Raw genomic sequence first — 576,716 nt, forward strand, 5'->3', positions numbered from 1 at the left:
CGTGATTTCGGAACATTTTACGCTCCTTAACACCATATGCATGGGGAAAAAAAACAAGACACTTAAACAAACTTGTACCGACAGAATGTCCTTAACCTCGTCTGATTCGATTGACCAAATCGATGATCTTGCGTCAGCCTCCAAAATTGTCGTACCAAAATCTCAGAAGGATATGGATCGCCCCCTCACTGGCACTATCCCGCCCCCTCAGATCACCATTAACCCTCAGAAACCTAATCAATCGTCGACGATTGAAAACGGCACCTCTGATTCATATTTGAATAACTTAATAACCGTAAAACGTAGCTTCTTACCGTTTTTTTCTGCTAATAGCTGAGGAGTTAGCCATCACGGGGATATATTTGGTGTCTTTCTAGCTTTTACAGAAAGTTTTTTATCCAGCCTGAAACTTGTCCCTCTTTTCGGAGTTGTTCAGCAATGCATCCAAACTCTTACATCCTAGATGTATCCACTTGATGTCCATAATTTATCGATTTTTCTATCGGGTTTACCGCTAGCTAAATGCTACAATGTCCACTGATGCTTTTTGTTTGTGTACGTCATCACGCATGTGTGCGTCATGACGCATGTGTGCGTCATCACGCATGTGGCTTGAGGCTTTGCATCAATAAATGTAATGAAAGCACCTGGACTTTTTTTGTAAAAATTTAAATAATTTTTGATCTGTATAATTTATAATGTTCATTTCTGTGCTCAAGGACTCCAAAGACATGAGACAACTGTTTTACAGAGGAAAAATGCTTAGCTTTTATTATTTTGTGTGTGATTACAATAAATATATAATTGATTCAATTTCTGTTTTATTTTTTTATTTGTCTTTATGGTCCCATAACTTATTTTACATTCATGTGACATCAATACAACACACATATTCTGACAGTCCAACTTGTCCTGAAAAAAAAGATGTTTGTAGATTGTCTGTGCACTACAGGGTTGATGTTTTACAAGCTTTTTAAGAAAATAAAACCAGACGGACAATACATTGTAAAAATGACCTTAGGGCTCTTAGGGTTAATGTTGAATGGGATTTTAATGATAAAATGCGCTATTTAAAAATCACGTTTGCCTTGTGTATTGTCTTCCTAAAGTGAATTTTAAAGTCTAATTATTTAACAAAACAAAAAAACAAGTGTGCATGTATTCTACCGTGACACACGCCCACTCATGTGTAGCCTATAGGCTTGTTCGAATTCATCAGGCGAAGACGTCAAAATGCCGCGAGAGTGAGACGAAACGACACTTAGTATGATTTCTCGAATCGTTCTCGCGGTACTTTGACGTCATGTGGTTGTTGGTTCTTGCAGCCACGCCTGAAGTTGAACAAGTTTGTGTTGACGGCTTGAGGCACGCCGACAATGAGCCCGCGTTCTGAGTCTCAGAGGGAAATCAAGATGTCGAAGTGGGAAATTATATAAAAATTTACAGACAGGAGTGTGAGAGTGACCTCGGCCTGCCCTGTAGCAATGGATATACGGAAAATAGCATTGGAAGTTCTACAAACCGGACTCACACATCAATTAATGCCGTGGCGTGGATGAATTATCGGAGCATTTCAGGTGCAAAGATCCAAATGTTCGGCTGTCATTAAGTCAATTCGGGCACCATGAACTTCAGCCAGACTGTACATAGTTTTGAAAAGTTCAGATGTTCATGTTCTTCAGCATCCTTGCCAACGTACAACCAACAGCCTATTATTGTTCTGCATTTAACGTTAAAGGTAAGCCTGTACGATCTATCTCTCTCACACACCTGTTTATCAGGAGTAAATAGATAAAAAAACAGACATTGTTAAATTTATAATTAACGAATTTGAATTAGCCTACCCTACAGCATAGCTGTATATGTAAACGAGTTATTGTCATTTTGCTATTGTGGTTCTCTAGCTGCCTAATCGCTAGTTTATGGTGCATTACTTGTGGCAGTTAAAATAACTACGTTATATGATCAAATTGAACCAAAATGTTGATAAAATGTTGCGTTTGGACCGTTTTTGGGCTGAAAACCATCAACTCTATTTGCCAACACTGCCCCCCACCATTACGTAAAATGTATTTCTACCTCTGGGTCTGAACTTCTAATGAGTAGTGTTGTGCTATGTGACGTTAGGTATGCGTTTTTTTGTTGTATTGTTCAGAGCTCTGTATGTTCCTCACTATAGCTGTAGTTTTTGTGGTTGTATTACAGAGATGTTTGTTTATAACACTTTAAAACTTAATGTACCAAACCTATGTATTTTCTAGCTGGGGGAATTATATGCATTCATGTGATCGCCCCCTCTGGTATTTTAGACGCCCCCTCATCAGCGCTCGGCTGGCGCCGGCACTGTGGATCCTCTATGGTACGACACATGCCCTGACTTTGATAATGAGATCAGCATCCCTATCCTTTCGGACACACCACAGAAGCCAGCCTCCAAAAAGTCTAAACGCGTGGAATCCAGCGGGCATGGAAATGAAGATATCCTGGCTGCTATACGTGAGCTTGCCTCCAAACACGACAAGACTTTTCAAAAAGTATCTGCAATTGAAATCACCACGGAAACAACTTCAGTTCAAATTAAAAACTTGACTGAGACTGTGCAACAACTTGTCGTGGATGTTGGTGCCCACAAAGAGGCGATTGGTCATCTGGAATCGGAGCTCCATACACTGAAAGAAGAGAACAAGTCTCTGAAAGCAAGTATTCAGGAGCAGAAGCGTTACACTTGGAAATGGTTCCTGAAACTGCATGGTGTGGCCGAAAAAGATGCCGAAGATATTCGACGTGTGGTTCTTGACATTTTAGAGAAAATTGTGCCCGGAATCGTAGAAAGACTCCAAGTCAGCATGGACGTGATTCACCGTCTGGGACCGAAGCGGACGGATGGTAGAGCCAGATCGATCATAATTCTCTTCTCACTGCGCCGCATCCGTGACATCATCTGGAGTGCTGCCAAAGGTTGCAACTTTCTAAGAGACAACAAACTGCGCCTTTCGGAACCGTTGTCTCCAGATGATAGAGCAGCACGTGACAAGCTGTGGCCTTTAGTTAAAAAGGCAAGAGATGAAGGCAAAAAAGCAACCTTCCGTTATGCTTTTGCTCTGATTGATGGTAAACAAATTTTCTATTCAGATGTTAAGTAATCTGTCTTGCTACATACATTTAAAGATCTTCCCATGTTTTGGTTGGGACTATATAAATGACTATAAACACTTTTAGAATGTCCTCAACAAGGATGTCACTATTTGTGTTCTGTTCCGGTTATAGCTCTCTTTATTGCTAGTATTTTTACTAGTTTACACTTTTTTTATTTGCTTATCACCCCACCAACAATGCACAGTTTGGGTTATTATCCACCTCTCCCTTATATTAGGGCGTATCTAAAGTTAATCTTTTGTACTTTGTTCAAAAATCCTTCCTGTTATGGAGTATCTGTTTAGATCCTTATCGATTACAACTTTGAATGTCAGAGGTTTGCGAGACAATTTAAAAAGAAAAGCAATTTTTTTTGTTTTGTAAGAAAAGTGCAGCTGATTTTATTTTTCTTCAAGAAACTCATTCAACGAATGCTGATGTTAAACTATGAAAATCACAATGGGGAAACTCTATTTTTTTTAGCCATGGAAGCAATCACTCAGCCGGTTCAGCTATTTTGGTACACCAATTTAAGGGGAATATATTAGAAACTTTCTGTTCAAATGAAGGCAGATGGATCATAGCTGTAATCAAACAAGATAATGCCACCTTTATAATTTGTTGTGTATATGGGTATAACTCTCGTGCTTCTAATAAGACTATGTTCCTTCACTTAACAGAGAAAATTAGAAGACTACAAAAAAAATATAATGAGGCCTATATTATCATAGGAGGTGACTTCAACGACTGCATTGATGATAATTTAGATAGGTATCCCCCTAGACCTGACATCAGATTAAATAATGATTTAATTTTCTCTATTTGTACTGATCTCTCCCTAACTGATGCATGGCGATTCTTTAATCCCACCACCATAAACTTCACCTGGTCCAACAGAAACTTATCCTTTAGATCAAGAATTGACCTCTTTTTAATTTCATCATCTATTCTAAATTACCTAAAAGACATTTCTCATAATAATGCCCCCCTGTCAGATCATAAATTAGTTTATATGAAATTGAGTGACATTAATGATAACCCAAAGATAAGAGGCTATTGGAAATTTAACAATGCTCTATTAAAAGATGAAAAATTCAACTACAGTATCACTAATCTTGTTAAAGAGTTATTTTCTGACCCATGTACAAACTACAGAAACACTTGGAAGTTCTTCAAATATAAAACAAGATATATTGCAATAAAAAGGAGTAAAGAAATAAAAAAAATAAACACAAAACTGAATCAGAATTTATTAACAGACTAAAAAAATTACTAGCCAAGGATAAAACTACGGAGGAGGAGGATTTAGAAATAAAAGAATTAAATTTAGAATTTGATAAAGTTTACCTAGAATTAGCAAAAGGAGCATATATAAGGTCTCGGGCAAAGTGGCTTGAAGAGGGAGAAAAAAACTCTAGCTACTTTTTTGCTCTAGAAAAAAGAAATGGTCAAAGGAAGGCTCTCTCAGCTCTTAATATGGTGTAATTTCTAAAGACCCCCAAAAAATTTCAGAATTTGTCACAGCATTTTATAGTAATCTTTATACCTCTAAATTTAACTACGAGAATTGTGAAAACTTCATTGATAGTATTAAACATAATATTAAAGTAATTAACAATGAATTCAGTGAAATCTGTGATGCTGACTTATCAATAAACGAAATTAAAATAGCCCTTCAATCTTTTAAAAAAGGCAAATCCCCTGGTATTGACGGGCTTTCTACAGAATTTTATGTCCACTTTTGGGAGATTATCAAGTTACCCTTATTTCATATGTACAAGGAATGTATTAGTCAGAAAGACATGAGTACTACCATGAAACAAGGAATTATTACACTTATCCCCAAACCAGACAAGGACCAATTATTAATCGACAACTGGCGCCCCATTACGTTATTAACTTTAGACTATAAAATTTTAGCCTCTGTATATGCTAAAAGACTAAGCACTGGTCTAAATAGCATTATTTCAGAACCTCAATCTGGATGCATGAAAGGGCGTCATATATCTAACAATATTCGATTAGTTCTAGATTTGCTAGATTATTCTAACCTTATTCACTCTGATGATATTGTTTCTTGACTTTCATAAAGCATTTGATTCCATAGAACACAAATTTCTTTTCCGTACCCTAGAGTTATTTGGTTTTGGTAAACCATTCATTGACACTATAAATATGTTTTACAGAGGCATCAACAGCTCAGTAATTGTTAACTTTAACACTTCCAAAAGATTCGAACTTTTTTGTGGAGTCAGGCAGGGCTGTCCAATCTCCCCCTTTTTATTTCTTTTAACTACAGAATTACTTTGTCTAAGGATTAATCATACCATAGATTTGAAAGGAATTACGATATTTGATAGGGAGATAAAGATTGCACAGCTAGCTGATGATACAACGCTATTTTTGGAAGATAAAAAACAATATCCTTGTGCACTTGAATTAGTTAAACAATTCTCCTGTGCCTCAGGCCTAAAGCTTAATATTTCTAAATGTGAAATTGTTACAGTTCATGAAACAAATTTTTCATCTTTAGAAAACATTCCAGTTAAAAACAGTGTCAAATACCTAGGTATATATATTTCTAGAAACCCAGAGATAACAGACACCAACTAAATTTTTTGGATAGAATGAAAAAAACCAAAAATATCTTTAACATTTGGCTACAAAGAGACCTTTCATTATATGATGGAGTTCTTTTGTCTAAACTGGAAGGACTTTCTCGTTTTGTATACCCTACTCTTTCTTTATTCATTAATGATAAAACAATTAAAGAAATCAATAGAATATTTTTGGATTTTATTTGGAGATATAGGCCTCACAAATTAAAAAAAGATTTACTTTCTAATCCCAGAAGTGAAGGTGGTCTTGATTTTTTAGATTTTGCAGATACAGTAAATACATTTAAAGTAAACTGGTTAAAAAGATGTCTTAATAATCCTTTATCTCAATGGTTCTTTATCCCAAATAGTATTTTCAATAAACTTGGTGGCTTGTCCTTCTTATTAAAATGTAATTATTTGCCTAGTAAATTACCTATCCCCCTATCTAACTTTCATCAACATTGTCTTCTTTCATGGAAACTGTGCTATGTACATAATTTTTCACCACACAAAGTTCTCATATGGAACAATGCTGATATAACTATAAAGAACAAATCTCTCTTTTTTTCTAGATGGTTTGCTAATAACTTCAATTGCATTTTATCTCTATTTGATGATACTGGTAATATTCTAACATATGAGCAAATTTTCATAACTTTCCAGTCCCATTAAAGGAGTATAATTCTTTGATTAAAGCTATCCCAGTTGGATTAGTACACTTAGTTAGTAATCATTTAAAATATAACACAGGTAATTGTGTTTACCCCTCCCTATATCTAGATGGAATTGACTTTTTGGACAGAAAATGCAACAATGGACACATTCGTAAAGTTTTTCAATCAAAAAGGAAAATTACTCCTAGAGGTAAATTCTACTGGGGCTCAATTATTTCACATGTAAATTGGAGGAAAGCCTGGCTCTTGCCTAGTAAATTTTGTATATCCAATAAAGTCAAAGAAACCCATTTTAAAATTCTACATAAAATTTACCCTGTTAATTCTCTCATCTCTAAGTACTCTGACATTGAAGAAACCTGTTCCTTTTGTGGTTCTGAGAATGAAACTGTTCCCCATCTATTTTTTGAATGTAATTTAACCAGTCAATTTTGGATTGATTTAAGTGTCTATCTTTTCAACCCTGTAAATATGACCCATAGCTTCACTATCAAAGATATTATCTTCTATTATGAATATCCCAAGATGTTTTTCCTTGATAACACTGTTAACTTTTTTATTTTATATGGTAAATTCTTCATTCACAAACAAAAATGGCTTAAATCCCCTTTGTATTTTCCACTTTTTCTTACTGAAATAAGATCCATTGTTACATCTCTTAGACTTATAAAAAACCAAAAATGTACACTTTTTTTGAAATTTTATGATGATTTATTCAAAGATTTAATTTAAATTATGCACTTTTCTTACTTCAATGTTGATTTTATAACTGTAATACAGTTTAACCTTATGCAAACCAATTACTGATTTGTTTGTTTGTTTGTTTGTTTTGTTTGTTTGTTTGTGTTCCTTTTTCCTTGTATTATTATTCAATTGTCTGCAAGTTAAACTCTGTCTGTAACTTGTTTTCTATTTCCCTGAATTTATGTATATTCTTTATTTTTTCAATAAAAAAAAAAAAAAGGTGTATAGAACAGGGGTTCTCAAAGTCCGGACTCCGGTCCGGATCGGGACCCGACGGGAACTTGATCCGGACCCGCGTCCACTTCATATTACAGGTGCATTAATTTATATGTGATTGATTAAATGTGTGCATTTGCTACTTTACAAATGCATATTAAACTTGTAAACCATTCGTTTAGTTTTTTTTCTTTTTAGATTTAAGAGTATTCCTGGTCCGAAAATAAAATGAGTTATTTAAAAATTTCCTTTGTGACGCTGTACCCATCACACCCAGATATTATGCACAGGTACTTCATGTACTAAGGCTTTTGATCAGTAAATCCTTATCGATCTGAAATCACTGTTGGTTTGAGTCGTTTAAAACATGCATTTGGAAAAGCAACACTCGTCAAACATAATCTTTATACATATTCTTTATTATCATGAAAATACCTGAAAAGGTTTGAAGAACAGCAATATAAATATATCCTGCGTGTGTCTGGTTCTTCGTCTGCAGCGCATATTGAGTTTCTGCAGGAGAGCGCCCCCTGGTTTATGGATGTAGCGTAATTTCACCGTAATTCATTGAGAAGCATAGCAAGCATCCTCAGCCAATTTATAGGTGCACCCCTAATTTTGGTCAGTGTCTCTGCCTACCAACCACACTTTTTTTGCCATGGTTTATGCATCTGATGGAGAACAAACTATGCCATTTCTCTAATTAGGTTGCTCTGTATTTTGCACCTGGTTACTTTTGGCATATTTCTTGTGTTTATGTTTAAAAAAATTTTTTTTACTTTAAATGCAAAATACACTTATGTTTTTCCCAAACTGTTGTGTTGATTTGTTTTATAAACAAATGATTTACATAAAGTTTTTCCGGACCTATGAAAATGATGAGAATTCAGATTTGGACCTTTGAATGTAAACTTTGAGAACCCCTGCTATAGAAGTACGATAAGACTACTATAGGAATACTATAGCAGCTTTAAAATATTATAGAGGTATTAGAACATCACAGAAGTATGTAATGTTCTGTAATACCTCTATAATTTCCAGAGCCGCTATAGTATTTCTATAGTAGTCTTATCGTACTTTTAAAGTAATATTTTGTCCCAAAATACTATTTTCCTAAGGATAATTAGGCCATGCATAACTACCTTGTTTTCGTATTTAGATATGACGACCAGAAAAAAAAATAAGTTATGCCAAGTTTTTGTTATGTTAAGTTGGTTCAGTGCCATTGACTCTCATTATTTTTCGGCGTTTTCCTTCAGTTTTCAGGCCATAATGGCGGCCGCGCCGTCACGTCATGGGGGCAACTGTTGCTATGGAGCGTTCTATTGAGTTTCTCGAAAGAGTATAGAAGCCCAAGAGGCGAAACTCAATAGAACGAGAGTTACGTATGTAACTACGGTTCTATGAGTTCTGGATGACCGCCAGAGGCAGTGCTTCTCACTGAATTTTATCTCTTTTGCTCATGCGCAGGTCGAGTCTAATAACAACAAAGTCATCACATGACCAGGTACGTCATGGGGATTCCCTCTATTTAACCCCCGTGACATCCTGCAAACTGTCTCTACAGAATCTTCACGCAAGACTCAATTTTTTCAATTCAATTCAATTTTATTTATATAGCGCTTTTCACAATTGTTAATTGTTGCAAAGCAGCTTTACATGAGTAGATGTAGAGGAGAACATTGAAAATCAATACATAGTATAAGAAGTGGAATATAGCGGCTAAGGATAAAAAACCGTGTAAGCGAGCATATTAATAATGTAACGTATACAGTAAAGTGCTAAGTTAAGCCAAAGTTGGCTGACTCTCCCTGGGACAAAAAAAACCCCCTAGGAGAAAACCCAATGGGAAAAAATCCTAGAAGGACAAAAAAACCCTAGGTAGAAATTAATATTTATATTTATAATATATAGACACGGTAGGGATAGGAAGCGTGTAAGCGGATTAAACTGGTTCAGCCGGTGGCCGTTGGTCGCGCATCGGTTGGGCGTCACGTTGAAGGACAGCCAGTTGATTAGTGGTGCGATGACCTTCACAGCAACAGGAACTGGGTCTGTTTGTCTCATTGTCCTCAGAGTCGAGGACGAGACAGGGAGACAAAAACAGAATTCTATTAGCGTAGGGGCCGTTCGCATGTAATGCAAGTGTCATACATTATAGTGGTTTAATTCAGCTCGGTTCCAGACAGGCTAACTATTGCGGCAAGAGTAAATTACCCGTATGAGGTATGTGAGTGCTTTGTTCTAGACAAAATAACTACTGCGGGAAAAGTACATTTACTGGACATTCTATGTGAATGCTTTGTTAAAGAAGAATGCCTTAAGTTTAGATTTAAATTGTTCGACTGTGTCTGATACTCGAACATTATTTGGTAAATCATTCCAGAGCTTAGGGGCTAAGTAGGAAAAGGATCTACCACCTTTAGACACTTTTGATATTCTAGGGATAATTAAGTAACCCGAATTTTGTGATCGCAGTTTACGTGGTGGATTGTATTCTGATAGTAGTTCTTTTATATACGAGGGCGCTAGGCCATTTAAGGCTTTGTAGGTGATTAGTAATATTTTAAATTGTATGCGATATTTAACTGGTAGCCAGTGTAAAGATGCCAGAATTGGACTAATGTGGTCATACTTTTTAGATCGAGTAAGCACTCTTGCGGCGGCGTTTTGAACCAGCTGTAGCTTGTTTACCTGATTTGCATGGCATCCCCCGAGTAACGAGTTACAATAGTCTATTCTAGAGGTCATAAAAGCATGGATAAGCTTTTCTGCATCTGATGCAGACAGCATATGGCGTATTTTTGAGATATTTCTAAGATGGAAAAATGCTGTGCGGCAGACGTTGGAGATATGACTATCGAAAGATAGATTGCTGTCAAACATTACGCCTAAATTCTTAACCGTGGAAGATGGCACCACCGTGCAGCCATCTATGGGCAACTTGTAATCTGACATATTATGTTTGGAGCGATTTGGTTCAATAATAAGTATCTCTGTCTTATTGGAGTTTAGCATAAGAAAGTTATGTGCCATCCAGTCCCTAATATCACTAATGCAGTCTGTTAGCTTAGCAAACTGGTGGGTTTCGCTAGGATGTGACGAGATGTAAAGCTGGGTATCATCCGCATAGCAGTGAAAACTTATGTTATGTTTCCTGATAATGTCTCCTAGAGGTAACATATATAACGAGAATAGGATAGGGCCTAGAACTGATCCCTGAGGTACGCCGTATTTAACGGGGGAGTGATGTGACTCTTCCTCATTTACATAAACAAAGTGATATCGATTGGTTAGATACGATCTAAACCAGGCTAACGCCTGACCACTGATGCCAACATAGTTTTCTAGTCTATTGAGTAGGATTCTGTGATCTATTGTGTCAAAGGCTGCACTAAGGTCTAGTAATATAAGGATTGAGATTTCACCACGATCGGATGTTAATAGGAGGTCATTTGTAACTCTAAGCAGCGCTGTCTCTGTGCTATGGTGGGGCCTGAATCCTGATTGGAACTTTTCATATGTATTATTATTCGCTATGAATGTGCGTAGCTGGCTTGCCACTACTTTTTCTAATATTTTAGAAAGAAAAGGTAGATTTGAGATTGGTCTAAAGTTATTAAGATCTCCCTGGTCAAGGTTTGGTTTTTTAATGAGCGGTCTAATAACTGCTAGTTTGAAAGCTGTTGGAACGTATCCTAATTCTAGCGATGAGTTAAAGATATTTAGTACCGTGTCGGACACTACATGAAATACCTCTTTTAGTAATTTTGTGGGAATGGGGTCTAATATACAGGACGATGATTTAGATGACGTTACTAATTTAGAGAGCTCTTCTATTGTAGTAGGTTTAAATGACTCAAGATGTTCGTATGATAATCTAGTGGTCAATGTACTATTGGGTAGAGTGGTGGCTGCTTGCGTAGTTTCTATGTTTTCCCTAATAGAAATAATTTTGTTAGTAAAGAAGTTCATGAAGTCGTTACTATTGTGTTGGAATTTACTATTGGTTTCTGTTTGTTCTTTGTTTCTAGTCAGTTTCGCAACTGTGCTAAAGAGGAAACGAGGGTTGTTATGATTTTCTTTAATAAGCGTACTGAGATAGGTAGATCTGGCGGTTTTAATAGCCTGTCTGTAGTGTTGAACACTCTCTTTCCATGCTGAACGCCATACCTCTAACTTTGTGTTTCGGTAGTTTCTTTCCATTTTTCTAGCTACTTTTTTAAGGGCTGCAGTATGATGGTCATACCATGGAGCTGGCGTTTTTTCTTTGATTCTCTTTTTTCGTATGGGAGCAACGGCATCCATCGTGCTAGAGCAAACGTTGTTCAGGTTTTCTATTATAATATCCAGATCTTCACGGTTATCTGCTACATGTTTCATTTGAGACAGGTCTGGAAGAGTGCTAATAAAGCTATCTTTAGTGGTGGAAATTATTGTTCTGGCTAATCTGTAGCATGTTGTAGACTGAACGGTCCTATCTAGAAGTATTGTGTATGACACAAGGCAATGGTCTGAAACGGCATCGCTCTGGGGTGATATTTCGATGTCATTAATATTGAGTCCGAGTGACAGAATTAAGTCTAATGTGTGCTTATGAGTATGCGTGGGTCCAGACACGTTTTGTTTAATACCGAGAGAATTTAGAACATCCATAAACGCACGTCCTAATGCATCTTTTGAGTTATCCACATGGATGTTAAAATCACCAACGATAAGAGCTTTGTCTACAGTGACTGTAAGCTCAGATAGGAAGTCTGCTATTTCTTTAAGAAAATCTGTGTGGTGGCCCGGAGGCCTATATATGGTAGCTAAAATGAACGAAAGCTGTTTGTTGTTACGATCAGTTATTTCCATGTTTAACAGTATTATTTCAAACGAATTAAATTTTAGTTCTGATTTATGGTTTACTTTGAACATTTTGTTGTATATTGTAGCTACACCACCCCCTCTCCCTTTTAGACGAGGAACGTGTTTATAATAATAGTCTTGTGGGGTGGATTCGTTTAAACTGATGTAATCGTCTGCTTTAAGCCAGGTCTCTGTTAAACAGAGTGCATCTAAGTTTTGGTCAGTAATTATTTCATTGATAATAGGTTCTTTATTGGTAAGCGATCTAATGTTAAGAAGGCCGAATTTTAACATTTGAGTTTCATCTTTTAATGTATTGTGTTCTAATTTTATGTTAATAAGATTTGTACGAGACGAGGTAGACGGTGCTCTGTATTTATTTGTTCGAGGAACAGACACAGTCGAGATGTGTTGGTACTCTGGTAAAAAAGGCTCTATGTGCTGGGATATATGTGATCTTGACATGTCAAGGCAGCTAACAGACTGATGGGTAAGCCTATCTGTCTGTTTCCTGACCTGGGCCCTGGACAGTCAGACTATATCAAAAGTAAGACTATTGGTCAGATTTCTAGAGAGTATAGCACTACCTTCCGGAGACGGATGGAGGCCATCTCTCTTTAGCAGGTCAGGTCTTCCCCGGAAATGCTTCCAATTGTCTATAAACCCTACGTTATGCTGAGGGCACCACTTTGACATCCAGCCATGAAGAGACACTAATCTACTGTAAGTTTCATCCCCCCGGTAGGCGGGGAGGGGACCAGAGCAAATTACATTGTCTGACATTGTTTTTGCAATTTCACACACCTCTTTAATAGTATCTTTGGTGATCTCCGACTGGCGGAGTCTGGTGTCATTCGTGCCGGCGTGAATAACAATCTTAGAAAACTTACGTTTAGCGTTAGCCAGCACTTTTAATTTGGATCTAATGTCAGACGCTCTGGCTCCCGGTATACAATCGACTATGGTGGCTGGTGCCTCAATGTCAACGTTCCTGAGTATAGAATCTCCAATAACCAGGGCACTTTTAACAGACGTCTCAGCCGGTGTATTGCTGAGTGGAGAAAATCTGTTTGATATTAAAACAGGAGCGTGATTTGGGTGCCGAATGTGACTATGCCGCCTGACAGTCACCCAGTTAGTCAGCCGCCTTGACTCTGAAGTTGGAACCGAGCCATGTGTATTACGCTTAACACTAGGCGCACCCGAAACAGTGTTTGTAACATTAACATTAGCGGTCTTACTATCCTCAACTAACGTTCGGATGCGCGCTTCAAGTTCAGCAACCTTCTCCGTCAGCCTTACTACTTCAATACACTTAGCACATGAAAACCCCTCTATGCTGACGGAAGAAGCTAAACTGTACATGTGGCAAGTAGTGCAGGTTACAATGACAAGCGGAGTCTTACCGTTTTCATGCTGGGCGATGGCGTCTCCGTTCGCCTGAACGCGGTCCGTGAAGCTGCATCGCGACGGGTGCTGGCTCGCAGTACGCCTCGGCCACCTACGAGTGTCTGTGGTCAGGGTGATGTGAGGCACGCTGACTCTGCGAAGGCCGGGCAGCACCTCCTTCACAGCTTCCCGATCTGGTGTGGACAGATCAGAAAAGCATACCTCGGATGAATCCGCCATTAGATCGCCAAAGAAGGCAGGTTTAAGTAAACAGACGGTAAGAAATGCTAGAGGGCTATATGCTAAAACTGGGTGTTACTAGTGATAAAATCGTTTCGCTTAGTAATACAATTCAGTAATCGTCAAGGTAAAGTATTCCTAAGATAAACTAATAAGTTATATTATATAGATAGGAATAAGATAGTGAAAAAATAGGATTTAGCTGATAAGCTCAACGGAGCTTCGGGCTTGCGACTCCTCTCTTCGTCTTTCTCTCAGCGTCTCTCTCTGATGACGTCAGGTCCCCACAGATCACCAGTACTTGGGTCTATAAACCCTACGTTATGCTGAGGGCACCACTTTGACATCCATCCATTGAGAGACACTAATCTACTATGTGTTTCATCTCCCCGGTAGGCGGGGAGGGGACCAGAGCATATTACATTGTCTGACATTGTTTTTGCAATTTCACACATCTCCTTAATATTATCTTTGGTGATTTCCGACTGGCGGAGCCTAGTGTCATTCGTGCCGGCGTGAATAACAATCTTAGAAAACTTCCGCTTAGCATTAGCCAGCACTTTAAGTTTGGATCTAATGTCAGACGTTCTGGCTCCCGGTATACAGTCGACTATGGTGTTTGGTGCCTCAATGTTAGTGTTCCTGAGTATAGAATCTCCAATGACCAGGGCACTTTTAAAAGGTGTTTCAGCTGGTATACTCCTTAGGGGATCGAATCTGTTAGAAATTGTCGTTACGTTATGGGTCTTAGAAGGACGCCTTATATGACTATGCTGCCTAACAGTCACCCAGTTTGACCGCCGACTTGACTCTGATGACGGAAACGAGCCATGTGTATTTTGATAAACACTATGCGCGCTCGATACAGTATTTGTAATATTTATATTAGCATCTGATGTCGGAACCGAGCCATTAGTCTTTTCGCTCGATAGATTATTTGCGACAGTAACATTAGCGGTTTTGCTATCCTCAACTAGCGTTCGGATGCGCGATTCTAGTTCAGCAACCTTCTCAGTTAACCTTAATACTTCAATACACTTAGTGCATGTAAACCCCTCTATGCTAACAGCAGAAGCTAAACTATACATGTGGCAAGTAGTACATGTTACAATAACAAGCGGAGTCTTACCGCTTTCATGCTGGGCGATGGCGTCTTCGTTTACCCGAACGCGGTCCCCGGAGCTGCATCGCGTGGGGTGTTCGGTTGTGACAAGCCTTGGTCGCCTGCGAACGTCTGGGGCCAGGGTGATGTTTGGCTTGCCGAATCTGCGAAGGCCGGGCAGCGGTTCCTCCACAGCTTCCCGATCGCTTTCATGTCGTTCACGGTCCGTGAAGCTGCATCGCGTGGAATGCATGTTTGTTGCTCGCTTGTGGACGTCGGAAGGCAGGGTGAAGTGGGCGCTGTACATCGCCTTGGATCTGCTAAAACCGGGAAACAACTCCTCCACAGCTTCCCGCTCAGGTGAGGATAGGTCAGAAAAGCATATATCAGATGAATCCGCCATTAGATCGGAAAATGCTAGCTTCAGCCTCCACCGTGTGGATGCTAGCGGGCTATATGCTAACTGTTTATTAGTGATAAATAGTTTCACGTGGTAGTATTGCTCAATAATCGTCACGGTAAAGTATTCCTATGTAAAACTAATAAGTTATATTATATAAATAGGAATAAGATGGTAAAAAAAAAGCTTTTAGATGATGAACTCGGCGGAGCTACGATGCACGATCTGTTCAGCGTGACGTCACATGTGTTATATATAAAAAATAAAAATAATAAATAAATAAATTTTAAACTTAAATTCGATCAAATAGATTTGTTTCTTTAAGGTATCTCATGATAGCTGGCCATGCTGATGGTTTTGATGTAGAAAAGGAAAGTAAATCCTCTACTGATAAATGTGTGTAACCTAATTCTTTTACTTGTTCTAACAGTATGTTTCGTTCTATTCAAGCGATACAGCTACAGCTAAAATCTCGTGAAATCTCTTCTTCTTCCATTTTAATGGTGGTTGGCAACTAACTGTAATAGTGCATTACCGCCACCATCTGGACTGGAGTGTGGTACTAGAGTCTAATCTTCCTCAAAAATATGAAACAAACAAATATGCAAAAATAAAGAAAAAAAAATAATAATAATTAAATAAATATATATATATATGTATATATATATATAATATATATACACACACAACAACCAAACAAAACAAAACCAAACCTAATTCTTTTAATTAGTCCTGTATTCCTCAGAAAGCCAATTACATACTTAAAACAAATTCCACCTGAGCTTATTTGTAAAATGTCCTGTAAATTTAACCTCATCTGTTCTCCTTGCAATTGTGCTATTAATCTTTGTCTTTCTTCCTGATATTTAGTACAGTGTAAAATAACATGCTCTATTGTTTCTGAACTCCCGCAGAATTGACATTTGCCATCAGCATGCTTCTTCATTATTAACAGTGTATTATTTAATCGTGTGTGTCCATATCTCATTCTTGAAAATGCATCCTCCTCCTCCTTACTTCTGTTTGTATTTCTGCCCTTTCCCACTTCGTTCTGTATACTATAGAACTGTCTTCCAGTCAGCCCACTGTCCCATAATGTTTGCCATTTTCCCTTAATTTTGTTTTTAACCATACTTTTAATTTCAGCTTTACTGTAATTTACCTCAATATCTATGTTAGGATTTCCAGCTGCTTGCTTAGCATTTTTATCTGCTGACTCATTTCCTACAACTCCTATATGAGCGCTCAAATCCTACGCCAGCTCAGGAGGTGGTGTACGCACATTTTAAGTTAGTGCAGAAATGCGCAAACAATTCCGAACACCACACAACGCACTTAAAAACTAAAATATATGATATATTTTGACCCACTGTAAAAAAACAAAAACATAGTAATTATAAACTTCAGTGTTTATTTTTATGCAACATGTACTTCAATGTTTAATTTGTGAGACTTTACCAAAGCATTTTATTTGTAGGCATATGTATTCCTTCAGTTGAGAGCCTGGGCGCTAACCTGAGGTTTCAGGGCAAAGCATGTGAGTGGAGCCTTGAGAGGTGCGGTAATATTACCATCAAAGCACCTCTCTAAAAACTCCGCTCGCTCAGCACCGCTCGTTGAACCCAGAACGCCCTTTGATAATTTGCTAGTTCGAGAATCTGTAAAAATGTCTAGCAATAAGTTATGGAATCCAATTATACATAAATGTAAAGTGTTGTGATACTTAATACGTGTGTACGTAAGCAGGAAGTGATGTTGTGTATGATGCTTGGATGCTGAGACACGCAGTAAAGTTGTTACTAGTTCATCTACCTTGCGGTCGAGTATTCCTTCATGGTGGCAGCAGTGAAAACCTCTAATATGAATAGCGTGCACATCCTTGTCAACGCAAGTACAGAAACGTGCAACAAGATTAAACTATATTGACGACCACGCATCTCATGCAATACAGACATAGAACAGATGAGAGTATGATGATTTTGTGACCAGAGCCAGAACACTAGCGTTGAAATGCCAATTTACAGATGAAGAGCTTAATGAAAGATTAGTTGAGCTTATCATTGCCAGTACTCCCTTTGCTGCTTTAAGAAATGATCTTTATAGCAAGCCTAAAGGGCATCCAATTGCTGAAGTACTAGCAGAGGGGCGAAAACACGAAGCCTTAGCAGCTGGAAATGAACACATTCAACAGCTCAGCGTGCCACACAAGGATAAAGTCCATGCAATAACAAGAGCACGTACATGTCAAAACTGTGACAGGAACCACAAACCAAGGCAATGCCCTGCATATAATGATACATGCTCTATGTGTGGAAATAAAGGCCATTGGGCAAAATGCTGTAAGAAGACGAGACGACAAAGAAAGTTCTCCGCACAGCGCAGAAGCAAGTCACGACAACGCACCGGATACCAAAGACATAACTACCCAAGAAGAGACTACAAGCACAAGGATGAGCCCAGCATCAATGGCTGCGTTTACACTTGGCATTAACATGCGACCTGTATCCGGATGTTGTCCACATACACATTGAAAAGACAAGTGTAAACGCGTCTGTGATCGGAATGTTATCCAATCTGTGTGTCCTGATGCAGAGGTAGTCGAGGACGCTTTGTGATCGGATCTCATTGTAATGTAAACGCAATCCAGCCATCGTATCTGCATTTACAGGTCAACGTCACACAAAACCCCGCCCACTATCATCTCCTCTCACTGACAGCTGTCAAAAATAAAGGACGTTAGGTCATGGAGCGCAGGTGAGAGACGCATAAATTCATATTTGTGGAGCAATGCTAGCTACGCTTAAAAGTATCTTAATAAATCGAAATACAAAAGCATTTTAACACTGCTACTTGTATTTAAGTTATTCAGGCATATGTTATATGTTACAACTATTCATAGTGAGATTTAATATAGCCCTTTTACTGTTTGTACACAATGATGATGTGGCAGCGTATGCGCGCGCATTTAGGCAACGGAAGTATCGTAAGAATCAACAGTGAAGCAACACAAACAGTAAGTTATTTTTAAAAAATTGACTTTATCAACATTTTCAACACAGCTACCAGATCCGTGTACTATAGTGGAGTGGATAAAAGACGTTAGCAGATGGCCAAAAATAAAGTTGCCAGATACATATATACGTATATTAGTATATTATATTAGTGCAACCAAACGCAACAACGGGACATTTTGATGTTGAGAAACCGTTTTGATAAACTTTCTGAGTTGCTACCATGTTAGAACAAATGGGGAATAACACCACTTCTGTTGCCCAAATGCGCGCGCAGGCTATTTGATCACGTGAGCTGTAAAAGGGTCTATTTAATGGCAGAATTCAGGATCGTCGTTATAATGTTTGAGTTTCCATGGCGACAAATCAACGTCAATGTTGCGCTTCTTTCTGGTCAATCGGCTGTTTCTGTCTCATTTAACACATTTTAAGTTACTTTAAAACACGTACAAACCATAATAACATTAACCAAATACATTTAGTCAGTGTTGGTTTTATGCCAGGTTACTTATATGTGTTTGTAAATAACATTACTTCTTACGCATTATGAACAGGAAATTGTAAGCTCTTTTAATTAAATCATATTATTACCAGGAAACATAACTAACAACAGTTTATGGTTAAAATAGAAATATACATATAAGTTGATCAGGCAGAGCCAAAAGCCCGTTATTAAGGCAGAATAAAACAGTGGAGTCGGTTTCACATGTTTCACACGGATTTTGTTGTTGATTTAAAGCATGCGGGTGAAAGTCAAGTTCAGGTAAAGTTAAACAGAACATTCATCCGTGGTGCGGACGCTAAAGATAAGGCTTTTAAAGCTAAAAAATATAACGCTTAAAATGTGAACATCACGGTTGTTGGGGTTGCTAGTTATTCGCTGTTGTTGGCTTCTCAGTAGCACTGTACAATACGGGATTGGGGTTAGTGCGAAAACCCTAAATCATGTGGCTAAAGACAGCTGTACCCATTTTGATTGGCAGCTATTCATCCAGCGTGCCTCCCCGCACGGTATCCGATCACACATCCGGATACAGAAGCCACTTTGATGGTGACAAATGTCAACGCGCCGTGTCCTGATATACAGATGATCGGATCTGCGTGAACGGATCACAGAGATCGCATGTTAATGCAAAATGTAAACGCAGCCAATGTAGTAGACCAGGGGTCGGCAAGTAACTTTGGCCGTGGGCCAATATTTTTTTAGCCAGTAGATGGCGGGCCAACTGCTGTTGGCACACTTACATGTCTTATTTTAAATTAGCCTAGTATAAGCTATCTGATCTTTTGTCAAGAAACATTGTCTTTATTTTCTATTTAAAAGACGAAAGACGGCATTAAAAATAGCTAAAAACATGGTTATGGGTCTGTGTATCATTCGTTCAATCGTTTTTTTTTTTTCAAATTAAAAACAAAAATGAAAAAATTAACCACCACGGGTTTTCTGATTGTGTGCTCAGATCAAAAAATTAATTACTGGATTAAACAAATTTATTTTTAATTTTTTAACACCTTTATAGGCATAATATATCAATGAAATCATTTTAAACAGATCAAGTACTATAGTGGTAACATATTACAGGCATTTATGCTCTCATGAAAGACTTACAGTCCGACTTTTGAACTGTATTCATTTTTAATTAATATTTATCCGGGACACACACATACACAACTTAGGTTTAAGGAGGTCTCGGCTGGACTGTTTTTTTTTGTCCAGCTCCGACAAGGTTCTATTCAGTAAACCGCTTAAAATACACTCTATGTTCACACGATTTATTTCCCGACCTGACGGGTCCGCAAAACTTAACGTTAGATCTCGTTTCTAGAATCTCACATTCAAATGTCTCTAACCAAAAGAGAGAGATGAAGTAGCCTATAACAATTATAAATGCTATACAAAAATTGTGTTCGTGCCAATATAAATATTATTTTAACATTGTATTGTCAGCAGAGAAAAAATGTCACAGAAAAAATAATGAAATATAAATAATAAATTAAATAGGACAAAGCCTCTCACTCAAATTTCTAACCAACATAAACCGAAACCATAGTTGGTTGCGGAGTTGCTGTTCAAACAAATTGCTGAAAATCCTCCTTTGCCAAATTTATAACGTTTTAAATGGAGGCAAAGATCAAAGAACTATGCGTTAGGAAAATTAATAATGGCTTTATTTTAATAGACTTGTAAAACCGTATTTTGGCGGATTGCTTTCATTTTTTAACGAATTTACCTGCCCATTTAGTCTTAATAATTAACGGTAAACGAACTTGACTTGCTGTTCTCGAAGGCAGGTCGAACCTTAGGTCGGGCTCGAGCCCCAAGTTCAAGTAACAGAACAGAAGAAAAAATGAGTAGAAGATGAAAAGGAGGAGTTGCAGCTATGCGCGGAGGCACGCATTGACATGATTTACGAGGTAAATTTGCAAAGATTCATGAAGTCATATCTCTGCAATTGTTTGATCGATTGTGTTTTAGAAGTATGCTTAAACTCTAATGACAGTTATGTTCGCGGATGCGCTGGTAGAGAAAAAAGAAAGAACGGCCCGTTAAGATTAAACTAGCTATTATACGCATTTTTTTTCCAGGACATTCTTGCGAGCCAGTGGCAACTTGTCCACGACATCTGGGCTAGAGGAAGAGTTTTGTGCAGCATTAAGTGCAAATATTTTTTATCAGGTAATACATATTATTTATCAGTGTGGTATACGCGAATAAATAATAATGAAAAAAGTTCAAAAGTCGGACTGTAAGCGAATGAGACTTACAGGAAAGCATGGTTGCTATTCAAACCCTTATTAAAACCCTTATTAAAATGTAATCTGTTCTGTTTAAATTTATTTCATTGGTATATGTCTGCTAAGGTGTTCAATTAAAATTTTTCCGAACCCGTTTTCTTAAATTTTTTTATTTTTGATCTGAGCGCACATTCGGAAAACGAGTCGTTTGATTTAAGTTCAGGAAATAAATAATAGAAAAACAAGTCGTTTTTCTTTATTTTCTTTTTGGTTTTGATTTGAAAAAACGAATGAAGGAATGATACACGTGTCATGACTGCTGGGTGATCGATGGCTGTGTGATCTGTGTGTGTGTGTTGTTTACCTGTGGTGCCGGTTCCTCGTGTGTTCACTAACTCCGCCCCCTTGTTTCGGTAATTGTTCACCGGTGGTGTCTCGTTTACCTTTTCCTTTATATTGCACGTAGTTCTGTCCTTCGTTGCGCGCTCATTGTTTTATCACAGTCCTGCTGCCCTGCCTTGTCTTGTCAGTCGCTCTCTGTCTCTTCCTCTTGTTACCCCAGGTTTGGTTTTCGGCGTTCGGGGACTCGTCTTCGCCCGGACCGCTCGCTTGTGGAGTACTGGATCTCATTGACTTTTGTTTGTCTCTCGGTACAGCTGGTTCGCTTCGTTTCTAGGCGGTATACCAGCTGTCTCTGTTTCTCTCCGGTTTGCATCATCACCAGTGACCAGTGGTTTCCGGGTGGCTCTTCTACTTCAGGATTTCAAAGTGGATTACCCGTCTGAGAACTTGGATTTACCATCTTCCATCTCCGCCTGTCATCCACCTTCAGGGCGGCGTGTTTCATCCCTCTGTTGCGTGTGGTGACTGTGCTGGTGTTCTCGACGGAGTGCGTGGGTGGCTCTCTCTCTCCCTTCGGATCTGTACTAGATTATCGTGTAGCGCCGACTCACTCTCTCCTACTGTGGGAGTGCTTCATTCCCACAGTAGTGTTATCATCCAGAGTGAGTCAACGGGTGTGTGCCGTGTGTGGATCTACCAGTGACTTTGCTCTCCAGATCTCTTTCTACTTTTCTAAATAAATATTGTTAACTTGCACTTGACTCCGAAGTTCTTTCCTGACAACACGGGGCCATTTTTGTAAACTGTTATTGTAAAATAAAAAAGTCTGATAAAAAAAACGGACTTCAAATTAATCCGGTGGGCCAGAAAATATTGCTGGCGGGCCACTTTTGGCCCGCGGGCCGCCTGTTGCCGACCCCTGACCTACAGCATTGTACTTTAATACCTCCCATTCACGCTTATCTGCTAATGACATTGTAGCTAATGAGAGATCTATTGCTGATTCTGTTCCCCTAACAACATCAATTCTAGTTCCTGATCCATCATTCAGACAAATTAACTCTTCCTCATCCATAAACTCTAACATTACATCCCCATTGACACTCGTGAAATCTCAACTGATGAGCGCTGTTTTTTTAAACCTAACACCCAGCATCTCGCGAGATTTGACCGTAACTGTATCCTCTCTAGCAAAAACCCTAGGAACGCGACAAAACGGCTGCAGCTGACTTGTTGCCTCGCTGCCTCACCATGAGGCAAAGGCTGAATTCAAAATCGCATACTTACTGAGTAGGTACTGAATTTCACTGAGTACCTACTTATCGAGGGCTAAGACGTTTGCGTTAATATGGACAGCATCCGCCATGTTGACGTTATAATGTGACCTATAACGTAGTAGACTTGTTTTTCTCCTTTTCCTGTTTTTATTGAACAAAATTTAATCATTACAACCAACACATCAACAATTAGGAATAACATCATAAGGAAAGGAAAAGAACAAAAATAACAAAAAAAGTTTTATAAATTAAAAACATTGAAAAGATTATAAGTCGTGCAAATTGTGCATGTTTTGATTGCTTTCTTGTTGAAAGAAAATAAAATTGTTTTTAAATACTGTTTTAACTCTTGTAAGAATACAAAATAAATTGGTCTACAGTTAGAACATTTGCATTTATGTATATAAAACCTACACAAATACAAAATCTGATTTATTATAAAACAAGCTTTTGAGTCTCATTCAAAGAATACAAAAATAAAAATTTTAGGATTCATTAAAAAACCTTTAACAATCTTATAAGAAATAAACAAACCAACATATTTCCAACATATAGTATAATTGCACAACCAAAACATTTGAAGAAGCATTTCAGTGTCATTCTGACAAAAAATACAATTGGTGTCGAAATTAGAATTGATTCTTTTTCTTAGAAAATCTTTGGTAGGGTATAGTATGAAGTAATTTATAAGAGACTTCTTTGACTTTGTTTGTAAGTAAAAATCTTTGTTGCAAGGACCACATATTATTCCAATTTAAATTATCAAAAAGTATGTTCCAATATGAAACTGCAGAGGGAGCACAAGCAACATTCTCAATGAGTAAAGCTCTTTTATGGTTTCTTCCTTATTTTTCAACGAAACATATGAAGAGTTTGGTTCCAAAACGCACTAAATCCATTTTGACAAATTTCGGTAAAAACTTGTTTTCTATACCAAGAAAGTGACAAGATGAAAACCACTATTTTCTGTTACAAACTTTCACATAGCATCTTTAGGTTATAAAAACATAAAAAATTCAAATCCATAACTTGATTTTCAAAGATTTATTATAAAAACGGATTATTTTTTCCACAAAATGCAATAAATCCATGACAAGTTTCTATTCAAAATGCTATAAATCTATTGAATCAATCGCCTATATAAATGTGCATTCATCTTTGCCATGTTATATTCATTTAGTTGAACAGTTGTACACACTAATTAAAAATATAAACATTAATGTCATTAATCAAAACACTTACTTTGTCATATTAAGAACACTGTCATTGCTGCGGTTATACTTGACGTCGTCGCTTAACGTTTTTCACAGCGATCAGCTATAAAATGTTTTGGTCCTGCTCGATTTTCGTTGATTTTGAGTAAAATTATGGAAAGTTTTTCATAAAATCCCCTGGGGGACAGAAATCATGACAGAAACTTGATGCTGTCGGCCCGGGCAAACAAGCACCCATCTCCCGAGTGCCTTTTGAGTAAATTATTAGATATTGATGGCTTACGTTTCTTTCCGGTCACAGAAAACCACCACAGGTTTATCAATGCTATTAAAGTATTATTTTGTTTTTGTTTGTTTGTTGATCACGAAGTACAAAGGAGATGAGGAAAACTAGGACTCCGTGCCCTCAGAGCCCCGACATTGTTTATTTACATTGCGTGAATGGTCCGCTGTAATATCAGGAATGGATTTATTGCGTTCTGTAAAAAAGGAGGAGTGGCGTTTATTTCATTTTGGGAACAAGGGGAGAAAAGATGACGGAATATCACGGCGGGTATTGGATTTTACGTAAAATTAATTATTTACTTTTAACTACTGACCTGATATAATACTGATTTTGGCAGTAACTCATTTTTTTCAAAAATGGCGTTTATTGCGTTTTGGAACCAAACTCTTCAAATTATTATTTAATTAGCAGATAAGCTATCAGGTTAAATACACTCTATACACAATATCCTTACTGCTGCGGCAGGCCATCCTTTGTCCTGTATTTCAGAGTGAGAAAGTTGGCAACCCTAATTACAACTATAAGATTTCAAATTGTTGTTTCTATTATAACCCTATGGATCATGCTAAATCTTCAGGATTCACCTCTGTTGCCAAGATTTAGGGAAATCACACAAACAAGCATGTAAGAGCAAATAGAAGCATAATAAAAAATTATTGATTAAAAAATAAGGATTTTTACATATTTTTATTTATCAATGATTTATTGTTTTTTTCTTGTGAACAGGAGTACCAGCGTTTACAATAACAGTTTTGTAAATTTTGTCCAGAGGAAATACTGGAACTTATAATGATACAAAATGTATAGAAGACGGTAAGAACTACAGTAAAGTAGAAATGAAAGAAAAAAAGATAAAAAAGTGGAAAACAAATATTTTGAGGCTAAAATGCACATACATAACATACATGCATAAACATACATAAAGTAAGAACTATATACAAGTTGTCAGAGATGAGTGACATACAAGACAGTGTCTATGCAGTGAGACATACAGTATGAAAAAAACAAAGCAACAACAAAAAAACCCAACAAGAAGGCAATTTAAGTCTTTGTGAGATGCTTCTGTCCAATACCTTAGCATCAGTCAGGTTCTTATAATAGAAGTGAGGCTATCATGGGTTTGGCTCCAGTGCACAATAGTTGAGATTTTTGATTATAGCTGTGGATCGCTCCAGACGAACAATATCTGTGAAATAAGAAAACCATTTTTGTTTTGACAGAGATTTATGAGGAAACCAGGAACTAATGATGGTATTCTTTGCAGCTGTTAGTCCTGAGAAAAGAGTGAATTTTTAGTCAATGTTACTGAGGAGTCCTCACCAAGAAGAAGAAGAGAAGGTTCAGGGTCCACAGTTATTATTTCCAAAAGTTGTGATAAAACAGTTGAGACATTTACCCAGAAATTATAAACCGGGGGGCATTCCCAGAAGATATGTAAAAAACTGCCCACAGCATCAAGATTACAGTTGTTACACACAGGGGAAGAAATAAGTTTAACCCTAAAGCGTTTTAGGGGTGTATAATAGGTTCTTTCAACTACATTGCCGTTTATCAGCTGGTGGGCAGGATTTTTAGAAGAAGCTGATATGTTTTGCCATATTATTTCCCAGTTAAGGTTGTGATCTTGAATTACAATCTCTCTGTCCCAAACTCGAGTAATACCCAGATTACCACACTTCTCCATAGCGAGGTTGCCATAGATAGAGGAGACATTGCTGGTTGCAAACCAATGAGTCATGGGGTGAGATGTTAAGGGTCTGTCCCAAGGAACCCCATAAGCCTTAAGTGAGGACCTTAGTTGTAAATACAAAAACCATGAAAACCCTGGCAAAATATATTTGGCCGTAGATCCTGGAATGCCCTTAACCCAGTCTCATTGTAAATATTCTCTAAAGTGTTGATACCTCTGTCGGACCAGAGTGGGTAAGTGTAAGGCTTCTTATCTCGTAAAAGGTAGTAATTGTTCCAGATAGGGGATTGTTTATGAAATTTTGATGAGTAATTAATTTAGTTTTCCACTAGATGCCATGTGGATATTGAGTTAGCTATTATTGGACCAAATTCTTTAAAGGCTTTGTCAGGTTTAAAATACTTATGAACCTTAACAAAAATAAGACACACTCAGACCACGAATGGGGTAGTATAATTCTCTGCAGGGAGAACCCAGATTGAGATGTCTCATCAGGAAACATTCAACTGTCTCTCGACTAAAGCCTCCCTGCGGACTGTATTTATTTAGGTTTTAATCACTGGTTCACTCCGTTCATTTCGAAGGTCGAACCTCACAGACTTTCACAATTGTAACATCATCACACATTTAAAAGGATTAAATAGGATTGATTACATTTTACCAAAACAAGATATTAACTTGATGATGCAGTTACCAAAGGTCATATGATAACAAAAGAACATTGGCCCTCATTTATCATTCTTGCGTAGAAACGGGCGTATATGTTGGCGTAAGATTATGCTTACACTCCTCTCACCGCCTGATTTATGAAACTGTGCGTACCGTTGATATTCAGGTGTAAGCTGTATCTGCCCTTCATAAATGCTGCGGCCGAAAACGAGCGTCATTAGAATAACAAGCCCATATAAATTCAAGTCTCCGCCTCCCCCACGCCCTCATTTTACGCCATTGACACACGAAAGACGGCAAAGAAGAGAATCCGGGGAAGTGAAAAGAAACAAAATTGTTTTATTTGGCATTTTAAAGAGTGGGATTAAAGACACATTAATGATTGGATGACAATTTGTAATATTCTTATTATTATTTTTATTATTAATTGATATTTAGAAGAATAATTATTTATTATTATTATTATTATTATTTAATGTTGCCTACATCTAAATTATATGTCTGCTTAATGGTTCGGTTAAGTTTTTTTAAAATAATATTTTAAAATGATGTAGTAACTATTGTAGTGTGTTTTTCTGTATTTACATACAGTTGTTTGTTAGCTAAGATCCAGTTTGATACGGAGCTCCGGATATAATTCAAATTAACAATTTGTTTCCACGACATCCACATGTTTTACTAGACTAATTAATAATTTGAAGTAATAATAATTGTAATAGTAATTACGAAATATTATAATAATTAATTCCAAGGAACAAACTGTTGAATATTTATATTTATGGCCATACTTTAAACTAAATAAGAAAAAGAAGTGTCCATATGTAGCATAAAAGATAATTCTTGGCCATGATTTTGTCCGCATGTCATCATGATCGGATTTATGGCTCCATTCAACACAAACATTTTACTTTACCTATTCATGTGTAGCTATTTATTTATCATCGAATGGTATGTAACTAGCTTACATTTTGATGCATTATTACCATGTTTTCGTAGCACATCCTTGTGCTTTCTTGCAATGTGCCGCTTCAGATTCCAGGATGAATATTTGCTAACTTTTACAGTCTCTCCGCACTTCCTTTTAATGTTTTCTTCCTGTCCAACCTTAACTTTGATTTTTACTTTACATTTATGTATAAGGCTTGAATTCCACAACTTATTGCTAGACGTTTTTACAGATTCTCGAACTAGCAAATTATCAAAGGGCGTTCTGGGTTCAACGAGCGGTGCTGAGCGAGCGAACTTTTTAGAAAGGCGCTTTGATGGTAATATTACCGCACCGCTCAAGGCTCCGCTCCGCTCACATGCTTTGCCCTGAAACGTCAGGTAAAGCGCCCAGGCTCTCAACTGAAGGAATACATATGCATACAAATCAAATGCTTTGGTAAAGTCTCTCAAATTAAACATTGAAGTCCATGTTGCATAAAAATAAACACTGAAGTTTGTAAGCATTATGTTTTTTTTTTTTTACAGTGGGTCATAATATATCATATATTTTAGTTTGTCAGTGCGTTTTGTGGTGTTAGGAAGTGTTTGCGCATTCTGCACTAACTCAAAATGTGCGTACACCACCTCCTGAGCAGGCGTAGGATTTGAGCGTGCCGTACGCCAACGTCCATATTGATAAATCTCAAAGTCACCGTGGTTTTGGGTGTACACCAGGTGTACGCTGGAAATTTGGTGTACGTACTTTTGATAAATGAGGGCCATTGTACGCACTATTTTACCTTGGCAGTTTTTCTAAGTAGCTAGTCAGACTTAATATGATTCTAAGCAAATGATTATATATTCATAAATCTAAACCATTGATTATACATTCATTAATGGTAACATAAAACATTCAAATATGTAATAAGAAATACATTTATTCCAACAGCTTTTTTAAGTTTTAGGTTACACTTTATTATGATAGTCCACTTTAGACATTCTATTAACTATAAATAACTTTGCAACTACATGTCAACTAACATTCAATAATTTGCAACTATACTTCAACTAACTGACATTAGTGTATTAGTAGACTGTAAAGGTTGGGGTTAGGGAAGAGGTTTGGGTTAGTGGAATAAGTTGAAATGCACCTGCAAAGATACTTATAGTCAGTTGAATGTCTGTTGAGATATCATCACAATAAAGTGTTAGTAGATATTCAGCAGACAGTCTACCAATTCTCTAAAGATTGGTAGTTGATAAGTAGTTACAAAGTTACTTATTGTTAGTAAAATGTCTGAAGTGGACTATCAAAATAAAGTGTTACCAAGTTTTATTCCTGAAAAGAGCATATCTTGTAGTCTATGAGGGGCGACCAATGAGTCTTCACGCTGAGAGAGAGACGAGGAGAGGAGTCGCAGGCCCGAAGTTCCGTTGGCGATCTAATGGCGGATTCATCCGATGTATGCTTTTCTGACCTGTCCACACCAGATCGGGAAGCTGTGAAGGAGGTGCTGCCCGGCCTTCGCAGAGTCAGCGTACAGAGGTGTAAAGAGTAGCTGAAAGCCGTACTTGAGTAAAAGTACAGATACCTTACTGTAAAAATTACTCCACTACAAGTTACAAGTCACCAATTTAAATACGACTTGAGTAAAAGTATTAAAGTAACCCAATTTAAAAGTACTCAAGTATTTTTACTCGTACTGAATGTTGGCTCAAAGATGCACTAGTCCTCAACACAAAGAGACATTGTAGGTCAGTGAAAACTAAGAAAGTTTATTTATGAGGTTTTATTTCCTAAGAAATGAAAAGAAATCAAACACCTCCAAATTTTGACCTGGCAGAACAAACACAGATTAAACATAGTCATAGTCTTTTGACTAAAATTTTATTTAGTTTTGTCATATTTTTGTCATCTAAATTGATTTAGTTTTAGTCTAATTTTATTCAACTAAATTCCATGATATTTTAGTCTAGAAATCTACATTAAATTTAATTTAAACCCATTTAATTTTAGTCTAGTGTTATTGTGTACTTGAATGTGCCATGCTGAAAAATATATAGCCTAACTTTGTGATATAAATATATGGTAACACTTTACAATAAGGTTCATTAGTTAACATTAGTTAGCTACATTAGTTAACATTAACTAAAAATTAACTGCACTTAGCATTTATTAATCTTTGTTAATGTTAATTTCAACAATTACTACTTCATTAAAATCTTGTTAACATTAGTTAATGCACTCTGAACTAACATGAACAAACAATTAAAGCTTACATTTTTATTAACTAACATTAACAAAGATGAATTAATAATGTAACAAATGTATTGCTCATGGTTTGTTCGAGTTAGTTAATACATTAACTACTGTTAACTAATGAACCTTATTGTAAAGTGTTACCAAATATTCTTATAGGCCTAAAGATATAAAAAGAAATAATTTTAATATTTAAAAAATTCCAGTAAACTAAAATTACACTAACAGAAAAATGATAATGCATATTAAAAACAGGAAGTTGTTCATTTGAAAGATTAATTGAAAACACATGTAGTACGTAACACCACTATCTCACATTAAGTGCACTACATTTCTTCCGTCATGCATCCCTCTTTACAGTAAATACATTACAGCATACTTGATTAAATGTGAGGACAGTGAAATTGTACACTTGTTATCAATCTTATAATGTACTTAAGTTACTCAAGCAATCTGTACAGGACATCGCTGGATTATTTTGGCTTATATAGAAAGTTATATCAAGTTATGTAACTTACCAGCTCAGGTTAGCTGATAAAGTAGCATCAGAGTATATAAAACATTTGTGCTTGCCTTTGAGTTGCGGGATGACCCAATCGCGCTTCACTTTTGTTTTGATTGTAGCATCACAAGTTTAACAAAGGGTCCCTTGACAGAAGCAAATGTGATATGCATCCATATGTTTGCTCTTTATCTCGTCTCTCGGATAAGATGCTAACTTTTATCTACAGTTTATGACATACGCAGCACGCAGATGTCCCGCTATGGCAGACCTGCCAACCTGTACGCATTTTGCGTAGCAGGTACTCATTTTGACCTCAAAGTACGGTGGTACAATTTGTCACTCTAAACTACGCAAAAACCTGATGACGCCCTTTGCCGCGCGAAGTACTCAAAAGAAGCAACAGAAAAAAGAAAAATATGTCCAATCATAGCACTGGGCTCATCCACCACATAGAAAGTGGGGATGATTGACAAGTGGTATGGCCAATCAGTAACAAGAGTCTGCTATTGATGGAATCACAAAATCCAGCGTGATCTCCTTCCTCCACCCGCAGTTTCTGACCATCTTTTTCAACGGAGAGTCAAGACGTCTGACCCGCTAAGGCAGGGGTTCTCAAAGTTTACATTCAAAGGTCCAAATCTGAATTCTCATCATTTTCATAGGTCCGGAAAAACTTTATGTAAATCATTTGTTTATATAATAAATCAACACAAATAGTTTGGCAAAAACATAAGTGTGTTTGCATTTAAAGTAAAAAAAAAAATTTAAAACATAAACACAAGAAATATGCCAAAAGTAACCAGGTGCAAAATACAGAGCAACCTAATTAGAGAAATGGACAGTTTGTTCTCCATCAGATGCATAAACCATGGCAAAAAAGTGTGGTTGGTATGCAGAGACACTGACCTAAATTAGGGGTGCGCCTATAAATTGGCTTATGATTCTTGCTATGCTTCTCAATGAATTACGGTGAAATGCCACTACATCCAAAAGCCAGGGGGCGCTCTTGTGCAGAAACTTAATATGCGCTGCAGACGAAGAACCAGACACACGCGCAGCTCCAGGAAATGTCTTAAAGCAACACTATGTAGTTTCCATGTAAAAATGACTTACAGCTCCCCCATGTGGTTGAAAAGCGCAACAGTGCCTGGTATCAGACACTCTTCTGCAGGCAGGGGGAGGGGCGGGGCTGTGTTTCCTACCCTCCACCGCCACTTTCAGAGTGTGCTTGTAGCAGCTAGGAGGCTGCTCAGCTTGCAGCAACAGTACAATTTGTCAAGTTAAAAGTTGTTCTATCACTGAAATAATTTTAGAGACATTATTTAAAGGTAAAAAAACTACATAGTGTTGCTTTAAGGATATATTTATATTGCTGTTCTTCAAACCTTTTCAGGTATTTTCATGATAATAAAGAATATGTATAAAGATTAGTTTTGACGCTTTTTTAAATGCATTTTATAAACGACTCAAACCAACATGATTTCAGATCGATAAGGACTTACTGATCAAAAGCCGTAGTACATGAAGTAACTGTGCATATGGGTGTGATGGCTACAGCGTCACACAGAAAATTCGACGGTCGCGCGGGCTCCGTTTCATAACGTGCACTTGACCGCAAGATGCGCTAACATTACTTCTGATTTGTAAATGAGCATCATTTATAGTTGAGCGCTTACGAAAAAGTACAATGATTTTACCATGGGGAGAGCATCCAGTTTTAGTCAAATAAAAACAGAAAGTTCACTCTCAGTGAAGGGAATCCACCTGACATCCGAGTGAAGCGGATTAAATGCGTTCTGAAATAACGCTCTCTTGATAATTGTCAATAAAATAAAACGTCATATACAAACCACATCAAATAAAGTTTTATAAATGGAAAATATCTCGTGTCTCGAGCGCCCACGTGATAGGTGCCTATGCCGTACTGTACTGCACTGTAAACAAAGCTACAATAAATTACAGACAGACAGACATACAGTTAACAGCACTACTGTCACAGTTATGGTTGAATTTAAAGCAGTGTTAACTCTAAAATACTGTCTTAAAGGTATAGTTAATTTAAAACATGTAATTCAGTCATAGTTTACATAACAGAACAGACCATCCAAACATTTATGAGTTTCTTTATTGTGTGATACCCAAATTATTTTAAAGAGTGTTGATAACCACAGTGTCTGGTCCCCACTTCATTGTATTTTTTAATAGTCAGGGAAAAAAAAAAAAAAAATTCTAAATTTTTTTTGTGTGTGTTTCACTCAAGAAAGAAATCATGAAGGTTAGACACAATATGAGGTTGAGTAAATGATAACAATGTCATTTGTGGGTTAACCATCCCCCACTATTTAACAGTAATATCACTTTTAACAGTGTTTGTGCAGACATGCTAAACTTTGGAGAATACAGTATTTAACATTAATAATGTTATTAATCACCATGTAAGGCAAATTTAGTTAAACATGATTTTATTCACATTTATAATTATTTTTAAAGCAGATTATGGCAGGATGGGGAAAAAAAGTGCAATGTTACCTTGAAATTTACCTTGAAAGTTACCAAGAGGTGTGTGTGCGTGCATGTGCGCGTGCATGTGTTAAATTATATGTTAAAAACCCATGTTCTGTCCTTTCGGCCGATGCTTCTGTACTCAAAAAAATTTTCCAAGGTTGGCAGGTCTGCTACGGTGGCTCAACGCAAGCCATTCAGTGTTTGACATCAAAATACCGCGAGACCAGACTTCTCCATATGCATTTGATTCGCTCTCGCAGTACTTTGATTTCATACGATTGCCCTGCGTAGCGCCAATGAAGTCCCTCAGTTGTGCGTGTGAGTCTAACCTTGCGACCACAGATTCTATCCATCATCACTCTCTGACACTTTCGTCTCGTTTTTATTTGACGAATAAACAATGTAGCAAGTAACGTTAAGTGTCATTTCAAATGTAGTGGAGTAAAGAGTACAAATACCCAATCAAAAATGTAATTGAGTAGAGAGTAAAAGTTGCTAATATTTTTGATACTCAGTACAAGTACAAAGTAGCCCAAAAAATACTTAAGTAAAATAAAGAAGTACATTTACTCGAGTACTTTACACCTCTGTCAGCGTGCCTCACATCACCCGGATCACAGACGCTCGTAGGCGGCCGAGGCGTGCTGCGAGCCAGCACCCGTCTCGATGCAGCTTCACGGACCGCGTTCGGGCGAACGGAGACACCATCGCCCAGCATGAAAACGGTAAGACTCCGCTTGTCATTGTAACCTGCACTACTTGCCACATGTACAGTTTAGCTTCTTCCATCAGCATAGAGGGGTTTACATGTGCTAAGTGTATTGAAGTAGTAAGGCTGACGGAGAAGGTTGAAGAACAGAAGCGCGCATCCGAACGCTAGTTGAGGACAGTAAGACCGCTAATGTTAATGTTACAAACATTTTGTTTGTTAAGTGTTAAGCGTAATACACATGGCTCGGTTCCGACTTCAGAGTCAAGGCGGCTGACTAACTGGGTGACTGTCAGGCGGCATAGTCACATTCGGCACCCAAATCACGCTCCTGTTTTAATATCAAACAGATTTTCTCCACTCAGCAATACACCGGCTGAGACGTCTGTTAAAAGTGCCCTGGTTATTGGAGATTCTATACTCCAGAACGTTGACATTGAGGCACCAGCCACCATAGTCGATTGTATACCGGGAGCCAGAGCGTCTGACATTAGATCAAAACTTAAACTGGTGGCTAATGCTAAACCTAAGTTTTCTAAGTTATTCACGCCGGCACGAATGACACCAGACTCCGCCAGTCGGAGATCACCAAAGATACTATTAAAGAGGTGTGTGAAATTGCAAAAACAATGTCAGACAATGTAATTTGCTCTGGTCCCCTCCCTGCCTACCGGGGGGATGAAACTTACAGTAGATTAGTGTCTCTTCATGGCTGGATGTCAAAGTGGTGCCCTCAGCATAACGTAGGGTTTATAGACAATTGGAAGCATTTCCGGGAAAGACCTGACCTGCTAAAAAGAGATGGCCTCCATCCGTCTCCGGAAAGAAGTGCTATACTCTCTAGAAATCTGACCAATAGTCTTACTTTTGATATTGCCTGACTATCCAGAGCCCAGGTCAGGAAACAGACAGTTCGGCTTACCCATCAGTCTGTTAGCTGCCTTGACATGTCAAGATCACATATATCCCAGCACACAGAGCCTTTTTTACCAGAGTACCAACACATCTCAACTGTGTCTGTTCCTCGAACAAATAAATACAGAGCACCGTTTACCTCATCTCGTACAAATCTTATTAACATAAAATTAGAACACATTACATTAACAGATGAAACTCTATTGTTAAGAAGGCTGAATTTTAACATTTGAGTTTCATCTGTTAATGTAATGTGTTCTAATTTTATGTTAATAAGATTTGTACGAGACGAGGTAAACGGTGCTCTGTATTTATTTGTATTTGTATTTATCGCTTACCAATAAAGAACCTATTACCAATGAAATAATTACTGACCAAAACTTAGATGCACTCTGTTTAACAGAGACCTTGCTTAAAGCAGACGATTACATCAGTTTAAACGAATCCACCACTGAAGACTATTATTATAAACATGTTCCTCGTCTAAAAGGGAGAGGGGGTGGTGTAGCTACAATATACAACAAAATGTTCAAAGTAAACCATAAATCAGAACAAAAATTTAATTTGTTTGAAATAATACTGTTAAACATGGAAATAACTGATCGTAACAACAAACAGCTTTTGTTCATTTTAGCTACCATATATAGGCCTCCGGGCCACCACACAGATTTTCTTAAAGAAATAGCAGACTTCCTATCTGAGCTTACAGTCACTGTAGATAAAGCTCTTATCGTTGGTGATTTTAATATCCATGTGGATAACTCAAAAGATGCATTAGGACGTGCGTTTATGGATGTTCTAAATTCTCTCGGTATTAAACAAAACGTGTCAGGGCCCACGCATACTCGTAAGCACACATTAGACTTAATTCTGTCACTCGGACTCAATATTAATGACATCGAAATATCACCCCAGAGCGATGCCGTTTCAGACCATTGCCTTTTGTCTAGTGCTGCAACGACGCGTCGACGTCATCGATTACGTCGACTATGAAAATACGTCGACATGCGTAAAATGCGTCGACGCGTCGGTGTTTACATTCATTTCGCGTAATGGCGGCTTCTGCTCCTGGCAGTGTTATCCATACATTGATTTGTTTGTGTGCGCCACAAAATCAACAATGGCCGCAACATTTAACGTTACATTTTTATTTTCATTTAAAACGGCTTCATTTATTGTTGTGCGCGCTCGGTGGTGCCTCTCTTGTGCACGCGCGCTCTCTCTCTTTCTCTGAGTGAAGCCCCTAGACAGCGCCTCTCATACATGACACTGAATGAAAGAATTAAAAGTTGGCTGTGTTTTGTACTTGCATTTTCACGTAAACGTCAGATGTTACTGGCAGAGAAGACGACTGATTCGAGTTTATCATGAAAGATTAGCAGTGTTTTCCCACACAAACAGGTTATGTGCTTGTGCGCGAGCTCTCTCTCCTATGCCCGCGCATGCCTTCTGTAGTAACTCTGTGTAATGGCAATTTTTTTAATTTGCGCCGAATTGTGAGTTGTCATGCCACAGGGTTGAAGGTTGCTGCTGCCAGCACTTATTCAGCCCCACTCGCGTAATTTGCCGGCTTTAAAAATGTTAGCGCAAGACGCACGGGTTGCTTTTCAAAGCGCTCGCCTGTGAACACGAGTTTAGATTCAGATGCGTCTGTATTTGAGGGCGTTTGCCGCGCGTCTAGATGCGCGACCTGATACGAACGGCCACTTAAATGAAAATGAGACAAATAATGAATGATCTATGAATACATTTACATTTACATTTAGTCATTTAGCAGACGCTTTTGTCCAAAGCGACTTACAAGTGAGGTAAACAATAGAAGCAATTATGGCAACATAAGACAGCAATACATAAGTGCACTGGAAATAGTCTCATCAAGTCCAACACAATATACATAGCCAAGGGTATGTTAGTAGTTTTTTTTTTTTTTTTTTTTTAGATAAAGAGGAAGGTAGATAGAGAAAGAGATAAAGAGAAGGGTAACTAAATAAAGATAGTAAATCTGTAATTAGGAAGTTAGGTAATGGTGGAAGAGATGGGTTTTTAGCCGAGTCTTAAAGACAGCTACAGTGTCAGCTGATCGTGTCACGACCGGCAGATCATTCCACAGTTGTGGGACAGTTCCTGAGAAGGTACGCGTTAGTGTTTTCTTCCCTTTTTGAGATGGTACCACAAGTCGTCGCTCGGTGGCAGAGCGCAGTGATCGAGAGGGTACATAAGGCTCTATAAGCAAGCGAAGGTAAGGGGGTGCTGACCCAGTGGTGGTTTTAAAGGCCAGGAGCAGAGCCTTAAATTTGATGCGGGCTGCTATAGGAAGCCAGTGTAACTTGACAAAGAGAGGAGTGACGTGCGCCCTCTTTGGCTCATTGAAGACCACTCTTGCCGCTGCGTTCTGAATCATCTGTAAGGGTTTGGTCGTGCAGGCTGGAAGTCCTGCCAGTAGCGCATTGCAGTAGTCCAGCCTGGACAGGACAAGAGCTTGGACCAGGACCTGCGTAGCATGCTCATCTAGGAAAGGTCTAATTTTCCTAATATTGTAGAGGATGAATCTACAAGAGCGAGCGGTGCTGGCAACATGCTCCGTGAAGCTAAGCCGATCATCAATGACCACTCCCAGGTTTTTGGCCGTCTTGGAAGGCGTGATGGTCGAGGAACCTAGCTGAATGGAAAAGTTGTGCTGAATCTTTGGTTCGGATGATATGACAAGCAGTTCTGTCTTCGCAAGGTTAAGCTGGAGATGGTGATCCTTCATCCAGAGTGAGATGTCCCTCAGGCATGCCGAGATGCGGGCAGAAACCGTAGGATCATCAGGGTGGAACGACAAGTGGAGTTGAGTGTCGTCTGCATAGCAGTGGTAGGAAAGGCCATGTTTCCGAATGACAGAGCCCAGGGATGTCATGTATATCGAAAAGAGCAGCGGTCCAAGCACAGAGCCTTGAGGGACCCCGGTATCTAGACGTTGGGGTTCGGAGACGTCACCTCTCCAGGATACCCGAAATGACCTATCTGAGAGGTACGACTTGAACCATAAAAGCGCTGTGTCAGTGACACCCATAGACATGAGAGTCGAGAGGAGGATGCGGTGATTGACGGTGTCAAAAGCTGCAGATAGATCCAGTAAGATCAGCACAGATGATTTGGAGGCTGCCCTTGCCTGCCTTAGGGCCTCAATGACTGATAGCAGCGCAGTCTCAGTGGAGTGACCACTTTTGAATCCAGACTGATTGCTATCCAGGAGGTTATTTTGTGTGAAGAAAGTGGAGAGCTGGTTGAACACAATGCGTTCAAGAGTCTTGGAAATGAAGGGAAGAAGAGAAACGGGTCTGTAGTTCTCTAGCATAGCAGGATTGAGAGTGGGTTTCTTCAGCAACGGGGTTATCCGGGCCTCTTTAAATGCTACAGGGAAGGTGCCAGTGGAAAGGGATGAATTGATAATGTGAGTGAGAGCAGGGATAACAGACGGAGAGATGGCCTGGAGGAGATGGGTAGGTATGGGATCTAGCGGGCAGGTAGTCGGATGATTAGAAGCCAAGACCTTGGAAACATCTGCTTCGGATAGGAGAGAGAAGGAGGGAAGGGAGCATGTCTCAGGGATTTGAGAATGCGCAAGAAGCGGCGGCTCGGAGAACTGACTGCTAATAGTTTTCGTTTTCTTCACAAAGAAGGAAGCAAAATCATCAGCCGTTAGGTCGGATGAAGGTGGAGGGGCAGGGGGACAAAGAAGGGTAGAGAAGGTCTTAAAGAGAGTGTGAGAGTCAGGTGAGTTGTTAATCTTTGAATGGTAGTATAGGGTCTTTGCAGAGGAGACATCCTTGGAGAAGGAGGCAAGAAGAGACTGATAGAGGCAGAGATCAGAAGGATCATTCGATCTGCGCCACTTCCTCTCTGTAGCCCTGAGTGTGGAGCGATGCTCACGGAGAACCTCAGTTAGCCAAGGAGCAGAAGGTGTGACCCGGGCCGGTCCAGATGTCAGAGGGCATAATGTGTCTAAGCAGGATGTAAGAGTGGAACAAAGTGTGTCAGTGGCATTGTCAGTATCTAACAGAGAGAGTTGGCTGGGAGCGGGCAGCGTGGAAACAATCGCAGAGGATAAGCGGGAGGGAGAGAGCGTGCGCAGGTTGCGCCTGAACGTGACCAATGGGGGATCGTATGTAGCGACAGGGGGAGTCAGGTCGAGGTCGAGAGTAATTAGGAAGTGATCAGATGTGTGAAGTGGGGTGACCTGGGTGTGGTAGGTGGAACAACAGCGTGTGTAGATAAGATCTAAAAGATTACCAGACCTGTGTGTTGGTACTGTAGGGACTTGCTTGAGGTCAAACGACGCAGTCAGGGTGTTGAAGTCAGCTGCCTGTGGTTTCTCCAGGTGGATATTGAAGTCACCAAGTACTACTAAAGGAGTACCATCCTCAGGGAATGAAGACAGAAGTACATCTAACTCCTCCAAGAAGTGTCCAAGTTGACCTGGGGGGCGATAGATAACTAAAAAATGCATTTTAGTAGGGTGGATGATAGTAACAATATGCGATTCGAAAGAGTTGCTGTCACATGAGGGGGTTTGCTGTTGGAATTTCCAGTCCTTTGGGATGAGCAGACCAGTTCCTCCACCCCTTCCTGTTGTGCGAGGACTGTGTGAGAAAGTGTAGTTGTTGGAGAGGGCAGCCAGAGTGGCCGTGTCCTCTGGTTTAATCCATGTCTCAGTAAGTGCTAAAACAGAAAGGCCAGAATGTGAGGCAATGGCAGTAATGAAATCTGCTTTGTTGACAGCAGATTGGCAGTTCCATAAGCCAATGGGAAGAGAGAGTGAGGCAATAGTGGAAGGTGGGAGAGTGCGGAGGTTATTAATATTTCTCCCACGGCGACGTGATACAACAGATTTACGAGTTGTAATGACAGTAGAGATTTGAAAGCACATAGTAAAATTATAAGAATAGGAAATGTACAAGAGAGGAAAAAGAGTGCTATATAGATAAATAGAAAAAGTTAGTACAAAAAGTGCAATACTTAAGTGCCCAGTCGGTGTCCCTGCTCGGTGGAGTCGCGCAGGTAGAGTCGATGGTCTTTACACTCTTCGGTCTTCACGCGACGAGGGCTGCACGCGACCGCTGCCGCGGTGGACTGACTGTTTTATAAGTGCTTCAAATGTGGGCTGAAACTCAGCAGGCCACACCCGAAAACAATCAACAACACGTTAATGGCCGAAACTACTACTGTATTTACTGTAATACACTAAAGCACGCGAGGACACGCGAGAACAAACGCGGATTGCAGCACGTGAGACAAAGGTAAACAAGAGAGCGTTTCTTAGCAACGACACTGCGCTAAAACTTCACAAGTCTCAAATCAAATACACTTACACGTTTCTGTGGACTCCTGTTGATAACTGCTTCACCTGAAGACTGAACTGTTTACTGCTGTTTAAATACTCTCCTGGCGTTGGCCACGCCCGAAAACAATCAACAACACGTTAATGGCCGAAACTACTACTGTATTTACTGTAATACACTAAAGCACGCGAGGACACGCGAGAACAAACGCGGATTGCAGCACGTGAGACAAAGGTAAACAAGAGAGCGTTTCTTAGCAACGACACTGCGCTAAAACTTCACAAGTCTCAAATCAAATACACTTACATGTTTCTGTGGACTCCTGTTGATAACTGCTTCACCTTAATAGTTAAATTTTGATGAATAGTTAAATTATTCATCGTCTTTTGATAACAAAAACATATTTGATGCAAAACTCATCAGTTTATTTAAAACGTTTCATATGAATATAATGTTTTCTTAAGTAAAACAAGTCCATTCAATATTTGAAGAGTTTGGTTCCAAAACGCAATAAATGCCATTTTTGAAAAAAATGAGTTACTGCCAAAATCAGTATTATATCAGGTCAGTAGTTAAAAGTAAATAATTAATTTTACGCAAAATCCAATACCCGCCGTGATATTCTGTCATCTTTTCTCCCTTTGTTCCCAAAATGCGACAAACGCCACTCCTCCTTTTTTACAGAACGCAATAAATCCATTCCTGATATTACAGCGGACCATTCACGCAATGTAAACAAACATGGCGGCGCGCTGAGTACACGGAATCCTAATTTTCCTCATCTACTTTGTACTTCGTGATCAACAAACAAAACAAAATAATACTTTAATAGCATTGCTAAACCTGTGATGGTTTTCTGTGACGGGTAAGAAACGTAAGCCATCAACATCTAATAATTTCCGCGAGAGGCACTCGGCTGCTTGTTCTCCACACAGCATCAAGCTTCTCATGCTAAAACATTGACCCCAGAGGATCTTATGAAAACTTTACATTATTTTACTCAAAGTCAACGAAAATCAAGCGGGACCAAAACATTTTACAGCTGATCGCTGTGAAAATGTAAAGAGACGACGTCAAATATAACCGCAGCAATGTGTTCTTAATATAACAAAGTAAGTGTTTTGGTTAATGCCATTAATGTTTATTTTTTAATCATTGTATACCACTAGTCAACTAAATAAATATAAAATGGTAAAGATGAATGCACATTTATACATTGATTTAATAGATTTATAGCATTTTGAAATAAAAAACTGTCATGGATTTATTGCATTTTGTGGAAAAAATAATCCGTTTTTATAATAAATCTTTGAAAATCAAGTTATGGATTTGAATTTCTTATGTTTTTATAACCTAAAGATGCTATGTGAAAGTTTGTAACAGAAAATAGTGGTTTTCATCTTGACACTTTCTTGGTATAGAAAACGGAGGGTTACGTAGGTAACCTAGGTTCTATGAATGAAGTCAACACGCCACAGTATGGGGTCAGCCTTGCTAAGGATGAGCTTTCAGGAGATGGTATTCCAAATTAACCACGCCCCGCTCGTTACATCATCTATATATACAGGTGCTAACTAGCTGCCTCTTTCTCTTTTCCGACTGGCGGCAAGAATTCCCCGAGTGACTACACTGTGTGGCGTGTTGACTTCATTCATAGAACCTAGGTTACCTACGTAACCCTCCGTTCTATTTCACTTCAGTCAACACGCCACAGTATGGGTCAACAGTATACCAAATAAGGTCATGAGGGGAAAAATAGAAGTAGCGGGGCAATAAATGAGAAAACCAATTCTGTTAGTACAACCTTTTATTGGTTTTCACATAATACAAAAATAAACCACCAGGCAATGTAATACCTTGAATATTCCCAACATAAGTTATTTTTGTTCTGCCGTCTGCAGAACCAAAGGTGTAACTGTAGAAGCAACATCCAGACGATAGAACTTGGCAAAGGTCAAAGAGGACTTCCAACCTGCTGCTGCACACACCTCCTCTAGAGAGGCACCCTTGAACAGTGCCCAGGAGGCAGCCACCCCTCTGGTAGAGTGTGCCACAACTCTTTTGGGAGGAGGTATTCCCATGCTTTGGTAGGCTAACTCTATCAGCCTTACCACCCATTTTGCCAGTCGCTGCTTGGACACCGGCTGGCCCTTAACAGAGTCCCCAAAGCAGACAAAAAGCTGATCCGTCTGTCTTATGTGCTGAGTGCTATTAATGTACCCCCTCAGTGCTCTAACTGGGCAGACCAGATGCATTCTGGCTCCTTCTTCAGAGGTGTGTGGAGGGGCACAAAAGGGTTCCAAGATCAAGGGTTTTGAGACAAAGGAACGGGGCAAAACTTTAGGCAGAAAGGAGGGATTTGGAAGAAGTGAAATAGATGAGCCTTCTTCCCCTAACCTCAGGCATGCTGGGTGTACAGACAAGGCATGTAGCTCACTGACTCTCTTTACTGAGGAAATGGCCAAGAGAAACGCTGTCTTTAATGTGAGAAGTTCCAATCCCAATTTATCCAGTGGTTCAAAGGGGGAATTTGTCAGGGCCTTTAACACAACACTTAGATCCCATGAGGGGATCAATCGTGCTTGAGATGGGCACAATCTACGAGCCCCTTTCAGAAAACGTTTGACCAGAGGATGAGAACCCACAGAGCAACCCCCATGGTCTGAATGGTAGTCAGAAATAGCTGCTACATACCCCCTCAAGGTTGACTCTGTTAGACCAGATTCCAACAAGGACTGGAGAAATAACAAAATTGAGTCAATCTCACAAGAAACTGGGTCAGTGTTCTTCAACTGACACCATTTAGAGAACCTTTCCCAGCGTAAAGCATACAGTCGCCTTGTAGATGGGGCTTTAGCTGCCTGCAAGGTTGTTAAAACTGCCTTTCCAAAAGCTCTGGAAGACTCCCATCTAGGGGCCAGATGTGGAGCTTGTACCTCCCTGGATCCGGATGCCAGAGCTGGCCCTGTGCCTGAGACAACATGTCCTGCCTCACTGGGAGACACCACGGTGATCCTTCCAGCAGTGTCACCAGGTTCGGCATCCATGACTGCTGGGGCCAATCTGGAGCAATCAGCAGGACTTTGGCCTTCAAGATCTTCACTCTGGCCAGGACTGCTGGCAGCAGTGGAAAGGGTGGAAATGCATACAGGAGCTTTGAGGGCCATACATTTGCCATGGCATCCACCCCTAGAGGTCCCTTGGGCCCCGTCATTGAAAACCACAGGGGACAATGTGTGGTTTCTTGTGAGGCAAAGAGGTCCACCTGGGCCTCTCCGAAACGATTCCAGATGGATTGGACTATTGTAGGGTGGAGACGCCATTCTCCTGGCCTGGGCCCCCCCCTGGACAGGAGGTCTGCTGCAGTGTTTTCCTGGCCCGGTAGATGCACAGCCCTTAGGGACACCCCCTGAGCATGTGCCCATAGCAGGAGATCCCGAGCTTTGCTGTGTAGGGATTGTGAGCGTGTCCCTCCTTGATGGTTTATGTAAGAAACCACTGTGGTACTGTCTGACCGGATCATTACATGCTTCTCTTGAAACTGAGGTAGAAAATGTAGCAGAGCCCGGAAAACTGCTTCCAGCTCCAGGAGATTTATATGGGTTCCTCTCAATGAGGCCTCCCATTGTCCCTGTACTGGATTTCCTCTCCAGACAGCCCCCCAGCCTGTCTGTGAGGCATCTGTTGTTAATGTCTCTCTTGAACACTGAGGGCCCAGGACAACTCCCTCCTTCAGGCCTGGAGTTGACAGCCACCACTGGATTGCAGGAAGACAATCGATATTTCTTTGAATCATTCGTTGTCCATTTTCGTATGGGCTTACTCTGTGTGCTCTCAACCATCGCTGTAGTGGGCGCATGTAAAGTAGCCCCAGTGGCACCACCTGAGTGGCTGCTGCCAGTAGGCCAAGCAGCCTCCGGCCAAACTTCACTGTAACCTGTTCCCTCTTGAGAAGCTGGTACAGACATTGTTTCAACACTGCCTGTCTCTGTGTAGTCAGAGATGCTCTCATTGTCATAGAGTTCAAATTCAGTCCCAGGTACGTTACTACCCTGGTAGGGGTAAGACAACTCTTTTTGCGGTTCAAAGACAGCCCTAAGTTTTGTAAGTGGGCCAGAACCAGCTCTGTGTTCTGCCTGGCCTGCTGCTCTGTAGGGGAGCAAATTAGCCAGTCGTCTAGGTAATTGGCTATTCGTATGCCCTGGCACCGAAGAGGAATAAGGGCAGCATCCATACACTTGGTGAAGGTCCGGGGAGCTAATGACAGGCCGAAAGGGAGAACGTTGTATTCGAATGTGTTGCCCTGAAACTGGAACCTGAGGTACTTCCTGTGGCTCTTGTGAATTGGGATGTGGAAATAAGCATCCTGAAGGTCCACTGTGGTGAACCAATCCCCTTGTCTGACAAAGGTCAACAGGGTTGAAAGGGAAAGCATGTGAAAAGGCAGCCTCTTCAGGTGACAATTGAACTTTTTTAGATTGAGAATGGGGCGAAGGCCCCCATCCTTCTTTGGGATTAGGAAATAAGTGGAATAAAACCCCTGCCCTATCAATTTTCCCAAGGGCAGGCGTGTTATTGCTCCCTTTCCTAAAAGAACTGAAACCTCTGCTGCAAGAGACTTGCGCTGTATTGCGTCTCCTAATACAGTTGGGACAATACCTTGAAAACTGGGTGGTCTGGACCTGAATTGGAGCCTGTATCCGAACTCTAAGGTGCTCAGCACCCACGGACACTGGGTGCATTTGCGCCAGTGGAGAAGATGGTGACTGGTGAACCGTGGGGCCAGAGGTTGGTAACTGTCACTGACGACTTCTTTTGAACCCTGATCGTGAGGGATCTGCCTGACGTTTCCCCCGAAAGGACTGTCGAAGTCCTTGGCCTGGTCCAAATGGTGCCCTTTGGGGAATAGCCTGGCGCTGACTTGTATAGGCCTGGTTGGATGAATATGACTGGGCCCAACCACTGCTGCCAGCTGAAGTGCGGGGTGCCCTAATAGCTGGTGTTTGACGCAGAGAGCGTGTCAGCTCCCTAGTTTTACGGGACTGCTCCAGGGCCGCCTCTGAAGGGGCTCCAAAGACCTCCCCAGGTATTATTGGAGCTGCAGATACAGCCATGCAGTCTTGGTCCAAAAGATTAGCCTGGGACATCCACACCTGGCGGCGAGCCTGAACCATACTAGCCATGGACTGACCTAGAGCCTGGGCATGTGCACTTGTCCCTCGTATTAGCATGTCCACCACCCGCAAAGCCTCTGGGGTCTCTTCACCTGCCAAGGTGGAAGAGATCTCTTGCAACAAATTTTCTAGATAGACTAAGAGGAGAGAATTGGTGCATGCAAGCCTCGCTGATAAGGCAGAGGCATGATAGGCCTTTCGGAGCTGACTATCGATTAGCCTGCCATGCTTGCTAGGGTGTGTGGCATCCCTGCCAGCCCTTGCAGTGGCACCTGCCAGTATAGAAAATGTGGGTCCAATTTTAGGAGCTGTAGCAAGCCCGTAGGCTGCTGCTCCTGCTAGGTTACCTAGCTGTGTCCTCGGGAGAGCAGTAGAACTGGGAGCCTCCCATGAAGAATGCAACTCTGACACAAAGTCTGGAAGTATTGGCAATCCCTCTGTTTTCCTGCGTTGAGAACCTCTGTCAAACACAGAAGTTGATGTAGAGGCAACCGGGAGGCCAGGTTCGCCCGTTTTGCAGCTCTAAAAATAACTGCCCTGTCTGAAATGTCTAAAGGGGCAAGATCTGAGCCTTGAGAGGCCCCATCCCCTGATTCTGATTCTGAGATGTCCTCAGGTTCTGATGGCATAAAATCCTCATCCAACCCAAACTCTCCAGAAGCTGCAACAGACAGCTCATCTGGGTGGCGGAATGGATGTTTAAACATCGGTTCTCCAGGCAATGCATCCTCTTCTGAAAATTGCTGAGCCTGCATCAAATCATTCAGAGTTTTTTGCATGCCTTGCATTTGCCTCTGAAGTTGATTGATGTCCTCCTCTGCATGCTTGCGTTTGCTTGCATGTTTACGTTTCACTCCTTCCTCTCTGGGATTCTGAGCAGGCCCAAGTATCACCTGGCCTGCAGGAATCTCTGAAGGTGATTCAGCAACATCTTTTTCCACTTGCATTTTCCAAAAGGAATTAACAAACAAAAGAAATCAATCCAAATGGCATTCGTCTTCACAGACAAAGTGGCCTTTTGTTGGATGATTGTATAATAATCACAAGTGTAAGTGCTCCAAAGTGATAGCTTTCACCTTAACAGGTGAAGAGGCTTATGTGGTTTACTGCAAACAAAACAAAAGACACCTTTAATATATTGAATTACACTAAGTAAATATAAAATTTTAAATGACACTAGTAATCAATTCTCTCTTACTTACCTTCAAAAAGCTAATCAATGCATGCCAAGTGGTAGCATACACCCTCATGGGTGAAGAGGCTCATTAAACTAATCAACAGAAATGTGGCACAGCCAACACAGTAACATCCACCTTCACAGGTGAAGAGGCTTGTGTTGGACAGAAAAAAACAAAAAGGTAGCAAAATCTTACCATCAAACAGCTCAAACAATAGCCAGGAGGCAAAAAAAGAGGCAGCTAGTTAGCACCTGTATATATAGATGATGTAACGAGCGGGGCGTGGTTAATTTGGAATACCATCTCCTGAAAGCTCATCCTTAGCAAGGCTGACCCCATACTGTGGCGTGTTGACTGAAGTGAAATAGAACACGTTTTTACCGAAATTTGTCAAAATGGATTTATTGCGTTTTGGAACCAAACTCTTCATTTGTTCTTTTATGACACAAGGTATTTGGCAATGTACATGATCCAAGTACTAAAAATTAAGATAAGGATTTTTTATTTTTCCTCCTGTTCCTCTGCATACTTGATAAATCTTGCTTGTGTGTTGTATATCAGGAGTTTCTAAAGTTTTTCAACCCAACAGGTAATCTCAAGACCCACCATTTTTTTAAAATAGAAATATAGGGGAAAACACAAACACATTTGTTCCCTTTTAGTAGCTTTTGAATATGTTTAATTGAATAATATAAAAATACCTTATCTTAGGGCTGCAAGATTAGAGCAAAAATCATAATTGTTTACTGTATTTGCATTGATTTGGAAATTATCTATTTAAAAAAATACAATGAATTGCAAGGATGCAGAAAACAGTTCACTATTGCACACTTATGTATAGGCTACTGAGGATTTAACTGTATTATTTTAATATAGGCAGTCATGAACTAAAGTGGGCCAGTCTAAGTCATGAAACTCCAGGGCTGAAAATGAGTCCCACTCTGGCCCTGGGTGGTTTCCATTAGCTTAAGCCAGGACTAGACCTTAGTTTAATTAGGAAATATAATTAGTTTAAACAAACATGCCTTACTAAAAACATTACTTGTGTGCATTTTGAGGCCAAACTAAGGGCACTGGTGTATTTTAAGATATGTCAGTGCAAGATGTTTTCAGTCAGAGGTGTAAAAAGTACTCAAAAATGTTACTCAAGTGAAAGTACAAGTACTTAGTGTAAATTTTACTCAATTAAAAGTAAAAGTATCTGTTCAGAATCATACTTGAGTAAAAGTAAAAAGTACCACATTAAAATTGTACTTGAGTATTAAAAAAGTAAAAGTAACAGGAATAATTTAAACTAAAGATTCTTGTTTAAGCTTTTAATCTCTAAAAACATGAAGTGAATGCACCACATACAGGGTTTTATCCTGCTTTACAACTGTTTGTATTTAATTGTATTTCATTATCAAACTATAAAACAACCTAATTTCAGTATGCAACATGCTACTCAAAGTTTTGAAACCTCGAATTTAACTAAAGCAGAAGCTGATTTTCAAAATTGAGTATCAAGCATCTCACAGACAGCCAGTGCAGAAAGGGTTGTATTAGTTCTTGTTCACACTGTCAGTCCAAATCTGATTTCTGTTTCAAGCTATATCCAGAGGTGGTTTGAAATACTTTTCAAATCACATTTCCAGAAATACATTTAAGTCTGACCGCTCTGATCGTATTTTTGTAGCTTTTCAGTTACGTCATGCTGTCGCGTCATGTACAATGTAAACACGATTGTTGTGCCAGTGTGACGTCATTGCCATAGAAACAGTGCAGATAATCCAGAAAATGGTAAACCCTACAGGATGCACAAATCGGATCTAAACAGTTGTGATACACAATGTGGACAGTGAGTCTGTCCAGTCAAACATGCAAAAAATCAGATTTGGACTGACAGCGTGAACAAGGTCTTAGTCTTGATAGAAAGGCTGCAAATAGCAGGGAATGTGAGCAGAGACTTCCTGGTGTCTGAAACTCAGGCCAGATATCCATCCAACTCTTTGCTGGCTTAATGTGTTGTCGGTTTCAAAGAAGCAAAAAATCTTCATCCGACGAGCCCACTCGCGAGTCTCTAGCCCTTTCTCGGGCCGAGATATGGTCAACCCTTCCCGGATTTTTCCTTGGCCTTAGCTCAGGCACCTTAAGTCCAGGGCGTTCCCCCTTCCGGTCCCTTATCCTACCCAAGAGGGCCTTTCCAACAAGCCACCCACGAGTCTCTAGCCCTTTCCCCGACCGAGATACGGTGGTCCTTTCCCCGATTTTTTCCACGACTGTAGCTCGGGCACCTTAAGTCCCCTCGGGTATAAGCGACCCAAATGCATCCGAGCTACGGTCGTGGGAAAATCAGGGGAATGACCGCTGTATCTCAGCCGGGGAAAGGGTTAGAGCGTCAGGGTTGGCTCGTTGGAAAGGCCCTCTCAGGTAGGATAAGGGACGCCAAGGGCGAATGCCTAGGACTTAAAGCGCCCAAGCCACGGATGTTTGAAATTCAGGAGACCGTCGGACACAGAAAAGGGTTAGAGAGTCGGGGGTTGGCTCGTTGAAAAGGCCCTCTCGGGTAGGATAAGGGACTCGAAGGGCGAACACCCCGGACTTAAGGTGCCTGAGCTACGACCGTATGAATTTCAGGGAGTGGCACGCTGTATCTCGGCTAAGGAAAATAAATAAGATTTAAATTAAACTGGCGGTCAGCACAATTCAATTGGTTTGGTAAGAGTAAGGGAAAATAGAATAAAGTGATCTCTAAAAAATAAGTACTTTTTCACTGTAAATAAAATTGTAAGGAGTAAAAAGTACATTTTTTTTCTTAAAAAATGTAATTAAGTAAAAGTAAAAGTACTGATTTTAAATTGTACTCAAGTAAAGTAAAAATCCCCAAAAATAATAATTAACTACAGTAATCAAGTAAAATTATTACTCAAGTACTTTACACCTCTGTTTTCAGTTTGGACAGCTCTTATATTTATTTTAGTCTAGGACTAGTCTAATCCCTGTCTGGGAAACGGCCCCTATATATCTGACAACAGAACAGATAATATGTGAAAATAGCATTCAGTTGTGTTAAAATACAATAAAACAAACAATAACTGTCAGATCAGACAGAGAGTTGAAAACAGATTATCCAAAAGATTAAATAGCTAATCAAAAAAAGAACACTGTATTAATAATAAAAAATAGTCGTTAGACTATTCGACTAATCGCAAAAATAATCGCTAGATTAGTCGACAGAAGAAATAGTCGTTAGTTGCAGCTCTACTTTTGTCATACACAATACTTCTAGATAGGACCGCTCAGTCTACAACATGCTACAGATTAGCCAGAACAATAATTTCCACCACTAAAGATAGCTTTATTAGCACTCTTCCAGACCTGTCTCAAATGAAACATGTAGCAGATAATCGTGAAGATCTGGATATTATAATAGAAAACCTGAACAACATTTGCTCTAGCACGATGGATGCCGTTGCTCCCATTCGAAAAAAGAGAATCAAAGAAAAAACGCCAGCTCCATGGTATGACCATCATACTGCAGCCCTTAAAAAAGTAGCTAGAAAAATGGGAAGAAACTACCGAAACACAAAGTTAGAGGTATGGCGTTCAGCATGGAAAGAGAGGGTTCAACACTACAGACAGGCTATTAAAACCGCCAGATCTACCTATCTCAGTACGCTTATTAAAGAAAATCATAACAACCCTCATTTCCTCTTTAGCACTCTACCCAATAGTACATTTACCACTAGATTATCATACAAACATCTTGAGTCATTTAAACCTACTACAATAGAAGAGCTCTCTAAATTAGTAACGTCATCTAAATCATCGTCCTGTATATTAGACCCCGTTCCCACAAAATTACTAAAAGAGGTATTTCATGTAGTGTCCGACACTGTACTAAATATCTTTAACTCCTCGCTAGAATTAGGATACATTCCAACAGCTTTCAAACTAGCAGTTATTAGACCGCTCATTAAAAAACCAAACCTTGACCAGGGAGATCTTAATAACTTTAGACCAATATCAAATCTACCTTTTCTTTCTAAAATATTAGAAAAAGTAGTGGCAAGCCAGCTATGCACATTCATAGCGAATAATAATACATATGAAAAGTTCCAATCGGGATTCAGGCCCCACCATAGCACAGAAACAGCGCTGCTTAAAGTTACAAATGACCTCCTATTAACATCCGATCGTGGTGAAATCTCAATCCTTTTATTACTAGACCTTAGTGCAGCCTTTGACACAATAGATCACAGAATCCTACTCAACAGACTAGAAAACTATGTTGGCATCAGTGGTCAGGCGTTAGCCTGGTTTAGATCGTATCTAACCAATCGATATCACTTTGTTTATGTAAATGAGGAAGAGTCCTATCACTCCCCTGTTAAATATGGCGTACCTCAGGGATCAGTTCTAGGCCCTATCCTATTCTCGTTATATATGTTACCTCTAGGAGACATTATCAGAAAACATAACATAAGTTTTCACTGCTATGCGGATGATACCCAGCTTTACATCTCGTCACATCCTAGCGAAACCCACCAGTTTGCTAAGCTAACAGACTGCATTAGTGATATTAGGGACTGGATGGCACATAACTTTCTTATGCTAAACTCCAATAAGACTGAGATACTTATTATTGAACCAAATCGCTCCAAACATAATATGTCAGATTACAAGTTGCCCATAGATGGCTGCACGGTGGTGCCATCTTCCACGGTTAAGAATTTAGGCGTAATGTTTGACAGCAATCTATCTTTCGATAGTCATATCTCCAACGTCTGCCGCACAGCATTCTTCCATCTTAGAAATATGTGACCAGTCACGGAAAGTAGGGACACAAGTCGGATCTGGGGCATTTTGAGTTATTCATAGATTCTGAAAGTGCAGTTTCTAAGCTTTCTAACGATGTGTAACACATGGAAATCTGATAAGATTTGGAGAAGTTGTGGCCATTTGAATGTAACACATTCAAGAAGGAGAATGCTGAGAAATTTGAGAAAGAAAAAAGTTAACACTTTCCCCTTTCCCTGGATGGAGAGACAATAGGGCTCATTTACATCTCATTTAGCTAAGACATACCCCCTGTAAAGCCGTTTTGAGATAGGCTACAGATGTTCTAGCATCATATGTAGTATTTTATTACAGAAGTCCGAATGAACAACATGCAAAAATAAACAGGACTTTTACCTTTGTGGGGATCACAAGTCGAATCCAGTCTGTTTCAGATGTGTGAATCACCCAATGATTTTTGTCCACAAATGCGTATAATCTGTGAAATATATAGTCTATTAGTACATCAGATTTCGCATGAACTTCTGGTAATACAATATAATATACAATTTGAGGACTATTTACATCGTAACATGTAAGGGTATATCAGATTACAGTCCGGTATTTGCGTTCCGTTAAACACATGAACCCGCCTTCAAATTTTGTATTTAAAATAGGGTCTCTGTGTAACTTATGAGTTTGACTTCATGCTGCGCTGCAAGACGTCAAAGTAGCGCGAGAGCGAGTCGAAAATAAACTACTCCGTAAGATTTCTTGAAGAGCTCTCGCGGTACTTTGACGTCATCCGACTGCGGCGCCCCATAAAGTCAGTGACGCGGCTGACGTACGATGCGGCTGACTGTTATTTGTTCCGCCCCAGCTTCTTTTATCTTTCTTTTGTTTTGAGCGCCCGAGCTTCATTTACAGTCTGGGGAGACGCACACTATAAGTTTGAAAAAAATAAATAAAACTAAGCAAACATGTCTGAGGAACAAGGCAGCCGCGTCACTACAAGTCACGTGACTTCACGCTCGAGCCGGAAGAGAAGACAATGCTGAATAAAGTCGTAATTCTTGCTATTTTTGGACCAAACTGTATTGTCGATGCTTCACCACAATCTCACTGACCCACTGATGTCACATGGACTACTTTGATGATGTTTTTATTACCTTTCTGGACATGGAAACCGTACATAGATTTTCAATGGAGGAAACAGAAAGCTCTCGGACTAAATCTAAAGTTAAAACATCTTAAACTGTGTTCCGAACACTGCATGAAAAGTGGGATTTTCGTCCCCGTAAGCGCCTGTAAGCTCCCGAAAATCTGCCTAATTTTCGGCAGCTTTCCTCAATCTACAGGCAGCGAGCGTCGCGTTTGTCTGTGTCACAAATTGTCATAAACGAACCATGACGTAGGTGGAGAGCCCCGCGCGGGTGCGATGCCTCTAATTAGCATATGAATAGCAACGAAACCTCTGCCGGCCAGTTAGAGCGTCTCTGGCCTAATTAGCATGTGAATAGCAGCAAAACTAGAGTAATGGCCCACTTGAATGTAATCACTCAGTATTGGCTGAAGCCACAACTTTTAAACAAGTAAAATCCCCCGTGAATGGTTGGCAGATCACTTCAAGCCAATCACAAGGGATTGTTCTTGTTTAAAAGTAGTGGCTTCAGCCAATACCGAGTGAGTAAATTCAAGTCGGGCCGTTACTCTAAAGAGGGGGGTTATTGGGCACCCTGGCTCATTATAAATGTAAACCCCAATAATAATAATAATAATAAATAAATAAATAATTTATGTTATAATCATTTTTTATATATTAATGTCATTGTGCTATGTGCTACATTATTCACAACATCAAGGAATATAAGAGAAAACAAAGAGGTTTATTTATAAAAACACAGCTGTTTATTCAAAGAAAGAGCTTTAATTAGAAACACACAACTATGTACAAAGCAGCATAATGTATCTTATATTGTGCTCCAAACACGTCAAAAAGTGCCTAAGACGTTCGGGAAAGATCCCTAAAAATATATTTCAAAGTGATCAAAGTGTTGAAAAAAAAAAGTGATAAAATTGTTGAAAAAAAAAAAATCAAAAACGTTGTAAAAGTGTCAAAAAGGCGTATATGGCGAGTTGCTCTGTACTTTGGTATCGCCTCTAATCTGGATTGCAGCGTGGCACAGAGCTCGGAGAGTTCCAGGCTGCGAGAGGGCGGTGGCCGCACAATCCATCCAGACACCCCGCCAACAATGCCGTCTTCCTCATCAGATATGAGATGTATGGTGGCGCACTTCCAAATGTCCATCTCATCCTCAGCCAGCACACTTCGTCTCGCTTCCAGCAACTGTAATACAATCAATAAAGACAATAAGTGACCTTAAAAATACTCACATTGACAAAAAACTGATCTAATATAATAAATCTTACCCTTTTTCTTCTGGATCGACTCGGAGCTAAACTTTTTGCATTTTCCGCCTGCGATGCGAGTTCAGGTTGTTTGTATCTGAAACTCCGGCGTACCGACTCATAATACGTCTTACGGGCAGCTGGAAAACAATTAAATGAGACTGGTATTAATAAAAAGAGTCACCGTACAATTAAACAAGAAATGAGGAAAAACATTAGAAGTTATACTTACAAACAATGTCGTCATTCTCAGCAGTAAATCTGGACTTGCTGAAATAGCCCCAAGCAAATCGGAGGTCACAGCTTTGTTATGAGGCGACGTTAGTCTGTGAAAACAAAATGTGCTGGTTTAAGCTCGGATCTATTAACGTATCTATTTCCTTATACAAGAATAAAAACATATTCTTTAAATCGTAACGTTACCTTTGCTCTGGTTCATAGCGCCTGCAGTGTGCCTCAGAGACGCTGTACAGCCTCCTAAAAATTACAAGACAAAAACGCCTCTTAGTTATAAAACACACAGCTTGGGCTACTTAAAAAAATATGCTTATACATAAAATTATTCTTACCGCAATCTTGAGATTGTGCACCCGTCTTCTCTTCTTGGAGAGTTACAAACACCAAACCAAACGTCTGTTACGCTCTTCGACACTGCTGTGTGAGCCTTGGCCATGACCTCGCACATGATTGGACGAAGGCGAGAAGCCTGTCGGGCTCCTCCAATCACATGCGAGGTTATTGATATAAGGAAAATCTTGTGAGACGTGCGCGCATGCGTATGATATAAACAACAAACGCGACGTGCCGGAAGCTCTGTGTGATATCAACACAGTGTGCTGTCAGTTGAAAGATGGAAGTCCCAAGACTGAAGAAATGACCTCGGCGCTTCTGTAAACATTGCAACACTGAACTGTGTCATACACAGTATTTTGACCACAGAAAGCGCTATTTCAAAAATGGAGTTTGGGAGAAAAAAATCCAGAAGGGCTACGTCAGATAACGTACAGAGCCTGCTGCTGCTGCTATCCAGTCACGCTGTGAGTGATGTCCCATCATGTGTAAAGACCCGGAGGATAACTTTACTGGAGTTAGAGAGATTGGTAAAAGTGAAATGCACTCCGAGGACCCAGAAAAAGAAGTGATTGAAGAATTTGAAGAAACGCACCCAGCGAATTGCAGTTCAGACAACGGTGAGCATAATAACATTTTTTATATAAGCTTGGCTTGCTTTACGTATGTTAACATTTTAAACGATACTAAAACATATCAACAAGTAAAGTAAAATAAAATCAACAAGTTAAACAAAAACGTTTTGAGTATACTATATCAAAAAGTAGCCCTCCAGCATTTTTTATCCATTGTGGCAGCCCTTGCTTACAAAAAGGTTGGAGTTAAATGTGGTTGATTATCACTGTTGTTGTTATTTTAATAGTAAATTATAACTGAATAGGAATATCGCGTTATAATGCATAACGGTATCTTCTGTTTGTTGTTTTTCGGACGAAACAGCAGATGACCAAAGAATTCATCTTTTCCTGGACATCTCCTGTTGTGTGGTAAGCATGAAATTACATTTGGATATACTAGTATAAAGTTCAATACATGCTAATCCAGAGCTGAAATGGGAAAACCTAACAATTTTCACCCACATGATTGTTTTCCACTCTTAAATTTCTGTTAGTAAACTAATGAAAGCAACTAAAGTATAAACACACTTTATAAAGTATTAAAAAATCCTAAAATGAAGTTGAAGTGGATGAAGTTCCCACAAAGTACTTAACTGGTTCATTGCACTAAAGCTAGCTGTTTGAGATGCACATGATCTTTTTCAGCTACAGTTTTCAAATCTTTTCATACTCAAATGGCCATATTGATGAGAAATGAACATATTAATTATGTTCTTTTTCAATCTCAAATGGCCACATTAACAATGGGCTTTTCAATCTCTAATGGTTTAATGGTGGTGCTGAGTATGTGCATTGCATGTGTTTTAAAATTGTCCTTTAAATTTTCATAGGATGACTATGTGGATGAAGAAGGGGAAATCCTTGCTGAGGAGCAGAGTGAAGGCTATCCTCACATACAAGATGGGGAGAAGCATGGAAGTGATCAGGCCAGAAGTGAAAAACCAGAACACTTGTTGATGATGAACCTTTTGGCCATGATGAAATTGACTGGTATCCTCCGTGACGACTTCTTACAGTATGTGGTTTGTCCAAAATGTATGACAGTGTACATGCTTACTGAAACCTATGAGCGCAGACGGGATGGTACAAAATTTTGCAGGACTTGTGGTCACATCCCATTCTACAATCACCCACAGCAGAGGTCTGCATTAAGGAAGAAATGTGGCTCTGCCTTGCTAAGCAAGGCTACATATTTGAGCAGTGAAGAGTATGTCCATCCAATACGTTCTTACTGATACAAGAGTGTTGTGCAGTCTCTGGGAGGACTTGTTAAAAGACTTGGATTTGAAGAGAAATTAGATGAAAGGCGAAAGCGGGAAATGCCAAAGGGTGTGTTAGGAGATGTATATGATGGACAAGTATGGCAGGATTACCAGTATGTGAATTCAATAACTGGAGTCATGCCACTATGCACAGTATTTGAGCTGTGATGTAATTGCACAAGTTTCCTTGCTTTATTCCCTTCCAGACAGACATTTTGTTGTTTGACATGTTGTTTGATGTTGTTTGCATAGAATGCACAAATTGAGCCTGATTAAAACTCTGTTAAAACAATTAAAATTGTTGAAATAAATGGTTTTGTGTATCTTTTTTACCTTACATTGGTTATTGCTAATGACATACAGAGATATTAATATATACTGTTAGCCTGGAGAAACTGAATCTACTTAAAGGGATAGTTTAACAAAATTAGGGAAAAATATTTTGAAAGTATTGTGATAAATGATGAAGAAACTATTTTGATAAATGAATGTCATTAAACTTAAAGATGATTTTGAATTACTCTGTCCAACATCTCCGCTTAGTTAACTGAATTGAAAGATTTTCTATTTTTAATTCATTTATAATTATAATTCTCTTAGTGTTATAAATGGTATTATAACACTAAACTCATGACTAAGTCAGTCATTGAATAAACTTGATTCTCCACTGAAACACACACAAAACTGCGAAAAATACAATACAATGTGCTGTTTATGTCAATAAACACTGATCACCTGAACGGTGACTTTCATTAACAAAAATTGTAATTTATCATTTAAAACTAAACAACATGAATAATATTAGAACATAAACCTCTATGACATTTTAACAAATATTTAAGTAGTTAAAGTTCTTATTAGTTCTTAATTCTGTAAAAAAGCTTAAATAATCATAATATTCAGGGACAAAGGATTATGGGTATAATATATTTTTAAGTATATGTCCAAAACTCAAAATATTAAGTAATGTTTACATCATTAAGACAATATCTGGGTTAACAGTGTAGCATACTTTGAAAATAAATCAATTCAAGCTACAATTTAAAAGTTTGTAAACTGATACTAGAGATTTTATTAAAATCAAAGTTTAAAACCTCCCAGAATGTCACCTGAGTAAAACTCCCCCAGCTGCTACCCTCATTTGCATTTGTATAGCTCACAGCATGTTCATTTACATGTTAAAGCCTCCCCTAGAATTAGGGGAAGGGGGGACAACTTCAGAGCAAGACCCACGTCAACTTCTGACAACTTACGGCAGTTTTCGGTGTTGGCTGCAAATTGTCATGCGCAATCGTATACTTGGAGTTTCACAACAATCTACAGTGCCACATTCTGACGAAAATTCCACTTTTCATGCAGTGGAAGATGAACGGAGGTCTTCCGAGTTTAGAACGACATACGGGTAAGTCATTAATGACATTATTTTCAGTTTTGGGCGAACTATCCTTATTCAGTAGTCACGCTGTTCCCTGTGGGGGCGGAGGCGAAAACACAAGCTTATCCAGTATGTAAATATACACACAGACAATGACGCTCCCCGCTGCACGCTAGAATCTCTGGAAAAACAAGCCTATTTCAACCGCAAAATGTACGCTTTTAAATATACATAAACTGCTATCTCAAACATGGAGAGGCTTCTTCGTGATCTCAACTAACAGATTCTGCAATAAAACGAAAATCACAAATTTTGAAAAAAAAAACTTTGATTCTCATTTTCTCGAAACTTGTGCTGCCGACTTGTGCCCCTGGATTCCGTAATGGGTCACATATCTCAAAAATACGCCATCTGCACCAGATGCAGAAAAGCTTATCCATGCTTTAATGACCTCTAGAATAGACTATTGTAACTCGTTACTCGGGGGATGCAATGCAAATCAGGTAAACAAGCTACAGCTGGTTCAAAACGCCGCCGCAAGAGTGCTTACTCGATCTAAAAAGTATGACCACATTAGTCCAATTCTGGCATCTTTACACTGGCTACCAGTTAAATATCGCATACAATTTAAAATACTAATCACCTACAAAGCCTTAAATGGCCTAGCGCCCTCGTATTTTAAAGAACTACTATCAGAATACAATCCACCACGTAAACTGCGATCACAAAATTCTGGTTACTTAATTATCCCTAGAATATCAAAAGTGTCTAAAGGTGGTAGATCCTTTTCCTACTTGGCCCCTAAGCTCTGGAATGATTAACCAAAAAATGTTTGAGCATCAGACACAGTCGAGCAATTTAAATCTCAACTTAAGACATTCTTCTCTAACAAAGCATTCACATAGAATGTCCAGTAAATGTACTTTTCCCGCAGTAGTTATTTTGTCTAGAACAAAGCACTCACATACCTCATATGGGTAATTTACTCTTGCCGCAATAGTTAGCCTGTCTGGAACGGAGCTGAATTAAACCACTATAATGTATGACACTTGCATTACATGCGAACGGCCCCTACGCTAATAGAATTCTGTTTTTGTGTCCCTGTCTCGTCCTCGACCCCGAGGACAATGAGACAAACAGACCCAGTTCCTGTTGCTGTGAAGGTCATCGCACCACTGATCTACTAGCTGTCCTTCAACGTGATGCCCAGCCGATGCGCGACCAATGACAACTGGCTGAACCAGTTTAATCTGCTTACCCACTTCCTATCCCTACCGTGTCAACATATATATAAATATTAATTTCTCCCTAGGGTTTTTTGTCCTTCTAGGATTTTTTCCCATTGGGTTTTCTCCTAGGGGGTTTTTTAGTCCCAGGGAGAGTCAGCCAACTTTGGCTTAACTTACACTTTACTGTATATGTTACATTATTAATACGCTCGCTTACACGGTTTATCCTTAGCCGCTATATTCTACTTCTTATACTATGTATTGATTTTCAGTGTTCTCCTCTACATCTACTCATGTAAAGCTGCTTTGCAACAATTAACAATTGTGAAAAGCGCTATATAAATAAAATTGAATTCAATTCAATTAACTTCCATTGGGGAAACAGGGGAGATTGCGAATCCAACCAAGAGTCCAGAGATTTTAGTCGAAACGACCAGTAATACAATTTGAAATCAGGTAATGATAAACCACACACAGATTTAGGAGGCTTCAAGATTTGCAATTTGATATGGGATTTTTTATTGTTCCAAATAAACTTAGAGGTCATCCTTACAAGGTCTGTAAAGTAACATTTAGGGGGAGGAAATGGTAACATAGAAAATGTAAACGTCCAAGTACATTCATTTTTATTAATGCAATTCTCCCTTGCAACGTCAAATGTAAAGATGAACATCGCTGCAGATCTGACTGTATTTTATTCTTATTCTTAATAATTTTCATAGCTAACATTTGAAAAACAGTGAGGGATACATAGACCAAGGTATGTAAATTTTGATGTATGCCACTGAAGAGGTAAACTACTAGGAAGTGGAGTCTTTTTCGCTATGCCATTTAAGGGAACTAAAATGGACTTTCCCCAGTTTATTTTATATCCCGAAAAAGAACTAAATCTGGAATAAAGGTTCATAATCCAAGAGAGTGAATTAGTGATGTCGAAAAAATGAAGGATTATGTCATCAGCATAAAGTTATATATATTAACATCCGATCGTGGTGAAATCTCAATTCTTATATTACTAGACCTTAGTGCAGCCTTTGACACAATAGATCACAGAATCTTACTCAATAGACTAGAAAACTATGTTGGTATCAGTGGTCAGGCGCTAGCCTGGTTTAGGTCATATCTAACCAATCGATATCACTTTGTTTATGTAAATGAGGAAGAGTCATATCACTCCCTGGTTAAATACAGTGTACCGCAGGGATCAGTTTTAGGTCCTATCCTGTTCTCGTTATACATGTTACCCCTAGGAGACATTATCAGGAAACATAACATAAGTTTTCACTGCTATGCGGATGATACCCTGCTTTACATCTCCTCGCATCCCAGCGAAACACACACGTTTTCTAAGCTAAAAGACTGCATTAGCGATGTTAGTGACTGGATGGCACATAACTTTCTTAAGCTCAACTCCAATAAGACAGAGGTACTTATAATTGAACCAAATCGCTACAAACATAATATGTCAGATTACAAATTGCACATAGATGGGTGTACTGTGGTGCCATCTTCCACTGTTAGGAACTTAGGTGTGATGTTCGACAGCAACTTATCCTTTGATAGTCATATCGCCAACATCTGCCGCACAGCATTCTTCCATCTTAGAAATATCTCAAAAATACGCCACATACTGCCATATACATCTGACGCAGAGAAGCTTATTCATGCTTTTATGACCTCTAGAATAGACTATTGTAACTCGCTACTCGGGGGATGCCATTCAAATCAGGTCAACAAGCTTCAGCTAGTTCAAAACGCTTCTGCAAGGGTACTTACTCGATCTAAGAAGTATGACCACATAAGCCCAATTCTGGCATCTTTACACTGGCTACCAGTTAAATATCGCATCCAATTTAAAATATCACTAATCACCTACAAAGCTTTAAATGGCTTAGCACCCTCATATCTTAGAGAATTACTATCAGAATACAATCCATCACGCACACTACGGTCGCAAAATTCTGGCCTATTGATTATCCCTAGACTATCAAAAGTGTCTAAAAGTGGAAGATCCTTTTCCTACTTAGCCCCTAAGCTCTGGAATGATTTACCAACCGATGTCCGAGAATCAGACACAGTCGATCATTTTAAATCTAGACTTAAAACTTTTCTCTTCAACAAAGCATTCGCATAATTTGTCTAGTAAAGGTTCTTAACTCGCAATAGTTATTTTCACGGAACAAAGCACTCACGGTCATAACACAGACCAACCAAATAAATAAATAAAAACCTTTTCTGCATGCACACTTAAAATGAATTGCATTAAATAGTTTGCCACCGTTTGCCACTGAACCTGCATTAACGACGACAGTGGGGCTTCTGGCCTTAGTCAAACGGTTTGGCACGTATGGTTGGGTTGCGATTTTGGTGCTTTCGTGTGTCTTGTGAATAGTATGCCATACAGACCCGTTTGCCACTGAACCTGCATTAACGACGACAGTGGGGCCTCCAGCCTTAGTCAAACGGGTTGGTATGTATGGTCGGGTTGCGTTTTTCGCGCTTTCGTGTGTCTTGTGAATAGTATGCCATACATACCCGTTTGCCACTGAACCTGCATTAACGACGACAGTGGGGCCTCCAGCCTTAGTCAAACGGGTTGGCACGTATGGTCGGGTTGCGATTTTGGCTCTATCGTAAGTCTTATGAATAGTATGCCATACAGACCCGTTTGCCACTGAACCTGCATTAACGACGACAGTGGGGCCTCCAGCCTTAGTCAAACGGGTTGGTATGTATGGTCGGGTTGCGTTTTTCGCGCTTTCGTGTGTCTTGTGAATAGTATGCCATACAGACCCGTTTGCCACTGAACCTGCATTAACGACGACAGTGGGGCTTCCGGCCTTAGTCAAACGGGTTAGCACGTATGGTCGGGTTGCGATGTTTTTGGCGTTTTCTCCTGGTCCTGTTAATGGTATACAATATAGACCCGTTTGCCACTGAACCTGCATTAACGACGACAGTCGGGATTTAGGCCTTAGTCAAACGGGTCGTCAGGTTTCATTTTCTCTTAAAGATCGGAAGGTGACGCTTATTTACCATATATACCCTCGCATTGGGCCCCCAATATGCTAAATCCTCAACTGTGGATAATATAATTATGCTGCAATAGTTAGTCTGTCTGGAACTAAGCTGAGTTAAACCACATCTCTGTGTGACACTTCAATACATATGAATGGCCGCTACGCTAATACGATTTTGTTTTTCTCTCCCTGTCTCGTCCTCGACCCGAGGACAACGAGACAAACAGACCCAGTCCCGGTAGATGTGAAAGTCGGCACACCTCTGATCTACTGGCCGTCCTTCAACGTGATGCCCAGCTGATGCCTGACCAACAATCACCAGCATAACCGCTTAATCTCCGCTAAATCTCCTTATCCGTTCTCCCAAGGGTTTTTCCCTCCTAGGACTTATTTTTCCTCGGATAAAAGCACTGGGTTTTTTTTCTCCTAGGGGGTTTTTCACCCCGGGGAGGCAGCCTTTTTGGGCTTTACCTAGCTTCCTCTTCTATACATTGCTTTAGTAATACGTGCACTTATAATATTGAGTCATAGCCGCAGCAAATTTAACTGCTCATGCTATCATGTATTTTGTTGTGCTATCTGTCGTTTTTCTGTGCTTTTCACTGCTTCTATTTATGTAAAGCTGCTTTTAAACAATTGACTTTTGTGAAAAGCGCTATATAAATAAAATTGAATTGAATTGAATTAAAGTGAGATTTGTCTCTTTGATCTTCAGAGGGGCAATCATAGGGTCTTCTCTTATGGCCTAAGCTTGCGGTTTAAAGAGGAAATAAGATGGGTGATAAAGGACAGCCTTGACGTGAACCTCTATTAAGAGAGAAAGGATTAGAAATAACCTGCCCTGTTTGAACCACTGCCCGGGAGCAGTTGTATAATGTTTTTATCATCTGTATTAGGTTAGAATCAAAGCCAAACACGTCTAAAACATCCCATAAATACCCCCATTGAAGCCTGTCAAAGGCTTTTTCAGCATCCAGGCTGAAAAGTGCTGCCGGTTCATTAGATATTTCATGGATGCTGAGAGTATGAAAAAGGCCTCTAACATTATCCAAGGCCTGTCTGCCTTTGATAAAGCCTGTTTGGTCCACATGTATCAATTTACCAATCAGTGGTTCCATTCGGTGTACGAGCACCTTTGCAAAAAGTTTCAGCTCTGAAGATATCAAAGATATAGGCCTGCAGCTTTTGGGGCAATATGGGGGTTTCTCTTTTTTTAAGAGTAATGAAATTAAAGATGTATTTTGGTCCCTATGAAATCTCCCGTGATCAATGGCATAATTTATGGAAGCTAGAATCAGTGGCCCCACCTATTTTTACATATATTTAAAACATTTGTTTTCAGTCTTATTGAAGGAACAGAACATAGAACATGCATTATCTCCTTCTATAATAAAATGGTGGCTAACCTTGCTCCATTAAGTCAGAATTAAAAATTTCTCAAACTGAGGTGGAAAAATCCAAAGTTGCCTTGATTCTTAGAGCATTTCCAATTTATCCCAATAAATAGACAGGAGTACAAGTAATCAAAATAAAATTAAAACATTGCTTACTCTTTTCCTTGATCTTCTCTGCTCTGTGTTTTCGAACAGGTCAATGTCAGTGTTATCTGAATCCTCTGACACTGGAGTAGAGGTTATCGGTGGTACTTTCTTTGGTAAGTTCTAGATGTCTCTTTTGAGTTTGTCTCCCATTGCAACATCAGCTGCACTTTGTGATGTACATACAATCTAAAAACAAAACATTCATATTTAACAGTTCACCAAAAAGAAAGAAAAAGGAGAAAAATAAAAAAGCAGGCAGTTATCATTGTTAAACTGTACAATCATTCTGAATAATAAGAGAAACAAAAACCTTTACAGATGTTTGCTGTGTGGTGGTCTTCCAGATATCTACTCCTTTATTAAAAGCATCTCTCTTCCCAATTAAGTCTTTGTAAACATCTGTAATTACAATAAAAATGTACCAAAAAATTACATACTTAATGGGTGTCAGGGATCAGGAACAGAACCCAGGCGCAGGCTAGAGTGAACACTTAACAAGGCTTTATTTAACAAACAAGAAAACAAAAGACCCACATGAGGGCAAAACAACAATACTAAAGACAAAAGACTTAAAACAAGAAACTAGACTTTGGCTTAACAATACTGCTGGACATAACTTTGACAATGAATACAAAGACAAGGGCTGCGTCCGAAACCACATACTGTATAGTAGGTACTGAATAAGGTAAAGTACCCACTTACTTGCCATTAAAACAGTAGGTACTGTATGAATCCTGGTAGTATGAATGAGATTCGGACGTACTACATCCGCCATGTTGCTACATCACGTGACATACGTCGTCATCACATCATGTCATTCCAGCGCGAAAACAGCCGCATGCCTCTTCTTCTTTGTTGGATAACTCCTCTGCCAGGGCATCATGGGATAGTGAAGTGTCCATCGTATGCACACTGCAAAATCTAACCGAAGGAGTAGGTCATCCGGGTACTTTTCGCATACTGTTTTTCGAATACTATGTATTCGGACATACTACTCGCCTCGCCTACTGCATTTCGCGTACTATATAGTATGAAGTAGGCGGTTTCGGACGCATCAAAGGTGATTTTCCAATACTAACGAGCACAGAACAGCAAACACAAGGGCATTAAAGATGCAATTTGTATTATCTGCGCCGCTAGATGGCGCCATATCAAATCAATAACAGCAACGCTCTGAGCAGCGTGGAATTATGGGATTTGTAGTCTTTAACTCAACCGCTGATGGCCATCAATCAGAAGCGAACGAGAAATCACGTTGACTGATAAGGTAATCAAGTCTTATAAATTTTGCGTTTAATTACATCATTTATTACAGAATGTAAGTTTATATGTGATGTTCAAAACAAAATTGTTAGTCATAGATATTACAGTATTAGTCCAAATTCGATGGTTAACACAGCACAGAATTAAGTTTTCAACTTACAATCTACAATGATTTTTCACATAATGTATTGACAGTACAAATCTTATTTTGAGGTGTCTTAAAATGACCATTTATATTGCTGTACAAATCTTGATGTGCATATCGTCCGCGGGAAGACGCGCTGATTACAATCTACACACTAATGTTGTGATCAATATAATAGCAACTCACCCATCGCGTAAAACACAAGCAGGATCAGAATCTCTGTCTAGTTAAATGTTGTCGCGAAGCTCTCTCTATCCAGATAATGCAACACCAAATTGATCCTCTCTCGTTTTGTTCCAAACTCTTCTTGGGTCGTTTGGTTGGCCCGTACGTACCAGTGGCAGACGGTAAAGATAAGTCCATAATCCATAAGTCCATAAGCAAGCGCGTAGCCCGATAATGCTATGCTAACGCATAGTTCCGCATTTGCCACGACACTGGCTGCGTCCGAAAACTCAAGGCAGTGACTCGTTGCCTCGCTGCCTCATGAGGAAATGACTTAGGAGGCATGAAGGCAGCTCAGAGAAAGGCTTTCAGATGCTCTTCAAAGGCAGCGTGTTTGAAATATAAACAGAGAGCGCCTTTGTGATAACTAATCACATATTTGAAAACTACAATACTAATTTCTCGCTAGAAATGCAATTAAAATGTGTAAAAAGTGAAAATATACGTTTATTTACACTAAATTTGTGCTCCAGTCGCTTCCTTGGCGCCATTTTATTTTTTCGAACTCGACCACTGTTGTCATGTCGTTTTTACGTCAGTAAAGGCGGTGACAAAGAGTCACATGAATATTAACGTCATTGACAGGAGACTGCACTGCCCCGTGTCAATGTTTTGAATGGAAATTTTCTCACGATTTACAAGTAGTTGAAAACATTACAGATATTGATAGTAATCAGCTGGACAAAATATATAACACTGGGCTAGTGGTTTTTGGACATTTTACTGCAAATATCTTACAAATCGCACTTTTAAATAGGGGAGCAAATCAAGAGGGGAACAGGTGAAATGAGTCAAACAATAATGAGGTGATAAACAAGGAGAACAAGGGGCGGGGTCAGGAGACGAGACACGCAAGCACACAGCCCAAACAAAAGGCCATGTGCTCGCAAACAAAACATGGGCCTGTCATGATCCTGCCTCAAGACTAGAATAAAACAATGACAAGAGGGCAGAATCATGACAATAGGGTTAAAAACATAATGAAGTTAAAAATGCTCTGGTGCTATTACTATAAAGACAAAACAAATTACTTAAATTTCGTTGAATCATGGGGAAATATTGAGTTAGTGGGTGTACATTGCATGTACATTCAAAATCACAATGCAGTATGGGTTCTTCACTCAGGTTTCATCCAGACACTACTACAAAATGGCGGATGCCCGATATAGTTAACTATTTAGGTTTTAAACACAGCCGTGGTGCTATAAGAACAAGCTGTCTGCAGCAGTACGCTCCCCCTGCTTCCATCACATGCATTAAAACACACCAGAGACTCATTTATGAATTAAGGATTAAATTATTATTAGAGTAATAAGCTCTTTTACACGCATGCTCAGTATGTGTGTAAATGGTCATGTTCTACGTATTTACAGTCATTCATGTGGAAGAAGATCTTTTCTGAAATACCAGTGAGACGAAAATCGAGATCATTTTAAAATGCCATTTTAAATCAGCATGGCTGTAATGTACTGTACACAGCACCTAAGGATCTAAGTTACTAGACCGTGTAAGTTAGCAGTTATAATGTAGTAATCCACGTAACGTTAAGTTAGCTAACATTGAGTAACAGCTCCCAAATGCGCACTACAGGTGTGTGAAAATAGTTTGGACATCCAAAGTGTTCTTAAAGGTAGTTATACTAATCAATAACAATAATAAACTTCCCACCAAGAAGAAGAAGTTTTGCTGGCAGTTTTTTTGTCTGTCCATTGTGGCTGCAACTTGGCAGGCGCACTTCGATGTAGCCCTCTACACTGCGAAGTTGTTCGCGGGACTGGACTACATATTCTGGTCATCTGTGCTGTTTTAAAATTATATCGGTGCTGTCCACCTTCACCAAGTCAGAGTCTGGAAAATAAAACAGACCATAGCTGGGAAGCGACATGATGTCTGTGTCGTGCCGTGTCGGCAGAGGTGTAAAGAGTAGCTGAAAGCCATACTTGAGTAAAAGTACAGATACCTTACTGTAAAAATTAGTCCACTACAAGTTACAAGTCACCAATTTAAATACGACTTGAGTAAAAGTATTAAAGTAACCCAATTTAAAAGTACTCAAGTATTTTTACTCGTACTGAATGTTGGCTCAAAGATGCACTAGTCCTCAACACAAAGAGACATTGTAGGTCAGTGAAAACTAAGAAAGTTTATTTATGAGGTTTTATTTCCTAAGAAATGAAAAGAAATCAAACACCTCCAAATTTTGACCTGGCAGAACAAACACAGATTTAACATAGTCATAGTCTTTTGACTAAAATTTTATTTAGTTTTAGTCATATTTTTGTCATCTGAATTGATTTAGTTTAAGTCTAATTTTATTCAACTAAATTCCATGATATTTTAGTCTAGAAATCTACATTAAATTTAATTTAAACCCATTTAATTTTAGTCTAGTGTTATTGTGTACTTGAATGTGCCATGCTGAAAAATATATAGCCTAACTTTGTGATATAAATGTATGGTAACACTTTACAATAAGGTTCATTAGTTAACATTAGTTAGCTACATTAGTTAAAGCAACACTATGTAGTTTTTTTACCTTTAAATAATGTCTCTAAAATTATTTCAGTGATAGAACAACTTTTAACTTGACAAATTGTACTGTTGCTGCAAGCTGAGCAGCCTCCTAGCTGCTACAAGCACACTCTGAAAGTGGCGGTGGAGGGTAGGAAACACAGCCCCGCCCCTCCCCCTGCCTGCAGAAGAGTGTCTGATACCAGGCACTGTTGCGCTTTTCAACCACATGGGGGAGCTGTAAGTCATTTTTACATGGAAACTACATAGTGTTGCTTTAACATTAACTATTAACTGCACTTAGCATTTATTAATCTTTGTTAATGTTCATTTCAACAATTACTACTTCATAAAAATCTTGTTAACATTAGTTAATGCACTCTGAACTAACATGAACAAACAATTAAAGCTTACATTTTTATTAAAGAGTAACTAAACCCCTGGTCAGAGCCTGACTCCACCCACTGCAATATTTGAAAAATGCAAGAAAAGTGGGCAGATCCCAACGGAGATCGAGGGGACGAACTAAGTGTGTGGTGAGATCGTAACGAGGGCGTGGTGAGCTTGAACCTGCTTACGTCACGAGTCATTTCTTGGACCCAACATCCAATAGGAAAATTCAACTGCAGTAGCCACCGTTCAACCTGAAGAGGGCAGCACTCAGACGTTTTTACACCATATATTGTAGTATTGAAACACTTTACATCCAAATGTCAAAAAACTTACTAAAATCAATGAACAGCACTAATAAAGCATCATTCTTACAGATCATTAACTAAAAAAAGTTGGTTTAGGGTTTAGTTACTCTTTAACTAACATTAACAAAGATGAATAAATAATGTAACAAATGTATTGCTCATAGTTTGTTCAAGTTAGTTAATACATTAACTACTGTTAACTAATGAACCTTATTGTAAAGTGTTACCAAATATTCTTATAGGCCTAAAGATATAAAAAGAAATAATTTTAATATTTAAAAAATTCCAGTAAACTAAAATTACACTAACAGAAATATGATTATGCATATTAAAAACAGGAAGTTGTTCATTTGAAAGATTAATTGAAAACACATGTAGTACGTAACACCACTATCTCACATTAAGTGCACTACATTTCTTCCGTCATGCATCCCTCTTTACAGTTAATACATTACAGCATACTTGATTAAATGTGAGGACAGTGAAATTGTACACTTGTTATCAATCTTATAATGTACTTAAGTTACTCGAGCAATCTGTACAGGACATCGCTGGTTTATTTTGGCTTATATAGAAAGTTATATCAAGTTATGTAACTTACCAGCTCAGGTTAGCTGATAAAGTAGCATCAGAGTATATAACATTTGTGCTTGCCTTTGAGTTGCGGGATGACCCAATCGCGCTTCACTTTTGTTTTGATTGTAGCATCACAAGTTTAACAAAGGGTCTCTTGACAGAAGCAAATGTGATATGCATCCATATGTTTGCTCTTTATCTCGTCTCTCGGATAAGACGCTAACTTTTATCTACAGTTTATGACATACGCAGCACGCAGATGTCCCGCTACGGTGGCTCAACGCAAGCCATTCAGTGTTTGACATCAAAATACCGCGAGACCAGACTTCACCAAATGCATTTGATTCGCTCTCGCAGTACTTTGATTTCATACGATTGCCCTGCGTAGCGCCCATGAAGTCCCTCAGTTGTGCGTGTGTGTCTAACCTCGCGACCACAGATTCTATCCATCATCACTATCTGACACTTTCGTCTCGTTTTTATTTGACGAATAAATAATGTAGCAAGTAACGTTAAGTGTCATTTCAAATGTAGTGGAGTAAAGAGTACAAATACCCAATCAAAAATGTAATTGAGTAGAGAGTAAAAGTTGCTTATATTTTTGATACTCAGTACAAGTACAAAGTAGCCCAAAAAATACTTAAGTACAGGAAAGAAGTACATTTACTCGAGTACTTTACACCTCTTGATGAAACACACCAAGACAAAACAGTAATGTGTGTTAAAAACCCTGTAAATTAAGATGCAAACATCTACAACCTAGTAATGTTTGAAATAGTATGGACACATAGCATTTAAAATCGGTACCAGCTAGAACAACTTTTGTCATTCACAAATGTTTAAAGCTTAAAATAAACAGCTTTGTGTCTAAAATACACCAACAAACCCCTGAAAACGACATGTCTTTTATACAAACTATGAAATCACTATTGTGTGCGGTCTTCAAAAAGTTTTTATGTTTCTAAACATTCAGGCTTGTGATATGATTAGAACTGTGTGTTAGTAACACTGGGTACACCTTGCTGTTTTTAAAATCAGGACCCATATAAAATTTATGTTAAAGTTCAAAACTTTTGCATAGTTTCTCTGCATTCATATCGTTTCCAAACAATCAAAAGTACTTGTCACACCAACACTTACTCTTGGGGGACACTTAAAAGTAAAATGTTTCATCATTCTTGTAAATGTTAACACACCGAAGTTTTCTATAAAAATCTAGACCGAAATCAAACAACATGTTTAAACCGAAATAAAACAGTTTGCACACTCTAAGGGTGTTTTCACATATATGTCACAGGTCGGAGCGGACCCAAGATAGCTAAAAGGGTCACGCCCCTTCCTAGTTTCCACCTCGAGGAGGTTCCCAAGACCACCCCAATGACCAGACAGACAAGTATACTACAATTAAAATACAACTTTATTAAATATTTAAAAGATAAGGGGAAAGGGGAAGGGTAATTTAAAACAGTCTCTTCTTCTTGGCTCCAGGACAACTCCAAGTTAGAGCGGGGGCTAGGACTCCTTTCCAGAGGGGTTTCTACAATCCGTGGCGCCCTCCGCTTCTCCTGGAGGCAGAACAGGAAAAACGATTTAGTGCTTTGGTTGATACTTTGTCCACTACCTGCCACTGGTGATTGTCTGAGGTATTTGTCCCTTCTCTCGCCCCTTAGGGTCACTGGCGAACTCCTCTGGCCACCTCCCGGCCGTTGAAAAGGAAGTGATGGGAAGGAGAGGAACAGGTCCACAATGGCCCCCAGGAGTGATACACTCGCCGGCCGGGACTGAAAGCAGAGATGGATTATGCAACACGGGTAAGGAATTCACACGGAGGTAAGTACTTTACCAGCTGAGACTTGGCGTTCCTCTTCGGGGCGCGTCAGAAGCAAAGGTAAGTTACACCGTAAGGTGAAGTATCACACAACAGCAGGCAAGTTCAGACTGGGACTTTATGCTCCTCTTCGGGTCGTACTGGAGGCAGAGGTAGGTTATACCACACAGGTAAAGTATTCGCACCACAGTACGTGAATTCAGACTGGGACTTTATGTTCCTCTTCGGGTCGTGTTAGAAGCAGAGGTAAGTTACACCACACAGGTAAAATATTCACACGGTAAGCAAGTTCAGACTGGGGCTTTATGTTCCTCTTCGGATCTGGCTAGAAGCAAAGGTAAGTTATACCACACAGGTAAAGTATTCCCACGGTAAGCAAGTTCAGACTGGGGCTTTATGTTCCTCTTCGGGTCGGGCTAGAAGTAAAGGTAAGTTACACCACACAGGTAAGGTATTCACACAGAGGTAAGTGGTTTCATAAACTGTGGCTTTGCGTTCCTCTTCAGGGCGTGCTAGAAACAGAGGTAAGTTACACCACACAGGCAAGGTATTCACACAGAGGTAAGTGGTTTCATAAACTGGGGCTTTGCGTTCCTCTTCAGGGCGTGCTAGAAACAGAGGTAAGTTACACCATACAGGTAAGGTATTCAATGGTTGTCTCACCCAACACTTCTCCCGGGGGGCAGTGGACTTTCGGGGCGCCTGGTGCACACAGGGGACATCTGGTAGGTGCGTACGGGGCCTGAACGCTTCCCTAGTTCCCCCCCTCCTCTCTGGTACTGGGGGTGTTGAACTGGGGCGGACTCTTGGAGAGGCTCCGTACGAAGATGGAGGATGTGCATGCAACTGCCCTCGAAAATACCGTAGGGCCACACAATAGATGCCAATTGTTTTTACTCACACAGTTAGGCAGGTATGATTTCCCACTCCCCTCACTCGGGATCGGCACGGGCTGGCGCTGACACACCAGAGATCCTACTTTTCTGGTTGTCTTCTCTTGCGCTGGTCTGGCCACAACGCGCTGGTAACTTCCCACGGTTCCACTGGACTGAGGGCGACTCCTGTTTCTAAAAGCACAGCACCACACTACAAGCTTTAGTGCACACACCCACAAAGTAAAGTTCAAGACTCACCCACAGCAGTTCTCACACATTTCACTTGACACAAGGAGTTTAACCAACTCAGCCCAGGTCTCTCGGGTGACTCGTTGGGCACTATTTCCAGCACAAGGGGAAAAGGATCGTAGAATTTGTCGCTGGATCTCCCAACTGTTCCAAATACACCTCACTCGGCTCACCCACGCTTCTCTCATGCAGTGGGGCCAAACCCTCGACCGATAAACTCACAACATAAGTTTAGAAAAACACAGACCGGCTTCAATAATGCTCTGTATGACAATGTTTGGAATATGTTTGCAATACACCGTTGTTCTTCCACTGTTACTCGATCCCGTCACGTAGATTTAGTAAGTTTTCTTTCACCCAGTCGCCGCCAATCTCTATTCCGTCTAGCTTTACTGTCAACAAGCTCCCGTTCTCTTCCCCAAGGGATCGGTTTCCAGCACGTACACAAATCTGCACAGCAGCGATCAAACACACCAAAAAGCACCCCGTTTGAGTTTTCAAAGGCCTTGTTATACTCTGCTTCTCCCCTTCAACGACCTATCAGCGATCGCTTCACTTATTGCCCACTGTTACGTGCTCCGAGGATTCTGTTTTCTTGTTGTTGTTTTTGTTTTTATTCTTTCTGCTAGTATCTCTTAGGGCGGTGCTGCTGGTTGCCTATCATCGTAATGATGTACACCTGGAGGAGCGTCATTACTTAAAGGTCGGACGTAGACCGGAAACGGAGGGGGAAGCGGAGAGAGAGAGAGACCTTTGTTTGTTTTCTTTTGTATTGGTTCGCTATTTCTTTGGGTTATGTAGAACTAAAATTATACGTTTTTCATATTGTTTTATTGCCGGCCCGGGAGTAAGGAACAGGAAAGCATGTCACGTGACTTCCATTTATGCAAACACCTAGGAAGCACGTTGTTAGTACATCAGGTAAGAAGCCGGTGCTGTTGTTGTATGTTTTGTTTTTATGTCAGTGTAGTTTAGATGGGGCGTGTTGAGCGCCGTTGTTTTTGTGTTTATTTCTTTTATTTTATTGTTGTAGTAGTTTAGTGGGTGTGGGATTGTAGTTAGAGTACGGGTTTTGTTTTTGTTTATTTCTTTGATTTAGCCCCGCTCTGATTCCTACTCCCTGGGACTGGTTTTTGTGTCTCTCTCCTTTATGCACGCTGGTGTAATGAATAAATATATTCATTTACCTATCAGTCCCAGTTTGTCCTCATGTCCTTTTGCACCAGCAACTTAAACATGCTAATAGGATCAAGTGATCCGGGAGTTAAATAACAGCATTTTATGTTGTGTTCCCTCATGCCCTTAGCCATTTTTTTTAGGGACGTAACATAAATTTGCTGTTATTTAACTCCCGGATCACTTGATCCTATTAGCATGTTTAAGTTGCTGGTGCAAAAGGACATGAGGACAAACTAGGACTGATAGGTAAATGAATATATTTATTCATTACACCAGCGTGCATAAAGGAGAGAGACACAAAAACCAGTCCCAGGGAGTAGGAATCAGAGCGGGGCTAAATCAAAGAAATAAACAAAAACAAAACCCGTACTCTAACTACACGTATGGAGGATTGGATTGTAGTTAGAGTACGGGTTAAAAAGTCACTGATCTTGCCACGGCAGCAGTGCGCGCTGATGAGTTTGCGCTCACACATAAGAATGTGTTTTGTAATGCGCGTACAGAGAGAAACACGGCCGTTATTGCTCAGCCTCCGGTGTTTCAGGGGAAATCTACTAATGAACAGGCGAAAATGGCTAGTGAACAATCAAAGGAAAGACGCGAATGCTATTATTGCCACAAAATCGGTCACGTAATTGCAGATTGTTTAGTGCTGAAACGCAAGCAGCAGGGTTCGCCACAGCAAAAGCCTGTTGCTTTTGTGAATACGGTTTCCGAAAATTCGACTGAACTAATACCTGATGCAATATACAAACCTTTCTTATTGAGAGGATTTGTATCATTTACTGGCGAGTTGGAGGAGCAGGTGGAAATACAGATTTTGCGTGATACCGGAGCTGCTTACTCATTTATATGCGCTGATGCGTTGCCCTTTTCTGACCAGTCACATTTGGGATCTAGTATATTAGTTCAAGGGATTAGTATGGAGGTTGTGAAGGTACCTTTACATCGTATACATGTGAAGTCTGATTTAGTTACTGGATTTGTCAATGTGGGGGTGCGTTCTGCACTTCCAGTTGCAGGGGTGTCATTTATTTTAGGAAATGACCTGGCTGGAGGTAAAGTCTTACCTGCACTAGTTGATAATCCGATACTGACTCCGGAATCAGACGAGTTAGCCCGGACATACCCTGAACTTTTCTCTACCTGCGTTCTCACTCGTGCGCAGGTTAAAAAGGAAAGTGAGGAGGTTGTGTTAAAGGATACTTTTTTGTGTGTAACTGATGACACTGGAGCTACTACGCAGAGTGATCTGGTTGGTAAAGATTCGGGGGTTAGTAAGGTTAGTACTCTTTTGCCCATATCAGTTACCCGTGAGAAAATTGTGGAAGCTCAAAGAACGGATGCAACTTTGTCTAAGTGTTTCATTGCAGCAAGGGAGGGTAAAAACAGGGGTGCTTCGTATGCTATAGATAATGAGCTGCTGGTGCGTAAATGGCACCCGACCCCCACTGCGAGTGAAGAGGGTGCGTCTGTATATCAGGTGGTGATTCCCGCTGCCTACCGCCCTCACGTACTCTCCCTGGCTCATGATCACGTTTTATCTGGACATTTAGGAGTTACTAAAACGTATGACCGTATTTTACGACACTTTTTCTGGCCCGGACTTAAGAAGGATGTGGCAAATTTTTGTCGCACCTGTCACACCTGTCAATATATGGGAAAGCCAAATCAGGTTATTCCCCCGGCTCCGCTCGTGCCGATCCCAGCATTGGGTGAGCCGTTTGAGAGTGTTATTGTTGATTGTGTAGGACCCCTCCCTAAAACAAAATCAGGTAATCAATTTGTTCTCACCATTATGTGTTCTGCTACTCGTTATCCAGAGGCCATACCTCTACGTACGATTACTGCTAAAGCTGTAATTAAGTCACTTATTAAATTCTTTTCAACTTTTGGATTGCCGAAATTCGTACAAACGGACCAGGGAACGAATTTCCTTTCTAAATTATTTAGACAGGTATTGAGTTTGCTCAATATAAAACATCGTGTGTCAAGTCCATATCATCCTGAGAGCCAGGGAGCCCTCGAAAGATTTCATCAAACTCTGAAATCGATGCTGAAGAAGTATTGTGTGGAGACGGGTAATGAGTGGGACGAGGGGATTCCTTTCGTTTTATTCGCTATTCGGGAGACTGTACAAGAGTCATTACACTTTAGTCCAGCTGATCTGGTTTTCGGACATTCTGTTAGAGGACCATTAAAGGTGCTTAAGGAACAAATGCTAGGCATTAGTTGTGATTTGAGTCCGAAGGTTAATGTGCTGGATTATGTTTGTAGACTTCGTGAACGGGTGCAGAACGCCTGTGACTTGGCTAAAGATTTTTTATCTCAGGCTCAGAGTGATATGAAGAAACGATTTGATAAAAAAACAGTTCTTCGTTCATTTTCTGTTGGAGATAAGGTATTAGTGCTGTTACCTATATCAGGGTCTGCGTTGTCAGCACGCTCATCTGGACCATATGAAATCGTGGGTAAAAAGAGTGTGTCACAGGTGACGTTTTGAACGAACGACGGGCGGAACCCGTCTTCCACATTTCATTTCCGGGGTTTCCCCGAAGTCAAAATTAAGCCTGATTGCGCGCAGGTGGGGATAATTTGCACAGCGGTCGCTGACAGGCTGACGAGGAGAAGAGTCAGTGCATAAAAAGACCTTTGTAGACAGCAAACGGTGTGCTTGTGGTGTACTTTGTCTACGCTGTGTTGCTGCTTTGCAGACGGACCAGGCTGGTTGGATCGTGCTATTGGGGAAGAGAGAAGAAAGGGACAGTCAGTGACGAAGGAATATTGAGGAGTTTCATCAGAGTAGGAGTGAACAGAGAGCCATCAAGAGTGTAGCGAATAACAGTTGTTGACAACTAAGCGTGAGTGACAGATGCGGTACTTATCTGAGCAATACTTGTACGAAGAATTGTTTTGGTGTGTTCCTTTGTGTTTTAGAGGTCCCTGGCCCCACTGGAGAGGACAGCGTGGGTGAGCCGCGGGTTGACCGGAAGTACGGACGGAGCACTTGGTAGGAAGCACCGTTCGCCAATAGAACAGTGGCCCTGTGGGGAAACGGAAGTACAGGTGAGCCAGGGGAGAGAAATCAACACGCCGGGCCTGTGAATACCCACCTCTTACTCTCATTGGCGGTCCAGTTACTGCCCAACCATCCTCTCGAGGTCGTCGTGGCCAGGCGGCAAGGGCGATTTAAAAACCACGTGAAGTTTATAAGAGTGCTGTGGGTGAGTTTCACTGATTGATGGTGTTTACGCTTTACTTGCTGTGTGTATGCTGTGCTTATAGCGTTCAAACTGCCTAGCCTCCGACGAGTCGCGAGACGACGACATCCGTTGTGGCCTGGGTCCTAAGGAGAGCGAGAATATTTAGCCCTGTGCCCGGGGTGTGTCCACGAGAGCTTCGTTCATCCATAGAGCAGACAGTGGTGAAGCCCAGTGAGTATTACCAAGAGTGTACTGTGCGGACTGTGGGTTGTAGCAGTGGATGTATTGACCTTTCCACCAGAAGCTCGTGGTGAGCGGAGCCCCGACGAAAGTTCGCCCCGACTCGTGACCCCGGTTGGGGAAGAAGGAGGGGGAGTTCGGGAAGCGTTCGGCTCCGTGTCATCAGCCCCACTAGTCCCTACGACGCCCGGACAGTCTGAGTGGATGGGCGAAGGAATACGGTGTACCAGCACTGTAGCGAAAGCCCACTGTTTGCAAGAAAAGCTCTGTGTACGAAGATTCCCAGTACTGTGAGTAACGTGACCTGTAAAGTAAACCTGTTCTGTGCTTATAGCAAATACCTACCTGTGCCAGTGAAGCTCTGTGTGTGTACGAAGATCCCCAGTGCTGTGAGTAACGTGACCTGTAAAGTAAACCTGTTCTGTGCTTATAGCCAATACCTACTTGTACAAGTGAAGCTCTGTGTGTGTACGAAGATCCCCAGTGCTGTGAGTAACGTGACCTGTAAAGTAAACCTGTTCTGTGCTTATAGCAAATACCTACCTGTACCAGTGAAGCTCTGTGTGTGTACGAAGATCCCCAGTGCTGTGAATAACGTGATCTGTGACGTAAACCTGTTCTGTGCTTATAGCCAATACCTACCTGTACAAGTGAAGCTCTGTGTGTGTACGAAGATCCCCAGTGCTGTGAGTAACGTGACCTGTAAAGTAAACCTGTTCTGTGCTTATAGCAAATACCTACCTGTACAAGTGAAGCTCTGTGTGTGTACGAAGATCCCCAGTGCTGTGAGTAACGTGACTTGTAAAGTAAACCTGTTCTGTGCTTATAGTAAATACCTACCTGTACAAGTGAAGCTCTGTGTGTGTGTACGAAGATCCCCAGTGCTGTGAGTAACGTGACCTGTAAAGTAAACCTGTTCTGTGCTTATAGCAAATACCTACCGGTACAAGTGAAGCTCTGTGTGTGTACGAAGACCCCCAGTGCTCAAATACCTACCTGCACAAGTGAAGCTCTGTGTGTGCGAAGATCCCCCGTGCTGTGAGTGACGAGACCCGTGAAGTTAACCTGTTCGGTGCTTAGAGCAATTACCTACCTGTACCTGTGATGTCCTGTGTACACGAAGATCCCCCAGCGCTGTGAGTAACATAACCTGCGAAGTAAAACTGTTCTGTGCTCCCAGCAGATACCTACCTGTACCAGTGAACCCCTGCGGGGAGGAAGGGTCTTCAGCACCGGGGATAACGTAACCTGTGGAGTAAACTTGACTTGTGTATAAACCTTTACTTACCTGTTCTGCCGAAGGTCCCGGGTGGACGAACAGCGTTTGACATCGAAGTACTTTACCTTGTCTGACTTTTGTTTGATTCTGCCTCCAGGAGAAGCGGAGCGCGCCACGGATTGTTGGGCCAGAGCCCCTACGGAGCCCCTGTCCCCAGTCTTTCCCTCAAGTGGCCCTGGAGGCGAAGAAGAGACACATTAGTTTTAAATTGCCCTTCCCCCTTTCCCCCCCTTTCCTTTTAAATATTTAATAAAGTTTATTTTAATTATAGTATACTCGTCTGTCTGGTCATTGGGGTGGTCTTGGGAAGCTCCTCGAGGTGGAAGAGTTGAGAGGGGTGTGACCCTTAGCATAGTTGGGTCCGCCCTCGGGGTGTGACAGATTTGGCGTAGTCGGCAGGGCTCCACCTCGAGTTGAGCGACCAAGGCCCTCCAATGGCCGACGACGAGTTGCCCGAAGCCCCGCCCCGTGTTGTGCCTGAAAGGCCGGAAACCCCACCCCGTGTTGTGCCTGAAAGGCCGGAAACCCCACCCCGTACTATGCCCGTGTTCCTGGGAAACCCCTGGGTGCAGAAGTATAATGGGGTCGAGTCCGAGGTTCGTTTAACTGAGTGGAGGGCCCAGCTCGAGTACCTGGCCGGCCTTCAGGGGCTGAGTGCCCGGCAACAACAGCAGTTCGTATTAAACTCACTAGGAGGGGAAGCCCGGCGAGAAGTACAAGCCGCCCCCGAAGCCGTTCGAGCCACCGCTCAGACCATATTCCACTTCCTCACCGAGCAGTATGGTGACACCACCCCTGTGGCCGTCCTGAGGGCGCAGTTCTTCAATTGCAAGCAGGGTCCCCACCAGACTATTCGAGCCTTCGCCCTGAAGCTGCGTGAACAGTATACACGTCTACAGCGACGACGAGACCATGGGTTAGGAGACGAGGAGACCCTGTTAAGGGACCAGTTCCTGCTAGGGCTACGGGAGGGGCCCCTACGTCAAAACCTCCGAGTGCAGTTTAGACGAGATCCGGAGCTCACGTTCGATGACCTGAAAAAGGAGGCCATGGCCTTAGAAGGTGACCAGGCGGAAGTGAAGGAGGCCCCCGTGTGCGCAGCGGTGAGTGGTCCGGCGGCAGCCTCGGAGGTAACCGACTGGAAACAAGCATTGAAGATGGAACTCCTAAAGGATGTGCGAGACCAGATGGCCGAACTAACGAAGACCCTGGTAGGGGAGCTACGCCTAGGGCCGGGTAGGAAAGAAGAAGGGCCCGCCCCCCGGGAACGGATGTATTCCGATCGAGGCCGAGGTAGGATGGGACGACCCTGGCAGACTAGTCGACCTAGGTTCGAGTGGGGCGAGCAAGGGAGACCCATTTGCAATCAGTGTGGGACCGCAGGGCATGTGAGTAGGCAGTGCGGACCACGAAGAGCCTCCGAGGGGGGTTTTTAAGACGACCGGCCACAGTGGGTCATGTGGTCGGCGCCCCCCAAAGTGACCCCCATAGAAGAATGGAGCCCCGGGACGAGATGATCGGGCTTAGCCCAACAGTGGAGGCCCAGGTATGTGGCACCATGGTACGCTGTCTCGTCGACACTGGTTCCCAGGTCACCTTATTCTCAGAAAGCCTGTCCCAGGAATTATTTGGAGCCTACCCCGCGCACAAGGCTGAAGCGCCCTGGCTGACCTTGAAGGGGGCAAATGGTTTGGAGATCCCCTATATCGGCTATCGACTTACAGATTTCGAATTGTATGGGGTACGTGTCCCGCAGAAGGGGGTCATCATTGTCCAGGACCACTGCCTTGGCCGTCACCGAGCCCTCTTAGGTATGAACCTTCTCTCGGAGTGCTGGGAGGAGCTATTTCGGGCTAGGCCCATTCAGACAATACCGAGGGCCGAACGGCCAGGCTGGGAGCGAGTAGTGGCCGACTGCAGGCGAGTACAGCTGGCTAAGAGCCGAGATGGCCGAGAAGAAGTGGGTCGAGTAGCCTGTCGATTTGCATTGTCAGTGCCAGCAGAGAGTGAAGCCATAGTGTGGGCCAGGGTGCCACAACCGCGTCAAGGCCCCGAGAGCTGGGTGTTGGTTGAACCCCATGAAGACTGCACACAGGTTAGAGTGGCCCGAGGACTGACGGTGGTGCGACGAGGCCGAGTGCCGGTAAAGGTCTGTAATGAAAATCCCTACCCAGTACACTTACACAAGCACCAGCGGCTGGTGACAGTGACATCGGTCGAGGGCCATCAGGTGCGGGATAAGGAAGATGTGAGTTTCCGGCGGGTGCACCCTGCAGTAGTTGAGGTAGCGCTTACACAAGCAGGAGGAGCGTCTAGGACGAGGGAGAGAAAGGTACCGGCCCATTTGACAGGGGACTCCTTACGAGGAGAGGACCTAGAGCAGGAACAAGTAGAGGAGCTGCAGAAGCTGCTGGAGAGATGGCAACACGTGTTTTCCACCCATGATGAAGACTACGGTTGTACGACGGTAATACGACATAGTATCCCTACGGGAGAAGCTGCACCGAGTCGGGAGCGGTATCGACCAATACCCCCCACTTTATACACCGAAGTGAGGACCCTATTACAAGGGATGCTGGAGCAGGGGATTGTGCGGGAGAGCAGCAGTCCATGGGCGGCACCTATTGTGCTTGTCCAGAAGAAGACGGGGGCTTGGAGGTTCTGTGTGGACTATAGGAAGCTGAACAACCTGACTAAGAAGGATGCGTTTCCCCTGCCTCGTATCGAGGACTCGCTGACAAGTCTGACCAAGTCTGCATGGTATTCCACCTTAGATTTGGCCAGCGGGTACTGGCAGGTACCGGTGGAGGAACGAGATCGGGAAAAGACCGCTTTTACCACGCCCTTTGGTCTTTTTGAATGGGACCGGATGCCCTTCGGTCTCTGCAATGCTCCCGCCACCTTCCAGAGACTGATGCAACGATGTTTAGGAGGTCAGTTAATGGAATCCGTACTAGTATACCTTGACGATGTGATTGTGTATTCTCCAGACTTCGAGACTCACCTGCAACACCTGGAAAAGGTGTTCCAAGAGATGGAAAGGTACGGGCTGAAGTTACAGCCAGAGAAGTGCCACCTGCTGCGCCGTAAGGTGCAGTTCCTGGGACACGTGGTTAGTGCAGCTGGCGTGGCCGTTGATCCCGGGAAAGTGTCGGCAGTTCGGGACTGGGAGGCCCCCAGGACTGTAAGGCAAGTGAGGTCCTTTCTAGGCTTTGTGGGTTACTACCGACGATTCATCAAAGGTTTCTCTAAGATCGCCAGACCCTTGAACCAGCTGCTGGTCGGGACTGGGCGACCACGGGGACGGGGATCCCCCATGGTGGAGTGGACCCCAGAGTGTGAGACAGCCTTTAGGGTCTTGAAACAGGAACTTTTACAAGCCCCGATTCTAGCGTATGCTGATTTTTCCCAACCTATCTTACTCTATACCGATGCCAGCAACCTGGGCCTAGGAGCGGTGCTCGCACAGAAACAAGATGGAGTGGAACGGGTGATCGCCTATGCCAGCCGGAGCCTCCACCCCGCTGAAAGAAACGACGCGAACTACAGTTCTTTTAAGCTCGAACTACTGGCGTTGAAGTGGGCCCTGAGCGAGAAATTTAAGGATTATCTCTGGGGAGCCAAGGTAACTGTGATCACTGATAATAACCCTCTGGTACACTTGCAGACGGCCCGGTTGGGAGCAGAGGAGCAGCGATGGGTGGCCCAGCTTGCCAATTACGACTATCAGCTGCAGTACCGTCCGGGGCGGGAGCACACCAACGCAGATGCCCTTTCTCGGCTGCCAGCAAGGGCAGACTCGAAGAGCCCGGCCCCACTCAAAGAAGGACACGAAGAGGAAGGACTGATGATAGGAATAGTGGAGGCGCCTGGGAGCCGACAGGAGGCAGTGCCCGCGAGCTGGGGATGGGACCCTCAGCGTTGGAAGGCTAGGCAGCAGGAGGACCAGGAGCTGCGGAATCTGGGCAAGTGGCTTCAGCAGGCCCGGCGACCGACCCCCGCCGAGAGACAAGCACAGACAGAGGTGGGTCGTAAAATACTGGGACAGTGGGAGAGATTGACATTGCGAGAAGGTGTGTTGTGCAGGACTATCCGGGACTCGGGGACTGATGAAGAGGTCAGACAGATTGTGGTGCCGACCGGTCTAGTCCGGACACTCCTGGAGGCCAACCATGACCAGATGGGGCATCAGGGGCAGGAGCGTACCACTTTTATTGGCCAGGGATGTAGGATTCGGTGAGTACGTTCATTAAAGCATGTCCCCGATGTACTCTGTTTAAATCTCGGCAGGAACCACGAGCACCGATGGTACCCATCCACGCAAAGGCCCCCCTCCATATTGTAGCGATGGATTATCTGACCCTGAGTCGTCCGAAGGACCGATATCAGAACATCCTGGTCGTGACGGACTTGTTCACCAAGTACGCCTGGGCCATCCCTACCCTCGACCAGACCGCAAGTACCACGGCCACCGCACTGTGGAGGGCGGTTTTTCAGCCGTTTGGGTGCCCTGAGTTCCTGCACTCAGACCAGGGCCCAAACATCGAGTCCCGTATAATACGAGAACTGTGCCAGTTATATGGGTGTGTGAAGACCCACACGACCTCGTACCATCCCCAAGGGAATGGGGGATGTGAGCGGTTTAACCAGACGTTGTTGAACCTGTTGGGAACGTTGGATCAGAGACGCCAGGACGATTGGGTGAGTGCCTTACCGAACTTATTACAAGCTTACAACAATAGCATCCACAGCACGACGGGGTATGCCCCCACGTATTTAATGTTCGGTAGACACATTCGCCTGCCCACAGATCTCCTATTGGGTACACCGGGAGAAGAGCAAGAGGGGAACGTGACCGAGTGGGTAGGACGACACCACCACCGTCTCCACTTCGCATATGAACAGGTCAATAAGAAGATCCAGGCGGCGGGGGACAAGAACAAGAGGTTATACGACAGGACGGCACGGGACGCCCCCTTGCTTCCTGGGGAAAGGGTACTGGTCCGAGATAATCGGCGGCTAGGCGGAGGCAAGCTGAGTGATCGGTGGGAGGCGAGACCATATATTGTGCAACAGCAGCAGAGACCGGGGCAGCCGGTATATACGATCCGGCCAGAAGGGAAGCCCGGACCAGATCGGGTGGTCCATCGGAACATGATTCGCCCCTGTCCAAACTATCCCCCGCTAGTCACAGAGGTGGCTCCTAAGGAGCCCGAGACTGCTGCCCCCTGGTACGGAGGGTGGGTCATCTTTCCAAGAGGCCCGGCGGAGGGGCCGGACTGAGTGGCCCCAAGGGAGCCTGAGAACTTACCTGTCGTAGTGGATCCAGTGAACGGTGTAGCCCCCGAGGCTCCAGGAGAGCCGGACAACTTACCTGCCGAGGGAGCCCTAGAGGCTCCAGGAGAGCCGGACAACTTACCTGCCGAAGAGGCTCCAGGAGAGCCGGATGACTTACCTGCTGAAGAAGCCCCAGAGCCCCTACCACAGCGCCCCCAGCGGGAAACCCGGGGGCGGCCGCCCATCCGGTATGGAGAGTGGGTCACAGGAAGCGGTTCTAGGGACTAGAACCATTTCGGCGGGGGAGGATGTCACAGGTGACGTTTTGAACGAACGACGGGCGGAACCCGTCTTCCACATTTCATTTCCGGGGTTTCCCCGAAGTCAAAATTAAGCCTGATTGCGCGCAGGTGGGGATAATTTGCACAGCGGTCGCTGACAGGCTGACGAGGAGAAGAGTCAGTGCATAAAAAGACCTTTGTAGACAGCAAACGGTGTGCTTGTGGTGTACTTTGTCTACGCTGTGTTGCTGCTTTGCAGACGGACCAGGCTGGTTGGATCGTGCTATTGGGGAAGAGAGAAGAAAGGGACAGTCAGTGACGAAGGAATATTGAGGAGTTTCATCAGAGAAGGAGTGAACACAGAGCCATCAAGAGTGTAGCGAATAACAGTTGTTGACAACTAAGCGTGAGTGACAGATGCGGTACTTATCTGAGCAATACTTGTACGAAGAATTGTTTTGGTGTGTTCCTTTGTGTTTTAGAGGTCCCTGGCCCCACTGGAGAGGACAGCGTGGGTGAGCCGCGGGTTGACCGGAAGTACGGACGGAGCACTTGGTAGGAAGCACCGTTCGCCAATAGAACAGTGGCCCTGTGGGGAAACGGAAGTACAGGTGAGCCAGGGGAGAGAAATCAACACGCCGGGCCTGTGAATACCCACCTCTTACTCTCATTGGCGGTCCAGTTACTGCCCAACCATCCTCTCGAGGTCGTCGTGGCCAGGCGGCAAGGGCGATTTAAAAACCACATGAAGTTTATAAGAGTGCTGTGGGTGAGTTTCACTGATTGATGGTGTTTACGCTTTACTTGGTGTGTATGCTGTGCTTATAGCGTTCAAACTGCCTAGCCTCCGACGAGTCGCGAGACGACGACATCCGTTGTGGCCTGGGTCCTAAGGAGAGCGAGAATATTTAGCCCTGTGCCCGGGGTGTGTCCACGAGAGCTTCGTTCATCCATAGAGCAGACAGTGGTGAAGCCCAGTGAGTATTACCAAGAGTGTACTGTGCGGACTGTGGGTTGTAGCAGTGGATGTATTGACCTTTCCACCAGAAGCTCGTGGTGAGCGGAGCCCCGACGAAAGTTCGCCCCGACTCGTGACCCCGGTTGGGGAAGAAGGAGGGGGAGTTCGGGAAGCGTTTGGCTCCGTGTCATCAGCCCCACTAGTCCCTACGACGCCCGGACAGTCTGAGTGGATGGGCGAAGGAATACGGTGTACCAGCACTGTAGCGAAAGCCCACTGTTTGCAAGAAAAGCTCTGTGTACGAAGATTCCCAGTACTGTGAGTAACGTGACCTGTAAAGTAAACCTGTTCTGTGCTTATAGCAAATACCTACCTGTACCAGTGAAGCTCTGTGTGTGTACGAAGATCCCCAGTGCTGTGAGTAACGTGACCTGTGACGTAAACCTGTTCTGTGCTTATAGCCAATACCTACCTGTACAAGTGAAGCTCTGTGTGTGTACGAAGATCCCCAGTGCTGTGAGTAACGTGACCTGTAAAGTAAACCTGTTCTGTGCTTATAGCAAATACCTACCTGTACAAGTGAAGCTCTGTGTGTGTACGAAGATCCCCAGTGCTGTGAGTAACGTGACCTGTAAAGTAAACCTGTTCTGTGCTTATAGCAAATACCTACCTGTACAAGTGAAGCTCTGTGTGTGTACGAAGATCCCCAGTGCTGTGAGTAACGTGACCTGTGACGTAAACCTGTTCTGTGCTTATAGCAAATACCTACCTGTACAAGTGAAGCTCTGTGTGTGTACGAAGATCCCCAGTGCTGTGAGTAACGTGACCTGTAACGTAAACCTGTTCTGTGCTTATAGCAAATACCTACCTGTACAAGTGAAGCTCTGTGTGTGTACGAAGATCCCCAGTGCTGTGAGTAACGTGACCTGTAAAGTAAACCTGTTCTGTGCTTATAGCAAATACCTACCTGTACCAGTGAAGCTCTGTGTGTGTACGAAGATCCCCAGTGCTGTGAGTAACGTGACCTGTGACGTAAACCTGTTCTGTGCTTATAGCCAATACTTACCTGTACAAGTGAAGCTCTGTGTGTGTACGAAGATCCCCAGTGCTGTGAGTAACGTGACCTGTAAACTAAACCTGTTCTGTGCTTATAGCAAATACCTACCTGTACAAGTGAAGCTCTGTGTGTGTACGAAGATCCCCAGTGCTGTGAGTAACGTGACTTGTAAAGTAAACCTGTTCTGTGCTGATAGTAAATACCTACCTGTACAAGTGAAGCTCTGTGTGTGTGTACGAAGATCCCCAGTGCTGTGAGTAACGTGACCTGTAAAGTAAACCTGTTCTGTGCTTATAGCAAATACCTACCGGTACAAGTGAAGCTCTGTGTGTGTACGAAGACCCCCAGTGCTCAAATACCTACCTGCACAAGTGAAGCTCTGTGTGTGCGAAGATCCCCCGTGCTGTGAGTGACGAGACCCGTGAAGTTAACCTGTTCGGTGCTTAGAGCAATTACCTACCTGTACCTGTGATGTCCTGTGTACACGAAGATCCCCCAGCGCTGTGAGTAACATAACCTGCGAAGTAAAACTGTTCTGTGCTCCCAGCAGATACCTACCTGTACCAGTGAACCCCTGCGGGGAGGAAGGGTCTTCAGCACCGGGGATAACGTAACCTGTGGAGTAAACTTGACCTGTGTATAAACCTTTACTTACCTGTTCTGCCGAAGGTCCCGGGTGGACGAACAGCGTTTGACATCGAAGTACTTTACCTTGTCTGACTTTTGTTTGATTCTGCCTCCAGGAGAAGCGGAGCGCGCCACGGATTGTTGGGCCAGAGCCCCTACGGAGCCCCTGTCCCCAGTCTTTCCCTCAAGTGGCCCTGGAGGCGAAGAAGAGACACATTAGTTTTAAATTGCCCTTCCCCCTTTCCCCCCTTTCCTTTTAAATATTTAATAAAGTTTATTTTAATTATAGTATACTCGTCTGTCTGGTCATTGGGGTGGTCTTGGGAAGCTCCTCGAGGTGGAAGAGTTGAGAGGGGTGTGACCCTTAGCATAGTTGGGTCCGCCCTCGGGGTGTGACAAGTGAAACTGATTATGTGATAAAAACACCAGACAGGAAGCGACAGCGGAGAGTCTGTCATATTAACATGCTGAAAACGTATCATTCTAGAGATGACGTGCTGGTAAAAACTAGGGAGGAGATTGCAGGGCCCGCGATCTCTTCGGTGGCTGTGAATTGTCACGTAGGAGTGTCATCTACTCGTAAGAGCTGTCAGAAACCAATGACAGCGTTGACCGTTGTCACATGGTGTACGGTGCGGCATTTCGAGTAAAGTAAAAATATATATATGTGAACACGGACCGCACTAACTGAAAAATGATACAATGTATTTTGGTGCGCTCCGAGGCCGCACCACGGTGCGCACCAACATATGTGAAAACAACCTAAAACATTTTGGTGTTGATGCTGTAAACTAAATAATTGATGACATTAAGACAAAGAAGCCATAGTTTTTGAATGTAAATGGTTTTTTTGAAATTCAGAGCAAGCACACAAACAAAATTTGGAGCTATTATTGATAAATCAGTGAACTAGTTGAGACTGTAATCGCAATGTGCTGTGCACATGAAACCTGAAAACGTAAAATCTGACAATTTCTGTATGCATAAAATAGTGTGTTGAGTTAAACTAAAATAAAACTAAAAAACTTTCGGAAGCTTAAAAGGGAGTAGTGTTTGATGATTACCCTATCATCTTTTGTGATCATGTCAGAAAAATTTAAGATCTTAGCAGAAAATTATATTTAGGTTTACCATGGTTTACATTTGATGTGTTGTGTATATGAAACCAAAACTCTGTCAGGATTCGTAGAGACATGAAGTAGATGATCCTTGACTATGTGACAGACGTCAGGTAACAAAATTACAGAATTAGGATCAGATCGTGCCTGTGCTGTTTTATCTTTTCATACTAACACTGATGACTTTATATTTACACCGCTAGAAGACATGAGAAGTAGGCACATGTAATTTCTATTAATGTTTCACATTTCACTATGCAGAGTCGAAAAACATATGAAAAATGACTAACTAAAACTTACTAAATGCACCCAGCACAATTGACTTTGTCAGTGACACATGTATCATTCGTATTTTGCACCGGCGCACAGCGGGTTTTTCCCTCCACAGACGCACGTCGGCAAACTAGGGAATGAACTTACGCTCCCTGGGCGGTTCAGCGCAAAAAAGAGGCGTGTTCCGGCGCAAACCATCCCTGATGCTATTTTGCAGTTTCAAAAAACAATTGCGCCACTGACCAGAAAAAAAAAGTTTGAAGTCAGTGGCGCATTTCGCGTTGTTCATTATGCTATTTTAAGGGCGCATGCTTGACCATAATGTATAGTGTGCACAACGCGCATACACTTTGCATCTAATCTACACAGATGCAACAGTTATTTTTGCAAATCATAAATTGTTACACAAAAAAATATTAATACACGAGATAAGGGGAATCATAGTGGTGAGCATTGTGGTGATAGTTTTTATTTATTGTGTGGCTGCGTTAAAAAATTCTCATGCAAATAACGATTAAAATATTTTCATAAGTTTGTTGTGTGGCTGTATTACGTTTATTTTATGTAAATAATAATTAAAATGTTTTCATAAGAAACTTTAATGTATATGAACTTGATTTGTAAGAGTACTTTGGGGTTGGACCTTGCTTGCTTCTTGGGTCCGATTTCAAAGCCCCCAAACCCTTTCAGCGGCGAGGGTGGACGCAGCAATGTCCTCTGCTGGCTTCTGTGTAGAGGCAGATCCACCTCCCGTTACACGGCGTGCCCGATTTATGCTGGTAAGCTTGGGATTTCCCCGTCTCCTGACATCATTGTAGCGCTTGGCGCAACGATGGGGATGCCAGCTGATGAGACTGTGGCTATTTCCTCTCACGCCTGTTTAACCTACGCTGATTTGGGCGGGTTTCTCCTATCCCCATACAAAACAACTTCTCTGTCTTTGACTGCTCTTACAAGAACGTGGGTCTCCTCGGCTGTAAACCGCTCCTGGCGTACGCCTGGTAAATCCGTCATAATAATAGCAACCCGAACTTGCGCCCTTGCGTTTAAAGGGAATGTTGGATAGCATTCTGATTGGTTTATTTGACGTCACGCCCAAACCACACCTATGAATAATGAACCTACTTCAGACCAACCCCTTATTGATTTGCGCCCGGCGCAAGAGTTATTTCTCACGGCGGGAAAATAGCAACAGCGCCCAAGTTCCGCCCACAAACTCACTTGCGCGTTGCGCTTCGCACTTGCGTTTCAGATCGTTAAAATAGGGCCCATTGTCTGAACAAGATGTCTTAATGTTCTAATGACTGCATCTGATGGTAACATCATGGACATTAAGACACAGAAATCATGTATTGTTTTTTTATGAAATCGTAGCAGCAAAACATACAAGAAAACATGAGCAGTAAACATTTTCAAACCAGAAAACCACAGTGACAAAAGATTAAAACTACTAAAACGTAGTTTTTGTTAAAGTATAAATTGTTGATGGACATGGCTTGACAATCATTGTAGCGAGTAAAAATAAAATAGATTAAAACTTTTGGAAAACTAAAAAACAGCTGTAAAAACTTGCGTAAGATATGCCACTGGGTCACACGATTGGTTTTTAATCATCATTAAACGTTATAATGTTGTCTAGATACCATAGAAAGTGCATGCATGAACCAAGACCCTTTTCAAACATGAAATCTACGGCGTTTTCTGTGATTTCACATACATTAATTTCTCGTTTCTTTACAAGCATATCAACGCATACATCAATTACAAAAGCCGACATGAGTATGATGTTGACAATGTAAAACTCGACCTTGTCACATTCATAAAATATCTCTAGGGCCTTTCTAAGAATCACACAGGGTTCCTCTTTGGCCTGAACCGCCATCTGAACCATGTTATTGAGAGAGTCATCTATACTTTTCACACCATCTGTTTTTTCCCTGAGTCTGGTTACACGCTCGGCATTAGCTTCGCAATAATTTGGAGGCAGACACACATTGGCATCTTTGTATATCACAGTACATAGTAGATTGGTCATCTCCCGCTTGTAGCTCTTTTTAAGCATATCTTTAAAAAGGTCGGTACCATAAACATACCCCATCTGGGCATTGCGAAGTCGTTTGAATGATCTTTGTGTCATCTTTTTCAAGAATCCGTAGCGTCGTAGACAACTTTTGCACAGTGCTTGCTTGTTTGTTTGCGAGTTCAATCACCTTCGCAGCACCAAAAGGATCGTGCAAAATTGTTCTGTGTTGTGTTAATCCGTAATGAGTTTTTGGTGAAAGGTCCTGTGATCAGTCGACGAGCTTCTCATCTGTGTAGGCCCCCGGTCAGCTTCACAAACCCGCCACACCGATGAATATTTGGGCATCTATCAGGTGATAACTACCAATCCACACACACCCCCATATCCTCTGGGGGTTTTGTGCTGTAAATCGTAAAGCTATAGACGCTGATTCATCTTAAACCTAATCTAACCTAATATCAGGTTAAGATGCTCGAATAGTATATTTTTATTTTTTAATAAAAGTTAAGGTTTACCTATTTAATGTGTGTACATGATTTAACTGTTATGTAGAGGTACATCGTATCTGATGTTGCTGATATAGATAGTTTAATGGAAGCACACAATCATGTTTAACAAAACCACACAAAAAAAGACTAGTGTGTCTCTGTGAGCCATGTCAAATTTGTTAAATGTTTTGTCTTTAAAGAAATGTTTGTTGTCACGTTAGGGACAACCTGGATTATAACATTGTCAACTTTGATAAATAATATTTGCAAACATTTTATTGTTCCCTAAATGGATAACAGATGGGTTTAAGGCTACATTAATTAAAAAACAAAAACAAAATGTGAGATAAAATGTCTTAAACCTTTTAAGTGTCTTTAAATCGCAAATAAGGGATAACATGATTTAATCAGTATCTGTGTAATGAAGCCTAAAATCTAAAAAAAAACCTTTACTTTTTGTCAATGAGGGGACAGGCTTAACATCAAGGCTTTAGTAACAACCAGAGACACCATCGCCCCCATGCAAACACACACACACACACACACAAACGCACACACACACTCTCAGCCTCTCACACTCACACCTCCCAAAGACACGGGCGCATAAACACGTACACACATAAACAGACAGGAGCGCACACACAGACACAAGCGCGACGCAGTGCGACTCATGTGACATTAGATATAAACTTACTCATACACACCTAAATGTTTAATTCTGGATTGTGTATAAGAACCTTTGGATGTTAAAAACAAAAATTAAGATCGAATAGCATTTGTCATAAAACACACATGGGCGCTTCATTTTAAAAACCTGACATGTTTAAATCAGAGGCGTTCTAAAACTAAAATGCGAACAGAATTGCGTTTGTTGTATAATACACACTTGGAGGTTAGGATCCACAGTGGATACAAAAACAGAAAATGGGGTCAAAATGTCTTAAACTTTAAAAAGTTTGTTTTTTTAAACCATAGATATGTGAGTGCATTAGTGCACATAAACGTTCATTTTGAACAAATCATTAATATGACTCGGGACTACCGAGTTGTCTCAGAGAGTGATTCGTTCATTTTGTGTTGACCGCGCATTGCGCAACATATGGGCTCTGAATCTGAAACAGAAATGATTAGTTCATCGTTCTCTTGAGTCTCGAGTTCGGGACAGGTTTGAGTCTTTTGTTCTTCCTGTCAGTCCCATAGAGGCTATACTACCTGTACCGGAAAGAGAAATGATTAGTTCACCTTTCGAGTTCGGGTTCGGTCGGGTCCGAGTCTTTCGTTCTTCAATAAGATGGAACTTTTATTTTTCAAATAATGTTTTTGCACATATTTTGTATTTAATTTACTAAATATAAAACAATATAGGATACATTCAGACACAATCAATAATATGAATCTAATGTTGTTTTTAATGTGATATACCAGTGGTCACATGACATAAGGACTCGGACCCGGCCGAACCCGATCTCAAGACTTGAATGAACTAATCATTTATCTTTCCGGTACTGACAGCATAGCCTCTATGAGGCTGACAGGAAGAACGAAAGACTCGAACTCGTCCCGAACTCGAGAGAATGATGAACTAATCATTTCTCTTTCCGGTCCTGTGCTGTATATCATACGACACAGCCTGGCCGAACACAGAGAGTCAGTAAGACAGTGACAAGTTGACACATCTGTAGACACGAGAGGAGGCGTACAAATGTGATAAATATGGAGTTCCGTTTCTTATATTTTGGCTTTGGCTGCATTACCATGACTTGTACATGAGGACTGAATTAGGAGTAAGCTAATCATTTCTATCTCTTGTGTATGTTTCAGAGCTTGTGTCAAGAAATAATGAAATAAAGATTTTTATTTCTCATAACTTGTTAGAAATGTCATATTTGAAGTGGTTATTTTGGGGTAATTTGTGAAATTATAGGTAATCATATTTTAAATGAATGAAAAGAACGAAATGACTCAAAAAAGATTCGTTCATTTTGATGAACGAGATTCAAAGATCCGAATCAGAAAAATTATTTGAACTTCCCATCACTAGAGTGCATGTGCTTATTGCGCTATGCAATAACGTGTTTTATTCATTACCTTGTGAGGGTGGCATAATGATACACCTAAAATAAACCTTTATATAGTCAGAGCTCATAGAATTACATTTAATGTGTAATAATATTGACAGTTGGGTTTAAGGTGACATTAATTAAAAAACCAGAAATGAGATAAAATATTTCTCTTAAAACGACAGTTATGTGCACGCCTCCGCGTATGTTCTCTTTTGTAATCGCCGGTGCGCCATCTTTAATGGCTTGAACAGAATGCTGTGCATGAAAAGATTCACGGATCTCATGAAGCAATTCATCTTTTATTTAGTTTAAAATATATAGACTTTAGTCTAAAGAATGTGGCATTGGCGGTCCCTCCAGAGGTTTTGGCACAGTTCATTGCTATACACGTACTGAATATTTTATTAAATAAATTGTGATGTTACAATCAAAAGTTTTATTTTGTCAGAGTGGACCATATTACATTTTACCAACACGGTTTTAAAAGACACTAATTTACAATCCGCCCCTGCTGTGAATTCTCTCACACATACATACGCACACAGAGCAGCTTCTGAACGTTGACTGATCAGAAAAATAGCTTTTATTTAAATAGATAAATCAGATTTAAGTTTAACCAGATACAACTAAAATATTTGATTCTTGCGTGACTTTAAAGAAACTCTTGACAAAACAAACGTTTATATCAAGCTGTATTTGTCATAAAATACACACTGCCACTTCACCTAAAATCTAAAATAATACTTTATTTTTGTTAGAGCAGACAATATAAGATTCGTTGTATAATATACACATATTCACACATGGTTTTAAGAAGCCTTTAATTAAAAACAAACCCTGAAGATGGGATGAAAATGTCTTAAAACATTTAAAAGTTTATTAACCTCAGATATAAGTGTGCATCAGCGTATTCTGTCACCATCGGTAAGCGCATACACATGTTTTAATCAGAGACTTGGTTAAAGAATTCCCTAAATCTAAAATAAACCCTTATTTTGCCATAGCAGAATTACATTTAGAATTACATTACAGAATTACATTTATTAAGTTTATTTTAAAATGGCAGATATGAACACCCACCTGGCTCGTTCGCTGTCACCACCGGTGAGCGAGCTTTAATGCGCGTGAACCTAGAGAGCAGGTCGTGAAAAGATTCACGGAACTCGTGAACCGGTTAAAATTTTTTTTAGTTTAAAATATACAGTCTAAAGAAACAGACAGGACCGTTGAACAGCGGCCCCCGCTGGGGGTCGTGCTGGGGGCTGTGGGTTTGTGAACGGCTGGGAGATAGAGAGAGCACACACCGGCCGGTTGTATAAACTGACAGCCCAGAGAAAACTGGACAGCCTAAAACATTAAACTTTTTTGACAGCAATAAACATGACAACATAAACTTAAACATGACAAAAAACACACACACAGGAAAAAACACTGACCTGATTGACACATCGTAAAACACGCACAGTCCGGACAGCCGCTGTCTAAAAGCCATAAACAGATAGGAAACAGATAGATCGGCCTACCCGTCCATCTGTTAGCTGCTCTGACATGTCAAGATCACATATATCGCAGAACTTAGAGTCTATCTTACGAGAGTATCAACACATTTCAACTGTGTGCGTTCCTCGAACAAGCGAATACAGAGCACCGTTTACCTCGTCTCGTACAAATCTTACTAACATAAAATTAGAAAACAATACGTTTACAGATGAACCTCGAATGTTAAAATTCGGCCTTCTTAACATTAGATCGCTTACCAATAAGGAACCCATTGTCAATGAAATAATTACTGACCAAAACTTAGATGCACTCTCTTTAACAGAAACCTGGCTTAAAGCAGACGATTACATTAGTTTAAACGAATCCACCCCACAAGACTACTATTACAAACATGAACCGCGATTAAAGGGGAGAGGGGGTGGTGTAGCTACAATATACAACAAAATTTTTAAAGTTAACCAAAAATCTGAACAAAAATTTAATTCATTTGAAATAATGCTATTAAATATGGAAATAACTGATCGTAACCATAAACAGCTCTCTTTTGTCCTTGCTACTATCTATAGACCTCCGGGCCATCATGCAGATTTTCTTAAAGAAATATCAAATTTCCTGTCTGACCTCGTAGTCACTGTAGATAAAGCTCTTATCGTTGGTGACTTTAATATACACGTTGATAACCCAACAGATACATTAGGATTAAGGTTTATGGATATTCTAAATTCTCTCGATATTAGACAAAACGTGACAGGGCCCACGCATACTCGTAGGCACACATTAAACTTAATTCTGTCACTCGGGCTCAATATTAATGAAATCGAGATATCACCTCAAAGCGATGCAGTTTCAGACCATTGCCTTGTCTCATACACGGTACTTCCCGATAGGATCACTCGATCCACAATATGCTACCGACTAGCCAGAACAATAATTTCAACCACTAAAGAAAACTTTATTAGCACTCTTCCAGACCTGTCCCAAATGAAACATGTAGCAGATAATCCTGAAGATCTAGATATTGTAATAGAAAACCTGAACAGTATTTGTTCTAACACATTGGATGCCGTAGCTCCAATTCGAACAAAGAGAATCAAAGAAAAAACGCCAGCTCCATGGTACGACCATCATACCGCATCCCTTAAAAAGGCTGCTAGAAAAATGGAAAGAAACTATAGAAGCACAAAGTTAGAGGTATGGCGTGCAGCATGGAAAGAGAGTGTTAAACACTATAGACAGGCTATAAAAATTGCCAGATCTACGTATCTCAGCAATCTTATTAAAGAAAATCATAATAACCCTCGCTTCCTCTTTAGCACAGTTGCAAAACTGACTAGAAATAAAGAACAAACAGAACCCACTAATAAACTTCCACACAATAGTAACGACTTCATGAACTTCTTTACTAAGAAAATTATGATTATTAGGGAAAACATTGTAGGTACCCAAGCAGCCACCACTCTACCCAGTAATATATTTAACGCTAGCTTACCATACGAACATCTTGAGTCATTTAAACCTACTACAATAGAAGAGCTATCTAAATTAGTAGCGTCATCCAAATCATCATCCTGTATATTGGACCCTGTTCCCACAAAATTACTCAAAGAGGTATTCCCTGTAGTGTCTAACCTAGTACTAAATGTATTTAACTCATCACTAGAATTAGGCTATGTTCCAACAGCCTTCAAACTAGCAGTTATTAGACCGCTCATTAAAAAACCAAACCTTGACCAGGGAGATCTAAATAACTTTAGACCAATCTCAAATCTCCCTTTTCTTTCCAAAATATTAGAAAAAGTAGTGGCAAGCCAGCTACGTACATTCTTAGCAAATAATAGTACATATGAAAAGTTCCAATCAGGATTCAGGCCCCACCATAGCACAGAGACAGCGCTGCTTAGAGTTACAAATGACCTTCTCCTAACATCCGATCGTGGGAAATATCACTCCTTATATTATTAGACCTTAGTGCAGCCTTTGACACAATAGATCACACAATCTTACTTAATAGGCTAGAAAACTATGTTGGCATCAGTGGTCAAGCGCTTGCCTGGTTCAGATCGTATCTAACCAATCGCTATCACTTTGTTTATGTAAATGAGGAGGAGTCACATCACTCCCTGGTTAAATACGGCGTACCGCAGGGATCAGTTTTAGGTCCTATCCTGTTCTCGTTATATATGTTACCTCTGGGAGATATTATTAGGAATCATAACATACAGTTTCACTGCTACGCAGATGACACACAGCTTTACATCTCCTCACATCCTAGCGAAACACACAATTTTTCTAAGCTATCAGACTGCATCAGTGATATAAGTGACTGGATGGCACATAACTTTCTTATGCTAAACTCCAATAAGACAGAGATACTTGTTATCGAACCGAATCGCTACAAATATAATATGACAGACTACAAGTTGCCCATAGATGGCTGCACTGTGGTGCCAACCTCCACGGTTAAGAATTTAGGTGTGATGTTCGACAGAAATTTATCCTTCGACAGCCATATCTCCAATGTCTGCCGCACAGCATTCTTCCACCTTAGAAATATCTCAAAAATACGCCATATGTTGTCTGCATCAGATGCAGAGAAGCTTATCCACGCTTTTATGACCTCTAGAATAGACTATTGTAACTCGTTACTCGGAGGATGCCATGCAAATCAGGTAAACAAGCTACAGCTGGTTCAAAACGCTTCTGCGAGAGTTCTCTAAGAAGTATGACCGCATAAGCCCAATTCTGGCATCTTTACACTGGCTACTGTTGGACTTTAAGGCGTCCATTGCATGTTCATAATTTAGAGGAAAGGCACAAGATACGAATATCTAAGTTCAAATATTTATTGATCAGATTGAAAAAGTTTAACAGCGCGCTGGATCTTCTCATGACCACATCTGGTAAGCGAAGACACCCAGTCTCTTTTTTGACAATTATTTATATATTATGTGACGTCGATCTTTCTTCAGAAAATCTCCACCCACAAAGGCTGCTTTTCCTCGTGAATCTGACTCCCTTACCACACCCAATTTCAGCCTGTAGGCAAAGATGGACACACATAGACAAAGAAAAACAAACTGTTCTCCTCTCATCCCTGGGAGCCCTGCAGTTCCTCTCTAGTACTCCTCCACTCCACATAGCATGTTATAATGCTTTCTTAAAAACAAATCATTAATAAAACATTCATTTATAAAAAACATAAGCTGTAAGATGAAAGTGATTATTATGTAAAACATATTTCAATATCATGACATCATTTCATTATTCGTAAAATTGGTTATATGAATAAGGCACACATTAACTTCTTTAGATAGATAAACACATATTAAATCTTTTACTGCAATACTACTTCTAAGCAAACACTTTAATCATTATTAAAAACCATCTGTTAGGAAAGAAACACACACACACACACACACACACACACACACACACACACACACACACACACACACACACACACACACACACACACACACACAGGAAATTCTGTTTCTTCAAGGTTGAGCTGCCCTGCCCCCATTAAGTTATTCTGTATGCAACCTTCATTTCATTGGTTAATACAAATTTATCAAAGACAACATCTTATATTTATTACATCAATTATTCAATGATTAATACTGATTAAGTAAGAAATACATGGCATATTTTATCCTGTGAATATTAAACATGGTTCCCTGTTTGCCTTTCTCCCTTAGGCCTCTCTCTTATCTTGATCAATGCCAGTCGTAAATTCCTCAGCATATGCTGTTTCTCCTCCAACCGAAACCACAGCCAACTTTCTTGTACTCAGCACAGAAAGCATAATAGTACATATGAATTATAACATGACATACTGATTAATAAAACAACATAAAAATCCCACACTACCAGTTAAATATCGTATACAGTTTAAAATATTACTAATCACCTACAAAGCCTTAAATGGCCTAGCACCCTCATATCTTAGAGAATTATTATCAGAATACAATCCATCACGTGCATTGCGGTCACAAAATTCTGGCCTCTTAATAATCCCTAAAATATCAAAAGTGTCTAAAGGTGGCAGATCCTTTTCCTACTTAGCCCCTAAGCTATGGAATGATTTACCAACCAACGTCCGAAAATCAGAGACAGTAGATAACTTTAAATCTAGACTTAAAACTTTTCTCTTTAACAAGGCATAGTACTTATCTCCCAATAGCTAGCTTGTACAACCTAATAAATAAATAAATTAATGAATAAATTGAAACCTTTTTTCGTCAACACTCCAAAGCATGGTAAATGACATTAAAACTCTTTAGTAATATGCTGAAACTTTGAATTGGTTATCGATTGAGTCTTAATTGCCAAATATGGTCGGTTTTGCAATTTTGGCCTTTTTCCCATGGCCTTAAAATAGTATGTCATACAGAACCGTTTGCCACTGTACGTTAGTATTAACGACGGCAGTGGGGCCTCTGGCCTTAGTCAAACGAGTTCTGTTTCTGTTTCTAAAATCATCAACTATATGTAATACACTTATTTCCCAATAGCTAGCTTGTACAACCTAATAAATAAATAAATTAATGAATAAACTAAAACCTTTTTTTTGTCAACATTCCAAAACATGGTAAATGTCATTAATACTCTTTAGTTAAATGTTGAAACTTTGCATTGGTTGTCGATTGAGTCTTAATTGCCAAATATGGTCGGTTTGCAATTTTTGGCCTTTTCCCTGGCCTTAAATAGTATGTCATACAGAACCGCTTGCCACTGTACGTTAGTATTAACGACGGCAGTGGGGCCTCTGGCCTTAGTCAAACGAGTTCTGTTTCTGTTTCTAAAATCATCAACTATATGTAATACACTTAACCAGCAATAGTTAGCCTGCCCGGAACCGAGCTGACTAAAATCCACATTACTGTGTGACACTTGCTTTTTATGTGAACGGCCCCTACACTAATAAGATTTTGTTTCTCTCTCCCTGTCTCGTCCTCGATCACGAGGACAATAAGACAAACAGATCCAGTTCCGGTAAATGTGAAAGTCGGCACACCTCTGATCTACTGGCTGTTCTTCAACGTGATGTCCAGCTGATGCCTGACCAAAGACCACCGGCAGAACCCGCTTAATCTCCTTCCGTTTCAATGTGTATATATATATATATCTCCCAAGGGTTTTTTCCTCCTAGGACTTTTTTTTACTTCCCCGGCTAAAATTCCGGGGTTTTTTTCTCCTAGGGGGTTTTTCAACCCGGGGAGGCAGCCTTTTTGGGCTTAACTTCTATACGTTACATTAGTAATACGTTTGCTTATAATGTTGATTTATAGCTGCAGCAAATTTAGCTGCTTGTGCTATCGTGTATTATGTTATGCTATCTGTCGATTTTCTGTGCTTTTCACTACATCTATTATGTAAAGCTGCTTTGATACAATTACCAAATTGTGAAAAGCGCTATATAAATAATATTGAATTGAATTGAATTAAAATACGACACTCAAAACTAGACAGCATGTACACCGTTTGATTGATAGTCCCGCCCACCTGTCAAAGGGGGTCAAAAATCAATAATATTTTGACATATGCGGGGTAGCTAATACTACTAACATTACCTTTTTATTTTTTGTACCCAGCTTTTTAATGCGATAATCTGTACTTCTTGGAATGTCATTAACTTGTGAATCCAGGTATGATTTGTATTTCTGTATCAACATAAGTTTTATACTTGTTTTTTGGCGTCACTGTGTTTTTCTTTTTCACCAATCAGAGCCAAGTATTTCAAATGGAGAAAAAAGGCAGTAAACTGCGCTTCTGTGATCCAAGACAATCCGGTGCGACCAGAGAAGGACGGAACAATATACAAAAAAGAGAGATTATTTTTTTCTACTAGCTACACTCCAGCAGCAGGAAGAATAAAAAATATTATCCGTAAACATTGGCATGTTCTCAATAGTAACCCGACTCTCAAAGATATTTGCGCTGAACCGCCCAGATTTATTTTTAGACGCGCTCGCAATATTCGTGATCGTTTGGTTCACTCTGATATGACTATTCCAAATATGACAACCTGGCTCCCTACACCACCTCTGGGTTTCTACAAATGTGGTAACTGTGCGCAATGTTCTAATTCGACCAATGCGAAAGACTTTCTACATCCCCGCACGGGTAAGAAGTATTCAATTTCTTCATTTATTAATTGCAATAGCACACATGTAGTATACCTGCTTAAATGCCCCTGTGGACTGGTTTATATAGGTCAAACAAAACGTCAACTTACAGTAAACTTAGGATAGCTGAACATAAAACAGCAATTCGTACTAAGAACTTAACATATGCCATGGCGAGACATTATATGCAGGCAAATCATGGTTCACCTGCATCAATGAAGTTTTGGGGAATAGAAAAAATTACACCCCCATCCAGAGGTGGAGATATTCTTAAAAAACTCCTTTGTAGGGAAGCATTTTGGATACACACATTGAACACTTTGGAACCTTTTGGTTTAAATGAAGAGTTGAGTCTTACATGCTTTCTTTAACTATTGAAATAGAGCATGTAAGATATATTTAGATATATATTTTTTGTGGTGTGAATATATTGTTTATATGTTTATTTGTCCGGACATTTGCTCGCTAATGATTTATTTGTAAATGTGACACCTGGGTTTAGATAAGTAATTGTGGAGGGTTCACGCCCCCTTTATGCACCTGTTAATGATTAGTCTTTTCCCAGGACTCTGATGAAGATGTAATTGTACATCGAAACGTTAGTCACTGTTGTGCATCTTTATTAAAATAATTTTATACAGACATCTGTGCTGCATAGGCGATCTCTTTTTTGTATATTTCAAATGGACTTTGCAGCTAATTGTCCAATCACAGACTGTCATTTGAAAGTCCATGTTGCAGACAGCGAACACGGTTTTCCGACACGGCACGACACAGACATCATGTTGCTTCCCAGCTATGGTCTGTTTTATTTTCCAGACTCTGACTTGGTGAAGGTGGACAGCACCGATATAATTTTAAAACAGCACAGATGACCAGAATATGTAGTCCAGTCCCGCGAACAACTTCGCAGTGAAGAGGGCTACATCGAAGTGTGCCTGCCAAGTTGCAGCCACAATGGACAGACAAAAAAGCTGCCAGCAAAACTTCTTCTTCTTGGTGGGAAGTTTATTATTGTTATTGATTAGTATAACTACCTTTAAGAACACTTTGGATGTCCAAACTATTTTCACACACCTGTAGTGCGCATTTGGGAGCTGTTACTCAATGTTAGCTAACTTAACGTTACGTGGATTACTACATTATAACTGCTAACTTACACGGTCTAGTAACTTAGATCCTTAGGTGCTGTGTACAGTACATTACAGCCATGCTGATTTAAAATGGCATTTTAAAATGATCTCGATTTTCGTCTCACTGGTATTTCAGAAAAGATCTTCTTCCACATGAATGACTGTAAATACGTAGAACATGACCATTTACACACATACTGAGCATGCGTGTAAAAGAGCTTATTACTCTAATAATAATTTAATCCTTAATTCATAAATGAGTCTCTGGTGTGTTTTAATGCATGTGATGGAAACAGGGGGGAGCGTACTGCTGCAGACAGCTTGTTCTTATAGCACCACGGCTGTGTTTAAAACCTAAATAGTTAACTATATCGGGCATCCGCCATTTTGTAGTAGTGTCTGGATGAAACCTGAGTGAAGAACCCATATTGCATTGTGATTTTGAATGTACATGCAATGTACACCCACTAACTCAATATTTCCCCATGATTCAACGAAATTTAAGTAATTTGTTTTGTCTTTATAGTAATAGCACCAGAACATTTTTAACTTCATTATGTTTTTAACCCTATTGTCATGATTCTGCCCTCTTGTCATTGTTTTATTCTAGTCTTGAGGCAGGATCATGACAGGCCCATGTTTTGTTTGCGAGCACATGGCCTTTTGTTTGGGCTGTGTGCTTGCGTGTCTCGTCTCCTGACCCCGCCCCTTGTTCTCCTTGTTTATCACCTCATTATTGTTTGACTCATTTCACCTGTTCCCCTCTTGATTTGCTCCCCTATTTAAAAGTGCGATTTGTAAGATATTCGCAGTAAAATGTCCAAAAACCACTAGCCCAGTGTTATATATTTTGTCCAGCTGATTACTATCAATATCTGTAATGTTTTCAACTACTTGTAAATCGTGAGAAAATTTCCATTCAAAACATTGACACGGGGCAGTGCAGTCTCCTGTCAATGACGTTAATATTCATGTGACTCTTTGTCACCGCCTTTACTGACGTAAAAACGACATGACAACAGTGGTCGAGTTCGAAAAAATAAAATGGCGCCAAGGAAGCGACTGGAGCACAAATTTAGTGTAAATAAACGTATATTTTCACTTTTTACACATTTTAATTGCATTTCTAGCGAGAAATTAGTATTGTAGTTTTCAAATATGTGATTAGTTATCACAAAGGCGCTCTCTGTTTATATTTCAAACACGCTGCCTTTGAAGAGCATCTGAAAGCCTTTCTCTGAGCTGCCTTCATGCCTCCTAAGTCATTTCCTCATGAGGCAGCGAGGCAACGAGTCACTGCCTTGAGTTTTCGGACGCAGCCAGTGTCGTGGCAAATGCGGAACTATGCGTTAGCATAGCATTATCGGACTTATCTTTACCGTCTGCCACTGGTACGTACGGGCCAACCAAACGACCCAAGAAGAGTTTGGAACAAAACGAGAGAGGATCAATTTGGTGTTGCATTATCTGGATAGAGAGAGCTTCGCGACAACATTTAACTAGACAGAGATTCTGATCCTGCTTGTGTTTTACGCGATGGGTGAGTTGCTATTATATTGATCACAACATTAGTGTGTAGATTGTAATCAGCGCGTCTTCCCGCGGACGATATGCACATCAAGATTTGTACAGCAATATAAATGGTCATTTTAAGACACCTCAAAATAAGATTTGTACTGTCAATACATTATGTGAAAAATCATTGTAGATTGTAAGTTGAAAACTTAATTCTGTGCTGTGTTAACCATCGAATTTGGACTAATACTGTAATATCTATGACTAACAATTTTGTTTTGAACATCACATATAAACTTACATTCTGTAATAAATGATGTAATTAAACGCAAAATTTATAAGACTTGATTACCTTATCAGTCAACGTGATTTCTCGTTCGCTTCTGATTGATGGCCATCAGCGGTTGAGTTAAAGACTACAAATCCCATAATTCCACGCTGCTCAGAGCGTTGCTGTTATTGATTTGATATGGCGCCATCTAGCGGCGCAGATAATACAAATTGCATCTTTAATGCCCTTGTGTTTGCTGTTCTGTGCTCGTTAGTATTGGAAAATCACCTTTGATGCGTCCGAAACCGCCTACTTCATACTATATAGTACGCGAAATGCAGTAGGCGAGGCGAGTAGTATGTCCGAATACATAGTATTCGAAAAACAGTATGCGAAAAGTACCCGGATGACCTACTCCTTCGGTTAGATTTTGCAGTGTGCATACGATGGACACTTCACTATCCCATGATGCCCTGGCAGAGGAGTTATCCAACAAAGAAGAAGAGGCATGCGGCTGTTTTCGCGCTGGAATGACATGATGTGATGACGACGTATGTCACGTGATGTAGCAACATGGCGGATGTAGTACGTCCGAATCTCATTCATACAGTACCTACTGTTTTAATGGCAAGTATGTGGGTACTTTACCTTATTCAGTACCTACTATACAGTATGTGGTTTCGGACGCAGCCCTTGTCTTTGTATTCATTGTCAAAGTTATGTCCAGCAGTATTGTTAAGCCAAAGTCTAGTTTCTTGTTTTAAGTCTTTTGTCTTTAGTATTGTTGTTTTGCCCTCATGTGGGTCTTTTGTTTTCTTGTTTGTTAAATAAAGCCTTGTTAAGTGTTCACTCTAGCCTGCGCCTGGGTTCTGTTCCTGATCCCTGACACCCATTAAGTATGTAAATATTTGGTACATTTTTATTGTAATTACAGATGTTTACAAAGACTTAATTGGGAAGAGAGATGCTTTTAATAAAGGAGTAGATATCTGGAAGACCACCACACAGCAAACATCTGTAAAGGTTTTTGTTTCTCTTATTATTCAGAATGATTGTACAGTTTAACAATGATAACTGCCTGCTTTTTTATTTTTCTCCTTTTTCTTTCTTTTTGGTGAACTGTTAAATATGAATGTTTTGTTTTTAGATTGTATGTACATCACAAAGTGCAGCTGATGTTGCAATGGGAGACAAACTCAAATTCAGATAACACTGACATTGACCTGTTTGAAAACACAGAGCAGAGAAGATCAAGGAAAAGAGTAAGCAATGTTTTAATTTTATTTTGATTACTTGTACTCCTGTCTATTTATTGGGATAAATTGGAAATGCTCTAAGAATCAAGGCAACTTTGGATTTTTCCACCTCAGTTTGAGAAATTTTTAATTCTGACTTAATGGAGCAAGGTTAGCCACCATTTTATTATAGAAGGAGATAATGCATGTTCTATGTTCTGTTCCTTCAATAAGACTGAAAACAAATGTTTTAAATATATGTAAAAATAGGTGGGGCCACTGATTCTAGCTTCCATAAATTATGCCATTGATCACGGGAGATTTCATAGGGACCAAAATACATCTTTAATTTCATTACTCTTAAAAAAGAGAAACCCCCATATTGCCCCAAAAGCTACACGCCTATATCTTTGATATCTTCAGAGCTGAAACTTTTTGCAAAGGTGCTCGTACACCGAATGGAACCACTGATTGGTAAATTGATACATGTGGACCAAACAGGCTTTATCAAAGGCAGACAGGCCTTGGATAATGTTAGAGGCCTTTTTCATATTCTCAGCATCCATGAAATATCTAATGAACCGGCAGCACTTTTCAGCCTGGATGCTGAAAAAGCCTTTGACAGGCTTCAATGGGGGTATTTATGGGATGTTTTAGACGTGTTTGGCTTTGATTCTAACCTAATACAGATGATAAAAACATTATACAACTGCTCCCAGGCAGTGGTTCAAACAGGGCAGGTTATTTCTAATCCTTTCTCTCTTAATAGAGGTTCACGTCAAGGCTGTCCTTTATCACCCATCTTATTTCCTCTTTAAACCGCAAGCTTAGGCCATAAGAGAAGACCCTATGATTGCCCCTCTGAAGATCAAAGATACAAATCTCACTTTAATTCAATTCAATTCAATTCAATTTTATTTATATAGCGCTTTTCACAAAAGTCAATTGTTTCAAAGCAGCTTTACATAAATAGAAGCAGTGAAAAGCACAGAAAAACGACAGATAGCACAACAAAATACATGATAGCATGAGCAGTTAAATTTGCTGCGGCTATGACTCAATATTATAAGTGCACGTATTACTAAAGCAATGTATAGAAGAGGAAGCTAGGTAAAGCCCAAAAAGGCTGCCTCCCCGGGGTGAAAAACCCCCTAGGAGAAAAAAAACCCAGTGCTTTTATCCGAGGAAAAATAAGTCCTAGGAGGGAAAAACCCTTGGGAGAACGGATAAGGAGATTTAGCGGAGATTAAGCGGTTATGCTGGTGATTGTTGGTCAGGCATCAGCTGGGCATCACGTTGAAGGACGTCCAGTAGATCAGAGGTGTGCCGACTTTCACATCTACCGGGACTGGGTCTGTTTGTCTCGTTGTCCTCGGGTCGAGGACGAGACAGGGAGAGAAAAACAAAATCGTATTAGCGTAGCGGCCATTCATATGTATTGAAGTGTCACACAGAGATGTGGTTTAACTCAGCTTAGTTCCAGACAGACTAACTATTGCGGCATAATTATATTATCCACAGTTGAGGATTTAGCAAATTGGGGGCCCAATGCGAGGGTATATATGGTAAATAAGCGTCACCTTCCGATCTTTAAGAGAAAATGAAACCTGACGACCCGTTTGACTAAGGCCTAAATCCCGACTGTCGTCGTTAATGCAGGTTCAGTGGCAAACGGGTCTATATTGTATACCATTTACAGGACCAGGAGAAAACGGCAAAAACATCGCAACCCGACCATACGTGCTAACCCGTTTGACTAAGGCCGGAAGCCCCACTGTCGTCGTTAATGCAGGTTCAGTGGCAAACGGGTCTGTATGGCATATTATTCACAAGACACACTAAAGCACGAAAAACGCAACCCGACCATACATACCAACCCGTTTGACTAAGGCTGGAGGCCCCACTGTCGTCGTTAATGCAGGTTCAGTGGCAAACGGGTCTGTATGGCATACTATTCATAAGACTTACGATAGAGCCAAAATCGCAACCCGACCATACGTGCCAACCCGTTTGACTAAGGCTGGAGGCCCCACTGTCGTCGTTAATGCAGGTTCAGTGGCAAACGGGTATGTATGGCATACTATTCACAAGACACACGAAAGCGCGAAAACGCAACCCGACCATACATACCAAACCGCTTGACTAAGGCTGGAGGCCCCACTGTCGTCGTTAATGCAGGTTCAGTGGCAAACGGGTCTGTATGGCATACTATTCACAAGACACACGAAAGCACCAAAATCGCAACCCAACCATACGTGCCAAACCGTTTGACTAAGGCCAGAAGCCCCACTGTCGTCGTTAATGCAGGTTCAGTGGCAAACGGTGGCAAACTATTTAATGCAATTCATTTTAAGTGTTCATGCAGAAAAGGTTTTTATTTATTTATTTGGTTGGTCTGTGTTATGACCGTGAGTGCTTTGTTCCGTGAAAATAACTATTGCGAGTTAAGAACCTTTACTAGACAAATTATGCGAATGCTTTGTTGAAGAGAAAAGTTTTAAGTCTAGATTTAAAATGATCGACTGTGTCTGATTCTCGGACATCGGTTGGTAAATCATTCCAGAGCTTAGGGGCTAAGTAGGAAAAGGATCTTCCACTTTTAGACACTTTTGATAGTCTAGGGATAATCAATAGGCCAGAATTTTGCGACCGTAGTGTGCGTGATGGATTGTATTCTGATAGTAATCAGTGTTTCCCACAGGATTTTGAGAGATTTGTGGCGGTGATGACGTCACACTCTAATTAGCATATATGTGACGTCATCACGTGTTTGCGTTTGATCCGGTTTGATCGAGTGTTGGCACCTGAAATATGTTTCACTTCTACTCTTTGATCTGTCACGTTATATTGCATTTTAAAGCAACTGATTGCTATTATTTACATATTAGCAGTTCTGTTGTCAGACAATCTCAGTTAAACATTCAGAAGTGGGAGGGGTAACTCGATTGCGCAGCAGGTCACCTCTCTCGTCGTCATGTGCACGTTGGTTCTTGATATCAACATGACACAGACGAGAAAAACTCGAAACACTGTGTTTAATTTCAGTTTGGGGAGAATGTCAGTTTCAGGAACAGTTCTGTGCCTCTGAGAAGTGAATTTGACTTTTTAAAGTTTGTGTCGTGTTATTCAGGAACTGACTTGCCACTGACTTGTTTAAAAGTAAATGCTTAAGCGCTTTTATATTTGAAAGAAACCCGCAAAATAACAGGAAATTACGAAACGTACGTGTATGTTTACAGCTGGTATATAAATCACCATACATTTACATTGAAGTCTTACTGCTGTTGCTCTTCTCATCAATGTCTTGTTATGAGACCCTTTTTATTTAAATGCGAGTTTTATTGTCGCGTATAGCGCAGACAATTGGGTGAAAATTTAGAAATATGAGAGAATACACAGTAACTGTTACACAAAGTTACTACAAAACACGTGCGCAGGCATATCGCATTATAGAGAGGGAGAGAACGGGTGTGTGTGGGAAACACTAATGCTAACCTTTTGTCAAGTAATCGCCGTCTTCTCTGTCATTAAAATCTGTGACTGTTGACGTTTACGCGAAAAAGAAAGTATACGCAGGAACGGACATTGAAACACCGCCACCTTTTCACGCTCTTGAGAGAGAGAGAGAGAGAGAGAGAGAGAGAGAGAGGCGCGAAATGCATGCAACATAGAAAGTTTATTTTGATGCATTGTTATTTTTTGAACAGGGTCAATTTTTGTAAAAAACTCACACTTGTGATCCTAAGGACAGAAAATGTCACCTTCCCAAAAACCTCTCTAAAATATCATACATCAATATTTTTTCCCACTTTAAACGATTCAGTCTTGTAAAACTACTTCTGCTTGAAACATACATATCAAATATTAATTAGATTTGTGAAAATTTTAACCCTTTATATGCCATTTTGTTTATATTAACCCCTGTTTTTTTTAACAGGAAAAAACAAAAAAACAAAATATTTTCCAAAAAAAAACTTTTGAACTACCATTTGATTTTTTAATTATTACACCCTGGGATGGGTCAAAGATTGGTAGCAACATTGATTTTAATGCATTGTTATTTTTTGAACAGAGTCAGATTTTATAAAAAACTCACACTTGTGATCCTAAGGCCACAAAATGTCACCTTCCCAAAACTGCTCTAAAAATATCATACATCAATATTTTTTTCCACTTTAAACGATTCAGTCTTTTAAAACTACTTCTGCCTGAAACATACATATCAAATATTAATATAATTTGTGAAAATTTTAATCCTTTAAATAAGGGCTGCACGATAAATCGCATGTGTTTGTCATGCGCATCTCGTCAGTAATGCCGGTTCCTTGATTAGTAGTAAATAGGCATCAGCTGTTTTCAGATGGAGCAGCTTTAACTACACAGAGCCGTAGTTCACTGACAATCGGGGCAATTACGCATTAATTATCGCGGACGTATCGCCTGCGATATGTATGCGATATGGCCCAGCTTGTCAGGGAACTACGGCTCTGTGCAGTAATGTCACGCCATCTGAAAACAGCTGATGGCGATTTAATACTAATCAAGAAACCGGCATTATTGACGTGATGCGCGTGGTATCGCATGCGATTTATCGTGCAGCCCTACTTTATATGCCTGTTTGTTTACATTAGCCCATGTTTTTTTTAACAGAAAAAACAAAAAAACTAAATATTTTCCAAAAAACACATTTGAACCACCATGTGATTATTATTATTATTATACCCTGAGATGGGTCAAAGATTGGTAGCAACATTAATTTTCATGCATTGTTATTTTTTGAACAAGGTCAGATTTTATAAAAAAACTTCCTTAAGTGTTCCTAAGGCCACAAAATGACACCTTCCTAAAAATTGCTCTAAAAATATCATATGTCAATATTTTTTTACACTTTAAATGATTCAGTCTTTTAGAACTACTTCTGCCTGAAACATACATATGAAATATTAATTAAATTTGTGGAAATTTTAACCCTTTACATGCCAGTTTGTTTACATTAACCCATGTTTTTTTAACAGAAAAAAACAAAAATCTAAATATTTTCCCCCAAAAAACATTTGAACTACCATTTGATTATAATTATTATAAGACCCTAGGATGGGTAAAAGATTGGTAGTAACATTGATTTTGATGCATTGTTATTTTTTGAACAGGGTCAGATTTTATACAAAACTCACACTTCCTAGGGCCAAAATGATCCTAAGGCCAAAATGACACCTTCCCAAAAACTGCTCTAAAAATATCATACATCAATTATTTTTTCCACTTTAAACTATTAAATCTTTTAACACTACTTCTTCCTGAAACATACATGTCAAATATTAATTACATTTGTGGAAATTTTAACCCTTTAAATGCCAATATGTTAACATTAATCGAACCACAGTGTTCGGCTGATGTCGTGAAAACTTTTGTGGGACATCGTAGCCCAGATAGTGACCTGTCCTGATTTCTCACTCCAGAGACTGAGGGCTGATTCATTTTTTATCTGTAAACACCGGTCAGAATGAGCAGGCCCACATAAGCCTGCAGTTTCTCTGTCTCAAGATCTCTCCAGTCTGTGACTGTCTCCCATGTAGGTTTGTCATGGCCCCAATATGCTGCAGGATTTCATGCATCAGCATCAATGAAAAGCTTGAAGTCAGGGCACTGATTTGGGCAGTGGCATAGTGTGTGAGCCCTGGGATCAAATCTCTGGCTGCTGGGAAGTAGCGGAGCGTCTCCATGTTTGTGGGAGACCAAAAGATTTTTTAATTTTTGATGTCCATCCTGCCGCCACTTCATCCATCTCCTCTCTGCTCTCACCTTCTGACAAGTCTTCTGAAGATCCTTCTTATGAATTAGACTCCAGCTGGTCTACTTCTACCTCTGAGGCCTCCGTGTCGACCTCAGAATCCTCGGAGGAAGATGAGGAGCCATCCTCGCTCTTGAAATGCATGATTATTTCAGGAGCCTTGTGTGTGCTGTAATGCCTTGCCATTTTTACTACTTCTGCTATACTGTTCATACTTATAGCAGTGTACTTGCATAAACAACATGAGCGAGAAACCAAAATGAACATTGATTTTGTTTCGGTTCTGACCTCTCATCGTTTTTATTACTGAATTAGTTTATAATGCAGAATGTGCCCTTCAAAGAGAGAAGAATTTGGATATGTTGAATATGCCCCCCTGCCCCACTCAACATCGACTCCACCCCGACATCACCACCACCCCCTTACCACTCAGACACACTTTTTTTACACACACACCAATTTTCAACATTAAAGGTTTATCTTTTCAGCAGCTATGCGGTCCGCAGAAAACAGCAAAATTGTGACATTTTGATGAATGCATGAAATGGTAAAAAGTAGCGCCACCTGGTGGACAAGTATAAAAATTGAAACTTCAAGGCCAGTAAGTCAAAATGATATATTGACATAAAGGTATGTATTAGTTTATGTTAAGATAAATGGGGGGGTCAAAAATGGTAGTTATAATGGTTTTCAATGGGGCATTTTTTGTCCTTAGGAACACATTAGTCGGTTTTTGCGTAGCTTAGCCATTTTAAGCTAATTTAAAAAAATGAAACCAAAATTCTAAAATGTATCAAAAATGATTAACCTTTGGCAAGTTTGGGCTATATTCAATCATCACAGTCAAGATGGTTTAAAAATCAAAATGGCACAAAATGTCCCTAGGAACTATTAAGGGTTAGCTGGTAGCCAGTGTAAAGATGCCAGAATTGGGCTTATGTGGTCATACTTCTTAGATCGAGTAAGTACCCTTGCAGAAGCGTTTTGAACTAGCTGAAGCTTGTTGACCTGATTTGAATGGCATCCCCCGAGTAGCGAGTTACAATAGTCTATTCTAGAGGTCATAAAAGCATGAATAAGCTTCTCTGCGTCAGATGTATATGGCAGTATGTGGCGTATTTTTGAGATATTTCTAAGATGGAAGAATGCTGTGCGGCAGATGTTGGCGATATGACTATCAAAGGATAAGTTGCTGTCGAACATCACACCTAAGTTCCTAACCGTGGAAAATGGCACCACAGTACACCCATCTATGTGCAATTTGTAATCTGACATATTATGTTTGTAGCGATTTGGTTCAATAATAAGTACCTCTGTCTTATTGGAGTTGAGCTTAAGAAAGTTATGTGCCATCCAGTCACTAACATCGCTAATGCAGTCTTTTAGCTTAGAAAACGTGTGTGTTTCACTGGGATGCGAGGAGATGTAAAGCTGGGTATCATCCGCATAGCAGTGAAAACTTATGTTATGTTTGACCACAGATACCAACATAGTTTTCTAGTCTATTGAGTAAGATTCTGTGATCTATTGTGTCAAAGGCTGCACTAAGGTCTAGTAATATAAGAATTGAGATTTCACCACGATCGGATGTTAATATATATAACTTTATGCTGATGACATAATCCTTCATTTTTTCGACATCACTAATTCACTCTCTTGGATTATGAACCTTTATTCCAGATTTAGTTCTTTTTCGGGATATAAAATAAACTGGGGAAAGTCCATTTTAGTTCCCTTAAATGGCATAGCGAAAAAGACTCAACTTCCTAGTAGTTTACCTCTTCAGTGGCATACATCAAAATTTACATACCTTGGTCTATGTATCCCTCACTGTTTTTCAAATGTTAGCTATGAAAATTATTAAGAATAAGAATAAAATACAGTCAGATCTGCAGCGATGTTCATCTTTACATTTGACGTTGCAAGGGAGAATTGCATTAATAAAAATGAATGTACTTGGACGTTTACATTTTCTATGTTACCATTTCCTCCCCCTAAATGTTACTTTACAGACCTTGAAAGGATGACCTCTAAGTTTATTTGGAACAATAAAAAATCCCATATCAAATTGCAAACCTTGAAGCCTCCTAAATCTGTGTGTGGTTTATCATTACCTGATTTCAAATTGTATTACTGGTCGTTTCGACTAAAATCTCTGGACTCTTGGTTGGATTCGCAATCTCCCCTGTTTCCCCAATGGAAGTTAATTGAATTGAATTGAATTCAATTTTATTTATATAGCGCTTTTCACAATTGTTAATTGTTGCAAAGCAGCTTTACATGAGTAGATGTAGAGGAGAACACAGAAAATCAATACATAGTATAAGAAGTAGAATATAGCGGCTAAGGATAAACCGTGTAAGCGAGCGTATTAATAATGTAACATATACAGTAAAGTGTAAGTTAAGCCAAAGTTGGCTGACTCTCCCTGGGACTAAAAAACCCCCTAGGAGAAAACCCAATGGGAAAAATCCTAGAAGGACAAAAAACCCTAGGAAGAAATTAATATTTATATATATGTTGACAAGGTAGGGATAGGAAGTGGGTAAGCGGATTAAACTGGTTCAGCCAGTGGTCATTGGTCGCGCATCGGCTGGGCATCACGTTGAAGGACAGCTAGTAGATCAGTGGTGCGATGACCTTCACAGCAACAGGAACTGGGTCTGTTTGTCTCATTGTCCTCGGGGTCGAGGACGAGACAGGGACACAAAAACAGAATTCTATTAGCGTAGGGGCCGTTCGCATGTAATGCAAGTGTCATACATTATAGTGGTTTAATTCAGCTCCGTTCCAGACAGGCTAACTATTGCGGCAAGAGTAAATTACCCATATGAGGTATGTGAGTGCTTTGTTCTAGACAAAATAACTACTGCGGGAAAAGTACATTTACTGGACATTCTATGTGAATGCTTTGTTAAAGAAGAATGTCTTAAGTTGAGATTTAAATTGCTCGACTGTGTCTGATGCTCGAACATTTTTTGGTAAATCATTCCAGAGCTTAGGGGCCAAGTAGGAAAAGGATCTGACACCTTTAGACACTTTTGATATTCTAGGGATAATTAAGTAACCAGAATTTTGTGATCGCAGTTTACGTGGTGGATTGTATTCTGATAGTAGTTCTTTAAAATATGAGGGCGCTAGGCCATTTAAGGCTTTGTAGGTGATTAGTATTTTAAATTGTATGCGATATTTAACTGGTAGCCAGTTTAAAGATGCCAGAATTGGACTAATGTGGTCATACTTTTTAGATCGAGTAAGCACTCTTGCGGCGGCGTTTTGAACCAGCTGTAGCTTGTTTACCTGATTTGCATTGCATCCCCCGAGTAACGAGTTACAATAGTCTATTCTAGAGGTCATTAAAGCATGGATAAGCTTTTCTGCATCTGGTGCAGATGGCGTATTTTTGAGATATGTGACCCGTTACGGAATCCAGGGGCACAAGTTTCGAGAAAATGAGAATCAAAGTTTTTTTTTCAAAATTTGTGATTTTCGTTTTATTGCAGAATCTGTTAGTTGAGATCACGAAGAAGCCTCTCCATGTTTGAGATAGCAGTTTATGTATATTTAAAAGCGTACATTTTGCGGTTGAAATAGGCTTGTTTTTCCAGAGATTCTAGCGTGCAGCGGGGAGCGTCATTGTCTGTGTGTATATTTACATACTGGATAAGCTTGTGTTTTCGCCTCCGCCCCCACAGGGAACAGCGTGACTACTGAATAAGGATAGTTCGCCCAAAACTGAAAATAATGTCATTAATGACTTACCCGTATGTCGTTCTAAACTCGGAAGACCTCCGTTCATCTTCCACTGCATGAAAAGTGGAATTTTCGTCAGAATGTGGCACTGTAGATTGTTGTGAAACTCCAAGTATACGATTGCGCATGACAATTTGCAGCCAACACCGAAAACTGCCGTAAGTTGTCAGAAGTTGACGTGGGTCTTGCTCTGAAGTTGTCCCCCCTTCCCCTAATTCTAGGGGAGGCTTTAACATGTAAATGAACATGCTGTGAGCTATACAAATGCAAATGAGGGTAGCAGCTGGGGGAGTTTTACTCAGGTGACATTCTGAGAGGTTTTAAACTTTGATTTTAATAAAATCTCTGGTATCAGTTTACAAACTCTTAAATTGTAGCTTGAATTGATTTATTTTCAAAGTATGCTACACTGTTAACCCAGATATTGTCTTAATGATGTAAACATTACTTAATATTTTGAGTTTTGGACATATACTTAAAAATATATTATACCCATAATCCTTTGTCCCTGAATATTATGATTATTTAAGCTTTTTTACAGAATTAAGAACTAATAAGAACTTTAACTACTTAAATATTTGTTAAAATGTCATAGAGGTTTATGTTCTAATATTATTTATGTTGTTTAGTTTTAAATGATAAATTACAATTTTTGTTAATGAAAGTCACCGTTCAGGTGATCAGTGTTTATTGACATAAACAGCACATTGTATTGTATTTTTCGCAGTTTTGTGTGTGTTTCAGTGGAGAATCAAGTTTATTCAATGACTGACTTAGTCATGAGTTTAGTGTTATAATTAGGGCCGGGACTTTAACGCGTTAATTAAGATTAATTAATTACACAAAAAATAACGCGTTAAACATTTTAACGCATTTTAATCGCACTTATTAATAGAGTCATTCGTAAATGCTGCAGACCCTGTTTTAGTTCGAGAACTCCGGGGTTGTGATGCAGTGTAAATAAAAGTAGACGGAACCTAAACGAACAGCTGATTTTAACGTGACAACGCATCAATTTCAAAGTAAAAATGATTTATTCTGGTAAATGGAGGTTTGCAACGGAGGTTTTGCCCAATAAACATCTACCAACAAACTACAGATTATTTTAACATGTATCCTAATGTCTGTTATATGTTAATGTTTGAGTATTGTTGGGTTTAAATATTGTTGTAATGTTGTTTTGTTTCAATTTAATTAGTTTATTACGAGTTTAATTTAAGTTTTGTTTGCTACTTTAAAACGAATTTCGTTTCAAATAATTTGTCTCGTAATTATAAACAATGTTTTGTTGTTAGGTTTTGTGAATATAAATTAAAAAGAACATTAAAAGCAACACCGTGTATCTCATTGATGCATATGCTACCGAATGCCAAAACATGCAGTGAGTAGCCTATATCACTTACTTTTCAAAAAATCAGCCTGGCAGTGCCCAGAAGTTAAATTTACACGCGCATTTAGAGCATACTGTAGCAGCACGTTTGATTTGCGGTGTGCTTAAGACTTTTAAAAATCAACTTCATATTAATTTTAATAGGCTACTTTGACGGAGGACACGCACAGAGAACAGCGACGGCAGGTAAAGGAAAAAAGTTAAACGAATAGAGTCAGTTTGTAAGAACATTTTTAAATTGACTATAAGATCATCAATATGAACTCTGAACAATGAACTATTATAAACATAACAGCAAGAAAAGCTGAAGAGGAACTCGCAACATTAAAGCAATAAGCATTTATGTAGGCTAAAGCTATATATCACCTCTTATTTTTTTTTATTTAGTTAAGTTTCAATGGTAACACTAAAGGCGCGTACATTATGCAGCGCTTTTCACATCCGAATCCCACTTAAGAAACCTATAAACGATGTGCAACTTAAAAAATATATTATGCACATTTTTATATATTTTATATATAGTATATTATGTTTTGTTGTTTTTATACGCGAGGTGGGGCATCCGCGCACATAGGTACCAGAACACAGACAGTCAAAACCTGAGAAGTCCCGAACCCTGCAATATTAAACAAACTACTTTAAGAAATGCGGGCCAGGAAGCGGGTCGGGTATAATATATATATATTTTTCGTTGCGGTCCGAGTTGCGGGCGGGTTGTTTATACATTGACCCGCGCATCACTGGTAAGCGTCGATAAGAGCATGGTTGTGTGTAAGATATGGAACAAGGAATTCACATATATCACCGCAGCACATCGAGCCTCAAGTATAATCTCAATGCAAAACATACAGCAGCTAGGGTGGACATTAGCCCGACTCCGGGTACAACGACATGGTTGAACAAAAATAAACAATATTTTGTTAAGCTTATGTATTCAGTCATTATTCATAAAAATCCATGTAAAAATTACTTCTTAATGTTCTCAGGTCAAATATTTATATGAGATTAAAATGCGATTAATTTAGATTAATTAATTACAAAGCCTCTAATTAATTAGATTAATTTTTTTAATCGAGTCCCGGCCCTAGTTATAATACCATTTATAACACTAAGAGAATTATAATTATAAATGAATTAAAAATAGAAAATCTTTCAATTCAGTTAACTAAGCGGAGATGTTGGACAGAGTAATTCAAAATCATCTTTAAGTTTAATGACATTCATTTATCAAAATAGTTTCTTCATCATTTATCACAATACTTTCAAAATATTTTTCCCTAATTTTGTTAAACTATCCCTTTAAGTAGATTCAGTTTCTCCAGGCTAACAGTATATATTAATATCTCTGTATGTCATTAGCAATAACCAATGTTAGGTAAAAAAGATACACAAAACCATTTATTTCAACAATTTTAATTGTTTTAACAGAGTTTTAATCAGGCTCAATTTGTGCATTCTATGCAAACAACATCAAACAACATGTCAAACAACAAAATGTCTGTCTGGAAGGGAATGAAGCAAGGAAACTTGTGCAATTACATCACAGCTCAAATACTGTGCATAGTGGCATGACTCCAGTTATTGAATTCACATACTGGTAATCCTGCCATACTTGTCCATCATATACATCTCCTAACACACCCTTTGGCATTTCCCGCTTTCGCCTTTCATCTAATTTCTCTTCAAATCCAAGTCTTTTAACAAGTCCTCCCAGAGACTGCACAACACTCTTGTATCAGTAAGAACGTATTGGATGGACATACTCTTCACTGCTCAAATATGTAGCCTTGCTTAGCAAGGCAGAGCCACATTTCTTCCTTAATGCAGACCTCTGCTGTGGGTGATTGTAGAATGGGATGTGACCACAAGTCCTGCAAAATTTTGTACCATCCCGTCTGCGCTCATAGGTTTCAGTAAGCATGTACACTGTCATACATTTTGGACAAACCACATACTGTAAGAAGTCGTCACGGAGGATACCAGTCAATTTCATCATGGCCAAAAGGTTCATCATCAACAAGTGTTCTGGTTTTTCACTTCTGGCCTGATCACTTCCATGCTTCTCCCCATCTTGTATGTGAGGATAGCCTTCACTCTGCTCCTCAGCAAGGATTTCCCCTTCTTCATCCACATAGTCATCCTATGAAAATTTAAAGGACAATTTTAAAACACATGCAATGCACATACTCAGCACCACCATTAAACCATTAGAGATTGAAAAGCCCATTGTTAATGTGGCCATTTGAGATTGAAAAAGAACATAATTAATATGTTCATTTCTCATCAATATGGCCATTTGAGTATGAAAAGATTTGAAAACTGTAGCTGAAAAAGATCATGTGCATCTCAAACAGCTAGCTTTAGTGCAATGAACCAGTTAAGTACTTTGTGGGAACTTCATCCACTTCAACTTCATTTTAGGATTTTTTAATACTTTATAAAGTGTGTTTATACTTTAGTTGCTTTCATTAGTTTACTAACAGAAATTTAAGAGTGGAAAACAATCATGTGGGTGAAAATTGTTAGGTTTTCCCATTTCAGCTCTGGATTAGCATGTATTGAACTTTACTAGTATATCCAAATGTAATTTCATGCTTACCACACAACAGGAGATGTCCAGGAAAAGATGAATGCTTTGGTCATCTGCTGTTTCGTCTGAAAAACAACAAACAGAAGATACCGTTATGCATTATAACGCGATATTCCTATTCAATTATAATTTACTATTAAAATAACAACAACAGTGATAATCAACCACATTTAACTCCAACCTTTTTGTAAGCAAGGGCTGCCACAATGGATAAAAAATGCTGGAGGGCTACTTTTTGATATAGTATACTCAAAACGTTTTTGTTTAACTTGTTGATTTTATTTGACTTTACTTGTTGATATGTTTTAGTATCGTTTAAAATGTTAACATACGTAAAGCAAGCCAAGCTTATATAAAAAATGTTATTATGCTCACCGTTGTCTGAACTGCAATTCGCTGGGTGCGTTTCTTCAAATTCTTCAATCACTTCTTTTTCTGGGTCCTCGGAGTGCATTTCACTTTCACCAATTTCTCTAACTCCAGTAAAGTTATCCTCCGGGTCTTTACACATGATGGGACATCACTCACAGCGGGACTGGATAGCAGCAGCAGCAGGCTCTGTACGTTATCTGACGTAGCCCTTCTGGATTTTTTTCTCCCAAACTCCATTTTTGAAATAGCGCTTTCTGTGGTCAAAATACTGTGTATGACACAGTTCAGTGTTGCAATGTTTACAGAAGCGCCGAGGTCGTTTCTTCAGTCTTGGGACTTCCATCTTTCAACTGACAGCACACTGTGTTGATATCACACAGAGCTTCCGGCACGTCGCGTTTGTTGTTTATATCATACGCATGCGCGCACGTCTCACAAGATTTTCCTTATATCAATAACCTCGCATGTGATTGGAGGAGCCCGACAGGCTTCTCGCCTTCGTCCAATCATGTGCGAGGTCATGGCCAAGGCTCACACAGCAGTGTCGAAGAGCGTAACAGACGTTTGGTTTGGTGTTTGTAACTCTCCAAGAAGAGAAGACGGGTGCACAATCTCAAGATTGCGGTAAGAATAATTTTATGTATAAGCATATTTTTTTAAGTAGCCCAAGCTGTGTGTTTTATAACTAAGAGGCGTTTTTGTCTTGTAATTTTTAGGAGGCTGTACAGCGTCTCTGAGGCACACTGCAGGCGCTATGAACCAGAGCAAAGGTAACGTTACGATTTAAAGAATATGTTTTTATTCTTGTATAAGGAAATAGATACGTTAATAGATCCGAGCTTAAACCAGCACATTTTGTTTTCACAGACTAACGTCGCCTCATAACAAAGCTGTGACCTCCGATTTGCTTGGGGCTATTTCAGCAAGTCCAGATTTACTGCTGAGAATGACGACATTGTTTGTAAGTATAACTTCTAATGTTTTTCCTCATTTCTTGTTTAATTGTACGGTGACTCTTTTTATTAATACCAGTCTCATTTAATTGTTTTCCAGCTGCCCGTAAGACGTATTATGAGTCGGTACGCAGGAGTTTCAGATACAAACAACCTGAACTCGCATCGCAGGCGGAAAATGCGAAAAGTTTAGCTCCGAGTCGATCCAGAAGAAAAAGGGTAAGATTTATTATATTAGATCAGTTTTTTGTCAATGTGAGTATTTTTCAGGTCACTTATTGTCTTTGATTGTATTACAGTTGCTGGAAGCGAGACGAAGTGTGCTGGTTGAGGATGAGATGGACATTTGGAAGTGCGCCACCATACATCTCATATCTGATGAGGAAGACGGCATTGTTGGCGGGGTGTCTGGATGGATTGTGCGGCCACCGCCCTCTCGCAGCCTGGAACTCTCCGAGCTCTGTGCCACGCTGCAATCCAGATTAGAGGCGATACCAAAGTACAGAGCAACTCGCCATATACGCCTTTTTGACACTTTTACAACGTTTTTGATTTTTTTTTTTTCAACAATTTTATCACTTTTTTTTTCAACACTTTGATCACTTTGAAATATATTTTTAGGGATCTTTCCCGAACGTCTTAGGCACTTTTTGATGTGTTTGGAGCACAATATAAGATACATTATGCTGCTTTGTACATAGTTGTGTGTTTCTAATTAAAGCTCTTTCTTTGAATAAACAGCTGTGTTTTTATAAATAAACCTCTTTGTTTTCTCTTATATTCCTTGATGTTGTGAATAATGTAGCACATAGCACAATGACATTAATATATAAAAAATTATTATAACATAAATTATTTATTTATTATTATTATTATTATTGGGGTTTACATTTATAATGAGCCAGGGTGCCCAATAACCCCCCTCTTTAGAGTAACGGCCCGACTTGAATTTACTCACTCGGTATTGGCTGAAGCCACTACTTTTAAACAAGAACAATCCCTTGTGTCACGGCCAGGGGCGGACCCAAAAATATACTTAAGGTCACACCCCTCTCAACTCTTCCACCTCGAGGAGTTTCCCAAGACCACCCCAATGACCAGACAGACGAGTATACTACGTTTAAAATAAACTTTATTTAAATATTTAAAAAGGGAAAAGGGAAAGGGCAAGGTTAAAAACTAAAATGACTTCTTCTGCCCTCCAGGGCCACTCGTGCCAAGGACCGGGGACAGGGGCTCCTTATGACACTGGTCCTAGAACCCGTGGCGCGCTCCGCTTCTTCCTGGAGGCAGATCAAGAACAGAAAGGTTATCACAATGTGTTTCGATGTGAATTTTACTGCTGCTCCAATCCCCCGTCTTCTCTCTCTCTCCTCGGCCTTAGGTTCGATGGGCTGTGGACGCTACTGAAGCAGAGATCGTTAGTGGATCGTGCAGGAAAACAACTCACAACACTAGGGCTTCTATTTCACAAGGGCCTTCGTCGAGACACAGGTACGTGGTTGCTGTAGACACAGGTCAATAGCGCTTCACAAAGGTAGGTTACTCACAACACGGGAGGTCTTCGTTCCCATAAAACATTCCTCGTGACACAGGTGAGTGATTGCTGCCAGCACAGGTCAATAGTACTTCACAAAGGTAAGTTACTCACACCACCAGGGAGCTTCGTTCACACAGAGCTTTCCTTGAGACACAGGTAAGTGGTTGCTGTAAGCACAGGTCAATAATACTTCACAGAGGTAAGTTACTCACAACACAGGGGATCTTCGTTCACACAGAGCTTTCCCTTGAGATACAGGTAAGTGGTTGCTGCAAGCACAGGTCAACAATACTTCACAGAGGTAAGTTACTCACAACACTGGGGATCTTCGCTCACACAGAGCTTTCCTTGAGACACAGGTAAGTGGTTGCTGTAAGCACAGGTCAATAATACTTCACAGAGGTAAGTTACTCACAACACTGGGGCTCTTTGTTCACACAGAGCTTTCCTTGAGACACAGGTAAATGGTTGCTGTAAGCACAGGTCAATAATACTTCACAGAGGTACGTTACTCACAACACTGGGGATCTTCGTTCACACAGAGCTTTCCTTGAGGCACAGGTAAATGGTTACCGTAAGCACAGGTCAATAATACTTCACAGAGGTAAGTTACTCACAACACTGGGGATCTTCGTTCACACAGAGCTTTCCTTGAGACACAGGTAAATAGTTGCTGTAAGCACAGGTCAATAATGCATCACAGAGGTAAGTTACTCACAACACTGGGGATCTTCGTTCACACAGAGCTTTCCTTGAGACACAGGTAAATGGTTGAAACAGTGGGCTTTCGCTACAACGTCGGTGCACCGTGTTCCTTCACCCGTCCACTCCACTTCTCGGGCGTCGTAGGGACTGATGGGTCCAGTGGCACGGAGCCGAACGCTTCCCGAACTCTCCCTCTTGGTTCCACGACCGGGGTCCCGAGATGGGGCGAACTTTCGTTGAGGCTCCGCCACCACGAACTTCTGTTGGATAGGTCGAACACACACACAACTATGACCCTCAGTCCACACAGTGTACTTCCAAAAATACTCACTCCTATCCACCACTGGGCTTCACCACTGCCGCTCTGTCGAAGAGTGAAGCTCTCTCAAACACACCCGGGACCAAGGCTGAATTTCACTCTCTCCGTAGGACTCGGGCCACAACAGATGTAAAACCTCTCACGATTCGTCCGAGGCCGGGTGGTTTGGTCGCTACAAGCACAGCATACACACAGCAAGCACGGCACAGCACCAATATAATAAGTGTAACTCACCCACGACACTCTTGTACACACTTCACGTGAAATTAAATATGGACTTAGCCACCAGGTTTCGATTCCCTCGAGAGGATAGCTGAGCGTTGTTTTGGTCACCGGTTGAGAGTAGGCTTATAATACTCACAGCCCCGATGTGTTGTTGGTCATTTCTCTGGCTCACCCACGCTTCCTTGTCTCGCAGGGCCACTGATCGATTCGTAGACGGCGCTTCCTATTCAAATGTTTCGTCCGTGTTTCCGGTCAACCCACGGCTCGCCCACTCTTCCCTCTCCCGTGGGGCCAGGGACCTCAAAACACAAGAAAGACACACACCAAGCAACTCTTCTTCGAAGTAGTACACGGTAAACACAATGGCCGTTACTCACTCTTTGTTGCCAATAGCCTCCTAGATCTATATTCCCGTTGGCTCTGTGTCTTGTTCACTCACGAGTGTAAAACTCTCCCAATCTTCCTTCGCTAGCTGTCTCTCCTTCCTTTACTTCCCCGAAGGCACGATTAAGTCAGCATAAGCGTCTGCAAAGCAGCAACACAGCGCACACACAGTACATACCAAGCACACCGTTTGATGTCTTCAAAGGTCTTTATATTCTCTACCTCTTCTCCTCATCAGCCTATCAGCAACCGCTGTGTAAATTATCCCCACCTGGGCGAAATCAGGCTTGATTTTGTCTTCGGGGAAACCCCGGAATTCCGGTGTTCAGAATAAAGCGTCCGGGCGGAACCATCGTCTTCCACGCTTTTGGTTCCGCCCTTACAAACCGTCACCTGTGACACTTGTGATTGGCTTGAAGTGATCTGCCAACCATTCACGGGGGATTTTACTTGTTTAAAAGTTGTGGCTTCAGCCAATACTGAGTGATTACATTCAAGTGGGCCATTACTCTAGTTTTGCTGCTATTCACATGCTAATTAGGCCAGAGACGCTCTAACTGGCCGGCAGAGGTTTCGTTGCTATTCATATGCTAATTAGAGGCATCGCACCCGCGCGGGGCTCTCCACCTACGTCATGGTTCGTTTATGACAATTTGTGACACAGACAAACGCGACGCTCGCTGCCTGTAGATTGAGGAAAGCTGCCGAAAATTAGGCCGATTTTCGGGAGCCTACAGGCGCTTACGGGGACGAAAATCCCACTTTTCATGCAGTGTTCGGAACACAGTTTAAGATGTTTTAACTTTAGATTTAGTCCGAGAGCTTTCTGTTTCCTCCATTGAAAATCTATGTACGGTTTCCATGTCCAGAAAGGTAATAAAAACATCATCAAAGTAGTCCATGTGACATCAGTGGGTCAGTGAGATTGTGGTGAAGCATCGACAATACAGTTTGGTCCAAAAATAGCAAGAATTACAACTTTATACAGCATTGTCTTCTTTTCCGGCTCGAGCGTGAAGTCACGTGACTTGTAGTGACGCGGCTGCCTTGTTCCTCAGACATGTTTGCTTAGTTTTATTTATTTTTTTCAAACTTATAGTGTGCGTCTCCCCAGACTGTAAATGAAGCTCGGGCGCACAAAACAAAAGAAAGATAAAAGAAGCTGGGGTGGAACAAATAACAGTCAGCCGCATCGTACGTCAGCCGCGTCACTGACTTTATGGGGCGCCGCAGTCGGATGACGTCAAAGTACCGCAAGAGCTCTTCAAGAAATCTTACGGAGTAGTTTAATTTCGACTCGCTCTCACGGTACTTTGACGTCTTGCAGCGCAGCATGAAGTCAAACTCATAAGTTACACAGAGACCCTATTTTAAATACAAAATTTGAAGGCGGGTTCATGTGTTTAACGGAACGCAAATACTGGACTGTAATCTGATATACCCTTACATGTTACGATGTAAATAGTCCTCAAATTGTATATTCTGAAATCTGATGTACTAATAGACTATATATTTCACGGATTATACGCATTTGTGGACAAAAATCATTGGGTGATTCACACATCTGAAACAGACTGGATTCGACTTGTGATCCCCACAAAGGTAAAAGTCCTGTTTATTTTTGCATGTTGTTCATTCGGACTTCTGTAATAAAATACTACATATGATGCTAGAACATCTGTAGCCTATCTCAAAACGGCTTTACAGGGGGTATGTCTTAGCTAAATGAGATGTAAATGAGCCCTATTGTCTCTCCATCCAGGGAAAGGGGAAAGTGTTAACTTTTTTCTTTCTCAAATTTCTCAGCATTCTCCTTCTTGAATGTGTTACATTCAAATGGCCACAACTTCTCCAAATCTTATCAGATTTCCATGTGTTACACATCGTTAGAAAGCTTAGAAACTGCACTTTCAGAATCTATGAATAACTCAAAATGCCCCAGATCCGACTTGTGTCCCTACTTTCCGTGACTGGTCACATATTTCTAAGATGGAAGAATGCTGTGCGGCAGACGTTGGAGATATGACTATCGAAAGATAGATTGCTGTCAAACATTACGCCTAAATTCTTAACCGTGGAAGATGGCACCACCGTGCAGCCATCTATGGGCAACTTGTAATCTGACATATTATGTTTGGAGCGATTTGGTTCAATAATAAGTATCTCAGTCTTATTGGAGTTTAGCATAAGAAAGTTATGTGCCATCCAGTCCCTAATATCACTAATGCAGTCTGTTAGCTTAGCAAACTGGTGGGTTTCGCTAGGATGTGACGAGATGTAAAGCTGGGTATCATCCGCATAGCAGTGAAAACTTATGTTATGTTTTCTGATAATGTCTCCTAGAGGTAACATATATAACGAGAATAGGATAGGGCCTAGAACTGATCCCTGAGGTACGCCATATTTAACAGGGGAGTGATAGGACTCTTCCTCATTTACATAAACAAAGTGATATCGATTGGTTAGATACGATCTAAACCAGGCTAACGCCTGACCACTGATGCCAACATAGTTTTCTAGTCTGTTGAGTAGGATTCTGTGATCTATTGTGTCAAAGGCTGCACTAAGGTCTAGTAATAAAAGGATTGAGATTTCACCACGATCGGATGTTAATAGGAGGTCATTTGTAACTGTAAGCAGCGCTGTTTCTGTGCTATGGTGGGGCCTGAATCCCGATTGGAACTTTTCATATGTATTATTATTCGCTATGAATGTGCATAGCTGGCTTGCCACTACTTTTTCTAATATTTTAGAAAGAAAAGGTAGATTTGATATTGGTCTAAAGTTATTAAGATCTCCCTGGTCAAGGTTTGGTTTTTTAATGAGCGGTCTAATAACTGCTAGTTTGAAAGCTGTTGGAATGTATCCTAATTCTAGCGATGAGTTAAAGATATTTAGTACAGTGTCGGACACTACATGAAATACCTCTTTTAGTAATTTTGTGGGAACGGGGTCTAATATACAGGACGATGATTTAGATGACGTTACTAATTTAGAGAGCTCTTCTATTGTAGTAGGTTTAAATGACTCAAGATGTTTGTATGATAATCTAGTGGTAAATGTACTATTGGGTAGAGTGGTGGCTGCTTGCGTAGTTTCTATGTTTTCCCTAATAAACATAATTTTGTTAGTAAAGAAGTTCATGAAGTCGTTACTATTGTGTTGTAGTTTACTATTGGTTTCTGTTTGTTCTTTGTTTCTAGTCAGTTTCGCAACAGTGCTAAAGAGGAAATGAGGGTTGTTATGATTTTCTTTAATAAGCGTACTGAGATAGGTAGATCTGGCGGTTTTAATAGCCTGTCTGTAGTGTTGAACCCTCTCTTTCCATGCTGAACGCCATACCTCTAACTTTGCGTTTCGGTAGTTTCTTTCCATTTTTCTAGCTACTTTTTTAAGGGCTGCAGTATGATGGTCATACCATGGAGCTGGCGTTTTTTCTTTGATTCTCTTTTTTCGAATGGGAGCAACGGCATCCATCGTGCTAGAGCAAATGTTGTTCAGGTTTTCTATTATAATATCCAGATCTTCACGATTATCTGCTACATGTTTCATTTGAGACAGGTCTGGAAGAGTGCTAATAAAGCTATCTTTAGTGGTGGAAATTATTGTTCTGGCTAATCTGTAGCATGTTGTAGACTGAGCGGTCCTATCTAGAAGTATTGTGTATGACAAAAGTAGAGCTGCAACTAACGACTATTTCTTCTGTCGACTAATCTAGCGATTATTTTTGCGATTAGTCGACTAGTCCAGTGGTTCCCAACCTTTTTTGCCCCAAGTACCCCCACAGCCCTATCAGTAAGGCTCAAGTACCCCTTCATCGAAACTAAACCTAAGTTGTGTTTTAAAGATAAATAATTAGTAATATTTATTAATTTTAAACATTAAAGTAAAAAGCACTGACTGATGTAGCATGTTTATTTCAACAAACCACTATCATTGCGATCAGTGTTTGCATTTGATCAGCTCATTTGCATTTTAAAAGACACACCCAAAAACGGCACATTTTACTCAGCCCTACAAAATGGCAATTTTGACATGCTATAATTAATTATCTGTTGGGTGTTTTGAGATAAAACTTCACATATGGACTCTGGGAACGCCAAAGACTTATTTTACAAATTAAAAAAATGTAATCATATGACCCCTTTAAGGGACAGATTTACTAACAGCTTGCGCAAACCATCATTTTGGCGTTAAATAACGACTGAACTTACTAAAGACACGCAGTAGATATTTAGCTCTGAAAATGTGTTATTTTTGCGACCTTATTGCATTTGCATTTGTGGAAGTTTTCCTTTTAGAAGCAACATTAATGCGAGGAGAGTATTAAATTTTGCCAGAGGAACATACTTTAAAAAATATATATATAGTTTGCCAAGCCATATGTTTAATTTGCTGAAGAAAAGAGGAGGAGAAGTCACGAGGAGAACTCAAATCAGGTATTTCAAACTTCTTTTACCGTTCATCTTTCGTCCTCCGGTTCTTACTTTCACTTAGCTGGAATTTCACACTCCGCAATCCGCATTTTCATTGCGATGTCCTGCCGAGGTCTCTTATTTGCGACCCTGTACTAATTTGCGCTGCTCTAATAGATTGCAATGGTCATTATAGAAATGTGCTTATGTCATTATTGTGCCTGTGTATTTTATTTGCGCCTTTGTAGTAAATCACACGCAAATTATCCACTCCGGCGCTTATTTGGAATTGAGCTCTAACGTCCTTTTTAGTAAATGCCCTAAATTTACTACAATCTCAATTTAAGTTACTGATAATTAAAGTGTGCAAATAAGTTAAATTATTCAGTTCAAATATTAAGAGAAACAAAATTTGTTAAGACATTCTCTATAAATACAAAAGACATCAAACGGGACAATATGTTAGCCAAAAACAATGCAAAAGTTTTTTTTGCATAATTTGAAAATGTAATGGCAGCGGGAATGAATACTATTATAGCATTATTTGAACATTATTTATAGTTAATAAACTTTGTGTCTTTAGAAACTATTCAGGTTCATTGAAAATAGTCAGATCTTTCTTGAGTTGGACATCGCTATTGCGTTTTGGATCATGCAGCGCATTTACTCTTGACGCCTAATTATATTAATGATAAGATTAAAATTACAAAGTTGTCCTTTTTACAATGCTTTCCTCACAAATATCAATCTTAGGTAAATGACTGGACAAACGAAAGACATTTTTATTAAAAGTAAATGAGATCAAAGTAAAATGTAAATCTTTTCGCGTACCCCCTGGAAACTCTTCACGTACCCCCTGGGGTACGCGTACCCCCGGTTGGGAATCACTGGACTAGTCTAACGACTATTTTTTATTATTAATACAGTGTTCTTTTTTTGATTAGCTATTTAATCTTTTGGATAATCTGTTTTCAACTCTCTGTCTGATCTGACAGTTATTGTTTGTTTTATTGTATTTTAACACAACTGAATGCTATTTTCACATATTATCTGTTCTGTTGTCAGATATATAGGGGCCGTTTCCCAGACAGGGATTAGACTAGTCCTAGACTAAAATAAATATAAGAGCTGTCCAAACTGAAAACAGAGGTGTAAAGTACTTGAGTAATTTTACTTGATTACTGTACAACCCCTGACTCTCTAACCCTTTTCTGTATCCGACGGTCTCCTGAATTTCAAACGTCCGTGGCTCGGGCGCTTTAAGTCTTAGGCATTCGCCCTTGGCGTCCCTTATCCTACCTGAGAGGGCCTTTCCAACGAGCCAACCCTGACGCTCTAACACTTTCCCCGGCTGAGATACAGCGGTCATTCCCCTGATTTTCCCACGACCGTAGCTCGGATGCATTTGGGTCGCTTATACCCGAGGGGACTTAAGGTGCCCGAGCTACAGTCGTGGAAAAAATCGGGGAAAGGACCACCGTATCTCGGTCGGGGAAAGGGCTAGAGACTCGTGGGTGGCTTGTTGGAAAGGCCCTCTTGGGTAGGATAAGGGACCGGAAGGGGGAACGCCCTGGACTTAAGGTGCCTGAGCTAAGGCCAAGGAAAAATCCGGGAAGGGTTGACCATATCTCGGCCCGAGAAAGGGCTAGAGACTCGCGAGTGGGCTCGTCGGATGAAGATTTTTTGCTTCTTTGAAACCGACAACACATTAAGCCAGCAAAGAGTTGGATGGATATCTGGCCTGAGTTTCAGACACCAGGAAGTCTCTGCTCACATTCCCTGCTATTTGCAGCCTTTCTATCAAGACTAAGATCTTGTTCACGCTGTCAGTCCAAATCTGATTTTGTTGCATGTCTGACTGGACAGACTCACTGTCCACATTGTGTATCACAACTGTTTAGATCCGATTTGTGCATCCTGTAGGGTTTACCATTTTCTGGATTATCTGCACTGTTTCTATGGCAATGACGTCACACTGGCACAACAATCGTGTTTACATTGTACATGACGCGACAGCATGACGTAACTGAAAAGCTACAAAAATACGATCAGAGCGCTCAGACTTAAATGTATTTCTGGAAATGTGATTTGAAAAGTATTTCAAACCACCTCTGGATATAGCTTGAAACAGAAATCAGATTTGGACTGACAGTGTGAACAAGAACTAATACAACCCTTTCTGCACTGGCTGTCTGTGAGATGCTTGATACTCAATTTTGAAAATCAGCTTCTGCTTTAGTTAAATTCGAGGTTTCAAAACTTTGAGTAGCATGTTGCATACTGAAAATAGGTTGTTTTATAGTTTGATAATGAAATACAATTAAATACAAACAGTTGTAAAGCAGGATAAAACCCTGTATGTGGTGCATTCACTTCATGTTTTTAGAGATTAAAAGCTTAAACAAGAATCTTTAGTTTAAATTATTCCTGTTACTTTTACTTTTTTAATACTCAAGTACAATTTTAATGTGGTACTTTTTACTTTTACTCAAGTATGATTCTGGACAGATACTTTTACTTTTAATTGAGTAAAATTTACACTAAGTACTTGTACTTTCACTTGAGTAACATTTTTGAGTACTTTTTACACCTCTGACTGAAAACATCTTGCACTGACATATCTTAAAATACACCAGTGCCCTTAGTTTGGCCTCAAAATGCACACAAGTAATGTTTTTAGTAAGGTATGTTTGTTTAAACTAATTATATTTCCTAATTAAACTAAGGTCTAGTCCTGGCTTAAGCTAATGGAAACCACCCAGGGCCAGAGTGGGACTCATTTTCAGCCCTGGAGTTTCATGACTTAGACTGGCCCACTTTAGTTCATGACTGCCTATATTAAAATAATACAGTTAAATCCTCAGTAGCCTATACATAAGTGTGCAATAGTGAACTGTTTTCTGCATCCTTGCAATTCATTGTATTTTTTTAAATAGATAATTTCCAAATCAATGCAAATACAGTAAACAATTATGATTTTTGCTCTAATCTTGCAGCCCTAAGATAAGGTATTTTTATATTATTCAATTAAACATATTCAAAAGCTACTAAAAGGGAACAAATGTGTTTGTGTTTTCCCATATATTTCTATTTTTAAAAAATGGTGGGTCTTGAGATTACCTGTTGGGTTGAAAAACTTTTGAAACTCCTGATATACAACACACAAGCAAGATTTATCAAGTATGCAGAGGAACAGGAGGAAAAATAAAAAATCCTTATCTTAATTTTTAGTACTTGGATCATGTACATTGCCAAATACCTTGTGTCATAAAAGAACAAATGAAGAGTTTGGTTCCAAAACGCAATAAATCCATTTTGACAAATTTCGGTAAAAACGTGTTTTCTATACCAAGAAAGTGTCAAGATGAAAACCACTATTTTCTGTTACAAACTTTCACATAGCATCTTTAGGTTATAAAAACATAAGAAATTCAAATCCATAACTTGATTTTCAAAGATTTATTATAAAAACTAATTATTTTTTCCACAAAATGCAATAAATCCATGACAGTTTTTTATTTCAAAATGCTATAAATCTATTAAATCAATGTATAAATGTGCATTCATCTTTACCATTTTATATTTATTTAGTTGACTAGTGGTATACAATGATTAAAAAATAAACATTAATGGCATTAACCAAAACACTTACTTTGTTATATTAAGAACACATTGCTGCGGTTATATTTGACGTCGTCTCTTTACATTTTCACAGCGATCAGCTGTAAAATGTTTTGGTCCCGCTTGATTTTCGTTGACTTTGAGTAAAATAATGTAAAGTTTTCATAAGATCCTCTGGGGTCAATGTTTTAGCATGAGAAGCTTGATGCTGTGTGGAGAACAAGCAGCCGAGTGCCTCTCGCGGAAATTATTAGATGTTGATGGCTTACGTTTCTTTCCCGTCACAGAAAACCATCACAGGTTTAGCAATGCTATTAAAGTATTATTTTGTTTTGTTTGTTGATCACGAAGTACAAAGTAGATGAGGACAATTAGGATTCCGTGTACTCAGCGCGCCGCCATGTTTGTTTACATTGCGTGAATGGTCCGCTGTAATATCAGGAATGGATTTATTGCGTTCTGTAAAAAAGGAGGAGTGGCGTTTGTCGCATTTTGGGAACAAAGGGAGAAAAGATGACAGAATATCACGGCGGGTATTGGATTTTGCGTAAAATTAATTATTTACTTTTAACTACTGACCTGATATAATACTGATTTTGGCAGTAACTAATTTTTTTCAAAAATGGCGTTTATTGCGTTTTGGAACCAAACTCTTCAAATATTGAATGGACTTGTTTTACTTAAGAAAACATTATATTCATATGAAACGTTTTAAATAAACTGATGAGTTTTGCATCAAATATGTTTTTGTTATCAAAAGACGATGAATAATTTAACTATTCATAGATCATTCATTATTTGTCTCATTTTCATTTAAGTGGCCGTTCGTATCAGGTCGCGCATCTAGACGCGCGGCAAACGCCCTCAAATACAGACGCATCTGAATCTAAACTCGTGTTCACAGGCGAGCGCTTTGAAAAGCAACCCGTGCGTCTTGCGCTAACATTTTTAAAGCCGGCAAATTACGCGAGTGGGGCTGAATAAGTGCTGGCAGCAGCAACCTTCAACCCGATGGCATGACAATTCACAATTCGGCGCAAATTAAAAAATTGCCATTACACAGAGTTACTACAGAAGGCATGCGCGGGCATAGGAGAGAGAGCTCGCGCACAAGCACATAACCTGTTTGTGTGGGAAAACACTGCTAATCTTTCATGATAAACTCGAATCAGTCGTCTTTTCTGCCAGTAACATCTGACGTTTACGTGAAAATGCAAGTACAAAACACAGCCAACTTTTAATTCTTTCATTCAGTGTCATGTATGAGAGGCGCTGTCTAGGGGCTTCACGCAGAGAAAGAGAGAGAGAGCGCGTGCACAAGAGAGGCACCACTGAGCGCGCACAACAATTAATGAAGCCGTTTTAAATGAAAATAAAAATGTAACGTTAAATGTTGCGGCCATTGTTGATTTTGTGGCGCACACAAACAAATCAATGTATGGATAACACTGCCAGGAGCAGAAGCCGCCATTACGCGAAATGAATGTAAACACCGACGCGTCGACGCATTTTACGCATGTCGACGTATTTTCATAGTCGACGTAATCGATGACGTCGACGCGTCGTTGCAGCACTAGACAAAAGGCAATGGTCTGAAACGGCATCGCTCTGGGGTGATATTTCGATGTCATTAATATTGAGTCCGAGTGACAGAATTAAGTCTAATGTGTGCTTACGAGTATGCGTGGGCCCTGACACGTTTTGTTTAATACCGAGAGAATTTAGAACATCCATAAACGCACGTCCTAATGCATCTTTTGAGTTATCCACATGGATATTAAAATCACCAACGATAAGAGCTTTATCTACAGTGACTGTAAGCTCAGATAGGAAGTCTGCTATTTCTTTAAGAAAATCTGTGTGGTGGCCCGGAGGCCTATATATGGTAGCTAAAATGAACGAAAGCTGTTTGTTGTTACGATCAGTTATTTCCATGTTTAACAGTATTATTTCAAACAAATTAAATTTTTGTTCTGATTTATGGTTTACTTTGAACATTTTGTTGTATATTGTAGCTACACCACCCCCTCTCCCTTTTAGACGAGGAACATGTTTATAATAATAGTCTTCAGTGGTGGATTCGTTTAAACTGATGTAATCGTCTGCTTTAAGCCAGGTCTCTGTTAAACAGAGTGCATCTAAGTTTTGGTCAGTAATTATTTCATTGGTAATAGGTTCTTTATTGGTAAGCGATAAATACAAATACAAATAAATACAGAGCACCGTTTACCTCGTCTCGTACAAATCTTATTAACATAAAATTAGAACACATTACATTAACAGATGAAACTCAAATGTTAAAATTCAGCCTTCTTAACAATAGAGTTTCATCTGTTAATGTAATGTGTTCTAATTTAATGTTAATAAGATTTGTACGAGATGAGGTAAACGGTGCTCTGTATTTATTTGTTCGAGGAACAGACACAGTTGAGATGTGTTGGTACTCTGGTAAAAAAGGCTCTGTGTGCTGGGATATATGTGATCTTGACATGTCAAGGCAGCTAACAGACTGATGGGTAAGCCGAACTGTCTGTTTCCTGACCTGGGCTCTGGATAGTCAGGCAATATCAAAAGTAAGACTATTGGTCAGATTTCTAGAGAGTATAGCACTTCTTTCCGGAGACGGATGGAGGCCATCTCTTTTTAGCAGGTCAGGTCTTTCCCGGAAATGCTTCCAATTGTCTATAAACCCTACGTTATGCTGAGGGCACCACTTTGACATCCAGCCATGAAGAGACACTAATCTACTGTAAGTTTCATCCCCCCGGTAGGCAGGGAAGGGGACCAGAGCAAATTACATTGTCTGACATTGTTTTTGCAATTTCACACACCTCTTTAATAGTATCTTTGGTGATCTCCGACTGGCGGAGTCTGGTGTCATTCGTGCCGGCGTGAATAACTTAGAAAACTTAGGTTTAGCATTAGCCACCAGTTTAAGTTTTGATCTAATGTCAGACGCTCTGGCTCCCGGTATACAATCGACTATGGTGGCTGGTGCCTCAATGTCAACGTTCTGGAGTATAGAATCTCCAATAACCAGGGCACTTTTAACAGACGTCTCAGCCGGTGTATTGCTGAGTGGAGAAAATCTGTTTGATATTAAAACAGGAGCGTGATTTGGGTGCCGAATGTGACTATGCCGCCTGACAGTCACCCAGTTAGTCAGCCGCCTTGACTCTGAAGTCGGAACCGAGCCATGTGTATTACGCTTAACACTTAACAAACAAAATGTTTGTAACATTAACATTAGCGGTCTTACTATCCTCAACTAGCGTTCGGATGCGCGCTTCTGTTCTTCAACCTTCTCCGTCAGCCTTACTACTTCAATACACTTAGCACATGTAAACCCCTCTATGCTGACGGAAGAAGCTAAACTGTACATGTGGTAAGTAGTGCAGGTTACAATGACAAGCGGAGTCTTACCGTTTTCATGCTGGGCGATGGTGTCTCCGTTCGCCCGAACGCGGTCCGTGAAGCTGCATCGAGACGGGTGCTGGCTCGCAGCACGCCTCGGCCGCCTACGAGCGTCTGTGATCCGGGTGATGTGAGGCACGCTGTCATTGTGTCGATGATGTTTCATACAACAGTCTCTCAACTTTATGTTAAAAGGATTACTAGATAAAAACCTAATCAATATGTATTATGTTGCTACTGATGATTTACGGTTTCAAACATTTTGCTATCTTCGCTGTTTCGATGTGAAAGATTTAGTAAGTAAATCTAATATATAATTCACAGTGTTGCTGCGTTCCCTTAATCTTCTATTAATAATTTTTCATGAGATTACCAACATGTATGATGCACTGTCAGGGGATCTGAGATATTATTTTCTGAAGTAATTAAAAAGTTAACTATCTAGTGCTTACTGCACAATAACTTAACCGATAAAGAGGTTATATATGTGCCAAAAAACAAACGTCTATCTGGTAGACTGAACATTTATTGAAATTTGTTTGGTATAGTGTTAATGGAGAGAATGATGATGAAAGAATGCTGTTTTTGAGGCAAACTTGTGCCAGTTTCATGAGAGGCATCATGAAGAAGCAAACATACATCAGGTATAATATTATTATGAATATATTAACTAAACCTAAAAAGATTTATAAAATGCCATAAAATCAGACATCCATCATTTAGACTGAACATTTATTAAAATTTGTTTGGTATAGAGTGTTAATGAAGAGAATGATGATGAAAGAAGGCTGTCTTTTGAGGAAAACCTGTGCCAGTCTCCTGAGAGGGATCATGAGGAAGCAAACATACATCAGGTAAATATATTATTTGTTGCTATCATCATTGACAATTCACATACAGTATGTGGCTAGATTGATTCTGTCAAACTAATGTCGCAACAAATACACAAATTACGTTTTGGAATTGTTAAAGTGTTATAGGTTATTTTTCTATGTATTATAACAACTCTATTCAACAGACAATTCAGGACAGCACAGGTATGGTTTGTGGGGGACACCATGACCATATAACTGATTTGCAACCATCTTAAATACCTCACCTGAAACAAGCTCAAACTCCAAATTCATCAAAGGTATTGTCATAAAATATTAATGGTGTGGTTTTATGAGTTGCAGCCATGATATAAATGACATTGAAATTAAAACCCTGCTTAAAATGAAAGGAATCTCATTATAATGCTGACAATCCTTTTGTGTTCAAGAGTCTTGGGAACACAGACAAGACCGTTGCTGAACTTTCCGTATTGTGTACAAGCTTCTGTCTATTGTAAAGGTTTTGTTCTGTGTTTGCTTGTTTTCTGTGTAGGTTTGTATTTTGGACTTTTATTTTGATTCTCTGCTCTGTTTGGACTTTTATTTTGAAACTCATCATGCCATGTCACGCTTCACACTTCCTGTTTGTTTCTGTATATAAGTCACTTCCTGTACACCTGTTCCCCGCTGTATATTACATCCGTATGCCCAGCCCGTTACCTGTATTTGTGATCTGTTACCTGTTTATCTGTTTCTGCTACTCTGTATCTGCCTGTTTTTGACCCACGCCTGTTTTATTGGATTTATTGCCTGTTTGCCGCCTGCCTTGATCTTTCGCCTGTTTGTTTGGATTTATGATTGTGACTCTGCCTGCCTTGACCTCTCGCTTGTCTTTGGATTACGATTACTGGATTTACCCTGTTTTGGATTTGGTTGCTGGCCCTTTATTGGGATTTTACAATAAACACCTTTTGCACATGGATTCACTTCTCACTCACTTCATTTAGAGCATACGTTACAGAATATACAGCCCACACCGGAATCCAGCAAAGGTCAGTAATCTCCCACCAGCAATATGAAACCTGTCTACACCCTGCTTGCACTTCGTCAGAACCACCGCCGCATTGAGGATTATGTTCAGGACTTTTTGGATTTAAGTTACCAAGTACACTTTGACGATACCGCACTCAAAAATCTGTTTTACAATGCCCTTGATGAACACTTACGTTTGTGGATGCCACGGGACATGGATTTATGGTCACTTGAGGAGTACATTGACTTTGCACTGTTGTTATGTGGTTCACCGTTCACTGTGGGTGTTGGGGATACACCTCCGGTGAGCGCACATAACACACCACGCCATGATCTGCCCGTTCTGCCCAAAACTGAAAATACCATGCCTGTTCATACAATGGCCGCCACCCTGCCTGTTCCCAAAATGGCCGCCATCCTGTCTGTGTCTGCACCAGCACCTGTTTATATGGAAACCACCGTCATCCCAGCACCTGTTATTCAGAGGGCCATCATCACCACCACACCTGCACTTAGGAGAGCTAATATTCACCCTGCACCTGCCGTTATGATGGCCGCCATGCCTGTAACTACCACTGAGGTATGTCTCATGGACTATTTACTTTATGAATTTGCTGTTGCATTGTGGTGCGTTTGGTCTGCCTGCTGCTCGTTTGTCCCCTGTGTATCTCAAGGCCCTGTACCCGAACCCTTGGACTCATCTGACCTGCCTGATTCATCCGATTCATTTGATTCATCCGGCTCATTCGATTCATCCGACTCATCTGAGCTGCCCGACTCATCTGAGCTGCCCGACTCATCTGAGCTGCCCGACTCATCTGAGCTGCCCGACTCATCTGATTCGTCTGTTCTGCCTGATTCACCTGATCCATCCGTCCTGCCTGATTCACCTGTCCCATCTGATTCACATGATTCATCTGACCCACCTGATTCATCAGATTCATCTGACCCACCTGATTCACCTGTTCCGTCTGACTCACCTGGTTCATCTGATTTACCTGGCTCAAAGGACTCCTCTGATTCACCATCTGGGACATCACCACCTTGGACCTTGGAAGCTTTCCCAAGTTTTTTTTGGGGGGGGGTAGTACCCAGACACAGGAAGGAGGCAGAAGGCACCAAGGCGGAGGCCAAAGTGTGCTCGGACCCTTCCTTTCCTTGTGTTCAAAGTCTATTCCTACCCTATGATATAGCCCCATGTCTGCCCCATGACCCAGGTCCAAGCCTTCCCCATGACCCAGGTCCAAGCCTGCCCCATGACCCAGGTCCAAGCCTGCCCCATGACCCAGGTCCAAGCCTGCCCCATGACCCAGGTCCAAGCCTGCCCCATGACCCAGGTCCAAGCCTGCCCCATGACCCAGGTCCAAGCCTGCCCCATGACCCAGGTCCAAGCCTGCCCCATGACCCAGGTCCAAGCCTGCCCCATGACCCAGGTCCAAGCCTGCCCCATGACCCGGGCCCGCATCTGCCTTATGTTCCGGGACCATGCTGGCCCCACGACCCTGGACCATCCTGGCCTCATGACCCAGGACCTCTCATGAACTGCCCTGCCATTGCCAAGAGGTCCTGGCCCGCCCGCCCACCCTCTATTGGACTTGATTATTTGTATGTTGGGCTCCGGGAGTCGCCCTTTAGAGGGGGGGTTCTGTAATGGTTTTGTTCTGTGTTTGCTTGTTTTCTGTGTAGGTTTGTATTTTGGACTTTTATTTTGATTCTCTGCTCTGTTTGGACTTTTATTTTGAAACTCATCATGCCATGTCACGCTTCACACTTCCTGTTTGTTTCTGTATATAAGTCACTTCCTGTACACCTGTTCCCCGCTGTATATTACATCCGTATGCCCAGCCCGTTACCTGTATTTGTGATCTGTTACCTGTTTATCTGTTTCTGCTACTCTGTATCTGCCTGTTTTTGACCCACGCCTGTTTTATTGGATTTATTGCCTGTTTGCCGCCTGCCTTGATCTTTCGCCTGTTTGTTTGGATTTATGATTGTGACTCTGCCTGCCTTGACCTCTCGCTTGTCTTTGGATTACGATTACTGGATTTACCCTGTTTTGGATTTGGTTGCTGGCCCTTTATTGGGATTTTACAATAAACACCTTTTGCACATGGATTCACTTCTCACTCACTTCATTTAGAGCATACGTTACATCTATATTCAAAGGTCTCTTCTGAAATATAGTCTCCTGATCATTAGTGTGGGTCATTCATTTATACTTCTATACCACCTCCTGTTTCCACTGTAGTACTACACGGCATAGGGCAAAGCTTAGTCTTCTTAGTTAATTTGTTTTTATATGTTCAAAAGCCCTTTAGTTATCTAAGGTGTTTATATATGTTTTCTTATAGTAAATTTTTTTGATGGTACAATGTTTATTATAGAGTGTAATAAAAATGTCAAGAAATGAATGCTGCATTTACATCGGACAATTGATAAATAGGTTCCCAGTTTTGGTTTGCTTACTTGTTTTTCAGTGCTATAATTGATTGATCAGTTATGACTCTACGGTAATATTCACTTTATACAGTTTTTAGAAATTTACAGTTAAGATCGTATACCATGAACACTGGTAAGTGATCACTGACATCATTCACTAACAAACCACCTGTTATATTATTGTCAAAAATATTACTGAATATGTTACATATTACAGTATCTATGGGTGTGGTACATTGTGATGTTATTCTAGTGGGTCTGGTGATAAGTGGGTACAAACCCAACGAAAACATGGTATCAAGAAACTCCTCTGCACTTTTGTGTTTATGGGGATTTAACAAATTAATATTAAAATCCCCACATAATATATTTTTGGTTGTTATTAGTAAATATTTTTTCTATCCATTCCCTGAATGTTGTCAAGTCGGATCCCGGAATCCTATAAATGCAGCCTAACAATAATATTTTCGATTTTTTGGAAGTACCAATTCAACAGTCACACATTCAAATAGATCATCCACCACCAAACACATATTGTCAACAATACTATAATGAATATCTTTATCCATAAAGAGAGAGCCACACACCTCCTCTCTTATTTATCCGGTTTGTGTAAAACATTTTGTAACCATTTATATCAAACTCATTTATTTTATCATCATCAACCATGTTGTTTCTGAAATAGCTATGATATTAAAATGAGACTTAAACTGGTTCAGGTAGTCTTGAATAGCTTCAAAATTGTAAACTCCTACTTTTAAAATGAATCAGAGAAATATTTTTATCTAAAATAAATGTTTTATCATATGTACTATCAGTATAATATAAACAGTCATTTTTGTATTTAAAAGGATATTACTGTCTGGCTTATTTGAATCCATATATACTGGTAATTTATAATCATAAGTTATTCATTGTTTCTAAGTTTGGTGTATTTGTATAGAAATCATCCTCAACTTCAAAGGACCTACCATCACTATCAGGATTATACATCTGGTATTATTTTAGAAACATGTTTAAAGGTAGAGGGTGTATGATCACCACAGAATGAGGGCCCCAGACACACAACAAAAACAGGCACACAGCAACATGAACATTTAAGGAAACACATACACAAACTCTCACTCTCACAGACACTCACACAAAATACATACACTCTTTCACAACACAGGCAATAAAGTGGAAATAAGAAAAATAAGAAAATAAAAATAAGAAGGATGCCTAAGGCACTGACTATTGATAAATATTTTATTATTTTATTTAATGTTTTTTGCTGCATTCTTAGAATTAAAACTAAAACATTGGGAGGAAAAAACATTGAAAATATAAAAAGAAAAAAGAAATGTAAGTAACTAAACTAATGTGACGCAGGTAACTCCCAATGTCATCCAAAACTGCAACAGTTCGCTGCAGCACAAGTGTATTACATTTGTTACTTTACAGCAAACAAAAAAATGCTGAACTCACCGAGCTACAGCTAACAATATTACATCGTCCTTGACAAAAAGGAAAACAGAAAAAGTCCAGCTTAACTTAAGACTTTATGGGGCGGTTTCCCGGACCAGGATTAGCTTAATACCGGACTAGGCCTTAGTTTAATTAGGAAATATAACTAGTTTTAACAAACATACCTTACTAAAAACATTACCTGTGTGCATTTTGAGGTAAAACAAAGGGCACTGATGTATTTTAAGATATGTCAGTGCAAGTTATTTTCCATTTGGAGAGCTCTTAAAAGTGTTTAAGTCTAGGACTAGTCTAATCCCTGTCCGGGAAACCGGCCCTATAATTAACAACAGTCCTCGGCTAGTACGTGCTCACCGTTTATTTAACGGTACTTACATCCCCTCTGGGAGGTCACGATAAAACTTCTCAGCATCCTTGCGACAGTGAAAAAGTTTTGGTTTCCTTCCACGATTACCCTTAGCACAGAGCATGTGAGCGGTGCAGAGTGGGAGCGGAGCGTTGAGCGGTGTGGTAATATTTTTGTTCTGTAATTTTTTCTCGCATAGGCTATATTTCTACATATTTTTGACCAAGTAACACTCGGGATAAAATGTAAGTAGTTGTAGATAGCATTTAAGCTTTTCTGAATTCTGAAATTATGTCAAATCAGTATGACTAAAATTATCTATCCAGATTAATTTAGCCAAAATAATGATTTATTCATTTTCATATTGTATAGATACATGTTAATTTATCTACTAATATACTAATGAAAATGCCATAAATAAATACTCATGGCCTTCTGTATTGCAATCGTTTTGTACATTTACAGGTTCATAAATACTGTCTAATTTTAATTTCTTTAAGACACAGCTGTGTTCTGTATTTACCGATGCACTGTAAATTTGCACTTAAAAAACCTTCTTGTTAAGAAATTGTTCTTCAATTTATTTTAGTTTTTTCAAATAATATATTTATATAAAAGTAAAGTTTGTTAATTGTTTTCTCATAAGGTGGACTTATTATAATATTTTGTAATGACTTATTACATTTATTATTACTTAAAATTGTGAATTAGTAAAACATGTGGATGTCATAGAAACAAACTGTTAATTTGAATTATATCCGGAGCTCCATATCAGTTAAACTAGGTTCTCTTTTAGACGCCTGGTGTGACGACAGGCTTGGGTAAATAAACGCCTGTCTCAAATAAAGGCCTGGTCTGTTTTTTAGTTTCGGGTTATTTAATCTTCTAAAAACCGTCAGATCGTCTATTTAAGCCAGTTCTATGGTGCACATTGCACACGCTAAAGTTTTGATTACCAGTAGATGTCACGTGACAGACGCAATCGTTCCGTTACTCATCACTATGACAACACAACAAGGTTTGTCGTCAGGATTGCAGTGATGATGACAGTAGCGGAGTGGCAATCGGGAGAGTTGGGACGGTAGTGTTTTGCGGTCTGATAATAGCCAGGCTTTTAGTCTTTTGTCATGCATGCACTTCCGCCACACATTGTATTTCTCAGGCAGAAACACTTTTCATCATATTTAATATGCTGCAGCGCCCAAAATGTATCTGGCCGCACTGCTCTCTGGAGTTCTAGTCGAGCTTATCCTCGTTTGCTTTATTTATGCTGCCAATAATTTAAGACTGCTATTCTTACACAAAAACAAATTGGTTAAACACATTCAAATTATAAATAAAACGTAATATGTGGTAACCTCCTTGTCACGGTTTCAACCGTGTTTCTGTTGTCTCTGTTCTGATTGTTGTCATCTGGACTTTTCACTGATTACCAATCATCACACCCGTTATCAATTAGTCTTTGTGTATATATCCCGGTCACCTGTATGTTCAGTTGCTGGATCGTTGCCTCAGTTTGTGTCCTTACCACAGTGTATGTCTTGGTCCCTGTTCCTGCCTGTTTACTTATTTATCATGCCTTGTTTTGTTTCCTGTTTTTTTAATAAATGTTATTAATTTCAAACTTTGCGTTTGCATCCTCCCACTTGTTCCGGGGACATGACAGAACGATCCAGCCATTTGAGGATGCAGCAAGTTTGTCTGAAGCGGAACTCCCCCTAAGATTTTTTTTTGGGGGGGGGGTAGTGAGCATCGGGTTCCGGGAAGAAGCCGGACCATGCTCGATTCAGTTCTCAGGAGGGCCGCTGCCATGCTCGATTCATTCCCCGGGATGGCTACCGCCATACACGAGTCTGTTCCCCCAAGATGGTCCGAGTCGGTTCCCGTGAGGGTGGAATCTTCGGAGTCGGTTCCCGTGACGGTCGAATCTTCCGTGTTGGTTCCCGTAATGGTTGAATCTTCAGAGTCGATTCACGTGCTGGTCGAATCTTCTGGGTCAGTTCCCGGGATGACTGCCGCCACGCTCGATGCAGTTCTCAAGAAGGCCGCCGCCATGCTCGATTATTCCCCGGGATGGTCGCCGCCGAACACGAGTCTGCTCCTCCGGGGTGGTCGGAGTCGGTTCCCGAGTTGGCCTACCTCGAGCTCTCCGAACATTTTGCCTGGGCCAAGATGGCCGGTCCAGCTAAGCCGGATTTGCCCTGGCCCCCCGCTCTACCAGCTCCGCCCTGTTTTCCCAGCCCTCCGTCCCTCCCCCAGATCCACCCACCGAGACTTTTTGTTTAGGCTTAGGTGGAGTGTCTGGTAGCCACTCCTTGAGGGGGGGGGGGGTTATGTCACGGTTTCAACCGTGTTTCTGTTGTCTCTGTTCTGACTGTTGTCATCTGGACTTTTCACTGATTACCAATCATCACACCTGTTATCAATTAGTCTTTGTGTATATATCCCGGTCACCTGTATGCTCAGTTGCTGGATCGTTGCCTCAGTTTGTGTCCTTACCACAGTGTATGTCTTGGTCCCTGTTCCTGCCTGTTTACTTATTTATCGTGCCTTGTTTTGTTTCCTGTTTATTTAATAAATGTTATTAATTTCAAACTTTGCGTTTGCATCCTCCCACTTGTTCCGGGGATGTGACACTCCTGCTGTCATGCTGGAACAATTAAATTAAAAGCCTGTCTCCTGGTGTGATGATAGGTTTGCAAAAATAAAAGCCCAGGCTATTATTTGAAGTTTTATGGTACTTTAATTAAATGCAATTATCCAAAAATGTCAGTACAGAAAACAATTAGGCTTACTAAATATTTTTTTTATGTCGGAGCGGGATCTGAGCGGGAATTGGTTTATTTGCGAGCGTGAGCGGAAAGTAAGTGGAGCGCTTGCTTGGGCGGTGAGCGACTGAGTGGAGCGCTTGAACAGTAGAGCGGAATATTTAGCAGAGCGTCACACCGCTCTGCTTCACTCACATGCTCTGCCTCAGCGTACTGGGATACTGCAGGGAGTATTTGATATCGGCGGCACAGAGCTTTTTCTTCACCGGGTCAAACTCCCTGCGTTTTTTCACAAGACCAGGACTGAAATCCGGATAGATGCAGATCGTAGATTCTCCTATCTTCAGATTCCTCTTCTCCCAGGCCAGTCTCAGGATCTTCAGCTTGTCCTGGAAATTCAAGAATTTTACCAGGATAGGTCTTGGAGGTTTGCCAGACCTAGGCGAGCGGACGAATCTTGATAAGCGATGTGCCCTTTCCACAACAGGCACCGTGGGGAAATGTTCCTTCCTGAAGAGCCTGACAACCAGCTCTCCAATGAAAGCAACCATGCCCCCCCCCTCTTTTCTCTCCGGTATATTAATATCGTTGCTGCAACTCATTAATTTGTCCAGTAAGAAAGCCCATTGACTGTTGAATGTCCATTAGGTCTGCCTGAACAGACCCAATTTGAAAGTCCAAATGTGCTTTTACTTCAGTTGTTACTTGCTCTTTCACTTGTTGCAACGTACCCAAATAGATTGAAGCGAGATCTCCGCCATGACGCACAACAAAAAACAAACTTGAAAAAGCGTCCTTAATACTTGTAAGGGTTTTGTCTTGTGTTTGGTTGTGTTTTGTGTTTCGTACTTTTCTTTTGACACTTTGTTCTGTTCTGACTTTTATTTTGATACCATGCCATGTCACACTTCACTTCCCACTTCCTGTTTGTTTTGTATAAAGCCACTTCAGTCCTGTTACTCACTGCTGATTATTAACGTTGTATGTCCAGCCTGTTTAACCTGTCTATATCATCCTGTGTTCTGTTATCCTGTGTTCTGTTCTGTGTTCGCCTGTCTTGACCCTAGCCTGATATTTGGAAATTGTTTGTTTTGCTGCCTGCCCTGACCTTTTGCCCGTATTTGGATTACGATTTTGGATTGCCCCTATTTGGATGTGTTTGCTGGCCCTTTTGGGATTTATTTAATAAACCTCTTTTTGCACATGGATTCTACTCTCCTTTACTTTCTTTAAAGCGCCCACGTTACAGAATAATCAGCCTAACCAGAATCCAGTGGAGGTTTGTAAATTTCCAACCGGCAACATGAATCCACTCTTTGCTTTGCTAGGACTACGCCAGAACATCCAACCCATTGAGGATTACACCAAGGACTTCCTGGATTTAAGCTATCAGGTACATTATGATGATGACACACTGGAGAACATTTTTATAATGCACTTGATGAACATTTACGCCTGTGTATGCCACGTGATGCTTCAACCTGGTTATTGGAGAAAAACATAGACTATGCTCTTTTGTTGAGTGGTTCTTCCTTTACCGTGGGAGCTGTAGATGAGGAACACTGCAGCTTAACCACAGCCACCTCACATAAACCAGCTAAAGTCATGCCTGTGTTACCCAAGCCGTCCAAGCCATGTCTGTCTCTAAGATGGCCGCCACTATGCCTGTCCCTAAAATGGCTGCCCCCATGCCTGTTTCTAAAATGGCCGCCACCATGTCCATCTCTGCACCCAAGATGGCTATCATGTCACCTGCACCAGTTTTTAAGATGGCTACCACCATTCCTGCACCTATGATCCAAAGAGCCATCATCACCACCACACCTGCATTGAAGAGGGCTGTTGTTAACCCTGCACCTGCCATCAAGATGGCCTTCATACCTGCACCTGAGCCACTGCACAAGATGGCTGTCACACCTGAACCACTGCACAAAATGGCTGCCTCACCCATCTCTCCAGTTAACCCCTTAACCCGACAAGTGAGATTGAGTCTACTAGACACCCAGATGGTGTCAGTACGGACGTCCCGGATCTTACGTCAAGATGTATCCAGTTCTATGATTTCTACTGCTACTGAGGTATGTCTCATGAACATTGTGCTTCCTGCATTTGCCATGGCCATGTGGTGTGTGTGGTCTGCTTTCATCTCTTTTGTTTCCTGTGTTCCTCAAGACCCTGAGTCTGAATCATCTGATGCACCTCCTGTCACGGCTAGAGGGTTCGAACCTGTGTCTTCTTCACCTGATACAACGACTAGAAGGTCCGAACCTGATTCACCTGAGTTGTCTGGTTCACCTGATTCACCTGAGTTACTGTCAAGTCATGTTCCAGTTGGAGGGTCTAAAGCACCTCCATTGCCACCCTGGTCAGCGGAAGCTTCCCGAAGTTTTTTTTTTGGGGTGGGGGTAGTACCCGGACACAGGAGGAAGGCAGAGGACACCGAGGAGGAGGCAGAGGTGTACCCAGATCCTAGCCTGCCTCATGACCCTGGTCCATTCCTGCCCCATGACCAAGTTCCACGTCTGCCTCATGACCCAGTTCCCCGTTTACCCCATGATCCAGTTCCACGTCTGCCCCATGATCCAGTTCCACGTGCTCCTTGACCCTGGACCACCCTGGCCACACAACCCAGGACCTCCTCTGTCCTCTGGACTGCCCCGCCTCGGCCAAGAGGTCCTGAACCGCCCACCCACCCACCTTTGGACTTTATGTTATATGTGTGTTGGGCTCCAGAAGTCGCCCTTAAGAGGGGGGGTTCTGTAAGAGTTTTATATTGTGTTAGGTTGTGATTTGTACTTTTATTTTGACACCTTGTTCTGTTCTGACTTGTATTTTGATACCATGCCATGTCACACTTCACTTCCCACTTCCTGTTTGTTTTGTATAAAGCCACTTCAGTCCTGTTACTCACTGCTGATTATTAACATTGTATGTCCAGCCTGTTTAACCTGTCTATGTAATCTGTTATCCTGTATTCTGTTCTGTGTTTGCCTGTCTTGACCCCAGCCTGATATTTTGATATTGTTTGTTTTGCTGCCTGCCCTGACCTTTTGCCTGTATTTGGATTACAATTTGGATTGCCCCTATTTGGATGTGTTTGCTGGCCCTTTTGTGATTTATTTAATTAACCCTTTTTTGCACATGGATTCTACTCTCCTTTGCTTTCTTTAAAGCGCCCACGTTACAATACTGCTATAATTGCAACTAAATCTTCAAAAATTGGGGATAAAAGTTTGCTCAATCACTTAGGCAAGTGGCTGGCGATATCTCGATAATTTAGCATCAGTTATTAATAAACTAGTCAGACGCCTACATCAGGCATTTACGCGGCAGCGACCATCATGTTGGCTAACATCATTTTAAATGCTAACATAAAACTGTTTATGGTTATATTATTTTCACAGATACATTGATGCGTGTCAGTGATGCAGTGGACAACTGTGAGGATGATACAATCAACATGTTTCTAAACTGTGATGCAGAAACACAATGGAAGGATCCATCCATCTCTGACCACAACTACACTTTAAAATGACAACTCAAATCAAATCTGATATGGGAAAACAATGGTGCGGTTTCCCGGACAGGGCTTATCCTGGTCCCAGTCTAAAATGCATATTTGAGCTACAATCATTTAAAAACACTTTATACTGACATACCTTAACATGAGTGCCAGTGTTTTGTCCCAAGATGTGCACCAGTCTTGTTTTTTTGTAGGGTTTGTTTGTAAAAAGTGATCAGCTCCGGATGACTCCCCTTACGAAAAAGAAGTATACTTCAAGTTCATTTTATTAAGTATACTTAAGTAATGTTGGAGTATAGTTTTAAGAATACTTTATGTAGTAAGTGTACTAACATTTATGTTCTCCCTTGTGAAAAATTAGCGTACTTAAGTGTATTGAAAGCGTACTTTTTGTGTGCTTAAAATAATAAGAGTATACTTTTTGAGAAGTGCACTTGCTGATAATATAATATCATATAAATTAAAGACCATTTAAGCGTACTTAAGTGGAATACACTTTAATGACACTATTTATTAACACACTTAAGTGCACTTTTTACAACTGCACTTTGTAATAATATGTATTTAATTTTAACTTATAGTAAGTACACTTTCATCATAATATTTATAAACACACTTAAGTGCACTTTTAAAAATTCACTTTGTAATAATATCTAATTAAGCTTAACTTAAAGAAAGTACACTTTCATCATAATATTTATAAACACACTTAAGTGCACTTTTAAAAATGTACTTTGTAATAATATCTAATTAATTTGAACTTATAGTAAGTACACTTTCATCATAATATTTCACTAACACACTTAAGGACACTTTTTAAAAATGCACTTTGTAATAATATCTAATTAATTTTAACTTATAGTAAGTACACTTTCATCATAATATTTATAAACACACTTAAGGACACTTTTTAAAAATGCACTTTGTAATAATATCTAATTAATTTGAACTTATAGTAAGTACACCTTCATCATAATATTTATAAACACACTTAAGTGCACTTCTAAAAATGCACTTTGTAATAATATCTAATTAATTTGAACTTATAGTAAGTATACTTTCATCATAATATTTATAAACACACTTAAAGTGCACTTTTAAAAATGCACTTTTTAATAATGTCTAATTAAGCTTAACTTACAGTAAGTACACTTTCATCACAATATTTCTTAACATACTTAAGTACACTTTTTAAAAATGCACTTTGTCTAATTTAGTTTTACTTAAAAATAATAATAATTAAATATTATTATTTTAAAAGTGTGCTTAAATATAATAGAGACTATTCATACATCTACATTTATTTTATAAATGAGGATATGTGAATAATTCAATCTGAATTATAAATCTGAAATGAGTAAACCAATTGGAGTGTTTAATTGTAAGCTCCGCCCCTTTTTTGCTTTCGGATCGCGTCTCAGTTCAGAGCAGTGTTGCCAACTTGGCGACTTTGTCGCTAGATTTAGCGACTTTTCAGACCCCTTTAGCGACTTATTTTTAAAAAAGCGACTTTGAGACTTTTTACTTGACATTCACTCTTCTCAATGAGCAGCTACCGCTGCTTCTGTGGGCTCCACCCCCGTCCCAAAGCATTCACAGGCGGTCTAGTCCTTGCGCAGCAGAGCAGAGTCTCTCCCAGCTGCAATCAGGGCAGGAGAAGTGGTTATATATCCGCGTCCAGACGGCATAATCGTGCATGCGGGAAGACGGAGCAGGCGCGATGGCTTACATTAATGGCGAGATGTACATGTAAAATGGTCTTTGAATAAAATGAATCACTGTACATAAAATAAATTGTGAGGAACTGGAGACATGGAACGAGAGAACCCAAGCGCAGGCGATATCGGGGAGTGAACATAGAACATTTATTAAATATAAACATGAAAACCAAAAACCCGCGAGGGGGCAACACAACATAAAACATGAATTAACAACACTGACTTTACATAAACACTCTGATAAAACATTTAACTGAATGAACACGAAAGACTGCATAACATAACATGACATGATTTCAACACAATGATCCAGCACAAGACAAGAGGAGATTAAATAGGGGAAACTAAACAAGATAACAAGGGCAACACAGGTGAGAGGGATGAACTGATAATGAATAATTAACAGGGAGAACAAGGGGGCGGGACTAGAGACGAGACACCAGAGGCACATGCCACAATATACAAGGCATGGCCTCCACCAGGGGCGGACTTACCATTAGGCAAAGGTCGGCAGTTGCCTTGGGCCCCGCCTTACCAAGGGGCCCCAAAATGCAGGGGTGTACTTGGTGAGCTGCCACTTTTTGCCCCTGCTTATCATCAAGATTCCCAGAAAACTATCATAATTTTGTTTAATTACGAATTCTATTTAAACATCTTTTGTGTTTTTCAGTATATTCCCATAAAAGGTTTGAACGTTATTATTACATCTGCATGAATGCGCCCCCCATTATAGTTTAGAGTGGATCATTCCATGCACTACCGGATATATCGGCGCGTAGCTCAAATCAACAAAGCGAGCAGAGCTGCAGGCAGCAGCGAGTGAGTTTGATACATTAAAGAGCGAAGCTGCAAGGAAATAAACTAAGAGTGAAACGTAGCTACACCAATGGAGCAGAAAAGATGATTCACACAAAAATGTTGCAAAAGTCTCCGCTTTTCTCCACACAAACACTGCCACGGTCTGTGCTGCTTTCAGCAACCTCTTTTCCGTCAGACACAGCTCTCTCTCGGCCACGGACACTGATAGTCTGCCGGTAAGTATGCTCCGCAAATAACACAGGATCTACAGTTTATATAATATTAGCGTGTAATCTCAGGTACAGTAAGCTTTAGTCCGCCGAAATGTCTCCCAAGCACCACTAAAGATTGTAATTCATCCCCAATCTGCACACGAATTCGTGATCGCTTTAGTCTCATTTAAATCTCATATGAAAACGGGAGCATGCTTCGGCTTTGCCCTGCATATCACTAGCGAACATCAAAGTACAAGATGTGTACATAGATGACATCTGTATAGTTCAATAATATAAAAACTGTTTACCTAATGTAATGCAGAAGCAATACATGACACTTTACCATCCATATAGAAAGTCAAATTTCACCCCTTGTTTATCTTATTTCGAGTTCTTAACACCTATGATTGCATTATTTTAAAACCATATTATGTTTCTTCTCATCATATTATGTTCATTTGAATACAAAGTATTTTAATTTAAAATATATTTTGTATGTAATGTGGCATTAAATGAAAATGTATTAAAGAAATTAAGTACACAAAGTAAAATAAAAAGTACATAATTGTTATACACGTCTTTTTTACTATGTAGTACTGCGGTTAGTATAAAATCCAATCATATTATCAAACAGTATTAATCTCAACCTCATTGGGGGCTGAAACTTATGTAACTCAGAGGAAAAAAGAGATAGCGATGAAAAAGAGAAAAATACAGTAAAGGGTGCATAGTTAGGGCCCCGACACATGGTTCGCCTTGAGCCCCCAAATCACTAAATCCGCCCCTGGCCTCCACATGAAACAAGAGACTGTCAGAACTCTGCCACCACTATAAAACAAATATAAAACAGACTCTCGTTGCAGAGTCCTGACAGTAGCCTCCCCCTAAGGAGCGACTACCAGACGCTCCTTAGGGGAACACACAAGACAAAAACACTAAACAGACATGAGTCCATGGTAAAAACACAAAACAAAGTCCATGAAACAATGTCTGAAGCCACAGCTCCGCGGGACAAGTCGACCGCGTGAGCTGTGTGGGACGGGACAACTGCGCAGACTCGGGCGGCTCCGGCCGCGCTGAACGCGCAGGCTTCGGCGGCTACGCCCGTGCAGGACGCGCTGGCTAGGGCGGCTCCAGACGCGCTGAACTGCGCTGGCTTGTGCGGCTCCGACTGCGCTACACACGCTGACTTGGGCGGCTCCGACTGCGCTGAACCTGCCGGCTTGGGGAACTCCGGCCACGCTGGACGCCCTGGCCTCAGCGGCTCCGGCCGTGCTGAACACGCAGACTTCGGCGGCCCTGGTCGCGCTAAACGCGTTGGCATCGGCAACTTCAGCGGCGCTGACACACTGACATCGATGGCTCCGGCGGCGCTGAACGCGCTGACACCGACAACTCCGGCGCCGTTGAACACGCTGGCTTCGGTAGCTTCGGTCGCGCTGGCTTCGGGGACTCTGACCGCGCTGGCTTCGGCAGCTCCAGATGCGCTGAACGCGCAGACTTCCCCGACATCGCTGCTGGGTTCAGTGTTGGCTGGATCATTCTGTGAGGAACTGGAGACATGGAACGAGAGAACCCAAGCGCAGGCGATATCGGGGAGTGAACATAGAACATTTATTAAATATAAACATGAAAACCAAAAACCCGCGAGGGGGCAACACAACATAAAACATGAATTAACAACACTGACTTTACATAAACACTCTGATAAAACATTTAACTGAATGAACACGAAAGACTGCATAGCATAGCATAGCATGACATTACATGATTTCAACACAATGATCCAGCACAAGACAAGAGACAAGAGGAGATTAAATAGGGGAAACTAAACAAGATAACAAGGGCAACACAGGTGAGAGGGATGATCTGATAATGAATAATTAACAGGGAGAACAAGGGGGCGGGACTAGAGACGAGACACCAGAGGCACATGCCACAATATACAAGGCATGGCCTCCACATAAAACAAGAGACTGTCAGAACTCTGCCACCACTATAAAACATAAATATAAAACAAACTCTCGTGGCAGAGTCCTGACATAAATGTACTTGAGGGAGCTGAGCAGCAGCACATTTAGAACAGACAAACTGTATGGAGCTGACGCGTTAATGGGCTATTTACCTACAAAACAATGTTTCCCATCATTTATCAGTGTATGTTTTGAAACTGGACTGTTTGGCCATATAAACATGAACATACACATATTTCGTTTTATGAGAACATAAGCAGATAAACAAACGAGAAAACATTTTCAAGCATTCATGTGTATTAAAATAAAATTTTTGACAGTTCAGAGAGAAAAGAAACGTGAAATAATGTAGTAAGCCAATGTAGTAAGAATGCAAATGGGACGTGATCACGTCAATGTTATGCAAATGACGCAATGACGTAATCTAGCGACATTTAGCGACTTTCCAAGCAAGCTTTAGCTACTTTCCATTGAAAATAGTTGGCAACACTGGTTCAGAGGAGAGATGCAGAGCGACAGAGACACCTGATCTAACGCGAGAGTGTTTAATTTGATTAAATATGACTCCTAAGTTCATATAAACTGAAGAAATCAGAATTTAACTTGCCTATATTCAATGATACAGCGTGACAGTGTGGATTGAACACTTTTTGAGCTTTCATTTTGATCTGGTGAGTTTGTTATAATTACCAATGTTATAATTAGCCATAAAAACGAATGTCAACACTTTAAATGTCATATCATTTTATTTGTTTAATGCATACAAGACAAAATGGTGTTATATTGTGATGTTATATGGGTTGGATTGTTCATTGCAGTGTGATTATGTAAAACCACATGGTGCGTTGTGTTTACTGCTGTTCGCTGACGCCATTTTGGTTGCACGTGCCTGTGAAAGACAAAAAGAGAGAGAAACACGTGAATGGACAGGTATTTTTCTAAATTGTCATTTATTATGATGATGGCACTTATGTATGTATTTTATTTGTTTCCTGTATTATGTACAATTATTAATCATTATTGATACACAATATTAAATGCATATTCTGGTCTGTGATTAGGCCAGGTTTTTTCCTTTCGTATGAACATTCCTTGACCTGGATTTTCCTAATTGATGGCGAGCCTCCCATTTCGACTTGATTGGATCACAAATCTAGAGGAAAGGACAATTTTCTATTTTAAATATTTTTCTTCAGACAAGTAAGAGGATACATTTCAGAAACTATTTCCTTATTTTGTTTGTTTACTTTATTGAACTGAAACATTTCAGAAGCACAATTCTGATAATTTAAGACTGATCAATACTCCAATTGATAAGAACTTTGAACTTGAATACTGATTTCAGTTTGTTACATATATAATTTGTACCATCTTTGTACATTGATTGTGACTGTGATTTCTGTAAATGAGAAGTAATTTAGAGGGTGCACCCATAGTTTATATAGTTAATTGTATTTTCATTGTTGTTTACTATTTTTTGTGATTGAGGAAATAAAAAGAAAGGTTTCTCAATACTCAAAGTAAAATAATTAATCAACTTACCTTCTGTCTCTGCTTGTTGCTCACTATCACTGCTACCTCCTCCTTCGTACCGTGCACCCTTCTGATCTTATTATTATGCCTGGTCCATAAGTAAGTGAGTTAATACCCGCTACATAAAGAAAGTACACTTTCATGGCAATATTTCTAAACACATTTAATAAATGATCATTAGACTGATGTGACCTACCAAAGGATTTGTTTAATTTAAAGTTCATGCAGTTCTTTTTTAGTTGTCTGTTAAAATGTAAAAAAAATAATAACTTTGAGTTTATTTTTTTCTAAGGGATGTAATTATTCAATATTGATACTTGTTTGATTCCAATTTAACAATAATAATTTTTTTTTTGTTTGGACATATACAACTCATAATTAATTTATAAAATGTACTTTTGCAAAATAAAAAATCTGATTCATAATTATTTGACTACTAAACTGTTTTATTGTCAGTGTAAGCATTGTGGTTTTTGTTTGTTTGCAATGCATTAAACTGAAATGAATAAATATTTAATTAACTAGATTTCTTTTTCAGTATTTTGAGAAGTACATAACCATATTTCACATACAATAGAAGTAGTTAAAGTACATACTGTAGAAAGATGCATTGAAATCACTTCACTGCACTGAAATCACAGTTCAACTGATTTAATTTAATTTAATATATTTGAATTTATTTGGCAAAGTTGTATTTGAAAAATTACATTTAATTAATAATTTAATTAATAATTAAATGTACTGTTAATAAACATTAACTTATTTTTAATTTCACATGAATTGCTTGACAGTAGATTGAACAGTGCACTTTAAGTATATTGTTAAAACACTAGAAGCAAGTATGAAAGTAGATATAAAGTTGTTATAAAGTACCAATTAAGTTGTTCCAAAAAATCACTCTTAATGGCAACTTATTACATTTTATTTCAACTTAATATATAATATATTTGAAATTAATTACACTTAATGTGCATTCAGTGCGCCGAAAAGATTGCATTTAATTCACACTTAAGTGTATATACTTAGTGTATTATTTATGTAATAAGTACACTTTATAAAAGTACACTTAAGCACACTTATTTTTCACAAGGGCTAGTAGTATAGTTGTAAGTGTACTGCTTGAATACCGCTTGTGACTAAATTGGCCCATATAGTAGTTTTTGTTGGGTATATTATTGATCATATACTATATTAATATTATATTAGGCCTAAGGCTTGTTGCTTCTACATTATGCCATGAGAAAAGTTCAACATAACCGATAAACAAGAAGACGTCATTCTAGATTAGTTAACTTTCGTTTTCTCAGTTTCCTAATTAAAACACTATACCCTGATTGTTCTCATGAGAAAAGGTCGACATAACCGATAAACAAGAGGACGTCATTCTAGATTAGTTAACTTTCGTTTTCTCAGTTTCCTAATTAAAAGAGACCAGGTGCGATCCTACGACTATACCCTGATTATTCTCGCCACAATTATTTTGAGAAACAAGGTCAAAACAACCGACAAACAGAGTACGTCATTTTAAGATTAGAGAATTCGTCCAGCTGTACTTCGCTACATTAACAATAAGGTATCTGTGCAAGCTAGGCCAAGGCCATGGGAACCAATAAGCAGAATACATCATTTTAGATATGAAGAAGGATTCAGCTGCACATCAAACAAATAAAATTAATTGTGGCAGACCGAGACCAATGAAAAGAATGTACGTCATCTCAGATAAGAAGTGTTTGATCTTAGTGTATAAAAATGGAGTCAGATGTTGGGAGGGCAGATGATCTTTGAGCACCTCTTTGAGGGGTATTGATTGTCTCACTTTGTTGGCTCGAGCGAATAAAGTAATTTTTGTTTGGCACCTGGAACCTTTGTCTCCTGAGTATTTTTCTTATGAAGATTCAAGCTAAGACTTTTTGCCACAACATAACTTGGTGACCCCGCGACGTGATTGGACAGAGGCTACGGAGTGGAGGGCTGCAGACGGGCAGAGGTCGGCCAGGTCACACAAGGGCGCGCTACTATAGGGGTGAGCATAAATTTACTTGCTTATTCTGTATAGTGCTTGTGTGGTCTGCCGAAGGTAAGCCCTGAGCGGTGTTGATACTCCAGGTCTCTCCAAATTGAACACAGCAATTTGATACTTATAATATAAATTATTTGCTTTCATTAAGATAATGATAAAATATTGAATTGAAAAAGCAAAAAGGGTTCCAGATTCCAAACAGGTGTGCGTGTGAGTGCGGGTGTCGAGCTTGGTGCTCGAAAAAACCCTGCTTGGGCAGGTCACGCGAGAGGCGTGTCGGGCCTTGGGGTCCGGAGCTTGGTGCTCGAAAAAACCCTGCGTGGGCAGGTCACGAGACAGGCGTGTCGGACCTTGGGGTCCGGAGCTTGGTGCTCGAAAAAACCCTGCTTGAGCAGGTCGGGCCTTGGGGTCCGGAGCTTGGTGCTCGAAAAAACCCTGCTTGGGCAGGTCGGGCCTTGGGGTCCGGAGCTAGGTGCTCGAAAAAACCCTGCTTGGGCAGGTCGGGCCTTGGGGTCCAGAGCTAGGTACTCGAAAAAACCCTGTATAAAATCCTGTAGGTCAGGTGGTCGCTGGTACGATCTATGTGTAATTTGTCTTGTTGCTTTGTGTTGCTTTTATCAAGGCAAATTGTTTATTTGGTGAACTGTGTTAAAACTGCAATCAGTTTGTGTATTCTATATGAATGTTGGATGGATGAGAGAGTGTTTTTCTATGTCTGTGTCTTATTCAGCGTGGGAAAATGTTTGCCTGCTAGAACTGTGTGTGTGAAAAGATAAGAACTAAGAGAGCAGAGAAAGGATGGGCTCAATGTGTATGAAAAAAAAGAGTGAGAGAGATTTTTGTGAATGAAAAACTGTTTTGAGTAAGAGCATATGAGAGATCAGTGTGTGTTAGTAAAGAGAAAGTGAGGCCTCTGTAAATATAAACTGTAAATATGAGTGATTTTATCTTTAAAAACTTAGCTTTTGATCTTATTTTTCATTTTCTCATTTTCTTTTTTCTTTAATAGACCTAATGAAGTAGTTATGGATGATAATAACTTAAACTATAGAGACGTGTATTCATAGCAGCTAGGGATGTTCATATTGTATATAATAATAATTGTTAACGCATGCTGACACAAAGGTGGCCCCTAAATGACACAAATTAGCAAAAGCAAAACTTTTTGAAATGCGTCCTGCTTTAGAAATGACCTATGTGGTAGATAAAAAAGAGACAATCTGCCCTTTTTGGATAATAATCATCTGAGCTGATTGCGTGTTCTTTGATGAGGTAATCTTGCCTGAATATCTAATAATGTATGAATCCTGATTCTGTTGTTGATCTGTCGCTGCTGTTTGCACGTTTAAATGAGATAAAATGTTTTGTTTTTTATCAGGTCACAGACAACCGTCAACTATTTTTACTCAATGACAATTTAATATTAAAATCTTATAAGTTAATGGTTAATGTTCAGTTAATAAGCTGCGGTTGTCGGTTGAGAAAATTTACTGATATGAACATCCCTATTAGCAGCAGAAAGAGTGTGAAATGCTTAAATTCAAACTGAAATAAGAGATATTAACAATAACTTCTGGAAAAGCATTTAGCAAATATTTAGCAGTAATATAAATTAATAGACTGCTATCTGAGATAATTAGTGGAAGTACAAAAGTTACCAGAAATAGAGAAAAAGTGGCAATAGATAACCTGGCAAGTATTAATTAGAATCCTTTATGGAATGTCATGTTGATAGAATATTTAGATGAGGTTTGCTCATACAACCTTCAGAGATCAAGTAGGCCATGTACGCCTGAAAATGGAAACAATAATATTTTGGAAATATTATTTGTGAGTGAGGTTGCCTATTTATTCATTGGTCACTCCTTATTTTGTATTAGGGAATATACAATAATTATTACATAATAGTAAACAATAATAAACAATATTATGAATAAATAAATAAATAAATAAATAAATAAATAAAATAATGTGTGATAAGAGTATATGCATAAATAAGACCGGTGCATTGTGAACGTAGGCCTTTGATTGCCTGTGACAGAGATTTGTAATAAGAGTATTTGTGGGAGAATTTGAGGGAGGAACCTTGAAGAAATACATTTTTCAAATTTACCTATGTAATTAATTCTAATTATGGTGAAGTGTGTTTACAGACATGGCATCCATATCATTGGAAAGGCTGAAGTCCAGGCATCCTATCAGAAGGGATTTGATTACAAGAACTTCCAAACAAATGGACCAAGCGTACCAAACACTTGAGGACAAAATGCCTAGAGGATGGGACATTTGAGGTAACAGTGTGTGAGGACATGGAAAATTTGTAGGAATTACAAACCCTCAGAGTAAAATATGAGAAGAGATGAGAAAAGAATAATAATAATGATAATAATAAAATAATTGTTTTTAATTTATAAAAAAAAGGAGGGACTTAAAGAGATTCTAAAAAGAAGATGATAAAAAGTTGCAGACAAAGAAAAAAGGCCTCCTCTAGGGATGAGGGATCTGAAAGCCAATTACCAATAATTACAGGTGACATACAATTTGAGGACAGAATAGAAGTAGAGCCAGACCAATCACAGGCTAGAGCACAACCCCTTTAACAAAACCCTAAACTTGCCACAAACACAGATGAGCCCACAAGCCCAAATAAATAAATAAAAAACAAAACAAAAAAACAAAAAAAAACAAATACCAAACCAAGGCCACAACCCAGTTCTTAGCGCATAGGCTGATGCAGCCAAAACATTAGGAAAGGTTTTAACACCCCCTGAGATACATAAGGCATATGATAGTGTAGCCACAGCCCTACATCAGAGGCTTAAGTTAAGGATGGACAAATTTAGGAATGACATATAAAAAAAAAGTAAATGATACAACACCGGTAGGAAGTGTAGCGTAGGGACCGGGCAGGCTGGAGAAACCAGACCAGTAAAAGCTACAAGCAAGAGGAAAATTCAAGCAAGCAGACGGTATCTCAAAGATGGAGAGAGAGGGTGCAAGGATTTAAAGTTTGAGACTGGACGCTGGGTAAACTTTGGACAAGAACAGCAAGCTGCATGGATTTATGCCAAGAGACAATGTTTATGTTGAAGAACCCAGAAATACATCAATGTGCCTGATTTTGATAAACGGACAACAAGGACAATATAAACCCTGGGCCACGCAGGATTTTGATGGACTAGCTGCAGGCCTTCCAGAAATACATGAAGGAGCCGGAAAATGGATACAATTTTTGAGCAAAAGACAGCAGGGTGCGTCTCAGCCATAGGAGATATCAAGGACCTGTTGGCAAAGTGTGTCGGTGGAACAATGTTGAATGAACTTTTGAATGATGCTGGACTGAGAATTGCAATTGACAACATCAGAAGAGATAAAATGACCTTTGCCCCCTTCAGGAAGAGCACGTGGACAACAATACACAGAGAATACCCCGTGCAGATTGACCCGAAGATGCTGAGAGGGGATCCGATTGGTGAAACAGAAAATCCAACAGCATATATACAAGAACAGCTGAAACGGTGTGGAGAACTGGAAAAAGACCCGGAAGAAGACTTTGTTTTAGCTGCACTGTTCAGAAAGGCAATATTGGAAGCTATGCCACCACCGGTTGAAACCAAACTCGAAGATGTAGTGGAACTGAACTCCAAATCACACAAGGAGTTCTGTGATCATGTTTCACATGCAGTCAAGCAGCACCGAAAGAATGAGCTGAAGGCAACCACAGCAGAGAGAGAGATATGCAGAGGGGGCTGGCACAGTTACAGCGGGACGACTTTGTGAGCAAACTAAGAAAAAAAGCACAAGCTGTTCTGAAGGAGAAACAACCAGCTTTAATGGCGCTCATCAACACACCTGCCCCCACCATCCAGCAAACACAGATAGCAACATCAGCCCAACCCACTCCGGGAAATGCTCAACAGCAAGCCACTCTCATTATTATCTGTGCAAAGCCAAAACAGCAAAACAGCAGGAATGGACAAAAACAGCGTGGAGGCAAAGGACAAGGTGGAACAAAAAAAGATCACGTGATAGATGCTGGGGCTGTGAAGATGCTGGGGCAGCCTGGACACATCAGAAGTGAATATCCGAATAACCAATGGTCTGATTAAGATCAACAAAACTGACAGCAGAATCAACAAGGCGGACAGTTGAACCAACAATGCTGGCAGCCAAACCAGAGACAGTAAGGCCCACCCTAGCAGCAGCAGCAATCACAACGACAACAACAATCACAGTGTGGTCCGGTGGATCTGGTGCATGGGGCAGACCAAAGCTACTAAGGTTGCCCAGAGCATCCTAAGGGGAGAGGTCAACATCTAATGATAACTGAAAATGCTGACGAGAGATTATTGACTCAACATTGCGTGTTGAAGTTGAAGGCAAGTCTGAACCTATGATGACTGACACTGGAGCAACTTACACATGCGTAAGTCCAAATTATATCACACACCTCCACCTGTTCAAAAAATTTTGCAAACAAGCAGGATTTTAAGAAAAACTCCCAGCTGACACCTCTGACTGCTCCAGTCTGTCTGTAATAAAAAGCCAAACAAGTGATTTTAGAAATATTAGTTTCTAAGCACACCCATTAATTATTAGAAAGAGGTACCCTGTGTAGATTAAAATTGCAGATATCTTGTTCCCCTGATGGAATTAATATTAACAGTGAGGTAGTTAGAAAAATTACAAGAAAGACACAAGTAAAAACATATTGGATAGGCAAATTTAGGATAGAATGTTTATATGATTTAAAAAAAAAAAAAAAAAAATTGGATTTTTGACTCTATAGCACATGTGACTATTTTGCAGGCAAATAGTTTTAGTATAAAGATCTTAGCCATATGATGAAAAATAGAATAGGGAACGCAGTACAATTCTATACTGCTCATTTTGGAAGAGAGGAGAAACAAGAAAGTTGTGTGCACCATGGTTCTGGCAGGAGAAGTTGCAACAGATAAGATAGATATGCTTTGGCAGTCATCCCAGAAATACAGGCAGGCCTAACATCAGAAATGGAGCAGCTGATTTCGAACTAATTTCTGGAACAGCTAAAACATATGTAAGTTTAACAAAAATTAGCAACATCCGTAAGAATTAAAATAGAAAACAAGAGTAACCTTTGTGACAGGAAACAATAAAATGTTAGAAGCACTATTGAGGCATTAGGAGTTTTTAATAGAAACAACAAGCTATTGTAAAACACCAGTATTTTCTGTAGCTAAAGTTTTATTTTTGTAGCCTACATGATTGGAGAAATATAAATGATGTATTTGAAGATTGGCCAGCACACAGTAAGTTCCAGATCCACACACACTGTTAACTAGTATCCCTCCTGAAGTAAAATGTTTCAATGAAATTGATTTATGCTCTGCTTTCTTTAGTATTTAACTGGACGAGAAATGCAGAAACTTTTACCTACAAAGGTAAACAACTAAATTTCTTCATTTACTTTATATTTTCAATTAATTAATTATTGAAACAGATTTGTAAAGATCTAGTGCTGGACAATGCACTGTTCCAATATGTGGATGACCTATTAATTTACTATCCCACACTTGACCCATGCTGTAGAGATTATAAAAGTATTAAATAAATTATCTGAGGGGGGAGGCACAAAGCCTCTAGAGCTAAATTACAACATTGTTAAACATAGGTTAAATATTTGATAAGATTGCATATAAGACTGAGAAATTATAACCTAACACATTAGAAGGCATAAGCAAAGCACTTATGCCACAAAGGAAAAAACATGTCAGAGTTTAGCTTTGATTGGATAGAGGATCAAAAAAGTAAGGGCCTTACTTTCACTTTAAAGCATTCATATTATTAAAATGAGACATATTTGTAGCCCCAACTGTGATGTATGATTACTCACTAGAGGATAATGTCTCAACAGAACTAATGGAACTAGGGGAATAAATGTGGGAAAAATTCCATATTAACTGCATCACAATTTGACATTTGGAAAAATATGTTTTGGCAAAATGGTATGTTAGAACTTGGTTTAATCTGTGAGCTACAACGGTATTCATAGACAATTTCACAATAGTACAGTTAGGAAGACCTATAAAAATCAGACTATAACTTTTTCCTGTTACAAACAAAAAAACCTTGTTGTAGCTGAATGTTTTTAGATATGTGGGAAAAATGCCTTAAGATGTACCCTCCCCAGATATTGAAAATGCTTGTGTGCTAGTTAACTTAGCCCACGCCAATAGTATTTAAATTTAGAATTTTATATATCTTGTTACGAACCCCTGCTCTTTATTTTTGTGCAGTTTGTGTTTTTCTCTGTCCTAGTAGTGGTTGTCCAGTTGGAATGGGGCGGATACCAATTATCTATGACGCCTGAGGTATAACTATTTAAGAGCTGTTGTGTCCCCTTACAGAGGATACACTCTAAAAAAAAAAGGTTCCTTGAGGTTCTATATAAAACCATGGGGTTCTATACTTGGCCAATAGAACCTTTTACCAAAAAAAGGGTTCCATTTAGAGCCCTTGGAGGGCAAAGAACCATTTTTATGAAAATGGTTCTATAATTCACGTTTGTGACTGAAGTGTAAACTAAAGATTACACAATAATTACAGACCTCCACAACTCATTCACAAACCTTTTTGTTTCAATAGGCTGTGGTCAAATAAAGAGAGAGTCAACAAATAGGCTATTCATATTTATTGTATGATTTATTTCCTGTGAGCTTTTTTATGCAAGTTTGTACATTAGCATAAAACTAACAGTGCAGTTTGCGTTTTTGGTGAATAACCAGGTGTTTTCTTTATATTTGTACATTCTATATTGTCAATGTTTAATTTAACCTGAAGGGGCATTTAAAACAAATAATGGCAAAAGTGCCCTCTGGTGGCGTATATATGCGTTGCACCATAAGCGAAGATGAGCCTCCAGACGTGACAGTTTTTTTTCTTTTCAAACTGAGGAGTTCGGACTCCGGACCGGCATTTCTGCTTGTTGGTACCCTGAGGTAAGTAAACTTTCTACATTTTTGAAACGATATTACTGAAATATTTAGTATAATTAGTTAATATTTATTTTGTAAGAGGTCTTCTAGTGATAGAAGCTACATTTATAATATTTACCTCAGTTAAAAAATACTGTTGGTAACGTTAAAGCACTGACGGGCTTCGTCAACCGTCAGTTATAAAAGCTCTGTTAAATACATTTTGTTCCGGGTTTTAATGAATTACGTTACAGTCCTGCTTTATTTCTTTGTCATTTTAGATTAAATTGCCAATCACAATAAGACAGCTGTGTGTTGTAAGGAGACGAATGAAGCGCGTGGTCAAGGGAACCGGGTGGAAGGGAAATTATATGTAAATGTTTGTCGCAGTTTTACACATATTCCGTGAGTATTTTTCGTTTGTTCACGAGTGCTTTATCAGGGTTGGAGCTAAACTCTGAAGAAAAAAGTAAACTGGTGGCCACAGTTGGGAAATTTCCGCCGGTCTTTATTATAAATGCACGATTGCAGTGCAGCGTTCGCAACAAGTCTAGATTTGCATGTTTTCTGTGATGCACACAATGAATTAATGTGATGGTAGCTGTTAAGACACTTACATTTAACATTCAAATGTTTTAAAAACCAAACGTGTTCAGGTTTTTATGCGTATTTGGTTTGTGAAGTGTAATTTATGCTTTTTTCCTTCCCCTCACAGATAATTAATAAATGGTCCGTTATGACACGTCACTGGCTTTAAAATATAAACCCCATTGATGCAAAAAGGTAAGGTGCATAAAGGGACCTCGTAAACCTGACTTCTGTCACTAATGTTCATCAAAGAGCAAAATAAAAGAAATCTGTGTTTTGTAGCTTTAATGATAATTCTTATGTATTTCATTTAGAATTTAGCATTAAAGACTGTAAAGTGTTTGAGGACTTAATTTTAATTTTGTATATTTCACACTATATTTTATTGAACATTGTGTTTTGAAAAATACATCACTAGTCAATTGGTTCTAGCACCTATAAATTGTATAAGTGAAAATAATGTTAGTATAAACTTTTTCCTTGCCATTGAAGAGTTAACTTGTTAATAAAGAGACGCTGGCTGAGAAAGATTTAAAGTTTACCCACAAATGAAAATTGTCGTCACTTTCTTCAGCAGAACACAACAGAAGATATTTAAAAAAAGTATGGTAATCGAACAACAATGGTGCCCATTGACCTGCATTGGTTTTGTGTCCATTAAATTGCTACCAGCGTTGTTCGGTTACAGACATTCTTCAAAATCTTTTTTGTGTTTGTGTTCTGCTGAAGAAAGAAAGCTGTGAACGTTTGAAATAACGAGTGAGTGAATGAGTTTTCTTTTTTGAGTAAAATGTCCCTGTAATTTATTTCTGTACCTAATGTACAATAATTTTTATCTTTGTAGGTCTGGTGAGGAATGCTGCACTTATGTTATTGCAAGCATTATTTTAAGAAAATTCCAGCTTCCTTTGCTGTGTAAATAGTGTAAGTATAGTCTTCTGTAGCATTTGAGGCACTTCATTTAAAGTAACATTCAATGCAAATATAAAAATATTACTCTGTTTACCCTTAAATAGCATACAGCTCCACATCAATTATTATGAGTCTTGTTGGTTCTTGAGTGTCACTTGCCTAGTTGTCATACTTTATTTGTGTAATTATGGGGTAATTTTAAGTCTATTTGATGGCTTCTGTTAATTGGTAAAAAGCACTTAAAAGGTGAAATGTTTGTTTTACAGGAACCCAAAGGTCCCACACCAAACATAGTGTTCAACGGCTCTCCTGATCCTCTCAAATCTCAAAGTATCAACTTTATAATGGACAATGTGAACATAATATGTGGAAGACATTGACATCACAGGCTGTGGAATGACTGTTTGCGGGTTTTTTTCTCTTCAATGTTCAATACCCTTTTGCCATTAAGCACACAGTGACTTTAATTTATAAAATATATGCTTAAATTTAAATACCTGTACAAAACAAATGTACAATCAACTTGTGTAAATTGTCATTCTATTTAATAGATTGTTCATTAATTGTCTTTAAATGCATTGTGATTTCTTTTCATCATTTCAGACACATGTAAAAGTTACTAAAAATTAGTACTGCATATACTGTACAGTATCTTTGTTTATAAAAACAGAAAATGCGTAAGGGAAATAACTTGAACAAATTTTTTGAATGTATAGTGTAATTAAGAGTTTAGCTGTTTAATACAGAGATGCAATTTTAATATATATATATTAGGGGTGTAACGGTACGTGTATTCGAACCGGACCGTTTCGGTTCAGGGCTTTCGGCACGGTGCGCACGTGCACCGAAAGGCCGAATGCATTTTGTGTGCGCCTGTGCGGAACATAATACGTGCGTTTCCGCACAAACATATTAAGTGGCGGAAGTCTCCGCGTTCAGCGCAAGTCTTCTGTCAAACATATAACATAATTCGGCCCGCAGAAAGATTTTTATTTACTTAGTTGTATATCCGTTTGATTATTGATGTAAACGTTTACGTGTCGTATCTAAAAGCGCATGTTAAACGCGTGTCAACGCGCTGCTTTGATCTTTCAAAAGTGCGTGAGAGGATGCACGTCTTTCGTTGCTACGCATTCATGAGACGCACTTTCTGTGACAACAAGAATAAGGAATGCGTGATCAGATTTTTCATCTGCATATCACGTCAATCATATCATTGTCACAATGCGATCAGCTGGTCGGGACAGAGAAGAGCTGTAACCCGGGCTTACTCAGCTGTTACTCAGCTGCGGAGGGGTTCGTAAGTAAAGTCACAGCTTACATTGACAACACAAGCAAAGATTAGGAGAAACGTGCAAAAGATCAAAGATGGCTATGTATGCAGCTCACTAATCTCAAAATGAGTGTATCATCATGTTGCTTGCTATGCAGTTACACATAGAGCAGTAATATTATTTTTATACAGAGATGGTACATAGCCAATTCAATTCTGTGAGTTAAACAATCCAAAATAAATCAAAACAGAAAATTTTTAGTGGCAAAAATGTAGGCTAATAGTTCATAAATGTATTCAGGAATTGAATTTGTTAGTTCAAGGTTTTAGTAGAAAAAGTTTAAGAGAAGGTTACCTTCTGTTATAAAATAATGTAAAAAATAACTTTGCAGTAGTATTTTATTTATAATTTTTTCATTTTATATATATTTTATCTGTTATATTTTAATAAAGTGTTTAAAAAAGTGTAAACAAATTGTAAAAAAAAGTTTAAAGTAATAAACAACCTGCAGTTTAATGTTTGCATTTCTCCCTTACTGTACCGAAAATTAACCGAACCGTGGCTTCAAAACCGGGGTTCGCACCGAACCGTGATTTTTGCGTACCGTTACACCCCTAATATATATATAAACGCATGTATGTTTATAAAAAAGTGAAAATGCTTAGTGGAAATAATTAAATAACTAAATGGTTGAATGAAATGAGACATTTTAAATGTAAACTAAATGTTTTGCTGTCTAATACAGAATAAAGAGATGTGATTTTAAGTAATTTTTATAGATTTATATTTCTGTATAATACAATTAATAAATAGTAAACTTTTATACTTTTCTGGATCGGTTATAATTTCTTATCAATAATAAATTCCTCATAATTATAAAGAACCTTTAATGGTTCTAAATAGAACCATCTAACTTTGTTTCAAAGAACCATTTGGGGTTCTTTTTAATGAACCCATTAAAGTGGTTCTATATTGAACCATTTGGGGGTTCCATATATGAAGCGGGTGATAGAACCATTTCTGGTTTGATATAGAACCATTTTTTTTAAGAGTGTAGCTACCTGTTTGAAAACCTTTTGTATGTTGGCATTTCTTTTGGTATCAAACAGTGAGTTTGTATTTGTCTAGTTAAACGAGCTCAGAGAAAGTGTGGGTAAGTGAGCTGAACCGGAAGACTTTTTCTTATGTTTGTTATTTTCTTTCTCGGAAGTTAGGAAAGTTTTAACTCAGGAGATCTTGTAGTTCAGACTAGCTAGCTCACTGTCCTGGCCTTATCTAAGTATTTAGTTTTGACTTTAGTAAAAAAAAAAAAAAAAAGATTGATTATCTTTTGCTTCGCCATAGTGATTTGTTTTCTGTTTTTGACTAGCTTAATATGTTGGTACCTCAATTGGGTGGTAACAAGCCTGATGAGTATGTTTAGCCCTGACCCCTTTATCATAGAGTAAAAAGAGCATATCAAATTGCCAATTATTTATTGATTGGATAGATTATATTGAACAGCCAAGAGGAATACCAAATTGTATCTGAATTCCAAATCTGGATTTGAATTCAGACTGGTTTTGATAACAAAAAATCTGAATGAATTAATAATCTCTATTACAATTAGAATCAATTTATTAACTATAGTAATGATAAAATGAAGCTGATAGAACAAGTAAGACTTAATGATGGTACTGATTTGAAAATTGATAACTGGTTTGCTTTTGTTCCTGGGGAGCTTGGCTAACCAAAACCGCTATTTCATGTTGTCTTGCACTTTTGCTCTTCTGTTGTGTTCTACCTATCCTCAGGTCTGTGGTGGACAACGCTGCTGCAAAGATGAAGGTGCAAACAGAACTAAGTCTGTGCCAAAGTACTGATGGCCTAATGCTAAAACATACAAATTGCACCATTAGCTGACACTACACCACCGCCCGACTATGCTTATGAAACTATGAATTAAAATGTCACAACACTTTGTTTTTACTTTACACCCTTTTTGTGATGTTTTTGGTAAGTGAGGGAGCTAGATTGTAATTGTATTTCTTTTATTGTTTGTCAGTGTTAGTTACAAAGCATTAGTTCTGAGTAGGCAGGAAGTTAGAGAAATTTTGTTTTTATCTTTGTTTTCATCTTTAATTTCCCCTCTTGTGTGGTGACTGCAGGTCCATGGTGTCTTTTTTAGATATAAAATCCAGGGGACAAATTGTCTAGCTCGGCCGCACAACTGGGGACAATGTAAAGATGTGAAATATACTATATAATACGCATAGACACATATTACAAAACACAGATATGACAGCACAACTTCACCTTAACAACTACGCTAAAGAGTGTCTCAGATAGCGCCCCTGGTGACCGGAAAAGCTAGGGGTTCCTCTGAGAACGAAGATCCATTATTGCGCAGCCACTGGAATTATAATCTTTGCACTTAAGTTACACACATTACCATTATATTATTAAACGTAGACTGTCTAGATATTTTGACTATTGATATATTACACTACTGAATTGTTACTGCTGTATTTCAACACTGTTGTATCTCTCTACCTGTACTGAGAACATCTTTAATTGATCAATATATATATACTACTGATCAAGGTGATGGAGTTATTTTGATTGATATATTTTCTTTCTTTTCTTTAGAAATGATAAGTTTTACACCTTTTAAAGTTACTGAATTTGATTTCACATGTGTCTTTCTTTTTCTTAATTACAAATAATGAGATGTTAATTGTTTTTGTACATTTTCATATTTGCGTTCCTTTAGTATGTACAGGGTCTAAGAATCTTTTTTCCTTCCTTTAAGCTAATATACTCACTAAAACAAACAAGAATGGTGCCATTTTGGGAAGGTTTTTGATTCTTGTTCCCTTAAGGGAGTGAGTGCTGCATCTTAACTGCGTCTGTGTTAGGATCTGCATGGAACATTTGATCCATGAAAGCTCTTAGCTAGTGTAACATCATGTGCAACAACGTTCTGCTGCAGCACTCTCATTATGTGATGGTTCTCTTAAAAGTACCCAGTAATGTTTGATGGACTTAGAAGTCCATGAGGGGGGAATATATAGTAGTTTTTGTTGGGTATATTATTGATCATATACTATATTATTATTATATTAGGCCTAAGGCTTGTTGCTTCTACATTATGCCATGAGAAAAGTTCAACATAACCGATAAACAAGAAGACGTCATTCTAGATTAGTTAACTTTCGTTTTCTCAGTTTCTTAATTAAAACACTATACCCTGATTGTTCTCATGAGAAAAGGTCGACATAACCGATAAACAAGAGGACGTCATTCTAGATTAGTTAACTTTCGTTTTCTCAGTTTCCTAATTAAAAGAGACCAGGTGCGATCCTACGACTATACCCTGATTATTCTCGCCACAATTATTTTGAGAAACAAGGTCAAAACAACCGACAAACAGAGTACGTCATTTTATGATTAGAGAATTCATCCAGCTTTACTTCGCTACATTAACAATAAGGTATCTGTGCAAGCTAGGCCAAGGCCATGGGAACCAATAAGCAGAATACATCATTTTAGATATGAAGAAGGATTCAGCTGCACATCAAACAAATAAAATTAATTGTGGCAGACCGAGACCAATGAAAAGAATGTACGTCATCTCAGATAAGAAGTGTTTGATCTTAGTGTATAAAAATGGAGTCGGATGTTGGGAGGGCAGATGATCTTTGAGCACCTCTTTGAGGGGTATTGATTGTCTCACTTTGTTGGCTCGAGCGAATAAAGTAATTTTTGTTTGGCACCTGGAACCTTTGTCTCCTGAGTATTTTTCTTATGAAGATTCAAGCTAAGACTTTTTGCCACAACACCCACTTTTAGTATATAGAAGTATACTTCTAAGTGTACTATAAGTGTAAGAGTAGTCAACTTTAAGTGTACAACTAGTGCACAATTAGTTCTTCATTTGTACTGCAAGTGAAGTCATGAGTATACTAGTAGTTTACTAGTCATATACTGAAAGTGTACATGCAAGTGTTCTGTTAGTGTACTCTTAGTAAACTAGTAGGTTACTTATTGTGTGCTGCAGGTATACTTAAAGTGTTATTTTAATATACTTTCAGTTAACTTGTAGTTTACTAGTCATATACTGAAAGTGTACATGCAAGTGTTCTGTTAGTGTACTCTTAGTAAACTAGTAGGTTACTTATTGTATACTGCTTGTGTAACAAAGCACTTTGACACTGAGGATCCATCTGCAGGTTTTTATTAAACACACTCATATTCCAACAGGCAAGGTCAAACAACAGCAAACAGCAATGTAGGGCAGGCAAATCTCGTAGTCATGAAACGGGCAAAAGGGTCAGGGCAGGCAACAAACATACTCATAAACCAGGTAAAACAGATCAAGATCAATAAATACAGATAGATAAGCAGGCAGGCAAACCACTCAGCAATGACAGCCGGTACAAATCAAGACTTTGCACTGACTGAATGTTTCCAGAGAGTTTATATAGGCTGTCCAATGAGTTTCAGGTGGCAGACTTATCAGTCCAGGCATGCGGGATTATGGGAAATGGAGTCCAGAATCGCTATATACATATATATATATATATATATATATATATATATACACACATATACACATACACATATTATATATATGTGGCGATACACACGCCAAAGGGGCGAGTAAAAAAAACTAAATAACCTGCATACGTAATTATCCTTATGGTTACCAAAGCAACGACTACGCCACCTGGGATTTATCCCCCCCAGGAAGGACCCGAAAAGGCCCACAGGTTCAGTCTCCCTAAAAGAGGACTCAGAGACGTGGATAATTGGTATTAAAAAGATTCATAAAGCTTTATTCAGGAAGAAATGTTCAAAAGATCTTGCCTAAAAGGGCACTCATCAAAATCACGGCACACCACTCACAGGAAATAAGGAATAATCAAACAGAAAATGAACAAGCCTGAAACTGGGGTATAACAACCAGGAGGCAGACTAGAAACAGAGCTTTAGTAGTAAGTAATAATAATAATAATACACAGGTGCACCAAATCACTGCAACACCTAAACAGATTCACTGCAAATTCACACCACATTAGGGGAGGCTATTTCTGCTCAGTCTTAGTCTGCCTTCCTCAGGGCCCCAAGTTAGACAAAATAATCAAACACTTCAAAAGAAAACCACTCAACATTTACCCAAATCAAAAGAATTAAGCACAAGATGACAAATAATAAATTGCAATGAATAAGCAAAAGACAAATAATAAATTGTAATGAATAAACAAAAGAAAACAATTAATAAATTGCAATAAGCAAACGAAAATAATAAATTACAATGAATAAGTAAACGAAAATAATAACTTGCAATGAATAAGCAAAAGACAAATAATAAATTGTAATAAATAAACAAAAGAACACAAATAATAAATTGCAATAAGCAAACGAAAATAATAAATTGCAATGAATAAACAAACGAAAACAAATAATAACTTGCAATGAATAAGCAAAACAAATAATAAGTTGTAATGAGCAAGCGAAAAGAAACCAAGAGAATATTAAATATCACACACAAAAAAGGACAAAGATAAGCTAATACACAAATTACTAACCTAAACGAAATAAACAACGCAAAAGAATCCAAAAAAAACAAAAAGCAAAACAGCAGTGTTAGGACCTTAAGCCATGATGCCGGGTAACTCAAACACCTGAAACACAAACAACATTAGCAAGTGTCACATGGTCCGTGTAACGCTTTTCAGTTCTTTTTTCAATTTGCACCATCAAAATGAATCAAATGAAAAATTGGTTTCAAACTTTAATTTTTCAATTTTCATGAGTACTTTACAAACGGAAAATTGTCTCTCGGTTTAATTTTCAATTCTACGTGTTTAGGTCGTTGCTTTCGAATTCCAGGTTTTGGAACAAACAGAAAAATTACGACTTATTCTAATTTTCCATTTCTGTGTTGGCGTTTGCGGCGGGAACGTACCATTATCGCCGGGGGTGGTGTAGTCTACAGCCGGTCACGGACCCACAGCGCTATCGCGTTAAATCTCACCATATTTATCACCTCTATGTATATTACACATTTATTAAATATATTTTGAATAACAATAATGCCTGTAAACATTTATCTATCGGACCTCGTTGCCGTTTTGGTTTTTATCAGTAGATGGCGATGTAACGGCCTGGCAGTAAGAGCACTCGAGACGTGATGGATAAACTTGTATCTGCCGCAGTTCAGCCTGTTTGTCACCTGAAAGTTGTCGTTTCGAGTCTCACGGCCGGCCGCTTGTGCAAGGCACCTTCCATTGCTCCCCGGGCGCTGGGTGCCCACGGCTCCGGGTGTGTGTTCATGACTTGCAGTGCGTGTGTTGCTTACTTACTGGATACATTCCATACTTGAAAACCATGTCACTTTTGTTTTCCTTTTTAAAAAACTTTATTAGGGTATGAGCCGCGAATGCCCACCCCGTGACGCCTGCCCTGTTATATTGGCTCATTTACTAGCCATATTAATATTTGAGATATCCACAGTGTATCCATTCCCAGCTCTTCTACCAGCCAACGGATCACACCTACAGTGGTGTTAAAACATGGTGTATAAGTATAAAGGTGAATAAATTGCAAAAATTTTATAAATTGAGTTTATTTCTTTGTTTTAAATGTATTGACAATATTACACATTCAATTCCAAAACAAAGCATTAACAACTTAGAGGTGGTTTCCCGGACAGGGCTTATCTTGTCCCAGACTAAAATGCATGTTTGAGCTGCCTTAATTTAAAACAGTATCCACAGTTCCTGTCAATTTTTAGGTTTGTGTCAGAAACTGCATTTTTAATGTCACCCTACAAGTTTTTGGTCCAGAGAGATCAGAGGATTGAGTTGGCCACTTTATAATCTTAATCCTTTTTGTCTGAAACCAGATTTTGCCTTCTTGCTTTTGTGTTTGGGGTTGTTGTCTTGTTGACACTCATTTTAGGGGCATTTCCTCTTCGGCATAGGGCAACATAATCTCTTCAAGTATTCTACTGTAGTCAAACTGATCCATTCCCTTGTATTTGATAATCCCAACACGGCAGTATGAAAAACATCCCAATCCCAAGACTTTTACACCGCCATGCTTAACTGTCTTTACACTGTACTGTGGCTTGAATTCAGTACCCGGGGGTTGACTGAGTTTCTGTAAAGACCCCAAAAAGAAAGATTTTAATCTTATCAGGCCACAAAATGTTACACTATTTTTCTTTGGGCCAGCTGATGTATTGATGTAATTCTATAGATGTCTTTTTTCAACAGTGGTGCTTTACTGGGGCTTCTTGCATCAGTGACTGTCACAAGATCATCATCTTTTATCTATCTAAAGGTTTTCAACTTTTTAATCAAATTGCTCTGTTCCTCTGAGCAATGTTTGAAACAACCCATTTTATTTAGAAATTCAGCAGCATATTATATATTTTATAACAATGGGCAAAACATTTGCCTTCTCTCTTTCTTAATAAAGGACAGAAATAAGCTGTTTTCACAGAATGAACTCATTTTAAACTTAATACTGCTATGCTATATTTTGATTACGCCACTTTCAATAAATGAATCTATAACTCAGAGCAAGTAATGTGGATATCATTACCAATGGCTCTATTTTTGTCAATGGCTCTTAAATAATTTCCAGAAATATTACTACTACTACTAATAACAATAGTGGTTTATCAGGTTACTGATGTTGCACTGCTATTTTTTTAACACCACTGTTTATGATCATGCAGCATAAAATTATAAAATGTTTGCAATTTATTCACCTTTATTAGTACACTACCATGTTTTTAACACCACTGTAGGTGTGATCCGTTAGCTGGTAGAAGAGCTGGGAATGGATACACCGTCTGTGGATATCTCAAATATTAATATGGCTAAATGAGCCAATATAACAGGGCAGGCGTCACGGGGTGTGCATTCGCGGCTCATACCTTAATAAAGTTTTTTGAAAAAGGAAAAACAAAGTGACATGGTTTTCAAGTAAGGAATGCATCCAGTAAGAAGTCAACACGCACTGCCAGTCATGACCCCCGGAGCAGTGGGCACCCAGCGCCCGGGAAGCAAGGGGTAACGTGCCTTGCTCAAGGGCAAGTCAGTCACAAGCGGCCGGCCGTGAGACTCGAAACGGCAACTTTCAGGTGACAAACTTGACTACCTCGTAATATATCGGGTTAACATGATTAAACTTTTTGAGCCATTATGCAGGCTTAACTGCGGCAGATACAAGTTTATCCATCACGTCTCGAGTGCATGCACTTACTGCCAGGTCGTTACATCGCCATCTACTGATAAAAACCAAAACGGCAACCGAGGTCCGATAGATAAATGTTTACAGGCATTATTGTTATTCAAAATATATTTAATAAATGTGTCATATACATAGAGGAGATAAATATGGTTAGATTTAACGCGATAGCGCTGTGGGTCCGTGACCGGCTGTAGACCACCAGACTACACCACCCCCGGCGATAATGGTACGTTCCAGCCGCAAGCGCAAACACAGAAATGAAAAATTAGAATAAGTCGTAATTTTTCTGTTTGTTCCAAAACCTGAAATTCTAAAGCAACAACCTAAACACGTAGAATTGAAAATTAAACCGAGAGACAATTTTCCGTTTGTAAAGTACTCATGAAAATTGAAAAATTAAACTTTGAAACCAATTTTTCATTTGATTCATTTTGATGGTGCAAATTGAAAAAAGAACTGAAAAGCGTTACACGGACCGTCACATGTCTTAAGGAAGGCTGAATGGACAGGAGTGGGTTAAACATACCAGCCTGCATGGGTCACAGCATATACTCCGCGGCCGAATCCGTCACCCCCATCAACCACTTGTGACAGAAGCCGCAGATCAAAAGCACACGCCTCGATTACACAGTAGCCGTGTTTGCACTATTGGGCTTCAAGCGGGCGTGCCATAGGGCTGTCAAAATGGTTGAACAAGTATATTCGAAATTCGTCCTTGAAAAATAATAAAATTCGAATTATATTCGAATTATAAAGAGCTACTTTATCTTGGAGAAAATACTCCTAAAAGCCCACAAGAGGGCGCAGCACAAATCCCCAATAATATTAACAAATCATGCACAGCATATTTTTGATTAAAACGAATGTTATAAACATTAATAAATTAAACATAATTTCTTAAATTCATATGCAAAGGAACAAAAATGCACATAGATATCTGGAAGTGCAAAATGCCTCAACAGCCAGCGTGTGTAGGCTATTAACACAAGAAACTATCCATGTATACATTTACAAATTATTTTATGTACCGTACATTAATTAAATTTAAAAAAAATTACAGAGCCTCAGTCAATACAGAACACAACGGTGTCTTAATGAAATCAAAATTAACCAGTATATTTGTGCACCTGTAAATGTACAAAACTAATGCCATACATAGACAATGCATATTAATATAGGGCATTTTATATAATATATAAGTAGATAAATGTACGTGTTTCTAATAAAGTATGAAAACGAATGAATCTTTATTTAAGCCAAAATAAGTGGGAAAGATCATTAGTTATTTAAATTTTGTCAAGCTTAAACGCTATTCACAACAACTTATTATATTTTGTGTGTTCCTTGGTTGAAAATATGTAGAAATATAAGCGAGTAATAAAGTACAGAACAGAAATGTTTAACTTACGCGCAGAGCGAAGCCGTTAATAAAGCAGACTCTCCGTAATTAATACATGTAGAGGACGTGCTGAAACAGTCGAGTTGGCAGATGATCATCATGTTTATATTTCACGCAGATAATGTTGATGAAAAACTTGCATATCAAATGTCCAGGTGAAAGTCAAGTTTCCAGTCAGTTATAAAAATAAAGGCACCGCGGAGTTACATTGCAACTCTCTCATATGCGTTGTGGACTCTGTAGATGCACATATGGTTTTATTGTTGCTAAACAAGCAGCTGTATAATGGCACTTTCGGGTTGATCAGTTAAAGTTATTTTAAACTTTAAAACTGCATTTAGAAGCAGACGACACTAATTGTCATCTCAGCTAGTTTTACTTTGCGGTTGAATTCCAGTTGATGCTCCAAAAACCAAAGCAGCATCACACAGACCTTTTAATATGTATTCTGTCCAACTCGTAATCCCCACTGTCTTTTCTTGCTATTTTTCAAATGAATAACGCTGGCTTGCTCCGCATAGTTGGCTGAGCCGCTACGCTCTGTATAACAATCCGCGTCAGTTACATCATCATAACGTTGCGTGAGCTTCCTGACACAGGTAAAATTCGAATGCAAAGTTTTACGTTCGAATATGCATATTTTTTTTACATTCGACGAATATTCGAAATTCGAATTAAAATTTGACAGCCCTAGCGTGCCAGTGCCTGCCGAGGCCTGTGGCGTTTGTATTGTCACTTCCGGGGCATGATTGTGCTTCACTGGTGCTTCGTTGGGGCTTAAGGCCCGGCTTTTCTGGCCCGCCGAATTCCTTGGGCCAGAGCGGGCTTCTCGGGGCTAGGGGAGTGGTAAAGGTCAAAGGCGGAGTTTATCTGAGTCTCTGGCAAGATGCGCAACCATCTGTCTGCAGATTTAAAACTTTAAAAATAATCGGGATCACCAGTAATTTACTGTTTAACGGAAGATGCCTGCTATGTTTGTACTTCGGACTGAAGAAATGATCTGCATATGTAAAAAAACAAAGACGCGTTACAACGCCGAATTCGCCACGTTAAGGATCCGGCGCACACCGCTACCGGTTCGGGAGAAGTTTATAAAGTTTCGGGCACAGAACAAAGTGTTTAAAGTGCAACAGTGCTGAGAAATTAAGGATGTGTGTTGGATCATCATTTCATCGTCCATGTATTAAAGAAGCGATCACTCGAGTCACGATATCTACAGTCGGTGAGTTAATGCTACATAACGTTTGCATACAAAACACTTAAAATACGATACAAATAACGATTGCATAAGTGTCTTACATGGGTGTTTATTGTGTTTTTTGTGTTATATTGTCATCTCTGTTGAATTTTTTAGTCAGCCCTTAGAAAAAGTAACCATGGTTTTATTATATTAGTCATAGCGATGCTTTCTGGCATTTTGGAGATTAATTTGACTCTTATATGAATGTAGCAAACTTTATATGTGGGTATACTGTATGTGTATTTACAAACCCTTTATACAAAACATCACATGATGTGCTGCTTTCTTTTGTGTCCGTTTTACAGAAAAATGCCAACGTAAAGCTTTCAGTTTGTCATCCAGGAGTTTTAATTTATTATATGAGAGATGACACAGCAACAAATGCAAGAGCAGGAGATGAAACTAAGATGATGATGATGAGATGACAGGAGCCATGGATCTTAAAATCCGTCCGGAGGAGATGTCTTTAAATACACCTGTTTGTGCACTGATATAAACTTAATGTAAATAAAGTACCGCGTTATTATTACTACGGCTGCTTGTCAGTTTATTGAAAATGATTGCTTAATAAGCATCACATCTGAAACACAGAAATGGTATGCAACAAAATGGTAAATATAACCATCATTCATTTAACCACTGTAACATAGCTTTTTAAATACTTGTGTATATTCAGAGTTGATTCTTACATTTTCTAATGATTTCTCAAACGTTTTGAGATGCAAGTAAAGTGATCTTCAGTCTTATTCAGCTATTCGAGGCAGTTCTTTATAGACAAGTATTTATTGATTGACACATTATTGAAATAGCTATTAGACAGTTACCTTGTGTTTCATGTGATGCTCAACTATTAACGTTTTCATGATTAAAGATATCACACCTCTTATAATGTGTAAGTATGTTTACATCGCCATAGAACTATAATTACAAACTTAACGTTACATATTTAGACACACGTGCATATTTTAAAATAAGATTATTTAACTATGACTCGTTATATTCTTTAAAATATTGTGTATATAGTATAATGGCACATTAGGTAGATGAACGCTTTATCCTACTTCATAAAGTTTACTATTGCTTATTGATCTGATATTGTCTCGTCGTGAGATCGCTCGTGTGCAGCCAACATAAACTTCAAGAGTAACACCGCGGATGGAGCAAACATCTCTATCTTCTCATCTTGGCTTTCACCGTGCAAACAGCCGCCTCAGTTATGTTCTTTACTGTATGTTTGTTGTATGATGATGCGATCTCACTCCCGTCTCAGATTGAAGTGACTTCCTCACGATAAAACAGGCGGAGTTGTGTGACGTTACATCCAGGTAGGTGTATTAAGGGCGGGGTTTTCTGAAGCGCTGCGGCGCTATTGGCTTGACAATGCAAACGCGTCGTGATTTTGGCTACACAGCTGGAGGTCTGAGGCTATTGGCTCCGTGAGGCCCGTTTGAAGCCCTGGCTCGCACAGGCCCGATAGTGCAACTGAGGCTAGTGATTCCCTAATATAGAATGAAACAATCGTTCGTAATGCTCAGATGCCGAGGACGCCACGGCAACAAATGCCAGCCTCAGAGAGCTACAATGAGCAAAAAGCATAACTATTAAAAGAGCAAAACCAAACAACCGAACGGATGAAAAAAACGCCAGTACATACCTTTTGTGTGGAAACAAGCTATCGGAACTGCAGCACAGCTGAGCCTGCAATCTCCCGATTCAAGGAATGCCACGTAAATCACCAAAGACTAAAAGTTCGCGATCCTCTAATAGAGAATGCTGCGGTACAGATACCAACTTCACAAGAGGTTATACTAAACGGAAAACAACTATTAGAATCATTAAAACCAAATAATAGGACCGAGCATAATGACCGCCAGTACATACCTCTCGTGTGACAGCAATGCAATACTGAAAAAAATGCAAACAGCTGAGTGTGACATCCGGTCGCCTTACCTTCAGCCTTTATATATACTCATCCTAACCAGAACGCAAGTGAAAGCGATTACCTAGGGGGGCGTGGTCAGGCCGGCACCCATAACTGCCTTCCACCACATATATATATATGTATATGTATATATATATATATATATATATATATATATATATATATATGTATATATATATATATATATATATATATACAACCTCAAATCAGAAAAGTTGGGACACTGTAGATATTGTGAGTAAAAAAGGAATGGAATCATTTACAAATCTCATAAACTTATATTTTATTTACAATAGAATATAGATAACATATCAAATGTTGAAAGTGAGACATTTTGAAATGTCATGCCAAATATTGGCTCAATTTGGATTTTATGAGAGCTGCACATTCCCAAAAAGTTGAGACAGGTAGCAATAAGAGTATAAAAGTTAAATGTACATATAAGGAACAACTAAAGGACCAATTTGCAACTTAATTGGCAACATGATTGGGTTTAAAAAGTGTGGCAGTGTCTCTCAGAAGTCAAGATGGGCAGAGATAGTATATTCTATTGTGAATAAAATATAAGTTTATGAGATTTGTAAATTATTCCATTCCTTTTTTAGTGTCCCATTATATATATTGGCCATATATATATATATATATATATATATATATATATATATATATATATATATATATATATATAATTTTTTTATTTATTATTTTTGTTTGATTAGCTCACTGATAGCATGCGAAAGATTTAGCTTCAAATTGAAAGTACAATTAAAAGGTACAAGTATAAAAATTAATACACAGGTTTATTGTACTTTAAGTGCAATATATTTATATTTATAGTATGATGTTAAGTTCACTTAAAGTTGAGCAGTAAACTACTAGTTAACTAAAAGTATAGTAAAAGAAAACTTGCAAGTATACCTGCAGCACACAATTAGTAACTTACTAGTTTACTAAGAGTTCACTAACAGAACACTTGCATGTACACTTTCAGTATGATTACACTAGTTAACTAAAAGTATAGTATAGAATATAGTTTACTAAAAGAATACTTGCAAGTATACCTGCAGCACAAAATTAATAACTTACTAGTTTACTAACACTAAAGATTCTCCATAAAGATAATATACATTTGTACACTACATATACTTTAAAATAAGTTCAAATTAGTATACTTTAAAAATTGCACAGAACTTTAACTCCAAGTATATTTTTTAAAGTATACTTTTAGAAAATATACTAAATTATAATTATTTTGAAATATGTTAAAAGTTTAATTGTAAGCAAATATGTTGTAAGCATACTTTCAATATATTCAAAGATGGTACATTTCTTTCTAAGTATATTTGTAATGTACTATTGCAAAGTTAAATATACTTGAAATACAATTGTGACGAAGCAGACAGGTTAGGTTCCATTTGCAACTCTTTATTGACGTTAACACACAATAAACAGAAAGTAAACAGAGGGCAGATCCAGGTAAACATAAACGTGTACACAATCCAAGATTGGGGCAGGCAGATATTAATCATAAACTTAATACAGTCCAAGATCGGGGCAGGCAGAAAGCAATCATAATCCAGTAAACAGTCTGAGATCAGGGCAGGCGGCAGTCAATCAATAATCCAAGAAACAGTCCAAAATCACAACAGAAAGCAAACACGGGTAAACACAGGGAAACGCTCAGAAATGCTGCTAGGGCCAAACAAGACTTCGCGAAGATAGAGAGGCTGAGTCCCAGGTTAAATAGTCTGTGTTAATAAGCTGCAGCTGGTGTGAAATCAGCGGGTCACAGTGCATGATGGGAAATGAAGTTCAGTATGCGGGGAAATGGGAAGTACCGGGAGCAATGGCGCTGACATCCGTTACAGAGCCCCCCCCCCTGCGAGCGGCTCCAGACGCGGGAAGTGTTCTTTCGAGGGCGACCTCGGGGCCGTTTTATCCGGGTGTCGTCTGTGGAATTTATGGATGAGGTTGGGATCCAAGATGTTGTTAGCGATTTCCCACGACCTCTCATCGGGACCATACCCCTCCCAGTTGACGAGGTATTGGAGGTTGGAGCCCTGTCATCTGGAGTCCAGCAGCTCGCTGACCAGATAGGCCTCTTCACCGTCCACTATGATGGGAGGGGGCCCTGATCCTCCTCAGCGGGTTTGAGCAGGAACACATGGAAAGTAGGAGATATGCGGTAATTAGGAGGGATATCTAAACGGTAGGATACAGGATTGATTTGTTTGATGATTTTGAAAGGGCCAACATACCTGGGACTCAGTTTCTTGCAGGGAAGACGAAGTTTTATGTCTCTGGTTGAGAGCCATACCAGCTGACCGGGTTCATAGTTGTGTTCTTGGGTTCTGTGGCGATCTGCTTTCTCTTTGACTCTCTTGATGGCTCGGGACAGATGAACGTGGGCTTGTTGCCAGGTCTCTTGGCTGCGAGTAAACCATGCATCTATGGCCGGAATGTCTGCGAGTTCGTCATCCCAGGGGAACATGGGTGGTTGATACCCAAGGACTCATTGAAAGGGAGAGAGACCCGTGGAGGTTTTCTTCAAAGAATTCTGTGCATATTCGGCCCAAGGTAGGAAGCGACACCAGTCATGCTGATTCTTATGGCAGTAAAGTCTGAGAAAATTGGTTAGTTCCTGATTGAGACGTTCTACTTGACCATTAGATTGAGGGTGGTACCCGGAAGTGAGACTGATGTTGATGTTAAGAGCTTTGAAGAATGCTTTCCATACCTTGGACATGAATTGTGGCCCCCGGTCGGATACGATGTCTTCAGGAAGTCCGTAGTACCGGAACACAATGAAGCAGCTGTTCCGTGGTTTCCATGGCAGATGGCAGCTTGGGTAGGGGAATAAAACGACAGGCTTTAGAGAAACGGTCGATAACAGAGAGCACCACTGTGTTACCTTCAGACTTGGGTAGATCAGTCACAAAATCCACAGCAATGTGGGACCATGGCCTTTGTGGAATCACAAGGGGTTGGAGGAGGCCAGCTGGATTCTGGTGCGGGGTTTTGCTGGCTGCGCAGGTGGTACATGCATTAACCACAGAGCGGATGTCAGGCAACATAGACTGCCACCAAAATTGATTCTTTACCATCACAAGAGTAGAGCTAATGCCAGGGTGTCCGGAGGAGAGAGATGTGTGTACCCATTGAATAATTTGTTTCCTGTGGGATGGAGGGACGTAAGTAAGGCCTGCAGGACATTCAACTGGTGGTGGGTTGTGATTATTGAGCTGATTGATCTCTTGCATGACGTTCCACTGAACAGGCGCTACAATGAGAGAGGGTGGGATGATGGGCTCGGAACTGATAATTTGGGGTGAAGAATCATACATCCGAGACAGAGCATCTGCTTTGGTGTTCTTGGATCCAGGACGGTATGTAATGGTGAACTGAAATCTTGTAAAAAACAATGCCCATCTAGCTTGACGAGTGTTGAGACGCTTGGCAGATCTTAAGTATTTCAGATTGCGATGGTCTGTAAGGATCAGAAATGGGTGTTTGGTGCCCTCTAGCCAGTGCCGCCATTCTTCCAGAGCTGCCTTCATCGCCAGAAGTTCTCGGTTGCCTACATCATAGTTTTGCTCGGCTGGGTTCAGTTTTCGAGAGTAAAAGGCACAGGGAAACACTTTGCTTGGGTTACCGTGTCTCTGTGAAAGTATTGCACCCACACCTGAGTTGGAGGCATCCACTTCAACCATGAAAGGCTTAACGGGGTCTGGGTGATGCAGGATGGGAGCTGAGGTAAAGCGAATCTTTAGATCCTTAAAAGCAGATTCGGCGTCAGGGTTCCAGGAGAGCTTGTGGTTAGACTTGTGCACTAGGGAGGTTAAGGGGGCTGCAATGATCCTAAAGTTCTTTATAAAGCATCGGTAGAAATACAAAACGTTGAAGTTCCTTCACAGTAGTGGGTCTGGGCCATTGCAGTACCGAATCCACCTTCTTAGCATCCATGGCAACTCCGTCTGGACTGATGACATACCCCAAAAAAGATGTCGAAGTCTGGTGAAACTCACATTTTTCAGCTTTAGCGTAGAGCTGGTGTTCTATGAGGCGTTGAAGGACTGTCTTGAGATGTATGATGTGTTGTTCCAGGGACTCCGAATAAATCAGTATGTCATCGATGTAGACAATTACGAAGCGGTTGAGCATATCACGTAGCACATCATTAATGAATGATTGGAATACAGATGGACTGACAGAGAGACCGAAGGGCATCACCAAATGTTCGTAGTGACCGTCACTGGTGGAGAAAGCCGTCTTCCACTCATCGCCCTCACGGATACGAATCAGGTTATAGGCGTTGCGTAAGTCCAACTTAATGTAGATCTTGGCGTTTCGTAACTGTTCCAAGGCAGCTGATACTAGTGGTAGAGGGTAGCGGAATTTCACAGAGATATCAATACAAGGCCGCAGAGCACCGTCCTTCTTTCCCACGAAGAAAAACCCTGCAGACGCTGGAGAGGTAGAATGACGTATGAAACCCTTCTCTAGCTCTTCTTCGATGTATTTCTTCATGGCTTGTCGTTCGGGTTCAGGGAAGGGAAAGATGCGCCCCCTAGGTGGTACTGCATTTGGTTGCAGTTCGATGGCACAGTCATTGGGTCGGTGAGGTGGTAGTTGCGTAGCCTTGGTCTTGCTGAATGCGATGGCCAGATCTGCATACTCGTGGGGAACATTGTGAGGTAAACTGGTTACTGAATTAATCTGAGAGGCACGTATAGAGAGCTCGGGAGACTTACTCAGACAGGACTTCAGACACTCATCGCTCCAATTCAGAATGCGTCTTTCTTTCCAGGAGATGAGTGGGTTGTGATGATGGAGCCAGGGAAACCCCAAGATGATTGGGTTGTGTGGTGATGACATGACATAGAAAGTAATTTCCTCAGTATGCTTAATGGCGGAGGCAAGCGTAACACTTTGCGTGATATGAGTTATTCGACCGGAACCCAGTGGTCGTCCGTCTAGCGCTGCGACAGAGAGGGGGGGTACACAAGGGATTACAGCAATTCCATGAGATTCCACTAGTCCGGCATCAATAAAATTTCCCGCAGCCCCTGAGTCGAGTAGTGCATTAGAAGGTATGTTCGAGTGTTGCCATCTCGACGTAACCGTTATATCCATACAATCAAATGTAGTAAGAGGAATTGATGCACTCACCTGCCCAAGACGTGTTTGTGATGGTCGTGAAGGACAGACAGCGAGGATGTGACCTGCTTCTCCGCAATACAGACACAGTCGTTCACGGAAACGGCGTTCTCTCTCCTCCAGTGTGAGGCGAGCTCGTCCCACTTGCATGGGTTCGCACACATCAGCTGAAGATGTCGTAGGGGTTTCATATCCTCGAACTGGTCTTCGGCTGCGTACTAAGTTATCAACTCGGATGGACATGGCGACGAATTCCTCGAAGCTCCTCCCCTCATCACGACAGGCCAGTTCAGACTGTAGATCTTGACTTAATCCTTGGCGAAAATGTAACTTCAAAGTGTCCTCCACCCAGTTGGTCTGAGCTGCGAGCGTACGGAAAGTGAGTGCATATTCAGCGGCTGTGCGGCGTCCCTGGCAAAGATTTAACAGTTGTTCTCCGGGGTCTCGGCCTCCCGCTGGATGCTCAAACACAGCTCGCATGGTGCTCTTAAACTCATCAAAGGTACAATGATTGAAATTGCCTGCTGCCCATAATGCCGTAGCCCACTCTAAAGCCCTTCCGGTAGGCAGGGAACAAATCAGAGAAATCTTGCCCACCGCCGTGTTGTATATGTTGGGCGATGAAAAGCTCACATTGCATCAGGAAACCCTTACACTTGTCCGGGGTGCCATCGAACTTTTCAGGAAACGCCAAACGGGGTGTCGCTGAGGCCTGGGGCGTACATAAAGTACATAAAAAGTAAACTGAAAGTATACTTTCTTATTTTAAGTTTAAAAGAAGTATACTTTTAGCACACTTCAATAAACTTATTTTTCGTAAGGGTCTGATAAAGCTACCAAAAAACTTCAAATAATAGGCGAGTCCCAAATAGACGCCTGTCTCTTTTAGACGCCTGGTGTGACGACAGGTTTGGGTAAATAAACGCCTGTCTCAAATAAAGGCCTGGTCTGTTTTTTAGTTTCGGGTTGTATTTAATCTTCTAAAACCCGTCAGATAGGACGCAGTCGTTCCGTTACTCATCACTATGACAACACAACAAGCTTCGTCGCCAGGATTAAGCTGATGATGACAGTAGCGAAGTGGCAATCGGGAGAGTCGGGACTTTTCCCGGTGGGCCAGTAGTGTTTTGAGGCCGCTGATAATAGCCGGGCTTTCAGTCTTTTGTCATGCATGCACTCCCGCCACACATTGTATTTCTCACGCGGAAACACTATTTATCATATTTAATATGCTGCAGCGCCCAAAATGTATCTGGCCGCACTGCTCTCTCTCTCTCTATCAAGCCCGTCTTCCCTAGAGTTCTAGTCGAGCGAGCCAATACAAGAAAAGAGAAAGAGGCTACACAATAGCCAATCAGAAAATAGCACTGTTGTATCCGGGTAAGATTTCACGCAACAACCAATAAAAAAACATATCCTTGTTTTCTTTATTTATACTGCCAATAATTTAAGACTGTTGTTATTACACAAACTAATTTGTTAAACACATTCAAATTAAAAATAAAACGTAATATGTGGTAACCTCCTGCTGTCATGCTGGAACAATTTAATTAAAAGCCTGTCTCTTATAGACGCCTGTCTCTTTTAGACGCCTGGTGTGATGATAGGTTTGGGAAAATAAAAGCCCGGGCTATTATTTGAAGTTTTACGGTATGTCTTAATTTATTGCAGGGTGGTCTTGCTGAAAAGTTAGCTGTTGTGCAGTTATATTACACATTTACAGTGTGATCAGATGCTACCTGTCATGCAGTTATATTAAACCTTTACAATTTGATCAGATGTTACCTGTCATGCAGTTATATTAAACCTTTACAGTGTGATCAGATGTCATGCAGTAATATTAAACCTTTACTATGTGATCAGATGTTTCCTGTCATGCAGTTATATTTAACCTTTACAATGTGTTCAGATGTTACCTGTCATGCAGTTATATTAAAGGTGCAGTGTGTAATTTTTTAAAGGATCTTTTGACAGAAATGCAAAATAATATACAAAACTATATTATCAGGGGTGGATAAAGACCTTTCATAATGAACCGTTATGTGTTTGTTAACTTGGAATGAGACGTTTTTATCTACATACACCGAGGGTCCCCTTACATGGAAGCCGCCATTTTGGGCCGCCATGTTTCTACAGAAGCCCTTAACAGACAACCTTTTTTTACTAAGTTGTCTCCGACAATGACATGTTTGTCTGGTGGTGGCTACAGTAGCTTCTCTATGTGTTTCAAAAGCGAGGTTTGAGTTGTGGACTGAGCCATTGGTTGCAATTCAACACTTCACCACTAGATGCCGCTAAAATTTACACACTGCACCTTTAAACCTTTACAATGTGATCAGATGTTACCTGTCATGGAGTTATATAAAACCTTGACAGGGTGATCAGATGTCATGCAGTAATATTAAACCTTTACAGTGTTATCAGATGTTGGGCAGTTATATTAAACTTTTACAATGTGATCAGATGTTACCTGTCATGCAGTTATATTAAACATTTACAATGTGATCAGATGTTGGGCAGTTATATTCAGTGCCGCTGCTAGCCATTTTGGTGCCCTAAGCATAATTCCTTTATAATGCCCCCCACCCCGACCCTGAGAAAAAAAAACTTTGTTTTTGCCAGTTTATTTTTTATTGCCAAACATATAACTAAATAGCAGAAAGTAAAATCTTCACAGCTTTAGCCAACACACACTACACATTTGAAAGTGCAAACTTTTATAGAATAGCAAAATAGAAAAAAAACTTCCAAACTTAAATTATCAAAATAATCCAGACATGTTTTTTCCCAAGTACAATGTCACTTTAAATAAATTACATTAAATAAACATCAATAAGTAAACAAGAATACTCAATATTCTTAAATAAAACAAAGATTCAGATAACTAAGTGTCACAGTAATGTTTGCTTCATATCATGACGTTTTATATTTATATATATTTAAGAGTCATGAATTGTTAGCCTAACTAACCACTGACTGCTAATGTGAACTTTTACTGAGAAAGTATTAACCACCGTCAGGTAAAAAAAAACACAAAATAAAACACTGCTCAATATCTAAAAAAACATACTAAAGAAAGTAACAGCTGCGTCAGTTATTTGTAAAATGCATATGCATAGGTAATGTTTTACATTAATGTTTCTCAATTTAGCTTGCACTGAAGTTATAAATTATAACAACATAGTTTGCTAAACATTAATATCAGCACAGCAAGTTCGAGGCGCATTACAATTAGCAGCAGCTGCAGCCCATGCGCATTTTCCTTATTTAGGAATGATTAAACATGACGGATTTACCTGGAAGTGATGCACGGGAATCATCCCGCAGTTTCTTCTTTTTTTCGATCCTGACTCCTTCTGTCTTTTCGGGGACATTTCCAAAAGTTGCCTTTTGACTGGCCGTTTCTCAATCCGAAAGCTGCAGCCTGCGCGAGGCCGCATATGCAGGCTGCATCGTCATCAAGCCTGGTTTATTTCAGTAAACTGAACATTACATTAGCAAGTCATAAGCATATTACAACAATTTACGATTAACTAAGAATAATAGGTAACTTTATAAGTTTTAATATTACGAAATAAGAAAGTTTTGATGACGTATGCAGCCTATAAATGCGACCTCTGGAGGCTGCAGCCTTCGGATTGAGAAACGGCCTCTGTCAAACTTCGTCAGGCGCCCGCGCGATCAACCGGCACGGACCATCAAAGGCTGGGGGGCATACTTTCTAGACTAGAGCAATTAAATTATCTCGTTCCCCCTTTTTTGTAACACATGGATAAAAAGTGCCTAATAATATTTCTATAGGCTAATGAAATAATTTCAGCATTATCATTTTTTTTCATTAGGCTATTGTTTTTGGTGCCCCCTCAGCACGTGGTGCCCTACGCACAGCGCGTGATGCGCGTTATGGGAGCGGCGGGGCTGGTTATATTAAACTTTAACAATGTGATCAGATGTTACCTGTCATGCAGTTATATTAAACCTTTACAGTGTGATCAGATGTCATGCAGTTATATTAAACCTTTACTATGTGATCAGATGTTACCTGTCATGCAGTTATATTAAACATTTACAATGTGATCAGATGTTGGGCAGTTATATTAAACCTTTACAGTGTGATCAGATGTCATACAGTAACAGGGCTCTCAAGTTTTGAAGACAGGCAAGAGTGACACCCCCCCCAACCCACACAACCCTTGTGCCTGATGGCTTTTCCCTTCATCGTAATTACTAATGAGCAAGTCATGTTGTGTGCAAAATATTTCTTACCTTGTTCTTTGTTGTGGACATTCTTCCCCAAAACTCCGCAACATCAAAGACTGTTGAGTCCTGGGGCAAGGCAATGTCCATGAGTTGGTACTCCATAAACTCCTCACTTACTTGGTCTTGTTCCTTTGGGTCTTGAAAAGAAAGGAGTTCCTTAAATCTTAAAAAGGGCACATGTGTACAAGACTGATTAGAATACAGTGAGAGACAGATTTATTTTGTGATCATGACCATTAAACTTAAAAATATATAATCAGTATGTAAAAACCCTTGCCTGTCTACAAAGTATAGGGCAGGGGTTCTCAAAGTCCGGACTCCGGTCCGGGTCCGGATCCGGACCCGACGGGAACTTGATCTGGACCCGATGGGAACTTGATCTGGACCCGCGTCCACTTCATATTACAAGTGCATTAATTTCTATGTGATTGATTAAATGTGTGCATTTGCTACTTTACAAAAGGCATATTAAACTTGTTAACCATTCGTTTAGTTTTTTTTCTTTTTAGATTTAAGAGTATTTCTGGTCCGAAAATAAAACGAGTTATTCAAAAATGTCCTAACGCTGTAGCCATTACACCCAGATATTATGCACAGCTACTTCATGTACTAGGGCTTTTGATCAGTAAGTCCTTATCAATCTGAAATCACTGTTGGTTTGAGTTGTTTAAAACATGCATTTGAAAAAGCAACACTTGGCATACATAATCTTTATACATATTCTTTATTATCATGAAATACCTGAAAAGGTTTGAAGAACAGCAATATAAATATATCCTTAATACATTTCCTGGTGCTGCGTGTTTCTGGTTCTTCGTCTGCAGCGCATATTAAGTTTCTGCCCAAGAGCGCCCCCTGGCTTTTGGATGTAGCGGCAGTTCACCGTAATTCATTGAGAAGCAAAGCAAGCATCATCAGCCAATTTATAGGTGCACCCCTAATTTTGGTCAATGTCTCTGCCTACCAACCACACTTTTTTTGCCATGGTTTATGCATCTGATGGAGAACAAACCGTGCCATTTCTCTAATTAGGTTGCTCTGTATTTTGCACCTGGTTACTTTTGACATATTTCTTGTGTTTGTTTAAAAAAAAAAAATTTACTTTAAATGCAAAATACACTTATTTAAATACACAGTTTTTTTGACCTATGAAAATGATGAGAATTCAGATTTGGACCTTTGAATGTAAACTTTGAGAACCCCTGGTATAGGGCATCTTCAACCCCACACTCAGCTCTTAGCTGCACATCAATAAATCTGGCATGCTTCAGGAGAGCATCTTTCAACGGGAGTTTATCCATGGCATACTCCACAGCTCCGACCAAAAAGGCCAGTGCTGCCTGCTGGAATTGTTGAGCCTTCTGTGATGTGACCTCTCCAGCCTCAAGGAGCCTGTTTAGCATAGCTCTGGTGGTGAAACCCACATTGAGTTTTTCTCCTATCAGTGAGACAGAAGACATGGTACTTTTTATAGGGGCACAATTGAAAGTATCCTAACAGGGGCCATTACTTCTTGGTATGGCAATTGCACGGCAAACAGCCTCAGAGCACTACAAAAAGTGGTTAAAACTTCTCAGAAAATATGCGGTTGTGAGCTTGTATCTATAGCAGACCTGTATCAAGAGAGGTGTGAGAAAAAGGCCCAAAGGATTGTCAAGGACCCTAGCCACCCTAATAGTAACCTCTTCGAGCAAGTACTTGCAGACTCAGAGACTCATTTTTTAATCAAGCTATTAGGTTTCTTAATGACAGATAGATTGTACTTTTTATTATTTATATGGTAATGTAATGTATCATGTTTTTTTACTGTGTTGTTATTGTGTTTATCATAATTTATTATTGTGTTTATTGTTGTTGTTGTTGTTGTTGTTGTTGTTGGTGTGTGTGTGTGTGTGCGTGCGTGCGTGTGTGTGTGTTTTTAGGGTTGTCTTTTAATGTTTGGAACTGTTGTTGGTCAAAAGGTGTGGTAGACCTAAGATTTTTGCTCTTGAATTGTATGTAAATATGATATGAGATGCAACTTTAATAAAATGAAAAAAAATAGAAGAGGTAAAATAAAAAAGGATTAATTTAGGTTGAAGGATTAATTCTAAAAAGTGACATGTGTGCCATTTAGGAGAGTGAAGATGGTTGAGTAAAATTCAGCATTCTGATGGCTTGAGAATAGAAGCTGTCTCTGAATCTACTAGAGCTGTTTCTGATGCTCTTATATCTTCTACCAAATGACAGAGGGGTGAATATATTGTTATTGGGATACCATACTTTTTAAAATTTTGTATCCATATTCCATCATCAGAAAGATCACTCAATCCATAGAAAAGGTGTATTTGTTGTGAATAAACATACAGGTTTATCTCCCTATGTGACTTCAAAGCATTACCTGGCAGTTGGAGCAGTGAGTCCTTGAAGGGGATGTCATGGACTTCTCCTCCTCGTAATGCTGCTGGTGTCGAACGTCGAACAGAGTTTCTTGAAGAATTTTGTCATCTCCAAAATGTAATGTCAAAAAATATTAAAATGCATTATTAATGCAATTGCTACTCAGTTCAATGACTTTGAGTAGATTTAAGTTTAGATAATACAGTTATTTTTTCACTTTGTACAATAATTTATCAAGGGACACATGTAGTGCACAGAATCAAAAAATGTCAGCTGTTTTGAAATTAGATAGCTTAATTGTCTTTCTTGACAAAGTAACACAACCTATATTTCACAGGGGTGTTGCACTTAAGAAAGGAGACATCAAAATAGCCAAAAATAGCCCAACTCTCCCATTTACCTCTTCATACAGCTGGAATATGGATGCCTTTTCTCTCTGGAGAAGGAGGTTCAGTTAGGGTGACCACCTGCTAATAAGCCCAAGGGGGGACAAGGGGTGTGTTTCCGAGGGACAATGTGGGACACTCCATGGCCCGGCGGTGCACCCATCCCACAGGCAGACTTATTGATAGTGGTTTACCCATGTTTAGCACATAACACCTTACACTGCACAAAAATTATTTTCTAGAAAAAGTTTCTTAGTATTTTTGTCTTGTTTTCAGTAAAAATATCTAAACATTATTAAATTAAGATGTTTTTTCTTGATGAGCAAAACGACCCAAGAAAATAAGTCCAAAAATGTGGACCAAAAATATCAAATTTTAGTGATTTTGTGCCCAAAACAAGCAAAAATTCCTGCCAATGGGGTAAGCAAAAAATCTTGAACATTTTTCTTAAACACTAAATTCAAGAAAAATTTGCCTACCCCACATTTAGATAAAACTGAAAACAAGACAAAAATACTAAGATTTTTTTTCTTGAAAATAATTTTTTGCAGTGTACATGGCATATTAATAATGCCCTATTCCCCTAAACATGTGTAATTGCTGATGTATGCTCATGAATATAGGGCAACCAATGTGTATTTTTTTAAATAAAGATTCATAATATTTTGAACATTCAATGAACTGACAGATGCACTTTCACTTACGATTTACTTTAGCTATTTAATTTATTTTTCATTACAATTTATTCACTTTAAATAAATTATAATATAAAATTATAGAATTAACAGGAATTGAAGTTGCTCAATAACACAGAAACAGTTAAAAAAAGTCTTAACTCACAACTCCAGAGGTTCACGGAACGAGAAGGGGGAGGAAGGATGGTGAACTTGCATGTTAGTAAAGGCAGGCGCAGGAAAAAACTGTTCAGTGTTCTGGAGACACCTTTAGCCACAAAAATATTTATTTTCCCAGTCTTTCTTGTACCCACACCTTCTCTTTTTAATCGATGATGGCGGTGCAGAGTCAGACTCAGTCTCTTTCTCCATTTTTCGAATTGGAAAGCGCGCACCTAAAAGTTATGCACGTGCGTGGCTGCGTGCGGACTTTGCTGTCATGACAACAACGAAAAGTTGACAACAGCCTAGTCAGCAGTTCAGCTGAGGGGCAACAGTAGCGTGCGAGTGGCAAGTGAGCCTGAACTGTCAAGTAATGTTCGTTTGGCTGCATGGGGCTCAAGGATATAGAGCGACCATCTTTTTTTTGAGCAAGCATTGATTATGCGTGACACGGTCTCAATTTGCGGGACACATGAATTGGGCTTCAAACGCTGTACGCGCACGCGCTACGCGGGACAAGTGGTCACACTAGGTTCAGTGTAGAGAACACTGGGAATGTGGCCTGAAGGAACAGGAGGTAGACTTCCGTCAGGGGATTGGAAAACGCCTCCACCAGCCTCCTGAACCTTGGTTGTTTCTCATCTGCAAATAGACAGGTTGTTAGTATTTGGTGTCTCACATAACCATCTTGAACTAGTGCCAAAATATAATGTGTGACTTACTTAAAGATTTGAAGTAGCTGGTGAGTGGGCTATACCGCTGCAGAATGCGGGTGATGCACATCTCCAAACTCAGCCACCTCACAGAAATGTACAGCAGCATTTCCATATAACCACTGCCATGGAGTTCACAGAATTCTGGTAAAATATATGATAAAATGGTAAAATATATAATAAAATAATAAGAAAAACAAACCAAATTAACCCAATTTTTCCTCTGTTTGGGTGTATGACACTGGAGCTAATTGAATTACAAACCTTTCAAGTAACCTTTACGGTTTGTGCTGCCCTTAAACCAGTATCCAACGTCAACCACAAGGTCCTCAGTGTCAAATCCAGATATCTGCAGAACATGATATGAGCGCAAACATATATTATTTCCAGTGGTGGACAGTAACGAAGTAAATGTAATTCGTTACTGTACTTAAGTAGTTTTTTCGCGTATCTGTACTTTACTCAAGTACTTTTATTTTGGGAGACTTTTACTTTTACTTTACTACATTTTAAAGTCAAATATCTTACTTTTTACTCCACTACATTTTAAAAAATCGGTCGTTCCTTTTATTTATCAGTGGATTAAAAAACGTAACTGGGCAAACTAAAGCTGCACAAAAAAAACCTAAGATGCACACGTGATGCGTCAAACCACCAATCAGGATACAGCATGCGCTGCGTTTTGAACTTGTTTTGGTTGCCGCGCTGTTTCACGTAAGCTACGCGAGTCACGCGAGTGCAGCAGCCAGCCAATGCATCGTTTGGAGAATGAAACTGCATTCAAAAACAACGGAGGAGATAACTGACCCGCCACAACAACAATGGCCTTAATTACGCGAGTTTTTTAAAGTCCTTGAATTAAAGAACGAGTCCTTCGTGTCTTCTCTGCCTGCCTTGAAACTGTGCTATTTCGTTTTAAAAGAATACTCTTTCAAATCTAAGGAAACGCGTAGAGGTAAACCATTTTTATTCTGGTTATATTTTTAAATGAGCAATCTTAACAGTAACTTGCAGAAAACTGTTAATTGTGTTGCTAAAATATATACAACGTTATCATGAATGAACTTTAAGCTATGCAGGCTGAAGCTATTTTTAGCCGTATTGCTAGCTGTTTCACTTAAGTTCATTGTATTTGAAGCTCAGTGCGCTGTTATTTTGAAATGACAATTAATCACTATCAACACTGTTGTAAAATATAAATGACATTTTGACTAGCCATGCAGTGTATGATGCTTAAACAGGCAGGTGGATTGGAGTGCTCCCTATTAACTGAGATTGTTATTTTCAAAAGTATTGCTTCCAAAATATATAAATACATTTAATTATGTATTACAATATACATATGACATGCTAAAGCACATAAAACGTTTCTGAAATTATATTCTGTAAGGCTTGTTTAATTTGTCAAAGAAAGGGAGACTGATTTCTAGAGAACGTTATGTATTTAATGTCTGAATCTTTTCTTTTGCAGAGAAAGCATGGTAGCCAACATTAAAAGGTATGTTACTGTAACATCATCAAGGAAAGAAAACCTTGAGAGTGAGGAGGCTCCATCAACCTCCAGATAGTAAAAGAAAACTCATGTGAACCTGTGCTTAATTCAAGTTTTTATTACACTTAAACTGTTAAATTATTTAACAAATAAATCTTGAAATGAGACTTACTGCTCTCAAATCCTGTTATTTCATTTGGTGCTAAAGGAAATTTTTTTGTTTTTAAGGTTTTAGGCTTATGATCATTTTAATAGACATCAGTGTCTGATTTATTAATGTCCTTCTATTAATAGATTGGTTAGCCAAGAGAGTTATTTCACATAATTTGAGTTTTGTGACAAAAATGATACGGCCATAATAAATCACAGTACTTTTGTACTTAAGTACATTTTGAGGCAGATACTTTTGTACTTTTACTCAAGTAAAAATTTTAAGCAAGTACTTCTACTTTTACTTGAGTAATATTTTACCCTGGGTATCTTTACTTTTACTCAAGTACATGATTTGTGTAATTCGTCCACCACTGATTATTTCATTGTACAGCAATACACCTAACTCCACCTTAGCTTAACAGATATTTAATGGAAAGCAAACATGTTGAAACTTACATCCAAAAACCTCTTCCCAGCGTGTTTAGCAGTGTTATGGATTATATGGCAGGGGCATTCATGAATGTAAATGCTGGGATTTTCCTTAAGCATTTTTGCCACAATTGAATTTTTGGCTCCAGTGTTAACTGGGGCATTGTCAACTGACAGGCCGACACAATTTTTCCATGGTATGTTATGCTCTATCAGGACATCGTTGACTTTTTTTATATATGACGTCAGCTGTGCCACAGTTTCTTCCACTTGTGGTGCACATGTCGAGGAATCTGTGCACAACTTTGGTGGTATCAAATACCCTTACACTTAGGGGGTTTATTTTCTCTAGTCCTGTAACAATATGGTACATAACTAACTGCATGCGTGTATTATTTCAGTGTGTGTGACATGAACAGGCAATTTAGCTGTCAAAGGTATACCTGTGTCATTTGAGCCATCCGTGACCAGTGTAAAGGGATTTTCCCTCATCTTCAACACCAGCTCATTTCTATAATGTGGTGCAACTGCTTGATTAATAATGCACATAGTTTTTGTGCTGGCACTCTTGAAATTTTAAGCTGTGGGAGAGTCTTTGAAGCATTCCCTGTACAAGGGGCTGAAATGGTCTGCCACAGCAAATGAAACATTGTGTTGAACCATTGCTACAGCAACTTTCACCTCAGCTCTCCTTGTCTGCAACAGAAACAAATTAAAAAAATATATAGCTATGCTGAATACAAATTTGAATGTTAACTCTGATTTAACCCATATCTGCATGTCCATTAAAATTATGAATTTCAGTAACAATAAAAATACATTATAGAGCAGTATTCTGTCCATGTCATGCAGGGTCGGACTGGGAACAAAATTCGGCCCTGGCAATTTTCTCGTGGAACGGCCCACCACTGGACCGACGACACCCCCCACTCCACACACAAGCCCACTGATACCAAAATCACCCCCCTGATTCCCCCCATAAATAACAAACACATAGTATTATGCTGAATAAGAGTCATGTTGTAGCAACACTTCATAAACTGAACTCAAACATTTAGCTACAATGTAAAGACTAAATGAGGTATTTCCCACAGATCTGAAATATAATTGTAGTGGTAGCAGGTGAAAAAGGCAATCATTATTACTCACCGACAAAAAATGGTCTACTATACGTGTGAAAAACAACTAGTAGGCTATTGTGTGACCTAACCCAATGCTTTGATTTATTGAACATTTATATTAATTTCACAGTATATTTAAAATTCAGAGCTGAAACTTTTTGTCAAAGCACCACAAAAAGACTTTACTATTTTTCACTGATATATGAAGCAATACTTGTGTAGATGACCCCTTTTATCAAACTCTACTGAATACAATAATATGTAAAGTATATTAATGATAGACAGTGCAGCTCTATAGATTATAAATGTGACCGGTGTTAAAATGGTTTATGTAGCTTTCTTCACTTTCTATTAGATAGAGCAGAAGTAGTAGTGCCTCTCTTTCTATCCCTCTCTTGCAGATTAAAAGAGCTTAATCCACTCGTTATGTCAGATTCAAAATTCTACTTGCTGTCACTGTGACGGGTGACTTTACTTTACAGCTTTGCGTTTTTATATCTTGAGTCAGCTTATAAGGACTGTTTGCCCATTTGAGCTATAATTGCTCGTTCAGTGCAATGGGCTTGACATTACCTTTGCTTATTTGCCACCATCTCCATCTCTTATATCTAAAATGTTTGCTCAGAAAGCAAAGATGGTTCATTAATAATATTTATAAAAATATGAGAAAGAAAGTGCATCGTGACTTTTAAAACAAGAGCCAGTTGCTTTGGCCATAGAAACCAGAGGCAGGCTTGAACTGCGCTTTAACGCATTAGCGCCTACTGACTCTGATCACGGCTGGTTGATCAGACCCAAGACCCGAAGTAATTAAACTGGGACCGACCCAGACCCAACTCTGCTCAAGTTCAGAAACATGGACACAATGTGACACTGAGCTTGCCTCTGCTCACACTTCATCGAGAGAGAGCATGCGAACGCATACCAAACTTGTTGGAAGAGAGACGTGCTCACATGCAAATGTTATTATCAAATAGTGTCATTATCACGGAAGAACAAAAAAAAGTTATGCCAGATATACTTGGGCGGGTGTTAATATAGCCTACCTGAGCGGATCTTCTCCGCTCCCCCTTTCTTCTTTTTGGAGCCTCTATTGTCCATACTGATTATTCTTAAGTGCAAGGTTAAATGATGCGCTATCTATCACTGTAAATTTCCCCATAAACCTCGCGGCTGCTTGGACAAATCCACTTGAGGGGTGGGGCAGGGGGCGCGATCGTAACACACACTGAACCTGTCATGAAGAGGCCGAAAATATTTACCTGTCACCCGCCCCCCAAGCCAAATGCAACTGCATGTATACTTGACGGGCTGAAAATAAATAACTTAAACATTTTTGCATTAAAAAAAAAAAAATCTCGGAGGCCACCGGCCCACATGTCGACCGGCCCACCGGGCATTTGCCCGGTTGTACAGATTGCCAGTCCGAGCCTGATGTCATGGATGAATGTCTCATATATATGCCATAAACATACGTAGAAATGGTTGTATTATTTAGGAAGAATGGTATTCATGAACAATGTAATCAACCTTTTGGATTTAATGTGCTATGTACCTTGACCTCTTGCACACTCATTTCTGCAGTCACTGGCAAGTAAAAGTTTTTGACTGTGCTGGTTGACTTTAGTGCCTGCTGTTTGGCCTGATGCCCCTTACTTTCTATGTGCCTTGTCACATCCCGCACACCTTGATGGGCACAGGAGTTCTCTTGGCGGCAGACAGAACACCAGTAATAGGAGCTGGTGCTTCCTACAGTAATAAATGGCCATTTAGAGGTCCATTCATTATTAAAAGAGCTCTTGTAGGTGGCTGCTCCTGGTACTTTTCTCCCTTTTGTTTTGATGGCCTCTTCTGACACCTTAGCCATCTCCTCCACTGTCTCTTCCTCTTCCACCTGCACCGTCTCCTCCACCTGCACTGTCTCTTCCACCTGCACCGTCTCTTCCACCTGCACCATCTCTTCCACCTGCACTGTCTCTTCATCTTCCACCTGCACTGTCTCATCATCTTCCACCTGCACCGTCTCTTCCACCTGCACTGTCTCATCATCTTCCACCTGCACTGTCTCTTCCACCTGCACTGTCTCATCATCTTCCACCTACACCATCTCCTCCTCTGTCTCCTCCTCTAATGTGCCTACCATTTTCGCCACCTTCTCTGGGCCAGCATCCTGCTCTTTTTGGGGGGCTTTCCTCTCAGGGTGAATGAAAGGATGCTTAGTTGCCTTTTACCTGACATCTTTGAAAGACAGATGCAATGATTAATGCATCCATGGCCAGGATTATATAATTATAAAATATTACATGATTTTAAAAGTGACCTATAACATCAACTATGCAATACAGTTTAGTTAATTTAGTGCTAATAAAATTATTAAGCCTATTGGAGAGAGATATATTTATAATGTGACAATATGTCAGTCATCGTGTGATGATAAGACTAGGCCTAGACTAACGTTACTTGTTCTTGTCAGAATCCTGCCGGATCCTGTTGGTATTTTAGTCTAGTTTAGCATGGCAGGGTTCTGACAGTACATATGTTCTATGTGGGAAGTGTGTGGTTGTAGTATTGGTTTATTTCGACCACGCATTTCCCGGGTCTCGTCACTTTTTCCCCGATCCCTTACTCGTGATTATTTTCAGCTGTATGTAATTTACTTTCTCCCTATTTAAGAGTCCTTGTGTTTGTTGTCCAGTGCACGTTCGTCTTGTTTTCATGCCTTGTCCCATGCTTGTTTTTTGCCCTGTCGGTTCCAGTAAGTTTGTGTATATTTAAGTCTTGATCTGTTTTGTGTTTGAAAAGTTTAATGTTAGTATTGTTAGTTTAGTGTCAGTTTCGTGTAGTGCTGTTGCCCTTGTCTTGTTTTGCCCCCTCGTGGGTTTTGTTTTCCTGTTTTTCCCCTGTTTTTGTATAAATTCCTTTTTTGTTACGTCCGCATCTGGGTTCGTGTTTTGTGTTCCCCGATTCCTGACAGAACGAACGTGCCAGAAAAGAACCCAGCGGACATGTACACCGGTACTCGCCTGGCGAGACGGGGAAAGGGTTGCCGCCCCGCATACGAGTCGGGTTACGAGTCTTATGACCCGCTCGTATGCGGACCCGTAGCCAATGTCAGGTGGAACCCGACCCGAACCGCCGAACCCCATCGACTCCCGCCCATCCGGGAGGGAAGGACCGTCGGGATGTGGGGGTTCGGCGACCCTGAACTCTCTCCTCTGGCTCCAGAGAGCCGCTCCCCGCCTCCGTCCCTTCGAGGGAAGCGTGAGAGGAGGATCTCCTGGGAGTCTTCGTCTGGGGGGTCCTCCTCCGACTTAAGAGCACCACCACATCCTCTATCTGCTCCGCGACCTCGAAGGAAGAACAGGAGGAAGGGGGATCTTACGCAGCCGCCAGAGCGTCCAGAGCCGTCGACGCAGCCGCCAGAGCGTCCAGAGCCGTCGACGCAGCCGCCAGAGCGTCCAGAGCCGTCGACGCAGCCGCCAGAGCGTCCAGAGCGTCCAGAGCCGTCGACGCAGCCGCCTGAGCGTCCAGAGCGCCCAGAGCCGTCGACGCAGCCGCCAGAGCGTCCAGAGCGTCCAGAGCCGTCGACGCAGCCGCTAGAGTGTCCAGAACGCCCAGAGGCTTCGACGCAGACGCCAGCGCAGCCCCAGCCGTGTGCGCCGCCAGCGCAACCCCAGCCTTGTGCGCAGCCAGCGCAACCCCAGTCTTGTGCGCAGCCAGCGCAACCCCAGCCGTGTGCGCCGCCCGCGCAACCCCAGCCGTGGGCGCAGTCAGCACCACCCCAGCCAGACTTTGCCATTTTTGGCCATGGTCATCCCTGGACTCTCCCGAAGTCCACCCAGACTCTTTCCCCACCCTCCCACCCTGGACCACACCCTATGAACTTTTGTGTTCCCCACCCCCCCTCCCTTGTTTATTATTTTTATTGTCCCATCCCAATCCAGTCATTGTTATGTCTTGTTTGCCCCTAATGTTATTTGTTATGTTTTCATGGTTCATGTCATGTATGCAGTCCGTCTTGTCCCGTGTTTAGTGTTCCCCCTTCGAAGGCGTCTAGTAGCCGCCTTTTGGAGGGGGGCGTACTGTCAGAATCCTGCCGGATCCTGTTGGTATTTTAGTCTAGTTTAGCATGGCAGGGTTCTGACAGTACATATGTTCTATGTGGGAAGTGTGTGGTTGTAGTATTGGTTTATTTCGACCACGCATTTCCCGGGTCTCGTCACTTTTTCCCCGATCCCTTACTCGTGATTATTTTCAGCTGTATGTAATTTACTTTCTCCCTATTTAAAAGTCCTTGTGTTTGTTGTCCAGTGCACGTTCGTCTTGTTTTCATGCCTTGTCCCATGCTTGTTTTTTGCCCTGTCGGTTCCAGTAAGTTTGTGTATATTTAAGTCTTGATCTGTTTTGTGTTTGAAAAGTTTAATGTTAGTATTGTTAGTTTAGTGTCAGTTTCGTGTAGTGCTGTTGCCCTTGTCTTGTTTTGCCCCCTCGTGGGTTTTGTTTTCCTGTTTTTCCCCTGTTTTTGTATAAATTCCTTTTTTGTTACGTCCGCATCTGGGTTCGTGTTTTGTGTTCCCCGATTCCTGACAGTTCTGAGCAGATGTTGTCATTGAACAGGCTGTAAAACTGTTGGCTAGTAACAGACACTCATGAAAAACTGATGCTAATTATCTGGGAAACATTCTCTAACAGCAGTCAAGTTGTCATTGTTTGTGTCAAACAAGTTGTGAATTTGTTGTAACAGGAGATCATTACTTACTTTGTGCTCAAAGTGATGCTCGGAGCTCCAGTGGTTTCCTCTGTGGGGGAACGATGATGATGGTGAACAATTCCAGGATGCTTTTTTTTCATTGGTTGTTCATTAAATCTTACCCAGATACAATAGTGCTATTTTCTGATTGGCTATTTTGTAGCCTATTTCTTTTTTTTTTTGATTGGCTGATAAGTGGCAGGCTCGATTAAGAACTCCAGGGGAGACGCGCTTGATTCCTGCCGGTTTCCATAGTGAGAGCGGCGCGACCAGATAACTTTTGGGCGCTGCGGCATATTAAATATATTATAATAGTTTTTCTGCGTGAGAAATACAATGTGTGGCGGGAGTGTGTGACAAAAGACCGAAATGAGTGACTGTCACACTCAATGCGTGACACTTGAGAGCCCTGCAGTAATATTAAACCTTTACTATGTGATCAGATGTTTCCTGTCATGCAGTTATATTAAACCTTCACAATGTGACCAGATGTTACCTGTCAGAAATTTCTTAAACCATATGTGAGCTCTGTAGATTCCACTTACAAGGAAAGTTTGCAAATTAATTATATCGTGGTACATTACAAATTAATTGGTGAGTTATTGGACTGGCTGGGGTGCACATTTGCTTCAAAAAAAGACGAAATCACTGTGTAACAGTACACGACACACTGTGTAAATATTGGTAGGCATAAGTACTTTAATAATTTTAAATTCTGCTCCAACAACTCCTTCTGACAGGACAAGGTAGTTAAATATGTCCTAAAGGTTACCTGCTGCGGCCACAGCCACTTCATATCGTCTACCCACGTCAAAGATGTCAAAGTTCAATGTTTATTGCCATATAGTGTAAAACACAATTGGAATTTTTTACAGCCAGTCATGCATGGATGTAATGTGGCAAATGAAACATTAAGACAGAACAAAGATAAGACACATAATACACAATCATATGGAAGGTACTAAATGTAATATTGATACTTATACTAATACTGAATAATAAAAGTAGGAGTATTAGAAACATTAAAGTGCAAACAGTGCATTCAGTCTTGAAGAGAAATTGAACGGTCATTAAGCAGCCTGGCGGCAGTGGGAAAGAAGCTCAAGCGATGCCGGGATTTAGCAGTTCTCGGGAGCTGAAGCCTTCTAACTGAAGGGAGCAGCTGAAACATGGGACAGCCTGGATGAGATGGGTCAGCCATAATTTTTCTTGCCCTTCTCAAAGCCCTGATGTTCTGAAGGGACTCCAGAGAAGGTAGAGAGGTGTTGATCACGCAGGTCGCTCGCGTTCTTAACTGGACCACACTCTGAACTGACTCACTACAGGTTTAGAGCGTTTTAATTTCTGCCTGTAACTGGGTATAAGATGGATGAGGTCATGATCACTGTTGCCCAGCGCCGCACGTTGGACCGAATAATAAGCCTGCCTGATTGTGCAATAGCAGAGGTCGAGAGTATTTACTCCCCTAGTGGTGCATGTGACTTGTTGCCTGTACCTAGGAAGCGCCCAGCTAAGATTTGCCCCATTGAAGTCGCCCACAACAATAACAAAGCTTTCTGGGTGCTGGCCTTCCATACTCATTATTTGTTCAGCCAGAGCGTCTACCGCTGCGGTGACATCAGCAGATGGTGGAATGTAAACACACACGAGTATAAATGAGCTAAACTCACAGGGGGAATAGAATGGACGACAAAGGATACAGAGGGATTCCAATTCAATGGAACAGTGTTGGCTAATCACTGTTACATCGGAACACCAGCGATCGTTTACAAAAAACAATAGTCCTCCACCACGCGACTTATTTACTGCCGCGAATCTCTGTCCGCCCGGAACGAAGAGAAGCCTTCCAGCTCCACAACCTCGTCAGGTGTAGCTGTCAACAGATGAGTCTCCACGAACGCGAAAACAGCAGTTGAGTGGAATTTTTCTGATTCCGATCTGTTAAACTCGTTCATCAAAATGAACAAATCTTTTTTTGAGTTGTTTCCTTCTTATATATGTGGGTCCCATGTGGGTTTCCCTATGTTTACCCATGTGGGATAATAATGTGGGGCCCTCATGGCACCTATGTAGACAAAACATTTTTATGCTTGAAATACATCTTTATACATTTACAATCTTAAAATAATAACTTTTGGTTGATTTTCACTTTTATACAAAGAGCAAATAATATAACAGATATGATTTGATCAGTATAAAACATTTTAAATAAAAATGCATTCTTTTTTACATTTAATTAACATTGATATGTGGGCCCCACGTGGGTGCCATATGGGCAACATGGGTTTCATGTGGCCATGGGCTTAACATGGGCAATTTATATGGGTCCCATGTGGGTTGACTATGTGGGTCCCATATAGGTTTGCCCATGTGGGATAATAATGTGGGGCCCTCATGGCACCTATATGGGCAAAAAAAATGTATGCTTACATTTTATATACATTTAAACTCTTAAAATTATTACTTTTGGTTGATAGTCACTTTTATACAAAGAGCAAATAATATAACACATATGATTTGATCAGTATAAAACATTTTAAATAAAAATGCATTCTTTTTTACATTTAATTAACATTGATATGTGGGCCCCACGTGGGTGCCATATGGGCAACATGGGTTTCATGTGGCCATGGGCTTAACATGGGCAATTTATATGGGTCCCATGTGGGTTGACTATGTGGGTCCCATATAGGTTTGCCCATGTGGGATAATAATGTGGGGCCCTCATGGCACCTATGTGGGCAAAAAAATGTTATGCTTGAAATACATCTTTATACATTTTCAATCTTAAAATAATAACTTTTGGTTGATTGTCACATTTATACAAAGAGCAAATAAGATAACAGATATGATTTGATCAGTATAAAACATTTTAAATAAAAACGCATTATTTTTTAGATTTAATTAACATTGATATGTGGGCCCCACGTGGGTCCCATATGGGCAACATGGGTTTCATGTGCAATATATATGGGTCCCATGTGAGTTGACTATGTGGGTCCCATGTGGGTTTTCTTATGTGGGCCCCATATAGGTTTGCCCATGTGGGATAATAATGTGGGGCCCTCATGGCACCTATGTGGGCAAAACATTTTTATGCTTGAAATATATCTTTATACATTTACACTCTTAACATAATAACTTTTGGTTGATTGTCACTTTTATACAAAGAGAAAATAATATAACAGATATGATTTGATCAGTATAAAACATTTAAAAAAAAAAATGCATTCTTTTTTACATTTAATTAACATTGATATGTGGGCCTCACAAGGGTCCCATATGGGCAACATGGGTTTCGTGTGGCCATGGGCTTAACATGGGCAATATATATGGGTCCCATGTGGGTTGACTATATGGGTCCCATATAGGTATGCCCATGTTGGATAATAATATGGGACCCATATGGGACCTATGTGGGCAAAATAATTTCATGCTTACATTTTATATACATTTCAACTCTTAAAATTATTACTTTTGGTTGATAGTCACTTTTATACAAAGAGCAAATAATATCACAGATAGGATCTGATCAGTATAAAATTTTTTAAATAAAAGTGCATTATTGTTTACATTTATATGCGATATTTATAATGTTTACCTGCCAATTATTATCTTTAATTTGCACAGTTGAGCATGAGTGAAAATAAGAAATGTCAGAAGGTTCATCAGTTTGTTAGTGTGTTTAATAAAGAAATGTTTCAAACATTCTGGAAGGAGCAGGGGCCGGATTCACGAAAACATTCTTAAGACAAAAAATAAGAAAGTTCTTAAGAAAAATTATAAGAAGTGCGTAAGAATGTTCCTAAGTGCAATTCTCAAACATTTCTTAAGAAGTTCTCAATTTTTTTCTTAAGAATATCTTAAATTTGTGTCTTACGAATAAAATGACAAGCTTTAAATGAATTATACCCTGCTAATGAGGTAACAATAAATTTATCCATTAATCTTTTGACTACCTTGCGATCATTAACGCGATACAAACGAGTGATGCATTAAGACTACCACAGGATGTTATTCGCTGTTGTAACAGAGGTCAGCTAGTATTAAGGCGGTGCGGTGCGTAAATATAAATCCATAATGTCCCAATCGGTCCGTCATGCGGGCCGAGCGCTCTGAGTGTGCGTGCTTCACTCTCCGTGCCCAAGGCTTTCGTCTCCCGCGACCCGCGCTCACGCGTCAAGAGACAGACGCGGAGGGTCAAGCGTGCCCGCAGTTTCGGAGCCCTCGACTCACATGACGGAGCGATTACCGGTCCGCCTCCCGCTTAGAGCGACTTTAAGCTGTTAAGTAATTTCATAATAGGCTATTACGGAGGAAGTTACATGTTTGCTAATATTATCACTAATACTTATTTGCAGTGGTGGACAGTAACGAAGTAAATGTAATTCGTTACTGTACTTAAGTAGTTTTTTCGCGTATCTGTACTTTACTCAAGTACTTTTATTTTGGGAGACTTTTACTTTTACTTTACTACATTTTAAAGTCAAATATCTTACTTTTTACTCCACTACATTTTAAAAAATCGGTCGTTCCTTTTATTTATCAGTGGATTAAAAAACGTAACTGGGCAAACTAAAGCTGCACAAAAAAAACCTAAGATGCACACGTGATGCGTCAAACCACCAATCAGGATACAGCATGCGCTGCGTTTTGAACTTGTTTTGGTTGCCGCGCTGTTTCACGTAAGCTACGCGAGTCACGCGAGTGCAGCAGCCAGCCAATGCATCGTTTGGAGAATGAAACTGCATTCAAAAACAACGGAGGAGATAACTGACCCGCCACAACAACAATGGCCTTAATTACGCGAGTTTTTTAAAGTCCTTGAATTAAAGAACGAGTCCTTCGTGTCTTCTCTGCCTGCCTTGAAACTGTGCTATTTCGTTTTAAAAGAATACTCTTTCAAATCTAAGGAAACGCGTAGAGGTAAACCATTTTTATTCTGGTTATATTTTTAAATGAGCAATCTTAACAGTAACTTGCAGAAAACTGTTAATTGTGTTGCTAAAATATATACAACGTTATCATGAATGAACTTTAAGCTATGCAGGCTGAAGCTATTTTTAGCCGTATTGCTAGCTGTTTCACTTAAGTTCATTGTATTTGAAGCTCAGTGCGCTGTTATTTTGAAATGACAATTAATCACTATCAACACTGTTGTAAAATATAAATGACATTTTGACTAGCCATGCAGTGTATGATGCTTAAACAGGCAGGTGGATTGGAGTGCTCCCTATTAACTGAGATTGTTATTTTCAAAAGTATTGCTTCCAAAATATATAAATACATTTAATTATGTATTACAATATACATATGACATGCTAAAGCACATAAAACGTTTCTGAAATTATATTCTGTAAGGCTTGTTTAATTTGTCAAAGAAAGGGAGACTGATTTCTAGAGAACGTTATGTATTTAATGTCTGAATCTTTTCTTTTGCAGAGAAAGCATGGTAGCCAACATTAAAAGGTATGTTACTGTAACATCATCAAGGAAAGAAAACCTTGAGAGTGAGGAGGCTCCATCAACCTCCAGATAGTAAAAGAAAACTCATGTGAACCTGTGCTTAATTCAAGTTTTTATTACACTTAAACTGTTAAATTATTTAACAAATAAATCTTGAAATGAGACTTACTGCTCTCAAATCCTGTTATTTCATTTGGTGCTAAAGGAAATTTTTTGTTTTTAAGGTTTTAGGCTTATGATCATTTTAATAGACATCAGTGTCTGATTTATTAATGTCCTTCTATTAATAGATTGGTTAGCCAAGAGAGTTATTTCACATAAGGGGAGTTTTGTGACAAAAATGATACGGCCATAATAAATCACAGTACTTTTGTACTTAAGTACATTTTGAGGCAGATACTTTTGTACTTTTACTCAAGTAAAAATTTTAAGCAAGTACTTCTACTTTTACTTGAGTAATATTTTACCCTGGGTATCTTTAGACAGTTTATTTTTCGAGAATTGGAATTCTTCTTAAGTTTTTTCTTAAGAACATACTTAAGGAAAAAATAAGAACTTTCTTAAGAAGCTTTTTTGAGAATACAAAATATTCTTAACTTTTTTCTTAAAGGTAGGGTAACCGGTAGCCGCCTAGCAATGAAATCCCGATCCCACCCTCAAGTCAAATCGCTCTCCAAAGTCACGCCTCTTTCCAAACACATGAACACGCACAGATCAGACGGTCACGTCTCATGTCTCATTCACCAGTGAGAAAACTTTGCAGTACAAAGTGAATAACACTTCCAAAAAAACCAAAATAAACAACTGGTTTACATCAGAATTAGTTTAAGCACACGTTCGATTGTGTAGACGTAGTAACTATATCGTTATGCTAATCCGTAAACGAACACAAATTTCATAAGCAACACAACGTTTCATCAAAGTAGAATATCTGAATCCATCTCAATACAAACATATCGCGTACCTACCTTACCAAAATAAACAGTGCAACGACCCTTTCAGACCCTTTGCCTCCTGTAGCTGTTTGCATCTCGCGGTAAAGCAGTAAAGTTACAGATGTTAATTTGGGTTTTTGCTCTTGCTGATCCAGGCAGTTTTTGCTGTTGTTGTTATAAAAGATGCATTTAGTTTTGTTGCTCCTGTGTAGGTTGTCAATTCAGCAGAAAAGTTTGGTGTTCTCGCTGTTTACAGACAGAGCGCATGTGAACGCGCCGATGACGTATGGTATCTGCGTGGACTCGCTGCGCAGTGGGAATTCAAATTACGCTTACGTATGAGGGACATAAAAGGAAACGTCCGTTCGGACCGAAATCTATGATTTGTTGAACATTTTTTGGTCCTACGCCTTTCACAGATGACATAAATTTTTACAAATACATTTAAACAACTTAACACAGTGATTGCTATCAGGATGTGAGGAGACTTTTAACCAGCATAACTAAAAATGTTTCAGGATCAAATCTGTTACCCTACCTTTAAGCTTGAATTTAAGATAAAAATGGCAGTTAAGAAGATTTTTCTTCTTAAGAATGTTTTGTGAATCCGGCCCCAGGAGCTTGATTAGTGGAGTCAGATGTTTCATATAAGGAGACCTCATCTGCTCACTGCTACGACACATTACGCATGACAAAGTAGTCCTGCTTCAAATGTTTTTAATTGTGATTTTTTTCCACACAATATATATCATATTTTATATAATCTTTGCTTAAATAGGCAGACTTTAAAAATTACAACTATAAAGATGATAAATATTTAAACTACAAGAATTTCCGCTCAGGCGCAAAGATACAGTTTACTGAAGCAGCAGGAGTCTCTCACAACCGCTACACTTTATTATGAGTAATTTATTATGAGTTGTGTTTTTAGAAAATGTAATACTACGGTGCAAGTTAACAGACTGCACAGCGATGAATCAAAGCAAACGTGCAAGGACATTTAATGAGTTTGGCTGTGGATGCTTTGGAAGTTCTTCATAAAATGTTTGAGCAAAGATTAATTGATGATCAGAATTAAGACCATCTCCAGAACAGTGAGCAATATTTGTGTTGTTTTTCAGTCTCAAGTATTTTAAGAGTTTGACTTCTTTCATTGCTTGTTTTAAGTGTTATGTTAAATTGTTAGTCATTTCCTGCATTAGCAGTTTTGAAATGTTGATGATTATTTTAGCATTGAAAGTGTTATGAATTGACAATAAAGTATTTTGATATATTGAACCTTTACAGTTTTTTATTTCATTTTTCATATTGCACCTCCTTCAAGTTTTGTGATGTTACAGATGAATGAACTGCTTTTAAAAGCTTTTATTGGTTTTCAATTTAAAAAAATATATTATTTAAGTAAATTACAATTAAGCCTTAAAAGTATAATTATTACATAATAAGGGACCAGTCTATTACCCATTAAAAACCCATACTGAGCTCTGGTAAATAATGTGGGCTTCATTAGGTGGGGTTGCCTACCTGGGCCCCACATAAGCCCCACTCAGTTTCTATATTAAATTCATGTGGGCAACCCAGGTGGGGCCATAGTGGAACCCATGGACAAACCCATATAGGGCCCACATAGGAAGCCCATATGGGGCCAACATGGGCCCCACCTTGCAATGTTGGCTGGGATAACATGCAATGATGTACACATAAACACTGTACACATAATTGTTGTTTATTGGTTATACTGTATATCATGCCAGCAAAGAAAATATTTAAAAGAATTAAAACACACATGTGTGCAACACAGATCCTGAAGAAACATTTAACAATAATTGAGAGAGACTGACAGAAACAATAGCAGAACACAACTTTTATTTTTCAGAAAAAGTTTATTGTACTTTTTCTTTCGCACTGTGTCTTTTGATAATTTCAAGATAATAAATGGTCTGTAAAATATACTGAACCGGGAAGGGGGTCATGTGACAAATGAATGAACGATGAGATGAACTAATCATTTATCTTTCCGGTACAGATACCATAGCCCATTGGGTTGTCACGTGTGAAAAGAACGAACGACTCGGAGGACCTGAAGACTCGATAGGTGAACTAATCAATTCTCTTTCTGGCACAGCACCAATAGATTTTGCACATGCGCGGGTCAACACAAAATGAACGAATCACTCACTGAGACGACTCGTTACTCCCGAGTCCTACTAAAGATTTGTTCAAAATGAACGACCCATCACTAGAATGTACTTTAATAGAAGAAAACATTTTTCCAAACTACTTGTGTTGATTTGTTATATAAACAAATGATTTACATAAAGTTATTACCATGCTTGACAATTTTTGTTTTTCCAGACCTATGAAAATGATGAGAATTCAGATTTGCACCTTTGAATGTAAACTTTGTGAACCGTTGGTCTAGATAAAATAGTATTCTGCACATTTGACTTCTTCCAAATACCATAATTTTGAGGTTCGGGTACGATACTTGGACATTTGGAAATACGTCATATAGACGACTAAAAGAGGGGTGAATGTGGAAGTGCAATGTTTTTTGATGTTTCAAGTGCAATGGAAATTTAATTTTGTTCAAGGTTTTCCACACTGTTTTAAGCCATTGGCCTGTGTGTTAAGGCAGTTATTAATTAAAGGAGACATATCATGCTAAATCCACTTTCTTAGCTCTTAAATGCATTTTGTTGTATATTTGTAGTGTTTAGAAGTACAAAAAAGTTGAAATTAGTCTCTTCAGGTGCTTTGTTGATATCTTTATATTCTGTTTTGGTCATATTTTCCAACCTGTTCTGATTTTTCCAGAGGTGTAAAGAGTAGCTGAAAGCCGTACTTGAGTAAAAGTACAGATACCTTACTGTAAAAATTACTCCACTACAAGTTACAAGTCACCAATTTAAATACGACTTGAGTAAAAGTATTAAAGTAACCCAATTTAAAAGTACTCAAGTATTTTTACTCGTACTGAATGTTGGCTCAAAGATGCACTAGTCCTCAACACAAAGAGACATTGTAGGTCAGTGAAAACTAAGAAAGTTTATTTATGAGGTTTTATTTCCTAAGAAATGAAAAGAAATCAAACACCTCCAAATTTTGACCTGGCAGAACAAACACAGATTAAACATAGTCATAGTCTTTTGACTAAAATTTTATTTAGTTTTAGTCAGATTTTTGTCATCTGAATTGATTTAGTTTTAGTCTAATTTTATTCAACTAAATTCCATGATATTTTAGTCTAGAAATCTACATTAAATTTTAGTCTAGTGTCATTGTGTACTTGAATGTGCCATGCTGAAAAATATATAGCCTAACTTTGTGATATAAATATATGGTAACACTTTACAATAAGGTTCATTAGTTAACATTAGTTAGCTACATTAGTTAACATTAACTAAAAATTAACTGCACTTAGCATTTATTAATCTTTGTTAATGTTAATTTCAACAATTACTACTCCATTAAAATCTTGTTAACATTAGTTAATGCACTCTGAACTAACATGAACAAACAATTAAAGCTTACATTTTTATTAACTAACATTAACAAAGATGAATAAATAATGTAACAAAAGGATTGCTCATGGTTTGTTCAAGTTAGTTAATACATTAACTACTGTTAACTAATGAACCTTATTGTAAAGTGTTACCAAATATTCTTATAGGCCTAAAGATATAAAAATAAATCATTTTAATATTACAAAAATTCCAGTAAAATTACACTAACAGAAATATGATAATGCATATTAAAAACAGGAAGTAGTTCATTTGAAAGATTAATTGAAAAAACATTTAGTACGTAACACCACTATCTCACATTAAGTGCACTACATTTCTTCCGTCATGCATCCCTCTTTATAGTAAATACATTACAGCATACTTGATTAAATGTGAGGACAGTGAAATTGTACACTTGTTATCAATCTTATAATGTACTTAAGTTACTCGAGCAATCTGTACAGGACATCGCTGGTTTATTTTGGCTTATATAGAAAGTTATATCAAGTTATGTAACTTACCAGCTCAGGTTAGCTGATAAAGTAGCATCAGAGTATATAAAACATTTGTGCTTGCCTTTGAGTTGCATGATGACCCAATCGCGCTTCACTTTTGTTTTGATTGTAGCATTACAAGTTTAACAAAGGGTCCCTTGACAGAAGCAAATGTGATATGCATCCATATGTTTGCTCTTTATCTCGTCTCTCGGATAAGACGCTAACTTTTATCTACAGTTTATGACATGTGCAGCACGCAGATGTCCCGCTACGGTGGCTCAACGCAAGCCATTCAGTGTTTGACATCAAAATACCGCGAGACCAGACTTCTCCATATGCATTTGATTCGCTCTCGCAGTACTTTGATTTCATACGATTGCCCTGCGTAGCGCCAATGAAGTCCCTCAGTTGTGCGTGTGAGTCTAACCTTGTGACCACAGATTCTATCCATCATCACTCTCTGACACTTTCGTCTCGTTTTTATTTGACGAATAAACAATGTAGCGAGTAACGTTAAGTGTCATTTCAAATGTAGTGGAGTAAAGAGTACAAATACCCAATCAAAAATGTAATTGAGTAGAGAGTAAAAGTTGCTTATATTTTTGATACTCAGTACAAGTACAAAGTAGCCCAAAAAAAACTTAAGTACAGTAAAGAAGTACATTTACTCGAGTACTTTACACCTCTGGATTTTTCTATTATCTATTACGTTTTATGAACAATTACGTCACAGTATTTGCAGCGGAACTGCCAAATAAGGACATCGACTCCCAGCCCAACACTAGGAGCAATCCGCCATTTTCAATTTCTCGCTGCGATATTGTAGTCCAAGCTCAAGGATGCAGAAGTTACGAGAGAGTAAATCAAAATGTTCGGTTGTTGAACCTGTGCCTGGTTGAGTTTTATTTTTCACAGAAATGTCATTTTTTTAGTGCGCGAAGCACTAAACTAAGAATGATAGTCAACTATATAATTGTTAATATTCGGAAATAAGACAGCCGGCATTAACACACCATTGCGATACCTCCATATGAAGACGTTGTTCTGCAGGTTCGTCATCTTTATTTTCATCTCGCTCCATTTCCGACTCTGGTGTGAACATATAAGGCTGGATGGACAAGTCTTCCGTTGTTAACATTTTGTGAATAACGAGTAAATAAAACGTTTCTGTGCCGCTAGATAATCGTATCTCTGCTATAAAACTACAAAAATGGCCGAACGGGGTGGAGTTTAACTGAGTGTCACCTCTGCAACCTGGAGAGGGGGTAGGGTATGACGTGCATTTAAAAAGACAGTACCAAAACGAGTTGCTCTCAGATGCACATCAGAAAAGGGGTAGAAAGGGTGCATGTGGGGCTATAATAATGAGGAATTCAGACCCAAGCATTGCAGTTTCGCTTTATATAGAGCACAAATAGATGATTTATATGTAAAAAGGACAGATTTAAAAGCATGATATGTCTGCTTTAAGCTTTTACGGACAGAATTGTCAGAATGAATAAATTATAGCAAGCTAATCTATTTTGCAGCACTTTTTTATTCCATGCCTTGTTGGAAGCACATATGCAGGGTTAGGTTTCTCTATAACCCTGCTGAATGCCTCATCATTTCCCTTTCAAAACAGCTGTGCATTTTTGATGATCATACCCACTAAAGCCACAAGCTACTTTTGTCTTCTATTTAAAATAAAATATTTTTTCATGTATTTTTTGTACATTAATTTAATGATAGTAGCATATGTAGGGTGTAAAACAGGTGCCATTAGATGCCCAGATGATTTGGTGTGAAATATACATACCTTGGCAACAAATATATCGTTTTATCTTCATATAGGCTATGCCCATCCAATAACTGAAAGAGTTTAAAGCACGGGTGTTTCAAGATTGATATGCCTCACAAGCTTGCTCTCAAAGTGGTCAAAATGTACCTTGGTCTTTTTAATCCATGCATTTGTAAACATAATGCGTGTCAAAAGCAAAATTGTCCTATTTTTTATCTTGCATTACAGAGCTAGTAGGTCCAAAATGTAAATAATTATAAAATGCTTTACAGCAATTCTGAAATGTGTGTATGATTTAATTTTTGATTTTGCCTGTTTCTATTGTTCATTGGGCTGTCGTAACGCAGACTTGGCAACCTTGCTACGCCACGTTGCTAACTTTAGCCCGTCCCGTCGTTCAGCATCAGCACGCAGATACGATATTAAATGGATTGTCGCAAGTCTTTATTTAACTTCTCTTTAAACTAATGAGCGCTCGAGAAGAGGTTAAATTCTATATAAAGCGGATGGCATTATTCGTGCTTTCTGCACTTTACATACTTTGTCTACAAACCTCCGCGTTACGGCTACGGACGAGACCGAACCCTGTGGACGTCGAGCGCTTTCCGGTTGAAAGAGCTCCTTTAAAACATAAACAGCCTCCGCATATTATCTTCATCCTTACGGATGACCAGGGCTTCAATGACATCGGTTATCACAGCAGGGACATCCACAGTCCGACGCTGGACAAACTGGCGGCAGAAGGAGTCATACTAGAAAATTACTATGTTCAGCCGCTGTGCACCCCGTCCCGCAGCCAGCTCATCACGGGCAGGTCATTCTCTGAACCTTATCTTATTCATTTTAAACAGTGTGAAGATGACATTGTTTTGGTGAAAGAGAGCTGTGTGTACAAGAAAGGTTACAAATGCAATAAAATGTTCAGGAGTTAAACATTTTCTCATAAAGTTAAACATATCTTGTGTTTTTTACATTGACAAATGTATTATATTATGGACCAAAATAACATTGTCATATAGTTGTTTACAAGACAACATAATAGATGTAAAATACACTGATGTTCCTACGGTACTACATACAATAAACATAATGTAGCCAAATGCAGCATACAAAGCCAGATCAGTTGGTTGGTTAGTCTCACTACCTGGTTTTAGCTGGCGCAGCAGGCTGGTTTTAAAGGAGTTTTAGCCACATTTTAGGCTGATAGACCAACTGACCCACTGGCTTTAGCCATCAGCCATCAGTTATCTTTTGTGTCCTGCAAAGGAAACTTTGTGGTTTCTCAGACTTCTGAAAGATGTTGTCCTCACAATAATCTCTCCTGCCATCTGATCCTTACTTGAAATGGAGAAAATACACATTATGTCATACCATTAATCGTTTAAAAATCACATTGTTTGTAGGCCTATCAAGGGAAGATAAGCAAAATATTTTTAGATGTATTAATAAAAACATTGAAAATATAAATAGGATATAAACATGATATGGAGGGCCAAATCTGACAAAATAATAAATAAATATAAATAAATAAATATATGAGGAAATGTAAACAAACATAAATACATGCAGAATATATCAGGGCCGCCAGAAGTCATTTTGAACAGGGGGTGCTGTGAATTATTATTATAGTTTTTTTTTTTTTTTACAAAAAAACCTATGAGCCTATAGGCCTGTTTAAAACACATTTTTAAAAATAAATACATTAAAGCAACACTATGTAGTTTCCATGTAAAAATGACTTACAGCTCCCCCATGTGGTTGAAAAGCGCAACAGTGCCTGGTATCAGACACTCTTCTGCAGGCAGGGGGAGGGGTGGGGCTGTGTGCTCTACCCTCCACCGCCACTTTCAGAGTGTGCTTGTAGCAGCTAGGAGGCTGCTCAGGTTGCAGCAACAGTACAATTTGTCCAGTTAAAAGTTGTTCTATCACTGAAATAATTTTAGAGACATTATTTAAAGGTAAAAAAACTACATAGTGTTGCTTTAAGTTTCACTAATTTATTGTCATATACACTTCAGTGCACACATCCAGGGTCTGAAACACACAGACATCAGCAGTTCTCAAATGAATATATGCCCTATTAATCAGAAGCAGAAATACTTTTAACTCTTTCACCGCCAGCGTTTTAAAAAAAAGTTGCCAGCCAGCGCCAGTGTTTTTATGATTTTCACCAAAGTTTAATGCCTTCCAGAAAATGTTCTTCTTTAAATATATAAACATACAATATACCAAATGAAAGAACAGACCCTCTGCTTTCAAACAAAAAAACATTTAATCCTACCTTCAGTGGTTCTTTTGTAATCAGCTTTTGAATATGGGTAGGTTTCTGCATAAACGCATTTTGAGCAAAAAGCAGAGATAATTCCATTTTTGTGACGGACTTTTCATAGAGATCCCATTCAGAGCGATATTTAAAACAGACACGGACATGCAGCCGCTTGCCATAGGGCAATACTTCTAGGTTTAAAAAGTTGCGGAAGGGCGCCACCTGGTGGATCATAGCGGTATTGTGGAAAGACGGAAAATCTCGTAATTGGCAGGGAAGCGTTTTCTCTTGATTGACGAGATATCTCGTCAATGGCGGCGAAAGAGTTAATAATCCCAGGGGGAATTACTTTCGTTATAACTTCAGATATACATACATACAACATATTTACATACAACATATAATATTATAACAACATTTAATATTAATTAAACTTCACAATTTTCAATGTCCGTGAGGACGAACATATTTTATTTTTGTTTTTAAGTTAGGATCACACATCGATTAACAGTGGTAAAATAATCTCACAGTAACATACCTAGTATATTTTTATATAGATCTTTTTGACTAAAATCTGTACTATTACTGTCTGTTTTTAAACTTAAAAATAATTCATAAATTGAACAAAAATAATAAAATGGGTTAAGTTCTGATATTGTATACTTTTATAAAGAAATACATGGTGTATAATTACATTTGTAGAAGGCTTTTGGTGTTTCCTTTTTGTACATTACATTAATCCCTCACTACCGGACTATAGTCCAAGAGACTCAATAATATTACCTTACATTTTAAATGCTGCTGTGCATCCATGTATGTAATAAGCAAACCCGCGTTGTCATCCCGTTTATACTGTATGCCAGGGGTCTCAAACTCAAACTGGCTTGGGGCCATTTCTAAGACAGACATTTCATTGGGGGGCTGCAGAGCTATTTTAACATTTAAAAAAGTAAAAATTTCTGTAAATGTCATTTTTACTTTCTATTATTATTTAATGTATGATAATACTTGAAAACATATAAGCAGTGGTTTTATCTTTTTAATATACACTATTTTATAAAAGTAGCCTAAGTAAATCTTTTCTTAACCTTATCTTAAATAACCTTATTTTAACCTTGCACTAAACTAACAAATTTAATTCCTGTATACATTTATAAACTATTACAAAAAATTACCACCAGTAAGTGTTGCTGTTTTGATTTATTTTAGATTGTTTTCAGTCATATAGTATTGACTTCATTATGTTCTTTGTTATTTCAGTTTTAATGGATTTTCTATTATATGTGGGAAAATATTAATAAGTGAAAGTGATCCCATAACTTTTGAATGGGTAGTCCATGTTATACAAGCTAGTTGGACAGAAAAAAATAATACTGCTCTATGTGTTATTGAATAGTAAGCTAATAATATATTATACTTCATATATATCAGTATACATACTTTTATCTTCTGTACATTTCTTCTCATCTTTTCTCTTTTCTTAACCTGAGCACTTTGATGGCTCTTTTCTTATCTGTAGTTTAAAATGTGTTGCATTACATCTACCGCTCTGCCTCCCTCCCTATGCAGTGTCTCCATTAGAAGCTGTAACTTGTTGATGTGAACCCCACCGCAGCTCGATCTTCCCTGAGTAACAGCTGATATCCACCCGGAAGTAACAAATCTTCTTTGGACAAACACTACAAAGTCCCGATCAGTTTAACTGATAGCATGGTGACAATTATATGATTGACGCGAGGTTCAGATGAGGAATTAAAATCCGATCATGCATTCCGTTATCCTCGACATCACTGAGCGCGCGGTTCATGGCTGCGTAGCAACGGGTGACGTGACCCACGCCACGGAGCGCAACTTCCGCTTCCGAGCACTTTGGAAAGTAATGCTTTGACTCGTTTTAACGCATTGTTAGACGCGACATGTGAATGAACACTTGAACGTTTAAATAAAAAATCAAACGAATATAAAACAAAGTTAATAAAAATCTTTATGCGGGCCAGATTATGTTATATTTTTGAAAGGTGACGCGGGCCGCACAGAGGGGAAGGGCGGGCCGCAAATGGCCCGCGGGCCGGGAGTTTGAGACCACTGCTGTATGCGGATATTACTAACGCACTCTTTACTCTAGCAAAAGACGCTCGCGTCACGCATTGCGCTGCATTGCGCCGGTTGTATAATAGAGTCCAAAGTCTCTCATGAGGGGATGAATGTCCAGGGACTTCAGAATTTCTGTGTGGGCATGCATCAGCAAAAGGTGTGTGAGTCTTTTCTGGGTCAAGGTGCTGCGTACCCATGTCTTCAAAAGGCGGAAAAAGTGCGCTCGGATGAGGCCAGGGAAATGGGTAGGCACAGACAGTAATGAAATTAAAATCCAAAATACACGTAATAACCTACGTGTGTCAAAAATAATTTCCTAAAATATTCATAAGTAATATATAAATTGTGCAAAATATTTTTACTTAAAAAAATAAAAAATCTCCCTCTCCCTCACTTCCCGCGGCCATGGAATATACAGTACAAGAAAATGTAAAAATAGGAGAATACATTTTCTCATTTTATCCACATTTATTTCTACATTTATTTATTTCAACATTAATTTCTTTGTTTGTATGCTAATGGGGGGATGTGTGTTTCACCTCAGACATTGCATTCCCTTACGAGGGAACTCAAGCTGCATTGCCGAAGCTACTCTATGGGAACGCCCTTCTTTCAATTCAATTCAAATCAATTTTATCTATATAGCGCTTTTCACAATTGTTAATTGTTGCAAAGTAGCTTTACATGAGCACATGTAGAGGAGAACATTGAAAATCAATACATAGTACAAGAAGTGGAATATAGCGGCTAAGGATAAAAAACCGTGTAAGCGAGCATATTAAAGCAACACTATGTAGTTTCCATGTAAAAATGACTTACAGCTCCCCCATGTGGTTGAAAAGCGCAACAGTGGCTGGTATCAGACACTCTTCTGCAGGCAGGGGGAGGGGCGGAGCTTTGTTTCCTACCCTCCACCGCCACTTTCAGAGTGTGCTTGTAGCAGCTAGGAGGCTGCTCAGGTTGCAGCAACTGTACAATTTGTCCAGTTAAAAGTTGTTCTATCACTGAAATAATTTTAGAGACATTATTTAAAGGTAAAAAAAACTACATAGTGTTGCTTTAATAATGTAACGTATACAGTAAAGTGCTAAGTTAAGCCAAAGTTGGCTGACTCTCCCTGGGACTAAAAAACCCCCTAGGAGAAAACCCAATGGGAAAAAATCCTAGAAGGACAAAAAACCCTAGGGAGAAATTAATATTTATATTTATAATATATAGACATGGTAGGGATAGGAATCGGGTAAGCGGATTAAACTGGTTCAGCCGGTGGCCGTTGGTCGCGCATCGGTTGGGCATCACGTTGAAGGACAACCAGTAGATCAGTGGTGCGATGACCTTCACAGCAACAGGAACTGGGTCTGTTTGTCTCATTGTCCTCGGGGTCGAGGACGAGACAGGGAGACAAAAACAGAATTCTATTAGCGTAGGGGCAGAGATGTTCACAAGTCTCTGAGCTCGAGTCCGAGTCAAGTCTGAAGTCTTTGACCTCGAGTCCAAGTCAAGTCTGAAGTCTTTGAGCTTGAGTCCAAGTCAAGTCTGAAGTCTCTGGGCTCGAGTCCAAGTCAAGTCTCAAGTCTCGTTGTAACAAATAAAACTCTAATAACAAAAAGAAATTATAAACATTTATAAAAAAAAACAAAGTTGCACATTAAGTAAGGTCAGTGGTGTAGTCTAGATTTTTGTAGTGAGTATACTGTGATTTTTCCGTCTCACCCTTATGACACTCGTCCCAGCGCAACGCACCACTCACACTCACAGATGCATACAGTATGGATCTTCATGTAACAGAGCATTCTGAAAGTGTACTCATAAACACATAAACTGAATGTGTTATCAACATGTCAGTTTATTATAAGAAAAAAAAAGAGTTTAACAGCCAATGGGTTTACAGCTGGGGAAACTGGACTGATTTTTAGACTGGTTTAGTGTTAATTAACATCTAACTTGGGGCCAAAACTTACTCAACTGTTAATTAAAATTAAATAAACTGTTTACAATCTTCAATCCGTGGCTAACACACGCATTGAAGAAGAAAAATATCCACTCTTTCAATAGCTATTATCTGACAACTATTGATAACATTACCATGTGTAATTTAATGGTGTAAATGTTTTTAATTAATACACATTTAAGATGACCATGAATTAACTCTAATTTGCATAGTCATTGATATAAAAAGCTTATTTTTTGCATATAATACAAGCATTGTCTAAAAATGAGGCTTTTACTTTTATTATTACAAGACCATCATGTAGCCTAATATTAGACACCAAAACCAAAGTGAAGAAAATTATCTTTAATTTGCAAGTCTGAACTGAACATCAACGCAGACATGAATTTCCTCACAGAAGTTTAAGATCATATACATCTTGAACGTAGATATATAAATGAACACAGAGAAGGGAAGTTTAACACTGTGAAGCACAAGCAAACATGCTGAAGGCAGCTAAAAACCATCAGGATATAATCACGGGCTTATTTTATTGCACTTGAAACCTTATCTATTAAACTGGACTGATGATTTAAATGTTTACTCACATGTGCGTTGTTAACTCTCGGATTTCATGTTGAAGCACTGCTCCACTCGTTCACTGCTCCATATGGACAATTCCTGTTTGTTTACAGTGTCGCGTGAGCAGCTACACTGCAGGTTCGAGTTCATTTGGCGCTAAGCAGACCTCTAGGTGATGTCAAAGTACCGTGAGAGCGATTCAAAGCAGATTTCTCCATGTGATAACTGATATCGCTCTCGCGGTACTTTGTTGTCACTCCTCGCACGTGGGTTCTTGTGGCGCCACAGCAGTCTGCTCCCCAGTCACTCTAGATCCGCTATAGTATTAATTTGATTTCATACGCCGATCGGATTGCGCAGTTCGGCAGGTACAGTATGACCCAAAGTAGCGCAACTCTGGACCTGACTGGAGCCGGACCAGATACACTGAACCGCATGTGCGTACAAAAATCTGCTCACTTGAGCCCCTTTTTGCGGTTAAATTGTTTAACCATTTAAACAATTGCAAGCCTTAGAAACACGTTAATGATAAACTTACCCTATTTAAATTGCATATTAATCCGCAAATCGCATGCGAGCTGAACCGCGGATCCGTCACAGCACTACCCATAGCTTCAGATGAATGCCACAGCAGCAGCTGGCTGCAGGTACAGTCAACATGTATGTTCGCGGCCGCGCGCGCGGAGCAAATACGTCACGTGTTACGTCGTGGGCAGGTTGTAGGTAACGGAGGGAGCTATGACAGCGAGCTCATCAGACGTTTCCTAAAAATAAACATTGTTCTCGAGTCCGAGTCGAGTCTGAAGTCTTTGAGGGTCGAGTCTCAAGTCGAGTCTGAAGTCACTGTGTGTGTGACTTAAGTCGCACTCGAGTCCGAGTCTCAAACTCGAGTCCCCATCTCTGCGTAGGGGCCGTTCGCATGTAATGCAAGTCTCATACATTATAGTGGTTTAATTCAGCTCGGTTCCAGACAGGCTAACTATTGCGGCAAGAGTAAATTACCCATATGAGGTATGTGAGTGCTTTGTTCTAGACAAAATAACTACTGCGGGAAAAGTACATTTACTGGACATTCTATGTGAATGCTTTGTTAAAGAAGAATGTCTTAAGTTTAGATTTAAATTGCTCGACTGTGTCTGATACTCGAACATTATTTGGTAAATCATTCCAGAGCTTGGGGGCTAAGTAGAAAAAGGATCTACCACCTTTAGACACTTTTGATATTCTAGGGATAATTAAGTAACCAGAATTTTGTGATCGCAGTTTACGTGGTGGATTGTATTCTGATAGTAGTTCTTTAATATACGAGGGCGCTAGGCCATTTAAGGCTTTGTAGGTGATTAGTAATTTTTTAAATTGTATGCGATATTTAACTGGTAGCCAGTGTAGAGATGCCAGAATTGGACTAATGTGGTCATACTTTTTAGATCGAGTAAGTACTCTAGCGGCGGCGTTTTGAACCAGCTGTAGCTTGTTTACCTGATTTGCATGGCATCCCCCGAGTAACGAGTTACAATAGTCTATTCTAGAGGTCATAAAAGCATGGATAAGCTTTTCTGCATCTGATGCAGACAGCATATGGCGTATTTTTGAGATATTTCTAAGATGGAAGAATGCTGTGCGGCAGACGTTGGAGATATGACTATCGAAAGATAGATTGCTGTCAAACGTTACGCCTAAATTCTTAACCGTGGAAGATGGCACCACCCTGCAGCCATCTATGGGCAACTTGTAATCTGACACATTATGTTTGGAGCGATTTGGTTCAATAATAAGTATCTCAGTCTTATTGGAGTTTAGCATAAGAAAGTTATGTGCCATCCAGTCCCTAATATCACTAATTCAGTCTGTTAGCTTAGCAAACTGGTGGGTTTCGCTAGGATGTGACGAGATGTAAAGCTGGGTATCATCCGCATAGCAGTGAAAACTTATGTTATGTTTCCTGATAATGTCTCCTAGTGGTAACATATATAACGAGAATAGGATAGGGCCTAGAACTGATCCCTGAGGTACGCCGTATTTAACGGGGGAGTGATAGGACTCTTCCTCATTAACATAAACAAAGTGATTTCGATTGGTTAGATACGATCTAAACCAGGCTAACGCCTGACCAGTGATGCCAACATAGTTTTCTAGTCTATTGAGTAGGATTCTGTGATCTATTGTGTCAAAGGCTGCACTAAGGTCTAGTAATATAAGGATTGAGATTTCACCACGGTCGGATGTTAATAGAAGGTCATTTGTAACTCTAAGCAGCGCTGTTTCTGTGCTATGGTGGGGCCTGAATCCTGATTGGAACTTTTCATATGTATTATTATTCGCTATGAATGTGCGTAGCTGGCTTGCCACTACTTTTTCTAAGATTTTAGAAAGAAAAGGTAGATTTGAGATTGGTCTAAAGTTATTAAGATCTCCCTGGTCAAGGTTTGGTTTTTTAATGAGCGGTCTAATAACTGCTAGTTTGAAAGCTGTTGGAACATATCCTAATTCTAGCGATGAGTTAAAGATATTTAGTACCGTGTCGGACACTACATGAAATACCTCTTTTAGTAATTTTGTGGGAACGGGGTCTAATATACAGGACGATGATTTAGATGACGTTACTAATTTAGAGAGCTCTTCTCTTGCAGTAGGTTTAAATGACTCAAGATGTTCGTATGATAATCTAGTGGTAAATGTACTATTGGGTAGAGTGGTGGCTGCTTGCGTAGTTTCTATGTTTTCCCTAATAAACATAATTTTGTTAGTAAAGAAGTTCATGAAGTTGTTACTATTGTGTTGGAGTTTACTATTGGTTTCTGTTTGTTCTTTGTTTCTAGTCAGTTTCGCAACTGTGCTAAAGAGGAAACGAGGGTTGTTATGATTTTCCTTAATAAGCGTACTGAGATATGTAGATCTGGCGGTTTTAATAGCCTGTCTGTAGTGTTGAACACTATCTTTTCATGCTGAATGCCATACATCTAACTTTGTGTTTCGGTAGTTTCTTTCCATTTTTCTAGCTATTTTTTTAAGGGCTGCAGTATGATGGTCATACCATGGAGCTGGCGTTTTTTCTTTGATTCTCTTTTTTCGAATGGGAGCAACGGCATCCATCGTGTCCTTCTTGTGATTGCGTCTCAAGTAGGGATGTCAATTTATGCAATTTCCCATATTCGATGATCATTTAAATTAACGATCAATCAATCGAATAATCGTTAACAGTAATAGTGCAATAAGCCTTCACTGCAGTGGCATATAGCCAATGACATAAAAGTGTGCATAAAAACGACAGCTTCCTCACGCGAATTAAATTTTTTTATTTTGTCTAAATAACATGCTAGTGGGATTGTAAAATGAGTCAATGTAGTTGTTGTTTTGATAAAATCATCAATGTGAACTTCTCTCGTAATGAAATATAATTACTAATAGACAGAGTGTATAACTCCGCCTCACATGGGCACTCTGCAACAGACGCATGAAAATCCATGTCAAAATAACAGTTTTATTATCATCAAGTGTTATTTATCAAGTTGTTTACCTCGCTTTCCGAGTCGTTGATACACTGTTTGTAATTATATCCAAGAAGCACACGAAGGGCACTTTTCTCGTCGTCACCTCAGCTTAGACGTACTTTCAGCAAAGGTCCTTAATTTACGGAGATGGCAACCTTGCATTAGCAAACACGCAGCGCCCCAGGCAGTCAATAATGATGATCAGTGATATATGTTGCGGGCATTTAGGGTGTAACGACAGTCAGTTACAGTTAACATTTGACAGTTTCTTGCCATAATTTAAGATTACATTTTAATCTGTTCATTAAAAACGGCTTCTGGTCTCCTTCTCTGTATATAGCAGCGTTGCTATGCTATTCTTGCAGGCTTCCCTGAAGAGGGTCTTTGCTTTCAGTATCCTAAACGTATTTGCATTTTCTGCGTCGGACCCTCTCAGATCCACTGCGGATGTAATTTCGTTTCGTTGGCAGCCAGCCAGCCTCTTCTCGCATGACGTTAAAAAGCACATGCGTGTGCTTGGCATCGAGCATCGTTGTGATCATAGCTAGTAGTTTAACTTTTGCGCGCTCGCTTATTTTGTTTTCTCCGACTGTGTGTTTTGCGCAGGCGCCGCACACACGTGCATGATCTTGTTTTGCAACAATCGTTAAGTTTTATCGAGTAAATTCTTATCGACAATTAATTGAAGATCGATTAATTGTTAACATCCCTAGTCTAAAGCACATATGTCAAATCAATCCAATGGTCAAGTGACACGTCATGAGCGGGTGACATGGGAACCAGGCAGCTATAAAAAGAGCATTCAGCAATGCTGGCTTCAGCTTTTTGTGCCTCAGCAAGCATGTGTGTCTTTCATGTCCAAGCAAAGTTTCAGAGTGTGACTTCCACATGTACTCGGTTCATAACGACCAAGGACTTGCATCATCTCTGAATTATGTGCCTCAGGGCACAACACGCTCGGTCAGCCCTTCAGAGGACTGACAGCCCTTGTGTACATTGTGAAGCGATGCCGCTCCGCTCTTTAAGGAGGGTTCCTCACGGTACGCCTACGCTTCCCACTAAAACGTTCAGGGTAACATCTTCACTAGTGGGCAAAGCATATAAATTGGCAGGGCAGGCTGAAGCTTCTCTGCACACTTTAGCTATCCTGCAAGCGTATCAAGCTGAGATGCTGAAAGACTTAGATGAAGAGGCGGCGGGTAGGGGTGGGCGGAATGACCACAAATCTATTCCACGGAATGAGTCATTTTATTTCACGGAACGGTATATTTCAAGGTATAAATGTTTTTCAGTTCATATTGTTTTTTGATTATAAAAATGTACAGAAATTTGCCACTCACTCTAGCTTTTAACTAAATGCCCACCGCAGTTTTAATTTATGAGCAATTTAAAGTTTATAATGTTAAAGTGAAAATGCCCAAAAGATAACAACAGACAGACAGAATCTTGTTTATAATTGAGTTATTCATTTTATAAACTATTGAAGCTATAGTATGCATTCATTGTATTTTGTATTTATGCATACAATATATTAAAAATAGGCAATATGTAAAATGAACAGATATATGCAAAAACCTACAGACAGGATGAATACCTATAGCCTATATGAGAGACGAAGCTCTAGATATTATAAATATGACAGGTGCTATGATGTAATGATCATGAAGTCTGTTTTACGGTCTTAACACCCTTTACTTTCTATTAGACCTTAACATTTGCATCTCTATTTCGTCTTTCCGATCAAATATGTTTGTACTATAAGCAAATGGCGCATCAAACTACATCGCTCCAGCAGGGCACGTGTCACTGATATAAATGCGAGTTTTGTCTTAGCTTGTTTTAAAGTTGTGAAAATTTTTACAACTATTAGCATTATGTGTGAGAAAAACCCTTTATTTGGTGTCGCAGCTCCTTGCATGTCTAGAGAGACCTCTGCACACGAGAGACCGGCCGGCCCGGTGGCTGCAGCATGAGCACAGGTAGTGAGAGAGAGAGAGAGAGAGAGAGAAAGAGCGAGCGAGCGTCTCGCTGCAAAACCGCAGTGGATTCACTGGCAGTTATTATAAAAATTACAGAAATAACTTGTTAATTTTTTGTAGTGAATATTTTTACATGTTTCTCCATCACACTAAGTCTTACATGCGGGAGGGCAGAGTTAGCCATGCCCACTTATTTGCAGTCCGCGGAATAGACGGAATAGAAAAATCTCTTACGTCTGACATTTTATTCCGCGGTAACGGAATATACCTTCATAGGGCTTATTCGCAAACACCGAAAGTCGCTAACCGCGGCCATATTGTTGACATGACATCTGTCCTGCCCCTAGCCGCACGTTAGGCCTGGCAAACTCGACTCCTTTAAGGATCCGGGTTATTGTGAGTCACTCACTAAAGTGATCCGGGTTGTGTGAGTCACTTGAATCACTTGAGTCAGTATTGCTAAATCGCCAAGGAAACTCAGTACAGACCCACTTGTTACCGGCTGATCCACGCGACTCGAGATTCTCAGAGCCGGAAACATTGCAGACTCGCAGACTATAGGACTCGCTCTACAGATCCACTAACCGGCTGATTCGCGTGGATCAGCGGGAGCCGGTTAGTGGATCTATAGATCGACTGAAGTCTCCTCAAAAGCAAATCCACAACAAAAGCCTTTCACTTCTGAGATAACATGCTTATAGGTTTTAGGTTTGGTGTGTATGGTCGACCATTAAAAAAATAGGCCTAATAATAATAGCATAATAATATAGAAAAAACTGTGTCCTGCTTATGCAGCCCCCAGAGGCGGAGAGACAGTTCGCGCTGATCAGCCGGTTACGAGTTGAAAGATTCTCTAGTCAGAGAAGATCTCTCGAGTTTGCAATGTTTCCGGCTCTGAGTGAGAATCTCGGGTCAGTTCGCGGCTCGCGCGGATCCGCAGGTCTCTCGAGTTTGCAATGTTTCCGGCTCTGATTGAGAATCTCGGGTCAATTCGCGGATCCGCGGGTATCTCGAGTTTCGGGTCAGTTCTCGCGCAGATCAGCCGGTTACGAGTGGATCTGTAGTGGGAGCGAAGTCTCATCAATAATGTTGAAAGAGGTTTGTGTGTGTGGTGGCTAGTGCTGTGTTCAAAATATCGATACGACGATACATCGTCATGGACGCCTGACGATGCGCGCATCGATACAGCACCTTCCGTATCGATTTGGATGTACTTTTGAAAGTAACGTGACGAATTGGTGTTGATCCGTGATCCATATGGAAAGGACGCATGTGTCCCGCAGAGTACGTAGAGTTAAAGGTGGCGGGGTATACTTTCAGTTTGCGTGTCTGTCTCGCTGGTGCACGTGTCTGCATAGAGAGCCGCGTACTCGCGCTCTCTCTCTCGCGCGCGCATTTAAGTCAATGAGTTCAGTATGAAAGCGCAGATATCTTAGCCTATACTACTGCAAAGGGCTTTATTAGCCATGCTCTTATAAAACAGTACTAACGCATTTGAGAAGAAACACGACAAAGATTTGCTTGTGAAAAGTGGACGTCTAGAGAAGAGATACAGAGCTACTTCAAACTATAACTGTCACATTAATAATCTGATTTCTATTCAATAGTATTAAGTCTGACTGCATGTTTATAGATATATTCATAGATGTAGAATAATGAGAGACAAGAGTAAGGCACCATCTTTGTAAAACTGCTTTTAAAAAAAACATAAGTTAAGTACTAACTCTGGGATTTGAAATATTTCTAATAGCTAATAAATGAATGGCAAAAACACAACTGTTTACAACACTGCTTATTCAATGTACAATAAACAAATAATAATAAAAATAATAACAATAATGATACTAAATTCTGAACAAAAATGTAATTCAAAATAGTCTTGTATCGTGATGCGCATCGTATCGGGACCCTTGTATCGGGATACGTATCGTATCGGGGAATTGTTGGCGAAAAACAGCCCTAGTGGTGCCGCTGTTTATGGTTTTACATTGAATTGTAGTAGGACTCAACTGATCCGGGTAAATGACACTAGAGACTCGCGACTCATGAGTTATTTTAAAGATCCGGGTTAAAGATCCGAGTGAGTCGCGACTCAAACAGGTCTACCGCACGTAGATTTGAGTTGAGGGGAGCAGTAGCATAAAGGAATAGTCTACTAATTTTCAATATTAAAATATGTTATTACCTTAATTAAGAAGAGTTGATACATCCCTCTATCATCTTAGTGCGTGCACGTAAGCGCTGGGGCGCGCTGCGACACTTCGATAGCATTTAGCTTAGCCCCATTCATTCAATGGTACCACTCAGAGATAAAGTTAGAAGTGACCAAACACATCAATGTTTTTCCCGTTTAAGACGAGTAGTTATACGAGCAAGTTTGGTGGTACAAAATAAAACGTAGCGCTTTTCTAAGCGGATTTAAAAGAGGAACTATATTGTATGGCGGAACAGCACTTTTGGGAGTACTTCGACTCGGCGCAGTAACACCCTCCCTCTGGGTGAGAGGGAGAAGGGGAGCGGATTTTTCAGGCGAGTTGAAGTACTCCCAAAAGTGCTGTTCCGCCATACAATATAGTTCCTCTTTTAAATCCGCTTAGTCCACATTACCAAACAATACGTTTATGCTAATTCACACTCGCGCAAATCACTTGCCTTTAATATTGCTTGTAATAAAAGCTTCTGCAGATGTCCTCAACACGCTGCGTTTCGTGTAACTCTAAACAGTGTAATCTCTTACCTTTTGGCATAACAGTTAGTTAATGTAATAGATTAAAAAGCATTACGTAGTCAATTTTCACAACAACTGCAGGTAATCTAATGTTATAGACCTCAGCAATGAGCTTCACTGTCATTTTAAGTGCTCGTGCACTTGAAGTTCAAATAGATTTTAATGCTATCAATGGTTTATCCTTCATCAGGTGGGAAAAATCACTCAGAAAGTGATCCCAATGATGTCGTTCATTATATCTGTATCGTTATAGTTTTGGTATTAGCTACGCTATTCTGTTAAATATAAAACGATTTTCGAAACTATATTTTTTATAGTTATCGTTATAATGTGAACGGCCCTTAATTCCCTACCCAGTATCAATTGCAGACCTATTATTATGTTCATATAGTTATTAATACTAATTTAATAACTGTCTCAATTTATGGCAGCTTATTTGAAAGAGCAGTTTCAGCCACTGCTTACAGCTAACGTTAACCATATGTGATCAAATTATGGGGACAGACTTTGCTGTGAGGCATCCCTAACGTTACCTGTGGTAAAATGATGGGGACAGACTTTGCTGTTGGGAGTCTCTCCTTCGCTGGTTCAACTCCTCTGTCTCCTTCCTTTCATGTTTTCTGACAGTCGGTATCGCATAAAAACTAATTCCGGGGTTCTTTTTGCTGTTGTTAGAACAGCCGTGTATTACACCACACATCATCGCGCAGTTTTAAAAAATTTCATTGATAGTACCATGCATAATACCCACGCTGCCTCGCTTGTCAATTGACAGACTGACAGTTCTATGTCAACAACATGGCGGCCGCGAACATTGATGACGTAGATCGAATAACTCCTATACCGCCCAGCCCTAGCGGCGGCAGGGCTTGCAAAATTTCAAAATCCCTGGTAGCCCTTCGGGCAGGCACTCTTCAGTTTTTGGTAGCCCGAATAAAAAATACAGTACTTTTAATGTAGAATATTAAGACAAAACATCTATCAAAACACAAATAACATATATCAATTTTCAGTACATATCAATCATTAGTTCAAATTTTTCTTCTAACCGAAGTGTAATCTCTATGAACTTCAGATTCTGAATCTGAAATATTAACTGAAGTCACAGATAAGAAAATTTGACTTGACTTTGTGGGCATAGTAGAGATGCGCGGATGGGCTATTATTTCATCCGCAACCGCATCACAAAACTCATTATCCGTCCGCCATCCATCCGCACCAAGGTTTCTGACCAGTTTTCAAAACCGCACCCGCCCGCCATCCGCTGACTGGGCGATGCAAGACGCTGCTGATGACAGCCGCGAGACTAGAAAGCTCTAGAATATCAGCAGTGAACTCAGTCTCCGATCGGCGCACACGGGACAAAAATAAATAAATAAATAAGTAATGCCTAAATTAAACGCACAAATTACATAGTCTGCACTGGTGTCATCCTGATTTACCACTTTGTAAAACTTATTCCAGGCAAACCTTTTCTGACCTTCTATTTCCTTTGTTTTTAATTCTCATTTTTTGAGGCGTTGATAAGAGCTATGTCAAAATGCGTCCTCATTTCTCTGCGCTGTTAATGATAGAACGAATGGATTCTTAACATGCCGAGGCTATCCCAAACAATTAAAACCTTTATTAAATAAAAGTGTATTAGAAAACTTTTTCTTGTCACTGTTTTAGTATTATAAGTTATGTTTTGTGTTAATATTATTCTGTTTATGTTGCGTATATTTGCAACATAAGGTTGATTATTTGATATACTGTTGAATAGTTTAATCTACATCAATGTGTCATATTTTCTAAAATAAATTAATATTTGTGATTACATATTTATTTTAATAAGTCAGAAATGTCTCCGCTGTTTTCTGCTGATAGGCGCGGTGGGGGCTACTGGGGGCGCGTGTAACAGGTGACGCAAATTATGGGTCCTCAGAAGGCTAGACCGTCTCATTTCAGTTCTCTTTGAGAACTTCTGAGGCTGCCACCCTGAAAGACAGAGTGCTCACCTTTTAAGGTTGCATGCTTAGAAGGACACAGCTAACAAGCAGTCGATCCGCCACCCGCCGAATCTAATTAAAATATAATTTTTCGTCACGTCATCCGCCCGATCCGCGGTTTATCCGCGGAGTCCGCGGCTGTAACCGCCAACCGCGCATCTCTAGGGCATAGCACAGGGTTCCTCAATTAGTTTTACCACGGACCAATACAAAGCCAATAGGTCCTCTAACCACAATGTTTAATCTGCTATTCTTGTTGTTGTTTTGTTGCTGTTGTTTTTTTAACAAACAAAAAACTGGATTTCCATGTAAACCAACTGTTCCCGCTCATCCCCACACCAGATATACTCACAATTTAAAAGTGGTTCAGTGGTTCACAAAACTCACAGTTTGGATCATCCAGTCACAGATTGGATAATTTTTTCGATTAGAAAAACAGGGGCTACTGTCGCTTTAAGAGCGATTCTGCACTGAGTCACTCTCTTCACTGCTTGTACAATCTATATCACTTTAAAGCTTGCTGAGAGAGATTTAATTTTCTTAAGTGAGAATAGTAATGACTGACAGGACGAAGTTGGAGGATTTGCCCAACAAATCCATGACAAATCAGTACGGATTGCTTCCTATACTGCGGCTTCGCGCGATCACAAAAGTGAAAGTAAAACTCGAGCGCGCGCTTAAACGCAATTTAAATACCCAATGCCTGAATTTCATACACCATTATTACCCATCTAAATCTGTGAGAGAATGCATAAGCATTTAAATATATTTTTCCTCCCTATAAGTCAAGATAGCCCGACGGGCAGGGCGGGGATGCATTTTGATAGCCCGACTGCAAAGCACAATAGCCACGGGACGTCAGGCTAGCGATTTTGCGAGCCCTGGGTGAGGTACCTCTTATATTTTGTCGAGTCACGGATGTGTTGCTCAACGCTATTGAAGCAACTGCTGGAGCCATGGGTAGATCGATGGGAGCTCTTGTGTCCACAGAAAGACATTTATCATAAATATGTGTGTGAAACCTAGAAATGCAATGATCCCAAAGCCACAAGTCTAAAGAAGTTATGTTTCACGTTTGAGGTCAATAGGCCCAAAAATGAGGTTCTTGCAAGGGTTTTTGTAAGACTAGTGCATTTTCTAAGTGCCAGTCAGCCCCAAAATAAAAGTTTTTTGTTTACATGCATACATTATTATTTATCCTTATGTTAGCATATAAAATGCAGATCCACACCAGGAAATAAAACGTCACACAAAGATCCTTGGATTCATTATCTAATTGGCTACACGTTCTGTCTATCATTATTTTCAATGAAGTCATTGGAGGAACGAGCGAGTCAGATGACGTCATGAACTTTGACAGCGCTGTTTGGATATTATGTATACTCACCAGAGGTGGGTAGAGTACCCAAAATCTGTACTCAAGTAAAAGTACAAGTACTTATACAAAAATGTACTCAAGTAAAAGTAAAAGTATCAAATATTGAGTAAGAGTAAAAAAGTATTAGATGAAAAAACTACTCAAGTAGTTAGTTACTCGTTACTAGGGGTGGCACGGTTCACAAAACCCTCGGTTCGGTTCGTATCACGGTTCTATGGTCACGGTTCACGGTTCAGTACGGTTCTTGTTGTTATCTTTTCTTTAAATTTTTAACACTCCAGAAATGTATTATCTTATTAATGTATTAATTATCCATAATGTAGGATACAGTATTAAAAAAAGTTATATCATGTAATCATGCACAAACTGAATTTGACTTTAAGCACATTATTGGGACCATCTCTGAGGAAAGCCAGATGAGATTTTGATAGAGCAAGAGGGAAGACATTGATGATTTCAACATGCTTTTCATTTATTTGGCAAAAAAGAATGTGTATTGCCATCTACATAAACTTTATGTGCATTTTTAGCACACAAAGATAACTTGCATTTATTAAAATGGCAACTTCAGTGTAGCTCTTAGATTTATCACTGAGAGGCTGCTTTAATACTGAGAGTATATGTGGACGAGAGAGAAACATAACCTTTACACCTGTAATATTTAAATCCGTCTCTTTTGTCCACTTTTGACCACTTCTGTCCTGATTACTTTGAGGGGCAATTTCTGAAATAAGATCGCGCATCTTTCACACGCTAGCAAAATGAAACTATGCGGAAATCAGCCGCTTTAATTTTATCAATGAAAGGCTAAAAATAGCGCTGAATACGAAAAGACGTAAAACATTGTTGTCAGTACCTCAGATTAGATAAATGGTCGGAGAGAAGGCGGTCTCCTGTGGCGGTTCGAGCACATTCAACCCATACACTGCAGTTATATCTATTGTTTTATTTCCGCTGTCATCATAATTAACATGAAATAAAAATATGTTTCCACACACCAAACTTATACGACGCTGGCGCATCCTCCAACTGCGGGCAGACTTCCTTTTCTCTCCCACTTGCCATTTCTACACGTAATATAACCTGCAGTACTTATACTCCAAACCAGTCACCTCTTCTTTCGCGCGAAAGGGAAACACGCTATCTGAGGTCACATACAGGGCATGAGACTACATTGCGCATGCCATGAACCGTTGAACCGTGCGGTACACACGCGCTCCGAACCGAGACAAGCGAACCGAACGGTTCGGATTTTTTTCATGGACCGTGCCACCCCTACTCGTTACTTCCGATCTGATAGAGAAGTAGCGCAAAGCACTGAATTTCAGACTACTTGGAGGGTTTTCACAAACCTCTCCTTAAAAGTCTCATTGTTCTGCTTATATACAAGTAAAGCAGCCTATCTCAGTCCTGCAATGGGTACATTAACATCACATAACGTGTCATTTGAGGAAAAATCGCAAACACACACACACAGATGTTTTTCTGACGGTTAACTCTGTATTTATTTTCATGTTCACAACACAAACTTGTCAGCATCTGCCTTTAAACATGCAAACAGTAAACAAAAAAGAACGTGTGTGTCTCTTTGTTATCATGTTTTTATATGAATAGGTTATTTTCATTGCCATTACAGTGAAATTACTGAACATAAACAGGAGCTTAATAAAAATGATCATTTTAGAATTTCATATGGAACTTATCTGTTTGTGCAAATCAACTCTACATTTATTATAATATATAATACATGTTTCTTTAAAATCAAACTTTATTCTTTTATTTTTATTCATTAATTTTTAGGAAGGATTTAAATAAAATACAATCCCGTTTTTATTTGAATGTATTTTCTACACATTAGTGAGCAGAGGTGGAAAGAGTAATAAAATATTGTACTCAAGTAAAAGTAAAGTTACTTTAATAATATTTTACTTAGGTAAAAGTAAAGTTACTGGTCTAAAAATCTACTCAAGTAAAAGTAAGTCATTTTAACTTTACCCAGAGTAAAAGTTACTTTTTTTACAGCGGGGAGTGATTCTAGTATAGATGGATGATTCTAGTATAGTTCAAAAAGGACAAGGAAATATAAATCTCAAACTAGTTGTTTTTAATTGTAGGAACATCTTTACAATTAAAGTGCAATAACAAAAAGTTAATAAAATAAAAAGCTTTTTTTAAACTAAGAAACATTTATGGAATTGTTTAATGATTTTTACATGTGAGTTATGCACTTTTAAAGCAAACATAATATGAGGTCAGCTGCTAGTAAATACAATCACTATAGTAAGGTTGTAATTGATGTATTGCTGGTAACATACAATATTTTATTAAACTAAATGACCATATAATGAGATGAGTGCCATGGCTATATATACTTTTCACACGTTTATTGTCTTCTAGCATCCCTGACCTGGGTACCTGATGTCTAAGACCTTTATTCTTTCACTCTCTCTCTCTCCTCTCTCTCTCTCTCTCTCTCTCTCTCTCTCTCTCTCTCTCTCTCTCTCTGCAATGTCTAAGGACCTGGTCATTCTTGAGGACTTTCTGAAGTTGTGTTTGTCTTGACGCGAAGCTGCTAGACCTCGGAAGATAAAGCACATGGTATTAAAAACGCGTTGTGCAAATGAACGTTAAAAATCCTGCGGGAATTCCGTATTCGAGCATGAATCCTACCTTTCATAGGAATTAAACAATCGCTTCTCGTCAGTGGAAAGTGGTCGCTTAAATATGGCCAGGGGTTTCTTTCATAAGATTTGAACTGAGGCGGGTCTGCATTAGCGCGCGCCTGTCTCTTCCTTCTCCATGGTTCTTTTTGGGCGTTCCCCTGCCCATCAATCATCCGTTGCGCGTCTTTATCACCTAACTTTTTTAAATATTTTTTTACTCATTAACGGATATGATTTAAAATGTAGTGAAGTACAATACTTTAAACAAAACATACTTAAGTAAAAGTAAAAGTACAGATTTTAAAAACTACTCAAAAAAGTAAAAGTACACAAAAAAACGACTCAATTACAGTAACGTGAGTAAATGTAATTCGTTACTTTCCACCTCTGTTAGTGAGGTGTCCGGATTTGTGTAAAAATGCAAGACGTTGTTACGCTGACGTCAGTTTGTTTAGTTTTGTGGGGAAATGATATGGAAATGTGCAGATGTGAACGTGCTGTTTGTATGGTTTAACTTACACTAGGTTTTGTCATCGCTTGCACAAGAGTGCATATGGCAAAAAAACTCGTACAGTGTGTGAAATGACCAGTGTTTAAATAGACATTACTGTGACTTACCACTTCAGGTTGGATCTTGAATTCCTGCAGGCTGAAATGTCAGCTCCTTTATTGAACAAAGCATGCATCGCATTATGAAACCATTCTTTTTGACCTCTTGGAGTGAAAACATAGATCGAACTTGAAGCCACGCATGATCTGCCTCTGATAACCCGCACAACGCACACGTGCCCTCATCTGCTTCTCCTATCATCTACACACGGTCGCGCACGCTAAAGAGTGACCGCGCAGTCACGCGCTAAAGGGTGACGCAGCCTGTCTCGCGAAACTGTCGAACACGCCCTATAAACTTTTAGAAAATATATTCATTAATTATTGCCATTTGACAGTAGCGCAGTAACGCCGCCAAATGTAGCGAATTAAAAGTACAGTTTTTTCAGTAGAAATGTACTTGAGTAAGAGTAAAAAGTACCCATCCTTAAATTTACTCTAAAAGTACTAGTTACCCAAAAAATTTACTCAAGTAAATGTAACGAAGTAAATGTAATTCGTTACTACCCACCTCTGATACTCAAGCCTACTTTTGAAAAAAAAGTTTGAACACGGGTGTAATCTCATATACAGTGTTACGACATAAATAGTCCTCAGATTGTATATTATATTTTATTACGTTCATGCGAAATCGGATGTAAACAATGGACAATATATTTATATTTCATGGATTATACTAGAGCCCGACCGATATGCATTTTTTGGGCCGATGCCAATACAGATATTAGGGGGTAAAAAGGCAGATATTCTTTATCTGTATATTATAGTACAGTACGCATATACTACAGTATATTATACTACCGTACTGTACATAGAACATAGAATACAATAAATACATAAACAGAATATACTATATATAAATAAATAAATCATTTTTTTGCAATGATCACTCACAAATGTGATGATCAAAAACTTAAAATGACGTGACATGTAATATAGGCAGGTGTGTTTAACAAGTTAACAATAAACTTTATTATCCAAAATGATTTTTATATAAGTGCACAAAACCATAAACTTGACTTATTATAAATAACTTTAAAACGCAAACAGAACTAAATATATATAACTTAAATCATTGGCAGTTTTGATGAGAATAACATTATATTGGACTTGTATTAAAAAGGAAACTTATGGAGTAATTTATTAATAACTTTACAGTAAGTTTTTTACTTTACAAATAAGTTAGCAACTAATCGTTAAAAAGACAATGCTTGACTAACAACATTCTGATGTAGGCTAATGTGTAATGTAATGCACAACGTTTTTATGATGAAAGACTTTTATGTTCTCCCTCTTTTATTTAGCGAGGGTGTAAAGTTGTGCAAGCTTATTTAATCAATTGCTTTTAAATAAGCATGTTCAGTAACAACACAAGCAGCTGTAATCTCACAGACCTGCGCGCCAGTTTAAACACGTCTGTTCTCCGACTCGAGTCATTTCTCCTGCTTGCGTTTTTAACAACTCGCAAGTGGACAAAATAGACAACGTGGCAACAGGAATGTGTCTTTCTAGTCCACTTATAATACAATTGAACAAAGCGCGTCTTAATACCAGGTGTAAAATGTTGTGAAGACACAGCGTAACTGCCGCTGCCTGAACTGAGAGGCTGACTGAAGTGAAGGGGGGTTGGCTGGTGTCACTACAGTGAGTGACCTGGGTCACCATTAGCAACCAATAGAGCGCGCTCTGCTAGACAAACAAGTACTTACATCTTTCGAAAACATTTAATGTGTTCTGTAAGAAACATTCATATCGGCTGCATATCTGCGGTTTAAACGTCAATACAGATATATCTGCAGCAGGCTCATATCGGCCGATAAAATCAGCAAAACGATAAATCGGTCAGGCTCTAGATTATATGCATTAGTGGTCAAAAATGGTTTCATGAGTTATTCACACATCTGAACATGAGTTATTCACACATCTGAACAGACTGGATTCGATTTGCGATCGTTAAATCAACACAAAGGTAAGAAGTCCCGTTTATATTTCTGTTTGTATCTCAAAACAGAGACCATAGACCACAGACGATTGGTTAACTTTGGTTAATAGAGTCGCTGTGCTGACTCACATGAGATAGCTGGGGTTAAGGCTAAATGCCAAGAAAAGTGTGCTTTCTCCAGCACAAAGGACAGCTTTTCTTGGCATTATATGGGATTCAACAACAATGCAGGCACATCTATCCCCTGCTCGTGTGAAATCCAGTCTTTTAGCTGTAGGCAGAGAGAAGTTAGGCCAGTCACACTTTGGAAGTTAGGCCAGCCCCACTTTGGCCGAATCGGCTATGATTCTCGGACCTATTGTCCCTTCTTGATGGTCCACCTTGGGAAATACCTGTCAGGAGGGACCTCCTCTCTGGCGGGTGGCTCGATTCTTTACCCCCACCCAGAGCTATGAAAACTATGGGTCTGGCCTCTGAGGGGACCAGACTCATAGACTCTGGTCTCTCAGGTAAGGCTGTGGAGACTATTCCTGACTCCAGAGCTTCCTCCATGAGGAAGATGTATGCTCTTAAGTGGAGAGTGTTTGCTTCCTGGTGCAGCAAAGGCAGAGGCCTGTGGTTCATCCCAGGGTCCCAGCCTGGAACCTGGCTGTTGTGCTGGAGGGTCTGTCCATGGCTTTGTTTGAGCCCATTGAAACAGTTCCAGTTAAGTTTGTGGCACTAAAGACAATGCTTCTGTTGGCAATCACCTCTCTGAGGAGGGTGGGTGATCTTCTGTTGGTTTCCCCACGTGCATCGAATTTGCGCCGGGGATGGTTAAGGCTTTTTTTGTAGATTAATAGCGCTTTTCCATTGCATAGTACCCCACGGTTTGGTTTAGTTTGGGTCGGGTCAGCTTACTTTTGGGAGCTTTTTCCATTGGGTGCAGTACGTAGTTCCCAATACTTTTTTAGTATTACCTCAGACAGGGTTCCAAGCAACCCGAGCTGATACCAAAACATGACGCGAAAATACTCTTGATCACTGATTGGTCCGAGCGAATCGTCACTACCAGCGTCATTGCTATAATGTAAAAGATTAGCTTTACCTTAGTGCTAGCTTGCGATGTCTCAAGCAAACGTTGTCATCTGTGTTCTGCTATAAGTTCCCAAACTCCCTTTTAGCGATTAAAAACATCCACAGGTTGAGAATCAGGGACACCATTCCAGTTTTTTCCAGACTTGCAGTTTTTTGCGGAACATTTGCGACGAGCACGTCAGCATTATATGCTTAAATACAACTTCAGTGAGGCTCAGTGGAGCGCTTTGACTGACACCGGTGTTTATACAGAAACTGTCATTTGAGACAGAGGTAAACACGATGTGCAAACATCTATTTGTGGTGGCCAATTGTGATTTTGTGGCGGACTGAGAAATAAATTTATGTAATGGGGATGTAAATTACTACAACGCTCTCACTTGTATGATGTCACAGCAGTAGGCAGCGCAAATATAACGGCACGCCTATAATCCCTCCCTCTGCAAAGTGTTACTAAACTCGATGGAAAAGCTAACAACACCAGAGTGAGGTGAGCTGACCCGACCTGACCCAAACCGTGGGGTACTATGCAATGGAAAAGCGCCATAAGTGCCACAGCCGAACGTGCTATAGGCTCTCTGTCCTCCCCCTTTTTAGGTATAGGAATCAGGAAAAGCTTAACTTGGTGTGTCCAGTGCAAGCACCCATTGGCGTCAGAGCTCATTCTACTGTGACTTAAACTAACTCACGTATGTCCAAAACGGTTACTTTTCAGGAAGTGAAAAAAACACTGTATTTCGAAAGCAGTTGAATGTAGCGTTGTCATACTTGGAATGGCATCTTTACATGTAACCATATTCTTGCCAGTGTAATGATATAATCCACATTTGACCAAAATTGAGTTTAAATGGACATATGTGCATTAGGGGTGTAACGGTATGCAAAAATCACTGTTCGGTGCGTACCTCGGTTTTGCAGCCACGGTTCGGCTCATTTTCGGTACAGTAAGGGGAAAAATGCAAACATTAAACTGCAGGTTGTTTATTACTACAAACTTTTCTTTACAATTTGTTCACACTTTTTTAAATACTTTTTATTGAAATATAATATATAAAATATATATAAAATAAAAAAAGAATAAATAAAATACTACTGCAAAGTTTTCCACTAAATAACATACTTTTTAACATTATTTAACAGTAGGTAACTCTTCTTAAGCTTATCTTAAACTTTTTCTACTAAAACCTTGCACTAAACTAACAAATTAAATTCCTGAATACATTTATGAACTATTAGCCTATATTTTGCCACCAAAAAATGCATCTCTTTTGATTTATTTTGGATTGTTTAAAGTGTAACTAAACCCCTGGTCAGAGCCTGACTCCACCCACTGGCAATATTTGAAAAATGCAAGAAAAGTGGGCAGATCCCAAGGAGATAGAGGGGACGAACTAAGTGTGTGGTGAGATCGTAATAAGGGCGTGGTGATCTTGAACCTGCTTACGTCACGAGTCATTTTTTGGACCCACCATCCAATAGGAAAATTCAACTGCAGTAGCCACCGTTCAACCTCAAGAGGACAGCACTCAGACGTTTTTACACCATATATTGTAGTATTGAAACACTTTACATCCAAATGTCAAAAAACTTACTAAAATCAACGAACAGCACTAATAAAGCCCCATTCTTACAGATCATTAACTAAAAAAAGTTGGTTTAGGGTTTAGTTACTCTTTAACTCGCAGTATTGAATTGGTTATGTACCATCTCTGCATAAAATTAATATTACTGCTCTATGTGTAACTGCATAGCAAACAACATGATGATGATATACTTATTATACACTCATATTGAGATGAGTGAGTTGCATACATAGCCATCTTTTATCTTTTGCACATTTCTCCTAATCTTTGCTCGTGTCGTCAATGTAAGCTGTGACTTAAACTAACGAACCCCTCCGCAGCTGAGTAACAGCTGAGTAAGCTTGGGTTACAGCTCTTCTCTGTCCCGACCAGCTGATATCATTGTGACAATGATATGATTGACGTGAGGTGCAGATGAAAAATTTGATCACGCATTTCTTATTCTCGCTGTCACAGAAAGCGCAGAACCTCTCATGCATGTTTGAAAGAACAAAACAGCGCGTTCATGTGCTTTTAGGCGCGACACGTAAGCAGCCCCGTAAACGTTTACATCAATAATCAAACCAAATATACAACTAAGTAAATAAAAATCTTTCTGTGGGCCGAATTATGTTATATGTTAGACAGAAGACTTGCGCTGAACTCGGAGACTTCCGCCACAATATGTTCGTGTGGAAACGCACGTGCCGAAAGCCCTGTATCGAAACGGTCCGGTACGAATACACGTACCGTTACACCCCTAACGTGCATATTTTACAGTAACGGTGGTCGATACGCATTCTTAAACTAGCCTACGTCTTAGTTTATTAAATATTCTTAGTTTATTTAATATTAATTATTATTTTCTTAAATGTCTCTTGCAAACTATGAAGGGACAATGAATCAATACTCTGACATGATAATGCTCCAGATGTGTCCAGACTTTTTTGTGTGGTGATCTACTTTTAAAATGATAAAGCCAACAAGATCAACCTGCTAAAAAACACAATTAATTATTTTTAAAACACTTAAAATGCTTTTAGGACTATACTGCATATATCTCTACATTGAATTTATGTCACCATTACTCTATTCTTTTTGAGGAGTTTTAAAAAAATCCTTGAGTACATCGCGAGTACTCCTTTAAATCGATGAGATGCGGTTTAGTGAAGCAAACTAGAAAATGACAACAGTATCAGAAGCATACAAATCAGCGCTTTTTTAATTAAGTTTAATTAAGATTTAAAGTGATCGACTGTTTTTGATTTACGCACATCAGTTGTGGTGGATTGTATTCTGCTATTAATTATCTAAGATACAAAGGTGCTAGGCCATTTAAGGCTTTGTAGGTGATTAAAACTCTGGGGTCGACTGCGGCGCAGGTGCCGCAAACACTTTATTTTTCAATAACTCTGCAAAGAGTGCTGATTACTCTGCTGATTTTTGACATACAGATTTATACATCATTTAAAATGTTAAAGTGTCTATTTTTTGTATCCACTCAAAATAAAAACAGAATGTTGTGCTTTTTCGCAAAATTAAGTAAACATGATGGACGTTTTGTTCTCTCTCCCTCAGTGAAGTCCTTTCAGAAATGCGTCAGAAAAATTAACTGTAACTTAACGAATACTTGTAATAGAAACAAAAGATAAATATCTACATGATGCTTGGAATGTCAGCTTTTAAATGATCGAAAACATATTGTCATTCGGTGTAAACTGTATGAGAAGGAGGAGAGGTACCGTCTTTCTCCTGTTACCTGTTTATCTGTAATGAGATGAGATCGCCACACCTCCGCGCCATTGAAGTGAACAAGCAGAAACATCCATATGAATGACTCGTGCCTCCTGCAGTCAATGGATACGCAATCCACAATCCAGTCTCTCCACAATCCAGTCTCTCCACTCCTTGTTGTTTTATCCGAGTGCACCAAACATGACATCTAAATCCTTATTTACTTGCGTATGTGTGTCAGTATCTCCAGACGGCTTCCGGCATGCTAGAACAAACATTGTTCAGGTTTTGTATTACAATATCCAGATCTTCATGGTTATCTGATACATGTTTCATCTGGGACAGGTCCGGAAGAGTGCTAATAAAGCCATCTTTAGTGGTGGAAATGATGGTTCTAGCTAATCGGTAGCATGTTGTGGACCATGCGATCCTATTTAACACTCTGGGGTCGACGGTGGCACGGGCGCCGCAAACTCTTTATTTTTCAATCACTCCGCAAAGAGACTTAAATTACTCAGCTGATTTTTGACATACAGATATGATTTATACATCATTTAAAACGTTAAAGTGTCTAGTTTTTTTCTGTCCACTCCCAATAAAAACAGAATGTTGTTTTTTCGCAAAATTAAGAAAATAAACATGATGCGCATTTTGTTCTCTCTCCCTCAGTGAAGTCCTTTCAGAAACGCGTCAAAAAAATTAACTGTAACTTAACGAATACTTGTCGTAGAAACACAAGATAAATGTCTACATAATGCTTGGAATGTCTACTTTTAAATGATGTAAGTGAAATCGAAAACAGATATTGTCATTCGGTGTAAACTGCATGAGAAGGAGGATAGGTAGCGTCTTTCTTCTGTTACCTCATTATCTCTAATGAGATGAGATCGCCACACCCCCCGCGCCATTGAAGTGAAAGAGCAAAAACATCCATATGCATGACTCGTGCCTCCTGCAGTCGGATATGCAATCCACAATCCAGTCTCTCCATTCCTTGTATTTACATCCGATTGCACCAAACATGACATCCTTATTTACTTGCGTATGTGTGTAAGTATCTCCAGACGCAAGTGTTTTCTTTGTTCTTCCGTCAAACAGTTCCCGCGATTGGAACGCACATACACAAACACGCGAGTCAGGAAACTCGACACGCTTTTTGGTATTCTTATAAAATAGGCGATTGCAAACAGTACAATTGAATGTAGCAGTTGCGTCTAAGCGCATATCTCCGCACAGCAAGTTTATTAAACACAGTATCACTCGCATGTGCACACATTCACTGCTTTCATGATCAACACGTGAGGTAATGGCGGCGGCTGTAAACAAACATTGATAAGTTTACCACGCGTGTCCCTTGTTGTGTTTCTACTATAATGATTACAAAAACACAAATAAAAGTCCAGACAACGATAGGCAGTTGTTCTTTTGAGCTTTTTACTGCACAAAAGTAAACCTCTCGCTGGCCAACCAAACACTAACCCTGTGTTGAAGTGTGTTCATTTTTACGATGGCCAAACAGTATCTTTACCATGAATAGGCTACTATGGTTTTTAAAAGGTAACTTATACTTGTGAAATTAATAGAAAATAATAGAAATATATATACATAATGTGTGTGTGTATTTACATTATATCAGAGATGTTCACAAGTCTCTGAGCTCGAGTCCGAGTCAAGTCTGAAGTCTTCGACCTCGAGTCCAAGTCAAGTCTGAAGTCTTTGAGCTTGAGTCCAAGTCAAGTCTGAAGTCTCTGGGCTCGAGTCCAAGTCAAGTCTCAAGTCTCGTTGTGACAAATAAAACTCTAATAACAAAAAGAAATTATAAACATTTATAAAAAAACAAAGTTGCACATTAAGTAAGGTCAGTGGTGTAGTCTAGATTTTTGTAGTGAGTATACTGTGATTTTTCCCTCTCACCCTTATGACACTCGTCCCAGCGCAACGCACCACTCACACTCACAGATGCATACAGTATGAATCTTCATGTAACAGAGCATTCTGAAAGTGTGCTCATAAACACATAAACTGAATGTGTTATCAACATGTCAATTTATTATAAGAAAAAAAAAGAGTTTAACAGCCAATGGGTTTACAGCTGGGGAAACTGGACTGATTTTTAGACTGGTTTAGTGTTAATTAACATCTAACTTGGGGCCAAAACTTACTCAACTGTTAATTAAAATTAAATAAACTGTTTACAATCTTAAATCCGTGGCTAACACACGCATTGAAGAAGAAAAATATCCACTCTTTCAATAGCTATTATCTGACAACTATTGATAACATTACCATGTGTAATTTAATGGTGTAAATGTTTTTAATTAATACACATTTAAGATGACCATGAATTAACTCTAATTTGCATAGTCATTGATATAAAAAGCTTATTTTTTGCATATAATTCAAGCATTGTCTAAAAATGAGGCTTTTACTTTTATTATTACAAGACCATCATGTAGCCTAATATTAGACACCAAAACCAAAGTGAAGAAAATTATCTTTAATTTGCAAGTCTGAACTGAACATCAACGCAGACATGAATTTCCTCACAGAAGTTTAAGATCATATACATCTTGAACGTAGATATATAAATGAACACAGAGAAGGGAAGTTTAACACTGTGAAGCACAAGCAAACATGCTGAAGGCAGCTAAAAACCATCAGGATATAATCACGGGCTTATTTTATTGCACTTGAAACCTTATCTATTAAACTGGACTGATGATTTAAATGTTGTTTACTCACATGTGCGTTGTTAACTCTCGGATTTCATGTTGAAGCACTGCTCCACTCGTTCACTTCTCCATATGGACAATTCCTGTTTGTTTACAGTGTCGCGTGAGCAGCTACACTGCAGGTTCGAGTTCATTTGGCACTAAGCAGACCTCTTGGTGACTCCATGTGATAACTGAAATCGCTCTCGCGGTACTTTGTTGTCACTCGCCTGTGGGTTCCTGTGGCGCCACAGCAGTCTGCTCCCCAGTCACTGTAGATCCGCTATAGTATTAATTTGATTTCATACGCTGATCGGATCGCGCAGTTCGGCAGGTACAGTATGACACAAAGTAGCGCAACTCTGGACCTGACTGGAGCCGGACCGGATACACTGAACCGCATGTGCGTACAGAAATCTGCTCACTTGAGCCCCTTTTTGCGGTTAAATTGTTTAACCATTTAAACAATTGCAAGCCTTAGAAACACGTTAATGATAAACGTACCCTATTTAAATTGCATATTAATCCGCAAATCGCATGCGAGCTGAACCGCGGATCCGTCACAGCACTACCCATAGCTTCAGATGAATGCCACAGCTGCAGCTGCCTGCAGGGACAGTCGACATGTATGTTCGCGGCCGCGCGCGCGGAGCAAATACGTCACGTGTTACGTCGTGGGCAGGTTGTAGGTAACGGAGGGAGCTATGACAGCGAGCTCATCAGACGTTTCCTAAAAATAAACATTGTTCACGAGTCGCGCGGCTCGAGTCCGAGTCGAGTCTGAAGTCTTTGAAGGTCGAGTCTCAAGTCGAGTCTCAAGTCACTGTGTGTGCGACTTAAGTCGCACTCGAGTCCGAGTCTCAAACTCGAGTCCCCATCTCTGCATTATATTGAAAAGTAAACCTTATCATTGTTTTACTACAGAGAAAGTTACATTCCTGTTGAACATCCCCACAAGGTTCATTATGTGGCTCATTATTCAACTCTTTTGTCTCTCAGCTGTCAATCACTGATTATTCAGGAGCTTTCCCGCCTCCACGCATACAGCCTTTCCCAAGCAAAAGTGTCTTAGAAATTGTAAATCAATATCTTGCTTTATGTGATTGAGTAGGCCATATGATTTTCACATCATTTTGAAGAAAAAACTCTAGACTACTAGATCCTGTTTTGAAAAGTCTTGGTAAAACATGTTTAGAATGAGTTTTGTGGACTTATTTCAGTGACTTAAAAATTTAGCTTTTTCAAAAACCACGCATAAACATTTTTCTCTCAAAAATACAAACATGTATATACATGTTGATTATATGATATTGTAGCCCAGTTTGTGATGAACACAGTGTTATGAGACTTTTGCCATTAATATGTTTTAAGCAACTGAAAAAAGCACAAATGTCAGTGCATGTCAAAACTTCCCCAGGGCCCTAAAAACCCTTTAGACCCCAGAGGGTTAAGAGTATGGTGTACGAGACAAGGCTGTGGTCTGAAACGGCATCGCTCTGAGGTAATATTTTGATGTCATCAATATTGAGCCCAAGTTACTAAGTCTAATGTGTGTTTACGGGTATGCGTGGGCCCTGACACATTTTGTTTAATACCGAGAGAATTTAAAACTGAAGTGTTTCTTTAAACCACAAGACATTGGTGGGGAAATAGATAAAATTGTCTTCAGAGCCGCATTGTCACAAAGGTTTATCGCTGTTTACTTGAACAATAGTTAAAATAGTATTTTTGTTATTATAATCTTATTTATAAAGGTTGCAGGCCAAAAACAACAACTATACATTAGTTCTATTTTATTTATTATTTTTGCTTTTTTGTGATGCTGTTGCAAGATCCAAGTTAAAAACTGAACCAAAATATTTCCTCCAGATCTGCTCCACCCAAAAAAAAAAAAAATAATAAATAAAATTGCAGATAAAACTAACACGTTATACTTCAATAGCCATCACAAAACCCATGGCATTATTTATTGGATTTTGTCAGTTTAATGAAACAAAGAACAAAAATAATTGCTAACTACATACAGATAGCTCAGTGTGCACTATACTGTACATATTACTGTAAACAAGTCCAGAAATACACTGTTTAAATTTGCAAATCATATGTTTAATATAGGATTGTCATGTATTGGGAGAAAAAACTGTCCCTGAATCAACATCTGACACATATTTTCACATATTTTGTGCATAAAACTGTTGGCATGAAAATGTTTTCTTCCTTACCACCGGTACCCTGCATAATCATGACATGATCATGCACATCGCGTCTTGTTGATAGAGCTTTGGCACTTCATACTTCCAAATGCAGCCTACGTCAGACAGCGAGTAAAGACAAATCCAATCATAAAGCGACATGGGTTAAAGAGGTGGGACTCAAAAAAGGCTAAGCCAATCCTATTAGCGAATTGAGTTACAGAGGCGGGACTTGTTGCAGAAAACCACATTTGTTTAACCATTTGTGTACCACCTATTGCGCTATTTTTACATAACAAAGATTTGTATCTTATTTAAATGATTAATGGGTAAATAAATGTTACATAAGTCAAAAAACACAAGTCACAGACGGACATCAGTGGTTATATGTACATTTAGATTCATTTTTTGGTTGAAATTATTGCTAGCGACAATTCAGTGTTCCCTGGATATTAGAAGGGACATGTCCCCAGCATCCCTACCCAAATCAACGGGTTGCATGCAGTGATCAAACGCTGAGTGCTGCGTAATTTTGCATCTTGTCTTGTTTTTGCTTATCTCTTGTTGTGCTTTCCACACCCCTCCCCCTCAAAAAACTTGATCACGAACGTATATAAACGGTAGGTATGTTTATTATGAAAAATGAAAAAAAATTGACATTACAATCATCACATCATACTGCCATAATGTGAATAATATATAATCATGTATTCCATAAAAAGTAACAGTAGTCTGATTACGAGTATTTTAAAATGTAGTTTAATTTAATTACAAGTACTTGATCTTTGGAATCTGATTACGTAATCCAGATTACATGTAATCCGTTACTAACCAGCTCTGGATAGATAGATAGATAGATAGATAGATAGATAGATAGATAGATAGATAGATAGATAGATAGATAGATAGATAGATAGATAGATAGTTTCATGCTTTCATGTACAAGTGTCAGATCTGTCGATGCACACATTCTAGAAAATGTGCGTCAAAGACATTTTAACCCTCATGTTATGTTGAAATTTTTGCAACATATATAGATCTGGTCACAATTTTTAACCCTCTTATTATGTTTGGGGTCAAACCTACTTTGACATCTCTGAGAAATATGCTAATTGTATTTTTAAACTTTTTTTATCCTACTTTTTGACTTAATACTATAAAGTTACTTTTAGTCACTTTGGATTAAAGTGTCTGGCAAGTATATAAATGGACATACAGTACACACAGTGTTTTTTACTATTACAGTTTTTCTCAATCGCTAAAACACTAAAACCCATTGGCTGAACGAAGTTCTCAGTTGCCTGAACTCATTTATCTATTTGTGCAGTCTGTTGTCAATACCTTAAACCATTTCACATGATAAAACACAATTTGCAGATCTCACTTAGACTTTTTAGCAAAACTCCAAACACATACTCATTTTCAAAACACATTCTTCACTCTAATGCACATGTCACGCATGCCACTAAACACAAGTGGCAACAATCAATTACAAATAGAGCACACGTGTCATAGATTAAACACAACCACTCAAAATTGATTTAACCTGTTTCAAATGATGTGAGACACCCAATATAAGCCAATTCACTGTTGGATTCAGTAGTACAGTGCATTTTAGGCTGTATACTGTATAATGAACAAATTGTATGTCCCTGAAAATTGTGCTTTCCTTTTGTTAACAGTACTGACTGCTTTACAGTTTTACAGTATCACAGAAACAAAGGACAAGTTTGTGAGATGCAGGGTACAGTACTGTAAAAATAGGGGTAAAATCATTGAATCATCTCTCAAAAGTAAATTTTTACATCAGTGAACATGTCAGTCCCATCAAAAAATTTCAACATAACATCAGGGTTAAAATTTCTTTGCACACATTCTAGAAAATGTGCGTCATAAACAGATCTGACACTTGTACATGCATGAAATTATATACTATTAATCACACTTACAGGGGCGGTGAATTTGTCGATTTTATTGTTTTATACTGTTTTCTAATGTCTGCTTATGATGTTCGCGTGGTTTTACATTCAAAAACATCAAAAGCAATAAGTAATACACTATTTTGTAACATGGATTAGTGGCTCTCTGGAGAAAAGCTTCGTTTGAAGGGGCGGGCCGCATTGAAGACCTGGACGTAAACGCCCACTGCTATGATTGGACAGCTTCATTCCCCGTCATTACATGTGGGGAATTGTTTTAAAAACATTAATGTGTAAAAATAGCAGCCGAACACATATATGGTTGACCCACAAAAGATTCTGGGTACTAAAGATGATACACATAAATGACAATACGTATAGTAAAGTATAAACAAAACTTTAAACTCGACGTGACTAAATTACCGTAAACAACACAGTAAGCGCGCATCAGAATCTTAACTGCGGCTGATAAATCCTTATCAATAACTTTGTATATTTCTATTGTGCTTGTGAGGTTGCTCTTAGGGTGTTTTCACACATACACTGTTTAGGTCGCCCCAAATGACGTGTCACTCCGAGTACGGTTAGTTTGGGTCAGTGTGAACACAACAGCCGCACTCTGGTGCGCACTAAACAGCCGCTCCGAGATCGCTCTAAACAGGTGGTCTCGGAGTGGCTCTCGCCGAACTCTGGAGCGACCCATCTGTGGGGTGAACGCTGCTCGACCTCGGGCCGAACCAAATACAGGAAGTTCATCACATGTCACTGGACTTCCGTCGTGACGTGAGCCGGATGTTGTATTGAGGGAAACAACAACAAACATGGCAGGGAGTAGCAATCGTGGGCAATCTTGGTCCGCTGCTGAGATTCGCTGTCTACTGGATATTTTGGCCGATTATTTTATTAATGAACAGCTGTCTTCCACCCACAAAAACAGTGATGTTTACGGGGTGTTTAGCAAACGGCTCTGCGAGAAAGGGTTTAATAGGACGGTTGCGCAATGCCGCACTAAAGCCAAAAAACTTTGCGCCGAGTAGGGTTACGCGATGCAGTCAATAAAACTGGAAGTGATGGGACAGAAAAATAAAAATTTCCCTGGTTCAACAAGCTGCACCAAATACTTGGTACGAAACCCATCGTTGACCCAGTGCTTTGCGAGCACAGAGACTTAACGCTTCGGCATCTCGCCCGTTTGGGTCTTCAGGTCAACTGGGAAAAGAGCAAACTCTGCCCCACGCAGAGAATCTCTTTTCTCGGCATGGAACTGGACTCTATCGATTTATCGTCACGTTTAACAGAAGCACGTGTCCAGTCAAGACTTGCCTCAATTCATTTCGAGGGAAGAACGCGGCCCCACTGAAACAATTTCAAAAGCTCCTGGGGCATATGTTCAAGTTCAAGTTCAAGTTCGTTTATTTCTACAGATGTGGCCTTTAAAAACGCGCGTTTTCTCCCGCGGCATTCGCCAAATCGTCTCGCGGAGTCACGCAGAATTCTGCAAGTGTTTTCGGGGGGGCTACTTTCCCTTTTCCCTTAATGTGTTTCGCTTCACAGAAAATCCACCAGGTGGCGCATAAAAAACTACATTTTTATATGCGTTGTCATTGCGGTTGTTTCCAGAAGTTAATAAGGGCATTGCTGAATATTTAACATTTCTATTAAAACAGCAAAGTGACGTCAACCAATTCTTGCCAGCATAACAGCGCATACATATATAAAGATGACTGTACGTGCAATGGGCATTTATACTAAGTGCAACAAAGAATTTAGTGTGAGCCTAATACACTTAACTCTATTTACAATGTATATCTTAATTATTTGTGTTGTCGAATTTTGACACCGTTTCATTGTTTGTTCATAATATTAATAATTATGTCCGTTTTTCTAAAAGTATTAATATTTTAAAGAGATTCATGTGGTATAAAAATACATGTTTTAAAGTTAAAAATGTTGTAAAAATATAGTAGTATTATTGTTCTTAATATATTAAGAACAATAATATGACACATGTATATTGCGCTAAATTGCTTTACATATGGAAAGAGGAATTCTTCTCAACCACCACCAATAAAGTTTAAAAAATATTCTTTAAAAACGGCGTTTAAACCCACGCAGAGCGAACAAGAAAACATGGGCCTACATACTGTACAGTGGGCATATGATATCTTTATTTAGTTTTACATATTTAAAACTTTAATAATACCTTTCTTGCGCATATAGGCAGTCAGTGTTATGATTTTTTTTTTTATCCTTTCAGCCGTTATTCATAACAGTAAAAATATTCAGTGGCTTTGTAAATATATTACTAAAATAATGGATTAAAGTAACTTTATAAAATCTCTTAATGTCACTTATGTATTTTTTAGTTGGTCAAAACAAAATAAATTGCTAGAAATAGAACAGACATTTTAATTTAAAATGTACATATATTATAGGCGTATATTATAGGTCCTTCCAGATATCTTATCTCAGACGTTCGCAGTCAACACTTTTAAAACTTATTTATATAAAATCTAATTTATAAATTAAAAAACAAAGTTTTAAGTTAAGACAATAATAAATATGTTTATTTTTATTGAAAGAAAAACGTAGAAAATGTTATTATGTAGAAAAGTAGAGGTATGCAAAAGAGCACAGTTTAGTTATTGTTAATTAAAGCGGTTTTATACACCTTTGTTTGAATTGACAAGCATTTTATTCGCCACTTTCAACACATTTTGTGATTGATTTACTGATTTATTACAGAAAATTGTTGTCAGAAGCAAAGCTATTGTACAAAGCATCTTTATATGTATGTTTAAAGTTAAAAATGTTGTAAAAAATATATTAGTATTCTTTTATATTAAGAATAACAATATGATACATTTATATTGCGCTAAAATGCAATATACATTATTCTGCAATATAAATTATTCTCAACCACCACCAATAAAGTTTAAACATTATTCTTTAGAAAAAAAACGGCGTTTAAACCCGTGTTGCGTGGAGCGAACAAGAAAACATATGCTTACATGCTCAATCGGCACCGGGCGGGTATCCTTTTCCTCCAGACCTGACGCACGGAAAAGCGAGAAATATATTTTTTTTAAGTAAAAATATTTTGCACAATTGATATATTACTTATGAATATTTTAGGAAATTATTTTTTACACACGTAGGTTATTACGTGTATTTTGGATTTTAATTTCATTACTGTGCCTATCCGTGGCCTCATCCGAGCGCACTTTCTTTGTCTTGCGTCTTTTAAAGACATTGGTACAGCACCATGACCCAGAAAAGACTCACACACCTTTCCCTGATGCATGCCCACACAGAAATACTGAACTCCCTGGACATTCGTCCCCTAGCTCATGAGAGACTTTGGAATTTCTATTATACAACCGGCGCAATGCGCGACGCGAGTTTTTTCTGCGCGAGTAAAGAGCGCATTGATAATATGCGTATTAACGGAATGACAACGCGGGTTTGTTTATTACATACATGGATGCGCAGCAGCACAAAAACGCTTTTTAATATGAAAAATTAAAGGATTAAAATGTAACAGATTATTATTGAGTCTCTTGGACACAAATGATGATCAATTATGAGACGTTAGAAGGCTTAAATAGCTGCTTCATCTGTAGCTAAGTAAATAAATGCTTTGCTTTAAACAAATGCATCTACTTTTAAATGTTTTTTTTAAATGCTACCCAACGGATTTATTGTATATAATGACTCTGCACCTGTAGATATGGTGAGATATGGCGCGGTACTTTGATGTCTTCGTTGCCGAACTGTCTGCGCAGCGCCACATAGAAACGCCCTTTGACTCTTTAAGGCAAAGTACCAGCAACATGAGAAGTGGTGGCACGCAAAAGAAGTGAAGGTACGCAGTACGCTAAAATATAAAGCGTCTGTACTGCGAGCACTGGTATAATTATTTACATCGTGTGTTGCTCTTTCACCATTGTGCACCCGCGCACTCGCTCTGTAGTTTGTAGCTCGCGCTCCGGCTTCGATAAACACCGTTTCTCAATACCAAGTAGGGGAGAGTGGGGCAAAGTGAGCCAGTGGGTAAGTTGACCCACCCCCTTTATCTAGGCAACCATACAGATTTGTAGCCGTGTGACCACAAATACAGGTAGCAACCATAATTTATATGTTAAAGAGAAGGACAAATTAAAGAGTTATGATTAAAGTATGATTTTTTTAACAAAAAAAAAACAGTTTTTATCCTATCAAAGTAAAATTTATACATACCAGGTATAAAGGCTGTTATGTTAAAGTAGATTTATCCAGGTCTAAATATTCATACCATAAATATTTGTGATAGGCTAATGCATAAAACCATGTGAATGATTTAGCTAAAGATTAGCCTGAATTACTAAGCTAGGCAGTTTCCCAGAACGGTGGCTGTGGGGCAAAGTGAAACAGATGGGGTAAACTGAACCAGGGGTTAAACCCCACCATGAGGCACTGTAACCATTGAATATGTTTCATTAAAAAAAAATTCTGTGTAGTTTCGCACAACTGATTTGTTCATTTTTAAACATTTTAGAAAACATATCATGTTAAGACATTACCATATTAATTAATTTTTATGCATTTGGTGTTTTGCAGGTCTACACTGAAAAAACAAACATACCACTCAGAAACGTCCATTGACAATCTCCAAACAATAAGTTGTTCCTCAAAATCTGTATTTTCATCTGATACAGACTCAAACATGAGTGGATGACATCAGAGTACCGCGAGAGCGATTTAAAACCATCCTCCTCCGCTTTATTTCTCGCGGTACTCTGATGTCATCTGCTTGTCGGTTCTTGTGGCGCTGCGTAAAGTTGACCACACCTAAAAAATGTACTGCTAAACTCGACAGAAATGCTCTGTATACCAGCACCTCCTTTATTAATTTGTATAGCAGGAAAAGTTCAATTTTACTTCTCAGCGTGATAAATAGCTTACAAGGTTTGGTGTGTGAGCGTGTGAACTGACAGAAATGCGTGTGTCTCATGGCGATTGCGTGGGACTTAAGAGCCTAGGTTATATCAACATATGTCAAATTAAGTTACCTGATATCCACTTAATTTTATAAGTTATAAACATTCATTTAAAATAACATACAGCTTATGTATTAGGCCTATTTGCTTAAATTACATTTTAACAAAGAAACTGCAAAGGTTGATATTAAAACCCAACACGCTGGTGAAAACTGGATAAACCGGTTTTCTTTGATGAGGTGATCGATTAGCATTGGGGGTTGGCAAAGAATTGGCAGACCTAGGGGTGGGTGGTTTTTAATTTCTTGACTCTCTGTCACTGGTAGCTGCTAAAACAAGCAGCTAAACCATGTACAATTAATTACATTTTGGAATTAACTTCCTTCATGTCTTTTTATTTATACACTGTAAAAAATATTTTCTGAATTTTTAAGTAAAGTTAGCATTAAATATGTTTTACAAACAATTGATTTACAAACTCTGGGATGTTTGTGATTATCATCATTCAGAAAAGTGGTGCTTGTGTTTAGACTTGTGTTTTACGTGATTAAATCAGGTTACATTAGATTCTTTTCAGTGTAGAACAGTTTGTAATCAAAATGCAAAAATATAGTACATTTATAAACATCGCTGAAACAAAGAGTGAATTAAAATTAAAAAAGTAATAAAGTTAAAGCTGCTGATAATTTTGTTTATATTTACTAGCATTTTCTGAGTGAAAAATGTTTAGATTTTGTTAAGTAGCCTAAATCCTACTCCAATTTATTTCAGTGTAGGTTTCTCATTTTTATCAGCTTTCTTTTGCTTTTCAAAGGGCCGTCTACCTTTGCTACCGCCAGTGCTTTAATGTGGGCCAGTACCGCCACTTCCAAATATAGCTCTTGAGCGTACCACCGCCTCTCCCTGCGCCCAGAACCTACTTCTAACGTACCAGAACGCTCATTTGCACATCTGTTTAAATCAGAGGCTTAATTTAATTATTTGGCTGCGCTGCCGCTTTTCAAAGCGCCCTTCACAATGCAAGCTACCTAATTCGTCCCACCGAGAGCAGAGACTACATTACCCATTCACCTTTGAGTTTTACAAGTTAAAAGCGCATGCGTAGCTTTTGCTGCTGTCAATAGGCTTGTTCGACTTCATGCGGCGCCCCGAGAATCGACAGCCAGAAGACGTCACAGTATCGCGAGAGCGAGGCGAAATATGATTTCTTGAATCATTCTCGAACAAGCATAGTGTTAACAACGTGGTTTGGAGAGGTGTGTGAAACGCGCAACCATAGCTGCTCTGTTAAAATGAAAATACAATGAATACTTAATATGCCCTCCTGGTTTTAGACTCTAAGGAGTAAAAGAACAAGGTCAGAATCAGAGGACTCTCGCTGGCTGACATCCCAACAAGCCAGAATGATATCGCTGCAGGTCAGATGCAAGCTTTTTCCAATACCCTTCTGTAGGTACGTGACAATCTCTGCTGTCGCGGCTGTCAGCTTGGTTCCCCTCGACGCAACTTCGGATTTCCTCAGACGATGTGCAGACTGATTGTATTATACATACTTGCTAAACTACAAGTGTACGAAATTTCAATGAATTTGAACGACGCGCACAGGAGTTTTACCACACGCAAAATGGAAAACAATGGGACAAAATAAAGTGATGACTTTCGAGTTTCAAATGGCCAATATTCTGTTATTCTTGAACCCATAGACATGGTCTTGGTGTCCAGAGAGTATCTTTGCCCGACAGCGACAATATGTTATTAAAAAATAAATTACATCATTATGGATAAATGAGTGCTTACAGAATATATATGTTTGAGAATGCTTATCAGTACTTTTTTGTTTCTTAAACTTTAAAGATGAATATTCTCCTTTAGAGATGGGCAATTTTCAGCAATAGCACATTATATTCAAATTTTTGAGCTCATAAAAAATATTTTTCGCTTATTTAAATGACTTTTTTATGTTTTTATGCACGTTTAGTTTTGGTGCAATTTCATCAAAAGCTTGTAATTAGGAAATACACACAATATGCTTAACGTGTATTTTCTATATGTTAAAAAGTTTGTAAAAATTGCGTATTCTTATATAATAAGAATAACAATATGATATATTTATATTGCGCTCAAAATGATTTAGAAATGGAAAAAGGAATTCTTCTCAACTACCACCAATAAAGTTTTAAAATTCTTCTTTAGAAAAACGGCATTTAAACCCACGTGCACCGAACAAGAAAACGTATGCTTACATACAGTCCGTGTATGATATCTTTTTTATTTAGTTTTACATATTTTTATTTATATGCATTTAATAATAAGGTCATAATGTACACACTGTTAAAAATGATTCAGTGGCTTTGTAAATATCTCTAAAATAAATGATTAAAGTAACTTAATAAAATCTCTTAATGCAGTTATGCGATTTTTTTAGTTGGAAAATAAATTACTAAAAATAGAACAGATATTTTGTGTAAAATGTACATATATTATTTGATGTATACGCCTTAATAATATAAGTATTACATTTACAGATTATTTTAGTCAATATATTTAAAAAGGTCAGAGTAATATATTTAAGTTTTTAAAACTGTAATAATTGCATATTTCAAATTATTATTATTTCTATTTGACATCAAAAATGTGTAAGTTTTACGCCTAACTTGAAGTATGATTTACTTATATTTTCACATTGATATTATTTGAGTAAATGTAGGCAAAAAATAAATTAATAATAAGTAGAAAAAATGTCAATTTTAAACAATCACATAGCCAACGGTTTTTAATCAGCAACAAAGAAACTGCGCATTTTGCCGATGACAAACACATCAGAAACTCCTCGAATTTATGAATATTTACACTCACAATATGATTTTATTTCCTTAGTACAAAAGTATAACATATTATACAAATTCTCAGTGAAATGTATTAAACACCAATGCATACTTTTTATCGTGTTTCATACCATGTAAAGGGAAACATAATAATATAAAAAGTAGCCTACTGTTCAGTAATGCAGAAAAGCGCACCACAACCATGTTAAAGCTATTAAAACGTTCAGATGCAAAAATGAACTAAATGTAAAATTAGATAAACTAGTTAATGATATTGCGTAAATGCGCTCGGTCTCTTCAAAGGTCTTCGCGAATTATTTTGTTATAAGACTCGATTATCATACATCACGTCTCTTCTACTGTAAGTACACGGAAAAAATAAGACAAATGATCCGCGTTTGAGTCGGATTTTTATGAAGAATATGTGACTGTTTATGTAACTGGCAAAAGAAAACTTCGCCAACAAAATGTTTGCCAAAAAGCATGCATTTGTATGACATCAAAGTCCGTGTCATGTTACTTCAATATCATACAGTATACGCTCAGCATGAAGTCGAGCACACACATTGTCATCAGTATGGCCTACAAGAAACACGCCTGCCCTCTACAGGTTTTTATATTTCCTGCGTCCCCCACCGAACCCCCCTTTTGCGGGATCTCGCAGAATTTCGGAAGTCTCCGCGGCATTCTGGTCTCAGAGACGCGCATTTTTAAAGGCCACATCTGTATAGCACTTTTTCACAGTTCAAGACTGCCCAAAGTGCTTTCCATAGTGGCAACAGATCAAGACATCAACAATAAAACCACATTTATAAATAACAGGGAAATAGAAAACATAGACACAGTGCTAATTTAAATCATGGTATAATAAAACACCTCATCAGTATGAGGTCCACCATTGCCTCCTTAATTCATGTCAGTTGACAGAACTCAGAGCATCACCCGTCAGTTGACTGAGTGCGACAATTACAAAAATGCAAAAACGTATCACCGCAGACAATTAAAAACTCAAATCAATAAGATCTAATACAGCAGACAGATTGAAGGTCATATCAATATGGAGATCACTTGTATCAGTGCAAAGAATAACTCATGGCGATTAAAAATGAAAAATGTTCAGCTAAATTCCATAGGCCAAGAAAAATAGATACGTTTTCAGTAAAGATTTAAAAGTGCTCAGGGAAGGTGCAGCTCTTATATAGCTTGGAAGACTATTCCATAAACTAGGGCCTATAATTGAAAACGCTCTATCTCCTCTGCGTTTTAATCTGGCAGCAGGGGCAATAAGCAAGCATTGCAAGCTGGAGCGTAGTTCTCTGGGTGGTGTATATGGACTAATCAAATCTGATAGGTAGGGAGGAGCCTGGTTATGAAGGCATTTGTATACAAACAGAATGATTTTAAAGTTAATCCTGTATTGCACTGGTAGCCAATGGAGGTCACGTAGAAGAGGAGTAATATGATCATATTTGCGGCCATTTCTGAGAAATCTAGCTGCAGCATTTTGAACTAATTGAAGCCGGGATAGTTGGGATTTAGAAATGCCGCTATATAAGGAGTTACAATAATCTAATCGTGACACAATAAAAGCATTGACCGCCATCTCAAGTGCTTGCACAGGCAAAGCAGCTTTAATTTTAGAGAGTAAACGGAGTTGGAAAAAACTAGAGGCGACTACTGAAGACACTTGTTTTTCTAAAGAAAGCTTGGAGTCTAATAAAAAACCAAGATTTCTAACACACTGTGTTTGGTAGACAGCCAGATCATCCAGACACGAGGTGTCTATATTAGAGGTAACTGAAGGGTCAAATACAATGACCTCTGTTTTAGAGTTATTAAGAAATAGAAAGTTGGTTGACAACCAGGTCTTAACTTCATCCAGGCATCTAAAAAGTGTGGCCATATTAGAGGGATCATTTCTTTTCAATGGTAGGTAGATCTGGGTATCGTCTGCATAAAAATGGCATCAGCTGCGGCTGTGACACCACTCGGGCTGCTCCATATGAGACCGCTTCAGCGTTGGCTTCACGATCCAGTCTCGAGGAGAGCGTGGCGTGCCGGCATTCACCGTGTAACCATTACACCTGGCCCCGTGTTTCTCAGTGCCAATGAGACAGGTCTCTCGGCATGCTGTTGTCCACACAGGTGATATCGTTAAAGTTGCTATCGCCACTATATCTGCTCATCACTTGCTAATAAACGGCAGATCGGTCGGCCAGCACGATTTAGTAATTAGTAGGGGTGGGACAACGCTTTGATGTAATCCAGCCTTAGTTATTAGGTTTTTAAGAGGTGCTCGAAGGCTGAACCCTTCGCGCCCTTCCTCTATTCCTCCTTGGGACCTGTCCATGCTGCTGAAAGCCCTGCAGGGACCCCCATTCGAGCCTCTGCAGTCTGTGAGTCTTAAGTTTTTATCAATGAAAACTCTGACCCTGCTAGCATTGGCCTCCGTGAAGAGAGTAGGGGACCTACACGCATTCTCCGTTGACGATTCATGCCTTCAGTTTGGTCCTGCTGTCTCGAGTGTAACACTTAGACCCAGGCCAGGCTACGTGCCCAAAGTTCCCACCACTCCTTTCAGAGATCAGGTGGTGAGCTTGCAAGCGCTGCCCCCGGAGGAGGCAGACCCAACCATGGCTTTGTTGTGCCCCGTACGCGCACTGCGACTCTACGTGGATTGCACGCAAAGCCTCAGGACCTTAGACCAGCTCTTTGTCTGTAATGGTGGTCAGCAGAGAGGGAAAGCTGTCACTAAGCAGAGGATGTCTTATTGGATAGTTGATACTATCGCCCTGGCTTATAATCTGCAGGGCATTCCTTGTCCATCATCTCGGGCTCTCGCTCGTGGTTCCTCGCTAACAGACATCTGCAGAGCTGCTGGTTGGGCGACACCTTATATGTTTCATTAGATTTTACAGTGTTCGCATTGAGTTCTCCTCTCGTGGTCTTTCCTCATCAGGGGGAGCACGGAGAACAGACTCGCAAGTCGGCTTGCAGCGTTCGACTGGTGCTTCACAATAAGTTTCAGTATGGAAGGCCATCAGGACAAAAATGCGTAATGGTTTGATTTGTTCTTCCTCCGCTGCCTTGGCAGCTGATGTTGCGGAGCATTGGCTGTCAGCCTTTCACTAGCTGTATCCTCGCGAACCTACGTGTTTGGCTCGGGCTCCACATTGTGTCCCCTAAACGGGGGTTCCTTTGTGAGTATTTTTCTGTGGGGTTAATCCTACTAGCCCACGTTTCCCTCAGCAGAGCACTGCTTTGCTTACACAGCCACGGCTGTCCTTCTCAACTAAGGTTGTCTTTCGCCCACCACTAGCCCTTAACGGGGCGGTGGCTTCCGCAGCGTTCCTATCCCGCTCAGATAGAGCGCTTCCCAGTCGTGGCACTACTGTGGGGTTAAAGGGACATCTAGTGCCCGGCCTTCTGCCTTAATCCTGTTCTCCATCTCCTTAAAATGGAATCGGAAGGCTTTTTTGCAGACACTGGAAGAGGTCAGCTCCAAGTGGCGTTTTGGTAGGGATTCCCAATTCGTCGGTCACGATGTGACGTCGTAGTGACCGACTGAAAGGGAACGTCTCGGTTACGGATGTAACCCTCATTCCCTGAAGGAGGGAACAGAGACGTCACGTCCCGTCACCACAGGTGCTGCTCCCTGCTGTTACGGCCGGTCACATTCTTCCGGCTTTCTCAGCGAAAAAAAACCAATTTCGTATTCTGAAGCTGCGGCTTATATACGCACCTGGTGGGGCGGCGCCAGTATTATGCAAATACCTCAATGCCAAGTTCATTGGTGTTTTAGTAGTATATCGAAGCAGATTGGTCTCTCTAAGCAAGTTCCCAATTCGTCAGTCACGACGTGACGTCTCCGTTCCCTCCTTTAGGGAACAAGGGTTACATCCGTAACCGAGACGATTTGTGTAATTAAAATACATTAATTTATTAAACTATACAATGAGTTATATCCAATGTTATCCACATACATACTTTAGTCTTTAACACGTTTCTAGTCTTCTATTAAGTTTTCTCGACGTGGGCACCATTCTTACCTCCCTCTCTCTCTCTCTCTCTCTCTCTCTTTCTCTCTCTCTCTCTCGCTCTCTCTCTCTCTCTCTCTCTCTCTCTCTCTCACTCTCTCACTCACACACACACACACACACATTCTGGTTTCCATGTTTTGTGGGGACATTCCATAGACGTAATCCATTTTATACTGTACAAACTGTATATTATATTCCCCTTACCTACCCCATTCCCTAACCCCAACCATCACAGAAACCCTTCTCCTACTTCTCTCCACATTTTCAAGAAACATCATTTCGTTTGATTTATAAGCTTGTTTTCTCATGGGGACATCAAAAAAATCATTTGCGAGGACGTGTCTGATTGCGTCTTTTCATTGACTTTGTATGTAATTTACTCGCGCAAATCGTTGAACTTGCGTTTGGTGAGTATGCCCCATAATGAATGGAAACACATAATTCCCTTCGCGTCAGTGTGTTTGTGTGTGTGAGAGAGGGAGAGAGAGAGAGAGTGAGCGAGCGAAAGAGAGAGAGAGCAGGAAAAGTAAATGCAGCTGAACGAATACACTGCGTGTTTTAAAGTAAAAAAAATTAAAATAACAAAACGCAATATGTGGAGGCCGGTGTTGAATCTGTCTAAATAGAATTAGTCTAACTTATGTGTGGGAAACACATGATATGAAAAATATCTTACGTGAGCCTGTGGCTAAAGTATAAAAGTGGAACTCTTTAACAAATGTCATAATACCATAAAATCAAATATTATAATTAATTTACTGTCAGCAAAAATTAGCCTTGGTTTGTGCTCTCTGGAAGAGAAAAGCCCACTTGCATGTCGTTGTTCAGCTCGTCTTTTTTGGTCTGTAAAACTTTTGGCGGGGGCAAAAGATTACGTTTCTGTGCACGAAACAGCATCTCGAATGCACACCAAAAGTTACCAGTGGTTTTGTAAGTGACGACAACAATGTGTTAACTATTGTGTAGCTGTCATGTTTGTTAGCATTGCTGGAGGACGTTGCATTGCGTGCTTTACAAAAATGGTGCTGTACTAAAAAGTAAATAGTTTGCCTCAAAGTTTTTTATTTGTGTATTTATTTAATGTGTATTATTTCTTCCCCAAGCTCATAAAATAAATTTGGGTCGCACATAAATTGACAGGGTCGGTCGGAAACTAGTACCAAACAAATGATTTTTTATGCCCAATGCTGATCTTAGGTCAGCAGCTAGTAAATACAATCACTGCCGTATTTTCCGAACTATAAGTTGCATCAGTCAAAAATGCGTTTTGAAGAGGAAAAACATGGGTCGCACTGGACTAGGCCTGGCAAACTCGATTCCTTTTAAGGATCCGGGTTATTGTGAGTCACTCACTAAAGTGATCCGGGTTGTGCGAGTCACTTGAGTCACTTGAGTCAGTATTGCTAAATTGCCAAGGAAACTCAGTACAGACCCACTTGTAACCGGCTGATCCACGCGACTCGAGATTCTCAGAGCCGAAAAACATTGCAGACTCGCAGACCATGGGCATGAGACTCGCTCTACAGATCGACTAACCGGCTGATTCGCGTGGATCAGCCGGAGCCTGTTAGTTAGTGGATCTATAGAGCGACTGAAGTCTCCTCAAAAGCAAATCCATAACAAAAGCCTTTCAATTCTGAAATAACATGCTTATAGGTTTTAGGTTTGGTGTGTATGGTCGACCATTTAAAAAAGAAGACTAACAATAGCATAATAATATAGAGAAAATATAGAAAAAAACTGTCCTGCTTATGTAGCCCCCAGAGCCGGAGAGACAGTTCGCGCAGATCAGCCGGTTACGGATCAGCCGGCGAATCAGCTGGTTACGGATCAGTCGGTTACGGGTCCGCCGGTTACGAGTTGAGAGACTCTCGAGTCAGAGCAGATTCGCATGTCTCTCGAGTCCGCATTGTTTCCGGCTCTGAGTGAGAATCTCGGGTCAGTTCACGGCTCGCGCGAATCCACAGGTCTCTCGAGTTTGCAATGTTTCCGGCTCCGAGTGAGAATCTCGGGTCAGTTCTCGCGCAAATCAGCCGGTTACGAGTGGATCTGTAGTGCGAGCGAAGTCTCATCAATAATGTTGAAAGAGGTTTGTGTGTGTGGTGGCGCTGTTTATGGTTTTACATTGAATTGTAGTAGGACTCAACTGATCCGGGTAAATGACACTAGAGACTCGCGACTCATGAGTTAATTTAAAGATCCGGGTTAAAGATCCGAGTGAGTCACGACTCGAACAGGTCTACACTGGACTATTGTTTAGAAAATGATTTCACAAAATCCAAGTCAAAGAAGAGACATCTAATCTGGAATTGCAAGTTATTCAACTAAACAATAGCACAGAACATCAGGCTGAATAGGTGTCCGTACATGTTAAAGTAACATAAACAGTTTTTTACACGATAAACAATAGCATACAGAACTTACGTTGGCTGAATAGGCTAAATTAGCACGACAGGCCAAATCAAGATCAAAAAGGTCCCAAAGTCATTCCGCATCACTGGATCCATTGAATTACATAAATACAGGAGCAGCATACACAGCAAAACCACCAGTGTTAATTTAACTCTATGAGAGTTGATTTCAACACTATATTGGTGTTTATATAATTCTCACTGCCCAGAGTTAAAATAACACTCCAGCTAGTGTTAAAGATTTTACTCCACCTTGGTGTTGATCATTTTACTCTGATAGTGTTAAAGAAATAACTCCAAACACTGCCTTTAAAAAACCAATTAGAGTTAATTACACTTAAGTAGAGTCAATATTAAAACACTGATAGAGAGTTACTTGAACACTGAAAATAGTACTTCATCATTCATCTTTGATTATTAATTAATAATGTTATTGACTACAAATTTATTTAACCAGTTTATTTGACATTATTAAATATTTATATAAAAAAAAAGATTCACTTGTGAACTTTTTCAACATTTTCAGAAAGTGGTTATGTATACGGTCCTTTCAATTTTGCCAAGGAGTTTAAATAAAACTGGATAAGTGTTTTAAAATCCATGTCTGACACACATCTAGGGCAAATCACAGCAAATCTTTCACTAAACATTCTGTAAAACAATACATCACAAAAGTAATCACAATTTTCTTCAGCACATATTAATTAGAAATTTGGGCAAGGATAAAATGCATGCTGAAACCTTAAATGAGATACTAGTTACCAGCTAGTTAAAAAAAAGTTTGCTTTCAGCTCTCGATCTCTAGTTTTCCCAACATGTAAACTGTTGTTTGATTAAATTAGTTAAAGTGAAGGAGTCCATCATCATATATTACATTTAAAAACAAAGTCAAATGCTTAAAGGGAGCCTTCCGACTGACAGGGTGAGATTCTTATCAAAAGCCACGGCAAAGTTCTCAAATCTTTGGTAGGGTACGGTTGTCATCCTACTTGTTGCTGAAGATGTTCTTCAAGGCGTATGAGTACAAGTACTTGCATTTCAGTACTTGCCAATACCGATACAGAGTACTAAAAAAACATGATTTAAATTTACAGGTAACAGCTTTAGTCATATAATTTAACAAAAAAAAAAACAAAGGACTAGTTTTCCAGTTTGTTGTAAACTCTGCCTCTTTGGACAACACGAGGCATTAACCCCTTACACGCCGCTCAAACATAGACATTTCTCAAACCGTGGTATTGATTCCAGGTATCGGGGGACTTTTAAAGAGTACTTTAGAAAATGTGGTATCGAGGCCGATACCCGATACCAGTATCGGTGCATCCCTATACATAATAGAGGTCGACCGATTTATCGTCCAGGCCGATTAATTGGCCGAGTTTTGGCATGTTTTACAAATCCGGCTTTGGCCGATTTTGCTGCAAAATTAGGCCGATTAATAGGCAGGCGCATCTGCGGGCACCTAAGCGTTGTTGTAGAACTTGTGACGCTGCCTCTTGCTGCAAGCAGATCGCTCCCGTCCCGTGTGTGCCATGTGCAGCCATGCCTTGTTCACAAACAGCTTTAGTAAACGATGGCGGGATCGCGCAAATGAAGCATCCAGTACAACAGTGCGACGGGCTTATGTCTCGCGGTGCACTGTCCGTGCAAAGATTAGGTGATCATAAGTGATGATGGTCTTTGTTTGATTGACAGAGAGAGCAGAGCCGTGCACGCACGCTTTCTGTCTTTAAACTGTCTCCCTGCTTTTATTACTCAAAACAAAACTGACTCGATGGCAAAAGGTCGGAAGACCAAATCATATCCCCCGAGGAAATGTTTTTCGTGTTGTTACAGTAACACTTTGTTTACAGTTTTGCGCTGCTCAGCCTGGATTAGAACACAACGCGTCCGATTCGCGAACTGACTCCTTTGAACGGATTCGTTTGAATGAACGGTTGAAACAACAGATCTGTCCCAACACTAAACTCACAAGACGTCACTGTCAGCACAATCAGTCACTTATAGAGAATGTAAATGTGTTTAGAAAGATTTGCCCTAAATAACAGTCTCAACTAAAAAACATAGACATTTACTATGTTAACTTTATGATGATTAAATAATTTATCAGGTCTACCAAATAAGGATTTTATCCTACAAAGCAATAAAAGGCATGGTAAAAACTGATCAAAGATGATGACCGCAGAGTGTCAGGTAATATCTGTGTCTGATAAATGCATGGTGCAGAGGAGGTTGTAAAACTCTTCAGAAAGACCAGTCATAATTTTTTTAATACTTTGACTTAAATAGTGTCATTTTTACATTTCAAATATCTGCTAATGATGAGAACATTTTGATTATTATGTACATATAGAAAATCAGCCAAACATATCGGCAATCGGCTGCCCTGATTTCTAAATATTGGCTTTGGGCAGAGAAAAAGCCATATCGGTCGACCTCTAATACATAAGATGACAGACACATTTCAATTTGACATATGAATAAAGATTTTGAAAGTAATCATTTATGAAAGCATGTGTTTTGACAAATTAAATTAAAATAATGAAGTGCATTTACCAATACATTTTTTAACATATGTGCAACAAAAATGTTGACTAGGACTTCCACTATTCTGCTTAACGGCACAAATGACCATCTTCCAAAACACAACGAATGTTTGCATGTTACTTCTTCACACACATTTAATTATGCATAGTGAAAATACTATTGAAATGTGTACTCTTTTACCTCTTTTGCCTCGGTCATGGAGTCATCTGTTGTCTTAGATTTCTTGGAACGACTTTGGTCAAGTTCAGATGGTAAATGACAGTGGCAGAAGCTGCTTGTTGCATCTGGTGACAAAAATTCATGAACACACAAAAACTGAAAAATAAACCTAAATTAGTTTTATAAAACAAAAATAATCATCACACTGTACCTTCATTTTGTTCTCTAGCTGTAAGCAGCACATCTTGCAAAATGTCTTCCTCGATTTCAGTGTTACCACCTATGACAAAACACAAATTGCATTTTATATATGTAAGGAAGCAACAAATGAATGAACAGTGAAAAAAAATCACCTTCACTAATGAGCAAAAATAAATCAATCCTGCAGTTTGATACATTTCCTGGAGCCCTGATAACCAACTTCAGCAGCATGCTCCAAACCTGAAATAGTGATTGAATAAAAAACTTTGTATTATAAAACAAAATTTACTATAACATTAAATATGAAAATGTTTTTCATAATGTTATTCCATCTTATTATAAAGTAATTTAACAAAAATATATGCAATAAAAAAAATGTGGCTTAGGTGAGTGACTTGGTTAACAAAAACTATTCAGGACAGGTTTTAGTAGATTGATGATGAGTGTTCTTTTAATGTATTCCCATGAATCCACCTTTAAAGACCTTAACGCGCTCACGTGCGATTCCTTAATTTTCTACTTTCTGTAAAGTTGTGCATTCAAATCGCGCGTGGTCATGCGTCGTCATACGTAGGTCAGACGCGCGTGAACCGCTTTGAACGCAGTTCAACCGATCAAATCCAATTCCAGCTATCCGTCACTATTAGGGCGAATTTCAATCGTTAGTCACCACCCCTATGCCCTACTCCCTTCAAAGTACAGAAATACTCGTGTGTGGACTCTGAAAGAAGCACCACAGATTTAAAATGCTACATTTTAAGACAAGTTATATTAGGCGAAAAAACGAGCAAATCATTTTCTCTCACGAAGTGAATGGCGCAGCCATTTACCAGACCGCATGTAACAAGCAGAAATAACTGACATTCACGATTTAATTACATTTAAACAGCGAAAATAACCCCCAAAGTCTAATTTATTAACAGTCTAAAATGAAGATATTGTGACAAATGTACAATTAAGGAGTTAGTGATAAAGGTTGAATAACACAAACACCGCATTGCATCATGTTTCTTTGCCCACAGTGCTTGACACACACCCTAATCTGAAACCGCCACCCTGAACGTAAAAGAACTGACCTAACTTAACTGTTAAAATGTACCTCAAATAGAAAATTAGCTATTTTTGCGTTGTTTTGCAAATATGTCGAACACATACAGAATTATAGATTTTATTAATTATGTAATGTTAGACAAATTGTAGTGTAAGTTACCTCAATACAAAATTAAGAAAGCAAATTTAATATAACGTTAGTCTTTTAATAATAATTGGTTAACATTACATATTGGTCCAAAATCACGCAAAAATTAAACTCATTGCATTATTTAAACAAAACTGCACCGTCATGAGGTAACGTTAAACTGATTAAACAACCTCAGCCAATTACAAATTGAAATTCAGTTCAATTTTAAAGATTTCCTTGTGGTCACCCACCAAAATATTAACGATTTAACAAACCTACACGGATTATTTGCAGTTTATTATACATTTATCACCATCATATTTAACTTATTTGACTTACCTCAGTAACGTGAGTCCAGGTCGGTCGATGCTGAGTAACTGACTTTCCCGCTTCAGAAAGAAGGGGTGTGGCGTGAATCTTAACTCCCCGCAAACGTTATTATTGGAACACTGGAAAGCAACACCCCCTTGTGGAAGTTTCTGACACTGTGAGTGATGATAAATTATAAATTAACACTACAACTTACACCTGACCACTCTAGAGTAGGGAACTCTGTAAAATCAACCCTGGTGGTTTTGCTGTGTAGAGCAGACTCTTCTCTTGGTTCATATGAAATAATTTTGATGTAAAAGTCGCACATGACTTCAAGTTCCAGGACCCGCCAAAATATGAAAAAAGTGTGACTTATAGTCCAGAAAATATTGTAGCTAGATTTTAACTGATTGATTTATGTGTAATTGACTCATCTCTGCACTATCTAATGACCCTGTGTGTTCTTGCAGTTCTGAGTGTGATGTGTTAAGGTGTGTTTGATTTCACTTAGGGCAGAATAGACCCATCAGAATATTATCTGAGTGCATGGCAACATAAAACGATAACAGTTTTTCTTGGTTGCTTAAACACATCCCTTACGAAAAAGAAGTGTACTTCAAGCTCATTTTATTAAGTATACTTAAGTAATGTTGGAGTATAGTTTTAAGTATACTTTATGTAGTAAGTGTACTAACATTTATGTTCTAGTAGTATACTTGTAAGTGTACTGCTTGAATACCACTTGGGACTAAATTGGCCCACTTTTAGTATATAGAAGTATACTTCTAAGTGTACTATAAGTGTAAGAGTAGTCAACTTTAAGGGGCGGTTTCCCGGACAGGGATTAGACTAGTCCTAGACTTAAACACTTTTAAGAGCTCTCCAAACTGAAAATAACTTGCAATGACATATCTTAAAATACATCAGTGCCCTTTGTTTTACCTCAAAATGCACACAGGTAATGTTTTTAGTAAGGCATGTTTGTTAAAACTAGTTATATTTCCTAATTAAACTAAGGACTAGTCCTGGATTAAGCTAATCCTGGTCCGGGAAACCGCCCCTAAGTGTACAACTAGTGCACAATTAGTTCTTCATTTGTACTGCAAGTGAACTCATGAGTATACTAGGAGTTTTCTAGACTTATACTTCAAGTGTGCATGCAAATGTTCTGTTAGTGTACTCTTAGTAAACTAGTAGGTTACTTATTGTGTGCTGCAGGTATACTTCCAAGTGTTCTTTTAATATACTTTCAGTTAACTAGTAGTTTACTAGTCATATACTGAAAGTGTACATGCAAGTCTTCTGTTAGTGTACTCTTAGTAAACTAGTAGGTTACTTTTTGTATACTGCTTGTGTAACAAAGCACTTTGACACTGAGGATCCATCTGCAGGTTTTTATTAAACACACTCATATTCCAACAGGCAAGGTCAAACAACAGCAAACACAGCAATGTAAGGCAGGCAAATCTCGTAGTCATGAAACAGGCAAAAGGGTCAGGGCAGGCAACAAACATACAGTACTCATAAACCAGGTAAAACAGATCAAGATTAATAAATACAGATAGATAAGCAGGCAGGCAAACCGCTCAGCAATGACAGCCGGTACAAATCAAGACTTTGCACTAACTGAATGTTTCCAGAGAGTTTATATAGTCCGTCCAATGAGTTTCAGGTGGCAGACTAATCAGTCCAGGCATGCGGGATTATGGGAAATGGAGTCCAGAACGAAAGTTAATATTCAGGGGGTTCAGCCATATATAGATATATATATATACAACCTCAAATCAGAAAAAGTTGGGACACTGTAGAAATTGTGAGTAAAAAAGGAATGGAATAATTTACAAATCTCATTAACTTAAATTTTATTCACAATAGAATATAGATAACATATCAAATGTTGAAAGTGAGACCATTTGAAATGTCATGCCAAATATTGGCTCAATTTGGATTTTATGAGAGCTACACATTAACAAAAACAACTAAAGGACCAATTTGCAACTTCATTGGCAACATGATTGGGTATAAAAAGTGTGGCAGTGTCTCTCAGAAGTCAAGATGGGCAGAGATAGTCTATATTCTATTGTGAATAAAATATAAGTTTGTGAGATTTGTAAATTATTCCATTCCTTTTTTACTCACAATTTCTACAGTGTCCCACTGTAGTGTCCCATTATATATTTATATAATTTTTGTATTTATTATTTTTGTTTGATTAGCTCACTGATAGCATACGAAAGATTTAGCTTCAAATTGAAAGTACAATTAAAAGGTACAAGTAAAAAAATTAATACACAGGAACATTGTATTGTACTTTAAGTGCAATATATTTATAGTATGATGTTAAGTTCACTTAAAGTAAAGTTGAGTAGTAAACTACTAGTTAACTAAAAGTATAGTAAAAGAAAACTTGCATGTATACCTGCAGCACACAATTAGTAACTTACTAGTTTACTAAGAGTACACTAACAGAACACTTGCATGTACACTTTCAGTATGAGTACACTAGTTAAAAAAGTATAGTAAAAGAATACTTTCAAGTATACCTGCAGCACAAAATTAATAACTTACTAGTTTACTAACATTAACCCTCAATCGGTCCTTGGGGTCAATATGACCCCAAACGACATTTCATTGGTTAACAAAAAAGGTTCCCTTCATCTCAGAGATGTAAAACTTTGTGACTTTTCCTAAATAATCTATCTTTACATGCACAAAAAAACTGGGCTTGATTCGGTTGTTCTAAAGGTATGTAAAAAAATTTTTTATCAATCTGTCCCTTGGGGTCAATATGACCCCAATTGAAAGTGAATGGGAAATGCAAAAAAATGTACTTTTTTTCCATTTGTCAAAAAATAAATATCAATAAATCCAGCATAAATCTGAAAATTTTGACACAGAAATGAAGGCCTGGTACTTGTGCACAAATGCAATGCAAAAAACACATGCTCACACAAACACACACAAATACACACACACACAAACACACACAGGTATTTTTTAGATTAGATTAGATTTTTTTATTCCAGGCAGTAGACAATATGGTAAATCATATAGTGCAAAAAAAAAACGACGAGAAAAGAAAAAATAACAATCAAACAAGTATACAATATTCAAATATACAGATATAATAATCATATTCTGCCTGAAAGGGAGTGGGAAGAAGACAACTTATTTAATCCCACCCCTACGTCACCATTTGTAATTAATATTTAGGCTTCCTATTTACTGTGCTCTCAAATTGAAAAAAAAATATATATATCACGGTGGCGTTACCACAATAACAAATTAGTTTATATAACAGCAATTGTTTCCAACAAAATAATAAACATACAATCCAAACCATGATTAAGGGATAATATCCAACGATAATAATAGACAATATACCAACAATGATAAAAGACAATATACTAATGATGGTAAATGGTACTGAGCACATATTAACACTATAAGACACATGACACAATATAATTATGTATGACTGCCACAGAGAGCATTTGTGTGGAATTTGGCAAATAAAATCAGTCACAAATGCAGAAAATAACACATAAAGGGGTGTGACATAATGCACACACATGTACACTAACAAACACGCTCACACACGCATGCACGCACACACACACACACACACACACACACACATGCTCTTTCTCGCTCCTTCTCATGCACACTCTCTCACACACTCTCTCTCTCTCACACACACACACACACACACACACACACACACACATGCGCGCACACACACAAACCCACACACACACACACAAACCCACACACACACATACAAACCCACACAGGCACACACAAACACATACAAACACACGCAGACAAACGCACACACGCATGACTACCACAGAGAGCATTTTTATAAAATTTGGCAAATACAATCAGTCACAAATGTAGAAAAAGGATACAAAGGGGTGTAACCTAATGCACACACATACACTCTCTCTCTCACACACACAAACACACACACAAACACAGACACAGACACACTCACATGCTCTCTCCCTCTGCCTCTAATACACATTCTCTCAAGCACACATGCTTGGCTCTCTCTCTCCCTCTCCCTCTCTCTCTCTCACACACACACACACACACACACACACACACACACACACACACGTGCGCGCACACACATGCGTGCACACACACACAGACACACACACTTACACTCAGTCAAATTTCTATGGCATTTTGTAAAAACAGACATTTCAAAATGCATCAAAAACTATAAAAAAATTACTATTTGACATAATATTTATTTTTAATATCCTTTCTAATGTTTATATAAACATAAATTTACAAAATGTATCACAAAAGTAATGATTTGAGCAGTTGTCCATATCCAGGAAAATGAATGGGTCTCTATGGGAATCTGCCAGTCTAAATAATTTAATTCCTACACTGTAATTTTCTTATTTTTTTCTAAAAACCGATGCCTGAATTCAACACCCCACACCTATATTAATATCTAAAAACAATTTAAATCAAATTTAGATAATAATTTATGTGAATTTTCATAAAAAATTGATATTTTTCAGGAAAGCAAATTGTGTAGTTGAGGATTTTAGTGGTAAACAGGTACAAAACTACTTCAAATCTCTCAAAACACAGCTTTATTGTATAGATGAGAAGTAAAAAAATGATATATTATTTGTATTATTGAAAACGTATATTTTTCTTACAATTATGCTTTCAATTTTGGGGTCATATAGACCCCAAGGGCCAGAAGTGTAAACAGAAAACGAGGAGCGTTTGAGGGTTAAAGATTCTCCATAAAGATAATATATTATATATATATATATTTGTACACTACATATACTTTTATACATATACACTACATATACATTTACTAAGATTATACTGTTTCTAAAGGATGCTAAATAATGTATCTTATAAATATGCTGTCAGTGCATTATTATAATGATAACTTTTACAGATAAAGTATACCTAAAATAAACTTTAAAATAAGTTCAAATTAGTAAACTTTAAAAATGGCACAGAACTTTAACTCCAAGTATATTTTTTAAAGTATACTTTTAGAAAATATACTAAATTATAATTATTTTGAAATATGTTAAAAGTTTAATTGTAAGCAAATATGTTGTAAGCATACTTTCAATATATTCAAATATGGTACATTTCTTTCTAAGTATATTTGTAATGTACTATTGCAAAGTTAAATATACTTGAAATACAATAAAGTATATTTATTTTTCACCAGGGCTATTCATATGGCTTTTTGCAGCTTTCTTGATGTAGCTTTCGTTGTTGCATTTTTACTTTATACTTTTAAGTATATGTCAGTAAACAAGTATAGGCCAAATATACTTAGACATTTCGGTCAGTATAGGTCAAGTATACTTTAGTACAATTTAAGTATATTTATGAGAAGTACCTAAAGTACATTTTAGAGAAGTACATAAAAAGTAAATTGAAAGTATACTTTCTTATTTTAAGTTTAAAAGAAGAATACTTACAGGTATAGCACACTTCAATAAACTTCTTTTTCGTAAGGGATATCTTAAAACTATGCATCATATTCTCAAAACAGTTAACACAATTCCATAACGTCTCACATAATTCTCCAAACATCTTATTTTCAGGTCAAAATGAAGCTCAAAACCATTCACTCTTACTGAAAAACCAAACTTTTCCCTCAGACATCACACACAAGCTTTCAAAAACACACACACTACAACATAGTATTACACACTGGTGCAATAAATTCAAAACAATATATCCAAAACTGGTAAGTTGCTTGTGGTTCTCCCCTTTAAAAACCTTTTCACATGACTACAAAAGACACAATGTATGCATTAGCACATTTTTATTCATTCATGTGCTTCACAGCACAACTGTGAAACATTTTTTTTTTTAATTATTCCACCTCAACATCCCGTCTTTGTTCTGGGTCAGGCCAGAGAATCTTATCCACATCACAGGCTATATTGGTACTAGCCAAACAGCGAGGGTAAAATCCTCTTGCATGATCCACCCCTGGCATTCATTCACTGATATGTCTATCTGTATGCAAGGCAATTTTATGCATTTCTTTATTCCAGTAACACAGTCCAACAGTGTATGCAGTGTTGGGAAAGTTCACTTTCTACATTAACTAGTTCAAAGTTCAGTTCACAATTTTTAAAATGAACTAGTTCACTTCATAGTCCATACTTCAAAATTTTTGAGCTAAGTTCACAGTTACAAAAATGAACTAGTTCAGTTCTTTTTCCATATGTTGCAGCGAGCTACTATTGCCACAGCCCATATAGAACCACAGCCGGCAATTATTTTATCAGTTTTAACTGACAACATTTTTTTATGACAACCGCTACTTATATGCAGTTAATGATATTTGGGTTGAGGATCTGCCTTGAGTTTGACTGTATTTTTATTTGCTTGCACATACCTTGAAAGGCTAGCTTTCAGTTTAGTGTGCCGTTTCAGATTTGCTGTGGATGTGACTGAAGTGCGGATTTTCTTTTTGAAAGTCGGCGGACAAAGTTTGCACAAAAATGCGAGCACAATCCGTGGAGGCTTGCTTGCAGACCAATGCGCGAGAAACAGAGTCTTCAACCATAGCTTTCAGATTGAGAAATTAGGTCGCATCAGGCTGCATATGTCATCAAGCCTGGTTTATTTAAGTTAACTGAGCATTACATTCGCAAGTCATACGCATATTACAAGAATTTACGATTAACAAAGAATAATTATTATATTTTAAAAGTTTATATTCTGAAATAAGACAGTATTGATGACGTATGCAGCCTACGAATGCGACCTCCGAAAGGAGCAGCCTGGCGATTGAGAAACGGCCAATGACTGCTGGTGGCTGGTGTTGCCAGATTGTGTGCATTTTCCTCTACATCTTAAGGCCTGTTTACAGTTTGTTTTAGCCAGGTTTTTGCATAGAAGGCTCTACAGAAATCTGGCACCCCATTGAACAAAGTTAAACTCAAAGAGCGTGCACAAAATATGAATGCGTTCATGCACAACACTGAGTGTATGCACACTAAAGTTACTGTACAGGACAGTCTTACTGTAAGTACACATCTGTTTCCCTGTTTGGCTCGAATTTTATCTGAGACTGCTTGTCACCTTGACCTTCATCTCCCTCCTCGTCTTTCACCACGTCCTCCTCCTTCACCACGTCCTCCTTCTTTCCCTCCTCCTCTGCCTCTTCCACTCTCTCCTACTCTTCCTCACCTCGACCTATTCCTTCATTTCTCTGTGGATCAATTGTTCCAAAGCTCAGTGAACTGATTCGGGTCCTTTTATCTATCTATTGAAGGATCTGATTGATGTGTGTTCAATTTTGAACAAAATAGTTTAGCAAAATGATTGTGCTTCTTGAAAAATGGCGTAATGGTTTTGAAATTTTCAAAAGAAAAACTGTATCCGTAAAAACCATGGTTGCCCCATGCCACAAAAGGCGACCATTTTGTCACAGTCTTGAGCCCTTAATGGTTATAAGAACAACAAACATGGTGATACTGTACGGAGAAGTACTGTATTTGAATTATTTAAGATAAAAACATCTAAGGTATTAGAAACCTGAAGGTTTTTTAAATTTGGGTAAAACTTGTGTCATCATTTTTACTTTTCTTGTGCAGAAGGTCAGAATATAGCTTGTTTACACAAACCAAATAGTGACACATTGGCAGTCTGCTTTCAGTTTTTTTTTAAAGGGGACATATAATGAAAATCTGACTTTCCATGTTTAAGAGCGTTAATTGGGTCCCAAGTGCTTGTATCAACCTAAAAACAACCCAGTAACTTAGTTTTGGTAAACCATTCTCTCCAAGCATGTGAAAAAAAATTGGTCACTGAAATCTGACTCCCCTTGTGATGTGTGCCCCTTAATCTGCACTAACCTACCATGGCACTGCCATTTAGTGGAGAGATTAGCTCATTTGCATTTTAAAGGACACACCCAAAATGGCACATTTTTGCTCACACCTACAAAGTGGCAATTTTAACATGTTATAATCAATTATCTATATGCATTTGAGCTAGAACTACACAAACATACTCTGGGGATACCAAAGATTTATTTGACAAAAAAGTCTTGTGAAATGTCCGCTTTAAAGGAATGGTTGTATACAGTTAAACTCCAAAACAGACAATTAAAAAGACTATATAATTTCTTATGGATCCATTAAATATTTATGGTTACAGTGGTAAAAAAGTTTTTGTTTGTGAGTCTCACAGCCAACTTCGCTTCGCCGCTCAAAGTTGGACCGGACAGTTTCACTCAATTCTGCTTCCTGCTCACCAGAGATGTTATGAAGTAGAACTATTCACTACTGTACTTAAGTACTAAAAGGCCATATGTGTACTCTACTGAAGTATTATTTTTTCCTCCTACTTCCACTTTTACTTCAGTACATATTTTCGATGAGTTTAATACTTTTACTCCGATAATTTTTTTATGTGCTTCATCATTACTCGTTACACTCATTATAAAAATTTAACGAATCATTCCAAACCCGCACTATTACTGCCAGAGTGATGATACACATTAGAAACACACACACATCGTGGTCTAAACCAATCTGAGATAGTGGAGGGTGGACCGCTCCCTCCCTCCCTCTCACTCACAAGTATGAGATGCGGTTGTGGACAAATGTGAAGCGAAGAGAGAGACAAAGGGCTCTATTTTAACGATCTGAAACGCAAGTGCGAAGCGCAACGCGCAAGTGAGTTTGTGGGCGGATCTTGGGCGCTGTTGCTATTTTCCCGGCGTGAGAAATAACTCTTGCGCCGGGCGCAAATCAATAAGGGGTTGGTCTGAAGTAGGTTCATTATTCATAGGTGTGGTTTGGGCGTAACGTCAAATAAACCAATCAGAACGCTAGCCAACATTCCCTTTAAACGCAAGGGCGCAAGTTCCATGGCGGGTTGCTATTATTATGACGGATTTACCAGGCGCACGCCAGGAGCGGTTCACAGCCGAGGAGACCGACGTCCTTGTACGGGGGAATCCCACGCTTGCCAGCATAAATCGGGCACGCCGTGTAACGGGAGGTGGATCTGCCTCAGGACTTGACGCCAGCAGAGGACATCGCTGCGTCCACCCTCACCGCTGAAAGGGTTTGGGGGCTTTGAAATCGGACCCAAGAAACGCAAGCAAGGTCCAACCCCAAAGTACTCTTACAAATCAAGTTCATATACATTAAGGTTTCTTATGAAAACATTTTAACTATTATTTACATAAAATAAACGTAATACAGCCACACAACAAAGTGATGAAAATATTTTAATCGTTATTTGCATGAGAATAAATAAAAACTATCACCACAATGCTCACCACTATGATTCCCCTTATCTCGTGTATTAATATTTTTAAGTGTAACAATTTATGATTTGCAAAAATAACTGTTGCATCTGTGTAGATTAGATAAGCAAAGTGTATGCGCGTTGTGCACGCTATACATTATGGTCAAGCATGCGCCCTTAAAATAGCATAATGAACCACGCGCAACGCGCCACTGACTTTAGACTAGTTTTTTTTGGTTAGTAGCGCAATTGTTTTTTGAAACTGCAAAATAGCATAAGAGATGGTTTGCGCCGCAACACGCCTCCTTTTTGCGCTGAACCGCCCAGGAAGCGCAAGTTCATTCCCTAGTTTGCTGACGTGCATCTGTGGAGGGAAAAACCCCGCTGTGCGCCGGCGCAAAATACGAATGATACATGCGTCACTGACAAAGTCAATTGCGCTGGGTGCAAGATAGGGCCCAAAGTGCGCGAGAGAGGCCGAGTCTGTGCGCGCTAGAGAGAAGGAGAGCCAAAATGCGCGAAAGAGACAGAGCCTATGCGCGAAAGAGACCGAGGCGAGTGAGCGTGAAAGAAGGAAACCTAAATACATTGAAACACCTTGTACCTTTACCTATTAACATTATATCCACTAATATTTCCATTAATTCTGAATTCTCTATCGCCATATCAGTTAAATTAATCTGAATTAATTGGAAAATTCCTGCCCTTGTACTGCTGCTACAGCCAAAAGAATTGTGAGTGTCCTTTTGCTTAAACATTTGAAATAATATAAACAATATTATATTCAAACTTTTGACTGTTTTCTTTAATAACTACATTACACAATACTTGTTCTTTTACTTTCAGTACTTAATTAGTACATTTTAAAATAAACTACTTGCAATACTTAAGTACAAAACATGTTTAACCCTCAAGAGTTCCTTTAAAACACTTCCTTAAGTGTTCCTAAGGCCACAAAATAGCCTCAGTTGCACTATCGGGCCTGTGCGAGCCAGGGCTTCAAACGGGCCTCGCGGAGCCAATAGCCTCAGACCTCCAGCTGTGTAGCCAAAATCACGACACGTTTGCATTGTCAAGCCAATAGCGCCGCAGCGCTTCAGAAAACCCCACCCTTAATACGCCTACCTGGATGTAACGTCACACAACTCCGCCTGTTTTACCGTGAGGAAGTCACTTCAATCTGACAGGAGAGGGGAGTGAGATCGCATCATCATACAACAAACATACAGTAAAGAACATAACTGAGGCGGCTGTTTGCACGGTGAAAGCCAAGATGAGAAGATAGAGATGTTTGCTCCATCCGCGGTGTTACTCTTGAAGTTTATGTTGGCTGCACACGAGCGATCTCACGACGAGACAATATCAGATCAATAAGCAATAGTAAACTTTATAAAGTAGGATAAAGCGTTCATCTACCTAATGTGCCATTATACTATATACACAATATTTTAAAGAATATAACGAGTCATAGTTTTACATTTATATAAAATAATCTTATTTTAAAATATGCACGTGTGTCTAAATATGTAACGTTAAGTTTGTAATTATAGTTCTATGGCGATGTAAACATACTTACACATTATAAGAGGTGTGATATCTTTAATCATGAAAACGTTAATAGTTGAGCATCACATGAAACACAAGGTAACTGTCTAATAGCTATTTCAATAATGTGTCAATCAATAAATACTTGTCTATAAAGAACTGCCTCGAATAGCTGAATAAGACTGAAAATCACTTTACTTGCATCTCAAAACGTTTGAGAAATCATTAGAAAATGTACTCGTTAAGAATCAACTCTGAATATAAACAAGTATTTAAAAAGCTATGTTACAGTGGTTAAGTTAATGATGGTTATATTTACCATTTTGTTGCATACCATTTCTGTGTTTCAGATGTGATCCTTATTAAGCAATCATTTTCAATAAACTGACAAGCAGCCGTAGTAATAATAGCGCGGTACTTTATTTACATATGAAGTTTATATCAGTGCACAAACAGGTGTATTTAAAGACATCTCCTCCGGACGGATTTCAACATCCATGGCTCCTGTCGTCTCATCATCTTCGTTTCTTCTCCTGCTCTTTCATCTGTTGCTGTGTCATCTCTCATATACAAAATAAAAACTCCTGGATGACAAATTGAAAGCTTTACGTTGGCATTTTTCTGTAAAACGGACACAAAAGAAAGCAGCACATGTGATGTTTTGTATAAAGGGTTTGTAAATACACATACAGTATACCCACATAAGTTTGCTACATTCATATAAGAGTCAAATTAATCTCCAAAATACCAGAAAGCATGCTATGACTAATATAATAAAACCATGGTTACTTTTTCTAAGGGCTGACTAATAAATTCAACAGAGATGACAATATAACACAAAAAACACAACAAACACCCATGTAAGACACTTATGCAATCGTTAATTGTATTGTATTTTAAGTGTTTTGTATGCAAACGTTATGTAGCATGTTAACTCACCGATTGTAGATGCCATCGTGACTCGAGTGATCGCTTCTTTAATACATGGACGATGAAATGATGATCCAACACAAATCTTTAATTTCTCAGCACTGTTGCACTTTAAACACTTTGTTCTGTGCCGGAAACTTTATAAACTTCTCCCGAACCAGTAGCGGTGTGCGCCGGATCCTTAGCGTGGCGAATTCGGCGTTGTAACGCGTCTTTGTTTTTTTTACATATGCAGATAATTTTCTTCAGTCCGAAGTACAAACATAGCAGGCATCTTCCATTAAACAGTAAATTACTGGTGACCCCGATTATTTTTAAAGTTTTAAATCTGCAGACAGATGGTTGCGCATCTTGCCAGAGACTCAGATAAACTCCGCCTTTGACCTTTACCACTCCCCTAGCCCCGAGAAGCCCGCTCTGGCCCAAGGAATTCGGCGGGCCAGAAAAGGCCTTAAGCCCCAACAAAGCACCAGTGAAGCACATTCATGCCCCGGAAGTGACAATGCAAACGCCACAGGCCTCGGCAGGCACTGGCACGCCCGCTTGAAGCCCGATAGTGCAAACACGGCTAATGACACCTTCCCAAAAACTGCTCTAAAAATTTCATACGTCAATATTTTTTTTCCATTTTAAACAATGCAGTCTTTTAGAACTACCTCTGCCTTAAACATACATATCAAAAATTAATTAAATTTGTGGAAATCTTAACCCTTTATATGCCTGTTTGTTTACATTAACCCATGTTTTTTTAACAGAAAAAACGAAGAAACTAAATATTTTTCAAAAAACACATTTGAACCACCATGTGATTATTATTATTATTATACCCTGAGATGGGTCAAAGATTGATAGCAACATTGATTTTCATGCATTGTTATTTTTTGAACAAGGTCAGATTTTATAAAAAAAACTTCCTTAAGTGTTCCTAAGGCCACAAAATGACACCTTCCCAAAAACTGCTCTAAAAATATCATACGTCAATATTTTTTTTCATTTTAAGCGATGCAGTCTTTTAGAACTACTTCTGCTTGAAACATACATATCAAATATTAATTAAATTTGTGGAAATGTTAACCCTTTATAAGCCTGTTTGTTTACATTAGCCCATGTTTTTTAACAAAAAAAAAAAAAAACTACATATTTTCCAAAAAACACATTTGAACCACCATGTGATTATTATTATTATTATACCCTAGGATGGGTCAAAGATTGGTAGCAACATTGATTTTCATGCATTGTTATTTTTTGAACAAGGTCAGATTTTATTAAAAACTTCCTTAAGTGTTCACTGTAAAAAAAACGGTTGTTTTTACAGGAAAATGCTGGCAGCTGTGGTTACCAGATAATTCCTGTAAAAAATACAACAGCACAGTAGATAACTTTACCGACAAAATATGTAAATTGATTTACAGTAAATTAAATCACGGCTGATTCAAAAAACTGTTAAGTCTACCCCAAAGATTTGTTAATCTTGCATACCTGTGTTGTATATAAATAGACCATTTCCTGTATTTTTTACATGTAATAATTGCTTATTGTGCATCAATAAATAATAAAATTAACAGGGAAATATCAAACAAAACTAATTTAAACTGGTAAAATAACAGTAAAACGTTGCATTTTAAATGGAGATGTTCTGTATATTATACATACAATCTATTCAAAATATGCCGTGCTAAATCAAAAAAATACAGCTTGAGAAAAGACAAGGAAGCAAAATATCACTTGAGAAATTTATTTAACAGCCATTGTTTACAACTCTTGACAATTGAATGAATTTTTATTCAAAGTTTGGAACAAAGTTTATGTGCCAGGCACAGAACTCACATTCTCCCTGTCTGGAATGTTCCACAATATAGCATTAAACAATTGAAGACATTTTTCATTTTTTCTTCAACGTACCTGTATACAACATGCAAAGAAGCTACTTGTAAAAGTTATTTAAACTATGACAGAATAAAAGTTTAAATTTTCAAGTAGATTAGCCTCTTAAAATTTGTGACAGATAAATGTCTAGATTTAATGTGCCAGGCGCACAACAACAACCCAATTTACATTAACCTTGTCTGGAATGTTCCACGGTATGGCATAAAACCTATCTATCTCCATGGATACAATAAAGTGATGCCAAAAGGCCAAGTTACAGGTCAGATCTGTGGAGAGGCAAGCCCCCTCACAGTAAGAATCCACGTTCGTTAAGGTATTATTTTGCAATAAAAACTGTTCTAATTCAATAAATGCAAGATAAATAAGTTTCATACTATACTGTGGAACATTCCCGCAAAGCAAGAACATTTTCACGAAAAAAGCAGGTGGCGGACCTTCAAGACTTTAAAACAAAAAAATATATAGTGCTTTAAACGAACAGTAACTCTTCTCAGACAAACAGAGAAGTTAGTGCACCTTTAAGACTTTAAACAAAAATGATATAGTACCTTAATAAGCATAATACACATTGTGTATTTAACAAAGAAATATAACAGTATCTCTTCTCAAACAAACAGAGAAGTTAGTGCACATTAAAGACTTTGAAACAAAAAATATAGTACCTTAATAAACAATACACATTGTGTATTTAACAAAGAAAAATAACAGTACCTCTTCTCAAACAACAGTCAGAGTCCACAGGAAGTGTCTATATTTAGGCTTAACGCCACTCGTGATCGGAGAGCTCCTGTATCAGGGTGAGGGCCAAGGGCGTGTCAAAGGGGCGGGGCGTATGCGTCATGATGAAAATTTAAATATTTTAATAAAATAAATAAATAAAATATTTATTTTTTAAAACACTCAAATAAAACTTAATTTTGAAGAAACTATGACAAAAAAATGAACACATACTAGATTATTAATGAATTTTAATGTTTTTAACATATACCTCTAATGGGAATAGCTGCGTTATGAAGTGAAACTAAAGGGTTAATAAACACAAACTAAAGCAGAACGTCTGGCGAACGTTGATAGATGGCGCAAAAATGGTAAAAACTGATTATTTTCCACTATTAATTACATTATCTTACAGGAGTGTAGCTGTAGCATGTAATTAATTACATTATCTTACAGGAGTGTAACTGTAGCATGTAAATAATGCACGTGAGCAAGAGCGCTCAACAATTATATCTAATCAACAGGCACGTGAAACCTTAAAAGGTTGCTCAAACAACAAAATCACCAGCTAACTTACTTTAAAATTAGAAGAACTATAGACTAATACAGGGGCGTCAGTTTGTGTTGAAAAGTGGTGGGGACAAAAGATCAGATGAAAAAACATTACAGCAGGACGGGAAAAATATTGAATAATGTTGTAATGTGTAATATTGTATATAAATAGACCATTTCCTGTATTTTTTACATGTAATAATTGCTTATTGTGCATCAATAAATAATAAAATTAACAGGGAAATATCAAACAAAACTAATTTAAACTGGTAAAATAACAGTAAAACGTTGCATTTTAAATGGAGATGTTCTGTATATTATACATACAATCTATTCAAAATATGCCGTGCTAAATCAAAAAAATACAGCTTGAGAAAAGACAAGGAAGCAAAATATCACTTGAGAAATTTATTTAACAGCCATTGTTTACAACTCTTGACAATTGAATGAATTTTTATTCAAAGTTTGGAACAAAGTTTATGTGCCAGGCACAGAACTCACATTCTCCCTGTCTGGAATGTTCCACAATATAGCATTAAACAATTGAAGACATTTTTCATTTTTTCTTCAACGTACCTGTATACAACATGCAAAGAAGCTACTTGTAAAAGTTATTTAAACTATGACAGAATAAAAGTTTAAATTTTCAAGTAGATTAGCCTCTTAAAATTTGTGACAGATAAATGTCTAGATTTAATGTGCCAGGCGCACAACAACAACCCAATTTACATTAACCTTGTCTGGAATGTTCCACGGTATGGCATAAAACCTATCTATCTCCATGGATACAATAAAGTGATGCCAAAAGGCCAAGTTACAGGTCAGATCTATGGAGAGGCAAGCCCCCTCACAGTAAGAATCCACGTTCGTTAAGGTATTATTTTGCAATAAAAACTGTTCTAATTCAATAAATGCAAGATAAATAAGTTTCATACTATACTGTGGAACATTCCCGCAAAGCAAGAACATTTTCACGAAAAGAGCGCTCAACAATTATATCTAATCAACAGGCACGTGAAACCTTAAAAGGTTGCTCAAACAACAAAATCACCAGCTAACTTACTTTAAAATTAGAAGAACTATAGACTAATACAGGGGCGTCAGTTTGTGTTGAAAAGTGGTGGGGACAAAAGATCAGATGAAAAAACATTACAGCAGGACGGGAAAAATATTGAATAATGACGCATAAAAATGGGCAAAAACACACCATAAGCACACAACACAACTTATGTGACCCTGGACCACAAAACCAGACATACACTGCAGAAAATGATTTTCAAGAAAAAAAAAATAGTATTTTTGTCTAGTTTTCAGTAAAAATATCTAAAATTTTTTAAATCAAGATGTAGTTTTTTAATGAGCAAAACGACCCAAGAAAATAAGTCTAGTTTTTAGACCAAAAATATCAAATTTAAGTGATTTTGTGCATTAAACAAGCAAAACAATCTGCCAATGGAGTAAGCAAAATAATCTTGAAATTTTTATTAAACACTAAATTCAGGAAAAATTTGCTTACCCCATTGGCAGATTTTTTTGCTTGTTTTATGCTCAAAATCACTTAAATTTGATATTTTTGGTCTAAAAACTAGACTTAATTTATCTTAATTTAATAATTTTTTTGATATTTTTACTGAAAGCAAGACAAAAATACTAACAATTTTTTTTCTTGAAAATCTTTTTTTGCAGTGTGCACTGCAAAAATGACTTTCCTACTTTTTCAGTAGAAATATCAAAAAATTCTTAAATTAAGATGCTTTCTCTTGATGTGCAAAATGACCTAAGAAAATAAGTCTAGTTTTTAGACCAAACATACAATTTAAGTGAATTTGAAATTTAAGTGATTTTGTGCATAAAACAAGCCAAAATAAAATGGCAGATTTTTTTTTGGCTTGTTTTATGCACAAAATCACTTAAATTTCATATTTTTGGTCTAAAACTAGACTTATTTTCTTGGGTCGTTTTGCTCATCAAGAAAAAGCATCTTAATTTAAGATACTAAGAATACTAAGAATTTTTTTTCTTAAAAATCCTTTTTTTGAAGTGTAAAACAAGCCAAATTATCTGCCAATGGGGTGAGAAAATTTTGCTTAAATTAAGTTTTTAAGAAAAAACTAATCTTATTTTAAGATTTTTTTCTCACCCCATTGTTTTAATCACAAATTCACTTAAATTGTATGTTTGGTCTAAAAACTAGACTTATTTTCTTAGGTCATTTTGCACATCAAAGCATCTTAATTTAAGATTTTTTAGATATTTCTACTGAAAACAAGACAAAAGTAGAAAAAGTAGGAAAGTCATTTTTGCAGTGTATGTCGCACAGGTATTGCTTGATTTTTCAGAACATTTTAACCAAATGCTTTAAAAAAGTGGTGGGGACAAAATCAGCCATTTCAAAAAGTGGTGGGGACATGTCCCCAGCGTCCCCAGTGTAAATGACACCTATGGACTAATACAATAACAGGCTTGAATAACCCCAAAACATAAGTCCACTTACAGTTCTCACGGACACGCGTTTTATCAACTGGCTGTCCTCCAGACATAACGGTGCAAGTCTTATCTCATGTCGGCCGTGTGGTGCGCGTGCACGCTCGCAGTGTGAAGCACGTCCGCGCTATTCTCCGTGATGTTTTATCAACTGGCTAGTTATCCTCCAGACAGTGACGGTCCGGACCATTGCTGCGTCCGAAACCGCCTACTACATACTATATAGGACGCGAAAAGCAGTAGGCGAGGCGAGTAGTATGTCCGAATACATAGTCTTCCAAAAACAGTATGTGAAAAGTACCCGGATGACCTACTACTTCCGGTTAGATTTTGCAGTGTGCATACAATGGACGCTTTACTATCCCATGATGCCCCGGAAGAGGAGTTATTCAACGAAGAAGAGGCACGCGGCTGTTTTCGCGCTGAAATGACATGACGTGATGACGACGTATGTCACGTGATGTAGCAACATGGCAGATGTAGTACGTCCGAATCTCATTCATACTACCCGGATTCATACTATACAGTACCTACTGTTTTAACGCCAAGTAAGTAGGTACTTCATCTAATTCAGTACCTACTATACAGTATGCGGTTTCGGACGCAGCCCATGTCTTTCTCATTTCGGCCGTGTGGCGCGCGTCCCGCATACGGTGTGATGCGCGTACGCGCTATTCTCCGAGATTAACTTGACGGCCTTTTGTGCAGCGAAATTTTTTTTTTTTTGACAAGTTAGTTAAGGCGGTAGGGTTTCCAACAGGGGCGTTGCTAGACATAAAGCTCTACTGGGGCACAGGCCCTCCATTTTTTGCTGACTTATTTTTTAAAGCCTGCTGTGTGCAAGAAGTGTGCAACACTTCTATACAATGTCCTTTGCTTAATCCACTATTATACAGTGCAACAGTTACTGCGAAAGATAAAATATACAAGTGTAATCTTTATCATACCTAACATTATTAACATGTTTGGAGGCATAAATGGTATAACATGATTGGAAATAATGACAGCAGAGAAATATTTTCTACATTATACAATGATAGCAATGATTAATAACTTATATTTACAAGAATATTTTTACAAGAATATTTTAAGAAACAAGTCATTTTATGACTCCTATGCTAAATAATCTCAGTCATACAGTAGTTACTGCTAACTGTTATGTAAGTTAGTGTCTAATATTTTAGTAAACTAATATTAATTTCATATCTGAAAATACAGAATACAGTATATCACATACATCTGTATATCACAATGCAATTCTATAGACTTGACAAGAGGTTTTCCTGAGATTAATGTTTGAGACCTGACAGGGTGAGGAGTTTGTCTTACCTCCCTTAAACTCATCATCTCTCCTTTCTGCTTCCCTTTCCCTGCTTTGCACAAAACATTTCTTATGTCCATCTACAGAAGCCAATAATGATCGAGTAAAAATAAGAGCATTATTATTTAGAAACTTACTTTAGTTTCGTTATGTTTTCATAAGCACTCGCGTGGCGTCACCTTTTGAATGCGGTTGTGCGCGGTGAACGCAAACGCACGCAGACATGGATACGTGCGTGCACGCATCAAGGCTACTGTTTCATCGCTTTACAATCCCAAGTTGGGTAACTACTTTGCATATAGATCCGTTTTTGCCGCAATTGTCTTTGTAAAGGATTGCACTAGTTAACTGCTAAAATTTAAACTTGAGATTTACACAGGGGCACAAAAGATTTACACTGGGGCACATGCCCCAGTAAAAGGGGTCTAGCGACACGGGCCGCCTTAACTGGGAAACCCTGATGCTCAAAATTCAGCTTTGCATCACAGAAATAAATTACATTTTAAAATGGAAAACAATTATTTTACATTTTAATATTTCACAATATAAAAGCTTTTTGTATTTTTAATAACATAAATGCAGCCATGGTGAGTAGAAGAGACTTCTTTCAAAAACAATAAAAATAGTACAGTTTCCAAACTTTTGACATGCGCAATGCAATATATATAAGTCAGAGCCTGGACCAAGACCGAGACTCAGGCCACACGCAGAGGCAAGGCCGAGAGTCAGACCAGGCTTACAGGGATACTTTATCGTTTTGTCATATTAAACTATGTTATTACCTTAACTAAGAAGATTTGACACATACTTCTATCATCTTAGTGCATGCACTTAATCGCTGTGGCATGCGGCGACACTTTGATAGCACTTAGCTTAGCCCAGTTCATTCAATGGTACCAAACAGAGATGAAGTTAGAAATGACCAAACACATCAACGTTTTCCCCATATAAAACGATTAGTTATACGACAAAGCATGGTGGCAAAAAATAAAACCTGACGCTTATTAATGCGGGTTAAAAAGGGTAACTATAATGTATGGCGGAATAGCACTTTTGGGAGTACTTCGACTCGGGGCAGTAAAAAGTCACGCCTGAAAAATCCGCTCAGAGGGGGGGTTTACTGTGCCGAGTCGAAACTCTCCCCAAAGTTCTATTCCGCCATTATAGTTATCCTTTTCAACCTGCTTAGAAAAGCACCACGTTTTATTTTGTGCCACCATACTTGGTCGTATAACTACTCGTTTTAAATAGTGAAAACGTTGATGTGTTTGGTCATTTCTAGCTTCATCTCTGTTTGGTACCATTGAATGAACTGGGCTAAGCTAAACCTGTTTCTTCAAGGGGCAGAAATTTGACATTCCATTTAATGCATCCATACGTGTCCTGCATCGCTGCTCTCTCTTCTAATGGGATTTCGTCTGTGTGGTTTGAGTCATCTTTTTCTTATTTTGGGTGTTGAAGTGCGCCTGACATTTTCTATTCTGTTTTGCAACTGTTTGACCAGGGAATGGTAGCCTTTTCCAACAATATCGCCCTCTATTACATCTTGGAGAACTGGGATATTTTGCAACCATTTTTGTTGCAACGTCAGTTGAATGTTTTTTACCTACATGAGGGCATTTTTCCATCATCTCAGTCACAACAATTCGGACCATTTGCCTCCTTAGTTTTGGGCCCGGCCTTTTTCCCCTCTCTAAAGCCTGCATCACTTCCTGAGGAAATTTTCTCCATGGAATTTCAAAGTTGTCGTCCCACTGTGTGTCAAGTCCTGGGCTGCTGGAGGACCTTGACGATGAACTTTGGGGTGAAACAGAGAGCGATGGGGTAGGTGAGGCTTCTGCAGATGACAGTGAGCTGTTCTCGGGAGTGTGGTCTTTAAATGACATAAAAAAATAAGATTATTATTTACACTGTACAATATTGCACAATGTCAATGTCTGCTTTTGATTTTGAATAGTTGTGTGGTGTGTGCAGTGTTTTTACTTACATTTCCGTTTTCAAACAGAAAGCAGCTTTCTGGCTTCTACAGGTCTTAATGCTGTCATCAAATCTGCCTCCGTTACGAAGCGTAAATCATCATACGTCTCAACTCTAATGGACTGCAAGTGCTCTTCCAGGATGTTTTTGTTTACTGCTTGAAGTTGTGGTTGGGCTTCCATGATGGCGACATCTAGGAAGGTTCGCTCTGAGTCAGTCATATTTGCCCTGAAGAAAAAAAAATGGCACCTTCAGACAGAACAGAAAAAATATACAGTACATACACCTAACAGAGCAGAGACATGCATCAGGTAACACATATTAATGTTAAAACTATTTACAGTAAGACGTGAGCTTTAATTGGACTTTATTTTGCCACAAAACTATGTTTTAGTGGAATGACTTGGTATCCATCAAGAATGTATGATACCAAAGGATAGAAATCGAGCAGGTCATTAATGTTGATACACTGTAACCCAAGACTGTCCTTTGTTACAGAATACAGATGGTATTCTGAGAGGAAGGTGCCTTTGTGGATATCCATCAAAAAATACACAGATGTGTCATTATGAATCAAGATGAGAAGTAGTTCAACAAACTCCATATACTCATCATTTCTGAACACAAGAAACTGTCCTTTTTTATATGCAGTGCCCTTGTATTGAATATCTGTGGTAACTGTGGTATTGCTTTCTGAAAAGGCTAACTCTCTGACTGCAAGTTTAATAGTGTTACTGTAAAGGTTGGGATAAAATGCACAGCTGTCCTTCACTTGCAGTAGTTTACTGCATTCTTTCCCAGCTAAAAGATATGCTTGATACATCTGATGACGCTCTGACAAAGTTTGACATATGTTTTTGAAGTTTTTCAAGTGTCTGGCACATCTTTTAAAATAACCGTGTTTACTTTCAAACCTAAGCGTCCATAACCTAATCAATGGACCAAATTTCAAGATCAGTGCTGAATAATGGTGCAAATAGTGGTGCTTGGGTTTTAGTTGAATTTCAGGAAACAACATCTTTCTCAACTCCAAATAGTCTTGGATCAAAATGTCAAGATATGGTATCTGGGACAAGGAAATGTTCTGAGGACAAATAAGATCCACAATGTCTTTTAGCTGGAGAGCTAAATACTTCATCCTCATGCTTTTGCACTTTGTCACCAATCAAAACTGGTAGCAATCTCAAAAGGTTCCAGTTTTGAATGGCTTTCCCTGATAACTTTGCTCCGTCTGGGTTGACAGCACATGGCTTTGTGAGTGCTTCAGATCCTTTGTACTTTAACTGTTTGATGCGCCTGTTTAAGAGCGAGTACATGAACCATTTTTTTCTTTTTTATAATTTTCTTCGGGAACAGTGCTAGATCATATGACAAGACTCCTTCAAAGATGTCATGACCTAAACAGGGCGGGAGACCAGGTTGGGATACATGAAAAGACTCAAGGGTATTAAAGATAGAGTTTACCTTTATCCCTCTGACGTCTTGGATGTTTTCTGCCTGGAGATCAGCAACAGCTGCGTCATACGTCTCTGGGGTGCTTGGAGGACCACAGACATTCGGATCAGCCACAAACTCACTTCTTGTAATTTCACAGTACCTGCAAAAATATTGAGAGCGGCTGAAGTTCTCTGTAAACCCCCTATAAAATGAGAGCCCAAGTTATCCCCACCAATGCAGTAAAGCCCCCCTTTTACTGTTTCTTCATCTACATTTATTCCTTCGGTTTCCAAGGATTTCAGATCTGCCGACAACTGTGAGAAAACTTTGGCTACTCCAAAACGCTTAAGGTCATCCTCAACACACAACAAGACTAAAAACATATTATCAGTATTTGAACGCAAATGAATGGGTAAATTTGCCAAACAAAGATAGACTGCAAGCATTGTGCTTCTTTTTAGCAGAACCCAGGGGATTCACAATTTCAAATGAATCTTGGTAAAAAATCAGTTTGAGGCTTTTAGGGTTTTCATTGAAGAACTTGTGACATTTAAAATTTTTTCCATCATATAAATCCGTAAAAACCTCTACATCAGGATCTCCAAACTGTTGTGACTGTGTATTTCTCCCTAAATGTGACTGTAAAAAGCTCTTCAGAGTTTCTGCCACTGGTATGTAGTAAGCAAATTTTTGTGTCATGTTGTCATCCGTTCCCAACGGGTTTTTGGGGTTCTGTGTATTTAAACATTTTTGAAAATGTCTGATTTCTAGAGTACGTTATTCTTAATTGTTCCTGATGACAAGCAGAGAACAAATCTGACTCTTTAATGCAGTCACAGATCTTAGAGACTGCATCATCTGACAGGCTCATATAATTTTTTTAAAAAGAACTTACTTTAGTTATTGTATAGGCTTGACCTAACTCGTGCACATTTTGCATTTCCTCAACAAATAGTCTGTATAGTAGAAGCAGGAATTAGTAGCTGTCCTTGCAGTTTAAGGTAAAAGAGAGACATGTTTCTGAGATAAGACTGACTATCATTCTCTGGCATATCACTGGCCGCACTAGCTGTTGGCATGTCTTCATGTGTGTTTTCTGAATCATCTGTACTGGCAATGACATCTGGGGGCTGAGGGCGAGTTTCCCTGTACATGTTATCGATACCATCTGGGGAGCATGATTTATGCTTTCTACACATGTGAGAAGTGAATGATGATTTTTTTGTAAACACGTACTCACAACCACTTTCTGGACACGACACAGACCTTCCCTCTCCAATATGATCATTTAAGTGAGACACTAGCTCTTTCACCGTGTGAAAATTGCGGACACATAATGAAACTGCACATTTTAAATCCGCAACAACAGCTATAGGAGCAGCTTGGGGAGCATTGTGCACCCGATAAAAATGGCCCTTGAAAGCTGAGTAAGTGGTAAATGTTTGACTACAGTTAGCGCCAACACACTTCTCCTATGCACTCTGCAATGTAGTACATAGCCTCTTAATGTATCCAATTTCTTTTTACAAAAGACACAGGTGATCATTTTTAGGATTTCAAGGGTTTGCCTGTGCTTTTCAGCTGAACTAAGTTATCACGCATTGACCTAGTTAGCTAGTTTAAACCACGTGCTTTCAGCACACATTTTCGTTTGGTCTCGAAAAAATTAGGTTAAACACTGAGAACCTTACCGTGCAAACTTAAAAATTTCCGAAGAACAGCAGCAGGCCCTCTAAAAACTTGTTAAAATTGTAGAAAACTTTTAAAAGACAAAATTGGTGTGAAGACTTCTGCTGTGCCTCGTTCTCTTCTAGCGCTGCTCTGGCTCGCTCGTTATTGACGTCAGCCGCAGGTGTAGGATGAGCTCGTGCGTCTCCCGCCTTCATGTCCAATCAGAGACGAGCCATTTTGCGAACTATGAAATTTAAAATTTGCAGACTCAGACAGTACACAATGAGAGAGGACAAGTACAAGTCTGCTCAAAACAATGCTGAAATAATTTATAAATAGAAAACTAGTAGGCTAAATATTACATTACAATTCAAAGACCAAAAGACACATAAAGTATACAAGGATTATGGTTAGGATTGAACAGAAATTTGACTTTGCACAGGCTTCATACATTTTAATTCCATATACACATACTCTATAAATACAGTAGGCTACAAATAAATTATAAAGTGAAGGCACTGTGATAATGACACAATGCTCAAATTATTAATATTGTTTTGTCAATGGCCCTATGTAGAAAACTAGTAGGCTAAGTATTACATTACAATTAAAAGACTAAAAGAAACATATAAGGATTGGGACTGAACAGTATAGCCTATTACCAGTGCTGGGCAAGCTACTTGGAAAATATAGTGAGCTAAGCTACCAGTTACTTCACATTAAATGAAGCTTCACTACACTGAAGCTACCCCCCTGGGAAATGTAGCAAGCTAAGCTACATCAATAGTAGCTTGCTACATCCAAGCTGCTTTTTTATTTTTAACCAGTTTTATTATGTAATTATTTATTCAGTTTCAATTTATCATTTTGGTAATTATAGGCAATACAAGAATAATGTAGGCCTAGGTACTTCACATTTTGGGGCTGTTTGCTGGACTTATCCTACTCCAAGAATAAAATGCATGTTTGAGCTGCCTTTATTCAAAAACACCTGACCCTGACATATCTTAATACAGGGGTCTCCAACGTGGGCCCGCAGGCAGTAGGTAGCCTGCACAGAGTATGTGAGGTGCCCGCCAAAGCACATGCTATTAATAGTTTCAACTGTAATATTTATTACATGTTTTTATATTAGCTTGGCTTGGTGACATAACCCAGTCAGAGGTAGAGCACGAGTCTTCACAGAATGGGAGTGGTAATGTTTTGTATGAATGAAGGCTGCACAACTCGAAAATACGGAACAAACGACGTCCTGTGTCGATTCAAATGACGTGCTTATTCTCAAATTCAGGACGACTTCAGAAATGTTTAGAAAATTGTAGCTTGTGTGGAAGGTACCTCACTACTTGGTCAAAAAAGAGCTTAGCTACTGAAAAGCTATTTGATTGAGAAAGCAGCTAAGCTACCGCCAAGCTACTGAAAAATGTAGTTAAACGTCTCGGTTACGTATGTAACCCTCGTTCCCTGAAGGAAGGGAACGGAGACGTCACGTCATGACCGACGAATTGGGAACTCGCTTAGAGAGACCAATCTGCTTCGTACTCTACTAAAATGCCAATGAACTTGGCATTGAGATATTTGCATAATGCTGGCGCCGCCCCGCCAGGTGCGTATATAAGCCACAGGTGCAAATATGGAAATTAGCTTCATTTCGCTGAGAAAGCCGGAAAGTGTGACCGGCCGATAAACAGCAGGGAGCAGCCCTGTGGCGACGGGACGTGACGTCTCCGTTCCCTTCCTTCAGGGAACGAGGGTTACATACATAACCGAGACGTTCCCTTTCAGTCGGTCACTACGACGTCACGTCGTGACCGACGAATTGGGAATCCCTACCAAAACGCCACTGAGGGCTGACCTCTTCCAGTGTCTGCGTAAAGCCCTCCGGTCCCACTTAAGGATAAGGAGAATTAGGTTTTAAGGCAGAAGGCCGGGCACTAGATGTTCCTTTAACCCCACAGTAGTGCCAGCGAGTGGGAAGTGCCCTATCTGAGCGGTATAAGGGCTATTGGTGGGCGAAAGTCAACCGTAGTTGAGGTATAAATGACAGCCGTGGCTGTGTAAGCACAGTGCTTTGTTGAGGGAAATGTGGGCTAGTAGGATTAACCCCACGGAAAAATACTCACAAAGTAACCCGGTGGGACGCAATGTAGATGCCCGAGCCAAACACAGGGTCGCGAGGATGCAGCTAGTGAGAGGCTGGCAGCGGATGCTCCGCAACATCAGGCTGCCAAGGCAGCGGAGGAATGCAAAACAAATTATTACGCGTTTTTGCCTTGATGGCCTTCCATACTGAGCTCAGTTTGGAGCAGCAGTCGGAGGCTGCAAGCCGACCTGCGAGCCTGTTCTCTGTGCTTCCCCTAACGAGGAAAGGGCACGAGAGGAGACAGGCTCGACACGAACACTAAAATCTAATGAACGTATTAGGTGTCGCCCAACCAGCAGCTCTGCAGATGTCTGTTAGCGAGGAACCACGAGCGAGTGCCCAAAATGAGGCAACACTTCTAGTAGAGTGAGCTCTCAAATTTAATAGACACGGAATGCCCTGCAGATTATAAGCAAGGGCGATACCGATAATAACAACTATTCTCCGGGGCGCGCAGCTCGGGAAAGCGCGTCTGCCGCTGTATTGAGCGAACCCGGAATGTGAATGGCACGAAGGGACCTCAGATGCTTCTGACTCCAAAGGAGGAGATGACGAGCGAGATGCGACAGGTGACGAGAGTGCAAAAACCGCCTTAACGGTAAATAACGCAACAGTCGCAATGTTGTCGGTGTCGGCTAATACATCCTTCCCTCGCATCTCCATAGCGGAGCGTACAAGTTCCAGATATACAGCGCACCGCTCGCGGCAGTTGGGGTGCTATGCACACCCCTGAGACTGCAAGCCCGTCATACGTGGCTGCTCATCCCGTGCTGGGGGCATCGCATGTGCTACAGAATGCCAGGAGACCCGACTCAGGGGACCACGGGGTAAAATAGAAATGACACGCAGGTGTAATGGTTACACGGTGTATGCCGTTGCGCCACGCTCTCCTCGAGACTCGATCGTAAAACCAATGCTGAAGCGATCTCATATGAAGCAGCTCGAGCAGTGTCACGCCGCAGCTGCTGCCATATGTCCAGGAGCTTCTGAAATGGTTTCAGAGGGACCGCGTACCTCCCTCGAATTAAACCGAGGCAAGTCAGAACTGACTGGTTGCGCGCTCTTGTAAAACACGCCAATTAGTCGATCGAGTCTATTTCCATACTGAGAAAAGGATCCTCTGCACGGGGCAAAGTTGCTCTTTTCCCAGTTGACCTGATGACTTAACGAGCGAGATGCTGAAGCATTAAATCTCTGTGTTCGCGCATGTCTGCCAAGAACAAGCTATTATAAGTTGACGTAAATATAAGCAGAATGCGAACAACGCTCTCTCTCTCTGAGATTTTAATGCCGTGACTAGCACTTTCATGGAGACACGGGGAGAGAGAGACAGCTCGAATGGTGTACTTAGTAATAATATGTCCACTCCATGAACGCAGAGCGAAAAACGGTCTAAGGCGAGGGGAGATGGACACATGAAGTACACATCTACAGGTCTATGCTGCAAACTGATCTGAATATTGAATTACGAGCCTCGGCGTATCATCCTAAAGGATCACATTTGTAGAGCCGGTGCGTAAATAAATCGGTCGTAACCCACCGCATATTTTTGGGTACTATGAGATAAGGCTGGAAAACCCTATCATCATTCTCGGTCAGAGGGACCGGCTCGAAACGTTCTTCGCCAGCAGGACATCGACTTTTGCACGCAGTACATGTACATCGGACGCTTTCACTATAGTGAAACGAATGCCCGAGAATTTGGGGGAGTGCCGGTAATTGTATTTCGTAACCGAGGCGGATAGTGCGTTAAACCCAACGAGACGGGCTGGGAACTGAAGCGAAGCATCCAGGGACCGTACGAGGAGAATTAACGACACTACCGAAGTACCCGCGGTGGGGCAGCGAAGCGAGACAGGTAGGACTGCCGGTGCGTCTGCTGTGACAGCATAAACATCTACAGTATGTGTGTGTGTGACACTGACCTGAGCCCGCTGAGGGTGACGGTCGTCTGGTCTCCTCAGTGGAGAGCTCGGACTCCTCAGGACACCCGCTGGCGATAGAGGAGAGGTAGGGTGAGCAGGTGTACGCTCACGGCTCTCTCGATCCTCCGGAGACCTGGAGAGGAAAGAGGAATGCACTCTTATGTGTGGTTAAGTGGGTACCGGCTGGACAGCCAGTGGAACATATGCAAACCAAGGATTTTCCACCCGACCCTCTACCGGGGGAAGGAGCGAATCACTGTCTCCTGAAGAGTGATCCTCTGCCACTCCGGGTAGCCCGTCTCTGGCCACTTAAACTCCCGATTTTCACTGGAAGCGGCTAAGCGGGCGGGGCGAGCTGCTGACGACCGGTTCCCCTGCGCTGCCGAGATGGGGTCCGAGGAGGGGAACGGAGGTGGCCGCCGCAGGACGCCGACGGCGAGAGGCAGACTGAGGAGCCGGCGTTGGTGGACCAGGGCAGCTCTCTTCCGCCGGGGCACGACCTAGGAGATCGCCTCAGTCTGCGCAGCGGAGCTGTACGACTCTCCGGGCTTGCCGAAGAGGCCGGTCTGTGAGACAGGAGCATTCAGGAAGTTGTTCTCGTCTGAGTCCGTCATGTAAGCCAGACACAGCCAAAAGTGGCGATCTTGAACCACTGTGATGGACATCGCACGACTGAAGGTCGCGGCCTCCCTTGTAAATCTCTAATGTCACTGCAGCAACGTTATTGCGTGCAGGGCTGAAGCCACGTCTCCGCATGCCTGATGGGCAGCGCCCGTAACCGGACGACTGTCTATACAAACACGAGAGGGAAGGGTTGGGTGGTCCCTCCAGGAACGCAGCTGCAATGCAATCCTCCCCCGCTCTACTGAAGGGATCCCTGTCCTTATAGCGGCTCTGTTGGTGAGAGAGGTAAGGGGTGAAAGCTGAACGGCCGAGACGGCCGCAAATCACGTCAGCTCTTCGTGCCGTCGGGAAAGGCAGGCACAGGAGGTGAGGACCGTAGAGGCCCGGGCAGCTCCGAAGTACCAATCATGTGGGCGGGATGGTTCGGGCGGAGAGGGGTTAACCCCTCCAACTCTACCGTCTCCGCCGCTTGAGCGGGCACGGCCGCCATCTCCGGGACGACTCCCCCTCGGAGGGAAAAAATGGGCACCCCTCTGATGCTGCAGAAGTGACGGGATCAGAAGGAGGTCCAATGGATTCGGCAAAAATCGCAGAACACGACTCTGCAGTCTCCACCGGAGCCTCAACCGGCTGAGGATGCGAAGGCCGGTAGGTGAAGGACCCATCCTCCGTCCTACTCAGCATAGTGATGCGAAGAGCGTCCTGCGAGCGCTTGACAGCCGCACCATGGCGACGTTCAGCACTGCAAAGGCACAGACGTCGTTCCCGTAGAAACGTCAGTCGTCTCCGCAATCCAAGAGGGTTATGCTCTCACAGAGAGAACAAAAACTCTCCATGAACGCAGCCTCGGAGTGCTCGATGCCCAAGCACGAAGACAGTGCTCGTGACCATCACTGGAATCCCTGTACTTCTCGCATCCAAGATCGCACGGAGGAAAAGCTATCCTGAAAAGGACGCTGATCTCCGAATATACGAGAGAGTGGCTGTCTTTAAAAAGACACAGAGCTCTCACGTATCACTCTTTAGGGAAATCACTCTTAGGTGCTCAGCTGATGATGCGCACAGGGAGAGGCAATGCACACACTAAACTCCAAACAAAAAAGATGCAGAGCAGTGGAATACTGCGAGCGTCCGCTGTGTCAGTACTGCTTGTCAATCAACTTCAGCAACCGTTCCCAGAAGAGCAGAGAGTAGCTTCTCAGTAGCAGATAATGCCGGTTTTCGAAGCGAAAAAGCTAATTTCCATATTTGCACCTGTGGCTTATATACGCACCTGGCGGGGCGGCGCCAGCATTATGCAAATATCTCAATGCCAAGTTCATTGGCGTTTTAGTAGAGTACGAAGCAGATTGGTCTCTCTAAGCGAGTTCCCAATTCGTCGGTCACGACGTGACGTCGTAGTGACCGACTGAAAGGGAACTACTAGCTTAGCTACTTGTAAAGTGACTAGTTGTATTTTTAAGAACAAATGACTAAAACTTTAGTTTTTACAATATTTGCAGGTCAAATGAACAAAATAGTTTTGTTACGAGTATTACTTTCTCTGTTTTTGATACCAATATTTGTAGTTTTAACAAATACATTCGATTATAATCACATATTGTTGATGTAAATATAAAAATGATGAAAAAATATGTGTTTTGTGGTTTACAATACTTTTCTGTAGGGATTTTACATAGTTTTTCTGTAAAAATCACAGTCATTTTTTACAGTGTTCCTAAGGCCACAAAATGACACCTTCCTAAAAATTGCTCTAAAAATATCATATGTCAATATTTTTTTCCACTTTAAATGATTCATTCTTTTAGAACTACTTCTGCCTGAAACATACACATGAAATATTAATTAAATTTGTGAAAATTTTAACCCTTTACATGCCAGTTTGTTCACATTAACCCATGTTTTATAACAAAAAAAAAAAAAACTAAATATTTCCCCCAAAAAAACATTTGAACTACCATTTGATTCTAATTATTATTAGACCCTGGGATGGGTCAAATATTAGTAGCAACATTGATTTTGATGCATTGTTATTTTTTGAACAGGGTCAGATTTTATACAAAACTCACACTTGTGATCCTAAGGCCAAAATGACACCTTCCCAAAAACTGCTCTAAAAATATCATACATCAATAATTTTTTTTAATTTGTGGAAATTTTAACCCTTTACAGGGCTCAAAATTAACTTTTTTATTTGGTAGCACTGGTGCTCCCAACTTTAAAGAGTTAGGAGCACCAGCAAAAATTTAGGCGCACTCATCCAAAAATGTATAAGTTAATAGATTTATTTTATTAAAAATTAAACACCACAACTGGGCACACATCCTATGGCCAGGATTTGAAATTTGGTCTTTTTTGCTGCATAGATTCCTAAAATAATACCCAAATGCTGTTTAAATAATATAGCAGCAATAATAATTTAACAATACAGGTAACATAATTATGATTACAATAGAAAATCTAGCAAACACGTAAACCACTGATTAATTGTGACATTACAAAAGTGACCCCAATATAGAAGGCTAATATATATTGGTATTGATAACTGCATTACCAGGATGCTATTACTACTAAATAGGCAATGTTTTTAAAAACATACCATAAGCATTGTTGTGTTTCACCTCAACATGGTGTCCTCTACAAGGATGTTTGTCAGAAGTCCCTCTAACAGGATGCGCACCTACATCATCAAACACTATTTGATAGACAGGTCGGTGTCTCCATCAATAATGAACACATTCGTCACGACACTGTGTTTTTGGCACTTTTGCCATGTTTAAGCAAGGTCTCGCGCTTAAAATGTGTGGATTCCGCCACCAATGCCGTTTTACCTGCAACCTCCTTTTCACAGGATTTACAGTAAACACAGTAACATCGAGCCATTTTCATAGTGAAGCCACTCGTAATCTTTAAGCCACTCTCTCCGAAAGGTTTACGTTAAGCCTTATTTTCCGGTGGTTAAGTTGCATTTAAATCTGGACCGTCGTTATGAATTAATACAGTAGTAGCATTGGCTGTAGTCGGCTCGTTCTCTTCATGCTCCCGGTTCGTTTTTGGTGCTTTGCGCACCAACATAGCACGGCAACAAGGAATGATTGACATTCATATTAGCCAATCTGCGCTCTTCATTAAACGCAAGAACTTAATAATGAAATTTGATTGTTGTTGGAGAGAACGCTAAACCTGGAACAGCACACAGCATACACAATCTAAATCAAGTCACACCACAACAAAATAGGCAGTCACAAAAATGCTCCCAAATATATCTTGAGGTCGCACAGATTAAATTTCGGTCGGATATGCGACCAAAACAGTCGCAATTTCGAGCCCTGCTTTAAATGCCAACATGTTAACATTAATTGAACCACAGTGTTCGGCTGATGTCGTGAAACCTTTTGTGGGACATCGTAGCCCAGATAGTGACCTGTCCTGATTTCTCACTCCAGAGACTGAGGGCTGATTCATTTTTTATCTGTAAACACCGGTCAGAATGAGCAGCCCCACATAAGCCTGCAGTTTCTCTGTCTCAAGACCTCTCCAGTCTGTGACTGTCTCCCATGTAAGTTTGTAATGGCCCCAATATGCTGCAGGATTTCATGCATCAGCATCAATGAAAAGCTTGAAGTCAGGGCACTGATTCGGGCAGTGGCATAGTGTGTGAGCCCTGAGATCAAATCTCTGGCTGCTGGAAAGTAGCGGAGCGTCTCCATGTTTGTGGGAGACCAGAAGATTTTCAAATATTTGACGTCCATCTTGCCGCCACTTCATCCGTCTCCTCTCCGCTCTCACCTTCTGACAAGTCTTCTGAAGATCCCTCTAATGAATTAGACTCCAGCTGGTCTACTTCTACCTCTGAGGCCTCCATGTCGACCTCAGAATCCTCGGAGGAAGATGAGGAGCCATCCTCGCTCTTGAAGTGCATGATTATTTCAGGAGCCTTATGTGTGCTGTAATGCCTTGCCATTTTCACTACTTCTGCTATACTGTTCATACTTCTAGTTATATACTAGCATAAACAACATGAGCGAGAAACAAAATGAACATTGATTTTGTTTCGGTTTTGGCCTCTCATCGTTTTTATTACTGAATTAGTTTATAACGCAGAATGTGCCCTTCAAAGAGAGAAGAATTTGGATATGTTGAATATGTCCCCCTGCCCCACTCAACACCGACTCCACCCCGACATCGCCCCCACCCCCTTACCACTCAGACACACACATTTTTTACACACACACACCAATTTTCAAGATTAAAGGTTTATCTTTTCAGCAGCTATGCGGTCTGCAGAAAACAGCAAAAATTGTGACATTTTGATGAATGCATGAAATGGTAAATAGTAGCGCCACCTGGTGGACAAGTATAAAAATTTAAACTTCAAGGCCAGTAGTTCAAAATGATATTTTGACATAAAGGTATGTATTAGTTTATGTTAAGATAAATGGGGGGTCAAAAATTGTAGTTATAATGGTTTTCAATGGGGCATTTTTTGTCCTTAGGAACACATTAGTCGGTTTTTGCTTGGCTTAGCCATTTTAAGCTAATTTAAAAAACTGAAACCAAAATTCTAAAATGTATCAAAAATTATTAACCTTTGGCAATTTTGAGCAATATTCAATCATCACAGTCAAGATGGTTTAAAAATCAAAATGGCACAAAATGTCCCTAGGAACTCTTAAGGGTTAATACTTTAGTACTTCCACTTAAGTGCGGTGCTTAAAGAGCACTTCAACTTCTACTCAAGTCACTTTTTTGATAGAGCACTTGTACTTTTACTCAAGTCTGGGGCCCTAGTACTTTATACATGTCTGCCGCTCACCTAGAATTTCATCACGCTCCGGTGAATTTGTCCACACTCCCTCAAATTTCTCTGCAGGCCTAACACCTGACGTTTTCAATCGATCCGGCCTTTGGATAAAAACCCGCTCTGCGTTCTAACTATATTTCGCACACTCTGCTCCTCGCTCACTCCCCATTACGCTCCTCTCACATGCTCTGTTGGCTACCATACTTGACAATCACATCACTTTCACTTTTTTGTAGTATGTACATATGCATTATTTCTATTTTACAGTATTTCAAACTGAATGCAGTGTGTTCTGACCATATAGATATCATGTACTTTACATGAGTAAATTACACTAGTCTCCACAGTAATTAACCATGAAAAATAAGCCTAAACATGTGTTTTCATAATTCCTTATGACGGAGACAAAACTTTTTTTATAGAAACTTGTGTTGTGTTAAAATTTTTTTCAACCTACTACATTTTTTATTGTGCCTTAGCATTGCTAATTTATTTTTGTTTTCCTTTAGATATCAAATTCACACGGGCCTGCAGCATTCCATTATCAGACCACGCCAGCCAAATTGTCTCCCTTTAGACGTGGTCACACTCCCTCAACACCTACAGAAGGTTGGGTACTCTACTCACATGGTGGGGAAGTGGCATTTGGGCTTTTACCGAAAAGATTGTTTGCCCACACGTCGTGGATTCCACACATACTTTGGTTCATTGACTGGCAGTGTGGACTATTATACGTATGGCTCATGTGACGGCAAGGCCTTGTGTGGCTTTGACCTCCATGAAGGTGAGACAGTGGCATGGGGCAGAGGGGGCAAGTACTCAACTCACCTCTACACCCAGAGAGTGCGTAAAATCTTAGCAACACATGACTCAACCAGTCAGCCTCTTTTTATCTTCCTTTCCCTTCAGGCAGTGCACACGCCTCTAAAGCCACCCAAAGAGTATATATATCCATATCGCCACATGAGCAATGTTCCCCGCCGGAAATATGCTGCAATGGTTTCTATTGTTGATGAAGCGGTCCAGAATATTACTTATGCACTGCGCAAATATGGCTTCTACCGTAATAGTGTTGTCATCTTCTCCACTGATAATGGAGCTCAGCCACTCACTGGAGGCAGTAATTGGCCCCTGCGGGGGTGCAAGGGAACATATTGGGAAGGAGGTGTTAGAGGAGTGGGTTTTGTGCACAGTCCCTTGATACGCCAACGAAGACGGGTCACCAAAGCCCTTATACACATTACTGACTGGTACCCAACCCTAGTTGGACTTGCCGGGGGCAATATATCTCAGTTTCAAGGGTTAGATGGGTTTGATGTTTGGCCAACCATTAGTGAAGGGAAAGAATCCCCACGGACGGAAATTCTTCACAACATTGACCCACTCCATCGACGTAGCCAGGGCTCAGTCAGGGAAGGCTATGAATTATGGGACACGACTGTTCAAGCAGCCATTAGAGTGGGTGACTGGAAACTCTTGACTGGTGATCCAGGTCATGGAGATTGGGTGCCACCACAGGTCCTTACAAACTTCCCTAGTAGCTGGTGGAACTTGGAACAACAGAGTGGAAAAAACAGGAAATCAATTTGGCTGTACAATATTACAAATGACCCTTGTGAACGGCATAATCTTGCAGTACAAAGGCCTGATATTGTTAAGAAACTCCTAGCACGACTTACATTCTACAATCACACAGCATTGCCTGTTCGCTACCCCCCAGATGATGCCCGTGCGGATCCTAGTTTAAATGGAGGTGCATGGAAACCTTGGGTAGCTGATGATGAAGAGGAGGAAAACTGGGATGGAATTTATTACAAAAGAGGAAAGAATCGTAAAAGGAAGAAATGTAGGCTCTGCAAAATACAATCTTTCTTTAAGAAGTTTAATTCAAAGATCATGTCAAACCAAATGTAATTATTTAATGTGTAACTCTTATTTAAAGTAACTATGAATTAACTTCATATCAACAGTCACATACCATTAAATAAGGTCTGATTCTGTAAACTTTTTCAGCGTGCCCTCCCCCTTTGTGTAAGGTGCCCCCCACAAAAAAAATCTAAAACCTATTAATTTGTATGGCACAAAACATATTGGCCCTCATTTATCATTCTTGCGTAGAAACGGGCGTATATGTTGGCGTAAGATTATGCTTACACTCCTCTCACCGCCTGATTTATGAAGCTGTGCGTACCTCTAAAATTCAGGTGTAAGCAATACCTGGCCTTCATAAATGCCTCGGCTGAAAATGATCGTCATTAGAATAACACGCCCATATAAATTCAAGTCTCCACCTACCCCACGCCTTCATTTTACGACATTGACACATGGAAGACGGCAAAGAAGAAAAATATTGTTTTATTTGGGAGTTTAAAGAGCGGGATTAAAGACACATTAATAATTCCATGACGTTTTGTAATATTTGTTTTATTATTTTTATTATTAATGACGCTTAATTGATATTTAGAAGAATAATTATTTATTAATATTATTATTATTTAATGTTGCCTACATATAAATTATATGTCTGCTTAATGGTTCGGTTAAGTTTTTTTTAAATAATATTTTAAAATGATGTAGTAACTTTTGTAGTGTGTTGTTCTGTATTTACATACAGTTGTTTGTTAGCTAAGATCCAGTTTGATACGGAGCTCCGGATATAATAAAAATTAACAATTTGTTTCCACAACATCCACATGTTTTACTAGGCTAATTCATAATTTGATGTAATAATAATTGTAATAGTAATTACGAAATATTATAATAATTAATTCCAAGGAACAAACTGTTGAATATTGGGAACGAATTTTATATTTATGGCCATACTTTAGACTAAATCAGAAAAAGAAGTGTCCATAATGTAGCATAAAAGATAATTTGTGGCCATGATTTTGTCCGCATGTCATCATGATCGGATTTATGGCTGCATTCAACACAAGCATTTTACCTTACCTATTCATGTGTAGCTATTTATTTATAATCGAATGGTATGTAACTTGCTTACCTTTTGATGCATTATTACCATGTTTTCGTAGCACATCCTTGTGCTTTCTTGCAATGTGCCACTTCAGATTCTAGGAATATTTGCTAACTTTTACAGTCTCTCCGCACTTCCTTTCAATGTTTTCTTCCTGTCCAATCTTAACTTTGATTTTTACTTTACATTTATGTATAAGGCTTGAATTCCAAAACTTATTGCTAGACGTTTTTACAGATTCTCGAACTAGCAAATTATCAAAGGGCGTTCTGGGTTCAACGAGCGGTGGTGAGCGTGCAGAGTTTTTAGAGCGGCGCTTTGATGGTAATATTACCGCACCGCTCAAGGCTCCGCTCCGCTCACATGCTATGTCTGAAACGTCAGGTAAAGCGCCCAGGCTCTCAACTGAAGGAATACATATGCCTACAAATCAAATGCTTCGGTAAAGTCTCACAAATTAAACATTGAAGTACATGTTGCATAAAAATAAACACTGAAGTTTATAATTACTATGTTTTAGTTTTTTTACAGTGGGTCATAATATATCATATATTTTAGTTTGTCAGTGCGTTTTGTGGTGTTAGGAATTGTTTGCGCATTTCTTCACTAACTGAAAATGTGCGTACACCACCTCCTGAGCTGGCGTAGGATTTGAGCGTGCCGTAAGCCAACGTCCATATTGATAAATCTCAAAGTCACCGTGGTTTTGGGTGTACGCCAGGTGTACGCTGGAAATTTGGTGTACGTACATTTGATAAATGAGGGCCATTAAGTTCTACAATGTGGTGCTGTTGGTTAGTAGCATTATTTTTCTGAGGTTTAATCAAACAGAGTTTATGATAACGTACTTTACAAAATTTTATAAAATTTGGGGGCCCCAGTTTGAGAACCACTGTTGTAACTATAAATAATACATTCTAAAAAAAATGATGTTAATTACTTAATTACTTTGAATTACTCATGTTACCCATCATCACTGAAAGGGTCAAATATGGTAACTCTTTAGGATTCAATTCTTGTGTTGCATTTCATTTTTATTCTGTTTTCTATCTTATTGATTAAACCATAAACAACCTAAGAATACACCTCTTAATCTCTAACTAACTTACCTCACAAAAAACAGATTCCATGTTTTCAACCTCTGTTAGATATATCCCTCCTTATTGATGTTTATAAGTGTGGAAGACTGACTTAAAGGGGCAATAAGTAGGATTTTAAGTGTTAATTAATCAAAATAAATGTCATAAATATGTCCTCGTTGGTGTCAAATGACCTCTGCCAGTGATCTGACTTTTCTTTGTAAGCTTAGAATTTCTTCTCTTTACTTACATTGAACGGGTAAGTCCAAGGAGGTATCAATATCGTTCTGCCGTATTGATAAACTATAATAGCAGAGAGGGACAAAAAGCACTTGCCTACCAACGGGTTTCCATAACGCGTTTTCATTCAGAACACGTGAACCAGCTGCAACGGACAAGGAGATCAGCAATTACATAACGGCTACCGTAGTTGCAACACGCATTTGGAAAGGAGAGGAGCTAGTAAGCACTGTTCGTTTGAATGCAAAATACAATTCCACCACTAGATGGGGGTAGATCCTACTGATTGCCCCTTTAATAGAAAAATCATGGTAACCCATTAGTAATTATTCAAGGATTACCACACTGTTCTTAATGAATTACTTAAAATCTTGAACATTATTTTAAAGTGAAAAACATGGTAACTTATTAGTAATTACTAAGGACTTAAGACATAAATCTTAAGAAATTACTTAAAATTTTGACCATTATTTTAAAGTGAAAAACATGGTAATGTACTAGTAATTAGCACAATGAATTATAAGAAACTGTATTCTAAGGTACAAATCATGGTAAAGTAAAGACACAATCCTGTACTTTTATAATAATAACACTATTACCAATAAAAGAAATGGTACTGTAAAGGCATAAAGTAACGTTATGCAACTTGAAGTGAGTAACAACACAAACAGTAGAGCTGACCTTTGTCTGCACCAATATAGAAACATACGACTCATAATAATGTTTATATTTTTAATCAATTCTTTAAAAATACTTAGTTACACAGATTACTAAATGTTAAATATTTAATTTATGAGTAGTCAGTGCCATATTTTACATAACATTTTACTTAAATAGGCTAACATTACTTATCATATCCAACACAAAATTATCAACTGGGTCAATATATAATTGAGGGAGTTTTCATGTCCATGAGATTTATCTCACAAGCATGCTTATTAAAATAAAATTTCAAAAGTCTTCAGTGTTCTTCATGATCTTGTCTTTACAAATTCCATAGTTAATTATTATGGAAATAATCATTTATATATAAAATTTTACTAGATATCCCTAAAATGTCAACTAAATAACCGTCCGAAATGAATTACAACCACAATCTCATTACCTAAAAAAACTTTTTTAAAAACAGTTTTAATTATATTATTTACATTAAGTTGAAGTTATTGTGAACAATGTGTCTTTTTGGGCAATATGTCACATTTTCAATAGAAATTGACAAATTGAATATATGTCCGAGAAGTCGCTGTCATCTAAGTTACCCATAGCAAATACACCCCTTAAGGAGGAGTGTGTTTTCCAAATCACATGACCTGCTCCACATGATGTCATTTCCTCCTGAAGAAAAAACTAGCAAGACTCCCATGTATGTTCTCCCTCCACATTTTCAGTTATTTCACCTAAAGTAGTGCTTAGGGCAAATGTGTACTTATCATATGTCAACAATGTTACTACAATGAATTCATAAATATCTTTGAATTTCAATTGCACTCAGTTGCACATATAATATTTAGAAGAACCTCTTTATAAAATGCCATACGGCGTCTGGTGCTAGGCCACCATTTTGATTTTGTCCCTAAAAACAGCAAAAATGTCAACTAGGTTACCAGTCACCTATGTTACTCTGCAAAGGTAACTTAGTTGACCAAGAGTAAAATGGTTGACATTCATGGCATGTTCTTATAGTTTTCAGAAGTTCATTTAATATTCTAACTGTACAGTAACTATAAAATACTTTGCAATAAATATTATTAGTGATGCACCGATGTATCGGCCGCCGATATTTATCGGCCGATTTTTGATGAATTTGAAACCATCGGCATATCGGCAATAGCACGAGAAAGGCCGATACCAATTGTTTATTAATTAAATGCATAAAGAAATCCATTATATGTAAAAAATGAGTTAATGTTGTTAATAAAATAAATGCTGAATAGCAAAAACCACCTTTGAAGGTTGTCATGCTGTCTTATTATATATTTTTTTTAGCTTAATTTGTTAATGTTGGTAAGTTGAATGTTAATTAGATCCAATCCATGTTCAGTAAAAATAATTTGATGCAGAAATAAACTAGCTAATAGACCAACTGAATAGTATTGTATACAAGTGTTTAATATTGGTATCGGCATCGGTATCGGCCAGAAGTTGTCTGTTTAAATCGGTATCGGTATCGGCCTAAAAAAATCCTATCGGTGCATCCCTAAATATTATAAAAGTAAACTTGTTTTCAGGCAAATGCCACGATTATCTGCTGCAGATATGACGATGAGGTTTACCCTGGAACCATTGTTGAAGTGAGTGAGACACATGTTCATGTTAAGTGCATGCACAGAGTGGGACACAATCGTTTCTTTTGGCCAATGCGAGAGGATGCGCTCTGGTATCCATTTGAGGATGTGCTCAGGTTGATTCCTGCCCCACAGCACGTGACAGCACGACATGTTGAAATAAAAAGAGATGTGTGGGAAGATATTGCCAAATCATATCTTAATGGCTAAGGACACACACACACACACACGCTAACAAACGTGGCACAAGCACACAGACATATAGACAGTCACACACACACGCGCGTGCACACACACACACACACACACACACACACACACACACACGCACACACACACACACACACACACACACAAACACGCATTCTGGTTTCCATGTTTTGTGGGGACATTCCATAGATGTAATGCATTTTATACCATATAAACTGTATATTCTATTCCCCTTACCTACCCCAGTCCCTAACCCCAACCCCAACCATTACAGAAAACTTTATTGTAGCTTAGATTTTCAATAAACATCACTCTGTTGGATTTATAAGCTTGTTTCCTCATGGGGACATCAAAATGTTCCCACAAGGTCACAAAAATACTGGTATTCCTATCTTTGTGGGGACAATTGGTCCCCACAACGTGATAATTACCAGGTGCGCACGCACGCACGCACGCACGCACACACACACACACACACAGATTACTTGATTGAACTTGACAAAGTCATTGAAGAATGGGGGGGGGTTAGAAAATGGGGAGTGTGTTCTGTCTCTGCCGGTTTCATGGGTGCCTGTACGTTGGAGGTTATGCCAATGATTTACTTGGGTTCTGACATATGAATGTTTTTGAGATACAACTGTTTGCACTATCAAAATTTTTATCCAATACAGCACACTTATTTTGTTAACCTAATATTATTTTTTGTTCAATACAATGCACTACTGTATTTCATTCCACAACCAAGATTTTCTAAATGTTTACATGGTGGAATTTTTGTGTAAGTGCTGTTTTTGATACTTTTGTTGTTGTTGTTGTTTCCTATGTTAGGATCTTGCTTATGATATATGTGCTTTTTAATAAAGTTGTTATTGATCCTTGTAAACTGATGTGCGTCTATATTTCTCCTATATGTCATGAAATATTCAACAGGTCTTGATTAAATGCAATAAAAGATTAGCTAACATATAATAATTGATATAGTTTAGGATTGTGTTTGTTAAATACATCATCCTACTTTGTCATGTCCAGTCAACTATGTTACTTTTGTCAACTATGATACTGGGCTGTCAATTAAGTTACCATAATGTTTTTTTAAAAATATATGTATTTCAATGGTTCCCTAATCTCCAAGTAAATATTTAAAAACTGAGTAGCTGTCAAATATATACCTCAGCATAATTTTATCAAGAAAATTATCATGAATCAAGCAGTTTGGAAACAAAATATACAGACTCGTTACTTCAGTACTTGAAATTTGGGGTTTAAATTGAACAAAATGTGTATTTTCTTAATTAATTGGGTATTTTAATTGAAAAGGTAGGTAAATAGACACATATTCTTCCAAGAGCAATGATTTTTTTTAAATGTCTGCCATTTACATAAAGTTAAAACTTATAGGTTTTGTTCCGTAACATAGTTGACCAAATAATGAGTAAACTTCTTGTTTTTAAAACTAAATATCTGAAATCAATTATGCCTGAGCTTGGCAATTACTAAAAACAAAACATTTCAGGGTTGATTTATCAGGGAAGATAATAATATTTTGTAAATAAATATATTTTTTCCCAGAATTATTCAAACTCAAAATCTCCCAAAATTATATATTGACCCAACTGTAAATCCATGTGCTTGGCTTTAGTCGTTTCTTGCATCGCAGCAAAATCTCTTCTCTGTTTCACTTTTCTTCTCTGTAGCTTTACCAGTTTGTGAAAAGATAATTCCAATTTCTTGTTTGAATCTGTGTGTTCAGTTAATCACACAAAAGCTCTTTCTAATATTATTATAATGAAAAGTTTTTTGTCAGATTGATTATGATTTGTATTCCATGGTTATGGTTATTGTGGTGAGACAATAGTAAATTTACTGTTGTTTTACAAATAAAAAACTAAAAGACTATGTTAGTATAATTAAACAATGGTAAAATTAATAGCATTCTTTATGTATGCATGTATATAAACACGGTAGAATATTTAACAAGATGTTATACATATCATTTTTCAAGTCGTGGTAATTGTTTTGCTTTAACTGCTTCATACTGGGACTAAACAAATAAGATTACAGAAAAAACTACTTTAAATCAGCGCATGCAGCTGCCGAAACTATCGCAGCACTGCTGCACCGCACCGCATCTGCCACGGACCGGACGAACCGCAAACGTATGCTGTGTGAAAGCTCTAATCTGTTAACTTGGCCACGTAAAAAATTACGCACTGCAAACGCACTGCATTAGCCTGACTACGTCAGACTTTGTACTTCCGCTAAATTTCATTACGCTTCTGTACTCAGTCTGAGATACCTCCCATTCAAACCGTTTTCCTCAGGTTTCAAAACAACCGGCGAATCAATGAACAGAGGGCGGGCTGAGAGCCGTGACGTAGACGCTAAGCGCCGAATGTACGGTTGTAGTTTGTAGTGGACATGGAGGCACAGAAAGCTATTTGCTCTGTTGTGGAGAACCGGCACTTGCCAACTTAATCCCGAACAAGAAAAGTGTTTGTTAAACATTTTGAATGGAGATTATGTTGTTGCCCTACTCCCGACAGGTTTTGGGAAAAGTTTAATTTATCAACTATTATCGATCGTCAGCGAGAAACTGTGTGCAGCACAGCTTGACGTGCACAACAATCGATATCATGGAAGGAAATTTCATTGTTTACAGTTGATGGTGGAGGACGCGTGGGCAAACATTCTTTGGTGACGTTCCTGATTAACCAGAAAAAAAGGTAGGAAGATTTAATTTACATATGGTTATGGCCGTCTGGTGGAAGAGTTTGAGAGGAGAGAGGGGCGTTCCTCCATTTAGACGTGAGTGGAAAGACACCGTAAGGATAGTGTTCAAATAGCTCTGGCCCGATTTACTTTACATAATCTGCATAAGTCGTTCATAGCCATGTTAACTTCGGTATTTCGCTCGATGGGTTTGTTTTCACATCATGCGTGTGTTTTACAGCAGAAATTTGATGCGGCTGAGCTGGCGCATAACGCACATCATATCCAAACGTTATGTGATTGGCTTACGTTTAGACCAATGATTTTAAACTTCAGACAAGCCCCTCCCATGAGAAGGAAAACGATTGTCAATTATGCCCAGCCAGACTCTGTCTATGAAGCGAAGCAAAATAGCAGAGGATGGTTCTACCAGGCTAGCACTGCATACGGAGTATGTGTAAAAAAAAAGGGCGTGAGTGACTTCCGCATACTTTTGACGTCATGCACCTTCCCTCTCCTTAAAGTGACAGCGTATGGGTTCAGTTCATAATCAAATCGAACATGGATTAATTAACTATTTACCACAAAAGCAAGTGATAATAATTAAATAATTAAGATGGGGTTAATTCTTGCGTTTCTATTCTTACGTTAATTAACTACTGATTAGTTAATCGCTCTTCTTTATTAGTTACCAGTAGTGATAAAAGTGTTAATGCAGCACTAACTATTTGTTCTGCATTACTTCCTGTATAACTACCTGTTAAGTATGGACCATTACTTTAAAGGGGACATTCCACAAGACGTTTTTAAGATATTAAATAAATCTTTGATGTCCCCAGGGTATATATGTGAAGTTTTAGCTCAAAATACCATATAGGTAATTTATTGTGGCATGTTAAAATAGGCACTTTATGGGTCTGAGCAAAAATGCACCGTTTTTGTGTGTATCCCTTTAAAAGGGTAACCTAACCCCTGGTCAGAGCCTGACTCCACCCACTGGCAATATTTGAAAAATGCAAGAAAAGTGGGCAGATCCCAACGGAGATAGAGGGGACGAACTAAAGCTCGTACTAAGTGTGTGGTGAGATCGTAACAAGGGCGTGGTGAGCTTGAATCTGCTTACGTCACGAGTAATTTTTTGGACCCAACATCCAATAGTTAAATTCAACTGCAGTAGCCACCGTTCAACCTGAAGAGGGCAGCACTCAGACGTTTTTACACCATATATTGTAGTATTGAAACACTTTATACCCAAATGTCAAAAAACTTACTAAAATCAATAAACAGCACTAATAAAGCATCATTCTTACAGATCATTAACTAAAAAAAGTTGGTTTAGTGTTTAGTTAGGGGTTGTGTACACCAAAACTTTTACGCCCGCGGCCGGCACATGTTTTCAATTGTTTCCATTGGAAGCTCTGCGTTTTTCAAATAAGCCAGCTGCTAGCAGTTTTTTTCCGCGCTGAAAACCGGTGCTCGGCGGTTTTTCCGCGCTCTGCGCTGAGCGTCGAGAGTTGAAAGAGATTCAACTTTGGGAGAAAAGCTCCGCTCGTCAATGTCAGTTCTCACACGGCCACCCAATCACAGTGGAGGAGGGGCGGGACATTACCACAGCAACCAACCGGCTCGCAGCTGAAGTATCACAGCTACCAAAGCGCTCAGCTGAAGAAAGCTGGCACTCAGCTGAAAAACAGCTGGCATTCGGCGTCCTCAAGGCGTTTTCAGCCGCGTTTAAAAGTTTTGGTGTGTCCAGCCCCTTACTCTTTAAATCCAAACGAGCTGCCCAGGTGGGCGGAGTCTCAAGCGCTCGCGCTGTAGACATGACAGAGCATCGAGGAAGATTCTCTCACGAAAGAAGTTAGTGAGCGATGTTCAGCATTATATATCTGAACAAGTTTAAAAAGTCAATCATCTGTTTTATGCATACTAAATACATGTTAATCAGCAGATGGGCAACATTGTGGAATAAAAATAAAGACTTTTAGGTCTCATGCTGCTTTTAAACAGGCACAATGATTTTCAGCATGTTACAAATAAAATACACGTCCACAAACACTCAGTTTACTTTTTGACCAAACCACACGAGCACATTTAAATGATCTGTAATAAAACAACACGTTTAATGCTTAAACTTTAGAGAAACAGATCAAATGACATGTTTAAGTTTATTGTGTACAGTATGATAGCGAATACGCGTTGTTCACTCACTCTGTCTCGTGCAGTGCATTAATCTTCGTGTTCATTCATATAAACTTCAGAGAAACATATTAAACAACATAACTTACTTGAAAGCGAACCGTCACGTTGCTCTCTCTCTCTCTCTCTCTCTCTCTCTCTCTCTCTCTCTCTCTCTCTCTCATGCACTCACTCGCTCTCTCTGTGTTGCACTAAGGTAAGTTTAATCCTTTAGAACGTTAATTCAATCTTTAGAAATATTATTAAAACTACAAGTTATAAGATTGTAGGCTCCTGTTTGTGTTTGAGGGAATACAAACGCGTTAGTCATACTTTTTCTCAGTCACTCGCACTCGAAGTAGCGTCATGGTTGGATAGCGCAGTTGAAGGGGCGGTATCATTATAATAAGATCCCTTACCTACGTCATGGGGGGAGCGAAATCCGCATGACCTATTTATTCACATGCTTGCAGAGAGAGCCTTACCAAAACAAAGTTACAGGGTTGCTAATTTTCATGTTTTCTGGGTTGGTAGAAGCACTGGGGACCCGATTATAGCACTTAAACATGGAAAAAGTCTGATTTTCATGGAATGCCCCCTTTAAAGTGTTACCCCTTTCTCTTATTATCTTGCTTCACGTTTTTTCCTTTATTTTGCTCCAGACGGATAGTTTCGTTTTAAAGCAATGGTGGACATAATTATATGCGCATCGTTAGCACATCACTCTCCTGCGTCATGCACGCGCCCGTTTCTAAATGCGAAGGCTGCAACCTCCGAAGGTCATATGCGCGTCATCAAGCTTTATGTATTTAAGTTAAGTAAGCATTTCATTTGCAAGTTATAAGCATAATATAACAATTAACCATTAACTAAGAATAATAGTCAACTTTATAATTGTTAATATTCTGAAATACGTCTTTATGACGCATGCAGCCTTACAAATGTGACCTCTGAAGGCTGCAGCCTTCAGATTAAGAAATGGCCTGCATGTTGTCCGAGTACATAAGTGAATAAAGAAATCATTAAGTATTTTTAAAAACCCGCATAAATCTGCATGTTTGCAAATTATTTAAATTATAGCGTTTTGTTTTCATTAAACATAATAATAATTTTGATTTGGTATAATGGTTTTAATTATCTTGAGATCAAGGGGGCCCCCTAGTGGTGCGGGGCCCTATGCAAATTGCGTAATTTGCTTATAGGAAAGACAGGCACTGATTTGAATGCATTTGTAAATTAGTTAATATACATTAATAAACACATTTTTACATGCTTTATAAAGTGAACCTTAATGTAAAGTGTTACCAGTTGACATGTAGTTGCAAATGAATGACAATAAGTTGACAAGAAATTGCAAAGTTAAGAGTAGCCTACTGTAGGTTTAGAATTGGTGACTCAGTGCTGTTAAACATATTCTTAGGTGAATGCACTTTTCATATTTGAGACTAAAATATTTGTACAGTTAACAGCTTACTGGTGCTATTTGATCACTTACCATCTAACAATACCCTTTTTCACATTAAAACAAAGCTGGCCAGTATGCATTGTATGCCTATGGTTATTCTTGTAAATAGTATTAAGAAACATGTAGTCTCCAACCTGTATGTGGCAGATAACTTTGAGAACTATTGAAAATGTGAGTGTTTTGACATGCCATCTTGAGTACAGGTTTAAAACATGCTCCTAGACATGAGTATGCTTTGTTTTAAAAAAAATGAGAGCTCCAATATAAATGCAATGATACCCAAAAATAATTGCAAATGCTCTTTTATTTTTTAAACCCAGTGTTGGGTCAAAACAGGATGAACCCAACCCTTTAGGTTGTATGTTTTAACCAATGAAAAGCTTCAAAATAAAGGCAATGTTACACTCAAAAAAATGTTCAACCCATTGTTGGCTCTTATATAAACATTTCCTGGTTTAATTTAACCAAGTGGTTGGGTTTGGCGTTTTTTTTATCCTACGATGGATAACACAAAATTCTTTAGGTGTAATGGTTTAAAAAAGATTTTACTCAAATATTTTAAACTAACTTAATTGTTTGCTGGTTTTATGGAACATAGTGTGCTTGATAGACAGGCTCTTAGGAGTATACCTTTCCACCCACCTCATGCTTCAGGCATCTGAATGTGCTCTAAAAATGAATCATACCTTACTGTTACCATGGTGATGTGGCTACATGTCTTGGGAGATGGTTTGAGAGAGCACAGGCACGCATTAACACTGATTGCACAAGCATGCAGCAAACAACAAAACTAATGGCTCCATCTTATTTGGGCATTTATATTACGTATTGCAAAACAGTGACACACAAATATATGAAGGTGCAAATACTTTACTCAGTTCTCAAATTGTGGGTGATGCTAATTACTACACTCGATAGTACGGTTTAATCTTAGCCGCTGTACTCGGCCAGGGGTATCATGCACCAATTTTTTAAGGGGGCACAGTGTGCACATCTCACAGAAATTTGTGCATACTGTACACAGACATCAAACGAAATATAGTATAGAGCTTTCAGTCTTTTTCATGGCACCTACATTTCTAACAATCTGAGCACGTTCATGCAAAAACCTCCTAAATTCAATTCAATTCAATTTTATTTATATAGCGCTTTTCACAATTGTTAATTGTTGCAAAGCAGCTTTACATGAGTAGATGTAGAGGAGAACACTGAAAATCAATATATAGTATAAGAAGTAGAATATAGCGGCTAAGGATAAACCGTACAAGCGTGCGTATTAATAATGTAAAGTATACAGTAAAGTGCTAAGTTAAGCGAAAGTTGGCTGACTCTCCCTGGGACTAAAAAAACCCCTTAGAAGAAAACCCGGTGGGAAAAACTCCTAGAAGGACAAAAAACCCTAGGGAGAAATTAAAATATATTTATATATATATAGACACGGTAGGGATAGGAAGCCGGTAAGCGGATTAAACTGGTTCAGCCGGTGGTCGTTGGTCGCGCATCGGCTGGGCATCACATTGAAGGACAGCCAGTAGATCAGTGGTGCGATGACCTTCACAGCTACAGGAACTGGGTCTGTTTGTCTCATTGTCCTCGGGGTCGAGGACGAGACTGGGAGAAAAAAACAGAGTTCTATTAGCGTAGGGGCCGTTCGCATGTAATGCAAGTGTCATACATTATAGTGGTTTAATTCAGCTCGGTTCCAGACAGACTAACTATTGCGGCAAGAGTAAATTACCCATATGAGGTACTGTATGTGAGTGCTTTGTTCTAGACAAAATAACTACTACGAGAAAAGTACATTTACTGGACATTTTATGTGAATGCTTTGTTAAAGAAGAAAGTCTTAAGTTTAGATTTTAATTGCTTGACTGTGTCTGATACTCGAAAATTTTTTCATTTCATTATCATTCCAGAGCTTAGGGGCCACGTAGGAAAAGGATCTACCACCTTTAGACACTTTTGATATTCTAGGGATAATTAAGTAACCAGAATTTTGTGATCGCAGTTTACGTGGTGGATTGTATTCTGCAGTGGTGGACAACAGTAACGAAGTAAATGTAATTCGTTACTGTACTTAAGTAGTTTTTTTGCGTATCTGTACTTTACTCAAGTACTTTTATTTTGGGAGACTTTTACTTTTACTTTACTACATTTTAAAGTCAAATATCTTACTTTTTACTCCACTACATTTTTAAAAAATCAGTCGTTCCTTTTTATTTATCAGTGGATAAAAGACGTAACTGGGCAAACTAAAGTCCGAAAAAAAAAGATGCACACGTGATGCGACAAATGGACACCAATCATGGTACAGCATGTGCTTCGTTTTGAACTTGTTTTGGTTGCCGCGCTGTTTCACGTAAGCGATGCGAGTACAGCAGCCAGCTAATGCAGGGACGTGCACAGGGGGGTTGCTCAGGTTGCCCGGGCAACTGCCCATATGCCCTTCTCGACTCAAGTTGCCCTTCCGAGGTGGACAAAAAATTAATTGTACTTTTACTTCGTTTACACTATGCAACGTTCCTTCAAGTTCAAGAAACTTTATTATCCCTGAGGGGCAATTTGTTGTGCAGCAGGCTACAATACACATTACACAAAACAACAACCATACAATCAACAGAAATAAATTAAATACATACAACACAGAAGTCCGCAACTCACATTAACTTAAGACCACCTATAGCGCCGGGGACAAAAGAATGTTTGTGTTTGTTGGTCCTGCATTTAGGCACTTTGAATCTACGACCTGACGGCAACAAAATAAAACAGCCGTACAATGGGTGGCATGGATCAGCTAAGATTGAATGTGCCTTCTTGACAGTCCTAGTCTCATATAGAGTGTTTAAATCAGGCAAGGGATTGTGGGAAATTTTGCCACACACCTTCACTATGTTTTGAAGCCTGTTCTTGTTTTTAAGTGAAAGGGACCCGAACCAACTCACAAGAGCAAATGAAATAGTGGATTCAATAAAACAACAGTAAAACATTCTCATAAAAGTGTTATCAACATTAAAATTCCGAAGTTTACGGTAAAAAAACATATGTTGATGTGATTTCTTACAGACAGCGTCTACCTGTGGCTCAAAGGTGAGTTTGTCATCAATAATAATTCCAAGGTATTTGTATTGCTTCACCACTTCTATATCCTGATCATTTATAGAAGAGTGGGTGGGGGGTGGAGGATTCTTTCTAAACATTTCTATCAACATTTCTTTAGTTTTTTCCGTATTGATATTGATAAAGGACGACTTACACCACTCTGTTAAATCATTTAAAATAGCGCCATGCACGGGGTCATTGTGTGTCAACAGTGACACGATCACTGAATCGTCAGCATACTTAATAATATGACGCATAGTATGTTGGCTTTGATATGCATTTGTATATAATATAAATAAGACCTCGGAGAGGACGCATCCCTGTGGGGAACCAGTGGAGGTAAAAAGAACATCAGATAAAATGCCATTCACTCTTACACGTTGAGATCTATTAGTTAAAAAATTCAACAACCAACAGATAAGACTAGGGTCAATGTTAAAAGTATTCTTTAAAATCCCTGCTAAAACATGTGGTTGAATGCAATTAAAAGCTGAAGAAAAATCTATAAAAAGCAGCCGCACAAAGCTCTTTGCACCCTCAAGATGTGTATAAATCAACTTTAAAAGAGTACATACTGCGTCTTCCACTCCTCTATTCGATCTGTAGGCAAATTGAAACGGATCAAGAAGATCCTGGACCGCAGTCATAAGTTCATCCTTCACAATCCTTTCTAATGTCTTCATAGTGAGGGACGTGAGGGCCACAGGTCTAAAATCATTAAGAATCTTTGGAGCTTTATTTTTCGGCACTGGAACAATAATTGAGTCTTTCCAAATGCGAGGGACAGTGTGCAGATGTAAGGACATTTTAAAAATATAACAAAATATGTCTGCCAGCTGTTCAGCACAGTTCTTTAATATACGGCCCCCAATGCCATCGGGGCCAGGACTTTTCCTTTCTTTTATACCACTGAAGAGTGTCACAAACTTGTTCCTGTCAACCTGTACTTTGCCATGCCCAGGGGCAACGTTATTAAAAACTGACAGCTCCTCGCTAAAATCATTAATGCTGAACCGATTATAAAAACTATTTAAGTCATTTGAAAGATCAAGGTCAGACATGCCATTTAGGGAAATCGGACACTTCTTAGGCTGCATCCCCATCATGGCTTTCACCCCCTCCCATGCAGGTCTTGAATTGCCTGTGCTCAGCATGCTTTCTACTTTATCTTTATAATTAAGTTTAGCGAGCTTGAGGTCCTTTTTAACTTGTTTTTGAAGTATCCTGTATTGATTTATATTACCCTGATTAAAACTTATATTTCGTTGATTAATTACGTTTTTGACTGATTTAGAAACCTAAGGCTTGTTGTTTGGAAATATGGAAATGGATTTACGAGGAATGACTAGGTCTTCACAGAAAGTAATGTACGCAGAGACGGTCTCTGTGAGCTCATCAATGTCCGTACATTCGTTTTTAAATAAATCCCAGTCCGTGCAGTCATAACACTCCTGTAGACATTGGATTGAGTCCTCTGACCAAACCGGAACCAGTTTCCGTTCCTGCTTGTTTCTCTTCAGTACCGGTTTTTAAGACGGAACTAAATAAACAGAGTTGTGGTCAGACATGCCAAGGGGAGCCCTGCTATATGATTTATAAGCACCTTTGACGGATCCATAACAAAGATCCAGACTTTTGTTCCGTCGCGTTACACAGGTGACATATTGATAGAAATTACACAGGGACTTCCCTGGTTTACAGTTATTAAAATCGCCCATGATAAAATTCGGTGCTTCAGGTGAAATCCCCTGAAGCCACTGCACACACTTCACCATAGCCCGTGTTGCTAAATCTGCATTAGCCTTCGGGTGAATGTAACTTTACTTTTGCTTGAAGCTCGTCCACTTTATTACGAAGGGACTGGACGTTAGTGAGGATAATTGAAGGAAGAGGTATCCGACGATGACCTTGTCGCTTCAATCTTTGCCATACACCCCGCGTCTCCCTCTTTTCCTCACTCCTGTCCTGGGTTCCCAACTCTGGTTCACTGCGGTAGAAGTGGCTGCCGACCGGATGATCTCTGGTGGAAGAGCCGCCGTGGGATCCACGATGCCCGCGCCAGAGTTACGCAGGAACAGGAGAAATTCACGGGAGTATTGATGGGACTCCCGATGTTCACAGAATACGCCCAAAAGTTTGCATAACAGCGTAAAAAAATAAAACAACCGGTCAAACTGAGGTGAGTCATTATTATCACCGTCACGCACAGATCGCTTAAAAGCAAGTTAGTTATGTGGGACAGGTTTAACTTTAAAACAACACTCTCAACTCAGTACTCTACACACACACTGCTGCCTGTCGCCATTACAGCGCCATGTTAAGTTTGCGCTTGTACTTTTACTTGAGTAAAGTTTTTGGCTACTCTTTCCACTTCTGTTAAAATCTTCATGAATCTAGGCTGAGTTTGCCACGTTTAAGCCTAAATAATCGTTACTGTATTTTAATTAATTACGAAATTTGTATTTATTTTTAAATTGCTATCTTGTGTTTCTGGCGCATTCGCGAATTAATGACTTATTTGAGTCGATTCCTTACAAAGTGTTGCAAATAAATGAGTCTTTTGGGTCGATTCTTTACAAAGCGAATGGGCCAAACGTTTTAAATTGGTTCGCGAATCAGTTTGAATGAATTGTTCAGATCGCTGCAAAAACAGAATCCGAAGCTGTTTTACTCGTAACCTATGTAGAAACACGCAGAATATAACCAGTGTTGGGTGACGTGGAAATGAATTTACCAATATTTTAACTAAAAGCAAAACTTCACACATGTACCGCCATTACATACGCGCGACCTGTTCGTCGTCAAACACAGTTAAACGTGTGCAACCTCCAGAAGCATTGTAGCACAGATTGAAGAAAATCTATCGATGATTGACGTCTGATTCGCTGTATACTGTACTGTATGATGTAAGTGATTCTCACAAAACACACGTGACATGACAATGTAAGAAAACATGAGTTTTGTCTAAAATCATTTTTATGTAAGTGTAAACTGTCAATGTCCTCAGACCATCTTAGGAGATTCCAACTTTATACATATGCAAAACTGTTGTCAGTTTACTGATATTTCAGCTATAAGCTACATCAACATTGAGACTAAAGTTAATTTGTTAATTTGAAATGCTTGTCTATTCTGTGTTTGAATTCTTTTTTTCTTTGCAGTTTTACACATACTGTAGAAGTGCCCTTCATAAGTATTCTTCTGTTTGTTGTGGAGTCAAGAAATGTCTAAACATTAAAATATGAACATGAGACAAAAGTACAGAATCTGTCACATTATTTTTTTATGGTCACTGAGCTGTGTCCTGATTGTTTACACATGAAAAGCATAAAATGTGTAGGATCAGTTTGATTCACTTATGTACATTTGTGTACAACACACATAAGTCAGCATTTAATGCTGTTGTTCTTTGTTGTTAAAGCATGTATGTGTTAAAACATAAACAAATGTTAATAAAATGTGACATTCTAAACTTCTGACATACTGATATGTATCTTACCAATTTCTGGTCTCCACAGCAAACAGAAAAATATTGTCTTTACAGTTCTGATACTTATGGAGGGCACTGTATTGTGTGGTGTGTGTGTGTGTGTGTGTGTGTGCGTGCGTGCGTGTGTGTGTGTATCTAGATTTATTTTTTCATGAGTAACTAGTAACTCGGTACTTGAGTATTATTTTCATTGCATACTTTTTACTTCTACTTGAGTAATTATTTCTTTACTCACTTGTACTTTTACTTGAGTAAAGTTTTTGGCTACTCTTTCCACCTCTGTTAAAATCTTAATGAATCTAGGCTGAGTTTGCCACGTTTAAGCCTAAATAATCAGACAGACAAGCAGCCTAGGCTACAATATTTTTGGTAGGCATTAGGCAAACATGTTTTTCTGATTTTAATAAAGACCCTGTTATTCTCAGTCCTTCATATAGGCCGTGAGTTTAAAAAAAAATTTTTTAGGGGGGTGCCCTTTTTTTAGGTCAGAGCAACTGCCCCTAAAAATTCCTGTGCATGTCCCTGAGCTAATGTATCGTTTGGAGAATGAAACTGCATTCAAAAACAACGGAGTAGATAACTGACCCACCACAACAACAATGGCCTTATTTACGCTAGTTTTTTTAAGTCCTTGAATAAAAGAACGATTCCTTAGTGTCTTCTCTGCCTGCCTTAAAACTGTGCTATTTCGTTTTACAAGAATACTCCTTCAAATCTGAGGAAACGCGTAGAGGTAAGGCTAGAGGTAAGGATACTATTAAGGAGATGTGTGAAATTGCAAAAACAATGTCAGACAATGTAATATGCTCTGGTCCCCTCCCCGCCTACCGGGGAGATGAAACACATAGTAGATTAGTGTCTCTCAATGGCTGGATGTCAAAGTGGTGCCCTCAGCATAATGTAGGGTTTATAGACAATTGGAAGCATTTCTGGGGGAGACCATTCCTCCTAACCCGAGATGGCCTTCATCCGACATCAGAAGGAGGTGCTATACTCACCAGAAATCTGATTAATAGTCTTAATTCTGATATAGTCTGACTATCCAGGGCCCAGGTCAGGAAACAGACGGATCGGCTTAACCGTCCGTCTGCTAGCTGGCATGATATGTCAAGATCACATATATCCCAGCACTTCGAGTCGATCTTACCAGAATATCAACACATTTCAACTGTATCTGTTCCCCGAACAAACAAATATAGAGCACCGCCTGCCACATCACGTACAAATCTGATTAACATAAAATTAGAAAACAATACATTAACAGATGTACCTCGAATGTTAAAATTCGGCCTTCTTAACATTAGATCGCTTACCAATAAAGAACCTATTGTTAATGAAATAATTAATGACCAAAACTTAGATGCACTCTGTTTAATAGAAACCTGGCTTAAAGCAGATGACTACATTAGTTTAAACGAATCCACCCCACAAGACTATTATTATAAACACGAACCTCGATTAAAGGGGAGGGGGGGTGTAGCTACAATATACAACAACATTTTTAAAGTTAACCAAAAATCTGAACTAAAATTTAAATCATTTGAACTTATGTTATTAAATATGGAAATAACTGATCGTAACAACAAACAGCTTTCTTTTGTCTTAGCCACAATCTATAGACCTCCTGGCCACCATGCAGATTTCCTTAAAGAAATGGAAAGAGAGTGTTAAACACTACAGACAGGCTATAAAAACGGCCAGATTTACCTATCTCAGTACGCTTATTAAAGAAAATCATAACAACCCTCGTTTTCTCTTTAGCACAGCTGCTAAACTGACAAGAAACAAAGAACAAACAGAAACCAATAGTAAACTTCAACACAATAGTAACGATTTCATGAACTTCTTTTCTAACAAAATTACGGCAATTAGGGAAAACATCGTAGCTACCCAAGCAGCCATCACTCTACCCATTAGTTCACTAAACACTAGATTACCATATGAATATCTTGATTTATTTAAACCTACTACAATAGATGAGCTCTCTAAACTAGTCACATCATCCAAATCATTGTCCTGTATATTAGACCCCGTTCCCACAAAACTACTTAAAGAGGTATTCCCTGTAGTGTCAACTCCGGTACTACATATCTTTAACTCATCGCTAGAAATAGGATACATTCCAACAGCTTTCAAACTAGCAGTTATTAAACAGCTGATTAAAAAACCACAGCTTGATCAGGGAGAGCTTAATAACTTTAGACCAATCTCAAATCTCCCTTTTCTGTCGAAAATATTAGAAAAGGTACTGGCAAGCCAGTTACGCACATTCTTGACAAATAATAGTACGTATGAAAAGTTCCAATCAGGATTCAGGCCCCACCAAAGCACAGAGACAGCGCTGCTTAGAGTTACAAATGACCTCCTATTAACATCCGATCATGGTGAAATCTGAATCCTTATATTACTAGACCTTAGCGCAGCCTTTGACACAATAGATCACACAATCTTACTCAATAGACTAGAAAACTATGTTGGTATCAGTGGTCAGGCACTAGCCTGGTTTAGGTCGTATCTAACCAATCGCTATCACTTTGTTTATGTAAATGAGGAAGAGTCATATCACTCCCTGGTTAAATATGGTGTACCGCAGGAATTAGTTTTAGGTCCTATCCTGTTCTCGTTATATATGTTACCCCTAGGAGACATTATCAGGAAACATAACATAAGTTTTCACTGCTATGTGGATGATACCCAGCTTTACATTTCCTCACATCCCAGCGAAACCCACACGTTTTCTAAGCTAACTGACTGCATTAGCGATGTTAGTGACTGGATGGCACATAACTTTCTTAAGCTCAACTCCAATAAAACAGAGATACTTATTATTTAACCGAATCGCTACAAACATAATATGTCAGATTACAAGTTGCACATAGATGGCTGCACTGTGGTGCCATCTTCCTCAGTTAGGAACGTAGGTGTGATGTTCGACAGCAACTTATCCTTCGATAGTCATATCGGCAATGTCTGTCGCACAGCATTCTTCCATCTTAGAAATATCCCCAAAATACGCCATATACTGTCTACATCTGACTTAGAGAAGCTTATCCATGCTTTTATGACCTCTAGAATAGACTATTTTAACTTGCTACTCGGGGGATGCCATGCAAATCAGGTAAAAAGCTTCAGCTAGTTTAAAACACTTCTGCAAGAGTGCTTACTCGATCTAAGAAGTATGACCACATAAGTCCAATTCTAGCATCTTTACACTGGCTACCAGTTAATTATCGCATACAATTTAAAATATCACTTATCACCTACAAAGCCTTAAATGGCCTAGCACCCTCATATCTTAGAGAATTACTATCAGAATACAATCCATCACGTGCACTGCGGTCGCAAAATTCTGGTCTCATAATTATCCCTAAAACATCAAAAGTGTCTAAAGGTGGAAGATCCTTTTCCTACTTAGCCCCTAAGCTCTGGAATGATTTACCAACCGTTGTCCGAGAATCAGACACAGTAGATACCTTTAAATCTAGACTTAAAACTTTTCTCTTTAACAAGGCATTCACATAATTTGTTTTAGTAATGGTACTCATCTCACAATAGATAGCTTGTACAACCTAATAAATAAATAAACTAAATCCTCATTTTCATCAACACTTCAAAGCATGGTAAATGCTATTAATATTCTTAAGAAATATGTTTAAACTCTCCTTACTCGTTTACATACGTGCAGCAAACCATGAGTTTCAAAAACAAATGTCACGTATAAAATAGAAAAGGCTACTTATAAAGAAAAGAAACGCTACTCTGTGCACATACAAACCACAATACAAGGCCAAAACTTCAAAACTAGACCAATAAAACCCGAATCGGGCCATTAATTGCCAAGCGCAGAGGAGTGATTGAAAGTTATGTATGGCATTATGTTATCACTTGCTCGGCCCTCCTCCTGAGGTTTCTGAGTCGAGTAGGGGAGTACTGTGAAGCCTAGACAGGCATCAGGGAGATGGCTGGCGCAGTCTCGTCCCCGTCTCCCCTTTACTCCCTTGCTCGTCCGGATTTCAATGAAGCTCGGTGGGTATAGATTTGTGGTGTTAAGCCCACTAGTCGGGGGCGGGACTTCAGTCCTTAAAAGGGTGTCACTGCATCCATCTCCAAAAACATTCGCCGTCCCGTGCATTTTTCTCGTTCTCCCTAAACCAAACTGTGCAGAGTCTGTCACTGGGGTGACGTTGTATCTTCAATACCTATATGTACATGTGTGTGTGTATGTGTGTGTATATATATATATATATATATATATATATGTTTGTGTATATGTACATGTGTATACATATGAATGGCCCCTACGCTAATAGGGTTTTATTTTTCTTTCTTCATGTCTCGTCCCCGACCCCGAGGACTGTAGACTTGGAATTAAGCCTTTTCCCCTTTATTATTTGATTCACGGGTCCGGACACCAATTGTCTTGCCAAGAAAAATCTTTAATATATATATGTCAGGAGAGAAACTAGTAAAGATGTTCTATTTATGACAGCCTATACATTTCTTTCATTCTCCTTCCTTTCACCCCGTCATCCCGTAGTTTCTCTGGGGTGGTACAGTAAAGTTTGAGCTTTTATACATCACAGAAAGACTTCATTGTAAGGTAGAAAAACATGTTGCTTAAGCATCTCAAATATAGAACATATATGTCATGCTAACACATGGCACAGTCCACTCCTATGTTAAGATACTATTCTTAGTGTATACATTTGTGGTGCTTTGCAAACTGTACACATCTGACATGTCATGATCAGAACGTATTACCCTCTTTCAATCCCCTGACATGTGATCCATACTATCTATAGTCTCGTTCATTCAAACACATGCATTTAACACTCCATAAGATAACACAACTGATTATGAATATAAAGAATAATAATACATAATATATAATATGTAATAATGAAATCATATTAAAATAATACATTTTAATAAAAGAATACATTTAATAATAAAAGACTAAATTTTAAGTCTTCATCTCCCTCCACTGGAACTACGGCCGTCAGTTCCACACCATTACTCCCAGGTGGCCAACCTATTGAAGTGATAGTGAGGAGAAGAAATTGCAGACCAAGAGATAGTCAGACAGGACAGAAGAATGGGAAAAGAAAGGAAAGGAAAACAAAACAAAGAACCCCAACCCATGGTATGTCCCCGTATACTATGTGTCAATTAACGACTATGTGTAAGCATTTAAAATGAACCCCAATCATCTAAGAAAAGAAAAAACTAATAAATCTTCACCGGTGCCTTCGCTCATTAAATACTTAATTCTTTAATAAGTATCTACCCAAGTTCCTGGCCAATACAACAAACAAAATAAATATAGTTAAAGGATCCTATCCCTTAGGGTTGAAAATCCGTAAGCGAGTGTGCATTGTTATGTAGTTGTGTAGTATGTGTAAAATCTCCTATTTCACTCTATCCATTTGATTAGTTATAATCAATTTGACAGGTTTGGTACTTTTCCTTCTAGTAAAACATATTATGAGTTGTATTACTAACATTAACACAAAAACTCCCACCAAAATCAAAACGATACAATCTGACCAAGATAAATTCCCTAGAATTCGTGTTAATTTCCTTTCAGACAGTAATTTAGCTACCCCATTTGCTACGACTACATGACCCATTGCTTGAATTCCCTCCTCTTGAGCTGCTTTAACACTTTTTTTTAACTCTTCTAACCATCTCAAAGAGTTCATAATTCCTTTCCTCTACTAAATCATTATTCCACCATTGCGGCTCTAACTGCAACAATTGTACATGTGGAACATGAATTCCACCCAAGTGAAGAGGATAGAGAATCTCAAGGCAAAATGGATCAGGAGGAATTGGACACAACTTCCCTCCATATATCATATTTTCACTTATTCCATTATGTAATATACACCATTGTGCTTCTGACACGTGCCATGCACCTGTGGCTTGATCTAAAGGAACTACTTCCCAGACTGCAGAACCATTAAGAGATAGACTAAACATCGTAGAGCATGAGCAAATTACCCACTCATGTTCCTCAACACAACAGTCTGTGGTAGAAATCATTGGTGTTTTACCTTCAGCCCAATACCCATTTCTTCCTAATCTAATTACTGAATTTCCTTGTTTGACACCCATTGATTGGATTCGCCTAACTGTCATAATATTGCGTTTCCCATATTGAGGCCATACCATAATCAAAGGTAATATTCCAGAACCTGACAACAAATCTTCATTAATGGCGATTTTAACTAATGGAATATGTTTAGCAGAAGTCAAATTAAGTTGATTACCAAAAACCACAAATAAAGACTCTGCTATTCGCTCAGGAACTTGACCCATTCGAATAACCTGAATATCTTTTACCATTTGATCTTTTAAATTCTGAGCTAAAAATATACACGCCGCACGATGCATCTCAAAATTAGATGATTTTGTTAATGCATCTGCCAATTCCTTTGCAGCATTATTAAGATGCTGACCCGCTGCTATAATATGCAAAGAACCCTGAATAGCCTCAGTGAGTCCTTTCCCAGCCATTGTTCCCACCCACTGAGTATATTCGCTTAGTTGATTCGTTTGAACACTGTTACTAATTGAATTGACAGAACCAAATACCCCCGCTATGTCTCCCCATATACTTCGAGATTTACGATTTTTACTACTCAGAGGACTTTTAGAGGTATAATATGTAACTTCTTTTTCCAACCAACTTCTTATCTGTGTAAAATTACCACAATAAGACTGATCAAAAACAGTAATAAGGGATTTCAAGTTATAATTAAGACGTTGTCGAACCATGTGGGCTTCATTTATCAAAGTTTTGGTTTCTTTTGCTAACAAAATACCATGAGCTGGTGCCATAGTTGTATTTGGGCATGTTTTAGCTTTGTTTGTCTTTTCTGCAGAGAGATAAAGACACTGTCCAATTTCCCCAATTTCAAGTTCAGTCTCACAATATTCATTCTCATCTTCTGAATGCCATACTCGTACATAATTTCCCTTGAATCTTTTTGTCCCTGAGGAAGTATCCCGCAGAAACCCATCACATGGCAACACTATAGGATATATACATCCTTGGGCCAAGGAGTCCCATATTGTAAGCATGTGAGTACGATTCAAAACTAAATTAATTTCTACATTAGTAGACGTTATAAGGTCTAACCCAACAACCTCACATTGTTCTTTTGAACAAATATCACGTCTTTGATCACTACTAGTATACCCCCCGTCTTTCACAGGCCAAATAACTCTGCTTTTGTAACATGGATGGTAAAAGTTACATCCTCCAAAGATGTCCTTACGATATTTAGCAAGGTCTTTATCATTACGTGGCACCCAATCCCAAAATCCCCATTTGGAAATAAATGGTAGAGTAAAATGTTGGCCAGATTTCAGAGTTGCATTCCGAGTGATTCCTTGAACTCTAGGGGTCCATAAAGCGTGGCTTTCTTGATAAATGCCAAGTAAAATTAAAAATAAGCATACCATCGTTGTTGGATATCGAGAATAACTTGCAACCATCTCTAATCAATGTCAATGGAATTGATTCCTGAAACGGAAACAGAGAAATAATTAAACATCACTTCTTTGTTCCCATTCTTTAAAGCTAATGGACGAACATTGCTCAATCTCAGGCCATAAGACATTATCATCATTTTGTTCATTCACTAAGCAAGGTTTAACTTGTGACCAATGATACCATCTATCTGTCCCTACACCCTTCCCTTTGAGGCAAACACTTGTATCAGTTGTTAAGAGTATCTCATATGGTCCCTCCCATCTAGGCTCTAAACCTTTCCTAGCAATGCGTTTGACCATAACAAAACTGCCTAACTCGGGAATATGTGGAATATCAGTAGTGGTGTGTTTTGCGTCCCATTGCTGTTGAGCTTCTCGCACTTTCTTATTATTGTCTTTAATAGCTTTGTCCAGCATTGCGAGATAGCGTCGTAACTTTTCTTGGAACAAAGTAGAATCTCCTCCTGTTCCCGCAGGTGGTGGAGCATCAGGAGGTAGAACCATTGCTCGTCCAGTCATTAATTCAAAAGGTGTTAGTCCTGTAACTCTGTTTGGAGTTGCTCTCAAATTCCACAAAATAGCAGGTAATAATTTATGCCAACCTTGGCCAGTTTGCAGAATAGCCTTGGTTAGAGATGTTTTCAGTGATCGGTTCATTCGTTCTACCATTCCTGAACTTTGTGGATGATATGGAATGTGGAATTTCTGTTTAATCCCCATCAACTTCATTGCTTCCTTCATCAGTTTTCCAGTGAAGTGAGTTCCATTGTCAGAATCAAGTTCATATGGAAGACCCCAGCGGGGAAAGACTTCCTCCACCATTACTCGTGCTGCTGCTTCTTCAGCCGTGCAAGTTTTCGTAGGGAATGCTTCTACCCACCTAGTTAACCTGTCCAAAATGACTAGAATATATTGGTACCCTCCACTGGGTGATAAAGGTCCTGTGAAATCGATTTGCAGATGTGTCCATGGACCTGTTGGTCTAGGTGCATGTGACATTCGCACCTTTACAGATTTTCCCACATTTGCTTTTATGCAGATCAAGCATCTTCTACAGAAATCATCAATGTCTCTCATCATTCGTGGCCACCACCAAGTCTCATTGATTTGAGCTTTCATTGCTTTTGCTCCAGCGTGCACTTTTCCATGATACAGCTGCATTAGTTCTCTTCTTGTTCCGATAGGCATTACCACTTGTCCTGTTGGAATTCTCCAGATACCTTGATCATCTTCTTTTGCTCCTGCTTTTATCCAATGTTCTTTCTCTTCATTTGCCAAGATATGATTTGATATGATATGACAGAAGATGGAGCTCAAGGTTATCTTTGCTGTTTTCTTTTACCAAGGTAACAGGAGTAAGAGGAAGTAGAGCTGCTTCTCTAGCTGCTGCATCTGCTGCCGTGTTACCCTGACTTTCTTTGGACTTGTCAGATTGATGTGATTTTACTTTGATCACGGCTGCTTCTCTAGGTAAGTGACAAGCTGCAATCAAGCGACGAATTATGGAAGCATGTTGTATTTCGCTTCCACTGCTAGTGATAAGTCCACGTCTTTTCCACAGGGCTAGATAGTCATGTACCACGCCTAAGGCATAGCGGCTATCCGTATAGATATTGACTCGATCTCCTTCTGATAGTTCAAAGGCTTCCGTAAGTGCTACAAGCTCAGCTACTGGTGCTGAAAACTGTCCAGAAAGAGATCCTTTCTTTACAACAGTTCCATCAGCTTCCACTACAGCCCATCCAGTATGTCATTTTCCATCGACATAGTAACTAGATCCATCGACCCATAACTCTTTGTCTGGGTTTTCAAGAGGGATTGGATTAACTGGACCAAGACTATCTTCTTCTACTTGTTTTTCACACTCATGTGGTATTCCCTCATGTGGTTCCAGCATCATTGTTGCAGGGTTAAGAGAAGAGTCCCTGATGATTTCCACTCGCAAATCCTTGTTTAACAAAGTTGCTTCCCATTTTGCTCTTCTTGCGTCAGTTATGGTTTTGATGTTTGTGTTGTTCAACAGTGTCACTATGCTGTGTGGGGTGTGCAATATGATAGTTTGTGCCCCTATCAGATTTTCAACTGCATCCATTGCCCATGTGGCACCATCGAGGGCTTGTATACATCGTGGTTGACCAATCATAGTGACAGGTATTTTTGTGGAAAAGTACCCAACTGGTTTGTATCGATCACCTGGTTTTTGACACAGTACTGCTGAATACGTCTCATCTCCCACCCTGGTCCACAAATGAAATGGCAACCGTCCATCAGGAAGTCCCAAGGCTGGGGCTGAAGTCAGTTTTTCTTTCATAGAAGTAAACGCTTCCTCAGCTTCTGGTGTCCAGTTTATCTGTTCCACTCCAGGCTTTCCTCCCTTGTACAGGTCGATAAGGGGGCTAGTGATGCTGGCAAAATCAGGTATATACTGACGACAGTAGTTGAAAAGTCCCATCACCTTCCGCATTCCTGTAACTGTTAGAGGTTTTGGAAGTTTTCGTAATGCTTCTACACGCTCTGTTGTCATTCTCCTTCCCTTGACAGATATTTCTTGGCCCAAGTAGATCACCTTGGTTTTGGCCAGCTGTGCTTTGTCGGGGTTGACCTTGAATCCTCCTTTCCTATGCGGATGACACGACAGTGGTGGGTCTCATTAGTGACAATAACGAACTGGCCTACAGAGAGGAGGTAAAACATCTGGTGGGATGGTGTGATACCAACAATTTAATCCTGAATGTCGACAAAACAAGAGAGATTATCGTCGACTTCAGGAAAAAACAGCCAAGCCATAGCCCCCTTCTCATCAAAAACGCCATAGTGGAGCAGGTGAGCAGCATCAAATTTCTGGGGGTGCAGATCACAGATACGTTGACATGGTCTCTTAACATCTCTGCTCTTGTAAAGAGAGCACAGCAGCGTCTGTACTTTTTGCGTCAAATGAGAAGGGTAAATATCCCCCCTCACATCCTCACCACTTTTTATAGAGGCACAATAGAGAGCATATTGACCAGCTGCATCTCTGTCTGGTTTGGGTCCTGTAACGCCTCAGACTGGAAATGTGTGCAGAGAGTGGTGAGGACTGCGGAAAAAATCATAGGGACAGCACTCCCCCTCATCGACAATACTGCTGGCAGGCGCTGCCTGACCAGGGCTCAGTCAATTATAAAGGACCCTTTCCATCCCAATCATGCTCTGTTCTCTCTGTTGCCCTCTGGGAAGAGGTTCAGCAGTTTTAAATGCAGAACAACAAGATTCTATAGTAGTTTCATCCCTCATGCAATAAGACTGTTGAACTCCCAGTGAAATGAATCCTTTAATGCATGTGATACTGGTCACTTATACTTATGTGAACCATGTAATTTTTGCTGAATTAGAGCCCGTGGCCATTTTTTTGTACATTAGGTTTAGTTAGGTTTTTAACTAATTTGTATTTGTATATTGTATTACATGTTGATTTTATTTTTATTTTTTTATGCTCAGAGCCTTGCAACGAAATTTCGTTCAACTGTACATTGCAAAATGTGTAGCTGGATGACAATAAAGTATGTCTAACTCTAAGTCCTAAGGGCTTGTAGGACAATATTCAGAGCAAATAGATGGCTGTTTTCATCTGGGCTTGCAATCAACAAGTCGTCAACATACTGGAGGCAAACACTTCCTGAACTCTCAATTTCAGCTTTTTGCTCTGTTAAGAACAGGTCCAAAGCTCTATGAAATACAACAGGAGACAAATTAAGACCTTGTGGGAGTTTGTTCCAGACATACTGTTTTGTGCCCACTGTGAAGGCCAATTTCTCTTGAGATCTTTCATCAATAGGTATAGACCAGAAAGCTGACAGTACATCTAGTACCGTAAAAATTCTTGCATTTCCTGGAATATCATTCAGAATGGTGGCAGGATTGGCTACAATAGGATGAGGTTTTGGTGTTACACTGTTAAGTCTTGTGTAATCGATGGTTAATCGCCATGAGTTATCTGATTTCTTGACAGGCCATACAGGACTGTTAGTGGTTGATGAAGCCTGTCTGATAATTCCTTCAGCTTCCAAGTCTGCCACTATCTCTTCCACGGCTTGTCTTGCTTCAGGTCGGATGGGGTACTGTTTATGAGGGGGATGTATTGGTCCTTTAATAACAATGGGGTCAATGTTGGCTTTGCCACAATCCAATTTGTGTTTAGCCCAAACATCTGGATATAAACTGCACAGAAGACCCCACACACCGTCTTTTCCCCAGTCTCTAATAATTGGTTTTGCTGTACCAACAGACCATAGATTACAAGTGCGATCTTCATGTGGTATTATCCCAGCTGTTGTAGTGATTTGACGGCTGTCAGTGAATATGATTATGTTTAACAATGGAAGGATGTCCATGCCAATAAGACTTCCTTGTGAATTCGGTCCCACCCAGAAAGATGTCCATAAAACTTCATCTTCATGTATTTGCAGAGGAACCTGTATACTTTTGCGAAATTTTGTGATACCCCCTCCAACTCCTTCAACTTCCATAGTTTCATCTGTTGTAGGTAGGTTCAGATCTGTTATTGAAATTGCTGCTCCTGTGTCAACTAAAATGTCACATGGGTGGCCCCCTATTAATGCGTTGATGAAAAGGCGATTGTCTCTTTTCTTATTAATACAGGGGGCCGCTGATTCCTATTGCGGACGCATAATTCCCTCAATGAGCTGACGAACTTGTGCTTCAGTCCATGTCTTCCCTTGAGAGTTTTCATCATAATTTTTCGCACTGACCTGTTTAAATGATGGACCTTGACCTTCTGATCCACCTCCTTTAGCCCAGCAATCTTTTCTCACATGGCCAGCCTTTTCACAATTGAGACAAACAATCAGCTTCTTCTTTGTGTCCATGTTGGATTGAGCTGTCTCCACTCCTCTTTGATATGACTTGTTTCCTTCTTCCTTGTTTGATCTCATAGCCATCTCTAGGCGGCCAGCCCATTGCATAATTTGGTCAAATGTCTCGCCTGGGTTGACTCCAAGTGACAAGGCTTGTTGGTATTTTGCGCTCAGTCCATCCACAAGTGTGTCTGTAAACTGTAAACTGTACATCTCTGTCAGGTTGCTTCTTAGCACAGAGTGCCCATCTCTCATAAGCATTCCACTTACGCAGAGCATATTCATCTGGGGATTCATCATCCTTTTGCTTTATCAATGTCACTGACGTGAAAGGAATTTTACCGCTTCCTAAGATTTCTTGGATTTCTTTTCGGAACCCATCTAATGCTTGCCAAAGACCCAGGGGTCATCCCTGGCCATCAACCCACAAATCCATCCATTGGGCTGTTGTTATCGAAGCTGGCAAGCGTTCCCATCTGTCTCTTGGAATTTTAGCTCTAACAATAGTGTGTATATCTCTTAATGTCATTTGATGTGCTTCAACCAGAGAGTCTAATTCTCTCCAAAACTCTGTGTTTGGATCTTGTCTCTTTAAAGGAGGCAGGGCTGTGAGAATGGCTTGACATTCTCCTGGTGTGAATGGTCTCTCTTCTGTCATCATTTCAGATTCTTCTCTTTTAATTGCAGGTGAAGAACTTTCAGGACCGATTTTATCAATTGTGATCATGTCATCATCTCTTGTCTCATCACCCCAGTCAGATCCATTATCACGAGCTGGTGTACATCGCAGCATGTCTCTATTTGGCTGGCCTGATTTAGATCTCATTATTATTGGAGCTGCTTGTGCAGATGCAATATACATTTTGTCAACTGGACCTTCATTTGATCTTGAAGCCTGAGGCTGTATCAGAGGTTTAGAAGAACTTGTATATTGTTCAGGCAAAGTTGGATAAGTTGGGTTGTAAGGAGGAGGTGTTACAGTTATTGTGGATTTTTCTGGTGTTTGTGAATATTTCCTTTCAGCTTCAGTTATTATATTTGTCCAATCTGGATCAAATGAATCATCATTGGTTATATCTTCTTTAACTGAACATTTAATAGACATGATTTTATTCAACTTGTTATATGCTTCAACTTGAGGCTTCATTGCTTCAACAAGTGAAACTGGACACCCATTAATGCCACAACAAATTCCTCCTTGTTTCACAATCCAATTAGCAGCCAGTATTGGGAATACTTTTGGCTTGATAGAGTCTTTTTGGGACTCGAACCAGCTTAGCTGCACATCCATAGATGCATTGATATCCAGTCATTTTTTTTTAAACTTAGTTTGCTTCTTCTTCTTTTTATCCAAATACCAAACAGATATCATTTTGCTGTTACAGGCACTTGCCATCTTGCAAATTATTTGTCCCTCAGTCTCTTGTATGTTCAAAACAGCAGGACTATTTGTGTGTGTGTGTGTGTGTGTGTGTGTGTGTGTGTGTGTGTGTGTGTGTGTATTCCAAGGGAGGCCCCAACAGCAGCAAGGCTATTTATATGTGTGTGTGCGTGTGTGTGTGAATTCCAGGGGAGCCCCTCAGCTTCTCTCTGCTTCTCTTCTCTCTAACCTGCTCTAGTTTACTCGAGGAACAAAGAAGGGGGGGAATAAAAAAAACAAAATCAACTAATTATTTATAAGTAACTTAATCAATTTATATTTCCTTTTTCTTCAATTTTTTCTTATTTTATTTTATTTTTTCAAGTTGGTCTCAGATCAGTCTCCTCCTTAACCTCTTAGACGTCGAGCCAGCCTCCCCCCCCCACTCTGGCAAATGGCATACCCAAAATAAAAAGGCTGTTGCTCATACAACATACTGTCTACAAACATAACCAAGGTGTCTTTTGAAAGCTAACACTTCAAATTTCACTATTAGAAATGCAGAACTGTTCTAGCAATAACTATTTCATAGATATGGCATCAGAAATACAGCGTTCAAGATTTTTTCTCTTTTGAAAAATTTCAATTTTTACATTTCTATGGCAAAATAATTAACAAGCCAGTGGTAAATGAGCCTGAAAATATAATTGATCTACAACCACAGGTCTTGACAGTCTATTTTGAAAATTTTAAGTTGATACAAGCAAAAATGGGTTTTTTACAAGCTTTTTTGTTAGTGTATGTCTGGGTGTCTTTCCAAAAAAAGCCACTTGGAGACTCCAAAGGGACACTTGGTTACCACCTTCTACATTGAGGTCTAACATGCTTATCTGACCATTTCCACACATTTTATTCTTGATTTAGTGTGTGACAGAACAATATACACTGTTTTTCTGAAAAAATACTAACTTTATAGATGTATTTTAAATGGCATTTATGGGCATTTTCTCTGTGTGCTACTTGAAGCCTCTAAAAGGACACCAGATTACTTACTCATATAAAATGAAACAATGTCTTTATTCACTTACATACTTTTCCATGGTTTAGGAAAATGTACAACATTATAGAACAAATTAAATTGTATGTATAGATTTTTTTATATGTTTACAATATAGTAGTCATCAACAACCTGTGATAAAAAAGTATTGCACGTAGCTTGGCAGTGCTGTGACATGATTCAAAAATACAAAACTATTTACAAAGTATTGCACGTAGCTTAGCAGTACTGTGACATGAGTCAAAAATATAAACAATTTACAAAACAAACTATTTACAACATGTTGCACGTGGCTAGGCAGTGTTGATACTTAGGTCCAACGGGACAAGCTGATTATGAAACTCAAAAAAGCAGTTTCTGTTTCTGTTCTGGATTATGGCTATCACAGTAATGTACCATCAGGCCTGCTCTATTCATACACCAAATTCACACTTTAGGATTATGGCTATCACAGTAATGTGCCATCAGGCCAGCTCTATTCATACACAAAATTCACACTTTAGGATAATGGCTATCACAGTAATGTACCATCAGGCCAGCTCTATTCATACACAAAATTCACACTTTAGGATTATGGCTATCACTGTAATGTACCATCAGGCCAGCTCTATTCATACACAAAATTCACACTTTAGGATTATGGCTATCAAGTAGTGTACCATCAGGCCTGTTCTAGTGATGCCATTTGCACACATTCACAATACTCTGTCAACAGTCTGCCTCAAAGTACAGTTTTTTTCTAAATAAACATGCACAAAACAGCATTATATTTCACCTACCATAAAGTACTGGGTGAGTCAGATGGAGTAGATTCTATCTGTGTCCTCTTCTCTCCTCTTACCTTGGCAGCGGTGAAGGCAGGTGAAGATGTTTTAGACAGCCAGGAAAGCTTTGTCTGTGGTCCAGAGGCCTCTGGTAACCACTCTTCATCAGAAGTGTCAGCATCCCTATTCACATTTACAAATAGGTTTAGAAATGCGTCTTCTAATGCAACTGATAATATCATACAGTAGAACTATCACATATTCACTGCATTTCCCTCCCATTTACGCAATAAGAACTTTTTACTTTTACATACAGTAAAACATGTGTCATATGCTTTACATAATAGTGTTTCTAAGTGATGACGCAATAAGATCGTTTTACTTTTACATACAGTAAAACATGTGTCGTCATGCTTTACATAGTGTTTCTAAGTGATGCTAATGGCAACAACAAACTGTATTAGAAACTCACCTTCTACTGTAATAACAACTTGAAAGAGCTTGTTACATATTGCGCATTTGCGCATGTAAGTTACAAGTCTTCCTTCAAATACGTCATAACATTATATCGCTATATCAGCAATTGAATAACACCGTGATTACACAATGCATCAATGCACTCATAATGTATAATAGTCAAAGTAATAAAACGTCTTTCACTAAACAAATGTAATACGAAGTAAGAATAATACAGTACAGATCGCTGAAATAGTTATAAACTTACCTTTAGATCAAGACCGTCTAAAAACTTTTCCTCTTGTTCCGCGTCGACACTGGAAACACTTTCTTCTTCGGAATCCTCAACATTTTCTTCATCACTGCTTCATATAAGTTCTTCCAAGGCAGCAGTAGGAGAAAAAATACTTCTGTCCACGACGCTGGTCCATTGTAAGTAGTGCTAACAAGCAGGTGAATCTCAAGGCCGTATGTGTCACAAGCACGAGCGTGTAACTTTCTGGAGAGCTAATGTTTACGCACATATAACAACACTGTAATATGAAAGCCATTATGCAAATCTGCACATGGGCGTATCCGTCATATCATTAGCTACACGTCACAAGACACTACATGATTTCAATTGGTCATTTGTCCATTTTTTTTATAAAAAACTGTTGCATACGCACAAGCAAACGCTACCTGGAGCACACGCCCCCTTTCACTACTTTACAAGTTTGCGAGGGTAGTTTTTATCAGAAATTACTTCAACTACTCTAATTTTGTTTAGAACACTCTACTAGATGCGCTGACGAGTTTGGATTTATCGGAAAATGTGTTAGAAAGACATAATCGTCGAGTGAACGGGAGTATGACGTCATGTTTACTGGATATCAGGGACGTAAACAATGGACATATAAACCCTTTTTTTTACCGGTCAGTGTGTTTTGTGCAAATATTTACTATGGATATCGGATACTGGACTACTTTTCTTAGAAGAGCAATACATGTTACCATTATTTTACCAGACATCTCGATGCTATTACACAAAAGGTAAGGATTCGTCCGCTTTGTTATAGCTTTGCATTGTTTGACAATTCATACAGAATAACCAAAAACTCCTTCTAAGTTATTTATATTGTTGAATGCATAAACGCATATGAATCGGTGTACTTTTATCTTTCAAAAGGTGTATTGGTTGACCACATTAGTTGACTAAGTATTGTTTAAATGAGCAAGGAATGTAAACAGTTAACGTTCGGCTTTAATGGCGAGGCCGCCCATGATCTTTGTCTATTAACTTGTTAAACACTGAACAGCTTCATTGTCAAAATTGAAATGCACGCGATTGTAGCTCCTTTTTATTGATACCCTTCTTCTAAGGGTTCAATTCCCAGCGTATTTAAACGTTTTAGGGTTTCTTCGTATCTTCTATACTGCACTGCACTAACTCGGAGCACAGACCCGCCACTTTAAATCGCAATAAATCACCACTGTCACACTATCCTCGTTTCCTTCTGAAACGATTCTTCGGTGTGTTGGAAATATTTTAGAGATTACTCTGCCATCGTTTTTACAGTCTCGCCATATTCCAACCACCTCCCAGTCATGACAGCTGATTGCTAAATCGCCTTACAGCTATCCCAATATATTGACTAAATGGTCTTCTTTCTAAAAAAGATTCACTTTTTAAAAGTCTTTTCAAACATAGAAAAGACTACCCCAGCTTCATTCAATATCTTTTAGAGGTTTACTGATCAGAGCAACTCAAATAAGCCACATCAAATTTATATTATTTAAATTATTTTCCTATTACTGACATATATATTCATTGGCAACACAACTGATGTTTAAATGACACAGTTCTTTTAAGCAGTTTCAGTCAAAGTCCAATCATCAGGCAGACTTATAATTATTTTGAAATAAAATAAAGTCTTACCTGAAATAACTGAGACAAATGCCTGAAAATGCGATCCTTGTTCGTGACGCCAAATTGTAGACTTGGAATTAAGCCTTTTCCCCTTTATTATTTGATTCACGGGTCCGGACACCAATTGTCTTGCCAAGAAAAAATCTTTAATATATATATGTCAGGAGAGAAACCAGTAAAGATGTTCTATTTATGACAGCCTATACATTTCTTTCATTCTCCTTCCTTTCACCCGTCATCCCGTAGTTTCTCTGGGGTGGTACAGTAAAGTTTGAGCTTTTATACATCACAGAAAGACTTCCTTGTAAGGTAGAAAAACATGTTGCTTAAGCATCTCAAATATAGAACATATATGTCATGCTAACACATGGCACAGTCCACTCCTATGTTAAGATACTATTCTTAGTGTATACATTTGTGGTGCTTTGCAAACTGTACACATCTGACATGTCATGATCAGAACGTATTACCCTCTTTCAATCCCCTGACATGTGATCCATACTACCTATAGTCTCGTTCATTCAAACACATGCATTTAACACTCCATAAGATAACACAACTGATTATGAATATAAAGAATAATAATACATAATATATAATATGTAATAATGAAATCATATTAAAATAATAAATTTTAATAAAAGAATACATTTAATAATAAAAGACTAAATTTTAAGTCTTCAGGACAATGAGACAAACAGACCCAGTTCCGGTAAATGTGATAGTCGGCACACCTCTGATCCACCGGCTGACCTTCAACGTGATGCCCAGCTGATGCCTGACCAACAACCACCGGCAGAACCCGCTTAACCTCCGCCTAATCTCCTTAATCGTTCAATGTATATATAAATATATCTCCCAAGGGTTTTTCCCTCCTAAGACTTTTTTTACTTCCCCGGCTAAGCCTGGGGGTTTTTTTCTCCTAGGGGGTTTTTCAACCCGGGGAGGCAGCCTTCTTGGGCTTAACTTAGCACCCTCTTCTTTACGTTACATTTGTAATACGCACGCTTATAATGTTGATTCATAGCCGCAGCACATTTAGCTGCTTGTGCTATCGTGTATTATGTTGTGCTATCTGTCATTTTCCTGTGCTTTCCACTGCTTCTATTAATGTAAAGCTGCTTTGAAACAATCACCAATTGTGAAAAGCGGTATATAAATAAAATTGAATTGAATTTTTATTCTGGTTATATTTTAAAAATGAGCAATCTTAACAGTAGCTTGCAGAAAACATTGTGTAGTTAAAATATATACGACGTTATCATGAATGAATTTTAAGCAAGTTAGCTATGCAGGCTGAAGCTATTTTTAGCCGTATAGTTAGCTGTATAGTTAGCTGTTTCACTTAAGTTCATTGTATTTGAAGCTCAGTGCTTTGTTATTGTGAAAGGACAATTAATCGCTATCAACACTGTTGTAAAATATAAATGACATTTGGACTAGCCATGCAGTGTATGATGCTTGAACATGCAGGTGGATTGGAGTGCTCCCTATTAACTGAGATTGATATTTTCAAAAATTTTGCTTCCAAAATATAATAATACATTTATTTTTGTATTACAATATACATATGACATGCTAAAGGACATGAAACGTTTCTGAAATTATATTCTGTAAGGATTGTTTTATAAGGGAGACTGGTTTCTAAACATGTATTTAATGTTTTGAATATTTTCTTTTGCAGAGAAAGCATGGTAGCCAACTTTAAAAGGTATGTTACTGTAACATCATCAAGAAACCTGGAAAGTGAGGAGGCTCCATCAACTTCAAGATAGTAAAAGAAAACTCACGTGAACCTGTGCTTAATTCAAGTTTTTACTGCATCTAAACTGTTAAATTATGTAACAAATAAATCTTGAAATGAGACTTCCTGCTCTCAAATCCTGTTATTGTCACGGTAGGAAATCCACTGTTTCCTCCGTGTCATGTGTGTGTGTGTGTTTGTTTGTTCTCTCACCCTCTGCCATGTGCTCGTTAGAGCGATCCCCTTCACCTGTGTGTTGATTGTCTCGCTCCAGCTGCTCATTATTACATCACCTCCATATATACTCACCTGACTTTCTGTTCCCTGCCAGATTCTTTCATTGTGTTCGGTCTCGTGTCGCTTCAGATTACTGTTAAGGTTGGATGTGTATTGTCGTCGTCTGCGTGTGGATGTTCCCGTGTTCAGCCTGGATTTCACCACTGCTCACCACTCCACCAACGTCGCACTCAATACTCTCTACACCAACTTCCACCGTAGTCTTCGCCACCATTGTCAGCAACACCAACATCGGACTGTGTCTTCCGCATTTGACTCTTAATACTCTCTCTCTGTTTATATTTAATAAACATTGTTGAATTTTCCCCTGCAGTTGTTTCCACTCCTTACGTGTCATTACAGAAGAATCTGGCCAAACATGGAAGCAGCGGGGGAACAACCCGTTTCCACGTTGGAGGAATTTCTCCAGCGATCATTGGCCAGGATGGATCATCAGGACAAAGCAATCGATGATATGCGGAAGGCCGTCCATGCAATGGTGGCGAAAGTTTCCGAGCTTTCCCAGCGATCTCCACACACCACCCTACCCACTGCGCCACCCACGCCGCCCGCATCATCTTCACCTCCAGGGGGTAGTTCTTTTCCAGAACCCCGACTACCGATCCCGGAGAAATATTCTGGTGAGCCTAATTATTGTCGTGCATTCCTGTCACATTGCTCTCTTCATGTCGCCCAACAGCCCCGGTCATTTTTTTTGGAGGAGACTAAGGTCGCATTCACCCTATCTCTGCTTACCGGCAACGCTGCCCTCTGGGGGACGGCGGTGTGGGAAATAAGGACATCTGCTGCTCCTCGTTCGCCCTGCTTTCACAGGAAATGAAGAGGGTGTTCGATCGCTCCGTCGCCGGGAAGGAGGCCGCCCGTCTCCTCACGGAGCTTCCGGTCTCGGACTATGCCATCGAGTTCCAGACCCTGGTGGCGGAGTTCCGGACCCTGGTGGCGGAGTGCAGGTGGAACGAGGAGGCGCAGTGGTATATTTCCTGCATGGGTTGGCCGATCGGATCCAACGAGAGATCGTTACGGCGGAGTTACCGACGACGCTTAATGGACTGGTGGATTTGGCAATCCGGGTCGATGCCTGACTATCCATGGCCGCCCGTAGGAAGTCATCTGCCAAATCCCAGTCGCATTCCGAGGTTTCCCATCTGCCCAGCGAAGTCTCCGTCGGCGGTCTCTCAGATCCGGAGCCCATGCAGGTGGGTCGAGCTCGGTTACCCCGGGAGGAGAGGAATCGGCGGAGATCCCTCGGACTATGTATGTACTGCGGTGAGCCGGGTCATCAGTGTCAATGATGCCCGGTAAAAGACCAAGCCCGGTAGTAAGACAGAGGCTACTATCGGGCGGGATCTCTGCCAGCAAGACCTCGACATCATCCATTCTCCTTCCGGTGAGGCTACGGTGGTCCACCAAGTCTCACTCAGGTCACGCACTTCTGGATTCGGGGGCGGAGGGTAACTTCATCGACAGCTCACTTGCACGTAAGCTCCAGTTACCAGTCATTCCACTCACCCACCAGATTGCGCCCTTCGCCCTCAACGGACATCAGCTTCCCACTATCAAGCACACTACTGCACCCATCACGCTCATCACCTCTGGCAACCACACTGAGACCATTTCATTTTTCATTACTGACACTGCTCTCTCCCCCATTGTTCTTGGACATCTTTGGCTCCATTCCCATAACCCCACTGTTGACTGGAAACTGGGTTCTGTTACCAGCTGGAGCGAGGAGTGTCATAAGTCCTGTCTTGTGTCTGCCTGTTTAACTGTTTCTGAGTCTGTGTTTCAGGGGGAAGCAGTGGATTTGTCTAAGTAGCAGTGCGAGTACCCCGACCTGAAGGCGGTGTTCAGTAAGTCTCGTGCTGATTCTCTTCCTCTGCATCGTCCCTATGACTGTGCGATAGAGTTATTGCCAGGTACGTTTCCGCCTAAGGGCAAGTTATACTCTCTGTCAGTTCCTGAGATGGAGGCCATGGAGAAATATATTTCTGATTCTCTGGCAACGGGGTTCATTCGCCCTTCCTCTTCTCCAGCGGGGGCGGGGTTCTTTTTTGTGGGTAAGAAGGACGGATCCTTGCGACCTTGTATTGACTACCGAGGGTTGAACAACATTACAGTAAAGAATACCTATCCTTTGCCGTTAATGTCTTTTGCCTTCGAGAGGTTGCAGGGAGCGTCCGTCTTCACTAAATTGGACTTAAGTAATGCATATCATTTGGTCCGTATTAGGAGGGGGGATGAATGGAAGACTGCTTTTAACACCCCTCGTGGCCATTTCGAGTACTGCGTGATGCCTTTCGGGCTCACGAACTCGCCAGCGGTCTTCCAAGCACTCGTTAATGACGTGTTGCGAGACATGATCGATCTGTTTATATATGTTTACCTGGATGACATACTGATCTTTTCCTCGTCTCTCCAGGAACATTTGCAACACGTACGACGAGTGCTTCTGCGGTTGCTAGAGAATGGGCTTTTTGTCAAGGCGGAAAAATGCGTTTTTCATGCACAGTCTGTTTCTTTTCTAGGACACATCATTTCGACTGAGGGTGTGCGCATGGATCCTGAGAAGGTTAAGGCTGTGGTGGATTGGCCATCCCCAGAGTCTCGCAAGGCCCTGCAGAGATTTCTGGGGTTTGCCAATTTTTACCGGCGCTTCATTCGCAATTTCAGCCAACTAGCCGCACCTCTGACCGCCTTGACTTTCCATAGTTTGACGTTCAGGTGGTCAGACGCAGCCGAGGCTGCGTTTGCCAAACTGAAAAGCTGCTTTGTTTCAGCTCCCATTCTCGTCACCCCTGATCGCTCACGTCAATTCATAGTGGAGGTCGATGCGTCAGAGGTTGGGGTAGGAGCAGTGCTTTCCCAGCGCGCATCCTCAGACGAAAAGGTTCATCCTTGCGCGTATTTTTCTCACCGTTTATCTCCTGCGGAAGTTAATTATGACATTGGCAATCGAGAGTTGTTGGCTGTCAAGCTAGCACTGGAGGAATGGCGTCACTGGCTTGAGGGGTCGAGTGTACCCTTCATTGTTTGGACGGACCAAAAGAATCTCTAGTACATTGGAACCGCCAAAAGACTTAACTCCAGGCAGGCTCGGTGGGCACTTTTTTTCGGACGTTTCGATTTTACATTATCTTACCGGCCGGGTTCCAAAAACATCAAACCCGATGCTTTATCCCGTCTTTTTGAGCGTTCCGATCGCACTGCTACTCCCGAGCCCATTTTACCTGAGACCATCTTTATCTCCGCGCTCAGATGGGAGGTCGAATCGAAGGTTTTGACAGCCTTAGAAGGGGTAACACCCCCGGCTCTGTGCCCACCGAATCAATTATTTGTGCCGGAGAAATTACGGTCTGACGTCCTCCAGTGGGGTCATTCTTCCAGTGTTGCTTGTCACCCAGGGGTTAGTAGAACTAGGTTCCTAGTCAAGCAACGATTTGGTGGCCTGGTATGGCTCGTGACGTCCACGACTTCGTCTTGGCTTGTTCGGTTTGTGCCACTGGTAAGACTTCCAATCGACCTCCTGATGGGTTACTCTTACCGTTGTCTGTCCCTTCGAGACCCTGGTCCCATATATCGCTAGATTTCATTACCGCCCTCCCACCCTCTAAGGGTAATACAGTGATTTTAACTGTAGTGGACCGGTTCTCGAAGGCAACTCATTTCATTCCCTTGCCCAAATTACCATCAGCCAAGGAAACAGCGGTAGCTGTCATTGACCACGTCTTCCGGATACATGGCCTCCCGACAGACGTGGTCTCTTACAGGGGTCCCCAACTGCTAGGAGCGACTGTTAAGTCTTTCATCCGGGTTCCATCCCCAGAGCAATGGTCAAACCGAACGAGCCAACCAGGATGTCGAAAGGGTGTTACAATGTTTGGTTTCCAAGAATCCTTCGTCCTGGTGTCAGCAACTCTCAATTGTGGAGTACGCACACAATTCTCTGCCAGTGTCATATACGGGCATGTCTCCATTTAAGTGTAGTTTAGGGTACCAACCACCTAATTTTGTCAGTACGGAATCCGAGGTGTCGGTCCCCTCCGCACACGCACTAGTCCAGAGGTGTCACCGTACCTGGACCAGAGCTCGTAGAGCTTTGCTCCAGGCAAGGTCGCGCGCCAAGGCCGATCGCCACCGGTCAAAGCCTCCCCGTTACGTCGTCGGTCTAAGAGTGTGGCTTTCAACCCAGAATATTCGATGCGTTCCATTTCGAATAAACTTGCTCCCAAATTTATTGGCCCGTTTTCTGTTACCAAAATCATTAATCCGGTAACAGTGCGTCTGAGCCTTCCACCGGCGTACAGGAGGGTTCATCCCGTCTTTCATGTTTCCAAAATTAAACCGGTGATTTCATCCCGTCTTAATCCGCCTGCACCGGTTCCCCCCTGCCTCGTATCGTTAATGGGGAGACCACTTATTCGTTTAACCGTATTCTGGACTCCAGACGGAGGGGACGCGGATTTCAGTATTTGGTGGATTGGGAAGGTTACGGTCCGGAGGAGAGAAGGTGGGTTCCTGCTCGAGACATCCTGGATCACCGCCTTATTGATGAATTCAATCTACAGGTAAAGCAGGCTGGGAACGTCAAGGGGCGTTCCTAGGGGAGGGGGTACTGTCACGGTAGGAAATCCACTGTTTCCTCCGTGTCATGTGTGTTTGTGTGTTTGTTTGTTCTCTCACCCTCTGCCATGTGCTCGTTAGAGCGATCCCCTTCACCTGTGTGTTGATTGTCTCGCTCCAGCTGCTCATCATTACGGCGAGGGCTGAAACGATTCATCGAGTTACTCGATTTACTCGATTCAAAAAATTCCTCGAGGCAAAAATTCTGCCTCGAAGCCTCGTTAAATTCCTATGACGCGCACTACACGCGCCGAGATCTGATTCACACGGACCGTTGTTCAATGTTCAGGAAGCACATCCTAGCGCGTGGTACATTTTGAATTTAGTTGGCACGATGGCGGAGCGAATATGTCCATAAACGGCAGAGAGAGACTGTCTAAAGTTTGGGATCATTACATTATCAATACATTCAGCATCTGAACCGAAAACAGCCACTGCTGTTTCACCAAGCGTCGATGAAACAAGGTAACGTAGCTTCCGTTTATTTTAATCCCATACTGTATTTGTAGCGATGTCGTTATGCGGTTTGACTAGATATGATGTTTAGCTTTGATGTTTTTAAGTAGTAAACGTATTCACGTTCAATTGCAGGACAGTATAGATTAAAAAAGAACCCCTTAACACACACGCATGCACTACAGGTGTGTGTACCAAAAAACGGCACCACAGTGCAATCATATATGGGCAACTTGTAATCTGACATATTCTGTTCAATAATAATAATCTCTGTTTTATTGGAGTTAAGCATAAGGAAGTTATTCTCTCTCACGCGAGTCAGACCGATCGCGCAATGCATCACATATGCTTAAACTTTTATGTAGCCACGCAACAATAATTTCAGCATGCATTCACTGTATACAGCGGGACGTGATGTTGTGATTGTTCGAACGGATTCTTAACCTAAAATGCACCGCAATGCAAGTGATGCAAACCAAATGCAGCGTTCTATTGAAAAGGAATGTATGTATTTCTGCAGTACCAAAATGCAATGAAGCAACTGAACGTCTGACTGGGGTGTCACTCTTCCTCACGCACAGAACGCGTGCACACACACAAACACAAGTGCACGTGCGCGCATACACACAGGTTGTTACCATAGCAAATAGGCTCATCCCAGAAATGATATATTATATGTTAAAAGCCTAATGGTAAATGCTGCAGGTGTAGAAATGTACATAAACCAGATATTTACTTTGATGTCAGGGCTAGATTACAGCATGAAACCAGTTGTGCATATTAATAAATTAAAGTGTTTAATTGTTGGCACTGGCACTTATAAACACTAAATGGGTAAAAAATTGAAATAAATAGGCTTATTTCTTGGAGCCAAATACCTCTGTTTTTTTAGAAATAAAAGCCAAATGCTTGAACATTTTACAGCCAAGTCATTTTCGTTATGCATTATTTGTTTTGGTTGTTTAAAAACACAAAAAAATTATCCGATTACTCGATTAATCGATCGATTCAGTGCTAGATTAATCGATTACAAAAAGAATTGATAGCTGCAGCCCTAATTACATCACCTCCATATATACTCACCTGACTTTCTGTTCCCTGCCAAATTCTTTCATTGTGTTCGGTCCCGTGTTGTTTGGTTGTCTCGTGTCGCTTCGGATTACTGTTACAGTTGGATGTGTATTGTAGTCGTCTTCGTGTGGATGTTCCCGTGTTCAGCCTGGATTTCACCACTGCTCACCACTCCACCAACGTCGCATTCAATACTCTCTACACCAACTTCCACCGTAGTCTTCGCCACCATTGTCAGCAACACCAACACCGGACTGTGTCTTCCGCATTTGACTCTTAATACTCTCTCTCTGTTTATATTTAATAAACATTGTTGAATTTTCCCCTGCAGTTGTTTCCACTCCTTACGTGTCATTACAGTTATTTCATTTGGTGCTAAAGGAAATTTTTTGGTTTAGGCTTATGATAAATTTAAAAGACATCAGTGTCTGATTTATTAGTGTCCTTCTATTAATTGATTGGTTAGCCAAGAGAGTTTTTTCACTTAACTTGAGTTTTGTGACAAAAAATTATACGGCCATAATAAATCACAGTACTTTTGTACTTAAGTACATTTTGGAGCAGATACTTTTATACTTTTACTCAAGTAAAAATTTTAAGCAAGTACTTCTACTTTTACTAGAGTAAAATTTTACCCTGGGTATCTTTACTTTTACTCAAGTACATGATTTGTGTAATTCGTCCACCACTGGTATTCTGATAGTAGTTCTTTAATATACGAGGGCGCTAGGCCATTTAAGGCTTTGTAGGTGATTAGTAATATTTTAAATTGTATGCGATATTTAACTGGTAGTCAGTGTAAAGATGCCAGAATTGGACTAATGTGTCCATGAGATTTCACACCCAAAAGGATGTTAGTAGGAGGTCATTTGTAACTAAGCAGCGCTGTTTTTGTGCTATGGTGGGGCCTGAATCCTGATTGGAACTTTTCATATGTATTATTATTCGCTATGAATGTGCGTAGCTGGCTTGCCACTACTTTTTCTAAGATTTTAGAAAGAAAAGGTAGATTTGAGATTGGTCTAAAGTTATTAAGATCTCCCTGGTCAAGGTTTGGTTTTTTAATGAGCGGTCTAATAACTGCTAGTTTGAAAGCTGTTGGAACGTATCCTAATTCTAGCGATGAGTTAAAGATATTTAGTACCATGTCTGACACTACATGAAATACCTCTTTTAGTAATTTTGTGGGAACGGGTTCCAATATACAGGACGATGATTTAGATGACGTTACTAATTTAGAGAGCTCTTCTATTGTAGTATGTTTAAATGACTCAAGATGTTCGTATGATAATCTAGTGGTAAATGTACTATTGGGTAGAGTGGTGGCTGCTTGCGTAGTTTCTATGTTTTCCCTAATAAACATAGTTTTGTTACTAAAGAAGTTCATGAAGTCATTACTATTGTGTTGGAGTTTACTATTGGTTTGTGTTTGTTCTTTGTTTCTAGTCAGTTTCGCAACTGTGCTAAAGAGGAAAAGAGGGTTGTTATGATTTTCATTAATAAGCGTACTGAGAGAGGTAGATCTGGTGGTTTTAATAGCCTGTCTGTAGTGTTGAACACTCTCTTTCCAAGCTGAACTTGGTGTTTCGGTAGTTTCTTTCCATTTTTCTAGCTACTTTTTTAAGGGCTGCAGTATGATGGTCATACCATGGAGCTGGCGTTTTTTCTTTGATTCTCTTTTTTCGAATGGGAGCAACGGCATCCATTGTGCTAGAGCAAACGTTGTTCAGGTTTTCTATTATAGTATCCAGATCTTCACGGTTATCTGCTACATGTTTCATTTGAGACAGGTCTGGAAGAGTGCTAATAAAGCTATCTTTAGTGGTGGAAATTATTGTTCTGGCTAATCTGTAGCATGTTGTAGACTGAGCGGTCCTATCTAGAAGTATTGTGTATGACACAAGGCAATGGTCTGAAATGGCATCACTCTGGGGTGATATTTCGATGTCATTAATATTGAGTCCGAGTGACAGAATTAAGTCTAATGTGTGCTTACGAGTATGCGTGGGCCCTGACACGTTTTGTTTAATACCGAGAGAATTTAGAACATCAATAAACGCACGTCCTAATGCATCTTTTAAGTTATCCACATGGATATTAAAATCACCAATGATAAGAGCTTTATCTACAGTGACTGTAAGCTCAGATAGGAAGTCTGCTATTTCTTTAAGAAAATCTGTATGGTGGCCCGGAGGCCTATATATGGTAGCTAAAATGAACAAAAGCTGTTTGTTGTTACGATCAGTTATTTCCATATTTAACAGTATTATTTCAAACGAATTAAATTTTAGTTCGGATTTATGGTTTCTTTGAACATTTTGTTGTATATTGTAGCTACACCACCCCCTCTCCCCTTTAGACGAGGAACGTGTTTATAAAAATAGTCTTGTGGGGTGGATCTAAGTTTTGGTCAGTAATTATTTCATTGATAATAGGTTCTTTATTGGTAAGCGATCTAATGTTAAGAAGGCCGAATTTTAACATTTGAGTTTCATCTGTTAACTCTTTCACCAGCCGGGCGTTTATTTAAAAAGTTGCCAGCCAGCGCCAGCGTTTTTCATGATTTTCACCAAAGTTTAATGCCTTCCAGAAAATGTTCTTCTTTAAATATATAAACATACAATATACCAAATGAAAGAACAGACCCTCTGCTTTCAAACAAAAAAAAAACAGTAGTGGTTCTTTTGCAATCAGCTTTTGAATATGGGTAGGTTTCTGCAAAAACACCACATTTTGAGCAAAAAGCTGAGATAATTCCATTTTTGTGATGGACTTTTCATAGAGATCCCATTCAAAGCGATCTTTAAAACAGACATGGACATGCAGCCACTTGCCATAGGGCAATACTTCCGGGTTTAAAAAGTTGCGGAAGGGCGCCACCTGGTGGATAATAGCGGTATTGCGGAAAGACGGAAAATCTTGTCATTGGCGGGGAAGCGTTTTCTCTTAATTGACGAGATATCTCGTCAATGGCGGGGAAAGAGTTAATGTACTGTGTTTTAATTTTATGTTAATAAGATTTGTACGAGACGAGGTAAACGGTGCTCTGTATTTATTTGTTCGTGGAACAGACACAGTCGAGATGTGTTTGTACTCTGGTAAAAAGGGCTCTATGTGCTGGGATATATGTGATCTTGACATGTCAAGGCAGCTAACAGACTGATGGGTAAGCCGATCTGTCTGTTTCCTGACCTGGGCCCTGGATAGTCAGACAATATCAAAAGTAAGACTATTGGTCAGATTTAGCACTTCCTTCCGGAGACGGATAGAGGCCATCTCTCTTTAGCAGGTCAGGTCTTCCCCGGAAATGCTTCCAATTGTCTATAAACCCTACGTTATGCTGAGGGCACCACTTTGATATCCAGCCATGAAGAGACACTAATCTACTGTAAGTTTCATCCCCCTGGGTAGGCGGGGAGGGGACCAGAGCAAATTATATTGTCTGACATTGTTTTTGCAATTTCACACACCTCTTTAATAGTATCTTTGGTGATCTCCGACTGGCGGAGTCTGGTGTCATTCGTGCCGGCGTGAATAACAATTTTAGAAAACTTACGTTTAGCATTAGCCAGCACTTTAAGTTTTGATCTAGTGTCAGACGCTCTGGCTCCCTATATACAATCGACTATGGTGGCTGGTGCCTCAATGTCAACGTTCCTGAGTATAGACTCCCCAATAACCAGGGCACTTTCAACAGACGTCTCAGCCGGTGTATTGCTGAGTGGAGAAAATCTGTTTGATATAAAAACAGGAGCGTGATTTGGGTGCCGAATGTGACTATGCTGCCTGACAGTCACCCAGTTAGTCAGCCGCCTTGACTCTGAAGTCGGAACCGAGCCATGTGTATTATGCTTAACACTAGGCGCACCCGAAACAGTGTTTGTAACATTAACATTAGCGGTCTTACTGTCCTCAACTAGCGTTCGGATGCGCGCTTCTAGTTCAGCAACCTTCTCCGTCAGCCTTACTACTTCAATACACTTAGCACATGTAAACCCCTCTATGCTGACGGAAGAAGCTAAACTGTACATGTGGCAAGTAGTGCAGGTTACAATGACAAGCAGAGTCTTACCGTTTTCATGCTGGGCGATGGCGTCTCCGTTCGCCTGAACGCGGTCCGTGAAGCTGCATCGAGACGGGTGCAGTACGCCTCGGCCGCCTACGAGCGTCTGAGGTCAGGGTGATGTGAGGCATGCTGACTCTGCGAAGGCCGGGCAGCACCTCCTTCACAGCTTCCCGATCTGGTGTGGACAGATCAGAAAAGCATACCTCGGATGAATCCGCCATTAGATCGCCAACGAAGGCAGGTTTAAGTAAACAGACGGTAAGAAATGCTAGCGGGCTATATGCTAACACTGGGTGTTACTAGTGATAAAATCGTTTCGCTTAGTAATACAATTCAGTAATCGTCAAGGTAAAGTATTCCTAAGATAAACTAATAAGTTATATTATATAGATAGGAATAAGATTGTGAAAAAATAGGATTTAGCTGATAAGCTCAACGGAGCTTCGGGCTTGCGACTCCTCTCTTCGTCTCTCTCTCAGCGTCTCTCTCTGTTCTGGAAAAGGTGTTAGTAACACAGAGGTTGTAATAGCAACAAAGCTCTAAAAGTCTCTGACCATTTTTAGGGCCCTATAAAATCCGTTTTATTTTTTCCCAAATTCAGTTTTATTTTTTCCCAAATTCCGTTTTCTCCGTTTTAATTTTTGCAAATTCCGTTTTATCCGTTTTAATTTTTGGCAATTATAATTTTTACCCTTTACTGTTATTTTAGTCATAAAAAGAGTGTGCCTTTAATGTTAATGATTTAAATGTAAATAATTTGGGGAAAAACTGGATAACAGGATTACTTAATGACTATAAAAGATGCATTTACACACGCACATACACACGCACACACGCCCGCGCGCACACACAACTCAATTCAATGCATTGTTTAGTGTTGTTGCAGGAGGCTACAACAAGGTGTCAAAGCAGCGGTGCCTTCAGAAGTGCCTTAAACACATCAATCCAGCGGAACGCGATCCATATTTTATACACAATCGCTTGAAATGTATATAACTTTACAAACATACACAGGATAGTGATCTGACTTATGACAGCATGAGCACGCAGCTCTTTGCACGTGCGAGCGAAAGAGAGACAGAGAGCGGCGCCATGATGCAGATGATTATATTTTAAATTCGAGGGATAGTAAGTTTGCCTCAGCTCGCTTGAAATGCATAAAACTGAACAAATACATGAGGATTTGTGTTCGCACTTCGGACAGATGCGTGAGCGCGTGCACGTGTGAGAGGTGCAGTGAGACAGACGTGGATGAGAGAGTGCATGTATCTTTGCGCTCACCGTGAACAGAGTGTAGACAAAACTTACAAAATAACTGTTCTCCGGTCACAAAAAAGTCATGTGAGACCTGCTCGGAACTAAGCGCTTAGCTTTGAATTTCTTAATTTTTTCGCTGACGAAAGCAGAGTCGTGGAGAGAAGCTTCGCCATGGTTTCAGTGTTTTGGAGGGGGTCTGAAACGACGGGAGGGGGCGTGTCGCCCAGATTTACCTCCCCCGGTCTGCATTTCCCACAGACATACGTTCGTCTCCTACACAAAAACATAATTTTATTCAAAATATGTCAAATTCCGCGAAATTCCGCGTTAATACTTGATTCCGTGTTAATAAGCCAATTGATGGCCTAGGATGCTTGGCCAAGACTTTTTTTTGCACCAACCTGAACATTGAAGTCCCCCAGAAGATAGACGTGTTCTGAGGATGGTATGCACTTGATGATATGGTCTAGTAACTCGTAAAACTGGTCTTTGGTCTCAGTTGAGGCTAACTGTGTTGGTCCATAAATACATACATGTATAAGATTTATAACACCTTGAACTGTTGAACGACGTAGGGTAAGGGTTCTCTCTGTACCACCTGTTGGTGGCTTAATCATACTTTGTAGAGTGTTCTTGACGGCAAACCCCACCCTATATTCTCTTATTTCCTCTGCACTTTTCTCCTTGCCAGAAAAAGGTATAGTTTTCCTCCTTCAATGACCCACTTTTTGGCAGACACGTCTCCTGCAGAGCTGCTATGTTGATGTGTAGCCTTAGCAGTTCATGATCAATTACTGCTGTCTTGCAGGGGTCATCAATGGCTTGAAGGTCTTTAGTCAGTCCAGTACGCATAGTGCGTACATTCCAGCTTACAATACGAAGAGCTGGAATCTTCGTTTTATCCTTTTTATTTTTGTTTGGTGCAAGGTTAACGGTCAGCTTGTTGAGCGGTGCTCTTATCTCCAGGCACCTACTGGAGCAGACAGACCGTGGCGTGTCAACACCTAACTGGCTTAGGGCTGCCCGTGTTGTGCTCTTGCTATGCAAATCTGGGCAAGTATATATGGAGGCTTATTGCTCCCCAAACGACAGGACCCCCCTCTCTGGTTTCACTGGCAGAGTCCAATGGAATGCTATACATTACTTTTGGGGCCAGGTTTGCTGCAGGAGTTGCCCGGCGAAAGACATTTTTGACATCCGCCTGCCTACGGGGCTCCACTCCGGATTTTGTCTCTGGATATCCTGTTATAGCCTTTTCCATGATTGGATAAAGCCACAAGGCAGTTGAGGTTTTAATGTCCTATAATGCTGCTTCAGCCTAGACTTTGTGTACATATAGTTGGCCACTTTACCATCAAGCCTTTATGCTGTGCTTGTATCTCAGGGGTTGTTTCAGCATTATAAATAAACTTTATTACAGGCTCTAGGCCCAACATCAGATAACAGAAGGAATAAATACATAAACACATAGAAAACATACTTTGATTCATGAGAGTCTTAACAGGCACCCATACCAATTTTTCCACAAATGTGATTGATATCTAACTGAGCTGCACCTGGGGCTTGTGAGCATCACTATAATACAATTTTGAGACTCATCAAGTCTGGACATGAAATTAAACATTAGGTTCCTCAAGAGAGCCTGTAAAGTGCTTAGCCCTGAGTCACAGAAGAGCTTACTTGCACTGCTACTCCTGGGCTTTTTCAGAAGTATCCTCAGGCAGTCATTATATGCTACCTGAAGTTTGCTCATGGTCTCCTTTTTGTAGTTGACCCACAATGGGGCTGCATAGATAGGGGTGCATTATGCACGAAACAAGCTCATTTTCACATCATCAGAACAGTGATGGAATTTGCGGACTAACATATTTGCTTGAACATACAACATTTGTCTGTGCCAATACATATCATTCTTTGCTGCTTCAACAACGAGATGATGGTCCACTTCACTTATGGCAGGGACTTCCTCGGTATCCAGAATAGCCATAAAAAATGGTTGGTGGATGGTTCCTCATGGAAAAAAAGGCAATGTACACTGTTTTGTGCCACCTCTGGAAAATTAAAGTTCAAAGTGTTAAAATCCAAAACCATTTTGGATTTTAAAAAAAAGTCAAGACCAAGAAATACTGACACAGCTAAATCCTTATCTTCCATCACAAAAAAAAGTCCACTTCAAACTTTTGTTATTTGATCTCACACATCCATCTTCTGTTAGCTTTTTGAGATTGTCCATTTGCTAATATAAAGTTCTGATTGCTTACTTCAAAAGGCTGGTTTGTCTCTTAACTAATTTCATCAAGCCATCACTGACATTTCTAGGTCATGTCATTTCTGCAGATGGAGTTAAGACAGAACAGAGGAAGGTATCAGCTGTCCAATCATTTCCGGTACCTACGTCAGTCAAAGAAGTCAAGAAACTGCTCCACTTCATGCTCTAAAGAAAAAAAGGGGCAAAATGGATCTGGTCTGAAGATTGCCAAAAACGAGATCTCGTCAGTGCTCCGTTTTATTTTCACCTGATGTTAACCGTCCTTTTAAAGTTCAGACAGATGCCAGTGAGAATGGTTTGGGGGCCGTTTTAACTCAAGAAGAAGAAGGACAAGAGAGAGTGGTAGCATATGCCTCTCAGCTTTTGAGGGGAATGGAGAGAGCATACTCTACATCAGAAAAAGAGTGCATAGTAGTTGTATGGGCTGTAGAAAAATGGAGACATTACCTGGAGGGCCAATTTTTTGAGGTGGTAACTGATCATGTTGCATTGGTATGGGCATTCCAACATCCAAAGCCATCCTCAAAGTGGACAATACTGCTCCAAGGGTTTCATTTCATAGTAAATTACCGTAAGGGACAGTGCATTGTGGTTCCTGATACCCTGTCGAGACAGTACCACACAGAAACCAAGTCTCTTTTTTTAAATGCAGCACAAAAAAAGAATTTGCCTGACTACACTCTACCTGTTGATCTTGAGCAAATCAGCAAAGCTCAGAAAGATGACAAGGAGATTCAGAATATGATATCCCAAAATCTGCTGAGAAAAAGTGATGATGCAATGAGAGTTCACTATGTGTGCAAACATGGAGTAATTTTTAGGTGTGTTCCTGAAGGAAAGAAAGGACAAAAACTACAAATAGTGATTCCAACTATTTTCAGAAATACATTTTTATCCTATGCTCATGACAATCCTTTGAGTGGCCATTTAGGAAGGTTTAAGACCTTAATGTGACTGCTTGATTTCGTGTATTGGCCCAGCATAAGAGGTGACGCCTGGCAGTATTGCAAAGTATGCACTCTATGCCAACAATACAAACCATCCACAACTAAGACTGCAGGTATGATGCAAAGTGTACCAGTAATCGAGCTTGGATACATGATGGGGATTGACATAATGGGTCCTTTTCCAAGGAGTTCAAAGCAACATGAGTATTTGTTAGTAGTTGTGGACTATTTCTCCAAACGGGTGAAGTTATTTCCGCTGAGAGCCGCAAGAGCTCCTACCATTGTTCGAATTCTCATAGAAGAGATTTTCACGCGTTGGGGAACCCCCACTTACCTGGTGTCTGACCATGGAAAGCAGTTCACTTCAAATCTCTTCACAACTATCTGCAAACAATGGAAAGCATTCAGAGGTTGACCACAGCCTATTATCCTCAAAGTAACTTAACAGAACGGGTCAATAGGAATCTTAAAACGATGCTGGTTTCTATGTAAAAAAGAACCATCAAATGTGGGATCAGTGGATTCCGGAATTTCAATTTGCATTAAAGAGCACCTATTATGCTAATAAATTAGCACGTTGGCACGTTATTGTAATATCCCATAGTACATACATGTTATTAAAACTTGAACTAATGCATTGTGAGTCTTATAAATTGCTTACATACCTCACCGAATTCTCCCTGTCTGGAAAACGCTCGGATTTAGTTCCTGTCTCCGCCTCCCAAAATGTCTAGTGTACTCGGATTGGTCAGATGACTACTCAACTGTTATTGGTCAACTGGGTTCGGCGTGTGTTTGAAAGGTTACGCCCCTGACTACGCGTGGGTTTTCCGGTTCTGACTGAGAGTCACAGGCAACGTAAACAAGCGTTATATTTCTCTATAAACGATGGTGTCTGTACTGCCTTACCACTTCGTGCTTGATCCAGAGGGTTCAGACGGCCGTTACGATATAAAAGATCTCCGTCAATGAACGCGGTTGGATTTAACTTTTTTAGGTGTCCTTAGCTCTGCCAGAATGCTAAACGAAGCAAGAGCATCTGGCTGCAGCACTAGTCTGTGCAAGTGACGTCACTACTTGCACTCTCAGACTCCCACGCTTCCTGTGCAACTGTCGTCACTTGCACTCGACAGGCTTTTGCCATTTTATGCGGACAAGTGGAATACGCACATGTCGGAGAAAGTACAACCTCAATCTTACCGTAAATTTAATACTTTTTTATGTTTTAACAGTTTATGATGGTATCTTATATTTAGAGTTAAATCTCAAGTATACAAAATTATCTTTGTTTGCGTAAGTTGTGCATGCCTTTTGTTTAAGGATTTGGGCTAGCCGAACTAACTTAGCCAACCGTCACGCTTTCACTCTTTATGAATCGATACAATGAACTAACTAATTATGTGGCATATAGGTTGACACCACTAAATAGTGTATAGACCATTTCAAATGATGTAAACAACACTGGTCCAGAAACACTTCCTGTTTATTTTATTTCACATATATCATTACCTTTAAGATGTTTGTTTAACTTCAGTTAATTCAGTTTATATGTTTTGTTGGTTTAATTTATCCCAATGTTTATCTAGTGTTAAAAAACTGAAACAGGAAGTGCTTCTGGACCAGTGTTGTTTACATCTTTTGAAATGGTCTATAGTCCCTGATGCTTTTTGATAGTGTTACCTTAAGTGTTTGATGATGGTGTTGAAAGCTATAACTTAATCGGAATGAAACAAGGTTAATTAAGTTAGTTAACAACTAATAAAGAACTGTCCTTCTTCAGCATGTTAACCCTTATCAATTTTAACATTTACTTAAACATTATTAAACTCCAAACGTGTACTGTTTGTGTGTGTGTGTGTGTGTGTGTGTGTGTGTGTGTGTGTGTGTGTGTGTGTGTGTGTGTAATTTTTATTTTTTATTACTTTAAACGTTTCAGGTTCTACTTGCTAATGCTATAATAGTCTTTAAAAAATAAATACTTTTGGATCATGTTGTTGTTGTTTTTTTAATTTGAAGGTATTTTAGTTTAGTTTAGTTTATTTATTTAAGGACAGTGCACATTAATAAACATTTCTGTAAATGTGCCAGTATTAGCCAGCCGGCTAATTTTCAACTGTAGTCCATTTGGCAAGATGTTATATGCACATAGTAGCTAAAAACGAAACATATTAAATCACAGAACAATTAATATACATACTGCCATAATACTGGCTACATTAAACATTAAATCATAAAACCTAAACATATAACCAGACAGCCATACAACTGTTGGGAAATTAATAAAATTAACATCTATCAGTCATACATAGTGTACCATAGGTTACATAAAGCTAAAATGTAAATACAAGCATATATAAATTATTATGAAAAATGCTCACATTTTTGTGTACACAGAAGCCAGTCTTTAAGATAGTTTTTGAATGTATGGTATGAGGTGGAATTTCTAATGTCCTCTGGCAAATGGTTCCATAATTTAGTTACTCTCACAGAAAAACATAATTGACCAAAGGAACTGAACCTAAGAGGGACTACACAGTCCCCTCTTAAGGCAGACCTTGTGGTTCTGCTGCCAATTAACTTTTGCTTTATAAAAGTACAAAGTGGAGGTGGGGCGTTCCCATTAATGATTTTAAAAATGAGGCATGCATCATTATATTTTAAAATATTTTCCCAACTAAGTAGACTGTATTTGTTAAGAATGTTACAGTGATGATAAAATTTGTTTTTTTTATCTAAGACTTTAAGAGCTTGTTTGTAAAGTGTTAAAATTGGCCTTAGTGTTGTGCTACATACCTGGTTCCAGCTAGTCATACAATATGTTAAGTGTGGAATTATCATAGTATTCATGTATAGCTTAGCTACAGGTGTTGACAAACAGTTCCTTATATACCTAAAATTTGCTAGGTTATATTTTGTTATTTGCACAACCTTTCTCACTTGTTGTTTAAATGACAGCGTAGAGTCAAGAATAATGCCTAGATATTTAAATTGTGTAACTGTTTGAATGACCTCCCCAGACACACAGACATTGCTTTCACTGTGAGATACAGTGTTGCTTTTGCTAAAAAACATACAAACTGTCTTCTTAACATTAAGATTCAACTGTGAGCAAGTAAGCCATTTACATACATGTATCATTATGTCACTGAGTTTAGCAGCAGCTTGGGCTTTAGTTTTCGCATGAACATAAATGACTGTATCATCAGCATACATCTGCACCTCACATCCAGTGCACACTAATGGTAGGTCATTTATGTAGATGCTGAACAAAATAGGCCCTAAGACAGATCCCTGGGGTACACCCATTTCATTTCTCAGGGGTGGTGATGTCACACCGTTTACTCTCACATACTGAACTCTTTTTCACAGATAAGATCTCATCCAATCAGTAACACTGGTAGAAAAATTAAAATAAGACATTTTCTGAATGAGTATTTCATAATTGACAGTATCAAAAGCTTTTTTCAAATCTAAGAAAATTGCTCCAACAAAGCCTCCTTTATCCAACTTTGACTTGATATTTTCCACAAGGAAACAGTTTGCTGTCTCGGTGGAATGATTGGCTCTAAAGCCAAATTGCTTGGGGTGCAGTTTAAAAGGGCTACTGTTAAGATGCTTAGTCAATTGCTCAGCAACGCATTTCTCTGAGATCTTAGACAAGACAGGTAAGATACTAATTGGCCTATAATTATTCATATCAGTTTTATCTCCTGATTTATAGACTGGCACAATAATAGCTGACTTCCAGTCATTTGGAATTTTTTCCTCCTTAAAGCTCCACTGTGTAAGATCTACTCCCATCTAGCGGTGAAAGTCTATATGACAAGCAACTAAATATTACTTTCTAGCCCCCCCCCCATTCGGAACGCGTTTTAACTCGTACGGTGGCCCGGCCATGTCATGCCAAGGTTAACATGGCTTCCAGTAGCTATAAAGCAAAACCAATGAGAAAAAATGAACAATTTGCAATGTCCTTTGCCTGTGATCCATCAAAGCACACAGATTTATGTTTAACATGAAAAAAGTCTGATTGTCATGATATGTCCGCTTAAAATCACATACAAATAGCAACCATGACGGGTTTAAATGGACGCGAACTAATATTATGTCAAAGTACAATGCTTATGTTTTAAGTAAACGTTACATGTCCGTGTATATGTAAGAGCTTTCTCTCATATTGGTGAAAAAAGATCGCGCAACTTTCACACGCTTGTAAAATGAAACGAAAGACGCGCAGATCAGACGCTTTTATCAGAGTATTATGTCAGACATTATGTCAGAGTACAATGCTTATGTTTTAAGTAAATATGTTACATGTCCGTGTATATGTAAGAGCTTTCTCTCATATTGGTGATAAAAGGTCGCGCAACTTTCACACGCTTGTAAAATGAAACGAAAGACGCGCAGATCAGACGCTTTTATCAGAGTATTATGTCAGACATTATGTCAGAGTACAATGCTTATGTTTTAAGTAAACGTTACATGTCCGTGTATATGTAAGAGCTTTCTCTCATATTGGTGAAAAAAGATCGCGCAACTTTCACAAGCTTGTAAAATGAAACGAAAGACGCGCAGATCAGACGCTTTTATCAGAGTATTATGTCAGACATTATGTCAGAGTACAATGCTTATGTTTTAACTTCTTACACTCTGAGGCTATTTTGGGGATTTCCGCCTGGATTTGGCCTACCAAATTTCAAAAGCTTCCCATACCCACATGCAGAGGTGTACATACAAAAGTTTGGTATCATTTTACAAGAAACCCTTTGAAATTACATAAAACACTGTTAAAAGTGGTCAACATGGTTGTATGTGTTGTCAGTCCTCTAATAAACACAAAAATAATAAGGCGCTTTTTTATGTTTTTTTTCTAAAGTCTGTATTTAAAAGTGTATAACTCTGGCCCTGAGTGGTAACGAAACCTACAGACAGTTTTGTTTGATTCCAGCTATTGCCAGCTTACAGAGGAAAAAGGAATTTTTTCTCTATCATAATAAATGCAAAAGTTATTTTACTCCAACTGAAGGGAGGAATAATACCCTTTTTGTATTTAATTTCTGCCTAAAAATATTTGAAGTGCTCCCATAACCACATAAATGGAATATCTTTATATCATTTTAAAGAAAACCCTTTGAAGTTACATAAAAAGCTGCTGTTTGTGACAAATAGTGTTATTTATGTTGTTTTTCATATGATGAAACACCAAATTGTCTTTTTTTATGTTGTAAATACTGTCTTTGATAGTGTATAACTCTGGTTCTCTGTGCTCTAGCAGACTGCAGACAGTTCTGGTTGTTAGCAGCAGCAGACAGTAAACAACCAAAAAAAGAATGAACTCTTTAGCATGTCGCATTCAAAAGTTATTCTCATTTTACTAAAGGGTGTGAAAATACATTTTTCATATAAATATTAATTTTTTGTTTTGCACATATAATAAATAGCAAGGGATTATATATGCACACAACCAAAGAAAATGCTGTGAATGGACTCATTTTTTAGAGTAGGACCTAAAATAAAAGATGATGTATCATTTGTGGCTATATGTGCTATCTGAGGCAGTCCACACTCAAGTTTCCCATATGTTTACAAAAGACAATATTTTACCTCATTATTCATTCGACGATTGTTGAATATGTGATAATAATAGAACAAAAATAACGATGTAGCTTTATTCCTGAGAGTGAGAGCTTTCATTTGATATAAGACTTGCCCATGTTGGTCATACTTGAAAAATATGAAATACGTGAATATTAAAATCATATACAAAATTGTGGGGGGGTGATAGTGTAAATTAAGTGTAAATAACTTTCTTACAGTGAAAGATATCTCAAAGTGATGCATATCTGCAGAAAGTAGAGACTCTAAGCTTTCAAACAGTATCTCATATGTGGTACTGGGTCCATGATAGACCATTAAAAATTACAGGAATATTTTATATTAAGTCAAAATAAGATAATTCTGGACCCGGTACAGGGTCCCAGAGTTAAAGAAGTTGTAAACGTTACATGTCAGTGTATATGTAAGAGCTTTCTCTCATATTGGTGAAAAAAGATCGCGCAACTTTCACAAGCTTGTAAAATGAAACGAAAGACGCGCAGATCAGACGCTTTTATCAATGAAAGGCTAAAAATAGCACTGTCACAGTGTGTTTGTGCTAGATGTCAGAACAGATGAAAAACATTTATCTCATTACCTCAGATTACATAAATGGGCGGAGAGACGGCGTGTGTCTGTTCAAACACATTAAACCACATGCATGTTTACACTAACACGTGTTATGCATAATCATGCTAAAGTTAGCCAAGGAACTATAAAACTTCAAGTTTACAACATGGACTGTATAGATGTAAACGAATATGCTGAATTACCTGTGGAGAATATAGAAAGTGCAACTTCAGTGTCCCTTAAGCCCCATCTTGGAAAACTAACTCCAATAGTGACTTTGGTCTTGATGTTTTTCCTGTCACGTTGTCGTTTAAAATCCCCGTTTCGCATCCTTGGCGATTTGTTTTAATGTCCTCGAGAATATGTCTTCAACAGGCTTTCAAATCAAAGCATTAGATCGCAGGTTCATCACGGTGTGCGGTTGTTGTAAAATCCGAAGGATTCAGCTACGCAGGTCACAGGCTGGATACGTCATCAAGCCTGGTTTATTTAAATTAACTGAGCATTACATTCGCAAGTCATACGCATATTACATCAATTTACAATTAACTAAGAATAATTTTCAGCTTTATAATTGTTAATATTCAGAAATAAGACTGTCTTGATGACGTATACCGCCTACACATGCAACCTCCGGAGGCTTCAGCTATCGGCCAGCATGAGTGTAGAGTGAAAGCGCGAAAGGCGGAGCTTGAATTTCAGGAATGTCCCTCGTCGGCGAATGTATTTCAAAGATGGAGGCACAACATGGATTCAGCCAGAGAGCGCTTCGACGGTATGCATTTTAAATATCAGATTCTACACTTACGAGAATACTTTGATTAGTGGGTGGGAAGTAATTACACATGAATGAGCACATACTTTTGAAAGAAAACATGGGTTTTTGTTAAAAATTAACTCAATAAAGTACACAGTAGAGCTTTAAAGGAGGTGTTTATGATTTTAGTAACAGGCCTTGTGAGGGAGGTCGCATGCTTCTTTAACTCTTTCACCGCCAGCGTTTTTAAAAAAAGTTGCCAGCCAGCGCCAGCGTTTTTCATGATTTTCACCAAAGTTTAATGCCTTCCAGAAAATGTTCTTCTTTAAATAAATAAACATACAATATACCAAATGAAAGAACAGACCCTCTGCTTTCAAACAAAAAAAAACCGTTTCATCTACCTTTAGTGGTTCTTTTGCAATCAGCTTTTGAATATGGGTAGGTTTTTGCAAAAACACCATATTTTGAGCAAAAAGCAAAAATAATTCCATTTTTGTGACGGACTTTTCATAGAGATCCCATTCAGAGCGATCTTTAAAACAGACACGGACATGCAGCCGCTTGCCATAGGGCAATACTTCCGGGTTTAAAAAGTTGCGGAAGGGCGCCACCTGGTGGATAATAGCGGTATTGCGGAAAGACGGAAAATCTCGTCATTGGCGGGGAAGCGTTTTCTCTTAATTGACGAGATATCTCGTCAATGGCGGGGAAAGAGTTAAAAACATGGAATCCAGTCCAAATATATCTTTTGATTTGGAATTCTTGAAAGAAGTAATTATGGACTTAACCTTGGATTCAGAGATTTCAGTCAGAGAAAAAACAGGCTGTGATACATCAATTGATATGGAATGTAGTGGACCACTTATGGGACTATGCACAGTCAATCTCACAGAATTGACAAAATAGTTATTAAGGATATTCACTATTTCAGATGGTTCCTTATATATGATACCATTTTCTTTGATTTCTAGCTGCTTTGTTGCTTTACTAGTTCCTTTCCCTGTTAGTTTATACAAGCAGTCCCAGACTTGTTTATGATTACCCTTAGCATCCCGTATGAGGTCAACAAAAAAGTTAGATTTAGCTACCCTGATTTCCTTTATTACTTTATTTCTCAAGGACACAAATATTTGTCTGTCAGTCAGTGAGTTTGACTTGAGAGATAGCTTTAAAGCATTATCTCTCTCCTTCATTAATCTCCTTATTCCACTAGAAATCCAGGGGAGCGTATAGGTACTATTCCCTTTAAATTTGCTTTTCTTGAGAAATCGCTTTGTTATGTTTTGAATTGTGGACATAAATACATTTGTGTCATCATCCACATCTACACCAGCTATGATTTGATCCCAGTTAATATTTTTGATTTCCCTATCAAATTCATCAACATCACACTTGGGTATTCGTAACTGGCTAGATTTGGTGTTAGGTTTTAAATGAAAACGGGATTTAGTGAGCTTTCTAGCTATAAGAGTAAAGTTATGATCAGACAGACCAGTGACCATATTAAAGGATTTTGTCACCCTTTCAGGTTTGTTGGTAAATATCAAGTCAATTTGAGTTTTTGAGGATGAGGTTATTCTAGTGGGCCCTTTAATTAGTTGTGTAAGATCAAATTTATTAGAGACCCGTTGCAATGCTTTACTAGTGCTTTTATCCTCCCAATTGACATTAAAATCACCCATTAATAGTATTTCCTGCCCTGACTTGCATTCCTTTAAAACAGTTTCTAATTTGTCAAAGAAGAGAGCTTTTGCAGATGGAGGTCTATACACTCCAATGAGAGAGAACGTCATTTGTGGAGAAAGGCTAATATTAAGGCAAATATACTCAAGCTCAATTTCAACTGTACATTGAACCTCTTTACATGATATATGATATTTGATGTAAAACAGTAACCCCCCACCTTTACCAACCTTTCTATCTTTCCTAAAAGCATTATAGCCAGGAATATGCGCTGCGGATGGTGAGTTATTATTCAACCAAGTTTCTGATAAGCATAGGAAGTCCAAATTTGAGTCCACAAGAATATGTTTTATCTCATCACTTTTAGGAATCAAACTACGGATATTCAGATGTCCGCCCAATAGCCCACTGGGTTTTGCATTAGGGTCCCACAGAACTTTAGCATTGTTCACTGTTTGAAAAAGGTTAAATTTACGCAATTTTATAATTGCTGGATTTAACGTTAGTCCTGCGACTCTTCGTTGAGTGGGTCTAACTCCTATTCCACGAAGATTATTAGTGGACCCGCGCTTACCTGGGCCATAGAGAGCGTAGACGGGAAGAGTGGAGTTTGTTGGACCACAGTCAACCGGTTGAGCGCTGCCCGAAAACTGGGCCGCCGCCGCAGTGACTCGTCACCATGGTCTGCCACACTCACTCTACATTATCCAGTAACAGCGGATCGCATATCACTTATACAAGAGACGCTCTCCTGCTGCTTCGCTTTTCCGGTATCACTGCGGCGGCAGATCCGACGGGGTTGCCGATTGACGTAAGAAGGCCGATAGCGAAAAGACGCCACAGAAGTAGAGGCCATAGGGGCGGTATTCGGCAGCGTCTTCGGCGCCGAGGGAATAGACCTCCCCTGCTGGGAATAATTTTAAGTAACGTAAGATCTTTGCAGAACAAAATCGAGGAGCTCCGTGTTAAATCAAAGGTCTGCTTCGAGTACAGAGAGGCTGGCCTTATGGTGCTTACAGAAACATGGCTGCATCCGGATCTGCCCAGCTCGCTGTTTGAGATTGACTGTTTCTCTCTGGTTCGAGCAGATCGTTCGGCAGCATCAGGCAAGAACCGAGGTGGGGGTGTCTGCTTGTTTGTGAATGAAGGTTGGTGCACCCAGTTCACGGTAAGATCTACCGTATGCAACAGCGACATTGAATTTCTCTGTCTGAGTATGAGACCATTTTATTTACCAAGGGAATTTGGAAATATCATAATATGTGGGGTTTATATTCCACCTTCTGGTAATGCAGCAAAGCAGCGGAGCAAATTTATGACTGTGTCCAACAACAACTTCAACGGACACCTAGTGCCCCCGTTTTTATATTAGGGGATTTTAACCATTGTAAACTGGAACTGCTACTACCTGGCTTTGAGCAATATGTTAAATGTCCCACAAGAGACAACAAGACCTTAGACAAATGTTATGGGAACATCAAAAGAGCTTATGTGGCAAAGCCAAGGGCTCCGCTAGCAAGTTCTGACCATAACACAGTTCATCTAATTCCAACGTACAAGACATTCTTGAAAAGCTCCAAACCTGTTGTTAAAAATGTACAGGTGTGGTCAGATAAATACTCAATTTTAACTTGATAATTTGTTATATAAGAGGTCATCATACTTAAATGAACATCCTGCAAGTTTCAGAACTGAAAACGTCCGTGCTACTGAAATATAACAGTTTTTGGCACCAAGCCAGTAAAACAAGCCAGTGTGGAATTCGGAAATCTATGACGTCAAAGTAGAATTGAAGCACCGCCCCATAGCCAAATTCAAGGACCACTTTTGAAGTCCCGCCCACAGCTTCGCGTGACACACGTGTGTCTCAACAAGTAAATATGTCTTTAAAGATTGACAAATGTAACCAAAATGACTTTTAAATCAATTTTTTCTGAGAGACTTTTATTTTGACGCGGTGATCTGTTATGATAGACTGGAAACGCATTTTCGGTTGTGGAAGAACCGCGTGGGAACAACACAGAAGCTAAATACTTTAATTCGGAGGCTTGGAACATAACATTAAATGCCTGGAAAAAGTTTGCTTTTTAAGAAGTTCCAGCTCGTGTGGGGAGTGTTTGTTAACTTTGTGTACACGGATTCATTTGGAAAGAAGTCGATGCTGGATTTGCAGAGAGACTGTGATTAAAAGCACCACTTATATTGGATCTGACAACAATGACACAGCATTATACACAGTAAGACATTTTACTTTATTTAAGTTACTGCGTTTCACTATTGCTTTGTTAGAAGAGATCGCTTGATATGTCTGTTGTAACATCCGTGTCTAAACACGTATGTTTGACTGTTTTAATGTACTAAAAACATTAAACGATTAATAAAGATACACCACTTAACAACACGACTGTAATTTAACGGTAGAAATATACAGTGTTATTTATAAAGAAGGATTTATCAGCCGCAGTTTAGATTCTGATGCCCGTTTACTGTGTTGTATACGGTAATTTAGGCGAGTTACGTTTGAAAGGTCAAACACTCAACAAAGCTTATTTTTTTATCATATAACTGTGGTATTTAACATTACGTGAATGTAAAAGCAACCTCACAAGCACAATCGAATTATACAAAGATATTGATAAGGATTTATTAGCCGCAGTTTAGATTCTGATGCGCGCTTACTGTGTTGTATACGGTAATTTAGTCACGTCGAGTTTTGTTTCTACTTTAATATACGTATTGTCATTTATGTGTATCATATTTAGCACCCAGAATCTTTTGTGGCTCAAACATATTTGTGTTCGGCTGCTATTTTTATCACATTAATGTTTTTAAAACATTTGCCCACATATAATGACGGGGAATGAAGCCGTCCAATCATAGCAGTGTGTGTTTACGTCCAGGTCTTCAATGTGGCCCGCCCCTTCAAACGAACCATTTCTCCAGAGAGCCACTAATCCATGTTACAAAATAGCCTATTACTTATTGTTTTTGATGTTTTTGAATGTAAAAACCACGCGGACATCAGAAGTAGACATCAGGCAACAGTATAAAACCTATTGGGTCCCACTTTATATTAAGTGGCCCTAATACCTGTGAACTTACATGGTAATAAGATGTGTAACTAGCACTTAACTACAATGTAAGTACACAGTGTTACATAGTACTTACAGCTGTAATATTTGTGTAAATACATACATGTAACAATCCACTAAATGGTATGTGTAAGTACAAATGTGTAACAGGATTTTGGTAACAACGTTTTTTTTACTTCAGTAGGTACGCATGTGTAACATGAGTTATGTAACTACATTTTGTAATAGCATGTTTTTCAACTTGCGCACATACTGCAGTTACCAGTTTGGGATACATTGAACCTTTATGATTCCAATGTATATATCATGTATTTATGACCTGCAGGACTGAATTAGACTAAAGTTTCAACTTGTAATACCAGTGTACTTACAGAGTAACTCTTCAGGAACTGTCCACTTAATATAAAGTGTAAAACATTTGAAACTAACTGTGTAATATGTAAACCTTAAACCTCTGCATAACCCTGTAATACCAGTGTACTTCCTGAGTAACTCCTCAGGAAGTGTCCACTTAATATAAAGTGTAAAACATTTGAAACTAACTGTGTAATATGTAAACCTTAAACCTCTGCATAACCCTGTAATACCAGTGTACTTACAGAGTAACTCTTCAGGAACGGTCCACTTAATATAAAGTGTAAAACATTTGAAACTAACTGTGTAATATGTAAACCATAAACCTCTAAATAACCCTGTAATACCAGTGTACTTACAGAGTAACTCCTCAGGAACGGTCCACTTAATATAAAGTGTAAAACATTTGAAACTAACTGTGTAATATGTAAACTTTAAACCTCTAAATAACCCTGTAATACCAGTCTACTTACAGAGTAACTCCTCAGGAACGGTCCACTTAATATAAAGTGTAAAACATTTGAAACTAACTGTGTAATATGTAAACCATAAACCTCTAAATAACCCTGTAATACCAGTCTACTTACAGAGTAACTCTTCAGGAACTGTCCACTTAATATAAAGTGTAAAACATTTGAAACTAACTGTGTAATATGTAAACTTTAAACCTCTGCATAACCCTGTAATACCAGTGTACTTACAGAGTAACTCCTCAGGAACTGTCACCTTAATATAAAGTGTAAAACATTTGAAACTAACTGTGTAATATGTAAACCATAAACCTCTAAATAACCCTGTAATACCAGTGTACTTACAGAGTAACTCTTCAGGAACGGTCCACTTAATATAAAGTGTAAAACATTTGAAACTAACTGTGTAATATGTAAACCTTAAACCTCTGCATAACCCTGTAATACCAGTGTACTTCCTGAGTAACTCATCAGGAATTGTCCACTTAATATAAAGTGTAAAACATTTGAAACTAACTGTGTAATATGTAAACCATAAACCTCTAAATAACCCTGTAATACCAGTGTACTTACAGAGTAACTCTTCAGGAACGGTCCACTTAATATAAAGTGTAAAACATTTGAAACTAACTGTGTAATATGTAAACTTTAAACCTCTGCATAACCCTGTAATACCAGTGTACTTACAGAGTAACTCTTCAGGAACGGTCCACTTAATATAAAGTGTAAAACATTTGAAACTAACTGTGTAATATGTAAACCATAAACCTCTAAATAACCCTGTAATACCAGTGTACTTACAGAGTAACTCCTCAGGAACGGTCCACTTAATATAAAGTGTAAAACATTTGAAACTAACTGTGTAATATGTAAACTTTAAACCTCTAAATAACCCTGTAATACCAGTCTACTTACAGAGTAACTCCTCAGGAACGGTCCACTTAATATAAAGTGTAAAACATTTGAAACTAACTGTGTAATATGTAAACCATAAACCTCTAAATAACCCTGTAATACCAGTGTACTTACAGAGTAACTCTTCAGGAACTGTCCACTTAATATAAAGTGTAAAACATTTGAAACTAACTGTGTAATATGTAAACTTTAAACCTCTGCATAACCCTGTAATACCAGTGTACTTACAGAGTAACTCCTCAGGAACTGTCACCTTCATATAAAGTGTAAAACATTTGAAACTAACTGTGTAATATGTAAACCATAAACCTCTAAATAACCCTGTAATACCAGTGTACTTACAGAGTAACTCTTCAGGAACGGTCCACTTAATATAAAGTGTAAAACATTTGAAACTAACTGTGTAATATGTAAACCTTAAACCTCTGCATAACCCTGTAATACCAGTGTACTTCCTGAGTAACTCATCAGGAATTGTCCACTTAATATAAAGTGTAAAACATTTGAAACTAACTGTGTAATATGTAAACCATAAACCTCTAAATAACCCTGTAATACCAGTGTACTTACAGAGTAACTCTTCAGGAACGGTCCACTTAATATAAAGTGTAAAACATTTGAAACTAACTGTGTAATATGTAAACTTTAAACCTCTGCATAACCCTGTAATACCAGTGTACTTACAGAGTAACTCCTCAGGAACTGTCCACTTAATATAAAGTGTAAAACATTTGAAACTAACTGTGTAATATGTAAACCATAAACCTCTAAATAACCCTGTAATACCAGTGTACTTACAGAGTAACTCTTCAGGAACGGTCCACTTAATATAAAGTGTAAAACATTTGAAACTAACTGTGTAATATGTAAACCTTAAACCTCTGCATAACCCTGTAATACCAGTGTACTTCCTGAGTAACTCATCAGGAATTGTCCACTTAATATAAAGTGTAAAACATTTGAAACTAACTGTGTAATATGTAAACCATAAACCTCTAAATAACCCTGTAATACCAGTGTACTTACAGAGTAACTCTTCAGGAACTGTCCACTTAATATAAAGTGTAAAACATTTGAAACTAACTGTGTAATATGTAAACCATAAACCTCTAAATAACCCTGTAATACCAGTGTACTTACAGAGTAACTCTTCAGGAACGGTCCACTTAATATAAAGTGTAAAACATTTGAAACTAACTGTGTAATATGTAAACCTTAAACCTCTGCATAACCCTGTAATACCAGTGTACTTACAGAGTTACTCTTCAGGAACTGTCCACTTAATATAAAGTGTAAAACATTTGAAACTAACTGTGTAATATGTAAACTTTAAACCTCTGCATAACCCTGTAATACCAGTGTACTTACAGAGTAACTCCTCAGGAAGTGTCCACTTAAAGGTGCAGTGTGTAATTTTTAGAAGGATCTCTTGACAGAAATGCAAAATAATACACAAAACTAAATTATCAGGGGTGTATAAAGACCTTTCATAATGAACCGTTATGTGTTTATTACCTTAGAATGAGACGTTTTATCTACATACACTGAGGGTCCCCTTACATGGAAGACACCATTTTGTGCAGCCATGTTTCTACAGAAGCCCTTAACGGACAAACTTTTTTACTAAGTTGTCTCCAATGATGACATGTTTGTCCAGTGGTGGCTACCGTAGCTTCTCTATGTGTTTCAAAAGCAAGAGGTGTGAGCAGTGGACTGAGCTGTTGGTTGCAATTCGCAACCTCACCACCAGATGTCGCTAAAATTTACACACTGCACCTTTAATATAAAGTGTAAAACGCTCACAACTAACTAGGTAATATGTAAACCTTAAACCTCTGCATAACCCTGTAATACCAGTGTACTTACAGAGTAACTCCTCAGGAACTGTCCACTTAATATAAAGTGTAAAACGCTCACAACTAACTAGGTAATATGTAAACCTTAAACCTCTGCATAACCCTGTAATACCAGTTTACTTACAGAGTAACTCACCACTGTTACACTGTATTTATATATTTAAGTACTAAGTAATAATCATCAACAACATGTACTTACTATAGGGTTGGGTTAGGATTAGGGTTTGGTTTAGGATTAGTTGCATGTAATTATACATAATTAACTGTCATTACTATAATAATTACATGTAACATGTGTAACTAAGACACTGTAAAATAAAGTGTTACCATGTCATCTTTTGGAAAACAGCTGTGTATAATAATTACATGGTAAAACCACTAAATTGTTTACTTAATATAAAGTAACACTTTATTGACCAATAATATGTAAAGCTCAAACCATAGGGACTGTGTAACACTGGTGTAGTTACATGGTAACTTCATAGGAACCATTAATTGAATACTAATTATTAAACACTTTTCACTGTGTTAAAAACTATGTAACAGCATGATCAGATAATTAAATAGTCACCAGAATCAATCTGGGATAATACACATTTAATTAAATCTAAACCTGTATGCATTTCTAATGTCATGGATCAGCTGTGCCAAGGCACCTTTCCTATTTCTTCTTCCCAGCCAATAGTGCCACTGGATGAATTTCAGGTGTTCCCTTAATAATTTTGTAGTCTTGTTACCCCTGAATCTTGATACCTGCGACTTGATGGCTAGCCAGGCCCGTTCAATATGCTGTGTGTGGCAGCCAGTTTGGGGATCAACAAAATTTTCGCTGTGATTTACAGTTAGATGTTTGTATCCTAGTGGTCGTAGTGCATTCAGATATGCCCTCCAATTGTCACTATAAACAATCGACCCTCTTCTGATGTGCTTTGTGATAATGGGCATCAATGTGTTCCTGGAACGGTCCTTTACCATCTTTAACAATGGTAGGCGGCGAGCTCCTTTAACCTCCATCATCCCAAACACCCAACCTTTTCTTCTCTGCCAAGTAGTACAAAAGCGGCCTCGATTAAACTGAAAATGCATAAACACAAGAAACATGACAAATGTTAAGAACAGTTAAACCTGGTACTGTATGTTTCAGATAAATCTCACTTTTAGTCAGATCTCCCCATGACCTAAACATTAAAGTGATAGTTCACCCAAAAATGAAAATAATGTCATGTGAGACCTCCTTTCATCATCGTAACACAGTTTAAGATGTTTTATATTGAGTCCGAAAGCTTGCTGACCCTTCAATGAAAATCTATGTACGGTATATTGTCCATGTCCAAAAAGGTAATGAAAACATCATCAAAGTAGTCCATGTGACATCAGTGGGTCAGTTGATGAAGCATCAAAGATACATTTTGGTCCAAAAATAACAAAAATGACGACTTTATTCAGCATTGTCTTCTGTGTCTGTTGTGAAGCGCATGCGCGAGACTAAAGTCACGTGACTGCAGTGACGCGGCTGACCTGTTATTCTCAGTTATCTTTTATTTTCAAACTTACAGCGTGCGTCTCCTTCAGTATTTTCGATGCTTCAACACATTCTAACTGACCCACTGATGTCACATGGACTACTTTGATGATGTTTTTATTACCTTTCTGGACATGGACAGTATACCGTACGTAGATTTTCAATGAAGGGTCAACAAGCTCTCGGACTAAATATAAAACATCTTAAACTGTGTTCTGAAGGTGAACGGAGGTCTTACAAGTTTGGAACGACATGAGGATGAGTCATTAATGACATTATTTTTATTTTTGGGTGAACTATCCCTTTAACTCTTTCCTTTTTTTTAAAAAAAGATGCCAGCCACCGACAGCATTTTTTTATGATTTTCACGGAAGTTTAATGCCTTCCAGAATTTTTTTTTAATAAATAAACTTACAATATAATGAAAGAACATACCCTCTGCTTTCAAACCAAAAAATGTTTAATCATATCTTCATTTGTTCTCTCTTATTACCTCTCAAATATGGGTAGGTTTCTTCAAAAATGCCAAATCTTGAGCAAAAAGCTGAGATAATGAGATTTAGTATGACTTTTGTTAGAGATCAGATTCAAAACAATGATCAAAACATACACGGAGTATTTACTATTTTGCTTCAGTTAGTAGACAATAGCGGAAATATTGCCATAAAAACTTGTCATTGGCAGGGAAAGAGTTAAACATCTAAATAACAACAAACTGAAGAGAACTTAATAAAGCAATAAGCCCCAAGAAGCAGTGGGTTACAGTGCATTTTATAACAGCTAAGGGGTGTTAACTTAATGGAATTATAATGTTTAAAAAAAATGAACATTATGTTTTTTGTACTAGATTGTGGAATTTTTATTTGATATTAAGTATTATACATGATATTAATGCTGGAATTATTAGTGAATGCAGCTTTACCCACTTAAGTATTTTTCAACATGGTAGAAAACTACCTTTCTATTTCTCATGTCAGATTTACCTTTCTCTTGTGAGCAAACTTAGACTCATCTATGGCCACAAACTTCTCCCTTGACTTCCCTCCAACTCTTAGACCTGTTCTACTTTTCAGTTTCCTCAACGCCTTGATGCAAACCTGTAAAAAGTATGTAGCCATAACAAATTGTGACAAAGGGTATTCTTATAGACCATTTTGCAATATGTAAACAACACTGGTCCAAAAACACTTCCTGTTTCAGTTTGTAACTGTTTTCCTTACCTCACATATATCTTAAAGATGTTTAACTTTTTGATTCAGTTCTATCCACCTTATTTTTGAACGCAGTGAAGTGACGTATTTCCCTTCTTTGTGTGAGACGTCCATTTCAATAGGCAGTCGGTAGAAAACAGTGTAGTGAGACCTTGCATAAAACATGATTTATGGTATGGTAAATATTTACTACACCTGCTATGTATGAACCAGTGTGAGGATGAAATTAAGATATCGTCTGAAATATTATATGAATATATATTCAATCATTTTGTGTTGTTGCTCGTGGGTGACGGGTCGTCAATGCGCATATATAAAAGCATAGAGGCATACCAGTGTCTTTACAATGGGAAAGTCAGTCGAGTGTTTGTACCTGGAATATACCAAGACTTTGTGTTTTTAACATTTTCAGGTGATGGATTAAAATGTCACAACTGATCCTTCATGCGATCTGACAGTCAGCAGTATCTTTCTCATTCAACACATTGTAAGTTATTTAAACAAACCATAATAAACATATTAAACTACAATTACATGTGTTCAGTATTGTTTTCATTTTATGAAAATATTGTTGTGCAGTAGATAAGACATGAGCTTAGAAAATTATTTCTGTCAGGTCCATTAAGTCAAGAACATACGGACAATAAAATGATTTAGAAATGTTTATTTAGTAGATGAAGACAGATTAAATTTGGCGGTATGGCTCCGTTCAGGGAGTCCTCTGACCTTTCATGAGCACCATGAAATAGCAGAGAGTCAGAGGACAGCAGCAGCAGCATTAGGGAACGCTCACGCAGTTTAGGACTGTGAGAGCTAAATATTCCCCCGTGAACAGAGCAGGCAACATGACAAACAAATGCCACGTTATATAAAAGGAGGAGCTGGGGAGGTGGCGGGCATCTGAAACGAGCAGCAAGCATGTAGGACCAAACAGAATAAGCTTTAAATAAGGCGCCTTGTTTGAGCTTGGCCATTGGCAGCGAGGGGAGTCACCCTCCTGATGAAGCTCAGCTGGAGCAGATCAGCTGACGAGAAGGCGTCTTGACTACCTGGCCTGCCAGAACTGACGCTGACGCTCAATTTCTGTCAGGTCCATTAAGTCAAGAACATACGGACAATAAAATGATTTAGAAATGTTTATTTAGTAGATGAAGACAGATTAAATTTGGCGGTATGGCTCCGTTCAGGGAGTCCTCTGACCTTTCATGAGCACCATGAAATAGCAGAGAGTCAGAGGACAGCAGCAGCAGCATTAGGGAACGCTCACGCAGTTTAGGACTGTGAGAGCTAAATATTCCCCCCAAACAAGACCACACCTGGCAATCCTCTGTAATGGAGGATATGCTTGAAAATCTACAATAAAGCAAATTATGCAAATGTTATAATCATATGAGTCCCCTCCTGATCATTCATAATACTATGAATTCTCGGTAAAGAATGGGGCGACTAATTACCCCCCCAAAACAGAACATTGAGTGTCTAAGCGAGGTTTTCTAAACCGCCGTAATTATTATGGTGAATATCAATTACTTAGCTGAATTGACGATTCAACTAAAACATACTCTCCTTGTGATCATCCGTCTCTGAACTGCTTAAAATTCTGCGCTGTAGTGCTAGAGGACTGCCACTTCTGAGAAACGGGATAAATGAAGAAATTAAACATTTGGTATGACATCATGCGTTATACTAGACAGAGCACTAGCAAATTTAATGAGCAAATGTGTTTATTTGTGAAACAATTCAGAACTTGAGCTCATAGCTTTCTGGGCGTCAAGAATAGCTCGAACGTCGGGACGGAGGTATCGTTCGTAGGCAGCAGAAGACCAACGCCCCATAGCCTTAAGGGTTAAAACTGGAGCGGATGCTGCCGCTGTGGTTGCTGCACCAATGCGCAGAGAATGAGCCGAATAACGGTCCGGGGGCAGTCCACAGAATTGGCAAAGGAGGCGTAGATGAGAAGAAAACCAGGCTCTGGACATGTTTTTTCCCGCCTGCGTAACGAACAGCGGCTCCTGCGGATCAGCATCGGGGCGGCATCTCAAATAGGACAGCATAGAAATCAGAGGACAGAAAACAGTGTTAGATTCAGAGATGTACACGGTTACTCCTTCACATTTTTTATCAGTTTTGGAGTGTTTTAAAAATAATGTGAAATAGTGATCATGAATTGAGACATCAGAAATTGTTAGATTGAGATTTGGGTCAAAAGAACAAGTGCGTGAAGAAATTTCACCACCCCTTAGAAAACCAAAGAAAGCTGTGAGAATGACAGTTTCTAATAACTGATCGGTGTAAGGCCCGAAACACCCATCCCGTAATCTTGATATGATTTGTTTCACCAAAGGTAAAGTAAAAGGAAGACGTTTATCATTGCCTTGGGGAGATTGTCTTTTGATCCCGTTCAGCAGAAGGCGAATGGAAGGATTTTCCAAAATACTGGGGACAGATGGGTTCCGGCAGCGCATATGGAATTGAATGCCTGCGACCGTACTTTTGATCGAAGAGTGTTGCATTTTTTGGTCTTCGAAGCAGTGGACTATAAAAGCACTAATATATGATATATTGACAGGCAGAGCAGCTACAGATAAGGAAGCACAAAAACTTATGAAATACGACCATGCAGAGTCATACGATTTTAATGTAGAGCTAGCCAAACCCCCCCGCATGTACAGCGCAGCGGAATGCACATAGGATTGGAGAGAATTCAATCTAGAATGGTTTGGCTGAAAGGCGGGCATTCCAGGCTTGATTGGGCTGCATCTGGACACAGGAGATGAAATTTCTGAAAATTAAAACGAGACAGGGAATCGGCCACTTGATTATTCAAACCGGGAATATGTTCTGCACGAAATTGATAGTTCCCCAAAACTGACAGCCATGTAATACGTCTCATGAACCTGTTAATAAATGGAATAGAAGAACGTCTTTTATTAATTATATGAACCGTATCTTTGTTATCGCAAAAAAACAAAATTTGTTTCCTAGCCCAGTGTTTACCCCACAGAACGCATGCTACGACAATCGGATACAATTCTAATAGTGCTGTCGATGAATCACCGGTAGTTAAGGAACGCAATTCTTCCGGCCAGGCAGACGCGAACCATTCGTTTTCGAAAATCCCCCCGAACCCTATAGAAGGTGCGGCATCAGTATATAGATTAAGAGCTAAAGATGATTCCATAAAATCATTGAGAAAAAAGGAAATGCCATTCCATTTATCTAAAAGCATCGACCAAAATTTTAGCTCGGATCTACAACCTGCGTCTAAGGTAACTATGTCACTGAGAGCTTTTGCCGATTTAGAAAGGTCGAGAAGCCTGGAAATAAATGACCTGCCTTGAGGAATAACTCTCATCGCGAAATTAAGGTGCCCCAAAAGAGAGAGCAAGTCCCTTTTTGAAAAAGAACTTGAATTTTTTGCGACTTCCATGACTTGTCTTATTCGTGATAATTTCTCGAGGGGGAGTGAAGCTTGCATGCGATTTGAATCGAGAGAAATGCCTAAAAACTCAATTATTTTGACTGGACCCACGGTTTTTTCCTCCGAGAGAGGAACGCCCAATTCAGAAAAAGTGCGTTTTAGAGCCGATATAGAAAAGTCGGGTTTTGCTGAAGGAAAATCTACTAGAAGAAAATCATCTAAAAGATGAAGGACGAATGATAACTTTTCGTTATTAAGAAGAATCCAGCTCAAAGCCTCAGACAAGGTATCGAATATTTTTGGACTGCTACGACAGCCAAAAGCGAGTCTAACCGCGAAATACAATTTTTTCCTCCACTGAACGCCGAACAAATGCCATTGTGAGGGATGCAAAGGCATGACTTTAAAAGCATCAGAAATATCTGCCTTTGCAAGCCAAGCTCCACGTCCTGCTTTTTTAATGAAGTTAATGGCATCATCGACGGTGTTGTAAAACAACGAAAATGGGGCTAAAGGAATAAGGCTATTGATGCTGTCAGCCGAGCTATTGTGGGGAGCAGAAAGGTCGATGATTAAACGTTTCTTACCCGAATATTTCCGAGTGGCTACCCCTATAGGACTTATCCTAAAGATCGGAAAAGGAGAATAATCAAATGGACCTATCATGAAACCTTTCTTAACCTCCTTCTCGAGCAAGGTATCGACAATTTCTGGTTCCTGAGATGCAGACAATAAGTTATTTCAATGAAATGATACAGCAGGAAAATGCAGCAGGCCAGCAAAGAAACCATGAACGAGACCAGTCAATAAATAATCCACAAAACAGCGATCAGGATGCTTTCTCAACGCCCGTCCCAGTTTGGGGACGTTGATGGGAGTTGATGGTTTTATTTCTTTCGCTCTATTTTCATGAAGCGAGTTCTCCTCGGGCACACAGACTTTGGGTGGGCATTCCCACAGTAGCTACAGACATGAAGATATTTACAATTATGCATCCTACAAACATTTTCATTAAAATTAAAGCAGATTGGAGTACTAAATGTATTCACCTGGGGGCCAGGTTTATGGCTCGGGCCAGGATGAGACGTGGAGAAAATAGGCTTGGATTTAGAGCATAAATAAGTAGAATGCGCAAGAGAGCCACAAATTGAGCAGGACAGGATTTGATGTCCTGTGAAATGTCTACTTATGAGTGCGAGATCTACCACGGACCAGTCTAGTCTCTGGTTAAAGCGTTGAATAAACATAGCTGCTTTTGCAGAAAAAGATTTGTGGTATTCGTAGAACAAAACCCCACCGTAAGAGAGAGCTAGGTCAGAAATTATGGCTAGATAACCATCTAATTCGGCTCTGCGCGCTGGTTGGACCTCACAAATAACGTCCCTGTAAACGCCAAAAGCGGTACAGAACTCGGGAAAAGTTAGTGTTTTTGAAAGTCTGGGGTCACCATCTTTAAGCTCGACCTGTACATCACCGCAGTCTACAATACGTCGTTCACACAGCTCAGAGCCCAGCAGGAGTTTAACGAGGTTAATGTCATTACCTGCCAAAATCTGACTTCTCAGCTGATGAGAGATGGCAGCGGCTGGTGGGAAAAAAGGCGAGCCCGTGGAAAGAGGTACAGCGGTCGCTAGGGTCCTTCTAGGAATGAACTCTGTGGTGACGTCATTAACTTGAGGCTGGAGCTGGAGGTGCGGGTCGGAGACAGCAGTGGCGGTCGCAACCGAGGTGGATGTCGATTGAGCAGAGACAGGAGCCGAGGACGGTGTGGAAACGGAGCCGTCTTCCAGTATTGATATCCTAGCGGACATGTCGAGGAGAGAAGACTGAATATCAGAAAGCGCCATGAGCACCGGATTATCTGATGAAAAAGTGCTTGGTTCTGCACGAACAGAGCCGCTTGGACGTTTTTGCGCTGCGGTTTTGCCGGTAGTCTCCAGGTTTTTACGTTTCGCGGTGTGCTTTTTTCCGGAAGCCTGGGGAGGAGGCCCCGGCTGAGATTCGACAGCTGGGATAATCAAAAACTCGCAGAGGAAGGCAAATAGTTCTTCGTGAGAGGCGCCTCGCGGAGGCTGGATATCATTTGAAAATAGGGTTTCCAGTATTTTTGCCACGGGCCAGTCGCTGATGCAGGGTTGGGAAGAGGATTTACTTGCCAACCGTTTAGAGCTCCTACGAACGGTAGCGTTATCTTCCGGGCAGACATCCTGTCCCTGAACCGTTTGTAATGTTGGTGGCCGGGTTTCCTCAGAGGTGTCTATTTGCCTTTCTTCCTCGACAGCGGTGGAAGTCATGGCCGGCAACAAGGTGAGTAGAATGAGTACTTTTATGCTTAACAACAGCATGAGTGTTTTATTAACGTACAAACATCTGAAACGAGCAGCAAGCATGTAGGACCAAACAGAATAAGCTTTAAATAAGGCGCCTTGTTTGAGCTTGGCCATTGGCAGCGAGGGGAGTCACCCTCCTGATGAAGCTCAGCTGGAGCAGATCAGCTGACGAGAAGGCGTCTTGACTACCTGGCCTGCCAGAACTGACGCTGACGCTCAATTTGCTTATTAAAAAAATATTTTTTTTTATTTAAAACATTACAAAAGTATGCGCAAACACATTAAGAACTATTATAAACATTAATTTATAAGCAGTTTATGTCGAATATATTCTGTACTTAAATCAAATTATTGTTATAATGTATAGTAGTAGAATAAATCAGCTAAATCAGCATATTTTGTCAGCATAATATCAGTTGTTTTTAAACAATTATTGTTCACTGTCAGTTTCTATGAAAGGTTTTACTGGATGGATGTGGATACAGATCATGGATTCACATGAGCTACACATTCAGCTCTTGTGCGTGAATTCTGGTCAAAACAAATGTTTTGTAGAGATTTACTGCGTTTGTACCAGCTATTATAGCAACCCCTAACTGCACAAATTATGCCGGTCTTCCTGGATTTCATAATAAACATTAAAAAGCCAGTCAAAATGACACACTCGTGTCCCTCGCAATACGACTACCATTAGCTTTAGAGGCTCACCGGAAGTCTTACACAATAAAGCTCAATTATGGCGGCCCCCGCATTTATGTCAAAAATAAGGTGGATATGTTCTGTTGGTTTTATTTTATCCCGACGTTTATGCAGTGTTAAAAAACTGAAACATGAAGTGCAATCTAAACCAGTGTTGTTTACATTTAGCAAAATTGTCTCTATAAAAAAATTTTTGGGAAAAATGAAGCTACCTTTCTGAGCAGTTTATTCATTCTGGACAATGTTGTTGATGTTTTGGCAACACAGTCTTCCATCAAGTCAATTTGTCTTAGTTGTAGACCTTGGGAAAACCTTATAAGAAAATTATTTTCATTAATTAAAAATAATGTCATGCCAAAATGTCATGATGTACAGAAAAGACTATCAAAAATAAATATTCCTTTAAACAATGGTACATGTCGTTTTGAAAACATTGTATTATTATTTTTTTTTTTTGTTATTCTTGGTAGTAATAACTAGTTCTTAAATTTGCCTGAAGCCACAATAGTTCTTTTTACACACTGTGTAATAAGGCAACTTCATGAAAAAAATAACTGTACTGTGAAAATATGAAAACTGGGATTTTACAGTTGTTCTCGATTGCTAAAACACTATAACCAGGCTTTTGAACTAAAATTTCAAAATCATAACGCCATTTTTCAAGAAGCACAATTATTTTGCTGAACTATAAACACTACTCCCCTGCTTCAACACATGAGTCAAATTTTGTGAACTGTTACTTCAAAACTCTACACAACAATCCCTACATTTCTCAGTGCTTACACCATCTGGTCATATGGAAAGCACTAGCATTCAATAATGTTCACTCAAGTCAGCACAGCTTAGGCTAACAATTACCAAGGTGGAAACACTAAAATAAACACACATCAATCAGATCCTTCAATATATAGATAAAAGGGCCAGAAACGGTTCACTGAGCTTTGGAACAATGGATCCACAGAGAAATGAAGGAATAGGTCCAAGAGAAGGAGAAGGAGGCAGAGGAGGAGGCAGAAGAGAAGGTAAAGGAAGAGGACATGATGAAGGAGGAGGAAGAGGACATGGTGAAGGAGTAGGAAGAGGAGGAGGACGTGGTGAAAGAGGAAGAGGGAGACGTAGAGCAAGGTGACAAGCAGTCTCAGATGAAACTCGAGCCACTTTAGTTGACCATGTCCTTGTCCATGGTATGACTATGAGAGAGGCTGAGCAACGAGTAAAGTCTAATTTGAGTCGCTTCACTGTTGCCTCCATTTTCAGCGCCTCGTGAATGTGTTAGCATTTAGCCTAGCCCCATTAATTCTTATGGCTTCAAACAGAGATAAATTTAGAAGCCACCAAACACTTCCATGTTTTCCCTATTTAAAGACTGTTACATGAATAGTCACACGAGTAAGTATGGTGGCACAAAATAAAACTTAGTTTGGAGCCATAGGAATGAATGGGGCTAGGCTAAATGCTAACATATTCACGACGCGCTGTACAAAGATTAAAAGTGCATGCATTGAAAAAAGATAGCTATGTATTTATTTATCTAAGTTGAGGTAAGAACATAGTAAAATATTGAAAAACTGTGGTGTTTTCCTTTAAGGCACAATAGTGTGTTTAGTGTAGGTAGCCTTCTGTGTTAATAATTTGAATAAAAAAACTGTACTGTAAAAAACTGCTGAAAAGTACTTTGTTTTGAGAAAGAGCTACATACAAGCTGCATGTCTAACATTACTTTGCAAATAAAGTTACATGTAACATTAGTAGTACAACAGGGCTCATTCTAAGCATGAATGTGTTAGTATCAAACAAACCTGTAAGTTAAGATTCAACTTCGTACAGACTTTAGATTTTGGAATAATTATGTAACCACATTAACTGGCTATGTTGTTACAGAGTAGTAAATGTGTTAGGTAACTAGCTACTATACATTACCTGTATATGTATTCCATCCACTTAACCAGGGGAATCCTAGAGTTATTAAACAGTGATCCATTGCGAATGGAGAGCCTAACTCTGCGATGCGTGTTTCTTCGACATATCCTTAAAACAGTCCAAAATATCAGCAAATACTGTATAAGAAGCAAGCTGCATAAAATCAAGATTAACGTTAGATGAAAACAACGAGTTAAACGTGCCTTATGCGACTTACCATATATAACCATCACGTCCGTTGTGGGCTGTAATTCGCATCTTTTTTCCACAGTGACGACAACTTGGTGCTTTGCAAAGCAAGCCTTTCTTCTGTAGCCATTTGATCATTAGTTTTCTATGTTTGCCATCACTGCATAAACGTATCAACTTATTTAATTTTCGTGAATACATATCTAGATACTGCTCATTTACAACATAGTAACGCTTACTGTGCTATTTGAATTTTTGGCGCCTTGCTGGTAATTGGCTGTCTAAAACGAAACGCGCAGTTGTCACATGACGTAATGTAAGCTTTGATTGGCCTGCTGAGTGAACCGCCAACTTTAGCCCTATCAGGACTCTCTTTTTTTTTTGCCCTATCAGGACTTCGGTAAATTTAGACAGCAAACAGTGACGCAGAGTCAGACAGTTGCTTCTCCATCTTTTGCAAATAGCAAGCATCTTCTTTCGTCACTTTTTCAAAGCGGATTTTTTTACACTATGCCACGAAAGAAAGTGGGTTCTTTGAAGAGGAAATGCCCCCAGCGCATCGCACCTGACGCCATGGACCTTTCGAACGAAGGTAAGTTAGCTATAACACATCGGTTCTTATGACCTAAGCTGTTAGCTGTACTAGATAACGTTACTACCATGATTATTCTGTCAGCTAACCAGTAGGTATGTATTTTTTACTAGCAACGTTAGATATTAGCCCACCTTCGGTTTAATATTGTCAGGTAACGTTACTGCAAAGGTCTTTTTAAAATGCTTAAGGTGAGAAGGCTTAACATGGATCAGTGCCTCAAAACACTGATAAATGATCATAATATTTGAACAAAATATCACATCCGTTATAATGTTTTAAATGGGAGTGAGATGATGACAAGTGTTGAGTGACAGCAATATTGTGATCATAGTTTTGATTGGGCTGTGCAATTAACGGTACAATAATCGTTTTTCGATTTCAGTTTCGATTTTTTTTCACAATTGCAAAAACACGATAATCGTGGTAATTCTATTAGTGTGACGCATTCAGTTTCTGTCATTTTGTCTTGTGTTATACATCCATCGCGTCATGAGGAGCTGCGCCTCTCTCTCTCTCTCTCTCTCTCTCTCTCTCTCTCTCTCTCTCTCTCTCTCTCTCTCACATAGATAGAGGGAGAGACCCCACATGGATCATAACAGTTTCGATTAAAACTAATATAATATCAACTATTAACAATTCTATCAAGTTTTCTGTTTTTCCAGCAGCTTTTGCATTAACCGTTTTAAAGGAAAAGCCATATTCCTTGGATTTCTGATTTGCTTTTACATGAGGAAATTTTTAGTGTTTATGACAAGCATTTGATGTTCACCCTTCGCTATTATGAGCTACACTGTTAGATGTCGCTGTAGATTTAGCAGTACATTACTGTAAAAATCCACAGTACTATACTGTATGTGTACATTACAGTACAGTACTGCAGTTCATAATGCATTCTGGGTAAATTTGTTTGAGCGGGAAAATTTTACAGTATATTTTGGTCTTGATGTAACCTTGCTGTAGCCATTGCTGTAATGTGCCAGGTGTACTTGCAATAATCAGAGAAAGTGCGCCAACGTCAAATCACACAGAGGGAGAGAGAGCACAACTCCTGGCTGCAGCTGAAGGAGGACGATTGATTTCTGGCAGTTCGGTAAGTTTGAAATATTTCTGTTTCATGAAAACGTAATTTTTAGTTTAAGAATGTTGTCAATAGTTTGTCACAATATTGTTTTAAACGTGCAATGAGAGAGAAAAACGGTCGCCAACAAAGTTTCAATCTCCCTCAGAAAGTAAGCTTACACACAGATGTCTACCGCTGCTTTAACTCGCTTTACACCTTTTTTTTAATGAATATAGGGTTGTTTTAACTAAATTATGAGGGTTTTGGTGAGGTTTATATTGTGTTGAAAGTGTGGTGACAATGAAACTATTTTTAACGAAATGGACAAAGACAACCCGCCAGCGCGGTCTTGCGGTCCCAGCATAATGGTCGTTTATCTCGGCGTTTCATCCGTTCAATTAGCGTCAGAGAAAAGTAAGTTCGACTGTTTGGTAAGGCTGACTCGTGGTTGTAAACAGACAGGACTTGACACGCCGTACACAGCATACTGTAGTACTGAACTCCTCCACAGAAGTGAAAACAAGAAACCTCATATTTAACTGGATACATGCATCGAACTCATCGCAGCTTTAACTTCTACCAAATATCATTCAGACCTGGGCTCATCTTAATATCAGATGAACGAAAGGGATTGCCGCGCGTATTGTTGTTGTTATTATATTACGGTATATCATCAAAAGCAGAGAATATCTTCTCTAAAGCGTTTTACACGTCCAGTAAGTTGTCCAATACATTTTTATGGCATATTGTTTCCACCACTTCAGATGCATTACACGCTGTATATAAGTTTCCAAAACACATCAAATCAATGCACGAAAAGAGAATGGGCTCCGCATTTACGTACCTTTGTCTTCTCGTCTCTGTCATCTGATCCTTCATCTCTGGATGTAAAATAGTCCATTATAACATCGTGTAGGAAACTGGCATCACCAGGATTGCTCAGATTTAGGCGATCATGTTTATCTTTAAAGTGAGCAGCTAGCTACTTGTTAAAAAACTTTGCGTGACATAGTGTTACACCGCAGCCGGTCCGGGTAAAACATTAAAGGGACAGTCTTTTTACCTTATCACTATAAATCGCTATTTTCTGCACTAAACGAGACATTTTCAGAGATTTTCTGTAGACAAGATGTTATAATTAAAAAAAGACTTATTTAGATATTTATATATAATATATAATATAACAACTAATATATATATATATATTTGTTTTACAACTGACTTAACACTTACAGTAATGTTTTATTTGTTAGCATAGCATGATATTAGATTTAAACACTTAATACATTTTTAAATCAATCACTTTGTCTCTGCACAATGAACATTATCAAATATTATTAATGTTGTAAAATATATTGTTCATTGTTAGTTCATATTAGCTAAGGCATTACCAAATGTTAAGGAATAAACTCTTATAGTAAAGTGTTACTAAATTTTCTTTTACCATTTCCTTCACAATGTCTATTTATTTCTATGGCTAACAGATTTTGTAACATTTGTCTTTTTTACAGTCTTACCATTGCTTGTAAGCTGGATTGGGTAAGATGGATCATCTTTAAAGGCACCAGGCAAGTACATGATGTACAGTTACAAGTCATGTATTTTTTCGACTGCAATATTAAATGCTTTCACGTCACATGCAAAATTACACAGGAATGTGGCTGACTTTTTATTTGTAGTTTACATGAGTGTCCTTGCACTTTTATAGGAGTTAAGGCAGATGTGGAGGCACAACGGGTGATACCAGACACACACCAAGCACATTGTTCGGTAAGTTTGCACTTTACCACTACAGTTTCTTTAAATACCCATGTATACACTCATTCACTCATTCACACACAACACTGTAACACGACCATACACAACATGTACACAATTGTCTTAGTTTGCCATGTAGAAATATACAAACAGAAATATTCAGACTTTGGTTATAAGAAATTTAATTTAATAATTGTATTTATTTAGCAGAGGTGTCCCTGGACTTTATTGACAAAAGATTTTGTTTTCAGAATAAAAAGTTGTGTCCAAATCAGTAACAATTGTACTTTCTGTTCAGGACATTCAATCATGACATGATCCATGTGGATGCTGTCCATTGAGGAAAGAGTTTGTTCCGAGGTAAGTGAATCTTCTGTATTTTAATGTAATTAGGTGTGGAACAGTAGAATAAGAGCAAAAGGTTTCAGAATAGGAGTAAATTCAAGGCTGAGTTTAATTTTTTAAGAATCTTTTTCTATCTTATATTTGTTGACTTAATGTTTATGATATTTCTAACAGGTTTCTGGATAGAATTAATTCCAAAGATGGGAAAAAGTGCACATCCAGACAAGGAGCAAGCAAAAAGACAAGGAACTTGGTGCAGAGAAAAGCTGTGGCCATTAACCCCCATGTGAACAGCTTCATGCAGTCCCTGATTGAGTTCGAATGGACGACTTCAAAGTAAAGGCCACTGTGGTCTGTCTGCCACAGTTTAATTTTTAATTTATTTTTAGTGTTCAATGAAATTCAAGTAGAATATTTAAAACTATGGGCCAGTGTTGTTTTTACCACAGTGAAATGTTACCTTTTAGTCGATGATGGACTTTAAACTGAAAACTTCAAACTATGGAACAGTGTTCTATTTGCCAGAGTTAAATATGTTACAGCAGGGGTCTCCAAACTTGTTTATACTTGTTGATTTTATTTTATGTTACTTGATTATATGTTTATTATTGTTTAAAATCTTGTTTACAAATATGTTTGTTTCAATTAAATGTTTTTTTTAATAAAATTTTGATACAAACATTGCTTGGATTGCCTTTTAATTCATTATGTTTTAATTTAGCATTTTTACCATATTAATAACTATAGATTTAAACCTAAATCTCTAGCTATTTTATATAATATTATTGTATTAACTGTAATAAGTAATAAATAGTATTTATGGGTCAATATAGACATTACAGTAAATTACTGTAAAAATAGACTACTGTAATAAAATATTGTAAAATTACAGTACAGTACTGCTTTGTAACTATACAGTACTAGTTTGTGTACTGTAAAATGGTATTACAGTACAGTACTGTAAAACCAAAATACAGTAACTTACTGGCAACCGTGCTGCCAGTACCGTACTGTAAAAATACAGGGAAATCGTTAACAGTGTACGATTAGCCTTTAATTCCTGAATTATTAGTGTTCGTGCCATGGACGGAAAAATGCTTAATGCAGGATAGTGTCCATACTACTTGGTTTTCATATTATTATTATTTTTGATGTTTGAGAGAAATGTAATGATAATTGATTGTAGTTTTGGTACACTGAGCACAATAAGCCTTTTCATTTTAGGTGTTTTACATTGGCATTGCTGCAGTGTTCTATTAGTTTGACACCAATATTAACCTTTTTCTTTAATGTTTTTACATGTTTTTTGATGCGGCCCATCACTTAGATGAAGAACATCAGGGTAAAGATGTCAACAGTGACCTTCTATTGATGCAGTGGCACCTCCAGAAGCAGGTGAGTTTGTATTTACTTAATTGAGAATTAAACGGGTTGTCTTAAAGATATTATATATTACAAGATTGAGCACTCCTATTACTATGAATAAGGCAAAACAAAGAACATACTGACAAGAATTGAAACTCAATGAAACGGTCCATTGCAACACCAGCTCCCAGCAGCAGCCCTATGGTATGCCTCCGCCATTTTGGGATGAAAGTCCTGTAGCTTATTCCTGTGGCATTATCAGCTGCTTTGTTTAAAAAATAAATGTACATTAAAGCTGAAATTCAACCTGAATGTTGACAGTAACAACACATAATAATGTACAATCAGTTAAAATAACACTAAGTTTATTTTATCAACTTTATGTTTTCTTCCATGTTTTTTTTTTTTTACAAAATTTTTGCTCTCTAGAGACCATGTCAATTTTGGTTACAATTCTTTTATGTTCAAGTATTAGCATTATAAACACCAAATTAATACCAACATATTAAGGACATGCATCAGAGAAATTTTGTCAAATGTTGTCAATAATAGGCTTTATGCCCAGCTGCACTACTTCCTGAACTTCAGCCAGCTCCTTGTTTCCTGTCTGCCATTATTGGACAAACTGATTAATCCAGGTGTGCCTGACCTCAGAAGTCACAAACTAACTGATTAATCCAGGTGTGCCTGACCTCAGTAGTCACAACAACAATAATCAGACACACGTGGATTAATCAGTTTGTCCAATAATGACAGACAGGAAACAAGGAGCTGGCTGAAGTTCAGAAAGTAGTGCAGCTGGGCATAAAGCCTATTATACAACGAATCTGTAGAATGCTTGCGCGTTGCGACGTTATAGGACATCATGTTTAAAACAGAAGAAAAGTTAGCACTGTTTGGGCATGTGAAACTATGTGATACAGCTGCTCATCTTTTGTTCATAAAAATACTGGTGATGATGATCTTACTTTGTTTTAAAGGGCAATTTGGTGAGTCTTCCTCCTTGGAGGAAAAAGACAAGCTGAAGGTCATGGCCCAAGAAATAAAGGCACTTGAAGAGGAACGAGATTTTCTCCGTCAGACTGTCCTAAAACTCTCAAGTAAGAAACGTATATCTGTTTACTAATTACTAAATTATTTGATAAAACAAGTTTATTTTTTATTTTTGTATCTAACTAAATGTGTCATTGTTTTCTTAGAGAGAGGAACAAAAAAGGAAGCAAAGAAAAACTTGGACACAAGCACCGATTGCACCACCAGTGACACTGATGAGGAGTCCCTGAGTTCTTCCTCTTCAGATTCATCTAATAGTGACATTCCTCGGAAGAGGAGAAGAGGTCATAAAAAGAAGACAAAGCGGGCTAGCAAGCCAAAATCTACCAAGCACAGCTCACGTGGTAAGCACATATTATTTTTTGGATCTCACATTTCTGTTAATGTGTATTTACTTCATATAACTCATACAAATTATTGGTTATTTGTCTCTTTGACTAAAACTGGTGCTATCTACTATGTAGGGATGCACCGGTTGACCGGCCATAAATCGTTTTTTTTTTTTTTTTTTGTCTTTTGTGTGGAAGTATTTTGAAATCTGTTGCTAACTGAAATCGCAGGACATGAAGGTTGCCAGTTTATCGCGGAGGAACAACAGTACATTCGCAGGGCTCTCAAGTCTCACACATTCAACAGGGTACCCGCGGAGTCTTAAAAGTCTTTAAAAAAAGTATTAAATTTCATTTTCCCATATTAAGGCCTTAAAAGGTATTGAATTTCACCTCAAAGTCTTGAATTTTTCGCGGAGGTCTTAATTTTTCAAATGATCAAAAGATTTTTGTATGCTTTTAATTCAGACACAAAACTTGCGTGCACGAAAACCACGCGCGAGCGAGCGACAGATACGAGGGCAGAACACTATCCATGTGCGGAAAAGCTTCTTAGCGAACGCGCAGAACACTATTCGCGCGCAGAAAAACGTCCTCCCGAGAGCGCACCTCTGTTCAAAGCGCACAAACGCAGTCACGCGAGCAAAGGCGTGACTCTCGACTCTCTCTATTCGCTCGCAGCTGCACAACACGCACTTGCTCGATCAAGATGATTTGGGACTGGGGAGGCGGGACAATGACTGGTGTCCTCGCACCTGTGATTGGTTGTTTGATTTAATCAGTGACACACACACTCTTCTGTTCCACAATGTCTCTAGTAAATCTAGGTAGCGAAGACACATTTTAATATGATCATTATGTCGGAGAAGGTAATTATATGTTAGACAATAGTCTTGTGTGATCCATGGAATAATAAGCTGCAAACAATAAAACACAGCTTTAAGCTATTAGCCTATATATTTTGTTTACTGTTTAATTAGATAATATCATCTTGCAATATATACTATAGCAGGGTTCCCGCGGGGTCTTAAAAAGTCTAAAATTCAGAATGTTAAATTTAAGGCCTTAAAAAGTCTTAAAAACACCCATATTTTTATCCCAGGTCTTAAATTTAATTTACCCAAGTCTTAAATTTCTAACCTCTGTTCATTCCCGAAAAGCGTTGTCCGCAGAATATAAAATAGTAATTTAAAACGCTGAAGAACTAACTTAATCAGTGGCGGAGGCAGAAAGTGTATGATGGTGGGTCCCTAAAAAGAAACGTTCCGCCCTTTGTCATAATCCACGCAAATCGTGCCATAAGCTATATTTCAGGTGTTGTGATCTGACTGTGGGTTTGGCGAGAAACAATCCGTTACTTTAGTTTTGTATAAGCAAAAATCTTTTTCGGGTTAATTTAAAAGCCTGTGGCTTACCTGAGCATTTGCCAGGTTCTGAAACATAGAGGACACAGAAGCGAACAAAAATCAATGCTGCTTTATTGAAAATCAACTTGAACAGTCGGACCGTCGAGTCACGAGCCACCAACAGCGTGTCAACTTTAGTGTTACACAGTTTTATATTTTAGACTTTAATATTGCTCTCTGCTGCGATGCACTTGAACCTAACGCGCTCCCCCTTCAGCTCTCCACATACATCAGCGATTGGCAGACGGAAAGCAAGAAAGTACCGTAATAAACCATATATTTCAAAAAAGTGCAATTGCCTTCTTTTAGAAACAATTCAAACTTTTTGATTGCGCAAATGCTACAGGAGTTACGGTTAAATGAACAGCGGTAGAATCAGAGCCCTTTCGCATAGGCAGGCTGCTGCATACGGCATCAAGCCTGGTTTATTTAAGTTAACTGAGCATTACATTCGCAAGTCATAAGCATATTACAACAAATAACGATTAACTAAGAATAATAAGCAATGTTTTAAAGTTAATTTCAAAGTTAATATTCTGAAATAAGACAGTCTTTATGACGTATCCATCTTAGAAATGCGACCCTTCGGAGGCTACAGCCTTCAGATTGAGAAACGGTCTTAGTGGATAACGTTAGCAACACATATCAAACAGGCTTTTAATGGTAAATTTCATTTTCTTAATGCAGATTAATCCGTTATTGTGTAATTAGAGAGGCTGTTTAACCTGATGGCGGTATAGTGCATATTTATGCATAAAACGTATGGGTGGAGTGTTTTTTTGGCTCTGTGATTCTGTATTCAATTAAATGCAATACATTAATTTATTAATAACTTGTATTAATAAAATGCATATATTAATGCTTTTAGGGATTAATAATAATTGAAAGTGATATTTTGTTCTTGGTATATTTATAAACAGGCACAAGATATATACACATTAAACATTATGGGGTGGTTTCCTGTGCAGGGATTAGCTTAAACCAGGACTAGGCCCTAGTTTAATTATGACATATAACTAGTTTTAATATACATGCCTTACTAAAACCATTACTTGTGTGCATTTTGATGTATTTTAAGATATGTCAGTGCAAATTGTTTTCAAGTTTGGAAAGCTCTTAAAACTAGTCTTATCCCTGTCTGGGAAACCTATAAGCTTACGTACTACAGAGTGATGCATTTTAAAGCTTTAAAGTTGTATGAGGCAGTGTAAATCTAGGCACAAACCAGCAGCTGACCATACTAACTGATCTCATATTAGTGGATTTTATTTATCAAAAAACATTGTTGATAGAATTTTATAAAAATACTACTTAAACATATTAGTGTGATGTATAAATATTGTAAATCAATGCATTTCTTGACTATTAATTAAGAAAAAGCACAGCTCTCTGCCTCTAACTCTGGGTATTTCAATGGCTCACTATGAGCCATTTTAGGGCTTCTATTGTCAGAAGTCTCTTCCTAAAGGGCTATGGGTAAAATTTGTCGGCGTCAACACTCGCAGTCTAATAGAGTTAAGCATAATGTATTTCCATGTATTTTGATTATCTGTTTTAAAACTGCGTTCATTTTATATTTTTCTATAACTGAATCAATAAAAATAGAACGTTTTGAGAATTTCTGAGATCATTTGAATGCTTCTAGTAATATGTCGTGTTGGTCTTAAATTTTACTCATAATGGTCTTAAAAGGTCTTAAAAAGGTCTTAAATTTAACTTGCTGAAACCTGCAAGAACCCTGTATAGGCTACATATTGACATTGTCATACTAAGTTAGCATTAGAAAACTTTAGTATGGTCCTGTATAAAGATTAACAGAAATATATCTATATATGAGCTTGTATCTGGTGCAGTGAACAGATCTCGCCTTTTTAGGGTCAAAATAGCATTATATTTTAATTTGTTGTTGTGTTTGAGTATCCCAATAAGGGTTTTTTGTTTAATTTGCCATAATATGGTTAATTTTGTTTGTCAGTATTGTTCTGTTTTAGAACATTACTGATGAGTGTTATTCAATGTTGTTGTTGTTATTATCTTAACTATATTAAACAGCAAAAAATAATACCTTAAAATTGGTGTTATTGTTTGGTTTGGAGCTTATTGCATGCATAAATTACCTTCTCCGACATAATGGTCATAATAAATCGTGGCAGGCTGCACAAGATAAAGAGGAGCGCGGCATGTAGCCCCTGGCCCTCCAGTTGCCCATCCCTGATATAGGGATTTTCAAATGTACAATAAATGTATAAATGTACATTTTAAATCTATTTGATTGTTGGGTAAAGATAAGGGTTAGGCCGTTTGGGCCTTGGACTCAGCCTTTCAGAGGCATGTTGTTATGAATGTTCAAACACTTAGATAAAGTAATTATTTTAGGTATATTACGTTATTTAAAATTATTTTTTTAGGGTATTAAATTTCATTTGAAGTTGTATAAAAAACGTCTTAAAAAGTTTGACAATCCATGCATTTTAGTCAGTTAACCCGCTCACATGCCACACCTTGTATTTCTCACACTGAGAAGAAACTTATAACTTTTCCTACTATATACAATTCATTGACAAGGCGAAGGGAAGTTTTCTGCCGAGTTCATAGTTATGTTTAACTTTACCCGACATGCAAGAACTGACATGCAGATGACATCAAAGTACCGCGAGAACGATTCAAGAAATCATACAGAGTCTGATTTCAAATCACTCTCACACTCCTCTGATCGATGTCATTCACTTGGATGCATGGCACGCATGCACAGAGTGAAAGTTAGAAGAGCAAGATTTGATGAAAGCGTTAAAATGCAGGTTTCTTGAACATAGCCAAATTCATGCTAAATTATGATTTATTTATTAAAAAACTGTTTGCAATCAGAAGCTTTAGCTTACATGCAACTAAGAAAAAAATAGAATATAGGCTTCTTGAAATTAATGAAAGAACTAGATATGTATTTCATTATTATTCCCATGTAGTACTGAACACCTCTCACACACAGCTAACAATACATGCTGATAGCAAGTTAATAATAATAATAATTATTATTATTATGATAGCAAGTTCTGCAATCCTACTGTATACAATACAGATCTTATTTTAATTTTGATACATTTGTTTTTTAATATATAGAACAATTTATTTAATTTGTATAAATTTGTCTGTCTTTTATCAGACTTACCAATTGTTAAAATTTTTATTTCTGTTGGTTAGTTATGAACGGATAGGTAAAATTCAACTGCTAGCAAAAACTTGAGAATTTGGTGGGGCAGAATGTTTTCAGACAGTTATTGTTTTCAATAGCCAAAACTCAGTTTAGCCTGTTTAATACCAAATAAACATCTTGTAATACATCTCTTTCTCAATGCTTTCCCCTTAATTGTTGTACAGGTATATACCTGGGGCCTCATTTATCAAGCGTGCGTACGAACAGAAGTGTGCGTAAAGTGTGCGTAGGAACAGTTTTACGCAAAGTGTGGAATTTATCAAATTGTACTTATACGTAGAAATGTGTGTAAATATACGCACACCTCAGAGTATGCGTACGCAGAGCATCTAGTGGTATAATAGCGATACTACACAGGACCGTCCACCCCCAGTGTTAAAAGAACACTTTGTCTATTTATTATCCACCCCCAGGTGTTAAAAATGATTACTGTTAATAAAGTAACTGCAAATCAGTATTGAAGTTAATTAATGAAATTAGTGTCTATCCCTATGTTAGAAAGCTCCGTCAAATGCTTGACACAGTGGCTTATCTTGCATTATTGGAAAACTTGGCAAATCATCCATTCCGTCGGGAGCGCGTTTTCAGAGATCGCGCCAATGATGCTGGTTATGCGGCTGTCCAAGGAAAGTTCTGTCCTTGTCTGTCCTCCTACAGATTTCACGTCGGTGTGCTGTGACGCGGGTTTTTTTTTGGCTGATAATTTAATGTCAAACCACTTTTTTATTTCTAGAAGTGTTCTCATACCCAACGGAATTAAACTCACTGGTATGTTCCCATGCAGATTTGTTTTCTTTTGTTAGTCATTCCTCCCGTACTAAGTGAACCAAACAGATGTGTTTTTAACCTCATCCACCAGTAACTCAATTTCTGTGTCTGTAAAGTTCCTCTTTTTCGCTCTCTTTGTCATTATTGCGATGAGGGAAAAAGCACAACCACGTGACTTATAACGGGAGGTGTTGTCACCATATATGGTTCATTGGAGGCGTTTCGGAATGCAAATGACCATGAACGTGCACGAGCATGGTGCTTAAGAACAAGTGGGATTTATCATCAAGGATTACTTACTGATGTGCGTACGAACCCGGTGCGCACGTTTGATAAATCCCGATTTTTTTGTACTTAGACACATTCTAAATTTCATTCTTAGGTACAAATATAGAACATTTTCTACGCACTGTTGATAAATGAGGCCCCTGGGGCGTTTGTTTCAATTCAACATTAAAATGCTACAACACTCATAATGCAACCACAAATAAAACTGAAGCTCACCTGCTTGGACTCTGAATCCAGCCGACACCTTTAATGTTTTTCCTCCTTTCATCCCGACACTTCGCTTGTTCTCTCGGTGATCCGCTTTAGATCTTAAGTATTTCTGTAAGCGAGTAACGCGACTCTGCACATCTTTAAATTATTTTGTGGAGTTCCGTGACCCTGCATTAGCGCTCGTTACTACTCTGGTATTGCGTCTGCGTCTATGAAAAGTTTCCAACTGACAACCTGTCAAACAATGTAATAGTTCCGGGTGGACTCATTTGGACCCGGTTCCGCTGTGGTTCCGGTACTTAAAAAAACTGGTACCGATGAGGTACTTTTTTATTTTTTTAGCATGACACCAAGCTGTTATTGTCAAATTAGGAAGCTGACTATAGATGATCATACTCATTTTATATGTAATATGAAATGTGAAATTATTGAAATATGAAATTATATTAAAAATAGAATGACACTTTTATATAGACAATTAAAATTGCAAGTCACTGACTTATTCATAGTTCTTAAATAACCATATGTGAGCTGGTGTGGCTTCGGATCATAAAATAAAACAGAAAATACACTCTTTTTGTATTCTGCACAGTGCTAAAGGCTATGTTAATGAGTGTTGCATTATATTAGATATAATGTATTGGTTATTAAAATACCCGACATGACTGGAAGGACACAGATACACCATATATACTCCTAATAAAGTTTATTGTCTTCTTGTTTTGTCTGTCAAAACATTTGAATGTTTTAGCAGCAGGGTGGCAAGGGTGCATCATGAATTTTCATTTTTGGGTGAACTATCTCTTTTAAAAAATTACTTGCTCTAGTTTTGGTGTATTAAGCCTGCTGAAAAAAATACAAAACTATCACTGAAGTTCTAGTCTTTTCACAAAAAAATACCATTAGAAACTTTACAAACCATGCATTTACAACCATGTTGGTTTTTCCCCTGCATATTGCAATTTTATACTGTATATTCTACCTGTTACACATTGCGATAGATTATTAATATTTTGGGAGTGGGGCCTTTGAGCTCCCTTAAAGGGATAGTTCACCCAAAAATTTTTATTGTCATTTTCTGACTCTCATGTTGTTACAAACCTGTATACATTTCTTTGTTCTGATAAACAGGATGGAAGATATCTTGAGGAATGTTTGTAGCCAAACCAATCATGAGCCCCATTCACTTCCATTGTAGGAAAAAAGAACACGATGGAAGTGAAAAGGGCTCATGAATGGTTTGGTTACAAACATTTCTCAAAATATCTTCACTGCCACAATCCATGCTAGTCAAACTATAGACTTTTTATCAAAAGTTTGTAGTGAGATTACTTATGTTAGTGTTAAAGTGCACCTATTTCATTGCTAAAAAACAACATTAATTTGTAAATATAATAAAATGTGTTTGCGTTGTTTATGGTTTAAAAACACATTATTTTACACATACCGTACATTTTTTGTAAGTCCAGATATCCTGCTTTCCTCAAACGGTTTAATTTTGTACAAAACTCAAAGATTTGAAAAGCGCTGTGTCTCTGATTGGCCAGCTAATCTGTACATTGTGATTGGCCTGAATACCTCTGACGTCAGCTGGAAATGTGACGCTAATGATTCGCTAACAATGCAATGCTAACAGTAGTTAACTTACAGGCTGTGAGTCAAAGCGGGAGGAGTTATGATAATGTTAGTCTTAGGGCCCATGAGTAAACTGTTGCCTACAATCGGTGTGTTTTTTGTAGTCCAAGAAAAGAGATTTATGTTGGAGACAATAACTTGTGTCATTGTTTACTTTGGAGTTTGTACCTTTTGCATATCGTTAACATGTACTAATAAACACACTTACATGCCAAAGGAAATTTAAAAACGTGAATCGAACAATAGGTGCCCTTTAACAGTTGTTGTTGTTCTTGATGTTTGGATGGTTGTGCCACTAGGCTGGCCACTGGAAATTCGTCAATTGGATGCAAGTTTTTTTGGTTTTAGTTTGTCTTATTAAATTATGCTTTGATCTTTCTACAGCAACAACCCCAGATGATGTACTCAAGCGGTACAATAGAGTTTTTCATGCCTTCAAGAAAGAAGGGAGCATCAGTAAGGCATGCACCAAAGTTGGAGTTGACCGAAATACACTTGCATTAACAGCTGTTCTTGCTGAAATACAGCTTGTTGATCCAGAGTTTTATCGAAGCATCCCGAAATTTAAAGCCAAGGAGGAGAAACTCTGCGACTTTGCAAAACGGTGCCTGCAGTCACTGACAGCAGACCTGAGGTCTACCATAGAAAATGCCAAAAGAGAGCGTAAACTGCTGCCGATAACATATAAGTTCAGATAAAAACATGCAACCTCCAAGCTGCTTTATCATGCTTAGATGTTTTTGTATGAGGTATATTTTATAATTTATGTGTAATTCATTTAACATTTCTTGCTCCACTGCCATTTCACTTATAACTGTTTTGATTTAATTACTGAGGTACAAATGAGTAATAACATGAGTATAAAAACATTTTGGTGGTTTCCAACAAAATCAGTATTACATAATTAGTTTCACAGTGGCAGAATTATTCTTTTTAGATTTTTCTATTTTTGTTATAAGCAGTCTAATGGACCTCATGCTGTTCTAGTGTTAACCCTGCAGCAGATACACTAAAATTTTACCAAAGAATGTGTAACACGGTTAAGTGTGATATGTTATTAAACATTGTTCAGTTTTACTGCATTTCCTTCTCTTTTTTCAGTCCTCTATACTTTCTTACTGTAATCAGGGTTTAATACTTGTGTTTTTCAAGCAATTGGAATTAATATGTATACTTTCACATTTTTTTTTGTGGGAAGTTCTTATGAAATTATCATGTAATGAAACTGATGGTACACAATAATGACCCTAATGATTACACTTTATATTAAGTGGACAGTTCCTGAGGAGTTACTCTGTAAATACACTGGTATTACAGGGTTATACAGAGATTTAAGGTTTACATATTACCTAGTTAGTTGTGAGCGTTTAACACTTTATATTAAGTGGACAGTTCCTGAGGAGTTACTCTGTAAGTACACTGGTATTACAGGGTTATGCAGAGGTTTAAAGTTTACATATTACACAGTTAGTTTCAAATGTTTTACACTTTATATTGAGTGGACAATTCCTGAGGAGTTACTCTGTAAGTACACTGGTATTACAGGGTTATACAGAGGTTTAAGGTTTACATATTACCTAGTTAGTTGTGAGCGTTTTACACTTTATATTAAGTGGACAGTTCCTGAAGAGTTACTCTGTAAGTACACTGGTATTACAGGGTTATTAAGAGGTTTATGGTTTACATATTACACAGTTAGTTTCAAATGTTTTACACTTTATATTAAGTGGACAGTTCCTGAGGAGTTACTCTGTAAGTACACTGGTATTACAGGGTTATGCAGAGGTTTATGCTTTACATATTACACAGTTTGTTTAAAATGTTTTACACTTTATATTAAGTGGACAGTTCCTGAGGAGTTACTCTGTAAGTACACTGGTATTACGGGGTCATACAGAGGTTTAAGGTTTACATATTACACAGTTAGTTTCAAATGTTTTACACTTTATATTAAGTGGACAGTTCCTGAAGAGTTACTCTGTAAGTACACTGGTATTACAGGGTTATGCAGAGGTTTAAAGTTTACATATTACACAGTTAGTTTCAAATGTTTTACACTTTATATTAAGTGGACAATTCCTGATGAGTTACTCAGGAAGTACACTGGTATTACAGGGTTATGCAGAGGTTTAAGGTTTACATATTACACAGTTAGTTTCAAATGTTTTACACTTTATATTAAGTGGACAGTTCCTGAAGAGTTACTCTGTAAGTACACTGGTATTACAAGTTGAAACTTTAGTCTAATTCAGTCCTGCAGGTCATAAATACATGATATATACATTGGAATCATAAAGGTTCAATGTATCCCAAACTGGTAACTGCAGTATGTGCGCAAGTTGAAAAACATGCTATTACAAAATGTAGTTACATAACTCATGTTACACATGCGTACCTACTGAAGTAAAAAAAACGTTGTTACCAAAATCCTGTTACACATTTGTACTTACACATACCATTTAGTGGATTGTTACATGTATGTATTTACACAAATATTACAGCTGTAAGTACTATGTAACACTGTGTACTTACATTGTAGTTAAGTGCTAGTTACACATCTTATTACCATGTAAGTTCACAGGTATTAGGGCCACTTAATATAAAGTGGGACCAAACAATAAAATCGACAAATTCACCGCCCCTTTAAGGTTTGACACTCATAATTATGACAATAACATGAATGAATTGAGTTCTATATATACTCCTGATCATGGGGATAACAGGCTGATAATTAGTGGTGCTTGCATTTATGCAAGGCATCACTATTATTATTGCTCATACTTATTAGTGGTGCTTGCATTTATGCAAAGCATCACTATTACTATTGCTCAGGGATATTATTAGTGGTGCTTGCATTTATGCAAGGCATCACTATTATTATTGCTCATACTTATTATATCTTATTCTTATGTCTGCACACTTTTTCGGCGCGTAACTCGTCCCGCACGTTTTGTTGTAGATACACGAAAGAGGGCACAAATTGACCGGTTTATTGAGGAGAGGTGTGCTATGACTTTTATAAGAGATCGGGTGCAGGATTTCCGAAAGGGGGGCGAAAAACCACCCGAAAAATCCCATTGACTTAACATTGGGCCGAACTTTCACGGGTCATAGCACAGCTCGAGGATTTTGTAGAAACATGTGGGTTATAACATTTGAAGAGGGTGGTAGGCTCTGTAAGAACATACATTACATTGGGGTGTGAGTTGTACCTCTGGGGTGTAAGAGGCACCCGAAATTTCCCATTGACTTATAATGGGGCAGGAAACATGCCCATATAAGGGAATAAAATCGTTCCAGATGGGATATCTTTGCTTTACAGTGTCGTAGAGATAAATGGGTGGGCTCATTTTACTCGGGCATCCAATCAGTCTCTCAGGATCATCTCAGAGTTATTAAGCCACGCCCCTAGCAACCACTTTTGAGCACCCTAGCAACATCTCCCATAGACTGCCATTATAAAATGCCCAGATGGATATCTTTGCAGCACAGTGTCATAGAGACATGGGGGTGGACTCATTTTACTCAGGCATCCAATCAGTCCCTCAGGATCCTTACATAGGTATTAAGCCACGCCCCTAGCAACCACTTTTGAGCACCCTAGCAACATAAAATTCAAACAGTTATATCTCCGCATCAGAACATCGTAGTGAAACGGGGGTTGAGCCGTTTTACTTGTGACTCGGAGTGTAATAACTGGTCACACCATTGGCCACTCCCAGGCCACGCCCCTAGCAACCAAATTTGAGCACCCTAGCAACAGAATAAACAAAGCCTTATATCTTCGCATCAGAACATCGTAGAGACACGGGGGTTGGACCATTTTACTTGTGACTCGGAGTGTAATAATTAGCCACATCATTGTCCACTCCCAGGCCACGCCCCTAGCAACCAAATTTGAGCACCCTAGCAACAGAATAAACAAAGCCTTATATCTTCGCATCAGAACATCGTAGAGACACGGGGGTTGGACCATTTTACTTGTGACTCGGAGTGTAATAACTAGCCACATCATTGGCCACTCCCAGGCCACGCCCCTAGCAACCAAATATGAACACCCTAGCAACAGAATAAACAAAGCCTTATATCTTCGCATCAGAACATTGTAGAGACACGGGGGTTGGACCGTTTGACTCGTGACTCGGAGTGTAATCATTATGGGATGCCATTTTTTTCCCTAGCAACCAAATACAGTACCCTAGCAACAGAGTAAACAAAGCCTTATATCTCCGCATCAGAACATCGTAGAGACACGGGGGTTGGACCGTTTGACTCGTGACTCTGAGTGTAATCATTATGGGATGCCAATTTTTTCCCTAGCAACCAAATACAGTACCCTAGCAACAGAGTAAACAAAGCCTTATATCTCCGCATCAGAACATCGTAGAGACACGGGGGTTTGACCGTTTGACTCGTGACTCGGAGTGTAATCACTAGTGGATGCCATTTTTTCCCTAGCAACCAAATACAGTACCCTAGCAACAGAGTAAACACAGCCTTATATCTCCGCATTAGAATATCGTAGAGACACGGGGGTTGGACCGTTTGACTCGTGACTCAGAGTGTAATCATTATGGGATGCCAATTTTTTCCCTAGCAACCAAATACAGTACCCTAGGAACAGAGTAAACAAAGCCTTATATCTCCGCATCAGAACATCGTAGAGACACGGGGGTTGGACCGTTTGACTCGTGACTCGGAGTGTAATCATTATGGGATGCCAATTTTTTCCCTAGCAACCAAATACAGTACCCTAGCAACAGAGTAAACAAAGCCTTATATCTCCGCATCAGAACATTGTACAGACACGGGGGTTGGACCGTTTGACTTGTGACTCGGAGGGTAATCACTAGTGGATGGCAATTTTTTCCCTAGCAACGAAATACAGTACCCTAGCAACCGGATAAACAAAGCCTTATATCTCCGCATCAGAACATCGTAGAGACACGGGAGTTGGATCGTTTTACTTTTGGCTTGGAGTATAATCATATATGGTCCCCAGAATTTTGCCACGGCAAGCACCACTTCACATTTTCTTCAGGAAATGTACCTATCTAGTTATTATTATTATTATTATATTTTATTCTTACATCCGGACACTTTTTTCGGCGATTAACTCGTCCCGCACGCTTTGTTGTAGACCCATGAAAGAGGGCTCAAATCGACCGGATTATTGAGGAGAGGTGTGCTATGACTTTTATAAGGGATCGGGTGCAGGATTTCCGAAAGGGGGGCGAAAAACCACCCCAAAAATCCCATTGACTTAACATTGGGCCCAACTTTGATGGGTCATAGCTCCGCTCGTGGATTTTGTAGAAACATGTGGGTTACAACATTTGAAGAGGGTGGTAGGCTCTGTAAAAACATAGATCACAATGGGGTATAAGTTGTACCCCTGGGGTGTAAGAGGTGCCCAAAAGTGTCCCAATGAAAAGTCAATGGGGCAAAATCCCATAGACTTACCATTGCAAAAATTTTGACGGGTCATAGGTCCGAGCCAGGATTTCATAGAAACATGTGGGTTACTAAATTTGAAGAGGGTGCTAGACTCTGTCAGGACGTACCCCACAATGGGGTGTAAGGTTACCATAGCAAGCATTTTGGGCACCCTAGCAACCTATACCATTGACTGCCATTATAAAATGCCTAGATGGATATCTTTGCACCACAGTGTCATAGAGACATGGGGGTGGGCTCATTTTACTCAGGCATCCAATCAGTCTCTCAGGATCCTTACAGACTTACTAAGCCACGCCCCTAGCAACCACTTTTGAGCACCCTAGCAACATAAAATACAAACAGTTATATCTCGGCATCAGAACATCTTAGAGACACGGGGGTTGGACCGTTTTACTTGTGACTAGGGGTGTAACAATTGGGCACATCATTGGCCACTCCCAAGCCACGCCCCTAGCAACCAAATTTGAGCACCCTAGCAACCGAATAAACAAAGCCTTATATCTCCGCATCAGAACATCGTAGAGACACGGGGTTTGGACCGTTTTACTTGTGACTCGGAGTGTAATCACTGGGCACATCATTGGCCACTCCCAAGCCACGCCCCTAGCAACCAAATACAGTACCCTAGCAACAGAGTAAACAAAGCCTTATGTCTCCACATCTGAACATCGTAGAGACACGGGGTTTGGACCGTTTTACTTGTGACTCGGAGTGTAATCACTGGGCACATCATTGGCCACTCCCAAGCCACGCCCCTAGCAACCAAATACAGTACCCTAGCAACAGAGTAAACAAAGCCTTATATCTCCGCATCAGAACATCGTAGAGACACGGGGGTTGGACCGTTTTACTTGTGACTCGGAGTGTAATCACTGGGCTCATCATTGGCCACTCCCAAGCCACGCCCCTAGCAACCAAATACAGTACCCTAGCAACAGAGTAAACAAAGCCTTATATCTCCGCATCAGAACATCGTAGAGACACGGGGGTTGGACCGTTTTACTTGTGACTCGGAGTGTAATCACTGGGCTCATCATTGGCCACTCCCAAGCCACGCCCCTAGCAACCAAATACAGTACCCTAGCAACAGAGTAAACAAAGCCTTATATCTCCGCATCAGAACATCGTAGAGACATGGGGGTTGGACCGTTTGACTCATAACTCGGAGGGTAATCACTAGTGGATGCCATTTTTTTCCCTAGCAACCAAATACAGTACCCTAGCAACAGAGTAAACAAAACCTTATATCTCCGCATCAGAACACCGTAGAGGCATGGGGGTTGGACCGTTTGACTCATAACTCGGAGGGTAATCACTAGTGGATGCCATTTTTTTCCCTAGCAACCAAATACAGTACCCTAGCAACAGAGTAAACAAAGCCTTATATCTCCGCATCAGAACATCGTAGAGACATGGGGTTTGGACCGTTTGACTCGTGACTCGGAGGGTAATCACTAGTGGATACCATTTTTTTCCCTAGCAACCGAATACAGTACCCTAGCAACAGAGTAAACAAAGCCTTATATCTCCGCATCAGAACATCGTAGAGACACGGGGGTTGGACCGTTTGACTCATGACTCGGAGGGTAATCACTAGTGGATGCAATTTTTTTCCCTAGCAACCAAATACAGTACCCTAGCAACAGAGTAAACAAAGCCTTATATCTCCGCATCAGAACACCGTAGAGGCATGGGGGTTGGACCGTTTGACTCATAACTCGGAGGGTAATCACTAGTGGATGCCATTTTTTTCCCTAGCAACCAAATACAGTACCCTAGCAACAGAGTAAACAAAGCCTTATATCTCCGCATCAGAACATCGTAGAGACATGGGGTTTGGACCGTTTGACTCGTGACTCAGAGGGTAATCACTAGTGGATCCCATTTTTTTCCCTAGCAACCGAATACAGTACCCTAGCAACAGAGTAAACAAAGCCTTATATCTCCGCATCAGAACATCGTAGAGACACGGGGGTTGGACCGTTTGACTCATGACTCGGAGGGTAATCACTAGTGGATGCAATTTTTTTCCCTAGCAACCAAATACAGTACCCTAGCAACAGAGTAAACAAAGCCTTATATCTCCGCATCAGAACATCGTAGAGACACGGGGGTTGGACCGTTTGACTCGTGACTCGGAGGGTAATCACTAGTGGATGCCATTTTTTTCCCTAGCAACCAAATACAGTACCCTAGCAACAGAGTAAACAAAGCCTTATATCTCAGCATCAGACCATCGTAGAGACACGGGGGTTGGACCGTTTGACTCGTGACTCAGAGTGTAATCACTATGGGATGCCAATTTTTTCCATAGCAACCAAATACAGTACCCTAGCAACAGAGTAAACAAAGCCTTATATCTCAGCATCAGAACATCGTAGAGACACGAGGGTTGGACAGTTTGACTCGTGACTCAGAGTGTAATCACTATGGGATGCCAATTTTTTCCCTAGCAACCAAATACAGTACCCTAGCAACAGAGTAAACACAGCCTTATATCTCCGCATCAGAACATCGTAGAGACACGGGAGTTGGATCGTTTTACTTTTGGCTTGGAGTATGATCATATATGTTCCCCAGAATTTTGCCACGGCAAGCACCACTCACATTTTCTTCAGGAAATGTACCTATCTAGTTTATAATTATTATTCTTCTTTTTCTGGACACTTTTTCGGCGCGTAACTCGTCCCGCACGGTTTAACGTAGTCCCACGAAAGAGGGCTCAAATCGACCGGATTATTGAGGAGAGGTGTGCTATGACTTTTATAAGGGATCGGGTGCAGGATTTCTGAAAGGGGGGCAAAAAACCACCCGAAAAATCCCATTGACTTAACATTGCGCCCAACTTTGACAGGTCATACCTCCGCTAGAGGATTTTATAGAAACATGTGGGTTACAACATTTGAAGAGGGGGGTAGGCTCTGTAAGAACATGGATCACAATGGGGTGTAAGTTGTACCCCTGGGGTGTAAGAGGCACCCAAAAATTCCCATTGACTTATAATGGGGCAGGAAACATGCCCATATAAGGGAATAAAACAGTTCCAGATGGGATATCTTTGCTTTACAGTGTCATAGAGATAAGTGGGTGGGCTCATTTCACTCGGGCATCCAATCAGTCTCTCAGGATCATCCCAGAGCTATTAAGCCACGCCCCTAGCAACAATTTTGGGCACCCTAGCAACATCTCCCATAGACTGCCATTATAAAATGCCCAGATGGATATCTTTGCATCACATTGTCACAGAGACATGGGGGTGGGCTCATTTTACTCAGGCACCCAATCAGTCTCTCAGGATCCTTACATAGGTATTAAGCCACGCCCCTAGCAACCACTTTTGAGCACCCTAGCAACTTAAAATTCAAACAGTTATATCTCGGCATCAGAACATCGTAGAGACACGGGGGTTGGACCGTTTGACTCGTGACTCAGAGTGTAATCATTATGGGATGCCAATTTTTTCCCTAGCAACCAAATACAGTACCCTAGCAACAGAGTAAACAAAGCCTTATATCTCGGCATCAGAACATCGTAGAGACACGGGGGTTGGACCGTTTGACTCGTGACTCAGAGTGTAATCATTATGGGATGCCAATTTTTTCCCTAGCAACCAAATACAGTACCCTAGCAACAGAGTAAACAAAGCCTTATATCTCCGCATCAGAACATCTTAGAGACACGGGGGTTGGACCGTTTGACTCGTGACTCAGAGTGTAATCATTATGGGATGCCAATTTTTTCCCTAGCAACCAAATACAGTACCCTAGCAACAGAGTAAACAAAGCCTTATATCTCCGCATCAGAACATCGTAGAGACACAGGGGTTGGACCGTTTGACTCGTGACTCAGAGTGTAATCATTATGGGATGCCCATTTTTTCCCTAGCAACCAAATACAGTACCCTAGCAACAGAGTAAACAAAGCCTTATATCTCCGCATCAGAACATCGTAGAGACACGGGGGTTGGACCGTTTGACTCGTGAATCAGAGTGTAATCACTAGTGGATGCCATTTTTTTCCCTAGCAACCAAATACAGTACCCTAGCAACAGAGTAAACAAAGCCTTATATCTCTGCATCAAAACCTCATAGAGACACGGGGGTTGGAACGTTTTACTTTTGGGTTGGAGTATAATCATATATTGTCCCGAGAATTTTGCCACGGCAAGCACCACTTCACATTTTCTTCAGGAAATGTACCTATCTAGTTAGTGGTGCTTGCATTTATGCAAGGCATCACTATTATTATTGCTCATACTTATTAGTGGTGCTTGCATTTATGCAAAGCATCACTATTACTATTGCTCAGGGATATTATTATTATTATTATTATTATATTTTATTCTTACATCCGGACACTTTTTTCGGCGATTAACTCGTCCCGCACGCTTTGTTGTAGACCCATGAAAGAGGGCTCAAATCGACCGGATTATTGAGGAGAGGTGTGCTATGACTTTTATAAGGGATCGGGTGCAGGATTTCCGAAAGGGGGGCGAAAAACCACCCCAAAAATCCCATTGACTTAACATTGGGCCCAACTTTGATGGGTCATAGCTCCGCTCGTGGATTTTGTAGAAACATGTGGGTTACAACATTTGAAGAGGGTGGTAGGCTCTGTAAAAACATAGATCACAATGGGGTATAAGTTGTACCCCTGGGGTGTAAGAGGTGCCCAAAAGTGTCCCAATGAAAAGTCAATGGGGCAAAATCCCATAGACTTACCATTGCAAAAATTTTGACGGGTCATAGGTCCGAGCCAGGATTTCATAGAAACATGTGGGTTACTAAATTTGAAGAGGGTGCTAGACTCTGTCAGGACGTACCCCACAATGGGGTGTAAGGTTACCATAGCAAGCATTTTGGGCACCCTAGCAACCTATACCATTGACTGCCATTATAAAATGCCTAGATGGATATCTTTGCACCACAGTGTCATAGAGACATGGGGGTGGGCTCATTTTACTCAGGCATCCAATCAGTCTCTCAGGATCCTTACAGACTTACTAAGCCACGCCCCTAGCAACCACTTTTGAGCACCCTAGCAACATAAAATACAAACAGTTATATCTCGGCATCAGAACATCTTAGAGACACGGGGGTTGGACCGTTTTACTTGTGACTAGGGGTGTAACAATTGGGCACATCATTGGCCACTCCCAAGCCACGCCCCTAGCAACCAAATTTGAGCACCCTAGCAACCGAATAAACAAAGCCTTATATCTCCGCATCAGAACATCGTAGAGACACGGGGTTTGGACCGTTTTACTTGTGACTCGGAGTGTAATCACTGGGCACATCATTGGCCACTCCCAAGCCACGCCCCTAGCAACCAAATACAGTACCCTAGCAACAGAGTAAACAAAGCCTTATGTCTCCACATCTGAACATCGTAGAGACACGGGGTTTGGACCGTTTTACTTGTGACTCGGAGTGTAATCACTGGGCACATCATTGGCCACTCCCAAGCCACGCCCCTAGCAACCAAATACAGTACCCTAGCAACAGAGTAAACAAAGCCTTATATCTCCGCATCAGAACATCGTAGAGACACGGGGGTTGGACCGTTTTACTTGTGACTCGGAGTGTAATCACTGGGCTCATCATTGGCCACTCCCAAGCCACGCCCCTAGCAACCAAATACAGTACCCTAGCAACAGAGTAAACAAAGCCTTATATCTCCGCATCAGAACATCGTAGAGACACGGGGGTTGGACCGTTTTACTTGTGACTCGGAGTGTAATCACTGGGCTCATCATTGGCCACTCCCAAGCCACGCCCCTAGCAACCAAATACAGTACCCTAGCAACAGAGTAAACAAAGCCTTATATCTCCGCATCAGAACATCGTAGAGACATGGGGGTTGGACCGTTTGACTCATAACTCGGAGGGTAATCACTAGTGGATGCCATTTTTTTCCCTAGCAACCAAATACAGTACCCTAGCAACAGAGTAAACAAAACCTTATATCTCCGCATCAGAACACCGTAGAGGCATGGGGGTTGGACCGTTTGACTCATAACTCGGAGGGTAATCACTAGTGGATGCCATTTTTTTCCCTAGCAACCAAATACAGTACCCTAGCAACAGAGTAAACAAAGCCTTATATCTCCGCATCAGAACATCGTAGAGACATGGGGTTTGGACCGTTTGACTCGTGACTCGGAGGGTAATCACTAGTGGATACCATTTTTTTCCCTAGCAACCGAATACAGTACCCTAGCAACAGAGTAAACAAAGCCTTATATCTCCGCATCAGAACATCGTAGAGACACGGGGGTTGGACCGTTTGACTCGTGACTCGGAGGGTAATCACTAGTGGATGCAATTTTTTTCCCTAGCAACCAAATACAGTACCCTAGCAACAGAGTAAACAAAGCCTTATATCTCCGCATCAGAACACCGTAGAGGCATGGGGGTTGGACCGTTTGACTCATAACTCGGAGGGTAATCACTAGTGGATGCCATTTTTTTCCCTAGCAACCAAATACAGTACCCTAGCAACAGAGTAAACAAAGCCTTATATCTCCGCATCAGAACATCGTAGAGACATGGGGTTTGGACCGTTTGACTCGTGACTCAGAGGGTAATCACTAGTGGATCCCATTTTTTTCCCTAGCAACCGAATACAGTACCCTAGCAACAGAGTAAACAAAGCCTTATATCTCCGCATCAGAACATCGTAGAGACACGGGGGTTGGACCGTTTGACTCATGACTCGGAGGGTAATCACTAGTGGATGCAATTTTTTTCCCTAGCAACCAAATACAGTACCCTAGCAACAGAGTAAACAAAGCCTTATATCTCCGCATCAGAACATCGTAGAGACACGGGGGTTGGACCGTTTGACTCGTGACTCGGAGGGTAATCACTAGTGGATGCCATTTTTTTCCCTAGCAACCAAATACAGTACCCTAGCAACAGAGTAAACAAAGCCTTATATCTCAGCATCAGACCATCGTAGAGACACGGGGGTTGGACCGTTTGACTCGTGACTCAGAGTGTAATCACTATGGGATGCCAATTTTTTCCATAGCAACCAAATACAGTACCCTAGCAACAGAGTAAACAAAGCCTTATATCTCAGCATCAGAACATCGTAGAGACACGAGGGTTGGACAGTTTGACTCGTGACTCAGAGTGTAATCACTATGGGATGCCAATTTTTTCCCTAGCAACCAAATACAGTACCCTAGCAACAGAGTAAACACAGCCTTATATCTCCGCATCAGAACATCGTAGAGACACGGGAGTTGGATCGTTTTACTTTTGGCTTGGAGTATGATCATATATGTTCCCCAGAATTTTGCCACGGCAAGCACCACTCACATTTTCTTCAGGAAATGTACCTATCTAGTTTATAATTATTATTCTTCTTTTTCTGGACACTTTTTCGGCGCGTAACTCGTCCCGCACGGTTTAACGTAGTCCCACGAAAGAGGGCTCAAATCGACCGGATTATTGAGGAGAGGTGTGCTATGACTTTTATAAGGGATCGGGTGCAGGATTTCTGAAAGGGGGGCAAAAAACCACCCGAAAAATCCCATTGACTTAACATTGCGCCCAACTTTGACAGGTCATACCTCCGCTAGAGGATTTTATAGAAACATGTGGGTTACAACATTTGAAGAGGGGGGTAGGCTCTGTAAGAACATGGATCACAATGGGGTGTAAGTTGTACCCCTGGGGTGTAAGAGGCACCCAAAAATTCCCATTGACTTATAATGGGGCAGGAAACATGCCCATATAAGGGAATAAAACAGTTCCAGATGGGATATCTTTGCTTTACAGTGTCATAGAGATAAGTGGGTGGGCTCATTTCACTCGGGCATCCAATCAGTCTCTCAGGATCATCCCAGAGCTATTAAGCCACGCCCCTAGCAACAATTTTGGGCACCCTAGCAACATCTCCCATAGACTGCCATTATAAAATGCCCAGATGGATATCTTTGCATCACATTGTCACAGAGACATGGGGGTGGGCTCATTTTACTCAGGCACCCAATCAGTCTCTCAGGATCCTTACATAGGTATTAAGCCACGCCCCTAGCAACCACTTTTGAGCACCCTAGCAACTTAAAATTCAAACAGTTATATCTCGGCATCAGAACATCGTAGAGACACGGGGGTTGGACCGTTTGACTCGTGACTCAGAGTGTAATCATTATGGGATGCCAATTTTTTCCCTAGCAACCAAATACAGTACCCTAGCAACAGAGTAAACAAAGCCTTATATCTCGGCATCAGAACATCGTAGAGACACGGGGGTTGGACCGTTTGACTCGTGACTCAGAGTGTAATCATTATGGGATGCCAATTTTTTCCCTAGCAACCAAATACAGTACCCTAGCAACAGAGTAAACAAAGCCTTATATCTCCGCATCAGAACATCTTAGAGACACGGGGGTTGGACCGTTTGACTCGTGACTCAGAGTGTAATCATTATGGGATGCCAATTTTTTCCCTAGCAACCAAATACAGTACCCTAGCAACAGAGTAAACAAAGCCTTATATCTCCGCATCAGAACATCGTAGAGACACAGGGGTTGGACCGTTTGACTCGTGACTCAGAGTGTAATCATTATGGGATGCCCATTTTTTCCCTAGCAACCAAATACAGTACCCTAGCAACAGAGTAAACAAAGCCTTATATCTCCGCATCAGAACATCGTAGAGACACGGGGGTTGGACCGTTTGACTCGTGAATCAGAGTGTAATCACTAGTGGATGCCATTTTTTTCCCTAGCAACCAAATACAGTACCCTAGCAACAGAGTAAACAAAGCCTTATATCTCTGCATCAAAACCTCATAGAGACACGGGGGTTGGAACGTTTTACTTTTGGGTTGGAGTATAATCATATATTGTCCCGAGAATTTTGCCACGGCAAGCACCACTTCACATTTTCTTCAGGAAATGTACCTATCTAGTTAGTGGTGCTTGCATTTATGCAAGGCATCACTATTATTATTGCTCATACTTATTAGTGGTGCTTGCATTTATGCAAAGCATCACTATTACTATTGCTCAGGGATATTATTATTATTATTATTATTATTATATTTTATTCTTACATCCGGACACTTTTTTCGGCGATTAACTCGTCCCGCACGCTTTGTTGTAGACCCATGAAAGAGGGCTCAAATCGACCGGATTATTGAGGAGAGGTGTGCTATGACTTTTATAAGGGATCGGGTGCAGGATTTCCGAAAGGGGGGCGAAAAACCACCCCAAAAATCCCATTGACTTAACATTGGGCCCAACTTTGATGGGTCATAGCTCCGCTCGTGGATTTTGTAGAAACATGTGGGTTACAACATTTGAAGAGGGTGGTAGGCTCTGTAAAAACATAGATCACAATGGGGTATAAGTTGTACCCCTGGGGTGTAAGAGGTGCCCAAAAGTGTCCCAATGAAAAGTCAATGGGGCAAAATCCCATAGACTTACCATTGCAAAAATTTTGACGGGTCATAGGTCCGAGCCAGGATTTCATAGAAACATGTGGGTTACTAAATTTGAAGAGGGTGCTAGACTCTGTCAGGACGTACCCCACAATGGGGTGTAAGGTTACCATAGCAAGCATTTTGGGCACCCTAGCAACCTATACCATTGACTGCCATTATAAAATGCCTAGATGGATATCTTTGCACCACAGTGTCATAGAGACATGGGGGTGGGCTCATTTTACTCAGGCATCCAATCAGTCTCTCAGGATCCTTACAGACTTACTAAGCCACGCCCCTAGCAACCACTTTTGAGCACCCTAGCAACATAAAATACAAACAGTTATATCTCGGCATCAGAACATCTTAGAGACACGGGGGTTGGACCGTTTTACTTGTGACTAGGGGTGTAACAATTGGGCACATCATTGGCCACTCCCAAGCCACGCCCCTAGCAACCAAATTTGAGCACCCTAGCAACCGAATAAACAAAGCCTTATATCTCCGCATCAGAACATCGTAGAGACACGGGGTTTGGACCGTTTTACTTGTGACTCGGAGTGTAATCACTGGGCACATCATTGGCCACTCCCAAGCCACGCCCCTAGCAACCAAATACAGTACCCTAGCAACAGAGTAAACAAAGCCTTATGTCTCCACATCTGAACATCGTAGAGACACGGGGTTTGGACCGTTTTACTTGTGACTCGGAGTGTAATCACTGGGCACATCATTGGCCACTCCCAAGCCACGCCCCTAGCAACCAAATACAGTACCCTAGCAACAGAGTAAACAAAGCCTTATATCTCCGCATCAGAACATCGTAGAGACACGGGGGTTGGACCGTTTTACTTGTGACTCGGAGTGTAATCACTGGGCTCATCATTGGCCACTCCCAAGCCACGCCCCTAGCAACCAAATACAGTACCCTAGCAACAGAGTAAACAAAGCCTTATATCTCCGCATCAGAACATCGTAGAGACACGGGGGTTGGACCGTTTTACTTGTGACTCGGAGTGTAATCACTGGGCTCATCATTGGCCACTCCCAAGCCACGCCCCTAGCAACCAAATACAGTACCCTAGCAACAGAGTAAACAAAGCCTTATATCTCCGCATCAGAACATCGTAGAGACATGGGGGTTGGACCGTTTGACTCATAACTCGGAGGGTAATCACTAGTGGATGCCATTTTTTTCCCTAGCAACCAAATACAGTACCCTAGCAACAGAGTAAACAAAACCTTATATCTCCGCATCAGAACACCGTAGAGGCATGGGGGTTGGACCGTTTGACTCATAACTCGGAGGGTAATCACTAGTGGATGCCATTTTTTTCCCTAGCAACCAAATACAGTACCCTAGCAACAGAGTAAACAAAGCCTTATATCTCCGCATCAGAACATCGTAGAGACATGGGGTTTGGACCGTTTGACTCGTGACTCGGAGGGTAATCACTAGTGGATACCATTTTTTTCCCTAGCAACCGAATACAGTACCCTAGCAACAGAGTAAACAAAGCCTTATATCTCCGCATCAGAACATCGTAGAGACACGGGGGTTGGACCGTTTGACTCATGACTCGGAGGGTAATCACTAGTGGATGCAATTTTTTTCCCTAGCAACCAAATACAGTACCCTAGCAACAGAGTAAACAAAGCCTTATATCTCCGCATCAGAACACCGTAGAGGCATGGGGGTTGGACCGTTTGACTCATAACTCGGAGGGTAATCACTAGTGGATGCCATTTTTTTCCCTAGCAACCAAATACAGTACCCTAGCAACAGAGTAAACAAAGCCTTATATCTCCGCATCAGAACATCGTAGAGACATGGGGTTTGGACCGTTTGACTCGTGACTCAGAGGGTAATCACTAGTGGATCCCATTTTTTTCCCTAGCAACCGAATACAGTACCCTAGCAACAGAGTAAACAAAGCCTTATATCTCCGCATCAGAACATCGTAGAGACACGGGGGTTGGACCGTTTGACTCATGACTCGGAGGGTAATCACTAGTGGATGCAATTTTTTTCCCTAACAACCAAATACAGTACCCTAGCAACAGAGTAAACAAAGCCTTATATCTCCGCATCAGAACATCGTAGAGACACGGGGGTTGGACCGTTTGACTCGTGACTCGGAGGGTAATCACTAGTGGATGCCATTTTTTTCCCTAGCAACCAAATACAGTACCCTAGCAACAGAGTAAACAAAGCCTTATATCTCAGCATCAGACCATCGTAGAGACACGGGGGTTGGACCGTTTGACTCGTGACTCAGAGTGTAATCACTATGGGATGCCAATTTTTTCCATAGCAACCAAATACAGTACCCTAGCAACAGAGTAAACAAAGCCTTATATCTCAGCATCAGAACATCGTAGAGACACGAGGGTTGGACAGTTTGACTCGTGACTCAGAGTGTAATCACTATGGGATGCCAATTTTTTCCCTAGCAACCAAATACAGTACCCTAGCAACAGAGTAAACACAGCCTTATATCTCCGCATCAGAACATCGTAGAGACACGGGAGTTGGATCGTTTTACTTTTGGCTTGGAGTATGATCATATATGTTCCCCAGAATTTTGCCACGGCAAGCACCACTCACATTTTCTTCAGGAAATGTACCTATCTAGTTTATAATTATTATTCTTCTTTTTCTGGACACTTTTTCGGCGCGTAACTCGTCCCGCACGGTTTAACGTAGTCCCACGAAAGAGGGCTCAAATCGACCGGATTATTGAGGAGAGGTGTGCTATGACTTTTATAAGGGATCGGGTGCAGGATTTCTGAAAGGGGGGCAAAAAACCACCCGAAAAATCCCATTGACTTAACATTGCGCCCAACTTTGACAGGTCATACCTCCGCTAGAGGATTTTATAGAAACATGTGGGTTACAACATTTGAAGAGGGGGGTAGGCTCTGTAAGAACATGGATCACAATGGGGTGTAAGTTGTACCCCTGGGGTGTAAGAGGCACCCAAAAATTCCCATTGACTTATAATGGGGCAGGAAACATGCCCATATAAGGGAATAAAACAGTTCCAGATGGGATATCTTTGCTTTACAGTGTCATAGAGATAAGTGGGTGGGCTCATTTCACTCGGGCATCCAATCAGTCTCTCAGGATCATCCCAGAGCTATTAAGCCACGCCCCTAGCAACAATTTTGGGCACCCTAGCAACATCTCCCATAGACTGCCATTATAAAATGCCCAGATGGATATCTTTGCATCACATTGTCACAGAGACATGGGGGTGGGCTCATTTTACTCAGGCACCCAATCAGTCTCTCAGGATCCTTACATAGGTATTAAGCCACGCCCCTAGCAACCACTTTTGAGCACCCTAGCAACTTAAAATTCAAACAGTTATATCTCGGCATCAGAACATCGTAGAGACACGGGGGTTGGACCGTTTGACTCGTGACTCAGAGTGTAATCATTATGGGATGCCAATTTTTTCCCTAGCAACCAAATACAGTACCCTAGCAACAGAGTAAACAAAGCCTTATATCTCGGCATCAGAACATCGTAGAGACACGGGGGTTGGACCGTTTGACTCGTGACTCAGAGTGTAATCATTATGGGATGCCAATTTTTTCCCTAGCAACCAAATACAGTACCCTAGCAACAGAGTAAACAAAGCCTTATATCTCCGCATCAGAACATCTTAGAGACACGGGGGTTGGACCGTTTGACTCGTGACTCAGAGTGTAATCATTATGGGATGCCAATTTTTTCCCTAGCAACCAAATACAGTACCCTAGCAACAGAGTAAACAAAGCCTTATATCTCCGCATCAGAACATCGTAGAGACACGGGGGTTGGACCGTTTGACTCGTGACTCAGAGTGTAATCATTATGGGATGCCCATTTTTTCCCTAGCAACCAAATACAGTACCCTAGCAACAGAGTAAACAAAGCCTTATATCTCCGCATCAGAACATCGTAGAGACACGGGGGTTGGACCGTTTGACTCGTGAATCAGAGTGTAATCACTAGTGGATGCCATTTTTTTCCCTAGCAACCAAATACAGTACCCTAGCAACAGAGTAAACAAAGCCTTATATCTCTGCATCAAAACCTCATAGAGACACGGGGGTTGGAACGTTTTACTTTTGGGTTGGAGTATAATCATATATTGTCCCGAGAATTTTGCCACGGCAAGCACCACTTCACATTTTCTTCAGGAAATGTACCTATCTAGTTAGTGGTGCTTGCATTTATGCAAGGCATCACTATTATTATTGCTCATACTTATTATTAGTGGTGCTTGCATTTATGCAAAGCATCACTATTACTATCTTGCATACTTATTATTATTAGTGGTGCTTGCATTTATGCAAGGCATCACTATTATTATTCCCCATACTTATTATTATTATTCTTCTTTTTCTGGACACTTTTTCGGCGCGTAACTCGTCCCGCACGGTTTAACGTAGTCCCATGAAAGAAGGCTCAAATCGACCGGATTATTGAGGAGAGGTGTGCTATGACTTTTATAAGCGATCGGGTGCAGGATTTCTGAAAGGGGGGCGAAAAACCACCCGAAAAATCCCATTGACTTAACATTGCGCCCAACTTTGACGAGTCATAGCTCCGCTCGAGGATTTTGTAGAAACATGTGGGTTACAACATTTGAAGAGGGTGGTAGGCTCTCTAAGAACATACATCATAATGGGGTGTAAGTTGTACCCCTGGGGTGTAAGAGGTGCCCAAAAATGCCCAATGAAAAGTCAATGGGGCAAAATCCCATAGACTTACCATTGCAAAAACTTTGACGGGTCATAGGTCCGAGCCAGGATTTCATAGAAACATGTGGGTTACTAAATTTGAAAAGGGTGCTCAACTCTGTCAGGACGTCCCCCACAATGGGGTGTAAGGTTACCATAGCAACCATTTTGGGCACCCTAGCAACCTATACCATAGACTGCCATTATAAAATGCCCAGATGGATATCTTTGCACCACAGTGTCATAGAGACATGGGGGTGGGCTCATTTTACTCAGGCATCCAATCAGTCTCTCAGGATCCTGACAGAGGGATTAAGCCACGCCCCTAGCAACCACTTTTTAGCACCCTAGCAACATAAAATTCAAACAGTTATATCTCGGAATCAGAACATCGTAGAGACACGGGGGTTGGACCATATTACTTGTGACTCGGAGTGTAATCACTGGCCACATCATTGGCCACTCCCAAGCCACGCCCCTAGCAACCAAATTTGAGCACCCTAGCAACGGAATAAACAAAGCCTTATATCTCTGCATCAGAACATCGTAGAGACATGGGGGTTGGACCGTTTTACTCGTGACTTGAAGGGTAATCACTAATTGATGCCAAGAGGTGTTAAGCCACGCCCCTAGCAACCAAATATGAACACCCTAGCAACAGAGTAAACAAAGCCTTATATCTTCGCATCAGAACATCGTAGAGACACGGGGGTTGGACCGTTTTACTCGTGACTCGAAGGGTAATCACTAGTGGATGCCAAGAGGTGTTAAGCCACGCCCCTAGCAACCAAATATGAACACCCTAGCAACGGAATAAACAAAGCCTTATATCTTCGCATTAGAACATCGTAGAGACACGGGGGTTGGACCGTTTTACTCGTGACTCGAAGGGTAATCACTAGTGGAAGCCAAGAGGTGTTAAGCCACGCCCCTAGCAACCAAATATGAACACCTAGCAACGGAATAAACAAAGCTTTATATCTCCACATCAGAACATCGTAGAGACACGGGGGTTGGACCGTTTGACTCGTGACTCGAAGTGTAATCACTAGTGGATGCCAAGAGGTGTTAAGCCACGCCCCTAGCAACCAAATATGAACACCCTAGCAACGGAATAAACAAAGCCTTATATCTCTGCATCAGAACATCGTAGAGACACGGGGGTTGGACCGTTTTACTCGTGACTCGAAGGGTAATCACTAGTGCAAGCCAAGAGGTGTTAAGCCACGCCCCTAGCAACCAAATATGAACACCTAGCAACGGAATAAACAAAGCCTTATTTCTCCACATCAGAACATCGTAGAGACACGGGGGTTGGACCGTTTGACTCGTGACTCGGAGTGTAATCACTAGTGGATGCCATTTTTTTCCCTAGCAACCAAATACAGTACCCTAGCAACCGAATAAACAAAGCCTTATATCTCTGCATCAGAACATCGTAGAGACACGGGGGTTGGACCGTTTGACTCGTGACTCGAAGTGTAATCACTAGTGGATGCCATTTTTTTCCCTAGCAACCAAATACAGTACCCTAGCAACCGAATAAACAAAGCCTAATATCTCCACATCAGAACATCGTAGAGACACGGTGGTTGGACCGTTTTACATCTTGACTTGAAGGGTAATCACTAGTGGATGCCAAGAGGTGTTTAGCCACGCCCCTAGCAACCAAATATGAACACCCTAGCAACGGAGTAAACAAAGCCTTATATCTCTGCATCAGAACATCGTAGAGACACGGGGGTTGGACCGTTTGACTCGTGACTCGGAGTGTAATCACTAGTGGATGCCAATTTTTTTCCCTAGCAACCAAATACAGTACCCTAGCAACCAAATAAACAAAGCCTTATATCTCTGCATCAGAACATCGTAGAGACACGGGGGTTGGACCATTTTACTTTTGGCTTGGAGTACAATCACAAATTGTCACTCGAAATTTGCCACGGCAAGCACCACTTCACATTTTCTTCAGGAAATGTACCTATCTAGTTATTATTATTATTATTATTCTTTTTCTGGACACTTTTTCGGCGCGTAACTCGTCCCGCACGCTTTGTCGTAGACCCATAAATTAGGGCTCAAATCGACCGGCTTATTGAGGAGAGGTGTGCTATGACTTTTATAAGCGATCGGGTGCAGGATTTCCGAAAGGGGGGCGAAAAACCACCCAAAAAATCCCATTGACTTAACATTGCGCCAAACTTTGACGAGTCATAGCTCCGCTCGAGGATTTTGTAGAAACATGTGGGTTACAACATTTGAAGAGGGTGGTAGGCTCTGTAAAAACATGGATCACAATGGGGTGTAAGTTGTACCCCTGGGGTGTAAGAGGTGCCCAAAAGTGCCCCAATGAAAAGTCAATGGGGCAAAATCCCATAGACTTACCATTGCAAAAATTTTGACGGGTCATAGGTCCGAGCCAGGATTTCATAGAAACATGTGGGTTACTAAATTTGAAGAGGGTGCTAGACTCTGTCAGGACGTCCCCCACAATGGGGTGTAAAGTTACCATAGCAACCATTTTGGGCACCCTAGCAACCTATACCATAGACTGCCATTATAAAATGCCCGGATGGATATCTTTGCACCACAGTGTCATAGAGACATGGGGGTGGGCTCATTTTACTCAGGCATCCAATCAGTCTCTCAGGATCCTTACAGACTTACTAAGCCACGCCCCTAGCAACCACTTTTGAGCACCCTAGCAACATAAAATACAAACAGTTATATCTCGGCATCAGAACATCGTAGAGACACGGGGTTTGGACCGTTTTACTTGTGACTAGGGGTGTAACAATTGGGCACATCATTGACCAATCCCAAGCCACGCCCCTAGCAACCAAATTTGAGCACCCTAGCAACCGAATAAACAAAGCCTTATATCTCCGCATCAGAACATCGTAGAGACACGGGGTTTGGACCGTTTTACTTGTGACTCGGAGTGTAATCACTGGGCACATCATTGGCCACTCCCAAGCCACGCCCCTAGCAACCAAATACAGTACCCTAGCAACAGAGTAAACAAAGCCTTATATCTCCGCATCAGAACATCGTAGAGACACGGGGTTTGGACCGTTTTACTTGTGACTCGGAGTGTAATCACTGGGCACATAATTGGCCACTCCCAAGCCACGCCCCTAGCAACCAAATACAGTACCCTAGCAACAGAGTAAACAAAGCCTTATATCTCCGCATCAGAACATCGTAGAGACACGGGGGTTGGACCGTTTTACTTGTGACTCGGAGTGTAATCACTGGGCACATCATTGGCCACTCCCAAGCCACGCCCCTAGCAACCAAATACAGTACCCTAGCAACAGAGTAAACAAAGCCTTATATCTCCACATCAGAACATCGTAGAGACATGGGGGTTGGACCGTTTGACTCATGACTCGGAGGGTAATCACTAGTGGATGCCATTTTTTTCCCTAGCAACCAAATACAGTACCCTAGCAACAGAGTAAACAAAGCCTTATATCTCCGCATCAGAACATCGTAGAGACATGGGGTTTGGACCGTTTGACTCGTGACTCGGAGGGTAATCACTAGTGGATGCCATTTTTTTCCCTAGCAACCAAATACGGTACCCTAGCAACAGAGTAAACAAAGCCTTATATCTCCGCATCAGAACATCGTAGAGACACGGGGGTTGGACCGTTTGACTAATGACTCGGAGGGTAATCACTAGTGGATGCAATGTTTTTCCCTAGCAACCAAATACAGTACCCTAGCAACAGAGTAAACAAAGCCTTATATCTTCGCATCAGAACATCGTAGAGACACGGGGGTTGGACCGTTTGACTCGTGACTCGGAGGGTAATCACTAGTGGATGCCATTTTTTCCCTAGCAACCAAATACAGTACCCTAGCAACAGAGTAAACAAAGCCTTATATCTCCGCATCAGAACATCGTAGAGACACGGGGTTTGGACCGTTTGACTCGTGACTCGGAGTGTAATCACTAGTGGATGCCAATTTTCTCCCTAGCAACCAAATACATTACCCTAGCAACAGAGTAAACAAAGCCTTTTATCTCCACATCAGAACATCGCAGAGACACGGGGGTTGGACCGTTTGACTCGTATCTCGGAGTGTAATCACTAGTGGATGCCATTTTTTTCCCTAGCAACCAAATACAGTACCCTAGCAACAGAGTAAACAAAGCCTTATATCTCTGCATCAGAACATCGTAGAGACACGGGGGTTGGATTGTTTTACTTTTGGCTTGGAGTATAATCATAAATTGTCCCCTGAAATTTGCCACGGCAAGCACCACTCACATTTTCTTCAGGAAATGTACCTATCTAGTTATTATTATTATTATATCTTATTATTCTTATGTCTGCACACTTTTTCGGCGCGTAACTCGTCCCACACGGTTTGTCGTAGACCCATAAATTAGGGCTCAAATCGACCGGCTTATTGAGGAGAGGTGTGCTATGACTTTTATAAGCGATCGGGTGCAGGATTTCCGAAAGGGGGGCGAAAAACCACCCAAAAAATCCCATTGACTTAACATTGCGCCCAACTTTGACGAGTCATAGCTCCGCTCGAGGATTTTGTAGAAACATGTGGGTTACAACATTTGAAGAGGGTGGTAGGCTCTGTAAGAACATGGATCACAATGGGGTGTAAGTTGTACCCCTGGGGTGTAAGAGGTGCCCAAAAGTGCCCCAATGAAAAGTCAATGGGGCAAAATCCCATAGACTTACCATTGCAAAAATTTTGACGGGTCATAGGTCCGAGCCAGGATTTCATAGAAACATGTGGGTTACTAAATTTGAAGAGGGTGCTAGACTCTGTCAGGACGTCCCCCACAATGGGGTGTAAGGTTACCATAGCAACCATTTTGGGCACCCTAGCAACCTATACCATAGACTGCCATTATAAAATGCCCGGATGGATATCTTTGCACCACAGTGTCATAGAGACATGGGGGTGGGCTCATTTTACTCAGGCATCCAATCAGTCTCTCAGGATCCTTACAGACTTACTAAGCCACGCCCCTAGCAACCAAATTTGAGCACCCTAGCAACCGAATAAACAAAGCCTTATATCTCCGCATCAGAACATCGTAGAGACACGGGGGTTGGACCATTTTACTTGTGACTCGGAGTGTAATCACTGGGCACATCATTGGCCACTCCCAAGCCACGCCCCTAGCAACCAAATACAGTACCCTAGCAACAGAGTAAACAAAGCCTTATATCTCCGCATCAGAACATCGTAGAGACACGGGGGTTGGACCGTTTTACTTGTGACTCGGAGTGTAATCACTGGGCACATAATTGGCCACTCCCAAGCCACGCCCCTAGCAACCAAATACAGTACCCTAGCAACAGAGTAAACAAAGCCTTATATCTCCACATCAGAACATCGTAGAGACATGGGGGTTGGACCGTTTGACTCATGACTCGGACGGTAATCACTAGTGGATGCCATTTTTTTCCCTAGCAACCAAATACAGTACCCTAGCAACAGAGTAAACAAAGCCTTTTATCTCCCCATCAGAACATCGTAGAGACATGGGGTTTGGACCGTTTGACTCGTGACTCGGAGGGTAATCACTAGTGGATGCCATTTTTTTCCCTAGCAACCAAATACAGTACCCTAGCAACAGAGTAAACAAAGCCTTATATCTCCGCATCAGAACATCGTAGAGACATGGGGGTTGGACCGTTTGACTCATGACTCGGAGGGTAATCACTAGTGGATGCAATTTTTTTCCCTAGCAACCAAATACAGTACCCTAGCAACAGAGTAAACAAAGCCTTATATCTCCGCATCAGAACATCGTAGAGACACGGGGGTTGGACCGTTTTACTTGTGACTCGGAGTGTAATCACTGGGCACATCATTGGCCACTCCCAAGCCACGCCCCTAGCAACCAAATACAGTACCCTAGCAACAGAGTAAACAAAGCCTTATATCTCCACATCAGAACATCGTAGAGACATGGGGGTTGGACCGTTTGACTCATGACTCGGAGGGTAATCACTAGTGGATGCCATTTTTTTCCCTAGCAACCAAATACAGTACCCTAGCAACAGAGTAAAAAAAGCCTTATATCTCCGCATCAGAACATCGTAGAGACATGGGGTTTGGACCGTTTGACTCGTGACTCGGAGGGTAATCACTAGTGGATGCCATTTTTTCCCCTAGCAACCAAATACAGTACCCTAGCAACAGAGTAAACAAAGCCTTATATCTCCGCATCAGAACATCGTAGAGACACGGGGGTTGGACCGTTTGACTCGTGACTCGGAGGGTAATCACTAGTGGATGCCATTTTTTCCCTAGCAACCAAATACAGTACCCTAGCAACAGAGTAAACAAACCCTTATATCTCTGCATCAGAACATCGTAGAGACACGGGGTTTGGACCGTTTGACTCGTGACTCGGAGTGTAATCACTAGTGGATGCCAATTTTCTCCCTAGCAACCAAATACAGTACCCTAGCAACCGAATAAACAAAGCCTTATATCTTCGCATCAGAATATCGAAGAGACATGTGGGTTGAATTGTTTTACTTTTGGCTTGGAGTATAATCATATATTGTCCCCCGAAATTTGCCACGGCAAGCACCACTTCACATTTTCTTCAGGAAATGTACCTATCTAGTTATTATTAGTGGTGCTTGCATTTATGCAAAGCATCACTATTACTATCTTGCATACTTATTATTATTATTATTAGTGGTGCTTGCATTTATGCAAAGCATCACTATTACTATTCCTCAAAGATATTATTAGTGGTGCTTGCATTTATGCAAGGCATCACTATTACTATATTGCATACTTATTATTATTATTATTATTATTATTATTATTATTCTTCTTTTTCTGGACACTTTTTCGGCGCGTAACTCGTCCCGCACGGTTTAACGTAGTCCCATGAAAGAGGGCTCAAATCGACCGGATTATTGAGGAGAGGTGTGCTATGACTTTTATAAGCGATCGGGTGCAGGATTTCTGAAAGGGGGGCGAAAAACCACCCGAAAAATCCCATTGACTTAACATTGCGCCCAACTTTGACGAGTCATAGCTCCTCTCAAGGATTTTGTTGAAACATGTGGGTTACAACTTTTGAAGAGGGTGGTAGGCTCTGTAAAAACATGGATCACAGTGGGGTGTAAGTTGTACCCCTGGGGTGTAAGAGGTGCCCAAAAATGCCCAATGAAAAGTCAATGGGGCAAAATCCCATAGACTTACCATTGCAAAAATTTTGACGGGTTATAGGTACGAGTGAGGATTCCTTAGAAACATGTGGGTTACTAAATTTGAAGAGGGTGGTAGACTCTGTAAGAACATGGATCACGATGGGGTGTAAGTTGTACCCCTGGGGTGTAAGAGGCCCCCAAAATTTCCTATTGACTTATAATGGGGCAGGGAACACGCCCATATAAGGGAATAAAACCGTTCCAGATGGGATATCTTTGCTTTACAGTGTCGTAGAGATAAGTGGGTGGGCTCATTTTACTCGGGCATCCAATCAGTCTCTCAGGATCATCCCAGAGCTATTAAGCCACGCCCCTAGCAACAATTTTGGGCACCCTAGCAACATCTCCCATAGAGTGCCATTATAAAATGCCCAGATGGATATCTTTGCACCACAGTGTCATAGAGACATAGGGGTGGGCTCATTTTACTCAAGCATCCAATCAGTCTCTCAGGATCCTTAAAGACTTACTAAGCCACGCCCCTAGCAACCACTTTTGAGCACCCTAGCAACATAAAATTCAAACAGTTATATCTCGGCATCAGAACATCGTAGAGACACGGGGGTTGGACCGTTTTACTTGTGACTAGGCGTGTAACAATTGGGCACATCATTGGCCACTCCCAAGCCACGCCCCTAGCAACCAAATTTGAGCACCCTAGCAACTGAATAAACAAAGCCTTATATCTCCGCATCAGAACATCGTAGAGACACGGGGGTTGGACCGTTTTATTCGTGACTCGAAGGGTTATCACTAGTTAATGCTAAGAGGTGTTAAGCCACGCCCCTAGCAACCAAATATGAACACCCTAGCAACGGAATAAACAAAGCCTTATATCTCTGGATCCGAACATCATAGAGACATGAGGGTTGGGTGTTTGGGTCATGTTAGCTTCATGCTAGGTTCATGCTAGGTCATACTAGCTTCATGCTAGTTTCATGCTAGCTTTATGCTAATTTCATAATATATCTTGCTAACTTCATGCTAAATAATGTTAGCATCATGCTAGCTTGATGCTTATTTATGTTAGCATCATGTTAGCTTCATGCTAATTTATGTTAGCATCATGCTAGCTTCATGCTAATTCATGTTAACATAATGCTAGCTTCATGCTTCTTCATTTTAGCATTGTGCTAGCTTCATGCTAATTCATGTTAACATCGTGCTAGCTTCATGCTAATTCATGTTAGCATCGTGCTAGCTTCATGCTAATTCATGTTAGCATCGTGCTAGCTTCATGCTAATTCATGTTAACATCATGCTAGCTTTATGCTAATTCATGTTAGCTTCATGCTAGCTTTATGTTAATTCATGTTAGCATCATGCTAACTTCATGCTAATTCATGTTAGCTTCATGCTAATTCATGTTAGCATAATGGTAGCTTTATGCTAATTCATGCTAGCTTCATGCTAATTCATGTTAGCATCATGCTAGCTTCATGCTAATTCATGTTAGCATCATGCTAGCTTTATGCTAATCATGTTAGCTTCATGTTAATCATGCTAGCTTCATGTTAGCATCATGCTAATCATGCTAGCTTCATGTTAATCATGTTAGCTTCATGCTAATCATTCTAGCTTCATGCTAGCTTCATGCTAATCATGCTAGCATCATGCTAGCTTCATGCTAATCATGTTAGCTTCATGCTAATCATTCTAGCTTCATGCTAATCATGCTAGCATCATGCTAGCTTCATGCTAATCATGCTAGCATCATGCTAGCTTCATGCAAATCATGCTAGCTTCATGCTAGCTTCATGCTAATCATGCTACCATCATGCTAGCTTCATGCTAATCATGCTAGCATCATGCTAGCTTCATGTTAATCATGTTAGCTTCATGCTAATCATGCTAGCTTCATGTTAGCATCATGCTAATCATGCTAGCTTCATGCTAATCATGCTAACATCATGTTAGCTTCATGCTAATCATACTAGCATCATGCTAGCTTCATGCTAATCATGTTAGCTTCATGCTAATCATGCTAGCATCATGCTAGCTTCATGCTAATCATGCTAGCATCATGCTAGCTTCATGCTAATCATGCTAGTATCATGCTAGCTTCATGCTAATCATGCTAGCATCATGCTAGCTTCATGCAAATCATGCTAGCTTCATGCTAGCTTCATGCTAATCATGCTACCATCATGCTAGCTTCATGCTAATCATGCTAGCATCATGCTAGCTTCATGCTAATCATGTTAGCTTCATGCTAATCATGCTAGCTTCATGTTAGCATCATGCTAATCATGCTAGCTTCATGCTAATCATGCTAACATCATGCTAGCTTCATGCTAATCATACTAGCATCATGTTAGCTTCATGCTAATCATGTTAGCTTCATGCTAATAATGCTAACTTCATGTTAGCATCATGTTAGCATCATGCTAACTTCATGCTAATCATGCTAGCTTCATGCTAGCTTCATGCTAATCATGCTAGCTTCATGCTAATCATGCTAGCTTCATGCTAATCATGGTAGCTTCATGCTAGCTTCATGCTAATCGTGGTAGCATCATGCAAATCATGCTAGCATCATGCTAGCTTCATGCTAACTTCATGCTAATCATGTTAGCATCATGCTAGCTTCATGCTAGCTTCATGCTAATCATGCTAGCTTCATGTTAACTTCATGGTAATCATGCTAGCTTCATGCTAACTTCATGTTAATCATGCTAGCTTCATGCTAACTTCATGGTAATCATGCTAATGTTAATCATGCTTAATGTTAATCATGCTAGCTTCATGTTAGCTTCATGGTAATCATGCTAACTTCATGCTAACTTCATGCTAATCATGCTAACTTCATGCTAATTATGCTCGCTTCATGCTAATCATGCTAGCTTCATTATCTCCGCATCAGAGCATTGTAGAGACACGGGGGTTGGACCGTTTGACTCGTGACTCGGAGTGTAATCATTATGGGATGCCTATTTTTTCCCTAGCAACCAAATACAGTACCCTAGCAACAGAGTAAACAAAGCCTTATATCTCCGCATCAGAACATCGTAGAGACACGGGGGTTGGACCGTTTGACTCATGACTCGGAGGGTAATCACTAGTGGAAGCCATTTTTTCCCTAGCAACCAAATACAGTACCCTAGCAACAGAGTAAACAAACCCTTATATCTCCGCATCAGAACATCGTAGAGACACGGGGTTTGGACCGTTTGACTTGTGACTCGGAGTGTAATCACTAGTGGATGCCAATTTTCTCCCTAGCAACCAAATACAGTACCCTAGCAACCGAATAAACAAAGCCTTATATCTTCGCATTAGAATATCGAAGAGACATGTGGGTTGAATTGTTTTACTTTTGGCTTGGAGTATAATCATATATTGTCCCCCGAAATTTGCCACGGCAAGCACCACTTCACATTTTCTTCAGGAAATGTACCTATCTAGTTATTATTATTCTTCTTTTTCTGGACACTTTTTCGGCGCGTAACTCGTCTTGCACGGTTTGGCGTAGTGCCATGAAAGAGGGCTCAAATCGACCGGATTATTGAGGAGAGGTGTGCTATGACTTTTATAAGCGATCGGGTGCATGATTTCCGAAAGGGGCGCGAAAAACCTCCCGAAAACGTCCCATTGACTTTACATTGCGTCGAACTTTGGCAGGTCATAGCTCCACTCTAGGATTTTGTAGAAACATGTGGGTTACAACATTTGAAGAGGGTGGTAACCTCTGTAAGAACATACATCACATTGGGGTGTAAGTTGTACCCCTGGGGTGTAAGAGGTGCCCAAAAGTGCCCTAATGGAAAGTCAATGGGGCGAAAATCCCATAGACTAACATTGCCAAAAAAATTTGACAGGTCACAGGTCCAAGTGAGGATTTCATAGAAACATGTGGGTTACTAAAATTGAAGAGGGTGCTAGACTCTGTCAGGACGTCCCCCACAATGGGGTGTAAGGTTACCATAGCAACCATTTTGGGCACCCTAGCAACCTATACCATAGACTGCCATTATAAAATGCCCGGATGGATATCTTTGCACCACAGTGTCATAGAGACATGGGGGTGGGCTCATTTTACTCAGGCATCCAATCAGTCTCTCAGGATCCTTACAGACTTACTAAGCCACGCCCCTAGCAACCACTTTTGAGCACCCTAGCAACATAAAATACAAACAGTTATATCTCGGCATCAGAACATCGTAGAGACACGGGGGTTGGACCGTTTTACTTGTGACTAGGGGTGTAACAATTGGGCACATCATTGGCCACTCCCAAGCCACGCCCCTAGCAACCAAATTTGAGCACCCTAGCAACCGAATAAACAAAGCCTTATATCTCCGCATCAGAACATCGTAGAGACACGGGGTTTGGACCGTTTTACTTGTGACTCGGAGTGTAATCACTGGGCACATCATTGGCCACTCCCAAGCCACGCCCCTAGCAACCAAATACAGTACCCTAGCAACAGAGTAAACAAAGCCTTATATCTCCGCATCAGAACATCGTAGAGACACGGGGGTTGGACAGTTTTACTTGTGACTCGGAGTGTAATCACTGGGCACATCATTGGCCACTCCCAAGCCACGCCCCTAGCAACCAAATACAGTACCCTAGCAACAGAGTAAACAAAGCCTTATATCTCCACATCAGAACATCGTAGAGACATGGGGGTTTGAACGTTTGACTCGTGACTCGGAGGGTAATCACTAGTGGATGCCATTTTTTCCCCTAGCAACCAAATACAGTACCCTAGCAACAGAGTAAACAAAGCCTTATATCTCCGCATCAGAACATCGTAGAGACACGGGGTTTGGACCGTTTGACTCGTGACTCGGAGGGTAATCACTAGTGGATGCCATTTTTTTTCCTAGCAACCAAATACAGTACCCTAGCAACAGAGTAAACAAAGCCTTATATCTCCGCATCAGAACATCGTAGAGACACGGGGGTTGGATCGTTTGACTCGTGACTCGGAGGGTAATCACTAGTGGATGCCATTTTTTCCCTTAGCAACCAAATACAGTACCCTAGCAACAGAGTAAACAAAGCCTTATATCTCCGCATCAGAACATCGTAGAGACACGGGGTTGGACCGTTTGACTCATGACTCGGAGGGTAATCACTAGTGGATGCCATTTTTCCCCTAGCAACCAAATACAGTACCCTAGCAACAGAGTAAACAAACCCTTATATCTCCGCATCAGAACATCGTAGAGACACGGGGGTTGGACCGTTTGACTCGTGACTCGGAGTGTAATCACTAGTGGATGCCAATTTTCTCCCTAGCAACCAAATACATTACCCTAGCAACAGAGTAAACAAAGCCTTTTATCTCCACATCAGAACATCGCATAGACACGGGGGTTGGACCGTTTGACTCGTATCTCGGAGTGTAATCACTAGTGGATGCCAATTTTTTCCCTAGCAACCAAATACAGTACCCTAGCAACAGAGTAAACAAAGCCTTATATCTCCGCATCAGAACATCGTAGAGACACGGGGGTTTGACCGTTTGACTCGTGACTCAGAGTGTAATCACTAGTGGATGCCAATTTTCTCTCTAGCAACCAAATACAGTACCCTAGCAACCGAATAAACAAAGCCTTATATCTTCGCATCAGAATATCGTAGAGACATGTGGGTTGAATTGTTTTACTTTTGGCTTGGAGTATAATCATATTGTCCCCCGAAATTTGCCACGGCAAGCACCACTTCACATTTTCTTCAGGAAATGTACCTATCTAGTTATTATGTTGGCTTGACAAAGCCAACATACTGTTCTTCGATCTAAGCTTATTATTATTATTATTATTATTCTTCTGATCCCCAAAATTTTTGACTGTAACTCCTCCTAGAGCTTTCAAGCTACATTCACCAAACTTTCCAAAAGTCTTCAGACTGGTCTGACTTAGCGTGCTATGACTTTTCTAACTGATGGGACCTACCGAATTCCTAAACGGGGCGCTCAAACACCCCAAATTTTCCATTGACTTAACATTGCGACAAACTTTGACGGGTCATAGCTGCGAGCGAGAAATTTGTAGAAACTTCTGGGTTACCACATTTGAAGAGGCTGGCAGGCTCTGTAAGAACATGCCTCACATTGGGGTGTAAGTTTCACCCCTGGGGTGTAAGGGGCACCCAAATTTCCCCATTGACTTATAATGGGGCAGGGAACATGTCCATATAAGGGAATAAAAGCGTCCCAGATGGAATATCTTCACTTTAGAGTGTCGTAGAGACATGGGGGTGGGCTCAATTTAGTCAGGCATCCAATCAGTCTCTCAGGATCGCCCCATAGCTATTAAGCCACGCCCCTAGCAACCATTTTTGGGCACCCTAGCAACATATCCCATAGACTGCCATTATAAAATGCCCAGATGGATATCTTTGCAGCACAGTGTCACAGAGACATAGGGGTGGGCTCATTTTACTCAGGCATCCAATCAGTCTCGGAGGATTCTTATTGAGGTATTAAGCCACGCCCCTAGCAACCAAATATGAGCACCCTAGCAACATAATAAACAAAGCCTTATATCTCTGGATCCGAACATCATAGAGACATGGGGGTTGGGTCTTTTGGTCATGTTAGCCTTATGCTAGCTCCATGCTAAGTCATACTAGCTTCATGCTAGTTTCGTGCTAGCTTTATGCTAATTTCATAATAAATCTTGCTAACTTCATGCTAATCATGTTAGCATCATGCTAGCTTCATACTTATTCATGTTAGCTTCATGCTAACTTCATGCTAATTCATGTTAGCTTCATGCTAGCTTCATGCTAATTTATGTTAGCATAGTGCTAGCTTCATGCTAATTCATGTTAGCTTCATGCTAGCTTCATGCTAATTCATGTTAGCATCGTGCTAGCTTCATGCTAATTCATGTTAGCATCGTGCTAGCTTCATGCTAATTCATGTTAGCATCGTGCTAGCTTCATGCTAATTCATGTTAGCATCGTGCTAGCTTCATGCTAATTCATGTTAGCATCGTGCTAGCTTCATGCTAATTCATGTTAGCATCGTGCTAGCTTCATGCTAATTCATGTTAGCATCGTGCTAGCTTCATGCTAATTCTTGTTAGCATCGTGCTAGCTTCATGCTAATTCATGTTAGCATTGTGCTAGCTTCATGCTAATTTATGTTAGCTTCGTGCTAGTTTCATGCTAATTCATGTTAGCATCGTGCTAGCTTCATGCTAATTCATGTTAGCATCGTGCTAGCTTCATGCTAATTCATGTTAGCTTCATGCTAATCATGCTAACATCATGCTAGCTTCCTGCTAATCATGCTAGCATCATGCTAGCTTCATGCTAATCATGCTAGCATCATGCTAATTCATGCTAATTCATGTTAGCATCATGCTAGCTTCATGCTAATTCATGTTAGCATCATGCTAGCTTCATGCTAATCATGCTAACATCATGCTAGCTTCCTGCTAATCATGCTAGCATCATGCTAGCTTCATGCTAATCATGCTAGCATCATGTTAGCTTCATGCTAATTCAAGTTAGCATCATGCTAGCTTCATGCTAATTCATGTTAGCATCATGCTAGCTTCATGTTAATTCATGTTAGCATCATGCTAGCTTCATGCTAATTCATGTTAGCATCATGTTAGCTTCATGCTAATTCATGTTAGCTTCATGCTAAGTCATGTTAGCATCATGCTAGCTTCATGCTAATTCATGTTAGCATCGTGCTAGCTTCATGCTAATTCATGTAAGCTTCGTGCTAACTTCATGCTAATTCATGTTAGCTTCATGCTAATCATGCTAACATCATGCTAGCTTCCTGCTAATCATGCTAGCATCATGCTAGCTTCATGCTAATCATGCTAGCATCATGCTAGCTTCATGCTAATTCATGTTAGCATCATGCTAGCTTCATGCTAATTCATGTTAGCATCGTGCTAGCTTCATGCTAATTCATGTTAGCATCGTGCTAGCTTCATGCTAATTCATGTTAGCATCGTGCTAGCTTCATGCTAATTCATGTTAGCATCGTGCTAGCTTCATGCTAATTCATGTTAGCTTCATGCTAATCATGCTAACATCATGCTAGCTTCCTGCTAATCATGCTAGCATCATGCTAGCTTCATGCTAATCATGCTAGCATCATGCTAGCTTCATGCTAATTCATGTTAGCATCATGTTAGCTTCATGCTAATTCATGTTAGCATCATGCTAGCTTCATGCTAATTCATGTTAGCATCATGCTAGCTTCATGCTAACATCATGCTAGCTTCATGCTAACATCATGCTAGCTTCATGCTAATTCATGTAAGCATCATGCTAGCTTCATGCTAATTCATGTTAGCATCATGCTAGCTTCATGTTAATTCATGTTAGCATCATGCTAGCTTCATGTTAATTCATGTTAGCATCATGTTAGCTTCATGCTAATTCATGTTAGCTTCATGTTAATTCAAGTTAGCATCATGCTAGCTTCATGCTAATTCATGTTAACATCATGCTAGCTTCATGTTAATTCATGTTAGCATCATGCTAGCTTCATGCTAATTCATGTTAGCATCATGTTAGCTTCATGCTAATTCATGTTAGCTTCATGCTAAGTCATGTTAGCATCATGCTAGCTTCATGCTAATTCATGTTAGCATCATGCTAGCTTCATGCTAATTCATGTTAGCATCATGTTAGCTTCATGCTAATTCATGTTAGCGTCATGCTAATTTATGTTAGCATCATGCTAGCTTCATGCTAATTCATGTTAACATCATGCTAGCTTCATGCTAATTCATGTTAACATCATGCTAACTTAGTGCTAAACATGCTAACATGGTAACTTTTGGTATCATGTTTACGGAAAGTTATAATACTAAACTAAACTTGTTTTAAATTTCTCTCAATCTGTTTTAAACGTTCAGGCTAGGCTTTGTCAAGCCAACATAAAGTTTGTCTTCAAACTTTTCTATCTAGTTATTATTATTCTTTTTCTGGACACTTTTTCGGCGCGTAACTCGTCCCGCACACTTTGTCGTAGACCCATAAATTAGGGCTCAAATCGACCGGCTTATTGAGGAGAGGTGTGCTATGACTTTTATAAGCGATCGGGTGCAGGATTTCCGAAAGGGGGGCGAAAAACCACCCAAAAAATCCTATTGACTTAACATTGCGCCAAACTTTGACGAGTCATAGCTCCGCTCGAGGATTTTGTAGAAACATGTGGGTTACAACATTTGAAGAGGGTGGTAGGCTCTGTAAAAACATGGATCACAATGGGGTGTAAGTTGTACCCCTGGGGTGTAAGAGGTGCCCAAAAGTGCCCCAATGAAAAGTCAATGGGGCAAAATCCCATAGACTTACCATTGCAAAAACTTTGACGGGTCATAGGTCCGAGCCAGGATTTCATAGAAACATGTGGGTTACTAAATTTGAAGAGGGTGCTAGACTCTGTCAGGACGTCCCCCACAATGGGGTGTAAGGTTACCATAGCAACCATTTTGGGCACCCTAGCAACCTATACCATAGACTGCCATTATAAAATGCCCGGATGGATATCTTTGCACCACAGTGTCATAGAGACATGGGGGTGGGCTCATTTTACTCAAGCATCCAATCAGTCTCTCAGGATCCTTACAGACTTACTAAGCCACGCCCCTAGCAACCACTTTTGAGCACCCTAGCAACATAAAATACAAACAGTTATATCTCGGCATCAGAACATCGTAGAGACACGGGGGTTGGACCGTTTTACTTGTGACTAGGGGTGTAACAATTGGGCACATCATTGGCCACTCCCAAGCCACGCCCCTAGCAACCAAATTTGAGCACCCTAGCAACCGAATAAACAAAGCCTTATATCTCCGCATCAGAACATCGTAGAGACACGGGGTTTGGACCGTTTTACTTGTGACTCGGAGTGTAATCACTGGGCACATCATTGGCCACTCCCAAGCCACGCCCCTAGCAACCAAATACAGTACCCTAGCAACAGAGTAAACAAAGCCTTATATCTCCGCATCAGAACATCGTAGAGACACAGGGGTTGGACCTTTTTACTTGTGACTCGGAGTGTAATCACTGGGCACATAATTGGCCACTCCCAAGCCACGCCCCTAGCAACCAAATACAGTACCCTAGCAACAGAGTAAACAAAGCCTTATATCTCCGCATCAGAACATCGTAGAGACACGGGGGTTGGACCGTTTTACTTGTGACTCGGAGTGTAATCACTGGGCACATCATTGGCCACTCCCAAGCCACGCCCCTAGCAACCAAATACAGTACCCTAGCAACAGAGTAAACAAAGCCTTAAATCTCCACATCAGAACATCGTAGAGACATGGGGGTTGGACCGTTTGACTCATGACTCGGAGGGTAATCACTAGTGGATGCCATTTTTTTCCCTAGCAACCAAATACAGTACCCTAGCAACAGAGTAAACAAAGCCTTATATCTCCGCATCAGAACATCGTAGAGACACAGGGGTTGGACCGTTTGACTCATGACTCGGAGGGTAATCACTAGTGGATGCAATTTTTTTCCCTAGCAACCAAATACAGTACCCTAGCAACAGAGTAAACAAAGCCTTATATCTCCGCATCAGAACATTGTAGAGACACGGGGGTTGGACCGTTTGACTCGTGACTCGGAGGGTAATCACTAGTGGATGCCATTTTTTTCCCTAGCAACCAAATACAGTACCCTAGCAACCGAATAAACAAAGCCTAATATCTCCACATCAGAACATCATAGAGACATGGGGGTTGGACCGTTTTACTCGTGACTCTAAGGGTAATCACTAGTTAATGCCAAGAGGTGTTAAGCCACGCCCCTAGCAACCAAATATGAACACCCTAGCAACGGAATAAACAAAGCCTTATATCTTCGCATCAGAACATCGTAGAGACAAGGGGGTTGGACCGTTTTACTCGTGACTCGAAGGGTAATCACTAGTGGATGCCAAGAGGTGTTAAGCCACGCCCATAGCAACCAAATATGAACACCTAGCAACGGAATAAACAAAGCCTTATATCTCTGCATCAGAACATCGTAGAGACATGGGGGTTGGACCGTTTGACTCGTTACTCGAAGGGTAATCACTAGTGGATGCCAAGAGGTGTTAAGCCACGCCCCTAGCAACCAAATATGAACACCTAGCAACGGAATAAACAAAGCCTTATATCTCCACATCAGAACATCGTAGAGACACGGGGGTTGGACCGTTTGACTCGTGACTCGAAGTGTAATCACTAGTGGATGCCATTTTTTTCCCTAGCAACCAAATACAGTACCCTAGCAACCGAATAAACAAAGCCTAATATCTCCACATCAGAACATCGTAGAGACACGGGGGTTGGACCGTTTGACTTGTGACTCGGAGTGTAATCACTAGTGGATGCCAATTTTTTCCCTAGCAACCAAGTACAGTACCCTAGCAACAGAGTAAACAAAGCCTTATATCTCTGCATCAGAACATCGTAGAGACACAGGGGTTGGACCGTTTTACTTTTGGCTTGGAGTATAATCATAAATTGTCCCCCGAAATTTGCCACGGCAAGCACCACTCACATTTTCTTCAGGAAATGTACCTATCTAGTTATTATTATTATATCTTATTATTCTTATGTCTGCACACTTTTTCGGCGCGTAACTCGTCCCACACGGTTTGTCGTAGACCCATAAATTAGGGCTCAAATCGACCGGCTTATTGAGGAGAGGTGTGCTATGACTTTTATAAGCGATCGGGTGCAGGATTTCCGAAAGGGGGGCGAAAAACCACCCAAAAAATCCCATTGACTTAACATTGCGCCCAACTTTGACGAGTCATAGCTCCGCTCGAGGATTTTGTAGAAACATGTGGGTTACAACATTTGAAGAGGGTGGTAGGCTCTGTAAGAACATGGATCACAATGGGGTGTAAGTTGTACCCCTGGGGTGTAAGAGGTGCCCAAAAGTGCCCCAATGAAAAGTCAATGGGGCAAAATCCCATAGACTTACCATTGCAAAAATTTTGACGGGTCATAGGTCCGAGCCAGGATTTCATAGAAACATGTGGGTTACTAAATTTGAAGAGGGTGCTAGACTCTGTCAGGACGTCCCCCACAATGGGGTGTAAGGTTACCATAGCAACCATTTTGGGCACCCTAGCAACCTATACCATAGACTGCCATTATAAAATGCCCGGATGGATATCTTTGCACCACAGTGTCATAGAGACATGGGGGTGGGCTCATTTTACTCAGGCATCCAATCAGTCTCTCAGGATCCTTACAGACTTACTAAGCCACGCCCCTAGCAACCAAATTTGAGCACCCTAGCAACCGAATAAACAAAGCCTTATATCTCCGCATCAGAACATCGTAGAGACACGGGGGTTGGACCATTTTACTTGTGACTCGGAGTGTAATCACTGGGCACATCATTGGCCACTCCCAAGCCACGCCCCTAGCAACCAAATACAGTACCCTAGCAACAGAGTAAACAAAGCCTTATATCTCCGCATCAGAACATCGTAGAGACACGGGGGTTGGACCGTTTTACTTGTGACTCGGAGTGTAATCACTGGGCACATAATTGGCCACTCCCAAGCCACGCCCCTAGCAACCAAATACAGTACCCTAGCAACAGAGTAAACAAAGCCTTATATCTCCACATCAGAACATCGTAGAGACATGGGGGTTGGACCGTTTGACTCATGACTCGGACGGTAATCACTAGTGGATGCCATTTTTTTCCCTAGCAACCAAATACAGTACCCTAGCAACAGAGTAAACAAAGCCTTATATCTCCCCATCAGAACATCGTAGAGACATGGGGTTTGGACCGTTTGACTCGTGACTCGGAGGGTAATCACTAGTGGATGCCATTTTTTTCCCTAGCAACCAAATACAGTACCCTAGCAACAGAGTAAACAAAGCCTTATATCTCCGCATCAGAACATCGTAGAGACATGGGGGTTGGACCGTTTGACTCATGACTCGGAGGGTAATCACTAGTGGATGCAATTTTTTTCCCTAGCAACCAAATACAGTACCCTAGCAACAGAGTAAACAAAGCCTTATATCTCCGCATCAGAACATCGTAGAGACACGGGGGTTGGACCGTTTTACTTGTGACTCGGAGTGTAATCACTGGGCACATCATTGGCCACTCCCAAGCCACGCCCCTAGCAACCAAATACAGTACCCTAGCAACAGAGTAAACAAAGCCTTATATCTCCACATCAGAACATCGTAGAGACATGGGGGTTGGACCGTTTGACTCATGACTCGGAGGGTAATCACTAGTGGATGCCATTTTTTTCCCTAGCAACCAAATACAGTACCCTAGCAACAGAGTAAAAAAAGCCTTATATCTCCGCATCAGAACATCGTAGAGACATGGGGTTTGGACCGTTTGACTCGTGACTCGGAGGGTAATCACTAGTGGATGCCATTTTTTCCCCTAGCAACCAAATACAGTACCCTAGCAACAGAGTAAACAAAGCCTTATATCTCCGCATCAGAACATCGTAGAGACACGGGGGTTGGACCGTTTGACTCGTGACTCGGAGGGTAATCACTAGTGGATGCCATTTTTTCCCTAGCAACCAAATACAGTACCCTAGCAACAGAGTAAACAAACCCTTATATCTCTGCATCAGAACATCGTAGAGACACGGGGTTTGGACCGTTTGACTCGTGACTCGGAGTGTAATCACTAGTGGATGCCAATTTTCTCCCTAGCAACCAAATACAGTACCCTAGCAACCGAATAAACAAAGCCTTATATCTTCGCATCAGAATATCGAAGAGACATGTGGGTTGAATTGTTTTACTTTTGGCTTGGAGTATAATCATATATTGTCCCCCGAAATTTGCCACGGCAAGCACCACTTCACATTTTCTTCAGGAAATGTACCTATCTAGTTATTATTATTCTTCTTTTTCTGGACACTTTTTCGGCGCGTAACTCGTCTCGCACGGTTTGGCTTAGTGCCATGAAAGAGGGCTCAAATCGACCGGATTATTGAGGAGAGGTGTGCTATGACTTTTATAAGCGATCGGGTGCAGGATTTCCGAAAGGGGCGCGAAAAACCTCCCGAAAACGTCCCATTGACTTTACATTGCGTCGAACTTTGGCAGGTCATAGCTCCACTCTAGGATTTTGTAGAAACATGTGGGTTACAGCATTTGAAGAGGGTGGTAGGCTCTGTAAGAACATGGATCACATTGGGGTGTAAGTTGTACCCCTGGGGTGTAAGAGGTGCCCAAAAGTGCCCTAATGGAAAGTCAATGGGGCGAAAATCCCATAGACTAACATTGCCAAAAAAATTTGACAGGTCACAGGTCCAAGTGAGGATTTCATAGAAACATGTGGGTTACTAAAATTGAAGAGGGTGCTAGACTCTGTCAGGACGTCCCCCACAATGGGGTGTAAGGTTACCCTAGCAACCGTTTTGGGCACCCTAGCAACATCTCCCATAGACTGCCATTATAAAATGCCCAGGTGGATATCTTTGCAGCACAGTGTCATAGAGACATGGGGGTGGGCTCATTTTACTTAGGCATCCAATCAGTATCTTAGGATCCTTAAAGACTAACTAAGCCACGCCCCTAGCAACCACTTTTGAGCACCCTAGCAACATAAAATTCAAACAGTTATATCTCGGCATCAGAACATCGTAGAGACACGGGGGTTGGACCGTTTTACTTGTGACTAGGGGTGTAACAATTGGGTACATCATTGGCCACTCCCAAGCCACGCCCCTAGCAACCAAATTTGAGCACCCTAGCAACCGAATAAACAAAGCCTTATATCTCCGCATCAGAACATCGTAGAGACACGGGGTTTGGACCGTTTTACTTGTAACTCGGAGTGTAATCACTGGGCACATCATTGGCCACTCCCAAGCCACGCCCCTAGCAACCAAATACAGTACCCTAGCAACAGAGTAAACAAAGCCTTATATCTCCGCATCAGAACATCGTAGAGACATGGGGGTTGGACAGTTTTACTTGTGACTCGGAGTGTAATCACTGGGCACATCATTGGCCACTCCCAAGCCACGCCCCTAGCAACCAAATACAGAACCCTAGCAACAGAGTAAACAAAGCCTTATATCTCCGCATCAGAACATCGTAGAGACACGGGGGTTGGACCGTTTTACTTGTGACACGGAGTGTAATCACTGGGCACATCATTGGCCACTCCCAAGCCACGCCCCTAGCAACCAAATACAGTACCCTAGCAACAGAGTAAACAAAGCCTTATATCTCCGCATCAGAACATCGTAGAGACATGGGGGTTGGACCGTTTTACTTGTGACTCGGAGTGTAATCACTGGGCGCATCATTGGCCACTCCCAAGCCACGCCCCTAGCAACCAAATACAGTACCCTAGCAACAGAGTAAACAAAGCCTTATATCTCCGCATCAGAACATCGTAGAGACATGGGGGTTGGACCGTTTGACTCATGACTCGGAGGGTTATCACTAGTGGATGCCATTTTTTTCCCTAGCAACCAAATACAGTACCCTAGCAACAGAGTAAACAAAGCCTTATATCTCTGCATCAGAACATCGTAGAGACATGGGGTTTGGACCGTTTGACTCGTGACTCGGAGGGTAATCACTAGTGGATGCAATTTTTTTCCCTAGCAACCAAATACAGTACCCTAGCAACAGAGTAAACAAAGCCTTATATCTCCGCATCAGAACATTGTAAAGACACGGGGTTTGGACCGTTTGACTCGTGACTCGGAGGGTAATCACTAGTGGATGCCATTTTTTCCCCTAGCAACCAAATACAGTACCCTAGCAACAGAGTAAACAAAGCCTTATATCTCCGCATCAGAACATCGTAGAGACACGGGGGTTGGACCATTTTACTTTTGGGTTGGAGTATAATCATATATTGTCCCGAGATTTTTGCCACGGCAAGCACCACTTCACATTTTCTTCAGGAAATGTACCTATCTAGTTATTATTATTCTTTTTCTGGACACTTTTTCGGCGCGTAACTCGTCCCGCACGCTTTGTCGTAGACCCATAAATTAGGGCTCAAATCGACCGGATTATTGAGGAGAGGTGTGCTATGACTTTTATAAGCGATCGGGTGCATGATTTCCGAAAGGGGCGCGAAAAACCTCCCGAAAACGTCCCATTGACTTTACATTGCGCCCAACTTTGACGAGTCATAGCTCCGCTCGAGGATTTTGTAGAAACATGTGGGTTACAACATTTGAAGAGGGTGGTAGGCTCTGTAAGAACATGGATCACAATGGGGTGTAAGTTGTACCCCTGGGGTGTAAGAGGTGCCCAAAAGTGCCCCAATGAAAAGTCAATGGGGCAAAATCCCATAGACTTACCATTGCAAAAATTTTGACGGGTCATAGGTCTGAGCCAGGATTTCATAGAAACATGTGGGTTACTAAATTTGAAGAGGGTGCTAGACTCTGTCAGGACGTCCCCCACAATGGGGTGTAAGGTTACCATAGCAACCATTTTGGGCACCCTAGCAACCTATACCATAGACTGCCATTATAAAATGCCCGGATGGATATCTTTGCACCACAGTGTCATAGAGACATGGGGGTGGGCTCATTTTACTCAGGCATCCAATCAGTCTCTCAGGATCCTTACAGACGTACTAAGCCACGCCCCTAGCAACCACTTTTGAGCACCCTAGCAACATAAAATACAAACAGTTATATCTCGGCATCAGAACATCGTAGAGACACGGGGGTTGGACCGTTTTACTTGTGACTAGGGGTGTAACAATTGGGCACATCATTGGCCACTTCCAAGCCACGCCCCTAGCAACCAAATTTGAGCACCCTAGCAACCGAATAAACAAAGCCTTATATCTCCGCATCAGAACATCGTAGAGACACAGGGTTTGGACCGTTTTACTTGTGACTCGGACTGTAATCACTGGGCACATCATTGGCCACTCCCAAGCCACGCCCCTAGCAACCAAATACAGTACCCTAGCAACAGAGTAAACAAAGCCTTATATCTCCGCATCAGAACATCGTAGAGACACGGGGGTTGGACCGTTTTACTTGTGACTCGGAGTGTAATCACTGGGTACATCATTGGCCACTACCAAGCCACGCCCCTAGCAACCAAATACAGTACCCTAGCAACAGAGTTAACAAAGCCTTATATCTCCGCATCAGAACATCGTAGAGACACGGGGGCTGGACCGTTTTACTTGTGACTCGGAGTGTAATCACTGGGCACATCATTGGCCACTCCCAAGCCACGCCCCTAGCAACCAAATACAGTACCCTAGCAACAGAGTAAACAAAGCCTTATATCTCCGCATCAGAACATCGTAGAGACACGGGGGTTGGACCGTTTTACTTGTGACTTGGAATGTAATCACTGGGCACATCATTGGCCACTCCCAAGCCACGCCCCTAGCAACCAAATACAGTACCCTAGCAACAGAGTAAACAAAGCCTTATATCTCCGCATCAGAACATCGTAGAGACACGGGGGTTGGACCGTTTGACTCATGACTCGGAGGGTAATCACTAGTGGATGCAATTTTTTTCCCTAGCAACCAAATACAGTACCCTAGCAACAGAGTAAACAAAGCCTTATATCTCCGCATCAGAACATCGTAGAGACACGGGGGTTGGACCGTTTGACTCGTGACTCGGAGGGTAATCACTAGTGGATGCCATTTTTTTTCCCTAGCAACCAAATACAGTACCCTAGCAACAGAGTAAACAAAGCCTTATATCTCCGCATCAGAACATTGTAGAGACACGGGGTTTGGACCGTTTGACTCGTGACTCGGAGGGTAATCACTAGTGGATGTCATTTTTTTCCCTAGCAACCAAATACAGTACCCTAGCAACAGAGTAAACAAAGCCTTATATCTCCGCATCAGAACATCGTAGAGACACGGGGGTTTGACCGTTTGACTCGTGACTTGGAGTGTAATCACTAGTGGATGCCAATTTTCTCCCTAGCAACCAAATACAGTACCCTAGCAACCGAATAAACAAAGCCTTATATCTTCACATCAGAATATCGTAGAGACATGTGGGTTGAATTGTTTTACTTTTGGCTTGGAGTATAATCATGTATTGTCCCCCGAAATTTGCCACGGCAAGCACCACTTCACATTTTCTTCAGGAAATGTACCTATCTAGTTATTAGTGGTGCTTGCATTTATGCAAAGCATCACTATTACTATTGCTCAGGGATATTATTATTATTATTAGTGGTGCTTGCATTTATGCAAAGCATCACTATTACTATTCCTCAAAGATATTATTATTATTCTTCTTTTTCTGGACACTTTTTCGGCGCGTAACTCGTCCCGCACGCTTTGTCGTAGACCCATAAATTAGGGCTCAAATCGACCGGATTATTGAGGAGAGGTGTGCTATGACTTTTATAAGCGATCGGGTGCATGATTTCCGAAAGGGGCGCGAAAAACCTCCCGAAAACGTCCCATTGACTTTACATTGCGCCCAACTTTGACGAGTCATAGCTCCGCTCGAGGATTTTGTAGAAACATGTGGGTTACAACATTTGAAGAGGGTGGTAGGCTCTGTAAGAACATGGATCACAATGGGGTGTAAGTTGTACCCCTGGGGTGTAAGAGGTGCCCAAAAGTGCCCCAATGAAAAGTCAATGGGGCAAAATCCCATAGACTTACCATTGCAAAAATTTGGACGGGTCATAGGTCCGAGCCAGGATTTCATAGAAACATGTGGGTTACTAAATTTGAAGAGGGTGCTAGACTCTGTCAGGACGTCCCCCACAATGGGGTGTAAGGTTACCATAGCAACCATTTTGGGCACCCTAGCAACCTATACCATAGACTGCCATTATAAAATGCCCGGATGGATATCTTTGCACCACAGTGTCATAGAGACATGGGGGTGGGCTCATTTTACTCAGGCATCCAATCAGTCTCTCAGGATCCTTACAGACTTACTAAGCCACGCCCCTAGCAACCAAATTTGAGCACCCTAGCAACCGAATAAACAAAGCCTTATATCTCCGCATCAGAACATCGTAGAGACACGGGGTTTGGACCGTTTTACTTGTGACTCGGAGTGTAATCACTGGGCACATCATTGGCCACTCCCAAGCCACGCCCCTAGCAACCAAATACAGTACCCTAGCAACAGAGTAAACAAAGCCTTATATCTCCGCATCAGAACATCGTAGAGACACGGGGGTTGGACCGTTTTACTTGTGACTCGGAGTGTAATCACTGGGCACATAATTGGCCACTCCCAAGCCACGCCCCTAGCAACCAAATACAGTACCCTAGCAACAGAGTAAACAAAGCCTTATATCTCCGCATCAGAACATCGTAGAGACACGGGGGTTGGACCATTTTACTTGTGACTCGGAGTGTAATCACTGGGCACATCATTGGCCACTCCCAAGCCACGCCCCTAGCAACCAAATACAGTACCCTAGCAACAGAGTAAACAAAGCCTTATATCTCCACATCAGAACATCGTAGAGACATGGGGGTTGGACCGTTTGACTCATGACTCGGAGGGTAATCACTAGTGGATGCCATTTTTTTCCCTAGCAACCAAATACAGTACCCTAGCAACAGAGTAAACAAAGCCTTATATCTCCGCATCAGAACATCGTAGAGACATGGGGTTTGGACCGTTTGACTCGTGACTCGGAGGGTAATCACTAGTGGATGCCATTTTTTTCCCTAGCAACCAAATACAGTACCCTAGCAACAGAGTAAACAAAGCCTTATATCTCCGCATCAGAACATCGTAGAGACACGGGGGTTGGACCGTTTGACTCATGACTCGGAGGGTAATCACTAGTGGATGCAATTTTTTTCCCTAGCAACCAAATACAGTACCCTAGCAACAGAGTAAACAAAGCCTTATATCTCCGCATCAGAACATCGTAGAGACATGTGGGTTGAATTGTTTTACTTTTGGCTTGGAGTATAATCATATATTGTCCCCCGAAATTTGCCACGGCAAGCACCACTTCACATTTTCTTCAGGAAATGTACCTATCTAGTTATTATTATATTTTATTCTTACATCCGGACACTTTTTTCGGCGATTAACTCGTCCCGCACGCTTTGTTGTAGACCCATGAAAGAGGGCTCAAATCGACCGGATTATTGAGGAGAGGTGTGCTATGACTTTTATAAGGGATCGGGTGCAGGATTTCCGAAAGGGGGGCGAAAAACCACCCCAAAAATCCCATTGACTTAACATTGGGCCCAACTTTGATGGGTCATAGCTCCGCTCGTGGATTTTGTAGAAACATGTGGGTTACAACATTTGAAGAGGGTGGTAGGCTCTGTAAAAACATAGATCACAATGGGGTATAAGTTGTACCCCTGGGGTGTAAGAGGTGCCCAAAAGTGTCCCAATGAAAAGTCAATGGGGCAAAATCCCATAGACTTACCATTGCAAAAATTTTGACGGGTCATAGGTCCGAGCCAGGATTTCATAGAAACATGTGGGTTACTAAATTTGAAGAGGGTGCTAGACTCTGTCAGGACGTACCCCACAATGGGGTGTAAGGTTACCATAGCAAGCATTTTGGGCACCCTAGCAACCTATACCATTGACTGCCATTATAAAATGCCTAGATGGATATCTTTGCACCACAGTGTCATAGAGACATGGGGGTGGGCTCATTTTACTCAGGCATCCAATCAGTCTCTCAGGATCCTTACAGACTTACTAAGCCACGCCCCTAGCAACCACTTTTGAGCACCCTAGCAACATAAAATACAAACAGTTATATCTCGGCATCAGAACATCTTAGAGACACGGGGGTTGGACCGTTTTACTTGTGACTAGGGGTGTAACAATTGGGCACATCATTGGCCACTCCCAAGCCACGCCCCTAGCAACCAAATTTGAGCACCCTAGCAACCGAATAAACAAAGCCTTATATCTCCGCATCAGAACATCGTAGAGACACGGGGTTTGGACCGTTTTACTTGTGACTCGGAGTGTAATCACTGGGCACATCATTGGCCACTCCCAAGCCACGCCCCTAGCAACCAAATACAGTACCCTAGCAACAGAGTAAACAAAGCCTTATGTCTCCACATCTGAACATCGTAGAGACACGGGGTTTGGACCGTTTTACTTGTGACTCGGAGTGTAATCACTGGGCACATCATTGGCCACTCCCAAGCCACGCCCCTAGCAACCAAATACAGTACCCTAGCAACAGAGTAAACAAAGCCTTATATCTCCGCATCAGAACATCGTAGAGACACGGGGGTTGGACCGTTTTACTTGTGACTCGGAGTGTAATCACTGGGCTCATCATTGGCCACTCCCAAGCCACGCCCCTAGCAACCAAATACAGTACCCTAGCAACAGAGTAAACAAAGCCTTATATCTCCGCATCAGAACATCGTAGAGACACGGGGGTTGGACCGTTTTACTTGTGACTCGGAGTGTAATCACTGGGCTCATCATTGGCCACTCCCAAGCCACGCCCCTAGCAACCAAATACAGTACCCTAGCAACAGAGTAAACAAAGCCTTATATCTCCGCATCAGAACATCGTAGAGACATGGGGGTTGGACCGTTTGACTCATAACTCGGAGGGTAATCACTAGTGGATGCCATTTTTTTCCCTAGCAACCAAATACAGTACCCTAGCAACAGAGTAAACAAAACCTTATATCTCCGCATCAGAACACCGTAGAGGCATGGGGGTTGGACCGTTTGACTCATAACTCGGAGGGTAATCACTAGTGGATGCCATTTTTTTCCCTAGCAACCAAATACAGTACCCTAGCAACAGAGTAAACAAAGCCTTATATCTCCGCATCAGAACATCGTAGAGACATGGGGTTTGGACCGTTTGACTCGTGACTCGGAGGGTAATCACTAGTGGATACCATTTTTTTCCCTAGCAACCGAATACAGTACCCTAGCAACAGAGTAAACAAAGCCTTATATCTCCGCATCAGAACATCGTAGAGACACGGGGGTTGGACCTTTTGACTCATGACTCGGAGGGTAATCACTAGTGGATGCAATTTTTTTCCCTAGCAACCAAATACAGTACCCTAGCAACAGAGTAAACAAAGCCTTATATCTCCGCATCAGAACACCGTAGAGGCATGGGGGTTGGACCGTTTGACTCATAACTCGGAGGGTAATCACTAGTGGATGCCATTTTTTTCCCTAGCAACCAAATACAGTACCCTAGCAACAGAGTAAACAAAGCCTTATATCTCCGCATCAGAACATCGTAGAGACATGGGGTTTGGACCGTTTGACTCGTGACTCAGAGGGTAATCACTAGTGGATCCCATTTTTTTCCCTAGCAACCGAATACAGTACCCTAGCAACAGAGTAAACAAAGCCTTATATCTCCGCATCAGAACATCGTAGAGACACGGGGGTTGGACCGTTTGACTCATGACTCGGAGGGTAATCACTAGTGGATGCAATTTTTTTCCCTAGCAACCAAATACAGTACCCTAGCAACAGAGTAAACAAAGCCTTATATCTCCGCATCAGAACATCGTAGAGACACGGGGGTTGGACCGTTTGACTCGTGACTCGGAGGGTAATCACTAGTGGATGCCATTTTTTTCCCTAGCAACCAAATACAGTACCCTAGCAACAGAGTAAACAAAGCCTTATATCTCAGCATCAGACCATCGTAGAGACACGGGGGTTGGACCGTTTGACTCGTGACTCAGAGTGTAATCACTATGGGATGCCAATTTTTTCCATAGCAACCAAATACAGTACCCTAGCAACAGAGTAAACAAAGCCTTATATCTCAGCATCAAAACATCGTAGAGACACGAGGGTTGGACAGTTTGACTCGTGACTCAGAGTGTAATCACTATGGGATGCCAATTTTTTCCCTAGCAACCAAATACAGTACCCTAGCAACAGAGTAAACACAGCCTTATATCTCCGCATCAGAACATCGTAGAGACACGGGAGTTGGATCGTTTTACTTTTGGCTTGGAGTATGATCATATATGTTCCCCAGAATTTTGCCACGGCAAGCACCACTCACATTTTCTTCAGGAAATGTACCTATCTAGTTATTATTATTATTATATCTTATTATTCTTATGTCTGCACACTTTTTCGGCGCGTAACTCGTCCCACACGGTTTGTCGTAGACCCATAAATTAGGGCTCAAATCGACCGGCTTATTGAGGAGAGGTGTGCTATGACTTTTATAAGCGATCGGGTGCAGGATTTCCGAAAGGGGGGCGAAAAACCACCCAAAAAATCCCATTGACTTAACATTGCGCCCAACTTTGACGAGTCATAGCTCCGCTCGAGGATTTTGTAGAAACATGTGGGTTACAACATTTGAAGAGGGTGGTAGGCTCTGTAAGAACATGGATCACAATGGGGTGTAAGTTGTACCCCTGGGGTGTAAGAGGTGCCCAAAAGTGCCCCAATGAAAAGTCAATGGGGCAAAATCCCATAGACTTACCATTGCAAAAATTTTGACGGGTCATAGGTCCGAGCCAGGATTTCATAGAAACATGTGGGTTACTAAATTTGAAGAGGGTGCTAGACTCTGTCAGGACGTCCCCCACAATGGGGTGTAAGGTTACCATAGCAACCATTTTGGGCACCCTAGCAACCTATACCATAGACTGCCATTATAAAATGCCCGGATGGATATCTTTGCACCACAGTGTCATAGAGACATGGGGGTGGGCTCATTTTACTCAGGCATCCAATCAGTCTCTCAGGATCCTTACAGACTTACTAAGCCACGCCCCTAGCAACCAAATTTGAGCACCCTAGCAACCGAATAAACAAAGCCTTATATCTCCGCATCAGAACATCGTAGAGACACGGGGGTTGGACCATTTTACTTGTGACTCGGAGTGTAATCACTGGGCACATCATTGGCCACTCCCAAGCCACGCCCCTAGCAACCAAATACAGTACCCTAGCAACAGAGTAAACAAAGCCTTATATCTCCGCATCAGAACATCGTAGAGACACGGGGGTTGGACCGTTTTACTTGTGACTCGGAGTGTAATCACTGGGCACATAATTGGCCACTCCCAAGCCACGCCCCTAGCAACCAAATACAGTACCCTAGCAACAGAGTAAACAAAGCCTTATATCTCCACATCTGAACATCGTAGAGACATGGGGGTTGGACCGTTTGACTCATGACTCGGACGGTAATCACTAGTGGATGCCATTTTTTTCCCTAGCAACCAAATACAGTACCCTAGCAACAGAGTAAACAAAGCCTTATATCTCCCCATCAGAACATCGTAGAGACATGGGGTTTGGACCGTTTGACTCGTGACTCGGAGGGTAATCACTAGTGGATGCCATTTTTTTCCCTAGCAACCAAATACAGTACCCTAGCAACAGAGTAAACAAAGCCTTATATCTCCGCATCAGAACATCGTAGAGACATGGGGGTTGGACCGTTTGACTCATGACTCGGAGGGTAATCACTAGTGGATGCAATTTTTTTCCCTAGCAACCAAATACAGTACCCTAGCAACAGAGTAAACAAAGCCTTATATCTCCGCATCAGAACATCGTAGAGACACGGGGGTTGGACCGTTTTACTTGTGACTCGGAGTGTAATCACTGGGCACATCATTGGCCACTCCCAAGCCACGCCCCTAGCAACCAAATACAGTACCCTAGCAACAGAGTAAACAAAGCCTTATATCTCCACATCAGAACATCGTAGAGACATGGGGGTTGGACCGTTTGACTCATGACTCGGAGGGTAATCACTAGTGGATGCCATTTTTTTCCCTAGCAACCAAATACAGTACCCTAGCAACAGAGTAAAAAAAGCCTTATATCTCCGCATCAGAACATCGTAGAGACATGGGGTTTGGACCGTTTGACTCGTGACTCGGAGGGTAATCACTAGTGGATGCCATTTTTTCCCCTAGCAACCAAATACAGTACCCTAGCAACAGAGTAAACAAAGCCTTATATCTCCGCATCAGAACATCGTAGAGACACGGGGGTTGGACCGTTTGACTCGTGACTCGGAGGGTAATCACTAGTGGATGCCATTTTTTCCCTAGCAACCAAATACAGTACCCTAGCAACAGAGTAAACAAACCCTTATATCTCTGCATCAGAACATCGTAGAGACACGGGGTTTGGACCGTTTGACTCGTGACTCGGAGTGTAATCACTAGTGGATGCCAATTTTCTCCCTAGCAACCAAATACAGTACCCTAGCAACCGAATAAACAAAGCCTTATATCTTCGCATCAGAATATCGAAGAGACATGTGGGTTGAATTGTTTTACTTTTGGCTTGGAGTATAATCATATATTGTCCCCCGAAATTTGCCACGGCAAGCACCACTTCACATTTTCTTCAGGAAATGTACCTATCTAGTTGACTCTACTCTTGTTCAGTCACTGTTTAAACACATATGTCCTAGGAAAACAGCTGGGCCGGATGGTATTTCCTCTAAATTACTAAAAGTTTGTGCAGAGGATTTGTCTCCGGTCTGGTGTTCTATATTTCAAAGGTCTATTGACTCTAAAGAAGTTCCAGCTATTTGGAAAAAGTCTCTTATTATTCCTGTACCTAAAACTTCTCACCCTCGGGAGAACAATGATTTTAGACCAATTGCACTCACGTCTATAGTGATGAAGTGTTTTGAAAGATGTATGGTATCATTGTTGAGAGCAGAGGTTAATGACCAATTAGATCAACTTCAGTTTGCCTATAGGAAAGGTAGAGGCACAGGTGATGCTATCAATAGTTTGATGCATCTGGTTTTAAATCACCTGGAGGATCCTAATGCTTATGCTCGACTACTTTTTATCGATTTTAGTTCCGCATTTAATACTATTCAATCACATGTTTCAATCTCAAAATTAAAGCAACTGGGCGTGAATCCTTCAATCATACAATGGTACTACTCCTTCTTAACAGATAGAACTCAGAGAGTCAAAGTAAACAACAGTCTGTCTCAAGTGAAATTCTGTAGTACTGGTGTACCACAGGGCTGTGTTAGTTCACCAGTTCTTTTTACACTGTACACTAATGAGTGCTCTAACAGGCACCCACAGAATTACATTCTGAAGTACTCTGATGACACAGCTATTTTAAGTCTACTGAAAAAGCAAGACTCCCCTTCTATTTATTTTTCTGAGATCACATCATTTATTGATTGGTGTGATGTTAATTTCTTAAAAATAAACACTAAGAAAACAGAGGAGATAATTTTTGACCCTAAGAATGTTGGTGATCATACGCCTATATATGTCCATATATGTCCAGGTGCAATCTTATAAGTATCAAGGCGTACACATAGAAAAATCTCTTACCTGGGACACACATGTTCACTGGGTCTGTGAACGACTTTCACAAAGACTATATTTCTTGCGCAGACTGTGGTTTTATGGCGTTGACAGGAAAATTCTGATGATTTTTTACCAGTCTGTATTAGAAAGTGTCATCAGGTATGGTTTGTCTACTTGGTACGGAAATCTTAATGTCAAATCTAAAGCGAAGATGCAAGGTATTGTACGAACTGCAATGAAAATGATAGGACAAAAAGGCTACATCAGTAGCCAGTCTCTTTATGAATTATGTACATTGAAGGAGGTCAAAAGAATTTTAAGTGACCCATCACATATACTTTATCCCTGCTTTGAAGTGTTACCCTCTGGTAGAAGGTATAGGGTTTCTCGTTGCAAACTGAACTGTTTTAAGAACTCGTTTGTGCCAGTATCTGTTAGACTGCTGAATATGGAGAAGTGATGCTTTTTAATCTTTTATGATGTTATATAGACATGAATGCCTTCTGTATGCATAGTGATGTCAGAATCTTTTTAATATTTCTATTTTAATGTATTGTGTGGTTTGTGTGGATCAGGTGATAAGAATGTTGATTTGAGTCTACTCCAAATTTCCCTATTAGGGACAATAAAGTACATTTCATTTCATTTCATCACTCCATGTCTGCACGCCATGTTTTCCCGCCTGTCTTTTTCTCGAGTATGCAATTTTTTGCTGTTCAGACTCTTTAATACCCTTGATAATCATTATTCTAGCTGTTATACAGTAAGTTAACTGTAACAACTGGCATAGCATATTGAAAGGCTAAACATATCGACATTATAGAGAGATTGTCGTGCAATGAACACAACCTACAACACGGAAAAAATTGGAAACAATTTTTTTTTTTTATAGAATAAGGATCATTAAAATCCTGTAATTCAGACAACCTGCAAAATAATACCGTGTTCCAGCAGTAGGGTTTATGATATTTCCCACCTCAAACCCGTAAATAACATCTAAATTAAGCTAAAAAAAAAGATAGTATTTAGTAACATTAAATTGATAAATGATTTAGTAACATCAACACGTTTACAGTATTAAGTACCGTTAAATGACCCATAAAAGGTGGGTAATATCCTTATTACGGGTTATCTGGAACGCAGCATTATTTTGCAGGTTTGTGTTTTAATCATTTATAATCAATAGTATCCCTCTGTACTAATGTTTCCGGTTTATTTAAGTCAATTGCAATTGACGTTACATGCAGCAAAGAGTGCAGGTGATGTCACTTGCACAGGAAGAGCAGAAGTCTGAGAGTGCAAGTCTGAGAGTGCAAGTGCTGCAGCCAGACCCTTCTCAAACGAAGACGAAATGTGTTGCAAAGACATCCAAAAGGTAATTATAACGTACTACATTACTTTGCAAACTATATGGAAACACCAAATGTAGCACATAGAAAGTATTTGTTGAAATGATTATAAAACTATTTCACTTGTTAACATTACTTTACTATAGTAAACTTTATTATAAAAGACTGCTTCTATACTATATCACTGTGCAAACTATATGGAAACACCAAATGTAGCACATAGAAAGTATTCGTTGAAATGTTTATAAAACGATTTCACTTGGTAATTTCTACATTATTTTACTATAGTAAACTTTATTATAAAAGTCTGCTTACATACTATTTTACTGTGCAAACTATATGGAAAAACCACATGTAGTACAAAGAAAGTATTAAAGCTATGGTCTACGATTTCAAAGATTGTTCATTATTAATAAACTCGTTTAGATGCTGGTTATGGTTCTACAGTAAAATCCTAACAATATGAAGAGAGAAAAGAATTTTAAAAATCCATTCAGTCTATTGGGTGTACTGCGGCAGATAAATTGACCAATGTAAACTGTCCGGCCGGACAGCTTACATTGGTTAACTGCTCTCATCAAATCCCCGTACACTTGAAAATCCACCTCGCGATCGCGTCTCCACCCCATCGCACACCACCCCGCCCCTCTCGTGCCTGCGACATGAAATTTGTGTCAGTGTATGTTAGCTAGCGAAGCAGCAACATCTCACTTATGGAAAAAACTAACCGACAGCAGCAAGCTTCTTGTCCCAACAGTAAAGGTTAGAAGAAAAGGGAAGTCTGTAGAGGAAAGAGCAGAGGTAAAAAAGTGTGAAAAACGCCGGACTCTAAGTAGAATCAATAAAGGGTCCGCAATTGACCGTTGGAGGAAGCTTCAGGGAGATTTGGGGCTGAAAACCGACGACGACACGGCGGACTTTTTGTTGAACAGGTACGCATCTATTTATACTTTTATTGTGTGAGGTTACATAAATATATTTTTTATGCTTCATACATTCAGTTTTTAATTATGAATGTATTTGAAATAAAACATTACTGCTTACAGTATGTCACTTGTGTGTTTTGGGAACATAGCCTTGTACTTTCCCTCTCCTGCTTTTTTACGGCTTGGTGACATTGTAATGGATGGTTGCAAGGTACAACCTGTAAAAATATAAACAAGCAATAAATTTATTGTAAAAGTAAATACTACTATATTTAACACAGTTACTAAAATACTTAAATACCTGCACAGCATTTCAATAAATGGGAAAATCTAATTTATTGCTGCAAATCTGAAATCTCAGGCTACGGACGGCAAAGGCATCCACTGATGATGGTAATGGAAACATTGTGAAACGATGCTACTGCCTGGGTTCCTATGATTATGCAGAGAAAAAAAACTTTGTCATCATCAGTTATACATTTAAGACTGGTAGTGGTTTCACTAGCTAAATACATCATATGTGTTACACAGCTTTGCTCCTCATATGCCAGTCTGACTCCTTGTACTGTGTGTAATGATGTTGCATGTTTGCATACAGTGTAGAAGGATGTGTCCAGCTGCGAATCTAGGATATAGACAAATAAAACAAACATGTATTCAGTCAAAAAGACATATTATAACAATAGAGTACAACGACTATAAATCGTTAGACTATTCATTAAAACGTTAATGTATAACATATTACATGGCCCAACATTAGCAACACACATTACGTGTTTACTTCGTTTCAAAATCTAAGAAAGCTTCAAGTAAATACAACAGTAAAATACATGTAACGTTAAACAAATCATCTGTACTTAGAGTTTCTTGAGTTTGATCATGAGAACAAACTTTACCGGTAACAGTTTAGCTGGAACAGCTTAGCAAGTTTGTAAACACGTCTAAATAAACATAGATAAAAACGATAGTCTGCATAATTCAACATACACGTGTGTAAATATGGTACGTTGTTTATGAAATACATTATTACAACACAAAGCAATTAGCTTGCAAGCTTAGCTCTACATGCACATAATGTTAAGCTCCGGTTACCGGTAACGTAACTTACAGTAAAAGGCAAATAATAAACATGAATACTTACAGCCTGTGATCCAGAAGTGCACGGTAATCCAACTTTTCACTTTCGGTTCATGAGAAGCAGTTATTGTGAAAACTCCGTGAACAACTTCTGACTGGATTTTTCCGGAATTGTATTAAACATGATGTCCTCTGTGTAAGTCCATAAAGTGCTATTTTGCCCTCGCATCTAAAGAGACAGCGTCTACTCGAGAGATTTAATCGCTTAAACGATGAAAAAAGAGTTTGCAAAAAGAGTCAAAGCAGGGACTCCCAACCTCCGCCATTTTAGCTCTCTTCTGACTCAGCGCTCTCCACCCCCGTCTTTGAGAGCGTACCCAAGCAAAGCAGAGAGGGCTGAACTATGATAATGTTGGTCTTATCTACGTCACTAATCCCAGGAAGTAAACTGTTGCCTACAATCCGAATGTTTTTTGTAGTCCTCGAACGTTAGAGACGATAACTTGCATCATCGTTTTCTTTGAGGTATGTACTTTTTGAATATCGTTAGCATGTACTAATACACACTTACACACAAAAGGATGTTTAAAAACGTGTATCTCATAATAGGTGCTCTTTAAATTCAGCACGGCAAGAAACCACAGGATATTCACCAGCGGAAATCACTCCATGGTAGAAGGTTAAAAGGGCCTCTGGAATGAGCAATTCAACATCCCCCAGATACAGACCATCAAAGTTACAGTACTCTGGAACAGCATGCCAATCTAATTGATCTGGTTAAAGCTTATGTGGAGAAAGCACAACATCACCAAAGAAAGTATTACAACCAAAGAAGAAAGAACCAAGAGTTCTGTGAAGGAGATGTGGTATGGGTGAGATCTCATTCTTTATCCAAGGCCGATGATGCTTTCATGGCCAAATTATCTCCTAGATGGAAAGGCCCTGCAATAATAGTAAAGAGGTTAGGACCTGTGAACTATCGGGTTTCCCTTATTTCTGATCCCACAGTCATTGATTCATATCATGTACAAAACTTGAAAATTTGCCATGGATGTGACACATTTTAAAATATTGGAGGGGGTATGTAACAGAGTGAAATATCTATAACAGTCATTTTGTAATGAAAGAATGGTGTAGAGAAACAACAAGCCATTAGAGTGCGCAATTCAATTCAATTCAATTTTATTTATATAGTGCTTTTCACAATTTGGTAATTGTATCAAAGCAGCTTTACATAATAGATGTAGTGAAAAGCACAGAAAAGCGACAGATAGCATAACATAATACACGATAGCACAAGCAGCTAAATTTGCTGCGGCTATAAATCAACATTATAAGCAAACGTATTACTAATGTAACGTATAGAAGTTAAGCCCAAAAAGGCTGCCTCCCCGGGTTGAAAAACCCCCTAGGAGAAAAAAACCCCCGTTCACATAAAAAGCAAGTGTCACACAGTAATGTGGATTTTAGTCAGCTCGGTTCCGGGCAGGCTAACTATTGCTGGTTAAGTGTATTACATATAGTTGATGATTTTAGAAACAGAACTCGTTTGACTAAGGCCAGAGGCCCCACTACCGTCGTTAATACTAACGTACAGTGGCAAGCGGTTCTGTATACTATTTTTAAGGCCAGGGGAAAAGGCCAAAAATTGCAAACCGACCATATTTGGCAATTAAGACTCAATCGACAACCAATGCAAAGTTTCAGCATATTACTAAAGAGTATTAATGACATTTACCATGTTTTGGAATGTTGACGAAAAAAAGGTTTTAGTTTATTCATTAATTTATTTATTTATTAGGTTGTACAAGCTAGCTTTTGGGAAATAAGTGTATTACATATAGTTGATGATTTTAGAAACAGAAACAGAACTCGTTTGACTAAGGCCAGAGGCCCCACTGCCGTCGTTAATACTAACGTACAGTGGCAAACGGTTCTGTATGACATACTATTTTAAGGCCATGGGAAAAAGGCCAAAATTGCAAACCTGATTTACCTGATTTGCATGGCATCCTCCGAGTAACGAGTTACAATAGTCTATTCTAGAGGTCATAAAAGCGTGGATAAGCTTCTCTGCATCTGATGTAGACAACATATGGCGTATTTTTGAGATATTTCTAAGGTGGAAGAATGCTGTGCGGCAGACATTGGAGATATGGCTGTCGAAGGATAAATTTCTGTCGAACATCACACCTAAATTCTTAACCGTGGAGGTTGGCACCACAGTGCAGCCATCTATGGGCAACTTGTAGTCTGTCATATTATATTTGTAGCGATTCGGTTCGATAACAAGTATCTCTGTCTTATTGGAGTTTAGCATAAGAAAGTTATGTGCCATCCAGTCACTTATATCGCTGATGCAGTCTGATAGCTTAGAAAAATTGTATGTTTCGCTAGGATGTGAGGAGATGTAAAGCTGTGTGTCATCTGCGTAGCAGTGAAACTGTATGTTATGATTCCTGATGATATCTCCCAGAGGTAACATATATAACGAGAACAGGATAGGACCTAAAACTGATCCCTGCGGTACGCCGTATTTAACCAGGGAGTGATGTGACTCCTCCTCATTTACATAAACAAAGTGATAGCGATTGGTTAGATACGATCTGAACCAGGCTAGCGCTTGACCACTGATGCCAACATAGTTTTCTAGCCTATTAAGTAAGATTGTGTGATCTATTGTGTCAAAGGCTGCACTAAGGTCTAATAATATAAGGAGTGATATTTCATACAGGTATCTGTTCCCCGAACAAATAAATACAGGGCACCGCTTGTTACATCTGGTACAAATCTGATTCAAATAAAATTAGAAAACAATACATTAACAGATGAATCTCGAATCTTAAAATTCGGCCTTCTTAACATTAGATCGCTTACCAATAAAGAACCTATTGTCAATGAAATAATTACAGACCAAAACTTAGATGTACTCTGTTTAACAGAAACCTGGCTTAAAGCAGACGACTACATTAGTTTAAATGAATCCACCCCACAAGACTATTATTATAAACACGAACCTCGATTAAAGGGGAGAGGGGGTGGTGTAGCTACAATATACAACACAATGTTTAAAGTAAACCAAAAATCTGAGCTAAAATTTTAATCATTTGAAGTAATGTTGTTAAATATGGAAATAACTGATCGTAACCACAAACAGCTTTCTTTTGCTTTAGCGACAATCTATAGACCACCGGGCCACCATGCAGATTTCCTTAATGAAATAGCAGATTTCCTATCTGAGCTTGTAGTCACTGTAGATAAAGCTCTTATTGTTGGTGATTTTAATGTCCATGTGGACAACCCAAAAGACGCATTAGGACGTGCATTTATAGATGTTCTAAATTCTCTCAATATTAGACAAAACGTGACAGGGCCAACGCATACTCGTAATCACACATTAGACTTCTATTAGAATTAGAATTCTGTCACTCGGACTCAATATTAATGACGTCGAAATATCACCTCAGAGTGATGCAGTTTCTGACCATTACCTTGTGTCATACACTGTACTTCTAGATAGGATCACTCAATCTACAACATGCTACCGACTAGCCAGAACAATAATTTCCACCACTAAAGATAGCTTTATTAGCACTCTTCCAGACCTGTCCCAAATGAAACATGTAGCAGATAACTGTGACGATCTAGATATTGAAATAGAAAACCTAAACAATGTCTGTTGTAACACATTGGATGCCGTTGCTCCCATTCGAAAAAAGAGATTCAAAGAAAAACCGCCAGCTCCATGGTATGACCATCACACAGCAGCCCTTAAAAAGGCAGCTAGAAAAATGGAAAGAAATTATAGAAGCACAAAGTTAGAAGTATGGCGCGCAGCATGGAAACAGAGTGTTAAACACTACAGACAGGTTATTAAAACCGCCAGATCTACATATCTTAGCAAGCTTATAAATGAGAATCATAATAACCCTCGTTTCCTCTTTAGCACAGTTGCGAAACTGACTAGAAACAAAGAACAAACAGAAACCAATAGTAAACTTCAACACAATAGTAACGACTTCATGAACTTCTTTTCTAACAAAATTTCGGCTATTAGGGAAAACATCGTAGCTACCCAGGCAGCCACCACTCTACCCATTAGTTCACTTAACACTAGACTACCATAAGAACATCTTGATCCATTTAAACCTACTACAATAGATGAGCTCTCTAAACTAGTCACATCATCCAAATCATCGTCCTGTATATTAGACCCCGTTCCCACAAAACTACTTAAAGAAGTATTCCCTGTAGTGTCAACCCCGGTTCTAAATATCTTTAACTCATCGCTAGAAATAGGATACGTTCCAACAGCTTTCAAACAAGCAGTTATTAAACCGCTGATTAAAAAACCACAGCTTGACCAAGGAGAACTTAATAACTTTAGACCAATCTCAAATCTCCCTTTTCTTTCGAAAATATTAGAAAAGGTAGTGGCAAGCCAGTTACGCACATTCTTGACAAATAATAGTACATATGAAAAGTTCCAATCAGGATTCAGGCCCCACCATAGCACAGAGACAGCGTTGCTTAGAGTTACAAATGACCTCCTATTAACATCCGATCGTGGTGAAATCTCAATTCTTATATTACTAGACCTTAGTGCAGCATTTGACACAATAGACCACAGAATCCTACTCAATAGACTAGAAAACTATGTTGGTATCAGTGGTCAGGCGCTAGCCTGGTTTAGGTCATATCTAACCAATCGCTATCACTTTGTTTATGTAAATGAGGAAGAGTCATATCACTCCCTGGTTAAATACGGTGTACCGCAGGGATCAGTTTTAGGTCCTATCCTGTTCTCGTTATACATGTTACCCCTAGGAGACATTATCAGGAAACATAACAAGTTTTCACTGCTATGCGGATGATACCCAGCTTTACATCTCCTCGCATCCCAGCGAAACACACATGTTTTCTAAGCTAAAAGACTGAATTAGCGATGTTAGTGACTGGATAGCACATAACTTTCTTAAGCTCAACTCCAATAAGACAGAGGTACTTATTATTGAACCAAATCGCTACAAACATAATATGTCAGATTACAAATTGCACATAGATGGCTGTACTGTGGTGCAATCTTCCACGGTTAGGAACTTAGGTGTGATGTTCGACAGCAACTTATCCTTTGATAGTAATATCGCCAACGTCTGCCGCACAGCATTCTTCCATCTTAGAAATATCTCAAAAATACGCCATATACTGTCTACATCTGACGCAGAGAAGCTTATTCATGCTTTTATGACCTCTAGAATAGACTATTGTAACTCGCTACTCGGGGGATGCCATTCAAATCAGATCAACAAGCTTCAGCTAGTTCAAAACGCTTCTGCAAGGGTACTTACTCGATCTAAGAAGTATGACCACATAAGCCCAATTCTGGCATCTTTACACTGGCTACCAGTTAAATATCGCATCCAATTTAAAATATCACTAATCACCTACAAAGCTTTAAATGGCTTAGCACCCTCATATCTTAGAGAATTACTATCAGAATACAATCCATCACGCACACTACGGTCGCAAAATTCTGGCCTATTGATTATCCCTAGACTATCAAAAGTGTCTAAAAGTGGAAGATCCTTTTCCTACTTAGCCCCTAAGCTCTGGAATGATTTACCAACCGATGTCCGAGAATCAGACACAGTCGATCATTTTAAATCTAGACTTAAAACTTTTCTCTTCAACAAAGCATTCGCATAATTTGTCTAGTAAAGGTTCTTAACTCGCAATAGTTATTTGCACGGAACAAAGCACTCACGGTCATAACACAGACCAACCAAATAAATAAATAAAAACCTTTCTGCATGAACACTTAAAATGAATTGCATTAAATAGTTTGCCACCGTTTGCCACTGAACCTGCATTAACGAACACAGTGGGGCTTCCGGCCTTAGTCAAACGGTTTGGCACGTATGGTCGGGTTGCGATTTTGGTGCTTTCGTGTGTCTTGTGAATAGTATGCCATACAGACCCGTTTGCCACTGAACCTGCATTAACGACGACAGTGGGGCCTCCAGCCTTAGTCAAACGGGTTGGTATGTATGGTCGGGTTGCGTTTTTCGCGCTTTCGTGTGTCTTGTGAATAGTATGCCATACATACCCGTTTGCCACTGAACCTGCATTAACGACGACAGTGGGGCCTCCAGCCTTAGTCAAACGGGTTGGCACGTATGGTCGGGTTGCGATTTTGGCGCTATCGTAAGTCTTATGAATAGTATGCCATACAGACCCGTTTGCCACTGAACCTGCATTAACGACGACAGTGGGGCCTCCAGCCTTAGTCAAACGGGTTGGTATGTATGGTCGGGTTGCGTTTTGCGCGCTTTCGTGTGTCTTGTGAATAGTATGCCATACAGACCCGTTTGCCACTGAACCTGCATCAACGACAGTGGGGCCTCCAGCCTTAGTCAAACGGGTTGGCACGTATGGTCGGGTTGCGATTTTGGCGCTATCGTAAGTCTTATGAATAGTATGCCATACAGACCCGTTTGCCACTGAACCTGCATTAACGACGACAGTGGGGCTTCCAGCCTTAGTCAAACGGGTTAACACGTATGGTCGGGTTGCGATGTTTTTGGCGTTTTCTCCTGGTCCTGTAAATGGTATACAATATAGACCCGTTTGCCACTGAACCTGCATTAACGACGACAGTGGGGCTTTAGGCCTTAGTCAAACGGGTCGTCAGGTTTCATTTTCTCTTAAAGATCGGAAGGTGACCCTTATTTACCATATAAACCCTCGCATTGGGCCCCCAATTTGCTAAATCCTCAACTGTGGATAACATAATTATGCCGCAATATTTAGTCTGTCTGGAACTAAGCTGAGTTAAACCACATCACTGTGTGACACTTCAATACATATGAACGGCCGCTACGCTAATACGATTTTGTTTTTCTCTCCCTGTCTCGTCCTCGACCCGAGGACGAGACAAACAGACCCAGTCCCGGTAGATGTGAAAGTTGGCACACCTCTGATCTACTGGCTGTCCTTCAACGTTATGCCCAGCTGATACCTGACCAACAATCACCGGCAGAACCGCTTAATCTCCGCTAAATCTCCATTTCCGTTCTCCCAAGGGTTTTTCCCTCCTAGGACTTATTTTTCCTCGGATAAAAGCCCGGGGTTTTTTTTTCTCCTAGGTGGTTTTTCACCCCGGGGAGGCAGCCTTTTTGGGCTTTACCTAGCTTCCTCTTCTATACGTTGCTTTAGTAATACGTGCAATTATAATATTGAGTCATAGCCGCAGCAAATTTAACTGCTCATGCTATCATGTATTTTGTTGTGCTATCTGTCGTTTTCTGTGCTTTTCACTGCTTCTATTTATGTAAAGCTGCTTTGAAACAATTGACTTTTGTGAAAAGCGCTATATAAATAAAATTGAATTGAATTGAATTGAATGTTGTAAATTTGCAACCGTGGGTCTTACAGGGTTAAAAGCCACAAGACTCATGATTTTACAGAGGGTTCCATCTTCCAACTGAACAACTGAGATGTTTCTATTTGTAAGTGTGGTGTTATTGTAAGAATGGTAAACAACACCTTTAGAAAATATAGCTGTAGACAGCGATACGGGGCCAAGCAACAATGGTCCTGCAACACACAACGAAGCTGAAAGGACATGCAATTGAAGAATGCAATGTAGCAGATATGTATGGGAACTATCAGCACACAGGACTCAGAGATGAGAATGAACATAATGAAAAAATAAAAATTTTGAAGTATAATATTTATGTGCATGTGGAAAGAAGGACCGATTAGTCCAATGCTGACCTAGAAAACAATTGAACCACTAAAGCATCATACATGTTACACATGAGACTTAAACCAAAAGAGCACAAACGAAATAATACCTGTTAAAATAATAAAGTAAAATACAAATAATGAATTGACGCTTTTGACTCTAAAGTAAGAGACTTCAATTGCTGCCCTAGCCAGGATTTGAACCCATGATCTCCAGGTGTCATGCCTGTCACTCATCTGGTTGAGCTACAGGGGAGACATACATACAGACAGCTGCTTAAGTTAGATTGCTGAAGTGACAATGTGTATGTTCAAGTTTGGAGAGATTTTTCTCAAGAAGAGAATATTTTTTAAAACCCCTGTAGGTAGTCAAACCTGTTCGAACATTTGACTCTACATGACACAAATTTGTCAACCATTTTGATTGCCGCCGTATGGTGGATTTGAACCCGCAACCGCTGGATTTCATGCCCATCAAGCATTTGGTTGAGCTACTGGGAAGGCATAGATTACCCCATCAAATATTCTCCATAGAAGTTTAGTTGATTAAAGGGTTTAAAAGTTATTCCTGTTGACAAATGTATTACTTTTGAACAAAGATAAATATCAAACTTCTGTTTGGTCATTTCTATGTGGCTCGGTCCAAAGATAATCTGAGCCAAATTGTGTAACAATTCAACAAACACTGCAAAAGTAGTAGCAAAAAAACAGAATACTGTACTTTTCAAAATGGCCGCTACTGCATATTTGAACTGGTGATGATGCTTGGCCACCAAATTACTGCAAGCCGTGCAGAACATGGAAAACAGACTGGTTGAGAATAATAGGTGAGAATAAACTCAAAACAAATATTAATAGAAAAACATAACACATGCATCAGACGGGATTCGAACCCTCAACCTCTGAGTTTTGATGCATGCGTTTAATAGACTGCGCTACACAGGCAGTGTAGCCAGCCAAGGTTTTCAGAGCTGCAAACATTCAAATGGCCCAATCAAGGAAGGTGCAGACATGACATTGCAGAGCAGAAATAACAAAATTACAATTTATATGAGAATCAGATAGTTTCAGTGAGAACAGTTAAAGTTTAAGTCAAGAAAAACATGTTGTATAGGAATGCACAACATGTTATAATACAGTCATAATAATTTTAATGAGACAATGTCACAGGGACAGTCAACTTTGGACAGGTATTTCTCGGGAATGGCAGAGAATATCAAAAATGTGTTTGGTCATTTCTATGCGGATTGCTCTAAAGTTTATGTGAGCAGAGCCCGGCATAAAATAGACTTAATTTGCAAAAGTAGTAGCGAAAAAACTACTTCACATATGCTATGAAATAAGACATGAACAGAATGTTGAAAACTGACAAATGAGATATCGTTGCAATCGACATAAACCAGTGAATAAAAATTCACAAAGAAAATGAATATCAGACAAAGTTTTCAGAAGTTATGGGCTGTTTTATATAGTTTATGAACCCTAGGTGGCGCTGTCTTCAGATTTCCCAGGTACCTTCAGGACATCATACCAATGCTTCCTACCGATTTTTGTGCCGATACATTATATAGAATAATAGTTATCCCAATTTAAAACAAAATTCAAAATAGTGTACAGGCGGTTTGGTAATTTCTGGCATAATATATATCGACAGATTTGTCATGAGCCAAGGAATCCATAGACACCAAGATCATAATTTTCTATCAAACATTTCAATAGTTATGGGCAAAAATAGCCATTTTTCATATCTCATGACCCATAGGTGGCGCTGTCCTCAAATTTGGCATGGTACCCCAGTTCATGGTCCTTATGAAGGGTACCAAGTTTCATTTCAATTGATCAAAGAATGACCGAGATAATGACTCAGAAAGAATTTTGGGTCGACATCGTTAAATGTACGCATTTATAACTTTTGAACAAAGATAAAAATCAAAATTCTGTTCGGTCATTTCTCTGCGGCTCCGTCCAAAGAAAATTTGAGCCAAATTGTGTAACAATTCAAGAAACACTGCAAAAGTAGTAGCAAAAAAACTGAATACTGTACTTTTCAAAATGGCTGCTACTGCATTTTTGAAATGGTGGTGGCGATTGGCAACCAAATTATGACAAGCAGTGCAGAACATGGAAAACAGACTGGTTAAGAATAATAGGTGAGAATAAACTCAAAACAAAATCTTATTAGTAAAACATAACACATGCATCAGGTGGGATTCGAACCCTCAACCTCTGAGTTTTGATGCATGCGTTTAGTAGACTGCGCTACACAGGCAGTGTAGCTAGCCAAGGTTTTCAGAGCTGCAAACATTCAAATGGCACAATCAAGGAAGATGCAGACATGACATTGCAGAGCAGAAATAACAAAATTACAATTTATATGAGAATCAGATAGTTTAAGTGAGAACAGTTAAAGTTTAAGTCAAGAAAAACATGTTGTATAGGAATGCACAACATGTTATAATACAGTCATAATAATTTAATATGACAAAGAGACAATGTCACAGGGACAGTCAACTTTGGAGAGGTATTTCTCGGGAATGGCAGAGAATATAAAAAATGTGTTTGGTCATTTCTATGCGGATTGCTCTAAAGTTTATGTGAGCAGAGCCAGGCATAAAATAGACTTAATTTGCAAAAGTAGTAGCGAAAAAACTACTTCACATATGCTATGTAATAAAATATTAACAGAATGTTGGAAACTGACAAATGAGATATCGTTGCAATCGACAGAAACCAGTGAATAAAAATTCACAAAGAAAATGAATATCGGACAAAGTTTTTAGAAGTTATAGGCTGTTTTATATAGTTTATAAACCCTAGGTGGCGCTGTTTTCAGATTTCCCAGGTACCTTCAGGACATCATACCGATGCTCCCTACCGATTTTTGTGCCGATACATTATATCGAATAATAGTTATCACAATATATGACAAAATTCAAAATGGTGGACAGGCGGTTTGGTAATTTCTGGCATAATATATATCGACAGATTTGTCATGAGCCAAGGAATCCATAGACACCAAGAGCATAATTTTCTATCAAACATTTCAAAATTTATGGGCAAAAATAGCCATTTTTCATATCTCATGACCCATAGGTGGCGCTGTCCTCAAATTTGACATGGTACCCCAGTTCATGGTCCTTATGAAGGGTACCAAGTTTTATTTCAATTGATCAAAGAATGACCGAGATAATGACTCAGAACGAATTTTGGGTCGACATCGATAAATGTACGCATTTATAACTTTTGAACAAAGATAAAAATCAAAATTCTGTTCGGTCATTTCTATGCACCTCGGTCCAAAGATTATCTGTGCCAAATTGCGTAACAATGCAATGAACGCTGCAAAAGTAGTAGCGAAAAAACAAAATACTGTACTTTTCAAAATGGCCGCTACTGTAATGGGTGGAGTCTTAATGTAAGGTGTTCATTGTAATGAGCGTGAGGAGAGCAATCAGATGTACTAAGTAGAATTTTTGTTGATCAAATTATTCTAGAGTTATAACCATTTGAATATTGAATTTTTGAAGTGTTGGTGGCGCTATAGAGTTAATGCTAGAGACCCCATATTTGGTCACATAACTATTTAGGACCACCACTACAAGTGTGGCAAATTTTTTTCATTTTCCTATGTACGGTTCATAGGGCTGCCATAGACTCCCATTGGGGAAGAAGAAATATAATAATAACTAGATAGAAAAGTTTGAAGACAAACTTTATGTTGGCTTGACAAAGCCTAGCCTGAACGTTTAAAACAGATTGAGAGAAATTTAAAACAAGTTTAGTTTAGTATTATAACTTTCCGTAAACATGATACCAAAAGTTACCATGTTAGCATGTTTAGCACTAAGTTAGCATGATGCTAACATGAATTAGCATGAAGCTAGCATGATGCTAACATGAATTAGCATGAAGCTAGCATGATGCTAACATGAATTAGCATGAAGCTAACATGAATTAGCATGAAGCTAGCGTGATGCTAACATGAATTAGCATGAAGCTAGCATGATGTTAACATGAATTAGCATGAAGCTAGCATGATGTTAACATGAATTAGCATGAAGCTAGCATGATGGTAACATGAATTAGCATGAAGCTAGCATGATGCTAACATGAATTAGCATGAAGCTAGCATGATGCTAACATGAATTAGCATGAAGCTAACATGATGCTAACATGAAATAGCATGAAGCTAGCATGATGCTAACATGAATTACCATGAAGCTAGCATGATGCTAACATGAATTAGCATGAAGCTAGCATGATGGTAACATGAATTAGCATGAAGCTAGCATGATGCTAACATGAATTAGCATGAAGCTAGCATGATGCTAACATGAATTAGCATTGTGCTAACATGAATTAGCATGAAGTTAGCATGACGCTAACATGAATTAGCATGATGCTAACATGAATTAGCATTATGCTAACATGAATTAGCATGAAGCTAGCATGATGCTAACATGAATTAGCATGAAGCTAGCATGATGCTAACATGAATTAGCATGAAGCTAACATGAATTAGCATGAAGCTAGCGTGATGCTAACATGAATTAGCATGAAGCTAGCATGATGTTAACATGAATTAGCATGAAGCTAGCATGATGTTAACATGAATTAGCATGAAGCTAGCATGATGGTAACATGAATTAGCATGAAGCTAGCATGATGGTAACATGAATTAGCATGAAGCTAGCATGATGCTAACATGAATTAGCATGAAGCTAGCATGATGCTAACATGAATTAGCATGAAGCTAACATGATGCTAACATGAAATAGCATGAAGCTAGCATGATGCTAACATGAATTACCATGAAGCTAGCATGATGCTAACATGAATTAGCATGAAGCTAGCATGATGGTAACATGAATTAGCATGAAGCTAGCATGATGCTAACATGAATTAGCATGAAGCTAGCATGATGCTAACATGAATTAGCATTGTGCTAACATGAATTAGCATGAAGTTAGCATGACGCTAACATGAATTAGCATGAAGCTAGCATGATGCTAACATGAATTAGCATGAAGCTAGCATGATGCTAATATGAATTAGCATGAAGCTAACACGATGCTAACATGAATTAGCATGAAGCTAGCACGACGCTAACATGAATTAGCATGAAGCTAGCACGACGCTAACATGAATTAGCATGAAGCTAGCACGACGCTAACATGAATTAGCATGAAGCTAGCACGACGCTAACATGAATTAGCATGAAGCTAGCACGACGCTAACATGAATTAGCATGAAGCTAGCACGACGCTAACATGAATTAGCATGAAGCTAGCACGACGCTAACATGAATTAGCATGAAGCTAGCACGACGCTAACATGAATTAGCGTGAAGCTAGCACGACGCTAACATGAATTAGCGTGAAGCTAGCACGACGCTAACATGAATTAGCGTGAAGCTAGCACGACGCTAACATGAATTAGCGTGAAGCTAGCACGACGCTAACATGAATTAGCGTGAAGCTAGCACGACGCTAACATGAATTAGCGTGAAGCTAGCACGACGCTAACATGAATTAGCGTGAAGCTAGCACGACGCTAACATGAATTAGCGTGAAGCTAGCACGACGCTAACATGAATTAGCGTGAAGCTAGCACGACGTTAACATGAATTAGCATGAAGCTAGCACGACGCTAACATGAATTAGCATGAAGCTAGCACGACGCTAACATGAATTAGCATGAAGCTAGCACGACGCTAACATGAATTAGCATGAAGCTAGCACGAAGCTAACATGAATTAGCATGAAGCTAGCATGATGTTAGCATGATTAGCATGAAGCTAGCATGATGTTAGCATGATTAGCATGAAGTTAACAAGATTTATTATGAAATTAGCATAAAGCTAGCACGAAACTAGCATGAAGCTAGTATGACTTAGCATGGAGCTAGCATAAGGCTAACATGACCAAAAGACCCAACCCCCATGTCTCTATGATGTTCGGATCCAGAGATATAAGGCTTTGTTTATTATGTTGCTAGGGTGCTCATATTTGGTTGCTAGGGGCGTGGCTTAATACCTTAACAAGAATCCTCCGAGACTGATTGGATGCCTGAGTAAAATGAGCCCACCCCCATGTCTCTGTGACACTGTGCTGCAAAGATATCCATCTGGGCATTTTATAATGGCAGTCTATGGGATATGTTGCTAGGGTGCCCAAAAATGGTTGCTAGGGGCGTGGCTTAATAGCTATGGGGCGATCCTGAGAGACTGATTGGATGCCTGACTAAATTGAGCCCACCCCCATGTCTCTAAGACACTCTAAAGTGAAGATATTCCATCTGGGACGCTTTTATTCCCTTATATGGGCATGTTCCCTCCCCCATTATAAGTCAATGGGGAAATTTGGGTGGTCCTTACGCCCCAGGGGTGAAACTTACACCCCAATGTGATGTATGTTCTTACACAGTCTGCCAGCCTCTTCAAATGTGGTAACCCACAAGTTTCTACAAATTTCTCGCTTGCAGCTATGACCCGTCAAAGTTTGTCGCAATGTTAAGTCAATGGAAAATTTGGGGTGTTTGAGCGCCCCGTTTAGGAATTCGGTAGGTCCCATCAGTTAGAAAAGTCATAGCACCAATCTACGGACCAGTCTTAAAAGTTTTGTAAAGTTTTGTGGGTGTAGCTTGAAAGCTCTAGGAGGAGTTACAATTGGTAAAAAGTATGAACAGAAGAATAATAATAACTAGATAGGTACATTTCCTGAAGAAAATGTGAAGTGGTGCTTGCCGTGGCAAATTTCGGGGGACAATATATGATTATACTCCAAGCCAAAAGTAAAACAATTCAACCCACATGTCTCTACGATGTTCTGATGCGGAGATATAAGGCTTTGTTTACTCTGTTGCTAGGGTACTGTATTTGGTTGCTAGGGAAAAAAATTGCATCCACTAGTGATTACCCTCCGAGTCATGAGTCAAACGGTCCAACCCCCGTGTCTCTACGATGTTCTGATGCGGAGATATAAGGCTTTGTTTACTCTGTTGCTAGGGTACTGTATTTGGTTGCTAGGGAAAAAAATGGCATCCACTAGTGATTACCCTCCGAGTCACGAGTCAAACGGTCCAAACCCCATGTCTCTACGATGTTCTGATGCGGAGATATAAGGCTTTGTTTACTCTGTTGCTAGGGTACTGTATTTGGTTGCTAGGGAAAAAAATGGCATCCACTAGTGATTACCCTCCGAGTCATGAGTCAAACGGTCCAACCCCCATGTCTCTACGATGTTCTGATGTGGAGATATAAGGCTTTGTTTACTCTGTTGCTAGGGTACTGTATTTGGTTGCTAGGGGCGTGGCTTGGGAGTGGCCAATGATGTGCCCAGTGATTACACTCCGAGTCACAAGTAAAATGGTCCAACCCCCGTGTCTCTACGATGTTCTGATGCGGAGATATAAGGCTTTGTTTACTCTGTTGCTAGGGTACTGTATTTGGTTGCTAGGGGCGTGGCTTGGGAGTGGCCAATTATGTGCCCAGTGATTACACTCCGAGTCACAAGTAAAACGGTCCAACCCCCGTGTCTCTACGATGTTCTGATGCGGAGATATAAGGCTTTGTTTACTCTGTTGCTAGGGTACTGTATTTGGTTGCTAGGGGCGTGGCTTGGGAGTGGCCAATGATGTGCCCAGTGATTACACTCCGAGTCACAAGTAAAACGGTCCAAACCCCGTGTCTCTACGATGTTCTGATGCGGAGATATAAGGCTTTGTTTATTCGGTTGCTAGGGTGCTCAAATTTGGTTGCTAGGGGCGTGGCTTAGTAAGTCTGTAAGGATCCTGAGAGACTGATTGGATGCCTGAGTAAAATGAGCCCACCCCCATGTCTCTATGACACTGTGGTGCAAAGATATCCATCCGGGCATTTTATAATGGCAGTCTATGGTATAGGTTGCTAGGGTGCCCAAAATGGTTGCTATGGTAACCTTACACCCCATTGTGTGGGACGTCCTGACAGAGTCTAGCACCCTCTTCAAATTTAGTAACCAACATGTTTCTATGAAATCCTGGCTCGGACCTATGACCCGTCAAAATTTTTGCAATGGTAAGTCTATGGGATTTTGCCCCATTGACTTTTCATTGGGGCACTTTTGGGCACCTCTTACACCCCAGGGGTACAACTTACACCCCATTGTGATCCATGTTCTTACAGAGCCTACCACCCTCTTCAAATGTTGTAACCCACATGTTTCTACAAAATCCTCGAGCGGAGCTATGACTCGTCAAAGTTGGGCGCAATGTAAAGTCAATGGGACGTTTTCGGGAGGTTTTTCGCGCCCCTTTCGGAAATCATGCACCCGATCGCTTATAAAAGTCATAGCACACCTCTCCTCAATAATCCGGTCGATTTGAGCCCTAATTTATGGGTCTACGACAAAGCGTGCGGGACGAGTTACGCGCCGAAAAAGTGTCCAGAAAAAGAAGAATAATAATAATATCTTTGAGGAATAGTAATAGTGATGCTTTGCATAAATGCAAGCACCACTAACTAGATAGGTACATTTCCTGAAGAAAATGTGAAGTGGTGCTTGCCGTGGCAAATTTCGGGGGACAATATATGATTATACTCCAAGCCAAAAGTAAAACAATTCAACCCACATGTCTCTACGATATTCTGATGCGAAGATATAAGGCTTTGTTTATTCGGTTGCTAGGGTACTGTATTTGGTTGCTAGGGAGAAAATTGGCATCCACTAGTGATTACACTCCGAGTCACGAGTCAAACGGTCAAACCCCCGTGTCTCTACGATGTTCTGATGCGGAGATATAAGGCTTTGTTTACTCTGTTGTTAGGGTACTGTATTTGGTTGCTAGGGAAAAAAATGGCATCCACTAGTGATTACACTCCAAGATACGAGTCAAACGGTCCAACCCCCGTGTCTCTGCGATGTTCTGATGTGGAGATAAAAGGCTTTGTTTACTCTGTTGCTAGGGTACTGTATTTGGTTGCTAGGGAAAAAAATGGCATCCACTAGTGATTACCCTCCGAGTTACGAGTCAAACGGTCCAACCCCCGTGTCTCTACGATGTTCTGATGCGGAGATATAAGGCTTTGTTTACTCTGTTGCTAGGGTACTGTATTTGGTTGCTAGGGAAAAAAATGGCATCCACTAGTGATTACCCTCCGAGTCATGAGTCAAACGGTCCAACCCCTGTGTCTCTACGATGTTCTGATGCAGAGATATAAGGCTTTGTTTACTCTGTTGCTAGGGTACTGTATTTGGTTGCTAGGGAAAAAATTGGCATCCCATAATGATTACACTCAGAGTCACGAGTCAAACGGTCCAAACCCCATGTCTCTACGATGTTCTGATGCGGAGATATAAGGCTTTGTTTACTCTGTTGCTAGGGTACTGTATTTGGTTGCTAGGGGCGTGGCTTGGGAGTGGCCAATGATGTGCCCAGTGATTACACTCCGAGTCACAAGTAAAACGGTCCAACCCCCGTGTCTCTACGATGTTCTGATGCGGAGATATAAGGCTTTGTTTACTCTGTTGCTAGGGTACTGTATTTGGTTGCTAGGGGCGTGGCTTGGGAGTGGCCAATTATGTGCCCAGTGATTACACTCCGAGTCACAAGTAAAACGGTCCAACCCCCGTGTCTCTACGATGTTCTGATGCGGAGATATAAGGCTTTGTTTACTCTGTTGCTAGGGTACTGTATTTGGTTGCTAGGGGCGTGGCTTGGGAGTGGCCAATGATGTGCCCAGTGATTAAACTCCGAGTCACAAGTAAAACGGTCCAAACCCCGTGTCTCTACGATGTTCTGATGCGGAGATATAAGGCTTTGTTTACTCTGTTGCTAGGGTGCTCAAATTTGGTTGCTAGGGGCGTGGCTTGGGAGTGGCCAATGATGTGCCCAATTGTTACACCCCTAGTCACAAGTAAAACGGTCCAACCCCCGTGTCTCTACGATGTTCTGATGCCGAGATATAACTGTTTGTATTTTATGTTGCTAGGGTGCTCAAAAGTGGTTGCTAGGGGCGTGGCTTAGTAAGTCTGTAAGGATCCTGAGAGACTGATTGGATGCCAGAGTAAAATGAGCCCACCCCCATGTCTCTATGACACTGTGGTGCAAAGATATCCATCCGGGCATTTTATAATGGCAGTCTATGGTATAGGTTGCTAGGGTGCCCAAAATGGTTGCTATGGTAACCTTACACCCCATTGTGGGGGACGTCCTGACAGAGTCTAGCACCCTCTTCAAATTTAGTAACCCACATGTTTCTATGAAATCCTCGCTCGTACCTATGACCCGTCAAAGTTTTTGCAATGTTAAGTCTATGGGATTTTGCCCCATTGACTTTTCATTGGGGCACTTTTGGGCACCTCTTACACCCCAGGGGTACAACTTACACCCCATTGTGATCTATGTTTTTACAGAGCCTACCACCCTCTTCAAATGTTGTAACCCACATGTTTCTACAAAATCCTCGAGCGGAGCTATGACCCATCAAAGTTGGGCCCAATGTTAAGTCAATGGGATTTTTGGGGTGGTTTTACGCCCCCCTTTCGGAAATCCTGCACCCGATCCCTTATAAAAGTCATAGCACACCTCTCCTCAATAATCCGGTCGATTTGAGCCCTCTTTCATGGGTCTACAACAAAGCGTGCGGGACGAGTTAATCGCCGAAAAAAGTGTCCGGATGTAAGAATAAAATATAACTAGATAGGTACATTTCCTGAAGAAAATGTGAAGTGGTGCTTGCCGTGGCAAATTTCGGGGGACAATACATGATTATACTCCAAGCCAAAAGTAAAACAATTCAACCCACATGTCTCTACGATATTCTGATGTGAAGATATAAGGCTTTGTTTATTCGGTTGCTAGGGTACTGTATTTGGTTGCTAGGGAGAAAATTGGCATCCACTAGTGATTACACTCCAAGTCACGAGTCAAACGGTCAAACCCCCGTGTCTCTACGATGTTCTGATGCGGAGATATAAGGCTTTGTTTACTCTGTTGCTAGGGTACTGTATTTGGTTGCTAGGGAAAAAAATGACATCCACTAGTGATTACCCTCCGAGTCACGAGTCAAACGGTCCAAACCCCGTGTCTCTACAATGTTCTGATGCGGAGATATAAGGCTTTGTTTACTCTGTTGCTAGGGTACTGTATTTGGTTGCTAGGGAAAAAAATGGCATCCACTAGTGATTACCCTCCGAGTCACGAGTCAAACGGTCCAACCCCCGTGTCTCTACGATGTTCTGATGCGGAGATATAAGGCTTTGTTTACTCTGTTGCTAGGGTACTGTATTTGGTTGCTAGGGAAAAAAATTGCATCCACTAGTGATTACCCTCCGAGTCATGAGTCAAACGGTCCAACCCCCGTGTCTCTACGATGTTCTGATGCGGAGATATAAGGCTTTGTTTACTCTGTTGCTAGGGTACTGTATTTGGTTGCTAGGGGCGTGGCTTGGGAGTGGCCAATGATGTGCCCAGTGATTACATTCCAAGTCACAAGTAAAACGGTCCAACCCCCGTGTCTCTACGATGTTCTGATGCGGAGATATAAGGCTTTGTTTACTCTGTTGCTAGGGTACTGTATTTGGTTGCTAGGGGCGTGGCTTGGGAGTGGCCAATGATGTGCCCAGTGATTACACTCCGAGTCACAAGTAAAACGGTCCAGCCCCCGTGTCTCTACGATGTTCTGATGCGGAGATATAAGGCTTTGTTAACTCTGTTGCTAGGGTACTGTATTTGGTTGCTAGGGGCGTGGCTTGGTAGTGGCCAATGATGTGCCCAGTGATTACACTCCGAGTCACAAGTAAAACGGTCCAACCCCCGTGTCTATACGATGTTCTGATGCGGAGATATAAGGCTTTGTTTACTCTGTTGCTAGGGTACTGTATTTGGTTGCTAGGGGCGTGGCTTGGGAGTGGCCAATGATGTGCCCAGTGATTACAGTCCGAGTCACAAGTAAAACGGTCCAAACCCCGTGTCTCTACGATGTTCTGATGCGGAGATATAAGGCTTTGTTTATTCGGTTGCTAGGGTGCTCAAATTTGGTTGCTAGGGGCGTGGCTTGGAAGTGGCCAATGATGTGCCCAATTGTTACACCCCTAGTCACAAGTAAAACGGTCCAACCCCCGTGTCTCTACGATGTTCTGATGCCGAGATATAACTGTTTGTATTTTATGTTGCTAGGGTGCTCAAAAGTGGTTGCTAGGGGCGTGGCTTAGTAAGTCTGTAAGAATCCTGAGAGACTGATTGGATGCCTGAGTAAAATGAGCCCACCCCCATGTCTCTATGACACTGTGGTGCAAAGATATCCATCCGGGCATTTTATAATGGCAGTCTATGGTATAGGTTGCTAGGGTGCCCAAAATGGTTGCTATGGTAACCTTACACCCCATTGTGGGGGACGTCCTGACAGAGTCTAGCACCCTCTTCAAATTTAGTAACCCACATGTTTCTATGAAATCCTGGCTCAGACCTATGACCCGTCAAAATTTTTGCAATGGTAAGTCTATGGGATTTTGCCCCATTGACTTTTCATTGGGGCACTTTTGGGCACCTCTTACACCCCAGGGGTACAACTTACACCCCATTGTGATCCATGTTCTTACAGAGCCTACCACCCTCTTCAAATGTTGTAACCCACATGTTTCTACAAAATCCTCGAGCGGAGCTATGACTCGTCAAAGTTGGGCGCAATGTAAAGTCAATGGGACGTTTTCGGGAGGTTTTTCGCGCCCCTTTCGGAAATCATGCACCCGATCGCTTATAAAAGTCATAGCACACCTCTCCTCAATAATCCGGTCGATTTGAGCCCTAATTTATGGGTCTACGACAAAGCGTGCGGGACGAGTTACGCGCCGAAAAAGTGTCCAGAAAAAGAAGAATAATAACTAGATAGGTACATTTCCTGAAGAAAATGTGAAGTGGTGCTTGCTGTGGCAAAAATCTCGGGACAATATATGATTATACTCCAACCCAAAAGTAAAATGGTCCAACCCCCGTGTCTCTACGATGTTCTGATGCGGAGATATAAGGCTTTGTTTACTCTGTTGCTAGGGTACTGTATTTGGTTGCTAGGGGAAAAAATGGCATCCACTAGTGATTACCCTCCGAGTCACGAGTCAAACGGTCCAAACCCCGTGTCTTTACAATGTTCTGATGCGGAGATATAAGGCTTTGTTTACTCTGTTGCTAGGGTACTGTATTTGGTTGCTAGGGAAAAAAATTGCATCCACTAGTGATTACCCTCCGAGTCACGAGTCAAACGGTCCAAACCCCATGTCTCTACGATGTTCTGATGCAGAGATATAAGGCTTTGTTTACTCTGTTGCTAGGGTACTGTATTTGGTTGCTAGGGAAAAAAATGGCATCCACTAGTGATAACCCTCCGAGTCATGAGTCAAACGGTCCAACCCCCATGTCTCTACGATGTTCTGATGCGGAGATATAAGGCTTTGTTTACTCTGTTGCTAGGGTACTGTATTTGGTTGCTAGGGGCGTGGCTTGGGAGTGGCCAATGATGCGCCCAGTGATTACACTCCGTGTCACAAGTAAAACGGTCCAACCCCCGTGTCTCTACGATGTTCTGATGCGGAGATATAAGGCTTTGTTTACTCTGTTGCTAGGGTACTGTATTTGGTTGCTAGGGGCGTGGCTTGGGAGTGGCCAATGATGTGCCCAGTGATTACACTCCGAGTCACAAGTAAAACTGTCCAACCCCCATGTCTCTACGATGTTCTGATGCGGAGATATAAGGCTTTGTTTACTCTGTTGCTAGGGTACTGTATTTGGTTGCTAGGGGCGTGGCTTGGGAGTGGCCAATGATGTGCCCAGTGATTACACTCCGAGTTACAAGTAAAACGGTCCAAACCCCGTGTCTCTACGATGTTCTGATGCGGAGATATAAGGCTTTGTTTATTCGGTTGCTAGGGTGCTCAAATTTGGTTGCTAGGGGCGTGGCTTGGGAGTGGCCAATGATGTACCCAATTGTTACACCCCTAGTCACAAGTAAAACGGTCCAACCCCCGTGTCTCTACGATGTTCTGATGCCGAGATATAACTGTTTGAATTTTATGTTGCTAGGGTGCTCAAAAGTGGTTGCTAGGGGCGTGGCTTAGTTAGTCTTTAAGGATCCTAAGATACTGATTGGATGCCTAAGTAAAATGAGCCCACCCCCATGTCTCTATGACACTGTGCTGCAAAGATATCCACCTGGGCATTTTATAATGGCAGTCTATGGGAGATGTTGCTAGGGTGCCCAAAACGGTTGCTAGGGTAACCTTACACCCCATTGTGGGGGACGTCCTGACAGAGTCTAGCACCCTCTTCAATTTTAGTAACCCACATGTTTCTATGAAATCCTCACTTGGACCTGTGACCTGTCAAATTTTTTTGGCAATGTTAGTCTATGGGATTTTCGCCCCATTGACTTTCCATTAGGGCACTTTTGGGCACCTCTTACACCCCAGGGGTACAACTTACACCCCAATGTGATCCATGTTCTTACAGAGCCTACCACCCTCTTCAAATGCTGTAACCCACATGTTTCTACAAAATCCTAGAGTGGAGCTATGACCTGCCAAAGTTCGACGCAATGTAAAGTCAATGGGACGTTTTCGGGAGGTTTTTCGCGCCCCTTTCGGAAATCCTGCACCCGATCGCTTATAAAAGTCATAGCACACCTCTCCTCAATAATCCGGTCGATTTGAGCCCTCTTTCATGGCACTAAGCCAAACCGTGCGAGACGAGTTACGCGCCGAAAAAGTGTCCAGAAAAAGAATAATAATAATAACTAGATAGGTACATTTCCTGAAGAAAATGTGAAGTGGTGCTTGCCGTGGCAAATTTCGGGGGACAATATATGATTATACTCCAAGCCAAAAGTAAAACAATTCAACCCACATGTCTCTTCGATATTCTGATGCGAAGATATAAGGCTTTGTTTATTCGGTTGCTAGGGTACTGTATTTGGTTGCTAGGGAGAAAATTGGCATCCACTAGTGATTACACTCCGAGTCACGAGTCAAACGGTCCAAACCCCGTGTCTCTACGATGTTCTGATGCAGAGATATAAGGGTTTGTTTACTCTGTTGCTAGGGTACTGTATTTGGTTGCTAGGGAAAAAATGGCATCCACTAGTGATTACCCTCCGAGTCACGAGTCAAACGGTCCAACCCCCGTGTCTCTACGATGTTCTGATGCGGAGATATAAGGCTTTGTTTACTCTGTTGCTAGGGTACTGTATTTGGTTGCTAGGGGAAAAAATGGCATCCACTAGTGATTACCCTCCGAGTCACGAGTCAAACGGTCCAAACCCCATGTCTCTACGATGTTCTGATGCGGAGATATAAGGCTTTTTTTACTCTGTTGCTAGGGTACTGTATTTGGTTGCTAGGGAAAAAAATGGCATCCACTAGTGATTACCCTCCGAGTCATGAGTCAAACGGTCCAACCCCCATGTCTCTACGATGTTCTGATGTGGAGATATAAGGCTTTGTTTACTCTGTTGCTAGGGTACTGTATTTGGTTGCTAGGGGCGTGGCTTGGGAGTGGCCAATGATGTGCCCAGTGATTACACTCCGAGTCACAAGTAAAACGGTCCAACCCCCGTGTCTCTACGATGTTCTGATGCGGAGATATAAGGCTTTGTTTACTCTGTTGCTAGGGTACTGTATTTGGTTGCTAGGGAAAAAAATTGCATCCACTAGTGATTACCCTCCGAGTCATGAGTCAAACGGTCCAACCCCCATGTCTCTACGATGTTCTGATGCGGAGATATAAGGCTTTGTTTACTCTGTTGCTAGGGTACTGTATTTGGTTGCTAGGGAAAAAAATGGCATCCACTAGTGATTACCCTCCGAGTCACGAGTCAAACGGTCCAAACCCCATGTCTCTACGATGTTCTGATGGGGAGATATAAGGCTTTGTTTACTCTGTTGCTAGGGTACTGTATTTGGTTGCTAGGGAAAAAAATGGCATCCACTAGTGATTACCGTCCGAGTCATGAGTCAAACGGTCCAACCCCCATGTCTCTACGATGTTCTGATGTGGAGATATAAGGCTTTGTTTACTCTGTTGCTAGGGTACTGTATTTGGTTGCTAGGGGCGTGGCTTGGGAGTGGCCAATTATGTGCCCAGTGATTACACTCCGAGTCACAAGTAAAACGGTCCAACCCCCGTGTCTCTACGATGTTCTGATGCGGAGATATAAGGCTTTGTTTACTCTGTTGCTAGGGTACTGTATTTGGTTGCTAGGGGCGTGGCTTGGGAGTGGCCAATGATGTGCCCAGTGATTACACTCCGAGTCACAAGTAAAATGGTCCAACCCCCGTGTCTCTACGATGTTCTGATGCGGAGATATAAGGCTTTGTTTATTCGGTTGCTAGGGTGCTCAAATTTGGTTGCTAGGGGCGTGGCTTAGTAAGTCTGTAAGGATCCTGAGAGACTGATTGGATGCCTGAGTAAAATGAGCCCACCCCCATGTCTCTATGACACTGTGGTGCAAAGATATCCATCCGGGCATTTTATAATGGCAGTCTATGGTATAGGTTGCTAGGGTGCCCAAAATGGTTGCTATGGTAACCTTACACCCCATTGTGGGGGACGTCCTGACAGAGTCTAGCACCCTCTTCAAATTTAGTAACCCACATGTTTCTATGAAATCCTGGCTCGGACCTATGACCCGTCAAAATTTTTGCAATGGTAAGTCTATGGGATTTTGCCCCATTGACTTTTCATTGGGGCACTTTTGGGCACCTCTTACACCCCAGGGGTACAACTTACACCCCATTGTTATCCATGTTCTTACAGAGCCTACCACCCTCTTCAAATGTTGTAACCCACATGTTTCTACAAAATCCTCGAGCGGAGCTATGACTCGTCAAAGTTGGGCGCAATGTTAAGTCAATGGGATTTTTTGGGTGGTTTTTCGCCCCCCTTTCGGAAATCCTGCACCCGATCGCTTATAAAAGTCATAGCACACCTCTCCTCAATAAGCCGGTCGATTTGAGCCCTAATTTATGGGTCTACGACAAACCGTGTGGGACGAGTTACGCGCCGAAAAAGTGTGCAGACATAAGAATAATAAGATATAATAATTATAATAATAACTAGATAGGTACATTTCCTGAAGAAAATGTGAGTGGTGCTTGCCGTGGCAAAATTCTGGGGAACATATATGATCATACTCCAAGCCAAAAGTAAAACGATCCAACTCCCGTGTCTCTACGATGTTCTGATGCGGAGATATAAGGCTGTGTTTACTCTGTTGCTAGGGTACTGTATTTGGTTGCTAGGGAAAAAATTGGCATCCCATAGTGATTACACTCTGAGTCACGAGTCAAACTGTCCAACCCTCGTGTCTCTACGATGTTCTGATGCTGAGATATAAGGCTTTGTTTACTCTGTTGCTAGGGTACTGTATTTGGTTGCTATGGAAAAAATTGGCATCCCATAGTGATTACACTCTAAGTCACGAGTCAAACGGTCCAACCCCCGTGTCTCTACGATGGTCTGATGCTGAGATATAAGGCTTTGTTTACTCTGTTGCTAGGGTACTGTATTTGGTTGCTAGGGAAAAAAATGGCATCCACTAGTGATTACCCTCCGAGTCACGAGTCAAACGGTCCAACCCCCGTGTCTCTACGATGTTCTGATGCGGAGATATAAGGCTTTGTTTACTCTGTTGCTAGGGTACTGTATTTGGTTGCTAGGGAAAAAAATTGCATCCACTAGTGATTACCCTCCGAGTCATGAGTCAAACGGTCCAACCCCCGTGTCTCTACGATGTTCTGATGCGGAGATATAAGGCTTTGTTTACTCTGTTGCTAGGGTACTGTATTCGGTTGCTAGGGAAAAAAATGGGATCCACTAGTGATTACCCTCTGAGTCACGAGTCAAACGGTCCAAACCCCATGTCTCTACGATGTTCTGATGCGGAGATATAAGGCTTTGTTTACTCTGTTGCTAGGGTACTGTATTTGGTTGCTAGGGAAAAAAATGGCATCCACTAGTGATTACCCTCCGAGTTATGAGTCAAACGGTCCAACCCCCATGCCTCTACGGTGTTCTGATGCGGAGATATAAGGCTTTGTTTACTCTGTTGCTAGGGTACTGTATTTGGTTGCTAGGGAAAAAAATTGCATCCACTAGTGATTACCCTCCGAGTCATGAGTCAAACGGTCCAACCCCCGTGTCTCTACGATGTTCTGATGCGGAGATATAAGGCTTTGTTTACTCTGTTGCTAGGGTACTGTATTCGGTTGCTAGGGAAAAAAATGGTATCCACTAGTGATTACCCTCCGAGTCACGAGTCAAACGGTCCAAACCCCATGTCTCTACGATGTTCTGATGCGGAGATATAAGGCTTTGTTTACTCTGTTGCTAGGGTACTGTATTTGGTTGCTAGGGAAAAAAATGGCATCCACTAGTGATTACCCTCCGAGTTATGAGTCAAACGGTCCAACCCCCATGCCTCTACGGTGTTCTGATGCGGAGATATAAGGCTTTGTTTACTCTGTTGCTAGGGTACTGTATTTGGTTGCTAGGGAAAAAAATGGCATCCACTAGTGATTACCCTCCGAGTTATGAGTCAAACGGTCCAACCCCCATGTCTCTACGATGTTCTGATGCGGAGATATAAGGCTTTGTTTACTCTGTTGCTAGGGTACTGTATTTGGTTGCTAGGGGCGTGGCTTGGGAGTGGCCAATGATGAGCCCAGTGATTACACTCCGAGTCACAAGTAAAACGGTCCAACCCCCGTGTCTCTACGATGTTCTGATGCGGAGATATAAGGCTTTGTTTACTCTGTTGCTAGGGTACTGTATTTGGTTGCTAGGGGCGTGGCTTGGGAATGGCCAATGATGAGCCCAGTGATTACACTCCGAGTCACAAGTAAAACGGTCCAACCCCCGTGTCTCTACGATGTTCTGATGCGGAGATATAAGGCTTTGTTTACTCTGTTGCTAGGGTACTGTATTTGGTTGCTAGGGGCGTGGCTTGGGAGTGGCCAATGATGTGCCCAGTGATTACACTCCGAGTCACAAGTAAAACGGTCCAAACCCCGTGTCTCTACGATGTTCAGATGTGGAGACATAAGGCTTTGTTTACTCTGTTGCTAGGGTACTGTATTTGGTTGCTAGGGGCGTGGCTTGGGAGTGGCCAATGATGTGCCCAGTGATTACACTCCGAGTCACAAGTAAAACGGTCCAAACCCCGTGTCTCTACGATGTTCTGATGCGGAGATATAAGGCTTTGTTTATTCGGTTGCTAGGGTGCTCAAATTTGGTTGCTAGGGGCGTGGCTTGGGAGTGGCCAATGATGTGCCCAATTGTTACACCCCTAGTCACAAGTAAAACGGTCCAACCCCCGTGTCTCTAAGATGTTCTGATGCCGAGATATAACTGTTTGTATTTTATGTTGCTAGGGTGCTCAAAAGTGGTTGCTAGGGGCGTGGCTTAGTAAGTCTGTAAGGATCCTGAGAGACTGATTGGATGCCTGAGTAAAATGAGCCCACCCCCATGTCTCTATGACACTGTGGTGCGAAGATATCCATCTAGGCATTTTATAATGGCAGTCAATGGTATAGGTTGCTAGGGTGCCCAAAATGCTTGCTATGGTAACCTTACACCCCATTGTGGGGTACGTCCTGACAGAGTCTAGCACCCTCTTCAAATTTAGTAACCCACATGTTTCTATGAAATCCTGGCTCGGACCTATGACCCGTCAAAATTTTTGCAATGGTAAGTCTATGGGATTTTGCCCCATTGACTTTTCATTGGGACACTTTTGGGCACCTCTTACACCCCAGGGGTACAACTTACACCCCATTGTGATCTATGTTTTTACAGAGCCTACCACCCTCTTCAAATGTTGTAACCCACATGTTTCTACAAAATCCACGAGCGGAGCTATGACCCATCAAAGTTGGGCCCAATGTTAAGTCAATGGGATTTTTGGGGTGGTTTTTCGCCCCCCTTTCGGAAATCCTGCACCCGATCCCTTATAAAAGTCATAGCACACCTCTCCTCAATAATCCGGTCGATTTGAGCCCTCTTTCATGGGTCTACAACAAAGCGTGCGGGACGAGTTAATCGCCGAAAAAAGTGTCCGGATGTAAGAATAAAATATAACTAGATAGGTACATTTCCTGAAGAAAATGTGAAGTGGTGCTTGCCGTGGCAAATTTCGGGGGACAATACATGATTATACTCCAAGCCAAAAGTAAAACAATTCAACCCACATGTCTCTACGATATTCTGATGTGAAGATATAAGGCTTTGTTTATTCGGTTGCTAGGGTACTGTATTTGGTTGCTAGGGAGAAAATTGGCATCCACTAGTGATTACACTCCGAGTCACGAGTCAAACGGTCAAACCCCCGTGTCTCTACGATGTTCTGATGCGGAGATATAAGGCTTTGTTTACTCTGTTGCTAGGGTACTGTATTTGGTTGCTAGGGAAAAAAATGACATCCACTAGTGATTACCCTCCGAGTCACGAGTCAAACGGTCCAAACCCCGTGTCTCTACAATGTTCTGATGCGGAGATATAAGGCTTTGTTTACTCTGTTGCTAGGGTACTGTATTTGGTTGCTAGGGAAAAAAATGGCATCCACTAGTGATTACCCTCCGAGTCACGAGTCAAACGGTCCAACCCCCGTGTCTCTACGATGTTCTGATGCGGAGATATAAGGCTTTGTTTACTCTGTTGCTAGGGTACTGTATTTGGTTGCTAGGGAAAAAAATTGCATCCACTAGTGATTACCCTCCGAGTCATGAGTCAAACGGTCCAACCCCCGTGTCTCTACGATGTTCTGATGCGGAGATATAAGGCTTTGTTTACTCTGTTGCTAGGGTACTGTATTTGGTTGCTAGGGGCGTGGCTTGGGAGTGGCCAATGATGTGCCCAGTGATTACATTCCAAGTCACAAGTAAAACGGTCCAACCCCCGTGTCTCTACGATGTTCTGATGCGGAGATATAAGGCTTTGTTTACTCTGTTGCTAGGGTACTGTATTTGGTTGCTAGGGGCGTGGCTTGGGAGTGGCCAATGATGTGCCCAGTGATTACACTCCGAGTCACAAGTAAAACGGTCCAGCCCCCGTGTCTCTACGATGTTCTGATGCGGAGATATAAGGCTTTGTTAACTCTGTTGCTAGGGTACTGTATTTGGTTGCTAGGGGCGTGGCTTGGGAGTGGCCAATGATGTGCCCAGTGATTACACTCCGAGTCACAAGTAAAACGGTCCAACCCCCGTGTCTCTACGATGTTCTGATGCGGAGATATAAGGCTTTGTTTACTCTGTTGCTAGGGTACTGTATTTGGTTGCTAGGGGCGTGGCTTGGGAGTGGCCAATGATGTGCCCAGTGATTACACTCCGAGTCACAAGTAAAACGGTCCAAACCCCGTGTCTCTACGATGTTCTGATGCGGAGATATAAGGCTTTGTTTATTCGGTTGCTAGGGTGCTCAAATTTGGTTGCTAGGGGCGTGGCTTGGAAGTGGCCAATGATGTGCCCAATTGTTACACCCCTAGTCACAAGTAAAACGGTCCAACCCCCGTGTCTCTACGATGTTCTGATGCCGAGATATAACTGTTTGTATTTTATGTTGCTAGGGTGCTCAAAAGTGGTTGCTAGGGGCGTGGCTTAGTACGTCTGTAAGGATCCTGAGAGACTGATTGGATGCCTGAGTAAAATGAGCCCACCCCCATGTCTCTATGACACTGTGGTGCAAAGATATCCATCCGGGCATTTTATAATGGCAGTCTATGGTATTGGTTGCTAGGGTGCCCAAAATGGTTGCTATGGTAACCTTACACCCCATTGTGGAGGACGTCCTGACAGAGTCTAGCACCCTCTTCAAATTTAGTAACCCACATGTTTCTATGAAATCCTGGCTCGGACCTATGACCCGTCAAAATTTTTGCAATGGTAAGTCTATGGGATTTTGCCCCATTGACTTTTCATTGGGGCACTTTTGGGCACCTCTTACACCCCAGGGGTACAACTTACACCCCATTGTGATCCATGTTCTTACAGAGCCTACCACCCTCTTCAAATGTTGTAACCCACATGTTTCTACAAAATCCTCGAGCGGAGCTATGACTCGTCAAAGTTGGGCGCAATGTAAAGTCAATGGGACGTTTTCGGGAGGTTTTTCGCGCCCCTTTCGGAAATCATGCACCCGATCGCTTATAAAAGTCATAGCACACCTCTCCTCAATAATCCGGTCGATTTGAGCCCTAATTTATGGGTCTACGACAAAGCGTGCGGGACGAGTTACGCGCCGAAAAAGTGTCCAGAAAAAGAATAATAATAATAATAATATCTTTGAGGAATAGTAATAGTGATGCTTTGCATAAATGCAAGCACCACTAATAATAATAATAATAACTAGATAGGTACATTTCCTGAAGAAAATGTGAGTGGTGCTTGCCGTGGCAAAATTCTGGGGACCATATATGATTAAACTCCAAGCCAAAAGTAAAACGATCCAACTCCCGTGTCTCTACGATGTTCTGATGCGGAGATATAAGGCTTTGTTTACTCTGTTGCTAGGGTACTGTATTTGGTTGCTAGGGAAAAAATTGCCATCCACTAGTGATTACCCTCCGAGTCACGAGTCAAACGGTCCAACCCCCTTGTCTCTGCGATGTTCTGATGCGGAGATATAAGGCTTTGTTTACTCTGTTGCTAGGGTACTGTATTTGGTTGCTAGGGAAAAATTGCCATCCAGTAGTGATTACCCTCCAAGTCACGAGTCAAACGGTCCAACCCCCGTGTCTCTACGATGTTCTGATGCGGAGATATAAGGCTTTGTTTACTCTGTTGCTAGGGTACTGTATTTGGTTGCTAGGGAAAAAAATGGCATCCACTAGTGATTACCCTCCGAGTCATGAGTCAAACGGTCCAACCCCCGTGTCTCTACGATGTTCTGATGCGGAGATATAAGGCTTTGTTTACTCTGTTGCTAGGGTACTGTATTTGGTTGCTAGGGAAAAAAATGGCATCCACTAGTGATTACCCTCCGAGTCACAAGTCAAACGGTCCAACCCCCGTGTCTCTACGATGTTCTGATGCGGAGATATAAGGCTTTGTTTACTCTGTTGCTAGGGTACTGTATTTGGTTGCTAGGGAAAAAAATGGCATCCACTAGTGATTACCCTCCGCGTCACGAGTCAAACGGTCCAACCCCCGTGTTTCTACGATGTTCTGATGCGGAGATATAAGGCTTTATTTACCCTGTTGCTAGGGTACTGTTTTTGGTTGCTAGGGGAAAAAATGGCATCCCATAATGATTACACTCTGAGTCACTAGTCAAACGGTCCAACCCCCGTGTCTCTACGATGTTCTGATGCGGAGATATAAGGCTTTGTTTATTTGGTTGCTAGGGTGCTCAATTTGGTTGCTAGGGGCGTGGCTTGGGAGTGGCCAATGATGTGCCCAATTGTTACACCCCTAGTCACAAGTAAAACGGTCCAACCCTCGTGTCTCTACGATGTTCTGATGCGGAGATATAAGGCTTTGTTTATTCGGTTGCTAGGGTGCTCAAATTTGGTTGCTATGGGCGTGGCTTGGGAGTGGCCAATGATGTGCCCAATTGTTACACCCCTAGTCACAAGTAAAACGGTCCAACCCCCGTGTCTCTACGATGTTCTGATGCGGAGATATATGGCTTTGTTTATTCGGTTGCTAGGGTGCTCAAATTTGGTTGCTAGGGGCGTGGCTTGGGAGTGGCCAATTATGTGCCCAATTGTTACACCCCTAGTCACAAGTAAAACGGTCCAACCCCCGTGTCTCTACAATGTTCTGATGCCGAGATATAACTGTTTGAATTTTATGTTGCTAGGGTGCTCAAAAGTGGTTGCTAGGGGCGTGGCTTAATAAGTCTTTAAGGATCCTGAGAAACTGATTGGATGCCTGAGTAAAATGAGCCCACCCCCATGTCTCTATGACACTGTGGTGCAAAGATATCCATCTGGGCATTTTATAATGGCAGTCTATGGGAGATGTTGCTAGGGTGCCCAAAACGGTTGCTAGGGTAACCTTACACCCCATTGTGGGGGACGTCCTGACAGAGTCTAGCACCCTCTTCAATTTTAGTAACCCACATGTTTCTATGAAATCCTCACTTGGACCTGTGACCCGTCAAATTTTTTTCGCAATGTTAGTCTATGGGATTTTCGCCCCATTGACTTTCCATTAGGGCACTTTTGGGCACCTCTTACACCCCAGGGGTACAACTTACACCCCAATGTGATGTATGTTCTTACAGAGCCTACCACCCTCTTCAAATGCTGTAACTCACATGTTTCTACTAAATCCTCGAGTGGAGCTATGACCCGTTAAAGTTCGACGCAATGTAAAGTCAATGGGACGTTTTCGGGAGGTTTTTCGCGCCCCTTTCGGAAATCCTGCACCCGATCGCTTATAAAAGTCATAGCACACCTCTCCTCAAGAATCCGGTCGATTTGAGCCCTCTTTCATGGCACTACGGCAAACCGTGCGAGACGAGTTACGCGCCGAAAAAGTGTCCAGAAAAAGAAGAATAATAATAATATCTTTGAGCAATAATAATAGTGATGCTTTGCATAAATGCAAGCACCACTAATAATATCCCTGAGCAATAGTAATAGTGATGCTTTGCATAAATGCAAGCACCACTAATAAGTATGGGGAATAATAATAGTGATGCCTTGCATAAATGCAAGCACCACTAATAATAATAACTAGATAGGTACATTTCCTGAAGAAAATGTGAAGTGGTGCTTGCCGTGGCAAATTTCGGGGGACAATATATGATTATACTCCAAGCCAAAAGTAAAACAATTCAACCCACATGTCTCTACGATATTCTGATGCGAAGATATAAGGCTTTGTTTATTCGGTTGCTAGGGTACTGTATTTGGTTGCTAGGGAGAAAATTGGCATCCACTAGTGATTACACTCCGAGTCACGAGTCAAACGGTCAAACCCCCGTGTCTCTACGATGTTCTGATGCGGAGATATAAGGCTTTGTTTACTCTGTTGCTAGGGTACTGTATTTGGTTGCTAGGGAAAAAATTGGCATCCACTAGTGATTACACTCCGAGATACGAGTCAAACGGTCCAACCCCCGTGCCTCTGCGATGTTCTGATGTGGAGATAAAAGGCTTTGTTTACTCTGTTGCTAGGGTAATGTATTTGGTTGCTAGGGATAAAATTGGCATCCACTAGTGATTACACTCCGAGTCACGAGTCAAACGGTCCAAACCCCGTGTCTCTACGATGTTCTGATGCGGAGATATAAGGGTTTGTTTACTCTGTTGCTAGGGTACTGTATTTGGTTGCTAGGGGCGTGGCTTGGGAGTGGCCAATTATGTGCCCAGTGATTACACTCTGAGTCACAAGTAAAACGGTCCAACCCCCGTGTCTCTACGATGTTCTGATGCGGAGATATAAGGCTTTGTTTACTCTGTTGCTAGGGTACTGTATTTGGTTGCTAGGGGCGTGGCTTGGGAGTGGCCAATGATGTGCCCAGTGATTACACTCCGAGTCACAAGTAAAACGGTCCAAACCCCGTGTCTCTACGATGTTCTGATGCGGAGATATAAGGCTTTGTTTACTCTGTTGCTAGGGTACTGTATTTGGTTGCTAGGGGCGTGGCTTGGGAGTGGCCAATTATGTGCCCAGTGATTACACTCCGAGTCACAAGTAAAACGGTCCAACCCCCGTGTCTCTACGATGTTCTGATGCGGAGATATAAGGCTTTGTTTACTCTGTTGCTAGGGTACTGTATTTGGTTGCTAGGGGCGTGGCTTGGGAGTGGCCAATGATGTGTCCAGTGATTACACTCCGAGTCACAAGTAAAACGGTCCAAACCCCGTGTCTCTACGATGTTCTGATGCGGAGATATAAGGCTTTGTTTATTCGGTTGCTAGGGTGCTCAAATTTGGTTGCTAGGGGCGTGGCTTGGGAGTGGCCAATGATGTGCCCAATTGTTACACCCCTAGTCACAAGTAAAACGGTCCAACCCCCGTGTCTCTACGATGTTCTGATGCCGAGATATAACTGTTTGAATTTTATGTTGCTAGGGTGCTCAAAAGTGGTTGCTAGGGGCGTGGCTTAGTAAGTCTGTAAGGATCCTGAGAGACTGATTGGATGCCTGAGTAAAATGAGCCCACCCCCATGTCTCTGTGACACTGTGGTGCAAAGATATCCATCTGGGCATTTTATAATGGCAGTCTATGGGATAGGTTGCTAGGGTGCCCAAAATGGTTGCTAGGGTAACCTTACACCCCATTGTGGGGGACGTCCTGACAGAGTCTAGCACCCTCTTTAATTTTAGCAACCCACATGTTTCTACGAAATCCTCGCTCGTACCTATGACCCGTCAAAGTATTTGCAATGTTAAGTCTATGGGATTTTCGCCCCATTGACTTTTCATTGGGGCACTTTTGGGTGCCTCTTACACCCCAGGGGTACAACTTACACCCCAATGTGATATATGTTCTTACAGAGTTTACCACCCTCTCCAAATGTTGTAACCTACATGTTTCTACAAAATCCTCGAGCGGAGCTATGACTCGTCAAAGTTGGGCTCAATGTTAAGTCAATGGGATTTTTGGGGTGGTTTTTCGCCCCCCTTTCGAAAATCCTGCACCCGATCGTTTATAAAAGTCATAGCAGTCGTGTCCTTAATAAGCCCGTCGATTTGAGCCCTCTTTCATGGGTCTACGACAAACCGTGCGGGACGAGTTAGTTGCCGAAAAAACGTGCAGATGTAAGAATAAAATATAATAATAATAACTAGATAGGTACATTTCCTGAAGAAAATGTGAGTGGTGCTTGCCGTGGCAAATTTCGGGGGACAATATATGATTATACTCCAAGCCAAAAGTAAAACAATTCAACCCACATGTCTCTACGATATTATGATGCGAAGATATAAGGCTTTGTTTATTCGGTTGCTAGGGTACTGTATTTGGTTGCTAGGGAGAAAATTGGCATCCACTAGTTATTACACTCCGAGTCACGAGTCAAACGGTCAAACCCCCAGGTCTCTACGATGTTCTGATGTGGAGATAAAAGGCTTTGTTTACTCTGTTGCTAGGGTAATGTATTTGGTTGCTAGGGAGAAAATTGGCATCCACTAGTGATTACACTCCGAGTCACGAGTCAAACGGTCCAAACCCCGTGTCTCTACGATGTTCTGATGCGGAGATATAAGGGTTTGTTTACTCTGTTGCTAGGGTACTGTATTTGGTTGCTAGGGAAAAAATGGCATCCACTAGTGATTACCCTCCGAGTCATGAGTCAAACGGTCCAACCCCCGTGTTTCTACGATGTTCTGATGCGGAGATATAAGGCTTTGTTTACTCTGTTGCTAGGGTACTGTATTTGGTTGCTAAGGAAAAAAATGGCATCCACTAGTGATTACACTCTCAGTCACGAGTCAAACGGTCCAACCCCCGTGTCTCTACGATGTTCTGATGCGGAGATATAAGGCTTTGTTTACTCTGTTGCTAGGGTACTGTATTTGGTTGCTAGGGAAAAAAATGGCATCCACTAGTGATTACACTCTCAGTCACGAGTCAAACGGTCCAACCCCCGTGTCTCTACGATGTTCTGATGCGGAGATATAAGGCTTTGTTTACTCTGTTGCTAGGGTACTGTATTTGGTTGCTAGGGAAAAAAATGGCATCCACTAGTGATTACCCTCCGAGTCACGAGTCAAACGGTCCAACCCCCGTGTCTCTACGATGTTCTGATGCGGAGATATAAGGCTTTGTTTACTCTGTTGCTAGGGTACTGTATTTGGTTGCTAGGGAAAAAAATGGCATCCACTAGTGATTACCCTCCGAGTCACGAGTCAAACGGTCCAACCCCCGTGTCTCTACGATGTTCTGATGCGGAGATATAAGGCTTTGTTTACTCTGTTGCTAGGGTACTGTATTTGGTTGCTAGGGAAAAAAATTGCATCCACTAGTGATTACCCTCCGAGTCATGAGTCAAACGGTCCAACCCCCGTGTCTCTACGATGTTCTGATGCGGAGATATAAGGCTTTGTTTACTCTGTTGCTAGGGTACTGTATTTGGTTGCTAGGGAAAAAAATGGCATCCACTAGTGATTACCCTCCGAGTCACGAGTCAAACGGTCCAAACCCCATGTCTCTACGATGTTCTGATGCGGAGATATAAGGCTTTGTTTACTCTGTTGCTAGGGTACTGTATTTGGTTGCTAGGGAAAAAAATGGCATCCACTAGTGATTACCCTCCGAGTCACGAGTCAAACGGTCCAAACCCTGTGTCTCTACGATGTTCTGATGCGGAGATATAAGGCTTTGTTTACTCTGTTGCTAGGGTACTGTATTTGGTTGCTAGGGAAAAAAATGGCATCCACTAGTGATTACCCTCCGAGTCACGAGTCAAACGGTCCAACCCCCGTGTCTCTACGATGTTCTGATGCGGAGATATAAGGCTTTGTTTACTCTGTTGCTAGGGTACTGTATTTGGTTGCTAGGGAAAAAAATTGCATCCACTAGTGATTACCCTCCGAGTCATGAGTCAAACGGTCCAACCCCCGTGTCTCTACGATGTTCTGATGCGGAGATATAAGGCTTTGTTTACTCTGTTGCTAGGGTACTGTATTTGGTTGCTAGGGAAAAAATGGCATCCACTAGTGATTACCCTCCGAGTCACGAGTCAAACGGTCCAAACCCCATGTCTCTACGATGTTCTGATGCGGAGATATAAGGCTTTGTTTACTCTGTTGCTAGGGTACTGTATTTGGTTGCTAGGGAAAAAAATGGCATCCACTAGTGATTACCCTCCGAGTCATGAGTCAAACGGTCCAACCCCCATGTCTCTACGATGTTCTGATGTGGAGATATAAGGCTTTGTTTACTCTGTTGCTAGGGTACTGTATTTGGTTGCTAGGGGCGTGGCTTGAGAGTGGCCAATGATGTGCCCAGTGATTACACTCCGAGTCACAAGTAAAACGGTCCAACCCCCGTGTCTCTACGATGTTCTGATGCGGAGATATAAGGCTTTGTTTACTCTGTTGCTAGGGTACTGTATTTGGTTACTAGGGGCGTGGCTTGGGAGTGGCCAATTATGTGCCCAGTGATTACACTCCGAGTCACAAGTAAAACGGTCCAAACCCCGTGTCTCTACGATGTTCTGATGCGGAGATATAAGGCTTTGTTTATTCGGTTGCTAGGGTGCTCAAATTTGGTTGCTAGGGGCGTGGCTTGGGAGTGGCCAATGATGTGCCCAATTGTTACACCCCTAGTCACAAGTAAAACGATCCAACCCCCGTGTCTCTACGATGTTCTGATGCCGAGATATAACTGTTTGTATTTTATGTTGCTAGGGTGCTCAAAAGTGGTTGCTAGGGGCGTGGCTTAGTAAGTCTGTAAGGATCCTGAGAGACTGATTGGATGCCTGAGTAAAATGAGCCCACCCCCATGTCTCTATGACACTGTGGTGCAAAGATATCCATCCAGGCATTTTATAATGGCAGTCTATGGTATAGGTTGCTAGGGTGCCCAAAATGGTTGCTATGGTAACCTTACACCCCATTGTGGGGGACGTCCTGACAGAGTCTAGCACCCTCTTCAAATGTAGTAACCCACATGTTTCTATGAAATCCTGGCTCGGACCTATGACCCGTCAAAATTTTTGCAATGGTAAGTCTATGGGATTTTGCCCCATTGACTTTTCATTGGGGCACTTTTGGGCACCTCTTACACCCCAGGGGTACAACTTACACCCCATTGTGATCCATGTTCTTAAAGAGCCTACCACCCTCTTCAAATATTATAACCCACATGTTTCTACAAAATCCTCGAGCAGAGCTATGACTCGTCAAAGTTGGGCGCAATGTTAAGTCAATGGGATTTTTCGGGTGGTTTTTCGCCCCCCTTTCGGAAATCCTGCACCCGATCGCTTATAAAAGTCATAGCAGTCCTCTCCTCAATAAGCCGGTAGATTTGAGCCCTAATTTATGGGTCTACGACAAAGCGTGCGGGACGAGTTACGCGCCAAAAAAGTGTCCAGAAAAAGAAGAATAATAATAATAATAACTAGATAGGTACATTTCCTGAAGAAAATGTGAAGTGGTGCTTGCCGTGGCAAATTTCGGGGGACAATATATGATTATACTCCAAGCCAAAAGTAAAACAATTCAACCCACGTGTCTCTACGATATTCTGATGCGAAGATATAAGGCTTTGTTTATTCGGTTGCTAGGGTACTGTATTTGGTTGCTAGGGAGAAAATTGGCATCCACTAGTGATTACACTCCGAGTCACGAGTCAAACGGTCAAACCCAGGTGTCTCTACGATGTTCTGATGCGGAGATATAAGGCTTTGTTTACTCTGTTGCTAGGGTACTGTATTTGGTTGCTAGGGAAAAAATTGGCATCCACTAGTGATTACACTCCGAGATACGAGTCAAACGGTCCAACCCCCGTGTCTCTGCGATGTTCTGATGTGGAGATAAAAGGCTTTGTTTACTCTGTTGCTAGGGTAATGTATTTGGTTGCTAGGGAGAAAATTGGCATCCACTAGTGATTACACTCCGAGTCACGAGTCAAACGGTCCAAACCCCGTGTCTCTACGATGTTCTGATGCGGAGATATAACGGTTTGTTTACTCTGTTGCTAGGGTACTGTATTTGGTTGCTAGGGAAAAAATGGCATCCACTAGTGATTACCCTCTGAGTCATGAGTCAAACGGTCCAACCCCCGTGTCTCTACGATGTTCTGATGCGGAGATATAAGGCTTTGTTTACTCTGTTGCTAGGGTACTGTATTTGGTTGCTAAGGAAAAAAATGGCATCCACTAGTGATTACCCTCCGAGTCATGAGTCAAACAGTCCAACCCCCGTGTCTCTACGATGTTCTGATGCGGAGATATAAGGCTTTGTTTACTCTGTTGCTAGGGTACTGTATTTGGTTGCTAGGGAAAAAAATGGCATCCACTAGTGATTACCCTCCGAGTCACGAGTCAAACGGTCCAAACCCCATGTCTCTACGATGTTCTAATGCGGAGATATAAGGCTTTGTTTACTCTGTTGCTAGGGTACTGTATTTGGTTGCTAGGGAAAAAAATGGCATCCACTAGTGATTACCCTCCGAGTCACGAGTCAAACGGTCCAAACCCCATGTCTCTACGATGTTCTAATGCGGAGATATAAGGCTTTGTTTACTCTGTTGCTAGGGTACTGTATTTGGTTGCTAGGGAAAAAAATGGCATCCACTAGTGATTACCCTCCGAGTCATGAGTCAAACGGTCCAACCCCCATGTCTCTACGATGTTCTGATGTGGAGATATAAGGCTTTGTTTACTCTGTTGCTAGGGTACTGTATTTGGTTGCTAGGGGCGTGGCTTGGGAGTGGCCAATGATGTGCCCAGTGATTACACTCAGAGTCACAAGTAAAACGGTCCAACCCCCGTGTCTCTACGATGTTCTGATGCGGAGATATAAGGCTTTGTTTACTCTGTTGCTAGGGTACTGTATTTGGTTGCTAGGGGCGTGGCTTGGGAGTGGCCAATTATGTGCCCAGTGATTACACTCCGAGTCACAAGTAAAACGGTCCAACCCCCGTGTCTCTACGATGTTCTGATGCGGAGATATAAGGCTTTGTTTACTCTGTTGCTAGGGTACTGTATTTGGTTGCTAGGGGCGTGGCTTGGGAGTGGCCAATGATGTGCCCAGTGATTACACTCCGAGTCACAAGTAAAACGGTCCAAACCCCGTGTCTCTACGATGTTCTGATGCGGAGATATAAGGCTTTGTTTATTCGGTTGCTAGGGTGCTCAAATTTGGTTGCTAGGGGCGTGGCTTGGGAGTGGCCAATGATGTGCCCAATTGTTACACCCCTAGTCACAAGTAAAACGGTCCAACCCCCGTGTCTCTACGATGTTCTGATGCCGAGATATAACTGTTTGTATTTTATGTTGCTAGGGTGCTCAAAAGTGGTTGCTAGGGGCGTGGCTTAGTAAGTCTGTAAGAATCCTGAGAGACTGATTGGATGCCTGAGTAAAATGAGCCCACCCCCATGTCTCTATGACACTGTGGTGCAAAGATATCCATCCGGGCATTTTATAATGGCAGTCTATGGTATAGGTTGCTAGGGTGCCCAAAATGGTTGCTATGGTAACCTTACACCCCATTGTGGGGGACGTCCTGACAGAGTCTAGCACCCTCTTCAAATTTAGTAACCCACATGTTTCTATGAAATCCTGGCTCGGACCTATGACCCGTCAAAATTTTTGCAATGGTAAGTCTATGGGATGTTGCCCCATTGACTTTTCATTGGGGCACTTTTGGGCACCTCTTACACCCCAGGGGTACAACTTACACCCCATTGTGATCCATGTTCTTACAGAGCCTACCACCCTCTTCAAATGTTGTAACCCACATGTTTCTACAAAATCCTCGAGCGGAGCTATGACTCGTCAAAGTTGGGCGCAATGTTAAGTCAATGGGATTTTTTGGGTGGTTTTTCGCCCCCCTTTCGGAAATCCTGCACCCGATCGCTTATAAAAGTCATAGCACACCTCTCCTCAATAAGCCGGTCGATTTGAGCCCTAATTTATGGGTCTACGACAAACCGTGTGGGACGAGTTACGCGCCGAAAAAGTGTGCAGACATAAGAATAATAAGATATAATAATAATAATAATAACTAGATAGGTACATTTCCTGAAGAAAATGTGAGTGGTGCTTGCCGTGGCAAAATTCTGGAGATCATATATGATTATACTCCAAGCCAAAAGTAAAACGATCCAACTCCCGTGTCTCTACGATGTTCTGATGTGGAGATATAAGGCTGTGTTTATCCGGTTGCTAGGGTACTGTATTTGGTTGCTAGGGAGAAAATTGGCATCCACTAGTGATTATACTCCAAGCCAAAAGTAAAACGATCCAACTCCCGTGTCTCTTCGATGTTCTGATGCGGAGATATAAGGCTGTGTTTATCCGGTTGCTAGGGTACTGTATTTGGTTGCTAGGGAAAAAAATGGCATCCACTAGTGATTACCCTCCGAGTCACGAGTCAAACGATCCAACCCCCGTGTCTCTACGATGTTCTGATGCGGAGATATAAGGCTTTGTTTACTCTGTTGCTAGGGTACTGTATTTGGTTGCTAGGGGAAAAAATGGCATCCACTAGTGATTACCCTCCGAGTCACGAGTCAAACGGTCCAAACCCCGTGTCTTTACAATGTTCTGATGCGGAGATATAAGGCTTTGTTTACTCTGTTGCTAGGGTACTGTATTTGGTTGCTAGGGAAAAAAATTGCATCCACTAGTGATTACCCTCCGAGTCACGAGTCAAACGGTCCAAACCCCATGTCTCTACGATGTTCTGATGCAGAGATATAAGGCTTTGTTTACTCTGTTGCTAGGGTACTGTATTTGGTTGCTAGGGAAAAAAATGGCATCCACTAGTGATTACCCTCCGAGTCATGAGTCAAACGATCCAACCCCCATGTCTCTACGATGTTCTGATGCGGAGATATAAGGCTTTGTTTACTCTGTTGCTAGGGTACTGTATTTGGTTGCTAGGGGCGTGGCTTGGGAGTGGCCAATGATGCGCCCAGTGATTACACTCCGTGTCACAAGTAAAACGGTCCAACCCCCGTGTCTCTACGATGTTCTGATGCGGAGATATAAGGCTTTGTTTACTCTGTTGCTAGGGTACTGTATTTGGTTGCTAGGGGCGTGGCTTGGGAGTGGCCAATGATGTGCCCAGTGATTACACTCCGAGTCACAAGTAAAACTGTCCAACCCCCATGTCTCTACGATGTTCTGATGCGGAGATATAAGGCTTTGTTTACTCTGTTGCTAGGGTACTGTATTTGGTTGCTAGGGGCGTGGCTTGGGAGTGGCCAATGATGTGCCCAGTGATTACACTCCGAGTCACAAGTAAAACGGTCCAAACCCCGTGTCTCTACGATGTTCTGATGCGGAGATATAAGGCTTTGTTTATTCGGTTGCTAGGGTGCTCAAATTTGGTTGCTAGGGGCGTGGCTTGGGAGTGGCCAATGATGTACCCAATTGTTACACCCCTAGTCACAAGTAAAACGGTCCAACCCCCGTGTCTCTACGATGTTCTGATGCCGAGATATAACTGTTTGAATTTTATGTTGCTAGGGTGCTCAAAAGTGGTTGCTAGGGGCGTGGCTTAGTTAGTCTTTAAGGATCCTAAGATACTGATTGGATGCCTAAGTAAAATGAGCCCACCCCCATGTCTCTATGACACTGTGCTGCAAAGATATCCACCTGTGCATTTTATAATGGCAGTCTATGGGAGATGTTGCTAGGGTGCCCAAAACGGTTGCTAGGGTAACCTTACACCCCATTGTGGGGTACGTCCTGACAGAGTCTAGCACCCTCTTCAATTTTAGTAACCCACATGTTTCTATGAAATCCTCACTTGGACCTGTGACCTGTCAAATTTTTTTGGCAATGTTAGTCTATGGGATTTTCGCCCCATTGACTTTCCATTAGGGCACTTTTGGGCACCTCTTACACCCCAGGGGTACAACTTACACCCCAATGTGATCCATGTTCTTACAGAGCCTACCACCCTCTTCAAATGCTGTAACCCACATGTTTCTACAAAATCCTAGAGTGGAGCTATGACCTGCCAAAGTTCGACGCAATGTAAAGTCAATGGGACTTTTCGGGAGGTTTTTCGCGCCCCTTTCGGAAATCCTGCACCCGATCGCTTATAAAAGTCATAGCACACCTCTCCTCAATAATCCGGTCGATTTGAGCCCTCTTTCATGGCACTAAGCCAAACCGTGCGAGACGAGTTACGCGCCGAAAAAGTGTCCAGAAAAAGAAGAATAATAATAATAATATCTTTGAGCAATAATAATAGTGATGCTTTGCATAAATGCAAGCACCACTAATAAGTATGAGCAATAATAATAGTGATGCCTTGCATAAATGCAAGCACCACTAACTAGATAGGTACATTTCCTGAAGAAAATGTGAAGTGGTGCTTGCCGTGGCAAATTTCGGGGGACAATATATGATTATACTCCAAGCCAAAAGTAAATCAATTCAACCCACATGTCTCTACGATATTCTGATGCGAAGATATAAGGCTTTGTTTATTCGGTTGCTAGGGTACTGTATTTGGTTGCTAGGGAGAAAATTGGCATCCACTAGTGATTACCCTCCGAGTCACGAGTCAAACGGTCCAACCCCCGTGTCTCTACGATGTTCTGATGCGGAGATATAAGGCTTTGTTTACTCTGTTGCTAGGGTACTGTATTTGGTTGCTAGGGAAAAAATTGGCATCCACTAGTGATTACACTCCGAGATACGAGTCAAACGGTCCAACCCCCGTGTCTCTACGATGTTCTGATGCGGAGATATAAGGCTTTGTTTACTCTGTTGCTAGGGTACTGTATTTGGTTGCTAGGGAAAAAAATGGCATCCACTAGTGATTACCCTCCGAGTCACGAGTCAAACGGTCCAAACCCCATGTCTCTACGATGTTCTGATGCGGAGATATAAGGCTTTGTTTACTCTGTTGCTAGGGTACTGTATTTGGTTGCTAGGGGAAAAAATGGCATCCACTAGTGATTACCCTCCGAGTCACGAGTCAAACGGTCCAACCCCCGTGTCTCTACGATGTTCTGATGCGGAGATATAAGGCTTTGTTTACTCTGTTGCTAGGGTACTGTATTTGGTTGCTAGGGAAAAAAATGGCATCCACTAGTGATTACCCTCCGAGTCACGAGTCAAACGGTCCAAACCCCATGTCTCTACGATGTTCTGATGCGGAGATATAAGGCTTTGTTTACTCTGTTGCTAAGGTACTGTATTTGGTTGCTAGGGAAAAAAATTGCATCCACTAGTGATTACCCTCCGAGTCATGAGTCAAACGGTCCAACCCCCATGTCTCTACGATGTTCTGATGTGGAGATATAAGGCTTTGTTTACTCTGTTGCTAGGGTACTGTATTTGGTTGCTAGGGGCGTGGCTTGGGAGTGGCCAATGATGTGCCCAGTGATTACACTCCGAGTCACAAGTAAAACTGTCCAACCCCCGTGTCTCTACGGTGTTCTGATGCGGAGATATAAGGCTTTGTTTACTCTGTTGCTAGGGTACTGTATTTGGTTGCTAGGGGCGTGGCTTGGGAGTGGCCAATGATGTGCCCAGTGATTACACTCCGAGTCACAAGTAAAACGGTCCAAACCCCGTGTCTCTACGATGTTCTGATGCGGAGATATAAGGCTTTGTTTATTCGGTTGCTAGGGTGCTCAAAAGTGGTTGCTAGGGGCGTGGCTTAGTAAGTCTGTAAGGATCCTGAGAGACTGATTGGATGCCTGAGTAAAATGAGCCCACCCCCATGTCTCTGTGACACTGTGGTGCAAAGATATCCATCTGGGCATTTTATAATGGCAGTCTATGGGATAGGTTGCTAGGGTGCCCAAAATGGTTGCTAGGGTAACCTTACACCCCATTGTGGGGGACGTCCTGACAGAGTCTAGCACCCTCTTTAATTTTAGCAACCCACATGTTTCTACGAAATCCTCGCTCGTACCTATGACCCGTCAAAGTATTTGCAATGTTAAGTCTATGGGATTTTCGCCCCATTGACTTTTCATTGGGGCACTTTTGGGCGCCTCTTACACCCCAGGGGTACAACTTACACCCCAATGTGATATATGTTCTTACAGAGTTTACCACCCTCTCCAAATGTTGTAACCTACATGTTTCTACAAAATCCTCGAGCGGAGCTATGACTCGTCAAAGTTGGGCTCAATGTTAAGTCAATGGGATTTTTGGGGTGGTTTTTCGCCCCCCTTTCGAAAATCCTGCACCCGATCGTTTATAAAAGTCATAGCAGTCGTGTCCTTAATAAGCCCGTCGATTTGAGCCCTCTTTCATGGGTCTACGACAAACCGTGCGGGACGAGTTAGGTGCCGAAAAAACGTGCAGATGTAAGAATAAAATATAATAATAATAACTAGATAGGTACATTTCCTGAAGAAAATGTGAAGTGGTGCTTGCCGTGGCAAATTTCGAGTGACAATTTGTGATTGTACTCCAAGCCAAAAGTAAAATGGTCCAACCCCCGTGTCTCTACGATGTTCTGATGCAGAGATATAAAGCTTTGTTTATTTGGTTGCTAGGGTACTGTATTTGGTTGCTAGGGAAAAAAATTGGCATCCACTAGTGATTACACTCCGAGTCACGAGTCAAACGGTCCAACCCCCGTGTCTCTACGATGTTCTGATGCAGAGATATAAGGCTTTGTTTACTCCGTTGCTAGGGTGTTCATATTTGGTTGCTAGGGGCGTGGCTAAACACCTCTTGGCATCCACTAGTGATTACCCTTCAAGTCAAGATGTAAAACGGTCCAACCACCGTGTCTCTACGATGTTCTGATGTGGAGATATTAGGCTTTGTTTATTCTGTTGCTAGGGTACTGTATTTGGTTGCTAGGGAAAAAAATGGCATCCACTAGTGATTACACTTCGAGTCACGAGTCAAACGGTCCAACCCCCGTGTCTCTACGATGTTCTGATGCAGAGATATAAGGCTTTGTTTATTCGGTTGCTAGGGTACTGTATTTGGTTGCTAGGGAAAAAAATGGCATCCACTAGTGATTACACTCCGAGTCACGAGTCAAACGGTCCAACCCCCGTGTCTCTACGATGTTCTGATGTGGAGAAATAAGGCTTTGTTTATTCCGTTGCTAGGTGTTCATATTTGGTTGCTAGGGGCGTGGCTTAACACCTCTTGGCTTGCACTAGTGATTACCCTTCGAGTCACGAGTAAAACGGTCCAACCCCCGTGTCTCTACGATGTTCTGATGCAGAGATATAAGGCTTTGTTTATTCCGTTGCTAGGGTGTTCATATTTGGTTGCTAGGGGCGTGGCTTAACACCTCTTGGCATCCACTAGTGATTACACTTCGAGTCACGAGTCAAACGGTCCAACCCCCGTGTCTCTACGATGTTCTGATGTGGAGATATAAAGCTTTGTTTATTCCGTTGCTAGGTGTTCATATTTGGTTGCTAGGGGCGTGGCTTAACACCTCTTGGCTTCCACTAGTGATTACCCTTCGAGTCACGAGTAAAACGGTCCAACCCCCGTGTCTCTACGATGTTCTAATGCGAAGATATAAGGCTTTGTTTATTCCGTTGCTAGGGTGTTCATATTTGGTTGCTAGGGGCGTGGCTTAACACCTCTTGGCATCCACTAGTGATTACCCTTCGAGTCACGAGTAAAACGGTCCAACCCCCGTGTCTCTACGATGTTCTGATGCGAAGATATAAGGCTTTGTTTACTCTGTTGCTAGGGTGTTCATATTTGGTTGCTAGGGGCGTGGCTTAACACCTCTTGGCATCAATTAGTGATTACCCTTCAAGTCACGAGTAAAACGGTCCAACCCCCATGTCTCTACGATGTTCTGATGCAGAGATATAAGGCTTTGTTTATTCTGTTGCTAGGGTGCTCAAATTTGGTTGCTAGGGGCGTGGCTTGGGAGTGGCCAATGATGTGGCCAGTGATTACACTCCGAGTCACAAGTAATATGGTCCAACCCCCGTGTCTCTACGATGTTCTGATTCCGAGATATAACTGTTTGAATTTTATGTTGCTAGGGTGCTAAAAAGTGGTTGCTAGGGGCGTGGCTTAATCCCTCTGTCAGGATCCTGAGAGACTGATTGGATGCCTGAGTAAAATGAGCCCACCCCCATGTCTCTATGACACTGTGGTGCAAAGATATCCATCTGGGCATTTTATAATGGCAGTCTATGGTATAGGTTGCTAGGGTGCCCAAAATGGTTGCTATGGTAACCTTACACCCCATTGTGGGGGACGTCCTGACAGAGTTGAGCACCCTTTTCAAATTTAGTAACCCACATGTTTCTATGAAATCCTGGCTCAGACCTATGACCCGTCAAAATTTTTGCAATGGTAAGTCTATGGGATTTTGCCCCATTGACTTTTCATTGGGCATTTTTGGGCACCTCTTACACCCCAGGGGTACAACTTACACCCCATTATGATGTATGTTCTTAGAGAGCCTACCACCCTCTTCAAATGTTGTAACCCACATGTTTCTACAAAATCCTCGAGCGGAGCTATGACTCGTCAAAGTTGGGCGCAATGTTAAGTCAATGGGATTTTTCGGGTGGTTTTTCGCCCCCCTTTCAGAAATCCTGCACCCGATCGCTTATAAAAGTCATAGCACACCTCTCCTCAATAATCCGGTCGATTTGAGCCTTCTTTCATGGGACTACGTTAAACCGTGCGGGACGAGTTACGCGCCGAAAAAGTGTCCAGAAAAAGAAGAATAATAACTAGATAGGTACATTTCCTGAAGAAAATGTGAGTGGTGCTTGCCGTGGCAAATTTCGGGGGACAATGTATGATTATACTCCAAACCAAAAGTAAAACGGTCCAATCCCCGTGTCTCTACGATGTTCTGATGCAGAGATATAAGGCTTTGTTTATTTGGTTGCTAGGGTACTGTATTTGGTTGCTAGGGAAAAAAATTGGCATCCACTAGTGATTACACTCCATGTCACAAGTCAAACGGTCCAAATCCCGTGTCTCTACGATGTTCTAATACGGAGATATAAGGCTTTGTTTACTCTGTTGCTAGGGTAATGTATTTGGTTGCTAGGGGGGAAATTGGCATCCACTGCTGATTAAACTCCAAGTCACAAGTCAAACGGTCCAACCCCCGTGTCTCTACGATGTTCTGATGCGGAGATACAAGGCTTTGTTTACTCTGTTGCTAGGGTGCTCATTTTCGTTGCTAGGGGCGTGGCTAACCACCTCTTGTCATCCACTAGTGATTACCCTTTGAGTCACGAGTCAAACGGTCCAACCCCCGTGTCTCTATGATGTTCTGATGCGGAGATATAAGGCTTTGTTTACTCTGTTGCTAGGGTACTATATTTGGTTGCTAGGGGCGTGGCTTGGGATTGGCCAATGATGTGGCTAGTTATTACACTCTGAGTCACAAGTAAAACGGTCCAACCCCTGTGTCTCTACGATGTTCTGATGCGGAGATATAAGGCTTTGTTTATTCGGTTGCTAGGGTGCTCTTCTTTGGTTGCTAGGGGTGTGGCTTGGGAGTGGCCAATGATGTGGCCAGTTGTTACACTCCGAGTCACAAGTAAAACTGTCCAACCCCCGTGTCTCTACGATGTTCTGAAGCAGAGATATAAGGCTTTGTTTATTCCGTTGCTAGGGTGCTCAAATTTGGTTGCTAGGGGCGTGGCTTGGGAGTGGCCAATGATGTGGCCAGTTGTTACACTCCGAGTCACGAGTAAAACGGTCCAACCCCCGTGTCTCTACGATGTTCTGATGCAGAGATATAAGGCTTTGTTTATTCCGTTGCTAGGGTGCTCAAATTTGGTTGCTAGGGGCGTGGCTTGGGAGTGGCCAATGATGTGGCCAGTTGTTACACTCTGAGTCACGAGTCAAACGGTCCAACCCCCGTGTCTCTACGATGTTCTGATGCGGAGATATAAGGCTTTGTTTACTCTGTTGCTAGGGTACTGTATTTGGTTGCTAGGGAAAAAAATGGCATCCCATAATGATTACACTCTGAGTCACGAGTCAAACGGTCCAACCCCCGTGTCTCTACGATGTTCTGGTGCGGAGATATAAGGCTTTGTTTACTCTGTTGCTAGGGTACTGTATTTGGTTGCTAGGGAAAAAATTGGCATCCCATAATGATTACACTCTGAGTCACTAGTCAAACGGTCCAACCCCCGTGTCTCTACGATGTTCTGGTGCGGAGATATAAGGCTTTGTTTACTCTGTTGCTAGGGTACTGTATTTGGTTGCTAGGGAAAAAATTGGCATCCCATAATGATTACACTCCGAGTCACGAGTCAAAAGGTCCAACCCCCGTGTCTCTACGATGTTCTGATGCGGAGATATAAGGCTTTGTTTACACTGTTGCTAGGGTACTGTATTTGGTTGCTAGGGAAAAAATTGGCATCCACTAGTGATTACATGCCGAGTCACGGGTAAAACGGTCCAACCCCCGTGTCTCTACGATGTTCTGATGCGGAGATATAAGGCTTTGTTTACTCTGTTGCTAGGGTACTGTATTTGGTTGCTAGGGAAAAAATGGCATCCCATAATGGTTACACTCTGAGTCACGAGTCAAACGGTCCAACCCCCATGTCTCTACGATGTTCTGATGCGGAGATATAAGGCTTTGTTTACTCTGTTGCTAGGGTACTGTATTTGGTTGCTAGGGAAAAAATTGGCATCCCATAATGATTACACTCCGAGTCACGAGTCAAACGGTCCAACCCCCGTGTCTCTACGATGTTCTGATGCGGAGATATAAGGCTTTGTTTACTCTGTTGCTAGGGTACTGTATTTGGTTGCTAGGGAAAAAATTGGCACCCCATAATGATTACACTCTGAGTCACGAGTCAAACGGTCCAACCCCCGTGTCTCTACGATGTTCTGATGCTGAGATATAACTGTTTGAATTTTATGTTGCTAGGGTGCTCAAAAGTGGTTGCTAGGGGCGTGGCTTAATACCTATGTAAGGATCCTGAGAGACTGAATGGATGCCTGAGTAAAATGAGCCCACCCCCATGTCTCTTTGACACTGTGGTGCAAAGATATCCATCTGGGCATTTTATAATGGCAGTCTATGGGAGATGTTGCTAGGGTGCCCAAAATTGTTGCTAGGGGCGTGGCTTAATAGCTCTGGGATGATCCTGAGAGACTGTTTGGATGCCCGAGTAAAATGAGCCCACCCACTTATCTCTACGACACTGTAAACCAAAGATATCCCATCTGGAACTGTTTTATTCCCTTATATGGGCATGTTTCCTGCCCCATTATAAGTCAATGGGAATTTTCGGGTGCCTCTTATACCCCAGGGGTACAACTTATACCCCAATGTGATGTATGTTCTTACAGAGCCTACCACCCTCTTCAAATTTAGTAACCCACATGTTTCTAAGGAATCCTCACTCGTACCTATGACCCGTCAAAATTTTTGCAATGTTAAGTCTATGGGATTTTGCCCCATTGACTTTTCATTAGGCATTTTTGGGCACCTCTTACACCCCAGGGGTACAACTTACACCCCATTATGATGTATGTTCTTAGAGAGCCTACCACCCTCTTCAAATGTTGTAACCCACATGTTTCTATAAAATCCTCGAGCGGAGCTATGACTCGTCAAAGTTGGGCGCAATGTTAAGTCAATGGGATTTTTCGGGTGGTTTTTCGCCCCCCTTTCAGAAATCCTGCACCCGATCGCTTATAAAAGTCATAGCACACCTCTCCTCAATAATCCGGTCGATTTGAGCCCTCTTTCATGGGACTACGTTAAACCGTGCGGGACGAGTTACGCGCCGAAAAAGTGTCCAGAAAAAGAAGAATAATAATAATAAGTATGGGGAATAATAATAGTGATGCCTTGCATAAATGCAAGCACCACTAATAATAAGTATGGGGAATAATAATAGTGATGCCTTGCATAAATGCAAGCACCACTAATAATAATATCCCTGAGGAATAGTAATAGTGATGCCTTGCATAAATGCAAGCACCACTAATAACTAGATAGGTACATTTCCTGAAGAAAATGTGAGTGGTGCTTGCCGTGGCAAATTTCGTGGGACAATTTATGATTATACTCCAAGCCAAAAGTCAAACGATCCAACCCCCGTGTCTCTACGATGTTCTGATGCGGAGATATAAGGCTTTGTTTACTCGGTTGCTAGGGTACTGTATTTGGTTGCTAGGGAAAAAAATGGCATCCACTAGTGATTACCCTCCGAGTCACGAGTCAAACGGTCCAACCCCCGTGTCTCTACGATGTTCTGATGCGGAGAAATAAGGATTTGTTTACTCTGTTGCTAGGGTACTGTATTTGGTTGCTAGGGAAAAAAATTGCATCCACTAGTGATTACCCTCCGAGTCATGAGTCAAACGGTCCAAACCCCGTGTCTCTACGATGTTCTGATGCGGAGATATAAGGCTTTGTTTACTCTGTTGCTAGGGTACTGTATTTGGTTGCTAGGGAAAAAAAATGGCATCCACTAGTGATTACCCTCCGAGTCACGAGTCAAACGGTCCAACCCCCGTGTCTCTACGATGTTCTGATGCGGAGATATAAGGCTTTGTTTACTCTGTTGCTAGGGTACTGTATTTGGTTGCTAGGGGCGTGGCTTGGGAGTGGCCAATTTTGTGCCCAGTGATTACACTCCGAGTCACAAGTAAAACGGTCCAACCCCCGTGTCTCTACGATGTTCTGATGCGGAGATATAAGGCTTTGTTTACTCTGTTGCTAGGGTACTGTATTTGGTTGCTAGGGGCGTGGCTTGGGAGTGGCCAATGATGTGCCCAGTGATTACACTCCGAGTCACAAGTAAAACGGTCCAAACCCCGTGTCTCTACGATGTTCTGATGCGGAGATATAAGGCTTTGTTTATTCGGTTGCTAGGGTGCTCAAATTTGGTTGCTAGGGGCGTGGCTTGGGAGTGGCCAATGATGTGCCCAATTGTTACACTCCTAGTCACAAGTAAAACGGTCCAACCCCCGTGTCTCTACGATGTTCTGATGCCGAGATATAACTGTTTGTATTTTATGTTGCTAGGGTGCTCAAAAGTGGTTGCTAGGGGCGTGGCTTAGTAAGTCTGTAAGGATCCTGAGAGACTGATTGGATGCCTGAGTAAAATGAGCCCACCCCCATGTCTCTATGACACTGTGGTGCAAAGATATCCATCCGGGCATTTTATAATGGCAGTCTATGGTATAGGTTGCTAGGGTGCCCAAAATGGTTGCTATGGTAACCTTACACCCCATTGTGGGGGACGTCCTGACAGAGTCTAGCACCCTCTTCAAATTTAGTAACCCACATGATTCTATGAAATCCTGGCTCGGACCTGTGACCCGTCAAAATTTTTGCAATGGTAAGTCTATGGGATTTTGCCCCATTGACTTTTCATTGGGGCACTTTTGGGCACCTCTTACACCCCAGGGGTACAACTTACACCCCATTGTGATCCATGTTCTTACAGAGCCTACCACCCTCTTCAAATGTTGTAACCCACATGTTTCTACAAAATCCTCGAGCGGAGCTATGACTCGTCAAAGTTAGGCTCAATGTTAAGTCAATGGGATTTTTCGGGTGGTTTTTCGCCCCCCTTTCGAAAATCCTGCACCCGATCGCTTATAAAAGTCATAGCAGTCGTGTCCTTAATAAGCCCGTCGATTTGAGCCCTCTTTCATGGGTCTACGACAATCCGTGCGGGACGAGTTAGCTGCCGAAAAAACGTGCAGATGTAAGAATAAAATATAATAATAATAACTAGATAGGTACATTTCCTGAAGAAAATGTGAGTGGTGCTTGCCGTGGCAAAAATCTGGGGACCATATATGATTATACTCCAAGTCAAAAGTAAAACGATCCAACTCCCGTGTCTCTACGATGTTCTGATGCGGAGATATATGGCTGTGTTTATCCGGTTGCTAGGGTACTGTATTTGGTTGCTAGGGAAAAAATTTCCATCCACTAGTGATTACCCTCCGAGTCACGAGTCAAACGGTCCAACCCCCGTGTCTGTACAATGTTCTGATGCAGAGATATAAGGCTTTGTTTACTCTGTTGCTAGGGTACTGAATTTGGTTGCTAGGGAAAAATTTGGCATCCACTAGTGATTACCCTAGGACGAGTTAGTGTCGGAAGTCACAAGTCAAACGGTCCAACCCCCGTGTCTCTACGATGTTCTGATGCGGAGATATAAGGCTTTGTTTACTCTGTTGCTAGGGTACTGTATTTGGTTGCTAGGGGAAAAAATTGGCATCCACTAGTGATTACCCTCCGAGTCACGAGTCAAACGTTCCAAACCCCGTATCTCTACGATGTTCTGATGCTGAGATATAAGGCTTTGTTTACTCTGTTGCTAGGGTACTGTATTTGGTTGCTAGGGAAAAAACCGGCATCCACTAGTGATTACCCTCCGAGTCACGAGTCAAACGGTCCAACCCCCGTGTCTCTACGATGTTCTGATGCGGAGATATAAGGCTTTGTTTATTCTGTTGCTAGGGTACTGTATTTGGTTGCTAGGGGAAAAAACGACATCCACTAGTGATTACCCTCCGAGTCAAGAGTCAAACGGTCCAACCCCCGTGTCTCTACGATGTTCTGATGCGGAGATATAAGGCTTTGTTTATTCTGTTGCTAGGGTACTGTATTTGGTTGCTAGGGGAAAAAACGACATCCACTAGTGATTACCCTCCGAGTCAAGAGTCAAACGGTCCAACCCCCGTGTCTCTACGATGTTCTGATGCGGAGATATAAGGCTTTGTTTATTCTGTTGCTAGGGTACTGTATTTGGTTGCTAGGGGAAAAAACGACATCCACTAGTGATTACCCTCCGAGTCACGAGTCAAACGGTCCAACCCCCGTGTCTCTACGTTGTTCTGATGCGGAGATATAAGGCTTTGTTTATTCGGTTGCTAGGGTACTGTATTTGGTTGCTAGGGAAAAAATTGACATCCCATAGTGATTACCCTCCGAGTCACGAGTCAAACAGTCCAACCCCCGTGTCTCTACGATGTTCTGATGCGGAGATATAAGGCTTTGTTTACTCTGTTGCTAGGGTACTGTATTTGGTTGCTAGGGAAAAAATTGGCATCCCATAATGATTACACTCCGAGTCACGAGTCAAACGGTCCAACCCCCGTGTCTCTACGATTTTCTGATGCGGAGATATAAGGCTTTGTTTACTCAGTTGCTAGGGTACTGTATTTGGTTGCTAGGGAAAAAATTGACATCCCATAATGATTACACCCCTAGTCACAAGTAAAACGGTCCAACCCCCGTGTCTCTACGATGTTCGGATGCCGAGATATAACTGTTTGAATTTTATGTTGCTAGGGTGCTCAAAAGTGGTTGCTAGGGGCGTGGCTTAATACCTATGTAAGGATCCTGACAGACTGATTGGATGCCCGAGTGAAATGAGCCCACCCACTTATCTCTACGACACTGTAAAGCAAAGATATCCCATCTGGAACTGTTTTATTCCCTTATATGGGCATGTTTCCTGCCCCATTATAAGTCAATGGGAATTTTCGGGCGCCTCTTACACCCCAGGGGTACAACTTACACCCCAATGTCATGTATGTTCTTACAGAGTCTACCACCCTCTTCAAATGTTATAACCCACATGTTTCTACAAAATCCTCGAGCGGAGCTATGACCCGTCAAAGTTCGGCGCAATGTTAAGTCAATGGGATTTTTTGGGTGATTTTTTGCCCCCCTTTCGGAAATCCTGCACCCGATCCCTTATAAAAGTCATAGCACACCTCTCCTCAATAAATCGGTCGATTTGAGCCCGCTTTCATGGGACTACGGCAAACCGTGCGGGACGAGTTACGCGCCGAAAAAACGTGCAGACATAAGAATAAAATATAATAATAATATCCCTGAGGAATAGTAATAGTGATGCCTTGCATAAATGCAAGCACCACTAATAATAATATCCCTGAGGAATAGTAATAGTGATGCCTTGCATAAATGCAAGCACCACTAATAATAAGCTTAGATCGAAGAACAGTATGTTGGCTTTGTCAAGCCAACATAATAATAATAATAACTAGATAGGTACATTTCCTGAAGAAAATGTGAAGTGGTGCTTGCCGTGGCAAATTTCGGGGGACAATATATGATTATACTCCAAGCCAAAAGTAAATCAATTCAACCCACATGTCTCTACGATATTCTGATGCGAAGATATAAGGCTTTGTTTATTCGGTTGCTAGGGTGCTGTATTTGGTTGCTAGGGAGAAAATTGGCATCCACTAGTGATTACCCTCCGAGTCACGAGTCAAACGGTCCAACCCCCGTGTCTCTACGATGTTCTGATGCGGAGATATAAGGCTTTGTTTACTCTGTTGCTAGGGTACTGTATTTGGTTGCTAGGGAAAAAATTGGCATCCACTAGTGATTACACTCCGAGATACGAGTCAAACGGTCCAACCCCCGTGTCTCTACGATGTTCTGATGCGGAGATATAAGGCTTTGTTTACTCTGTTGCTAGGGTACTGTATTTGGTTGCTAGGGAAAAAAATGGCATCCACTAGTGATTACCCTCCGAGTCACGAGTCAAACGGTCCAAACCCCATGTCTCTACGATGTTCTGATGCGGAGATATAAGGCTTTGTTTACTCTGTTGCTAGGGTACTGTATTTGGTTGCTAGGGGAAAAAATGGCATCCACTAGTGATTACCCTCCGAGTCACGAGTCAAACGGTCCAACCCCCGTGTCTCTACGATGTTCTGATGCGGAGATATAAGGCTTTGTTTACTCTGTTGCTAGGGTACTGTATTTGGTTGCTAGGGAAAAAAATGGCATCCACTAGTGATTACCCTCCGAGTCACGAGTCAAACGGTCCAAACCCCATGTCTCTACGATGTTCTGATGCGGAGATATAAGGCTTTGTTTACTCTGTTGCTAAGGTACTGTATTTGGTTGCTAGGGAAAAAAATTGCATCCACTAGTGATTACCCTCCGAGTCATGAGTCAAACGGTCCAACCCCCATGTCTCTACGATGTTCTGATGTGGAGATATAAGGCTTTGTTTACTCTGTTGCTAGGGTACTGTATTTGGTTGCTAGGGGCGTGGCTTGGGAGTGGCCAATGATGTGCCCAGTGATTACACTCCGAGTCACAAGTAAAACTGTCCAACCCCCGTGTCTCTACGGTGTTCTGATGCGGAGATATAAGGCTTTGTTTACTCTGTTGCTAGGGTACTGTATTTGGTTGCTAGGGGCGTGGCTTGGGAGTGGCCAATGATGTGCCCAGTGATTACACTCCGAGTCACAAGTAAAACGGTCCAAACCCCGTGTCTCTACGATGTTCTGATGCGGAGATATAAGGCTTTGTTTATTCGGTTGCTAGGGTGCTCAAAAGTGGTTGCTAGGGGCGTGGCTTAGTAAGTCTGTAAGGATCCTGAGAGACTGATTGGATGCCTGAGTAAAATGAGCCCACCCCCATGTCTCTGTGACACTGTGGTGCAAAGATATCCATCTGGGCATTTTATAATGGCAGTCTATGGGATAGGTTGCTAGGGTGCCCAAAATGGTTGCTAGGGTAACCTTACACCCCATTGTGGGGGACGTCCTGACAGAGTCTAGCACCCTCTTTAATTTTAGCAACCCACATGTTTCTACGAAATCCTCGCTCGTACCTATGACCCGTCAAAGTATTTGCAATGTTAAGTCTATGGGATTTTCGCCCCATTGACTTTTCATTGGGGCACTTTTGGGCGCCTCTTACACCCCAGGGGTACAACTTACACCCCAATGTGATATATGTTCTTACAGAGTTTACCACCCTCTCCAAATGTTGTAACCTACATGTTTCTACAAAATCCTCGAGCGGAGCTATGACTCGTCAAAGTTGGGCTCAATGTTAAGTCAATGGGATTTTTGGGGTGGTTTTTCGCCCCCCTTTCGAAAATCCTGCACCCGATCGTTTATAAAAGTCATAGCAGTCGTGTCCTTAATAAGCCCGTCGATTTGAGCCCTCTTTCATGGGTCTACGACAAACCGTGCGGGACGAGTTAGGTGCCGAAAAAACGTGCAGATGTAAGAATAAAATATAATAATAATAACTAGATAGGTACATTTCCTGAAGAAAATGTGAAGTGGTGCTTGCCGTGGCAAATTTCGAGTGACAATTTGTGATTGTACTCCAAGCCAAAAGTAAAATGGTCCAACCCCCGTGTCTCTACGATGTTCTGATGCAGAGATATAAGGCTTTGTTTATTTGGTTGCTAGGGTACTGTATTTGGTTGCTAGGGAAAAAAATTGGCATCCACTAGTGATTACACTCCGAGTCACGAGTCAAACGGTCCAACCCCCGTGTCTCTACGATGTTCTGATGCAGAGATATAAGGCTTTGTTTACTCCGTTGCTAGGGTGTTCATATTTGGTTGCTAGGGGCGTGGCTAAACACCTCTTGGCATCCACTAGTGATTACCCTTCAAGTCAAGATGTAAAACGGTCCAACCACCGTGTCTCTACGATGTTCTGATGTGGAGATATTAGGCTTTGTTTATTCGGTTGCTAGGGTACTGTATTTGGTTGCTAGGGAAAAAAATGGCATCCACTAGTGATTACACTTCGAGTCACGAGTCAAACGGTCCAACCCCCGTGTCTCTACGATGTTCTGATGCAGAGATATAAGGCTTTGTTTATTCGGTTGCTAGGGTACTGTATTTGGTTGCTAGGGAAAAAAATGGCATCCACTAGTGATTACACTCCGAGTCACGAGTCAAACGGTCCAACCCCCGTGTCTCTACGATGTTCTGATGTGGAGAAATAAGGCTTTGTTTATTCCGTTGCTAGGTGTTCATATTTGGTTGCTAGGGGCGTGGCTTAACACCTCTTGGCTTGCACTAGTGATTACCCTTCGAGTCACGAGTAAAACGGTCCAACCCCCGTGTCTCTACGATGTTCTGATGCAGAGATATAAGGCTTTGTTTATTCCGTTGCTAGGGTGTTCATATTTGGTTGCTAGGGGCGTGGCTTAACACCTCTTGGCATCCACTAGTGATTACACTTCGAGTCACGAGTCAAACGGTCCAACCCCCGTGTCTCTACGATGTTCTGATGTGGAGATATAAAGCTTTGTTTATTCCGTTGCTAGGTGTTCATATTTGGTTGCTAGGGGCGTGGCTTAACACCTCTTGGCTTCCACTAGTGATTACCCTTCGAGTCACGAGTAAAACGGTCCAACCCCCGTGTCTCTACGATGTTCTAATGCGAAGATATAAGGCTTTGTTTATTCCGTTGCTAGGGTGTTCATATTTGGTTGCTAGGGGCGTGGCTTAACACCTCTTGGCATCCACTAGTGATTACCCTTCGAGTCACGAGTAAAACGGTCCAACCCCCGTGTCTCTACGATGTTCTGATGCGAAGATATAAGGCTTTGTTTACTCTGTTGCTAGGGTGTTCATATTTGGTTGCTAGGGGCGTGGCTTAACACCTCTTGGCATCAATTAGTGATTACCCTTCAAGTCACGAGTAAAACGGTCCAACCCCCATGTCTCTACGATGTTCTGATGCAGAGATATAAGGCTTTGTTTATTCTGTTGCTAGGGTGCTCAAATTTGGTTGCTAGGGGCGTGGCTTGGGAGTGGCCAATGATGTGGCCAGTGATTACACTCCGAGTCACAAGTAATATGGTCCAACCCCCGTGTCTCTACGATGTTCTGATTCCGAGATATAACTGTTTGAATTTTATGTTGCTAGGGTGCTAAAAAGTGGTTGCTAGGGGCGTGGCTTAATCCCTCTGTCAGGATCCTGAGAGACTGATTGGATGCCTGAGTAAAATGAGCCCACCCCCATGTCTCTATGACACTGTGGTGCAAAGATATCCATCTGGGCATTTTATAATGGCAGTCTATGGTATAGGTTGCTAGGGTGCCCAAAATGGTTGCTATGGTAACCTTACACCCCATTGTGGGGGACGTCCTGACAGAGTTGAGCACCCTTTTCAAATTTAGTAACCCACATGTTTCTATGAAATCCTGGCTCAGACCTATGACCCGTCAAAATTTTTGCAATGGTAAGTCTATGGGATTTTGCCCCATTGACTTTTCATTGGGCATTTTTGGGCACCTCTTACACCCCAGGGGTACAACTTACACCCCATTATGATGTATGTTCTTAGAGAGCCTACCACCCTCTTCAAATGTTGTAACCCACATGTTTCTACAAAATCCTCGAGCGGAGCTATGACTCGTCAAAGTTGGGCGCAATGTTAAGTCAATGGGATTTTTCGGGTGGTTTTTCGCCCCCCTTTCAGAAATCCTGCACCCGATCGCTTATAAAAGTCATAGCACACCTCTCCTCAATAATCCGGTCGATTTGAGCCTTCTTTCATGGGACTACGTTAAACCGTGCGGGACGAGTTACGCGCCGAAAAAGTGTCCAGAAAAAGAAGAATAATAATAACTAGATAGGTACATTTCCTGAAGAAAATGTGAGTGGTGCTTGCCGTGGCAAAATTCTGGGGAACATATATGATCATACTCCAAGCCAAAAGTAAAACGATCCAACTCCCGTGTCTCTACGATGTTCTGATGCGGAGATATAAGGCTGTGTTTACTCTGTTGCTAGGGTACTGTATTTGGTTGCTAGGGAAAAAATTGGCATCCCATAGTGATTACACTCTGAGTCACGAGTCAAACTGTCCAACCCTCGTGTCTCTACGATGTTCTGATGCTGAGATATAAGGCTTTGTTTACTCTGTTGCTAGGGTACTGTATTTGGTTGCTATGGAAAAAATTGGCATCCCATAGTGATTACACTCTAAGTCACGAGTCAAACGGTCCAACCCCCGTGTCTCTACGATGGTCTGATGCTGAGATATAAGGCTTTGTTTACTCTGTTGCTAGGGTACTGTATTTGGTTGCTAGGGAAAAAAATGGCATCCACTAGTGATTACCCTCCGAGTCACGAGTCAAACGGTCCAACCCCCGTGTCTCTACGATGTTCTGATGCGGAGATATAAGGCTTTGTTTACTCTGTTGCTAGGGTACTGTATTTGGTTGCTAGGGAAAAAAATTGCATCCACTAGTGATTACCCTCCGAGTCATGAGTCAAACGGTCCAACCCCCGTGTCTCTACGATGTTCTGATGCGGAGATATAAGGCTTTGTTTACTCTGTTGCTAGGGTACTGTATTCGGTTGCTAGGGAAAAAAATGGGATCCACTAGTGATTACCCTCTGAGTCACGAGTCAAACGGTCCAAACCCCATGTCTCTACGATGTTCTGATGCGGAGATATAAGGCTTTGTTTACTCTGTTGCTAGGGTACTGTATTTGGTTGCTAGGGAAAAAAATGGCATCCACTAGTGATTACCCTCCGAGTTATGAGTCAAACGGTCCAACCCCCATGCCTCTACGGTGTTCTGATGCGGAGATATAAGGCTTTGTTTACTCTGTTGCTAGGGTACTGTATTTGGTTGCTAGGGAAAAAAATTGCATCCACTAGTGATTACCCTCCGAGTCATGAGTCAAACGGTCCAACCCCCGTGTCTCTACGATGTTCTGATGCGGAGATATAAGGCTTTGTTTACTCTGTTGCTAGGGTACTGTATTCGGTTGCTAGGGAAAAAAATGGTATCCACTAGTGATTACCCTCCGAGTCACGAGTCAAACGGTCCAAACCCCATGTCTCTACGATGTTCTGATGCGGAGATATAAGGCTTTGTTTACTCTGTTGCTAGGGTACTGTATTTGGTTGCTAGGGAAAAAAATGGCATCCACTAGTGATTACCCTCCGAGTTATGAGTCAAACGGTCCAACCCCCATGCCTCTACGGTGTTCTGATGCGGAGATATAAGGCTTTGTTTACTCTGTTGCTAGGGTACTGTATTTGGTTGCTAGGGAAAAAAATGGCATCCACTAGTGATTACCCTCCGAGTTATGAGTCAAACGGTCCAACCCCCATGTCTCTACGATGTTCTGATGCGGAGATATAAGGCTTTGTTTACTCTGTTGCTAGGGTACTGTATTTGGTTGCTAGGGGCGTGGCTTGGGAGTGGCCAATGATGAGCCCAGTGATTACACTCCGAGTCACAAGTAAAACGGTCCAACCCCCGTGTCTCTACGATGTTCTGATGCGGAGATATAAGGCTTTGTTTACTCTGTTGCTAGGGTACTGTATTTGGTTGCTAGGGGCGTGGCTTGGGAATGGCCAATGATGAGCCCAGTGATTACACTCCGAGTCACAAGTAAAACGGTCCAACCCCCGTGTCTCTACGATGTTCTGATGCGGAGATATAAGGCTTTGTTTACTCTGTTGCTAGGGTACTGTATTTGGTTGCTAGGGGCGTGGCTTGGGAGTGGCCAATGATGTGCCCAGTGATTACACTCCGAGTCACAAGTAAAACGGTCCAAACCCCGTGTCTCTACGATGTTCAGATGTGGAGACATAAGGCTTTGTTTACTCTGTTGCTAGGGTACTGTATTTGGTTGCTAGGGGCGTGGCTTGGGAGTGGCCAATGATGTGCCCAGTGATTACACTCCGAGTCACAAGTAAAACGGTCCAAACCCCGTGTCTCTACGATGTTCTGATGCGGAGATATAAGGCTTTGTTTATTCGGTTGCTAGGGTGCTCAAATTTGGTTGCTAGGGGCGTGGCTTGGGAGTGGCCAATGATGTGCCCAATTGTTACACCCCTAGTCACAAGTAAAACGGTCCAACCCCCGTGTCTCTAAGATGTTCTGATGCCGAGATATAACTGTTTGTATTTTATGTTGCTAGGGTGCTCAAAAGTGGTTGCTAGGGGCGTGGCTTAGTAAGTCTGTAAGGATCCTGAGAGACTGATTGGATGCCTGAGTAAAATGAGCCCACCCCCATGTCTCTATGACACTGTGGTGCGAAGATATCCATCTAGGCATTTTATAATGGCAGTCAATGGTATAGGTTGCTAGGGTGCCCAAAATGCTTGCTATGGTAACCTTACACCCCATTGTGGGGTACGTCCTGACAGAGTCTAGCACCCTCTTCAAATTTAGTAACCCACATGTTTCTATGAAATCCTGGCTCGGACCTATGACCCGTCAAAATTTTTGCAATGGTAAGTCTATGGGATTTTGCCCCATTGACTTTTCATTGGGACACTTTTGGGCACCTCTTACACCCCAGGGGTACAACTTACACCCCATTGTGATCTATGTTTTTACAGAGCCTACCACCCTCTTCAAATGTTGTAACCCACATGTTTCTACAAAATCCACGAGCGGAGCTATGACCCATCAAAGTTGGGCCCAATGTTAAGTCAATGGGATTTTTGGGGTGGTTTTTCGCCCCCCTTTCGGAAATCCTGCACCCGATCCCTTATAAAAGTCATAGCACACCTCTCCTCAATAATCCGGTCGATTTGAGCCCTCTTTCATGGGTCTACAACAAAGCGTGCGGGACGAGTTAATCGCCGAAAAAAGTGTCCGGATGTAAGAATAAAATATAACTAGATAGGTACATTTCCTGAAGAAAATGTGAAGTGGTGCTTGCCGTGGCAAATTTCGGGGGACAATACATGATTATACTCCAAGCCAAAAGTAAAACAATTCAACCCACATGTCTCTACGATATTCTGATGTGAAGATATAAGGCTTTGTTTATTCGGTTGCTAGGGTACTGTATTTGGTTGCTAGGGAGAAAATTGGCATCCACTAGTGATTACACTCCGAGTCACGAGTCAAACGGTCAAACCCCCGTGTCTCTACGATGTTCTGATGCGGAGATATAAGGCTTTGTTTACTCTGTTGCTAGGGTACTGTATTTGGTTGCTAGGGAAAAAAATGACATCCACTAGTGATTACCCTCCGAGTCACGAGTCAAACGGTCCAAACCCCGTGTCTCTACAATGTTCTGATGCGGAGATATAAGGCTTTGTTTACTCTGTTGCTAGGGTACTGTATTTGGTTGCTAGGGAAAAAAATGGCATCCCATAGTGATTACACTCTGAGTCACGAGTCAAACTGTCCAACCCTCGTGTCTCTACGATGTTCTGATGCTGAGATATAAGGCTTTGTTTACTCTGTTGCTAGGGTACTGTATTTGGTTGCTATGGAAAAAATTGGCATCCCATAGTGATTACACTCTAAGTCACGAGTCAAACGGTCCAACCCCCGTGTCTCTACGATGGTCTGATGCTGAGATATAAGGCTTTGTTTACTCTGTTGCTAGGGTACTGTATTTGGTTGCTAGGGAAAAAAATGGCATCCACTAGTGATTACCCTCCGAGTCACGAGTCAAACGGTCCAACCCCCGTGTCTCTACGATGTTCTGATGCGGAGATATAAGGCTTTGTTTACTCTGTTGCTAGGGTACTGTATTTGGTTGCTAGGGAAAAAAATTGCATCCACTAGTGATTACCCTCCGAGTCATGAGTCAAACGGTCCAACCCCCGTGTCTCTACGATGTTCTGATGCGGAGATATAAGGCTTTGTTTACTCTGTTGCTAGGGTACTGTATTCGGTTGCTAGGGAAAAAAATGGGATCCACTAGTGATTACCCTCTGAGTCACGAGTCAAACGGTCCAAACCCCATGTCTCTACGATGTTCTGATGCGGAGATATAAGGCTTTGTTTACTCTGTTGCTAGGGTACTGTATTTGGTTGCTAGGGAAAAAAATGGCATCCACTAGTGATTACCCTCCGAGTTATGAGTCAAACGGTCCAACCCCCATGCCTCTACGGTGTTCTGATGCGGAGATATAAGGCTTTGTTTACTCTGTTGCTAGGGTACTGTATTTGGTTGCTAGGGAAAAAAATTGCATCCACTAGTGATTACCCTCCGAGTCATGAGTCAAACGGTCCAACCCCCGTGTCTCTACGATGTTCTGATGCGGAGATATAAGGCTTTGTTTACTCTGTTGCTAGGGTACTGTATTCGGTTGCTAGGGAAAAAAATGGTATCCACTAGTGATTACCCTCCGAGTCACGAGTCAAACGGTCCAAACCCCATGTCTCTACGATGTTCTGATGCGGAGATATAAGGCTTTGTTTACTCTGTTGCTAGGGTACTGTATTTGGTTGCTAGGGAAAAAAATGGCATCCACTAGTGATTACCCTCCGAGTTATGAGTCAAACGGTCCAACCCCCATGCCTCTACGGTGTTCTGATGCGGAGATATAAGGCTTTGTTTACTCTGTTGCTAGGGTACTGTATTTGGTTGCTAGGGAAAAAAATGGCATCCACTAGTGATTACCCTCCGAGTTATGAGTCAAACGGTCCAACCCCCATGTCTCTACGATGTTCTGATGCGGAGATATAAGGCTTTGTTTACTCTGTTGCTAGGGTACTGTATTTGGTTGCTAGGGGCGTGGCTTGGGAGTGGCCAATGATGAGCCCAGTGATTACACTCCGAGTCACAAGTAAAACGGTCCAACCCCCGTGTCTCTACGATGTTCTGATGCGGAGATATAAGGCTTTGTTTACTCTGTTGCTAGGGTACTGTATTTGGTTGCTAGGGGCGTGGCTTGGGAATGGCCAATGATGAGCCCAGTGATTACACTCCGAGTCACAAGTAAAACGGTCCAACCCCCGTGTCTCTACGATGTTCTGATGCGGAGATATAAGGCTTTGTTTACTCTGTTGCTAGGGTACTGTATTTGGTTGCTAGGGGCGTGGCTTGGGAGTGGCCAATGATGTGCCCAGTGATTACACTCCGAGTCACAAGTAAAACGGTCCAAACCCCGTGTCTCTACGATGTTCAGATGTGGAGACATAAGGCTTTGTTTACTCTGTTGCTAGGGTACTGTATTTGGTTGCTAGGGGCGTGGCTTGGGAGTGGCCAATGATGTGCCCAGTGATTACACTCCGAGTCACAAGTAAAACGGTCCAAACCCCGTGTCTCTACGATGTTCTGATGCGGAGATATAAGGCTTTGTTTATTCGGTTGCTAGGGTGCTCAAATTTGGTTGCTAGGGGCGTGGCTTGGGAGTGGCCAATGATGTGCCCAATTGTTACACCCCTAGTCACAAGTAAAACGGTCCAACCCCCGTGTCTCTAAGATGTTCTGATGCCGAGATATAACTGTTTGTATTTTATGTTGCTAGGGTGCTCAAAAGTGGTTGCTAGGGGCGTGGCTTAGTAAGTCTGTAAGGATCCTGAGAGACTGATTGGATGCCTGAGTAAAATGAGCCCACCCCCATGTCTCTATGACACTGTGGTGCGAAGATATCCATCTAGGCATTTTATAATGGCAGTCAATGGTATAGGTTGCTAGGGTGCCCAAAATGCTTGCTATGGTAACCTTACACCCCATTGTGGGGTACGTCCTGACAGAGTCTAGCACCCTCTTCAAATTTAGTAACCCACATGTTTCTATGAAATCCTGGCTCGGACCTATGACCCGTCAAAATTTTTGCAATGGTAAGTCTATGGGATTTTGCCCCATTGACTTTTCATTGGGACACTTTTGGGCACCTCTTACACCCCAGGGGTACAACTTACACCCCATTGTGATCTATGTTTTTACAGAGCCTACCACCCTCTTCAAATGTTGTAACCCACATGTTTCTACAAAATCCACGAGCGGAGCTATGACCCATCAAAGTTGGGCCCAATGTTAAGTCAATGGGATTTTTGGGGTGGTTTTTCGCCCCCCTTTCGGAAATCCTGCACCCGATCCCTTATAAAAGTCATAGCACACCTCTCCTCAATAATCCGGTCGATTTGAGCCCTCTTTCATGGGTCTACAACAAAGCGTGCGGGACGAGTTAATCGCCGAAAAAAGTGTCCGGATGTAAGAATAAAATATAACTAGATAGGTACATTTCCTGAAGAAAATGTGAAGTGGTGCTTGCCGTGGCAAATTTCGGGGGACAATACATGATTATACTCCAAGCCAAAAGTAAAACAATTCAACCCACATGTCTCTACGATATTCTGATGTGAAGATATAAGGCTTTGTTTATTCGGTTGCTAGGGTACTGTATTTGGTTGCTAGGGAGAAAATTGGCATCCACTAGTGATTACACTCCGAGTCACGAGTCAAACGGTCAAACCCCCGTGTCTCTACGATGTTCTGATGCGGAGATATAAGGCTTTGTTTACTCTGTTGCTAGGGTACTGTATTTGGTTGCTAGGGAAAAAAATGACATCCACTAGTGATTACCCTCCGAGTCACGAGTCAAACGGTCCAAACCCCGTGTCTCTACAATGTTCTGATGCGGAGATATAAGGCTTTGTTTACTCTGTTGCTAGGGTACTGTATTTGGTTGCTAGGGAAAAAAATGGCATCCACTAGTGATTACCCTCCGAGTCACGAGTCAAACGGTCCAACCCCCGTGTCTCTACGATGTTCTGATGCGGAGATATAAGGCTTTGTTTACTCTGTTGCTAGGGTACTGTATTTGGTTGCTAGGGAAAAAAATTGCATCCACTAGTGATTACCCTCCGAGTCATGAGTCAAACGGTCCAACCCCCGTGTCTCTACGATGTTCTGATGCGGAGATATAAGGCTTTGTTTACTCTGTTGCTAGGGTACTGTATTTGGTTGCTAGGGGCGTGGCTTGGGAGTGGCCAATGATGTGCCCAGTGATTACATTCCAAGTCACAAGTAAAACGGTCCAACCCCCGTGTCTCTACGATGTTCTGATGCGGAGATATAAGGCTTTGTTTACTCTGTTGCTAGGGTACTGTATTTGGTTGCTAGGGGCGTGGCTTGGGAGTGGCCAATGATGTGCCCAGTGATTACACTCCGAGTCACAAGTAAAACGGTCCAGCCCCCGTGTCTCTACGATGTTCTGATGCGGAGATATAAGGCTTTGTTAACTCTGTTGCTAGGGTACTGTATTTGGTTGCTAGGGGCGTGGCTTGGGAGTGGCCAATGATGTGCCCAGTGATTACACTCCGAGTCACAAGTAAAACGGTCCAACCCCCGTGTCTCTACGATGTTCTGATGCGGAGATATAAGGCTTTGTTTACTCTGTTGCTAGGGTACTGTATTTGGTTGCTAGGGGCGTGGCTTGGGAGTGGCCAATGATGTGCCCAGTGATTACACTCCGAGTCACAAGTAAAACGGTCCAAACCCCGTGTCTCTACGATGTTCTGATGCGGAGATATAAGGCTTTGTTTATTCGGTTGCTAGGGTGCTCAAATTTGGTTGCTAGGGGCGTGGCTTGGAAGTGGCCAATGATGTGCCCAATTGTTACACCCCTAGTCACAAGTAAAACGGTCCAACCCCCGTGTCTCTACGATGTTCTGATGCCGAGATATAACTGTTTGTATTTTATGTTGCTAGGGTGCTCAAAAGTGGTTGCTAGGGGCGTGGCTTAGTACGTCTGTAAGGATCCTGAGAGACTGATTGGATGCCTGAGTAAAATGAGCCCACCCCCATGTCTCTATGACACTGTGGTGCAAAGATATCCATCCGGGCATTTTATAATGGCAGTCTATGGTATTGGTTGCTAGGGTGCCCAAAATGGTTGCTATGGTAACCTTACACCCCATTGTGGAGGACGTCCTGACAGAGTCTAGCACCCTCTTCAAATTTAGTAACCCACATGTTTCTATGAAATCCTGGCTCGGACCTATGACCCGTCAAAATTTTTGCAATGGTAAGTCTATGGGATTTTGCCCCATTGACTTTTCATTGGGGCACTTTTGGGCACCTCTTACACCCCAGGGGTACAACTTACACCCCATTGTGATCCATGTTCTTACAGAGCCTACCACCCTCTTCAAATGTTGTAACCCACATGTTTCTACAAAATCCTCGAGCGGAGCTATGACTCGTCAAAGTTGGGCGCAATGTAAAGTCAATGGGACGTTTTCGGGAGGTTTTTCGCGCCCCTTTCGGAAATCATGCACCCGATCGCTTATAAAAGTCATAGCACACCTCTCCTCAATAATCCGGTCGATTTGAGCCCTAATTTATGGGTCTACGACAAAGCGTGCGGGACGAGTTACGCGCCGAAAAAGTGTCCAGAAAAAGAAGAATAATAATAATAATATCTTTGAGGAATAGTAATAGTGATGCTTTGCATAAATGCAAGCACCACTAATAATAATAATAATAACTAGATAGGTACATTTCCTGAAGAAAATGTGAGTGGTGCTTGCCGTGGCAAAATTCTGGGGACCATATATGATTAAACTCCAAGCCAAAAGTAAAACGATCCAACTCCCGTGTCTCTACGATGTTCTGATGCGGAGATATAAGGCTTTGTTTACTCTGTTGCTAGGGTACTGTATTTGGTTGCTAGGGAAAAAATTGCCATCCACTAGTGATTACCCTCCGAGTCACGAGTCAAACGGTCCAACCCCCTTGTCTCTGCGATGTTCTGATGCGGAGATATAAGGCTTTGTTTACTCTGTTGCTAGGGTACTGTATTTGGTTGCTAGGGAAAAATTGCCATCCAGTAGTGATTACCCTCCAAGTCACGAGTCAAACGGTCCAACCCCCGTGTCTCTACGATGTTCTGATGCGGAGATATAAGGCTTTGTTTACTCTGTTGCTAGGGTACTGTATTTGGTTGCTAGGGAAAAAAATGGCATCCACTAGTGATTACCCTCCGAGTCATGAGTCAAACGGTCCAACCCCCGTGTCTCTACGATGTTCTGATGCGGAGATATAAGGCTTTGTTTACTCTGTTGCTAGGGTACTGTATTTGGTTGCTAGGGAAAAAAATGGCATCCACTAGTGATTACCCTCCGAGTCACAAGTCAAACGGTCCAACCCCCGTGTCTCTACGATGTTCTGATGCGGAGATATAAGGCTTTGTTTACTCTGTTGCTAGGGTACTGTATTTGGTTGCTAGGGAAAAAAATGGCATCCACTAGTGATTACCCTCCGCGTCACGAGTCAAACGGTCCAACCCCCGTGTTTCTACGATGTTCTGATGCGGAGATATAAGGCTTTATTTACCCTGTTGCTAGGGTACTGTTTTTGGTTGCTAGGGGAAAAAATGGCATCCCATAATGATTACACTCTGAGTCACTAGTCAAACGGTCCAACCCCCGTGTCTCTACGATGTTCTGATGCGGAGATATAAGGCTTTGTTTATTTGGTTGCTAGGGTGCTCAATTTGGTTGCTAGGGGCGTGGCTTGGGAGTGGCCAATGATGTGCCCAATTGTTACACCCCTAGTCACAAGTAAAACGGTCCAACCCTCGTGTCTCTACGATGTTCTGATGCGGAGATATAAGGCTTTGTTTATTCGGTTGCTAGGGTGCTCAAATTTGGTTGCTATGGGCGTGGCTTGGGAGTGGCCAATGATGTGCCCAATTGTTACACCCCTAGTCACAAGTAAAACGGTCCAACCCCCGTGTCTCTACGATGTTCTGATGCGGAGATATATGGCTTTGTTTATTCGGTTGCTAGGGTGCTCAAATTTGGTTGCTAGGGGCGTGGCTTGGGAGTGGCCAATTATGTGCCCAATTGTTACACCCCTAGTCACAAGTAAAACGGTCCAACCCCCGTGTCTCTACAATGTTCTGATGCCGAGATATAACTGTTTGAATTTTATGTTGCTAGGGTGCTCAAAAGTGGTTGCTAGGGGCGTGGCTTAATAAGTCTTTAAGGATCCTGAGAAACTGATTGGATGCCTGAGTAAAATGAGCCCACCCCCATGTCTCTATGACACTGTGGTGCAAAGATATCCATCTGGGCATTTTATAATGGCAGTCTATGGGAGATGTTGCTAGGGTGCCCAAAACGGTTGCTAGGGTAACCTTACACCCCATTGTGGGGGACGTCCTGACAGAGTCTAGCACCCTCTTCAATTTTAGTAACCCACATGTTTCTATGAAATCCTCACTTGGACCTGTGACCCGTCAAATTTTTTTCGCAATGTTAGTCTATGGGATTTTCGCCCCATTGACTTTCCATTAGGGCACTTTTGGGCACCTCTTACACCCCAGGGGTACAACTTACACCCCAATGTGATGTATGTTCTTACAGAGCCTACCACCCTCTTCAAATGCTGTAACTCACATGTTTCTACTAAATCCTCGAGTGGAGCTATGACCCGTTAAAGTTCGACGCAATGTAAAGTCAATGGGACGTTTTCGGGAGGTTTTTCGCGCCCCTTTCGGAAATCCTGCACCCGATCGCTTATAAAAGTCATAGCACACCTCTCCTCAAGAATCCGGTCGATTTGAGCCCTCTTTCATGGCACTACGGCAAACCGTGCGAGACGAGTTACGCGCCGAAAAAGTGTCCAGAAAAAGAAGAATAATAATAATATCTTTGAGCAATAATAATAGTGATGCTTTGCATAAATGCAAGCACCACTAATAATATCCCTGAGCAATAGTAATAGTGATGCTTTGCATAAATGCAAGCACCACTAATAAGTATGGGGAATAATAATAGTGATGCCTTGCATAAATGCAAGCACCACTAATAATAATAACTAGATAGGTACATTTCCTGAAGAAAATGTGAAGTGGTGCTTGCCGTGGCAAATTTCGGGGGACAATATATGATTATACTCCAAGCCAAAAGTAAAACAATTCAACCCACATGTCTCTACGATATTCTGATGCGAAGATATAAGGCTTTGTTTATTCGGTTGCTAGGGTACTGTATTTGGTTGCTAGGGAGAAAATTGGCATCCACTAGTGATTACACTCCGAGTCACGAGTCAAACGGTCAAACCCCCGTGTCTCTACGATGTTCTGATGCGGAGATATAAGGCTTTGTTTACTCTGTTGCTAGGGTACTGTATTTGGTTGCTAGGGAAAAAATTGGCATCCACTAGTGATTACACTCCGAGATACGAGTCAAACGGTCCAACCCCCGTGCCTCTGCGATGTTCTGATGTGGAGATAAAAGGCTTTGTTTACTCTGTTGCTAGGGTAATGTATTTGGTTGCTAGGGATAAAATTGGCATCCACTAGTGATTACACTCCGAGTCACGAGTCAAACGGTCCAAACCCCGTGTCTCTACGATGTTCTGATGCGGAGATATAAGGGTTTGTTTACTCTGTTGCTAGGGTACTGTATTTGGTTGCTAGGGGCGTGGCTTGGGAGTGGCCAATTATGTGCCCAGTGATTACACTCTGAGTCACAAGTAAAACGGTCCAACCCCCGTGTCTCTACGATGTTCTGATGCGGAGATATAAGGCTTTGTTTACTCTGTTGCTAGGGTACTGTATTTGGTTGCTAGGGGCGTGGCTTGGGAGTGGCCAATGATGTGCCCAGTGATTACACTCCGAGTCACAAGTAAAACGGTCCAAACCCCGTGTCTCTACGATGTTCTGATGCGGAGATATAAGGCTTTGTTTACTCTGTTGCTAGGGTACTGTATTTGGTTGCTAGGGGCGTGGCTTGGGAGTGGCCAATTATGTGCCCAGTGATTACACTCCGAGTCACAAGTAAAACGGTCCAACCCCCGTGTCTCTACGATGTTCTGATGCGGAGATATAAGGCTTTGTTTACTCTGTTGCTAGGGTACTGTATTTGGTTGCTAGGGGCGTGGCTTGGGAGTGGCCAATGATGTGTCCAGTGATTACACTCCGAGTCACAAGTAAAACGGTCCAAACCCCGTGTCTCTACGATGTTCTGATGCGGAGATATAAGGCTTTGTTTATTCGGTTGCTAGGGTGCTCAAATTTGGTTGCTAGGGGCGTGGCTTGGGAGTGGCCAATGATGTGCCCAATTGTTACACCCCTAGTCACAAGTAAAACGGTCCAACCCCCGTGTCTCTACGATGTTCTGATGCCGAGATATAACTGTTTGAATTTTATGTTGCTAGGGTGCTCAAAAGTGGTTGCTAGGGGCGTGGCTTAGTAAGTCTGTAAGGATCCTGAGAGACTGATTGGATGCCTGAGTAAAATGAGCCCACCCCCATGTCTCTGTGACACTGTGGTGCAAAGATATCCATCTGGGCATTTTATAATGGCAGTCTATGGGATAGGTTGCTAGGGTGCCCAAAATGGTTGCTAGGGTAACCTTACACCCCATTGTGGGGGACGTCCTGACAGAGTCTAGCACCCTCTTTAATTTTAGCAACCCACATGTTTCTACGAAATCCTCGCTCGTACCTATGACCCGTCAAAGTATTTGCAATGTTAAGTCTATGGGATTTTCGCCCCATTGACTTTTCATTGGGGCACTTTTGGGTGCCTCTTACACCCCAGGGGTACAACTTACACCCCAATGTGATATATGTTCTTACAGAGTTTACCACCCTCTCCAAATGTTGTAACCTACATGTTTCTACAAAATCCTCGAGCGGAGCTATGACTCGTCAAAGTTGGGCTCAATGTTAAGTCAATGGGATTTTTGGGGTGGTTTTTCGCCCCCCTTTCGAAAATCCTGCACCCGATCGTTTATAAAAGTCATAGCAGTCGTGTCCTTAATAAGCCCGTCGATTTGAGCCCTCTTTCATGGGTCTACGACAAACCGTGCGGGACGAGTTAGTTGCCGAAAAAACGTGCAGATGTAAGAATAAAATATAATAATAATAACTAGATAGGTACATTTCCTGAAGAAAATGTGAGTGGTGCTTGCCGTGGCAAATTTCGGGGGACAATATATGATTATACTCCAAGCCAAAAGTAAAACAATTCAACCCACATGTCTCTACGATATTATGATGCGAAGATATAAGGCTTTGTTTATTCGGTTGCTAGGGTACTGTATTTGGTTGCTAGGGAGAAAATTGGCATCCACTAGTTATTACACTCCGAGTCACGAGTCAAACGGTCAAACCCCCAGGTCTCTACGATGTTCTGATGTGGAGATAAAAGGCTTTGTTTACTCTGTTGCTAGGGTAATGTATTTGGTTGCTAGGGAGAAAATTGGCATCCACTAGTGATTACACTCCGAGTCACGAGTCAAACGGTCCAAACCCCGTGTCTCTACGATGTTCTGATGCGGAGATATAAGGGTTTGTTTACTCTGTTGCTAGGGTACTGTATTTGGTTGCTAGGGAAAAAATGGCATCCACTAGTGATTACCCTCCGAGTCATGAGTCAAACGGTCCAACCCCCGTGTTTCTACGATGTTCTGATGCGGAGATATAAGGCTTTGTTTACTCTGTTGCTAGGGTACTGTATTTGGTTGCTAAGGAAAAAAATGGCATCCACTAGTGATTACACTCTCAGTCACGAGTCAAACGGTCCAACCCCCGTGTCTCTACGATGTTCTGATGCGGAGATATAAGGCTTTGTTTACTCTGTTGCTAGGGTACTGTATTTGGTTGCTAGGGAAAAAAATGGCATCCACTAGTGATTACACTCTCAGTCACGAGTCAAACGGTCCAACCCCCGTGTCTCTACGATGTTCTGATGCGGAGATATAAGGCTTTGTTTACTCTGTTGCTAGGGTACTGTATTTGGTTGCTAGGGAAAAAAATGGCATCCACTAGTGATTACCCTCCGAGTCACGAGTCAAACGGTCCAACCCCCGTGTCTCTACGATGTTCTGATGCGGAGATATAAGGCTTTGTTTACTCTGTTGCTAGGGTACTGTATTTGGTTGCTAGGGAAAAAAATGGCATCCACTAGTGATTACCCTCCGAGTCACGAGTCAAACGGTCCAACCCCCGTGTCTCTACGATGTTCTGATGCGGAGATATAAGGCTTTGTTTACTCTGTTGCTAGGGTACTGTATTTGGTTGCTAGGGAAAAAAATTGCATCCACTAGTGATTACCCTCCGAGTCATGAGTCAAACGGTCCAACCCCCGTGTCTCTACGATGTTCTGATGCGGAGATATAAGGCTTTGTTTACTCTGTTGCTAGGGTACTGTATTTGGTTGCTAGGGAAAAAAATGGCATCCACTAGTGATTACCCTCCGAGTCACGAGTCAAACGGTCCAAACCCCATGTCTCTACGATGTTCTGATGCGGAGATATAAGGCTTTGTTTACTCTGTTGCTAGGGTACTGTATTTGGTTGCTAGGGAAAAAAATGGCATCCACTAGTGATTACCCTCCGAGTCACGAGTCAAACGGTCCAAACCCTGTGTCTCTACGATGTTCTGATGCGGAGATATAAGGCTTTGTTTACTCTGTTGCTAGGGTACTGTATTTGGTTGCTAGGGAAAAAAATGGCATCCACTAGTGATTACCCTCCGAGTCACGAGTCAAACGGTCCAACCCCCGTGTCTCTACGATGTTCTGATGCGGAGATATAAGGCTTTGTTTACTCTGTTGCTAGGGTACTGTATTTGGTTGCTAGGGAAAAAAATTGCATCCACTAGTGATTACCCTCCGAGTCATGAGTCAAACGGTCCAACCCCCGTGTCTCTACGATGTTCTGATGCGGAGATATAAGGCTTTGTTTACTCTGTTGCTAGGGTACTGTATTTGGTTGCTAGGGAAAAAATGGCATCCACTAGTGATTACCCTCCGAGTCACGAGTCAAACGGTCCAAACCCCATGTCTCTACGATGTTCTGATGCGGAGATATAAGGCTTTGTTTACTCTGTTGCTAGGGTACTGTATTTGGTTGCTAGGGAAAAAAATGGCATCCACTAGTGATTACCCTCCGAGTCATGAGTCAAACGGTCCAACCCCCATGTCTCTACGATGTTCTGATGTGGAGATATAAGGCTTTGTTTACTCTGTTGCTAGGGTACTGTATTTGGTTGCTAGGGGCGTGGCTTGAGAGTGGCCAATGATGTGCCCAGTGATTACACTCCGAGTCACAAGTAAAACGGTCCAACCCCCGTGTCTCTACGATGTTCTGATGCGGAGATATAAGGCTTTGTTTACTCTGTTGCTAGGGTACTGTATTTGGTTACTAGGGGCGTGGCTTGGGAGTGGCCAATTATGTGCCCAGTGATTACACTCCGAGTCACAAGTAAAACGGTCCAAACCCCGTGTCTCTACGATGTTCTGATGCGGAGATATAAGGCTTTGTTTATTCGGTTGCTAGGGTGCTCAAATTTGGTTGCTAGGGGCGTGGCTTGGGAGTGGCCAATGATGTGCCCAATTGTTACACCCCTAGTCACAAGTAAAACGATCCAACCCCCGTGTCTCTACGATGTTCTGATGCCGAGATATAACTGTTTGTATTTTATGTTGCTAGGGTGCTCAAAAGTGGTTGCTAGGGGCGTGGCTTAGTAAGTCTGTAAGGATCCTGAGAGACTGATTGGATGCCTGAGTAAAATGAGCCCACCCCCATGTCTCTATGACACTGTGGTGCAAAGATATCCATCCAGGCATTTTATAATGGCAGTCTATGGTATAGGTTGCTAGGGTGCCCAAAATGGTTGCTATGGTAACCTTACACCCCATTGTGGGGGACGTCCTGACAGAGTCTAGCACCCTCTTCAAATGTAGTAACCCACATGTTTCTATGAAATCCTGGCTCGGACCTATGACCCGTCAAAATTTTTGCAATGGTAAGTCTATGGGATTTTGCCCCATTGACTTTTCATTGGGGCACTTTTGGGCACCTCTTACACCCCAGGGGTACAACTTACACCCCATTGTGATCCATGTTCTTAAAGAGCCTACCACCCTCTTCAAATATTATAACCCACATGTTTCTACAAAATCCTCGAGCAGAGCTATGACTCGTCAAAGTTGGGCGCAATGTTAAGTCAATGGGATTTTTCGGGTGGTTTTTCGCCCCCCTTTCGGAAATCCTGCACCCGATCGCTTATAAAAGTCATAGCAGTCCTCTCCTCAATAAGCCGGTAGATTTGAGCCCTAATTTATGGGTCTACGACAAAGCGTGCGGGACGAGTTACGCGCCAAAAAAGTGTCCAGAAAAAGAAGAATAATAATAATAATAACTAGATAGGTACATTTCCTGAAGAAAATGTGAAGTGGTGCTTGCCGTGGCAAATTTCGGGGGACAATATATGATTATACTCCAAGCCAAAAGTAAAACAATTCAACCCACGTGTCTCTACGATATTCTGATGCGAAGATATAAGGCTTTGTTTATTCGGTTGCTAGGGTACTGTATTTGGTTGCTAGGGAGAAAATTGGCATCCACTAGTGATTACACTCCGAGTCACGAGTCAAACGGTCAAACCCAGGTGTCTCTACGATGTTCTGATGCGGAGATATAAGGCTTTGTTTACTCTGTTGCTAGGGTACTGTATTTGGTTGCTAGGGAAAAAATTGGCATCCACTAGTGATTACACTCCGAGATACGAGTCAAACGGTCCAACCCCCGTGTCTCTGCGATGTTCTGATGTGGAGATAAAAGGCTTTGTTTACTCTGTTGCTAGGGTAATGTATTTGGTTGCTAGGGAGAAAATTGGCATCCACTAGTGATTACACTCCGAGTCACGAGTCAAACGGTCCAAACCCCGTGTCTCTACGATGTTCTGATGCGGAGATATAAGGGTTTGTTTACTCTGTTGCTAGGGTACTGTATTTGGTTGCTAGGGAAAAAATGGCATCCACTAGTGATTACCCTCTGAGTCATGAGTCAAACGGTCCAACCCCCGTGTCTCTACGATGTTCTGATGCGGAGATATAAGGCTTTGTTTACTCTGTTGCTAGGGTACTGTATTTGGTTGCTAAGGAAAAAAATGGCATCCACTAGTGATTACCCTCCGAGTCATGAGTCAAACAGTCCAACCCCCGTGTCTCTACGATGTTCTGATGCGGAGATATAAGGCTTTGTTTACTCTGTTGCTAGGGTACTGTATTTGGTTGCTAGGGAAAAAAATGGCATCCACTAGTGATTACCCTCCGAGTCACGAGTCAAACGGTCCAAACCCCATGTCTCTACGATGTTCTAATGCGGAGATATAAGGCTTTGTTTACTCTGTTGCTAGGGTACTGTATTTGGTTGCTAGGGAAAAAAATGGCATCCACTAGTGATTACCCTCCGAGTCACGAGTCAAACGGTCCAAACCCCATGTCTCTACGATGTTCTAATGCGGAGATATAAGGCTTTGTTTACTCTGTTGCTAGGGTACTGTATTTGGTTGCTAGGGAAAAAAATGGCATCCACTAGTGATTACCCTCCGAGTCATGAGTCAAACGGTCCAACCCCCATGTCTCTACGATGTTCTGATGTGGAGATATAAGGCTTTGTTTACTCTGTTGCTAGGGTACTGTATTTGGTTGCTAGGGGCGTGGCTTGGGAGTGGCCAATGATGTGCCCAGTGATTACACTCAGAGTCACAAGTAAAACGGTCCAACCCCCGTGTCTCTACGATGTTCTGATGCGGAGATATAAGGCTTTGTTTACTCTGTTGCTAGGGTACTGTATTTGGTTGCTAGGGGCGTGGCTTGGGAGTGGCCAATTATGTGCCCAGTGATTACACTCCGAGTCACAAGTAAAACGGTCCAACCCCCGTGTCTCTACGATGTTCTGATGCGGAGATATAAGGCTTTGTTTACTCTGTTGCTAGGGTACTGTATTTGGTTGCTAGGGGCGTGGCTTGGGAGTGGCCAATGATGTGCCCAGTGATTACACTCCGAGTCACAAGTAAAACGGTCCAAACCCCGTGTCTCTACGATGTTCTGATGCGGAGATATAAGGCTTTGTTTATTCGGTTGCTAGGGTGCTCAAATTTGGTTGCTAGGGGCGTGGCTTGGGAGTGGCCAATGATGTGCCCAATTGTTACACCCCTAGTCACAAGTAAAACGGTCCAACCCCCGTGTCTCTACGATGTTCTGATGCCGAGATATAACTGTTTGTATTTTATGTTGCTAGGGTGCTCAAAAGTGGTTGCTAGGGGCGTGGCTTAGTAAGTCTGTAAGAATCCTGAGAGACTGATTGGATGCCTGAGTAAAATGAGCCCACCCCCATGTCTCTATGACACTGTGGTGCAAAGATATCCATCCGGGCATTTTATAATGGCAGTCTATGGTATAGGTTGCTAGGGTGCCCAAAATGGTTGCTATGGTAACCTTACACCCCATTGTGGGGGACGTCCTGACAGAGTCTAGCACCCTCTTCAAATTTAGTAACCCACATGTTTCTATGAAATCCTGGCTCGGACCTATGACCCGTCAAAATTTTTGCAATGGTAAGTCTATGGGATGTTGCCCCATTGACTTTTCATTGGGGCACTTTTGGGCACCTCTTACACCCCAGGGGTACAACTTACACCCCATTGTGATCCATGTTCTTACAGAGCCTACCACCCTCTTCAAATGTTGTAACCCACATGTTTCTACAAAATCCTCGAGCGGAGCTATGACTCGTCAAAGTTGGGCGCAATGTTAAGTCAATGGGATTTTTTGGGTGGTTTTTCGCCCCCCTTTCGGAAATCCTGCACCCGATCGCTTATAAAAGTCATAGCACACCTCTCCTCAATAAGCCGGTCGATTTGAGCCCTAATTTATGGGTCTACGACAAACCGTGTGGGACGAGTTACGCGCCGAAAAAGTGTGCAGACATAAGAATAATAAGATATAATAATAATAATAATAACTAGATAGGTACCTTTCCTGAAGAAAATGTGAGTGGTGCTTGCCGTGGCAAAATTCTGGAGATCATATATGATTATACTCCAAGCCAAAAGTAAAACGATCCAACTCCCGTGTCTCTACGATGTTCTGATGTGGAGATATAAGGCTGTGTTTATCCGGTTGCTAGGGTACTGTATTTGGTTGCTAGGGAGAAAATTGGCATCCACTAGTGATTATACTCCAAGCCAAAAGTAAAACGATCCAACTCCCGTGTCTCTTCGATGTTCTGATGCGGAGATATAAGGCTGTGTTTATCCGGTTGCTAGGGTACTGTATTTGGTTGCTAGGGAAAAAAATGGCATCCACTAGTGATTACCCTCCGAGTCACGAGTCAAACGATCCAACCCCCGTGTCTCTACGATGTTCTGATGCGGAGATATAAGGCTTTGTTTACTCTGTTGCTAGGGTACTGTATTTGGTTGCTAGGGGAAAAAATGGCATCCACTAGTGATTACCCTCCGAGTCACGAGTCAAACGGTCCAAACCCCGTGTCTTTACAATGTTCTGATGCGGAGATATAAGGCTTTGTTTACTCTGTTGCTAGGGTACTGTATTTGGTTGCTAGGGAAAAAAATTGCATCCACTAGTGATTACCCTCCGAGTCACGAGTCAAACGGTCCAAACCCCATGTCTCTACGATGTTCTGATGCAGAGATATAAGGCTTTGTTTACTCTGTTGCTAGGGTACTGTATTTGGTTGCTAGGGAAAAAAATGGCATCCACTAGTGATTACCCTCCGAGTCATGAGTCAAACGATCCAACCCCCATGTCTCTACGATGTTCTGATGCGGAGATATAAGGCTTTGTTTACTCTGTTGCTAGGGTACTGTATTTGGTTGCTAGGGGCGTGGCTTGGGAGTGGCCAATGATGCGCCCAGTGATTACACTCCGTGTCACAAGTAAAACGGTCCAACCCCCGTGTCTCTACGATGTTCTGATGCGGAGATATAAGGCTTTGTTTACTCTGTTGCTAGGGTACTGTATTTGGTTGCTAGGGGCGTGGCTTGGGAGTGGCCAATGATGTGCCCAGTGATTACACTCCGAGTCACAAGTAAAACTGTCCAACCCCCATGTCTCTACGATGTTCTGATGCGGAGATATAAGGCTTTGTTTACTCTGTTGCTAGGGTACTGTATTTGGTTGCTAGGGGCGTGGCTTGGGAGTGGCCAATGATGTGCCCAGTGATTACACTCCGAGTCACAAGTAAAACGGTCCAAACCCCGTGTCTCTACGATGTTCTGATGCGGAGATATAAGGCTTTGTTTATTCGGTTGCTAGGGTGCTCAAATTTGGTTGCTAGGGGCGTGGCTTGGGAGTGGCCAATGATGTACCCAATTGTTACACCCCTAGTCACAAGTAAAACGGTCCAACCCCCGTGTCTCTACGATGTTCTGATGCCGAGATATAACTGTTTGAATTTTATGTTGCTAGGGTGCTCAAAAGTGGTTGCTAGGGGCGTGGCTTAGTTAGTCTTTAAGGATCCTAAGATACTGATTGGATGCCTAAGTAAAATGAGCCCACCCCCATGTCTCTATGACACTGTGCTGCAAAGATATCCACCTGTGCATTTTATAATGGCAGTCTATGGGAGATGTTGCTAGGGTGCCCAAAACGGTTGCTAGGGTAACCTTACACCCCATTGTGGGGTACGTCCTGACAGAGTCTAGCACCCTCTTCAATTTTAGTAACCCACATGTTTCTATGAAATCCTCACTTGGACCTGTGACCTGTCAAATTTTTTTGGCAATGTTAGTCTATGGGATTTTCGCCCCATTGACTTTCCATTAGGGCACTTTTGGGCACCTCTTACACCCCAGGGGTACAACTTACACCCCAATGTGATCCATGTTCTTACAGAGCCTACCACCCTCTTCAAATGCTGTAACCCACATGTTTCTACAAAATCCTAGAGTGGAGCTATGACCTGCCAAAGTTCGACGCAATGTAAAGTCAATGGGACGTTTTCGGGAGGTTTTTCGCGCCCCTTTCGGAAATCCTGCACCCGATCGCTTATAAAAGTCATAGCACACCTCTCCTCAATAATCCGGTCGATTTGAGCCCTCTTTCATGGCACTAAGCCAAACCGTGCGAGACGAGTTACGCGCCGAAAAAGTGTCCAGAAAAAGAAGAATAATAATAATAATATCTTTGAGCAATAATAATAGTGATGCTTTGCATAAATGCAAGCACCACTAATAAGTATGAGCAATAATAATAGTGATGCCTTGCATAAATGCAAGCACCACTAATAATAATATCCCTGAGGAATAGTAATAGTGATGCCTTGCATAAATGCAAGCACCACTAATAATAATAAGAAAACCATCAATTGCAATAGTGGCCTGCCGCCCTGCGGGCTTGGCCCCTAATAAACCATTTGTAAAATAACTCTGATTGAACTGTCACATTACAGTTTTTCTCGATTGCTAAAACACTATAACCAGGCTTTTGAACTAAAATTTGAAAACCATAACGCCATTTTTTAAGAAGCACAATAATTTTGCTGAACTATAAACACTACTCCCCTGCGTTAACACATGAGTCAAATTTGGTTAACTGTTACTTCAAAACTTTACACACAAATCCCTACATTTCTCAGTGCTTACACCATCTGATCATATAAAAAGCACTGACATTAAATACTGTTCACTCAATTCAGCACAGCTAAGGCTCAATTAGCAAACAATTACCAAGGTGGAAACACTAAGAGTCAAAATTGAACACACATCAATCAGATTCTTCAATAGATAGATAAAAGGGCCTGAATCAGTTCACTGAGCTTTGGATCAATGGATCCACAGGGAAATAAAGGAATAGGTCGAAGAGGAGGAGGAAGAGGAGGAGGAGGGAGAGGAGGAGGGAAAGAAAGAGGAAGTGGTGAAGGAGGAGGAAGAGGGCTTGGTGAAGGAGTAGGAAGAGGAGGAGGGAAAAAGGAGGACATTGTGAAGGAGGAGGAAGAGGACATGGTAAAGGAGGAGGAAGAGGACATGGTGAAGGAGGAGGGAGAGGAGGAGGACATGGTGAAAGAGGAGTAGGGAGACAAAGGGCAAGGTGACAAGCAGTCTCAGATGAAATTCGAGCCACTCTAGCTGACCATGTCCTTGTCCATGGTATGACTATGAGGGAGGCTGAGCAACGAGTAAAGCCTAATTTGAGTCGCTTCACTGTTGCCTTCATCTTCAGAGCCTTCAGGGAGGAAAACAGATAGGTGTACTTACAGTAAGACTGCTCTGTACAGTAACTTTAGTGTGCATACGCTGTTGGATTATGCTACTGGAATAAAGAAATGCATCAAATTGCCTTCTATACAGATCGACATATCAGTAGATGAATGCCAGGGGTGGATCATGCAAGAGGATTTTATCCACGCTGTTTGGCTAGGACCAATATAGACTGCGATGTGGATGAGATCCTCTGGCCTGATGTTAGTTTTCTTCTTTTTATTATTCTTATTATCTATTATTCTTCTTCTTCCGCCATTGCGTCTATGGCAGCCCATAGAACCGTACGTAGGAAAGTTATGAAATTTGGCACACTCAAGAGGACATTCCAAATAGTCATCACATCAAATTTGGAGTGTCTATGTCAAACCCAATAGCGCCACCAACAGTCAAAATTTTCACTTACATTTTTGGTTATAACTGCTGACCCGTACGTCATAGAAACGCAATTCTTGTTTCTTTTGATTCCTTGGCTCATGCCGATTCGATTGCATCATATGACGTCATTTCCCTTATGCTAATTATTTCGATATTTTGAATTGTTTGTAAAACCTACTTTTTCGAACTCGTCCTTGAGCTTTTGTCCAATTTGCTTAAAGAATGGGTGTGTAGCATCTAGAGACACTCATGGCAAAAAGTTATGGAATTTGTGTCGATTCGCCAATCCGTTTCCGTATACCGCGTCAACGAATTTTACGTAGAGTGCGGAAAAACGGATTTGAGGTTGTATCTTCGCCAAAGTTAAACGTATTCAAACGACACTTGGTAGTTTTGATGGCAGTCATGACCTGAGGGTTCGTGCCCAGTTTCGTCACAACGCCACCTAGTGTTCACGAGAATTGAAAAATGGCTATTTTTGCTTATAACTACTGCAAACTTGAGTCTAAAATTATAAAAGTGCTATTGTTAGATTCCTTGAGGCATGCCGAGTCAAACGATACCAAAATGTTTTCGGTCGGCCATTTTGGGGGTCGGCCATTTTGAATTTGAACTTTTTTGTCGGAAAGTTATGAAATTTGGCACACTCAAAGAGGACATTCCAAATAGTCCCCACAACAAATTTGGAGTGTCTTTGTCAAACCCGATAGCGCCACCAACAGTCAAAATTTTCACTTGCATTTTTGGTTGTAACTGCTGACCCATACGTCATAGAAATGCAATTATTGTTTCTTCTGATTCCTTGGCTCATGCCGATTCGATTGCACCATATGACGTCATGTCCGTTATGCTAATTATTTTGCTATTTTGAATTGTTTGTAAAACCTACTTTTTCGAACTCGTCCTAGAGCTTTTGTCCAATTTGCGTAAAGAATGGGTGTTTAGCATCTAGAGACACTCATGGCAAAAAGTTATGGAATTCGTGTCGATTCGCCAATCCGTTTCCGTATACCGCGTCAAAACATTTTACGTAGAGCACGAACAAACAGATTTGAGGCTGTATCTTTGCCAAAATAGTTTTGATGGCAGTCATGACATGAGGGTGCGTGCACAGTTGCGTCACAGTGCCACATAGTTTTCACGAGATTTGAAAAATTGCTATTTTTGCTTATATCTAATTATAACTTGATATTAAATTTATGGATTTGAAGCTATATCTTCGCAAAAGTTTTGCACATTAGTGTGTGCATTGCCAGTGGTTCAGTGGTTAGTGTAGGTTGTCTACAAATCGGAAGGTTGGTGGTTCAAACCCCAGCTCCACTTGACCAAGTGTTGAAGTGTCCATGAGAGAGACATCTAGCCTCAACTGTTATATGTCATGAACTGAGGGTGCATGGAACGGTTTGTCACAGGGCCACCTAGTGGTCACGAGATTTGAAAAGTGACTGTTTTTGCTTATATACCGCAAAATTGAGTCTAAAATCATGAAATTGCTATTGTTAGATTCCTTGAGGCATGCCGAGTCAAACAATACCAAAATGTTTTGCTATTTTCAATTACAAAGCATACCAACTTTTCAAACTCTTCCTACAGTGTTTGTTTGATTGGCTTGGATTTGGTACACACAATCTAGACTCTAGACAAAAAGTCATTAAAAGATTTTGATAGACCAGTCAGTTATTGTATAGCGCATCAACAAATATGATGGCGAGCACGCCGAAATGGATTTGAGGCTATATATTTGAAAAAGTTTGGCATATCAATGTGCGTATTTCCAGTGGTTCAGTGGTTAGTGTAGCTTGTCTACAAATCGGAAGGTTGGTGGTTCAAACCCCAGCTCCACCTGACCAAGTGTTGATGTATCTTTGAGCGAGACATCTACACCCCAACTGCTCCTGATGAGCTGGATGGCTCTCGCATGGCTGACAGTGTATGAATAGGTGAATGTTTCACAACTTGTAAATGTCATGAACTGAGGGTGCATGTAATGTTTTGTTACAGCGCCACCTATTTCATCAGCAACATTTTTTGAAAGCCCTTGTAAACTTTTCAGTGCCCCCTAGTGGTTAAGAGTTTTGAGGCTTTATCTCCAGATCACTTTATTGTGTGTACACCATATTTGGTGGGTGTCATCACAATCATGACCTGAGGCACCATCTATTGTTTTGGTGCAGTGCCCCCAGTGGTCAAGTCATTTGAGGCTATATCTCAACATTGCTTAATCATATGTATATCAAATTTGGTGGGTGTCATCACAATCATGACCCGAGGCACAATCTATTGTCTCGGTGCAGTGCCCCCTAGTGGTCAAGTCATTTGAGGCTATATCTCAACATTGCTTAATCATTTGTATATCAAATTTGATGGGTGTCATCACAATCATGACCCGAGGCACCATCTATTGTTTCGGTGCAGTGCCCCCTAGTGGTCAAGTCATTTGAGGCTATATCTCAACATTGCTTAATCATTTGTATATCAAATTTGGTGGGTGTCATCACAATCATGACCCGAGGCACCATCTATTGTCTCGGTGCAGTGCCCCCTAGTGGTCAAGTCATTTGAGGGTATATCTCAACATTGCTTAATCATTTGTATATCAAATTTGGTGGGTGTCATCACAATCATGACCCGAGGCACCATCTATTGTCTCGGTGCAGTGCCCCCAAGTGGTCAAGTCATTTGTGGCTATATCTCAACATTGCTTAATCATATTTTTTATCAAATTTGGTGGGTGTCATCACAATCATGACCCGAGGCACCATCTATTGTCTCGGTGCAGTGCCCCCTAGTGGTTAAGTCATTTGAGGCTATATCTTAACATTGCGTTTTCATATGTATATCAAATTTGGTGGGTGTCATCACAATCATGACTGGTGCGGCGCCACCAAGTGGTCTCAAGATTTGAAAAATTGCTATTTTTGCCTTAATCTACTGAAAACTTAGATCTAAAATCAAGACAGTCATTTCTGATACTTCATTCTGTGCCCTTTTTGGCTTGACCCCCGGCATCGCTGCTTTGCAGCTATATTTTCATCTGAGACTGCTTGTCACCTTGCCCTACTTCTCCCTTCTCCTCTTTCACCACGTCCTCTTCCTCCTCCTTCACCATGTCCTCTTCCTCCTCTTTTAGGGTTGTGCCGACACTATCGTGATGCCACGCCCCCACCCCACTCAGCTGCGAGTCGACATACACTAATGCTGCGTTCCAGGCAACCTGTAACCCGTAACTCACGACTTCAAAACCATGACTCATGACTCTGAACTGGGAGTACACCGTTCTAGTATGAGTTCACGGGTGGGAGGTCACGGGTTTGACTGCCATTCCAGTGCACTTTCACCGGTAGAAGGTTGTAAAAACATGAGTTGCAGGCTGCCTGGAACGCATAGGGTCGTGAGTCGTGGTTTTGAAGTCGTAACTCACGGGTTTAAAAACCTGCCTGGAACGCAGCATTACTCTCTTCTATAGAACCTAAAATCTTTGCGGGATTTGCTCTATAAATTAAATTGAAAATATAACTAATGCATATATGCTATTTTAAATACTGTAGTCTATGCCTGAGACGTGACGTGTGTTAGTCTGTGAAAATATCCTGTCAGGCATTTGATCTTAAAATATTTAATTTTGTACAAGAAAACAGCCCATATTAATAATTTATTAGTAGCCTATTGTATTGTCTCGGGAGATCGTGCCCATTGTTACATAGCTATGTGGCTATATTGCACTGAAGCGGCAGATTAAGATATAAACCCAGAATTAACTCCGACCGAAACGCGGGATTTACATACACAGACCATGTTTAAATTTCGATGTTTCTGGCCAGAAATACCAACTTGTTCACTTTGTCTAGTTTTAATAAGCTGCGGATTGAAGTGCTGGCTGCTCCCCGCGGTGCTCCGCTCTGACGGAGTACTGGTAGCACATATGCACAGATATTTAGCCTATGTGCAACCTATTGGAAAGCGCGGAGGAGTCATTGGGTTAGTATTAGTAAAATAATGAATTATAGCTTTTAATTAGAAGAAAAGAATATTTATGTACAGAGATATTTTTAAAAAAGTGCACAACTCTTCTTAAGTGAAATAAAGCTACTTTTTCCCCTTATGTGCATCCTATTAGAAAGAGTCATACGTTGGGTTATTAAATTCAATTCAATTCAATTCAATTTTATTTATATAGCGCTTTTCACACAAGTCAATTGTTTCAAAGCAGCTTTACATAAATAGAAGCAGTGAAAAGCACAGAAAACGACAGATAGCACAACAGAATACATGATAGCATGAGCAGTTAAATTTGCTGCGGCTATGACTCAATATTATAATTGCACGTATTACTAAAGCAACGTATAGAAGAGGAAGCTAGGTAAAGCCCAAAAAGGCTGCCTCCCCGGGGTGAAAAACCCCCTAGGAGAAAAAAAACCCCCGGGCTTTTATCCGAGGAAAAATAAGTCCTAGGAGGGAAAAACCCTTGGGAGAACGGAAATGGAGATTTAGCGGAGATTAAGCGGTTCTGCCGGTGATCGTTGGTCAGGTATCAGCTGGGCATAACGTTGAAGGACGGCCAGTAGATCAGAGGTGTGCCGACTTTCACATCTACCGGGACTGGGTCTGTTTGTCGAGGACGAGACAGGGAGAGAAAAACAAAATCGTATTAGCGTAGCAGCCGTTCATATGTATTGAAGTGTCACACAGTGATGTGGTTTAACTCAGCTTAGTTCCAGACAGACTAAATATTGCGGCATAATTATGTTATCCACAGTTGAGGATTTAGCAAATTGGGGGCCCAATGCGAGGGTATATATGGTAAATAAGGGTCACCTTCCGATCTTTAAGAGAAAATGAAACCTGACGACCCGTTTGACTAAGGCCTAAAGCCCCACTGTCGTCGTTAATGCAGGTTCAGTGGCAAACGGGTCTATATTGTATACCATTTACAGGACCAGGAGAAGACGCCAAAAAAAACATCGCAACCCGACCATACGTGTTAACCCGTTTGACTAAGGCCGGAAGCCCCACTGTCGTCGTTAATGCAGGTTCAGTGGCAAACGGGTCTGTATGGCATACTATTCATAAGACTTACGATAGCGCCAAAATCGCAACCCGACCATACGTGCCAACCCGTTTGACTAAGGCTGGAGGCCCCACTGTCGTCGTTAATGCAGGTTCAGTGGCAAACGGGTATGTATGGCATACTATTCACAAGACACACGAAAGCGCGAAAAACGCAACCCGACCATACATACCAACCCGTTTGACTAAGGCTGGAGGCCCCACTGTCGTCGTTAATGCAGGTTCAGTGGCAAACGGGTCTGTATGGCATACTATTCACAAGACACACGAAAGCACCAAAATCGCAACCCGACCATACGTGCCAAACCGTTTGACTAAGGCCGAAAGCCCCACTGTCGTCGTTAATGCAGGTTCAGTGGCAAACGGTGGCAAACTATTTAATGCAATTCATTTTAAGTGTTCATGTAGAAAAGGTTTTTATTTATTTATTTGGTTGGTCTGTGTTATGACCGTGAGTGCTTTGTTCCGTGAAAATAACTATTGCGAGTTAAGAACTTTTACTAGACAAATTATGCGAATGCTTTGTTGAAGAGAAAAGTTTTAAGTCTAGATTTAAAATGATCGACTGTGTCTGATTCTCGGACATCGGTTGGTAAATCATTCCAGAGCTTAGGGGCTAAGTAGGAAAAGGATCTTCCACTTTTAGACACTTTTGATAGTCTAGGGATAATCAATAGGCCAGAATTTTGCGACCGTAGTGTGCGTGATGGATTGTATTCTGATAGTAATTCTCTAAGATATGAGGGTGCTAAGCCATTTAAAGCTTTGTAGGTGATTAATGATATTTTAAATTGGATGCGATATTTAACTGGTAGCCAGTGTAAAGATGCCAGAATTGGGCTTATGTGGTCATACTTCTTAGATCGAGTAAGTACCCTTGCAGAAGCGTTTTGAACTAGCTGAAGCTTGTTGACCTGATTTGAATGGCATCCCCCGAGTAGCGAGTTACAATAGTCTATTCTAGAGGTCATAAAAGCATGAATAAGCTTCTCTGCGTCAGATGTAGACAGTATATGGCGTATTTTTGAGATATTTCTAAGATGGAAGAATGCTGTGCGGCAGACGTTGGCGATATGACTATCAAAGGATAAGTTGCTGTCGAACATCACACCTAAGTTCCTAACCGTGGAAGATGGCACCACAGTACAGCCATCTATGTGCAATTTGTAATCTGACATATTATGTTTGTAGCGATTTGGTTCAATAATAAGTACCTCTGTCTTATTGGAGTTGAGCTTAAGAAAGTTATGTGCCATCCAGTCACTAACATCGCTAATGCAGTCTTTTAGCTTAGAAAACGTGTGTGTTTCGCTGGGATGCGAGGAGATGTAAAGCTGGGTATCATCCGCATAGCAGTGAAAACTTATGTTGTGTTTCCTGATAATGTCTCCTAGGGGTAACATGTATAACGAGAACAGGATAGGACCTAAAACTGATCCCTGCGGTACACCGTATTTAACCAGGGAGTGATATGACTCTTCCTCATTTACATAAACAAAGTGATAGCGATTGGTTAGATATGACCTAAACCAGGCTAGCGCCTGACCACTGATACCAACATAGTTTTCTAGTCTATTGAGTAGGATTCTGTGGTCTATTGTGTCAAATGCTGCACTAAGGTCTAGTAATATAAGAATTGAGATTTCACCACGATCGGATGTTAATAGGAGGTCATTTGTAACTCTAAGCAACGCTGTCTCTGTGCTATGGTGGGGCCTGAATCCTGATTGGAACTTTTCATATGTACTATTATTTGTCAAGAATGTGCGTAACTGGCTTGCCACTACCTTTTCTAATATTTTCGAAAGAAAAGGGAGATTTGAGATTGGTCTAAAGTTATTAAGTTCTCCTTGGTCAAGCTGTGGTTTTTTAATCAGCGGTTTAATAACTGCTAGTTTGAAAGCTGTTGGAACGTATCCTATTTCTAGCGATGAGTTAAAGATATTTAGAACCGGGGTTGACACTACAGGGAATACTTCTTTAAGTAGTTTTGTGGGAACGGGGTCTAATATACAGGACGATGATTTGGATGATGTGACTAGTTTAGAGAGCTCATCTTTCGTTAAAGAACGAAATTACAGCTTTTAAGTACAAAATAGTATTTATGTAAAGATATATATTAAAATAAAGAGTGCACAACTCTTCTTAAGTGGAAGTAATGAAGTAAAATAACGAATAATAATTATATAATAACGAAACATTAAAATACCCCCCGCCTAACGATATCATTGTCCATCGCGATGGTTTAACGTAACCATTGTCAACTGCCAATTGAGGGGACATCGCCCAACCCTATCCTCTTTCACCACGTCCTCCTCCTCTTTCTACTCCTTCACCATGTCCTCTTCCTTCTCCTTCACCACATCCTCCTTCTTTCCCTCCTCTTCTGCTCCTCCTCTCCCTCCTTCTCCTCCTTCTCGACCTATTTCTTCATCATGTCTTCTCCCTCCTCCTTCACTATGTCCTCTTCCTCCTCTTTCACCACATTCTCCTTTTTCCCCTCTGCCTCTTCCTCTCCCTCCTCGTCTTCCTCCTCCTTCTCCTCGACCTATTCCTTCATTTCTCTGTGGATCCATTGTTCCAAAGCTCAGTGAACTGATTCAGGCCCTTTTATCTATCTATTGAAGGATCTGATTGATGTGTGTTCAATTTTGACTCTTAGTGTTTCCACCTTGGTAATTGTTCAGCAAAATGATTGTACCTTAGTGGTGTGTAGCCTACCTTGTTCCAGTGAATGCCCCAGAGCGAACGAAGATCCCAAGTTCCGTGAGTAACTTACCTGCAGGGTGTGTAACCTACCTTTGCCCACAGCAATACCCGAACGAGAAACGAGCCGCTTTCGTAGTGTGAGTATCCACCTCTGGCCACTGGTTCGCACCCGTGGGGCGTGAGAGTTCCCCGAGGGACTAGGACGTCCAGCCAAGGAAACCTGTAGGGTGAACAAGAGACCGAAGAAATTAGGCAAGTAGCAACTGAGTACCGTAATAAGCCACTAATAGTGTTCCCCCTATTCTGCCTCCAGGAAGAAGCGTAGGGCGCCACGTGTCCAAGGACAAAACCAGGAAGGAGTCTCAGCCCCCGTTTCATGGTCCAAACCGCCCTGGAGGCGAGAAAGAGATATTTGCTTTAAACTGCCCTTTCCCCTTTTCCCCCTTGCTTTTAATATTTAAATAAAGTTATATTTTAATTATAGTGTACTTGTCTGTCTGGTCATTGGGGTGGTCTTGGGAAACTCCTCGAGGTGGCAATTAGAGAGGGGCGTGACCCTTTAGAGATCTCGGGTCCGCTCCGGCCTGTGAAATATACTTTGAATAGTTCCACTTTAGCACAAAAAAGTATATTTAACACAATTTTAGTTGGACCCCAGTACTACTTTCACACAACTAAAGTGCATTAAGTACAAAATTAGTTGTTCCAATTTAGCAGACTTGAAGTACACCAATATTTAGTGTTCAACAAATACATTTAGTTATACTACAGTACATGTGAATAAATTGTACTTAAGTATACTATTTTTTCACTAGGGTACTAATCACCTACAAAGCCTTAAATGGCCTAGCACCCTCATATCTTAGAGAATTACTATCAGAATACAATCCATCGCATACACTGCGGTCACAAAATTCTGGTCTCTTAATTATCCCTAGAATATCAAAAGTGTCTAAAGGTGGCAGATCCTTTTCCTACTTATCCCCTAAGCTCTGGAATGATTTACCAACCAATATCCGAGAATCAGAAACAGTAGATAACTTTAAATCTAGACTTAAAACTTTTCTCTTTAACAAAGCATTCACATAATTTGTTTTAGTAAAGGTACTCATCTCACAATAGCTAGTTTGTACAACCTAATAAATAAATAAACTAAAACCTAATCCTGTCAACACTTCAAAACATGATAAACGTTATTAATATTCCTGGGTGATTCTCTGAATTGGGTGCCCTTTAAGTCCCCCAAACTTACTTCAAAGATTTTTAATTAAAGGAAATCACAAAATGCATTTTAACGCTGTCAATTAATAGAACCAGGTGCCTTTGCATTATAATGCAACAAAAAATGCTTTCATTTTATTTTAATTTATAGATATGGGTTGCCTAAGTAGTAGACAACAAGCATACTTGCATGTCCCCACTAACCATCATTACATTTTCATTGAATATCAAACAAATAAAAACTGCAATTAATGCAAAATAGTTACTGCTAATTTAATCATACATGGGTTTACTTTAACTAAAATATACATATGTATATAAAAATGCATTAATTATATATGAAATTGCAATATTTATACACGTCCTCCAGTTTGTTTTCAACCCCGTCACGCCATACTATTTACCCCCCTATAAAAATAACGGATCAATCCCTGTGGCATCACACCCAGAAAGTGATATCACACAAGTCTCTTGAAGAACATGCTGCAAAGAAAGGCAAGTGTCAGAATCTTTTCTTACATTTATTTCATGTTTTTCACTGTCAGATTAAGATTGTCAGGCTCAACATTTCAACTCTGTTGTATTACTAAATGATAGTAAACAACGGTTTAAGAAAAATTAAATAATAGTTTTGCAAAACATTAAACTTGTATGATTTCCTAAATGCCATGTGATGCTACTGTCTTAGTTAAGTACGGAGTTACAGCTACTGTTAGGCAAAAACTTCAACCCCGTCACATTCAACCCCGTCACATTTTTATTATAACAGGGTTGAATCGTTGTGACGGGGTTGAAAATTTGACACTTTTTAGTAGAGTACTCAATTGTAGACTTGTTATATTGTTATGTGACCTGTTAGAAATAATCGATTATGGTATTTTATGTTCAATAAAACCAAATGGAAAGATCTATTGATGTTTTTGATCAATTAATCCTTAATGCTTTTGATTTAATGTTAAATACTTATTAAAATGTTTGTTTGTTTTTGCCAACTTTAATAAAATACAATTTTATTGAATGTGATATCATTAATTTTACAGGTAAGAAATCCATGCTATATTAAATAATGATCATCACTTCAACCCTGTTATCATTTTCAACCCCGTTATGCTGAGTTCAACCCTGTTATTTGATAGTTTTTATTAATATTTTGGTGATAAAACGACAAATTAGGTCAATGTTTGTTTTGCTGTGTGCAGAATTTACAGGACAGTCTAAAAAAATATGAAAGCCTGATTAAATTCTAATGTTATAGCATATTTTGTGATAAGATATGAAGACCAATGTTAGATACAGTTTTCGTGACCTGATTTGGTATTCAAATGGTGAGTATTAAAAAAAAAATTCTACATGCAATAAATGATATCAAACAAGGGACATCACATTGATAAGCTTCTACAAGAATTTACTTGAAAATCTTTTTAAATCATATTTAAACAGGGTCCAAGTCCAAGTGGAAAAAACACTCTATATTGATTAGAATTTCATGCCTGAGGTGGGAAAATGTATTTTCTTATAGGTTTGACTAATCCACTATCACATGAAATAATCAAAAATATAACTATTTAAGGTATATATTTAAAAAAAAGTATGACCCAAAAGGCACCCATCTCAGAGAATGACTCTCCTAAGAAATATGTTGAAACTTCAAATTAGTAGTTGGTTGAGTCTTAATTTGGCACATAAGAACGGGCTGCGATTTGGGCATTTACCCATGATCTTGAGAATAGTATTTCATACAGAACCATTTGCCACTGCATGTTAGTATTACCGACGGCAGTGGGGCCACTGGCCTTAGTCAAACGAGTTTCCTTTTTCGTTCTAAAGATCAGTTGGGAAGCCCCATAAATAGACTTGCCCTGGGCCACCAAATTTGCTAAAATCCTCATCCATAGGTAATACACGTAAGCAGCAATAGTTAACCTCTTTGGAACCGAGCTGATTTAATCCACATCACTGTGTGACACCTGCATTACATGCGAATGGCCCCTACGCTAATAGGATTTTGTTTCTCTCTCCCTGTCTCGTCCTCGTTCCGAGGACACTGAGACAGACAGACCCAGTTCCAGTGAAAGTGAAGGTCGGACCATCCCTGATTCACTAGCCTTCCTTCAACGTGATGCCCAGCTGATGCCTGACCAACGACCACCGGCAGAACCCGTTTAATCTCTCCTTACTCGTTTCCATATGTGCAGTATATGTATATGTATGTGTGTGTATTTGTCTGTGTGTGTGTGTACCTGGTAATTATCACGTTGTGGGGACCAATTGTCCCCACAAAGATAGGAATACCAGTGTTTTTGTGACCTTGTGGGGACATTTTGATGTCCCCATGAGGAAACAAGCTTATAAATCAAACAAGATGATGTTTATTGAAAATCTAAGGTACAAGAAAGGTTTTTGTGATGGTTGGGGTTAGGGAATGGGGCAGGTAAGGGGAATAGAATATACAGTTTGTATGGTATAAAATGCATTACGTCTATGGAATGTCCCCACAAAACATGGAAACCAGAATGTGTGTGTGTGTGTGTGTGTTTGTGTACATGTGTATATGTATGTGTGTGTGCGTATGTATGTATATATATATATATATATATATATATATATATATATATATATATATATATATATATATGTGTGTGTGTGTTTATGTACATGTGTGTATATATATATATGGCCCCTACGCTAATAGGATTTTGTTTCTCTCTCCGTGTCTCCTCCTCGACCCCGAGGACAATGAGACAAACAGACCCAGTTCCGGTAAATGTGAAAGTCGGCACACCTCTGATCCACTGGCTGTCCTTCAACGTGATGCCCAGCTGATGCCTGACCAACGACCACTGGCGGAACCTGCTTAATCTCTGCTTAATCTCCTTATTCGTTTCAATGTATATATTAATATATATATCTCCCAAGGGTTTTTCCCTCCTAGGACTTTTTTACTTTCCCGGCTAAAAAGTCTGGGTTTTTTTCTCCTATGGGGTTTTTCAACCCGGGGAGGCAGCCTTCTTGGGCTTAACTTAGCACCCTCTCCTATATGTTACATTAGTAATACGCTCGCTTATAATGTTGATTCATAGCCGCAGCAAATTTACCTGCTTTGCTATCATGTATTATGTTGTGCTATCTGTCGATTTTCTGTGCTTTTCTTTGCTTCTACTAATGTAAAGCTGCTTTGAAACAATTACTTATTGTGAAAAGCGCTATATAAATAAAATTGAATTGAATTGAGTGATGTGGAGAGGCAGACCAGAAGGATACATGGCGAGTCTCCTCCTGTACGGCCAGAAGTTGTTCTCCTAAATGCAGATGTTCTGAATGACTTTGGAGTGCTTTTTGGACTGTTTTATGCCCGCTATTTAGAGAAGACTTAATTCTGTATGTTCAGTCTGTATGATAAGTGAATAAGTGAATTAAAAGCTTTTGTTTTTATGTGACTGAAGTTAATAATTTTGTGAACAACACTAGCATAAATTATTTGATAAATAATTTTAAAAAGTTTATAAAAAATTCCCAAATAATAAATATTAATTGAAGTAACACAAAAAACATTGAGTAAATACTTACATTTTAACTGAGAGTCTTTGCTGTATGTTTTTAAAGATTCAACTGATTAAAACATTTTAGTTGAATGAACTAAAAAGCTAGTTCAGCAAACATACTTTTTTATATTTGAGTCAAGTTTGGGCCAACTTAAAAAAAACAATCCAGGTAACACTTTGGAGACAGAAATTGAGTGAACGTAAAATTTCTGTGGAACTAGTTACTAAAAAATAATTAATTGAGCCAACATTTTTTACAGTGTAGTCTGCCTGCTCTGCTACACACTGTCGTTGGTAACGTTGTATTTAAAGTAGCCTACATTTAAAAAATCGCTCTTTGCACATATTCATTTTTTATAGATGGATATATATATATATTTTTTTTTTTAAAAGATGTCAGCAAGAAGGTGAGAAAGTATATAGTTACTAAGTATATAGGCAGCTCATGTTTTGCTTATATGTATTTAACTGAAAATTCAACTCAGAAGTACATTGAAAGAAGTTATAAAAAGTGAATCCTTAATCTCTTGCATAACAAAATGCTTATGTATGATAATTGTCAGTGCAAAGAGGGAGAGATAGAGAGAGATCGCTTTCATAAGCAGGTGGAATTTTGTTCTAACCAGTGAAGTCAAAATTGTTTTTCTTTCTTATGTAGCTTCATTACTGGATAACTGCAAACGTATTTTGCCAATTTTTGGATAATAGAAGTTAAAGTGTCATTGTCAAAATTTTTATGTTACAGTTTCAAAATGATAATACAGAGAACACTTAGATTAACATTTTTTTATAAAGCTGCCGTAAATGGAGAAAAAATATCAGCTGGGGACCATGCTTTGGAACACCTAGATTTGGGCTAAGCCCCCAATGTCTAAAATGTCTGGCTCCGTCCCTGGTCATTGCTAACCCTTGTGAGAGCAGCTACACAGTTTTTCACTGTTTTTAAAACAATAATAATAAAGATCTATTGTATTCAACACCTTTCACACCCACAGATTGCAGAAAAGACATTTTAGCAGATACTGTTGCATGCTATATTGTTGCACATTTGACTTTGGTAAATTTTATAATTTTTTTAAAAAGGCACAGTTAAATAAAATCAGTCATTCTAGCAATTGTGTTTTTAACGCAAGGTGCAGCACATCCCACTTCCTTTATTTAGTCAAAGGTCACGGGTTTTTTTCCGTTATTTTCTGTCCGAGCCTGTAGCAATTTTGCAACATATTTTCAATCAGCTTTGTCTAGAGTTCTTTATTCTATCTCTATAAAGATAGTTACATAATTCAATTGAGTCTATCAGTCAGTTTGACCGAGTTTGTCTTTGAAACATGATTAATGCATCCTTCATTTTTTTCCATTGGTTGGATGGTGCATATCCCTGTATACGCTGTATACCTTTTTCCTTTCCTTGGTTTATTATTTTTACTTTTATGTATACTGTAGATACAGAAGATAACATACATCATTGATTGTCATCATTGACAATGTACAATATGCAGATCTTTTCAGAACATTGTCCTCTGAATTCACTAATTAAAAGCTATTGTAGCCATTATTTTATTTGTTCACTCTTTATGGCTGCTCTTAAGTAACAGTGTGGTGCACTCAAAAGGTGTGTGGGTGTGTTTTACATATCTTCATGTGTGTAAGCATGTGATGAGAGGCATGTGGCTGCCATGGCAACGGCACCCTGTGTATGGAGAATAGCAGCCAGTAACAAGCAGCCAGAGAAAGATCTGTCCTTCCTCCTTCATTCCACTTCCACTTTTCTGATCTTCAATCTGATCATCTCTACAGACCAGATTTCACACTTTTAGAACACTTATATCACTTGGAGAAACACACACATCCAGGATGGCAACCATTACCTGCACACGCTTTACGGAGGAATACCAGCTGTTTGAGGAACTAGGAAAGTAAGTTGAAACAGCTTATTTCTCAATCATTTTTGAACATCCATTTTGAGATGCCAAATTTACCATATTATTAGATTCAGGTTCATTACTTTTGACATTTGTGTTGATTTCTGCAGAGCTTCAATATATCAGTAGCAAAATATCAGTGTGTTGTATACTATAAAATCAGTTGTCAGAATATAAGGAATAGATGATCAAGTGCTTACTTACATTTTTTTTTTAAGTAGACATTGGTTGGCAAGTTTATTGCAAAATCTTAAGAGTGATTGTCAAGAACTTAAGACAATATGGATGCACTGATAGAATATTTCTTTGACCTTATGCTTATGCTGGGAATAAACATGTAGGTGGTAACAAACTGATTTGGTTAAGCAAATATTTGACATGAAAGTGACTACTCAATTTTAAAGTTCACCACAGTCTCACTGTACACAACAAAGATTTTATGAATACATGCTTTTTATCTTTGAGATAAAAGAGAATTTGACAGAGCATTACACAAAATGAATCCTTCATTTACATTTATATATTTGGCATTGCAGTATTTAAAAACAATGCAATGCAATAAAATGATCAAGATTACATCTCATAAATCTATAATTTAGATGATGGTTATATACAATTTAGACAGTAACCACTAAAGTGCTATTCACAGTGTTCCAAAATATTTAAGTAGGTTTGGAAAAAAAGATCACCCATCCACCCACTCTGTACTACAACATTCTTTTCTGAGTGATCACACTGTATAATTGTTTGCTTGATTTGAGAGCATGTAACACCCTCACCGAGATGGGTCTCTAACTCCATCTGGCCTTGTGCATACAGCTGTACTCCCACATACACCCTCATACTGCACACATACTTTTTTGCATGTGGGCAGTCAAACCTCTTACGTAACTGCATTTGTGGGAGGCAATTCAATATGAGATTAGGAAATTGCATAATTCAGTATATTAAAACTGGTTTTGTTTCTTAGAGGGTATATTTGCAATGACATACTGTACTACAATTTTCAAAATATATAGACAAATTTCATTTATTTTCCTCTGATTATTAGGGGGGCCTTTTCTGTGGTGCGGAGATGTGTGAAAGTTCTCTCTGGGCAAGAGTATGCTGCCAAGATCATCAATACAAAAAAGCTGTCTACTAGGGGTAGGTACTGTGGATATCTTGGTCCAATATATAGATTAAACAAGGTAATGTCTTTTCATAGCTAAAGCGTATCAACCATTACACTGAGCAAATTTTACTGTGTAAAATGTATGTACACAATGTTAGCTTTAGATCCTTAAATTCTTATCTGGCTGCCAAATTCTCCATGCACACTGTCTCCCCTTGTATTTTGGAAACTGAAACATTTTTATTTTCCACAAGGTATTTGTTCCAGATTTCAATTTAGTCATTAGCCAAACCAATAAACAAGTACAGACTAAAACTTTCCTTCGGGCCAGGCACATAACCACGGCAACGAACATGCATCCCAAGCATGAAAATGGGTCAGGGGTGAAAAAAGTGAAAAGGGTGCTCGAGGGGCGATGTGGCCTTTGATGGGGCAGGGAGGTGGGGGACTCCCCCAGATCAGTGTTGTAATGTAACGAAGTAAAAATACTTTGTTACTGTATTTATAGGGGACAGAGAATGAAAAACCATTTTTACCATGTATTTGTTGAATAATGGTAGTCTACCCAAATTCACAAACATACAAAAAGTGCTAGACATGCTAAACATCTCAGTCTCATAGTAATTACTCTCTTAGAAATGTCAGCCAGAAAACAGGCCAATCTGAAAAACTGATGCTTATGACATCACAGGCATCTAACTGCCCCTGCACTTTAAAATAATTGGCTACATTTTTTTAGTGGCAGCAAAATCAGGTTTAAAAAAACACTTGTTTAAAATCCCCCACCCTAATAGAGCTATCTGAGAGAGGTTTTTAGGAAGCTTCTAAGGCATTACAGACCCAAACAAAAAATGTTTTATCTACATGTCACATCACAGAACAAGGATAAATACTCCGTTCAATCATTCTATGTCACCTTTAAGTAGAAATGTCACGTATCTGTACTTTACTTCACTATTTAAATTTATGTTAACTTTCACTTTTACTCCACTACATTTTCTAGATAAAATGTATACTTTTACTCTGATACATTTCCACTAAGCATATTCGTTACTCGTTACTACAAAAAATATCTGAAGAATTGTGTGCAACCTCTATAAGGGAGGTTTTGGCGAATCAGTGCTTCTAGATTGCATAACGCACGCTCCGCACACTCTATTTTAGCGTAGTGTTGCCAAAGGAGGAGGAAGCACAACTGAAACCGTAATGAAAGCACCTACTGGAGGACCTCCCGTTATCGTAATCGACCACCCCGACGAAGAACAGGGTGAGAAAGATAATGTTATACACCCATGGCCGTATTTGTAAGAAATGTTTTTGTACATTGGAATTAAAGATTCTTACTACGAATTAAGTGCCTCTTATGCCTACCGAAAATCACTTAAATTTTGTCATTTAAAAACTCCCCGTCCAACCTGAAGAATCACATCAAGGTAAGTTAAAATAATAGTTATTAAGTAAAGCCACAATGTCAATGTGATTCAACATTAGTTATCATAAGCCGTATCAGATAATTATCTGTCTAATGTGATGGTTTAATAAACGTTAACGTTACACCGCTGATTTTATTTCATTCACAGAGAACTCTCAACTGAAACACGCTTAACTGTTTATGGTAATGTTAAAGCATAACTGCTGGCCGAATATTACCTCCAGTAGGCTAATGTTAGATTGAGAAATATTTTTTTTTAAACTGCTATGTTAATCAGTGGACTTTTACTTCAAATACTTAAGTACATTAAATATCAGAAAATTACTTTTGATACTTAAGTACTTAAGTACAGTATATATCAGATACTTTAAGACTTTTACTTGAGTAATATTTTAAAAGACAACTTTCATGTGACCAAAGTCTTTTCTAGTATAATACTTGTACTTTTACTCAAGTATTGGTTTCTAGTACTTTATACAACATGGTGTAGATCCGAAGAGTTTTTTTTGTGTGTGTATGTGGAGGGGGGGGGCAGTCAGTCAGAAATTGTAAGATCATAGACTAAAGCGAGATCATCTTTCAAGCTGACGCTACGCGTCTCTATCATCATCGCGTCTTTTGGACCAATCAGCATTCAAAAGCAATATAAGGTCATCCTCTTATTTTTCATGTACTACTTTTCGCGGTAACTTTTTCAGCAATTCTGAGGTAAGTTTGTTTCTAATGATGATTTGCTTTTAGATGTACTTGTTTCCAGTCTTGTTTCCAGTCTTGACTTGGTACTAGTTGCTAATGTTTGCCAAATTAAGTGTATACTGTTAGCGTAACAAAGGTTGCTGCTTACGCAAAGCGAGAGAGGAAGTGGAAAGGTGAAGTGTGACATGACCAGAATTCAAAATAAAAGACTGGAAACAAGAACATGATATCAAAATAAAAGACCTGACAACAAAACACAAGACAAAACCATTACAGAACCCCCTATTAAGGGCCACTCCTGGAGCCCACAAAACGGAACACAAGACAAAAAACATAAATACAAAGAGTCCATGGATGGGTGGGCCAGGACCTTGAGGCAGGGCACGGACAGATAACAGAGACGCTCCTGGGTCATGTGGCAAGGACGGACCAGGGTCATGGGGCCAGGACAGACCATGATCACAGGGCAGCAGAAGACCATGATCGGGAGGCAGATGTGGACCTGGATTGTGAGGCAGACGTGGACCTGGATCGTGAGACAGCAGCGGACCTGGATCGTGAGGCAGCAGCGGGCCAGGATCGTGAGGCAGACATGGATGATTAGACACCTCGGCCACGTCCTCGGTGTCCTCTGCCTCCTCCATGCCGTACTACCCCCCCCAAAAAAAAAATACTTAGGGGAGCTTCAGCCAACATGGGAACAGGTCCAGGAGACACTGGAAACCAGGGTGGTGCTGGTGGCGCTCTAGACCTGCAGATAGAGACAGCAGAGAGAGAGAGGCTGGCATAGCCAGGTTAGCAGACAACAGGTAAATAAATTTAATTAATTCAGTGAGTTCATTAATGTCCATCTTGAGCCAGGCAGAGAGTTTAGGTTTGGCTATCTTGACACAGGCAGAGAGTTCAGTGTTGGTTATCTTGGGCAGGATAGAGAGTTCAGAGTTGGTCATTTTAAACAGGGCAAAGAGTTCAGAGTCGACCATCTAAGGCAGGGCAAGGAATCTATAGGAGTCATGCACGGCCATTTTGTAAAGGACAGAGAGTATGTGGAGCTTAGGAGTGACCATCTTAGCTGACCGTCACGGCACAGGGAAATCAGGAGTAACCATCTCTGCCTCTACATGAAACTCAGGGAACTTAGAAACAGGCCTTATGGTCATTACAGGAAATTCAGGAAACTTAGACTCAGCAGACATGGTTGGGATAATAAGCTCAAGGGACTCCGATTCGGACCTTGCAACAGAAACAAGAAGTGTAGGTGACTCGGGTGAACCAGGCGACTTAGGTAAAACAGGTGAACCAGGTAAGCCAGGCGATTCAGGTGACTCAGACGATTCACTTTGACAGAATGTGCAGGAGACTCAGGTTCTAACCTTCTAACCGTGACAGGAGGTGTACCAGATGATTCAGATTCATGGGCTGTTTCTTCACATGAAACAGAAGAGGAGAAAACAGACCACGCACACCACAGGGCCATGGCAAATACTGGAAGCACTTAATTCAAAAGACATACCTCCATTGCCATAGGGACCATGGACCTGGACATAACTGGACTTAGGCTGGGTACACACCAAAAGATTTTTTACATCTTATAAGATTTTAAAAATGTGATAGACCACAAACATGAGGATAAAAAATCCTAGATTTAACCGTTTTGCTCCTATAGTGTGTGGTGTGCCATTATTTGTCGAAGACAGCACACCACACACAAACAGATTTTTAACCAGAGTCTGGACTGTGAACACAGGAAGTCCCACAAAATCTTGCAAGACTTCAAAATAAGCTTGGCGGACAATATGCAGGAAGACATTTCAATGATAGTGCTTGGAATAATTTTTGCAAGACACGTTGTATAAACATTCGTGCTGTTGCCACAAATCAACAAGCTGATCCTCCATCTCTGCTGTCCACATCCACTTCACTTAAATAGGTCACATATGGTCGCATATGCAGGCTGCATACGTCATGAAACCTGGTTTATTCAAGTTAACTGAGCATTACATTTGCAAGTCATAAGTATTTTATTTCATTTCATTTCATTTATTTATTAAGCACAAATAAACACAACAAAAGTTGACCACTGTGCTGTACAGAGCAAATAATAAAGTAGACTAAAATAAAATAGAAATCATAACAGAAATGATATAAGAGACATCACCAAAATTAAGAAGATGCCAGACTAAAAAGATAAGACTGTAACTTTGATTTAAAATCATAAACAGACGATGCAGATCTTACAGATAAAGGAAGACTGTTCCATAACTTAGGACCGGCCACTGCAAATGCACGGTCACCTCTCAACTTCAATCGTGTTCTAGGGTAAGACAGCGTAATACTGTCTGAGGAACACAAGCTTCGATCTGATGTGTTTACTTTTAAAAGGTCTGATAAATAGGAGGGGTCCAGACCATTTAAAGACTTAAAAAAAGCAAGATCTTAAAATCAACTCTATAACGCACTGGCAACCAATTAAGAGACACTAAGATTGGAGTAATATGTTCTCGTTTACGAACCCCAGTTAAGAACCTAGCTGTAGCATTTTGAGCCATCTGAAGCCGTAACATGGAGGATTGAGGTAACCCAACATACAATGAGTTACAGTGGTCCAATCGAGATAAAACAAACGCATGTGTTACTCTCTCAAGGTCACTAAAATACAAGAAAGTTTTCACTTTTGATAAATGTTTAAGATGAAAAAAACATGACTTGACTACTGAATTTATTTGTTGATCAAACTTAAAACAAGAATCAAAAAGAACTCCCAGATTTTTCACATTAGGCTTGATATTTGAATTTAAGAGACCATAATTTAGATTCAGATTTCCTTTTCCCACTGAAGGCCCAAAAACAATTACTTCAGTCTTACCCTCATTTAAATTCATAGACATTCAAGAACGTGCATCAGCTAGGCATGCAAGCAAGGTTTTTAGGCCTTGCTTGTCATTATGTTTTAAAGGTAAATAAATTTGGATGTCATCTGCATAAAATTCAATTCAATTCAATTTTATTTGTATAGCGCTTTTCACAAGTGTTAATTGTTGCAAAGCAGCTTTACATGAGAAGATGTAGAGGAGAACACAGAAAATCAATAGATAGTATAAGAAGTAGAATATAGCCGCTAAGGTTAAAACCGTACAAGCGTGCATATTAATAATGTAACTGTAGTATCCTGGAGTATCCACTAGGGGTCAGTGTTGGTTTATATATATATAGGTGATGTACTTCATGGTGTGTTCGAAGTAGAGTGCAATGTGAAGCACGCTGTGAATTGTTTGTCTTGTGTGTAACTCCAACGCTTCAGTAAAGTGTAAGCTTGATATGCAGCATCTCTTTGTTGGTGATTCTTTACTGGAAGATACTACATTTTGGCGACGAGGATGAAGTTTAATCCCGAGAGGAGAAACGACATTTGAAAGAGCAAAAGGATGATAACTACTTGAAGAGGAGAAAAAGAGTCTAAAACACAGGTAGAAGATTAACCATGGCTACAGGAACGATTGGCTCACTAGCAGCATTTGATGCAAAGGCTCAAACTTGGGAAGAGTATTCAGAAATACTGGAGCAATTTTTCGTGGCTAATGAAATCGAGGACGAGGGTAAGCAAAGAGCTATTCTTATAAGTGTGGTGGGACCGCAAACTTATAGTACCATGAGAAATCTCCTCAGTCCAATTAAACCAAGTGAAAAGACTTATCAAGAGTTAATAGTGTTGCTTAAGAATCATTTCAATCCGCAACCAAGTGAGATTGTACAGAGATTTAAATTTGATTCAAGAACAAAGAAGCCAACAGAGACTGTAACTGAGTATGTGGCAGAGTTACGACGATTAGCACAAGATTGTAATTACGGCACAACATTAGATCAAATGCTGAGAGACCGCCTTGTTTGTGGCATAGAGGAGGATCGAGTTCAAAGACGATTGCTTTCAGAGCCCAATCTGACATTTGAAACTGCTTTTAAAATTGCATTAGCCTCCGAAGCAGCGAACAAAAATGTGCTAGATTTACATAGTAAATCCAACATACAAACATGTAACAGCGTCAGGTTTAAGGCAAGGAAACCAAGTCACGAAATAAGAGAGGAGCCAGGTGAACAAAAAGAAGCTAAAGCATGCTACAGGTGCCATGGAAAAAGTCACATGCCCAATGAATGTAGATTTAAAAAGGACACATGTTATGTATGCGGTAAAATTGGCCATATTGCCAGGGCCTGTCGCAATAAAGGTAAACAGAGGGGACGAGATGTCACCGAAAAGAGAGGAAAAAGTATGCGGCCATATAAAGCATTTAATGTCAGTGAAAGTAATTATGACAGTGATGAAGCAGAGGAAACGTTCACTTTGGCATGTGTTAAAACTGAGTCAGGAAAAAAAGTCAAGCCTTTTACTGTTGAATTACAAGTGGAGGACAGACCTGTAGTTTTTGAAATTGATACAGGATGCAGCGTAAGTCTGATGAATGAAGGAATGTTCAAAGACATTTGGAAAGACTCACACGCTCCTAAATTAAGATCTTCAAAAATCAAGTTAAGAACGTATACAGGAGAAGCACTAGAAATAGTGGGTGTGGCTGATGTTCAGGTGCGGTATCAAGAGCTTTGGCTTAACTTAGCACTTTACTGTATACTGATATGGTAGATCATTTACAATTCTTACTGACCACAAGCCCTTGATTAATCTTTTCAATGAATCCAAGGCAATTCCTCAAATGGGGTCACCTAGAGTACAGAGGTGGGCTGTGATGTTACAAGCATATCAGTACAAAATTGAGTACAAACCAGGTAAATGTCATCAAAATGCAGATGCTCTGAGTAGACTCCCAATGCCTGGTAATGGAGAACCTGATGACAATGATGATCAAGTACTAATGATGGAATTAATGGATGATTTGCCTGTTAGCGCTGAACAAATAAAGAAATGGACAAAACATGACATCATACTCTCACAAGTACATGAGTACATCCTGAAGGGCTGGCCTAGCATAGTAGAGCCACAGTATTTGCCATATTTTCATAGGAAAGATGCACTGAGTGTTAAAGATGGATGTGTCACTTGGGGAGCTCGAATCATTATACCCACCCAGGGACGAGCTGCTTTATTGACTCAGTTACATCAGACCCATTCGGGAATGACACGAATGAAAGGATTGGCCCGATCATACATGTGGTGGCCTGGAATGGATCAAGATGTGGAGAGAGTTGTGCAGAATTGTGAGGTATGTCAAAGTTGTAAGAAGGCACCTGCTCAAGCTCCTTTGCACCCATGGGAGTGGCCAGGCTCACCCTGGGAACGACTTCATGTAGACTATGCGGGCCCCTTTTTGGGAAAAATGTTTTTAATTTTGGTAGATTCCCATTCTAAATGGTTAGAAATTTACCCGGTAACACATGCCACTTCACAAATCACTATTATGAAAATGAGACAGTGTTTTAGTACACATGGATTACCTAAAATGATTGTGACGGATAATGGAACATGTTTCACAAGTGATGAGTTCAAGATTTTTATGAAGAGAAATGGCATTCAGCATGTTATGTCTGCTCCTTACCATCCTTCATCAAATGGCCTTGCAGAACGTGCTGTACAAACCTTCAAGGAGGGGATGAGGAAGTTAACAGGTGACACTGTGGAGACAAGAGTAGCAAGATTCTTGTTTAATTATAGAATCACACCTCATGCAACAACTGGATTGGCACCTGCTGAATTGTTAATGTCCCGTAAGTTAAGATCAACCTTTGATTTGCTCCTTCCTGACCTGAGGACTAAAGTCCTACAAAAACAACAAAAACAAAGAGAAAGCCATGATAAACATTGTAAATTCAGAAGTTTTGAACCTGGAGATTCCGTGTATGTGAGGAACTACAGCTTTGGTCCAAAGTGGATTCCGGCCGTAGTGGAAAGTTGTACTGGACCTGTGTCATACAAAACTGCTATTGGACAAGGACAAATTGTAAAGAGACATGTGGACCAAATGCAAACTCGTGGTGCTGATGAGATGCTGGAGATATTTCTACCCTCCGAGAATGAACAGGGTGTCGATGCTTCTGTCTTGCCAAAGCTGGATTTTGCTAAAGCACCAGTAGGTAAAGAAATGTCTGCATTTGAGAAAGAACAACCATCAGAATTGTCTGTTACTGAGAACCAACAATCCTCAGAAGTGCCTGTTGCTGAAAAAGACACTAATGTTCACACAAAACTGCGAAGATCAGGAAGAGAGAGATGCCCTCCAGCTTATTTGAAAGACTATGTTACATGAGTTAAGTAAATGCATAAAAATGATCAGTACAATACATTGGTCCAAGAGTTACTGAGATCTGTGGGATAATGTGTTGTTAATATAGGATTGTGTACTTATGTAATTGCTATTTGTAAATTCTACTTGAGATTTATTGTTAATTAGTCCTATTACGTGAAAATCTTAAATACAGGAAAAGACCCCCAAGTTCCAGCTTAAGAAGGAGGGGATGTAGTATCCTGGAGTATCCACTAGGGGTCAGTGTTGGTTTATATATATATAGGTGATGTACTTCATGGTGTGTTCGAAGTAGAGTGCAATGTGAAGCACGCTGTGAATTGTTTGTCTTGTGTGTAACTCCAACGCTTCAGTAAAGTGTAAGCTTGATATGCAGCATCTCTTTGTTGGTGATTCTTTACTGGAAGATACTACAGTAACGTATACAGTAAAGTGCTAAGTTAAGCCAAAGATGGCTGACTCTCCCTGGGACTAAAAACCCCCTTAGGAGAAAACCCGGTGGGAAAAACTCCTAGAAGGACAAAAAACCCTAGGGAGAAATTAATATATATTTATATATATAGACACGGTAGGGATATGAAGCGGGTAAGCGGATTAAACTGGTTCAGCCAGTGGTCGCTGGTCGCGCATCGGCTGGGCATCACGTTGAAGGACAGCCAGTAGATCAGTGGTGCGATGACCTTCACAGCAGCAGGAACTGGGTCTGTTTGTCTCATTGTCCTCGGGGTCGAGGACGAGACAGGGAGACAAAAACAGAATTATATTAGCGTAGGGGCCGTTCGCATGTAATGCAAGTGTCATACATTATAGTAGTTTAATTCAGCTCGGTTCCAGATAGGCTAACTATTGCGGCAATAGCATATTACCCATATGAGGTATGTGAGTGCTTTGCTCTAGGCAAAAATAACTACTGCGGGAAAAGTACATTTACTGGACATGTTATTGTCACAGTGTCAAACTGTGTTCTGTGTGTGTGTCATATGTATTAGTGTTGTTCCCCGAGTTAGCCACCAGATGTCTCTTGTCTTCACTGTCACATGTGTCATGAACTGCATCTCCCATAAACCCTTCTGTCATCATTGATTATTGTACTCAGCTGTTCCCACTCAGCTTGTTTAGTGTTTGTGTATTTAAGCCCTGTCTGTTCAGTCATTGTTGTGGATTCCTTGTTGTAAGTCACATCGCCTTCTGTATCTGTGTTTATTTATGTATATGTTCTGGATTGCCTGTATGGATATTGACCTTTGATTGGATGGATTATGCTTTTGGATGACCCTCATTAAAACTGCTTTTGGATCTTACTATTTGTGTGTGTGCGAGTCGTGACAGAAGGAATCCACCATGAATAGATCCAGCGGATTGGGGATCCGGATCAGGCCACCCGCTACTGCAAGGGAGAGAGCGAATCGGATAAGCAACATAAGGGCCCTACGCCAGCAGGGTCAACCGGTGGGTTGTCTGGCCCAAACGTTTTGGACCTTATCCTGCGGCTTGAATTATAATGACGCTGCATTAAAGGACTTATTCAATTGTTGTCTGGATGAACGGCTACCACAGTGGGAGATGAACGGGCTGGACATTTTGGATTTCTGGGGGTTCACCCGTTACTTAGAGCATCGTAGCCAGTGGAATAATACTGTCACACCTGCGATGTCGGACAAGAGGCCCGCCACCAAGTCAGCAGTGGTTCATAAGATGGCTGTCTACAGGGATGCACCTGTGTTTGAGACTGCCACCACTATACCCGCACCTGTTCGTCAGAGGGTCTCTATTGTAGAGGAGACTATGTTCGACAGGGCAGTGATTATGCCGGCACCTGTTCTCAAAATGGCCGTCCCTGACCCAGCAGCTGTTCCCAAGATGGCTGTCACGTTCCGGCCCTTGCATTCCAGAGGGTCGTTGCCTCACAGTCACCTGTTCTCAGGAGAGCCATCATCACACCCACACCTGTGCTCAGAGAGGCACCAGAGGTATGTGCTTTAAACTCTGTGCTTTCCGTGTTTGCCATGGCTCTGTGGTGCGGGTGGTCTGTCTTCTGCTCTTTTGTTCAGCACAACCCTGAGCCGAGTGAGTCATCTGAGCCGAGTGAGTCATCTGAGCCGAGTGAGTCATCTGAGCCGAGTGAGTCATCTGAGCCGAGTGAGTCATCTGAGCCGAGTGAGTCATCTGAGCCGAGTGAGTCATCTGAGCCGAGTGAGTCATCTGAGCCGAGTGAGTCATCTGAGCCGAGTGAGTCATCTGAGCCGAGTGAGTCATCTGAGCCGAGTGAGTCATCTGAGCCGAGTGAGTCATCTGAGCCGAGTGAGTCATCTGAGCCGAGTGTCATCACGCGGCCCCGCCCTGGCTCCAGCCTCCGCCCGCGGCCCCGCACTGGCTCCAGCCTCCGCCCGCGGCCCCGCCCTGGCTCCAGCCTCCGCCCGCGGCCCCGCCCTGGCTCCAGCCTCCGCCCGCGGCCCCGCCCTGGCTCCAGCCTCCGCCCGCGGCCCCGCCCTGGCTCCAGCCTCCGCCCGCGGCCCCGCCCTGGCCTCCTGCTCTGCCGGCCCCGCCCTGGCCTCCTGCTCTGCCGGCCCCGCCCTGGGTTCTAGACCCTCCATCCCTCCCCCAGCTCCACCTCCGTTCCTCCACCCACCTGAACTTTTGTGTTTTGTCATTTGGAGTGTCTGGTAGCCACTCCTTGAGAGGGGGGTACTGTCACAGTGTCAAACTGTGTTCTGTGTGTGTGTCATATGTATTAGTGTTGTTCCCCGAGTTAGCCACCAGATGTCTCTTGTCTTCACTGTCACATGTGTCATGAACTGCATCTCCCATAAACCCTTCTGTCATCATTGATTATTGTACTCAGCTGTTCCCACTCACCTTGTTTAGTGTTTGTGTATTTAAGCCCTGTCTGTTCAGTCATTGTTGTGGATTCCTTGTTGTAAGTCACATCACCTTTTGTATCTGTGTTTATTTATGTATATGTTCTGGATTGCCTGTATGGATATTGACCTTTGATTGGATGGATTATGCTTTTGGATCACCCTCATTAAAACTGCTTTTGGATCTTACTATTTGTGTGTGTGCGAGTCGTGACAGTTATGTGAATGCTTTGTTAAAGAAGAATGTCTTAAGTTTAGATTTAAATTGATCGGCTGTGTCTGATACTCGAACATTATTTGGTAAATCCTTCCAGAGCTTAGGGGCTAAGTAGGAAAAGGATCTACCACCTTTAGACACTTTTGATATTCTAGGGATAATTAAGTGACCAGAATTTTGTGAGCGCAGTTTACGTGATGGATTGTATTCTGATAGTAGTTCTTTAATATACGAGGGCGCTAGGCCATTTAAGGCTTTGTAGGTGATTAGTAATATTTTAAATTGTATGCGATATTTAACTGGTAGCCAGTGTAAAGATGCCAGAATTGGACTGATGTGGTCATACTTTTTAGATCGAGTAAGCACTCTTGCGGCGGCGTTTTGAACCAGCTGTAGCTTGTTTACCTGATTTGCATGGCATCCCCCGAGTAATGTGTTACAATAGTCTATTCTAGAGGTCATAAAAGCATGTATAAGCTTTTCTGCATCTGATGCAGACAGCATATGACGTATTTTTGAGATATTTCTAAGATGGAAGAATGCTGTGCGGCAGACGTTGGAGATATGACTATTGCTGTCGAACATCATGCCTAAATTCTTAACCGTGGAAGATGGCACAACCGTGCAGCCATCTATGGGCAACTTGTAATCTGACATATTATGTTTGTAGCGATTCGGTTCAATAATAAGTATCTCTGTCTTATTGGAGTTTAGCATAAGAAAGTTATGTGCCATCCAGTCCCTAATATCACTAATGCAGTCTGTTAGCTTAGAAAACTGGTGGGTTTCGCTAGGATGCGACGAGATGTAAAGCTGGGTATCATCCGCATAGCAGTGAAAACTTATGTTATGTTTCCTGATAATGTCTCCTAGAGGTAACATATATAACGAGAATAGGATAGGGCCTAGAACTGATCCCTGAGGTACGCCGTATTTAACGGGGGAGTGATATGACTCTTCCTCATTTACATAAACAAAGTGATATCGATTGGTAGGGTTGGGTACCGAAACGCGGTGCCATTATGGCACCGAAGCCTATATGGGCGGTACCTACCGGACCGAATCAGAACACAGATTTCGGTGCCTCATTTCGGTGCCTCTTAATGCATGAACGGTTGACTGAAGTATTTTGCTCTCTGTAGCGCAAAAAGCATAATCACACAAGCACAGCACACTCCCTAGTTAAATTATACTGCACTCATATGGTGTAAATAATTTCCTCACTTACAAAATTCACGTGAATGGGAAAGTCGGAAAGATTTGATAATACAGAGGATTTAAGTTTGATTTCTTCGCTTATGTGAGTTCGTTCATATTTTACATTATTGTAGTTTTATATTGGTTTCCATTTTTTTATCAATCATTTGTTTTGAAAAATCTAAGGATCTTAGATGTATTTATGTTATAGGGCGGATAAAATGTTTTCCGTCTATTCGTTTTTGTTAAACGTTTGGTTTAATATAAGCGAGTCATTTTACATTTTTATTGTTGTTCTGTTTTAATAAAAAAAAGAACAAATAAGCATTCGTAGTAATGAAAATTATGTCAATTAAATCTTTCATTTATTTGTGTTTTAACGCAGATACCATCCCTCGAATTCGTTTTATTAATAAACAAGCAATATAAGCAAGTTTGTCATTGGAGCTACTATTTTATTGGAGTTGAGTTTTTCGTTAAGAGTAATAATGAACAAACATTTTAAAAATTAATTTTATTAATAAATGGAAATATTAAATAATCTAATGTTAAAGATTAAATAGCCAACTTTTAAACTTCTTTGCCAAATATATTTTCATTTAAAATATGCGCTGTGTTTAATAAGTTTAAAATGTGAAAAAATCCTCATCTGCACATCCCTAATAAAACAAATCGAACAAATTTTGTATGAATATATGTCCAGATTATTTTTATATTCTGACTTAAAAGAACAATTTGGAAAATGAGATCCTCAGAGGAGCGGGTGAATGCCGCAATTGATCTGACGGCAGCTTATTTTATATTTTATATGGTTTATAAAAAAAGGGAATATCCCGCACATTATTAACTTGCAAAAAGCATAATTTTGCAACTTAATAGTGTGCGGGATATTCCCTTTTTTTATAAATGTTTGGTGGACTTCATTGTCTCTTCATCCAACGCACCTAACCGGAACTAACAGGTGTGGGACATTGTTCTTCTATTAAATATTTTATATGGTAACATTCCTTCAGAGAATTTGCTAAAACGTATTACCTCACTAATGTTTTTATTAGTACTTCGGCTGATATTGGCCTGAGATGGCCCGCGGCAGTCACGAGTGTCAAGTTAATCAGAGACAAGCAGAAAGCGTCAAAACGTGAATGGTTTTACAAGCCGAAAAGAAAATATTTTGGGTGAATTCCAAATGCCGTTTTGCGCTATTGAAGGGCACTTCACGAAGAGGATTTCGCATGAGCAGTCAATCCAAACAAAGAGACAAAGACGCTGTATTTTATTGCTCTATTTGCCAAGTGTGTTTAATTAGCTACACTATGAGACACACAATTGCGCAACTTTCTCTAGAGTTCTCTAGCAGCTGCGCAGGCCTTAACCAATCATTGAACAGATTATTAACAACCAATCTTAGAACATTTTTCTGAGCTCAAAGTGGAGTGTTGAGAAGATTTTATTTAATTCACAAATCAAAAATGTCATAAAAAAGAAATCAAGAATGCAGGTCTTAAAAGATGATGGTGCTTTAGGCAAATCATTAATAAACAAATGACAAACAGAGAAGAATTTTCATTGTGTTTTATGCTGTACTTTCATCTACCATCTTTCTGTGACTCTTTTTTTAAAAGTACCGCTTTAGGCACCGGAACCGTTTTAAAAGTATCGATTTGGCACCGGTATCGAAAAAAACCCAAACAATACCCATCCCTATCGATTGGTTAGATACAATCTAAACCAGGCTAACGCCTGACCACTGATGCCAACATAGTTTTCTAGTCTATTGAGTAAGATTTTGTGATCTATTGTGTCAAAGGCTGCACTAAGGTCTAGTAATATAAGGATTGAGATTTCACCACGATTGGATGTTAATAAGAGGTCATTTGTAACTCTAAGCAGCGCTGTCTCTGTGCTATGGTGGGGCCTGAAACCTGATTGGAACTTTTCATATGTATTATTATTCTCTACGAATGTGCATAACTGGCTGGCCACTACTTTTTCTAAAATTTTAGAAAGAAAAGGTAGATTTAAGATTGGTCTTAAGTTATTAAGATCTCCCTGGTCAAGGTTTGGTTTTTTAATAAGCGGTCTAATAACTGCTAGTTTGAAAGCTGTTGGAACGTATCCTAATTCTAGAGATGAGTTAAAGATATTTAGTACCGTGTCTGACACTACATGAAATACCTCTTTTAGTAATTTTGTGGGAACGTGGTCTAGTATACAGGTCGATGATTTTGATGACGTTACTAATTTAGAGAGCTCTTCTATTGTAGTAGGTTTAAATGACTCAAGATGTTCGTCTGGTAATCTAGTGGAAAATGTACTATTGGGTAGAGTGGTGGCTGCTTGTGTAGATTCTATGTTTTGCCTAATAAACATAATTTTGTTAGTAAAGAAGTTCATGAAGTCATCACTATTGTGTTGGAGTTTACTATTGGTTTCTGTTTGTTCTTTGTTTCTAGTCAGTTTCGCAACTGTGCTAAATAGGAAACGAGGGTTATTATGATTTTCTTTAATAAGCGTACTAAGATAGGTAGATCTGGCAGTTTTAATAGCCTGTCTGTAGTGTTGAACACTCTCTTTCCATGCTGCACGCCATACCTCTAACTTTGTGTTTCGTTAGTTACTTTCCATTTTTCTAGCTACTTTTTTAAGGGCTGCAGTATGATGGTCATACCATGGGGCGGGCGGTTTTTCTTTGATTCTCTTTTTTCGAATGGGAGCAACGGCATCCAATGTGCTAGAGCAGACGTTGTTAAGTTTTCCTATTATAATATCCAGATCTTCACGATTATCTGCTACATGTTTCATTTGAGACAGGTCTGGAAGAGTGCTAATAAAGCTATCTTTAGTGGTGGTAATTATTGTTCTGGCTAATCTGTAGCATGTTGTAGACTGAGCGGTCCTATCTAGAAGTATTGTGTATGACACAAGGCAATGGTCTAAAACGGCATCGCTCTGGGTTGATATTTTGATGTTATTAATATTGAGTCCGAGTGACAGAATTAAGTCGTATGTGTGATTACGAGTATGCGTGGGCCCTGCCACGTTTTGTTTAATGCCGAGAGAATTTAGAACATCCATAAACGCACGTCCTAATGCATCTTTTGGATTATCCACGTGGATGTTAAAATCACCAACGATAAGAGCTTTATCTACAGTGACTGTAAGGTCAGATAGGAAGTCCGCCATTTCTTTAAGAAAATCTGTGTGGTGGCCCGGAGGCCTATATATGGTAGCTAAAATGAACGAAAGCCGTTTGTTGTTACGATCAGTTATTTCCGTATTTAGCAGTATTATTTCAAATGAATTAAATTTTAGGTTGGATTTATGGTTTACTTTGAATATTTTATTGTATATTGTAGCTACACCACCCCCTCTCCCTTTTAGACGAGGAACGTGTTTATAATAATAGTCTTGTGGGGTGGATTTGTTTAAACTGGTGTAATCGTCTGCTTTAAGCCAGGTCTCTGTTAAACAGAGTGCATCTAAGTTTTGGTCAGTAATTATTTCATTGATAATTGGTTCTTTATTGGTAAGCGATCTAATGTTAAGAAGGCCGAATTTTAACATTTCAGTTTCATCTGTTAATGTATTGTGTTCTAATTTTATGTTAATAAGATTTGTACGAGATGAGGTAAACGGTGCTCTGTATTTATTTGTTCGAGGAACAGACACAGTCGAGATGTGTTGGTACTCTGGTAAAAAAGGCTCTATGTGCTGGGATATATGTGATCTTGACATGTCAAGGCAGCTAACAGACTGATGGGTAAGCCGATCCGTCTGTTTCCTGACCTGGGCCCTGGATAGTCAGACATTATCAAAAGTAAGACTATTGGTCAGATTTCTAGAGAGTATAGCACTTCCTTCCGGAGACAGATGCAGGTCAGGTCTTCCCCGGAAATGCTTCCAATTGTCTATAAACCCTACGTTATGCTGAGGGCACCACTTTGACATCCAGCCATGAAGAGACACTAATCTACTGTAAGTTTCATCCCCCCGGTAGGCGGGGAGGGGACCAGAGCAAATTACATTGTCTGACATTGTTTTTGCAATTTCACACACCTCTTTAATAGTATCTTTGGTGATCTCCGACTGGCGGAGTCTGGTGTCATTCGTGCCGGCGTGAATAACAATCTTAGAAAACTTACGTTTAGCATTAGCCAGCACTTTAAGTTTGGATCTAATGTCAGACGCTCTGGCTCCCGGTATACAATCGACTATGGTGGCTGGTGCCTCAATGCCAACGTTCCTGAGTATAGAATCTCCAATAACCAGGGCACCTTTAACAGATGTCTCAGCCGGTGTATTGCTGAGTGGAGAAAATCTGTTTGATATTAAAACAGGAAAGTGATTTGGATGCCGAATGTGACTATGCCGCCTGACAGTCACCCAGTTAGTGAGCCGCCTTGACTCTGAAGTTGGAACCGAGCCATGTGTATTACGTTTAACATAAGCACCCGAAACAGTGTTCGTAACATTAACATTAGCGGTCTTACTGTCCTCAACTAGCATTCGGATGCGCGCTTCTAGTTCTGCAACCTTCTCCGTCAGCTTTACTACTTCAAATCACTTAGCACATGTAAACCACTCTATGCTGACGGAAGAAGCTAAACTGTACATGTGGCAAGTAGTGCAGGTTACAATGACAAGCGGAGTCTTACCGTTTTCATGCTGGGCGATGGCGTCTCCGTTCGCCCGAACGTGGTCCGTGAAGCTGCATCGAGATGGGTGCTCGCTCGTTGCATGCCTCGGTTGTCTCCGGGTGCCTGGAGCCAGGGTGATGTGGGGCACGCTGTACCGCCTGGTGCAAATGCCGGGCAACAACTCCTCCACAGCTTCCCGCTCTGGTGAGGAAAGGTCTGAAAAACATACATCGGATGAGTCCGCCATTAGATCGAAAAGGAAGGCAGATTTACAATAAACAGACAGTGACTTCGTTTGTTGATGCTAGCGGTCTATATGTTAACACTAGGTGTTTACTAGTGATAGATCGTTTTACTTATTTATACTGTTCAATAATCGTCACGGTAAAGTATTCCTAAGATAAACTAGCACGTTATATTATATAGATAGGAACGAGATAGTAAGAAAATAGGATTTAGATGATGAACTCGACGGAGCTCCAATGCACGGAGCAGCGTTGCCACGTTTGTTGATGTTAGCGGGCTATATGCTAATACTGGGTGTTTACCAGCGATAAATCGTTTCAGTTATTGATACTGTTGAATAATCGTCACGGGTAAGGTATTCCTAAGATGAACTAGTAAGTTATATTATATAGATAGGAACAAGATAGTAGGAAAATAGGATTTAGATGATGATCTCGACGGAGCTACGACAACAGTGTTGCCACTCTCTCTCTCTTGCGTCTCTCTAACATTTAAAAATGAAAGGATACTCCATGCTTCCTAAAGATGGAACCTAATGGAAGCATGTAAAGTGAAAATAAAATGGGAGCCAGAATGGATCCTTGAGGAACTCCACAAGTTAAGGGTGCTATGGATGAAACCGCATGACCAATACCTACTGAGCAGGTTCTATTGCTAAGATAAGATCTGAGCCAGCTTAGGGCAGTTCCTTAGATACCCACACACTTTTTCAGGCGTGATAGCAAAATTTTATGATCAACAGTATCAAAAGCTGCACTCAAATCAAAGAGCACTAAAATTACTGAATATCCAGAGTCAACGAATAATAAAATGTAATTTAATACTCTTAGTAGTGCAGACTCTGTACTATGTTTTTTCATAAATCCAGACTGGAATTTCTCAAAAACCCTATTCTTTACTAAAAACCCATGTGATTGCATGTATTACAACAATATATGATAAACTAGGAATAATAGTAAATTTTATAACTGTTAATTTGTTATAATTTGTTAATTTTGGTTGCTGTGGGAATGTGGAGCTCCTCATTCATAGCTCCCACATTGAAGGAAGACCCACTCCATATCAAAGCCAAGTCTATGTACTAGCCTCCAATGAGAAGTATTACCTGGCATCAGGCGGGATATATCATGATCCAAAACACAACAAAATAAGTCCATGAAAGCTACATCATTATAATCCACCAGATAATATAAGTCCAAAAAATCTTGAACATAATCTTCGATGGGGCGGTTGCCCTGGCAAAGAAGTAACAAACTTACTGCTGGGTTCATTGTTGTCGGCTGGAATAAACAATCCTCCGCTGGATTCTGGTAAGGCAAAGTATTCTGAAACAAAGGGCGCTGCTTATGCAAAGCGAGAGAGAGTGAGAGAATCCAAATGCAGAGAAGTTTATTAAACAATCCCATAAAGGGCAGGCAAACACATCCAAAAGGTTAATGCACAAGCGTAATCCAAATAAACAGGCAAGGGTCAAAACCATGAACAAGAACAAGAAACAAAACATGAACCAGAAACAAGGCAATGAACAGAAACGCTTGGTAATGCAGTGTTACACAAACAATAATTAGCAATGTGACTATGAGTTTGAACCGGATATATAGTGACAAACAGAAGTGGGAAGGTGAAGTGTGACATGGTCAGAATTCAAAATAAAAGACTGGAAACAAGAACATGATATTAAAATAAAAGACCTGACAACAAAACACAATACAAAACCATTACAGTTAGTAAGTTAAGTAAGTTTGTTGTGATACATTTTTTCCCTAAGGTTAACGTTACAGCATTAAACTTGTTCTTAAGCTTGTTAGCACGCAAGGGATGGGCAACAGTAACTGACAGGCAAGGGACTCGTACAGGCCGCAGTGTCTATAAATAAGGCCCGCGGAAACATATAAAAAAAAGAAGTATTCATTTTAAAACATTTGAAAAGTCAGTCATGAAACAACATTCTGATTATGCTAACTTCACCCAGAAGATATCGCTTATTTCAAGGCTGCGTCCTCCGGAGGACACATTTAAAGGCTGCGCACGCCATCAAGGATGTCTTTCAACGTATAAACTGTATAAATATGAATCACAACAACATGAATACAAACTATTTTACGTTATATATATTTCAATGACGCTGCGCAGATCGATCCATAAAAGACATAAAAGGATATACATTTTAACTGAGTAGGTGTTGGGTGGACCTGAAGGCCTACAGTGTAAAAAAATTCTGTAGAAATTACAGTATTAATGGGTATTACTGGCAACCAGCTGCAAGTAACTTACTGTAGATTTTACATTTATGTTATTTACTGGCAACAGTTTGTTCAAAATTAAATGAACATGAAACATTTTCAATCTTTATCTTATACAGTAAGCTACTTTCAACCAGCTGCATAATTACAGCAATTTTTTACAGTGAAGGTCTAACAGTGTTGATTAGGTAAAGAAACGTCTCGGTTACGGATGTAACCCTCGTTCCCTGAAGGAGGGAACGTATACGTCACGTCGTGACCGACGAATTGGGAACTCGCTTTGAGAGACCAATCTGCTTCGAATACTACTAAAACGCCAATGAACATAACATTGAGATATTTGCATAATGTTGGCGCCGCCCGTATATAAGCAGCAGGTGCAAATAGGGAAATTAGCTTCTTTTTCGCTGAGAAAGCCGGAAAGTGTGACCGTCCGTAACAGCAGGTGGCAGCACCTGTGGCGATGGGATATGACGTCTCCATTCCCTCCTTCAGGGAACGAGGGTTACATTCGTAACCGAGACGTTCCCTTTCAGTCGGTCACTACGACGTCACGTTGTGACCGACGAATTGGGAATCCCTACCAAAACGCCACTAGGGGCTGACCTCTTCCAGTGTCTGCAAAAAGCCCTCCGATTCCACTTAAGGAGATGGAGAAATAGGATTAAGGCAGAAGGCTGGGCACCAGATGTTCCTTTAACCCCACAGAAGTGCCAGCGACTGGGAAGCGCCCTACCTGAGCGGGATAGGAACGCTGTGGAAGCCACAGCCCCTCTTAAGGGCTAATGGCGGACGTAGAATATTTTAGTTGATAAAGGACAGCCGTGGCTGTGTAAGCAAAGCAGTGCTCTGCTAAGGGAAACGTGGGCTGGTAGGATTAACCCCACGGAAAAATACTCACAAAGGAACCCCGCTAGGGGACGCAATGTGGAGCCCAAGCCAGACACGTAGGTTTGCGAGGATACAGCTAGTGAGAGGCTGACAGCCAATGCTCTGCAACATAGGCTGCCAAGGCAGCGGAGGAAGAACAATTCAAACCATTACGCATTATTGTTCTGAAGGCCTTCCATACTGACACTGCTATGGAGCATCAGTCGGAGGCTGCAAGCTGGCCTGCAAGTCTGCTCTCCGTGCTCCCCCTGATGAGCAAAGAACACGAGAGGATACAGGCTCGATACGAACACTGTAAAATCTAATGAACGTATTAGGTGTCCCCCAACAAGCAGCTCTGCAGATGTCTGTTAGCGAGGAACCACGAGCCCAAGATGAGGCAACACTCCGTTGTGTGGAGTGCGCTCTCAAATTAAATGGGCAAGGATACCCTGCAGATTATAAGACAGGGCGATAGTATCAACTATCCAATGAGACATCCTCTGCTTAGTGACAGCCTTCCCTTTCTGCTGACCACCATAAGAGACAAAGAGCTAGTCTGAGGTCCTGAGGCTTTGAGTGCGATCCACGTAGAGTCGCAGTGCGCGTACAGGGCACAACAAAGCCATGGTTGGGTCTGCCTCCTCCGGGGGCAGCGCTTGCAAGCTCACCACCTGATCTCTGAAGGGAGTGGTGGGAACTTTGGGCACGTAGCCTGGTCTGGGTCTGAGTGTTACGCTCGAGACAGCAGGACCAAAATGAAGGCACGAATCGTCAACGGAGAATGCATGTAGGTCCCCTACTCTCTTCACAGAGGCCAATGCTAGCAGGGTCAGAGTTTTCATTGACAAAAACTTAAGACTCACAGACTACAAAGGCTCGAACGGGGGTTCCTGCAAGGCTTTCAGCACCATGGACAGGTCCCAGGGAGGAATAGAGGGAGGGCGCGAAGGGTTCAGCGCCTCTTAAAAACCTAATAACTAAGTCGTGCTGGCCGACCGATCTGCCGTTGATAAGCGAGTGGTGAGCAGATATAGCGGCGATATCAACTTTAATGGTGGAGGGTGACAGCCTACGCTCCAAACGGTGTTGAAGATATGAAAGCACGATATTAATGGGGCATTCTCGGGGGTCCTCGCGTTGCGAAGAGCACCATGTGACAAACAGGTTCCCTTTAAGCACGTAAGCTCGTCTTGTGGACGGCGCTCGTGCCGCGGCGATGGTGTTAGATACCGCTTGCGATAAATCACCTAAACCTTGCGCGTGCTCAACGACCATACATGGAGATCCCACAGGTCGGGGCGTGGGTGCCATAATGTGCCCTCTCCTTGAAAAAGAAGGTCCTTCCTCAGGGGAATCCGCCAGGGAGGGGCTGTTGAGAGGAGCATTAACTCTGGAAACCAATTCCTGGTCGTCCAGTAAGGCGCGACGGGTAAAAGGCTCTCCTCGTCCTGCCTGACCTTGCACAGTGTCTGTGCGATTAAGCTCACTGGAGGGAATGCGTATTTGCGCATCCCCCATGGCCAGCTGTGTGCCAACGCATCCACGCCGAGGGTGCCCTCGGTTAGTGAATAAAATAGGCGACAGTGGGTATCGTCCGGCGATGCAAACAGATCTATCTGCGCACGACCGAACTTCTTCCAAATTAGCTGAAACGTCTGGGGGTGGCGTCGCCATTCGCCGAGGCGCGCAGCTCGGGAAAACGCGTCTGCCGCTGAATTGAGTGAACCTGGGATGTAAATGGCACGAAGGGACCTCAGATGCTTCTGACTCCAAAGGAGGAGATGACGAGCGAGATGCGACAGGTGACGAGAGCGCAAACTGCCTTGAAGGTTGATACACGCAACGGTCGCAGTGTTGTCGGTGCGTACTAGTACATCCTTCCCTCGCAGCTCCGTAGCGAAGCGTACAAGTCCCAGATATACAGCCCACAACTCGCGTCAATTGATATGCCAGTGCAGCTGGGGTGCTGTCCAAATCCCTGAAGCTGCAAGCCCGTCGTATGTGGCTCCCCAGCCCGTGTCGGATGCATCTGTGTGGACAACAGCATGCCGAGAGACCTGTCTCATGGGCACACCGGCCCTGAGAAACGCGGGGTCCGACCACGGGGGGAATGTTAGGCGACACGCAGGTGTAATGGTAACATGATGGATGCCAGCGCGCCATGCTCTCCTCAGGACTCAATCGTGAAGCCAACGCTGAAGCGGTCTCATATGGAGCAGCCTGAGCGGTGTCACAGCCGCGACTGCTGCCATATGCCCCAGGAGCTTATGAAATTGTTTCAACGGGACCGCATTCTTCCCTCGAAATGAACCGAGGCAAGTCAGAATATGCTCCTAATATAGATACACCAATATTCATTTCTGATATGGTTTCTCTCCTGAACACGCAATCTACAACATTTGGCATAAATTACTTACAGCTAGGGCAAACTTTAATCTAGACCATTTAAACTATATTAAACAAAAAAGTATGTATTTGAAACAAAACTTATTTAAACACAATTATATCCCTTTACTGGAGAACTGTAAAAAGAAACTTCAGACCAGGGCTGGGTTTCCCGATAACGATTTAACTTAGCACTAAAGAGCGCATTTCTACGAGCTACTTAACGAACATTCGTTGTTCATTTATGTGCGTTTCCCAAAGATGCACGTGAAACGATTGCTCGCAGCTGGGTTTTAAGTGCTACTTACGAGTCACTATCCGTTTGTCAAGTGCTGAAATGTCACCAATAGAATGACTCAAATTTGTAGCAGAAGCTTGTTTAGGCTAATGATCTTTAGCCGATGTGCACTAATATTTTTTATAATATTTTTTATTATTGTTCAATTACTTTTAAATGTTTTAAAATTGTTTATAATTAAATATTCTTTTCCGTATTTAGTAAGGACTCATCCCACTGCAAAATGCCTTCTGCAATTATATTATAGTTTAGATTATTTTTATTATTTGTTGTTTTTTATTATCTATGTTTATTTATTATTATGGATTATTGCATTGTACCGTAAATATTTATTTGGTTTCTTTAATCAGATGCCATACCCTTCAAAAAATTTTTTTACTGTAGCCTAGATGAATTATAGCAGCAATTGGTAGGAACCATTTATCAATTTGCTAGTACCAACGTTTACCAAAATTGTACCAAATACGTTTTCCTTCTTTATTAATTTATGTTTAGTCATTTAAATTTGATTTCTCATTAGAATTTTAAATATATTATATTAATTTAAACAAATAAACAAAGAAAACCCCAATAAATAAATATACATTTAAAACATTACATTATCGTTATTGCAGCAGTGCAATTTGCTGGTTGTCCTGCAGGTGACCTTGTAACACTGTTGTCTTACGATGCACTTATGAATAAACGATTACTCAAGAGCACTCGTAGATCTACGATGATTTTCAAGTGCTACTTAAGCTACAAAGCTTTTGGGAAACGACCTGTAATTCTAAGATGATTCGTACGATCGTTTTTACGATCTACTTAGCCTTACTATGCTTTTGGGAAACCCCGCCCTGGTCTGTTTCTACCACTATCTCCTATTGGGAAATCAGTGTTATTAAAATGAGTATACTTCCTAAGTTTATTTATGCTTTTAATATGTTACCATGTATTCTTTTTTTAAACTAATTAATCAATGTTTAACAAAGTTTAACAATAAGACCCCGCAAATTAAGTTGTCTACTTTAACAAAATCATGTCAAAAAGGGGCCTTAGGACTTCCAACTTTTTAATAGTATTATTGGGCCTGCCAAATTAGAAATATTATAAACTGGAAGTTGGAAAACAGTTCCCTGTGGGTATCTTTGGAATCACAAACATGTTATCCATTGGAGATTACAACAACACTTTATGTTTATAACTTGCAGTTTTTGATGAGTGTAGAGGGGTCCCCCCCCCCCCCCGCTTACAAGCCACACTGAAAGTTTGGAAGGACTGTAACAGGTATTTGAACACAAAAAACTCTCTTATTGCAATTAATCCTAATTTTTTTTTTTGCACTCTCTCAAACTGATTTTCGAAATTGGTCACTTCATGGGTTAAACATTTTTGCACATATGTTTGATGAGGATTCTGAGTCTGTTAAATCTTTTACTGCAATTTTGTGTTGAATATCAAATTCCTAGAACAGAGTTTTTTTAAATATCTGCAGGTTCGTCACATTATTACATCTTTAAATAACAGGGACAATTTAGATTATATCCTACTGAATTGAAACAATTTATTATTTCTGCTACTTTAGTTAAGGGAAAGATATCTTATTTGTATTAAATTTTGTAAAATAGCTCCCAAAATTCTTTTTCTTCTTTAAGAACAAATTGGGAATTAGAGCTTAAAAGGAGGTTAGTGAAGAAGAATGGTTAATTCTGTGTAATGATTTAACCTTACCTTTGAGTGCGAATATTAAAGTCAAAGAAACTAACTATACATTTTTGTATAAATATTATATAACCCCAGTGAAGCTTAATAAATTTAATGACACACATTCTCCTATGTGTAAAAATGTGGAACTGAATTAGGAACATTTATGCATTTATTCTGGTGTTGTAATAACTTTTTTTTTCTTTTTGGGACAAGATTCTTGAAGGTAATTCAAAGTATGTATAACTGTACTTTTGAGCTATGCCCTATGTTATATTTACTGAATTCTGATTTGGAAAATAAGTGTGTGGTTTACAATGTTTTCTTATTTTGCAAAAAACAAATATGTATACTTATTGCATGGATTTCTCAGTCAGGACCTAGATTGGATCAATGGTTGGAGCAGATTATAGATTTCTTGCCCATTGAAAAAATTACAAGTAAACGGCATTCAAGACTGCAACAGTTTTAATCTACATGGGCCTCAGTGTGAGACTATATAGAGACTATAAAATAATAAAATTAAATGGAATAATGGATAACCCACAGACTTTGGTAGAGTAGATTCCTGTTTTGTGTGTGTGTGTGTGTACCTGGTATTTATCACGTTGTGGGGACCAATTGTCCCCACAAAGATAGGAATACCAGTGTTTTTGTGACCTTGTGGGGACATTTTGATGTCCCCATGAGGAAACAAGCTTATAAATCAAACAAGATGATGTTTATTGAAAATCTAAGGTACAAGTAAGGTTTTTGTGATGGTTGGGGTTAGGGAATGGGGCAGGTAAGGGGAATAGAATATACAGTTTGTATGGTATAAAATGCATTGTATAAAATGCATTACGTCTATGGAATGTCCCCACAAAACATGGAAACCAGAATGTGTGTGTGTGTGTGTGTGTGTGTGTGTGTGTGTGTGTGTGTGTGTGTGTGTGTGTGTGTGTGTGTGTGTGTGTGTGTGTGTGTGTGTGTGTGTGTGTGTGTGTGTGTGTGTGTGTGTGTGTGTGTGTGTGTTGATGTATTTGGTAGTTTTGGTAGTTTTGGAGTATTGATGTCTTTGCTGTTTTTTGTGATTGTGTCATGTGTGTAATATGTATTAAAATGTGAATAAAAAAAAGAAGCCAATAACTTTATTAATCATGCACGTGTTGGTTTAACTACTTTGCACATTGTTTACATTGATGGACAGCTACATAATACACTGCAATACAGGTAATGTTCGATTTTGCATCTGTGTGGCTCTTTAAATCTTCTGGAGCTTATTCTTTGCATTCACAAGATTTGTACATCCTTTTAGTTCCATCTATACAAACTGAATTTGGAAAACAAGCCTTTTGGTACACGGCACCCAGTGATTGGAACATTTTACAAAATACCTTGAAATTACAGACCCTAGTGTTGACTAGTGTGTAAAAAGACACTTTTAAAGTGAGCTATTAATGGAAGAAATCATTTTTAATTTTTTTAATCTGTCCTAATGTGTTGTTTTTTTGTTATTTAAATACTGTGCTGCTCATTTTGGCCAGGTCACTTCTGTGTGAAAGTCTTATCTGCTTTAACAAAGGAAATAATAATAATAATAATTTGTATGTATTTCAGATCACCAGAAGCTAGACAGGGAGGCTAGAATCTGTAGACTGCTGAAACACTCCAATATTGGTAAGTTCCCCACACACGTGTTTATTTAGTGAGAATGAACGAGAAACTATTTTTTTTCTCAAGTCTCCTAAAGGTACATTCGACTTTGACATCAGCAGCCAAACTTAAGATACATGTTTTATTTAGTTACAAATTGTTAATAAATTACATTTGTAAGTGTTAAGTAGTTTCTTTTGAAAAATGTGTTTATATTTGGTTCCTGCATGGTTGGGGAAACAAAGACAACAGGTACACACAGGTAGAGGTCAGTCAGAATTGTTACCAGATCAAATTTAGGGTATTTATCGTCAACCCTTTACAGCCACCAACAGGTTGCCTTATGCTTATAACTTCTTAGAAACAAAATTGAGATTCTTCTGATTCCTGGGCTAATGCAAAAGCGCAATCGTTAAAATTTCCTGTGACTATATTTGCTGTCATTTGGAATTTTTAGGGAAACGCCTTTTGAATTTTTTTAGACCATTTATTTGTAGACTGCTGAAACACTACAATATTGGAAAGTTCACCACACACATGCATGTTTATTTGTTGGGAATGGATGAGAATCTAAAGGTTAATTATTTCTCAAGACTCAAAAATGTACAACTGACTTTGACATCAGCTGCAAAAATTATCATACATTTATTTAAAAAACTTTATTCAAAACTGTTCATTTGGATTCTTGTATTCTAAAGAAACATAGCAAAACATAATTATTATTATTATTATTAAAAGAAATCTATAGCCCTTAGGAGCAGTGGTCGCCAACCCATCGATTGCAATCAAACTTTGAGACTGTCCTGTTGATCCCAAAAATTATATTAAAATAAATTCACATACATTATGCATAATTAATGTTCAGTTTAGCGGCTCTCTCTGCTGTTTTTATTTTCAGTGCTACATTAACCATTCCGTGCTTGCATTTAAAATTTACTGCAAGGTCAATGTATCATATTTCAGGCTCTGTTTACACGTACATGGTTATTTTTAAAAACTGAGAGATTTACCTTCGTTTGTGCCCCTCGTTTACACGCAAACGGAGAACTCGCCTCTGAAACCGATTGTTCCCTTTCAATACGGTTCACTTCGCATTGCGTCAGTTAGCTGACGCTATGGGGGGGGGAAACTCCTGTTTACTCCGTGACTGAAGCCTATTGGTTAACGTCTGTACAAAGTACAGACCAATGACGTTTGAACCCGCGCGCGGGAGGAACGCGTCCCTATATAAGCGCGGTTCAATCGTCAGGAGCTCATTATTTTCTCCTTCAGCGCGAACCTCTCGCTGCTCCGAAGAAAAAGAAGAAGCCTTACCTCGCCGTTGACAAAAGCCCTGCAGCGGAGTCCAGGCCTAGCGTCTTCCCCTGCCGTTTTCCGGCTGAGAACCGAAGATAGCAGAGTCCAGGTCTAGCGTCTTCCCCTGCCGCTTTCCGGCCGAGAACCGAAGATAGCCTTCGCTTGCCGTGGTACGAGCCCTGTGCAGCGGACACACGCCTGACGAGGTCTCCCCTGCGGCCGCCCGGTAAGATCAATATTTTTAATATAAAGCTATAAGCTAAAAGAGCAGGCGCTGTTGTAATAGCGTCCAGCACAGCGGCTCGGTGAGCCTCTCTGCTATGAATTTCCTCCGAGCGCGTTACCGGTCTGGCACCTCCCACGCCGGGACCACGCTTATGCTTTGGTTGTCTTATCCATGTTTCGTGCTCCCCCTGCTGTTCCTCTCTCGCCGGGATGAACACACGGCGAGCCATGAGACTAGATGGATGCATAGACAAGCACACACGGACTAACCCCCCCTGTGTTCTGTCACACCGCAACCGTTCATGCTTACAGAGTCCCTTCGCTCCTCTTACATTCAGTGGCGAGATCTCTGGCACATATATTAATCCCCCGAGTGCATCGGGTGATACCGTCACGACGCATGGCTGTTCTGTCTGTGTTGCTGCTCCCCTCTGCCGTTCCTCTCTTGTTGAGATGAACAAGCGGGGAACCGTAGACCTGGATAGATGCATACGACAAGCAAACACGGGCGGTCTGCCCCTGTCTCTGTCATAGCACAGCCACTCGTGCTCCACGCTCGCGGAGTCCCTCGCTCCTTTCCCCACAGTGGTGAGGTCTCTTAACGGCTTAGCTAGCACGCGGTATTACGGCTCGCTGCCTCTAAATGCAGCTGTCCAGTGTTCAACGATTACAGAGCTTCATGCCCCTCCCCTCCTGGAGCGGCGCGATCTCATTCGTCTGCTCGATAGGGCCGATTCGCCGCTATTGGAGCACCAAGAACACTCATTATAAGAGAGCTTCATGCCCCTCCCCTCCTGGAGCGGCACGATCTCATTCGTCTGCTCGATAAGGCGGACACGCCTCTATTGGAGCGCTAAAACACTTATTATAGAGCTTTACTGGCCTGAGCCGATCTCACTTCAGATAGCTCATTCTTTGTCTGCCTGGTAATTTCTCTCTGGTTTAGACGGAATCAGAGGCAGAACGAATTTGTTTATAATATACTGAGGCCCGAATACCTCCCTTTATTCAGTCCCGTCCTATATCAGTGCGCTGAATATTGGTACATTCTTATATATATATACCCGGTTTTTCTGCCCTTTTAATAAACGGCAAAACCGCGGGCCTCACGGCAGACTTCCTCTCTGCGATGGGTTCAGTCTGACATTAAACCACCTAGACATACTACCCTGCTCCGTGAGCCATTCGGTCACCGTCACTACTGAGGCTTGTGCACCTGAACGGCTGAGCTCTGGTCTCCGCAGCACAGCTGCATCAACAGAGAACGAAACTGTCTGGGAGAAAACGGGTTATGTCGCGCCTCGGCTGGACTGCCCTGAAATGTTTTCTGTGTGCTGTTTATCCAAACATACTGTGTAATACTGTCGGCTATGCGACCTCACTATAGTGGCGAACGGTATTTAATTCCTCTAAAAAGAGTAATTTCCGTGCTTACTATACTGTGTTTTGACACCCACGGTTGTACGGTGTCTCTAAACACTTTATCGCCTTACTGACAAGCAATCAGTAATACGCACACACGGCCCGCTGTCCATAATTCTATCGACGCTAGCCGAAAAAACCCCGGTTTGGCCATATACTGTGTATTGACACCCCACGACTGTACGGTGTCTCTAACACCTTTCTGCCAAATTCGCTCGCAGCCCACCTCAGTTTCTCCGCTACGATGCTGATGGCGCAAACGAGCACGGTCTTACGGCTGTTATTCTCTCTTCCTAGAGGAAGGACAGCCTCAGACTTTTGCATGGCTCCAAGCGTTTGAATCGCGCCCTCTCCGGACGGCCACTCAAAGGCTTACAGCCAAGCGGTTTATGACGTTTTTCGGCCATATAGCTGATTTATATTAGCGGATCCGAAGACGCTCACACCTCCGCTCCAATACTCGGAGATATTAAGGGTAATATCAACCTCAAGTGAGCTTGCTACCCGCCACAATAAGTTTCAAAGCTTAAAGCGCGCGCACAGTCAGACGCGCGCGGCATCTCGTTTAAGACGGGCACACGTACCCCTCTAACGAGCCTCAGAAAGCTGAATATCGTGGCATTCTGTTCATAAGTCCACTTCAGTTTGACTAAGCAAAGGTCCCGCCCCGAGCTGACGGCCGGGAAGCTTGCTTAAGTTACACACGGTTGCATGAAGTGCTGTCATTACGAGCTAGCCCAGCATTTGCTGTGGGTTGAACACGCTTTACGACGGCAATCAGCCTTCGGCGCGTGGAACGCCGTTTGTCTCATATAAATCACCTTGTACTGTGAATACGGTACATTAAGAGGATGATTTAGCACTGCAGCACTCTCGACCGTGTTATTGTGATAATGCGGTCGGGCAATCTACGGTGGTTTCATTATTTACCGAACCAGACTGAGATCTCGCCCCCTGAACAAGCTGACGAGTCATCTCCTTTATAAACTCATTGCATCGCTTTATAAGCTATGTTCAATCAGAGTGATACGCATCTCATGCTTAACTACCAATATTAACCCATTACGATGGGCGTGCGGAGATGGCATCCGTGGGACACGACCTACATTACGTGCCTTATGACACATTGACACAAGCTGCTAGGACCCCTTTCACGAGGCGTCCTTATGCAAAGTCTGATCCATTCTGTCTAGTGACATTTGAAAGTCAAAACCCCCCGCGAATCGCCGGTGGAACACTTTTCTCCTCACTACAGAGGCACGGCGGCTCTCTCCCCTACCTATATCTATGTGGCCGTGATAACAGCGAACCACGCTTTTACGACCGACCATTCATTTAATTCACAAGCCTGTCATCTCTCAGATGCGGACGGCGGCGGTAACAGCGAACCATGCTTTTACGGCTGGCCATTCACTTTATTCATAAGCCTGTCATTTCTCAGATGCGGACGGTGCCCGAGGCACAGCGCTCTGGAACTGTCCAAGGTCCTGTATGACACATACGTCTGACGTACATCAGACGATCAGCTGTTCATCTGCGTCACAGATCACTCACTAGAGCACCTGTCAATACAGGCTATTTATGGATCGTTGACGTTATCACCTCCCGTGACAATTATGCTCACTTGTCTTAGAGCATGGGCATGGTCTTAGAGGTTTCTCATTGACAATTGTGACACGGCCGGCTGGTCCCCGCCGTCCACGTTGTCAGTTTACAGCTTCGACATCCCTGCTTCGCGCACTACTGAGGTTTGTTGCATTAAAGGTGCGCCCATTAGCTCACCTGTATGCACGATATGGTTTTTAATTATATGCGTCCACTGTGCGCTTAGAGAAGCTCACATGTACACGCTATAACATTTTGGTATACAATAAGATGCGCTTGGGAAAGCTCACCTGTATACACAGCTGTGTTATGCTTTGGGACACATACATTGTTGTTCATCTGTGTACGTTCACGGTGCGTTGGGTGCCCACCGTTACGTTCATCAATCATATCTGTACACATTCACGGCGCGTTCTGTGCACTGATTTATCTATATGCATTCACGGTGCACTGAAGAGTTCACCCGTGTGCGCACAATTTATTATCAGAACACATGACGGCGCGCTCGAGAATCTTGCCGGCCTGTGCATTATAACACTCTGATTCATCTATATGCATTCACGATGTATTCAAGTGTTCACCTGTGCCCGTGCAATTTATAGTCAATACACATTTACGGCGCGCTTGGAAAGCTCACCGATCTGTGCACTATAATACTACCTATATGCATCCCGATGCGCTCGAGGGTGCACCTGGGTTCACACTATTGTGGTATCTGTATAATCCCACGCTACGAACCGTTCTGCCGCATATTATAGTCAGATCGGCCGTACGTGAGCTGCGCAGATCACTCACTACGTATGTCTGTTGCTAACAGTGGTTATTTAGATGGATCGTTGAAACCATCGCACTGGCTCACGCCCCTCTATGAGCTATGTCCTAAATAGAGCCCACTCTGTGCGAGTTTGGCTTCTTCATGAACTTGGTCTACAGGGGTATCTATATCTATATTTGATATCTGCTACGCGGC

General features: G+C 40.6%; 4 protein-coding genes and 2 long non-coding RNA genes across 16 annotated transcripts in view; 4 read left to right on the forward strand and 2 right to left on the reverse strand.

Moving 5' to 3' along the window:
• Nucleotides 1-53,276: 53,276 nt before the first annotated feature.
• LOC135777004 (uncharacterized) lies at nucleotides 53,277-53,890 on the reverse strand. The gene is made up of 3 exons (XR_012335355.1): nucleotides 53,810-53,890; nucleotides 53,664-53,717; nucleotides 53,277-53,380 (listed from the first exon to the last, which is right to left on the reverse strand). It is a non-coding gene; the product is annotated as an uncharacterized lncRNA (long non-coding RNA).
• A 96,510-nt stretch (nucleotides 53,891-150,400) lies between these two features.
• On the forward strand, nucleotides 150,401-381,719 carry LOC135777007 (uncharacterized). Of its 3 annotated transcripts, XR_012335369.1 has the most exons (6): nucleotides 150,401-150,565; nucleotides 150,697-150,835; nucleotides 378,899-379,028; nucleotides 380,510-380,566; nucleotides 380,707-380,768; nucleotides 381,055-381,719. It is a non-coding gene; the product is annotated as an uncharacterized lncRNA (long non-coding RNA). The 3 variants fall into 3 exon arrangements; XR_010544283.2 differs by lacking the exons at nucleotides 150,401-150,565; nucleotides 150,697-150,835 and having other exon boundaries at nucleotides 378,730-379,028; nucleotides 381,055-381,116; nucleotides 381,276-381,715; XR_012335368.1 differs by lacking the exons at nucleotides 150,401-150,565; nucleotides 150,697-150,835 and having other exon boundaries at nucleotides 378,730-379,028; nucleotides 381,055-381,717.
• Nucleotides 209,969-304,791, forward strand: arsib (arylsulfatase family, member Ib). 2 transcript variants are annotated; one of them, XM_065287686.2, is made up of 4 exons: nucleotides 210,290-210,420; nucleotides 283,328-283,647; nucleotides 283,829-284,111; nucleotides 296,914-304,791. In XM_065287686.2, the coding sequence occupies exons 3-4, from the start codon at nucleotides 283,981-283,983 to the stop codon at nucleotides 298,316-298,318; spliced, it is 1,536 nt and encodes a 511-aa protein (XP_065143758.1). In that variant the 5' UTR covers nucleotides 210,290-210,420; nucleotides 283,328-283,647; nucleotides 283,829-283,980; the 3' UTR covers nucleotides 298,319-304,791. The 2 variants fall into 2 exon arrangements, with proteins under 2 accessions (XP_065143757.1, XP_065143758.1); XM_065287685.2 differs by lacking the exons at nucleotides 283,328-283,647; nucleotides 283,829-284,111 and having other exon boundaries at nucleotides 209,969-210,420; nucleotides 296,914-304,789.
• LOC135777006 (uncharacterized) lies at nucleotides 366,513-377,779 on the reverse strand. Its single transcript, XM_065287887.2, has 5 exons — nucleotides 377,372-377,779; nucleotides 377,155-377,262; nucleotides 375,447-375,546; nucleotides 368,557-368,670; nucleotides 366,513-367,125 (listed from the first exon to the last, which is right to left on the reverse strand). The coding sequence occupies exons 1-5, from the start codon at nucleotides 377,542-377,544 to the stop codon at nucleotides 366,649-366,651; spliced, it is 972 nt and encodes a 323-aa protein (XP_065143959.1). The 5' UTR covers nucleotides 377,545-377,779; the 3' UTR covers nucleotides 366,513-366,648.
• A 1,733-nt stretch (nucleotides 381,720-383,452) lies between the features above and the next one.
• Nucleotides 383,453-392,387, forward strand: LOC135777008 (coiled-coil domain-containing protein 106-like). The gene is made up of 3 exons (XM_065287889.2): nucleotides 383,453-383,566; nucleotides 383,666-383,863; nucleotides 391,751-392,387. Exons 1-3 carry the CDS (start codon nucleotides 383,497-383,499, stop codon nucleotides 392,062-392,064), a joined length of 582 nt encoding a protein of 193 aa, XP_065143961.1. The 5' UTR covers nucleotides 383,453-383,496; the 3' UTR covers nucleotides 392,065-392,387.
• A 150,815-nt stretch (nucleotides 392,388-543,202) lies between these two features.
• The window catches only part of camk2a (calcium/calmodulin-dependent protein kinase II alpha), a 901,358-nt gene continuing 867,844 nt past the window's right edge, over nucleotides 543,203-576,716 (forward strand). For 3 of the 8 annotated variants that reach the window (XM_065287693.1, XM_065287692.1, XM_065287695.1), the window contains exons 1-3: nucleotides 543,203-543,427; nucleotides 544,485-544,579; nucleotides 571,163-571,222. In XM_065287693.1, the coding sequence (XP_065143765.1) occupies nucleotides 543,366-543,427; nucleotides 544,485-544,579; nucleotides 571,163-571,222 (217 nt within the window). In that variant the 5' untranslated portion in view covers nucleotides 543,203-543,365. The remainder of the gene's footprint in view (nucleotides 543,428-544,484; nucleotides 544,580-571,162; nucleotides 571,223-576,716) is intronic. The other 5 variants (XM_065287688.1, XM_065287689.1, XM_065287694.1 and 2 more) reach the window with 2 other exon arrangements.

The sequence above is a fragment of the Paramisgurnus dabryanus genome, chromosome 18, assembly GCF_030506205.2.
Source record: "Paramisgurnus dabryanus chromosome 18, PD_genome_1.1, whole genome shotgun sequence".
Classification (NCBI taxonomy): domain Eukaryota; kingdom Metazoa; phylum Chordata; class Actinopteri; order Cypriniformes; family Cobitidae; genus Paramisgurnus; species Paramisgurnus dabryanus.

Excerpts from the sequence above, each read along its gene's own strand:
- arsib (XM_065287685.2), top strand. The coding sequence starts at position 210,074 with ATGAGCGCTCGAGAAGAGGTTAAATTCTATATAAAGCGGATGGCATTA. Across the intron at positions 210,421-296,913 it reads AGCCAGCTCATCACGGGCAG|ATATCAAATTCACACGGGCC; the intron begins GTCATTCTCTGA and ends GTTTTCCTTTAG.
- LOC135777006 (XM_065287887.2), bottom strand. The coding sequence starts at position 377,544 with ATGTATTCACGAAAATTAAATAAGTTGATACGTTTATGCAGTGATGGC. Across the intron at positions 375,547-377,154 it reads TGGATGGAATACATATACAG|GTTTTCCCAAGGTCTACAAC; the intron begins GTAATGTATAGT and ends TTTTCTTATAAG. Across the intron at positions 368,671-375,446 it reads TGAATAAACTGCTCAGAAAG|GTTTGCATCAAGGCGTTGAG; the intron begins GTAGCTTCATTT and ends TACTTTTTACAG.
- LOC135777008 (XM_065287889.2), top strand. The coding sequence starts at position 383,497 with ATGGCCCAAGAAATAAAGGCACTTGAAGAGGAACGAGATTTTCTCCGT. Across the intron at positions 383,567-383,665 it reads GACTGTCCTAAAACTCTCAA|AGAGAGGAACAAAAAAGGAA; the intron begins GTAAGAAACGTA and ends TTGTTTTCTTAG. Across the intron at positions 383,864-391,750 it reads TACCAAGCACAGCTCACGTG|CAACAACCCCAGATGATGTA; the intron begins GTAAGCACATAT and ends ATCTTTCTACAG.